At 42.7% G+C, this 576,716-nt stretch overlaps 2 protein-coding genes across 3 annotated transcripts; one reads left to right on the top strand and one right to left on the bottom strand.

Annotated features, from left to right (window-relative positions):
• Positions 1-230,848: 230,848 nt before the first annotated feature.
• On the bottom strand, positions 230,849-257,687 carry DDX1 (DEAD-box helicase 1). Its single transcript, XM_084792921.1, has 26 exons — positions 257,557-257,687; positions 255,481-255,532; positions 255,245-255,308; positions 254,505-254,534; positions 253,504-253,600; positions 252,440-252,487; positions 251,004-251,087; positions 250,706-250,789; positions 249,734-249,810; positions 249,026-249,098; positions 247,606-247,682; positions 247,386-247,500; positions 246,377-246,515; positions 244,243-244,303; positions 240,735-240,833; positions 239,599-239,688; positions 238,960-239,148; positions 238,814-238,865; positions 237,111-237,257; positions 235,216-235,307; positions 233,546-233,618; positions 233,398-233,470; positions 233,279-233,321; positions 232,323-232,418; positions 231,935-232,055; positions 230,849-231,178 (listed from the first exon to the last, which is right to left on the bottom strand). The coding sequence occupies exons 1-26, from the start codon at positions 257,570-257,572 to the stop codon at positions 231,048-231,050; spliced, it is 2,223 nt and encodes a 740-aa protein (XP_084649047.1). The 5' UTR covers positions 257,573-257,687; the 3' UTR covers positions 230,849-231,047.
• Positions 257,688-271,509: 13,822 nt separating this feature from the next.
• NBAS (NBAS subunit of NRZ tethering complex) lies at positions 271,510-574,364 on the top strand. 2 transcript variants are annotated; one of them, XM_084791395.1, is made up of 52 exons: positions 271,510-271,666; positions 274,155-274,209; positions 275,682-275,718; positions 276,670-276,747; positions 277,073-277,120; positions 282,773-282,816; positions 292,221-292,354; positions 294,564-294,697; positions 295,959-296,057; positions 310,529-310,667; positions 316,846-316,914; positions 321,563-321,691; positions 329,337-329,400; positions 335,176-335,369; positions 336,378-336,635; positions 338,011-338,136; positions 340,365-340,516; positions 342,713-342,853; positions 343,119-343,197; positions 346,108-346,212; positions 346,532-346,668; positions 365,697-365,780; positions 368,982-369,135; positions 373,722-373,907; positions 375,087-375,260; positions 381,177-381,310; positions 382,030-382,092; positions 383,986-384,108; positions 394,483-394,585; positions 397,564-397,793; positions 405,849-405,961; positions 407,812-407,925; positions 417,052-417,165; positions 419,206-419,363; positions 420,060-420,146; positions 432,123-432,290; positions 436,709-436,822; positions 437,135-437,219; positions 452,221-452,297; positions 452,643-452,780; positions 469,070-469,299; positions 473,963-474,073; positions 484,908-485,158; positions 486,334-486,668; positions 514,385-514,600; positions 519,403-519,605; positions 521,542-521,631; positions 534,334-534,529; positions 554,145-554,284; positions 557,324-557,468; positions 562,453-562,581; positions 573,955-574,364. In XM_084791395.1, the coding sequence occupies exons 1-52, from the start codon at positions 271,553-271,555 to the stop codon at positions 574,228-574,230; spliced, it is 7,077 nt and encodes a 2,358-aa protein (XP_084647521.1). In that variant the 5' UTR covers positions 271,510-271,552; the 3' UTR covers positions 574,231-574,364. The 2 variants fall into 2 exon arrangements, with proteins under 2 accessions (XP_084647521.1, XP_084647520.1); XM_084791394.1 differs by having other exon boundaries at positions 437,132-437,219.
• Positions 574,365-576,716: the final 2,352 nt, after the last annotated feature.

The raw sequence follows: 576,716 nt of genomic DNA, 5'->3' as shown, positions 1-576,716 counted from the left end.
GTCATAAATCTGAGCCTGGTAGACTTCACTGTTGACAGATCCTCTTACCTGTGCCTGTGCCCATCACCTGGTGTTTGTCGGGGTGCTGCCATATACAAAATGGGTCCTTTCCTTCAGAAGAGAAGCAATAGGTTGGGACTGTTGCAGCACATGTCTTGGAAAGCTCCCGGTCCTACCTTCCTGGTCTTCCTCTGCTGTTATCTAAGCAACACTGAACAAGTTACTTAACTTCTCGGGGCCCTGGTTTCCTCATCTGGAAATTGCAGATGGTGTGCAGGAAGGATTAGGCAACACGAAGCTGGAGAGCCCATGACATGGCCGCACCCAGCATGCTGCCTTGAGGTGGCCTGTGAATAATATACTCTCTCGACACCTCGGATTTCTTGTTTCATGATAGTTTTTACGAGACTTCCAGACAACAAACTATTTTTTCTTTTTCCTTTTTTTTTTTTTTTTTTTTTTTTTTTTTGAGCAGCGATGTCAGGATGTCTTTACTATGCATGGCTAACTTTCCACAGGCTTCCCTAGTGTAATGCCCGGCTGATTGGTCTTGTCTGCCTTTCAAACCCTTATTTCACCATTCTTACTGTGAGCCCTTGTCCCTTTTGTCACCTTGTTCTTTACAATAAAATGTACAAAGTTTTATTGTACAGGAAGCAGGAGCCGAAGAACTTGCAAACGGCGACCAGTGTAATACAAAGTGTGTTTCCCAAGTAATGGATTAAAAAAAAAAAAAAGAATCTATAAGATAAAAACTGGAAGCAGTTTTCTCAAGAGGGGACTGCTGCTGTCCCATGGAGTCAGAACAAAGCCTTGTCATCTGTTTGGTGCATTGTGGACTCACACATTCCTCACATTCCCCCAGCCCTCGAGATAGGCAGTACTGGGACCATTGTCCTCATTTAGAACCTGCAAAACTGAGTTCCAATCTGTAAACCCAGTTGCCCCGGGAGACGGGCTGATGGGTGGATGAGGCAGTATCTTTTCTGGCCACAGCGGCCCAGAGGGACCCAGAGCCTCTCTGTAGGCCTGCAGCAGGGTCTCCTGCACTGTCAGTGTTAGTGTTTACAAACTGAGGACAGAGAGACCTCCTTAAAGGTCCAGGGCTGATAGCTGTAGACCCGTGTGTGTGTGTGTGTGTGTGTGTGTGTGTGTGTGTGTGTGTGTGTGTGTGTGTGTGTGTCCATGCAGATGCTTAGCTCATTAATAAATAATAGCCACCATTCTTGACATTTCCGCGGTCAGTTGTGCAACACCTGAAAATGGAATTCCTCCGTGCAGGAAATAGCCTGGAGAACAAAGTGCTCTTATCTCAGGGGAGGCAGCTGAGATTTCTTGGGCTCCTGTTCCTTCTCTGGCTTGGTTGGTTCCACCCTCAGGGACCCATCATTAGACAGGCACCATACCCTAGAGGAGGGCTGGGCTCACAGACTGCCTGAACCCCCAATCTATCACGTACTCAACATCTGTGGAACGAAGGATGAACCGACTCTTGGCCTTGTCGTCCCCATCTGTGAATCCAGACGGGGATGGTGTGTAAGTCTGTGCACTCCGAGGACGGAGGGAGAGATCACCCCAGCTGTCTAGGGACTTGGAACCAGCTATTAGGCGGTATGGTGCTGGCTTTGCCTGTTGGCTAGCTGGGGAGAGGGAAAAGACAGGCCTTTTGGTCTTAACCAACAAGGCCCCAGTGAGCCCAAGATAAGGCACTACGGGGCCTACAAGTTTCGAGCAGGAGGGTAGTCTTGGAACAAAAGCAGGTAAGAAAGAAGTTCTGTCGCATGCCATCCTTGGCACTCTTTTGGAGCCGGTTGAGACCCTCCTTTTATTTTACTGGCCAGGAATCTCTGCTCACAAGACGAGTAGACACGTAACCCCGCAGTGGTCTGCCTCCTGTGCGGGAGACAGTGGGCATGCGCAACAGTTAGCATCAGCCGCAGTCTAGGTTGTGACAAGGCAAGCTGATACTGCTGGTCTAAGCCAGCCTAATGCTCTCCTAGGCTCCTGGGAAGCCTTTGTTCTGCTCTCTCAGGACCGAGGGTGTGATGCCCTAGGACCCCCCAGTTCTTTGTTTTTGTGATTCCCAATCCATAAAAACATGTCTTCACTCCCGCGGTTGGCCAGGATGACCTTCACTCCCCGGCCTTGGCAAGTGTCTTGGCATGCATGTGAGTGTGTATGTGTGTGTGTGTGTGTGTGTGTGTGTGTGTGTGTGTGTGTGTGTGTGTGTGTGTGTATGTTTCTCCATTTGTTCCTGCTCTTTTCCAGCGGGTCTGTTTCTACCACGCTCCCAGCCCTGATTCTCTGGGTGTCTGACTGTGGGATTCATCTCCAGGAGCCACTGCAGTGGGTCTCCACCTGCCTGCCAGTGGGCCAGGCCTCCTGTGCTGCCTGCCCTTTAGCCTGCCTGTCAGAAAGCTCTTCTGGGCTCTGGCTGAGGTCAGGGGTTGTCACGTGGCAGGGAGAGGAGTGGAGTGCTAACAACTGGCTGACAGCTGGTCACAGCTGGTGACAGCTAGGCTGGCTTGGGCGTGGGAAACACAGTTCAGGCAGCAACAGCTGGGGACGGGACCACACTCAGAAGATGAGCTGATGAACCACTGGGCTGCGCACAAAGGGCAGGACCCCATTCCTACGAGCTCCAGTCCCTTAGACAGGAGCCAGCACAAGGGACGGCTCAGTCGGCACTCCCAAGATTCCTTGTAGGACCTGGTCAAAGGCTGTTCTCTTCGGGGGGTTCATGGAGCTCCTCCTTGCTCCTGCTCAAGCACAGTGTCGATTTTTAATTTGTGGACTCTTCAGGGTGAGAAAGGAAAGTACGTGCACATCGTGGAGGATGCTTTCTTGGAAGCTGTGCATGTGGACACGTGGCGAAGGGATCCCACAAGGGTGAGGGTGGTGTCAGAAAGCTGAGCTGGCTAGAGAGCCAACAAGGGTCTTGTGCTAAGGATTCTGTAGTGAGCATGACCGGCAACGGACACAAAATCTACAAACGCTGCCGATTGTCCTGACGAAAGTTGCTTCTCCTTTCTGCTTTATCCCAGGAAGTTTAACGTACTTGAAATAGACATAGTTTAAAAAAAAAAATGCGCAACGCATATCCTGCTTTCTCAGTCCAGTAGCTGGGAGCCCAAGTAAATCAAGAGCAAGGAGTGTGGGAGGGAAGGGATGCAGGGTTTTGGAGGGACGCACAAACTTGTTCTTTCACCAGCTCAAGACTGGGCAGTGCTCTGTGGCCTCCATCTTGCCTCCGCTCCAAGCGTAGCTACGGCAAGCTGTGGACCCATTGGGGGAGGGTGTTCCTTCTAGTTTAGAGAGCAGACGACAGACTGGGCAGAACTGGGTACCGAGCCAGAGGAGCTATGTGGTCAGAAGATTCTTAAACAAGGATGGCAACTTTCTGTGAGGTTCGATGGCCGCAGACCTTTGATGGGCATGTCTAACGATGTCGGTTCTGTCCCAAGAATGGCCGAAACCAAATAGAAAACCAACAACAAGACATGCAAGCAATAACGGAGCTTGGGTTTGACAGGCATTATGGGTTTGCTTTTGGCATTTTTCTTTATGTATTTGGGGCTGAAGTGTGTGTGTGTGTGTGTGTGTGAGAGAGAGAGAGAGAGAGAGAGAGAGAGAGGTGTGTGTGTGTGTGTGTGTGTGTGTGTGTGTGTGTGAGAGAGAGAGAGAGAGAGAGAGAGAGAGAGAGAGAGAGAAGGAAACAGAATGAGACAGAGAAGAGAGAATAATTTCTGGTTCCCCAATAATTAATGCACTTTGTGTGTGTGTGTGTGTGTGTGTGTGTGTGTGTGTGTGTGTTAACATTCCAAAATCCTTTTTAAACATCTGAAATCTGAAACACTCATGTTCCTATGAATTGCCGAGACAGGATGTGCAACCTGTGTTCATCACACTTGGAACACTTTGGATTGTTCTTTCTCTTCCTCTCCCCTTCCTTCCCTCCTCTCTCCTTCCCTCCCCTCCTTTTCCCTCTCCTTCCATTCCTTCCCCTCCCTGCCTCCAGGTCCTATATATGTATCCCAGGCTAGCTTTGTCTCAAGGTCCTCTTGCCTCAACCTATCAGGTGGTAGGATTGATTGCAGGACTATAATAGGCTACGTTAGTCACCTGGCTAGACTATGTTTCAATGTTTTGTTTATTTGTTTGTTTGTTTGTTTATAAGAGTCTGTTAGTGTATTCCACAGGTGTGCAGGTACCTGAGGGTACCAGAATAGGGCATCAGATCTCTTGGAGCTGGAATTACAGGCAGCTGAGAGACGTCTGACCTGTGTGCTGGGTACCGAACTCTTATTCTCTGGAAAAGCCACAGTAAGTGGTCTCCAGTTACTGATATTTTTAAAAACCAGTACTGGAATTGAATGCAGGACATCACATGCTATGCAAAGCAAGCATAGCTTGGATGAGCTGGAACCTATAACCCATGTGCAACACCTCCCCAAAGGCTACAGTGCTGTGAGCTCACCTCCCTTGTCATTTCTAGCAACCCAGACTCACTGCAGTTCTTGCTGACCAGAGAGACCTTCAGAAGCACTTCAGAGTGCTGCCAGGGACCTACAGGGACACAAGCATTAACACAAGCCTCTGTCCCTTCTCTTGTCTTTCAGCCACAGCTGTTACTGGAACCATACCAGTGCACGTCAAGCTTTCCAGTAGCACCCCACTGCCTTTAGAAGAGAATCCAAAGAGGTGTGCCTGGTCACTGTGCTTCCATGGCTGAACAGCTTCCATGACTGGCCCTTTCTCCCTGCTACAGCTTCCAGGCCTGGCAATGGCACTCCAGGCCCCAACGCTTGTCATCTTTCATTTGCCCCCAAACGTTCCAAGCTCTTTCTGCCCATAAACATTAGTGTTTATTATTCCATCCATTTAGAACATTCTTGACTCCTATCCCCGACTCCTCTCAAAACTTAGGTGTTTCTCGCTGAAGGGTCTTTTCTACCTATCTTGTTCACTGAGCCATCCTCTCTATGCATTTCCTTTACTAGGACGGGCATGGTTGTTATCCCAGCACCCAAAAACACTGAGGCCAGGAGTGTTACCAAGAGTGAGTCCAGCAAGGTCTGCATGGTGAGTTTCAGGAGAGTCAAGGGTAAGGAGCAGAACCTTACCCCCAAAGGCATTGAGGGGAAAAATATGAAAAAAAAAAGTCCAGCACCTCAAGTGTGAAATGCTTCAATGCCTAAGACTTTTTAGCATGACAAGACACCATAAAGAAAAATTGCGTACCTGACTTCATGAGATAGATTACAGCCAAAGTGCAAATAGTCTAAAAATACTATAAATGAGTTTCAGGAATGATCTGGCCATACACCAGTAACCACAGAACTCTAGAGCAGTGGCTCTCAACCTTCCTAATGCTGGGACCCTTTAATATGATTTCTCATGTTGTGGCGACCCCAACGATAACATTATTTTGTTGCTACTTCATAACTGTAACTTTGAAAGTTATAATTGTAATGTAAATATCTGTGTCTTCTGATGATCCCACATGACTGCTATGAAATGGTCATTCAACCCCCAAAGGGGTCTCGACCCATAGGTTGAGAATTGCTGTTCTAGAAGCTTCAGTGGAAGACCTCAAGTTTAGGGCCAGCCGGGGCTGCAAAGCAAGATCCCAGTGAGAGGCTTAGAAGATGGCCATGCAAGCCAGAAGACTCATGTTGGGTCTTCCACATCCATGGGAGTGCTGGGTTGGCATGACAAAGGGCTATAAACCCAGCCTTAGAGCACAGCGATGGGATTCTATATCAAGCTTCTGGCCAGATTAGCCATGTTCTGGTGAACTCTGTTTGATTGAGAAACCCTACTTTACAGGATATGGTGGAAGATCAATTGAGGAAACTCTCAATATGCCCCCATGCCCCCAACATGCAGCCCATGCGTGTGCACGGGCACGAGCATGTGTGCATGTGTGTGCGCACAAGCGCGCGCGCACGCACACACACACACACACACACACACACGCTTGTACCTTGTAACCTCATACACCATACATATAAAAATAAGAGAAAATAAAAACAAAATTCCTGTATCAAAAACAAAAAAGCAAAGATATCACTATTCTGTTGGGTATCCGAGTCTATATGCAACATGTTATTTTCATGTTAGACTTCCAAAGATCTCTCTTTCTCTCTCTCTCTCTTTGTCTCTCTTTCTCTCTCCCTCCTTCCTTCCTATCCCCTGCCCCATGTGTGCACGTGTGTGCACACATGCAAACATAAGGGAGGGGCTTGTAGGCTGCTCATGCTCCAATAGATGACCCTATACCCATGCACATATTGACAGTACTAATTGGAATCAATGGGCTAAAATTTTTTCTAAAATGGGACATGAAGTTAGGAAGGATATATGTGGGGAGAGTACGGGGGCGGGGTATATGACAAAAATACACTGTCTACATATATGACATTCTCAAAGAAAAAAATACAAATTAAAAAAATATTTATATGCATGAGTGTCGGCCTGCATGCATGTCTGTGAACTACATGCATGTAGTGCCTTATAAGGCCAGAAAAGAAGCCAGATTCTCTGCAACTGGAGTTACAGATGGTTGTTAGCCATCATATAGGTGTGGGGAACTAAACCCAGGTTCTTTCCTCGAGTAATATGCTCTTAACTACTGATCCAATTTCTCCAGTCCCAGTTTAAAAAAGAATATATATATATATTCCAAAATTTGCAACACTTCTGGTTCCAAACACATGTTTACTGCAATCTAGAATAATTTCATGCACTTTTTTATGCATAGTCTACTTCCCTGCCCCAGATACCTGTATGCTGTTTGAGTACTTGCTGGAGCTGTCTGTCCACCATCGTATCGACCTCTCCGAATCCAGCCCGCTTTTCTCACCATCAGGCATCAGTAAATATTTACAGAGAGAATAAATGAATGTAACACACTCACATCTTGGAAGTCCTGGTCTCTCTGAGCCAAGAGACATTCCAGCACAACGGAAAGCGACACTGAATGTTCTTTAAAAAGGCATGGCCCCACTGTTTGCTGAACCCTTCCCCTGCTCAGCTTGTTCTGGATTGGGCCAGATAACCCCGTCTCCTTCTTTAGGATGTCTGTAGTCTGTGGAAGGGTGGGCACGGTTACTATGCCTACCTCAAACAAAGTTACAAACTTTGTGTCACCAAGCAAGTGTTTGTATGCTGGATTAGAGGCTGGGAATTCAGACAGTGGAAGGACTGGATTCCCCTCTATTGCCTCAGCAAGCTGAGCAGAGCCCAGCTCTTCTGTGCTGTCTCAACTAGAGAACTCAAAGCCTGAGGCCTTGTGTCATTTGGAGGTTGGCTTCCTTGCATGTGTGGAATATGACGCGCTAGCTCTTGGCTGAGGTCTCTATTTCTCTCTTCTTGTGAAACTGTCTGGCTAGTTTGGGGTCTCTTACAGGATAATGGCTGATCCCAAAGACAAGCATCACAAGAGTCTTATGAACTAGCCTAGAAATCAATCACAGGGTACCACTATTCCTTCCCTCCCCACACCTTCCATTGTTTTGTTCATCTTTCATTTTCTTTCTGTGTGAGTGTGAGTACTGGTGCGTATGTGTGCGGATGTGTGTATAGGCCAAGGGATGACCTTGGCTATCATTCCTCAGGCACCGTCCACCTTGTGAGGGTTTGGTTATTTGTTTAGAGACAGCATCTCCCTACTGGTCCAGAACTCGCCATGCAGAGTAGGCTTCCTGGCTACTGAGGCCCAAGAATCCACATCCTCCACTTTACCAGCACTGAAATGATGGGCATGCACCAAGATGTCTATTTTGTTTTATTTTTGCTTCTTTTCTTGTTTTGTTTTTGTTTTTAATTTTATGTAGTTCTGGGGATCCAACTCAGATCTCTCACACAGTATCTCTTATAATATTTATCCAGCAAGGCAGTCACAATGTCCCTCAAGGCTGGGGTTGGGGAAGACAGATAAATTCCATCTCTGGACAGAAATGGCAAGATTCTGATAGACTATGTGGGGCTGAAGACATTTCTGTGGTCATTTTTATAGAGTTGTCTTTAAAGAGAGCATTTATAATGGAGGATGAAAGGGGACCAATCCCTCTGAGTCTTCACACCGTAAAGGTGGGCTTGGTTAGAAATACTCATCACAGTTGAAACATGTGGATGTTTTTTGGTTTTTCAAACAAGCCATATGCTTTATTTTAAAGATCTATTTATTTTCTGTGCATTAGTATGAAGGTGTCAGATCCCTTGGAACTAGAGTAATAGACAGTTGTGAGCTGCCATGTGGGTGCTGGGAATTGAACCCGTGTCCTTTGGAAGACTCTCAACCACAGAGGCATCTCTCTAGCCCCATGTAGAAGTTTTTTTTTCTTTTAAAGCTGACACTGTACTTACAAAATAGGCCTATGTGCATAGCCCACATCTATTATTTCATTTAATGAAGGAACATTTGCTGAGATTTTCACAGCTTACAAAGCATTTGACACAGCATTTAAAAATCTTTATCACAAACCTCCCAGCCCCAAGACCTCGACTTTCCACAGGAGAAAAGTGATATTCAGTGTGGAGGTGAGAAGACCACCCCACACCCAGGTTCACAGAAGTTGGAAAGCATGGCGCCCACTCCAGACCAGGAGCATCGTGTCTTCTGGCCTCTGCCCCCTCAGCAGACCTGGTGACAGACAGACTCAGCTGAGATTTCAGGCTCTTTGGATCAGGGAGAAGATGTTGACACTTTGATGCCATTCTCCACGTTACAGCTGGTGTGAAAACAGGCATTTGGTTCAGGCGATTTCAGGGATTTCTCCTCACCGCCATCTCCTGGCTGCCTATAGTCCGAGCAATCTGGGAAGCAGAGGCAGGTAGATCTCTGTGAGTTCAAGGCCAGCCTGGTCTACAAAGCAAGTCCAGGACAGCCAAGGCTACACATAGAAACTCTGTCTTGAAAAACAAATGAACAAGCAAAAAAAAGAATGTGAATTATACAAGCCAGGGAATGGGAAGATTGGCAGCATACAGAGTTTGACCCAATTGGGATACAGCCATCAGGTCACCATATCCAACCTGGACGAAACCCTGTCTGAAGTCAACCCTGCTTTCTCTCCACATGCAGGCTCAAGCAGATATTTATTACGGGGTGCCACATTGCTTTTGCAAAGCGATTATCCCAGTCCATACTCCCACTACCAGTTTATAAATATTCTGGCTCCTCCAACCTCACCACCACTCAGTATTTCCAGACTGGAAGCTTTTTTCCAACTCTAGTGTGAAATGGCAGATTCGTTATGAGTTTAAAAAAATGCATTTTCCTAATTAGTAAGCAAATTGAACAGCTTTTCATATGTTTATTGAACATAGAAGGTTCTTGTTAGATAAAGCTTCTTTTCCTGTCTTTTACCAAATTAGCTATGCAGTTTACTTTAGTATGTGGATGATAACTTAATGCTTTATCTATTACACTTGTAGATAAATTGTCTAAGAACTGTGAGCTATTAGGTCGCTGTAATTGGCCTGGTTTGTGGTATTCTGTTACGGCAACATAAACAGATTAAGACACCTTCTAATAATGACCCAAATATATCATGTTCTATTAAACCAACATATATCTTAAATTTAACATTATTTGACACAAGGAAATGTGATAGAGGAATAAAATGAAGTATAAGGGTGGTGGAAATTAAAAACTGTTCTTTTGAAAATGTTGCCTACACAGACACATGACCATACCATCATTTGTTTTTTTTTCTGGAGGCTTCCCCAGGCCCTGTGAGAGGCAAGCAAGAGACTGACCTTGAACTTGAGTTTCACGCTGTGTTCATCTTTGATTGACAGGTTCTCTAGCTCAGAGCTTGAGAAAAATGACAGAGAGTGACTTAGCCATCCACTCTGATAGGATCAGTGTAGAATCTGATTCTGTTAGTACTTTGTGCTTCCTGGTTGGATTTACCTGGACTTGTAAAAGGATGCCAGGTGTATTACATTTCCTCAGCACGAAGCTCACCATATCATGGGAACCTGTGGATAGTTGTGAAATGGTTCTATTTTCCCCTGTAAGGATTACTCTGATTTCCTCGGTATGGAGTAGGCAGACAGCACCTCTTTTTATGCAATACAAACTGGATTTGAATTCTGCATAGCCCAGGATGATTTCAAACGCTCTGCTGCCAGTCTTCCTATTCTCTGGCTTGTATAATTCACATTCTTTTTTTGCTTGTTCATTTGTTTTTCAAAACAGGGTTTCTATGTGTAGTCTTGGCTGTCCGGGACTCGCTTTGTAGATCAGGCTAGCCTTGAACTCACAGAGCTCTGCCTGCCTCTGCTTTCCAGAGTGCTTGGACTATAGGTGTGCACCACTGTGCCAGGCTATATTTCACATTCTTAATGATGCTGAAGTGTTTTGATTTTCATATATTCATATTTATCACTATTTTTATAGATAATGACCTTAAATTGTAATTTAAAAGAATCATTCCATACCCAGAAATGATGTCGATGCTCATCTATTTTATTTTTACTTGAGACTGTTATTCTTTTTTTTTTTTTATTTTTATTTTACTTACATTGGTGTTCTGCCTCTATGTATGTGTGTGTGATGGTGTCAAATGCCCTGAAACTGGAATTACAGACAGTTGTGGACTGCCATGCAGGTGCTGGGATTTGAACCTGGGTTATTTGGAAAAACAGCCAGTGCTCTTAATCTTTGAGCCATCTCTGTAGCTCTGAGACTGTTATTCTTTCTACACATTAGTTATCCATCTTAGTATAACTTTTTCCCTCTGTCCTTTATCTTTCATTGTTGCAGTTGTGGTGTCAGGGATGAGGTTTCTTTTCCCTCCCTTTTCTTTTTGATTCACCTACTACAATGTTTTGTCTGTGTGTAAATGTGAACACTTTCCAACATCTGACAGAGTTAAAAGAGAGAATGAGTGTTGTACTCTTGCCCTAAGGCTTGGGAATTCTTGAAATATTTTTCTGACTGGGTTTAGAACTTTGCCTTTGTCTCTGATGTTTTTTGGATAGCCATTTTTCACCAATTCTGGAAAAACCTCAATTTCAGTTTTCTATTGCTGTATCATCACCCATCTCAACATTAGAGGCTTAAGATAATATTCATTTATTCTGTGCACAAAGTGTAGTTGGGTTGGGTTCCTATGGGGACAGCTTGTCAGCTTGCCTCTGCTCCACATAAGATCATCAGGGACAGACATTAACTCTAAGATAAGACCTCTCTCTATACATACTAGCACTGATGGAGGGGGGGGGAGGGATGAAGGAAGGGAGGGAGAGAGGAGAGGGAGAGAAGGAGGGTGAAAAACAAAGAATAGTTAGTCTTTTTCAGTCTGAGGTGATAACATTTCTTTTAAAAACATAGTAGATTTTTTTATGGATCAATTGTGAATCAACTACTCTGTTAGACAAAAGGCATACCCATACATTTCACAGAGACAACTTTCCCTGTGCCTTGGGCTTCTTCTGAGATTTGTAGAAGCACAATTTTCAATAGTAACATTCTTCATAGGGCCCTTAAAGGACTTTGGTGTGCTTGAGAGAGTCCACAGGGCACCGCCTTGAATTTGTCTGAGCCTGATACCGTCAAACTCTTGGTTTCACCTTTAGGTCATAGTTTCCCAGCAGAACCTTGGTCTTGGTCTTTGCTTGGCGCTCATTCTGACTCTGAGAAGAATTTGCTGTATGGAGAAAATTGGGGAAGAAATGCTTTCACTTTCAAATATACTACATTCACAGATTATGAAGACTGTAATAAATTTTTAAAATATATTTTATTAATTTATTCATACTACATCTCAATTGTTATCCCATCCCTTGTATCCTCCCATTCCTCTCTCCCTCCCATTTTCCCCTTACTCCCTTCCCCTATGACTGTGACTGAGGGGGACCTCCTCCGCCTGTATATGCTCATAGGATATCAAGTCTCTTTTTATTTTTGTATGAGCAGTCTTGGCTTCAGCATAAAATCAAGCTGAAGATGCAGAGAGCATCCACGTAGCACTTGCCTGCTGTTACACACGACTCCCACACGGCAGCCACCTGCAGGAGCTCACTAAGGCCTGGCATGACCAGCTGAAGGTCGGTTTACACGAGGTCATTCTGTGTGTCATACAGATTACAGGTGATCACAGCTGTATTATGACATGTAACCACTGTCTAAAATGTCTCCTGTGCCTTACCCATGCATTTCTCCCTCCTCTAAATGCTGTGGCCACCACCCATATGGTTACTCTCTTTAGTTACGTCCTTTCCAGAATGTCATGCTATTGAGGTGTATCTCAGTATGCAGGCTTTCCAGTTTGGCTTCTGTCACTCAGCACTGTGCATAAAGGGCTCTTTTGTGACTTTTCTCTGCTCAGTCATTTGTTTCTTTTTATAATTTAGTAATGTTCCATTCTATTCCTACCAAAATTTGTTTTAGCCAGGTACTGGGGATCAGGAGCTCAAAAATCATTCTTAGCTATATATAGAGTTTAAGGCCAGCCATGGCTACATGAGACTAGATATCAAAATAAAAATAAAAATAAAGTGAAGCTTACCACAAACAAAATTTCCACTCAGTTATCTATTGTTTCATTAAAAAAAAAAATCTCACATTTGATGGCCTAAAACAACAAGATTTATTTTGCTCAAAAGCTTGCAGTTTGGACAAAGTTCAGTAAGGACATGGCCTCAGCCAGGGCATTTCTCTCTTGTCCCCAGGGGATCACTAGACAGAATCTATTAGTCCTTCTTGTCCTGTCTTTTATGCCTTTTTACCTTTCTTTGTCTTTCTGATGCATCTTTAATCATTTCTTTATATTCTAATTTGCCATTTTCTCCCATAGGGATTAATTTCCATTTGAATCTATCTAATTTTTTTTTTAAATTTAACTTCCTTTTTAGAAAGCTATGTAATTTACTATAATTAGCAGTGGTATGTGTGTGTGTACACATGCCATAATACACGTGTGAGGTCTGAAGATAATTTTCAGGGTGAGCTCTTTTCTTGCATGGTGGTTTCCAGGGACGGGGCTCACGTTATCAGGCCTGTGCAGCAAATGCTTTTCACCTGCAGATTTATCTCACTAGCCCTTTGACTTCCTTCTTTTAAAATCTGTAGAAGGTGCATATTTCATTGACCACTCAGGTGAATTTTGATAAAGATATATACTAGGTAATCTTCCTCCCCACTAATTAAAATATAGGTATCTGTGTTTTTATAAAGATCCAGCTGTAAATACACTTACATAGTATATTTTGTTTCACAAAATTTAAATCACTTTTCTTTTTAAAAAAATATTTTATTAATTTATTCATATTACATCTCAATTGTTAGCCCATCCCTGTATCCTCCCATTCCTCCCTCCTTCCCGCTTTCCTCCTACTCCCCTCCACTATGGCTGTGATTGAGGGGGAACCTCCTCCCCCTGTATATGCTCATAGGGTATCAAGTCTCTTCTTGATAGCCTGCTGTCCTTCCTCTGAGTGCCACCAGGCCTCCCCTTCCAGGGGACGTGGTCAAATATTAGGCACCAGAGTTCATGTGAAAGTCAGTCCCCACTCTCCACTCAACTGTGGAGAATGTCCTGTCCATTGGCTAGATCTGGGTAGGGGTTCGAAGTTTACTGCAAGTATAGTCCTTGGCTGGTGCCATAGTTTGAGCAGGACCCCTGGGCCCAGATCCGCCCGTCATAATGTTCTTCTCGTAGGTTTCTAGGACCCTCTGGATCCTTCTATTTCCCCATTCTCTCATGCTTCTCTCACCTAAAGTCCCAATAGGATGTCCTCCCCTCTGTCTCACTTTCCTGGTAAGTAAAGACTTTCATGGGACATGCCCCTTGGGCTAGTGTCCAGATACAAGGGCCGCGGGAAGTGCAGGCAGCTTAAATCACCTTTCTTTATTGTAGATATGGGTGCATGTGCATGGGCCTGTGTCCTATGCCACACAGGTGGCAGCCAGAGGACAAATTGTGAGCAGCAATCACTTCTCTTCCACATGTAGGTCTCAGCAATCAAACTCAGGTCATCAAGCTTGGTGGCAAGAGTATATCTATATCTTATTTATACATACAATATTTTGCTATCTACATAAAATGGAGATTATACCTATGCCTTTTCAGAGTCAGTAACAAACATCACGCCCCACCTCCCAGCCAACTCTCTGTTTTTCTCCTATTAGCTCTTAGTTTCCCCTGTCTAGACCCTGTTATAAACAGTGTCTGATGGCATTTGCTCTTTTGAATGGGGCATCTTTTCTTTTGTGCATAATTTCAGATTTACTCTAATTTGGATTGTACTAATAGTTTCTTCCCCATTATATTAGAATAATAATTCATTTATTCATTTCCCATTGATGGGCATTCATAGATTTTTTTTTCATTCTCCCTGCCCCTTTTTGTCATTTTGAATAAAATTGCTCTGCCTATTGCATACAAATACTTTCTCTGGGCATATGTTTTCCACTTTGGTAATTGCCCCAGAGTAAAATTGGTACATGAGGGGAAGTTTATGTTTAACTTGAGAGAAAATAAAACTATTTTTCAAAGTATTTATGCAATTTACACTCTAGTCCACACTATGCAATTCTATTATTCCACAGATCTTGCCAATGCTGATACTCCAAGACTTAAAAAGGTTTACTCATCTTAACTTCTAGTGATATCTAGATGTAAGAGGTGATAGGTAATAGTGATTGTGATAATCAAAGCAGTGTAGGAAGAAAGGGTTTATTTTGACCTACAGCTCCAGGGAGATATAGTCCAGCACAGCTAGAAAAGCATGTAGCATGGAGGTAAGTGGATCACATTTCTTGAGCACACAGGGAGCAGAGAGAAAACAAAAAACAAAAAGCAGGAAGTGTGAGGGAGGTGTACTTTACTTTGTGAGGTGTTTCCTTCAGCAAGTCTCCACCTCTTTCCAGTTCCATGAGCTTTCCAAACAGCAGCATTAACTGGGGAACCAGTGTTCAAATAAATACATGAACCTATAAGGAGCTTTTTTTTTTTTTTTTTTTTTTTAAATTTAAGCCATGACAGACAAGATCTAGAAGAAGCTAGGAAACACACTTCCGGGCATGACTGTGAGAGGGTTTCAAGCTATGGTGAGCACTGGCACCCACTTCTCTCTGCTTCCCTACGGCGGACGCCACGTGACCATCTGCACACATGCTCCTGCTGCCTGTACCCGCCAACAGTGAGTCAAAAATAAGCTCCTATTTCCTTAAACTGCTTTTGTCATAACAACGAGAAAAGTGACCAATACAAAGTCCTTACTTTGTTATAGTTTCTGCAAATATATATTTTTTTCCTTTTTTTGTTTAAGAGTTTGACAGAGTCTTATGCTGCCAGGCTGGCCTTCAATCTACGAGCCTCCTCCTCCTCCCCCAGACTCTTGCGGAGCTGAGGTTACAGGCATACACCATTGTGCTCAGCTATTTCTCCATGATTTCTTGAAAGGAAGAGGGACTTAAAAAAAAAAAAACATTCACTCACTATCGCTCACCTCACCTTGTTGTTTTCCTTTGAGGCCCTACATCTAACATTAAAATATATATTTATGAGCTCTCTCTCCCCTACCAGAGCATACATGGAAAGGATGCAGGGAGGGAATTTGTCTCTTTGCTAAGTGCCAAGCCCTTTCAACTAGACCGCTGAATAGAATCTAATGGTCACTGAGTAACTTTTAAAGTAAATGGATACAGTCCTATTTCTTTCTTTCTTAGTGGCATAATAGAAACTAAATCAAAAATTTATTGTAAATGTATGTGCATTACTTGTCAATTGATATCTAAGATAAAAATTTAAGGAACTAGCAAAAAGAATGAGAAAGAATCACCTAGGCAGGAACAACACTTGATTCTTACACAGTAAAGGAAAATGCTTCAGGGAAAAAAAACAAAACAAATAAAACAACAACAACAACAAAGCACAAACAACAACAACAACAACAACAACAAAAAACCCAAACCCTTTCCGTTTAGAGAGATTGTAAAAGCTATTGTCTTCAATCATCTTTTTCTAGGCTGTTGAGCTCTTTAAAAGAGAAGTTGAGACAATTTCCACACCAGGAGATACACAATGAATGAACAGCCATTATCTGAGCACGCAGCCTGACAATTGCAGGGTTGAATAACAGCATTCATTGAGAGAACTTTCAGAGCATCAGGGAAAGAGGCTGCCATAACAAAATATATTTATAGAATTCTCTTGCCTTGACTTCATACAACTTGTCATCAGAATAAAACTCTCAGCTTTAACCCTTTAATCAGACCTCCACACATGTATGCCCCCGCCCCATGCATTTGAATCAAACACCTAGTGTTGCTATGTTTAGCCTTTCAAATTATAAACTCAGCAGTATCTGTAAGTTACATGGAAAATACTGTCGTTGTTTTCCTGAAGTTTTCACAGAGTCAATCTCAGTTGACCTATGCATGGCTTAATCACTCACAGAGACCCCCCACCCAGGAAGTCCACCTGCCCTGTCTATCCAGTTCTGTTGTTCTTGGAGATATCCATAGGGATGGCTCAAGTTGGTACATGATGACTTGGTCATACAGGTTTGCTACCAGCTCATTGCACGTACCTATTCACTCACATACACACATACAATGACATATATGCCTAAGTGTGAAATGGCTCTGGTAGTAAATACTGGTGCCCTCAGGGCATGATCTGGGTGCAATCCCAATCCAGATCAGACTCGCTGCCTTTGCAAGGTTGATTGCTGCACCTATGGTGCCCCCTGGAGCTCGGGGTATGATGGAGTTCAGCTAAGGTGTGCAGCCTGGTAGCACCAGGGTCTATCTCTCCACCTGTCTTTGAGCATTGCATTTTCTTTTTCTTTCTTTTTTTTTTTTTGGTCATTAGCTTTCCAGTGTCCCACATGCTTCCTGGGGAGTGCTCTTGGAATTTCTATGTACAAAGGCTCTTAGATTAATCTTTAGAGACTTGACTGGAGGCTGGATGTGTGGCTTAGTTTGCCTGAATAATGCCATTCATTGAGAGAATGTTCAGTGAGTCAGGGAATCCTGACTGTAATCTTCAGCATTTAAGAAAATCTGTGTGGCAAGGCACACCTGGGATCCCAGAACTGAAGAGCAGGGGTAAGGGCATTCTCTAACTCCTCCAGTGGGGAATGTAAGGCCAACCTGGTCTACATAAGACCCATGCTCAAAAGAAAAAAAAAAGCAAACCAACCATCAAATGTTCTACTCAAACAAGAAACAGAGCACCTTTCATTATTGTTGTTTTAACTGTAGATATTTTTAAGTACCCCAAGGTCTTCCATCATTTTTAAAAGTTAATTTATTTATTCACTTTACATCCCAATCTTATTCCCCTCCCTCCTCTTCTCCTGGTCCCTCTCTTTCTCCCTCATGCCCCTATCCCCCACACAGAAAAGGGGAGCCCCCTTACCATCCCACCCTAGCACATCAAATCATATCAGGACTGAGCACCTACTCTTCCACAATGACCTGGCAAGGCATCCCTGCCAGTGGGAAGTGACTGAAAAGCAGGCCACAGAACCCATACCAAAGACAGCCCATCAGCTACATCTGTATATGGGTGCTGGGTCCAGTCCATGCCTGGTCCTTGGTTGGAGCTTCCGTTTCCACAAGCTCCCCTGGGCCTAGGTTAGTTGGCTCTGTTTCCTGTCCCTCCGAGTCTATTCTTCCCCTAACTCTTCCACTAGGCTCCCCACACCCAACCTAATATTTGGCTGAGAGTCTCGTCATCTGTTTCAATCAGCTGCTGGGTAGAGCCTCTCAGGGGACAGCTCTGCTAGGCTTCCCTCTGCAAGCACAGCAGAGTGTCAGGGTTGGCTCTTTCCCATGGGATGGGTGTCAGGTTGGGCCAGGCATTGGATGGGCATTTCTTCAATCCTCTGTCTTTATCCCTGCACATCTTGTGGGCAGGGTACATTTTGAGTCAAAGTTTTTGTGGTGTTCCCCTAATTCCACTAAGAATCCTGTCAGGTTAAAGGGTGGCCTCTGCAGTCTCCATGACCCTTACTACTAGGAATCTCAGCTAGAGTCACCCCCATATCCTCCAAGGAGCCTACCCTGTCATGGGTCTCCATCTTGTCTCAGAGATGCCCCGCCCACGGTTTCTCTTGTCTCTGCAAGCCCTTTGTCCCCCACCTCCCATCCAATCCCCACCCTCATTTGCCTTAGCATTTGCCTCTCTTCAACCACTGCTGCTGTATATTCTATTTTCCCTTCTGAGTGGGATTCAAGCATCCTCTCTTGGGCCCTCCTTGTTACTTATCTTTGGCTCTGTGTATTGTAGTGTGGTTGTCCAGTCCTCTATGGCTAGTATCTGCTTCTAAGTGAGTACATGCCATTTGTGTCTTTCTGGAGAGAGTGAGTAGCCTTGTCTTTTCCCCGATTTTAGTGGAATTGCTTTGAATTCCCATTTAGTTTAATGTTGGCTATCAGCTTGCTGTACATCGCCTTTATTATGTTTAGGTATGGGCCTTGTATGCCTGATTTCTCCAAAACTTTTACATGGGTGTTGGATTTTGTCAAAGGATCTTTCTACATCTAATTAGATGATCATGTGCTTTTTTTCCTTTCAGTTTGTTTATATGGTAGATTACTTTGATGGATTTTTGTATGTTGAACCATCCCTGGGATGAATGTGTTATGAGGGAAAATGGTCTGAAATTCTCTTTGTTGAGTCTGTGCCATTTAGGTATAGAGTGACTGTGGCTTCATTGAAGGAGCTTGGCAATGTTCTTTGTATTTGTATTTTGTGGAACAGTTTGAGGAGTATTGGTATTAACTCTTCTTTGAAAGTCTGGTAGAATTCTGCATTAAAACCATCTGGCCCTGGCTTTTTTGTTTGTTTGTTTTTTTGTTTTTTGGATGGGAGACTTTTGAGGACTGCTTCTATTTCCTTATGGGTTATAGGACTGTTTAAATTGTTTATCTCATCTTGATTGAACGTTGGCAAATGAAATCTATACGAAACTCATCCATTTCCTTTAGGTTTTCCAGTTTTGTGGAATACAAGTTTTTTAAATCAGACCTAATGATTATTTTGGATTTCCTCAGTGTCTGTTCTTATATCTCCTTTTTCATTTCTGATTTTGTTAGTTTGAATACTGTCTCTCTGCCTTAGTTAGTTTGGCTAGGGGTTTGTCTGTTTTATTGATTTTCTCAAAGAACCATCTCTTGGCTTCATTGATTCTTTGTATTGTTCTCCTTGTTTCTAAGTTATTTATTTTAGCCCTGAGTCTAATTATTTCCTGCCATCTAGTCCTCTTGAATGCTTCTTTCTTCTGGAGCTTTTAAATTCCTAATACGAGAACTCTCCAGTTCTTTATGAAGGCATTTAGTGCTATGAACCTGCCCCTTAGCGCTGCTTTCATTATGTCCTTCCTGTAAGTTTGGGTATGTCGTATCTTCATTTTTACTGAATTCTAGAAAGGCTTTAATTTCTTTTAAAAAATTTTCCCCTGACCCAAGGGTTATTTCGTAGAGAGTTGTTTGGCTTCCATGAGTTTGTAGGTTTTCTCTTGTTTCTATTGTGGTTGAAATCTAGCTTTAATCCATGGTGGTCTGACAAGCTGCAAGGGCTTATTTCAATTTTCTTTTATCTCTTGAGGTTTGCTTGTTTCTGTAGTTCATGTTCTCTTTCCTAGGTTTTTCATCTCCAGGATTGCCTCAGTTTGTGTTTTTTTTATTGCTTCTATTTCCATTTTTGTGTCTTGGACAGCTTTATTCATTTTGTTCACTTGTTTAATTGTATTTTCCTGTGTTTCATTAAGGGATTTATCCATTTCCTTTACCTATTTGATTGAATTTCCTGTATTTTAAGAAGGTATTTATTCATTCATACCCTCTTTTAAGGTCTCTATCATTTGCTACAGCTGTGTTGGAGTGTCCAAGGCTTGCTGTAGTAGGATAGGTGGGTTTTGGTGATGCCATGTTGCTCTGCTTCTTCTTGGTTGTATTTTTACGCTATTCTTTTGCCATGTGGTTGTCTCTGGTGTTGACTAGACATTTCTGGTGATAACAGGACTCCTCAGGGAAGCAGGCAGAGCCTTGGGCCTGGGGCTCAGGGAATAACAGATCGCTCCCTTTTGTTGGCTGGGTGTTCCAGGGGACCTGCAGGTGTGGATGTTCCTCTGTTGGCTGTGTCCTAGGTGGGTAGGAGAAAGGCTGCATGATCTCTAATCTGGCTTTTCCTGGGGACCTACAGGCCTGGATGATCCTAGGGTTCACAGACCACCTCTAGAAGGGAGGTTATGGAGTTGGGAAGGGGGAGAGGGTCACTGTGCACATCACATCTGCTGGCTGTGTCCCCCAGCAGGCAGGAGAAAACTGGACTTCAATTGCTGCTTCTGTATGACCTACTATGTAACTGATTTTCTGGGGCTCTTAGTAGAAGAAAGAATCTTCAAGATGGCATCCCACTAGGAAAGGATCTCTCTAATTTTCAGTTGTCATGAGTCTCTTGATCTTGGAAATACACATCAGTCATAAATGGCTTCACTTAGTGATTTTAAAAATTAAATTAAAATGGAAACTTTTCAGGAATTAGAAAAATAACTTGGTAGTTAAGAGTGTTTGCTGCTCTTCCAGAGCATAGTTGCTCAATTCTTAGCACCCACATCAGAACTGCTCGAAACTGTAGGGGATCCAAAGGCTCTGATGGTCTATTGGTATCTGTACTAGAGTATACATACCCTTGCCTCCCAATGTAAGTAAATACACATAATTAAAAATAGTAAAAGAAAAAAATCTTTTAAAACATTGTAAGCTAGGGAAAAGCTGGCTTTACAGTTGAAATGATAGATTGATGCTCCTGAGTGAAAATGCTGGCTAACTTGCCTGATCTGAATTGGCTAAAACAATTACATTAGTATACCATATACATCTATATTGTATAGGGATCCATAGGAAGTCAGCTGAAGTTTTATCTTAAAATTCTTTTTCCTCCTGAGCAATAGAGCTGTTATCTCTTTACAGTTACCCAGATTATGGAAGTGAACCTAGGGGGAAAAAATTTAAAATAGAGAAAGTAATAATTATGTGATGTGTTATCTTGAGTGATGTCAAGAAAAATTTTAAATTAAAAAGTAAAAGAAACAAAGGTAAATAACCTAATAAGAAAATAACATGTTACTAATGAATTTGATTGGCATTTGTAATGGATAGTTGTAGAAAATATATTAAAAAAAATATTTTTAAGGCTGGGCATGGTGGCATGTGCCTGTAATCCCAGCACTTGGGGACAGAGGCAGTCTCTGAGCTCAAGGGCAGCCTGGTTTACAAAGCAAATCTAGGACAGCCAAGGCTACACAGAGAAATCCTGTCTTGAAAAACCATAAATAAATAAATATTAAATAAATAAACAAACAAACAAATAAAATATTTTTAAGTGTTGGGGACTGAACTCATGGCTTTGTATGTACAAAGCAGGTACTTTCTCATTGATCTAAACTCCAGATAAACTGCTTCACGTAACCCATGTATTAATCTAAAACTGTGACTTCGTTTCATTCCCATTTGAAAGAGAATAAATAGGCTCCAAAAGACAAAATTGATTGGTCAAGACTCACACAGTTAAGAACTGTATTTCTAACACAATATTCTTTCTACTATATTCCACCTTATCACCTATTCGAATGCCATCATTGAAAATGGGTGATTTGTAACAACAGCCGGGTAATTAGCATTTCCAAATGCTGTCACAGGTTTTGGAGAGAGACTCCCTCAAGGACTGTAGCATCTGTGGGCACACGGATGGCACAAGGCGGATGCTGTTGCATATGGTAATGCCCCGTGCAACTAAGGGCAGCTGATGAGTGAGTGCAGTGTTTAGGAACCCATCTTGAGCTTCACAAGGAGAGAGCCAGGCCACATTGCTCTTCCCATCTCCTCAGACACATAGAGCTTAGACACGTAGAGCATCCTCAGGACGCACTTGTTATTGACAGACATCAACTCATGTGGAAAAAGAATGAACCCTTGGATCTGGTCGCATAGGCCCATGATCTTAGCTGCTCAGGTAGCCTAGACAGGAGGATAGAAAGTTCAGAGTACCTGGGAAACCTGGTGAGACCCTGGCCTTGAAATAAAAAGTCAAGAGAGGGCTGGGGATATAGGTCAGTGGCAGAGCACTTGCCTACCATGTACAGTGTGTGGGTTCAACTTCCTGTGTTGGTAGGAGAAAACAACAACAACAACAACAACAACACACAACGATTCCTGAATCTCAACAAAGGTAGCAATCTCCAAAGACATTCTAGGCAGAGGAAGTAGGAGGGTCTCTGTACCGAATGATGGAGGTCACTTAGTTTATGAAGCAGACAACACACAAGCTGTTGTGTTTCCTGAGATACTAGGAGGCGCCATCTTTACCCAGCATATTACCCAGTGAGTAGAGAGGAGCGCAGCCTCTCCAGGCCTGCCCATCTTTCTCTGAAGGTGCCACAGAGTCCCTTTTTCATAAGAAAGCACGCGGGAGATGATTGTTCTCCTTTCCCCCCCCCCCCCCATTGCCTTTCAACTCCTGCACTACCTTTCTGTTCATGTTAAGTGCTGCTCTTGAGAGAATCTCTATTTCCGAGTGGTTCGTCGAGAACATTGAGTGCCAGACCACATGCTAATTAAGGCTTGTCACATACCATAATGGCACCTTAGCAATACACCAATTAACAGTTACTTTAATTACACCACTTACATGAAATTAATGAAGAGTCTAGCTGATGAGAAATGAGAGCCTGCACATTACAGCAGTACAGAGCCTTCTTCAAGCCTCTCATGAAACAGCCTTTGAGAAATCTGTTCCTTTCCATTGCCTAGTTAAAAAAAAAAAAAAAAAAAACATATCGTCTCAGGGGTGGGGAAGTGGCTCTTTGTAAAATGAGCTGTCAACAAATAATGGAAGAGAGCTCATGTTTGGTGCTAGACTGGCTGAACGCCCAGCCTTTGATGACTGAGCGACTGAGTTCGAATCCCACATATGCCTTTTCTAGTGGTTTTCCCAGTGAGTAAGAGAGGGTTTCTTTAACTTAACAAAGCAGACCTAGCAGCAGCAAAAGGAAACAATGTGTTTGTGAGGAGAGACTATATGCTCACCTCTGGCCTCAGGAAATTGACTGTCATGCCTGCTCTTACCACTTGAGTTGTACACTGTGTGTGGTAGTCCATAACTAATATGGAAAGAGAAAAGAAAAGTGCACCCAAATGGAAACGGGGGTGGGGGGATGGAGGGAGAGAGCAAGCTTCCCTCATTATAGACTGCACGGTCACTGTGAGAATTAAATTTGTCAGCTTGATGAGATTTAGAATTAGCATGAGAATAAAACTATGAGGGTTTCTGGGAGGGTTCATCCTGATTAGGCTAACTGAGGCAGGAAGATAACACCCTAAACACAGAGGGTACCCATCCAGAAGATGGAGGCCTAGGATGAATAAAAAGGAGAAAGCAAGCTCAGCATCAGCAAGCTCAGCATCAGCATAACCCATCTCTGCTTACTGACCTCCTTGACTGTGGGGGTTATGTGACCAGCAGCCTCAGGCTCCTGCCCACATGAACCCTACTGTGATGGACTGTACTCTAAACTCTGCATCAGAAAACAAAACAAAACAACAACAACAAAAAAAACCCTTTCGTCTTTAAGTGGCTTTTCTTAGGTACTTTAGCACAGCAATAAGAAAATTAACTAAAACAGTCATTTATATTAAAAAGCCAGTGAATTCTTTTTAAAGTTACTACAGGAGGGGATGGCTCAGTTGGAAAGATGATCATGACACAGGCTTGAGGACATGAGCTTTATCCTCAGTGCCCACATAAAAAAGGTCAGGGAATGTGGTACCTATTTGTAATCCCAGCGCCAAGGAGATGGACATAGGATGATCTCTGGGGCTCAGTAGCCAGCCAGCAGAGTCAAATTGGTGAAACCTCAGGTCCCAGTGAGAGACCCTGCATCAAAAACCACGATGGATAATTATGAATGACATCTAAGTTTGACCTCTAGTCTACGTACACACATGTGCACCCACACACATTTGGACACAAATGCTCCCCTCCCCCTAAAAAACCAGAAAAGCCTCTACAATTAACAAATAAAATTCATATATAGGGTTACAGCACACAAGATCGATATAATAAATCTTAGGCAACTTTTTAGCCTTCATGAACCAGTTTTCTGTGTTACATGGCAACAGATGTGTATACTTTATGAAGTTGCTTTGAAGGGTAAGAAAATGTCTCTAAGACAAAATTCAACAATCATCAGTTTCCATTTTCAGCATCTATCCAATGGAAAGTCTCATGACTCTGACATGGTACCCTAATTTTCCAATAAGTATAAAGAATGAATGGTGCGCTAGAGCAGGGATCACAACCCCTGGGTGGGGATGGGGTTTGGAGGATGGAGTGACCCTTTTACAGGGATCCCCGGGACTATTGGAAATATCAGACATTTACATTACAGTTCATAAGAGTAGAAAGATTACACTTATGAAGTAGCAATGAAATAATTTTCGGATCGGGAATCACCACAATACACGGACCTGTGTTAAAGGATTGCAGCATTAGGAAGGCTAAGAACCAGTGCACTAGAGGGAGGCTTCTGCAGTCTGGAAACATCCAGGGGTCTTAGAGATGAAACTCAAACAGGTGGAGCAATTTTCAAGAGAAATTCCAAGCTCATAGCCCAAGCTACTCACAACTCATCTCCTCTTTCTCATCTCGCACCCTGTCCTTTCCATATCCTGAGTTCAACCCTAGACTTTATAAAAGCCACCTGTTTGGTGTCTCTGTTTTCAGAGGTGCCCCCTCTTCTATCCAGCCTGTAGCAGTGTGATCAATCTCTTCAGGATGTAAATCCGATGCCTTTCTTGTTGCTTTCCCTCAGTACGAAGACTGTAGGTGCTTCCTGCTGCAAGCCACTTGCCCTTGCCCCAAACCTCAATCAAGCACATTCTTGTGTTCTGTGTTCACTGTGGTTCCCTACAGCCTTGCTCCACACTTGCACCACCACACCGCCATTGCCCAACACACCACCCTGAGTCCTGAAGGCTGCCCCCAGGCCATCTCTCTGAAGTCTCTTAGGCTGCTGGAGACAGGTGGAGCTCCAAAGACTGTACATCCCTGTATCACGGTGCTTAGCATAGTCTGTTGCAATCTACCTACCTTTGTTCGCCTGGAGAGCAGTGGGACTTCTGCTTATCTCCGGTGCCCAGGGAGAGGGTGTGCATGTTGGCTAAAGATCTAGAACAGCCCTAGCCACAGGCACCTCTCTGTCTCCATGGTTTCTATTTTTTTCTTCAACTTGATCTTATCACCGGGATCAATGATGAAAGTCTGACCCTTTCTGAAACTTTCTCCAGTGGCAGATTCTGCTGTCTGAACAGCCCAGCATTTCCTCCTGTTGGTGTCTTGCTTGCTTTGCCCCATTTTCTTAGCACCATGTTAAAAGAGGAGTGGGTGCGTTTTAACACAGTTTTCAAATTGTACGTAATCACTGAGTGATAACTGTACTTTTTGTTTTGTTGTTGGTAGAGACAGCATCTCTCCGTGTCACTCTAGCCAGCGTGGCACTTACTATGTAGACTAGACTGGCCCCAAACACACACATATCTGCCTGGTTTTGTTTCCTGAGTACTGGCAATAAAGCCATGCACAACCATACTGGGTGATTCCTCACCTTCCTGATGCCTAATTAAGTCTTCCTTGGTGTTAAAATCATCTAAAGATACTAGTTAACACTGTTGGGCCAATCTTTTGGAGATTCTGGGCTCTTCTCTTGCCCAGGTCTGAGTTGGATTCAGAATGGAGACAGGATTTCACTTGATTCTTGTCATCCGTGACGTTGAAAAACGCTGCCTCCACATTGTGTACCTCACGGGAACACTGGCCGGCCAGTCCTGCTGGCAAACATAGAGTGAGATTTTGTATCTTGTCCTCCCTTCCACTGGCATTTGTTTGGGTTACTTTCCAAGCTTCTGTGACTCAGGTTTATCCATTTTGGAACAAAGGGTGAGGTCAGTGCTCACAGCTTTGACATTCCTCTATCTGCGTGGTTCCAGGGGATATAGGACTATAGCAAGAAGAGGACATATCTCTACCTTGGGAGAAAAGTATTAAAAAGAAGGCTCCTCTAAGCTCTGTAGCCTCTCTAACTTTAAATGCTACTTGGAAGATTATCATAAAAATACCCCACATATATGTATGTATACATATATATGTATATGTGTGTGTACATATATGCAGAGAAAGGAAGGTATAAATGAGGAAAAATGAAACGTTCCATTAGACAGGAAGGTGATGTCATAAGTATGACCATATGGATGTATGAAACAGAAGGGCCAGGCTAAAAGTAGCTCTTGAAAACATGGGAACTTGATCTAGACAGAAGTAGATTTAAGAAAGGGGAAAATCAGTCAGTAGATAATGTACAGTTTCAGGCGATTTCAACCCCCAAACTCATTTTTGTTTCACATTACACTCCAAAGCAAGTTCTAGATGAACTGAGGGATTAGATATAAGAGCAGGAAACCTAGAATCTGCGACTTCCTGTCAGGATTTGCAGAGCTACCCGAATTTAAGCAACTTGAATTGAATAGAAGAAACCAAAAAGAAATAAATCTGTAGGTTTGAATTATAGAAATTGTGCAACTTTTATTTATTTAGAGATAAATGAATGCGCACAGCTCCGACCGGGTTAGGACTTGCTATGAATCTTTGTTGGTTCTGCCGCTGCCTCCCGAGCGTTGGGTTTAAATGCTTGTGCTCCCATACTCAGCTAAACTGTGCATTCTAAACGAGCCATACTAGGCTTGGAGTGGTCACTTGTGAGTAGAGAGCTTGACTAACAGGTACAAGGCCTTCAGCTTGACCCTTAGTATTTAAAAAAAAGAGAGAAAGAAAAGAGAGGAAACAAACAAGAGGTAGCCAATATTAAAAGATTTTAAAAAGTGAAAAAGAACTAAAGTCAGTATAAGTAAAATAATGAATTATCTATCTATCTATCTACAGAAATTGAAATATGCAATCATATTAAGATACTAGTTTGAAAAAAGCAAACAAACAGAAAATCACCCAGGCAGTGGATTTTTATTAGATGCTGTACCTGAGAATCAATATGTAGCTAAAAGGCTCTTAAGTATGTACAATCACCAAATGTAACCAATGCCAAATAAAACTAGACCATGATTTTCACTCAGTAAATTGTCCCAGATTTAAGAGGAAAAACTTCTAATTATTGGTGAGTGTATTACAAGGCAGACTTTGCTATGAGCAATTTCTTTAATCGGTGGAACTGTAGCTTTAAAAACAGCTATTTGGGAGCAAGTAATAACAATAGTAAAAAAAAAAATAAAAATTTATATCAAGGAGGCCTCTGAGGTTCTCAAGACAACATAGACAATTGTCTCTTCTGTTCGTTTCCAACCAGAACTAGTTGGCAAGACCCTATTGCTTAAGACATCATATGGCTTTCTTGTAGGACATAGAGAACTCATGATAGAACTGGGTTGGACATCTCCCCCCTCTGAGCCAGCCTCTACAGTGCTAGAAAGTACTATGCAGGTTTCTAGGGAAGAACTGTTATCAACTCTCTTATTCAACTGTGAACTCTGGTGCAACAATATGGGTTGGCCAGTCAAGATGAGCCCGTTGTTATAATAATGGCAAGTCTGTTATGGGGGTAACACACCACTTTCTGATTAGGTATGATTCTTAGTCCACAATGAGAATTCACATACTATAATCTCACTGAAAATCTCATGACTGAAAGACTAAAGATCACCTAACCAAAAAAAAAAAATCCAAATATCAGGCATGAGCAGCCCCCTTTTGAGTTGTTGATCAGGATTATCTAAGAAACTCCTAAAACATTACAGATTATTGCTATTGCTCTTGCTTTTCCTCCAGAAGTGGAAGGTAAGTTACTATTGCTGAAGATACTTTGCACAGAGTTCAGAGGCCCTGAGCTAGAACTGATCTGTAAGCCTCTTCACTGAGGATTAGCTTTTGTGGCATCAGAAGGCCCCATGCAAGCTTCCAAAGGAGGAAAGCCACCAACAGTCCTAGACATTGATGCAATGAACAACACAGCGCAGTGAACAACATGACATAATATTCCTAGGGGTGCAATAATGGTACACATACATTGGCAGTAACCAACAGTTCTCTAATTGGACTTAAGACCAACTCAACAAAAGGGAAGTCAAGCCTGGTACTAGAAACCTAGCCAATTTTTCAGGGCTAATGAAGTCATAGATCTTGGAAGAAAATCTGCAACCACCAATTTTCTAAACCAGCATAATACCTGACTATATTCTAAATCTTTATTCTCCTACCTATAGGTAAGTCCAGTTCTCACCCCTCATCAAGGAAACTTCTCTTTCCACCAAATGAAGACAATACAGAAAACCACAATCAATCAAAAAACAGAGTTATGGGTCTTAGTCCCAATGGATACAGCTATAAAACACACATGCACCTAAGGCTGAGAGAACATTGCAGAAGAGGAGGTAGAAAATTTGTAAGAGCCAGAGGATCAAGTAGTTTGCTGTGATACTGTGTATCCTTGGTAGTCTTAGAAGTAACACCATAAGGTCTCCCCAACATGACGGCCCAAATATGAGCCAAATGCTAGACATGCTAAAGTGGACTAAGCATAGCCTATGAGGCCTCAGTCCTACCCAAAGAACCACAGGCACCTAAGGTGTGCCTGGGAGAAATAGTCTTCTCCAAGGAAGGACATGACAACAGTTTATGCAACACCAAGTGGTCAGCCCTGAAAACATACATACACATGACATTGTACAGACTGAGCAGGTCAGACTTATATATGTCTAAATATATACATATACATGTATATATACGAACTGCAATTAGTGAAAAAAGATCATGAGTTTGAAAGAGAGCAAAGAAAGCCATATAGAAGTGTTTAGAGGGAGGAAAAGGAAGGGAGAAATGATGTAATTATAACATTAAAATATAAGAGAAATCATTTTTTAAAAGATTTATTTATTATTATACAGTGCTCTGCCTGGATATACACCTGCACACCAGAATAAGGCATTAGATCTCATTATAGATGGTTGTGAACCACTATGTAGTGGCTGGGAATTGAACTCAGGACCTTCGGAAGAGCAGTTAGTGCTCTTAACTTCTGAGCCATTTCTCCAGCCCCAGAGGAAACCATTTTTTAAAAAATCTCCTGGCTAAGGAGAGCTTAGGCATGAGTAGAGAAACTGCTGTTCTTTCGCTGAATGGACATGTTAGGCCTGCCAATGTGCCTCCTAAAGAGCCACGTGTATGCCCATTGATGTGTGCTGCTGCTAGAGGTGGTTAGGAGAGATTCAGAGGCTCATAGCTGGCCAAAGTACGGAGAATAAATAACTATTGACTGCTCAGCCACAAGAGGGACATCTGTAATACCCCCTCCAGGGCGCCAGGAGCCTCATAAAGGGGTAGAAAGAATGGAGGACAGTGGTGGGGAATGCTGACCTCTGAGCATGACACAGTCATTGCCCTCCCGATCTCTTAGCAGCTGGCATTGCTTGCATGGTACCTGTACAAGATTGGGCCTATTATCAAAGAGGGAGGGCCTCCTCAGGGCCCACCCACTCCTGAAGATTTATATACATAGAAAACAGTTTGTGGGGAGGAAGAGACATGTTCCTTAGTATTTTAACCGCTTATTGGGTGTTCTGTTGCTGTGAGGAGACACCATGGCCACAGCAACTCTTATAAAAGGAAGCATTTAATTGGGGCTGACTTACGGTTTCAGAGGTTTAGGCCGTTATCATCAAGTCAGGGAGCATGGCAGCACATAGGCAGACATGGTGCTGGAGCAGTAGCTGAAAGTAGGCCTGCATCCAGAACTGCAAGCATGAGGAGGAAAAGAGACACTGCGCCTGTGTCGGGCTTTTGAGAGCACTCCCTCTCCCCCTGTGACACACTTCCTCCAATAAGGCCACACTCCTCATCCCTCTCAGAGAGTGCCACTCTCTGATGACCAACCAAGCATTCAAATATATGAGCCTATGGGGGCCGTTCTTATTCAAACCACTATAGGGCAAGTGTTCCTACAAGCAAACTCTCATCCGTGCTGCTATAAACAACCTTAATGAAATTCATTAGAACACACACACACACATACACAAACGACATGAAATCAGAAGGGAGATTACTGGAATGGAGGAGGTTAACAGGAGTAGGAAGAGCACAGGATGGCAATGTGAGGGACAAATATGATCAACATCTATTACATTATGTACCTGTATATATAAAAATAACATAATGAAACCCATTATTATGTATAATTACATATGTTAAGAAAACATTAAAAATAAGTTAGCATTATTCAGGACATCTCTGGCTGTGTGATTCACGTTGTATAATTTGATATTTCACATTTGTCTGTTCCTTTATTTTGGAAAGTATCTACAGAATACAGGCTAACTTTATAATTTGTAAAGTTTCATTAGAAGCTTTAAAAAACCAATCTCTCTCTCTCTCTCTCTCTCTCTCTCTCTCTCTCTCTCTCTCTCTCTCTCTCACCTGTCACAAAATATAAATGTGGGAATGATGGAATATAATGTTATTTACCATAGCTAAATGCTATACCAGATAGAGCAACTGACACCATGTCCACCAAGTGAAGAAGAACTTATAACATAAGAACGTGCTTACCCCATCTCTGCATGCTGCTCATTCATAATCAACCTCACAAAGCTGAATTAACTGAAAGCCACTGTTTCTAGTTTGCAGGGAGTCTGATATCAGGATGTCAGCAGGGCTGGAGTCTTCTGGAGGTTGGGGAAGGGGCTGTGGAGGACAGGGCTGTAAAGAACTGCTCCAGTCCACATTCCTAGCTGCAGATGGCTGCTGGCAACTCCTGGTGTTGCTTGGCTATACACTTTGGTCTGCACACAGCATTCTGCCTGCCTTTTTATAAGAGCATCCATTATTAAAAGTCAACACTCACTATGATGACTGACTCCTGCCTTTATCATCTTCAAAGATTCTATTTATAAATGAGGCCCCACTTATATTTACTAGGGATTTTAGGAAGTCAACATCATTGGCATCACGGGACACAATTCCTTACATATTGTGATGTGATTTGCAAATATACATGCATAAGCATATATAATAGGATGTAAAATTATGTAAAATAAAAGCCATATTTTAAAACGATTCATTGCAAGGCAAGATGAGTGCAAACCATATACCAAAATGTTAACAGAGGCCATGTCAGGGAGGAGAATTATGAGAAATTTTCTTTCTTTTTTTTTCTCCTCACATTGTCTACACAGAGACCTATTAATAGTCATTCTTCTGAGGTGAGCCTTGCCTAACCTTGCCAGCCCCCCCCCACACAAAAAAGGTCTGTGTCTGAGTGCTAAGCTTTCATCATATGATCATATTTTTTTTCTCTCAACTCCAAATGTACTGTGTAGTCAGCTTCTGGTTAAGGGCTTGGATTATGCAATGCCAACTGGCATCCTCCAACAGGGAGCCAGCAAGGAGCATGATGGGAAACCGGAAGGCTGGAGTCCACACTTTCCTGGGAGGATTCCCAGCTATGCTGTTTTATCTGGCCGTGGTAGTTTCTTATGCAAGCAGCAGTTGTGTAGTAGCTTTCTATCTTTGTAAGCACAGCCTCAATTCATCCTCCTCTTTAGAGATGTCAGCACCAGGCAAGCTGAGAAACCTCTATTGAGAGGTCAGGCCCCAGAGGGCCCTTTCTCTAGCCAGAAGCCTCAGTACCTGTCAGCTAGTAGCTTATCTCAGAGCCTAGAACTGATCACTCCCCTCCCTGAACCTCTACTATGATAACTTTTTAATTGTCAAACAACCTAGACTCACTTGGGGAAAAAGTCTCAATGGAGGATTGTCTACATAGGGTTGGCCTGTGGACATGCCTGGGGCGGGGGGTTTCTTAAATTAGTGATATGGGAAAACCCAGACTACTATGGATGCTACCATTCCCTAGGAAGAGGTTCTTTCATTTGAACACTATAATAGAGAACTTAGACTGAGCACAAGCAAGGGAGTAAGCAAGCAACATTCCTTTCTCTCCACTTTTGAATGTGTCTGGCTACATCAAGTTTCTGCCATTATTGACTTTTCTGCAATAATGGACCATAATTTGCAGTTGTGAGTGAAACACACCTTTCCCCCACTAAATTGCTTTTTGCTCAGATATTTTATCACAACAACAGAAATGAAACTAAGACAACTTCCATTTAAATGTCTCAAATTCTTCTTGCTGTTCTCCATACTTAGTACTAGGTGGCTTCCTTCCTGTTCCTCCATCTTCTTAGTTACCTAGTTAGTTAACTTTAGGCCTAGCTATTGATTTGTTAAGTGAAATTCTTTGTATTCTAGTAACAATCTCTCTCTCTCTCTCTCTCTCTCTCTCTCTCTCTCTCTCTCTCTCTCTCCATCTCTCTCTCTCTCTCTCTCTCTCTCTCTCTCTCTCTCTCTCTCTCTCACATGTGAGTTGCTGTCACTCTTGTTTTCTCTTGCTGGCTCAATAAAGTTTCACCGTGTAACTTAAGTTGTCTTCAGACTCTCACCCCTCCTGTCTCAGTCTCCTGAGTGTTGAGATGGTGACAAGCACGCACACCACCATGTCTGGCTGTCCCTTGATGGCATCTTGAGAGGTGCCGCATGCCATGCATGTTTTGCGTGTCCTAACCCAGTCAGAAATTCTCTACCTAGCTATTAGGAGTTTTCAAAGGCTGAGACCAACCTTCGCCATAACTGTAGGAGTTTGGAGCTAATCTTATTTCTGTTCTTGCTGAACTCAAACCTTGCCCTCTTCCTCCATCCATCCAGCCTTTCACTCATCTGCTTCTCATCCATCCAGAAAAAAAAAAACATTGAAATCCTGCTAAGTTTCCACTCTTCTCACACAGAATCTCATCTAAGGACTCTTTCTTCAGTGGGAAATAAAGGCAGCAGAGGAGAAATTTTTCTTTCTGGTTTTAGGACATGGGCTAAAGTTATGCCCAGTAGGGCATGCCAACCTTGTCTTGTCATGGGTTGATGGGAGTGACCTCTGAAGTGGACCACATTTGTGGCCTTGGGGTGAACTTGGCATGAGGTGTTTTGAGAAGTGTCTTTTGGTCTTATCAAGTCTCCTTAACTTGGACTTCAAGCTTGGAAAACCATCATCTCTGTAGATACCCATGCAGTCTTCATGGAACGTACTTCCATGAATTACATGGAAACTCTTGGTGTGCAGGCTAGTCCTTTTGTTACCATTTTCTAGGATCACAGTCTATATCTCAACAAACTGAGTGTGGTGACTTCTCCTCAAGAGGCCAACTAATATAGGCAAAATAAACAGCAAAAAGCAGAAAGAGGAGATTTAGTCAGTGTGGCTGCATTGACAAGCAAGACAAGGAGACCCAGTGACTCCCTCCAGTCCCTCTTCAGGGTCCTGGAAATGATATTAAAGTTTTAACGGAGGGCCAGTGATATGCACATCTAAACAGCATTGCCTAGGTGTGGCCCTGCCTATTACTGACCCATCATTGTCTTATCCTAAAAGATGGCTTGACAAGTACTAAGACAAGTTCACCCTTTGGCTGGTGCCAGGTTCCCCATGTTTTACTTCTCCTAGCATGAGAACCCCAGAGGAAAGCTCTATTTCTTGGGGTCCAGTGTTTCAGTCACCTGATAGTCAGCTTGAATGACATAGTGTCTCTTTAGAATATCTTCATTTCTGCTAGGCTGCTTATACCCTTGGCAGTTTGACTGCCTGCACTCTGCTCCTGCAGAGCAATCTTCACCCTACATCTCCAATACGCCAGAACCTCACATATGCTGTCCCATCTCCCTGACATCCCTCTAGCTCCTCCTTGCCTTTGTCATGACTATGCTTCCGTAGTAAACTTCATGCCACTCCACTGGTGATGTCTGCAGGCCCTGCTGCAACTGCATAGAAGTTGAATCAGGGGTAGCTGATTTGGGACGGAGCCACTGCAGACCCCAGTTCTGGCCTCAGACATGGGGTTGAGTCTTCCCTAGACATTGCATAGAAGTTACTCTGGGAAAGCATGGGTGAGTCACAATGTATATGGTGTCCTTATCACGATATAAGTCCTTTTAATACTCTGGCTCCTGTGGCCTTGTTCCTCTAGCCATGGTGCCCACTGCTTAAGGGGTTCCCTTTACTATCTGGCCATGTTTCTCACAGTGAAGCATGTTAGTTCTTAATAAGACAACCTCTATGTTGGAACCTTTACTTATGACGTCATGCTGTCATGCACAATTACATGTGAAGCAGATCTTATGTGTTGATCTCCAGCCTCCATGCCAATATAAAGCTATGGGAAGACACCCAGCAATTGGAAGATGTGGAGCCATTTGCCTAAGGATGCATGAGAGAAGGTTAGATAGAAGAAGCTCCAAATGTCCTCTAACATACACCAGGGCATTGGGATGTGTCCTCAAAGCATGTAGAAGAGAGGAATGGGCTTGATCAGAAGAGGCAGTACACATCAGCATATCTTGAGGGCCTGTCTTTGGTACTGGGTCTATCCAGTGGCCCTTATGATACAGGTCTATCCTGACCTCAATAATAAAAGACCTGTCTGTGAGTGTGTGTTCCCCCCACCCCCACCCCAGGAAGGCATGTGACTCACCTAGGAGCCCTGAAACAGGAAAGCCTGTGCATGGCTGCTTTGATGGCCCCATGGACAATATTTGAAGTGTCTTATTATCTAGAGGGAGGCCCTGGGAGGGCGAGTGTCATGTCAGGAGCAAATGACTGCTCTACCAACTTGAAATCACTCCCACAACACAAATATACCTTTATCATTTCCAAAGATCCAGTACAGTGAGTGGGGCCCCTCTTTTCCTCAGCTTTCATATCCGAGCATTTAATTAAATTTTTTTTCTAAAATGGTTCAATATTTTAACATATACCACCTTCTATCCTTGTTATTTCTCCCTAAATGATACAAGATAGCATCTACTTACTATAATATTTACATTGCATTGGGGATCATGAGTAATTGAGAGTTTGTAGGATGTATAGAGGGTGTGCCTGGGATATATGCAAATGGAATACCACATTAATAAAAGATTCAAGTACATTTGAATTTTGGTACCCACAGGAGCCCTTGGACCAATTACCTTGGGATGCCAAGAGATGTCTGTGTTCTTGTGGCCTGCATTGTACAGGTGAGAAGAAAAGGAAAGACAAATAAAGAAACTGCACCACACAGCTGAAAAGTGGCAAGGCCTTGTACCACACTTGTAACACACGTATGCGACAGTCCAGTTTCTCAGTAGGTATTATCCTAAATTTACAGAGAAGAAGGTAGTATCAGAGAGAATTAGCAGTGACTTGAGACAACAAAAACTAAGGAAGTAGTTAGTTATATGCACTGTATTTAGCATCATGTGAAGTGTGTTTTAATATAAGAATGTAGGGGCAGTAGGTAAGGAAGGCTCAAAGACGGGTCATGGAAAGAGCACAGGAGACACATCCTGGAGCCATGTCCTTCAGTGTTAAAGAGTTTCCGTCAGGTAGACAAGTTGAGGGTTGGTGCTCTTCGCACATAAATACAGGAGGCCACATAGCATGGTGTCCTTAAAGAACAGAAGTAATGAGTAACGAGCGAAGGAGAGTGGATGGGTGGGTGGTGAAGGAAGGATGAGCCAGGAGAAAGTGACCTTCCTGGGAAAAGCAGTTATTTTCACATAGAGACATTAGATGTCATCCTAGGGATCCAGAGACCCTGACAGGACAGCACCTGCACTTCCTGGTCTAGGGACAAGAGGGTGAGGCAGAACTGAATAGGGAAGGCCAGGGTGGCAGCCTTCCCTCCGCATCTCCAGCCTGCTGCAAATTTGCACATGATTCTTCTGGGGCGAACCGAAGCTGCTTCCTGCAGATTTAATTCAGTGTCAGCTGCAAAGCTCTATTAACTAAATTGGCCATCAACCTGCGTGTCTGTTCCACATAATGGGGTTTTATACAAAACGAGTTTTTCACTGCGTTCAAAAGTGTCATGTTTGAATCAAAACTTATTCCAACGCTCAAGCTAATGAAAGCCTCGAAAGAGAACCGATCAATGGGTCCTGAGGTGTTTCCATGGAAACGGGAGCAGAGAGGCAGTGCACCTAGGTGATGCTCCAGGGTGCTCATTGGCAGGACCTCTTCCCTCAGCCATTCTACCTGAGGTGCTAATACCTGGAGGTGCCCAGAGCAGGGAGTCAGACCCAGTGTTAGGTGCAGGCTGTCCCTCAGCCTGCCTGGGGCTGACTAAAAGCTCCCAGTGAAGCCTATTTCCTGCAGCAGCCAGATTCTTATTTGAGGATGCACTCTTTGCCTGGCCTTGTGGTGAAGACCTGTAATCCCAGCATGGCCAATAATACAGGTTACTCAGGAGGCTGAGGCAGAAGGATGGCCAGTTCAGAATCTTCCCAGGCTCCAGAGTTAGGTCAAGGCCAGTCTAGACAGCCCAGGTCTTACTGTCCCAGATGTAAAAAAGCAAAAGAAAAGCTGGGATGCACCTAAATGGCGGACAGCTTGCCCAGCATGCACAAGTCACTAAATGTAATCTCCAATAGTACCAAAGTACAAACAAACAAAAACCCTAAGCATATGATTTTGTGTTTCTCCTGGGCTTTCAGGGTTTCAACTGAAGGCTTCCCACATGCTGGCCACTCAGCCTGTCTTCATTAACCACACTAGACTGGGCCCGAGCAGCAAGAGTTAGCCTCCAGCTTTAAAATGGAACCTGATGGCAGGTCTGCAGAGTCACTCCCCATGGCTGCCTGTAGGTTCCCCATCTCTTACCATAAGGTGCAAGTGGGTGGCTGCATTAGAACCCAAGAGACTCGAATTCCAGTGCCCTTCTGTAGATGGTAGCCTCTGCTGGTTAGTTTCTCCACCCCTGGTCCTGCTGCTTGTGTCTAGGATAGGACTTGGGCCAGCATGTAGGCAGTCTAGATGTCAGGGTGACTCCCACTTAGGTTGCAGAGAGAGGAGAGGATGTAGCTTATGCGCTCCCTGTGCATTTCCTACCGTGCTTGGAAGATATAGAGATTCTTTTCCTTTAATATCAGAGATGCTTCAGAGTGCCATCCATACCCACTCAGGTCCAGCCCTTCCTGGGTCTTGTTCCCTGTCTCATGTCAGCCAGGGGAGGCCTTGAAGTTACCATCCTCCTGCCTCAAGTCTTCAGAGTAGCTGGGATCACAGGCCTGTACCACCAGGCCTGGCTAAAAATACATTCTATTCTGAGAGGACGGTCAAGATGAGAGTAACCATTGTCAACCATTGTGTCAACCGTTGTCATCACACACACACACACACGTGAGGCTGTCACGGGGGGGGGGGGGTCAGGGTGATTCCTTAAGCTTCCTTCATCACAAAGTGACATACAAGCCCCAGAATCCTGTATTTGTTCAAAAACAGGCAGAACAACAACAAAACACGGTGGCTGCTGAACCCAGCATTGTCCCCTGAGCCAGGCTTTGGCTGTGGCTTTGAAGCTTGCCTTCTGGGCTGTCCTGCGCAAGCTTCTGTGAGGCCTGGCCGCTTGCCACAAGTCCACTCAATTTACCCACATGACCACACGGCTGGGGCCTGTCTTGGGAGGCACGTATGGCTAGTGAATGACCCACTCTGTACCAGGAACCAGGGTCTGATTCAATTTAAACCTGCCTGTTCAGGGACCAGCCTAGGGCAAGAAAGCCTGCTTTCTTTCTGGGAAGCCAGGCAAGCTGCAGCCAGAAGCCCTGTAATCAGGTTTGCAGGGGTAACATCAGACTCAGCCCTGGTCCCCCCCACCCCATTATCACCCGCCTCTGTGGGGTCAGTGTGGTGGCACGCCTGCCCCGTGGCCTCAGAAGACTCTTCTTTTTCCGTTAATCAAATCCGGTCTCCAGCCTGGCATTCCCCTGGCCTGAAGTCATCTCTGTGGGGAGGGGGCTGAGGCGACGCTAGGTACACTGAACTGAAGGCAAGGATGGCGGAGAGAGGAACCTAAAAATCACTTGTGGCCCACCCTGCAGAGGCAAGATTTGCCTTTACAAATGTCACAGGCCAGGGCACGGAAGAGCAGGGGCTAGAGAGCCAAGGCACGCACTATCTAATGTCATCTAGTCCACCGGTCTCAACCTGTGGGTGGGTTCTGACTCCTCTGGGGGTGCGGGTCAAACAACCCTTTCACAAGGGTCGCCTAAGGCCATTGAAGAACACAGATATTTGCCTTATGACTTACAACAGAAACAAGACTACAGTTATGAAGCAGCAAGGGAAGAATTGTGTGATCGAGGGTCAGCACAGCATGAAGAACTGTATTAAAGGGTCTGCACGCTAGGAGGATGAGAAGCACTGCTCTAGACAAAGCTCAGCTGTGGGACCAACCTGTGGATTGTTCTGGAAGTCAGAGAACTCTGCTTTTCCAGGGAATTGGTTACTGAGAACAGGCAGGGCTTGTTGGGGGTGGTAGACCGACGACCCGAGTGTATTTACTTTGGGACAATCAATCGAACCACACACGTGGAATTTACAGCTCTTCCCCTCTATGCGTGTTGCCTGCACACCAGTAAAGAAGCTGTACTATCCGAGAGCTGGGAGAGACTGATTTGCAAAGAAGCATTTGTTGTGTGCCTGCCCTGCCTGGACCTGTCACCAGGTGCTCAGGGGAGGATGGCCAATGACATAAGAAGCCCAGGTTCCAGTCAGTTTCACAACATTATAGGGGGGATGTTTGGATCAGCAGTTCTTAACCAGTGGGAGTCACATATCAGACACCCTGCATGTCAGATACTTACTAGTCCTAACAGATAGGGACAAAATTTCAGTTATGAAGTAGCAATGAAATAGTTTTCTTGTTGGGGGTCACCAAAATATGAGGAACCGTCGTAAAGGGTCACAGCATTAGGAAGGTTGAGACCCACTGGTTTGGATGGAGGGACAAGGGAATGCTGAGCACAGGGACACTACACGAAGACAGGAAACTCCTGAGAGAGGAAAGGTGTAGCCTAGCTCTCTAGCAACTGGGGTTCCTGTAGGAAATGGCAGAAGAAGGAGGTGTTGCCCTATACAGGGAAGGGCACTCTAGTCATAGAGGCTCAGCGTGCAGGACACCATACCAGATAGGAACCTGTACCCCCCAAAAAGCCAGTCGGAGAGGCCGCAGTGAGCAAGGGGTTAATGATTTATCTGTACCTGCCCAGAATCAGACTCTCAGGCAAAAGCCTCCATCCGGGAGCTGTTGATGGGATTTCAACAAGAGAAGCAGCTGGTCACGATTAATTCCCCAGTCAGGGTGGTGAAGCACCCTGTGAACATTACAGTTGGGTTATAGAGGCAGGAGGGTCAGGTGTTCAAGGTCATAATTACATAATTACATAATGAGTTTAAAGCCACCTTGGGCTACAACAAAACAAAAAAACAAAAACAAAAACAAACTGAGGATCACGGCCAGATTTCTGGATTGGAGGTGGTGTGGGGTCAGCGTCAGGAGACTGAAAGTCATAAAGAAGCACACACGAGCGAGTTGCTGATGCAGGAGTTGAGGAAGTCGGTAGCCCTGAGCAGTTTGTGAGGTGATCAGAATTAAAACTTAAAACCAGAAGGAATCATCCAAGTGCAGAGATGGGGGGTGGGGGTGGGGCGGGGGTGGGGCAGGGGTGGGGCGGGGCGAGCGCACAACAGCATCACTGATAAAGAGCATAATGCACGTAAATGGAGACTTGGAGCCTCAGCATCTGGTTTGGCTGGAGCTCAAAAGAAGCTTTCTGGACGTGCCCAGTCACTCTAGCAGAGGTTGCTTTCCTCTATGGGAGAGAATTTAAATGGCTCCGGAAAAAGCTCTCAGCACAGATCTGGCCTGAAGCAATGGCGAGTCTCCTCCTTGCTCCCTGCTCTGTACGTGAACCCAGCAACACGTTTTGAGCCTTTATTACTGTCCACCTAGCAGAGCGTTGTGAACCCTTCCAGGCAGATGTCCCCTTTGATGATTACCAGAGCGATCTGGGAGCTGTCCAAGGTGTTCACTCCAAAGAAGGCACTTAACACCGGAGAAAGCCGTGCAGTGTGGCTTGCCAGCGGCTCCAGCACTAGAAGGAGTCACTCTACTCCATGCGTCTCTGGAGATTTGTCATCACTTGACCCCAACTGCACCTCTGAGACGGTTTGCGGCTATGGCACCTATTAATATCAACTTGAGACATGGCTTGCTGAGTACCAGAGCCTACCAGTAGCTTAGACATCACTCAATATATCACCTCGTTTCCCCAGGAAACAGACTCCAGAAGACAAAAGCTCTATCCTAATCTCAAAGCCCAGATTTAGAAAGCCAGCAAATGGCTTCTGCATCTCTCTGTGTACCCAGCTTTCCAGACTCACCTCTGTAGCACCTTCAGTGCAGCGTGAAGGGGACTCGAGCAGAACTCAGCTCTAAGCTCCCAGTCTCACTGTTTTCTGTGCCCCCTGTCTCTTGCTTTCCATTTATCTCCATCTCTCAGCTATGCGTGGGGTGAAAATGTTTTCCCTGGTGATACTCACAGTCTTGATTTTGATGGACGTTTTAGAGAGTGTCTGTCTAGCTAACGGTCAGCTTTAGAGAAGACTGGCCTACAGAGTATCTGGCACGTGCAGGGCCGCTGGAGGAAGAGCTGGTCACATGCTCCTGAGTATCAACGGCATGAGGCTGGGTGGTTGTCCGGAGCCAGCCCAGGGTCATTCAAGGCTAAAAGAATCTACTGGCTGAGGCAAAATTCTGATGCCCCATTCCAAAGCTAAACTTCCTTATTTCAGCCTCTGCATAACTTCCTCATTTCAGCCTCTGCATAACCTCCTTTCGACCTCTGCATAACCTCCTCCTTTCGACCTCTGCAGATGTTGTTTAGCCGGGTTGGCTCGGGACTTTCCAAGAGATAGTTAGCTAAAGTAAGATAGGAATTGTTTCAAGATGAATCACAGGATGTTCCCCTGCTGAGATCACCTGGAGACATTCTCAGACCCCCTACTGCTTGGCTCCTGCTTCCACCCCATATAAGCTTTTGCTTTTGATTCAATAAAGAAGACCTTGATAGGAGTTCTACTTGGTCTCGTCTCCTTCCTTCTCGTCCCATCTTTTCAGGTATGGCTCCCCTCGCGACCCCGTAATTACTGGTCCTGCTGGTCGGGACAGGTGGTAACAGCTTTCTGCTCCTTCCCACCTGCCCAAAGCTCCCAAGTGTGCTTACATCTATTCTCTAACTATTGTTCTATTTATTTTTAGAGTTAGGACATAATTCAGTGCAGTAAAGTTCTCTTTTATTGAGCACACTTCCATGAATTTTGAGAAATCCATGCAGCCATGAATCCACCAGAGCAGTAAAACTATGGAACAGTTGCCTGGCATCCTTTTGTAGCGAGCTCCTCTTTCTCTTCTCAGTCCCTGGAAACCTCTAATTGGTTTTCTGTTCTTATCATTTTACCGCCTCTGGAATGTCTCTTGTCCCATCATATGGGCATAACACAGTCTAGTGAAGGGAAAGGCCATTGAGGCTGCTTCAGGATAGTCACACAAGCTGAACAGTTAAGTAATGATGCGCTATATACACCACAGTGATCTCATGAGACTTTAACAGGATTGAAGAGTTCCTGTGGCCCAGGAACACTGCGACCACTATGTGTTGTACGCAATGCATTCCCCACGTCTATAGTGACACAGTTACTACATGATCTACCAGCCAGATGGAAGCTGAATATATGCACGTATATGCAGTCTCCCACACTTGATGGCAGTTATAAAGGACTGTGCAAGTCATATTTCTGTGTTAACTTTACGCCTTGCCTTTATTTTAGAGCATCTGTCTGCTTCTTTTTGCAATGCTGGGGATCAATCTGGGCAAGTAGTCTACCACTGAGATTTCCCTAGTCTATTTCTTAACCTTTTGAAAGAAGGTTCACTGGGCTAGTATTGCTTAATAGTTTCCTTGGAGATCGAAACATTCCATCCATCCTCAAACAGGAAAGTAAATAACTCAAAATAGCTTCAGGAAGTCCCTGAAACTCACCAGAGTGTCTAGGTCCCTCCTAGCAGAGTAAGAAGAGCCAAGCTGCCAAGAAGACTCAGACAAGCTCAATAAAGACTTTGAGACCAAACCAGCTGCCTGGAAGAAGCAGAAGCCAGCTGAGATGCCTGAAGAGATTTAGACCAACCGAGGCACTGGCAAACGGATACTCTCCAACCTATTGTACCATCTATAAGGTGTGCAGAGTGTTCCAGAGTCCCAGCTTTGTGATATGTCCCCCACAGTGTGGTGAACTTTGGTGATGTAGGTATCCTTGAGTCATTTTTCCCTATAAGTAACTCCAATGAAACAAACTTATTGCTCAAGTTGGATTTTGGTCTATCATGGGGTCCCCATCTGGAGCTAGTAAACACATCTCCCCAAGGAGAGTTTTGTCACACAGCATCCAAGGAGACAGCTCAGACAGTTAAGCGCCCTCTGTGCACCCATGGAAAAGCTTAAGCATGTTGTCTAGCTAATAGGGTGAATGCAGGCTCAGCAAGAGGCCCTGCCTCAACTGAATAAGGTGACAAGCGATAAGGGAGGACATCTGTTGTTGACTCCTAGCAATCGCACGTGCATGTACAGGAGTCCCTTCCCCACACGATTGCTTAGAAATCCACCTTCATGTGTATACACATGCACATGCAAGGCTTAGTATAAAGTAATCTGACATGTGATATCAGCATCAGCCTCAGCCTCAGATTCCTTGGGCTTGTCTCTTGATTGAAACATTCCCCCTAGTTCTTGATTTAATCTCATGCTGTTATCTTGGTTGTGGCTCTGTACAGATTAAACCAAATGCACATACCATGTGGCCTAGTTATGTCATGGGTTATACAATTAAAAAAAAAACTTTTTCACTCAAGTCTTCTTTTGGTGAAGAGAATTTTACACCTGTCTTGGGCTATGTAGGCAAACAAAATATACAAATAAAATTTTACTGATAATAAATCATGAAGAAATTTATTTAAAAATCATTCTTATAAATGTATATGTTACCACCTATTACAGACTAAAGCAAATCTGCATGCTAATGAGATAGACATGCTTGTTTATTTTTATACACAGAATTAAATCTTGGCTGAATATTTGATTCTGCAGGATGTAGAGCTTCTTCAACATTTTTCAGGGTTGATCGATATTTTGATTTTGTGGTTGTCAATGCTGAGAACGCCACTCACATAAATATGCAGTACAAAATAGCAAAAGTATGTTCTGGGCCATTTCCGAAATTGTTGGAAATGCTGTTCTAATCTCCAGCCAAAATTCATTTGACAATTTTTAAAATGCGAAACTCAAGTCAGCAACGCAAGCAGCAATTTTTAAAAATCAAACATCTTAACACAATGCAAACTACAGATATACTACCTTTATTATTTATAGGGAGGAGGAATGGGAGGAGGAAAACAGCGAAGAGTCTTTGTTTTCCGTAATTAAACCATTGTGCTTCGGCAGGAGCAGAAATCTCCGTATATGCACAAAGCTACAGCGGTTTGGAGCATATAGTAGTCTCGGACGTGAGCCAAGGTGTTTCAGGCACAGGTTAGTTGACACTGTGGAGTGATGGCATGTGCAGGACACTGTGTGCATGCTGTGTGCTCAGAACCACGGCCACAGTGAAGTTGTGTGATGCAACACAGGCGAGCACGGCTGCTTCCTTATGCATTTGACTTGAACTCGTTTCTTATACTGGCACATATAGAAACACCCCATTTTTGCTGATATTTCATACAACCCCATGTTCACTTACAACAATCCACCACCTTAGTCTAGGAAGTTGTAGCCCATGTCATTTGGCTCAAGGCCACTTGAGGATGTTCTCATAACCAAGTCACCAACAAGCCATTTCTCAGAGCACGTCCCAGTCTGGCAGTGAGTGGTTGAATTTGGTCAGAGATATGGTATAAGCCCCATGCCAACGGTTCAACATCGGCTATTATGACAGTGTAAACATTCAGTTCTGTGGGGAAAGAGCCAGGCAGTGAGCTGGTTGGGTCACGTGGTAGTGCATGTCTTAGGTTTTCAGAAGCTACTCAGCTTCAGTCCCCCTAGGAGCTGATATAGGAGATAGGAGAGTCCTGGCTTCTCCCACTGACTTGCCAAAAACATCACCTTCATCAGGACTCCGTTTCACCAAGTCTCTGCTCTACCATTTTCCCCCAGCCATTTGCATAAGCACACAATGCATTATCTACGTTTGATTTGAGAACTACCAGAAGTGATCATTTCTGCATTTTTTTTTTCCAGAGGTCCAAACTGAAACTCAGAGCAACCATAACACACTTAGTGACTTTCAAGATGGAGACACCCACTGCCGGGGCTCTCACCCACGGCAGAACACATTCTCCAGGCTGTGGGGAAGGCCTAAGAGAGACATGGGGAGAGCGGAAAAGACCAGGGGAAGCCATGCCCTGCTCCCTTGGGACTCTTCCTGGAAGTCTTCACTTAAGTGGGAACAGGCGTTGAGCAGTGACAGACAAAATTGGGGCAAGTAAATGAGGAAGAGGAGAAAGCAGGTGAGAATAGGAACCCTGGGGCTGGAGAGATGGCTCAGCAGTTAAGAGCTCTTGTAGAAGATGCAGGCTCAGTTCCCAGCACCCAGCTGCAGGGTATCTGACATGTGTATGCATACGCAGGCACCTTTATTTTCTAAAGAAAGCACATGAACCATGTTTGGATCTGCTCCGGCTCCAGTATGTTTCATGAGATATCACACCGAGGGTCTGCAGGGTCTGGACCACAGAGCAGTGGTAGAGTGCAAGGAACTGTGATGTCAGGAGATGGTTCTCGCCTTGTCTGCAAGGTGGAGAATATAATAGCCCCAACACCTGTGCAGTGAGGCTGAAGGAATGCCACCAAGGGCCCAGTGCCTGGTGTCAAGGGTCCTCCCTGGTAGCTTCCCATTCAATTTTCCTAAGCCAGGGTCTCAGGGATTCAGCCCACACAAGGACACCTCCTGTGCACTAGAGATCAGTACTCCCCTGGCTTTGAGGTTTTCATAGTCTGTCTTTTCTGTAGCACTTAAACATCCCTTTCTTTAGAGTTGCTGCTGAAGTCCACCAATCCTTCCAAGACTCATCCAAAAAACTGCCAGGATCTGGTGGACCTGACGGTCAAAACCCATCTCTGCCCAGCCCAGGACACCATAGAGCTCTGCAGGACATATGTTCCTCCCTCTGTATTTTGAAATATACATAAAATTATAACACAAATGGATCACCTTAGCTATTGCAATGAACAATGTTAAACACGCTCATAATTTATAAACCCTTTGCCCTAAACATTTCTGGCGTGCCCCATCTTATAGTGAAACCCTCTACTCCAGTACTGCCATTTCTTCATTTCCACCTTCCTCATGGACCCATGTAGCAAATGCTACACTACTTTCTGTGACTTTAACAACAGTTGGTACCTTGTGTGAGTGGCATCACACAGAATCTGTCATTTCTTGCATGGTTTCTCGCATTTACCATACTGTCCTCAGGTCTCACTTCCTCCACCACTGTGTCAGTACTTTGCTGTTCTAAACAATTGCTCAGGGCACACAGGTCCATACTGGTCTGCTTATTCATCTGTCTGTGGAAGCTTGGGCTGAGGATGCTGCTACTGTGTGGCCACTGTATCTGTATACTGTCCCTGCTTTCAGTACTTCTGAGTATTTACCTAGGAAGGGCATTGCTGGGCCATATGATGACCTGTATTTAACTTTCTAAGGAGCTTTCACTAACCCAGAAGCATAAGAAGAGAGAGGAGCTCACACTGCACTCACCTCCATGTGGCGGAACCTAAAGAGGACTTTGGGAAAATCTCTGGTTCAAAAGCAACCTCTACTTATTAAAGAAGCGTATTATTTTTTTTTATATATTTATTTTGTGCACATATGTGTGTGCACCTGCAGTCATCCCGCAGCACATGGATAGAGATGAGAGGATAATTTGCAGAAGTTGATTCTCTCCTTCCATCATGTGGGCCCAGAGATTGGACTCAGGCCATCAGGCTTGTGACATATCTTTTACTCACTGACTCATCTCAGTCCTCGGCCCCGCCCTCAGTGCTACTTCTTAAAAACTGTGCCTCGATTTTCTTGTTTATGATCATAACACCTCCGTCAAAGGGTTGCTATAATTATTGTTCTTCTTAATTCTTTATTTAGACAGAGTCTTGAGTAGCCCATGGCTGCTTTCAACTCGACCTGTAGAGAGAAATGTCCTTGAATCCTAATCCTCCCGTCTCTTCCTCCCTTGTTCTGGGATTATGGGTGGGTAACCACATTGCCTGCACATTTGCTGCACTTATTCAAGAGGCTAACAATGCAATATGCTTGGCACACTGCAGATGCTCAGGACATATCCATCCTGCCACTATTAAATTACTTCTGTCTCCTCTTCTGCAAATAAAGCAGGGAGGAGCACCCTATTTACCAAGTGCCTCCAAGTCCCAAGTGCTTTTGGGACAACTGGGTAGAAGCGTTCTGTGGCAACTTTCTTTAGAAAACATCTCCCCCCTTTAAAAGAAGCCCACAATTCCTCCACATGCTCTTCCATCTGTTCCCCCAAATGTGATAATTAGGAAATGATGCTGTCACTTTCCAAAGTGCGAAAGCTGCGCCTCCCCTCCCGTCTCTGAGTGACATGGCAGAAGGATGGGCAGATCTGTGTGCTCAGTCAGCCCCATCCCCTGGCCCCCAAGGCACATGTGGCCCAGATTTTGAGGGGAGTCACAGATCATGGCTCTGAGGCAGCCCAGGAGTGCGGGGGAAAATAACACAGAACCCCAGGCATCTGAGCTCAAGGTACGTCATTGGTGGTCCTCGTCTCATGGAGTCTTCACCAACATTTAGTGTAGGGAATTGAACAATCACTTTCAAGGTTAGAGAGTGGTGGTCCATGGTGGTACCACTGTGGGCTTCGAGATTCAGCAATCTGGGAAAAAAGTTAGGTCACCCTTTCCCTTTCTATTCTCCTTTGTTCAGCAGATGTATTCAGTGTGTATAAGCTCATTGTGTGTGCGCTTGCTCATGTGTGTGTGTGTGTGTGTGTGTGTGTGTGTGTGTGTGTGCGCGCGCGCGCGTGTCTAGTCCTAAGAGGATTGAGAGGTTTATTCATTCTTACATAGTTGAGTGCTAGATTTAACAGCATCTGCCTAACTTTTATCCAAGGATCACAGAATAGGTCCTTGTATTAGTGTGTATTTTCTTACCATCCTAAAAGTCACAAGATGTCATTTATAAAGTAACAAGATTTAGTCATCTAACAGTTCTGGAGACAAGGAAGTCAGGAGCATGACATAGGCATCTGCCGAGCCTCTGGTGAGGGTCTCCTTCCCACATCAGAACATGGCAGAGGCTATTGCTTGGGGAGCAAGCACACTGCCATTTAAAGCCATCAATGTCACCAGGGAAGCCCCACACTTGTCATCTCATTTAGTCCTAATCCCTACCAAAAGGCCATAGCGTCACAAACCATCAGCATAGGTTTTCAAAGGCCAGCTCTTGGGGACATTCTAACCATAACAGATTTTAGTTGGAAGGTTTTTGCAGATGTATCAAGTTAAGATGAAGTCAGTAGGACTGGTGTGGGCTCTGACCCATCATGCTGGCTGGTGATGGTAGCAGAAAAGGAACTAGAGATACAGAAAGAACCATCCTGCCATGAACCCCATGCAGGAATGAAAATACAGTGATGCTATGAAAAGCCAGGGGACTCAGGTACCGTGGCCACCACCAAGTCAGGAAGAGGTGAGGAAGCATTCTCTCAAAAGCCTCAGTGGTCCTACTGATACTTTGGTTTTACACTTCCAGCTTCTGGAACCATGGGACAATAAATCTTTCCAGCCTGGCCTAGGGGCATAGCTCAGTGAATTAATGCTTGCTACCCAAGCATAAGGATTGAATCCGGTTTCCAGGAGCCACACAAAAAGCCAGGGCCTCATAACCATAGCACTGGGAAAGCAGGGGCAGGGATGGATCTTTGGAGCTCATTGGTCAGCCCCATAGACATCTCCTGAGGCACACCATCCAAGGTTAGCCTCTGACCTCCACACACAGATGTACACATGTGCAAACAGGAACATAGGTACAGAAGCCCCTACCTTCTGGTGCCTTCCTAGGAAAGCCTTAGGAATAGTGTACTGGGAGGAGCATGAACCCAGAGCTATGAGCTGTTTGTCACTAAAACTCTCATGACATAGTCAGCCTCTGCCTTCCCCCCATGTGCTGTTCACATTCTTGCTTCTGGGCCTGGGTACACCCAGTGTTCCATCTTAGCTGTGTCCCCATAGCTACCACTGAAGAAACCAGAGCCTGCCACAAAGATTGGGGTATAGGTTGTATAATTAGGGAACAATCCTGGGAAGGAAAAGGAAAATCAGAGAACACGGCAACAACAAATGCAAGGGCTGGGGACATGCCACAGTGGTAGAGTACTTGCCTAGCATGTGTAGGGTTCTGAGATATGCCGCTGAGCTAGTTTCTACCATGGTACCTAGAGCACCATTGACCTGGAACCCCCTTACTAACCACGCAGATTGGCCTTCCCAAGAATGGAAGACTAAGGACTCATTTCTGTTCTCCATTGGTGAAGAATTGTATTGGCTGTCTATACTAGCCATCTATTGCCAAGGAGCAGTTCAGTAGCTTGAACCGGAAAAGTTGTATTGTGTCATTTCCATGGCTTAGGGACTTGAAAGTAGGTTTCCTGGAGGGTTCTGGCTCAGACTCTCCGGGCCTATAGTTATGCAGTTGGCCGGTTGGCCAGAACTGTTTACAGCTTGACTTGCGGTGAATAGTATAGTTCCAAGATGGCCCTCTCATATGGGTGCTGGCCAAAGGCCTCTGCTCCTTACCTTGTGGATCTTCCCATAGGATGGATCACAATGTGACTTCCACCTGGGGAAGTGAACTGAGAGGGAACACAGAGAGAACAAATACTCAAAAGAAAAGCTACAGCCTTCTGATCTAACCTCAGAAATAACCCACTGTCGCTTTCGCTACATGCAGTTGGCCACATAACAGAACTGTGGCATAACTCTAGACACCCTTCAGGTGGCAGGGATCACCAAGTACCATGTTGGAGGATGGTTTCCACAAGTGTGAACCTTGGGGGACTCAACCCCATTTCCAGTTTGGAACTATATCCACTCTTGCCATAAAAGAGCCCACATAGTTGTTGAATGAGGTAATGAGTGTTGAGTGGAAGGTTGTTGGTATGCCCAGGAACCATCTGCTGTGCCTAAGTGGGATTGGCAGTAGTGAGTAGAACGTGGCATGAAGCATCAATACCTCAATGGAATGTTCCAGAAATCGATATTCCTCCCTGCCTGGTCTTCCTTTGGTCTCCCTCGCCAATCATGCATACCCTTCCAAGTCAAACTCTGGTCCCACCTGCCTCTACTTCCGGCTTCCCAGCCTTCACGTGGACATCTTGCATGTTTGTATAGGACCTACTAATCCCAGGTCCTAGAACATTTTTCACAGTGCTTGCTGCAAGGCTGACTCCAAGACAGACTTGAAGAACTAAGGAAAACAAGAAGGCTGGTTAAAATAATCCTACTCCCTTTGCCATTGTGTCTTGGGAGCTCATAGGGGAACAAGAGCATCTCAATCCAATATGAAGAGAGTTCTGCTGGGGGGTTGTGAGCAAAGTGTCCTAACTTACCACAGAGACATAAGAAAGCACCCTTCATCCACTGGACTGGAGGCAGAGTTGTCAGAAGGTATACACTGCTCTCTTCAGGGCACTAGTGGGCCTAGCCAGGGTTCCTGCTGTTTCTGGGGCCATTTGAGAACCCAAATAAGGCTCTAGAACCACAACAATGCTCTAGTTTGCTCAATGTGTCACAGAACATATTTCTGTCTGTCTCTGTCTCTGTCTCTGTCTCTGTCTCTGTGTCTCTCTCTGTTTCTGTCTCTCTGTGTCTGTCTCTGTCTCTCTGTGTCTCTCTCTGTTTCTGTCTCTCTGTGTCTGTCTCTGTCTCTCTGTTTCTGTCTCTCTGTCTCTCTGACTCTCTGTCTCTGTCTCTCTGTGTCTGTTTCTCTGTCTCTGCCTCTCTCTCTCTCTCTTTCTCTCTCTCTCTCTCTCTCTCTCTCTCTCTCTCTCTCTCTCTCTCTCTCATGTTCTAGGCCTTTAGTTGACATTGACATATATTTCACACACAGAAGGCACACAAAGCTTACATATGTTTCCTCATCATCCAAGTGAAGGTTCAGAGCATCACCTGTCCTCCCAGTGGTGTAATATGTCTTGTGCCCTTTCCCAGTCACTATGCCCCCAGGGTAACTTTCTGTATGACTTCTGTCCTAATTCCTTGCTTTTCCTATTTTTGAACTTCTTATAAATAGAAAAGTGCAGCACACATTCTGTTGTGCTGGCTTCTTTGATCAGCCTGTAGTTTGGGAAGTGAAACCATGTTGTTCCATGCTGCCCTTTCCTCTGCTACATACTATTCCTCAGTATGCATGAGCCATAGTTTATTTAAGCAGTCTGCTCTCTATAGATATGTGTGCTGTGTTTAATTCTGCTATGAACATTTTGTACCATTCAGTTAGTGAACATAAACATTCATTCTGTACTACATGTACAACCTGGGAAGGAATTGTTGGCCACAGAGTATACGTAAGCATCTATTTGACAGTTAGAACCAAATGCTTCCAAAGGAGATGTAGAGATTCACATCACACCAGGAATATGCCAGTGAATGCCTCGGCATGCGGCCATTCTCCCTGTGCTTTGGACAACTCCCTAAAATTGTCCTATTTTTCTTTAGCTCATCTTTGTAATTTGAAAAATCTATTCTTGAAAAATCACATAATGCTACAGTTTGTACGCAACCCCAGAGACGATCCTCACCATGCTGTTGTGGTCATTTGTGGACAACAGCTGTCCAACATGCATGTCTTTCCAGGTCAAACAAGGTGAAGCCTCATTCTGTCTTCTTGTCTCAACTCTGCTACAGTCATGTCAATAAAGGTTCTTTTTAGAGACCATGTAATAGCACAAGTTTGGTTTTTGTTTTTGTTTTGTTTTGTTTTTTGTACTTTATGCTCTCAATTTGGAAGTGACTCCTAAGAACAGAGAGGAAGTATGCCTGGTGCTCCTAAGCAAGAAGATACAGTAGAGATAATAGATAAACATCTTATAGGCATGAATTATTGTGTTGCCCAGGCCATGAGTTTAATGTTAAGGAATCTGTAGTACATGCCTATTAATTAATTAATTAATTAATCTTTGCGTGCAGTACTAAGGTTGATCCTATGGTCTCGTACTTGCTACATGTGTGCTTTATCCCCAGAAAAATCTCTCCCCCCCACCCCCGATCTCATGTAGCCAAGACTGTCTCTAAACTCACTATATAGCCTAGAGGACCTTGAATTCCTGACCCATTTATCTCTATCACCCAAACTCTGGATTAGGTATGGACCGCCACACTTTGCTTACAGAGTGCTTGAGTTTAAACCCAGGGCTTTGTCAATGAACAATGAGTACTCTAGCAACTTCCCCAGTCAGCTTTTTGTACTTTTCAAAATTCTGGGACAGAGATGCCCAGGATGGCTGTGGACTTACTCTATACCCTAGACAGGCCTTCTAATATTCTTCTGCCTTTCCCTGCTGAGTATCTGAGATCATAGACCTGTGCCATGAAGCCAGGCCAATAAGATGTCTTTATGTAGCAATACACATACAATAAAGCTGTGAGTCAGAGGCTGGCAGGACTGTATGCCTCCCACACAACTGGTTCAGTGTTGATTTAGGACTCATGGTGGCTGAATAGGACAGAATACTGCATGGACAGTACAGAAGTAACTAATTTACACAGGCCAAAAACTTAATCATTCATCTCCATTCAAAATGTTTATGTAGGAACGACTTGGAAAAGAGGCACATTCTCTTAGGTTCTGCATACTCTAAAGTGACCACAGAATCTAGGGAGCGATGCAAGGGTCTGAAACAGCTGGTGGCATCTCCTGCCCTCCCTGTGCTGCTGCTTTCATGCCATGATCTCTGGTCCTCAGACACCTGCCCAAGCCAGAGTGATGGTCACTGGTCTCAAGGGTTCCTAGGAGTGAGCTTAGCTTCTGAGGAGCTTCAGGAATATCCATCCTTGCCTCGTTTTCCCCATTGTGAAAAGGGAGTTGAGCTACTGTGGGGTTTCAATCTCAGAACTGTTGTTATGATCAAATAGGGAAAAAATGCCCACAATAGCATTTGATAGAGTGGAAATGCCTAAGATGAGAGATGGGGTTGGATTTTGGTTACAAATTTACATGTAAGTATTATATTTGCTTGATCAAGTATGTGCACAAACATTACTTAGCACTGGCTTCATGGAGAAGACCTGGTGGGCCATCATCTGAAAGCAGAAACCTCAGTCCAGCCTCGCTCAGAATCCACACAGGCAACGCTAAGAGGGACCTCATAATGTTCTATCAGAATTTTCAAATATGGAGCCCAATTCACTTATAGAGAACTGAAGACAATTTCTGTGCATACACCTGCCATCTATATACCACCACAGGCCTCAGAAAAAAGCTAGAAAATTTTCAAAAAGAAGCAATATGAAAAATAAGAAAGGGAATTGACCAGTGCTGGTGCACACCTTTATTCCCGAAACTCGGGAGGCAGAGGGAGGTGGATCTCTGAGTTTGAGGCTAGCCAGGTGTACAGAGTGAGTTTGAGGACAGCCAAAGCTGCACAGAAAACCCCCATCTTAAAAAACAAATAAACAAACAATCAAGCAAACAACAACAACAGAGAGAGAGAGAGAGAGAGAGAGAGAGAGAGAGAGAGAGACAGAGACAGAGACAGAGAGAGAGACAGAGAGAGACAGAGAGAAACTCTGGTTAAAAAAATAATGAAAGAAATATTTCTCTGAAAGAGGGACACTCCTTTATTGCTGGTGGGAATGCAAACTAGTACAACCACTTTGGAAATCTATCTGGCACTATCTCAGAAAACTGGGAACAGGGTTTCCTCAAGACCTAGCTATTCCATTCCTTGGAATATACCCGGAAGAAGCTCTAGCACAAAACAAGGACATGTGCTCTACTATGTTCATAGCGGCCTTATTCATAATAGCCAGAACATGAAAACAGCCTAAGTGTCCATTAGTAGAAGATTGGATAAAGAAACTGTGGTAAATTTACACTATGGAATACTACTCAGCTATTAAAAACAAGGAATTTCCAAAATTTATGGACAAATGGATTGAACTAGAAATGATCTTATAACCCAGAAGCAGAAAGAGTCAAATGGTATATACTTACTTATATCTGGACACTAGCCCAAGGGGCATGTCTCATGAAAGTCTTCACTTACCAGGAAAGTGGGACAGAGGGGAGGACATCCTTTGGGACTTTAGGTGAGAGAAGCATGAGAGAATGGGGAAATAGAAGGATCTAGAGAGTCCTAGAAACCTATAAGAAGAACATTATGACTGGTGGATCTGGGCCCAGGGGTCCTGCTCAATTTATGGCATTAGGCAAGGACAATACGTGCAGTAAACATTGAACCCCAATCCAGATCCAGCCAATGGACAGGACATTCTCCACAGATGAGTGGAGAGTGGGGACTGACTTTCACATGAACTCTGGTGCCTCATATTTGACCACATCCCCTGGAGGGGGAGACCTGGTGGCACTCAGAGGGAGGATAGCAGGCTACCAAGAAAAGACTTGATACCCTATGAGCATATACAGGGGGAGGAGGTCCCCCTCAGTCACAGTCATAGGAGAGGGGAGTAGGGGGAAAGCGAATGGGAGGATACAAGAGATAGGATAACTGTTGAGATGTAATATGAATGAATTAAAAAAAAAAAGAAACATTTCTCTGTAAAAATCACTAAGTACATAAAAACACAGAGGGAATAGGATGCATAGAAGGTGGCACCCACTCTAAAACTTTTAGTACATTTCATAAAAGTGACAACTTGATGGCTTTATAACACTTAATGTTCATGAAATTATTTTTGTTTAAATGAGTACGTAGGAAAACTTACAAACTAATGGAATTACCAAAGAAACAAGCCCAGTCACTCTCTTGGTGCTCAGTTTGCCTTGATCCGGGCATTTGTTCCTTTACCTCTCTGTCCTGCCCTGTATTTATCCTCAAAGATTATCCTACAACGCAAATCCACCATTAATAACCTGCAATTGACCAATTAGGTTCAGCTTCGAAGTTGGAATTACACAGTTGAAATTTTAAACGTTTCGGTTCAGCTTAGGAAACAAATGAGACCAGAAAGCCCCGTTTTACTTAATGAGGCAAATTTACCATCATTACTGGTAATTAAGATTAAAGTGTTAATGACTCTGTTTACCGTGGTGGGAAAACAGGCAGGGTGCATTTCTGCAGGCAAGAGAGGAGCCGGACACAGGGCTCTGCCTGTGATGGAAAGTCCCTGGGGTTTGGTGAATGCTACCTTTTCTCTCCTCCTAGAATGCTGATGGGGGGGTGGGGGTGGGGGGAAGGGTCCTTAGTGGATAATGTTTTATGCCAGGAAAGCTGAGGCTTAAAGTATGGATGAGGCTTACTTGCCCATCCATAGTCCCAAAGGAAGCTGCAACGCCTTACTGGGAAACTGGCTCCAGTGATGTGCTGAGCTTTTGCTTATGAAAAAGTGTGAAGCAGAAAAAAAAGGGGGTAGGGGGGTTGCTGGCTATTTATATAACACAGCTATGGGCCAGGCATATTGGTCATCTGCATACAGGATTTGTAATGAACTAAGTTAACCCCAAACAAATACAGCCAATGCATAGTTCCTGTCACCCCATTTTATAGATGTGAACAACAGAGGCAGGGGAAGCCAAACGGTTCGCACAAAATAACACGGTCCTTAAGTCTTAATCCTAGTTTGATCCACTTTATCCTCAAGGCCTGAAGGTCTCCAGCTCCTCTGCTTTCCGTCTTCCCAGCTTGGTTACCCTAAACCTTCCAGGGGGAGCTGGGAAAGGAAGACCGGGATCAAAGAGCTGTCTTTGGGACCTGATGGGGCCTGTCTACCTTTCCTGGGGCTGCCGGTGCTTGTGAGGACCAACCCCAGCCAGGCTCCTCCTGCGGCTTCAGGGTGGGAAAGGACAGGCCTGTGGTATTTCTAAGCTCAGACATAGAAGGCAGCAGGGAGCTAATTAAGGGGTAGAGAGCAGTCAGGAATTGAAACAATTACCCAGCTAATTGAAGCCCAGTGGCCCACTTTCCCTGAACATCTGGGTGCCAGGCCCAGAGGCTTGACCAGACTCAACCATCCAGTCAATGGCAGCTGAACCATCCCAAGTGCAGGGAGCACTGGGAAGTCATGATGCCGGTGCAGATGTCATCTTTGGCCATCTTTCCTGAGGTGACGGAGGGCTGTGTGTGAGTTTGCTGCTCAGCTTTTAGGGCCCTGACATCCTGGGGCCATAAAGACTGCTTTTCTTCAGTGACATTAGAGTCAGTCATTTCTTGTCACCTGGACATCTCTCTGAGTTGGCACAGTGATTTTATTTTATAGCCATTTATTTGCTCAAATTCACAGACGAACTTGAATCAGCTAGCATCACCTGGGCCTTTCCACTTCTGGTCCAGTCATTATGCCTCTCGCAGCTCTTACTTGTGCTGTGAGTTTGGTCAAGCATCTCCCATCTCCAGCCCCCTCCCATAGAGACAAACCTATCTGCCAACCCCCGGAACGAATGCTGAGGTCATCATTCCAGAAGCCCAGCCTTTGTATTTGTTGTGTACACAAAGGCAGCCCAAGTTAGCACATGTGCTCCAGCAACTTCTACCCCCAACTCCTCTCTAAGGACCCACGGGGAATTCTGTTAAGATAATTATCTCCAACTGGGGTTTTGTTCGGTCCGCTGGTAGGACAAGCCCCCCGTTTAGAATAATAAGGCTAGGCTATTGAAGGCTGGCTTGGAGATATTTTTCAAACAAGCATTTCACGTATGTGTTTCACATATGCCGCTCATTAAGGTTTATAAGGCCTTTTGGTCTTCACAATAAAGCTTGTTTTTTTTTTTTTAAAGGTTAAAGTCAGCATGCCCTTGGTTACTGCCAGCGCCCTCCTTCCCTCTTTAGATGGGACAGAAATTCTGGGAAGTATGGAAAGAGACTCAAAGAAGCTGATGTCTGAAAGCCCACAGGAAGGCATGGTGTCCCCAAGAGGCTCCCACTCCCACCACGAGATGGAGGGGAGCCCTCCGGGCCCTCCTGGGCATACAGGGCTTTGCCACGTGGGAAATAGGTGCATCTGGGACTTAGTGTCTGTCAGCCTGGAAGCATCTTAGAGTGGAGGGTTTTGAACACCTAATCCTCCCAATTCAGCCTAAGGTGGATGCAGGTTGGACCCTGGTGTTGGGTTGAGTGGCAAAGGTCCTCAGGTAGGTGTCCTTCCTAGGCAAGGAGAGAGCTGTTGGTTTTCTCATAGGCCCCTGAACAGTGTTGCAAGCAAGCAAGCAAGCAAGCAAGCAAGGAACCCTTATCACTCCAAGAAGGAGGAAGCAGGCTACTTGAGCTGATGGCCCCAGCATACAGTGCCTGCTTGCGGCTGGAGCCTGCATCTCCCAAGATCCTTCCTGGCAGTTCACTGAAAGGTGCTGACTGCCAAATCCTGGAACCCAGGGCTTAGTATCCAAACTCACTTAGTCCTGACAAACCATTGACCCCAGTATTGTGACCCACCACTTTACAGATGAGAGGCAGGCCTGGCCTGGAAAGGGTGCATGATGCTACATCAAATACAGAGGCTCTGATTCCCAAGGGTTCCCAGGAGACAGGGAACCGGGGCAAAGGAATTTGTCCATTACGCTCTCACAGTGCAGCATCTCCTTCCTAAGTCTGAAGAGACTTTCGGGATCTTACAGAGAAAGATGAAGCCAAGTATGTCGACTTCCTAGAAATGGGCTAGATGCCATGCCACATTGCACCAACGTTTCCCAAACTTGACCACTGAATACAGACATTGCTTTCCTCAACTTAGAAGAAAGCCAAGGCCAGTCAAATGACTTACTATCACATAGCCTGGAGGTGAGCTCAGGTTACTCTCCAAGGTTTTTGGCTTTCTGCCATCCCACTTTGCTATCTCATTTCTGTCAAAGTGTTGGTGGGAGGAGTGCGGGGTTATTGGAGGTGAGAGGAGAATAAAAGAATGACAAGTATGCATTATATATGTGTATGACATTGTCAACAAATAATAATAATAAACTGGCACACATGACCTGCCCAGACATAGAATTTCAGATAGACTTGAAAATAATAAAGACAACCTTTTAAAAAAGAAAACTTTTACCATAGCATTGGCTGGGTTTTGTTGTTTTTGAAGTCACTGTTAATTTGATTAGAGGATGTTTTCATCGATTAAGTCTAAACTCAGTATTTATGAACCCACATAAGTGCACATTTTTAGCATTAATTATGATAAAATATTCCTTACAATAAGAATATTTCTTACAAATATTCTTCCACCAAACCATTCTTTGTTTCCAGTTTCTTTTCTTTGTTTGGTTTTTGTAGGGTTTCCTTGGACTCGCTTTGTAGACCAGACTGACCTGGAACTCACAGAGATCTACCTGCCTCTGCCTCCCAAGTGCTGGTATCAAAGGCTTGTGCCACCACCACTACCCAGCTCAGTTTCTTTCAACATGGCCACAGGAGCAGTGAAAGTAGAACACTATAATTTTGGGAGCATCCAGCATGTGGAGAGTCAGGAAAGTGAGAATGCTCTTCCTAGCATCCCAGCTGAGTGATTTAGGACAAGTCACAAGAACCCAGAGAGCTTTGGTTTCTTTCCTAAATGAGAGATGATGGTGTCTGTCTCAACTCCCTGTCAAGGATGTTATGAAGTGAAAATGAGACAATCAAAATAAAACATTAAAATCTACAGAGGGTTATGCAAATAAGAGGGTTTGTTGCTAAGCAAAGCATTGCTATTAAAAACTAACAACTGTTTACTAACAGTGGTGTGTGAAACATGCAATGCTATTCCTGTGTGGAAAATGTCATCAACAATTGGAAGACAGTGCCAGTACCGTCCTTTGAGTTCCAGGGAACCCTCAGGAGTGGACTGTGCAATCGATAGGACTGGTCCTTCCATCTCTAGTTAATGTCGTTTTTATGCTAGGCCCTAGGCTAGCTATGGTGATTTGACTTAGGTTGAGATGGATGGCTAAGGCCTTTGCCTATATACCACAAAGCACGAAGAAGTGTCGTCTAGAGGACAGGGGATGGAAGAATTCCACAGGGAATGGGGACTAGAGGAGAGGCAGAGAGGAGGGGCGGTGCCTTTCTCTGAGTTGGCTATACCTTTCACACTGGTCAATTTCAGGATTCCTCCTGTGCACTGATGTTCTCAACCTTCAGCTCCACCCAGGGTCTCCTATACCGCTTCTTCCAGGGGGGCTCTCGGCAGGCTGGGGGTGGGGCACTGGCTGATAGTTGCATGTAGAATGGGGTTAGAGAGGACTTTGGTCTGGAGAAAGTGAAGGTGACAAGGGCCTTGATGTGACCATAGAGTTTGATTTGCTTATTTACTTTCAGCTGCTCAGAATTTGCCCCCCAGGAACTCCTGAGAGAGAATCTTCCCAAAGGTAAGGCTATCAGGTGTGAGGCGTGTGTCCCCCTTGTTTATTTAGTTATCCATGCCTCCAGCTACTCATTCTCTGCTGGCCAGTTGTTACCAACACGTGGACACTTGACCAGCCCATTCCATCCCTCCTCACTGTTCAGTTTATGGAGAAACTTGGCCTGGAGTTCTCACACACCCATTCAACAGAGATTTACTGATAATCTAGTATTAACCAGGTTGATTCTCTATCACAATTCCTTCCAACTGACCTCTTTGAAAGCCTTCCTAATTCAACTTCCCATAACTAGGAGGTTCTTTCAGCTCACTTAAAAAAATAAGAGAAATGTAATATAGTCATCAAGCCACCATGTCTCATTCAGTGTCTGACTCACATTCCATAGGGTCTGATATTTAGAACAATAAGATAAAAAGATTTATTGAAACTCTCAGGGCTGGCTGGATAAAGAGAACACTTCTCAATATTTGAGCGAGAGATCTAAGGCCTGGTGATTTTGAAACAAGATGCTCCAGGTCTTGAAGTTGATGACTGGTGGAACTACGTTTCGGATTTATCAAACACCTGGGGCTCAGCTCCATATCATAATATGCCCCAGAAGCAGCAGGTACTCTTGGACAAATGCTTCTTTTGCAATTTCTCACCTCTAAAAGTCTCCTAGTCAACTTCTCAGTCCTATTTTCAACGCCTTTACGCAAACCATCAGCTGGCATGCAGTCACGGAAGTTGCAAGGAACATGGCTGGCTTTCTACCTAGACTCTGTCAGTGGATTCAGTGTGATGGCACAATAGCTGGCCTAAACTCAACTGGTCTGTTCTTAGGTAGGCCACCCTGGGGTTCTAGAATGTAGCTAGATACAGAGAGATTTTCCCATCTGCAGTTCTTTTCCCCCTTTAGGAGTTTGGTATGTGTGAGGTGGGACATTTGGCATCAGTAAAGTATGCAGAATTCCTGCTTCTGTGATCCCAAGTTCTAACCGCAGGCGTGCCATGCTCCCAGCTCCCAAGTGAGACTCTGGTGGAGCCCAGAAGGGTCCCACTCATGGAATCAAGCAGCCATGGGTGGCCAGACTCCACGCAAGTTGCTCTACAATACTGGGTCTCATCCTGTGGGTCATAACCCTCGCTTTCGGGGTTGACTAACTCTTTCATAGGGGTCACCTAAGACCATCGGAAAGCCACAGATATTTACATTACAAGTTTTCACAGTAGCAAATTACAGTTATGAAGTAGCAATGATAATAATTTTATGGTTCAGGGTCACTGCAACACAAGGAACTGAATTAAAAGGTCTTGGCATTAGGAAAGTTGAGAACCACTATTCTAGGGTCACAAGAAGCCACTCAACCATAAGATGACCAGCACCTTGAAGGCAATTTAACCACACACAGCCTGTAGTTGTTCAATAAAGAGTGGCTATTTGAATGCCCTGTCCACCACAGGGCTCCTTTGGGGTGTGGAGACAGTAGGTAAAATTATCTTCATTCTTCAACTCTGCTTTCTCAGGCCCAACATAAAAACAAACAAACAAACAAAAAACCAAATCAAAACAAAAAACCCCAAAGATCCCTGGCCTGAAGTGATTCTTCTGCGTCTTGCTGAAGCTCCAATGAGAAAGCTGTGTTGAGGAAGAACTTCATAATGGTAACCCCACAAGAAAAGCATTAGCTCGTGTTCCTGCCATGACAAGACAGAATCATGAGGGACTTCAAGGATCCCAGGCACGGGTGGGCAGGGTTCCATCTTGAAGACATGCCAAAGGAAACGTGGCACTTCAAACTTAAAAGATAAGACCTATTGCAAAGGATTGGCTCAGTCATTTGCTTGGACACTTTTCAGTGGGTGAAAAACTAGACCAAATGAAAGACACTCTCCCCAGACAAGGGTTCTGGTGAAAACAGCTTTTTCCCTTCTCCTGTGGCTTGGCTGTTGAATCAAAATGCTAAGGGGGTAACTCACATCTATTAAGTCTTTACTGCTCATCGGGCACTTTACATACCTTATCCCATTTAATTAGTCATTTGAGGGAGATTCAAAACTGCTGGCCTGTAGTTATTTGGTTCTGGAATCCAGGGATCTGGGAGGGCTGAGGTCAAAGGTTTCCCATTATCCAAGTGTCCAGAATGACAGAAAGATCCAACGCCCGCCGCCTGACCTCCACCTCCACCTCCGCCTCTCCCCGCTTGCCTCCCCAGCCTCTGCCTTATTCAAATAAACAGTCTCGGGTCCCAAACGGAGTTCCCTTGAAGCCAGAGCAGAGATCCTAATTGTGGTTTAATGAGGCCCGGCTTTGCTCTCTACCGAGCTGTTTACTGAAGCAATTTCAGTTTGCTCCTTCTGGCTAGAGATCGCAGCCACTCACCTAACCCTGTTTAGGATAAATGTCACTGTGGGCACCAAGGGAAGTTTTGATGGTTTCCCTCTCAGTGTCAGGACCAGAGCAAGTGATTGGAAAGCCTTACGCTCCCACCCCACAAGAGGAGCCAGGATCTGAAGAGAGAAGGACAAATCTTGGTTCCAAGGACTGCCTGATCCATGAGGAAGCAGTTACAGAGGGGCAGTTCTGATTCAGGCATTGTAAGGACTTTGAAGGCCTTGAACCAGCTCTGGCAGATCCAAAGGAGGGCTTTTGAAAGAAGTGTGATTCAGTGGCTTCTGAAGGGCCAACTGTCATGGGACCCAGTATCGTGGCACCCAATAGGGTGTACCTTCCCTGGTCTCAGAGAGAGAGGGTGGGGGAGTCCTGAGCACCACTCCCTCATGAAGCCAATGGATCATTCATCCAACCAGCAAGCACCAGTGCCTAGACACATTGTTCTAAGAGGTCCATTTACTGAACAAATTGAAGTTAATTGTTTGTCCTTGAATATTTTTGATCAATCAGCTATTAGTTCCAGCATCTAATGGAAAAAAAAAATTGAGGCTCAAAAACACAAGGATTTGCCCTGAGTCATACAATGGTGGAGTCGAACTCTCTTTAATCATTTATTTACTTACTGATCATCAAGGGCTAAGTAGGAGCCAGGTGTGGTTCTTAAAGCTGGGGATAGGTCCAAGAAAAAGGAAAGACCTGGTCGGATGGCGATGGGATTCCAGGCTGGGAAATAGACCATGAACATCTTGATGTAAATATCACATCCACGAGACGTGTCTGACTTTCATTCTGCTACATCCTACATTGGCTTCCATTCCAGAGCATCTGGCCTCTGATGATGCCCCTCACCATGTTTATTCCCAGGAGCTGGACATGCAGGCTTCATAGCATGCTGCCTATCCACACGCCCTCCATAAACCCTAAATGCTCCTTTGGGGGTTCACGCCATCCCCACAAAGGCAGTCATGGCATCAAAGAAGAACTGTTTTCTGCCTGATGCCTGTGGAGCAGCTGTCCTCAGCAGGCCTGGAATCCACCCCCCAAAACAAGTCGGCCCCTGGGGTTCTCCCGTCCTTCCTGGAGGTACCCTCTGAAGTTCCTGGCGAGGAAGTTCTGGTTCAGATAAAGGTTACCCAAATAGCTGCAGCCGCCCCAAATGTGGTGGGAGATTTACAGGAAGCAGGGAGGGGCTGCCCGGCAGGAGCCGTAAATCTCTGCTGCTCCAGGCTGGGGAGAGAATGTGCGGCAACCACTAAATCAATTTCATTGGCGTGCTGCGGAGTCTCTGCACTTGGAGGCTGGGCCTGGAGTGGAAAGGAAACAGTTGTCAAACACCAGGAATGATGAGGACAAACGCCAGAATCAGAGGGTTTGATTTCCTGTGGACCAGCGTGTTGGCTTAGCTCTACATCTTTTCTTTCAGGTTCTGTCACAAAGTGCCTCTGTCCATCTGTCAGTAGTCCCACCTTGATGGTGTTGGGTACCAGGCAATGTTGATGCTCTCTAGGATCTTCCGGGTCGACTCACACATTCCTTCCCTCTGAGCTTTCTTCTTGGAGTTCCTTGCACATTTAGCTCCCTCTCATCAGTGACATCTGATCTCCAGTGTCACTTTGGAGAAAGGCCATCTCTGCCCACTGTCCACAGTGCACCCAGGTCTCCCACTGCTTGCTCAGAATGGCTCTCGTTCAGCTTCCTTACAGATTATTTTGTCTCAAAGAATCTGGTCTTTTTAGTTCATTGGCTACCTGGCTATCTTGCATTCTCTCTATCCACTGCCCTGGATGAATTTCCACCAATGTATTCAGTACGTGTACTGCTTAGGTGCTCAGTGTATATTGACCAAATGGAAGACTGCATTTCTCTCAACACACCCACTTCAGCTCCATCTTCTAACATGAGCAAAGATGGGGTGTTGGGATGGAGAGGGAAATCCATTGGCATTTACCCTTCATCATCATGAGTGTTAATCAGGGGACATGCTTTCATGTTGATTTCTGTCTACAGAAGGAGGTCATGGAAACTGAAATACTCATTTTTTTCTATGAGAAACCCAAGACCCCCAAGTCTTCATGTTGACTCCTGGCCTTAGCCTCTGTCTTTGTATCATACTGTTTCTCAAAGGGCTATTCTAGTCCTTAAGAAGGAACCCAGGGGGTGCACATCCCCAGCTGTGACTCTGCAGCCATGGAAAGTCTTCATCTCCCATTGAGGAGATGCTGAGGAAACTCTTCTGGGACAGGAGTTCCAGGCTATTTTGGTCAGACTCCTTTAATGGTCTCCTGCCACTTTCTGCACATATACATCAGAGCTCAGAGAAGAAAGGGACCATATGGCTGAAACAAGTGTCCCAGGCTTGGGTGCTCCTGACTATAAGCTTACGTAGCACTCTTTGGACCACATGTGTCTTTAGCCTGCTAGAAACACACTGCAAAGCCACCTAGTCATTTTCACGATGGAGGAAAATGTCTGGCACTAAGGGCTGGAACACTCTGGATCTAGCTGCCTGGCCATGGCTAGACTGAAGGGTGCCTGTCACAGAGCCTTGAGGTATCTGTGGAAGAGGAATTGAATGGGAGATGTGTCACCATCTAATACTCAAGAGATCTCTGAGGATTTCTTTCTCTTTTCTGTACCTATGCCCCCTCCCAACTATACCCACACAACCACACATATAACCGCAAACACACACAAACACATACATATATACAACACACGACCACATACATATAACCACAAAACAATATAAACACACACACATGCATGCACACACAACCACAAACACCAATGTTTCATCAATTTCAAATCTCTCCATGTTTATCATGGCCCTTGAACCAGAAGGCAGTTCTCTCTTGCTATTTAAGTAAATTTAAGATTTATTTCATTTTTAAATAGGTGTGTGTGTGTGTGTGTGTGTGTGTGTGTGTGAGAGAGAGAGAGAGAGAGAGAGAGAGAGAGAGAGAGAGAGAGAGAGAGAGAGAGAGAGAGAATGTGTGTGTGTATATGTGAGGGAGAGAAAAAGAGTGTGTATGTGTGTGTGCGTGTGCATGCACACGAGGGAGTGTGTGTGCACATCTGAGTGCATGTGTGAGAAAGTGTGTGAGTTGGTACATGTGTGAGTATATGAGAGTGTGTATGGAAGTCTCTATGTGAGTGTGTGTGTGTGTGTGAGTGTGTGTGTGTGTGTGTGTGTGTGTGTGTGTGTGTAGGTGCCACAAGGGCCAGAAGTGACTGGTGGTTCTCCTGAACCTGCAGCTGTTATGGGTGCCTGTGAGCTTTCCAACCTGGGTTCTGGGAACTAAATTCAGATCCTCTGCAAGAGCAGGCAAGTGCTCTTCCCTATTAAGCCATCTCTCCAGCTCCAATTTAACTCAGTGTTTAAAACAAAACAACAGAGGAAAAAAAAAAAGAATAAACCAATAAACAACCCTCCTCCAATCTTGAAACTATCAGCCAGGTTACTATAGAGACAGCTGCGTGCCCTTGTATACTGTGGTATCAGTCACACCATTCAATTGATCTACCATAGATATCTCAAGGCCACCAGTTACTAGCCACAATATAGAGTCCACCTAGGTGCCCATCAGAGGATAAATGGGTAAAGAAAATGCAGAGCGAACATTATGGAGTTTTACTTAGTTATAAAGAAGAATTCAACTATTCACTTCAAGGAAAATGGATGAAACTGGAGAGCATCGTGTTAGGGTAATAAGCTGGATTCAGAAAGACAAACAATAACCACCTTCTAGTTGTGTCTTCCTGGAAGTGTTCCTGGATGTGCTCCCCTCCTCCTGGAAATCATCTTCAAAGAGGAGGGCATCATCACTCAGCATGCTTAACTTCTCCTTCTGGTTACAATTTTAAGTAGCCAGTGTCTGTCAACATTTATTCATTCAACCAACACAGAGCCCCAGCTGTGTGGCAGATACGATCATCAGTTTCAAGAATATTCAGACAAATCATGCAGAGCCCTCTTTCTGAGAGTTCCCAGTCTAGCGAAGACACACACACAGACACACACACAGACGCGCACACACACACACACACACACACACACACACACACACACACACAGTAGAATGAGACATTTAAGGAGGAAGGCATTTAGGTTGGTGCTGGCAGCTGTAACTGTGCCAGTGCCTACCACAGTGGAGGTGTGACTCTCATGTATGAAATGGCCCAGCGGGCATGTGCTCAGGGTGGGGACAGTTTCTGTCAGAAGTTCAGGGAATGCTCCCCCAGCAGGAGCAGAAATGGGCAATGTTAAAGGCAGACCAGCGGAACAGCTCATATGCTGGTTTAAATTAAAGCACATGTGCTCAGGCCAAGCAATGGGGGTCTTTTCTAGGTCGGCAATACATAATATTCAAAGAAAACCCTATGGAAAAATCTCCTCCCATCTGGCTTGCAACCCGCTTATAGCCAGGTACTTTAACAGCAAAGAAGCTATGTTTGGGAAGTACTTGCAGCACCATTTTCCATCCTTTGCTGTGGTCAGCAAAGGAAAGCCATATGCCTTAAAGGGGTATGCTCAGGTCAGACCTGTAAAATTCACTGAACAAGCCATGGAGGGGGAAAGAGTGTCTCTACTGGGTGACAGGCTCACCTCAGTGGGACCAGATGCTTGGAAGCTAACGGAACAGCTGCACTGCTGACATCACAAGGTGACAGAAATGCTTGCCCACATGAACCAGGGATCCAGTGGAAGAAGCAAGATGAACATGGTGGTCACCTGACCCTGCCTACTTCAGATTGGATTCCTATGGGCAACCTATTCAGAGGCAGCTTAGCCCTAGCCATGCAGGGACTCCGTGATGCTCTCCTCTGTAGGTTACCCCCCAGACCTAGCTCACGGGAGTTCCTGACCCCAGGCCATCCCACTTCTTAGTCTCACAGTCTTGGTCCCTCACTTCAGAGGAGATCTGGTTCTTCCCCCGCCCCCTACTGTGTCAAATCTGTTTACAAAGGAGAAAAACCAAAGGAGTTGTGCTTCTTCCAACTTGGTTTTTGAATCAGGAAGGTTTTCCTGGAGAGACATAAGGCACGTGGGAGGCAGGAGGAGGGTCTGCTTCTCGGGGAGACCAGAGGTGTCAGGGAGATGTGCCACGAGGAAGTACATTTGCACAGAATGAAGATGGAGCAGGAGGAGGGAGCAATTTCCAAACCTTCCAGCAAGTGGGGGGTGGGGGTGGGGTGGGGAGGAGGCATCTCAGGAAATAAAAAATGACCCTTTTAGGAACATTCTTTCAGAGAGTGCACAAGAAGCCCACACAACTATTACATAAAGTAAATAGTCTGGGTACCTGATGCTCTACATAATTGATGGCATATCAACACAGTCACTCTGGCATTTGTGAACAGATCCTGAAAACTAGCTTTAACACTTGCCACACACCGACTGAAAAGGAAGTGGGGCAAGATAAATCCTCTAAGAAGGAATTTATTTCATCACCCCACAAAAGAGTTGTTATAGACAACAGCTCCCATGGAAAAGGGAAAGGGCTTCTTTTGTTCATGTCTGCCCTTGCTCCGCTGCCCAGGATAAGTTGGACCACATTTCATGTCCAGTTGCCAAGTGTTTCTGCCCTGGATGCTGGGACTGCTGTTCCTGGAGGATGCTCTGACTGGTACCTTGAACTGGGGCAGGGAGGGAGGGGTGGGCTGGGGTGGGCTGAAGAGGAGATGCTTACTAGGGGAGAAGTGGCAAGCAGACCTCAGACTATAGAGACAGGCAGCCTGAACCCCAAGCTGCTGTGTCCTCACCATGTTACAATGAGCCTCCATTTCCTCCTTAATGTAAGTTGGAATCAAGCTTAGTACCCAGTTCATGTCCATGGAATACTTAGCACACAGCCAAGCTCATGGTGAGGGCTTAAATAGAAGTAGCATGTAATTTCTTTGTGCAGACCCCTTCACTTTCCTGCAAGAGCTCCAGGCACCAGGAAAGAGACAATTAGAATGCAGTGTGTTAAGTGCTCTGTGGGAGAATCTTGAAATAGAAGCAGAGCTGCAGAGAGGAGAGAGTCATTAGTTATCTCTGGGAGGGAGGGAGGGAGGAAGGAAGGAAGGGAGGGAGGGAGCTCATCTCACCGAGGTGCCTGTGCTCAGGTGAGACTTAGAAGGATGCATGAGAGGGAGGAGAAGGCTGTCCAAGCTCAACTGCTTCATAGAGAAGCTCAGACAGGAGATTTGCTTTGAAGCCAGCAGACCTGGTACACAAGAGTGGGCTAGACTCACCTAGTATACATAAAGAAGGGCTGGGGCCTGCCTCATCCGGTGTCCACAAGTGAGCTGCTCCGTCTGTAGACTGCCTGTCGGGGAGTACTGCTGAGAGAGCACACTGCAGGAGGCATACTGTCCACCAGGGCCACTCAATCAAAAGAGTCACTCTGACTTTGCAACCTCAAGAAACCAGGCCCAGTTGTCCAGATGGCACCAAGTGGCAAAAGAAAACAGAAATCTCACTGGCTGCAAGCACTTGGGATGAGGAGTGTTGGTGAGAGGAGAGCATTTGGGGCCAGGGGAGCAGGCACAATGGGGACCTGGAAACCTAGACGGGGGGTGGGGGAGATCTGAAGGGGATGCCCCTCAAGGGAGATAGCCAAACTTCCTGGTGAGGAGCTGGGAGAAGAGGCTTGCAGGGCAATGTGGAAGAGAGGGAGGAAGAGGAGATGAGGAAGGAAGGCGGGAGAGAGCTCCCAAATCTCAGCCAGTATTCTTCCTCTTGTCTATTTCTGACCCTAGCTAGCACCTCAGCTTGAGGGCAGCTGTGCAGGATATGGCATGCGTGGCCATATGCAGTAGGCGTAGGCCCAGTTCCCTGACTGGTTGAGCTAAGTTTTTTTTTCCTCCAATGATAATTCTTGTATCGCATGGGCTAAATGTTATCAGCTACGGGCTAAGCTCTGAGAGTACCCAAGCCCAAGGTCAGTCCCTAATACTGCAAGGAATCACTGCCCAATGCATAGAAGCCATGGAGCTAGCTAGTTGTATAAAGGAAGAGCTGTATTGTAGGTCAGCTGAGAAGCAGGTAGGAGGAACACTCAGATTGGTCTCCCCCACTGGGTTGAAGAGATGGTTCCACGCTTAAAGCACTTACTGCACAATGTGGGGACTGGAGTTTGGATTCCCAGATCTCATACAAATACCGAGAGGCCATGGTAGCCTGCCTATTAATCCAGCTCTGTGTAGGCACAGACAGGGAATTCCTGGAGTGAGCTGGCTATCTGTGATAACTGCATCAATAAGCTTGGGGTTCAATTGAGACAGCCTGCCTAAGTGAATAAGGTATAATAATCAAGACCTAAAGTTCCTACATCAACCTTAGATCTCTGCATGTATGTACATGCATACATGCATGCATACTTGCACACGCATGCTATGTGGATACATACATATCCACATGTACACTATACACACATACATATGAAAACAATGTTTAGTAATCTGTTTCCCCAGCTGACCAGTAGCAAAGGAACTTAAGGGTTGAGAGACGTGATTGGCTAGTATACACCCCATACATCAGGCCCGTTCAGCTCAAGGGTGAACGGGAACAGTTGCCATGACCCTGGCTTCTAGTCCAGGTTCCTGGGGCCGTGTTCTCCTCCCTTGGCTTCTAGAGAGTTGGGGCTCAACCAGGCTCCTGGTGTTGTTTAGATCAAGTTCTAGGGTTTTTATGCCCTCGCCCTAAAAAGAACTTGAAATGTTTCAGAAGCGGAGAACTTGCTATTTTATGGCCTGGTTTCACCACTATGCTGCAGTAATGAAGCTCTTGCCATGGCCAATCCTGATGAACAGTCACTACACACGTTCTTCCTGAGCCCAGGGGATGTCCACGGAGTCTTCTCTACACAATGACACTGGGACTGCTAACACATCCATTTCAAAAATGATCCTCAGATGCCAGTCTCTGCTCTGCTTAGAGTTGACCCGAGTGTAAACACTGTACCTACTTTCTGACTGTTAGCCTAGTGTCTGCGTGCAGGGTTAGCAGATCACGAGAACCCATCTTTCCACTCCAGTTCCGTTCTTGCATTATCTTGATGCCGTCTATACAGTTATTTTATGTGTTGCTGGACAAAACACCTGGCAATAGCGTCTTAGGAAGGGTTTATTTCAGGTCACAGTTCAGGAGTACAGCCCATCTCTGTGGGGACCGCGTGGTGGGAGGAGCTTGAGGCAGCGGTCACCTGGCGCCTGCAATCCAGAAGCAGAGAGAGAGACAGATGCTGGTACTTAGCCTGTTTTCTTCCTTTCTGGGCAGTGCAGGACCTCAGACCGTGGGATGGTGTTACCCACAGTCAAAGTGGGCTTCCCACCTCAATTAACCCAATCTTGAAATTCCCACACAGATTTGCACCGGCTTGTCTGCTTGGTGGCTGTAGACTCTGTGAGGCTGGCGATCAGGATTAACCGCCACACCTCCCACACTCTACCCTTTGGATGCGGTAACTGTACGGTGCACTGCTATGAAAACTCCAACCTGTGAAAGAGGCACCACTTTCCACAGGTTCCTTGTCATTCACACCCCAGAAAGCCGCTATAAAAACTAGCTAAATCCTCAGCATCCTCTTTGCCATATTAGTAACAGACAAATCTGGAGTTGGCACTTAGCTGTAATGAGGAGCATTTATACACGTCTCCTTCTGCACACATCTCTTAACAGCAAACTTGAGCGGGTCCATTTCCTCGAAGGGATGCTGAGGTTCCAGACAGTGGGGTGAGCTGTCCTTGTGTGTGTGTGGGGGGGGGTCAACTGTCAGCAGGGGTAGAGAGATCTGAGCCAGATGGGGGACCACAGCCTGGATGCCTCTTTCCCCACACCACTGACTTTCTAGGCAGACTGAGAAAGTGTGTTTGCGTTTGCCATGTCACTCACCCTCTGATTTGTCACTCTGGGTTTAAATCTTTAGCTTTCTCCTTGGAAAGAGCCTGCTTTCTCTTGGCATTGGCTTCTGCAACTGTGCAGTTTGAGAACAATATGAAAATCAGCATTTCATCAAGACATACTGCTTGTTAAGCGAGATCTCAGAGTCCCTAGAATTATTCCTCCAGTATTGAGTGGAACAGAAGAGACTTCAGTTTTAAGCATTTGTTTCAAAACGAAAATTGACATATATGTGCAAGAATTTCTCAAAATCAAGGCCCAAGCAGAAGCGGTGGGGTAAGTCTTCTGCCCTGTGTGGCTGTTGTCATGACAGTCACCTCTGCACAGTAACATGTTAAATGTGAAAGTGAGGTCTGGAAGTGGTGACCTGCTCCTGCTTGCTGCTCATGGGACAATCTCATCCCACGCTTTGGATCCATGCTTCTTCAAGAAGAGGAACACCCACTTTTCCCATGTGAATCTTGGGCTGGGAACCTCTGTGTTTCCCCTCACTTGTGACTGTTGGCAAAGGTGGCTGCCAATCCTGAGGTATTTGCAATGGGGTACAGCTGTCTACCTGGATGTTTTCTTTGCAACTGTATCTCAGGTTTCTCATTTGGGAACTTAAGTCCAGCGTGTGTGCACACAGATGAAAACGGGTCAGCCTGAAGGGCAGCGAAGTAAGAAGGCTAGCTTACTTCACACCAGCGGCCATCCTGCACCTAGCCACAGGAGAGCTCTTTGCCCAGGGTGGCCTGGTAGCTTTCCCCTGTGATGGGAAACATGCTCTTTCCAGCTGTGCAGGGCTTGCAGGGAAATACAGGCAATCCAGCGCCAACAGCTGTGGTCAAAGGAAGAAGGAAGTAGCATGTTGTAACTTTGGCAGAACCCGGAAACCACCCCAAGAGCTCAACAAATGGGCACAAAAATTAACAACAAAAGTGAGCCCAGAGAAACTTAGAGCTGTCTGGAAGCCAGGGCAATTTATAGTAAGGAGGCAGTTTGCAGTCTAGTGGGTGCTTGCCGTGCTCATGCAGGCAGAGACAACTGTGTTTCCAACGCACAGCTGGAAAACTTCAACTGAGAGGGTTTGAAAAATATTTTACTAGTGTGCACATGCGTACGTCTTTGCGTGCACAGGCACTTGGCATATAGGTACCACAGCATGTATATGGAAGTCAGGGGATCAGTTCTCTCATCTCTGTGACTTCTGAGAGTCATTTGCTTGTAATGACAAGAGCCAAAACACTGGCCCTGAAATTGAGTGTTGAGTACAGCAGTCATAGCCAACATTTTGACATTGTGACACAACGCTGTCGTCTACGAAGCTCGTGCCTGAGAACTGCTCAGCAAAGCTGCCCAAACCCCCACAAGGTGTTCGGTTTACAATGTTTTAAGTAACTATTGCTTAGGGCTGTACTCAGAGCTGTCCTTGGCTACTGAACACAGCCCACCAGCTGCAGGTTGGCTATGACTGAAGGCACATGAACTAGTTTCAAGCAGATAGCAAACAACCCCCTAAGCGCTCATCCAGTGAAGGTGGAGGTCATACGCTGATGGTGGACAGTTTAGACAATCACTAAGCAGACTCCTTCCTCCTTCTACTCCGTTCCTTCCCCCTCCATTCTTATATTAGTGCATAGAACCAAAGCAAAAATTGGATTTGAGTGAACTGTCTTTGTGACCAAAATAACTGCTCTTGTCCTATGTGCCTGATGCTCCAGCTGTGTGTGCTCAACCCCAGACATTTCAGAAAGGAAGTGTCTCCTGTTGCTTTACAACTCCAAACTAGGGGGTTGGGGATGCACGTATAAGGCCATGGCTCAGGCTCTAGAAGGGAGAGAAAGAGAGAGAAGCAAACAAGCCATACCAAATGGGCATGGTAGCGAATACCTGCTATACCAGGATTGGGAAAGCTGAGGCAGGAGGATGGCTATGAGTTGGGGGTCAACTTTGAGTTTTCAATGAGCTTGAGATGAACCTGTCTCTAAAAAGAAGAAGGAAAAGAACAAGGAGAGGAGAAAGAAAGGAAAGAGGAGGAGGATTTTTTAAAAAGGAGGAGGAAGAAGATCAACTGACTAAAAACCTTCTCTCCTTACACTCAACCCTGTCTACCATTCAAATTAGCACCAGTGTCCATGAACACCTGCATTTCATCCAGCATGTAGCATGTCCCTGTAGCCTTTTACATGTTTTTCTAGAGGTATATAGGAGAGAAGGGGGAGAGAGAGAGGACAGAGGGGGGAGAATGAATCCCTATTCTCTGGTCCTGAGCTGTGTGTTGTAGAGGAACTATTTGCTTCAGATGTGACACGACCATCTGGCCATCATGAAGCAGAGTCTTTATGGAGCTCTACAGAATGCCTTGGTCCCAGTGGAGACAATAAAAGAGTGTACCAATACATAACTGTGGGAATGGTGACAAGGCAGTCAACATTCTGTCCTGGAAGGACATGGGGATCACCAGGCCCACCCCTAAAGTTTCTGTCACCATGCCTTCCTGCTCTCCTTGCTGTACATGTTCTTCAGAGGCAGTGTTAGAGTATATGTGGAAGACTGACTGGGGTTTGCTAGAGCTCCTTGGTGGTACAGTTTTAATGAGTCATCACTGTGCTGGGGTAGGATGTTTTGGTGACACAACTGCCTTTGAGTCACTTATATACACAATAAACTCATTAGTTCACAAAGCTGGACTTGGATAGAATTCTTCCTTAGGTCTGTTGATATGATGTCTGGAGTGAATGGAAGTCCCTTTACATCTCCCCAGGAAGTCATGTGACACAGTGGTTGCCCTGTCTCCACACCTGGTACTGGCTTCTCTTGGTACATTTATCCAAGCCATACTAGAGACCTGTCCTGAGACCCTTCTCTCTCTCTCTCTCTCTCTCTCTCTCTCTCTCTCTCTCTCTCTCTCTCTCTCTCTCTCTCTCTCTCTTTAAGGCCCTGCTTCTCCTGTGCCTGGCCAGGAATAGGATCTCAACAAAGGCAATTTAAATTCAATTGGCTGTGGTCCATACAGTTGTTGGAAGTCTTGTAGTCTGATGAGAATCAACTTTATGCAGTTCCCCATCACCCTGATATCTAGAGTCCTGCCTGGCAGTGTGGCCACATCTCCAGTTTTGGGCCAATCTGCTCCCTTCTTACTGGTGGTGGTCTCTAACAGAAGGATGTGGAACGGCTCCCAGTCATATGTCTGATGGCATGACACAGAGGCGCCACATGAAGACATGACATCGAGGGACCACCACAAAATGTAATCATCCAGGAAGATCACCTGGCTGCTCCTTAGGTAAATGATCTGGCCATCTGCATTGGGCTCTTAGAGGAAGCTGGAGCTGGGGAAAGAAGAGAGGATTTAGAGTCAAAATCCAGTCCTGTAATCCACTAGTTCTTGACTTTGCTTCACTTCCTGTGCCTCTGGTGCTAGTTTGAGGCAGAGTCTCATGTTGCCGAGGCTAGACTTGAACTCCTGACACTCCTGCCTCAACTTCTCATGTGCTGGCATTAAAATAAATATGATAGCATGGCCTGGGATGCAGGCTTGTAACCCCAGCTACTCATGAGGCTAAGGCAGGGAGATTGTAAACTCAAGCTTGCCTGGGCTACAAAGTCAGTTCAAGGCTATCCTGGGCAACTTAGGTCAGTCTTTGTCTCAAAATAAAAACCAAAAAAGAGGTCTAGGGGTGTTTCTCAGTAGGTGAATACTCCTATTGTGTATGTGAGGCTCTAGACCAGATCCCTAGTACTGAGAGGATGAGAGACAGGGGGGAAAGAAAGTAATATCAATGATTTTTATTTGCTTTCCTGTTATAAAACAGATTGGAAAAATGCTTGTGAAGTATTTAGGTCCTTGGAAGCTACTTGCTTTCTGAGTGAATCTTAACCAAGTAATTCAAAGGTGCTGGGCAACCTGTGACTCCAGAAACTAGGAACTAAGAAAAATATGACTCTGTAGAAGTCAGTTCCCTATAGAAAGAATTTGAAGCCTCAGGTATGTCCTCTTGGGGAGCTCAGGGCTCCCTTGAATGAGCACAGGACAGACTGGAGCCCTGCGGACAACCAACCCAGGGGTGGGTGCCTCGGTATCTCCAATAGCCCATCTTCATTTCCAGGTACAGAATTTGATAGGGCTTTTGTGTCTCAGTTCTCCTCCAGTTTCTTGGAAAGCAAGGCTCAGCTTGATGCCAAGAGTAGACCTCCTCCTTGTTGCTTTGTTCCATGTCTGTCTTCAGCCAGGGCCTGAAGCATAGGGAAGGACCCCCAGCGCTGTCCCGGAACTCCTGAAGCTGGTACACATCCTTGTTCCTGAACCAGCCTCCACCACAGGCCCAGACACTGATGCTTCCGTGCAGAGCCTTGCTCCTCAGGAGCGTTATGTCCTCTTAGGTTGGACGGGAGTGGAGGTGGAGCAGAGGAGATGGGCCCACAGCACCAACACGTTGGCAAGAAAAGGTCACTTGCAGCAGAGCCTTGCCCACATTGATAAAGAGGCCTAGGCTGAGATTTCCACACCAGCCTCAGCCATTTACCCTGAGAAGGAAGAGACTAAAGTAGACAGGACAGAGAGTACACAAGCTAAAGCAACGGGGAGCAATATATATTCTGACAAAGGCAGGGTAGCAGGTGAGAGTGAAGCAACCGAGGTTGAAATCACTTCAGAAAGGGTTCTCAGAGCTCTTTATGTGTCAAGAATGCATCCCCTGCCTCCATATACGCTGAAGTCCAGATTCCTTCTTCTGTCTGTTCTGAGTACTGTGGAGAAAAGACTGAGTTTTGCTGAATGAGACCGGGTCTCTGCACAGCTTAGCACTGCCACACTCAGCCTTTGGCTTACAGTGTAACCACATCCATTACATCATCCTCTCCTTCAACCCTCACCTGTGTGCCTTCAGAGGGCACATTTGAAGCCTTGCTGTCTTTAACCCCCTTGCTGCAATGGAAGCTCCATCCAGACATTTGAAGGAGTCATTGTCAAGAGCAAAGGCTAGAAAGGGCTCAAACCAGGGAGCAGCTTCTAAACTCCTGCATGTGCTAGAAAGCAATGCTTTGGAAGATAACTTGGAGGCATGCTTGGTGATACAGGCCTATAATACACCTCAAGAGGTTGAAGTGGGAAGATTTCAAGTTGAAGACCGTCTGGACAAGAGATCAAATTCAACTTGGGAAAATTAGTCAGATGCTTGAAATAAATAGAAAGAAACTGGGGGCTGGCGTGGGGTGTGGGGAGAGCTTAGTGGTAGAGGGCTGGTCTTGCATGGGCAAGGCCCTCGGTTCCATTTCTAGTCCTGGGGAGAGGGTTGTAGGGAGGCTTGGAAGTGCTGAAGAAGGATGTGAGCTAAGAGAGCCAGGGAAATCGGACAGCCTCTTCCAAAGGCTTTGAAGTTGGCCTGACAAAGTCGAAGCCATCGAGAGCTAAAACGTAAGCCAGGGGAAGATATCAAATTGGAGGTGAATAAGGAAGGTGAGAACAAGGAAGAGGAAAGGCAAAACCAAACACACAGAGGAAGAAAATGAAGAGATGAAAGACCATCAGGGGAGAGGAGAAGCAGACCCTGGAAGTTGAAGAATGAGAGAATACACAGATCAAACTCATGTCCCGACAAGGAATTCCCTGAACCTGTGGTTTCCTTTTAACTACTATCCTTTCTTCCACAAGCACCAGACTTTTCTTCCATCCACCCATCTACTCATCTATCTATCCATCCATTCACCCATTCATCCATTCATTCTTCTATTCATTCATCCTCCACTCACCCATCCATGCATCCCTCAAGCTATTCACCCATTCATCTGTTCCTCCATCTACCATTCATCCATCCATGTATCCATCTATCTATCATTCATCTATCCATCTATGTATCCATCCGTTTATCCATTTCGCATTACCAGTAAATCCATGTAATAGGGCCTTAGATAAGTGTCCCTAGAGTACTATGCCCTGGTATACTTGTGGGCTCCATCAATGTTGGTCCCCATTTCCAGAATTTTCTCACTTCCCTTACCTGCCCAGGGGAGCCCTGCCTATGCATGAAGATCCTCCTCAACTACCACGTCCATGGGAATCTCCCCTTTGGCTATGCTTCTCTGTTTGGGAGCATATTACCGGGCCATTCTCTCTGCCTTTCACTTAGGGTCTCTACTTATATCCCCTTTCTCTTGTTAAAAGACAGCTGGAACCATGTTCTTAGCATGGCTGGGGGTCCACTTTCTGGAACAAAGCAGTGATTTCCTCCAGTATCCCCCCCCCCCAACACTCCCCAAGTCCTCGGGGAAGGGCAATTTGTGGAAACGGAGCTGCTGGGTAATAGATTTCTCTGTCAACATGATGAGTGAAAGAAAGGACTAGGTAATTACCAGTAATGCATGTCAATTATGGCTCTACCTCCCATCCCCGCCCCCAACTCTGGCTCCTTGTCCCCATTTAATTTTCATCTAAAACAAAACAGTTGCCACAGACCCCAAAGCTAAAAACAGAAATCCCTTTCAGCTCGTGGCAAATTAGCAGGAATGTCTTATTATGGAAGCTGTGGACGACAAACGTCTTCCAGGGCCATACAGGAAGCAGGGCCTTCCCTCACTAGCCATTCTCCAATGCTCCGAGCAATTAACCTTGTCCCTGCAGGCCCCAGGTCACCCTCCCCTCAAAAGCATGGCCTAGCCTCTTTCAAAGCCCTTGCCTGAAGAATTCTGTCAAAAATCAGTGGCACCTTAGAGGAGGCCCCAGGTCAAGGGAGTTCCTTGCTACACAGGAAGGCCCGTCCTATTAGAAAAGGGAAGTGGCTCCCGGTCTCTCAGATCTTGGGCAACTAAAAATAAACTAATAGGCTTTAAATTAAGTTTTTCTTTATTTTGCCCCACCCCCCATCCTTCCCTTCCCACTAAGACTTTTGAACTAGGAGGAAAAGCATTTATTATCTGAGAGTGACACACAGGAAATTAGACTTATAAAATGTACTTAAAATGTTATAGTTTCCAACTTTCTTTAATGCTAATCTTAATGCTAATAGGTTGTGAGATATGTGTTTTGACTCAAGAAGATTTTTTTTTCCTTTCTAATTAATTCTCAGCTACACCACATGAAACATTTGTGGTGGAGGAGTTCCAGGAGCTTTACACACTGCTGGGGAGAGGGACTGCCTCCCGAGCTGAAATGGTCCTTTTCCCCAGAGAGGCTTCTAGAAGAATGCTTCTTGGAGAGTGTTGTTTATTTAGTCCATCCGGAGAGTCAAATGCACCTTCTCCGTTGGAAAAGGATGAGATAAGGGCATTGTGTTGCTGTAATGTTGAGTCTCACAAGGCCCGTGTTAAGCCAACAGCTATGCCCTCTGAAGCTTGAAAACAGACTTTCTGTTCCTGTCTGGAAATCTCTCAAAGTTATGTACGCCAGGTTCACACACTTCCCCCCTCCTGGAACCCTGCCATTTCCATGGGATTCTAACAACTGCGGTCCACGTGGGCTTCCTCCAGCTTTGGTACAGATTTGTTCTTCTGCACAGTTATTATGGTTCTGGGTCTCCTAGTCACAGGTGGGAAACCCTTTGAATGACAGGGCATGTCTGACCTGTAAGTCTGTTCAGTGCTGTCGTGGGATATTGGCACAGGTCGTGTTGGAGGGAATCAAAGATGCCCAGGTCTCCTTAGGTTCACACTTGTCATGATAGGAATAAGAATGGGGCGATGTGGGGGAAAGAAGGGAGGGAAATGTTTCCATTGGCTTTCAAAAACCTTTCAGGAAATCTAACTTTCAGCTTAGGTGACCTCATAGTAAGTCTCCACAGCTGATATATGTATAAGGAACTTGTCTAATCTTTAAGATGAAAACTAATGATGTGAAATGTAAGTGCCCTTAGAAGATTGGTCATCTATTCCTCAAATCAGTTGCCTTTCTTTCTAGGCACATAGATAAACCCTCTGTCCTGGCCCTTTGCAATCAGCTGTGCGCATATGACTAAGTTTGTTCAAAAGAATCCACGGACACATGATGTCTGTCATCTGCCGTCACTACCATAATGCTTCCTACGCAGTCCCCAGTGCTCTTTCCTTGCCTGAGACCCTGGGTACAGGTGGAGGTTGGTGCTTTGGTGAACCTCTTAGTGTTCTACTGCTGTGAAGAGACACCATGACCAAGACAACTCTCTTATAAAATAGAGCAGATTCAGAGGTTTAGTCTTTTATCACCACAGTGGGGAGCATGGTGGCACACATGGCTCTAGAACAGCTAAGGGAAGCTACATCCTGATATACAGGAGGAGAGAGAGAGAGATGGCCTGGCATGGGATTCTGGTTTTTGTTTGTTTGTTTGTTTGTTTTGTTTAGTTTTGTTTTGTTTTTAATTATTTTCAGCCTCTGAGACTTACTGCTTTATTTATTTATTTATTTATTTATTTATTTATTTATTACATATACAATGTTCTGCCTACATGTATGTCTACAGACCAGAAGAAGACATCAGATCACAGATGGTTGTGAGCCACCATGTGGTTGCTGGGAATTGAACTTAGGACCTCTGGAAGAGTAGACAGTGCCCTTAACCGCTGAGCCATCTCTCCAGCCCCTGGCATGGGCTTTTGAACCTGAAAACTCACCTCCAGTGACACACACTCTCCAATAAGATCCTATCTCCTAATCGTTGAAATCTGTTCAAACAATTCCACTCCCTGGTGACCACACATTTAAATATATTAGCCTATCAGGGCCATTCTTATTCAAATCACCATATATAGCTTCTGTCCTAGTTAGGGTTTCTATTGCTACAATGAAACACAGCATAAAACACAGACCATAAAACAAGTTATGGAGGAAAGGGTTTATTTGGCTTACACTTCTACGTGGTAGTTCCTCAATGAAGGAAGACAAGACAGGAACTCAAACAGGGCAGGAACCTGGAAGCAGAAGCTGATGGAGAGGCCATGGAGAGTTTCCACTTACTGGCTTCCTCCTCATGGCTTGCTCAGCCTTCTTTCTTATAGAACCACCAGCCTACGGACGGTACCACTCACAATGGACTGCACCTTCCCCTATCAATCAATAATTAAGAAGATGCCCTACAGCTGAATCTTATGGAGCCATTTTATCAATTGAGATTTCTTCCTTTCAGATGATTCTAGCTTATGTCAAGTTGACACAAAAGTAGCCAGCACAATGGGCGCCTTGTCAAATAGACACAGAAGCATAACACTGTTAAGACATAACCTTGATCACACATGAATATCAATGTTACATTATAAATATTCCAAATTTTAAAAGTCTCACGATCTTTAAACATTCAAACACTTAAAATTTCAGTCTCTTAAAATGTGAAGCCTTAGTAAAAATTTAAATCTCTTTAAAAGCTCAAAGTCTTTCGACTGTCTCAAGAGCAGAGGCTAAGAAGTTACCCGTGGCTAGACCATCCAGCCATGAATGAGGGGGCACTAAAAAGGCACCAAGGTTTTGAGCAGTGGACTGCTCTAGAAGGATCATTTCCAAAGACCTCTTGAGTCTAGGCCAGAGGTGGAAAGATGCAGGTGGTTTCACTCCTCTGGGAAAGAGATGATGACAATCTGACCTATGATGCTAGAAGTGGAATACAGAGGAATGTAGACTCAGTTCTAGCCTCCATCTTCAGTTCAACTGATGCCTACTGTGAGACATCCACAGAGATACAGCCTGAATGCTCCTCCAAGCATACCATTATCCCTGCTTGTTCATGGCTCTCAGGACCAAGTACAGGACCTACAGGTCCAAGTACAAACTCTTTGCAGCCAAAGATCTTCACACTCTGGTTCTTTTGTGCCTTTGCAGGCTACATAGCCCATCACTATCTCCAAACTGAAACTTTGCCTTGGATAACCCAGAGCTACTTATAAATCCAAGTCTCAACCTAAAGACCATCTCATTCAGGACAGACCAGTGACTGCAATCTCATTGGCTGTCTCCTTCAGCAGACCAGGAACATCCCAAAGGTGGTCCTAGTATCAGCATGGAACCTGTGCACACACAGCATACCCAGAAATTATACATTGAAAGAATTAATAGATTAAACAGGTATGGTGGCATAAGCCTGCAATCCCTGTACTCAGAAAGTAGAGTCAGGAAGACTGTGAGTTCAAGGCTAGGCTGGGCTATATTGCAATTTTGGGGCTAGCCTATACTACACGGCAAGAGGTAAAGATCTATCTGCTTATATATCTAGCTCGTTCTAATCTAATTAGAACTATTTTAGAGTTATTTATTTCCACTTCTTCCTTTGAAAAGCTGATCTAGCCGTCAAGTTCAAAAGACTCTTTCTCTTCTCATCCCAGCAAGGGAGGGATGGGACATTTGTGAGGGCAGTAGCTCTGCTCAATCCAGTAGTCAGGAATCTGTTCTAGGAATTGCATTTCTGGTGCCTGACTTCTGGAGACAGCCATCCCCCCTGAGACAAGGGAAAACAGACAAAGCATACATTCAGAAGATCGATTCTCGAAGGGCCGTTCCTCTGTGCCTCTGCTAAATTCTCTCTGTTTCTGAATGAGAAAGAAAGGATGCCATATATTCATATTCATTTTCTCATCTCTAGTTTTGAAACAGAGAAGAAGAAGAAGAAAAAAAGCACTGGATCAGGAGTCTAGAGCACCAGCTGGCCTCACTGTGTGAAGTCTGGCAAATCATGGTCCTTCTCTGTGCCTCAGTTTCCCCATAGGTAAAAAGAAAGGAGCTAGACAAGAACTTTCTCAAGGTTCTCACCACCTTGGCGATGGTGGATGTCCTAGTTAGGATGCTACCGCTGCTAAGAAACATCATAACCAAAGCAAGCTGGAGAGGAGAGGGTTCACCTGGCTTACCCTTGCACACTGTCCTCCATCATCGAAGGAAGTCAGAGAAGGAACAGAAACGCAGAAGCAGGAGATGGTGCAGAGGCCATGCAGGAGTGCGATTTACTGGCTTGATCAGCCTGCTTTCTTACAGAGCCCAGGACCACTATACTAAGGATGGTAACACAGCAAGCTGGGCCCTCCCTTGTCATCCACTAATTAAGGAAATGCCCTACAGCCAAATCATGTGTTGGCATTTCCTCAACTTGAAGTTAACCTCCTTTCAGATAATTCTAACTTGTATCAATTTGACACAAAACTAGTGGGCCTGAGTGAGTAGTCTTCACCTTCAGCTCTGGCCTCACCTCCCATTCTGTCCGTCAGTAGGAGATAAAGCTGGATATATCTTCTTATGTATCTGTTGGCCTGTACTGGGAGAAAGGACAACAAGAGCAGACATTTGAATAGTTGAGTTCAAGTCTTGGCTCCACTCTTCTGCAGTCTTAGGGAGTGGTATGCATCTCAGTGGTCCTCAGTTCATCTTTGTAAATGGAAATACCAATATGGTTTTCTTGCTAAGAGAATTTAGTGAGATCATGAACAGGGAGCTCTGTGAAAATAGTAGACCCCATTTTTGTTTTACTTAAAAAGCCCATCGTGTTGCAGACGTGTCTCCACTGGCAGAGTGCTGGCCCAGCATGTGTGAAACCCTGGACTGGACCTTCAAAACAATGTAGAACTGAACACAAAGCACTATACTTGGGATCTCACCATTCAAGACATCGAGGCAAGAGGACCAGAAGTTCAAGGTCATTATGTGGAGTAGTAAGTTTAAGGTCAGCCTGGGCTACATGAGACCCTGCCTTTATAAAAAAAAAAAAAGTCCAACATATATAGCAGAACATTCGGTGTTCAGTGGTCTGATGTGTTCATAGACCACCATTTCCTCCTTATATTTCCTGTGTCTCTAGAGTTGTGAATCTCGATCCCTTTTGCAGAATACCAGATATCCTGCATACCATAGATTTACATTAAGATTCATAAGAGTAGCAAAACTACAGATGTGAAGCAGCAATGAAAGAATTTACGGTTGGGGTCACCACAACATGAGGAACTGTATTAAAGGATCACAGCATTGGGAAGGTTGAGAACCACTGCTTTAGAGGAAGGGTGGCAGGACAAAGTAAGGACAAGATGTTATCCAAGTTTCTCTCCTGGGCATGTAGGAAGATGACATGGTCCTCACATGAGGTTGTGGGACTCGGCTAGCCAAAGAAATGGGTACAGAATGGTCACTTTGATCCAAGGCGTTTAACCGCCACTGTGTCATGGTGATGCTGTATGCAAGTAGTGATGGTGGCATCACAGAACAGAACCTAAAGCCTGAATGTGAGGTGACCATAGAATTTATCATTAAAATGGAGACATTTGTGATGGAAGTGTTTGTGTGCGCGCATGCGTGCATTAATGATGATTGTGCCGGAATAACAGTGAAAACCAGTATGTCTCCAGAAAAGTAAGACAGCCAATCCTTTCGACTGATTGGGTCAGAGGGGAGCCTGAATTACCTGCCAGGCTGTGGAGTAGACTGCCTATGTAATGGATTTGGAGATTTGAAGTCCATCCATGATGGGAATACCCACCCCGATTAAGATAGTCACATCCCTCAATCAGTTTGCGGCAACACTATGTCAGGTGCTATTATTTCCTTCAGGAGAGACAAGGGAAGCACACATTCTAGATGATGGACCTGCCTGACATACTGAGACATCGCAACTGGTTCAAATTTAGTTTAGTCTTTTCTGAAGCTCATGTTCTTTCTCCTTCATGTTGTTATTCTCTTCACTGCTAAGTCCCGATTTTCTAACTCCTGCCCCCACCTTGAAAGACTCAACCAGAAGAGGCCATAGCTCAAAAGTGACGTATCTGGGCCCCCAACCCTTCTGCCATAACCCTTCAGGTGGAGCCCTCTTCACTTCTTCCTCTACCTGCAGAGTTCTAAAGGGAAGTGCTCATATTTCATTTATTTTAAAAAAAAAGGCGAAGGAAGATCAAACACCCTCCATGAGTGACTTTAACTTATTTATGGGTTTGGGTTTTTTCTTGGATCATTTCCCTTCGTTCCTGCCAGAAGCCCTTGCCTGCAGTCCTCCCAAGTTATTAATAAAAGCAGTCAAACAGTAGCGGGTGCAACGGAAGGTTCTTGGCTCCTGCTGCTGTGTTTGGTTTGTGCTGGAAGCAGATGTTTTTGCCCAGATCACAGACACTTGCCAGGCCCTTCACATCTGTCCTGTTTTCAGAGAGGGACAAAAGAATTCAGGGGACAAAGTCTTTTTCCAATTCAATGAGGAGAAAATGAAGAATAAGAATCCACACAGCATGATGCATTGTGCACACACAGACACACATATACACACCACACTTCCGTGGAGTCTCTGGTGTTGCACGCTTATTAAGAACCCCCTAGGGAGCACAGCATCCATAAGTACTCACCCTGCTTTTCCTCCTGCTGCCTCAATAGAGTGTAATGTGTCAGTGGTTTCTGCAGTGGGGTTGTATACAGCTTTTCTAGTACATTTCTGGTGGTGGTGGTGGTGGTGGTGGTGGTGGTGTGTGACATTTTTATGGTGTTCCAGATTTAAAAAGGAAAAGAAAACCTCAATGAAGGCATCTTACATAGGGGCTGGAGAGATAGCCTAGCGGTTCAGAGTGTGTGTTACTCTTCCAGAAGAACTGACTTCAAATCCTCGCACCTACACTAGGCAGCTCACTACTGCCTGTAGCTTGAGCTTTGGGCATCAGACATCTCTAGTTTCTGTGGTCACCCCCACCACACAGACAGAAAATAAATCTTTAAGCGTTGGTTCCTTTGTCCAATTGTCAGAGGATTCTTTTTATGAGATTTTATTTTATGCGTATGAATATTCACCTGTAGATAGCTTTGACTACGAAAAATGCCGGAGGGCATTGGGTTCCCTGGGACTGGAGTTGCACAGGGTTGTGAGCCACCAGGTGGGTGCTGTGCGAGGACTTGAATCCTGGCCTTCTGGAAGAACAAGCAGTGTGCCTAACCACTGAGCCATCTCTCCTGCCCACAACACACACACACACACACACACACACACACACACACACACACACACACACACACATCTTCAGATGGATACTTAGGCCCCAAACACTCAAAAGATCCCCTGTAGATAAAATTTTAATGCTCAGAGGGCAAACTGGGCCATTAGTCAACTTAATCAACTTAATCTTGACCAGCATTTTTTTTCTCCTTCCTCCTTGCGTCTAGCACGCAAATCAGAATAGTGGGACAGCACATCCTCCTGCCATAACAAAATCTAAACATTCTCTCTTGATTTAAGCGCCTTAGCTGTGTGCCGTGGTACATGACTGCAACCCCAGTAGCAGGAAGGCTGAAGCAGGACAATTGAGAGGTCCAAGCTAGCCCAGGCTACAGCTATGTTTTAAATACAATAACGAAAACAAAACAAAACACGCATCCAATCGAAATGACCCAGACAAAGACAACCCAGCTATGTGAAGAAAGCCCGGAATGGGGAAGGCTAAGGCAGAGCACTGATGGCTTACAAGCTGAGGGAATAATCAAGGCTGACAGCTGCAGGAAGCAGGAGACAGCTCACAGAGCCTAGAGGAAGGGCCATGACCCAGACTCAAGGCAGCAGGGCAGATCCTGAGGATCTTTCAAGCAGGGCCACAAAACCCAGCTCCTAGTGCTAGCTCTGCCACTAAACAGCTACTTCTGCCTCTTCACCTGGAAAAGAGGCCTTGCGGGGAAGGGGTTGCTCACTTGTCTGGTTAGCAGAGGTTCCTGTGAGAGTGAGGTATCAGAAGAGGAATGGCCATTTGAATGGCAGGTCAGGTCGAACTAGAAGGGTCGTTCTACTGTTGTTTGCCCAGTGGGAACTGATTGTGCTACACACTTAGGCCTGATCTGTTCAACTTTCCACCTGTGCTTGTATTCTTAGTCACTGCCCTGTTGCTGTGAAGAGACACCATGGTCAAGGCAACTCTTCTAAGGAGAAGTATTTAATTGGGGCCTTTCTTACAGCTTCTGAGGTTTAGTCTGTTATCATCATAGCAGGGAGCTTGACAGCATGCAAGGCTCTAGAGAAATAGCTGAGAGCTTTACATCCCGATCCAGGAGGAGGAGGGAGGGAGGGAGGGGGGAGGGAGGGAGGGAGGGAGAGAGAGAGAGAGAGAGAGACAGAGACAGAGACAGAGACAGAGAGAGGAAGAGAGGGAGGGAGGGAGAGAGAGACACGGAGGGAGGGAGGGAGGGAAGGAGAGAGAGAGAGAGACACGGAGGGAGGGAGGGAGGGATGGAGGGAGGGAAGGAGGGAGGGAGGGAAAGAGACTGACTCTGGGTCTGTCATGGGCTTTTGAAACCCCAAAACCCACCCCTGGTGAACTTCCTCCTACAAGGCCATACCTCCCCAATCCTTGTAATCCTTTCAAACAGTTCCACCTCCTGATGACTAAGCATTAAGCATTAGAATATGTGAGCCTATCTGGGCAGCCTTTTTTTTTTTTTTTTTTTGAGACAGGGTCTTTCTGTGTAGCCTTAGCAGTCCTGGACTTGCTTCATAGACCAGGCAGGCTTCAAACTCACAGTGATCCGTCTGCCTCTGCCGAGTGCTACCAGCTCAGTCTGTGTGTACACAAACACACCAGCTTAAGCTGTGGAAGGGAGCATAGCGGGCAGGATACTTCAGCAGGATCTCCTTGCAACATCGCCAATGGGCCCTTCATGGATGAATCAGGCTGGGGAGCCTTCCCGGAGGCCTGGTCTCTCACAAGCTGAGTACTGAGCTATGTGCACAAGTGCCCAAGCTTCTTTCCGTGTGCTCTTTTACTTCTACAATTCTTGGCCTCAGCCACCCACTCGCAGCCATTGGCTTATTTGCATGTGGCTTCTATGGGTCCCTGTGACTGATGCCTACACAAGGAGATAGTTGTGAGCCTGTTTCTGATGCCCATAGTCCTGATGCCCAAGGGCTGCTCTCCCACTGTGCCCTCATTCATCTTAAAGGCTCACCCAAGAAGCTGCTGAAGGCCCATGTCACATATCCAGCATTGCTCAGATTCCTGGGGGGAGGTGGGGGAAGGTGCCTGGGCAGGTCTGCAAGGCCTCTCTTCCAGTCCTTCCGGGTTTCAGATCTAGCCTTGCTTCCTGCTTCCTGCATTCTGCTTGCACCACCTGAGGCTGAGCAATCTTCTCATGGGACTTTTCATTCTTCAGAGAGAACACACACCATTATGGGGCGGGTTGTCAGAGTTCCAGATCTGCCACTTGCCAGAAGCACGACTCCGGAGAAATTCTTTTGTCTCTGGTGGCTTGCACCGCTCCGCTTGTACAATGAAGATATCAATTCTGCCTCTGGAGATGGCTGTGGCGGTGAAATGAGCAGTGTCGTGCCTGGCAATGAGTAGGGAAGGATAAGGGATGGTGCAAATGAATAAATGCTTTAGCTGTGGGCTTAGGCACTTATCTCTCTGCGCTTGCTCTCTTACAGGGGAAGGGGGTGGGGTGGGGTGTTGACCATCTGTAGAGCAGAGCACAGGGGCATCATGTGGACAGAGCATACTGAGCATACGGATATAAAACTGTTTTCTACTCTGTTCGGCTTTGTGCTCCATCTGTGGGATGTTTCTATGACTTTAGCACCATCGGTACTTACTGTCCATGGGTAGAGCAGGGGTGAGGACCGTACAAGACACACATGGTGACAACTTCTGGAACTGTAATGGTCTCTTTACAGCACAGCTTCCCAAGCTCCCCGGGCCCATGCTACACTCGGGGCATGTGTTTCTGATTCACATTACACGGGGGTGACCTCACTGGAACGCTATGCCTGGGGTGAGCTCCCGACCACTGGCTGGGAGGGCAGGAATTTCCCTGCCGGAAAAATTAGATAATATAGGACAGTCTGCTTTGCTGTTCAGCCTACAAACCCTCTCGGGATGCTTCTGAGCTTGCCTCCTAGGTCTTTGGTACTCATAGAGGGAGGGTCAGGCCAGGGCCCAGGGTCACCAGACACCTGCCTCTTCACTTAGGAAAGAGTCAGAACGTTAGGGCGCATGCTCTGATGTTCCTTTCTCTCTTTTCTGTAGAGTATTTTGAAGAGTCCTTAGGGCAGACTCACATAGACTCTCCCTGTCTCGGGACAAACAGTAAGGACATTAGGAGCACGGAGGGAGAATGTTGAATTACAAATAAAACCTCCTCACATGTGACACCAGATCTTGACTCTAAGCTTTGCTCCCTGTTCTATATAACTGTGGCCTGGAAAGACGATGCTACCAGATCCGCAGCATGCACAGAGCACAGGCCAGCACTGGGGAGAGGAAAAGACTGTGCGCTGATGGTGTGGATTGATTTCTGCGGCCTGTTGCTCCACACTGTGCCTGGTATTTACAGCTGCATACATGCAATTTAGGCTCCTGCGTGCCTGTCCAGCTCAGCAGGTGAGAACCTGCAGGACACAGTGCCTGCTTCTGAGAGAACTGCAGGCTAGGAAGAAGGGAGACACCAGGCTCACACTTGGAAAGAAAGCAGACCAGGATGGTAGCCACAAACAGAGAAGGCGACACCTGGGCTGGGGCTCACCTGTGGGGCAGGTCTTTTGGCAGGAGAAAGATCAGGGACTCTGTGAGGAGGAACTGTCTGCATGGAGCTGAGGCAGGGCAAGGGTGCTCAAAGGGGGTCTCTCTGCCTGGAACACACTGTTTTTCCATCCTGGACACATGCATTCAGGAGCTTGCTCACTCTCCAAGTTCAGTGCAGGGTTTCCTTCCTTCTTTCCTCCCTCCCTCCCTTCCTTCCTCCCTCCCTCCCTCCCTCCCTTCCTTCCTTCCTTCCTTCCTTCTTTCCCTTCCTTCCTTCCTTCTTTCCCTTCCTTCCTTCCTTCCTTCCTTCCTTCTTTCCTTCCTTCCTTCCTTCTATTCCAGTGAAGCTCCGCCCCCTCTCCGATGTCACAGGTAACCTTGGATGGCCAATCTTATCTCAGATGTCCCTTTCCTGTGCCACTCATGAACTTTCTTCTTCCTGTGTCTTCTCAGTTATGTGCCCTTAATGCCGGATGCCACAGACAGACCCTAGAAGCTTAGCAAGAAATCCATGCATGACAGGAAAGAAAGGACAATGGGCTAGTGACGGGCCAGGCTGTGGTCCAAATGTATGGTATGTCTGTGCGTGTGCATGTGCGTGTGCGTGTGCGTGTGCGTGTGTGTGTGTGTGTGTGTGTGTGTGTGTGTGTGTGTGTGTATGTGTGTGTGTTTGCTGTGTGGTGTGTATGTATGTGTGGCATATTTGTATGTATGGGGTATGTGTCTATGTGTGGTGTGTCTGTGTGTGTGGTGTGTCTGTGTGTGTATGGGGTGCATGTATATGTGTGTCATTTTTGTGTGTGTGTTTATGTGTGTATGTGGTATGTGTATGTGTGGTATGTCTGTGTATACAGGGTGTGTTGGGGTGTGTCTGTGTGTGTGTTGTGTGTGTATCTGTGTGAGGTGTGTATATGTATATATAAGTGTGGTGTGTTTGTTTGTGTATGGTATGTGTGTGGTGTGTCTGTGTGTATATGGGGTGTGTCCATGTGTGTGGTGTTTGTGTGTGTGTGTAGTATGTATGTTTATATGTGTGTATGGGGTGTCTGTCTGTGTATATGGGGTGTATGTCTGTGTGTATGGGGTTTCTGTTTGTGTATGGGATGTGTGTGTATGGTGTGTGTATGAGTGTTTGAGGTGTGTGTGTGTGTGTGTGTGTATGTGTGTGTGTGTGGTGTAAGTGTAGTATGGTATGTCTGTGTGTATATGGTGTAAGTGTGGTGTGTCTGTGTGTGTATAGTATAGGTGTGGTGTATATGTCTGTGTGTGTATGGTGTATGTGTGGTGTGTCTGTGTGTGTATGGTGAATGTGGGGTGTGTGTGTGTGTGTGTGTGTGTGTGTCTGTCTGTCTGTCCATTCATTCATTCATTCATTGTGGAGATGAGCCTGAAAGTGATTATCCTAATAGTTGCCAGATCACTAGGACTTGGTAGCTTGCTTGGTAAATCTCCCAGTAGCATCAGAATCAGCTTAGCTTCATTTGCATTTGCTCCTCTGAAACCCCACCCCACCCAAGCATGACCAGGCCACTTCCTTAAATGTGTCAGGAACTTACAACCTTTCTTCCCTCTTTCCCTCCTTCTGTATCTCCCCTGTTTTCTCCCTGACTCCTTTCTCTGCCCTTCCTCCCTTCCTCCTTTCCTTCCTTTCTTCCTCCCTCCCTCCCCCCATCACTCCCTCTGCCCTTCCCTTCCTCCTCCCTCCCCTTCCTTCCCATAATCAAATAAAAACCTGTCCTCAAGAAGCTCACAGTCTACTGGGAAAGACACTGTGCTATGTTGTCCAACTGCATCTGATTCCGTGGGAGTGCAGAGGAAGTGTGTAACCTCTGTCCACAATCGAGAAAGCAGATACCCGGAGGAGGGAGGTCTCTGATGTCTCCATGAACTTCTGGGCAGGCAGAGAGGATTCTAGGGTGAACATTTCAGGTCGGAAGAACAGAACAATGTCAGGAGGAAAAAGTACTAGTGGCTGGAGGGTAAGATGAGTGGCCAACCAGTCCTTGACCAGAGGGACAAAGAGCGGGAGCTGGAGAGGCTGAGGGCTCAGGCCCCCATGGACTTACCCACTACCCAGTTTGAAGCGGTTGAGAAAGGCTTCCCAAGCAGAGTGCCGGGGAGTGACTGGGTCTTCACAGGGGACAAGGGAAACCAGCTTAGTCATGTGAACACTGGCAGCCTTGAGCACTATGGGTTCCATTCGTGCACTGGTGAGGAAAGGGGAAGACGTTGGGCATTAAAGGTAAGATACAGAGGCCTTCTCTAATGGGCTAGGGAAGCCAGGAGGCTAGCGTGACCTCGGTTACCTAGGCAGTGAAGGAGGGCCCCCAAGGAGGAGCCGTGAGGGACACTATTGAGCCTTTACGTAGTGAAGCCGCGCAGGTGGGCAGGGAGGCCAGGAGGCCAGCACAAGGCTGTGTCTCCCAAGCGAATAACTTCAGCCTAGCCTTTTCCTTGTTTCACATCCCCAGCTCTGTAGTTTCCTAATTTATTTGGCTTAAAATTTGGGTCAAACTTTTTTTTTTCCTTTTGGGTGGGTGGCGGGTCATAATTGAAACTAAACCTCTAAATGCTTGCTCATTCCTGAAGGAAATTAAAGGTGATTTCAAGTATTGAGATCACAGAATTGGAAAAAAAAAAAGGGGGGGGGCGGGCTGAGGAGGAAGGGGCGTATGGTCTACACTGGAGCTCAGCTGGGGAGGAAGGGGTCAAGAGGCAGCATTCAATTACCTGCAGTTGATTAGCCTTTCCAGAGGAGAGGCGCTGCCCACAGAAGTTGGGGTGATACTCACCCTTTGTGGGGGCTCAACATACACAAGGAGGCTTCTTAGCTCTAATGCCTAAAGTAGAGCCAGGAGCCTGGGGCTGCCTTCTCCATGCCCCCTTGGCTGGAAAAGTCCAGGCTTGGGAGTGGTCACTCAGCTCTGAAAGCCTCCGTGGCCCATCCCACAAGGAGATGAATGGGGACTTGGAGGAAAGTGTCTTGGTCTTCTAACTCTGGAGCTGTGCAGCCTCAGGTCCTTACCCAACCTCTCTGGACCTTCATAATCTCAGTTCCCTTGTTCACGCAAAGGGGTTGGGAATGCTACCCCAGAGTGGTGGAGAAGAAAGGAACAGAGTGTGAACCGTGATGGTCGGCTTCACCACAGAGCAGGTGGAGATGGAACCCCAGGTTACAAATGGGCACTCAAGCAATGTGTTTTACTCAACAACTTGCCTTAGACGCCAATAATGGATTCCTGGCCTCCAAAAGGCTTTCCATATCTTCTTCCATGTTCCAGGCATGGCTGCCTCTCTTCCGTGAATGGAAACACTTGATACACCCGAAAGCCCATCCTCATTGTCCTGTTTTATTACTGAGAAAAATAAGGTTCAAACAAAGGTGTGTGTTCCTGAGTGTGCAGGGCTTGTTCTGTGGGAGAACCTGTATAAGCATGACCTCAGCACTCCCAATCCCGGAGCCTCCTTGCATGCCAAGCCCAGAGTTCCTCTGTAGACCTGGGTATATTCCTGGAACTTTCATGAGGTGCCCCTGTCTCCCCGAGCCATCCCAAAGAAGAGCTGCTGCCGAACATACTGTGGGCTCCCCTCTGCCATCAGCCTCCCTGCCTCTCTTCTTGTCTTCAGCTTATCCCTGGAACGTGCAGCCAACATCTGCCTTCCACCAGGCTCCTCCCACGTGCACATCAGTAAGGCTACTGGGGGGTTCACAGACAACACACACTCTACCCAACTTTAAGACCTTCTTCCATGAACATCACCAAGGTTAGGTGGCTCATGCCCAGACCTCAGACCTGAGGACCAGATACCAGCTCCCCATATTTGAAGTACTAACATGTGGCTTAGTGATTTAAACCACGTCTCCAAGGTAGAGTCTGGAAGCTACAGTGGGACTCCAGCTAGTCTCCCAGAATGCTTTTCTGGTTCTGGGGTCTTAGGCATCAGATACAAGGTGAGCTTGTATAGGGATGGAAGGAGTTTCCTAGTCCTGGGGGTACTCAGGCTAAAAGATGCAAGCAGATGATCCCTGGGCAAGAGGCCACAGAGATCAGCTTGGCTGCCTCCTGGGAAAACTTTACACAATAAGAAAGCTGACCCACTTGGGAGGTATCCAAATTCTTCATGCGCTTGCTCCTGGCCTGAAGCACACAGTTGCCATCACTCCTAATCCCTTTCTTATTTGTCACCAGTTGCTTCTGGTGAAACTGCCTAGTAGACCCCAGGTCTGCCTTGGCCTTTCTATGCCTGACACCCCTGGGTTTTGTGACCCAGCACTAAGGTTTTGAAATCCCAGGCAGATGTTTGCTGCTGGCCAGCAGTCCACACTGCCCACTCTTTTGGAGGATCTCCTTTCCCACAGCCTCATCTCACAAGCACATGACTGGGAACCTGACCCTGACATCGAATAAAGTCCCTACTTTCCTTGATGGCCATGGATGCTGTGGAAGACACTCCCTGTTTTGGCACCAGGTTTTTGTTTGTTTGTTTCTTTCTTTCTTTCTTTCTTTTCCTCATGAGGCTTCAGTAGTCTCTTTGACCCAGCTAGCTTGGCTTACTTATCAACCACAGAAAGGTCATACTGTCTACGATGATATGGTTCTGACATAGGTACAAATGAGTCTCCTGTGTGTGTGTGTAAGTGTGTGTGTGTATGTGTGTGTGTGTGTGTGTATGTGTGTGTGTGTGTGTGCATCCTGTGGAAATGCACATCTTGTTCAGCGGATCTGGAACCCAGCCTGAGTGTGCACATTACTAACTACTTCCAATGATGTCCCTGCTGTCGGTGAGCAACAAGGCTTGGCTGAATGGACGCAAGGGGTCAGAACATGGACTATAAGATCCACAGGTGTTAGACAAGAACAGATGCCAGCATTCTGTGGTGCCCACACCCCAGCCATGCCAGTTTGGAACAACACATTAAATACACATGGCTCAGTTGCCTGATGTGTGAAACTGTAGCAACCTCACAAAATTCCAACATAGTCAATACAAAGCACTTTAGAACATTACCTGCCTGATATGCTTGGGTTTTGTTTGTTTGCTTGTTTCGTTTTGCCTTAGTGTAAAAAGATAGGTGAAAGTCATTGATTTTTTTTTTATGGCGTATCATAGCTACTCAATAAATGTTTGTGACATCTAAAAAATCAGGGGATTGGTGAAAGAATGAAGATCTGGGTGAACTTCGAACTGGCTTCAGGGGAAATACTCCACAAATTATACCATTCCCGGAACACAAAGATTTGCATCGTTTTTTCTTGAACCTTAGCATGTCACAACCAGTCAGAGTTTCAGAGGGGTGGGGGGGGAGGGGGAACGGGGGATATCTGTCATCTGATCCAGCTTCCGGATTGTGCAGCTAGAGGCAGTGAGGGAGGAGGAAGACACTCCAGGCTCCACAGAACTTGAGAGAGCTCGCTGGCTGCTGTTTTCAGCGTGCAGCACCTCCTGTGACCCATCTTTCTAGAGTCACCAAGCCCACTTGCTTCATTGGGAAGAGAGGCACAGGCTCAATAACCACAGAAAGCAAAGCATCAGCTCCTTTAAACTACCTGGAGTGTCTCCTGGAGGCGTCATACTCCGCTGGCAAACTGCTATAAACAGCTCATTGTCGTTATTGTTCAAAACGCCACAAACTATACCAACAGCAGCTCCTGGGGTGACACATAGTTAGGTTCCTGTCACTGTCTCATCAACCTGCAATGCATAATATTGTCTGATAAGTGTTCCCGGGAAAAGATAACGCATGTGGTAGCTGTTGACTCACTCACACTGAACTGTAGCCAACAGCAGGATCTGAAGGAAGAACCGTCTCACTGCAGCATTTTCCTCATAGGGCACACTACAACTCCTGGGCTTAGGCACTATGGATGACATCTCAGCAAGGTGCTTGCAGTCCATTTCTAACTCCAAAAGCCCAACAAGAAGCATAAGGAAGCAGCCCTGCAGAGACTGCAGTATGACAGCTGGAAAAAGTCAGAGTTCACATCACTGGCCTTGACTGGCAACAGGCACATTTGATGATTTGGAATTTCTTTTCACCACTATAGACACATACACGCGCAAACACAAACACACGTCATTGCCTCCATTGGAGGCACAATCACCAAAGCGGACTCTGAGCATGAAGGGACCTGACTGCACTTGTGGGTCTGAGCATCCGATTCTGGGTCAAAGCAGTCAGAGAAAGGGTCTCTCTCTACTTCCTATTTTGTCCCTGTGCCTTCGAATCTGGGACAAGAGGGAGAGAGGGCAGGAAATGGGAAAATAGAGTTGGTTACAGCTTCCCTGTTTGACAGCAGGCAGTCACTGGCATTTTAGGAGGAAACATTCTCTTTAATGGGGATTAGTTGATGCTGGGGGAAAGGTAATTGCAGGACACTCAGAGTGCCTGATCCTGCACTGGACCAGGATCCCGACAAACTCATAGGCAGAGAAAAGTGCCACGTGGTGTTGACCTGGCATCTCGCCAGTGGGATGGGCATGAGAGAACATAAAACGTGATTTGATTAGACTGTGAGTGGCTGGAAACTTTCTCATTAGAGGAAGAGAGAATACATGCTGTAGGATTGGAGCACCTTGTGACCCCAGAATCAACTGGGCAGTCATGTGCACACAGCCATAGATAATAGGCAAACACAGAAGCATGTCTGTGTCCTAATAAAACTTTATTGACAAAAGCAGGCAGTATGCCAGACTTGGACTTGAAGACCTGGCCCCTGACTTAGGATTTAAGTTAAACAGTAAATTATTTTTAAACACAGAGGAAGGGTGATTACCCTGAGATGGTGATGAGGTGTGGAAAGTGTAACTTTCCCGGGAAACAGAGTGAGGTGTGCAAAACAGAAACTGGGGGGTGGGGGGAGGGAAAGGGATGGTGGGGGTAGGGGGAGTGGGGGGAGGGGGGAGCAGAGGAGAGGGAGAGAGAGAAGCAGAGGGGGGGAGACTTGGGGGGAGAGGGGGAGAGAAGGAGCAGAGGGAGGGAGGAATGGAGGGAGAGAAAAATATATGAATGAGTAGCTCAGGCTGAAAAAGCACCTGAAAAAAGCTGATAACCATGAAATTGCAAGGAACGTTCAGAGTACATGGAATATTTCCAGCTTGAGGGGTGTTATGGTTAGGGGTGAGGGCAGATGGGAAGTGAGGCTGGTTATTCCCACTGGGGGCAAATTGTAAAGACCTTCAGACGCTAAGATAAAGCCTTCATAATTGCTGTGATAGGCAGTAAGGAGCCCTGCCATCTACCATCCATTGTGGAGAGGTGTTGATGGCCTGATTGGAGCGGTGCTTTTGATCTGTCGAGCACATCTGGAGGGATTCTCTTTGACATCCCCTCTCTGGCTTTTTGGAATGACACAGAATGACCAGGCTCTGTGTTTTGTTCCCTTGTGAAATGGAGGGTCAGGTTGCGGTGCCTTCTCTGACTCTCTGCTGTGTAAATGTGCCGGATGTCTCCCATGGTTCTTGTACACTGGCCACTGGCTGAGCCTTTCCTGTGTGTATCAAGACGTCTTGCTTAGCTAAAGCACTGTGCTATGCCTTTTGCATGTGTTCCCATATCTATGAGTTTTATCTTATTTTGTGTGCATACACACATGTGTGCACTCAGGGGCGCAAGTGTACATGCTCATGTATGCACACGAATCTGGGGCCCAGAGGCTAATCTGGGATGTTGTTCCTTGAGGAAAATCTACATTGCTTGCGGGGGGGGGGGGGGGGGACAAACTAGACCCTGGGGCTCCCTGATTAAACTAAAGTGGACGGCAGGGAGTCCCAGAGATTCTGATATCTCTGTCTCCCCAGTGTGGGGATTACAAACATATGTCACCAGGCCTGGTTATATATTTTTTTCTTTTTTTAAAATTCTGTAACTCAAACTCAAGTTCTCGTATTTGAACAGCAGCTTACTAGTCATCTCCCCAGACTGAGTTGCCATATTTAACCTTCACATAATCCCATTGGATAGTTTTATTGTGCATTGACCTCATTTCAGACAAAGAGACAGAGAAGAAACATTCAGATTTAGCAAATGCCTACCCTGTGCAACCTTTGTTGCTCCAGGAGAAGGCAGAGAAACTGTGTCATTCTGAGGAAGCCAGTGTTTCAGTCACACAGACCTTTATCTTGTTCCCCCCCCCCTTTTTTTTTTCAGGTTGAGGAAAACTGGTTCCCTTAGATTATTTCCCCTTGGATAAGGTAAGAGATGAGATGTTCTTACAGAATTTCACAGCAAACTAGAGGATGGGCCACAATGCGGAGAAAGGGTGTGGTACCCTGATTAACGTGTAGAAGGTGCCCATGGCATACACTATTAAGAAGTGGATCAGGAGGCTGGAGAGATAGCTTAGTGGTTAAGAGCATGACCGCTCTTGCAGAAGATCCCAATTCACCCCAGTTCCCAGCACTTGGTATTGGAGTGCTCACAGCTGCCTTCAGCTCTAGTTCCATGGGATTTGTCGCCCTCTTCTGGAATCCTCACATATCTGCACTCATGTGCACATACCCACACACAGAACACAAGCAAATACATACTTTAAAGAAAAATATCTAAAAAAATAAATGGACCAGGCTGAAGAAAAGGACTGCCATCCTGAGCCACCCAGAGCCTGCATGGTAGGGCTTCTGCAAACCTTCCTGCTTCTTTGTAGGAAGGGCTTTCTGGCTGACCCAGGATCAGGGCAGAGTCTGCCTTTCCATGTGGTTACAATTGGCCCTTTGAGGGGCTATAACCCGAGGGGACAGAACTGGCTTCCCTGCTCCACGCCAAGTGGTCCGATTAGAGGCAGCCACCAGAGAGAGGCATCCGGGGGCAGAGGCCGAGCAGTGATGGATAACCCCATCCAGGGACACACATATACAGCTATTTTGGGGCCTCCTGCCTGGGAGGCAGCCTCCTTGGGGCATAAGGGCCAGTGACCCGGAAACAAATTAAAGGCACATCTGTTGGGAGGCCATTTCCAGCAGTGGCTCCAAGCAGCCGCCTGGATTCCGGGAACAAGGGGTCTGTGTGTGTGGTGAGTTGGTGCAGGCTGTTGGTGCAGAGAAATGCAGGTTATAGCCTCTGGCTAGCAAGAAGCAGTGTCAGCCGGGGTGTGGGCTGGGCGGAAGGGAAGAGTTGTTTCTGGGCCCTGCTTATGTCCATCAGGAGGAGTTTATTTCTGAGTGATGGATGCACACAGGTCTCAGGACATGGGAAACTGAGTGTTCCCAATGCTCAGATCCAAAAGCCATCTAGCTCGTCCATGAGAAGACATAAGATCACAATCTCCAATTCCTTGTCAACAATCCAGCCCACTCTTGCATTCACTCAAGGGGTATGTTGTTTAACATATCACTTAGGCCATGGGCTCAGGATCACTGCAAACAGACTGTAGAGCACGTTGGAATTTAGAGTCACTGTGGGCATTACATTTGGTCTCTGGGTCCTTCTTCCCTTGGCCTCAGTGTACCTCTGGGGTACACCAGGGCAGTGTCTGCACTCCATGACTATTCTCTGGGTGGATGGGAAGTTGGATGAAGGGTAGATGAATGGCCAGATGATGGACGGATAATAGATAGATTGATGAATAGGTAGATGGCTAGATGATGGTTAGACAGATGGATGGATTGATGGATGGGTTGATGAATAGACAGATGATGGATGAAAAGAGGGAGACTGAGTTGAATGAAGAGTCTCTGTCTACACAGACAAGAAAAAGGGCAGAACTCTCTAGAATCCTAGAAATTGATGGTGTTATCTCCACATGAAAAGGCTGCCAGGAGCTTGCTCAATAGCCCTGCTCACTCTTCATGATTCAGCATAAGCATCATGTCCTCCATGGGCCTTGCCTTCCTGCTGTACCCCTCCCCACATCCCGAAACACAGTGAAAGAGGCAGGCAGGATAAATCCTGGAGCCTGGACTCAAACTGCTGTGATGGGGACAAGCAGAGGAACCAGGAAGACCATTCCCAAAAGGCACATATGAAAAAACATCTAATTTTGTTGATTGACTATTGAACTTGAAAACCCAGAGAGGGTGAAAGTCTCCATTGACCATGTTCATTGACCCATTTGTTGAACAAATACATTCATTCTCTAGGCATTTACTCTGGGCCTGTCTTTGTGTGAAGGTCGCCTGAATCAAACATAAATCATCCGAGTCCTCGTCTCTAGGGGCTCACAATCTGGCAGAGAAGCAAATAAACTCACAGATGGACATTATCATGGCAGCAACTCTGTGGGGTGTTAAAACTAGAACGTCCAGATTTGCGTCTTGGCTCCATCATTGACAAGTGGCATAGCTGTGGAAAAGTACTCAGCCTATCTGTGCTCTGACCTCACCATCTGTAAAATGGGCATAATTGTGGATTAAAACAATTATTATTTATTAAAAGAACTTCTACTTGTTAAATAAAATAGCAGGATGCAGAAGAGATTTTTCTGGAACAGTCCATCTGAACCAGGAACTGATGAATGTATAGTTTCATGTTTAGTTGTTCCTTAAGTTTCCTTAAGATACCTACTATGTTCTGGACACTGTTAGGCCGATCATGCATCTGGTTGTCTGTCATCCTTCAGTAGGTAGGTGTGAATATTATGTGCACTTCACACATAAGAAAATGGATTCTGCAAGGCTGAGGAATTTACCCAAAGTCAGACAATAGATAAGTGGCACAGCTAGGCTGCAAACTCAAATATTTTGGCTCTGCCCTGTTTGATGAAAATGACTTTGTGGTCAGTAGGGATTTAACCTTGGATAGAAAGTTAAGCCTATGTTTAAAAACATACAGGAAAGCCATGTTTGATCACTCTCCTCATCAAATTCTATAATCCATTTTCCAAACTCCTAGCTCCGTATCTGTCTGGTACTTTGGGTACCAGGCAGTAGGTGTCCCCTTCTGGAGAAGAGGCTCCTATGCCTCCTGATAGGGTGACTGTGGTATGTGTGTGTGTGTGTGTGTGTGTGTGTGTGTGTGTGTGTGTGTGTGTAGTGTGGTTTGAGTTTAGTTCACTTAAGCAGAAACAGAAGCAGAAAGGTAAATCAGTGACTTCTGCTTGCCTTGGCCTCCCTGAGTGCTAGGATTACAGATGTACACCACTGTGCCCATTTGCTATGTAAATTATCTGTTATGGATATTCTGTGCATGCTGTGTGTTGTGTGTGTCATATGTAATGTGTATGCTGTCTGTCCATGAATACGGGCTGCGAGTTCCATGTGCATTTCTATGTTGCACATATGGTTCATTCTATGCCATTTGTAGTGCATAGTTTGTATATTGTGTGCTCTGTACTTAGCATTGCATGTGTTCTGTGTGATGTACATTGTATGTATGCTGTATGTCACATCTAAAAGTTGCTTGTTTTGTGTTTTATTCATTGTGTATTTTGTGTATTACATGTAGTGTACATTGTATATACTATATGTAACCTATATGGCACATGCCATATGTGATGTATGGTATGTGTCATGGTATTAGTTTTATGTCAATTTGACATAAGCTAGAGTCATCAGAAAAGAGGAAGCCTCAATTGAGGACATGCCTCCATAAGATAGGGCTGTAAGCAAGCCTGCAGGGCTTTTCTTAATTAGTGATTAAGAGGGAAAGGCCCAGTGGATTGTGGGTGGTGTCACTCCTAGGCTGGTTGTTCTGGGGGTCTATAAGAAAGCAGGCTAAACAAGTCACAAGGAGCAAGGCAGTAAGCAGCATCCCTCCATGGCCTCTGCATCTGCATCTGCCTGTAGGTTCCTGCCCTGCTTGAGTTCCTGTCCTGACTTCCTTCAACAAGGAACAACAAAAAATAATCCAAATAACTCTTTCCTCCCCAAGTTGCTTTGGTCACAGTGTTTCATCACAGAGATGATAACCCTAATTAATACAGTATGTTATATATGTGTCATATTTTGAGTGTTTGTATGTATTATGTGTTTTATATACTATGCATTTCTGTGTGATATGCATTGTATGTATATTGTGTATATTATACATGAAGGCTGTTATGTGTGGTATGTAGTATGTGTATGTGTGTGCATGCATGCTATTATTGCATATGCTGTGCATTTCTTTGTATTGCTCTGGCATAGTAGAGCTGGGACTGGAAATCCAGGTGTGTCCTCAAGAACAGAACATCTGGCCTGAATCTGGAGGGAAAAGTAGCACTTTCTATCAGCAGAACATGGGACAGCTGCTACCTGGGAGCAAACTACGAATGGCCATGAGCCTGAAGTGTTGGAGGTGAAAGGAGAGCTGAGCACACAGAACAGTCCAAGGCGGGTGTTCTATCACCAGAGCTGGATTTGCAAGAGCAGTATGGCCAGCCACGTGTGAAAAAGCATCTGTGGAAAGCAGGATGGGGTGCTGAAACCTGAGGTGGAGGGTGCTGGCCTGGGCTATTCTGGTTTCCATGTCATCAGCACTGGTAGGTCCTGATAAAGCCTAGGACTCACCAAAGGCAGGAGAGACTAGGATGAACCCTCAGAGGAGGGTCAGTCATCAGCTGACCCAGCAGCAGCCTGAGGTCTGCCTAAGAGTGCACCCAAAGGTGATGGCAGACAAGCATCTTTGATTAAGGAAAGGGTCATGTATCTAATAGCCCTGTGGGTAGGTGTAGGGGATGTCTCGCTGCATGGATAACAGACACCAGGAAGTGTTGAGGGATGTCCATGCAGCACTAAGGAAAGCAGTAATGACTTGTGGAATATCATTGTATATCCCCCAAATCAACCACCCTTTGGCAGCCCCCAAATCTGAGCTGAGGACGAAAAGTCTGGAAGATCCAGAAGTCTTCTATAATAGAGTCCTGGGGAGACCTTAGACTCATACCCGCCCCGACACCCACCGCCAGCACAGTGGCTCTCAGATCCTTGCTCATCGCTACTATGTCTGCACCCAGCTGCACAGAAGGGGGACCACATGGCTTCTCAAAGCTCTCTTCATGTTTCATCTCCCAACTGCTGATTGTTGAACAGGAACCTTGCAGCAGCACACCCACTGTGGATGTGTAGCCAACAAAACGAGATGAACATGTACAACTATCTCGCTGATGCTTAGGATAAGCCAAGAGCCTCTCATGGTGAAGAGTGCAAGCCACCATTGTCATCAGTAGTGGCCACCACCGTCATGAGTAGTCATGAGAGTAACAATCACACACATATTAGAAAATTCCTTAATCCCAGCACTCAAGAGGCAGAGGCAGGCGGATCACTGTGAGTTCGAGGCCAGCCTGGTCTACAAAGCGAGTCTAGGACAGCCAAGGCTATACAGAGAAACCTTGTCTCAAAAAACCAAAATAATAATAATAATAATAATAATAATAATAATAATAATAATAATAATAATAATAATAAAAATAAGTAAAAAAAAAAAAGAAAAAAAAAAAAAGAAAATTCCTAACTCTGCTGAGTGACTTAGAGAACAAAGCCCAGGTCCAGCTCTGCCCTGCATGTTTTATGCACCTATGCTGCCCTGCAAAAGGACAGACTGCCTTGGAGGAATGAGTCTCCCATCACTGGTGGTGTCCAAGTGGCCTCTTGGTCTTCTGTGTCTCTGATAATATAGATTGGATTCCTATCTTAGGAGGGAGTGTGGGACAGGAGTCTGTACATTATACTTAGTGAGGGCAATTGAAGCTGCTACTCCATTGCCACTATTCCCATTTGCCATGTCCCCTTAGCATCCAGGGACACATCTAGAAAGATTTACTTTTTCACTGTTTGGTTTCTTTGGGGTCCTCTCTAAGCCCTTCCCTCCTCTTCCACCAGCGGCCCTGCTGGGTTCCTCTTTGAGAAGCTTGAGAAAGGCCTCCAGGACAGCTGGAACATCGGGGTGGTCAGGGCACTCCCTTCCCCCACCTCAAGGTGGACAGAAGACATCCTGTGACCTTCCTCCATGGTTTATCTCCTTCATCTGTAAACAGCGAGCAGCTTCTCTGGACAGCCGCAGCCTCACACTCGGGGTGACAGGCTGTTTGGATGTTCCGCGATCCTCAGCGGGCTGCCTTTGTTCTCCAGGCTTAATGAAGGGACTGCTAAAAACCTCAGTCTCAAGATAAGATGACAAGGCAGTCTCTTAGGGTTATAGATGGTACACAAGAGGTGACAGGATGAATTCCTACGTGCAGAGGGGTCTGGGAGCCCTGCCTGCAGCCTGCTCATCTTCATTTGCTACAAGCTTAGTCCTCTGGTTTCCAAAACAAACATACCAAAAGATCAGAGGGAAACAGCAGTGGCATGCACTTGGGGTGGAGGAAGCCGAGGACACTGGCCCACCAGAGTCAGGCCTGAGCACACCTCGGAGGGTGTTTCCACATCAGCCCACCTTCAGACCAACTCACCCTGGTGTCCTTCCCTCCCGATAAGAGCCACATTGCAGTGAGTACGGTTTAGTTTACAAAGTGGTTCTACTTGATTTAACACGATCGTCTCTGCTCCCCGAGAAAGGAGACATGAAAGGAGGATTCTAGGATGCCAGCGTCAGCTCCGCAGCTCATCAACTCTTTGAACTTGGGCTAATAGGCACCTGTTGTCTTCCCTGGGAAAGTGATAGTCCCAGGATGCTTTGGGAAGGGCATGAGTAGTAAAGTGTCTGTTGAGATCTTCCAAGCATGAGCTGTGGTCTCTATGGACTTCAGGGAGGTGGCCTCCATCTGCTTTGTACTCTGTGGTACATGGTACCTGGAACAGGGTAAAATTGGCTCAGGGTATATATGTATGTATGTTTGTATCTGTGTATGTGCACATAGGTTCATGCTTTTGGTATGTGTGAATGTGTGTATGTGTGTGAGTGTGTGTTTAAGTGTGTATGTGAGTGCATGAATGTGTGTGCATAAGTGTGTATATTAAGTACATGTATGTGTGAGTGTGTGTATGTGTGCACATGAGTGTGTATGTGTGTGAATGTGTGTTTATGTGTGTGAGTTCATGAGTGTGCATATGTGTGTGAGAGTGTGTGTGTGAGTGTGTGCATATGTGTGGGAGTGTGTGAGTATGTGCATGAGTGTGTGCATATGTGTGAGAGTATGTGACTATGTATATGAGTGTGTGCATATGTGTGGGAGTGTGGGAGTTCGTGTGTGTGTGTGTGTGTGTGTAGGCCAGAGGTTGAGACCAAGTTCTTTCACAAACACATTCCACCTTCAGTTTTAAGACAAGATCTCTCACTGACGGTAGATAAGCACTAGTTGGCCGTGAGTCCCCAGGTTTCTGCTATGTCTGATCCCCTTGTGCTGGGCTTGCAGGCATACACCAACACACTCGCTTTTACATGGGAGCTGGGGCAAGCATTGCAGCAACTAAGCCACCTTCCCAGCCCATGTGCTACGTTCCTGTTTCCTGAACAATTCACGATGGATTTGTACTTGAACTACTGGAGCAAAAGTGGAGTAGTCTAGGTTTCTGACTTTGGGGATTCCTTCTTTGGCATCTCTGGATGGATCGAACTTTCTAGTGACTCCTCTCTGATTCATCCCACATACTCACCCCTCTCAACACCCCAGAGACAGAGGAACTTTCTCTTTTGACCACTGGAAGTTGATCTCACCAGCAGCTTCCACACCTCAGGCATACCGAGGGCCACCAGGCAGGTGAGCACACACACACACACACACAGCTGCCTGGGCATGAGGTGAACCAGTCTGGAGCCTGAGTGTAGCTTCTAGGCCTGACTCAACTTCCAAGAGAGGCTCCCATGGGCCTTTAGACTCACATATGTAGCCATATTTTCACTCACTCCAGAGTTTCGTGGCCACTTCCTGTCACTTTTCTCTCATTTCCTGTGTCTAATCCCAAAGGGTCAGGAAGGGTTGTAATCCAAATACTGGAGACCATGGTCCAGTTTGTAACCTTAAATAACCTCCCTCTGACATGTGGCATTTTGTCAAAGTCTTACCAACCAGTTTTTCAGATCCATGGGCTGGATGTGCAGCCAGAAGGCTGCTCCATGATAACTCGGAGGTGTGCGTCTATGTTTCCCCACATCTTAACATGCCTTGATTTCTCTGTTTTGTGCCTCTCCTTCACAATACATGTGCCTGTGTTGGAGCTGAGCTGAGGGCTGAGGGTCTCTGCCTGTGCATTCATGGGCAGGCGTTAGTCTCTGGGGCAAGGTATGAGGTAGGAACAGTTTGATACACTATGTAACTAAAAATATACTCTGGCAGAGAGCAATAGGCACAGGGATGGGAGAGGGGCATTTCCTCCTGGCAACTGCCCGATCCGTGAAGGAATACTTTTTTACCTACTCGGTACCCATTGATACACTAGAAAGCGAGCCATCCACTCCTGTCCAGACGCCGCGATTCTCATTGTCACATCAATTCTGTCATAAGAGCCTCTTCCAGGGCCTCTCCTCTTTCAGTCTGACCCTTCAAAAGTATATGCCTACCGTGAAACCCGGTGACACAGATGTCCCCACTCCATCGTTCTTTATGCTTCCACATTGCCCCAAGACAAACATTGGCTGTGGAGGTTGGAATTCAAGGCTGACCTCTGCTGCCAGGTTGTTCCTTAGCTGTGGTACTGAAGAGAGAGAAGGCTATACCATTCACTTTCCTGCCATCTCATCCTCTCTATGCTATATTCACCAGAAAGAACTACTCGATCTATCAATCACTCATTTATCAAGTTCTTCAGCTGTAACCCCACCTACCCACAATCCACATGGTGAGTCTCCGCAGAGTTCATCTCCATACCTTTTTTTCATGAAGCTACTTCCCACATCACTGATGCCACTCAAGTAGTAGGACTGGGACTTGTTTTGTGCCGGTTCCCACTCTGGAACTTCTCAGAGCAAGAAGAGACAGACACCTAACAAACACACAGCAAAGCTTCAAAGAAGCCACTGAAGAAGTGCGTTGGTACATTTATTTGTTTGAGCCGATGTGTAAGCCCTGGCAGTGATGAAAGAGTTTGATGAGGAATCATGGCAATGAGCTGAGCTCTGCTTAGATGCTCCTTGGAGAGATGGTAGCCTCGGGTGCCAAGCTCACAGTGTCCTGTGGGGGGTGGGGGGGTAGGGAGGTGAGGGGGTAGGACCCTTCAGAGGCCTTTATTTATCATAGACCATAAATTAATATTCCTAATATCAATAAATATTTAAACTCCCTTATCAGAGCTTAAATCTCTATTGAGCTAGGAAACTAAGAGACTTAAAAAAATAAATAAAATAAAGTGCAAATCCAAAGAAAAACAAGAGTAGATTAAGGAAAACCCAAGAAACCTGAGGAATTGGGGCCATGCTCTCGGGGAGGTGGGGGGGAATGTCACTGCTAATTAACAAAGATGAGGCACCCAGAGCACTTGCACCTCTCTGCTCTGGAGCCACCAAGCAGACAGAGGGGGCAAGAAAAGGGGGGAGGGAGAAAAGGGCTAAGATGGGAGGGGGGTTGGGTGAAATCGATCAAGATCCTCAAATGAAAGAGGAATTAATTTGACCGAGCAAGGACAGAACCCATGCATGTATGCTTGCAGCTATACAAATATACACATATGCACACACACATATACACACATGCACATGCACACATACACTTAGGCACACAATATACATATACATATACAAACACATATACATGCACACATACACATGCACGTAAATGCACACACATATACATATATGGAACACACATACACATGCACACACATACACATATATACAAGCTAGACACAAAAGGGAAAAGATTGTATTGTCCCACTTAAAGGATCCCTGAAGTCCTCAAATCCATAGAGATAAAAAGCAGGATGAGCATCACCAGTGGGTGGAGAAGGAGTGAGAGTCAGTGTTTAATGAGAATAGAAAGGTCACGGAGATGGCTGGACTGACACCTGCAACCCAACATGAATGAACTTCATTCAATGTGAATGAATTGTAAACTTTAAAAAATGGCTAAAATGTTGTATTTTACACAATGCATATTTTACTCTGGATAAATCCTGGATGCTGGCAAATCAACAGCTTTCTGTAAGTGGAGCCAGCAAATACCCAGCTTGCCTCTCCAGCTTGCTTTTCTCCCACATAATACCATAAACTTCCTGACTGGATAGAACGGAGGAAGGGTTGTGCTTTTTCTTCTTCTGCCTACTCCAGTGAGAAAACCAAATAATTGACCAGTAGGTTTGGATGACATCACTGGGACAATCATGGCCCCTTCAGTTGGCAGGGAGAGAAAGCAGGACCCACAGAAATCAGGTGGATGAAAAAGGTGGTATTCTCTTCAATACCAGCACACAAAGCTGTCGTGACGCGCGCACTCCTGTGCACTTGCACAGATCTGTGCTCAAAAATTATGCTGCAATGGGTGACGTGCCCACACTTCATTCTTCTAAGAAGACTTTCATACTCTCCAGTTACAGGCCCAAAGACACAGTCCAGTGGTTGTCACCTGCTTGCCTCACTGCTACACTTACTTCAAGTCTGGCTGTGAGGCTGGTGGAATGTAACCACATACACAGAACCCATCTCTGCGGGGCTATCACCTGGGCTGCCTGTTTGAATGGGGATAGAGATCCTGACCTTCTCTGAGCTGCCCGGGAAAAGAGTATTCATACAATCTGGTGAACATGTCTTCTTTCACCACATGTCATTTTACTACCTGTCTTTTCTTTCTTTCTTTCTTTCCTATGTAATGTCCAACTTTCTTACATCTGATGTAGAACTATCTCTGGCTTGAACAGAAGCCACAGTGTGTCTGTCTCAGTTATAATTCACTGGCGTAGTTGGTTTGAGCTGCTGTCACAAAAATACCACAGGCTCAGTGGTTCAAACAATAAATTGCTTTCTTTCCTCATCATGGTTCTCAGGGCTGAGCATCCAACATCATGGTAGAGACGGTTTGGTGTCTAGTAAGCATCTGCTTCCTGGCTCATGGCTAGACAACTTCTTGAGGTGACTTCCATGGTGGTAAGGACAAGAAAATTCTATGGGGCCACTGCTAGGAGAAAGCTAATCCCATTGCCAGGGGCTCCATCCTCATGACTGAGCTTCTTTATAAGAGTCCTTCCTCCTAATATCACCACCTTAAGGGTTAAGAAGCTAAGGTATGGACTGTGAACAGATTTTCAAAAGAGCATGCTGCCCTGGCATTGTCAACACAGCCAACGGCTCTCTCCACTGAGATGTTGTAAGGATCCCATGAGATAAGGACAGAGCTCCAGGTCAAGTGTGTAGGGTGCTAATAGATTTTAAGTTATTAAAAGTAACTTTTGGTAGAAAAATTAGAAAGAGTAACATTTTAATGATTATTAAGAATTAAATAGTCTCTGGGGGATTTTAATACTGCATAATTTTTAACCGCTCTGTCGAGTAATTAGTGGCATACCACACATGTCACCCCGCCTTAGGGTGTCCAATTCAACGGTTCCTTTTTTATTCACCGAGTCATGGATCTATCACCCCATAGACTTTTCACCAGTTCCCCCAAAGACATATGGGATGGAACATTAAGGAAATATTCAGAAAAGGCATAATTGTATGATATGCATACCAGAGCACACCTTGTCTTTATAAAAAGGCAGACATCTCAGCAACCTTGAGGGTGGGGACACAGAATTGGAAATGATCAGAGAAACTCATGCTTCCTGTCCCCATACACAGCCCTCACCAACATGACTCCGCCAGAGCTAGTTATAACCCTAACACAGAATGACAGGGGGTGGAGGGGGGAGCTGTATAAGAAACCACAGTCTAACTGGGGACAAACATACATGTGATGATGTTCTCTTGTCTCACACATTCTACATTCTGCGTGTGTGTGTGTTTGAATGCCACTACATAGATGCACATACAGGTGTTTGAATGCCACTACATAGATGTAGAGGTCAGAGGACAATTCTGGGTGTCAGTAGTCACCTACCCCCTTTGTGAGTGACTGTGTGTGTGTATGTGAATGCTTTGCCTGCGTGTATGTATGTGTATCACATGTAGGCCTGGTGTCTAGGGAAATCAGAGGAAGGCATTCGATCTCTGGAACTCGAGCTATGGATGGTTATAAGGCACTATATGTCTGAACTGAACCCAGGTCCTCTCAGCCACCTCTCAAGCCCCTCCTCACACCCCATTCTTAGCAATTATAGCGAATGGGTATAGCCCTGTACTGTGGGCAGAGTACATGACTCTGCATTCAAGAATTTCATCCAGCAGGCAGAGACCAGGAAGCAAATATACAAGGTGCTCGGAGAGCAGCCCCTAACAAGGAGGAGGGAGCCTGGAGCCTGAGGGCACTCACAGTGCTCTGGCTCCATACCAAATACCAGAAGCTTCCATCAGCTGTGCACTGAACCCTGACCGGCTCTACAGGTGAGCAGAAGAGGCAGGAAGTGGGCCCCCTGACTGGGTAGAAATTGTCCCCAGTGAGAACAATAGGAGGGCATATGCCTTCTCAGAAGACTTTTGACTAACTCCTCCCTGCCCCGGGCTGTGTCTAGATGCCTCCATTACTGCTTTATTGTTCTCTGGGTATGATATGGCTATTGTCATGTCAAAATTAGAGTTATGATCGAGAGTTACAAGACTGGGCTCAGTGGTAGAAAGGGAGCGGGGAGGCTTATGAGGGCGTGCCTGAGGGCGTGCATGAGGGCATGCATGCAGACCTTCCTCTACAGGGATCTACAAACATAAATAGCTTCTAGAGAAGAAAAGGACTGTAGTGCTATGGCTGCCATGAGCCCCTCAAACTCCTGTAGGTGTCCCCCAAATATTCACAGGCTCACCAAGCCCGATTCCAACAGGATATTTGGTTTGGTGTCCTCTCTGTGGATATAAAGAGATTCTCCCAGGAGAAAGGGTGCTCTACTCAGAAAGGGAAATAGGGGGTGGGGGGTGGGGAGGCATTAGCAAGGCTTGAAGGACCCTAGGAAGATGTCCTTAGGTATGTCTGCCATGGAGTGTCCGCATGCAGCAGTGGCATTGAGGCTCCGGGAGTGTGAGAATTCCAGACTGTCAGTCCCAAACTCAATGGAGAATTCAGTCAGATCCCTGGCTCTAAAGCCACAGACCTTCATGAGGGTCCCTAGGGAGAAAACAGTAGCAGGTACCATAACTGTGTATTGAAGGTGAAATGGAAGGGAGCTAGGTACAGCTCTGCCCCGGCTTGGGGCTCCAACAGGGTCTGGCAGTGTGTGAAAGCCAGATCAGAGCCTGAGGTGAGGGCCAGGCCAGCACTGCAGAGCATAAGGGAGGAGTTGGGGAGGAGAATAGGTGTCGTAAGGCCTTCCAAACCCTGCCACCACGCTTGGCGGCTCTGTACTGTGATCACTGTTCATTAGGAACCTTCTCACGGTGCCACCACCAGCTCTGCCCCTCCCACTTGCAACTTTCCCGTCTGGAAAGCAAGACATGGATCTCAAGGCCCCAGAAGGATTGCTCAGCTCTGGTCTTCCTGCTTCTATGACTTCCTAACTTGAAGAGCATGAAATCGGTGACTTGATGGTCCCCTGGGTTTAGGTCCCCACTCGATGTTCATCTTCTGTGTAGTTTAGACATGCTAAGTAAAGCCCTAGGCCTCAGCCTTCTTGTCTGTAGGCCATGCTCATGGCTGGCCAGTTTCTGTGAGACTCACAGTATGGATTTCCTCCCACCCCCCTCCAGTACTGGTAATTAAAGCCAGGGTCTCATACACGTGGGGCAAGCACTTTTCCACTGAACAACAGCCCCAAGCCCAGGAGCTTGCACTTTTAAAGGGCTCAGCCACATGGAATTGATGCCGGGAATTCCTCCCCAGACATCGCTTATCAGCTCAAATCAGTCTCCCCAGAGGGCAGCTCTGTTTTGGAGGAGAGCCAGGGAGGGATGGAAAACAATTCCTCTTCCCACAGTTCTCTGGTTGCCTCCTGGAGAAGTTGGCATGACTGAAGAGATGAAGCTGGCTTGGAGGGTAATCATCAGAAGGACCAGGCTTGACACTGCTGGGAAGAGAAATAAACACAGCACACCAGAAGGAAGCTCAGATTGGCTGAGCAGGGGCCAGTTCCAGACCCTGGGCAGGGTGCTTTGACACCTCCTTCATCCTTACAGCCCAGGGAAGAAGGAAAGTAGTGGAGGAAGCAGCAAGCAAGGCCGGTCGGTCTTGGAGGTCTCGGAAGCCTGAGGAACCTTAGTGGCTGTCTGGGGGCCCTTGAGTGCCAAGGAGCAAGTTGAGGGGGGCGGGGAGGACTGGGAGACCATTTCCGGACAATCGCCTATTAACACTCATTACCCATAAAATGGGCAGTTTTCAAATAGCCAGATAATTGAGGCTGCTGGGGGAAGGGGGCTGGAATTACTTGATTAATTGCCTCACTTGTTTAGACACAGTCTAAGAGAAGCCGGTTTGTGCTTTGAAGTCTAGCTGCACTTTCCCCGGTTCCCTCTGCCCAAGCATCTAATGCAGCTTCCTGCTTTTCTCGGGGCGGGGTGTGGGGGGGGCGTGCACCTCATCCGTCAACACACAACAACCATAAACTTTTCTTTTTAATCCTTGCTTTAAAAAGCAACCCTTTGGCCTGTTCTTTGCTTTAATCCGGCTCCAAATTCTGTAGATACACACATACACACACACACACACACACACACACACACACACACACACATTCATTTACTAAAACTATATCAACTGTTTATCACCTGCCGAGTTCTAGGCTAGGCTCCAGTGGATACAGACAGAAACAAAAACAAAAACAAACTAAAAAATAAAACCAGAAATGGGATAGGGCCACCCAGCTTAGCCCTGTACCTCCACTGTGAGAGTGTGGTAAGTGACAAATTGTCTCTGAGAGCCTGTTTCCTTCTGGTCAAACCATCATGGTGATCATAGCACCTACCCCTTGGGGTGATTTAGAAAGGGGGTACTTTATCTACAAGCAAACAAAATCTACTCCCCTGCCTGTTGAACAGGAGACACAGGTAAGTAAATAAACAGAAAACAAACTGTGAAGGGAACAGACAGAAAAGTGAGGGGTGCTATGTGCCATGTGACGCGCAGGATAGGACCGAATTGAGACTAGGAAGTGGCCATGTATACCTGCAGCAAGCCCTTCTCTGCTCAGCAGACCACAGGCTTGTCAGAGGCTCCAGGCAACAGGAGCATAAGTCCCACATCCAAGGGAACTCCTCAGTCCCAGGAACAGGGATCAGCCCAGTTCGCTGAATGAGGACTAGACTTGGACAGCAAGGAAGAACATGCTGCAGGATGCACTTGCAGAGCGGTGAGCAAAGGACAAGGTGGGGGCTCCTCCTCCCAAGTCCTACCTCCATGAACCTACCCGGAGCATCCAACTCTATGTAACACCTAGTATGAACCTAGTGTGCTTTAGGTCAGTCCTCCAAATGACTCCGAGAAGACACAGGGACTATGTAAAGAAGCAAAGGCCCATGAGGCTCAGCTACTTTCCTGAACTCCACTGGAAACATTTAGAGGAGAATACTGTGTCCCAGAGAAGAGTGAGCACCCCACCCCCACCCCCACCCCCAGCATACATCATTGCTACAATCCTCACTCATACACTGTCCCTTTCATGACGTGCTACAGAAGTATGCAGATTAGTGATGGATTTCTCATTTTACAGTTGGAGAAGCTGAGGTTTGAATCTTTGCATACATGTCAGCATTAGGGCCATGAATGGGTTTTTGAGGTCAGAATGTTCCAAAGAACGCCTTGCGAGGTCAACCCTAGCTCATTCCTTCCCAGCACGTTGTGGAATAAGCAATGGTGCTCATAGAGAAGGCATCTCTTCCCCAGGCGCAGGCTCAGCTGTGAAGGGATCCAGCAGTCACCTGATGCCTCAGCGCAGGACAGTTAGTTCACCAGAAGTTCTGCTACGATGAAGTCCCTGACCCTGCCTGGCACTCTCCTGCCTTTCCTACCTCTGCTCAGGTGCACAGTGGGGTCACTGCAGCAGGAAAAGCCTAGAGCGAACCTGCCTGGACACCAACCCCCATCACATACACACATCCTTGCCTGCTCCTTTCCCAAGGGAGAGAAGTATTTGTTTTCCCTGTCGCCCTGATTTATGGACCACTTTGTTCTTTATCTGTTTGCACAAACTCAGTAAAGTGACCTGTTTTTTCCCAGGGGGTGGGATGCTGTCAGCACTTCAGGGTCACAGGTCAGTCGACCTGTCTAAGGACAAAGGGGTTACAAGAGGTCACCTGGGACCTGTTGCAGGTACCAGTCTTGCTTGGTTCCATGTCGCTTCTTTGAGATCCAAGAGGACAGAGCTGGAGAATGGTGACCCTGCCAGGGAGGTACAGTGTCCACACCTATCAGAGGTGAGGATGGAGATGTATCAGTTTATCCAAGATGGCCCGAGCAGAGCGGGCTTGACTCAAGGCCTCTGATGACCAACCCTGCCACTTACCCATCCGTCTGCCTTGCTCTGAGGATGTAAGACAGAGAGCTCTTGGATACCCTGGGGTTTTAACTGGGTGCTTAGGCTAGGAGGGCCAGCTGCAGCCTCATTTCATCTCCCCGTAGTCCCTCCCAGCTCCCTGTGAGCCTCAGGGATGCTGAATATGCCAACGGAAGGTCAAATTCAAGCCCTTTGTGGGCCACATTTCTTGGTGTATTCCTTTGCAGGCAGCAAAAGTAGCAATTTTCCTCTCCAGCCTGCTCCAAGGAGACCCTAAAGGGCTGGGAGGTAAAAAGGTGGAGGAGTAAGGAGCCCTCAGCAAACAACAGATTCCCTCTAGTGATCATGGAAGATTGGGCCAGGATGGGTCAGGATTGGGTAACCAATGTCTGTGGGTTCTATGCGAATTTTAAGAATCAGCTCCTTTTTATTTCACAAGTAAGAAGATGCTATAAGGAAGGCGTGGTCAGGAACAAACAGAAAGATGGCAGCATCACCTGAGATGTGGCCACACCAGACCCCAGGAACCCATAATGCGACCTGTCCCTATCTTACCACTATAGAAAGGTCTGAAGGCATGCATTGTTTGGGGGGGGGGGTGGGAAACCCGAATTTTTAGTGTGATAGCTTCCAAATCTGCTGAGGGGCTGAGGCAATTATTCACATAATTAATGTCAGAAACTCCCACAGATTTCCCCCCAATTATTAGCATATTTCAGGTGTAAAGTGGTGGGGTTTTCACTGAAATTACTTGGTTAATTGTCATGCAGGTGTAGGCACATTCTCAGAGGGAGGAGACTGCCAAAAACTGTGTGCCCAGCCCCCCAGCCTCAGGCACCTTGGCACAGCAAAACCTTTGTGAGTGAACCATCTAGCAGAAATAACTGTTATTATTATTTGAAAACATGAGATGTTGGAAAATGGCCTGGATCCAAGTACAAAAAAATGCTCCCCCCCAAGGGTTGCCCACACTAATGAGTTCCCTGGTCGTTATTTCAAAACTGACCCGGTAGGAGATTTAGCCCCTGGAAGTCCTGCCAGGAGTTTTGAAACCAATACATTTAAAGAATGTTTAAACACGAGATGCAAGAGCTTTGAGAATTATCTAAGCAAACACTCTTATTTTATAGATGGGGCATCAAGGCCAGTTGCTTCACAACACAAGGTTCACAGCACAGGAAAGAGTAGGAGGTTCCCCAGCCTGCGGGGACAGCAGTTCCCAGCAGCAGAAGAAAGAGTTTTGGTTCCCTCTGCTCAGTCCCATTGGGGGGCTTTTGTCCTCGCACTCTCTGCAGGGGGTAGACATTTAATCTTTGCAGAGATTTTCAGCCTCACCTTCATGTTTTCCCAGAAGGAGAATCGAGATCTAAGAAGCCAAGTGACCTAATCAAAGGCAGCCAGTGAGAATAACCCCAGTCTTATCAATCAGCAATTACTGAAATGGCACTTTTGTAGCTTACCATGCTCACAGCTCAAGGTCTCATAGGGGATCTTGTGGTTTGGGTACTACAGCATAAGCTACAGAAGGTGCTATAACTGATGACCCACTCGTGGGCCTTCTTGGGACTAGAGGCCAAGAGCCAGGAAGCCCCCTCCTGTTTGTGACAACTGGATGAAACTTCCTAGCCTGAGCACCAACGATGCATGCCTGTGGCCTCCACTTTATATTCTGGGTTGAGACTTGGTGAACTGAGCCCAGAGTCAGGAGCAGCCCATGACTCTGAACATCTTAGAAGCTCCTAGCTATGGCTATAGCCTTGGAGAACCACACTTGAAGTTCCCCCGAAATGCACATTAAAACCTAAGAAGCACGTGGGACCCTCCCTACTGATAAAAGGCCCCCTTGAATCCCAGCACACTCTGCAGCGAGAAGCAGAAACAAGAGACAGAATGAGGTCAAGTACAGCAACAACCTCACATCTCCAATCCAACTCCCAGTCCTGAACCTAGAGCGAGGTCACAGGGGGCAGCACTTCAGTGGCTCCCTGGTTTGTGGACATTGTAGAGAAGCTTTGGGAGGAGAATGCTTTCTGGCTGCTTTTATGACCTCCTAGGCTTTGGGCAGGATGCTTGCACTCACCCTCCTCCCTCATATTTACAATGACTTTGGTGGCTCATCCAGCCCACCTTGCTGAGGACTACCTTGCTGCAGGTCTGGTTTTTGTTCTGATCTGTTTTTTTTGTTGTTGTTGTTGCTTCTGTTTTTGTTTTTTTTTAACCTCCTCCATCTCCTTGAATGCTCAGACTTCCAGCGATGTGGTGTGTATGTGGTGTGTGTGTGTGTGTGTGTGTGTGTGTGTGTGTGTGTGTGTGTATCTTTCCTCAGGAGCTGTCCACCTTGTTTGCTTGAGACAAGGTCTCTCATTGGATGGGAGCTTACTAACTTGACCAAGCTAGTTGGCTAGCGAACACCAAGAATTCCTTTATCTCTGTCTCTCCAGAACTGAGGAACACGCTATGTGCTCAGATTTTTTTTCCCTTCAAGTTTCAAGAGGAGCTTGAACTTGAGTCCTCTTGTTTGCAAGGCAAGCACTTTAGCAACTAGACCTTCTACCTGGCCTCTTTTCTGCGCTTCTTGATCAATATCATCTGTTACCGATGGTAAAGCTTTGGTTACTAAGGGTACCATCTGACCAATCATCTCCCACAGCATCTGAAACTGTGTGTGCTCATCCTTGGGCCGGTCTTTAACTCTGGGGAAAGCCACACATATGATAAGCCTCAAAATAGTAACGTAGAGAATTCTTCAGCTCAGTGGCAGCTCCTGGCACAGAGCACGTCATATGATCAGACATGAAGAATTCCTCCCTTCCTCCTTTCCTCCTTTCCCTCCCTGCTCCCCTGCACAAGGTCAGACAGAGCCAGTGTGAGGTGTTTCAGATGATTTGTCACCCTGAAGGCTGAAGCATCCCCTGCTAATAAAGCTTTTTACCTCACCTTAGGCAATCTTTGGCTTCATGACCCTCCCAGCTCTGTGCCATTCAAGTTGGTCAGACCATGTGCCTTTCCCACTGTCTCCTGCTTTCTTGACTGGCTCGACCCCAACCTCTGCTCAGTCGAGCAGGAAGAACTGTGCTTTCTACTCCACCACATCCACACTCCCCCGTGCACTCTCTTTGTTTACCTATGCAGCTACCATGATGGTTAATATTGACAGTCAATGTGACAGAGTCTAAAATCACTTAGGAGACAGATCTCTGGGCCTGTCTGTGAGTGACATTCTAGACCAGCTTAACTGAAGACTCACCCTGGACACAGGCAGTACCATCCCATGGGCTGAGGTCCATTAATCAAAGGGAGCTGAGCTGCAACATTTGCTGCCCTCTGCCCTCTTAGTGTGGATGCAGTGCTGTTTGCAAATGCAGTGCTACCAGCTGCCCCAGGTCTGGCTGCAATGAAGGACTGTCCCTCCAAACAGGGAGCCACAGCCAAGTGCTTCCTTCCTTGCTTTTTTCATGAGTTTTGTCACAGCCACGAGAATAGTAGCAAATACCCCTGTGCTCTCCGCTCACGACTCCAGTCTTACTCCTGCCTACAGGGAGCGCTATTTATCTTCCACTCTTTCAGTAGCTCAGCAGAAGGTGCTATGGAATCCTACACCTAATTATCCTCTGAGTATGCTGAAGCTATTATCCCTGGGATCTTGGAAATCAGGATCAATAGCGATTTCGGACCCCATTTGTAAGAGGAGAGTTTCAGAACTAGGAAAGCATTGCCCAGAGCCAGCCCAGGCCTTTTTCCTGAGCCTAGTTGAGTGTGCTGGTCAGAACCATGTCTCTTCATTCTTGTTGTCACTGATGGGAGGGGCGTGGTTCTCTATGGTCCAGCTGGACAATGGCTTTGGAGACAGTACCATCATGTCACACCTTGATAGTTCGTTAGCATAATTTTGACATTTCCTATGAGTTTATGCTTTAAAAAAAGATTGAATGTCTTAGTAGGGAGGAAACAATTGCTGCCTATAGATAATTAGAAGTCTATTTTTGTCCCAAACGAAGGAACAGGTTGAGGAAGGTGACAAAGAATTTCACTCAGAAGTGATATGTCAAAATTTCTCTTGAAGCAAGAGTATCTCCTTTCTTTCCAGAAATGGAACTCTCTACCAACTTAGGCTGACATAAGTCTCCATAAAAGACAAGTCATAGGGATGGATGGTCAGACTCAAAAAAAAAAAAAAAAAAGTCATGGGGAATGTGTTAGCATCCTTGGTTAGTATCTAGGCTGAGCCCTCTGCATAAGAAGGGGAAACTGAAATCACACAGGAAGGGAAAGGCTAATGTTATGTAAGACTCAGCAGCTCATGGAGGCACAGCTGCTCAGTGTCAAAGGCATGGTACTAGCACTGGCTCAGCTGTAGTCAGGACTTCATGGTGGATGTCACCACAGAAGGAATGTGTGCAAAAGACACAGATTCCATGTCAAGACAGAAAGATGGAGGGAGCAGTAAGGCCCTACCCCTAAGAATCTCACCACCTCTAAACAGCACCACCACACTGAGGACTAAGCTTCTAGCGTGTGAACCTTTCTGGGTGTATGAGTTGATTTTGTTGTTGCTATAACAAAATACTTGACAAGAGCAACTTAAGAAAAGAAAGGTTGGGCTGGAGAGGTGGTTCAGAGATTAAGAGCACTGATTGCTCTTCCAAAGGTCATGAGTTCAATTCCCAGAAACCACACAGTGGCTTATAACCATCTATAATGAGACCTGGTACCTTCTTCTGGCCTGCAGGTGTACATGCAGGCAGAGCACCATATACATAATAATAAATAAATTTAAAAAAAAAAAAGAAAAGAAAAGAAGGATTTATTTTAGCCCACAGTTTCAGGCTATAGCTCAGCACAGTGGGGGAAGAAGTCATGCATCAGAGGTTTGGGGATGATTGGTCCCATCTCCACAGCACAGACAATGAATGCTGGCTCCCAGTTCACTTTCTCTTTTTTATCCGGTCTAGTAACAAGTCAATGGCATCGTGCCACCCAAAGTTAGGGTGGGTCTTCCCAGTTCAAATAACTGTCTTGACGCTTCCTCACACACATGCCCACGAGGCTTGTCTTCTAGGTGATTCTGGACCCTTCGTGGTTTGAACGAGATGTTCCTCCACGGTCTAGGGCTTTTGAATACTTGGCGTGCAGCTGGCGCTCTTTGTGGAGGCTGAGGAAGCATGATCTTGCTGGAGGAGTGATGTCACCGGGGGAGGGGTTAGGGGGTAGGATTTGAGTGAACAAAGATTTGGCACTATTCACGGTCTGCTCTTGGCTCTCTGCTTGCGGTTCAGGACGTGAGTTCTCAGCTTGCTGCTCTGGACACCTTGCCTGCCTGCTGCCACAATAGTGATGCGCTTTTATCCCTCTGAAACCGTAAGCCCAAATAAACTCTCTTTTCTGTAAATTGCCTTGGTCATGGTGTCTTATCACAGCAATAGAAAAGTAATTAAGTCTCCTGTCAAGGTGGCAGTCAAGGTCAAGTGTTGTATGAGACAAAGTGCTTCTGTATTCAAACCACCGTGGGGCTGAGCCTAAAGTCCCAGCAAAACGCAGCATCACTAGCATCTGAAATGCGTTCTTGATTGGTGGCTTGTCTAGTGTACCTGACACCCAGGGTTTAGCTCTTATTTTTTATTTTCTTTCTTTCTTTCTTTCTTTCTTTATTTATTTATTAGCTCTTATTTTTTCCTTACCACTTCCTCTTCTAGACAAACCCTTTTCCCATCATAGACAATGGTTGCTTGATTGTCTCTTCTTTTAAAGCAGGTAATTAACAACTAAAAACAAAATGCACTTCACTTTCAAAGAGACGATCAGAATTTAGTAAAGCATAGTAATGTAACTAACACTTACATTAACAAAGAAAAATATTTTACCTCACAGCTCACATTGTGTAGGTTTTACAACTTAAACATTAATTAAAACTGAGCGATCACAGAGGGTAGAATAATGAATTCAAGTTCTGTTTCTTCTCGCGGATGTTTACTTCTACCATGATATAACTTCAATAGAGAGTGAGCCAACCAGATCAGAGATATGGACCGTAACAAGTCAAAAGCAGAGGACTTAGCACTTGCAAGGCTGATACAGGGGGGTTGCCATGAGTTTAAGGACAGTTTAGACTACATAGCAAGTTTAATCCTGGACTATAGAATAAGATCCTGTCTGAATAAATAATAAATGAATACCATCACAAGCAATTCACAGCTTTTCCAATGTGTCCCACAAAGGAATTAGTCTCCCCTCCCCCGTCCACCAAATCTAGGGATCAGGCAGAGGTGGGTAATGGGAATATGGAGACAACTTAAAATAAGACAGGCTCTTGAAGACGAAGTAACTTTAACCAGCAGTAAAATGTAAGCTGTCTTTGAAATGATCAAGTCAGTTGAGGCTACTTTATGGAAAATTCCTTAGATTGGAAACCTCATAAACAATAGACATTACTGCTCACAGTTCTGGAATTCAGGGGCATCTGAGGTCAGGTGCCAGCAGATTTGGTACTTAGTGAGTGTCTGTTACTCATGGAAGGTACCTCTGTGCATCCTCATGTAATGGGAGGGCAAAAGCTCCCTGGATCCCTTTTACAAGGACATCGACCCCATAAAGAGTGCTGGTTCCACCTCTTAATACTATCACGTGGAAGTTGGATTTCAATATATAGATTTTGGCTGGCTACAAAATCAGATCATGTCAGTAGCTTTTAATCTCCATTCTTAAATTAATTTAGTGGCTGAGTTGTTTAGGTTAATGCTCACTCCCATGTCTACACTATGGGGAAACTTTCAAAGCCCTTTAGCATTGATTTTTTTTCCTAAACAGACTGACCGTCTTTATTTGTGATACATGAAAGGAACCAGAATGCAGGTTGTTTTACAAAAGCAAGAATATGTAGTATGAGCATGCTGAGTCATCCAGGAGCATGGATGTCTCCCATAAACAATGCAAGGAAGTTAGTTTTATATGGATATTATTAATAATAATTGTTGTTATGCAATTGTAAAACTATATTTAGCATGTTGTGAGGTGGCACTTTGGAGGTTTGTTTGTTTGTTTGTTTGTTTTATAAATTCTGTTCATTTTTAGTATCTCATTTGAGTTTTCTCAATAATTGTATTTTCTTGGTCTTTTACTGATACTGTAAAAAATTGTCATAAATGAGGTGGCTTATAAACAACAAAAATGTATTTCTCATAGTTCTTAAGGCAGTAAAGTTCAAGATCAAGTCCCTGATAGATTCAGTGCCTGTCAAGAGAGCCCATTTCTAGCTCAAAGATGATGTTTCCCACTTTGTCTTCTCATGGTAAAAGAGCAGGGGAGACTCTTGGAGGTGTTTCTCATAAAGACACTGATGATCATTTTCCTTTCTGTGACAGAGTAACTTTTAGAAACAACTTAAATCAGTGGTTCTTGACCAGCCTGATGCTGGGACCCTTTAATACAGTTCCTCATGCTGTGGTGGCCCCAATCATGAAATTATTTTCATTGCTACTTCATAACTGTAATTTGCTACTGTTATGAACTGTAATGTAAGTGTCTGATATGCACGAGATCTGATACGAGACCCCTGTGAAAGGACCACTCAGCCACCATAGGCTGAAAACTGCTGACTTAAAGGAAAAGATATTTATTTTGGGTTGTGATTTCAAAGAGTTTCAGCCCTGCAGGGTATGGTGGCACACACCTTTAATCCCTGCACTCGGGAGATAGAAGCAGGTGGATCTCTGTGAGTTCGAGGCCAGCTTGGTCTACAGAGAGAGAGTCCGGGACAGCCAAGGCTACACAGTCTCAAAAAGAAAGAGAAAGTGAGAGCAAGAGAGAGAGAGAGAGAGAGAGAGAGAGAGAGAGAGAGAGAGATATGGAGATTCAGTCCATTACTCCACAGAAGGCATAGTCGCCAACCCCAGCCACACAGTGGCTGGTAGAGGATCGCTGTTGACATCACAGCAGATGGGGGAAAAAGTAGATCCAGAACCAGAATTGGAATATACCCTTCAAGATCCTTCCCCCATAAGCTACTTCTGTTATGTAGGCTCCATATCTTCCCCCAAATACTTCCAAACAGGGAACGCATATTCTAAACATGAGCCTGTGGGGACCATCTCAAATTCAAGCCATGATATTTTGCCTCTGGCCACCAAGTGTTCATGGCTGTTTGTCTCAGGATTCTCTCTGTTGCTATAATAAAAACTGTACATAACTGTAACTTAGGTTTATCTTAGCTTACAGCTCATAGTCCATCATCAAAGGGAGCCAAGGCAGGAATGCAATAGAGGACCTTGAAGCAGAAGCCAGCAAAGAACACTGCTCACTGGTTTGGTCTCCTGGTTTATGCTCACACTTAGTCAGCTTTCTTATAAACCTAGAACTACCAACTCAAGGGTGGCATCATACACAATGAGATAGGATCTCCTAAATAATCAATCTTAAAGACAGTTCCCCACAGACTGGCTACAGGCCAATCTGATCTGTGCAATCTCTAGAAAGAGACTCCCTCTTCTTAGGTGCCTCTTGGTTGTACCAAGTTGATAAGAAAAACCAAGGAACAGTCCTGCTACAACTTGATGTACCAGGGTGGGTTGGTACCCAGGAGGACAGGGAGGGGGGTATAGGGAGAGGGGTGTGAGGGTGGGGCTAGGATGAGAGGAGGGAGGGGGTGTACAATCAGGTTGTAAAATGGTAAATAAATTAAAATATGGTGGAAAAAAGCAAAACACTATCCCATATTCAGGAGTCTCCATAGTCTTAACTTCCAACCTTCTTCAAAATTCCAAAGTATACTCTGACACTCAGACTCTTAGCTGTGAGCACTGATCAAATGAGAAGAGCTCTGCATGCCTGTTGTGTCAAAGTTTCCTCTGAGACTGAAACATCCCATCCTGCAGGAAACTCTTTACACAGGAAGGTAAATAACTCAAAACTGCTTCAGGAAGTGTCTGAAACGCTATAGATTCACTAGGCCCCTCCCTGCTAGAGTAAGCAGAACTAAGCTGCCAAGACTTTGAGACAAGCAGAGCTGTCAAGAAGACTCTGAAACTAGGTGAGCTGCCTGCAAGAGTTTTAGACCAACCAAGACACCTAGAAAGGACACTCTCCCACACATTGTGCTGCCTATAGATTGTGCTATGTTCCAGGTTCTTATCTTTGAGAGTTGTCATCCATGCTGGGTGGACTTTGGTGATGGCATATATCTTTGAGTCATTCCTGCCCCTGGAAGTAACCCTTCACCCACACTTATGTAAGTAACCCCAATAAAACTCATTGGTCCACTAAATTGGACTTTGGTGGTGTCTATACTTTAGTCAGCCGTGGGTTACATGTTTGGGGTGAGTAGACATGTGTGTTGTGTCTCTCCAGGAAAAGCGTGTCACATGATACCTGTAATACCACCATTTGGGGGCTGGAATCAGGAGGACCAGGAGCCTAAAGTAAAGACAGCCTGGAATACATAGAGAGTTGCTGGGTGGTCTGGGCAACACGAGACTGTCCCAAAGTAAGGAACTTGCATATTTCTAATATACAACGGTACAGAGTAAACATCCATCTCCCCAAGAAATACAGAAGAGCAAGGAAAGATTGGACCAAGGTAAGACCATGCAGAGAAAACATCAAATCCTATAGCTCCATGTTCAGCATCCAGGGCGCAATGTGCGCCACCATACATGGTCCATCTCTTCAGGCACAGTATCTTTCGTTTCAGCTCACTGTGGTGGTTTGATTGAGAACCATCCCTCACAGGCTCATATATCTGAGCAGTTGATGGTCCCTAGTTTTTAGGAAGTTTTTAGGAGACTCTCCCACACATTGTGCTGCCTATAGATTGTGCTATGTTCCAGGTATCTTTGAGAGTTGTCATCTATGCTGGGTGGACTTTGGTGATGGTATATGTCTTTGAGTCATTCCTGCCCCTGGAAGTAACCCTTCACCCACACTTATGTAAGTAACCCCAATAAAACTCATTGGTCCACTAAATTGGACTTTGGTGGTGTCTATACTTTAGTCAGCCGTGGGTTACATGTTTGGGGTGTCCACCTTGTGGAATTTCCTGGGAAAAAGTACATCACTGGCTGTGGGGGCCTTGTTGCTAGAGTAGTTTAGAAAAGTGCGGGCAACGACATTGCAGCTGTCTGGGGACAAACAGTTAAGTCAGAGAGAGCCATTGTGCTCTCAGGCTTTATGTGTGCAGTCATTGAGGAGGGTGACTTATGCTGAATAACTTCTCCAGGCTTTGCACAAGGCGGTTCTTCTTCCTGAGCCCCCACCACCATTCACCCTCAAAGATATGCTCTATTGTCTCTTCTTGGAAGGTTTCCCTGGTTCATTCATTTCTTCAAAAATGTTTGCTGACAGCTACAAGTGGTACTCTCTCCTTCATACTATTTTTCTGTGTCCGTTCATTCTGTGCCTAGAAAACTGAGGTCTAGAGAGGGCATGTGACTAAAAGCCAAGACGCTATGATCAAGGAGCTAATGAAGTCAGTGTGGGGTCGGCTTTAAGTGGTTTTTGAAATCACACTATTCTTGATTGCGGAAAATGTGGCCCCCTCATTGCAACTAGGCAGTTATTGAGAGCCCCTTATTTTTGATCTTGCTGGTCATGCTGGCCCGGGACTCAAAGGGGTTGGGATTGCATTACCACGTTTATGCCCCACCTGTCTCTGGTTCATGTTTGTTATTATTTCTTCATGGTCAGAGGCTGCTGTCCTCCTGCCAGGAAACGCATATTTCACACTTTGCTGGAGGAGACAAAAGAATTTAGGGGCCAAAACAGAAGTCAGATTGTTACATTGTTCTAAATAAGAATGTGTTGACTTGATGCCAGAGCTTCAGAAATGACGAGCATGGATATGTGTATTTTGCTGCTCAAGAGACAAAATATTTTCTTTGGAAGGTATCCCGTGGGTACTCCCTCCACTGTAGATCCAGAAATAAAATATTCCAGTCAAAGCACTCTTGGCATGGAGACACAGAGGGGATAGATAAGATGACCAGCATGCTGTGAGTACTAGCTTCGGTGGTAGAGCAGGTCTTGGAGCCTGTAGACGTAGGGCCAGTCTGTCTGCAACACACACTCACAGACCACATGACCCATTCACATCACTTCCCTTCTCCTGCCTGTGAGTCCCTCAGAGCTAACTAACAAAGGGAAATAGGAGTTTCCCCTCAACATGACCCCATGGTAGAAGTCTGGACAGGCTGGACCTACAGACACCAGCTTTGAAATGTCAGTATCTCAGAGGCTGATGTTGACTTCTGTGATATGGAGATGCTAAGCACCGATAATGACTTTTTTCATCTCAAACTCAAGGTCTGAGCTGACAGCTCCCCAAAACTTTTCACACTGAACGCCCTTCTGGAGACCTCACAGCCTGTTGGAGCAGATGATCAACTCAGCGTTTTGTGCCAGGGAAATGGGCTGGCAGACTCAGGTTCTTTGTGTCATATCCTACAATGACCTGCCTTGGTCACCTTCTAGGGGTACAGAGCAAGGAGACACGAGCCCTTCTTTCTGAAGCTCACAGCTTTGCCTGCAGTATATCAGGCAAGGGAGCTTCCTGGGTGATAGAAATGGAAAGCCTGGGAAGGCCATGACTCTATCCCTTAAAACACTAGTCCTGATGGCAAATATTGGTGTAAGGGACACACCAAGGTAAGAAACTCATGCTACTTACCTAGGTGTAATGAATCGAGGGCAGCTTGCTGTTCCAGAGAGCTATAAGATGCTTCATTATCAGAGGGATCCATAAGACGTAGCAAAGCTTCCTCCTCCTGAGGATGGGCAACTCAGAGCACCTCTTGCTTCTGATCAAACAGAGGTAAAGTTCCCTGGTGTTTCTGAAACAGCAGTCAGTGCTCCTAACATTGACTTTTCCCCCCTCCAGGTTCGTAGATGTAAGTCATAAAAGCAGTAACAGTGCTGAACATTTGTCTTCAGTGTCTTGTTTAATCCTCACTGGAGCACTTGATGAAGGTGATCCTCTGGTCCAGCCTGTACAGATGAGTAAAACAGAGGTTTAGAAAGGGACTGTTGACGTCTGTTAGAATTCAGAAATAACACTCATTTTTTTACTGTTACATTCCAAAATATTATAAACCAAACAGTGCTGATCCATCATGACTTATTTTTAAAATATAATCCCCCCTCAAGACAGATTCTCCTGTATCCCAAGGTGATCTTGGACTCTCTATGTAGCTTACGATGGCCTTGAGTGTGTCATCTTCCTGCTTTTATCCTCCTCACTTCTGGAGCACCAGGGTCGCAGACAGGCACCACCACACGCCGACTGAGCTGTGTCCCCAGCCCAGGATTTCTTCTTTTGTTCTAAAGGACTGTTTTGTTGAGGGGTGGGGGGAAGGTTTGTTTGTTTGTGTTTTTGTTGTTGTTTTGTTTTTTTCATTTTGTTTTGTTTTGGCTTTTTAGAGCTGTTCTAGATCTCTTGAGCAAAAGGCAACAGAGATTTTCCTATCATCGTCCCTTCCACTTCTCCCTTTCTTGAAGGCTGAGAAGCTCTTCCTTACAGCTGCTTCCTGCCCTCTGCTGAGCGAAGTGAGCTGTTTCACAAACACCAATAATTTTTTAATCTCTTACGTTCTCCATTGGAAGAGGCCAGCTTTTCTATTTTTAACTCCTTATATTTGTAATAGACCGTGGATCGCATGCCTTCCTGACTTCTTTAAAGTCCATGGAGCTCCAGTGACTAGTGCCACATAGACTGGTGCCTCCACAGTGTGTTCTGAAATTAATGGTTGGGTTCTGTGCCTGTCCCCTATCCAGGCTGCTGTCTCAGTTCCTTGATGTGTTGCCAATTACTTCAGAGCTGCTCTTCTCCCCAGCCAGGAAAGGAGTTAGGATTTCCTGAAGAAGTCAGATGTTCTGCCTAACTTAACCAGAGATGTCCACTTCACGCACACCCCTATGCCATCAAACTCTGCCAAGATTGTCTGAGGTGAGTTCGTGACTGCTGTGTACAATGCTGGCATGTGCACATGGACTTTATTTGGTTGTTATTTGTGTGTTTTCTGGTTCTTCCCAGGATAATAGCTGTGCTTTGGCCCAGAGCTTCAGATGAGCAGAACACTGATAAAATCCTATGCAACGGGAACCACCCTACTGGCCAGGTAGACTTGTGAATCGTGGGTGTGTTGGCCCCAGGCATGCACAGGACTATGTGAACTAGGGCTAGACTGGAGATTCAGACAATGACACTAGCAGACAGGCACACCAAGGAGGATCAGGATGAGTGTGGCCCATGTCTAAGGAGGAAAGAGAAACAGAAATAAGTCTCTAAAACTCTCTCAGTTGAGCTACAGCTCTCCAGGGAGTGATGTGACTAAGCCACTCACCTGCTATATCAGGAGGGTCATATCAAGCTATGTAGGCATTTTGGGCAGTTCATTTGTACATGCCCACTTCATACATAGTCCTCTGCCACCCTACCTCTTCCAACTGATTGGTGGTCTTTAACTATAGGTCCACAGTTTGCACATAGAGAAAGTTGCTAATTTAATGGCTTCAGGAGGTACAGAGAAAATAGCCAACAGGGTGTTTACCCACTGTCCTCCATGAAGCCCAAGAGTTCTGGCTGTCTGTAACATGCCTATAACTCCAGCTAAATGAACCAGAGCCACACCCCTGAACGACACTTCACACGGGTAGGGTATACATCTTAAGGCCTATGTGTCTTGACACACACCCTCTTCTACATACTTGCCAAGAAGAATCCTGAGAAATTGAAGGGTCTATATTCCACAGCATTCCGCATGCCCATGTTTATTATTAACATCCTAGGAAGTTGCCCAGGTGTCCTACCCTTCAAGATCCAACTTTCCCATCATCTAAAGGCAAATGTCCAGGTACCTCTTAAAGGTACAAGTACGTATGAGCACACAAGTGCCCATATAGCCATAGCCTGGGTCAAGTCTCAATGTTTAAATGAAGGAATGTCTTACTTCATGTTAGTCATTTCAATCTCCCACAAGAGAGCAGAAGGCACCGAATTTCCAAGAAGTCAAGGAGAGTTTGCAGGTCACACCAGCAATGTTTATTGAGCTGGGTTTTGAGTCCAAGTCTGTTTGTAGGCAAAGGTGCCATGGCCCCATAGCATCCTTGGCATGTTTGCACTTAGTGACTGGTGCAGAGCTCAGTAAATTGCTCACACAGCCACATGAAATGGGTGCTTCCAGACCCACTTTCCATCTGGAAAAACTGAGGCTGAGGGGTTAAATTATTAAGGAGATTAAGGAGAGGATTAAAGGACCAGAGCCAGGCTCCCAAACCAGCCTTGAAGATGTTAAGCCAGTGCACACTCACACGGTCCATACCCTCTCAGTGTTCTTGCTTGGACTTCCTCGGTTGTTGGCTGTTGACCTCTGCAGAGAGTGTGACACGTGAAATTGGAAACTGAGTCATCTATTTTGTGAGGGATCCTGATTAACGCCGGGCTAATCTTAGATTCCCTCACAATTATTCCTCCTAATATAGCACAGCCGTAAGGATAATGTTGGCAGGTGTTTTGTTTTTGTTTGATTTGACCAGAAACAAAAAAAAAAAAAAAAAAGGAGGGCCACAAAGGAGATGAAGTCATGGGGATAGGACTGATCTGGCTGCTTTGCACGGCCTCAGGAAGCTCCGATAGGGTCAACGCCAGGAATTGCCTTGGGTTTTTCCAGCTAATTGTAAAAGGTCTTTCTCCTCAGTAGACTCAGCTCCTAGCTTCCTGGCTGCAGACTAATAGAAGCAATCCAGCCTGGCCTTTCGGAATCTCGGAGACATAATGAATGCTTTTAGATGGCAGACACTGAGGAGCTGGGAGCAGGCAGACTCCCGATGCGAACAAACACCCCAATATACCTGCATATCCATGACACCACCCCCCTCCCCCAATTCAGCTTCCAGCCACAACTGCAAATAAATCAGCTTATTTGTCTCCTCCTGCCTCTGAAGGACATTGTCCCTGGAGGTCATCACCACAGATATTGTAAATGAGCACCTGTCTTAGTCTGGGTTTCTATTGCTGTGATGAAACACCATGACCAGAAAGCAACTTGGGGAGGAAGGGGTTTATCTGACTTAAACTTCCACATCCCAGTCCACCATTGAAGGAAGTCAGGACAGGAACTCAAACAGGGCAGGAACCTGGAGGCAGGTGCTGATGCAGAGGCCATGGAGGGGTGCTGCTTACTGCCTTACTCCCTGTGGCTTGTTCAGCCTGCATCCTTATAGAACCCAGGACCACATGCCCAGGGCTCGCCCCACCTACAATGGGCTGGTCCCTCCCTCATCAATCACTAAGTAAGAAAATTCCCTACAGCTGGATCTTATAGAGGCATTTTCTCAATTGGGTTCCCTCCTTTCAGATAACACGAGCTTGTGCCAAGTTGGCATAAAGCCAGCATACTATCAGTGAGTAACCATGAATATTAGAATTTTGTTTTGTTTTGTTCTTGAGATAAGGTCTCATGCATTGCAAAAACTCACTATGTATCAGAGAATGACATAGAAGTTATGATCCTCCTGCTCCATCTTCTGAGTGCTTAAATTACAGGTGTGCACCAGCACACTTGCTTTATACTGAGAGTGAACCCAGGGCTTTGTACATGCCAGGCAAGCATTTTCCTAACTGAGCTATGGCCCAGGTCTGTGAGGATTACCATTTTAGAATCAATTTACATGTCCATTACCTTTAAGGAAATCATGGCTTTAAAAACCACTGAATCCAAATGGGGAAACTGAGGCCAAGGCAGAGACATATCAGAGAGACAGAACACAGAGAGCATAAACTGCAGGACGAGTTGTGAATCCTAGTTTTGGCTTTGCTTATAAGTGATGGAGCCCTAGATGCTGAGCATCAGTTGTACAGTAAAGACAAGGGGGCAGGGGATGCACCGATGGGTCTCCACAGCTGAGACGCGGTGGGCCTTGCCATCGCTTCGCACTGTGAGTGCCTGAGTGCCGTCTGCAATGTATGTGGGTGGGATTGGGGGGAGCTCCTGCTCTCGCGCCCTCCTTACCACACCCCCAGCATGTGCCCCACACTTATCCACGGAGCTGAGGTTTTACCTCCTTTCCCCTGGCCTGGGAGTGATTAGAAGAGAGATAACATTCCGGTGAAGGGGGTAGGAGATGCAGATGGAGTCTCATCTAAGTCTCAGCCTGCGGGGCTTCTCTCTCAGCTGTCTGTCCATCATAGGAAGGCCTCGGCCCCCAGCCCTAGGAATGTAAGGAATCCCCCTCCCAAACTCCACTGTGCTTCTCTCCCGAGAACATCTCCTCCCTCCGAGGCATCCGTCAGCTCAGGCCTTTCTGGAATGCTCTTGCTCCTGGCACCACCAGCCTCCGGAAGAGGCTCATGCTAATCCCTCAGCGCATTCATCACTCCTCTCCGGTTCTGCCTCAACCTGCCAAGGCCCAAGGCCGGACAGATGGCTGAAAGGACAGACAGCCCAGAGGGGCAGAAAGGTGCCCAAGAAGGACACACCAGTGGACACAGCAGGGAGGGGTGGGGTGGAGGCTATTCTGGAGCTCTCTGCAAAGCTGTAGAACCTCTGGAAATCCAAAGCTTGCAAAATGCAGTTTGTGGGACAGAGAAGAGGGCGAAGACAGGCTAGCACTGAGGAGAATGTGGGACTTGAGAGAATGACACAGACCTCACTCTGCAACAAGGGGACATCCCTGACACACCAGAGGAGGGGGGTGGGGAGGGATCAAAATGCCATGATTTTATCAATTACATATCAGTTATACTCTGATTTGATTATATTGCCTATACATCTGTCCTCACAAAACCATGTCCCTTAAACTATATGAAAATACATATGTTAATTAAGAAGTAGAAAGGTAAAAAGAGGGCCACAGGTTGGGGAGAATGGCTTAGTTTGGGCCTCCTTGTCTCCTGAATGCTGCTTCAGGCTCTCCCTAGGCCTGGCTGGTATGCCAGACTCTGCCCTGCCCTCGCCACACCTCCCCTCCTTTCTGTTAAGATATTTATCCCAATGATGTATCCTCGTCTGAACACCCACGTCTGAATACCCACGTCGTCAGTGCTCACAAAAGGTTCATTATGGTAATAAGGCATTGTCAAAGCGAACACTCCCTGCCTGGCTGGCCATTAGCCACTCTCTGAACCTCTCTGAGACTCCATTTTATACTTTGTGAAGTAAAGACCTCTCAGAGGCTTACGAAATAACCTAAGGGCTACCATTCAGAAAGTTTAGACGTCATTAGAAACAACAGAGGCATAGCAAACCCTAAAACAACGTGCTTCAGAAGACGTTTTGCCTCAGTTTCTACCCAGAGAGTGGACTCTGTCATTTTCTTATGTGCAGGAATATCCTAGGACTAGATCTACAAGGAAAACGTAGCACTTGTACTTTACATTTGTGCTTAAATTAACTCGGTCAACAGTTACTGAGCATATCCTACCCGTAGGGCACCATGATAGGAATTAGGGACCGAATGGAAAGTGAAACAGTCCCTTTTCTAGAGGATAAAGATTCAGGAATAGACTGATGCTGGGTGATGTGACACACGGTACGGGACAGCTGGAGCTGATGCAGGGGGAAGGCATGCAAAGAAGGCTTCCTGGAGGGGACGGCACCACCTGATGGAACCCTGTGGGAGAAATAGGCTTGAGCCCCGCAGTCAATGCCAGGAGAGGAAAGACAGAAGTATGGAGAGGGCCTTATTGCTCAAATGGGTAGGGGTGGGAGACAGTCGCTAGGTCAGGGACTTTGGGGGGGATCTTAGATCATGGCTCCCTGGGGGCTACTACACCTCTGTTCACTAGGCAGCCAAATGGCTGGGAGCACAACCCTAGACATAAATCACTAAGCTCCACAAAGACCACTGGGCTGTCTGGCTTCAAGGAGGAATGCAGGAAGGGTGGAGGGCACACAGTCTTCAGCTGGGTAATTTTAGACCATTGTCACGCCTGCCCTGGGCCACCCCTCAAGTCTGTCCAGGCTAAACAGGGAAAGGTTCTGGTCTGGAGACCTTGAGAGGCCGTGGGCTTTGGAGAGAAGCCAGGCTCTGAGGCCCTTCCCTCACGGAGGCAGAACATTCGGGGGGTAGGGGAGGCTTGGGAAAGCATCTTTGTCAGGTTGCTTACAACACTCAGTCCTTATTAACTCCCATGGTATCCCTGAAGGGAAGGAAGCCCAGCATATCAAAGGCCACCATTTTGACTCCAGAGGGATTATGGAGCTCCGTGACAAGGGAAGAGGAGAAGAGCCACAAGCAGCTGGGTAACTTGTCTGGGCCCGAGGGCATCAGCCCTGGGCACTGAGTGCATGAGCCTGGGCAGACCCTATGCTTCCCCATGCCTCCGTTTTCTCATCTGTGAAATGAGAGCATTCCTAAAGAGCGATTAGCAGAACGTCGCACACAAGGTGAATGCTTAATAAACATCAAGTAAAGTCCCTAACCTCCAACTCCAGCCTCAATACTTAGCCCTCTTAGGCCTGGGTTTCAGGTCTATGACAGGAAATGCCCAAATGAAATTAATATTCTCATCCAGGTTCAAGGACAGGAGCTGCACCTTCCAAAGCAGAAGTTGCTCTTCTAAGTTCTAAGACTTTAGTGACCCTTGAGGGATGGGCACCTGCAGGCAGGTCACTGTCTCTGACCAGACAGGCTCTGTAGTAAAGCCATTTCTGGACAGTGGTTTGAAAAGAGAAAAGTAAAAAGCCTTGAGAACTTCTGTAAGATTGGGAGGACACTCTAGGGATGTGGGCTAGGAGGAAGGAGACATGATTTCTGTGCCGTTGTTACGTGGTGTCTGTGTACCGGCGCATTCACAGAATTTCTCCTTGCTCTTCAGTGAAGGAGAAACAAGTACCTGGGCATTGGGAGAGCACTCCTGTGTGGGTGCTTACCTCACTCAGTCATTTCCAGCCTCACTCAGGCGCTGAATGCAGTGGGCGGAGTCCAGGCCCTGTGGTCTCTGGTCCCAAGAAATGAGCTGCAGGACTGCCTGCAGCACCCACATTCCTCAGTTTATCCTCGGTTGCACTGGCTACGTAGAGTCTGCTTTTTGCCATCCTTTCTGACCTTGCATTACCCTCCAGCTCATGTAAATGTCCTCTCCTCTGGGATGACTCTGCTATAGGAAGGCTCTTGAAGGTAAGGTGACTCTGTCATATGTGCCCAATTTGGGAGAGCTGTTTCTACATTCCACCTGGGTCTCCCACTCTTCCCCACTCATTCTTCTCAAGCTCTGTCCCATCATGAGTCACTCAGAGAGTGATGGAACCTCAGCATTTGTGTGCTCATTGACCCAGTGGGGAAATGAGGCCTAAACATATCAAGTCAAACCCAGAAATTGACAAAGTAGATTGAAAAAGTGACACTCTATATGACTATGGGGAAAGCTTATTTTCATAGATTGCAACCATATTACTGCAGTGGTGGTCTCTCTCTCTCTCTCTCTCTCTCTCTCTCTCTCTCTCTCTCTCTCTCTCTCTCTCACACACACACACACACACACACACACACACACACACACACACACCTATACAGTTGACAGGGGGCATCAGACTGTACAAATGCCTACAGACACTTTCTTGATCGGATGTCAAGCTGTAGCTCTTCTTTTGAAGGTACCAAGGAAATCTGAATGGAATGGATTCTCAAGAACTTCTTGTACTACATGCTGTTTCCTGTGAACCTATAATTATTTCCACATAAAGAATGAAAAATGGAAAGATCCCACCTAAGAGGATGAAAACACAAGCCACCAAGTAGAGCAAAACGTTGGCAAATCATATATCTGGGAAAAAAAACTATTGTCTAAACTATAAGAGTTCACATGAGAAATAGAACACAAGCCACACAATAAAGATGGGTAAAAGTTTTGAACACATACTCCATTAAAGAAGAAGTGGGGATGGAGAGATGGTTCAGTAGCTAAGAGAATTTATTGTGGAGGACTCTAATATCACCAATACCCTCTGCTCCTGATCAATTCATGTCTGAAGCCCAAGCCAAGAATCACATCCCACCTTGTTGTTAACAACGGATTAAAATGTCAACCCTACTTGTCTTTGACAACCAAGTGATGGGTTAGGAGAAAGAGTCCACTGTTGAGTGTCCACGCAAGCCACTTACCTTTCTAAGCCTCGGTTCCTGAATTTGTTTCCAAAGCTTAGTCTTAAGGGTTAGGTCTAACACTGTAAAGATGTTTCATGACACTTGTTGTCAGCTCTGTGCCATTCATTATCACCAAGGCACAGAAATGATTAATGTCACCTCCATGGAGTGATGGGAGTGATGCAGGAACCGGATTCCTTCCTTCCACAGGCTCCTCCTTAAGCATGGACTCTCCAGGACTCCATGGAGACAGAACATGGAAGGCTGTGCAGTCATTTATTAGGCTTGGTTTAGTTTGGTTCTGATGGCCAAGGCTTAACACAGTGGTTCTCAACCTTCCTAATGCTGTGATCCTTTAACACTGTTCCTCACGTTGGGGTGACCCCAACCATAACATTTTTTCATCATTACTTTATAACTGTAATGTTGCTACAGTTATAAATCATAATGTAAATGTATGATATGCAGGATATCTGATGTGTTTCCCCCAAAAGAGTCATGACCCATAGGTTCAGAACCACTTCCATAAGGAGCACTTACATATCATTGACTACTCCACCCACAGCTCCTAAGGAAGCCAGAGAATCTCTGCATCCCAAGGGAAGAGAAAATGGAGGCAGCAGTCTCGGCTGTGGTCCTGCTAATCCTGTTACTTCCTTATCAAGTGAGGCTTCTCCTACTTTCCCCAATACCCTCTGAGCTTCATCCTAGCTCCCCTCAGGTACGTTGCCACCTTGGACCCTTTCACCTTCTCTGGAATGTGGACCTTTCTGCTCTTAAGGGGCCACTAGGTGAGATGGAGCCTGATGATGCTGCATTTTCAAAGCGAATCAAGCTTGTAAGTATGCTTCCCTACTCAGGGAGCTGTTCTAGGAACAGGGAGCTTTTCTGAGGAGAGACTCGTGTGGTGCTGCAGACCTCATAATACCCTGAGCAGCTGACATCCCAGCAGGGAGGTGGTGGGAACCCATGGTCCCAGCACACAGCCCCACCTCTGTTCATGGATCTGTCTTCCAGGCAGACTGCATGAGCCTAGGTCCAGAAGGGATACTGCTAAGCCCTCATTAGGATGGAGGGGCCCGATCTGTCCTCTGTCCTGAAGAGACTCCAGCTCTTCTTTCAGTTTGACCCAATTCAGCCACAGACAGAGAATGTGGGGTGGGGCAACTGAGGACAAAGTGGTCACAAGCCTGGGCCTTTGAAGAAGTTGGATCTGAATCTTCTCCCAGCCCTTTCTCTTACTGAAAGGAATCTCACCAACTGACTCAAACTCTCTGAGCCTCAGTTTTCTTATCTACAAAATGGGCATAATGCTTAACTACTAGAGCCATTGCAGGGACCAAATAAGAGTACATAAAAATATTGTGTACCTGTTCCTAACTGTCACTGTTGTGCAGCCTTTCTCCACTGGAAGCTCTGCTTATTCCCTGCTTCATTCCTCCTCATTTACCTGTTGGCCACTTACACCTATCACAAAACAACTGAGCTACATGTAGCCTGTCAGGACTCAACTCAGGTGACAGACAACTGTGCAGTCACTGTACATGCAGTGGCAATACACTATGACAGTTTCATTTGGGTGATTGGGATACATGAGAGAAAAAGGAAGATGAGGACTTCTGCCAGAGGTCACAGGGAAGGAAGGCCCTTTGAGGTATAGGTAGCGATAAGTGTGGGTACCCGGCCATAAGATGAGTTCATTGGGAGATTCCTGGAAGGAAGATGAGCACATGTAAAGATGTTGAAGCCTTCAGGAGCATGGTACACATGAACAATGTGTGTGTGTGTGTGTGTGTGTGTGTATGTGTGTGTGTGTGTTTGTGTGTGTGTGTGTGTGTGTGATTATGGGGCAGGGAAACAAATCACTGTGGACTACCACTTCCCGCTAATGACTCTGAACTTGACCCTGAAAGCCGTGAGGCACTGTCAAAATGTATGAGGCACAGTTAGATTCATTGCTTAGAAAGGTCATCTGACAGCCCAAGGGGACACTAGTGCCTAGAGCAGAAGCCTGGGGAAAGGAGAGAGCTGTCAGGGAGCATTGTAATGACGAGAGCCAAGGAAACCGGATGACATTGGAACGAAGAGAAGCCCAAGTAAAGCCGTGCTATCCGGTCTTGCCTCCCACAGAAGACTCAGCTGCAGCTCCTTAAGGGGAAGGACCAGTCACCCTACAATGCTGTGTGCCTGGCATCGAACACACATTTTGGCTCATCTGTGCTTCCTTGGCAAAGGCCCTTAGGGAAAGAGTGTGTAATCCCAGGAGCCTACCTGAATTTCATACCTCGCTCTCCTGGCTCACATACCAGCTGCTCATTTACTCCTATGGAGATTGTTGGGGCATGGTGTGGGGGAGCAGGATTCAAAATAATGGGAAAAGATGACTGTGTGCTGGGAGCAAGGTTGACTGAACTGAGGGCCTGTAGGTTGTTTCCAGCTGCCTTCCTCTCCACTCCCATGAGCTGCGTAGCCCTGCAAGGGGAGCATGCTTAGACCTCCCCGACGCTTCGTCTCTGGTTTTGAAGAATCAGAGGAGCAATAATGCTCACTGTTCGGCAATATCTATGACACTGAGACAGTGGGTTCTCTCGGTCAGAGAGGGGCTCTTTGAGCAGATAGGAATGATCACAGGTGATTAGATAGCTCCTTGGGGAGGGACACGCCCACAGCTTCTCAAACCTTTTTTTTTTTTCATCCACATGTGAGGAACCCATCAGATGATGGACTATCCAAGGATGATGTAACAAAAAGAGTCTAAGGTTCTGTCAAGCCCTCCTGGACCTGCCTTCTGCCTTCAGGAAAAAGCCACCATACGTCGTTTAAACAGTTGCTTCAGTAATTTCCCAGTGCCTTCTTGGGAATAGGGGTGGGTGGGTGGGGGACTCAGCCAGATGCATGCTTTAAAAATAAACCATGCACGAGAAAGAAGAATAAGACCGTGTGCTTGTTCCCAAGCTGGTCTGAAATATTTGAAATGCACAGACTCCAATCTGTCAGGAATCTGCAACACTGTTTGGTTTGTTTCAACATTGAGGTTTGACACAAAGAGACAGGAATCTGGTCTTTTAAAGCTTCCCAGGCTGTGTTCGGGATTGTCATCACAGTAGGTGTGTTCCTCCATCGAAAGAGAAAAGCAGGGCAGACTCCACATATGAGAGCAGGAACTCTTATTTGGACCCCACGAGCAAAGCATTTGAAATCACTCAGAGGAGGCTTGTTGAGCCATTCACTTTACATGATTGGGAAGAGAGGGTTTTCTCTGTGGCCAAGTCAAAAGACGGTTTGGGGGGGAAAAAACCCCACAGAGAGCTTTAGTGGTTTACATCAAACACTCTGGTGCCAGACAGCCTCAGCCGGAGCGCCGGCTCCACCACTCTGACTGCGTGACCTTGGCCATGTGATCTAACCTCACTGGACCTCCGCCCGCTTCCATGAAGATTAAATGAGCAAATATTTACAGGGCATAAGGTCAGGCTCATAGTAAGTGCAATGAAAGTGTTTGCAAAATAATAAACAGATAGCGTTAAAGTTAAAATCAAAGGTAGGAATTGTGAACCTCCTCGAGCCATTTGCCTGCTCTCTAAGTTTAGCCTTAGAAACTCAATACTCTCGAGTTGCCTGTCCTCTCACATCCAACGCAAAGGCACTTACTACAGATTGAGTCTACAGTGCAAGCCTTCCTGCTCCAGATCTTCTCGGGTGGTAGAAGTGGGAGGGGGGAGGGGTGGGACTCAGGAGATGGCTCGATGAGCAAAGGCCTCCATGCATAATTGGGAGGACCTGAGTCCAGATGCCCAGCAGACACATAAAGCTGCATAGAGCAGCACACATCTATAACACTGCTGTTCTTATTGGAAGACGGGAGGTGGAGACAGAAGAATTCCTAGGCGTCCTGAGCCAGCTGGGAGACTGTGCCAAATGATAGGCGATCACAGATGTGGTGGTCCTCAGACTTTCATATATGTTCCATTGCACAACTGTGAATACACTCAGACACATGGGGACACACACATACACACACACACAGAGAGAGAGAGAGAGAGAGAGAGAGAGAGAGAGAGAGAGAGAGACAGACAGACAGACAGAGACAGAGACACAGAGGGGTCGAGTTTTAGAAGGTGGGAGAAGGGATAATATAATTAAAATGTAATTTTTTTTCAATGGCCTCCCGAGGTTCTGATCAAGCAAGCTTTATTGTCGAGTAAGTTTAGGAATCACAGAGTCTAAAGAGGATGGATGTCCTCTTAATAGGAATCACAGGCTTTGCTGGCCTGCTTTGCTTGGTGCCAGAGTTTTCCTGTCTTACTCTTATCCTACCCCTAAGCCACACCCCAGAACAAGCTGCTTCAGGACACCAAATCAAGGCCCCACAGAAGTCAGGTCCCCCAACTTGATTGGACACCCAGCCTTATTCACATAATGCTTCAGACCCTCACAGGTATATGGAAGTAACATATAGACTGCCCTAGATAGCTCAGTCACAAAGAGAGAGGGGGAAGTGTTGATAGGTTAGTGGGTCCTAAATTCATCCTAAAGACATTCTGGGTAGTTGAGAGGAAAACAAAACAAAACAAACAAACAAGCAAACACAACAACAACAAAATTCACATGCAAACTGGAGACATGGCCAGGAGAGATAAAGGGAATTTTTTGCTTTGTTTGTTTGCTTTTGTCTTCGAAGGGCCCACTTACATAAGGAAGGGCTAGCTAGAAGCAACAGGAACTCTGTGTCTATTGGAGTCACAAGGCCTGGCTGTGTGCTCCTGGATTTATCTCCTTACTATGGTAGTCCCCTATCTGTAAAAATGGACTTGTCTCACTATGATGAAATAACTATGGGGTTAGCAGATGCTGGGAAATTAAAATCCAAGTGGGATGACGTTACGTAGATGCTACCCAAATGCACACCTGGGGGCTGCCTCTCTTCTCCAGCTTGAGAAAAACACTTGGATGGGAAGGGAATCTGATCCTGGGGCTGATGAGAACCTTGCATCCTTCCTGTACTCAGGGGAAAGAGAAAAAAGTACTTGACAGGTGCCACAAGAGGTGCAGACTCAGAGTGATGGGTTATTTGTGAAAATCAGAGAGAAACCTGAAAAATATAACCTGTTTTGCTTCTACACTTGTCATCCATCCATCCATCCACCCATCCATCCATCCATCCATCCACCCATCCATCCATCCACCCATCCACCCATCCATCCACCCATTCACCCATCCATCCATCCACCCATCCACCCATCCACCCATCCATCCATCCACCCATCCATCCACCCATCCATCCATCCACCCATCCATCCATTCATCCATCCATCCATTCATCCATCCATCCATTCATCCATCCATCCACCCATCCATCCATCCACCCATCCATCCATCCACCCATCCATCCATCCACCCATCCATCCATTCATCCATCCATCCACCCATCCATCCATCCACCCATCCATCCATCCACCCATCCATCCATCCACCTATCCATCCATTCATCCATCCATCCATTCATCCATCCATCCATCCATCCATCCATCCATGTATTTACTGCAAAACAGACTACTTGGAGCATGTGGAGATTAACAAAAATCCATTCTGTATTCTAGAGGGGTCATATTCTAGTGGGGAGGGCACCCTCAAACATCTGTCTCAAAATAGTGGTGTGGAGGGAGTCCATGGGTGGAGAGCTTTATAAAGCATTATGGAGGCTGTAAACTAAATGAGAGATAGTTGAAATGAGCAAATAAAGAGGAAAAGTGAAAAAAAAAAAGATGCTGTCAGAAGGGAAAGGAACCATGGGTGGGGCAAAAAGAGTCAGGAGCAGCTGGGACCTACTGGACTAAGGTCAGAACACAAAAGGAAAATGCTAAAGCTAAAGGGAAATGCCTAGAAATTTGAGCCAGATACAACCTGGTGTGGACATCCCATTCCTCCAGTTTCACCCCAAACTCTACTTTAGAGGTGGTCATTCTCACAATCTGCATCCTTGAATGGCAGTCAAGCACTGAGGTTGATATTTGATTCTGTGTGCAACTCTCCCCTAGTCCTCACCACCTAAGCAGAGGAAGCTGATGAGACCCCTCAGTGCAAAACAGGAGAAAACACCCTGTCTTTGGGAGTACAACCAACCATCCTGGGACCAGAGGCTACACAGGAAGGTTCCGATGGGACAAAGGCTTTCCGTTGGCAGGCAAATAAAGAGCTGCAAGACCTTGTCTTAGACAGGAGCCCATCATAGAGGGCCACAGGCTGGAGGGGTATTCACTAGGGACAAGACCCAGGGGACACAGGTTTTCCCACCCATAGAGCTTGGACTTAGCTTGCAGGATGCAGGGGTCCTCCTGGGGTGGGATCACTTCTGTGCTTTAAAGTGAGACTTCCACAGGGAGACACACCAGTGCCATGAAACTGACTCCTTGAGCCCTAAAAACAGTACTGGGACCCAGCTATAATGCTCCCCACGTGCTACTGGCTTGCTGCCCTTTGAGAAGCCCTGGAGTAGGACAGTCCTTTGGGTGTCTGGGAAATAAGGGGCTGGTCTGTTCCTGAGCCAAAGCATGTGCTTTCACCTTGAGGAGTAGTCTAGCAAGTCTTGTCAGAGTTGACTATGCTGGGGAGGCTTGGTGGTAGAAGACAGCCAGCAACCCTGCCTCTGGGCCAAGTCTGCATGCAGCTCTTGCCTCTACGTGGCCATCTTGCCATTCTCCCCCTCCCCGGCCCATCTGTTTTGGAAGGGTTCTGGAGCCTGGATTCTGTAGATCCACTGCTCTGCCACAGGTCAGCCTCTGGGGGCACCTCCCAGCTGCTGCCCTGCTGCCAAACCACAGCGGCCAGCACCTGCCACTGAAGCTGGGAGAGTGGCCTGGCTCTGCGCCCAGCCTGCACAGCTGGCGAAAAGCAGCCAGCAGTGTCTTGTCTAGCTGCGTGACCTAGAGGCCACAGGAAGTAAATTATTCCCAAATGGTCCCAGCAGGGAATTCCCAAAAGCCTGAGGGACTCAGGGCTGGGACGTCTCAGAAGAGTCTTCCTGCCTAGCCTAGCGGAACTCAGGAGCCGCAGTGCTTGAGTCTGAATCCTAACAGATGTGTGAGCAAGTTAATAGGCCCCCAGTGCTTCTGTTTCCTCCTTTTTCAAGTAAAGGGTGATAGTTGTATCTACCTGTTAGGGTTGTGCAGACTGAGTTAGGTAGGGAAGGAATACAAACAAGGTCTGACACACCCTAGCTGTCCATATTGTGGTTCTTCTTCACGTCAGGCCTCTTTGGCCTCTCTGAAAGTCGTGCCTTTAAGAAGTAGCCAGTCCACACACCAAACTCTCTCTTGCCCCAACAGATCTGTAGTCAGATCTCCTCTTCTTGCTTTCTCCTCAGTGCTTGAACAAGTCCCTTTTTCCCTTGAAAACCTCACCAGAGAGAGCTTGCATTCTCTCTGCTTCTGGTTCCAGTCTTCTCGTGACTTGCTCATTTGTCCACTTTACCTCTGGACCACTGAAAACAATGTCTCAGGAGTGAGCACTGTGGCACTGACTAGACTCAGACTGTGGTGTCCTGTCCCTTATTCTAGATGTAGAATCTCTGGCAAGGCAGCCTGACATTACAACAGCTGACCAACTGCCCTCATATATACAGCTGGCTAATGAAGTTGAGCGTGCCCTTATCTAGAACATTCGAGGCCCCACTTATTATGCTGTGTGCCTAGAAGACGTATACCTATGTCCCCATGAGCACTTGTTTACCTAGGGTTTTAAGACTAAGAGATAAGACTTCATGCTCAGCAAATGAACTTTCCCTGGCTCACTGTGTCCTGTCCTCATTTGACGTCATCTGTGATAGCCATTTGTTTCCAATTCATCCTTCAAGAGATTGGCCGCAGTAGTGGCATCCTATACATGGCATCCCTCTATTGACCCCTAATAAAGCAACACAAGCAGATCAGGATGTCCTACTTTCACTTAGGTTGCTATGATAAAATATTTTTGACAAAAAGCAATTTAGGGGATTACAGGGATTATCCTGGTTTATAGACCATCCTTGCAGGTATCTTACAGTGGCAGGAGCTAGTCACATTGCATCCATAGTCAAGAGCAGAGAGAGATGAACACAAACATGTTCAATTGCTTTCATGTATCCATTTTTAATAAGACCCAGGACCCCCTGCCTAGGGTGTGGTGCCCCCCAGAGTGGGCTGGGTTCACATCCATCAGCTTCGTCAAGACAATCTTGATAGGCAATCCCTCATTAATGCTCTTTCTAGTTAATTCCAGGTTGTGTTAAACTGACAATAACAACCAACCATCACAGTGGATCAACTGCAGATGAAGTCAGCATCTCATGTCTTTCACTGCAGGCATGAGGCCGAAAGGCTGAATTTATCATTCAGATCTACAAGGTGCAGGATCTGTCAAAGGTAATTCAACAGCAATAAGTTGGTCAAGAGGAACAGGTCCTAGGACCTAGGGCTTGGTCTCATTTTGTCCCTGGCTTTGAACATGACTCTAGGTGTCAGAAATCTACTCCAATCCCTACTTTTCTGACCTCTTGGACTTGACACTGTGGGACTTTCTTGCATAGTAGGTTTGATGCCTTTACAAAAACAGTCACCTAAAGAGCTCCATTGCATTCCTTCACTCTAGATTGGAGAATACGATGGTCCTGTCATACTGTGTCACAAGAACTATAGTGACCTGCAAGTGCATGGCTTCCCTGGAGCGGTGGGAGATTTGTGTCTATTCTAGACACATAGAAACTGGCCTTATTTGGAACCAGGATTATGTCAAGCCTTGTTAGTAAAGTAGGTCTTCCTGCAATAGGCTGAACCGTAAATCTACTATGACCAGTGTACTTAAAGAAAGTAGGTAGGAAGTCCATGGGACACCGGGGAAGAGTCTGAAATGATGTATCCATAAGACAAAGGAAGCCAAGGATATTCACCTGTCATAGTGATCTGGGAAGCATTAGAGAACCCACCTCTAATGGGGGTACGCCTTCCAGCCTCCACCACAGCATGAGATTTGGTGTCCGCTGTCTTAACCATCAACTTCACTGCACTTTGTCCTAAAGGCCACTTTTCACTACCTTCACCACCTCCCCGAGTCTCCAAACTCCAGCTCCTATGCTCATGGCTCTGTCCTCCACAGTCTGTGCTCACCAGGCTGAGCCTCCTCCCCAGTATCTTCTAGACATGTCTCTCTGCCATCTGAGATACACTCTGGTGTCAAGTCCAGACTTAGGATGCCCTCCTCTCCTGGGACTCTGACATGGGGCATCTGGGTATCCAGCTCTAGGCTGACATGCCAGAGGCAAACTTCAGCTGCAGCAGATTTGGGGTTCTGTGAAGAGACACTTGTCCAGCCTGGGGGCTGCAGGCTGAGGTAGGGGAGCAAAGGAAACAAACTGTGCAGGGTGCAGATCTCAGGGTGAGAGGGTTCAGCCAGGGGCATCAGCAGGGGACAGACGAGCCACTAGTTGTGCTCTGTGACTTTTGAGTATTAGCCAGTCATGCTTCCTCTCCAGAACCTTAAACTCACCATGTCCACCTGGCATCTAAGGTCCCGGAGCAGGTAGAAGGCGTGCAGAAGTCACTTTTTCCCCTTTACTATGATGGCAGATGGGGATGACATGCTGTTTTCATCTCCACATGTGAGCCTTGTGTCCAGACTGAGGAAAGAGGACAGGACAGATGGAGGTGGGAGTTGGTGGACACGGGCAAGCCGGTGTGACGATGGCTTCCACTTGTGGACCTGTTGCAGGAAAAGTAGAACTTATTTATATTGGGTTTGGAGATAAATCTCCTCACTGAAATGGGGCTTTAGAACACACTCCCTACAAGCTAGGGGGTGCACTCCCCTTTCTACATAGCATTCTCCCTCTTTAGCTCTGTGTTCCCCCAAGGCTTTCCTGAGTGTCCCCCATTTACCTCTAGGAAATACTTATAAATTCCTAACCTTGTCTATTCCAGACCTCAGAATGCAACTTTATTTGGATGTAGCATCTTTAAAGTGATGGGGTCTCTAATGCTTCCTAGATCACTATGACAGGCGTGCTTATAAGGGGTGGACATTAGGACCCTGACATGTTCTGTGCAAAGACTCTATGAGGCACAGAAAAAGGCATGCTTTACAAGGCAGGATGGAAGTCCCATGGGAGCTACTCTGTTCACACCAGCATCTGAGACATCCAGATCCTCTTAGAGCTTCCAGAATTTGGAGACTGAGCTTTCTGCTCTTTGAACCATCCATTCATGCTTCGTAGACTCAGAAGCTTTAACAAGTGCATCTATGTCATCACCCTCTCCACCCCATATCGCCACCACCACCACCATCACCACCACCACCACCATCACCACCACCACCACCATCACCACCACCATCACCACCACCACCACCACCATCACCACCACCACCACCACTACCACCACCACCACCACCACCACCACCACCACCACCACCACCATCACCACCACCACCACCATCACCACCATCACCACAGTTCTCCTACATACACCACCACGGCCACTACCAATTGCTTTAACACCAGGAGCCAGAAACTGCCTCAGGAGCCAGCCACTGGGCTCTGTGCCAAGCAAGCCGCCGACTTGTGGTATAGTTTTAATGAACTCACTTCCCCTCTGTGGGATTTATTTCCCCTCAAAACATGGGCAAGGCATGACCTGGCTTGTATGAGGAATAAACTTAACTCAGATGGGACAAGAGTTTGTGAGATGGGGGAAGAGTCACACTACAAAGATACTGTGTGCATACTAAGGGGGCTAAAAGTATATTTAAACATGAGAACACCAGATTGAAACACTTGGTTGTGAACAATGGTGGCAATATTCAATAACTAGAGTCAAATTTGAAGGTTCTAGATAGCCAACATTTGGTCCCAATTCGACACGCTTCAGACTTAGGCACTGCGACAGCCCACGCCTATGCAGTCCCAGTGGGGTGTGAGATTTAACGCCTGTGTGTACTGAGGGAGAGCAGAGAGCATGAGCAGGACAAGTGTCATCTCTCAGTCGTGAGTCACACACACCACTTCCTTTGGTGACTACAACAGGGATAAGGGATATCATGTCCTTCTTACACTCGACAAAGCACAGCCAGCATAGTAGGAGCTGGCAGCCTGGATCTAAACTCACATCAGTCTTGTTCAAAATCCATTTTCTTCCATGGCATTAGGATGTGGGGCACTGTCTTAGGCATTCTGACAATTCTAGGGCAGAGATTTCCATTAGCACTATGTTGGGGAGGGAATTATGGGTCCAGAGAACTGCCAGTCTTGTCTGGGCAGTCTCTCAAGGGCAAAAAGAGAATAAATGCATGTACAATGTTACCTGTCCTCAGGACCCTTTTCACATTACAGCTTAGGACCCCTTTCCTAGGGAATGGTACTCCCCACAGTGGGATAGGTCTTCCCATATCCACCAACTTCCATTAAACTTGTGCCCACCCCCCCACCCCCGCCATACACACAGAGACATACACACCGGTCAACTTGATATAAGTGATTTCTCTTTCCAGGTGATTCTAGGTTGTATTAAGTTGACCAATAAATCTAACCATACCAGGTGTGTATAACTATGTCATTTGGCATGTAGAAGCGAATGCCAAACATCCTGTGATGCACAGGACAGCACCCACAAAAACTTGGGTGGGGTTTAGAAACACTGTGTTAAGGTGGTAGTAAAACCATCTGCTTGAGCCCTGACTATGCATGAGAATCATACACACACATACAAACATTATGGGATACAACCAAGCCAGAGAGAGGGAGATGCAGGGAATGGTAGCCACTGCCAGGCAGGCACTCTAAGAATGGATTGCAGCTCCATCAGATCACAGGGGTGACCCAAGGGCACACTGGTGGTCTCTGGGATTCCTCGGGAAGCTTTTCTGGCTATGTTCTTGGTCAGGAAGTGTTGAGTCTTCTTGTCCTCAACAGGCTTCCATAATGAATGGTCTTTAATTCAGCCCTGCGTTTGATGATGGAGACAGGACTTTTAGCAACAGCTTTAAAGGTCTGTAATAACTCCAGGACCTCTTGACATTTTAACTCGAGGCTGCATATAGTTAAACGCCATGTGGTTTTCTTGCTGTTGCTTCATTTCCTACAAAATGCCACATGTGGAATGTTCTTGAGAATGAGCACACAGGAATGGAAACACAGTAACCTTCACTAAATGGCTCCCTCTTCTTTCAACCCAGAATTGCCTGTCAGTAACATGAGAAAAGCGGATGAAATGAGCTGTCGAGTCCTTTCCTTGGGGGCATTTCACAAGCCTTCCCTTCATAAGTTCTACATGATTTTATTGAGAAGTATCTGAGTCTGTGGCGTTAGGGGATTCTAACTTTCTACTTTCAATCCAAACACAAACAGGAGACCAAGTTCAGAAGAAGACGCTTCCACGTGGGGGCGGGGGAGGTGATGGGGTGTCTCTTGATAACAAAAGCTTGTGCAAGAATAGTGTCAAGGAGCTGAGTGTAGAAATACCAGGGCCAATGGTAATGGCTTGCTCTTCAACTACACAATTTTCCAGTGACAAGAAAGAGCTCTAAGCATGGTGGGTGAGGCTTTAGCAACCTCAAAACATTTTCTCACTGAGCCAAACTTGTATCCCCGACTCTCCCCTACCTACCCCAGAGACAAATTCAAACAGGTTCCCTGCATGCTCCAGATAACCTTTAGTGCCTTCCAGGAAAACAAGGTATAACACAGAAGGCCCATGGGTCCCAGCATAATGATCAAGAACCAGTCTGAAAGGTGAAATTATGTGGCCATCCTGTCCCCATGGAGTTAATGCAACTGTATATGTAAACCCGAGACCGAGGCTGTCAGTTCCACAGCGTGTCTGGCCTCACACAATTGTTATTTTGGAAAACTTACACAATAGAAAGGAAAGACTTGGGAGAAGGCTCAGTCAGGGAAGGAAGGAAGGAAGGAAGGAGGGAAGGAAGGGAGAGAGGGAGGGAGGGAGGGAGGGAGGGGGCCAAGCCAGGCACAGTATGCATCTGTAATCCTAGTTCTGAGGAGGTGGACACAGATGGACCCCTGGGGATCACTGGACAGCCAGTGTAACCTACCTGGTGAGTCCCATGACAGAGGGATGACAGCAAGGTTGTCCTCTGGTTTGTATTTGTATGTGCATACACATGCATGTGCACTCACATACCTGCATACACATATATAAAAAAGAAAGAGGGAGAGAGGAGAGGAAAGGAGAGGAGAGAAGAGGAGAAGAGAGGAGAGGAGAGGAGAGAGAGAGAGAGAGAGAGAGAGAGAGAGAGAGAGAGAGAGAGAGAGAGAGAGAGAATATCACATAGAGTATGGATACAACATTAGTAAGCATCCTTGTATCTTTGGCCTGTTCCAGTTTCTAGCTGTGACCCACTTTTCTCCATCCTTCCATGACTCTCCTGGCCCCTGACCTCAAGCAGTCATGGTTCAGAAGTGTCAGTATCACCCTCTTCGGGACAGGCGGCTAAGTAGACAGATGCTTGGCAAGTACCTGAGAAGGAAGCACGGAGAGTGCTGTGCCCTGGGAATGATCCTGTAATAAGTTATCTTTAAAAATTATTTCTTTCTTCTTGGTTTCCCTAGACATGGGTATCAGGAAGATTTAATAGAAGAAACAAATGTATACTAAAGCTAAATATTTGACAAAATAGGTCATGTTCTCCTTATGGACATGAGGGAAAATAGCATGGCTGTAAGGATCATTTTTTGATGAATCGAAGAAAGCCCTTCAGGGGCCTCTCCTGGACTCAGCTTCTACAAGAATTTTGGTAACTTGAACAGAGAAGTGAGTGTCAGAATTGTCAGACATGAAGGCGATGCACATTTAGGAGAAATACAACATTTTGTAACCCCAAAGTCAGGGTCCACAGGCCCTGCAAAGTCTGGAAGAAAGCCTCCCTTGAGAAAACAGTCTGTTCCTGAGCCTCAGCTTGTCCACCCAGTCTGAGAAATGGGAGGAAGCGGGAAGGGAGGAATGGGGACTTTTGCCAGCGTGAGCCCCAGGTAGGTCAGCAGGAATGAAATGACTAAGAGTCAGGTAAACGCCACATTAAGCTCTTAGACACAGAATAAAGGATGAGAGGGTCCTTGCCTACGCTGTGTTGTCAGGCCATCTCTGCAGTAATGGACTCAAAGGATAAATGAACACAGGCTGGAGCTCATCCATGCCCCAACACACACACACACACACACACACACACACACACACACACACACACACAAGAGCAGGTGGGGTGGGTACATGGCTGTAGAAGTCCTAGCGAACTAAGAACAGGCCAGGTGGCATGGTGACCAACACTAGATGGGGTCAGCACCCTGTAAAGGAGGATCCGAGCAGCATGAGCCATCCTCCATGGGATGATGTTTGTCATCACAGATGACAAGTCCCCATCGTGGGAGGCCTTCCAGTGTCAATGGAACCTTCCAGAGCAGAGCAGTTCCACTGGTGCATGTGGAAAGCTTAGTGTCTCATTTCACATTTCATTCCAGCTTCGAACCCTACACACAGTAGGTGTGCAGAAATCATTATTAGCTATGCCCAGTCGTTTGATTGAGCTACTCCATGAGTCCCAGACCAAGTTGACTGGTAAGACAAAGCCTCCTGCATTGCCTGCCTGGAGTGGTTTTGTCTGCCTCTTCACTTCTTGTGGCTACTGTGAAGATCAAATTAAAAGAAATTTGTGAAGTTCCAATGAATGGATATGGCCGTGCTTTGAAAGAAAAGTAGTCGGCTACACAAAGATCCCAGCTGGTGCCTCATTCCCAGCGCTGCATGGAAGTCCCAGGGCGACCCTCCTCCTCCTCTTCATAACCATTCTGATAAGAAGGGGACCCCCAAAGAACTTGGCTCCAACCCTTTCAAGGAAAAGACATGGAAGTCTTCAAAGGCAGATAAAGTAAGTTATATTTATATGGACTCAGGAAATTCTCTCTCTCCCTCTCTTTTTCTCCTCAGGGCCCACAATTTAGATTGTTAAAAGAACCACATTATAAAACAAACCGCTCTAAGAAAGGAAATCAATCCCAGTTTAGACCTTGTTTAAAGCAATCATTTCAAATCCTGTGCAAGAAAACCCGGGGATAAATGCCCGGGGAAACTGGTGTGCCTAGGGGGAGTGTGGGCCAGAGGGGCAGGACAGAAAAACAAGTGTGCTGAGCAGAAATTCGCAACCAGCTCCTGATGCCTTGGGTGGTAACAGGCAACCTGGCAGGAGGGCTCCAGCTTTGCCCAGGCTAGATGGGCATCCATGGTCAGTGAAGCCAACAGAGGAGGGACAGCTGTGAAGATTCTTTCAGGACACTAGAGTAGGAAAATGGAGGTCAAGGGGCATGGCTCAGTAGCCTTCAAGGAGCCTTGGCAATTTTCAGGGGGAAAAAGTCAGTGGTAGGGAAAGGAGTAGTGTAGACCTCTTTAAAAAACAAAACAAAACAAAACACTACTTTATTTGTATTGTTTAGGCCTCAACTTCCCTTCCAACCTCCCAACCCTATATAGAAGAGATAAGGTAACTGGGGAGAGGGCATCCCTTCAATTCCCCTGGCTGCTTAGGATTGAAGGTCTTTGGGTCTATACCAATCTCCGTCAACAGCAGACGCAGCCAGCAGTGTCCTCAAAGCTGCCGAGCCCTGAAGCATTCCTCTCAGTCTGTCTGTTCCAAACTTCCACATCATCCATCTCTGGTCTCTTCAAACTGCCAACACCACACACCATGCCACACTCTCTCTGAGCTCTCATTTATATTCTCAGAGCCCTAGACCACGCCCTTCTTCATGCTGCACAAGAAAGGCCTTACCAACTGTCAAAAGTCATGCCGCACATGAGAAAATTGTCAAGTGTGGGCAAACCAAAGCTCAAACTCAAATCCCACACTTGGGATTAAAACAGAAACATAGTTACAAAACTGAGTTTACGAAGAAACCCAAACTTGCATTACAGAGTAGAGAGACCTGAGGTCATGTTCCTGCTCCCATCTGGGTGAGACCTTGGTTTGTCCATCTGCCACATTGCTCAGGGTCTCATCCTCTGTGGCAGAAGCTTGTTAAAGTCAGTGAGAACTCCTGCTATGAGCCACTGGGACTCTGGATAAGTTAAACCAAAGGGCTTTGGCTAGAAGGATGCCCAGAGCATCACTGAGGACAGTGGCTGAGGGAAAAACAGAACAACTCCCAAGACGGGAAAGGCAAGCAGAACACACAGCAGCCTGGCCGTGCCTGGCTCATCTGACATTGCCAACCAGAATCTGCAACCCACCCTCAGTCACACGTACCTACTGACTCAGGAACTACTCAGGCTGTGTCCTGGGAGACAGTGCTAGGCTGCGTATTCCCTGCTGTGTTGTAGCAACAGAGAAGTCCAGTTAATGGTCATCTATGGGCTTTGACTCAGATTTCCAACAGGACCACATACTCTGAGAATCATTTTTCTCTCACAGAAAATAAGATTTGGGGGGGGGGGTGTCAGGGAAGGGGTGTTAGATATGAACAGCCATAACATGGTCACCAGATGCTGTCCCTTTAAGGAAGTCTGAGATAATCCATTCAGTTACTCAAATGAACCAACAAGGAAGACAATTGTCCAATAGAAAGAAGAAATTTGGGTTGGGCATGGTGGCATATACCTTAATCCCTCCATTTGGAAGGCAGAGGTAGATGGTTCTCTGAGCCAGCCTGGTTTATAAAGCAAGATACAGGACATCTAAGGCTGTACACATAGTGAGATCTCCATCTCTATATAAGTAAATAGTAAATTTCTCTCCTTTAGGTTATTGCATTATTAAATAATTTGTGAAAGGATGTGATTTCATACATTTATTTATTTTTATTGAGTTAATTAGGGGTTTTGTTTGTTGTTGTTTGTTTTGTTTTTGAGGCATAATTTTGCTGCATAGTTCAGACTGGCCTTGAAGTCATTTTCTCCTGCCTTTGCCTCCTGTGAGTATCGTGAATATGTGCACAACCATGCACAGTGAAAGGTTAATAATTGATTTTTCTCTTAGTCACCTTGGTATGGCATGTGTGCACTGTGTACAGAAGAGAGACTCAGTCAAATGGTGCGTGAATGTGTGTGTGTGTGTGTGTGTGTGTGTGTGTGTGTGTGTGTGTGTGTGTAGAACATTATGCCATGGTACATGTATGGCAATCAAAGAGCACCCTTGGGTGTCAGTACTCACCTTTCACATTGTTTAGGGCAGGGCCTCTTTGTCATTCACCGCTGTGTATGCCAGGCTAGCTGCTGTAAGTTTCCGGGGATTCTCCAGTCTCTGCCTCCAGCCTCTCGACAGGAACACTGAGATTACAGACACGTGCTATTACCTGCAGCTTTGTGTGGGTCTGGGAGATTTGAATGCAGAGTTTTATACTTATACAGCAAGTGTTCTGCTCACTGAGTCATGCCCTCAGCTCCTCCAAAGGCATTTCTAAAAGGGAAAACAAAAGCATATCCCACTCCGCATCTGTGCATCTGGCAAGAATTTAAAGCTCTGATAACATCAAGTGTTGGTGAAGACACGGAGCGAGGAGAACTCAATTAGAATGCTGCAAATGCATGCAACCACTCTGGAGAACAAGTTGCCAATATCTAACAATGTTGAAAGTGGATCCACTCTATGAGCCAGATGTCCCATTCCAGAAATACATGTATATATTTAGAGGTCTAGTGAATACACCGAAGCCCACGCACAGGCATGGGTGACTCACAGACAGCTTAGAGCCTCTGTTGTGTATCCTTGCAGGATCTTTCTGCAAAGGGATCCAGTTGCACAGATAGTCACAGATAAGCAGGAATGTTTATTTTCCAGGGATTTTTTTTTTGAGGGGGGTGGATAAAATGGAACACATCTGTCCTTCAGATTTTCCATGATTTAGAAAGCGCTCTGGCTGTCTCTAAGAAACTGGGACATTCTCTGTTGTAGTTACAGTGTGTGTGTGTGTGTGTGTGTGTGTGTGTGTGTGTGTGTGTGTGTGTGTGTAGTGGACTGGGGGGGCATGCAGGTTCACATCCACATGTGTATAGAGGTGAAAAGTCAACCTTGGACATCATACCTCAGGAGCGATCTGCTTTTAGAAGCATTTTTTTGTATGATTATTTTATTTTATGTGAGTGTTTTGCCCAAATGTGTGCCTGTTGTAGCACATGTGTTCCTGGTGGCTATGGGGGTCAAAGGGCATAAGATCCCTTGGAAGAGGAGTTACAGATAGTTGTGAGCCTTCATGTAGGTACCAGGAACCAAACCCAGGTCCTCTTTACAGCAACCAGTATTCTTAAGTGCTTACCCATCTCTCCAGCTCCTCTTCCCTTGTTATCTTGAGACAGGACTTTACTATGTAGCCTTTGCTTGCCTGGAGCTTGCCATATAGATTAGGCTGGCCTCAAACTCACAGAGATCTGTTTGCATTTGCTTCTGCGTTTGCCTTTGAAGTGCTTGGATTACACACACACACACACACACCCATTGTCCAGCTCTGGTTTTCTTGGGGAAGGGTGCTTTTTCTGGGACCTGGAGTGTGCCAATAAGGTTAAGCTGGGTGACCAATGCACACCCCCAACCCCCACTTCTACCTCCCCTGCACTGGAATTACAAGCATGCATCACTACTTCTGGCTTTTTACACACATTCTGGAGATTGAACTCAGGTCCTCAAGCATGTGTGGTAAGCACTTTACTGACTAAGCTATCTGCTTGACCACCCCCCACCCCCCACCCCCCACCCCCCGCCTCTATTTATAATGTAAAGGCAAAAGTAATCAGTAAGAAATGACCAGTTCTTGACATAAATTATAGATAAGGATGTGGTAAAGCAGAGGTGGTGAGATGCTCTCTGCACAGGCTGGGGACTGCTCCAGACACAGTGAGCAGCTGTCTGTCCCAGCTCCCATAGTGGAAAGAGAGGGCAAGTATCAAAAGGGCTTCTGGCAACTCATCTTCACCCTATTCAGATGGCTCTCAGGGCTCCCCACCATTGCCCGTGAGTCTTCACAGCTTGACTGCTGTCTGAGTTAGGGTTTCTATTGTGGTGAAGAGACACCATAACCATGGCAACACTTACAAAGGAAGACGTTTACTTGAGGCTGGCTTACAGTTGAGAGGTTTAGTCCATTGTCATCATGGTGGGAAGCAGGCAGACTTGGTGCTGGAGAGGAGCTCAGGGTTCCCCATCTGGATCACAGCAGAAAGACAGAGTGAGCCCCTGGGCCTGGCTTGGCCTTCTTAACCTTAAAAACGCACTTGTAGTGTTATGCTTGCTCCAACAAGACCACACCTAAGCCAAGAAGGCCATGTAGCCTAATAGTGCCACTCCCCAATGTGGGGGTCATTTTTATTCAAACAACCACATAGAAGTATTCCACGAGGGTAAATGCTCCTGGACGTGCTGGAATAGGCACACATGCAGGAAACTGAACTCTGGCTACAGGCGATCGAACACTGTCTCTTCCCCTCTGTCTTTAGATAACCACTCTAGATTGCTTCCAGACCAAACAACCATTAGACGTCCTAAACTCCTGAGCTCTATGATAGATGAAGGCTATTGAGAGAGAAACTGCATAAACTCCTGAGCATCATATAGTCCAACTACAGAGGAGGCAGAGTAGACACAGATGCTGAGCTACCTACTACCTGCTGAGTCTGCATTCTTAGCATCACGTCTCTTCTGATTCACTGCCATGGATCCTGTATCATCCCTCAGTACTTATCCCTACATGTGGTGCTGGGCTTCCTGCCTCAACATCCTTCCTGTGCACTGCCACAGACTTCCAGAAGTGAGAATCCCAGAATGCCATCTTGTCTGTACTGTAGGAGAAGAGTACAAGACCTTAAGTATCCCCATGTTCTGTCCCTCCATGGCACCACAAATGCCGTTTTATGTACTTTCCTTCTATGTTGCATTCCTTGCTGAGAATAGGTTTTGTATGTGCTGCAGCACCAAACTGCAATTCTTTTCTTGCCTTAGCATCCTCCTATAGCCTGATACTCACAGAAGGTGCTCAAGATCTATTTTCCTGATGGGCTTTCCCTGAGCCTGTGTCTATGGGGATCACTTGTGCTCCCTATGGGCACCTCCTATATCAATGGCCCTGCGTGACTCATGCTTTGCCTCTTCTGATGGATTGTATGATGCCCCAGAGTCTGTCCATTGTCTCTTAATCCCCAAGCCTTATACAGAGCTCACAAAATACTTGTTGGAAGTCTTTTCTACATATTTAGAAAGTAAATGTTATAGTTCTTGATGACTGAATAATAATTGCTTCTGAGGTCAGCAGGTGATTCAGGAGAGTCCAGAATAATGGGTCTTAACCAAAATCCTGTAGGAGATGGATGGAAATATGTACAGACTCTTTCCTTAAAAATGAATCACCCTAGGCCTGTATCTATCACTCTTGGTTCTCTGGAGAGCCTTGATCAACACATGAGGGACAATGGCTACCTTTGTGCTTCTGCTGGGGTGGGCCTTGTGATAGTGGCATAATACCGAGAGCTCTCTAGAGATGGTTTAGCTATCCTTCTGCAGGAATGAATGCACACTGGGAATGCCCAGTGTTTTCACTTCAGCAGGGCTGGGGACGGGAGCACACAGTCTCAGCTCTTACCACTCAAATTCATCACTGAATAGCAGCATGCCTCAGGAAAGCACCTCCACGCCATGGGCCTCAGCAAATCCTGGTGACCTGGCCTTCCCAAACCCTGTCTCAGACTCCTCCACACCCATCCCTTCAAGGATAGCCTGCCTCGGTGGTCTCTTTTCACCCCTGCACATCTGAGTTACTTGTTTAGTAGTAACACACAGCACTCCTTGTCCCCCGGAATCTTTCCATCTGCCACCACCCTCAACTTCTGTGAACGCAAGGACTTCTCCTGGCTTGTGGTTTGAAATTATGTTAACCTGACCCTCTGTAGCCCACTGTCTTAGCTAAACTTATATTCCAGTGATGAACACCATGACCAAAAGCAAGTTGAAGAGGAAAGGGTTTGTTTGGCTTCCATGTTACAGGTCAACATGAAGGGAAGTCGGGGCAGGAACTGAAGCAGTGACCATGGAGGAACGCTGCTTACTTCTTGCTCCTCATGGGTTTCTCACTTTGCTTTCTTAAACAATCCAGGACCACATGCTCAGAGGTGACATCACCTTCGGTGGGCTGGGTCCTCCCAAATCAATGACTAATCAAGAAATGTCCCACAGATGTGACCACAGTCCACTGTGGTAGAGGCAGCTCCTTAACTGCCATTCCTTCTTCTCAGGCGACTCTAGTTAACTGGCCCAGGTACATTTGACAGTGTACCCCTTAGTCTTGAGTCGCAGGAATGAGTATATCCCTATGGTCTGTCACCCAGGTCTCTAATAACTCCTCCAAGCTTCCATGGAGATACTCTTCCAGGACCAAGAATTTATGCTAGAAAAATGACTATTTCTAAAGAGCCCATTGTATCTTTTCACAGAGGTCACCTACACATTCCTAAAGACTTTGCCCCATTGTCCTGTGTTGTAGGCGAATGAATCAATACCCAGGGAGTCACACAGGGGAGACAGTGGTCTAACAAAGACCAGAATCCTGGCCTCCGGATTCCCTCTAGGCGGCCCCACTGTCTCCTTGGCTGGGAGTAGGGTGGATAGGAGTGAGTACTGTGGAATAGGGTGGGAGTTGGGTGTGGGGAACCAGGGAAAGGGAAGACAGCACCACTTCTATAGAAGCTCTCTGAGCTAACATACTTCTCCCCCACGGAGAGTTAAACGAGGACAATAATGCCTTACCTGCTTGCCTCCCAGAGCAGTTTTGAGGCTCTGCTGAGCTACTATGTATGACAGCTCTTTGAAAAGCATAAAGTGCTGTAGAAATACTGGAGTCTATTACAGCCAAGCCTCTACTGAGTCACATGGCATCGGCAGCATTTTTTTTTTAAGTGCAGAAAAGAATGAAGCAGAGCCCTTCCTGAGAGAAGCTTCTAACACCTTGAACATAAGGAAATCCTTCCCCAACAGAGCCAGCTCCAAGCTAAACAGGGGAGAATTGTTTGCAAGAAGCTCTCATTTCCTCCTTCCTACCCCCTCCCCTATGCAGTGCATTCAACAGGCACTAATTTCACTTTATAAATGGAAACTGAATCACTGCATTCCATGCTGGAAAATGATTGGAAATGAGAGTATGTCTGAGGTCAAGACCTAGCCACTTCCTCTCTGGACAGGAAGTAGACTCTCCAAATGGTTCTTGCAGGACCTCTTATGATAAAAGGCCTGCTTTGGCCCTGAGCTGGGAGAGCTGTATGGTGTTTTCAAATGGCACTTTAAAGGAGAGAGAGAGAAAAATGAAAACCCCGGATGTCCCTCTCTAAACAGGGAAGTCAGCTCAGGAAGGAGGGGTTGTACAGCTGCCTTTTTGCAGGGGGTTGTCGGCAGCATGAGAATTGTTTAAAATCTGTTGTAAACACAGGCATAGAGTTATGGTGAGTCAGGGAGTGGTGCTCAGTCCTTGCAAGGATTCACAGGGTCTCCTGGGGTACCAGGGCCCTTCTCCACACAGCTGGAGATTTCATGACTATAAAGATACCAGAAATTTAGGCATATGGAGGACACAGCTAATTTTTCCCAGCTCCATGTTGAGCATAGTGACATCAGTAATCATGGAGCAGAATTTGAAGTTAAGGAGAAACATTTGGTGGCTTCTCTCATCTACCATGTGAACCAAGTAATAAAAACATCACAGGGAGGAGTCCTGGAAGGTCCCTCAGATGGGATCCCACAAGGCTTCAAGGGAAGAAGCCTTTAGGAACCTGGAAAAGATGATTGTGCAATCAAGAATAAGAGACATGAGGTTGGACAGAGAGCAAACTGGCATGAGTGTGTTTGGGAGACTCCAGTAGACTAGGTATGGGAATCTCTGATCAGGTTACCAAGGCACATGGACTCTCTGCTTCCACTCCTACAACCTGGGCACTGCTGTAATACTGGGCCAACAACTGCAACATCCTACAACTCCGCAGTTCCCAGAGGTGCTGTGAGGATAAGAAGTCATGTCTGGAGATGTAATTCCATGTTGGCTTGGCAAGCTGAATTGGGGCACTAAACTAACCACTGACTGAGTCAAAAAGATTGAGCACCCCCTGTCTTGAAGAACTCCAGATCTTAATAAGAAAGAAAGCTGAGTAGAGAACACACACTCAAGCCCACACAGAACGAATTGCCAAAGGCAGCTACTGTTAACATGTTGGCGTTTTCATCATGTTTTCAAATTAATTTTTAATACTTACCATCCTTTGTATCTCTATTACTGCAGAATAACTTACTAAGTATTGCATGACTTAAACCAATATCCATTTATTATCTCATAGTTTGGTCAGGTCTGACTCCAGGAGGGTCCAGCCATGTTGTCTTCCTAGAGTCTACAGGCTAAAATCAAGGTATCAGACTGCCAGACTTCTCTAGAGGTCATGGAAATGTCCTTCAAGGCTAGCTTGGGGTGTTGGCTGAATTTTATCCTGTTTCTTGAGGCTGTAGGATCAAGGTCTCTGTTTCCATGCCAGCTTCTCTTATCTTCTAGAAGCTTCTCTGCTTTTAGAAGTTCCATCCTCCTTCAAGCCAGCACGGCTGAGTCCAGTTCTGCTTGTGTTCTGTATTCCCTTGACTCATTACCAGCTAGAGAGAATATGCAGGTCCTAATTGGTTCAGGTGATTAGATTGGGCCCACATGGACAGCCTCCCTTACGTGCTAGGGACTTTTCTCATTATGACCAAATGCATGACAAGAAACAACCTGAGGAAGGAAGTGTTTGTATTTTTGGCTCACAGTTTAAAACAAAATATAATCCCTTATGGCATAGGAGCCATGGCAACAGGAACCTCAGGTGGCTGGTCATACCGAGTCAGGAAGCAGAGAATGGGCAGGAAGTAGGGCCAAACTATCAAACCTTGAAGCCCACTGTCCCAGTAACTCACTTCCTCCAGCAAAACTCCACTTCCTAAAAGTTATGCAACCCAACTTTCTCAAACTGTATCACCAACTGGGGACCAAGTGTACCACAGCATGAGCTTATGGAGGTCATTTCACTTTCAGACCACATCACTATATGGTTTAATCTGAGGAGTAATTCCAGGTTAAAGGGCATGGAAGGCCATTTCAAAGTTGTATCTGACACATTATATATTCAGCTCTGTATCCTAATATCAGAATGAAGAAAACACCATTGTCACATTTCTCATTAATTGCTAGAAAATATTTGGCTTATGTTCTGTTTAACTGGCTAGCCTTGATGAGTCATTATTAACTAGTTTTAATATAGCCTCTGCTTATAAACATTTTATCTACCAGTGGCACCATAATGCCTAATGTGGCTATGTAAGTGGGCTAAAGAAGGCTAGTACCTGGAGAAACATTTGTGTCTAGGAACACAGATGATTCTAGCAATTGCATTGTCAAGAAGAATGCCAATGGTCTGCCCTCAACAGTATGGGTGGACAGCATCCAGTCCACTGAGGACTGGGGTAGACAAATAAGACAGGGAAAGGATATTGACTTTTGAGGTGGGACACCTAACTTCTCTTGCCTTCAGATGGCAGATGCTCTGGGACTTTGAACTCCAGGTCTTCTCCCAGCATTCTCATATCTCCTCCCACCAGTTCTCAGGTCCACAGACTCAGACTGGATCCTATCACTGGGTTGCCCACTTCTCCAGTCGGCAGACAGCAGGTGGTAGACCTGGGTCTCTGCAGTCATAGATGCCAATTCTGTGAGCGTTTGTGCCTGTTTATATTGTCATTCATTTATTGTGCAGGAAAACACTAAGCATATCCATTCACTCTGGGGATTAACGCTCAGAGTCTTGTATTCATACAGATTGCTCAGTTCCAATTGGGAACAGTGGGGGAGAGGAGACCAGTCAGGCACCATGCAAACAAACTGGGACCCTAGAGGAAATCAGGTGAGAGAAACATTAGTCATCTTACTTAGTTACTAAGAGCCACATGCAGTTAGCACTTCACAGCTCCAACAACAAATGCTAAGCATCTGCTGTATATTTGACATTCTTCTAGGACCTGGGGACACAGACAAATGGTATTCTCCCTGTTCTAAAGGAACTCACAGTCTAATAAGTAAAATGAACATGATATAAGCTGATAACCCAGCTCCAAGTCCTCTGTGGTCTTTTATACAGATCAAGACCTGCCAAAAGAAGAGGTAGCCTTGTCTTCCCAGGGCATCAGAAGGACAGTAGAGAGGTCAAAAAAGTCTACTAGGATTTTCTATATTTTAAATTTCATTTTTATGTATCTTATTTAGGGGAAGATTGGTACACGCATGCCACAGTGGAAGTCAGAAGACAGTTTGCAGAATCAGTTTTCTCCTTTCACCATGTGGGTCTAAAGGACTAGTTTGGTGTCATCAGGCTTGGCAGCGTGCACCTTTACCCAGAAAGCCTTCATGCTATCCCAAAGAATCTTAAATAGAAAGCGTTATGGATGTTAATTATGTCCCCTCTCCAACCTCCAAGACTTCAGAATATGACCTCATTTGAAGATAGAAACCAGGTAAAAAGAGGTCATTCGAATGGGTTCTAATAAAATAGAACTGTTTTTTTTTTAATCACACACAAATATATGCAAGAAGAGATGCAGAATGCCCACAGGCATCCTCCTACAGACGAGGAACCGAAACCTGCCAACAATCACCAGAAGCTAAGATAGGGACCTGGCACAATTCAGTTCTAATGCCTTCAGGAAGACCATATTCCTAGTCACATCTTGACCTTGGACTTGTAGCCTCCAGCATTGTGAGTCAATTTTTTTTTGTAGTTTAAGCTATTTCCTTTATGTTCTTTATAAAATAATGTTGGTAAAGAGATCCAGTAAGTGGTTATAGGGAAAGCCTATTCTGGGACACACTGTATGAAGGGGGCTGTCCAATCTGGGACATGAGGCACGGATGAGGATGGGGATGCTGAGATATAGAGATAGCAGCTCCCTTTACATGGAAGATGATGGGCACTCAGGGAAAGATCTCAGGTACTTTCAAGGCACGGCCCCATTTCCATGATGTCTGTGTGGAGGACACAGAAGAAGGAAGCCATGAAGATTGCTGGGAACACCAAGGCTGTAATTGATAGACTATGGTCTGGGTCAATAACAGAGAAAGACCTAACAGAATTCGAAACAAGGTGGACTCATAGTGCCTGGGCACCAATAGTGTTTGACAAGAAAGAGAACATTTAAGATGACCTCATACTTCTGCTTACAGTTTACAGCAAGAGTCCACCAATTCTCCAACTCAGATAAATACAGCCTTTGGCCAAGATGTGTTGCCAGGCAGTTAATCCCTCCTCTTGGCAGGAGAGGGAGCAGCATCATTTACTGTGATGACAGTCCCTTTGCCCATTTCAAGTTTCCCTCTCTCATAACGGCAGCTGCCATGTGTGTCCAGAAAGGCGACATCATGACTACAACTGTCATTTGACCTCCACAGCCCAGTGTGTCCATGGTCACTGTCTTGGGAACTTCCAACAGGAAACTCCCCTTTGGAAGTGTTTTGTTTTCACTAGAGTGTGTTTATTCCCCTCGAAGGATGCTCTCTAAAATGAGGCTGAACCTGGAGCTTATCCCTAATGCCAACTCTAGGAGGAGGACCTCAGACCACCTCTCAGGGAACTTCTCAGTCTGGACTCTACAGGAGCAAGTTAGGGACCTGGAACTACCCCAAGACTGGAGAGGGTCTATGCTGAGTAGATTTTTTTGTCAACTTGGCATAAACCTAGATATATCAGGAATAAGGACTCTTAATTGAGAAAATGCTTTCATAGGATTAGCCTGTAGGCAAATCTGAAGGGTCCTGTCCTGATTAATAATTGATGTGGGAAGGCCCACCTTGCTGTGGACTGGGTGATGCCACTTTTGGGCTGGTGGTCCTGGGCTGTATAAGAAAATAGGATGAGCAAGGTGTGAGGAGCAATCCAATAGGCAGCAATCCTCTGTATCTGCTCCTACCTTCAGGTTCCACTCTGAGTTCTCGCTGTGATGTCCCTAAATGACGGACTACATGCTAAACCTTTCTTCCCTCCCAAGTTGCTTGTGGTCACGGTGTTTTATCACAGCAGTAGAAACCGTAACTAAGGCCGGGAGCTTGGCAAGCGGGGAAGGACAGTTACAGAGGCACTGGATACTTTTCAGTTGAACTGGGGGTTCTGGAGGCCCAGCATAGTTCAAGTCTTGTCTTCACAGGGCTCATGATGCCAGCAGAACCCCTGGAGATGATGAATCAGCCTCAGGCCTTTGTTTAGCAGTCTACTTCCTTAAGTCCCTCCTATACCAGCTCCGCCTTGGTTTCCAGGCTCTAGCATGGCCCTGCACCAGGAGCAGGAGCAGGAGAGGATCCAGCAGGAGCAAGACTGTGGCCTATCTCTACCACCACCTCTAACCATGACCTTGGTGAAACTGGCCAAACCCAAAGATTAGCAGCCACTGCCAGCCTCCTCCACTGCCCTGCCCATCCTACTAAGCACCAGAGCAGAGCTTCCCAGAGCACCAGTTCAGCATCTACCCTGAGGCAATCATCCACAGAGAGCCCAGCATACATTTGGAAAGGACAGCTGCTATCAGCTCCTCCCCAGATGGAAATGAATGTATCGAACATCCTCCCTTCCTTTAAATGGGACATAAATGCCTTTATAAACTAAGCTTCTCAGGGCAGTGAGTCCCAGGCATAGCCTCTGGCTCCTAGCAGGAAGACCAGGCTTCCAAAGGATGTATGCATGCCCTTTGCCATTCTCAAGGCCTCTGGGATTCCCACTGCTTTCCACAGTGCATCCAGGATATCCAGCCTCTGACAGGACCAAATTCACAGCTGGCAATCCCAAGATGACTTGTCCCTTTGGTCAGAGACACTTGCTTTAGCCTGCCACATTGCTGGGCTGGGTTGCTTCAGAGCTGGAAAGCTGTTCTGATCATGGCTCGTGGTTTCCAACAGGTTAGGTGACAATGACACTTCAAGCTCTTACAAAAAAGTGATTTCTCATGGCTCCTGCCTCAGGCACGGCCTTGCAGCTTTACAAGCCTTAGGTGATTGTACAACTTATTTTGATTTAGCTGTGGTAGGGAACAATACTCTAGGACAACATTTCTCCACCTCTTGGGGGGAGGGTCGAGTGATCCTTTCACATGGGTCACCTAAGACAATCAGAACACACAGATATTTACACTATGATTCATAACTGTAGCAGAATTACAGTTATGAAGTAACAGTGAAATTAATTTTATGGTTGGGGGCCGTCACACCATGAAGAACACTGGTCTAAGAGACGATTACCTTTGAAACCTCCCTTGATACTCAAAATTCCCAAGAGGAGAGTAAGAGCCATGTATACGTGTGCTATGGGGAGACATGAAGGTGGCCTGGAGGCCAAGGGAGTTAGGGGAACACAGGCAAGGGTCTTCACTCGGGCTTCTGAACGGAGGAATGAGCAGGCAGTAAGCTTAGGTTTAGCTAGTGTGAGTGAAGTTGATGGGCTTGGTGACATAGTAGTTATCCTCAGCTGTCTGGCCCTGGTTCTGGACAGGGTGGGTAAGAAAGGCAGAAGAGACTTGATACCCTATGAGCCTATACAGGGGGAGGAGGTCCCCCTCAGTCACAGTCATACGGCAGCCAGCGGAGTAGGGGAAAGCAGAAGGGAGGGAGGAATGGGAGGATACAAGGGATGGGATAACTATTGAGATGTAATATGAATGTATTAACAAAAAAATAAATGCTGAGATTGTAAAAAAGAAGAGAAAGGCAGAAGAGCTGTAGCCCACAGTAAAACCATGACGAAAGAGTCGCTGTGAGGTTTCAGTTGCTTATTTTGTGTGTGAAACTCCTAGGGCTACTTTCCCTTTGCTTCTTCTTTTAAAGACATGATCTCGCTCTGTAACTACCCTGCTCTCCAACTGACTATGTAGCTGAGCCTGCTTTCAATCTCACATCAGTCCTCCTGCCTCAGTCTCCCAAGTTCTGGGGCTGCAGGTATGAGCCGTTATTGTCAGCTCCTTGAGTCATCTTCTGTATCTGACAATTAGCTGGCCCTAGGATGAGGGAGGCTGACTGCCCCTCAGATTCACCAAGAGATGCCCAAGTGTCAGAATGAGACTATATGGTTCCCCAAAGCAGATAGGCCTGAGCACAGCCATTCTGATGGGCAGCAGGAGTCTTATGAAGACATACAACACGTAATAAGTTATAGACATCCAACTCTTAGTATCCTAGGGTCTCAAGATGACTTGAGGAAGTTGGGAAATTGAAGCACTATGGTGGTTTGGATAGGGATGGTCCCCATAGACTTACGTGTTTGAATGCGCGGCCATAGAGAGTGGCACTATTAGGAGGTGTGGCCTTGTTGGCCTTGTTTGAGGAAGTGTGTCTCTGTGAAGGCAGGATTTGAGGTCTCCTATGCTCAAGCTATGCCTATTGTGGCACACAGTCTCCTGATGCTGCCTGCAGGTCAAGATGAAGAACTCTCAGCTCCTTCTCCAGGATCATGTCAACCTGTACCAAGCCAGGCTTCCTGCCATCACAATAAGGCACTGAACTTCTGAAAATGTAAGCTACCCTTAATTTAATGTTTTCCTTTATAAGAATTGCCATGGTCGTGGTGTCTCTTCACAGCAATGAAACCCTAACTAAGACAAGTATAATGGACACAGTGATCCGAGAGCTGGTGCAGAGCTGGACTTTTCATGCACGTCCTCTTGGGAATGCCTATGGAATCTGCCTCCCCTTTCAGGTATTTTGTACCTTCAGGAGAAGTAGGAGGTAACTGTTGTATAGGGGAGAGAGAACATTATGTTGTTAAAATTGGGTTTTGAAATATGTCTTAATCAGAGTTTCTATTACTGTGATAAAATCCCATGGCAACAATGAAATTGGGGAGCAAAAGGTTGATTTTTATCTTACAGCCTGTAGTCCATCATCCTGGAAAGTCAGGGAAAGACTCAAGGCAGGAACCCAGAGGCAGGAACTGATACAGAGGCCATGGAGAAACTCTACTTATTGGCTTGCTCTTTGTGGCTCACTAAGCTTGATTTCTTAAACTTTCTAGGATTACATGCTCAGCGGTGGCACTACACACAGTGAACTGGGTCCCCAAACATCAGTTATTAATTCGCAAAATGCCCCAGGGGCTTGCTACAAGCCAAACATATGAAACCATTTTCTCAATAGTGGTGCTCTCTTCTCAGATAACTTTAGTTTGTGTCAAATTAAAAAGAAAGAAAGGAAAAAAAAAAAAGCAAACAACCAACGAGGAGAGAGAGGGAAAAAGATTAAAAAACGTCTATTTTTCTTTAGCTACACGGATAGTTACAGCAATGGCTGATGAAGTAACTGTTTAATTGAACATAGCCCATTAAAAAGGAGTTAATGTCAGTGAATTTATTTATAAACTTAGCTCCATCTAGTGTTTTTCTTGCTTTATAATCATTGAGCTTCTCATCCCTTGAGCTACCTGATTCAGTTTGACCCAATACAGGCCTGTATGCTAACAGCTACAAAAAGAAGTGGGTAAGATTCTTCCCCCGCTCTCAGGAGCCACTGAGAATAGGAGGGGAGACACTGTCCCAAAACATCTTGAGCAATGTTTTACTGTAGCCTTCCACCTTTGGGCCTTTGGACCCTACCTCCCATTTCCCTGGTGACCTTAGAGATGTAAACACTAACTTCATCTTTTCATAGGATTTAAACCACCAAATGTAAATGTGGAAGGATCTGGGACCTCTTGAGGCCTATTGAAGCAAAGTCATTTTCTCAAGTTCTACCTCTGGTCCTGGATGGAGGCCTAATATTCCAAGATACCAGGACATAAGGAATAAATCCAGTTAGGCCAGTCAATCGCCTGGCAAAGAGACCGTACCACAGGAAGGCTGGTTCATCTTACCCATACTAAAGAAAGAGAGGAATAATTATCCCTTTAATGAGATAATGTACTTTTCCATCCCAGAAACTCTGCCCTAGATACCGTCTCTTATGGAGTCACAGCCCAAGCAGCCACTAAGCCTGCCATCTTTTGTATGTCAAAAAAGAATAACTTCTTTTTTTCCTTCTTTCTCTCTTTCTTTGAGATACAAGCCATAGCCTGGGTGTGTTTTCCTGAGCTTTCTCACCCTTTTTCTCTGAGGCTACCTTTTCTCCCAGAGGTTGTTTATAAATAGAATGACTTTCTCTCTTCTTCTCTTCCATCTTCCTTCTCTGGGCAAGCCACTGATATTTACAGTTTGCCTGCCCTGGAATTTTTTTTCTTTTAAAGTTTAATAAAGTTGCTCTTGTGCTTCCTTCTGTGTCTGTTTTCAAGCTCTTTCATCAATGAGACTAAGATCCAAGGAAGGAACCCAGTACCCAGTAACAGAGTCCATACAAATACAAGGCAGGGGCAGTGAGCATGTATAAGGGAAATGACCACTTTCTACAGAATCACTTCAGGGAAGGGTTGTGATAGGCAGCAATGACTGTGCTGGGGTTTAGGGACAAGTTCACCAGATGGATAAGGAAATACTTTTTTTTTTCTTTTTTGGTGGTAGTTGTTGATGATGGGAATAACCTGGGCAAAGATCCAGAGTAAATAGAATCCCTGTCATTGAATCATTTCGATTGTTCTCAGCACTGAGTAAAAGACTCAGCTAAAGATGACTTAAACAATTAAAAACTCACAAAACTGAAAGTTATTTTTTAACATAAAACTAAACTTATCTCACTAAGAAGCCAGAAGGGGGACTGGGTTAGCACGTCCAGTAGTTTAAAAGCATCATTGACCTGGGTCCCTTCTTCCTGTTCTCAACAAGGTACTTTTATTTTATTTTATTTATTTATTTATTTATTTATTTATTTATTTATCAACAAGGTACTTTTATTCTTAGACCTTTCCTCCTCATAGTTACAAGATGGGTCCAAATATCTCAGCCTAATATCACAATTTCAGAAGACCAGAAGGAAACCTGTCCCTTTCTCATGTCCCCTTTTAGGGATGAAAAACCCTTCCAGGAAGCCTTTTCCAGAAGCCTTGGTGGTGTTTCTATACCTATTTGCAAGAATTTCATCACATGGCCATTTTCTTTTTTAGTTAAAATAATTAATTGGCAGGGAAATAGAATGAAGGAGGCTGGTTCTGACTACAAGATACATTTTCTAGGGCCTCAGGGAGGCAAACTCGCCCTCTGTACATGGCCTCCTAGGCCTGAATAGAATGTGACCCTGTGATGAGACCATGATGGGCCACAGCCATTGTCCCAAGACCTAGCTTAGGAGAGCAGACACTTGGGCTTTAGTGCCAACTCCAGTGGTCACTCACTAAGTAGCTATATGAAGCCTCTTTGTGTGTCTGAGCAGCCTTTGCTGCCTTAAACAGAAATTTAGTATAGAGCTGAGAGCCTTGTGGAAGTGACCTAGGAGGTTAAGACACGGAGATACTGAATCATACTAAGGACACTTCCCACGGAAGTCCACAATTGTGTGCACTCAGGCTCTCTCCCTCTGAGCCTCTCTACAAGAACACTGGAGCTTTGATCTTTCTAGAACTCCAGACTGCAGAGCTGAAAGTAGACTGTGGAGAGAGTAGAGGCCACCAATACAAGGACTCCTCTCCGTTCCCCTGTCCCCCACAGTAGAATGATATTGGGTTCTTGGCCAGATGTGCCTGAGCCTTACAGTCTACACACTTCCCTGGTCCATAAGTGCTAAATGACAGTTCCCAGATGATTTAAATCATTAAATGGTATGACACTTCACCAGGTATGATCAGGGTCAGGTAAGTTCCTGGGTAGAGACTTGTCAATGAGGAAGTGATAGTAACACATGAACAGATAGCAGTGTTAGGATGATTATATCATTCCCATGGCAACAATAGGTCTAGCCATGGTACCAGTCCTGGCAGGAGGGTAAGCAACAATGATGTTAGAAGTCCCAGAGGAAGATGAGAACACAGCTAGCAAAGATGGAACAATAGTGATGGAAGCAGTGGTGCAGGAGAGTGACAATGACAGAAGAAGTGGTGTTGGCAGATCTGCAAATCTGTGGTGATGGTGGTGACAACAGCAGCCTCACGAGGCCTGCATTCTGAGCCATCTGGTAGGACCCAGTTCCCTCAGGTATACAGCATGATCCTTAGGCAAACTTACGAACACTTTTGGACTCTACTGTCAAGAGAATCTAATATATTTTGTAAGGAACAATCTAGAGCTACTGTGGTAAGTCACACATGTAATTTCTGCCTTTGGGAGGCTAAGACAGGAGAATCAGTCCGATGAGACTACGTAATAAGACACTGACTCAAATGAGTTTTTAAAAAAATTTTTTAAAAAGGATGGACTGGGAAGATAGCTCAATCAGTAAAATGTTTGTGGTGCAAGGATGAGGACCCAAGTTTGGATTCCCAGCCATGTGCAGCACTACAGGTTTATAATCCCCACAAGGGAGGAAGAGAGCGTGTATGAATCTTACTGTTTCACCAGCCTAACAGAATCAGTGAGCTCCAGGTTCAGTAAGAGACCCTGTCTCAAAATATAAGACAAAGAGTGACTCAGGAAAAAACTCAACATGGGCCTGTAGTTTTCACACTTATGTGTATGTAGCTAACTGTATAAGATGAAAGTACATGCGTAGACACACACCACACACACTCACAAACACAGGCATACACACACTAAAAAGGCAGTGAGGGAGGAAGGGTAAGAGGCAAGGCAGGGAGGATGGAAAGCAAGCAAGTGGTGAAGGGAGGAACATCTGCAGCTCTTCAGAAACTACTAATTTATCTAATTCTGCCCTAGTTGGGTTATAATTGACTTTTGACATTTTATAGACTTCCAGTTCAATACTTTTAATAAAAATCAGCTGTTTTCTTTGTACATTTTAAAGCAAATGGGCTTTCTGAACCTCAAACTACAGGCATACAGACTATGCATGGTGGGCACAGTGTCTACTGTGACTCATTGCTGATGCTACTATAGTGAGGAATGACTGAGCAGAAAGGAGGGAAGGGCTCTCCCTTCCACGTATGGTTTGAACTTTGTGGGTCTTTATGTGAGGAAGGTCTCCCATGAATGATGGGGGCCAGATGTCCCTCTTTTCTAAAACTGAAGGCCTAACACACACACACACACACACACACACACACACAATTCTGTAGGCCAAGAGGTTAGAACATCAGGCCTGGGGCTGTCACCACCTGTGGCTGATGGGCTAAGGCCTCCAGGGATATGGGGGCATGAGGGCTCAGCCCTAATGACTCAGGCCTGCCAACGTTTCCGCAGCTCCACGGGCCATAACGTCTCCCTTGAAAAACAACAATTATTATTTTAAAGAGAAGCAACAGAGAGAAGAATGACAAGTGGAAACGAGAGGTCTTGCTCTCTGGCCTGAGCAGATGTTCTGGCAGCCCCCTGCAGGAAAAGGGCTGTGAGCCTGGAGCTCCTACCCCATTGAGTCCTGAGACTTGGGACTGCTCATGCGTGATCATCTAAAGTTACCAGGAAGCTCAGGTGATGCTCCAGAACAGGAGAGCCTCAAGAAGGCCTAACTCTTTGTGAAGGACCCTCCAAGTTCAAGCTCCTGGGGGTGTGACCATCTAGGGGACCTGAAATCCATACGAATGGCAGATGAAGGTTCTCCTCTGGATAACAGAAGAAAAACGAGAAGTTGTCGGTGCCCCTGTCTTCTATAAGGCAAAATTCTAAGCATGGCATAAGGGCTGTCTAGTGTGGGACCCCATGTTTCACAAGAGGGGTCTCCTGCTTATCCTGCCTCACTCCCCGCATTCAAGAAAGGCCTCTTTGCTCTTCCCATGTGTACCCGGTCCCTGCATCTGCACGTTCTTCCAAGACCATCAACTCTTAGAAGCTGACTGCCCCAATGTTACTCATGTGCTACTCTTGGAAAACTGATACCTATTTGCATGCACTTTCCAGAGCCACAAAATCTTGTTTGATCAGGAACACACAATTGCCAACTGCCTCTGACTCACTGACACATGGGGAGCATTGGCCCTGAACCATCACCTACAGTGTGTTCTCTGCATCTGTATGAACACAAAGAGCCAACGATGGCAACGGATGCTGAACACTGAATTACAGATGAACAGACAGAGGCTTGTACTCCTCACTGAGGGGACAGTACGTATGTGAAAAGCATCTTCTAACCGCTGTGAGGTGCTCCTTGGGAAGGGGCCCTTCTGTGGGGACTGGAGATGGGTTTTCCCTCTGCCACTAATGTTAACCATGGGCAGTGCTGGGAGGGCCTTCAGCCTTCATGACTTTGTGCTTAAGGAAATACCTCCCACCTCTGCGCTTGCCTCTTTAAATTTCACAACCACTAAATTCACTCCCAGTGTTTTTGTCTTTGTTTTTGTTTTGTTTTTTTAAGAGAAAATGTGTGCAGTAGGATCTGGGTGCTATGAAGCAAGGACCATGTGAACCGAGGGGCAAATACCAGGCCAGCTCAGAAGTGTCCTGCACAGATTTTCCATTGGTGGCTGTGGTTTTTTAAGGACCTACTTGTGGCCTGACAATTAATTATTCATGGCTTGGAGCTTCCTCTAATTTTAAGCAGAATAAAGAGACTACTGAAAGCATTGAATTCCCCTTTGCCCTGTACCCAGCATCTAATCTCCCTTGCCCTGGACCCAGGGAAACACTTGAATGTTTGGTGTTTTAGTTGCTGTTCCCACTGACTCACAGCTCTGGCTCCTGCACCTCTGTCTGTCCACGTTGACCTGTGTGTTCCTTCATTTTCCTGCTCCTCAGCATTTCCCAGGTGTTTCCTTGTTTGAGGAACCAAGGATGCAGGAGGAGTCAGACTCAGTTCTTGCCAGGTCAGACCCGTGGAGTCAGTCTCACTCACGAGTGAGGGACCGTGTTTTCCAGCATCTCCCTCCAGCCTGGCATCTTCCCAGCCTGTGGCTTCAAGGAGCTATGCTAGGAAAGGATGGGGGTGGGGGGAAGCCATGGCAGGTAGTTTAGGAAACCCACAACAACAGTGACCTCACCAGCCCCCAAGGTCATTCACTACATGTTGCATTAAGAGCCAGGTTCAGGAAGGGGGAGCAAAGGGCAGAGGGGAAACCACTGGAGCTGCTAGCTCTGAATATTTCTCGGTAGACCATTGGCTCGGTCCCCTGAATGTCACCTGGCAGGCACACCTGTCTTTGCATGCGATATAAGAATGCCCCTTCTAGATTCCAGCCATTAAGTAAAGAGACTGCTCAACAAAGACATAGCCCACAGGTCACAAAGAACATCTTAGTGCCCAGGAACGAGAGCTCCTCCCTGGGCCTAGATCTGGGTACCCATAAACCCCTTGAAGCAATGTTCTGCCACTGTGCATGGAATCTGTCTGGAAAGGATATATGCTCACTTTGAGGCCTGTATGCTCTTCCGTCTTTCCTTAGACCCAACACCAAGGACCCTAGTAGGCCCTGACACACAAACAGCTTTGAGTTCCCTGGCAGGGTCCCTTCTCACGGTGATTCAGCCTAGGGGTTGTTTACATCGTCGTCCAAGACAAGGAAGCGCAAGCAAGACCAGGTTTAGCTGGGTCTAGAAAAAAAATGTTCCATGAAGTGTCCACTCTCCATGAGACAGTGCCAGGGTTATGAAAAAAGAAAAGAGGCAGGCTGCAGGCCTAGGGCCCTGAGGTCCACTCTTCATTCATGAGAGGCGAACAATGGGCAACACTCTCAGCCATCTCATCCCCCTCAGGGCAGGTGCCACCTCCCAAGCAGCCATCCTTTGCTAAGCAACCAACCTCTTTCAGCTGCTTCTCCTAGTTGCCCTGGGTTGCTATGGAAGCTGCTTCAGAAAATCTTGCCTGCCAACAGTCAAAGCTTCTTTGTCAGAGGCTGTCTCAGAGCACTTTCCCTGTCAGCTCAAGGCAGCACACACCCAGAGGGTTCAGGGTAGGGATGGAGGAGGCAGCTGTCATGTCAGGAAGAGAGCACAGCTGATGATGCTCCCGAAACCTCAACAACCTTCCCAGAATCCTCTCCTCCCAGATTCTAGTTCACCTATTTGTCCCCTCCATGGAGTCCTTTCCTCAACCCTCACTCACATTCCTAATGCGGTTTTGTCTCTGTCTCTGAGCCATGCTGTCTGTGGTGGGCTTGCATGGTTGTACCCTCGGAGCATCAGATGGTTTCCATGGTGAGTAGGAAAACGAGAAGGAAAATGGAAGGCATCTTTCTGCTAGAAACAGGTGAAATGCCTTTACAGATCCATGTTTACAGACAACTGTGGTGGTGACTTGTGTCCTAGCACTTGGAATTCTGAGGCAGGAGGATTGCCATGAACTTCAGGACAGCCTGAGCCTCAACATAAGATCCAGGCCAGCCTGGACTACAGTGAGAGCCTATCTCAAAAGCAAACAAACAGAACTCATCTCCTTTCTGCTAAGAAGGGCCGGCTCCAGGTGGCATTCCTGGGTGTTTGGCTAACAGATTCTGTTTCTCCTCTCTTCATGTCACTTCTCTCCTAGGGCTGCTTGGGAGCCATGGTCCCCTGGAGTGGGTGGGACATGAGCCAGGCAGGAGGTAGAGATAGGAGAGTGCACATTCTGCTTCTGGCTTTACCCAGGCACATGCTATTATGTATCCAACAAGTTAGTGTCTTCCTTCCTGGGGTGGGAATGGGGTGAGGGGTGAATGGGATGGGGGAAGAAGGATGGGGTGAAGGGAAGTGGAGGTGGGTTGGGAGAGATGGGGGGTGGGGTGAGGAAGGTGCTTATCTGACCCAAAGACTGGGTATTTGGCAAAGCATTGTCCTTGAAAGAGAGAAAATTAGGAAATTTGAGCAGTTCCATGTCTGCCATCCTAAGCAGAGACTCCAGAGGATGAGAGGCAGAAAGGGCTTCAAGAAGGGCCTGGCCTAGTGGAGAAGTGTCACCACCTGGTGACCCTGTGACCTTGGGCAGGGATTTCTGCTACTCTGAACCTCCACTTGCTTATCTCCATATAGGGCTATACCTCCTGTGTGCCTGCTTGGAGCCTCACATGGAGCAACAGATGGCCTAGAGGAGGCCTCCGTCAAGACCTGTCCATAAGCGCGTGACTTCTGGAGGGCATTCTGGGATCCGTGCGTCAAGCAACTGGGTAGAGAGACTTAGGATCAAATGGGTGCTCCAGTGGACCAGAGAGCTTCTGAGAGTTGATTGTGGCTGGATCCCGAGTGTGGACCTGGGCAAATTATATTAAATAAGCATTTGTAGAATGCATGAATGTCACCTCAGGATTCAAGACCACAGCACACCAAGGTTCCATATGTCTGAAGGCAAAGATTCTGTTTCAGAGGAAATACATTTTGTCAAAGACAAAAATAAAAAATAAAAAAAATTCAACTATTCACAATTGAATGATGAATTATGCAAATGAGCAAAACAATATGCAAGAAATGAAGAGCACCAGGTGCAGTGTGACACACACCTGTAATCCCAGCACTGGGGAGGCAGAGGCAGGCAGATCTCTGTGAGTTCGAGGCCAGCCTGGTCTACAAAGCAAGTCCAGGACAGCCAAGGCTACACAAAGAAACCCTATTCAAATAACAACAACAACAACCACAAAAAGAAGAATTAAGGAAGTAAGGAAAGAAAGAAAGGAAAGAAGGAAGGAAGGAAGAAATGAAGGAAGGAAGAAATGAAGGAAGGAAGGAAGGAAGGAAGGAAGAAAGAAAGAAGGAAAGAAGGAAAGAAAGAAAGCACAAAGAGGAAAGCTAGATTCTACTGAGACCCTGGATGTGCATTTCTGGCATTTTCTTCTGGTACCCTGGGGGTGGGTCCCCACAAAAGGACAGATACCCCCCACCTAACCACCCTCAAATTTTCTGCAGGGAGCTCTGCTAATCACAAGCTGTTTCCTTCTTGGCTCATTGTGATTTTGGCTAAAAGCACCTGTTGAAAACCCATTTTTTCTTTTCCTTCATGAGAAGAATCAGAATCGTCCTGTGAGAGAAGACACGGCCATTGCCAAAAATACTGAGTAATTGCAAAGTGGCTCAATTAGAGTAACAGAAAGGGCGATTGCAATTGATTTCTAGAAAGTAAGTTTATTGTTAACATTTTGCTTTGAATCTGAGATTGAAAAGCTTCAAGAGGAAAAGCCATAATGAGTCAGCCCTAAAGCATCGCTTTATTTCTACAGAAACGACTCAGTCTCCCCACAGATCCTAAGAAACTCAGTTAAATATTTGAAAACACTTTTTTTTCCTTTAAAATACCAAACTTTGTTTTCTTCAGAACCTCATAGATTTTTAAAGTTGAAAACAACAATCAAGGGATCCAAAGTTCAAAATTCCAGCCAGGCTACAGCTCCTTTTGGTGAAAGAGAGTTGGGGCTTTGAGACTGGACAGCTGGGGTAAAAATCTCAGTGTCGCTTTCTGCTAGAACAGTGGTTTGGGGTAAGTCACTTAACCTTTCTGAAGCAACGTGAGCACTTCTGTGAAAATGACTGAGTTAGCTACTTTGCTTTGCTGTGATCAAATACCATGGCAGACAGCTCTCAACCTTTCTAATGCTGTGACCCTTTAATACAGCTCCTCATGTTGTGGTGACCCCAACCACAACATTATTTTTTGTTGCTACTTCATAACTGTAATTTTGCTACTGTTATGGATCGTAATGTAAACATCTGACATACAGGATGTCTGATATGTGGCCCCAAAGGGGTCACGACTCACAGGTTGAGAAACACTGTTAGAGAAGGAGGTGTTTGGGCTTACAGTTCCAGAGGGTGAGCATCCATTGCAGTGGGGAAGCACGGCAGCAGGCAGGCAGGGAGAGAGCCCTGGGAAGCTGTGAGATCGCATCTTCAGTCACAAGCATAAAGATGAGAGCAAACTGGAAGTGGGGTGAGGATTTAAAATCAAATCTGAACCCCAGGTGATGGGCTTCCTTCAGCAAGGCTGCACTTCCCCATGGTGCCACCTCCCCTAAACAGGGCCATCAGCCGAGGAGCGAGGAGCGTGTTCCTAATGCATTGAGTGGGAAACACCTTTCATTCACACCATGTCAGTGACCTTGACCCTCCTCACTTTCAGAATAAAGAAAAAGCTTACCCCAGGCCTGGTGGTTTACTTGGAAGTATGAGAAACTCTCCAGTACTCACGTAACATGGTAGGCGGAGATAGCATCAAGACATCTATAATCCAAGCTGTAAGAGGCTGAGACAGGAGGGTCCCTAGGGTTTACTGGCCAGCCAGTCTAGCCAACCAGTAAGTTTCAGGTTCAATGAGAAACCCTGTCTTTAAAAATAAGGTGGAACATGCCCCTTGGGCTAATATGCAGATATAAGTGAGTATATACCATTTGAGTCTTTCTGCTTCTGGGTTAACTCACTCATTATGATCATTTCTAGCTCAATCCATTTATCCACAAATTTCGGGAATTCCTTGTTTTTAATAGCTGAGTAGTATTCCATAGTGTATATGTATCACAGTTTCTTTATCCATTCTTCTATTGAGGGACACTTAGGCACAGTAGAGTGGAGAGTGGGATATTACTTTCTCACATACTCTGGTGCCTCACCTTTGACCATGTCCCCTGGAGGGGGAGACCTGGTGGCACTCAGAGGAAGGACAGCAGGTTACCAAGAAGAGACTTGATACCCTATGAGCATATACAGGGGGAGGAAATCCCCCTCAGGAACAGTCATAGGGGAGAGGAATAAGGGGAAAATGGGAGGATACAAGGGATGGGATAACCATTGAGATGTAACAAGAATAAATTAATAAAGGAGAAAAAAAAGAAAAATAAGGGGGAGATTGATTAAAAACAAAACAACAACAAAACTAGACACTAAGCCTCTAACTTCTAGATGTGTGCATGCAGGAAAGCACACACACACACACACATACACACACACAAGTCAGCACACATGTACATCACACACAGAGGGAAAGTGGTTTTATTAGCCTACCAGGTCTGTTTGAGTCTTTAGTCTAATGATGGAGTTCTTTCAGGAAGACTCCTGAGGCGATCCTTGACGATAACAGAAAGAGATATTTCTGGTATGCTTAGGGCGTGTAAACGGTGCAATATGTCAGAAACCACACTCACCTGCATGCGGCTTTGTCCTCTTTCCTATTCTCCAGGAGTGAGGATGTTTTTGTATATGGATTTCATTCCCGGCCTGACCCACCTGCACACTATACCCACTCCTCCTGAATCATCCTGAGTTCTGGCCTCTTCACAGAGGACACTTGCTGTCCCTCCCTCACACAGGACACTTGCTGTCCCTCTCCACTCTGCTTAGTCCTAAACTCACAACTACCTGGCCTGGCTCTCAGTTTCAAGGTCTCTACCTTGCTGTCCCTTATCCTTCCTTGTCTTGGTTAGGGTTTCTATTACTGTGATGAAACACCATGGCCAAAAGCAACTTGGGGAACATGGGGCTTGTTTCCACTTACAACTCTCAAGTCACGCTCCATCACTGAAGGAAGTCAGGCTAAGGACTCAAAGCAGAGAACTGGAGGCAGGAACCGAAGCAGAGGCCACTTAAGAGCAATGCCTACTGGCTTGTTCCATATGACTCATTTAGTTTGCTTTATTATATACTCCAGGACTACATACCCAGGGCCAGCACCTCCCACAGTGGGATGTGCCCTTCTTCTACATCAACCATCTGTCAAACAACCGTCTCACACGCTTACCTACAGGCCTAACACATGGAGGCATTTGCTCAGCTGAGGTTCCCTCTTCTCAGATACCTCTAGGTTTTTCCGTCGAGCAGACAAAACATGTCACTACCATACCTGCCCTTCCCATTCCACTACATTAAATCCCTCCATCTCCCGGCTGCCCCTGTTGTACTTGAGCCGATCCCTGGGACATGACTCAGCCATTTGAAGTCTTATTCCCAGGCTTACTGCTCTGCAGCAGCCCTCACCCAGTTCAGGTATCTTTTGATTTCCGCCTAGGAGGCGACAAGGAATGGCACTCTCATAGAGGTGAAGGAGGATGCGTCTCTACAAGACTTGTCTCAAAGCACCCTCTACCCACTTAAGTATGAGGAGAAATTATGAGGAGCTTAAATTACCTGCCATGGACCCCAGCTGAGCTAATTTTCTAAAACCTACTGGTGTCAACTTTCTAGACAAGCAAACTCAGCTACCACACATCCAAAAAGTAAATCAAGGCATAGCATAAAACGAATAGGTCTCATGATGCTTCTGGTTACTTCTGATCATGGCAACCCAGCTGACCTTGACTATTTTCCCCAGGAGTCCCTTCCCCAGATGCCACAGTGATATCTTCATCTCTTTCTCTACTGGGTACAGATGGGGGGCCGCAGTGAACTTATACTGCAGGTCACATCCATCACAAAGAAGGAGGCAATGAGGATGAGACTGGGCCTGTTGTATTCCTTGCCTGTTCTGGCATGATCTTCTTCTTATTCCGTGTCTATTCTTCTTCGCCCTGCTAAGGTCAAGTCCAAGGCCTTATCATCTGCATGGACAGCATTCAATGTCAGCAGTTACCCTAATTTCTCTTCTTGAGTCCTTATTCTCTATCACTTACTGTGTCCCTATGGCCTTAAGAAAGCCCTAAGCAATATAATTATTAGAGTGTAAAGGTTAAGAAGGTAGTATCTGGGGGTTGGAGAGATGGCTCAGTGGTTAAGAGCACTGCCTGCTCTTCCAGAGGTCATGAGTTCAATTCCCAGCAACCACATGGTGGCTCACAACCATCTATAATGTGATCTGATGTCCTCCTCTGCCTACAGATGTACATGCAGGCAGAGCACTGTATACATAATAATAAATAAATAAATCTTTAAAAAAAAAGAATGTAGTATCTGGAGCCACACAGCCTAAGTTCAAATCTCAACACTATATTACATTACTTGGTAACTTTGATCTCAACACTATTGTAAAATGGGGTCAACAATAATATCGCCTCCATAGATAGTTATGAAGTATAAATAACGTAATATATACAACACAATTGGAATAGTCTTTTAATCACATATGGTATTATTGTTACTGTCATCTCTTTGTCCTTTAAAACACAATGAGATGAACATATTATTGTATTCACCTGCTAAGAAGCTTATATGACTTTCTAGGGCCATTTGACTGGCAAGTGACAGAGCTGGATCCAAACTCAGTGAGTTTGCTTGTAACTACACTAGGCAAGGGAAAGTTGCCCTTTTTGTTTCTTCATTTCTAATCCTTTTGGGGAAGCATCTCTTTGGAAAGCTTCCAAGGCTCTCGTTTCATAAGGACCCTTAATCATTTTAATGAAGAACGGAAACATTCGTCAACTCACGCCTCTTTAGACAGACTGAAAGAGCTTGCAGCAGTGATCACTGTTCCTTCAATGTGGAGTCCTTTTCTGAGCACAATACAAATTCACTCTTGACTAATTTTGGATTTGAATTAATTGATGAGTGTTTATTCAGCACTAGTCTCCACCAAATGTTGTGCTAAGCTCTGGCTGTGAGAGGATCAGGCAGAATTGATGGAACAGTGAGAAATCTATTGGGCATGCATTTGGAAAACCTACATTGGCCTGCTCACCCTGAAGTTTTCTCCTTACTAGAAAAAGAAGTGATAAGGAGAGCTATCTCTGTATAGTTATTGTATTTCCATCACTGAGGAGGGCAAGGAAAGAGGTCTGAAGCCCCAAGCCAGCCTGAAATCCACGCAGCACAGTCTCAGAAACAGGGCTTAGGGCTGTAGCTCGTTAGTAGGTTTGAGTAACATAAGCAAAGCTCAGTGTCCAGCACAAGAAAAAAAAAAGATACATTCGTATTCTACTATGTAGACTCTGTGATTATAAACTTTACTTGAACAAGGGTCTTCACGGAGGGAGATTAAGGCTTCTAGTCTAAGAATGTTGCTTTAGGTTATCCATCCAGGTACCCACTCTATTCAACGACTATGTTTAAAGGGGAGAAAAGATGAAAAGATACAGAAGGAGGAAAGGACTCAAGGGAAAAGCCTGGCGTGTGTGACAGAGGTTGAAGGGTGGTACTGTCCAAAGCCACTGGGTCTCAGATTATTCCATCACAGGCCCTATATACCGGAGGACATGAGGTTACAGGACCTGCTGCTCCCCTGCTTGGGGGCGGCGGCGGCCAGGTTCGTACTGCTCTGTACTGGTCTTTCCTCCATTGCTCCCGTTTCTCACTCGTGGAATGAGAATGTTGGTTTTGTGCCATGCAATATCCGAAGTATGTAACTTGTCTGTTTTCATTTCGGGCATTTCGTAAGACCTTGAAGTTGAATCTGCCATGCGCCTCAGAGAAGACTTCGCATTTTAAAGTCTTGGCACTGGTAAGGACTGTGGAGGGTACTTAGAGATCAACCAAGAGCCTTTTGCACTATGGCATGGAATATGAGACCTTAGGGACCAAGAGTGGAATATGTATAAGAATGGAGAAATTGAGCTGGGCATAAGCAAGCCAGTGAACAGGCAGGCATGCATTCTCTATTTTTGACTATAGATATGATATGATCAGCTGTCTTCTTTTATGATCTCTCTCTCTCTCTCTCTCTCTCTCTCTCTCTCTCTCTCTCTCTCTCTCTCTCTGTGTGTGTGTGTGTGTGTGTGTGTGTATGCGTGGGTGTGTATGTGTGAGTGGGTGTGTGCGTGTGCACACACACGCATGTATGCACTGGTGGTGGTAGTTCTGCTGCTGCTGGTGGTGTGTATGTGTCTTTAGATAGGAAACCAGGCACAGCATGGCTGGGCTTTTTCAAAGCATCACCTGATTGCATGATCACCTGCAGCTGGGAATGCACTTTCAGCTCACAACTCCATTCTCTCTGGGCACAGAGCCGACATCCTCATTTCCTTATTAATGCTGGCCAGAGACTGTGCTCCGTTCCTGTAAATCATTTGCATCCACATAGGCTCCTCCACCTTCCACATGACCAGTGACACATTGCTCTCTAATTGACTTCTGTCACACATCACATCTCTGCCTTTTTCTTCTCTGATATTTATACTCTAAAGAACTCACACGACACTTGGTCCCAGCCAGGTAGGCTCCCTTCAGCTGTGGCTTGTAACTTAAGCTCAAGACTCAAATTTGTTCTGCTCCTAATCCAAGGTTCTGTATACATCAGGAACAGGAATTTATATGGCATGCCACATTAGAATTTTGCCCAACTTCTTTTCTATTTTTTCTTTGTTGTTGCTGTTGTTGTTTTGTGTTTGAGGCATGATCTCATTCTATAATCCAGACTGCCCTGCAACTTGCGAACATCCAAATACCTTGTCTCAGTGGCATGTTCTGGGTGTGTTTACTTGACAGAAGCAGTATCTTTAAAAGTCAATAAGCCCATCCCAAAGGGCAGAGCCTTGATGTCTGTCAAATTCATGAAGACTCCATCACCTTGGGGATTAGGTTTGAACAAATGCACTTTGGGGGGCATCAGCATTCACTCCACAGTAGATATTATCACCATAAACTCTATTTTATAAGTGAGAAGGCTGGATTAATGGAAGCATGAAAGCAAACTGCTGGGAACCACACACACCTAATAAGCAGGAGAGCTTGGAGCGAGGGCCAGGCAGCCCCGCTGTAAGGTGTTAATCTGCTCTGATGCACCTGCATTTTTCTTTCTTGTGGAAGGAACAATGAGTCATGGAGAAAGCTGGAATTGGTGGGTGACACATAGCTACAAGCAGACAAGGAACTGAGTAGGAGGAAAACAGGACAAAGTGATGAATGGGAGGTGGGAGTAGGAAGGAGAGGGGGGAGAGCTGAGATGTTCATCCTCCTAGAGCAAGTTTGGGAGGCACCACAGTGAGTTTAGGGGGCGGACTGAGCGCTGGCTTGGTGAGCAGGGATCATTTGTCTGCTTGCTGTAGTGACCCTTGCTGTTGAGCTCTGTTGTCTTTTGCAGTGTTTATTCTCCATGCAGAATGGAAGTCCAATGTGCTACACGTGCGGTACTAATGCACATGGCACAGAGAAAATAACCAGAAACATGGGATGAGCCTCTTTGAGGTGGGATCTCCAGGCCCAGTGTGACCCCAGGTTACAGAGATGATGAGCAGAACCATTGGAGTTCTGCCCAAAATACAAACGGATGCAAAAAATGAATGGCTGCCTCCACCGTGTGTGTGTGTGTGTGTGTGTGTGTGTGTGTGTGTGTGTGTGTGTGTGTGTGTGTGTACAGTGTGTGTGTGTTTATGTGGGTACATATGTATGTGAGGATACATGTTTTATATGCATGCATGTGGAATCCTGGGGATACCCTCACATGCAATTCCTCCGGTGTCATCCACCTTACTTTTTGAGAAAAGGTCTTACACTCAAGCCCCAAGGACCTACCTGTCTCTACACATTTGTTAAGATTTCAATGCTTTTCTATGTAGCTTCTGGGAATCAAACTCAGATCCTCATGCTTGAGTGGCAAGCACTTTATCAACTGCGCCATTTCCCCAGCCCTGGTTGTTGCATTAAGCCACTAAATTTTAAAGTTGTTACATGGCAATAGCTATCTGTACCTAGAAGTCAAGTGCTATCATAATAAAATCCTGAAACATATGTCATTTGTTTTGGGGCTAGTCAGCCTTAAGAGCCTCCAAGAGAATATTAGTGAAAATCTTAAGGGACTTGAGAAGACCAGCAATGAGGCATTGAGGGAAATCATGAGTGTGTTGTGGGAGTCTTCGTGTAAAAGGGCCCTTTGTGTTGTGTTGTGGTGGCAGCCCTGTTGTCTGCAGTAACAGAGCAGAAGACGGTCCCTGATGGTCTCAAGCCAACTGAGACAGTTTGAGGCGGCACACTGAAAGAGCCATCAGACTTTTTTTTTTCCTAGCAACAATAAAATGTGAGTGGAAAGACTAGGTGGAGAAGTCAGAATTTGTTAGGTTCAAAAATTAACATGTGTTTTATTCCCAAGTCCTCCCAGGTAGCAAATTGTGATTCCAGCCTTAATTAGGATGGTACTCTAGGGCCCCAGGACTACCTAAGATAAGATGGTATGTCCTAGAACTCCTCAGGCAGACAAGGCCTTCTAAGGATCTGAAGGCTTCGTCCTAGTGAAGTTGCTCTAGCTGAAAGACCAGGACACAAATCATCTTCATCTGGGGGTTGGGGGGGCCACGAGCCAGCATAGAAATGCTGCACCAAAGCCAGCGGTTACTCAGTTTATGTCCCTGGGGTTGGGAGTGGATGTTTATGCAGCAACTGCTAACTGTGCCAGAAAAGAACCACCAGTCCTTGCCAACACAATGATCTCTCCCATTTCAGAAGTCAGGTATCAACCCTCAGAATCTTACCCAAGGGACAGCTCAGGCTGGTCTCTGCAACAGGAAGGTCACCCCTTATTTTATAGCTTTTCTGAATGCCTGCCCTCTGCCGGAGAAAGGTGATGGAGACTACATCTAGGCCCTCAGCCTTGGGAAGGATGCAGCACAGCAGGAAAGCTATCAAGGAAGTTGGCAATGGACTGGGGGTGTACACTACCCTGACCCCAAGGACGCAACTGTTGTTCTCAGTGAAGAACTTAATGCCTTTCTTTTTCCTTTTCCTGAACAGCATCTGAGGGTTATTTTTAGATGAAGTACTGAGAGCCTCTCTCCTTTCTGCGGATGGAGAAGCATGCCTCTTCCTGTGAGCAATGCGGAGACCCATGCTTCTCGGAGACCTTTCCCTCTTTCCATCTCCTTCACTTACTCTTGGATAGTCATTGATGGAGGCTTTCTTCAGAAAAAGTTATGTGGGAGGAACATGAATCAGGGAGCCATCTGTCTGGTTGGAGAAGGTAGGAAGGGCACAGACACCACAGGCGGGCTGTGTGGTGGGGGTTCTCCTCTGGCTTATGTGGCGAGCCGTGAGAATTTGTGAAGCAAGTGTGGAGACCAGAGGACATGGAAGACCACTGATATTGGACACACGCGAGTAGGCAAGCTTGAAAATAGCACCACCGATGAGTCAAGACCATGAATCTCAGCAGTAGATATCTTCCCTCCCTTGTGTGATGACAAAATGGGATGGTACATACTGATCGTCAGCGAGAAGGATCTGGGATCACCTAAGAGATAAGCCTATAAGCAGTTTCCTAGACTGGTTTTAGGTGGGGAGCCCCACCCTAAATGCAGTTTGCACCATTTCATGGGATAAAGTCCAAGACCAAATGAAAAGATGGGCTGGGTGCCAGCATGGGTCTCTCTGCTTCCTCACTACAGATACAGTGTACAGATACATACATACATACATATATACATACATACATACATACATACATCATACATACATACATACACATATCTATGAATGATCTTTTCTGCCTCCTTCTAACATGTAATTATCATTTTCAACTTTCTACTTCTGGTCTTGATTCATACAGGGACAATATTTTTTTTTATAAATTTAATCAGTAGATGTTTTACAACTTGTGCAACTTGAATCCTATTACTTGCCTAGACCTCAATCATGAATGCTTTTGGTCTAAAGATTTTGATCTGAACAGTTCACATAACTATCCTTTTTGATGGCTACAACACACTGTAGCTCAGTAATCAGTCTTCCTGTTGTATCCCACTTCAATCATTCCCAGCCTTTGCACTTTCAAAACCACTTTCATAAATATTTTATGAGCATAATTTTAGTTCTTTTTAAATCTTCATATAGCATACAAAATATATTTAATCACAAATTCTTCCATTATGCAAATCTATAATATGAACGTATATGCGTTACCTCACTTTGCCCAGATCTAATATTGCTATGTACTTGTAGTTTGGGTAGAAATTCCTTTCACTGTTAGCAGACTTATTTGCATGATAGTTATTACAGATATTTCAGGTCAGTTATCCTTAAGGCAAGAAGGAATTTCATAGCCTGGACCCTCACAGTGAAAGAATTTCAATTTGGTATTTACATTCTTTCAGGTTCTTTGCTCATGCAAACAAGGTGCCATCCAAGCCCACCCTTGTGTGCAGTTTCTTGTTGCCCTTGATGGGGATGGGGTGCTAAGGCTGGCTACAGAAGTAGGTGTCAAGGGATGGGAAAGACAGAAAGATGGGAAGAGAGGGATCCTGATGGATCCTGCAGCTCAGTGCCGCACAGAGCATCACGCAGCTGCTCAGGGAGACCCCACCGCAATGTTACAGTCTTTTAGACAACATTTTGGTCTCTTACATAGACTAGAAATTGAAAGTAAGAATGATGCCTTTGACAGGAAGATACTTTATAAGTACAGCCTTGGGTGACTGAAGGAAGTCTGGACCTATTACTCCCTTTTCAAGAACTATCTGGAATTCACAAACTCACCTTAAGTGATCCAGAACCTTCTATGCATCAGCTACTTATAAATCAATCCGTGCTTTTCATAACTGATGAGGAATGTGGTCCTACCTGTTTTCAGTTTCTCTGACTAGTGGTCTCCATCAGAGGAAGGGTATGAAACTGAAGAAAACTCAGCATGAGTGAGAATCTTACAGGTTGTTCTCAACCTGCCAACGTGGAGGTAAGGTTGTCTAGTTAGTGGAGCATACAAATACCACATCAGCTGTTGTAGTAAGCGTATCCAAGGATGAGGAACAGTGGCTTGAGAGCATGGAGCGTAGGTGCAAGTACCATCTTGGGCCTCAGCTTGTTCATGACTGAGGAAAAATTACCTTCTTGTTCTTCATTATAGTTTCTCCATGAGAAAAGTGCTGCCAGCTCTGCACTGTGTATTCACCTAGCCATACAAAATAAGCCTTGAGCAGGTGAGAGTTAGAAAATCTTTTGTTAGCCACAAAGAGATGCACATAAGTAAAAGATGTTGAAAGGGCCATCTCCATGCTGGCTTTTTTCAGAAAGATGAAAATAATTAACAGAAAAAGATAGCATTTTAACACACATACCACTGAAAAGAACTTTCAGAAGTAAGCCCACAAGCTATAGCTTTTCAAACACTTTTCAGTTTGCCTCATTAATTTTAAGAGCCCTGGTATCCATTGGCAGAACTACAGCTCTGTTCACAACTATAGCCATTTCTGTAAGATAGAGTTCATTTATATAGGGAATAGCCAAAGTGATATTTTTATACCATGACGTTATAATATTTACAGGCATCTCTTTTGTCTCCACTTCTCCTCGTCTTCTACTATCATCATTGCCTGACTTTTGGAGCCTGAGGGATATTTCTGTGGCCAATATTTTTCTTAACATTGTGACAAACTGCCTGACAGAAATACTTAAGAGAGGACAGGTTGATTGGTGAACTAGAGCTAGAACGTATAGTCCCTCCCCGTGGGAAAGACAGTGGCGGCTGGGGCAGCTCCATTTGTGTTAATGAAAGCTTCTTATGTGGCTGCATGGTGGTCCCGGAAGTGGAGAATTTTGATCAGAAGTATAGTTAGCCTTAAAGGCTAATGCTGTCCCTATTTCCACTAGCTTCTCTCAAAGCTTTCACAATCTTTTCAACACAGTATCGACAGCTAGGGACCAAGTGTTCAAACATGCTAGCTTGTTGGGAATATTTCACATGCAAATGATCACACCAAGAGAAGAAGATGTGTGGAAATGGTCCAAAGTCGAACCAGAACCAATATAGGACCATAAGTAATGCCACAGCCTGGAACTAAGGTATATTCAGTAAATCCACTATATTGATTGAAGTATATTCAGTTCTGTTTGGCATGTATGTATTAAGATCCGTGTAAAGACATCAAAGAAAGAGTAGTGGAAAGGGCCTCCTCCAAGAATTCACAAACTAGTAGAAGAGACAAGACATAAATGATTATATCACAACATTAATGCCCTGAGGAATTTTTAGGTTATTGTGTGAAGATGTTATGGACAGTTGGTGGAAAAATCACAAAGAGACAATCAAATGTGAGGTGAACTTTAAACACTGAGGCAATATTTGGGAGAACAGAGGGTGTTCTAGGCAGAGTAGATAGTATGAGCCAAGGGCTAGAAAACTGGATTCCATGGGATGCTTGAATGAGAGCAAATGAAGTAAGCGTGCTGTGTATGTAGATACAGGTGACTGTACACAAGTCAAGAATGGCTATGGTAATATGCAGTACAAACATCCTCAACATCCCAGTTGCTTACAACATCAAGAATTAGGCTAAAGGTCCAGTGTGACTTTCCATATTGTCTTCACTCTAGGATTCTGGGTAATAGGACAGACACTATCAATAATTGCACATCCAAAATAATATCTACTATCTATGTGGGGTTATTCTCTAGATACATGTGAATAGCTAGTGGTTACCACAGTGGACAGCATAGGTATTAGAGAATATTTCCAGCACTGCATTAAGTATCATTGGCCAGCTTGGTCTAGAATACTGGTCTATAAACTATAGCCTGTGAGCTCAATGTAATCTTTAAATAAAACTTTATTGCAACACAGCTGTATGCATTGAATTACACATTATCTTTGATTACTTTCACATGCTGAAGGCAGAGTTTTAAAATGATAGCCAAGACCATATGGCACTGAATATACTCAGTTATATGGAGAAGTTAGTCAAGATCTGCTGCAGACCATATCCCAGTTGCTCAGAGGGGGCAAAGTGCTCATCTTAGCCCATAACTCGAAGGCCACAGCTAGCTGTTTATCTAGCTGAGCACCTGGGAGCCAGGAAGTGCAAATACTTACCTTTTGTCTAGAAGGAAGGGAAAGTGGGAGCTTTTTGACTTGTCTGATAAGCACAGGGTTTGATATGGTCCAGAAATCGAAATAGGGTCTAGAGGTCCCAGAAGTTTGACTGGGACATTATCAGAATTTGGGGAGGAAGTAAGGGACAGGTCCAAGGAGTATATTGGTAAGGGGCTGCTGGAATGAACTGGCATAACTACTTCTGGAAGATGAAGTAGAGAAAAAAACCAGAAAAATTAAATAAAATAGGGAAACTATCCATAAAGACGTTCTGAGGGCTCTGGAAATGCTTCCCAGGGTGATGGTCCAAAAGCAATGCAGTGATGCTCGCCCCTGGGATAGCCCGTTCTTCCCTGGGATAGCCCGCTCTTCCCTGGGATAGCCATGTCCAAACAGCAGAACTGGAGGAGCAAACATCTACATGAGCACTTCCCCTCTACAGTGCCAAGTAGAGTGCTTAACTCTGCCTACATAGCCACAAAATAGACACTACTGTGTGAATGCATATGTTCATGTGTGTGGGTGCATGTGCACATCTATGCACTTGCATGTGGAGGAAAGAAGACAACCTCAGCCACTGCCCATTCTTACTTTTGAGACAGGATCTCTCACAGACCTGGAAGTCACCAAGCAGGCTAGGCTGCCTGGCTAGCCAACCCCGCTGCTCCTTCTGTTTGTGCCTCATGTTCCCAGTCTGTCCCAGTGCTAGGATTACAACTACACACCACCACACTCAATTCTTTAAAAAAAAAATGGGTGTGGGGTATTAAATTCAGGTCCTTGTGCTTGCAAGACAAGCTATTTATTGTCTGAGCTTTCTCCCCAGCCCAACATGAATACAATTTTTTCCCTATGTTCCATATGAGGAAACAGGTTGAACAGGATAAATCACTTGTCCCAAGGTCACACACTGAGCAATGGATAGGGCAGAGATTCAAAGCCAATATTCTGTTGCTGCACAGTCTGTGCCCAGAGTAGGGAATGCCCTAAGCATCCACCACTGTAAACCCCTCACTGGCCATCTTTCTACGTCCTCCATCCAGCTCTAGTGATTTTCTAGCAAACTGTCCAAATGGAAGGATTATGTGGACTGTTGCTTTTTACTCTCCAAACACATTAAGTGATTTTGTCTGGAAATGTTTTACAAGCCCCAATTACGCCTCCTACATTCCCTCCCCAGTTCGGCCCAGGTCCCCAGCCAGGACTGTAAAAGAGCCTTTTCTTCTCTGGAAAGCTCTCAACTCCTTGCCCCGAGAGAGGGCCAGGCCTCCCTCGTCTGGGAACAGCAAAGCTCCCGTCCTGGCTCACGGGGAGTTTTTAGACCGACCGTCATGTCTCAGTCCTGCCCCTGCTCTTTTCATAGGGCTCTTTAATTAGGTTCAGAAACATGTTTATGATCCTGAGAACCAGCCCGTGTTATATTAGGCAAGTTCAAAGCTTCGTTTCTCCCAATAACTCTTAGAACATTTCAGTAAACTCGGATGCCTGGGCCACAGCCATCTCTGAACAAAATCAGACCATGGGCAAATAGCACCCCCAGTGTTCTGCCTTGGGCAGCTTTGGGATGAGGGGTGGGTTGGGACTTGTGCAGACCAGGGTTCTATTTGGGCCATGTCCACTGCTGGCCCATGACCTCCTGCACATTGACTTCTCTAAGTTTCAGAGCACAGAGTGGGAAAAGTGGCTCTGATGCTTATAAGGACTCAATTGTACAAAAACCTGGTTCTCTTAGCATTATGAGCACAGGGGTGAAGAAGGGCAGGGAGAGAGCTTACTTAGCGCACAGGCAGTAGGACCTCAGTTTTAATCCCAACACCCAGGTTAAAAGCCAAGTGTAGTGGCACATAGTTGCTGCACAGGAGCTGGGGAGACAGGCAGGTGGATGCTCGGAGCTCCCTGGCCATCTCTGTTGCCTATTCCAGGTTCAGCGAGAGACTCTGTCTTTAAAGAGAGAGAGAGAGACAGACACACAGAGCCACAGAGAAAGAGACAAACACATACACGGGGAGGAGGGGCGGGGGGGGGATATTTAAGCAATTCTAAGCGCCACAAGATGTAGTGGCTTACAATTTGTAATCCTAATGTTTAGAAGGTAGAAGTAGAAGGATCAGGAGTTCAAGACCAACCTCAGCTACGTTATGAGTTGAGCCAGCCTGTGCTAAATGAGACTCTGTCTCAAAACCAAATGAGAAAACCCAAAAAGTTCTGCATATTAATTTAATTTTAATCAATGAAGACATCTAAGATTTGAACTCAGGAAAGTTGTCACTTAGCTAATGTGGGGTGAAAACTCTGCAATGAGGTGTACATTCTTTTCCAGCCTCGAGACAGCCTAAAGGGCCACCCTCAGCATACACTTTTACACCAGGTATTTGACATTGCTTTTGTATATTATACTGAGTGGTGTTTTTTTGTTTGCATGTGCACTTAAAGTGATGGAGCTGGGTCTTAGGGCTGAGATCAGTCAAGGAGGTGTTGGTGTTGGTGGAGGTAGTGTGATACAGGCGATTTACACGCAGTGCCTATACACATGAGGTCTCAGCAGGTTGCACTACATTCCCTTGGCCCCAAGCGGCAACGAAAAGGAAGCAGGTCACACAGCCTTCTGGGGCTCAGTCTCTACTTCACCCTATGCATGTTGCACTCGGAGAATTTCTTGGGGCTCCTTCTTCTAACCTGCTGCTGAACCAAGGGTCTCTTGCTCTGTGTGTGTGTGTGTGTGTGTGTGTGTGTGTGTGTGTGTGTGTGTGTGTAAAATAAACTTTATTAGAATATGATTCACATGTCATTTATATTCAGTAAGTTTTAGCGTATCTGTAGAGTCATTCAGCCACTCAAGCAAATGCATAAGGTTGTACCTGTTGGGACATGATTCCCACATCCTTTAGTTACATCCAGTGAGTTTTACTACATCTGAAAATACACAGTCATCCCTGGAGTGAGGCTTCCCATCTCATCAGCCCCAACAGGTCTGCACAATCACTTGAAGTCTTCTCCACGCCCAGCCCTGGACAAGCACTAGTCTACTTTTTGTCCTGAATTCTCCTATTAGGGAATTTCAAGGGCCTCCCTCACCCTAGGTCCTAGGTGCCTGGTTTCTCTCACTTAGCATATAGTCCAGGGCTCACCCATGCTGCAGCTTATATCTGTGCCTGTGTGCTTCCTTTCTATCCTTTTCTGACTTCACTCTGCCTGCTTGGTGGCCACTGGCTCACCTCTCTTTGAGGCTTCCCTTAGCATTAGGCCCACCCCTCTGGAATGCTCCACACACGGAGCAGTTGCCTGCACAGGCAATCCCAGAGGTGCACAACCCCCTCAGCCCCACTGCCTCCGCCCCAGGAAATACATTTCTCAGCCCTTTCCACAATTTGAAAGGTTTTAAGACAAACTGACCCGCCGTTGACAGCACTAATTCCTTTCTTCCTCTCCAATGCTCCTGTCTCTTCTCTTTCTCCTTTTTTTTTTCCCTAAAGGAATTTTCTTAGATGTGTGTATGGGTTTTTTTCCCTGCCTCTAGCTGTCACTTTGGTATGGGGATTGATGTCAAGTAGCACTTATTCACTTCGGCTCTGTTCCACTGACTATATACACAAGATCTCCTTTGCTCTCCACCGGGTGGCCACTATTATGTACATACAGCAATAATGACACTGAGACTCCAGGAAGGCTAGGATTCACCCCAGGCCTCTCCAGGAGACAGAGAACTTGAACCCTTGTCTCTTTGGCTTGTGCCGCTGCTCCAGAGACAGAAATCAGAGAACACCTGGTCATGGGTCTAACAAACTCCTTCCAGGGCCTGAGACATGACTGAGCTTGCTGCAGGCTGTGGGCTCCTGCAAAGCAGCTGCAGGTCAGAGAGGGCAACCCCGGTGTTCCCCCTGACCTTTGTAACACAGAGACCCCCAAGAGCAAGATTTACTTGTACAAATCAGCTCAGAGTGAGAGATTAAAGCCTTGCCTGCTAGCACAGTGTGACATTTCAGAGTTAAAATCTGGACATACCATTTATTTTCCTATACTCTTTCTGACTCTGAGGCCTTTGATGGCTCTCTGTTCACCTAATTGTCCTGCATTTGATACCAAAGGCCTTTCTCTGGCACAAGATCCCAGCATCACCCTCCACAGTTAGCTCAGACTCTCCCAGCAGCAAGATTATAGGAGGTGGAAGAGGAGGCTACGTGACAAGACTTTTTCCTAAAAAAAAAAAAAAAAAATACAAGCAATCTCTCAGGACAGCTGAGTGGTTTCAGATCACTTAGCCTGCTTACCAGACCTCCGTGTCAGATGTGAATGCATATATTGGCTCAGAAACCAATGAGTGGGCCAGGCCTGCAGGTGGCCTCTGCTCTACCTGAGATGCTAAAGGTAAGACAGGTATAGGAAACGATGGCAAGCAACGAGCAACAGGAAAATGTGGGCAAGGGTAGAAAAGGCAGCTATAGTAGATGCTGCCCAGTTTCTATGGGGCCATCCACTGAGGCAGCCCTCTACTGAGTGGTGAGACGAATAGTGTGACTTCCCCTAAGTGCAGTTCCGGGCAGCACCAGAAAGCCAAACGAAACAAGGAACGCTGGGAAGAGAGAAGGATGAGCCAGGAATGGCAGTAAAATGGCTGAAGGACTTAGAGGGAGCCTGAGAGAGGGAAACTTCTAGATCTCCAGGGAGATTTGTACCTACTATGACTATTGTTGCCTAACAAGCATCTCAGAACCCAGTGGGCCCAGACAGCATAGATATCCATGTATAGTCTCCTTCTGTTCCGGGAGGGAGGGACTTTAGGGAGAGTTAGTACTTTTCTCATGAGGTTAACACTCAGCTTTGTTTGAGCTGCCATCATCTGAGGGCCCGAGCAAAGCTGGATGACTCTCTCCCAAGATAGACAGCCACACAGCTATGGGTTGGAGCTGCACTCAGTTGCATGCGGGTCTTCCTACCCATGAAGCAGCATGACCTTCCTTAGAGCATGATGCTGGCTTTCCTCAGAGCTAGTGATCAAATGGATCATAGTAAGTCCTGGCATGATGTTATAACCTGGCTTAGACCACATACCATGGTGCGGTCTTCTGTCCACTCAGCACTGATTCCCTGTAAGAGGGAGCCACCCAGGATCATAAATGTCAAGATAAAAGGATTGCCAAGAGTCCCTCTTGCAGGCTTAAACATGTTTATAGTGTATAGTGGTTGTTCGTTTAGTTTCTTTTTCTGTTGGTGTGATAACACAGTCTTACAGGAGTAACTTAAGGGAGAAAGGGCTTGTTCTAGCTCAGAGTTCAAGGTGAGGAAGTTACCGGGTAAAGAGCTTGAAGCAACTGGTCACCTTCACAATCAAGAAACAGAGAAAATGGAATGCGTGATGCCATCAGTTCCCTGATCCTCTTCCTAGGGGATAGCTCTGTCGGTGACTAGGGTGAGTCTTCCTACACTAACACAAACAAGATATTTCCTCACTGACCTTCTCAGGGGCTAAGCTTAATCTAGATAATTCCCCTCTGGATCTCCCCAGGCTCATCTTCCAAATGATTCTAGATTCTTCCCAAGTTGATAACTGTAAACACCACACCCCAAAGCTCTAGGAAGGACCCTGCAAGCTTCATAGCATGGAATCTCTACTATGCTGGAGGAAAGGGAACAATGATTAGTTAAAGGCCAATCATAGATTGTCTCATGAACCCTTCAGACTCTGTAGCTACAGCAGAGCACTGACTTAGCAAAAAAAAATGTTGACTAAGGCAAGAGTCTTAGAAAATCATGTAATAAACCAATAAGAAAGAACTGGTAGAATTCAAGCATCAAAACCGGATGGACTGGAGTGCACACAGGACCCTGAACTCAGGCGGTACAGACTGTCTCTCAGTTAGTGCCTCTTTTTCAGAACTGAAGTCTAAGGCCCAGGATGATAGCAAAGACCCCAGAACTCAGGAGGCAGAGGCAAGTGGATCTCTGTGAGTTCCAGGACAGCCTTGTCTACATACCGAGTTCCAGAACAGACAGAGAGAGAGACAGAGAGAGAGAGAGAGAGAGAGAGAGAGAGAGAGAGAGAGAGTGGGCACTGGTGTCTGAAGGCTAAAGCTGAGCAAGGAAAGCATAGTGTCATATGTTTACATGACTGTAAGGCCTGCATGTGTCTTTTCACTTCCTGTACACAACTCTTGGCAGGCAGTTCCTGACTTTCCTCCCACAGAAACTTCCGGTTACAGAGGCAGGGACTCTTGCAGGGTCGGGGAGGAAGTTTAGGACTCAGGGGACCGCCCCAGTCCACCCCTGAGTTAACCTCTTCCTTTCTAGTGGGCACTGGAAATCCCCACTTCCTGCTGTGTCTCTGGCAAACTCCCCCATAGGACCTTCCAGGCCACACTTCCTACTGCTCCTGAGAGGTCCAGCCTGACCTTCAGCTGGCTCCCTCGGGTCCTCTCCTTGCCCTCCCTCACGAAGAAGAGAACTAGAGCGAGGGTCAGGTTGGTTGGGCTCCAGACCTCTCTGTCACTGAATTCACACGAAATACAAGTTGTCTAACATCTCCGATGAAGACCTGGGAGTGGCCAACAGGTATGTGACAGGAGGCTTAGCATTACTGGGTGACAGGGAAGTACACATCAAGCCCACAGCCAGAGATCAGCTCACTTAGTAGGTTGGCCATTACTTTAATAGATGGAAAACAAAACAAACAAATAAAAGCAACAACAACAACAACAACAAAACAGGTGTTGCAGATGGGGTGGAACTGAAATTCTTGTGCATATTTGCTAGGAATGGAAAATGGCATTAGCAGCTGTGGTGAGCAGTGTAGACATTACTTACAAAATAATCCCCCTTTTTGGTCTCTATCCAGAATAATTGAAATCAGGATCGCAATTGGCATATGCACCCCCATGTTCACTGGGATACTGTTCACGATATCACAAACGTGGAAACAACCTAAATTTCCCTTATTGAGCGAGTGATTAGAGAATGTAGTATGTATACAAAGGGGGATTATTGGCCATAAAAATAAAGAAAATTCCAGAATATGCAATAGCAAAGATGAGCCAGGAAGACATTATATTAACTGAGATAAAGCCAGCCACTGAAGGCCAAACTCTGTATTTCCACATCTGGGAGGGATCTAAAACAGTTGCAGAGGCTGGAGATGGAGATAGAGGGCCTGCCCAGCATAAACAAAGCCCTGCATTTGATGCACAGCATCGCAGTAAATTAGGCATAGGGACATATACCTGCTATCCAAGAACCTGGGGTGTGGAGGCAGGGGGCTCAGAAGTTCAAGGTTATCCTTTGCCAACTGTCCAGTTTGGGGCTAGCCTGGGCTTAAAAAAGAAAGGCACACACCTAAGCACAAAGAGGACAATGGTGGCTTTCCTGGACAGAGGATCAGAGAAGTAGGAAGTGATTAATGATCTGAAATTTCAAGCACGCTACCTCAATAACAGCTACAGTCCCACTATACAGCATGTATGCGTATTTAACCATACAGTATTGAGTACTTAACATGCTGAGCTCGAATCCTCCTGCCTCAGTGTTTTGAATCTTGTGATCACAGGTGTGCATTAACATGTCTGTAGTGAATTTGTGGTGCGTGTTCTTAGGACATAAACACATGCAAGAAGATGTGAAGGAACATGGGTCACATTCAGCATGTTTTGGATGTCTCTGTTGCAATGACTAGACCATGGTGTCACAGGTACTTGTTTATCCAAGCTAATTTTTTTATTGAGTGACTGAGTAAGTGAGCTCAGACACCTTCAAGACCAAGGGATGCAGGTGGTCTGTGTGCTAACTGAGAAGAGCCAGCACTTTTGTTGTCCTTTGCCCCTTGGATCCCCACTCTCCCCTTCCCCGTACCCCGTCCATCTCCCTCTCCGTGCTTTCACTTATACTCCCGGCTGTTTCTTAGGAGGCAGGGCAGATCATCTGCTCCCCACAACACAGCAAGCATCATGCCTAGGTAAGGTCTGCAACACAGCGCTGCCAGAAGACCTCCCCACTGCCTTTACCTAGTTAAATAAAGCACAGCTTCCACCGATTCCTCTAATGCTGTTCCTACAGAATAAAACATTCTTTCCTTTCCTTTCTTTCTTTTCTTCCTTCCTTCCTTCCTTCCTTCCTTCCTTTCTTTCTTTCTTTCTTTTTCTCTTCTGGGTTGGAATGTGCTCCCACCCTGATCAGACTCTAGTAAAACGAACCCCGGGCAAGCCTGCTTCTCCCTGCAAGCCAAGCTAACTCAAGGACAGTCATTAACTTGTTATTTTAAGTAATCCTCTGCTGAAAGCTGTGAGCTGCCTGTGGTGGACAAGAGCAGGGCTTTCCAACACACACACACACACACACACACACACACACATACACACACACACACACACACACACACACACACACACACACACACACGGAAAAATTCTGGACTTGCTGGCTCGAATGAAGACAGACAGTTTCCAAGCAGGAAGGAGGGCCACTGAGGGGCCCCTGAGGCTGGCTGACTCCAGGCCGCGCAGAATAACCAGTGCACAGCAAGCCAGCTGCTGTCGCTGTGTGGAGACTATTGCATGGCCCACCACTCACTAATGCTTCCGTCTCTGTGATCAGCAAAAGAGGCTGCCCTACTTAGCGCATAAGATTGACCCTTGGATTTCTGAAACACACGTTTTATTATATGCCCTGTACCAGATAAGGTCCCTAACAGCAGACCAGCTCCTGTGGGGGCCCTTTTACTTACCTCTAGCCTCCCACTTCTCCATCCACATCTCCCGCTTAGCATTTCTCAATCCTATTAGTCTCTGAACTGTCAAAATCGTGTTTGTGTAGCCTATTCCTTATGCGCAGGGTGGCCTCATCCACTCTTCCTATGAGGAACTCACACCAACTTTCAAAGCAAGTCGCATATGCCAGCCAGGAGTCTCTGCTTGCAAACAGGTATCTTGGCCTGTAGCTCAGTGGCAGAGCCCTGGCCTAGCATGCCCTAGGGCTTGGACTTCCTCTCCAGCACCGAAAAAGGCAAACACCCACCTGCATCAGTGCATTTAGCATGCTCTTCAGGGCCCTCGGTTGTCTTCTGCGATGTGGCAGGAGGCTGTACCCTCCCCCAAGATCTGAAAGCTGAAACGCAAGCTGCTTAGTGATTCTAAATGTTACCTTCTCTTACTTGTAAAGTGGTCAGATCTTGGCAAGAGCAGACTTCCTGGGGGATGATGGGTCTTTCTTAACATTTGACTTAGGCAAGTTTTTTTTTGTTTTTTTTTTAAGCTTGTTTCTAAGAACACATTGTATACCTCTTCTGGTCCCCTGATATCCACAAATTCATTTCCTCTCTACAACTTCAAGGGTCCCCCAATGTGCAGCCTTTGATAGACAAATCCACACACAGCTGCTGCCTCGGAGACCTAAAGCCTGGAAGCCTCTGCGGCATGCCCGGTTCTCCCCTTGAAATGTCTGGAAAAGCTTCCAGAAGGAGGCAGGGGCTGTTCTAGTATAATGAAGGGGGAAGGGGGAGAAAGTTCAGACCACGACCACCAAGCTTTTATACCCTTTCTCTTCCCAGTAAAGTACCTCCTGGAAAAAATGACAGAGCTGACTTTGGCAGACCTGAGGGTCTTTTGCAAGCAAAGACGTGTTCCTTCCAGGCTTGGAATCTGAGTCCCCCACACACACACCCCCAATAGGAACAAACATAAATTAGGTACTTTTTTTTCCTACCATGTGCCCAGGGCTGTTCATAGAAATTGATATGGACATTTTAACCCAATGATGAATATGGCTGCTGAACCCCCACCCCCACCCCCATGTTTGAGTGGAGCAACTGGCACTTCCTTTAGCAAGCCTGTAAATAAACAACACACAGTGGGTGCCTGGTCCAGGCAGCATACAGTGTCACAGGGAAAACCATTCACCTAGACAAGCACCTGCTGCTAAAGGCACTTAGCTGTGGAGTCCAAGCGTGACAACGCCCCTGCCAGCCCTGACGCAGGAAATGCAAGCTCAGGAGCAAACAGGAAATTTTCCCATGCCTCCCTTGCCTGCTCCACAGCCTGAGACTGCTCAGAGATGAGCCTTGTCTTCTTCTGCTCTTGCGGGGGATGGGGGGGGGGGGAGAAGACACAGCAAGGCTTTCTCTGCAAAGCCCTGGAAGAATGAGCAGATGGAAGTCAACACACTGTTGAGTACATCACTAAGCCTCATGCTTTCCCAAGGACACAACGTGCAGGGATCCTTGGTGTGTCTTGCTCATTGCAGTATATAGCTACTCAATTAATACTTGCTGAATGAATGAATGAATGAATGAATGAATGAGTGAGTGAGTGAGGTAAGTATCTTAACTACAAACAGCCAGCTAACAGAATAGGCTTTTGAGTACTAGGCTTACCTGCCAAGGATGCCAAGAGCGGCTCCCACCAGGCGTGCATAGACACATGTGGTGGGGCAGAGCCTGAAGAGTAGTGTGAATCTCCTAGCTTTGGCACAAATATCTGGAGTCTAGTGACAAAGCCATTAACCAACCAGCCCATGGTAACCGCAGCCATAGTTCTGCCTCTGCCATTGGCATGTGAATACAACGTTTCTTCTGGGCTTTCATTTTATTCGCATGTGGCATGGGTTCACAGTGCCTGCCTATTTCAAGCAACAGTGAGAGCCAAATGAGAGACAGCATGCCAAAGTGCTTTAGGGACAGCAAAGGTGAATTGACTATAGTTACCATAGCCTCCCAGAGGCTGGCTCTCCTCATGTCTACAATCACTGTACTGTACAGACTTCAGCTCTCCAATGAGTGGGGGCTTCCTTCACTTCCCAGCTTATTCAAACTCTGCCACTTCCACCCAGGAATTGCCAATGCAGAGCATGCCCAACTGTCTACACAGTTCTAGAATAAGCACCTATGCAGAAGGCATGGCTTTGGTGTGAAAGGTTGGGAGGGCAAAAAGACACAAACTTCACCTGCACACACGAATAGAGAGGAGATAGGAGTTTACAGAGCTCGGAACTAGTGAGCTCTCCCTGGGTTCCCTTGTGCTTCCTCTAGAACCAGCTAACACAAGACAGGAGTGGAAGAAGGGACACACCACTGCACCAGGAAGCCACATCTTTGGGCTGGAAAGAATAGCTCCTTGTCCAAACTTGGAACTTGGCCCTAAGTCTCTTCCTGCCCAGGGTTGAAGAGAGGGGTGAAGGACAGTTGCTTTCTGAGCCTCGCTCGTCCCTGGGGCTCCTTGTGGTAACCTCAGGAATCAAAACAGTAACTCTGAGAGTATAAACACAGACAGCCACCCAACCTAAGACCAGAACACCCCGAGACCTTTCCTTAGTGCTAAACCTAGATATCTGTCATCTCTCATTGGCTGGTGGGTGTCTTGTCTACCACCTCACCGTGTGTAGTTGTAGCCACTGGATTTCCAGAATGCCTGGAAGGATATTACAGCCTTTCTTAAAACACCAACACATCTTTAATTAAGAATGTTTCTATTGGCCTAAGGGGAGGATGCTTGGGAGCTGGGTGAAGACCCAGAGGCTATATTTACTGTATCTCTGGTCATACAGTAAATGAGACCTCAGTTTACTTTGGAGGTCTCAGCTGTGAGGGTCCAAGACCCCAGCTATGGCTCATTATACACCAAGGAGACACTTGGTACTTGACACACCTGTCTTAGCATGTCCTTCGTGACATGACTATTTGCCACCTACCTCTATGTCATCCTGGGAGGTGCTCTGCCAGCTTGGACCAGGTCCCCTCTGTCAGGTGCAAACCTTAACTCTGAGTGGGGGTGGTTGCAACCTCCCTCAAGCCTTGCCCACACCCTCAGGGCTGGCACAACATCAAGGTTAGTTAAAAGGGGGCCTCCAAAGCTCTCGCATGTGGCCTAGGGTCTGAGCAACTCATTAGGTGGTGGCGGCTCTCACACACCGCCTTTAATGTGGGGCGATGGCATGTTTCAGGATTCCTTTCAGAAGGAAAAAGTTAATAATGTGAAGGCTTTATTAGCTCTCTCTTCCCCCCTCTGAGACGTGCCCTTTGGTAGTGCAATGCCGAGGCTAGTTAAGGCCGAGGCCGGGGGATTTCCTTCTCTCTGGGAAAGACTGTAATTACACACACACAGGGGCCAAGGCAGTGAAGTGGTAACACACCAAGGTCTTAACCTCAGAGGCGGGAGGGGAGCTAGGTGTGAGCCGTTGTGGCCGGGTCTAAAAAGCAGAACCATATGGGAAATGCATTACCTGCTCTGCAAAGGCGGCCTTGCTAATAAACGTATTTACTGGGTTAAATAAATATGCGCAGGGTTGTTAAAAGCCTGGCCCTGTGACTTCAAGTCACCAACATTTTTCACTTGTCAGAAAGAGCCTTTTGGAAGCTTTCAAGCAGCCGGCCTTCCTGCCCATGTTTATGCATTCACTGCGCCCCTGCCCATGGAGAAAGAAAGGGTCTTTGTCTGGCATGGTGGAGACCCTACAGGTAGTCAAGAGCATACACAGGCCGTGTGTGCTGGGCCTCAGGAGCGCAGGTTGTTGCTCAGAGCTGCTGTGAGGAAACACATCTCCACGCAGCTCTGTGTCCAAGGAAAGGGAGAGCTCTGCTCACATTGCATCATGGAATCTTCTCAGCTGTAATTCCTTGTATATTTTTACTGTCAAATATGTGAACTATAAAAATCACCATTTTAACCATTTTCAAGTGTACAGTTCAGTGTGTCTAGAACATTTGTTACTGCTGTCCTCTACTTCAGAATATTTTTGTTACTCCCATAGAAACATTCTCCTCTATGAAAATGAAGGTCTTGATTCCTCTCACTTCTAAGCCCCCAGCAACCTCCCACCCGCTTCCTCCTCTATGGATACAACTATTCCAGACACATGGGATCCTTTGTGTGTTCAGCATTCACTAAGGAGTTTTCATTTTATCTATGGTACAGCTTGTGTCCATGCTTCCTTTATTCTTTGTTACTAGTACCCCATTATGAGACTAGGTCACATTCATTAACTTGGTGGGTATCTGGATTGTTTCTTTGTATGTTTAGAGTTTTCAAAAAACTACTTTATTTAGGTTTCTTAAATGCTTCTACCTCCCTTCTAACCCACTGACCAGAGGTAGGGGAGAAGGAAGGTTAGCAGGAAAAGGGAGTTGTGGATCTCTGTAAACGTAGTTCTCTGAGGTGATTCCACTCTTCTTCGTCAGGATACCAGCAGTCCAGTCAAACAGCAAACACCAAACAGCAACAGAAATCAGTAGCAGAGTCACAGTCCAGCAGAACCAGCAAAACTCAATTGGCAGGCGTCAGCAGAAGCGGCCAGATTCAGCCACAGTGCCACAAGAAGTTCTCTGGAGCATTTCTTTCCGCATAGAAAACATACTGTAGAAAAACGAAGCCCAGTGAAGCAACGTGAACTGTTACAAAGCACAGCGATGCCCAAGTGCTGTCTCATTGTCTGTAGACTTCTATTTATTGTTTCTCCAAGTCCAAACAAGACTGTTTTACAGCTGGCAAAAACTACACCCCTCACATGAGACAGCTTCCAGTAAAACATCACGTGCCCTCTCACATGTCTGTTTTCAGCTAACAAAGATCATGAATCTGCTTTCAGTGGTGGAAAGACACTCCCACATCCCACACTTGTGACCACAACAAAAAACATGACACAACTGAGACATCAAAGAAGCCAGAAACTTCTATTTCATTTCTTCTTTTGGTTATTGCAAACCGTGCTACTAGGACACTCTTACATGATGTTTTTGAACACTTGTTTGGGGTTTTGGGGGGGGGGGGATACACTTAGAAGTGGAAACCCTGGGGTACAGAACTACTTTGAATTTAAAAAATAATGATGGCCAACCTACTATGTCCTTTTGTACATGGTAGAAAATGAAGGAACCCAAACACATTTTTTTCTTTATAAAACTCTAATTCGTATAGCTCTGCTCCAGTGTTAGGGATATTCTCTTCATCTTACAGAGAAATGTGAAAACCAAGGGATTTATAGCTGGTCCTTCAGACTATGAGATGAGCAGCCTACCTTTTGCCATCACCCCACTGGGTTGAGATTACATTGGAAATGGTATGCACTTTCAGAGTCCCAAGAAGATCTCAGCACATTCTTACGTGGCCTTCTCTAAATAACCTGACACAGCACATGAGCTCAGGGGTCCCCAAACATAGGGTTTCTCACAACACACCCTCAATACACCCACAGGAATTGGTAAGTGTGGAGAGGGGCAACCCATTTGTTTTCAACCAGAAGGGCTGAAGTGCCACCATTACCATAGTGTTTGCTGGTTCCTGAGAACTGTGTGTGAGTCCCATTCCCTGGCTCTGTGTGTGACCTCACTTTCCATGAACAGAGCACCCCAAGATGAAAATATTATTATTACCTGGGTCATTACTCTCTGTATATTCCAACCTAGGTTTTGTTTGCTCTTTAATCCTTTGATTTCTTGTATGTTAGTCCCCCCCCCCCCTCTCTCTCTCACACACACACACACACAAATACACACATCACACCACACCTGGCTGTACTATGTAATCTCAGTCATCAGCCATTTTCTCTGCACTTAAGATATAGTCTGGGAAGTACAAAAAGCCTCTGATATCAGTAAATGTGGGCTTGAGACACAACTGTGAGTTCTTCATCAGTGTGTTTAAGCAACACAGAGAGCCTATCTCAACCCGTGTCCTTACTTGTAATTACAATGTAAGTCATGTAAGGCTGTGTTGATTTTTCTTTTGGGGTGTGTGTGTGTGTGTGTGTGTGTGTGTGTGTGTGTGTGTGTGTGTGTGTGTACATGTTGGTGGGACAAAGTGTATGAAAATATACATGTACATGTGTGTAGAGGTCATAGAGTGACATCTGGTGTCTTCTCCAGCTCTCTCAATCTTATATGTATTGAGACAAGGTGTTATACTTTAATCTAGATTCTGCATTCCAGGTTCTGGGGCAAGAGAAGACAGGCTGCTATGCCCACCTGGCATTTTATATGGGTGCTGGAAATCCAAACTCTGGTCCTTGTGCTTGCATAACAAACATTTTTCTTTCCTTATGAGCCATTTCTCCTACCTCCTATGATAATGTTTAATAAGATAATGTATTTTCTACAATCCCAACACCCATCCCAGTCTTTGGCTTGGAACAAGTTAGCAACCTTGCATTTATTCCCTCATTTGGTGATGAAGAGAAAGGCTGGAGGGGGCAATTAAGAAAGGAGCAATATGTTTTAAATGGAATCATTCTGTGAAATATGGGACACAGTTCTCCTTTGTATACATCACAGAGACACATCATTTGTTAAGATATTACCATTTGGGAAGCCGAGTTCGAGACCAGCCTGGTCTACAAAGTAAGTCCAGGATAGTCAAGGCTACACAGAGAAACCCTATCTTAAAAAAAAAAAACCACTACCACTGCCATCACCACCACCACCACCACCAACAACAACAACAACAACAACAAATAAAATAAAAAAGAAAGAAAGAAAGAAAGAAAGAAAGAAAGAAAGAAAAAGCTATTACAATGTTAAGCCAGGCAGCGGTGGCACACACCTTTAATCCCAGCACTCTGGAGGCAGATCCAGCTAGATCTCTGAGTTCAAGGCCAGCCTGGTTATACAGCAAGTTTCAGGACAGCCAGTGTTACATAAAGAAACCCTGTCTTGAAAAACAAAATAAAACAAAAAAGACATTACAATTTCATTATGACCGTTCTATTGCAGTTCAGATTCTTTGGGAAACAGTTCAGGGTCTGTTCACTAGGCTCATGGAGGTAAAAAAGGAACTTTTAAGAGCCCAGGCCACTTGGGGTGGAGGCGACTTTCTGGCTTGTATCTGGCTCTTCTTCCATTCTTGGTATAAAACTAGCGAGTTTTCTGAGGTCAGTAGCTCCCTTCGGGAACAGAAAAGGGAGGGGGAGTAGAAAAAGTGTCTTCAGATAATGAGCAGAAGTTTGCCATCAACTTGATGCATGTCAGATTCTCAAAAGATGAGTTATGTGTGGCAAACTCGCTTTCTTTCAAGTCCTGTTTATGGTTGGTTAAATAAGCAACGGGGTGATCTGTCACTTCGGCTCTCAGCTGGTGAGCACAGAGAGCAACAAGCTAATCTGATGTGAAATGATTTGGACAGTAAATAAATAAATCCCACCTTGATAAGCTCGACTCCTCAGGAGCTCTCCCACGGGTCCTAAACATTCTGATTAAGAGTTGATGAGGGCTTCCCAGGGAGAGGCCAGAGACATCTTCCCTGGAGGTCCCTGCAAGCAGAGCCACATTCCATCTGTTGCGGGAACAGTTTAGGTAGAAGGAGGGCAAGGGGGTGAAGGGGTGAATCAGGTGACCTTTCAAGTCTCATCCACCGAGAAGGCTAAGAAACTTATCTCGAGGCAACTGACAGATTTGGAACATGCACCCAGTGTAGGCCTCACACCGAATTTCAGCTCAGTCCATAGGGATGACTAGAGACACACATTAAAGGGAAAAGGGAGGGTGGAAGGGGCGGGGGTTGCCTAAGCAATCTTCATAAATCTCGTAAAGACGCAACCAGTCTCTGAAAGGCAGCTTAGCGGGACAAGATGTCTAAACACCAAGTGCCCACAGTGCTGGAAGAGGAGTGTTATTCCAGCTTACATACTCCTGTGTTCTTGTGGAAGCTCCCCGCTGGAAGAAGAGTGTTATTCCAGCTTACATACCAGTGTGTTCTTGTGGAAGCTGGGCACCCCACCACCACTCGTAGCATCTGTTTTTAGTGTGAGGTGGAAATATTTATTTATGTGCACCCATTTCTGGTTTATACCCACTCTACTTGCTAACCATTAAGAAGACATTGCTCAAGAAGCCACTTGCTTTAGAAGACCCTCAAGGCAAGCGCTTCTGTTGGGTAAACATTTCAGTCTCTTTCGTAGTCTCTGGTTCAAAACTGGAAGCTACCCCCTCGGCGAGGTACTTACAGACACATGTAACACTCTCCCTCATCCCTATGGTTGGTTAGGTTATTGATCTGTCTGTGCCTCGGTTTCCTCATCTGTGCAGTAGATACAGATGGTGTCAAAGCGAGAGGGTTGTTCTGGAGTATCAAAGGGTTCAATGGCCCAAGATTATTCATTGTTGGAAATTCCGACAATGCTTGTTTAAAATGAGACTTTCAGTCACCTCTCACAAAGATGGAGCCTGAGGAGCCGACGAGGCAGCGTTACCCACACAGGTTGCTCTTCCCAAAGATGGACCCTGTGGGACTAAAGAACCAGCATTACCCAATCTCACTGCTCTTCCTTTTCTGTCTTGATTTTGTTTCCTCTTTCCATCATCATCTTCCCCCCCCACCACCACCACCCCCACACCTTCCTCCTGCATCACCCTGAGACAGAGTTTCTCTGTGTAGCACTGGCTGTTGTGCGATACACTCTGTAAACCAGGTTGGCCTCAAACTCAGATTCACTTGCCTCTGCCTCCCGAGTGCTGGGATGAAAAGCATGTGCTACCACTGCTTGGATCTTTCCTTTTCTAACAATAAGATTTCCCTTTGTTTTTTTGTTTTTTGTTTTTTTTGTTGTTGTTGTTGTTTTTTAAGAAAAATAGCAGTTGCTTTTTTTTTTTTTTTTGCATTGTAATAGTAAGTCACTTGTGTGGTGTTGGAAAGAGGTTAAAAAAACTAGAAAGAAAAAGAATAGAAGGAAGGAAAGAAGGAAAAGAAAAAATTCAAGTAATTAAAAATTTTATAAAGGGGAGACAATTGTTATTTTTGGGATATTTCTACCATGCTTTCCCCTTGTGTGTATGGTAAAGGCCTGCATATTTTTTCTTATTAGCGATTTTAGTGGAGGTGGTTTATGCAACATGCTCCACACATTTTGTTAATTATCTCTTAACCACTCTGGGAGCACATTACGGACATGATTCTCAAAGAGGAGGGGCATTTTGGTAGTGGCAATAACCATTTCCCAATTGCCAATTATGGGCCAGATGCTGGCTGCTTGGGGCACTCTGTGAAAATTACTTCATTTGTTCTCTAAGTCCTGATGAGATGGTTGTTAGGTTCTTCTACACATTAAGAACTGGGTCTCAAGGGAATAAGTGATATGCCTAAGTTCACACAAGTCAGAAAATGATTAAACCAAGATTTGAAACCAGGCCTGGGGCCAGTGAGTGTGTAAAAGCACTCACTGCCCAGTGATGCAAGCCTGAAAACCTGAGGTTGAACCCCAGATGCCAAGTACAAGGGAAAAGGAGAGATCCAGCTTCAGAGTTGTCTTCTGACCCACACACTGTAGTATATGTATTCACACACATACCAATGGAATAATAAACACAACTCAAAGGGAGGGGAAAAAAACCAGATCTGACCTGCTCCATAGTGTAGTTCATTGAGTGGTTTGTATACATTGTGAGTCAGACTAGAGAGCTTCAGTGAGCACAGAGGGATGGCCCACCTCAAAGTAAAACAACTGACGCTGGGAATGCTGAGACACTGAGCTAGGGAGCACTTGGTACAAAGCTCATGAAACACTCCAGTGAGGAAGCCACACTTTATTAAGGTGGGAGAAATGAAAGGGCTCAACCGGCCAGGGAGTCGGGGGGGGGGGTGATTAAAGAAGAAGAAAAGAGCAGTTTATGGGAAGCAGCAGCTCAGGGCTTCAAGAAACTGACAGATGCTAGGGCGTGGCTCTGCGAAGCAGGGGATGGGGGACATGGTGAGAAAGAGACCAGAGACTGAGAGGGGCAGAAGATGGAAGGCTCTCAATTTCATTAAGGGATCTTGATTTTCTCATAAGGGCAATGGAGGGTATTAAAAAACTAAAAGCAGGGAGATGAGGTGGGATTTCACTCAAGGGACAACAATGGCCTCCACAGTGATGCTACACTGACTATACAGCAGCAGCCAAGAAGAGTGATGACTGCAGCTTGGACCAAGGTATCAGTGGATAGGGGGGAAAGTGAATAGAGTCTAGGAGCATCCTGGCAAGTAAACTCTACAGAGGTTGGTATGAATAAACAATGGGAAGGAAAGGCATGAGGACAAACCCAGGATTTTGGGCAGTTGGTGATGATACTCTTTCCTGACAGTGAATATCAGGTTGAGGTATTCATTAATTCATCAGACCACAAGGTTGTCACATGGAGGCCTCCTACTTGCTTCTTCTTTTATAAAGAACCAGAATGGCAAATAACTGCATCTTAAAGAGTGGTGCTTAGAACCTAGCAAAGGACAGATGTAATCCCATAGATGTGGGTTGTCAGTTGTACAGAATGGGATAAAATGCACCTGGGAAGCCACCCATTAAAGGGGAAGTGGAGAATATGACAATCCTGGTGAGTACCTGGAACCTCATCATGGTCACTGGCAAGTCTTGCAATAGGAAGGACAGACTGGAGGCCAGTTAGGGGAACTGCCCTAAGTTTGTACAATAGCTTTGCTGTAGAGAAAGAATTGCATTATCTGTCCCTCAACTCTTAGGTTCCAGACTGCTGCAGCATGGCTTCAAATACTACCAGCCACCAGCCACCAACCACCTGCCACCCTGTGTACTGAGCCAGCTTAAGCCACATCCACCTGGATCATGAAAGTATTCCTTCCCCATGTGGTCTCTTGTGCCAAAAGACCTTTCTTTGCTGGACCTAGGCCCATGGGTTACATCAGGAGAAGCTATGGGAAGACTAAGTTACGGTGTCCAGTTGGAACCAAAGTGAACATAGGTCTTGAACCATTACTTTAGGACATAGCTTTAGAGTAAAGCATGCCAAGAATCCCCTCTGGAGTAGGGAAGATGATTGATTCCACAGCTGTGCAAATCTCAATGGAGGGTCACAAGAAATACAGAAAAACAAGGTAACATGAGACCTACAAACAACACAATAACTCTTCAGCACAGACCTCAAGGATAACAAAACACCTGGCAAAGAATTCAGAAGAACGGCTATAAGGAAACAATGAAACCTGGGAGAACACAAACACAAAATCCAACAAAGCCAGAAAACAAATCACTACATGTGAGAACGTCAGCACAGGGGGTTGAAAAGGTTTGGTGTCTCAACATGTCAAAACCAGAATGCAACTGAAAGAATGACTAGGTCAAGCAGAAGAAAGACATTTCAAATTTGAAAGCAACATTTTAAAATATTAAAAAGGAGGGAAAGCATAAAGCAGCACTTGAGATACCACTAAGTGTACAAATAGAAGCCCCTAAAGGAAGGAAACAAGGCATAGAAAGTTCCCTTGATGAAGTCATAGCTAAAAGATTTCCCTAACCTTGGTAAAGACAAGACACAAAGGCACAGGATGTTTATAAGGCTGCAACTAGATTTGTCCAGAAAGGCTCTTCATTGCAGCTCATGATAGTCAAATTGTCAAAAGTACAAACAAGGCAAAGAGAAAGTGTTAAAAATTTGGAAAAGAGATTACCAAGTCACATTTAGTAAGAACAGATTTCTCATCAGAAAACATACATGCAGTGAAGAAATGAGACACATTCCAAGTCCTAGAAGGAAATAACAGCCAATCATGATTACTATACCCAGCCAAGATATCCTTCAAAAATTATGGAAAAATAAACACCTCTTCAAACAGGCAAAAATGGAGATTAATGACTGCTGTGACAACCTTACAAACGTGCTCATAGATGTCCTACATTCCGATAGGAAAGACAGTTAACATGATGAAAACACATGAGAGTGTGAAATCCACTAAAAGATGCACAAACGAGAAATTTTTAAAATACTCAAAATGATGCGCGCGCACACACACACAATCATTTAGATCTGGGATTGGGTCTCCCAGGACTACTTCAATCCTACACATTTTTGGCTTGGCACTGAACAGCTCCCCCTCCAGAGTAAAGATGAACAGCAAGGGAGGAGAGATGACAAAAAAACAAAAACAAAAACAAAAACAAACAAACAAACCAAAAAAACCAAGATCTTAATAAACGTTAGTAGATTAAGAAAATAACATATGTAAATTCCTACCCATCTACTACAACTTTGAAGGCAAACAAATTTAAGATCCTAAATAAAAGATGCTGACTAACTGGCTAGACAAGGTATCAAGCCCAGCCCTGTATTTACAAAACAGTAACTTCACCAGGGAAGATGCAACTCACAGACTAAAAGCCAGAGGTGTCTTTAATAACATCTACTCAGCAAAACTGCTGTTATACGTGTAGTATGACAGAGAATTTACAACGAATGCCTGGAACAGAACACCTATATGTGAAAGCCAATGGATGTTTGTCGTTCTTCTAGGCTAGCCCAGATCTGAGCCTGTCTTGTTCACTGTATGTTGGGGATGCCCACAGACAGCAGATCAGGACCTCCCTCTCTGGGAGCGAGCATGAACCCCTTTCTCATGATTGGGAAACCCATTGTCTGGGATGAGGCCAAGCCCATTTTTGACTATAGAAACTGAAAGATCATATTTCAGGATGACTCGCAATAATTTAGAGCTAGTTGGAGCTGGGAAGGTGACACATTTGGTAAGATGTCCACTATGCAGTTTCGAGGACCTGAATTTTGCTCCCCATCACCACACACAAGGCAATGGCAATATATTTCTGTATCCATAATGCTAGGGAAGAGGACAGACACAGACTGGTCCCAGGGCTCCCTGACCACCTAGTCTAGCCAATGGGTAAACTCTGAGTTCAGTGAGAGACCCTGACTCAAAAAAAGTAGGAGATACCCAACATCACTCTTTGGTCTCTACTTGCATAAGGGAATGTGTAGTGTGTGCACACATTTTACACACACACACACACACACACACACACACACACACACACACATTAGATCAAGGATTTTGTCTGCCAGGACTTCTTCAATCCCACACATTTTTGGTTGAGCACTGATCAGCTCCCCTTTGTAAGTAAACCAACACTGCTAAGAGCTACTACACCCTGCTAAGAAGAACAAGCTACACTACTAGAAGCCAGCCATTTGGCTTAGCTCATCTCTTCCTTCTCTTCTGCCCACATATCCAAGAGACTATGGAGCTCAGAGAGGTCCAGGCCTTACTTTACTGCCCCTTAAAACCTCTGACATGTACATGCCCTTGGCAGCCAGAGCAATTACCTGGTTAATTCAGACAGAGCAATTATCTAACAAGGATGAGAAAGCAGATTTTCTTTTCTGGCCTTGAATAATGAAGATTGTTCATCCTCAAAGCCGTAAATACATCACCCAAAATAGGACAGAGCTGAGAGAAACCAAAGCCTATCAGCAGATTTAAAATTAAGTTCCTTTCTTACCCATTGACAATAGGATTTTTTTTTTAGTCTATTTTTTTTTTGTTGCTATGAACTCCACTTCATTTTTCTTAATTAGATGGATGTAATAACTCAGGCCCAAAGGGAGTATGGTTACTGATAATGAGGACACCACAGAGACAATTTGGACCCTGAGAGGTTCTGCACTGTCCATGAACTTTGTGTGTGATGAAAATGCTATGTCTTACATTGTAATGGAGTAATCCCTACCAATGTGTGGCTACTGAGCCCTGGAAATGAAGCTAAAAAACACAAATGTTGGGGGATGGAGAGATTGCTTAGTGGTTACAGCACTGCCTGCGCTTGCAGAAGACCCTGGTTCAATTCCCAGCACCATACACACGGCAACTCACAACTGTTAGTGATTCCAGTTCTAGGGGATCCCACACCCTCACACAAACGTGCATGCAGTCAAAACAACAATGTCCATAAAATAAAAATAAATAAGTCATTTTTTAAAAAAGTACAACATTGCTAAATTTAATTGTCATAAACTTAGAAGTAAGTTTCCATATATGACTAGTGACTACAGTACTGGATGTTTGTGTCCAGATTTCTCTTACTACGACCTCAACAAGAAGCCTCAACATAAATCAAGAGTTTCCCAAAGTTAACCATTTGGATGGAGCTTGTTTGGAGACAAGAGATCGGGAGCAGAATTTCCCCTTTCCCAGTACTGTGTGGGGGTTTATTAATTGTCTACACGATTGCTTTTGTTAAAGGATCTCCTTCTCAGAGCCCAGAATGAGCAGCACTGAATTCGAAGCCATTTATTAGGCTTAAATTTATGTGGTGTGAAATCTGTTAGATCATTTGCTCATCAGTAGGTTGTCTAGAAGAAAGGCCCATCTACAAAGGGTTTGGGGGGTGAGGGTCACTGGTGTAATCAGAAACATACCAAGCCTGCCCTGCAGCTAAAGGGTCTGTGCTTTCAAGTAAATCTTGGGTTTGAGAAGTGGCCTTTTGAAGACCTTCCTATCGGTAACATTTCCTTTCTTATTAAAAAGGAAGAAGAAGAAGAAGAAGAAGAAGAAGAAGAAGAAGAAGAAGAAGAAGAAGAAGAAGAAGAAGAAGAAGAAGGAAAAAAGGGAACAGTTTTTTTTTACTACTGTTCAACTTAAAAACTGAATGGTAGAAACTTCTAGAGGTTCACATCTGAAGCCACGGAGCACATGAGGCTGCCACAATGGAAGAGACTCTTCAGACCTAATAGGCAGGTGTTGGGATTTAAGAAGGCTTGAGTAGGATTTAAAGAGAATGGTAATAGGACTGAGCAGCCAATCCCAGCTGTCAGAGGCCTGCATACTACTTCAATATTCAACAGGAAACTATTGGTTTAGAGGTCTGCTCATTCACCCAACAAACGCCAGCCATGGGCCACACAGGCCCCAAGCTGTGATCTGGGGAAATAATGATGAAAATTAAAGTGCAGCTGTTGCATGGGGATTCCTAATTCTGGAAAAGCCCAACGGGAAGCTGCAGTATGCCACCACTGGGAAGAGTGTGCCTCAGAGTCAGCTGACAGACTCACTTGTGCAGTTGGTGGACAGCCTGTTCAGCATGCACAACCACCTCTGGTTAGTTCCCAGCAGTGCAGAAACCAGGGATCTTGGCCCATACTAGTAACCCCATGATTCAGATACAGGGGGGAATAGTAAAAGTTCAAGTCCATCCTTGGCTATGTAGAACATTCCAGAGAAGCCTGGACTAGAGGCACTATCTCAAGAGAAACAGATAGAGAAAATTAATTTTTAAAAATGAATAGATCATCTGAGCAGCAATCTGAAAGGTTGATTTCTCTCTCTCTCTCTCTCTCTCTCTCTCTCTCTCTCTCTCTCTCTCTCTCTCTCTCTCCCTCCCTCCCTCCCTCCCTCCCTCCCTCAAATATTCTCATGTCACAGTTCTGAGGCAACCCATGAAGATTATTGAGACATGTTTTGTTTGTTTATTTTGAGGGAACAGGTTTTGGCACATAGACCAGGTTGTTTTCAGAGTCCTTCTCCTCTGCTTGAGCCTCCCAAATGCAGGGATTGCAGGTGTGTGTCACTATTCACATCAATGTGCATGGATGCATTCACACTGAGAGCATTCAGACACCGAGAAGCTCTTAGGAAGAGTCTTGTCACGAGACAACTCGGACAGAGTGAAGATTTTAAAATATTGCCGGAAATATCCCAAAGCAGACCAAACACTGTGAGAAAACTTCATCATGAATGACGCGAGAAGCCTCCACTCATTTGTGAGACGTGGAACCTCAAGTGTGTATCGTAATCCTTGCTGATACCCAGGCCCTGCCCTTCCTGCCAGATCTATCTGTTTGTGACTTGCATCTTCCTCTTGGACTCCCACTCTACCCAGCAAAGGCTGCCTGTGGAGAGTGGAGCGAAGAGAACATCACCCATGACATCTGGCCAAGCTGGTGAGTCCCTTTCTGGCACCCTCTCCTCCTCTTCCACTTAGGGTGGGAAGGTTGAGAAGAAGTATATACTTACCATGAACATTAAAATGGTGGTCATTTCAGTGACACTGGGGAGGAGGAAGGGAGGAAGTCGCTTGGAGGTCATGGATAGGCAGTCCGGAATGGACTGAGCAAACAGCAAGATATTCTGAGGACAGGTAACATGAGAACTGAAGTTACATCAGTCCTAGGAGGCAGGTATACGAGAACGTAGTAGGTCCACATTAAGAGCCCTCAGTGTCCTTGGTGAGGAGGTGGAGTGGCTGCGGCAGCCAACCAGCAGTAGTGCCCATAGTCAAACCTCTAGAGTCAAGCCCTTGCCCCCCCCACAGCCTCTCCATTAATGCTAACCACCTGGCACCTGCCATTTGGTGGCCTGATGCTGGCCAGGCCTTCTCAGGCAACTTTCATGTGACATTCCTCTCTCCTCAGCTTTCACAGGACACGGGGTTACTACTGCCTGCAGTGCTGCGAGACAAGAAGCAGGCCTCAGGGGTGAAGAGGCATCTGTGGTGATGCCCCAGGCCTCCCTGAGGGCAATGTTAGCAACTCTGGTTCCCACAGAGCTGGGTTTCAGCTGCTAGGGCAGTGACAGGAGGTGTGAAGTCCCTAGAAGGCCCACAGCTTATCTGCAATGAAACCTCCGAGGAGCCTGCCACTCCTGTCTACCCGCACTGCAGCTACTGACATGTCACCAGTGGGACAGGAGGAGGGCATCTTCCAGCACTGTTTTCTACCCGTGCTGGCCGAGGGAGGGAGGAACCCAGGACAGGCCCTGAATGGCCATTGGCTGTCAAGGCACTGTTTCCGTCCAAGGATGTGCTTTATCTCTACAAAGCACATATGCAAAACTAACTGTTTCCCAGAGTCCCCAGATAGCAGGGGCTCAAAGTATGAGGAGTAGTTGCTAATGATGTTACTGGTGGGAAGCAAACAGGCTCAGAGGTTATTAACAATCTTAAGCTGAGATCTCTTAAAAGCCAACATAACTCATGAAGCAGGCAGGGGAGACGACCCTAGTGAACCAGGTAGAGCTGTCAAAAAAAAAAAAAATCTCAGCTTAGCATGGAATCTCTGTAATTCCTCTAAGGATGGAGATAATACCTATTTTCTTCACTTTAAATAGGTAATGTGGAAAAGAATATATAAAATATTTTGTGATGAGCTAAGCAGGGACAGAGCTAGTGTTTTCTGTCATGTGTCATGCGTAAGCAGTTCTGTGCACTACCGAACTAGGTCATCGCAGCCACCCCTCTAGTACTGATAGACAAGATCCTTGCATATTTTCCACTTACGTCCCACTTACCCCACACTGTTTTGTAAACTGTGTGCACATGACGGGTTCTGTGTGCAGAGACCCCGATCTGAGCTTTGGCTGAGAAAGACACTTCCGCAGAATCAGTAGGCCTGTGAAGCCTCTGGGTAGATGGGTTCCCAGGGTGTGCTCAGCCCCCACTTGTGGGACGGCAGGGAGGCTTGGAGTGTGGTGTAGGGTGTCCATGGGAATCTGTGTTTGCTGGTCATTTGGAACTGTTTGTCTCTGAGGGTGATTTACGTCTCATCCTGCTAGCTGTTTGATCTCCAGCCTGAAGGCTGAACACATTAGCGTGGCCACTCCACCCCCACCTCCTGGATGGTGTGGCTGGCATGGTCTCAGAGGGATGGGTGGCAGGTCAGGCCTGACTTATAGCTGCCCTGGGCAGGCAGAAGTGGCAGTGTTCTTTCTTGTAAGGAAGGGTAGCGGGTTAGCAAACAAGAGCATCCTGAGTCAGAGATACCATAGTACTGATCCTGGGCCTGTAATTTACCATTTGCCAGGCTCTGAACCTTTGAGTAACTTCTCTGAGCCTTTATTTCCTTATTGGTAAAGTGTAGGCAGTACAGCCTCACTGAGGAGATCTGGGGAGGCAGTAAAGATAGATAATGGGTCCAGAGCCCTTGGTTTAGAAAAGGCACTCATAAAAATCCCTATAAATTGTGTTGTTATTTAGTTGAAGGAAAACTGACCCTATCACAGGGGTTTATCCCTTAGCATCAACCTATGTGTCAAGCCCATAGTAGTCACCAAAAAGGAAATGGCTGGGGGTTTCTTTCCAGATAGAATATGGGGGGGTCTCACTGCTAAAAACAACAGTAGTCAGATGAGGATGAGATGGGCAGGGCACAGGGAAAGCAGGAGGTCGGGGAGCTGAGGCTCCAACTGCCTCTTCTGCTCTGTATCTTAACTGTCTGCTCCCAGCCAGAGTGCAGGCAGAGAGGATGGGCCAGGAAGGGCAGAAGGGGACTTAGATGAAGCTCTGCTGAGCACAGGCTGCAGGGGCGTTCCCCGCCAGAAGCACTAGCAGACTCTGTGAGACCCTTCCTCACTGCCGTTTATTCATTGCCGAGTGAGTGATTTCTTCACCCCCCTTTTTATTAATTTATTCTTGTTACATTTAAATGGTTATCCCATCCCTTGTATCCTCCCATTCTTCCCTCCCTCCCATTTTCCCCTTTTCCCCTCCCCTATGACTGTTCCTGAGGGGGATTTCCTCCCTCTGTATATGTTCATAGGGTATCAAGTCTCTTCTTGGTAACCTGCTGTCCTTCCTCTGAGTGCCACCAGGTCTCCCCCTCCAGGGGACATGGTCAAAGGTGAGGCACCAGAGTATGTGAGAAAGTAATATCCCACTCTCCACTCTACTGTGGAGAGTGTTCTGTCCATTGGCTAGATCTGGGTAGGGGTTTAAAGTTTTACGGCCTGTATTGTCCTTGGCTGGTGCCTTAGTTTGAGCGGGACCCCTGTGCCCAAATCTGCCTATCATAATGTTCTACTTGTAGGTTTCTCGGACCCTCTGGATCCTTCTACTTTGCCATTCTCCCATGCTTCTCTCATCTAGAGTCCCAATAGAATGTCCTCCCCTCTGCCTCAGTTTCCTGGTAAGTGAAGGCTTTCATGGGACATGCCCCTTGGGCTAATATGCAGATATAAGTGAGTATATACCATTTGAGTCTTTCTGCTTCTGGATTAACTCACTCATTATGATCATTTCTAGCTCAATCCATTTATCCACAAATTTCAGGAATTCCTTGTTTTTAATAGCTGAATACTATTCCATAGTGTATATGTACCACAGTTTCTTTATCCATTCTTCTATTGAGGGACACTTAGGCTGTTTCCATGTTCTGGCTATTATGAATAAGGCTGCTATGAACATGGTTGAGCAAATTTTCTTGTTGTGTGCTGGAGCATCTTCTGGGTATATTCCAAGGAATGGAATAGCTGGGTCTTGAGGAAGCCCTGTTCCCATTTTTCTGAGATAGCACCAGATAGATTTCCAAAGTGGCTGTACTAGTTTGCATTCCCACCAGCAATGAAGGAGTGTTCCTCTCTCCCCACATCCTCGCCAGCATGTGGTGTCGCTTGAATTTTTGATCTTAGCCATTCTGATGGGTGTAAGATGGAATCTCAGAGTTGTTTTGATTTGCGAGTGAGTGATTTCTAGGAGTGTAGCTGGGCACGGTGGTGAGCCTGTGGTCCCAACACTTGGGAGCAGAAGCAAGAGGATCTCATGAGCCCAGGAGCACAAGGACAGCCCAGGCAGAGTAGATGTCTCAATGATGAGAAACTGCAGGTAAAGAGAACTTCTGCAAGGAAGCCTGGGAGAGCTGGCAGGGACATTACCTGGGAAATTAGCCTTTATTTTTCAAAGGTAGAAAAGCAAAGGCTTAAATGGAATAGGCAAGCCAGGTGTTATAAAGATACAACCGACCTGCCAGAGCTACAGCCTCAGGAGACATTGAGCACAGGACGCATCTTCTCAATCTGCCCACATGCCCGCAGAAATAGGAGTCATTTGCTGCAATTTGTTACCTCCTCTCCTACGTGTGGGTCCATCAGTCCTGAATAAGAGTCCATGTTCTGTATTTCTGCAGCCAAATCTCAAGACCTGAACTTGTCCTGTGTTCTCTGAGGACCCCTTAAGAGGTGTCATGCCTTTCTCCACAGTTATGTGGAGAGCGGGGACTGACTCTGACATGAACTCTGGTGCTCCATATTTGACCACCTCCCCTTGGTGGGGAGGCCTGGTGGCACTCAGAGAAAGAATAAGCAGGCTACCAAGATAAGACTTGATAGCCTATGACCGTATAGTGGGGGAGGAGGTCCCCCTCCATCATAGACCTAGGGGAGAGGAATAGGGTGAAAACAGGAGGGAGGGAGGAAGGGGAGGATACAAATGATGAGATAACAATTTAGTTGTAATCTGAATAAATTAATTACATTAAAAAAAAGAGGTGTCATCCAATTCATTGCAAGCTGGTCCAGCTCTCTGGGATTTCAGGTGAGATCCTCATGTGGAGATGAGTGAGACAAGAGAAAGACCATCCTGCCTTCCCAAGTGGGCGGGTGGATACGACAGTGTTTGGTAAGTGAGCAGGTGACAGAATGAGAGTGTCACTGACATAGGAGAAACAGAGGGAAACTATGGAGGGAGAGGAGGAGGGAAGAATGAAAGGATTGAGAAAAAGGAAGCAGCTAAGAGGGAGAATGGGCAGGATAGTATGCATCTTAAGAGTAACGAGTTAGCCTAGGCTGTAAGGGGTGTGTGTGAAGAGGAAGTCCATTGTCACTTCTGGCTGCTACATGTGAAGCTCTCAGCATTGCGTGTCCCACCATTCAGAGGCTACAAACTGCTGGCGATCTTAGGGAAAATGGAGTGTTACCCTAAAAGCCAAATGGTCAGAAATTGGGGAATGTTAATTTTTTTATTTCAGCCTTTCACATGATTTTATTTTCTCCAATCATAGTAATGTGATCCTCAAATTTTGTCTTCTCTGGCAGGTCTGTAAACACAGACTTATCTCTCCTCACTACAGGCAAGACAAATGATGCTTCTTGAAGGGCCCACCATGGATGCCTCTGGTTGTCCAACCCAAATCACCCCTTTGTCATCACTGTATTCTGTAGCCACTTCAACAAATCCCATCCAAGACTTAACTTTCCGATGGTGTCTGTGATTTTGGCATATTTTTCATATAGAATGTGTCTGACATACTGTATTGCCACCACCTTTGGGGCCCTGAGCCTTCTTGGCAACATGGTCACTCCAAGAAGCTGCACCCCCTTCCCTCTATTTCTAGAACCATTTTTTCCTCTTGGGTGACTCTTCACAGCTTGCTGTTGAACTCTCAGCCATGACCGTCATCCTTTGTGAGCTTGGAAACCAAACACGGGAACGAGGATCAGGAGTTTCGTTTCTACTGGAGCTTTGCAGCTGTGAAGGCCGCAGAATTCTTCAAGTGCACATTAATAGAAGTTAGATGTCCATGTCTGGGCAGATGAGGACCCTACTTTATTCCACATCTGCCAGGCCCTACTTAGGGTGTTGGGTTGGGTATGGGTTCTATCTTTGATCATTTTAATCCAAGAGGAGGCCTTGAAGTCACATTAAAGAGGCGGAATTCAAAGGGCCATTGGTGGTTTGCTGTGGAAAAGAGAAAACCCAGGAAGATTGGTGGAGAGCTTTGTAGAGTGCTGACTCTCTGATCTGAGGGAACAGGGAGTGAGAAGAGGAACAGGAATTGTTAGTGTGAGGGTCAGCCTGCCCATGGAATCAAGCCTTGACCATGTGAACATCCAGTCCTAGAAGCCTGCACGATGCCTCCCATTCTGAGACAGGTGGAGAAAGTGTGCTGGATAGAGTAGGAGGTTAAGTCCTTCTTTTCACACTGTAATGTTGACATTCTACTGTGCTATGATTCCCATTGGTGAAGCCCTTAAGTTTCTACCCTGGACAGACCTCTCCAAATGCAGAAGTGTGTCAGCTGCCCAAGTGTCCCTGAATCCAATGCCATCTGTGCAGTTGTTATGTCCAGGGTGAGGTTCCCACCAAGGGTGATGTCACTGTGAAAGTATGAACATCATGTCCCGTACCTTTCCAGGTCACTGGACTGTTCCTGTTGCAGGAAGACAAGTTTCCTGGCTCTGGTCTCCTCTCAGGGGTCTCCAGTCCCAGTATCCTGTCTCTGAGCTGGCAGGGCATCCTGTGCTGATCTCTGGGCTTGCTGGAGCCTTCTAGAGGCTGCCTTGGCTGATGCTTGGTGTCAGCTAGGTGGGGGAATTGAAGCAGCAGCCCCATGAGGGCCTTCTGAGGTATTGCACTTCCCAGGGCAGCAGGACTATAGACATCAGTGTTCACAAGGCAGGGCCAGCCAGAGCTGCCAAGCCTGGCATAAAGTGGGACGATTATAAAGATGGTTCCTTTGTCCTCTGGCCACTGGCCCTCTTCCTACTCAGCTGATTCTCCCATACTGTCTCTTTCCCAATGTTCTCAATACTCCCCAGAGATTGTCCCATTACCTTCCATAGGCTGGGCTACATACTACCGTGGAAGTCCAAACAGGATGGGGTGCAGGCTCTGTCAAAGTCACGGTAAGCTCTGTTCCAGGTAATACTCCACATGGAACAAGCCTCAGTCCTGGGGCCAGAGAAGGGGTGTCTGTCTCCTCAGAATGGAAGTAGATGAAGACTAGAGTGTAGCTGGGGAGGCGGGGCATGGGGGGGCGGCGCATAGGTATAGAGCACTTGCTAAAGCTAGTGCAAAGCCCTAGATTCCATACCCAGCACTGCCAGAGAAAAGGGGGCGGGGTGGCTGGGTGCAGCAACAGGAAGCCAAGTGAACTGAGCTGGATGGCTCTGATGGGTCGGCCAGGGCTTTCCACAAGAGATCCATGATCTGCCAGCTCTGAGAGCAGGGTAGTGAGACCTAAGGACTGAGGGTATGTAATGGGACTTCCCAGGCTAGGAGGGTAGAGGTGGGGGCAGACAGACAGAGAGACACACAGACAGACGACACAGAGGAAGGGGGAGAGGGAGAAATGGATAGGTTAGACACAATATTTAGGTTTGGGTCATTTTGTTTCACTGGTGCAGCTGAGCCTTGGTCAAGCTAACTTCAGAATGATGGAGCCCTGCAGGATAGAGGTACACCCCTCTACTGTGCCCCACTTCCACAGAGACATAGAATCACCTGTCCTGAAGTGTGATTCTACTCATGCAGTGGTGGGGCACAGGATTTGTCTTCCCACTTCCCTGAGTGCTGAGCCCAGGAGGGTGCAGTGAGCTGGCCCAGTGCCCCATGCAGAAGGCTCCTTTCCATAACAGCTCTGCTGAGTTGTAAGGCAGGTGCCCTGGCTCTCACCCTCACCAAGCGACAATTCATTGTCTCTTAACAAATTCACAGATACCTACAGCCATTGCTACTGTCAGAGAACACTCGTCCTGATGGTTCTTTGGGAGTTGATTTGAAACGTTCATTTCATTTTTGGTGTCTTTTAAAGGCCATCTTATCCGGGTTTTTTGTTTGTTTGTTTTGCTTTAATATATAGGTCAGGGGCTCTACATCCATCTGCTCCACTGTCCAGTGATCTACATTCTCTGTCTCCAAACTTGCTATCTTCCAAGCACAAACTCTCCCACTCTTCCCTCTTTAATAATCTCTATCCGAGTTTCTGACACTGGAAATCTGGCACAGCATACATGTGGAATCCCATTATATTTGACCTTTTATACCTGGCTTATTTCACTTAGCACAAGATCCTGTAGGTTGTTGCTTGTGTATCAAAATTCCCTTTTAATGAACAAATCATTCATAGAATGGAATCCCTAGAAATGGAATTGCTGAACATGTAGCCTTTAGAAGGTACGAAAAAGAAAAACAAACCAGTAGCTACTGAGTGACTGCAAGAATAGAAGGCGAACAGGATCTTGATCACACAGGACCTTGAATGTCACATGGAACTGGGACATCGGTGGCCACTAGAACAAGGGGGTGCCTTGTGTCTTGCTGCTTAATATAAAGAGTCTAAGGACAGCCATGGCAGCATGAAGGCTAAAATACAGGAGATATAAATATATGAAGGACCTCTAGCTATTCTTATCCACAGCTTGAGGTCTCTCACTAGCATCCCATGGCAATCCTGCTGAGAAGTCCTGAGGGGCTGGAGAGATAGCTTAGCAATTAGGAGTGCTGGCTGACCTTGCAGAAGACATGAGTTAAGTTCTCAGTACTCACACGGAGGCTCAACAGTCCATAACTGCAGTTCCAGAAAATGCGATGCTCTCTTCTGGCCTCTGCAAGCACTGCATGCATGCATATGACACACAGGCAAACACTCATAGTCGGGGTTACGCCTGCTGTGGGTAGACACTATAAAGCAAAGCAACCTGGAGGAGTAAAGGCTTTATTTGGTTCCCACTTCCATATCATTGTTCATCACTGAAGGAAGTCGACATAGGAACTCAAACAAGGCAGGAACCTGGAGGCCTTAGCTGATGCAGGTGCCACAGAGGGGAGCTGCTTACTGGATTGCTCCTCATACCTTGCTCAGCCTGCTTTTTTATAGAACCCAGGAGCACCTGTCCAGGGATGGCAACACCCACAATGAGCTGCTGTTCCCCCATTAATCACTAAGAAAAGGCCCTACAGGCTTGCCTATAGTCTGATCTTCTGGAAGCATTTTCTCAGTTGATGGTTCTCTTCCAGTGACTCTCTAGCTTGTGTTAAGTTGATATAAAACCAGCCAGGACAACTGACCCCTTGTCAACCTGACACACAAACACACCACTATTAAGACACTACCTTTTCTTTCTTATTCATTCCCCCAAATCTCACATTAAAAGCATATATAATTTTAAAAGTCACACAGTCTTCACACATTCCAACACATTAAAACTTCAGTCCCGCTGGACTGTGGTGCAGCATGCCTTTAATCCCAGCACTTGGGAAATAGAGGCAGGTAAATCTCTGAGTTTGAGATTCTGGTCTACAGAGTGAGTTCTAGGATAGCCAAGGCTATACAGAGAAACCCTCTCTTGAAAACAACAACCACAATAACAGCAAAAAACAAAACTTCAGTTGCTTTAAACTATCCAGTCTCTATAAAAATCCAAAATCTCTTTTAAAAGTTCAAATTCTCTCTACTGTGGGCTCCTGTAAAAACCAAATTAAGTTAAATACTTTCTTACTTCAGAAGGGGTAAAGCCAGGGCACAGTCATAATCTGAACAAAGCAAAACAAAAGTCTAATGGTGTAAATAATTCAATGTTCAATTATCTGGGATTCACTCAACATCCTCTGGGCTCCTCCAAAGGGCTTGGGTCACTTCTGCACCTCTGCCGTCTGTAGCGCACACAGCTTCTCTTTTAGGCTCAGGCCAGCTCCATTCCACCGCTTACTACTGTCCTTGGTGGTCATTCATGGAACCGTCATTTCCTAAATTCCTGGGGTCCCTTGCTGCAACCGGGCTGCACTTTCACCAACGGCCTTTCCTGGGCTCTCAGGTTCTCCAGACCTGCCACACCATGCCAAGCCTCAGCTGCTTTCCATAACCCCTTCATGCCTTCAAACCCAGTGCCACCTAGGTGACTCTTACACTTCCAAGTTCAGCAGCGAGGAGGTACAATCTTGGCCACTTCTGGAGCACAGCTTCTGTGTGCTGACTCTGAGGAAGCATTTCCCAGAAGATTTCACCTCCATGATGCTGGTCTCTTCTTAATCACAGCTGAATCTTCAGTTCCAGCCAACCAGAACCACAGATATTTCACACAAACGGCCTGGTAGAGTCTTTGCTTCCCTCTGAAACTTTACAAGGTAGGCCTCCATCGTTTGCATCACTCCCAACATTTTTATCTTCCAAGCTCCTACAGGATAGCTCACTAATCTCTCGACACTTAACTGGCTTTTCTAGCCCTAAGATCTAAAGTCCTTCCACAATCGTCCCCAAAACAACATGGTCAGGCCTGTTACAGCAATACTCCACTATCCTGGTTCCAATGTCTATCCTAGTGAGGGTTACTATAGCTGTGATGAAACACCATGACCAGATGTAAGTAGGGAAGGAAAGGGTTTATTTGCCTTACACATCCACATCACTGTTCATAACTGAAGGAAACCAGGACAGGTACCCAAGCTCCTGGAGGCAGGAGATGATGCAGAGGCCATAGAGGAGTGAAGCTTACTGACTTGCTCCCATGGTTTACTCAGCCTAGCTTCTTATAGAGCCTAAGACTACCAGCTCGGGGATGGCAATACATACTGGCTTATCTAGAGCCTAATCCTAGGGAGGCATTTTCTCAATTTATGCTTCCTCTTCTCCAGCGACTCTAGCTTGTGTCAAGCTGACATAAAACTAGCCAGTACACACAGGCACGCACGCTCACACACACATACATACATGCACACACACACACACACACACACACACACACACACACACACACACAATTTTAAAATCAATAAATCTTAAAAAATAAAGACTGGACTGCAGAGAATAACTTGGGAGCGCTGAGCTCGGGCATGTATCACATACACACATGCATGCACACACACATGCACACACGCACGCACAACACACACATGATTCAGGAAACATAGAAGAGAGGACTGCTGTGACACAGTGTTTTCTGAGTATGATGTGGCCATTGCACTGATGAACTCACATTGAACAAGATCAAGCCATTCTAGCATGGATGGCAAAAGACATGTGAAGCCCCACCCCTACGTGAGGAGCTTTGGCAATTGAAAGCTGGGGGTGGAGGGAGACTTACTTTGCTTCAGTGAAGCGGCCTGTGCACACGCAGCAGTGATTGGAGTTGGTGGACTATGCAAAGAGGACATAGAGGTGGGAGCAGGGTGTGGTGAGGGCTTTGGAAGGATTCCAGTGGGAGGATGGGTTTGATGTGATCAAAATGCATTGTATTCATCAGAGAAATTATCAGAGAAGTAATAAAAAGGATGAACTCAGATAGGTGAAGAGTCATTATTGACAGCCTGGAATGTTCAGCGACAATGACAACAATTGTTCTTTACAAGCTTCTCCCATTGCTTTTGTAACTTCATGGAGGTTATAAAAACCATGATAAAGTCGTGAGTCTCAACTCCGCAGGCCTCTGGACAGATTCCAGCATAGATCAAGGCAAGAATCATTATTTATTCATTTAAAACTGATGTATTGAGCGTCTATATCATGCCAGGAGTTAGTTACCTGTGGTTGCCCTGGCAATAACTTCAGTTGAACCCAAGCAGGAGCTGCAAGCTCCAAGATAAGGAGCTGACTGGGACCCAGGCAGGATGCTGACAGGCAGCAGTACTTATCAAAAGAACACAAGTCTTGCAGTCAAAGAAACCTGTGCTTAGCTGGCCAAGCACAGTTCTATATGGCTAGGTTACTGTGTCGTTGTCATCATCATCATCCTCCTTGTTATTAGTCAGTGTCCTTACAAAAATCCCTTCCAGGCCTGCCAAGACCTTATGTGTGGTCTTCGCATCCCCTTTCACTGCTCTTCGAACCTCACTATAGGACTCAGTATCCAACAGGGGGGGCCAGTTTTGGGGATGAGGTAAGTGTATGATCCAGTCTAACTAATCATTACCAATGAGGTCCACTCACCTCAGACCCTAAAATCTAACTGTTCCAATTGTCATATTGTATCCTGGGTCTCATTCAAAAGCAGTTTCACTTCTTCACTACCCAGGGGCCACAAGCCTGGGACTCACCAGCATATAAACATAATAAAGCTACCCAGAGGACAGCAGAGCCAAGGAACTCAGAGAAACAAAGTCTCATCTCCGTTGTATGCATCCTTTCTGAGGCCACTCTGGTTTCCTTCAGCTATGAGCCAAGACATTCTCTTTTGTGGTTAAGCCAGCCATTTCTATCTCAAAATACTAACTGCTAGCAGCTTACCCTTCCTTTGAACCCCTGGGGTGGGCTCCTTTGGGACCCCAGCTACCCAGTCTTCTATGCTCCTCCGTCCACCCTCACACTTGTAATTCTCTCTTGCACCCTTTCTCTACTTGTCCATCTGCCACAAGCTGAGAGAAAGGCTTTGCTCGTTTTTTGGCAGAGGTCAAGGTCAGGTGTCTTCCTCAATCACTCACTCTCTATCTTATTTATTGAGATGGAGTCTCTCATTGAACCCGGAGCTCTCAGATTCTGCTACACTGGCTGGCCAGAGAATTACAGGCATCCTCCTGCCTCTGCTTCTCCCAGTGCTGGGATTACAGCGTCGCAATGTGTGCCTCCAAGGCCAGCTCTTTACCTTGATGCTGGGGATCTGAACCCAGGTCCTCAAGCTTGCCTAGGGAGCTCTTGGCCCACTGAGCCATCTCCTTTACCCCTGAAGTAGCTTCTCTGAGAAAGGCATGAGCTTGAGCTAAGCACGACAGAACAGAAAGCCAGAACGAACCTTGATAGCTGAGGACAGTGTCAGCTTTATCAGCTTTGAACTACCTGTTGCTTCTAAACCTCTTTCAAGAGAACATACAATAAGCCCTTTGTGCCTGAGCACCTGTTGGGAATACGGTGATATGCGACTGCACCTAACGCTAACTGACGAATCCACTAGTCACACCAGTGTTCGTGGGCTATTGTCTTCCCTTTCATTCTCATCATAAAACAAATCAATCCCACGCTCAACATCTTGAACGATGGACACATGTCAGATACAGCACACTCTCGGAGGACACAGTCATTTTACAACTGCTCAGATTCAAGTTCATCGCTTTCTCTGAGGCAAAAGGTGTTTTTCTTTTTCTTCCTTTGCACTAATTTAAAATATGGGAAGTTGAGACTAATTTCAAAATAGAATGAAAGCTCCTATTAAAAAACGCACAGCCCCTCTGCCCATGCCATCATGGCAGGTGGGAATGCTCTGGGGATCAGGGCCGCTGCCCTGCACCTTCCTGTCCCGAGCCCGAGTGGATCAAAAGGCCAAGAGAACGGGAGGCTATGCTTCTGCAGGACGGCCGCTGGCGCTTGAAATGAATGACCAACTTCTTTAACACCCCCCCCCCCATACACACAGACATTCCCCATGGTTGGTGAGGCAGAAAATTCTCAAGAACAAAGCTCTTGCCCTAAAAAGATCTTTTCAACTTAGGGTCAATTCCACATTTGAGGCTTCCAGAGGAGTCACCTTTAAATTGAGAAAGAGGGAGGGGGGGGAAGAAGCTGCTGCATTTAAGCCCGGGAGAACCACACACGAATGTGCACGGTGTCTGCCTGCCCCACACACATACTCTTCGTGGGAAACTCACAAACACAGAGGCCCAAAGTAGCCTGAAGAGGTGGGGGCGTGCCCAGAGGCCATGGGCGTCTAAATCCCTGGATTCCTTGTCCTACCATGGTGAGTTCAGGGTAACTTCCAGAAGGCTCAGTTTGTACTTTGCTCCCCCCCAGAAGCCCTGCTAGGCCAAGGAGATGCCATTTGTGAAGACCGTGCCATCTCCCCTGCTCCTGGAACAGGTCCGAACATGTAGCAGCATCCATCCCATTGTCCTTTATCTGGGTTTCCTTCTCCAACCCTTGGGGCCCCAGCCATATTTTAACCCTTCAGAAATGGAAGAAGTCTAGGTTCTACATGGAGCTGGGACCTTTGAACTCTGTTCCTAAGCTATCACTCTAGGGGGAAGAGAGGCTGGGTCTGGGGGCTCTCTTGGATCAGCTCCATCTGAGGAGGGGCCACCCCTCACCATGAGCAGTATCTATCCCCCTGAGAGAATGGGGACAGGGCAGATGAGCTCCCACCTGGTACCCAGGGCCAGGCCAAGGTGATCAAGTTTCTCTCCAGCCAGAAACACCATCCCTCTGGCTCCAGGGTAATAAACTCGGTGTCAGGACTTGAGCTATAACCCGGTTCATTTCTGGGCCAGATCTCTGAAGCTGAAGGGTTTATTTTTAAGGACTAGCAGTTTGCTGTTTCCAGCTTCTCTCATCAGAAATTGTGCGACTCAGCTCGATCTGCATTGGAGGCATAATTTATCATTGTACACAGATGGTGGCTAAGGATGGGGGGGAGTGTGCTTTTCAATTCAGTTCAGCAAACATTTCCGGAGCCTTTTTGTGTGCCAGGCACAGAGTAAAACCACTAGGGATGTGCAAATGAGTGACAGGAGTCCTGGTCCTCGAGCACTTGTAGGCTAAGTGGGGAGACAGAGCCACAGTCTGAACCTTGACACTAACCTTGTCTTAGTTCAGAATCTTCGCTCTGACTTCCCCTATTGCAGTCACCTTGAGAAAATGACCTCATCTCTTTCTAGACAAAGCTTTGCCAGCTTTGTTGATCTTCCTGAAACAGGAACCTTTGGTTCCATTGCTTTTCTTCTGTTGTTTCCATTTTCTGTTTATTAACTGCTCTAACTTTATAATTTCCTTTGCCTGCTTGCTTTATGATTTATTTTTTCTCACCCCTGCCCCAGCCCCCAGTATCTTAAGATGGGAATTCAACTTGAGATTTTTTTTTTAAATCAAAAATTTTTTTTCCTCTGTGAGAGGGCACATGTATTTGCACCATGTGCATGCCTAGTGCCCTGTGAGGCCAGAAGGGGGCACCAGATCCCCCGGAACTGGAGTAACAAGTAGGTGTGAGCCACCACGTGGGTTCTGGGATCCAAACTCAGGTCCTCTGCAAAAACAACAAGTCCTTTAAGCTCTGAGCCATCTCCCCAGCTCCCCTCCTTTTCCTTTTTAAATAGTGATTCCCAACTATAAGTTTCCCTCTAAACACCACATTAGCTCCTTTCTGTAGCTGTCTTTGACATTTCCACTTTAACCTTTCTAAGACAAGTTTCTAGTTCTTCTCATGATTTTCTCTGTGACTCAGTGACTCATTTTGTTCCTTGTGCTAGTTATTATTTCAGTGCTTTCTGTTACTGACTTCCAAGTTCAGTCCAGAGTGTTTGGTCGATGTATCGGATATGACTCTAATCCTTTTAAGTACACCGAGGCTTGTTTATGGACTAGTGTATCCTGGGGAATGCTCCATGTGCACTAGAGGTTTGTGTATTCTGATGTCATTGGGGTTTCTAAATATTATATTCTGTCAGCACATATTGTTAATGTAAATAAATCTTCCCTGTTCCTGTTGAAAATCAGGTATTGAAGTATTCAACTAATACTCTTGAATTGTTACCTTGTTACTTTAAATCACAGTTTCCTTAAAAGAGATTAATTATTCTTGTTTGAGAGAGGAGTAAAGATTTCAAAACCCGTAGTGGTGCGTACCTTTAATCCCAGCACTTGGGAGACAGAGGCAGGCAGATTTCTAAGTTCAAGACAACCAAGGCTACACAGTGAAAATTTGTCTTGAAAAATAAATGATTACATATATGTGTATATATATATATATACACAGACAAACAGGTAGATATTTTCAAAACACCAGACACAGCCTGTCTCACAGGGAGTGCTGCCGCAGTGGCTCTGGATGAGTGACAATGTGGCGCAGTGGTTCTGAGTTGCATCAACACCGCTTCTGTCTGGAAAACATAGACCCCCTCGAAAGGAGAAAGCCGAGGCTCAGTCCTGTATGGTTTTACACCCTAATTACCAAGATGTACATCTCTCTCATCCATCTTAAAAAAAAAAAAAAACCAAAACTAACAAATTCTAATGTCTCATCCTTACTCTCCTATCAGGTCCTCATAGAAGTATCTGTCACTTGTCCCCTCCTCTCTTCTTCCTTCCTTTTTCCAGTTTAAGAAATGCTTACTAAGAGCCCTTGCTGGGCCAGACTCTGCCCTGGGTCCCGAGGATCCTGAAACTAGGCCTGCTTTAAACACTCTTCTCTCTCTGCAGAAGAGACACTATATCTAAGCAAGTAAATAGAATGCAGGAAGCATACACTATGCTGGGGAAGGAACACAAGGTTTGGAGCACCCAGAAGACAGGTGAGCTGCCTGGTAGGGAAGAGAGAAGCAGCAGTAAGAGTGGCTCCCAACAAAGCAGTAACAGAAGCTGACAAGGAGTGCAGTCCTCAACAGCAGCTGGAGTTTCATAACCTTCCCTGCCCCTGCCAGCCCTCCTAGGTGGGAGGGGCCCCGGGGAGGAAAAGGAGGAAAACAAGAGGATGTTACACTAAGTGAGTCATCCAGCCTCAAATAACCGAGAGCTGCTAAAGCAGAAAGTTCTCAACTTGGACGTTTGCCAACTTCAGTGCTGCAAAAATAGCCATGATGAATTCACATATTTCTTTGCGAGTGTCGGTCCATCGTACCAGCGAAACCTCAGCCATAGCAAATTGAAACTTGGGGCCCATATGCTCAAAATCATACTCAGATTTTGGTCAAAGGTTTTCTGGAGAAAGCTAAAAAGCTGTATTTTCTATGAAAGTGTTCTATTCTCCCATTCTGTTAGGGTTATTAGACTACAGGCATATTGTTTCCTGCTTGGAGTGAAGTCTCTTGGTGATTTTTGTTTGAGGTCTCCATCATCAGTAGACTATTCCTGTCAGTTGGAGAACTCCCCATGATATGAGAAATGACTTCTGAATGTGCCCACTCTGCACACTGTCAGGGGAGATGAGGGGTTGTGGCCCAGTAGCAGTGGTTCTCAGTGTTCCTAATGCTTCTACCCGTTAAGATAGTTCCTCATGGCGTGGTGGCCCCCAACCATAAAATTCCTTCATTGCTACTTCATAACTGTAATGTTCTTACTGTCATGAATTGTAATGTAAACACATGAAATATGACCCCTTTGGCAACCCACAGGTTGAGAACCATTGCATAAGAGGGACCATGAGCCACTTGGAATGTGTGTGTGTGTGTGTGTGTGTGTGTGTGTGTGGGAGAGAGAGAGAGAGAGAGAGAGAGAGAGAGGGAGGGAGGGAGGGAGGGAGGGAGGGAGGGAGGGAGGGAGGAAGGGAGGGTAAGTTGAGAGGCTTTCTTGCCCTCTTCCCCTGCACAGCACAGCAGGAAAGCCCACCTCCCAGGGCTTGACTCCTTGTGCCTCAGGTTCCTATGTGCAAAAAGGATAGCACTGGCTTGTACATGAGTCAGAATACAAAATATCTGGTGTCTGGGTGGCATTCCAGAGCACAGTCTCTCAAAGGGGTGGGCAAGATGACTCAGGTCCCTAACACTGGGTAAAATCTTGACAGTCAAGGTGGGAAGATCTCCCAGCAGGGAACCGCACAAGAATAAAGAGGCACAGCACCATTTCTTCCCAGCTATGTGACCTTTTGAACTACCCTCTTGGTGCTTTAGCTTCCCTGGCTGTAGGAGGGAAATGCGAAGGTAACCCAGCTCCTGGGTTGCTAGGACTGAGCCAGGATGGGCGCAGTTCACAGTACAGACCAATAGATGTTACCTATTGCTTTTACATATGGGGGGGGGGGGCATGAGAAGACCAGGAGGTTGGTAAGAACTGAGAGGATTTAAGGAGGAAGGTTGGGAAATATATTATAGATGACTTTAAGTGCCCATCTTAGTTTGCAGTCAATTAATAAAAGAGGCCCATCTCAGGTTCTTGAATGGGCTTGACACATATTAATAAACTATAAACTCAAAATGGTAGAAACCGAATGAATTCCTGTCACAGACGTAAATGGTCTCAGCAGGGGATGCTCTTGGGTTAGTGACTGAATGCTCCTGCTTGCAGCACTCACAAAGGTAGCAGAAGGATGGGGGCTGCTGAGGTGGCTCAGCACTGAGGAGCATTTGTTGTTCTTGCAAAGGACCTGGGTTTGGTTTCCAATACCCACACAGTGGCACACAGTCAACTGTAACTCCAGTTCCAGGGCATATAACACCATCTTGAGACTTCCACAGGTACCATGCACATAAAACATGCATGCACATCAAGTAAAATTAGAAAGAAGGAAAGAAAAGAGAAAAGAAAAATAGAAGTCACTTTCTCAAAAGGGAGATCTGAAAGACCATCAATTGGGGTGACCAACATTTTGATTCTTCAAATAAGTATCATGAGCAGCCATGTGAAGTAACTGGGCTCCTTGTCTGTGCTGTGCAAGCCCACACATCCTGTCCTGGTCCTCACCCATACCCACCCACAGACAAGCACGGCCAGTAGGGCCATTCCACAAATTTCTAGCATGCTCTCAAGGGGCAGTGTTGTATCCTAGGATCAGCTGTATAGGAGGCAGGAGGGCTGGGAGGTGTCAGCAATTAGTTAACACGACACCTACCTTGCTTCCTTCAAAGCTGGCCTTTCAGAAACAGGCATAATCAAAGGAAACTGAGAAAAAGCACTCCAACTTCTGGAGATGTTAATGAGTGCAGCAATTAGCATAAGCATGATCCTGACATGTATAGAAATTCTTTATACAGAGAAGTCTCCAATGGTGGGCCCAGGAGAAGCCTGGGGTGGTAGTCCGCCATACTGCGACAGGAGGAACCACCCAGGCACTAACCATGTGGGGCCAATTCTCGGAAGAAAAAAAAAATCCCTATTCACATTTTCTTGGCCTTCAAGATCTAGAGAAAGAGGGGAAAAAAAGCACAGCCTCTGACAAATATAACGGGGAAATAATTCCTTTGAACCTGTGAATTTGCTTAGATGGGGAAAAAGGAAAGTCAGGTAATCCTTAAGTGACCCCAAGTGGTAAAAATACACCAGCACATGTGTTCAGACTTTTGAGACTATTCACGGTGTGACACTAGCACCACCTAGCGTACTCATCCGGGTGGTAGCCGCCAACCCACAGAACCTGACTCTCACATCTGTTTTGTTTTGCGGTGATTTCTTGGTGCTGGGTTGTGAGGCAACAGCAGTGGGAAAGTGAATAACAATCTATGGATGGACACACATTGCAAGGTTTGTTATTACAGCCTACAGAACTAATACCAATATTTTAAGTAAACAGTATATAATGATACGGATATGATCCAATCTCTCCAAATTGACTGCCTTTTAAGTGCCAAGCAAAATATCTCAGCACGCCTTTAATCCCAGCACTTGGGAGGCAGAGGCAGGCGGATCGCTGTGAGTTCGAGGCCAGCCTGGTCTACAAAGTGAGTCCAGGACGGCCAAGGCTACACAGAGAGACTCTGTCTCGAAAAACCAAAAAAAAAAAAAAAAAAAAAAAATATCTCAAACTCAAGTATGAGACTGCAGGCCAGTTCTCGCTCAAGTACGTCTAAGAATACTTCAGCAAGTTCTTGCTAAGTCTGGCTGCTGCTGAGCATGCCGGTTCATGAATTTTAAATGGCTTCTACAGAGCTTCTCACACATCCCCTTTGTAGTAATCATTCCTCACCGAACAGGGTCCGAGCCAGTTCCTAGCACTCTAGTACCACTTTGTCTCAACACAGGAAAGAATTTCCCCTTTTATGCCCAGGTCATACTGACGTAGCTAGTTGCTATCTTTATGTGGCAAACATTTGAGGTGTCCAAGGATTCACAGTGTGGGAAAGTAAAGGCCAAACCTGTGCTGGTCATCACTGTCTGTCATTCCACGCAAACAGGACAGATATGGACGCTTAGGCCTGCGCAGGGGATGAGTCAGGCTCCACTTACAGCAGCTTGCTAACATCACAGGGGACAGACACCCAAGGCTACTGCAGTCCAGAGCTGTTTAAAGCAGAGTTCCTGGAGGCCAGGTATGGACACTGGTGTTTCATTTAAGGCATCACCTGGCTGTCCTGTCCTTTGAATCATCTTAGGGTAAAACTTGCCATGAGAATGCAAGCTGGGAGCTACTTCTGTTTCTCCAATCATGGTCCTTCAGCAATCTCAACTGGTTACAATGCAGATAGTCTGGGTCCCACCCTTCAGCTAATAGACTGCATGTCAGTGGGCTGTAGAGAACTCTGTAACTATTATTAGAATCAAATGCAAGCCTCCTAAGTTACAAAATCTTCCTGATTTCCCTTAATAGTTTAACCAGAATGGAATATAGGAAAGAAACAAAGTAACTAAGTAGAACTTTAAGGGATTTTAAATGAACCTAGAACAACTGAACAGAAATCAAGAGCAAACCCCTCCATCTTCTCCTCTCCCTAAAGGACTTCCCTATAGCGCCTTATCTCCTCCCCCCACAGAGGATCCCTCTGCAAAATCTATATTCTCTACTCCCTAAAGGAACACAATACAATCCCCACCTTCTCTTATCCCTAAAGGAGCTGCCCCATAATGCCTTATCTCCTCCCCCGCAGAGGAACCCTGTAAAACCCACCCCCTCCTCCCCATAAGGGAACCCCTCAGTTTCCTCACCTCTTCCTCCCTTGAAAGGCATCCTTCACAATTACTTTAGAGCAGCAAAACAGTATCCCTCCCTTTCCTTCCTGTACCATTACATTTTTGTTCTAACAGATATTCCTTGTCCCACCCCCCACCCCCACCAAAAAGACCATTCTGGGTTGGCTAGTAGTACTTTAGAAAATGCCAATATCTATGGTCAAATGGTAAGATGGTTGTAAGAGAATCTACCCTGGGTTTCTTGTACGTTTACCTACGCTGGCCACCCGCACCCCACCCCATTCCACATATGTCATTCAAATGGCATGAACTCCATATTTTCTCTGTAAGTCAAAACAAGGTGAGGAATGTGACTAAATGGTTTTGCCCATTTAGAATTGGCTGGGACCCAATTCTTTTCTTTCTTTTTAAATCTGGGGCAGTTCTGAGCCGTTGCCACACAGTTCTACGTTGAAAAGGGAAAAGGGAAAAAGAAAAAGAAAATGGAAAAAGAAAGCCAAATGCAAGCTTAGATCTTAGTTTATATCATAAGGCAACACAGCAGTGGTGGGAAGCACAGGGAGGGAGGGAGGGAGGGGCGGGGTCAAGGGTCAGTCAGGAAGCACCTCCTGGCTGCTTCCCACTAGCGCTGAGCTATACTCTGTACACAGACAACGGGAAAACAAAGGCTTAGGTACAAGTTCTCCTTTAGTTCATAAAATATATTCCATAGGACTGTGTGCGTTGTTAACGTGAATGTCCACCAGCACAATCCTTTTACAAACTAATCTGCACTGGCAGCCCTGAGCAATGTCCACAACATTCAGTGTTGAATTCAATGTTTTTTAAAAAATTCTAAGACAGAAGAAAGCAACACACTGCAGTACTGCATGTAGCACAAGGACAATGAGAATAATGTGAATACTTAAGAACTTTTGCTGAATGCCTGACAGACTATAGAATAATGCAAATTATGTTCATGAAGGAACCACAGTTTAGTGCAAAGCTAGTGACCTTGCCCTCTTCTGTACTGAATATGTGCGTTCAAGGCAGATCCCAGCCAGGCCTCCTGTGAAGTTCACATGCTTTCTTTCAAGTTGCCCCCAGTGCTCATCAACCATCACTGTGCTTCAATGGACTGTTACAAGCCTATTCAGATTAGAAATACACCCCAGTTCCCCAAGCACAAAACCACTCCAGTCACTCTGCAGGGGGGGCCCTCACAATCAAAGCCTGAAGACCTTGGCCGAGAAGGCCACACCCATCATGTGCTGGAACAGATCCAGCAGTAACCTTTCTTAGAGATAAGATTGGCCAGACCTGTGAGGACCATTTCAGTTCCTGTAGAATTTAATAGGCAAGGGACAACGAGGAAGATGAGTTAATATTTAACACGTTCTAAGCCTTCCCAGGGCCTCTAGCGCTCTAAGGCAGAGGCCAAAGTTCTGGGACCAAGATGCGCCTGAGATAAGATCCGGCTACCGTACTAGACAATTCATAGAGAATGGGCAGGTCCTTTCTAGGGTCAGCCAGGTCCCTTATCAGGTCTTTCTGCCATTTCCCAAGAATCATGTTCAATTAATGGTGACTACAAGGTGCAGCCTGAGTGAGGGGAAGGACAGAAAGAGGCACAGAGGTGATAGCTGTTCCCTTCACTCATTCCACTGATGGGATGCAAGCTCCTAGTAAGACACAGGAGCTCTAATTTCTAAAAGGAGAAAGGATGCAGCTGCATTTCTCAGGCTCGGTCATCAATGACAACCAGGCTTAAAGAACAACTGCTTACAGGCTTTGCACTGGCACAAGCACAAAGAAAGCATTAGTGGAGAAGTGGGGAAAGAAGCAGCAGGTCAGGTCTCCAAACAGCACACCCCACACATACGCACACCGCACACATACGCACCGCCCACACATACGCACACCCCACTCTGGACCTGCTACAAGAAGCGTTCTTGCACAACAGCTAAAGCAGACAGCGACCTGAGCAACAGACAAGCTTAATGCCCCCTTAGCTGTCACCCAGCTCAAGTCGACGTTGTGCTTAGCTGCCCAGTGAAAGTTAGAATCTTTTTCAAAAATGGCTCAGAGAGCAAACAATGAAACCAAGACATTCAAGTTCTGTTTGCAGTTCGATCAAGCAGAAGTTTGCTAAGTTCAGTTTTTACCCCTATAAACAAAGGCTGTAACAAGAGGATCAGGTAGATTCTTCCTGGTTCGTAGTATTTAACCAATCTGGACTTGAGTCCTGTCTTTGCCACTATGCGTCTAAACATCCATCTCTAAAGAGTGGTTAATGTGCTGAGCATGGGAAGAGCTGCCTTGGCCTGACCATGAGATGAGACAGCAGTTCTAGGACATCTCTATAGAAGCTGGTCTCAAAGATGAAGAACCTGAAGACTGGCATCCTCAAATTATTTGCACAAGCTCTGGAACTAAATATCAGTGATGGCTTCCCCACTAGTGCCTGTTTCTGTGCTGAGTTTCATTCGAGATTTTGCTGGAAGATTTCATTGCTAAAAGGTTTGAAAATATCACATGCTCTTAGGGGATCTCTAGGAGGAGACTAATTCTACCCCCAAAATTATATCCTTACCTAAGAGTCCAACGGCACAAAAGAGCAATTCAATTGTATGTACTTAAATTTCTCCTTGAGGTATTTTCATCAAAAGACAAAAATTAACTGATTTTTAGTACACAGAGGGACAGCAAAGCCATTTTGTCCTTCTGCACATCATCTGCAAAGAAAGGTTCTTTAAAAAAAAAAATCCAGAGCCTCCTTCACTGTCACCAACATTAGCCATCAATCCACACACACCAAGCTGTATCAAATTCCCAAGCTCCCTCCTGTTTTCCAAACTAGCCAAAAAGCCCTTCTCCTTTGGGATCCCTGGCCCTTCTTTCATGTTACAACTCTCCTCCTGCATCATAATGTGCCCAGACAGCCTTAAGTATCTGAAAATCACTTCAACCTAGCATCACTCCTGTGAAAAATTCCACTCAAAGGATATTCGATCTGGGTTTCATATGGATCCTGGGTCACAGTCATACATTCATAAACTGCACTTCACAAGCGCATAGTGTTTTAAAGTGAAAAAAACAAATGTAACTTTAAAAGAAGACACAAACCTTCATGAAATATATTTGGCAAATTTATTTTCACTAGGCTGCCATTTTATGAAGAATTCCTACGCTTTGTGTTCCCTGACATGCAAGAGTTAGCAGTAATAGCTCAGCTACTATAAATACTGCTGCCTGGAAGCAGCACCACTGTGTTAGAGTTAAGACTACGGACTTTATTACTCCAATCCTACTCCGTCTACATGAAATCAGAAGGTTCTGAACAGCTGGTTGGGAAGGTAGCCAAGGTGCAGGAACGATGTCTGTGCTTCCTTTTCAAGGGCGGCCAACTCTTGAACAGTAGGTGCCAGGATGTCCACATGGCCTTTATAGTTCCCACCTGCACCACACACACAAATCATAAAACAACGTAAATGACACGCTTGAAGCACTTGTCAAGCCGACTTGAGCTCAATTCTCCCACTTCAAATACTGCTTCTAGCAATAAAAGCTTACTACCAGGCAAGTTATCTCCAGAACATTTAGCTTTAGATTTTTCAATCAAGAATTTCAATATAACTAGTAATTAAGCTTCATTAATAGCTGCCGCACTACCTACACCCACCATTCCTTCAGTTTGCAAACCATTCGTTTACCCTGAATCAGAAACATTTTGGCAAACAGAACACTAAACAAGGTTGTCACTTACATTAAAGACCTCTGATTCTTTGTTCAAAATTACCTATAACACTCATTTCCTAATAATTCATTAAAATTTCAAGTACTCGATATGAATGCTTCAAGATCATCAGCTAATTTGCTGTCCCTCATTCATATACAGATCACACAATAAAATGCTGCAAGCCAAGTAATAATAAAGCACTAGAGAGTAATTAGTAGAAAATAATTAACATGCTAATAATATACTATTAGCATAATGGAACAAAATCATGGTCTTTATAAACTGACACTCAAAGAGGCACATTTAGCCAGGTGTGATGGTGCGCGCTTATAATCCTTGCCCTCAGAAGGCTGAGGCAGGAGGATCTTGGGTTAGGGCCAGCCTGGGCTATAAACACTGGGTGCAGTATAGGGTGATGGGGGGAGAGGAGAGGGAGCTAGCCCGAACAACAATCTGAAACATCTGAAAGCTTACCGCCAGCAGCCCTTTTCTGACCATATGTAACTTTCCCATCAAACTCATCCACTGGGACCTTTATATCTGGCTCAACCTGGGAAATGGTACAGTTCAGGTGTTCTTCTATCTCAGAAAGTAGCTAAGAAAGAGTGAGAAGATTAAAATATTTCAGATAAAAATGTCAGTTGGTAAGAGTTTCACTGCAACAGCATTAGGTAAACTAGGCAAGCCAGAACGCTCACTACAAACAGAAGCTAGAGCCCTGGAAGGAGCTCCCAGGTTACCACTTACAAACAACAAGTTAGTCCACTGCCCCTCTCTCATCACTGACAAACAGATGAGAGCAGAGATGAAACTTTTCTACATGAACACAATGAAGTCTCTGGGAATACTGGCAAAGCCTCACCTGCATCTCATTGTACCAGATGGTACAGCCACCATCTTCCTTGAGTCTCGTGTTATAGCATCCCTTCCCACGGTTGCTGCATACATGGTACCAAACCTACATCAAAGGGAGAAAAAACATGACTACGTATAGATATTTTGTTCTACATTTTTGGTTTAACATTTTATTTCTTTAAAACACTAGAAAAATAGATTATGTATTTTATCCAATGGCTATTACTTCATGGCTCATTGAACAGATCTGAGCTATTTTGGAATAATACAAAATAATATATTGCCAAAAACAAAAAACAAAACAAAAAAAACCCCTCAAACCAAACAAACTCACAAACATCATAACCTGATGTCAGAAGAGGTGCAGGCAGCCAGGTGTGGTAGTACATGCTGTAAACCTAGCACTCAAGGTTAAGTTTGAGGTAAGCCTGGGCTACAAAGAGGTGAGCACGGGTATGCAGAGGGGATAAATACTGGAGAATGTTGTATCAAAATTAATACTCTTAAAAAGTCTGTTTATATCCAAGCAAAGTAAAGCACATAGGGGAAGTGTGCACATAAATTTGAGAAAAAGATGTAGAGAAGACCTTATAAAAGTTATTCCACACAAACTGTAATTATATATACATTTAAAAAGCAAACAAACAACCCCCACCAAAAACAAACAAGCAAATAAACAAAAACTGTAATCCTTAAGTGTTCTACGGCATCATACTACATTATTTAAATAGTTTTTATTGAAAAACTACATTAAGGTTATGAGGAATATTCATATTTTCCACCTTCCTTTGTAAGCCACATGCTATTATTTGCTAGTTCAATCCATAGAGGGAAGAAATGCCACAAGTGTTCACTTACTTCCATTTGTGACTGATTCCAATTTCAATGGGCAATCTAACTGCTTTTACTTCCCACATCAAAAATATAACTCACAATGACTCTAACAGAGGCCAGGAAGATTACCTTCTCCTTCTCTGTTGCCACCAGGGAAATGGCCAGGCCCATCCTGAAAGATGTCAAAGCCTGTATTAGAGCTTATTTCTGAAGCAGAGAAGCTCAAAGGGGGAAGAACGGGGCAGTACCTTTCAGCCCGTCCCACTCTGCCAATCCGGTGCACGTAGTTCTGCTTCTCATCAGGCAGGGTGACGTTTATAACTGCAAGTAAAGACAATGGTTACCAGCTGCCACTGTCTGTAAGATTAACATGCAGAGCAGGGAGTGTCTTCTTACCGTAAGGAACACCATGGATGTCAATTCCTCTAGCAGCTACATCTGTGCAAATCAAGAATCTCACGTCTCCTTTCTAAAAGAAGCAAGAGAAAAAGGAGTTGTCTGTCAGTAAATGCCTAAGACATAAAAGCAAACACTCTGAGCCGGGCGTGGTGGCGTACACCTTTACTACCAGCACTCGGGAGGCAGAGGCAGGTGGATCGCTGTAAGTTCGAAGCCAGCCTGGTCTACAAAGGGAGTTCAGGACAGCCAAGGCTACATAGAGAAACCCTATCTCGAAAAAACTAAAAAAGAAAAACACCAACCAACCAACCAAAAACCATCAATCTTTATACTACTTTCAGATTAGCTGTTTGGACATAATAATCTACTGGACCATAACTTGAAGTTTCACTCTATGTTCTGCTAAAATGTGGTATTAATGGTTGCCTTGTTTTTCTTACACCAGTGGTATAAAGCAACTGCTAAACTCTGGCTTTATCTTTAGTCTTTAGACAAATCTTTGGAAACCCCAAAAATATATAATAAAACAGAACAATAGAAACAAAGGCATTGTCTTTATTCTTTATATCAAAATAAGTCTAAAGGGTAAGGAAATTGTTTATATCCCATGGGAGTGGTTAAGAAAAATTGACTTTTCTTCCAGAGGGTTCCATTCCCAACATCTACATAGCAGTAACAGTCTGTGCTATCAGTTCTAGAGGGTCCAACACCCTCTTCTGACTTCTGAAGGCATTACATACACACAGTACAGGAAAAACACCCATTAAAAAAAAAACTCAAAAAAAAAATCTAGACTACAAGATATATTACCCTAAAGTGATAATTATTGTAACAACAGACAAAAATCCCAAAGAAGAGGGAATAGGGAATAAGCCCTAGTGCTTACAAAGGAAATTAGCCTTTGGATGCCTTTGTGCAGAGCGAAATGCAGTCTTGGAGGTGGGAGGAGCACACGCCTAGTCTAGTGTAGTGCCCAGGACAAATGGCCGTGAACTTGGTGACATGAAGCCAGGGGACATCAGTGATATGCAGCACGGAAGTTGAACCAACCGAAGCCCACAGCTCCTGTTTTTTTCATACCACAGGTCTCAGAAAAAACACCTATCCTACATGAAAATGAACACTCTGTGAACTGGACTGTCCGCGGGAAGAAACTACAGAGGCTTAGCTCTAAGTGGTGGAGGCCCACAACACACCAAGCTCTAAAGGCCATTGGAGTGCAGCAAGCAGCTAATAGTCAAAGCCAAACATAGCTGCTTGTTTTACTTTTTTTTCTTTTTATTATGAAAAGAGGACTTATTTCATAACAAAGTAAATTCTCTATAAGTATTCATGCACTTTAATAAAAGAGGTTCATAGACATGGTTTACCCATTCCAAACTTCTTAAAAGATCTACCTGACAAAAGTATGTACGTACGTATGTATGTCAAAGAACAGCTTATTGAGCACACCATGAGGGAGCAGTGAGCTATTTGACAGGGAACATGAAATGTATTATCTGAGTGTCAAAGATGCCTAATTTTTGCCACAATGAAGATCCATGGGTAAGCGTAAAATGTTTTAAGTCTCTAGGACAAGAACTGTCTTAATGAAATAAAGTGGCAAAAAGAACATTGCAATCAGCCCCTTTAAGTAATAAAGAAATGCAGGCAACCAGGCACTGTACCTTAAATCTTTCCAAGTTTTGCTTTCTCTCATGAGGCTTTCTGTCACCATGAAGACATACACATGAGAACTGGTGTCCTTTTTTATCAGGTCCTAGTGAAAAGCATATTTAACATATGACCTTGAAGAGCATCACGCCAAAGACTGTAATACTATGTGTCTATAAAAAACCTATAGCCCAATTTGGCACAAAATAAGGTAACAAACTTTCAGTCACAGGCAAAATGCCACTATAATCAACTCCGCGGGAGGCTGGGGAGACGACTCAGTTGGTAAAGTGTAAGCATGGAGATATGAACTCAGATTCCCAGCACCCATGTAAAAGCTGAGCAGTGTTGGCATCTTTTGCCCCAGCACTGAGTGTGGAGATGGCATGTGGGCCCTGGAACTCATTGGCCAGCAAGCCTAGTTGAGTCCACCAGCTCCAGGTTCAGTCAGTCTCTCAAAACACAAAGTGCAAAGTAATCAAGGAAGACAGCTCTGCCTCTACAGGCATGTGTACACATCCCTGCACAAACACACACCCCTCCCAACACACACAAAGCTCCATGTAACACTAACACTGATTTGCTTTTAAGAGAATTTTAAATTCCATCAAACTCCTGTCTCAACTTCTCAAGAGGCTGGGATTAGAGGCATGCCCCACCATGCCCAGCTTTACTCTTCAACTTTATAAAAGAATGTATGACTCTTTGACCGAAGTGGCTTTAGCGCTTGATATTTTCAACATCAAATGAAAGTACTCAGGTATGTTCCAAAGCCTTGGCAAAACTTGATGTTTCATTGTTGGCTTACAAAGTACAGTGGTTTCACACTTATGCACTCCCATTCTGATTAGGAATATTTCCATATTGATTTACATATTTAATAAGAAACAACAACATCTAAACAAAAACCATGTAATGCGAAACTACACAGTTTCCATCCTAATGTCTATTCTACCTATATGGAAATTCATTAACTTGTACAGAGTTTGGATGTAGCTACTTTTAGTATGGGATACCTTATTTATTTGCGAGGTTTGGGTCCTTATATCTTCACTATAGAAGTGACCCTTTACTTCTACTAGTATTTTTGTTTAATGTCTACTTCAACCCTTACTAGACCCTTATTTTGCCATATGTGTTTATATGTGTGTGCTAACCTTACTACTAAAATTCGAAGTGTTATCACTAACATAATATGATGTGTATCTTGCAAACCAGCAAACACTTTAATATTTTCCTTGGGTTTTGCTATGTTATTTTTAATAGCATCTACCTACTGTTAATCTACATTAATATTCTATGTGACTTTAGCAGAAGACTTCAGTTCACTGACACTTGAATATATTTAGGGTTTTTACAATACTGATCTTATTCTGTGATTCCTAAGATGTATTTTTTCCTCCAGGACTAGAAATTGAACTAGGAGTCTTACTTCTACCATTGACCTATATCCTCAGCTCCTGGGTTTTGGAGATATTATCTCACTATGCAGTTCAGGGTGACATAGACTTGGCATGTGCCTCACTGACCTCATTGTGCTCCAGCCTCTGCCTTCCAAATGCCAGGAGTACCACTGTGTATCACTATGCCTGCTTCCTTCTTCCTTTAGCTTGACTGCTTTTTCCCCTTCTATTTACCAGTTTTGAAAGTACACATTCTATTAATTTAGTCATTACACTTTAAATGTTAGTATTAATCAGTAGCCTCAGAATTCCGTGATTCAGGTTCACGCTAAAGACTGTAGCACTGTGAAAAAAGCTCTCATTATTTATCCATGGAAAAGGACTGGATAGACACAGACAGGTAACAACGTGCCATCACTGCTTTAAAGTCTGAGCACATATTCTAGCTTTTATCCATGTGAGGCTAATAATCTATGAAATGAGGAAATAAGCAAGGACAAAATTACCTCCTCCTTGTTGCATAAAGTACTGCTCCAAGTTATCACAGTCAATTTTAGTTCTACAGAAGATAATTGCTTGATCCATCTTGTGTTCCTTGATTGCTCGGACAGCATACTCCCCCTTCAGTATTTTAATAGCTTCAGACCACATCTCTTGATTACCATAGCAACAACAGAAAAAGCAACAGAATGTCAATCTGAAGCTGTCACAAGCACACATTATCAGTCAGGCATATTGTTTACTAAAAATCCCTGCTACACTACAGACAAGAAATACTATGAGAGTGAAATACTGAGTTAATTCATTGCTTCATTTATTTTGTTTCTGTCAGTGTCTTACATGCTTCTTTTGGGGTCTACCTGCCTGTCTGTTCGCCCCGCCCCCCCTCTCTCACACATACACACAAAGCCACAACCTTTTAAGAAGAAACAGACATGTGCAAACACACCAACACAAAAGCTATACACCAAAACTTGGTATGTTCCTCTCTCAAGCATTAATTATAATGTCTTTCATTAACTTCCCTTTATGCGTAAGACATGATTATGGGATTATCTTAACTCTTCTTAAGGAAATTATTAAGTATAACCAACCTAGCACTACTCCACAGAATGAAAACCTAGTCGGGGGAATTTCAGTCATGCTGCCCCAACTCTCTCTCCCTGGAAGTGGTGTTACTGCTGTCACTCTTCTGCTGATACACATGGTCAGTCCACTGGCCAGTCTATTTCTACACGTTCTCTGCCATCTCCTACTATAGTGGAGAGTAAGCCACAGCTTTACAAAAGCAATATAGGACACAGTAAAAGGTGGTACTTTATAAAGTGCTCTCTCTAACCAGTCTATGCTTAACTAGCAGGTTCTCTACTTCTCTTCAACAGGGAGGATAACTGCATATGGATTATGTCACCCTGGAGTTACATAAAACCAATTTCTAAGAAACTCTAATATAGATTTCAGTCAATCCACCTTTCAGACACATGTCACAAACTATTCTGTAAAGTCAAAGCACTCTGAGCTCTTTTAAGGACCCACTCAAGACATCTGGTGTCAGACACGCAGTCTAACGAGTCTAAGATCTATTCACTTAGGTTTTAGCACCTTGTATCCTTCCGCACCCTCATAAATTTTTGAAATGTCTCGTAGGCTATCTTCACTGCACCGAGACTAATGCTGGGCTTCGTCAAAACTGATGACTAGCAGTTTCTGTGTGAGAACATGAAGTGCTACAGACAGACTGCACTAAGGCTGAACCACATCAATGTGTTTAGTGCCTGAATCACACACTAAAAAGTCAAAACAACCATAAAAATAATTAAGAAACCCAGATCAGTTGTCTTTCACCATTATAGCTAAAGTATCCCCCAACATCCCTCACCCCCTTTTTTTTTTTTTTTTTTTTTGAATTTCAGGGCCAACATCAATCTGTCTCCAGACAAATTTGCTGGTTTTCTATTATCTATAATCTATAACCCAAAAGATTTATAATTTTGAGGCCATACAACTAGTGTCTAAGTTGGGTGATTAACAGTCTCCCTCTAAGCTAAATGCTTAGCTTGCCCTCATTTCTCGATTATTCTTATTACTTTATTTTTTCCATCCTAACTTTGTAGGTCATATCTTATATCCTTTGTAAGAATAGTTGGAGCAGAAACAAACCAATAATTTCCAAGTTCTTTAACACATTCTACTAATGCTTTCAGCTTACCTGGACTGTTAGCACCAGGTCTTGTGTTATCTTTTGCATGGACATCATCAGTCTGTTGGAAGGGAGAGATAAAAAGGGATGGGAGATGTTAGATGATTCAAGGAGACTGGCTCACCATACAAATGTTCACACTGCACAGCACTTACTCGGATGTGGTTCTTCCCCAGCCTTTCCCAGAGCTTGTCAGTTTTCGGATTTACAGGGACGACGACATGGTGCACAGTATCTGGGACAGAGTCTTCTCCTTTCAGATCAACCCAGGTGGGGAAATGCATTATCTTCTCAGACAGTTTCTTTACATCAAAAGAATGCAAAGTAGCAGAGCAAACAATCACCTAGAGACAGGAAAACTCAACTTCAGATGGATTTTTATTTTATCACAATCAGCATTATATCACAGTAGTCTTTTTAATTATTTATTTCATGTTTTGAGAATCACATTAATAATGAATGACTATTCCCTATAGCAATAGTCTTTATTTTTTTTTAAATCAAAACCTACAAGCTATTATCCATCCTCTTCTCCCTTTCAAATATTTCCAATGGAAGGATGAGAAAAGAAAAGGCAATGTTTTCAGAAATAATTACTATGAAAATGACTGTCAAACAGCTGTGTGTGTGTGTGCGCGCGCGCGCGCGTGTGCACTACTAGGTAACTAGATGATAACAAAGAAAATATACACAATGAACTTAATCAGAAGACCTGATAGCAAAACTATTTGTTCCTACAACAGGGAGTATCAACTGTCTACATATATTTTCGAGCCACATTAGTCATTTGATACCTGAAGTCTTTTTCCATCAGAAGTAATCTGAGGAATCTGACTGTGCATCCTGTTAATAAAGTCAGAATAACCTTGAGAGAGAAGCCCATCCTGCAGAAGAGAAGAGTTTTTAGTCAGTATCAGAATCTTTTCATTTTCAAATTTAAAATGCAAGACAAGAGAACATAACATATATGCACACATATCCTTGTATTTACAAAATAACTATCATCTGCTTGATACTTAAAGACAAATTATACGTTCAACTTAAGGTTCCTTGTGACTAGAAAACAAAAAAGGTATAATAAATAAACTCAAACCACACTCCAGTACTCTAGGATACAACAGTTTATAACACATGTCCTCAAGAGAATGATTTTAACTTGGAAACTGAAGAAGTGTCAATGTTGGGAGATTAACCCAACCATCTTGAGAATCATTTGAAAGAGTATTTCTAAAGCCTCAATCACACTTATGTCCTTCCAGATGGTCCACATTTTACATCTCTAACATAAAGAAATAATTACTGTATAAAAATTAATTGTATTGTATAATGTATGCACAAACAGATACATGGCATAAGCAAACGACCTATGTAACTAGTCACAGAGTAATTAAACAAATCATGATGGATGCATTAAACAGCCTTCAAAGAAGAACCACCAACAATGAAGTGAAGTATTTGTGGTATCATTTTTTTAAAGTTTGCCTAAATTCTTCAACGTTTGATTTCAACTCCCTAACACAATTCAATGCTAGGACCCCTGCTGGATCCCTAGAGTCACATGTTCAAGTCATTGGTGTAAAGCTGCACATTTTCTCCATCTACAAATCACATTTAGCTTTCTCATTCCTACGCACAATGTGAATGCTATGTAAATAATGGTTACACTATATTACTTAGGCAAAAATAATAAAAGTCTACATGTGTTCAATATAAATGGATTTTTCAAGTTTTTTTAAATTCAAGCTTGATTTTATATGCAGATACAAAAAGCCAACAGTATGTATCAATATATAGTAGATGAAAATAGGCTTAATTGTGATATTTAGTCAATGGGTTCATGGCTGAATTGAATTTTTTTTTCACTTTATAAAACTTTATGAACAAACATAAGCAAACTCTCTAAAGAAAACATGAATGCATTTCAACATACTGCTTCATCCAGGACCAGGAATCTAACTTGAGACAAGTTGAGCTTTCCAGTTGACACCAGATCATCTAATCTTCCTGGAGTACCGACGACAATATCAACCTGAAAAACCAAAAGCAACATCCAAGGCAAACTGAAAAGCCAGTCTAACTACTTTAAAACAGAAAAATGGCATTTTCTACTTCAAACATGTGAACACTGAAATAGTGACAGTCAATGCAAAACGTATTTAAGTTCATTATAGATAGATAATGCTATATATCACATTTGTGTTTCATTTTAAACTTACAGATAACTTTGGCAACTGATTTTGTATAACTTTTAACCATAATCTAATATGTAAAATGTGTATTTTATAAGAAAAACCAGATGCGTTTACACGAATTCTAAAAAAAACCACAGCAACTCCAACCCCAGCTCCACTATTACCCCTCTACAGGACCACAAATGATGTCATCCAGCACCAATTTTCTAGTTTTGAACAGGGAGATATCTTTTTGATAATTCAGAGACGACACACAGAATCACTGGATACCTGGTGTGCTGAGCACTCACTATATTCTATTATAATTAACGCTAACTGTGAGTAGACTGGCCAGGAAATAATGTCTTCCAGGTTTCATTTCTTATGACCACTAAAGCAAACACAACTATTATTACTCCTATTTCTAAATGAGGAGAGCCAAGTGTAGACTTACATTAAAGTCATGACACTTCAATATAGCACTAGTAATATCTGCACAGATTCCAACTCTGAGTCTAAACACAGAAGAGGTCTATGGGGCTGGAGAGCTGGCTCAGGTTGAGAACCTCTGTTGCAGTTGCAGAGCACTTGGGTTTGATTCCAAGTGTCCATGTAACAGTTCACAATCATCCATAACTCCAGTTCCAGTTCCTCTTCTGACTTACACAGAGACTAGCCACAAACATGGGACACACACATGCATGCAAGTAAAACACTTATATACAAAAATAAAATAAATCTAAAAAAGAAAAATTTTAAGAAAGGGTCAAATTGGAATGATAGCAAGTTTAACTTTCTATCATAAAATATTTCAAACCTACACAAATGCTAATAGTACTGCTCCCTTAGTCAGTGCAAAATCTGCAACTTTGCATTCTTCTTTACATTCTCGTAGACAAGTCTACAGGGCAAGTAGATTAGGAACACTTGCTTTACACTCAAGTTCTACCTGTAACTTTTTCATTTATGGGCTATTTATTAAATGTTTGGTATATTCCACTTCCTAATATGTAAAAACAGGGATGAGTATCATCTTGTAGGGCTCCTGAAAGACAGGAATAAGAAAATGGATGCATGTGCTGCAGCTGTACTTCAGCGGTAGAGCACCTGCAAAGGACACAGAGAATCCAAGGAAGAAAGCCACACAGACCCCTTCTTATATTTAAACTCAGGGATGGAGAAAGGGAGATTGATAACTACAAATTTGAAGCTAAAGTACACCTGTGAAATGTGTGTGTGTGTGTGTGTGTGTGTGTGTGTGTGTGTGTGTGTGTGTGTAGGGGGTGGGGGGAAACCTGTTCAGTGAATTAAGACTCTCCTACATATGCCAATCACAGGGATAGGTACTGTATACCACAGAAAACAAAATACCACTCTGAGCCTGTGTATGACATATCTTTAGGATAGGATTCTAAGCAACCGGGCAGGTTTCCTCCCTCCTCAGAGGCAAAGGGACATAAAAATCAATATAGGTTATCACAGGCTTCAAACAAAGTTGCTAGATATGCCATGTATAAGAGCACATGGTACACACTGTACCATATATAGCACCCTTGGAAGTTACAAGCTAAAGTAATTATACCCTCTACCTCAAAGCCAACCTGGACACTAGCACAAGACATACACAGAGCTAAGGCTGAGCTAAAGGATGACATAGAGGTGATAGTGGAAAATGTGGGATTCTGCGTGCAGAGGTGCACACCTGCAATCCCAGCACTCAGAGAGGCAGAGGCAGCAGGATCTCTGTGAGTTTGAGGCCAGTCTGGTCTACAAAGTGAGTCTAGCACAGCCACAGCCAAGGCTACACAGGGAAACCTTATCATAAAACCTGCACCCCCTCCCCAAAAGAAAGTATAGCAGCTCCTTTAAGACCAGAACAGAACTGAATTCTGCCAAGGAACCAAGGATATAATACTTCCTTTCCTTTGCCACTGGCTTCAGTGAGCTTTGTGCTCACATGTGTGTATGTGTGTGTACAAGTGTGTGCACATGCATGGAGGCCAGAGGCTGATATCAGGTGTCTTCCTCAATTGTTTTTCATCTTATTTTTTGAGACAAGGTCTCTTGCTGAGTAAGCTAAGCTGGCCGGCCACCAGAATCCAGGGATTTTTCCCTCTCTAGCCTTGGGATTATAAGTATGGGCCACCATATCTGAGTTTGTCCAAGATGCTCTTCCCTACCTCCCAAGTGTTGGGACTACAGGTATGTGCCTCCATGTATGGCTTAGGCAGTGTTGGGTTCTGAACTCAGGACCTCATGCACGCTATGCACACAGTCTACCAGCACAGCTTTACTCCTAGCCACACATGTGGCTCTTATGTTGGGGCTGTGGATTGAACTTAGATCCTCATGCTCGCACAGCAAACACTGCTGACCAAGTCATCACCCTAACCCACAAACTATGAGATAGAACTCACGAAAGCAGATCAAGTCCTCTAAAATTTCTACAACTAGAATACAAGCTGAAATCCTAGTATACTATGGGAAGACTGATTTGAGTTTGAAAACCAAAGGCTATGAATGAGCCTATTAAATTTACTAACCACTGGAAAAAACAAAACAAACAAACAAACAAAAAAACAATAAAAAACCATACTAAGAACATATTAGAGTAACAGTATCCATTTTAAAATAGCATTAACAAGTACATTATGATTCCTTGTTCTTAATATACTATGGCAAATCAAATTACAGTCTACCCAACATTCAATTTAGTTTGTCAGGGATGGAAACGAAGGAAACCATAGTATAAGATGGTCTAGATTTCACAATTAAACATTAAGGAAATGAAGTAAAAGAGGGATTTGTAAGAAGTTCATTTCATACACATAAATAAATAATTTTATCAAGTCCCAAATAATAGGATCCAGAGTGTCCTGGATTTGTTCTACACACTGGCACATCTAAGCACAGAGTCCAAGCTTAGAAACTGTCTCAATATTTATCATTTCCAAGTGCTGCAGGAACCTCTACTTACTCCATTGCCTTCTTTATCTCCATACTTACACTCAGCATTGGTTTGCTTTTCAATCATAAATAAATAAAGACTTCTAATCAGAAAGGCTAGAAGGAAATTCTCAGGAAGCAAAGGATAAACAACAGCTCAGACTTTCAGATGAAGAACCTAAAAAGAACCACTCCTCTCTAACTCCCGGTTAGAAGCCATCTTGAAGTGAATGCAATCCTCTGGTCTTGTGTTGATATTAGCTGCATTTGACTGTTCTTAGACAGAACAGAATTTACTTCTAAGTCAAAAATACAACATACCCCATTGTCCAGAACAGACAGCTGATCCCGAGCTGCAACGCCTCCAATTATGAGAAGTTCCCTGAAAGGAACAGAGGGATGATTAGTAAGAAAGATTAAAGTCAGTTCTACAGTGTGAGCTACAGCATGCTTTCCATGGGAAACTGGCCACTGAAGAGCCACAGTAAAGTGAGTACAGAGAAGGTGGGAACAAAGAACTTCAGCCCCACATCTAGAAATGGTGCTGAGGCGACTGCAAGCTTAGTCAGTCCTCATCTACTCAGCCCACTCCATGATAGTTCAATCCCTTACAAACCAGATTCCACCTTTATAATTACATTGGTTTGTAGTATATAGAATATTTCTAGAAGAATGGGTAGAAATCAATGTAAAAAAGAATCTCCTCAGGAAGGATAACTAGAAACTGAAGATAAAAGAATTTTATGTAGTGTTACTCACAGTTTGTTAAAGAAACAAAAAAAAATTTCTCATTAAAAGAAATGATTTAGCTGGACGCAGTGGCACACACCAGTAATCCCAGCACTCAGGGAGGCAGAGGCAGGCATGTCTCTGTGAGCTTGAGGCCAGCCTGGTCTACAAAGTGAGTCCAGAACAGCCAAGGCTACCCAGAGAAAACCTGTCTCAAAAAAACAAACAACAAATGATTTATTTCATTTTATATGCATGAGCATTGTGCTTACACACACACGTCACCACATCCACGCCTGCTGCCTGTGGAGGGATGTATCAGATCGGCTATAACTGGAGTTACAGGTGATTGTGAGCCACCATTTGGGTGCTGGAACTTGAGCTTGTGTCCTCTAGAAGAGTAGTCAGTGTCTTTATCAACTGAGTGATCTCTCCAGCTGCCTCATGCCCCTTTTGTGCAACAGGATCTTATTATTAGCCCTGGCTGGCCTCAAAACTCACTGTGCAGAATAGCTAAGTTCATTTCAAAGATACACTAAGGTTTCAAAGTAAGGTAAGGGCTTATCTGTATTAAATACCAAATCAGTAATCCATAATTTCACCATCTTCACCAGTGCATTGTTCTTTTAGCATCCATCTGCTCTTGCAGCCTTTGTCTACAGTGTATTAATTTTTATAGATGGCGATAGCAATGAATCAAGCTACACAAACAACTTACCTGTTTCCAAAACCACTCCTCTAAAGGTCTCAGAGTATCCTGAGCAGGGCCTCTGTCATCAACTCCTTAGGAGCTTCCTTTTTTACATGCTCAAGTAATTTCCCAAGTAGTTTTCTTATCTCTCCCTCCTCCACACCATCCCAATACCCAACATTGAATTCTGTGAAAACAAGTGTAACTCTGACTGCTGGAGCCCAGTCTACATCCCAGGCCTAGATTTTACAACACAAGGTATTTAGCATCTGCAAATGAGTAACATGCATAAATCCATTCAAAAAATTTAGGATTATTTGACCTAGCATAACTTATAATTAGAACTAAGTCAGTTTGCTTAATCTAAAGGAAGGCCACTACTGACACTAGACCCTGAGTTTTCTGGAATTAAGAGAGTGGCAATAGTCCCACAATACTGTGACTATTCTAAAAAACTACCTAAAGAAACATTTCCAAACACTGAACTTTATTGCCCAAATTGCTCCAATAAAAAAATTAATTAATTAAAAGAAAAGTAGCAAAACTCAAGCCTGAAATCTACATAGTAGTCAACTTCCACACTTCCACAAAGTAAAAGAGTTCCTAGCTGAATGTGGTGGCTCATACCAGTAATCTTAAGTCCTTAGGAGGCAGGAGGCCAGGTTGATTAGACAGCAAAATACTAAATCCTAACTCACAAGAAATAAAGGAACAGAGAAAGTTTACTTAGAACTTACGGTCTCCCGCCATGGAACTCCTGAGGGTGAGGAGCACCTTTGTCTCTAGTCAGCTCTCAGGGTAGAGTAACTGAGACCTGACACAGAGCCACACATTTTCTAAGCAGTGAAGAGATGAAATTAATTTAACACTGAATGAAATCAACCTCTGCCCAAAGGAAGAAAGTTTGAATGGGAACACTGCTACTACAAACTTACAGTTGTTATGTAGTACGCCAGTGCCTCATTTCTTTCTACTTTATTCTTTCACAACATTTTAAACTTAATGACAACAAGCATTTGAGCACACGAGGCTTACCGCAACTTAGGGTTATCAATATACTTCTTAAACTGCTTGACGTTGTTTAAGGTCTGTTCAGCTAGCTCGCGGGAGGGTTCCACGATGAGAGCTTTTGGAGCATTAGGGAGGTATTTTGTTTGTGACACCTGTGCATTACCTTAGGACAACAGAAAAGATCATCAGTCACATAAAACACACCTGAAAATACCATCAGCTGTTAAAGAGAAGTACTAATGTTCTAGTATTAATAATTGTAAAATACAGAAGACAACTTGATACCCTATGAGTATATACAGGGAGAGGAAATCCCCCTCAGGAACAGTCATAGGGGAGGGGAATACGGGGAAAATGGGAGGAAGGGAAGAATGGGAGGATACAAGGGATGGGATAACCATTGAAATGTAACAATAATAAATTAATAAAACATTAAAAAAATACAGAAGACAATCCAACAAAATAAAGCTAATATTCCTAAGATAACTTAGGAGTTTTTAAGTCTAGTTGGGATGAGTGTGATTGATGACAGTTGTAAAAATAACCCATTATCCTTTGTGACAAGCCAGAAGATGTACTTGAATTGGGTGAACTACAATAATATAGAAAATGGCGCAAGCTTTCAAGTCAAGCTCTGAACTGGATCTGAATTCAGTTCTACCTCATATCTGCTCTGTAAATTTGGCCAGGTTACTTCAAATCCTCATTCCTCAGGCCCCTGTGAAATGTGAAGAGCTCTACCTCAGAGGGCTGTGTGAAGGTTAAACCATCCTCGGAAGCACTCAGCAAGCTGCTGTGGCAACTCACAAGCACAGGCTCCAAGCAGATCAAGACTGAGATAGCCTGAGGCCTTACCAGTCACAGATACAGTTCATCAACTAAGTTATGAAACCAAAGTTTACTACTCTTTTAAACAGGATATTGCTTAATCCAGAGCAGGAGGCAAATGGGACTCACCAAGAGAAGGCCTACGCACTGGGGTTCTCTCCATGGCCTGCTCTAGAAACCCTTACCTCTCAGGTGCAGTAAGTACCTGTGTGCTGCGATTTGACGATGTAACTATCTGGTGCCTTGGAAAGAGCAACAAAGCCATCTTTTGGTGGAAACTTAAATTCTTCTTCACCAAAGTTAAATTTCAATTCAGCATTCTAGTATTGAATAAAAGGAAAGAAAAAGTTTAACCTAATGACAAACTGTCCAATAATATAAAATAAAAATCAAAAAATTTAGGTTACAGCAAAACTTCTAATTACCTTCAAAACACAGGCAGGGAAGAGGGCTTGGTTTTTTATATGTGCCGGTATTTCAAACGCCAAACCAAGATCTTTTCCTTTAAAACAAGTAAACAAAACCAGAGAAATTAAAATGAAGATTTTCCACACACACAATAAAACCTACCTATCTGCCTTGCTTTCTCATGCTCTCTAACCCTATGGAATCCATGGATAAAGTGGCTGCTAGAGCCAACCTAGTCAGTGTTCGACTTCACTATCCATTCCCTCATCTTGTCTACATGTCTAACTATTCCCTATCTGCAAGACCTCTGTCTCTAGAGACCTCATAGCTCACACACACTCCCACAGTACAGACACACAAAATCCTCCTTGAATCCATGGCTCCTCCATTTAACTTGCATTTTCCTTCTCACTTATGAAGTAAAACCCCTGATTTTCATTCTTAGGACATCCTCCTTCTTTTCATCCCTTGGTCTACAGGCCTGACTCATGAACCTCCCTGCCCTACTCAAACATCTCTCAGGTATCAAATCCTACAGTGACAGTCACTCTTGTCTCTCCTGACAATCCTTTCAGCAGTACTGGGCTCAAACTGAGTTTTCCCCTCCTCTGTTAAAGTCTTCCCTTGGGTAGTTGAAGTCTAGTGCTCCTGTCCTCTCTTCTTTACTCAATGCTGGATTCTCCTCAGTTAGCCAGCTTTTAGCCACAGGAAGGCAGACCTAGCTCTTTCCTAGCATTCGTGTATCTTTACTCCATAGGTGATTTCAGCCCACTCTCTACCTCCTAGTCTGTTTTCACCACAGCTGGCCCCAGGCTGTTAGAGTCATGCACTACTCTGCTCAGAGCCCCACAGAGTTTCCATCTTACTCAGAGCAAAAAGCTCTGACTACAGCCTACCTCACTGAGCTAACACTTCAGACCCTCCCTCCCGCTCAGGGCACTTGACACATGTACCTCCTCAGTTATTAAGGCGTAGTGGATGCTTCCACCCCAGGACCTTCATTTTGCTCTTCCCTGTACCATAAATGCTCTTCAGTTCTCAGCACAAGCCCACCTAACTATGACTTCATTTTAAATGTCTGCAGCAGAGCCTTCTCTGAACACACTTTAGAGAAAAGCACATATCCCGCTACACAGTGGTTTACTCCCTTGCCTTGCTTTCCCTCCTTTCACAAGTACTACCACCTAACGTATTTGTAATAATGTATGTCTGCCTCTCTTCACTAGTATGAAAGCACCACAGAGCGAGCCTTTGTCTATTCCATCATCTGTGGTGGTTTCATTACTTATTAGTGCACATGGCGCGTAGCAAATAATCAACAGACAGCCAGTGAAATGAAAGGCAAGGTGGAGAGGGTGGAAGACTGAAGAAGAGAATGAGAGAATTCAAGAACAAGCTTCACAAATACTTTTTGCTGATAAGGTCCAGGGAGCTTACCATTCTTAGCGAACTTCACATGCCCTTTATCAATATCTAAGTAACATCCAATGGTATCATGCATAGTGAATTCCTAAAAACCCAGAAAGTGAAATGTCATTAACAGAAAGTGAGATCAGAAATGAAGCTAATAAGTCACAGACAGAAGGATCCAAAGCAGACACTGGTGTTTCAAAAGAACTTCTCTAAATGGCACAAGGTATCAAAAATGGCTGTCACAGATGAGCATGGTGGCTCCCTCCTGTAATCACAGCATGGGAGAGACTAAGGCAGAGGGCCCACTAGGCACCGAAGTTACAGAGTACGATCTTGTCTTTAAAAAGAAACCATCAAAAACTTATGAGAGTGTACAACATGTCTGGTAGTACATCCATGCGACCCAACATGATATTAAGGATTACTGCTACGGATTTAGGCTCAGAGTAACTATATTCAAAGTCTTCATAATCAAAACTAAAAAAACAAGAACATAAATATAGGATCCAAAGTCAGAATGAGGTAAAGAAAGCCAACTTAACATGCTTTGGAAGGGATAGTAAAATTTTAACTACTATCTATTTATTTAGTATTAAAACATTTATTTTTCAAGTCTAAATTTGATCTTTGAAAAAAAGAAGTACTTCCATATTCTCAGTCGTGTTGCAGTAAGTAACCAAGAATACAAGAAGATTTACAGATGTTGTTTAAGCAAATAGTATCGTAGCTTACCTCTCCATAATTATCAAACTGTTTATTATGAGATTTCTTTCCTGTTCCACCGAAGCCAAATCCAAACTTGTCAGTACCTAGATTTTAAAAGTAGTTTACTAAAGGTATGAGCTTACTAAGAGAATTAAAACCCTGTGAAAGAGGTGATTTTACACATGCAGTGTGAGAAACGACAACAGCCAAGTCTCCACATGTTTCTGATACAGGCATCATCCGGCATCTATGGAAAACATGCAACATTACACACACAAGTGACACTGCTTCACTCTTGGCTTGGTCACTAGCAAGCTCAATAATTTAAAGTGTATATGCAGTAACGTATGTTTCAAGCATGCTAATTTTAGCCTCATCTTCAGTCATTCTTAGTCTTCTTCTCCCTGTGTGGTGGGTGGAATGGGGATGGCCCATAGATTCATGTGTCTGAACGCTTGGTCTATAGTAAGCATGGTCTCGATGAAGAAGGTGCGGCCTCGTTGGAGGAAGTGTCACTGTGGAGGTGAGCTCTGATATCTTATATGCTCAAGCTACATCCAGTGTTGCAACAGTCTCCTTCTGCTGCCTGCGGATCAACAGGTAGAACCCTCAGCTCCTTCTCCAGCACCATGTCTGCCTGCACTCTGCCATGCTTTTCACCATGATGATAATGGACTAACCCTTTGAAACTGTAAGCCAGCCCCAACTAAATGTTCTTTTTATAAGAGTTGCTATGTCATGGCATGGTCGTCACAGCAATAAAACCCATGATAAGACACCCTGACTTCACACTGTCAGAACACGGGGGTGAGGGTGCTGACAGAGAGCAAGCAGTAACTTATTTCAAGTCTTCTGGAACTAGGTGAGGTACAGATAATTACCTTTTTGTATCCATAAAATTAAACCCTAATATAGTTAAGTCTATTAGTTTGACTCACAAATAATAAAATGTTAATATTTTATAAGTAACAAGCAGCCCGTTACTTTAGGAACACTTACCTAGGTCTAAGGAGGCCTGCATGGTAGACCACCCAACTCTGCACAGCCCTTGGTCGTGACAGGACACCTCATAGTAGTGCTTCCCTGGTAGGGGAAAATCCGTGAGATTTACACAAATTACAGACATAGGACTCATTTACCAACTTCCCACGTTCTGGGTTACATTTGTATGTGACCGAAGAACTGTGTGTCTCTCCGTATCATTAAGACTGTGCAGATCTTTGCACTAAAGCTCCTGAGGGACCTTCACGCACTGATAGTCTCGGCCCTTCCACAGTCACGGATGGCGGTCACGCACCTTTCAGCAATCCCTTAGTCGCTCTGCAGCCGTGCCATTCCTTCACTTCTCTGCTCTGACAACAGAGACCGTCAGACCCAATTGCTAGATTTGAGAAGGAACATAAAGAAGCAGACATCAGTACAGGCTTTACAAACCATCATCATGAAATAAAAACCATTCAGTCTCACTAATAATGTCTTTGTTCGAATGCTCCAGAGTTTAAGACTTGTTGACTCTAAGAGGACAGCAGTTCTTCCTCTTTATCCCTACTTCACCTTGGCTATGCTGGTGACTAGGGTCTGCACCGTCACCTTTCAGACAAGAGTTCACAACGAACCTGGGAAAGCTGAGCACAGACCTTGGAGGGGTTTGCGTGAATAATAGCCTCCTGACCAACACACATGTGCTGTGAAGACAAGGTTACTAAGGGACGACACAGGACACACTCATTGCAATTTGCAGCCCTGACTATTTAGGGAGAAGCATACAACAACCAGTGTCTGCAAAACAAAACACAACAAAACAAAAACAGTGTGTGCCATTGATGAGTATTGGGGCTCTTTGTGACGAGGTTTTACATGACACACCACAGTCACACAGATGCTTATGTAAATCAAGATTTTGCTTTTGTCTATACTGGAAAGAAACTGTATCCTCCAAAGTCATATTCAGTACCTGGTAAAGAACAAATTTGTGAAATACCACTTCACCAAACATCTTAGCTCACTTTTTAAAAACTTTTAAGTTCTTACTCATGTGATAATGAGTAATATAAAACTATATAAAAGGTTCTCTAGGAGCTGCCTGCTATCCCAGCACTTGTACGATACAAAGGCAGGAGAATTAAGAATTCAGGAAGGTGATCAAGAAGAGAAAGGTAGATGGATGCATGTAATTAGAACACAATGTCTGCAAACATGGAACTCCCACAGTGAATCCTACTGGTTTATATAATTAATGTGTTAATTAAAATAATAAAACAACACTCTATCTTTTTTTTATGATTTCTACGTCTTCTATTTGGGTTAGAAAAGTTTTTCTTCTACTAAATTATACATGCTAAATTGTACATATATATCTACACTTAAATTTTTATGTATTTATGTGCACAAGCATACATATATAGTTTAAATCTCAAGTACATGTGAAATTTATTTCTACTTATTATATAGAAACCAATTTTTTGTTGCTCCAGATGGATCATCAATGGTGCCAGCATCTTTTACTAAATAAATCCTCCTTTTCCCCAATGAGATCATTTGTGTGTGCACTAGGAATTATTTCCATTAGTCTACTTCCAGTTCAGCAGCACTGTACTTTCTTTTTTGTCAGTCACTATATTCTAATCTCTGGTAATTAAATCACGAGCAACAGTTCTTCACAATTTTCTTAGTATTTACATTTGTTTTTAAGTTTCTGAATTATCAATGAGTAGGTAAAAGTTATCTACTTACCAAAAGCAGAGCCTCTATCATATGGGTTCATCTGCCATTTGTTGAGCACTAAAACAAATTAATATAAGAACAGAGAGCTATAATTTATATTTTGTATCTTAATTCCTTTAACTTGACAAAGTTTTGCAAATTATTTGGAGTATACACGTATGTATGGAGTTGTTTTTATTAAAGGCAAAATTAAACCTGAAAACCAGAAGGTGTCAGTGATAGCCACTGGTCCATTTGGGACTAAAATCTAATCTCCCTCCTTGCTTCAGTGCACTTTGTATACAGGACACTGATCTTGGTCACTGAAAAAGTAAGGTTTAGGTAACTAAGCAACTTGACCTTAAACATAGGGAAATAAACAACCTCATCATGAAATTCTCAGGTCAGAGTTTTATTCTTCTTCCTATTTTTATGATAGTTATATTCATTGTCTATCATACAATTCAATTACTAAATTAGTTATCCTGTGGCATTATTACTTTCATATTAGAAAAAGACTTGGTATGCCAAGTTCACTCAACTAAAACTTGCTATTTTATCTCAATTCTGCTTTGTAACATAAAACAAGTTGCTTCAAAACACTTAATATAATTTGTTAAAATTTAGCAGAAACTGAAAGGATGAAATTTAGAAACCAAGTAAAGATTTGGTTTCTAAATCATAACTAAAATCATAACTAAAAGATAATGAATGAACGTGAGATTATTCCTAATAGACAGGATCAGAACCCAATAAAAAGATCAACCTCCATGTAAGGAAGACAAATATCACTTCTGCACAGTATACCAATTCATTCTAAATCACAGGCATACACAGTTATGTACAGTTAAGAAGGACATAAAAACAGCTAACGGTAAATTCCAATCAGTGCTTTGTCAATAGAAGCAGTATTTGTATTTTAGCATGGACAGTTCACTAGTTGAGTTCTAAATGTCACGTGCCACCCTTGCTTCAGGACACAACCCTTCAACACTGCGCTGCAAACACAGGCAATAAAATGCATGCCCCAAACTCAAACTTACAAACCAAGACACTGACTAATTTATAAAAAGAAACATCAAAATAACTATCACCTGAAGCGCCGGTCTTGATCGTCGTTTTCCCTTTCTTCCCTTCCTGCTGGTCTTTCAGAGTCTCATACACTATCTGGATGACTGGAATACTGAATGCCTGTCAAAGAAACATTTCCACTTAGCGGTCAGATGATGATGACACTCTCAGTATAAGGCCAAGGCTATGCATGGACAATATAAACTATCCAGGCGGTGACTCCCACTTCATTTACCCAAACCTAAATACCACCTAGATAATCCCGAGTTGAGAGACAGAAGCCAGCTGCAGGCCTAGAACCTAATCAATGAATACCGTCAAACTGAACAAAGTAAAGCAGGAAAACACCACCTACTCAGACTACTTCCCTGCTCCAGGCCAAGCAACAGGGCACACATTTCCTGGGTGCAGTCTTTTTATTTTAGCAACATTAAAATTCTGAAATGCCTGTAAGCACCACAGAATCTGTGCCTCCTCCTGTAAGGCCTCTTTAAAACAACACTCCTAAAAGCATACTCTTTATAGACCTTCACAGTTTGCCAACAAGGGAACTATTACTCTGAATGGCCGTACAGCCTGTTTATGTCAAATAGAAATAAGCTATAGTCACTGTCGGGCATTTTCGTAATTAGTGTTATGGGAGGGTCTAGTCCATTGGTGGTGGTGCCACCCTGGAGCTGGTGGTCCTTGGTGCTATGAAAAAGCAGTGTGAGCCAGCCATGGGGAGAAAGCCTACAAGCAGTACCCCTCTGTGGCCGCTGCCTCAGCTCCTGTCTCCAGGATTCCGTCACGCTTCCCTCGGAGGACTGTGGTTTAGGGTACGTAAGCCTTTCCTTTTCCGTTCCAAGTTGATTTTGCTCATGATCTTTCATCACAACAATAGTAACTCTAACTAAGACAATGGTAAACCATCATTTCTTATATATCGGAGGAGATTGCTTTAAATAAATATTTCAAAATAAAAGGTACTGTTCAAATATCCTTTAAAATTCAGATTTTAATGAAATTTAAATATATTACTTACACCAGTTTTCCCACTTCCTGTTTCTGCAGCCTGAATAGGGGGAGATTAATTGTAGTTTAAATTGTGATCAAATTGGGACAAGCATTTAAAGAGATCAAAGTTAGCATAACACTACATAGGAATCTTGTAACACCTGACTAGCTAACTTTTTTTCCAAGGGCCTCAAGATGAGTCAAACTGCTCCGGTCAACTAGGCCACTCATCAGTCAGGCCACCTCTCCCAATTCACTAAGAATCTGTCCTCTTCTCTCCTTACCCGTTACTACTACCTAAACTAAGGCCCTCATCATTCTAAACTAGCTATTAGCATGTCCTAGAAGTATCTAACCCTACAGATCTATAGTATCACCTGCTGTACAATTGATATTCTCAAAACCATTAATTTTAACCTATACCTACTTAATAATTTTCCATATTCCCAATACCAGCAAATGTACAAACTAATGAGAAAGAATCCAATCTGACTCAATGTATATTTCCCATTGTAGCATCCCAGGTATATACACTTTATGCTACCACCCACCAGTCTCCTGCAACAAAAACTGAAACCCACCCCAAGCCTATACCCACAGCTTCTGTAGACTACGCTGACAATAGTACACGTGTTAGAAATGCTGGCGAATAAATACGATTAATGTGGTCAAACAATTCCATTCTTAAGCTTATGGAACTTCTTAGAGGAGTCCCTGATAGCTCCACAGCCTGTGCTCCCCGCACCACCTTATTAAATGTCCACATACCATAAGTACATCACCTCCTCCTAGGATCAGCGGGATAGATTCTGCCTGGATATCAGTTGGTAAACTAAAACAATCACATGTGAAGAATTGCAGTTAGTTAAAAATGGAGAATCATCTAGGCTAATTAAGCCATGCTAAAGCAACCTAAAACAAATCACATGCGGCAATCCAAAAAAAAAAAAGTTCACATTAGAAAAGATACTTGTCACAAATACATTTGAGTTCTATGTACTTACAGCCAATCCATTTCTTCCACAGCTTGTGCAATCTCAGGCATCACACCCATCTCTGAAAACAAAAAGTCATTTTAATAATCAAACCTATTAATAAGTCATATTCTCTAAATGCTGCTTTCATAGAAGGGGGGAAAGGATTTGAAGTTTGGCCCTTGTATGGTAGTGCTGAGTGCTGAGTTTAATCCAAAGTCTCATTTACTAGAAGACCTTGTTTAACAAGAAACTTTTTTAACCCTATACCTTGCAGGGGTATAGGACAATGTGAGGTGATATAGTGATATTGCTGGCACAGGGGCATTAGCCACTAGTGCTCATCTATCTTTAAAAAAGTAGAACTCTGATGGTTGACTACTCCTAGACCTGCATCTCCACTGCTTCACTGGGTGGTAAGGGAGCAGCTCTGTTCTGACTAGTCCAAGGCCATCTGAGCACCCTCTAGGACGTAAGGAAAATGAACAGGCCATATCAGTGTTTTGTCATTGTATCATTCCTCGAGTGAAATTAGTCATAGTTAGGTAGATTATTAAACTTTCCCTTCCATCGGTAATTAACCCCTAAAGAAGGACAATTAGACTGATCTGACAAACAATTATGCCCACTAAGAGTCTGGTTATATTCTGTCTTCTAGAATGCAAACTCCTGGAAAGAGGGGTACTATGGACCAGGCCAGGTAGCTCAAGGCACTTGCTACCACACCTGAAGACCTAAGTTCAAGGCCCTGGTCCCATGTGGTAGGATAGCACCAACTTCAGCAAGTTGACTTGACCTTCACTCCTGTTCCCCTGACACCAAAATATAAGTAAAATTTTAAAAAGAAAGCGGTGGTCTTAAATATGCTACACAGAGAATATTTCAAGTTCCAGCTACTTGCAAGACTGTTAAAAGCAACAACCACGGATTGCTTTTAGCACATTTTAAGAGTTTCTTGATGGATCTTGGTCATGTACTAGGCGTATTTTCTACAGAAACTTTGTCTTTCAGAAAGTATAAAAGTTAACCTTTTAAGGGGAAACAGGTACATGTTCAAATTCTTAAACTTTACTTTTGTTCGTATCAGAATAGCGTCTTGTCCTATTCAACAACAACCTATATAAAACAACAACCTACAACTTCCTGACAGATCTCCCGGCTAAAATTGTGTTAAGTGAGAGAATTCCTCAATGCTCTCCCCTGTAGGCTGAGATCTGGAATTCCGGATATTCTTACAGGAGAAAAAGGAAACAGCAAAACATAGCATAATGTTGTCATTTAAACAGGATAATAACATAAAAAGATAGTACATCTAATTTGATCTGTTCATTTACACATATGCGTGTACATATGTGTACGTAAGTAGAGGGGTTATCATATTTAGTATACTTAAGGCTGGTTGGAACTTTGCAAAAATGTGGGTTCCTGAAGGGGTTAATAGAGAAAGCAAGAAATATCAACTGGTGGGTTCAATACCCCATCCCAAATGCTGTTTGGTATCACAAAGCGAGTAACTAATTCTCAAAAGTTGTCATTAGTGAGTCCTTGAGGAAAAAAAAAATATTCCTTTAGCTTTGACATTCAACGTTAGCCGTCACAGTGTGGAGTTTAATAAAATACGATCAGATTTATGCTTGGTGGTTTTATTCTTGAAAAGGCTTGGGGGGATAAAACCAAACAGGACTAGATCATCTTTCTCCCAAAAGCCCCTTTTCCCACATTCAGCTGCCTGCTCAACCTGGCCACGACCAAGTGTGTCGTGGAGCAGAAAAAGGTTCTCAAATAGTCACTGACTGCCACGTCAAAGAGGCAGAAGACTTGGCTCCGCGAACGCAGACGCCGCAGTCGGGACCTGGCAGGAGAGTGTGTACGGCAGGAAGGCCGGAGGCAGAATGGTAAAAGAAAAAGCTGCTTAACGAAGATTCCGGGGCAGCGCCCGCGGGAAAATGCCCAGCCTGAACCGGCCGCCCCAGTCCCACAGCGCCGGTCCCCGGAGGGCCGCAACTCTCCGTTCTCCCGCCATCCCATCGCCACAACAGCACTCCCCACCAGCTTCCCGTAGGCCGAGGCGAGCCGTTCACAACACCTCCGCTTCCCACTACGCACCAGAGAAGGCCGCCATCTTCGCTCACTCCTCCGTTCTCGGTTTGGCTGCTCCCTCCCTCCCTCCTGCGAGACACGCCGGGGCCGCGGCGGCGCGCGCTTCCGGCCGGTGCCCTTCGTTGTTCCGATTCCGGACAGGGACGAGAACTCAGGAGAATGGTTCCGAGGACAAAAATGGTTCCGAGTGAGTGGGCTGCTCACTCAGCGCACTGAATTTTGCTTTCCCTAATATCCAGATCTGGTCATTATTAGCCATCTTTAGAGTTACTATGTACCTAGAGGAAGTTGTGTGCTACTGAGATAATTTTTCTTCGATAAGGAAACCACAATTCTCAAACAATGGGCCAGGCTGACCTAATACAAAACTGTGCCCTCTGACCTCAATCTCACAAGGATGAACAAGGCCAAATGGTTTGGGAATGACTTGAGAATGTACTCAATTCATTTCCTAGCCAATCAAGACTAGCAAATGCCTGTCGTCTATTTTTAATTTTTTAAAAAAATTAGTGCTGCATATTTTCTTTCCTTCCCTCAACCGTGTTTAATGCAGCGTTGATAATTTCAGGTTTGACTTCCAAGCTATTTTATGGCTTCTTGTTTCAGAGAGATAGTTCAGGAAAGGAATGATGGCTCTTCCTATGTTCACTATGTAGTGGGTGTGTTGAAATCCTCAGATGTACATGCCACTGAGGTACCACCAAATGGCAACTTAGTACCTGCCTAACTCTGGGGACCATTCTGTGCTCTCTGTAACCTGTCCCTGCAACCCAGGAGAAATAGGAAACTTTAGGCAACTTAGGGCCAGAAGGACAGATTTGAGAGCCAGACGTCTTGGGCTGGGATGAATTCTAGCCGTGAAATCTTGAAATCGTACAACTTCCCTGAGCTCCAGTTCTTTAAAACAGAGATGAGTACTAACATGGGTGGATATATCAGGATGGACAGCTATGTAATAATCTCGTGGTGAAGATTGAGTAAAAAACACAAAGTAAATGAAATGGCTACACGACTGCTCCAAGGTATGGTTAGGAGCAATGTACATATGAGACTGCACAGCCAGAGCATCTGGAAAAGGCCAGAGCAGGGAGAGAAAATAGTGGACTGAACATGGACACCAGACTGAGCCGGGCCATAAGAGAAGAGGTAGGGGGAGAGCAAGAGAGGAATAGATGATAGAGGGGTGAGAGAGGGGACCAAAAGAGGGCCAAGAGGACCAAGAGGGCAAAAGAGACCAAAGAACCAAGGGAGACGAACCCAGTGAGTTCCTGGCCAACATGGCAGGGTTTTATAGGCATCTGAAGCTGGGGGGTGGGGGGGGGGAGAGAAGCAAAGATCCTGGGCTGGAGAGACATAGGGTAGGGAGTGGGCATGAGAAAAGCAGAGAGGAGCCTTGGTCTTATCAAGGTGTAGTCCTGCCTGTCGTCATTGTCTCTGCTCCAGTCTCTCCAGCAAGATAGTCTGCCAAGTCTTCAGGCCTGCCTGAAATCTGTTTCCAGGATACAGGTTCTTCCTCTGCAGGCACCGGGGCTTAAGTATTTTTCCTCATTTTCCCACCGTGAGATTCCAGGGGACATTGGAGTTTCTCTGGGCGCTTTGTTTCAGTGGTCTCATTACCAATGACAGGGTCACCCATGTCTCATCCGTGTGCTTTCGTTCCACGCGCCTTAATCACGACTGAATTAGAGAGAAGCAAGGCATCACCCAGAGAAAACTACACTCTGTCCTTATTTATGTGTTAGAAAAAGGAGGTAGCATTATTAGGAAGTGTGTTTTTGTTGGAGTAGCTGTGGCCTCGTTGGAGGACGTGTATCACTGGGAGGTTGGGGGCAGGCTTTGAGGTTATAGAAGCTCAAGCCAGGCCTAGTGGCTCGCTGTCTCTTCTTGCTGCCTGTGGATCCAGATGTAGAATTCTCAGCTACCTCTCCAGCACCATGTCTGCCTGCGTGCCACCATGCTTCCCACAAAATGGACTAACCCTCTGCACTGTAAGCCAGCTCCAATCAAATGGTTCCTTTATAAGAACTGCTGTGGTCATGGTGCCTCTTCACAGCAATCAAACCCTTAACTGAGACAAAGACCTAAGGCCAGTGTGGAGAACAGAGAACACAGCACTCTCCACTGCACAGCAGGCTTGGAATAGGCCAAGCGAGGAGTAAAAAAGCTGTGCCTTGTTAACGCTGTGAATCTTGACCACTGGGCGCTTCCAGATGCCTCTGGCTGTTCTCGCCCTCATATCTACAATAAAATCCTTTTCAGCCAGCCTCGGTGCAGTCATGTTCTCTCTTTCATTCAGACAATGTAAGTACAGAAATAAGGTCATGGCTGTGATTGTGATTAAAGTAACCAAAATAATCTTTTGTTGAAAATGACCAAAAAAGCTTTAGAAATGGGCCAAGGGTTTTAGGTCAGGGAACAAAATGAACCTCAGAAGATCAGTGGGATGCCTCAGCAGGAAAATCAGCTAAAAACAGAAGGGAAGAGAGGACTCCACAAAGTTGTCCTCTGACCTCCACATATGCCCCGTGGCATGCATGCACACAACAACAATATATATTTTAATTTAGGAAAAGGAAGAAAAAGACATATGATATATTTCAAGTTAATTAATGATATTTTGTGTTTATGTCTCTTCGAGTTGAGCTAATTTAATAGACCTCCATAAGTGTGTGTGTGTATCTGTGTGTGTGTGTGTTGTAATGACTTCAAGAATGTAAACTGGAGTACAGTGTGCCTGGTATATCTAGTTGGTAGTTATGAGAACACCATGTAGAGGTGTACCAGGAAATTTTTTTTGTCACCAAACCAGAAAACAAAAGACTAGTTTCTTACCAGCCCAATCTGCCAAGAAAATGCTGATTAAATACGTCTAAAAAAGGAGATTTTTTAGAAACTCTTGATCCCACAAACCCAATTAGCAAAAGGACAGGCACCACGGTGGTGACAGTGGCAGGTAGACAGGAAGACATTCCACTGGACTCTCCAAACTCCAAGTGTACTTTTGTCCTCAGCATTTATTTCTTTGGCTTCATAATAACCTCACGGTTTATATAATTGGGTCTTTTGGATGCATTAATCATGGCATAGAATTTCACTATATCGTGACGCATCAGCCAGATTGTGGTGTTTGCTGAGTAAGCTGTGTCCCACTACAGAACAGATGGCGTTTGCAAAGACAAGCCTAAGGAAAATGACCTTCAGCTACCTAGGAGAGTGCATAGAGACTGGGCCATGCAAAACACTCTAGTTTGGCCGCCACAAGCCACAAAAAGTCTATGTTAGTTCATTGTAATTTAAATAACAAAATACCATAGACTGGATAGTTTATCAGGAACATAAGACTATTTCTCAACATTCTGTAGGCTGAGAAATCCAAAATAGAGCTGTTGTTGTCTGTCGGTTGGTGGGGATCCAGTCTTTACTTCACACATGGCATCTTGAATACTGCAGCTGCTGAAGTGGTAGAAGAGGGTCTCCTTCCATGACAGAAGATGAAAGGGCAAGGCCCCAGTGCTGCATGAACCCTCTTCAGTACGGCTTTAATCACATTCATAAGGGAAGAACAGAATAAAGGCCTTGCCTCTCAGTGTTATCACATTGGTTACACCTGAGTGTGGGGGCCAGGGCCACATTCAAACCACAGTAGTCTCCTCCTCTTCCAGTTTCTCTTTCTTCACCGTAGAGACTGAGAAGGAAACAACAACAACAGACCAATAGACACCATCTTTCCAGATTCTCAAGTACCAAGAGATTCTTGAGACCCAGTTCTGCCTAGAGAGGTAAATATAGATTCAGATGAGGCCTTCCAGGAATACTTCACAAAAGACAAAGATCTGACCAGAATTTATTCTTTTCCTCCTGAAACATTGACATGATACAGGAGGGGGAAAGGGCTCCTAATGAGGCTATTGGATCAGACTATAAAAGAAGTGCATGATGATAATGAGATAAGCTAGCAGTCCAGGTCTGTCTACCTTGGGGGCCTTTTAAAAATTCTATTTTATTTATTCACTTAAAAACACTTATTTAGGTACATATTGTGGATGAGCATGCCATGGCCTGTGTGTGTAGATCAGAGGAAAATTTGCAGCATTGGTTCTTCCCTTCTGATAAGTCGGTCCAGGGAATTGAACTCACGTTGTCAGACTTGGCAGCAAGCACCTTTACAAGCTAAGCCAGCATGAAAACCTTCCATTTTGAGTCAGCCCATTTAAAACGTATGAACCTATTGAAAAATTTCAAGTGAGGGTTGGGAAGATGGCTCACTGGGTAAAATGCTTGCTGTGGAAGCACAAGAACCTTACTTTGGATCCTCTGCACTCCCATGCATGCCACACACGGTGGTGTGAGCCTGTGACCTCAGTGCTAGGGGGTGGATACAGGTGCATCCTGGGGGGTCACTGGCCAGCCAGTCTAGCCAAATCAGCAATCTTTCGGTCCAATGGGAGACCTTGTCTCAAAAAAAAAAAATGTGGGGAGAGAAAGAGGAAGACACGTGACATCAACCTCTGGTCTCTACATGAGTATGCATGGGCCAGCGCACATGAAAAAGCAATCTGTTGTGAATCCAAAGACAAGTGGAGACGTGGCTTGAGTTGTGAGATGATCCTTAAACATTTGGTCCTTTCTTCATAGCCACAACAACAACAACACAAAAGCAAAAAGCAAAAAGGAAGTGTACCACATCTTGTGGGAGCTGTGACTCTGAACTCAGCCTAGGAAATATAAATCAAGTTGGGGTTTGCTTTTTCCTTTCATGATTTATTAACTCACTCCCTGGTTCCTATTCTCAGCTCATTCTTGGAACATGAAAACAAGCTGCCAAGTTCTTGAAGATTTAGCCAAGAAGGAAACAAAGAGAGAAGACACTGGTTTTTTTTTTTTTTTTTTTTTGCTTTTTAATTTCATTTATTTATTTAATGTATATAAAGGCTCTGTCTGCGTGAATGCTTGCAGGCCAGAAGACAGCATCAAGTCCCGTTATACATGGTTGTAAGACACTATGTCGTTGAACTGAACTCAGGACCTCTGGAAGAATTGCCAGTGCTCTTGACCTCTGAGCCATCTCTCCAGCCACTTCTGCAATCTCTTAGTTGGCCCACAGACTTGCTTAGTGCGGAAGGGGACTATACAACCAGTTGATATAAAAGATCCTTCTGGGTCATCTTCTATGGGTCCTCTTCCCTGGTAGACTCCCTGCTGTGCTCATTTAGAAGCAGTAGTCATTCTATTCTAGAAAGACACATCCTCTGGAATAAATCTTGCTGCTTCTAAGCCATCTATTGTCATTAAATCTGTTGGCTTACCTACCCATGTTCTCTCACAATCTGTCTAACTCAGAGCAATTTAGATACGGGGAAGGTCGCATTTAAACCTTCTCTGTCTTTCTTTTTTTTTCTTAAGCCGTTGTATTTTCTGCAGCTTCTGAGCTGAGCAACAATCATTGAATTTTATGCTTTTGTCAAAATAAGTTGTCAGAAACTGGCCCAGATCTATTAGAATGCAACATCATTCTCCCTGCCCTGGCATTCACCTTATGGTACAGGGACCAGAGGGGGCCTGGCAAACACTCATAAATCCAGAGATCTATAACTCTGTATCCCCTGAAGAAGTGGCCATAAAGTCCTTCACTCCAGATATATGGAGGGAGAGAGACAAAGGGCAGCCTGGAAGAGTTGCACAGGGACTGTAAAGCAGAAAAAGAGATCTCACTAACTGTCGATCTCATTATAAGTAAGCCTGCCAGGGCCATTATTTATGGCATGGTGCTGACTGGCAGACAGGCGGAACTGCAGCTCTCTCTCCTCCATGCCCGTGGCCCTTCTTGCTGGCCCACCATCTTGCAGGCTCATCAGCCCCTGTGAAAGATGCTGATGGCTTTCAGGGAAATGGTGCTGCGTTTAGAGTCTGAGCAAGAGAAGTTGGCCTGGAGGCACTGAGTACTTAAGAACAGAACGTGCCCCTGACAGACATTCTAAACCCCAGTATCCCAGAGTCTGCCCTCATTTCCTTTTTCTTGTAGAGAGTCATTTTATACCACCATGGACATTGTGGCTTGCTTTCTCCTTCCCAAAGTCCTCATCCCCTGCACCTCCTATGTACCCGTGACACTGATTTGCATAGGCTCTGTGTTAACTTAGCTTAGTGTGTCATCACTTAGCAGGTTGAAATAATGCAGCTTGCTATATCAAAAAGGGGTACACAATAAATAGGATGGTCACCATACCACAAAATGTCTAGCAGGAATAATTCTGAATATAGAAATTCATGTTGCCTTATCCCTACGTGATGATAGCAAGAACGGGGATTTGCAAAGGCTGACTCAAGTGTAGCTCTGAGTGACAATGTCCCAGTTACTCTGGCTGCATAGCAAATCACCCATATGCCTTAATATACTCATTTATCCTGTGCCTGGATTCTGTGGGTGAGGAAGCCAGTCAGGGTGCAGTATGGATGGATGACCCCTGTTCCACAATGCCTATCAGCCGGCCCTCTGAAGGACTCTAAGGCTGGGCTAGACTCATGACAAGACTCAGTCACCCACATCACGTGGCTGATGTTCGTGTTCATGGGCTCCTGGGCTGCGGTCAGCTGTAGCATTGCACATGAACCAGGCTACATAGTGGGTTTGTTCTAAAAGCAGGTGTCGCGAGAACACCCACCATGTGGCTTTTTGAACTGAGCATTAGAAGTTAAGCAGAATTAATTCTCCTTAATTCTAGTAACCGCGGCAATTATTAAGGCCAGCCCAATTTGAAGGGAGTGATCTTTATTCCAAGTGCTCTCGTTGTCAGAACAGTAGTCCTATTTCCTCTTGGTAATGAGGGAAAATCACCCTCGACAGCACAGTAACCCCTTCTTTGCCGATTGGTTCAGAAGCATAAGCATACAGAGCGGCTACGTGGTTACGCTAAGTTGCTATTTGCTGAACTCAAGAGAGTGATGAATAAATTATACTGGCAATGCAAATTTATACTTTCAAGTTGAGGGTGCAGAGATTAAAAAGTCACTCTTAGCTAGGTCTGGCACACTCCTTTAATCCCAGCATTTGGGAGGCAGATTTCTGCGAGTTCCAGGCCAAACTGATCTATACAATGAGTTCCAGGCTAGCTGGGTTACATAGTGAGACCTTTTATTCTCTAGTCCTTTCTTTCTTTCCCCTTTTTCTTTTTGCCTCACAGTCATTTCAGTTTATTATTCATTTATTTTTATTTAATCACTTTACAGCCTGATCCCAGGCCCCTCCCAGAGACCTTTTCTAACAAAACAAAACAAAAACAAACAAACAAACAAAACAAAAACCCAAACAAACAACAAAAAAAATCAACCCTGCCCACAAAAATATACTATTTTTGTTTTTATAATTTCCCTTTGAATTTCTGAGTTGCTGGTGTTATTTGAGTCTTCCTAGTCATCCTCACATCCGTGGACACAGCTAGCGGGCCCTGTGGTGGGAAGCATTGTAATTTCACTGATTCTGTTCCTTGTTGGGGACATGGGACACTCTGTCATTAGCAAAATCCCCTATCAGATACTTTTAGGGAGCTCCAGGGTGGCTGGTGCATAATGAAAAGCAAGTTCACTTCTTTCGGACTCTGTCAATCATCTCTTTTTGGAGCCACTGTTGGCTTGTTTGGTCTGTGCATCTGTGAGCTGCATGGTTGTTTATGGTAAAGCTGAGGAGAAGCCAGCTGTTTTCCTCTGCTAGGCTGAGGGAGGCTCTTTTCATGCAAGCTGTCTGACAGCACATTTTAAAAGACTTGCACAAATACCCTGAGTAGAAACTAAAATACAGAAACAAAACTGGACTTTAAAAATGAATGGATGAGCTTCAAGCCTCTGGACTTGATCCCTGCTCTCTCCGTCTCTCTCTCTGTGTGTATGAGAGAGAGAGAGAGAGAGACAGACAGACAGACAGACAGACAGACAGACAGGCAGAGAGAGACAGACAGAAAGACAGAGAGAGACAGAGAGAGAGACAGAGACACAGAGAGAGAGAGAGAGAGAAGCAGACAGACAGAGAGACAGAGAGACAGAGCACTCTTTTAAGAATCCACTTGCAATTGCCATATGTTGGCAAAGGGAAAAATCAGTTTTCTCCAATGAAATTTCATTGGGTATGTGAAGCACACATATTCCAGGGCAGCCTCCATGCCCAGAAGTAGGTGACCAAAATAAACTGAACTCTGTGTATTGTTTGTGGGATTTTCATTTTGGCTGTGTGTGTGTGCGCGCATATGTGTATGATTTTTTGTTTGTTTATTTTGATTTTTGATAGGTTTGTTTGTTTTGGGGAGAGAGATATTATAAGCTTAAAGAATATTTAATGCTTCCCATCAAAATTCCAAGAGACGTTTTACTTTATCCTTCTTTAGATTAGTGTGTTCTGTGATACCCTACTCAAATTGATACACTTTCTTTGTTTCCCATATTTCATTCTATGTTTTTGCAGATGTATATTACACTTTTTCTTCTGTAGAAAATATATGATTAACTGTTTATTTTTCACTAGATATGAAGTTACTTTCTGCCTGCAACAGCCTCTTAGGCCCGAAGAGATGGCTATACCAGCCATTCAGCGGAGCCATCTTCCCTCTCCAGCATTTTTATTATAACAAAGTTGAAAGAATTTCATGATGGACACTGATATTCACACCATTAACATTTCACATACTTATGTGCGTCTACACACTCACACTCATGCACATGTGCATACACACATGCATTCACACACACCCTTTTATTTGTTTATTCCTCATTGTATCAACTAACTCGTTTTATTATGTTTTTCATTCTATTTTTGAGACACTTCCAAGTACATTATGGATCATTAAAAACTTTTTTCTGAAACAATTTTAAAAAGCTGTTCTCACTTATAAGTCAACAACTTGTTAATTTACCCATACATTTTATGTTTAATTTTTGCACTTACATCTTGTCATCCACAATGGTACATTTCATCTCTCAACCATGTGAGTGCAAGTTTAGTAATTTTTGGCATGCTTTCTGCATTCTCTGCAATGTACCATGCAATGAAAAAAGCACAGAACTCAAATCTGGAGAACCATGTGTGAATTTTATTCTGTTGTGACCTTGGAATTCTATTTGCCTTGGCTTCCATGTCTGTGAATGGATTTCCAAACTTCAGTTCGAAGTGTCAGTCTGTCTATCCCAGCAGAGACTGCAAGAGTGAGAGGATTCTGAAAAGTGCATGTAATTACCTATATATTGATAGCCAATAATGGCGTTTAGTCAGTGTGGAAGCAGCATGGAACAGCACATGCTAATTGTTGCATCTGCCATCGCATGGAGTGCCTATTCTCCAATGACTATTCCATTTAACTGTTGAGTGACAAAGATGGGGGCAGAAATGATCTGTTTGAAAAATATGGTGGATTAGCGTAAACATGCTTCAAGTGAGGGGCTGGGGACTTCTTGGCTCAAATTGTGCCTGAACTTTATCATATTATTTGGGCTGCCAAGAGATTATTGAAATCATATAATACTTATGGCAGGACTGACTGGGATCTTTAGGCTTTGGTGAAAAAGGAGTTTCTTAGATGACCCTTGATATGCTTTTATTATGATGATTGAAATTTATATTCTCTGTAAAAAAAAAACCAACAACTTGTGCACCATCCAATCATGCATGCAACCTATGATGGGTAGGATTTAAATGCCTTAATTCAATTTTATTACACAATTTCAAATTTAAAATGGAAAGAACTGCATGTGACAAACCAATTTCTTTGGTCCTTAATAAGTAGAAGCACAAAAGGGTTAAGTGCCAAATCATTAATGGCTTTTAGCTTAATGGGCCTTTTAGCTGATAGAGACTAAGAAGCCGAGTGCATGTGAAAAGAGTCTATCACTTAATGATAGACAGCTGTACGTGGAAGGATTCAGAGGCGAAAATTATTCAGTTGTAAAGACATTGTTAAGCAATATCTGTCTGACTGTAAGGTATAAATGTGTGTGAGTGTTAGCAAAGTAAGTTCTTATCACATTTTAGTTTATTTGAGATGTACTTTATATGAGGTTAGGATAGAAGGATGTTGATAAATACTCCCATTCTTAGCTCTTTTCTCCCCTTCCCCATCAGAAGCTTACATAAGCATAAGATGCTATGATCTTATGATCAAATAAATACACTACAGTGACTTATCTTAATAAATTGAACCATCACTAGTCTATGAGCTCAGTTGGATCCCGTGGCTGCAGAGCTTCCTCCTATGTGTCTTGCACCATGGAGTGGAACAGGAGCAGGGATACCCAGCTGCAGCTGTGGGGATGATGCCTAGTGTGTAGCTATCTCAATTTTATTTGTCTTATTTCTATAAGTTCTTCACAGAGTTACAATTCATTTTTAGTATCTGCAATAATCTTTCTTTTAAAAATGATTTATTTATGGCTCAAACTGTCTCTGAATTACAGGTATACCCTTAATCCTTTGGGTTGCTTATGTAAAACATCTACAACTGACCCTTTTCTAAACAAGAGAAGTTAATTGTTGACAGTTCTTGAGACTAAGAAATCCAAGATCTCAAGATCAAAGCACAAAAATTTGGTATCCAGTGAGAACTCTATCCCACATATGCAGTACTTTCTTTCTGTGTCTTTACATAGAAGAAGGAATTTTTAAAAATCCCTCAATTGTCATGTGTGTGTGTGTGTGTGTGTGTGTGTGTGTGTGTGTGTGTGCACGCATGTGTGCGTATGTGTGTGGTGTGCACACAGACACAAGCATAGAGGCATGCTTGGTGTCTTGCTCCATCACTCTCTGCCTTATTCTCTCTCTTTTAAAAATAATTTAGCTAATTATATCCTATATTTAATTATACTCTATGTGCATTGGTATGACAGTGTCAAAAACCCCTGGAGCTGGAACTACAGACAGTTGTGAGTTGCCATGTGGGTGCTGGGAATTGAACCTGGGTCCTTTGGAAGAGCAGACACTGCTCTTATAACCACTATGCCATCTCTCCAGCCCTCCTTATTCTCTTAAGGCAGCTTCCCTCAGTGAAACTGGACCTAGGCTAGTAGCCAGAACATCCTTGCCATCCTCCTGTCTCTGCCGTCTGTGCAGCCATCCCTTGCTTTGTATTTTGTTTGTTCTGAGACACAACCTCAAGCTCGTCCAGCAAGCACTCTCTTCTATTGCGCCTCACTCTGGCCATGTTAATCATCTTTTCTGAACCTTACCTCTTTATGACACACCATTTCAGAATGTTTTAACATACGAATTTGGAATGAAGACATGTTTGGACCATAGGAGGTAGACTTTCAGCTGCATGATGATTTGACTAGATGGTGACAGTAGCACACAACAACTAAGCTCTTAAATGTCCTGCTTTATTTTCCTCCAACAGAGCAGGCTGATAGCAATGCGATTCTATATGTTGATACAGTACTCCTGGTCATTCCCAATGCTTTATTTACTTGTTCAACCATTGAAATGCTTTACCGATAGCATTTAACTATTTTTTGCCATACAAATCTCTGCCATATGTGGCTTATAAAGAAAAGAACACATGGGTCTCAAGAACCTTTTTTTTTTTTTATAGGCTCACTATGTACTTCAGGCTGGTTTTGAACTCAGGAGCATTCTCCAGTCTGAGTCTTCCAAATGCTAGGATCACAAGTGTGAGCCCCTATACCAAGCTCAAATATTGGTTGAATTTTGATCTGTTGTGGTCATAGAGTTTTGTAAGTTTAAAGTTTCCATCTGTGAACAAAAAGCTCACATCTCAAGCCTAAGAAAACATGCGTTGTTATTGGTAGTTGTATGATCAGATGACAAGGAAAACGGAAAAAGCAGAAGCAATCTCAATATCTGTCAAAGGAAAAATGGTGAAGAGATTAGGCAAGGACAATTGGTTCCTAGTTGAAAGTGGGTCTTGTCCTGAGGCACAGTGCAATCCCAGTGGGAACCCTAACACCTCCCCTACCCAGTATTTCTCTCTCGTTGTAGTCTGCGGTGTGCGTGTGAGAAGCACTCTCTGCAGTTGTGTAACTTGTTATGCTACATGGAGTAGGAAGAGGAAATAGTGAGGTTTGCAGTTGGGGGCCTGATGAGAAGCCACAACCATTGGAAAGACATACTCTGAGTGTGTACCAGTAAGTCATTTGAAAATCTTTGGGTAGTGAGAACTACACAAAAGATAGACGTAAGAGGTTTGCTTGAGACCAGGAGTTCTAAGCCTGCTGGGCAACATACCAAGTATATCTAAAAATTGATTTTAAAATTCTTCATTTATTCAACAGAAATATCATTTAAAATTTTATGTGCATTGATGTTTTGCCTGCATTATGTCTGTGTGAGAGTGTTGGATCCAAGAGTTACAGACAGGTGTGAGTTGCTATGTGAGTGCTGGGAATTGAATCCGGGTCCTCTGGAAGAGCAGTCAGTGCCCTTAAGCACTGAGCCATTCTTCAGTCTCTCAGAAATATAAATTTTGTCCTCTGCTCTCTGCTTAGTACTTTTATGAATGCTGGGGACATAGTGCAGCTGTGTAATGAATGTATTCTACAATATGATTTTGCACTTTGCTGGTCTAGAGCTTTCATTTTGGAGGATGAGGACAGACAGTACACAAATAAAATAAATTATACATTACAAAGCATAGCCAATGATGACAAGTGTTATGTTAAAAAAAAACCTGATCAAGCATGGGGAAGGCTGGGAAGCTGGAGTAAGGGGAAAGTGATTGCAAATTAAATATGAGCAGGCAAGGTGGAGTTAGGAAGGAAAGTGGCATTTGAACCAGAACTTGAAGGAGATGAGAGAGCCACAGTACATCAGGTAGAACCTCCATGCACAAGCGATGTCCTTGTCAAAGTTCCTCATGTTTATGTGTGTCTGGTATGTCACTAACACCAACACCAGGTGGATGCAACAGAAGTTTAGCTGTGAGACTACAGGGTGCAGGCACAAGGCATATGGCTTTGAGGTCATTTAACCTGGAGAGAAATGGGATCCGTTAGAGATGCTCTAGCTGTGCCTTTTGATTATACCATTGCCTAATGTACTGAGGTGGCTACTTCTGAAAGGTATCTTGGGGAACTGTGCTTCTCTTTAATGCAACACATGTGCTCATTCAGGTCATAACTGGCTCTACTTACAGTACAGGACCTGCCAAACAGAGGCATTTGTTGAATGAATCAATGAATCAATGAGAAAATGAGGTAAGTTCTCGATCTAAGGAATCTTCAAGCTGTCGTGTCTTTATTGTCCTCCATACGTTTTCTCAGCTTGGCCTCTCTCTAGTCACCCTGTCTGTCATCTCAACTTAATTTTTACTATGTCTTTGTGCACGGAATTCCCCTCTAACTGAAATATTCTCTCCCACCCTTCTCTAGTGGCTCCAATTTCTATCTATAGTTGAAGGCCCAGGGCTGGGCTTGATGGAACACAGCTGTATTCTGAGCACTGGGGTGACTCAGGCAGGAGGACTGGGTCTGAGAGTCGTCAACGTTGTACAGCAATTTCTAGGGCATTCTCTCTTACATAGCTGGCAAGCCCCACTTGTTACAGGAAGTCTCCATCAGACCTTCCTGCTCTCACTGTGTTTTCTAGGTCCCTCAGAACAATCTCCCTGTGTTACCCAACCGTTAGTTTAATCTGCTGAGCTGGATAACCCCTTGGTGTATTTAAAGTCAAGTGTCTGAATACTTTCTGTGTTAGGGAAAGGGTACCTACATGAACACTAGCACTCTGGGAGGCTCTTGCACCTTGCCTTTCTAGAAGCTGACTGCGTAAGAAAAGTTCAGTGACTTGACTCATTTCAGGCACAAATGAGCAAAGAATGAACCAGGCCCAAGACATGCGACAGACAGGACAGGGTCATTCTCAAACCCATAGAACTGTCAAGTTTAGCATTCCGTTTCAGCAACCAGTTAATTCACCTCATTCTCCTCCAATCACCAGCGGCCGCGTCCAGGGAAGTTTGATCCACGTGAGGCGCCGTAGTGCCCCTCCTTCGCCACTCTGTTCCTGACCATCATGGCGGCCCCCGAGTCAGCGCCGGCTCCAAGTCCCGGCTCTGCAGACGAGGAGGAGACGATTCTCTATGACTTGCTAGTCAACACCGAGTGGCCGCCCGAGACAGAAGTGCAGGTGAGCCAGGCTCTCCTTGAAGGTTGCCCACTTGGCGCGGGCGTGTGGCGTGTAGAGCCACGTCGCGGTGCTACGCAGTGCAAGTTGAGCGGGGATGGCAGCTGTGCTGTCGCCTGGCAACAGCGGGGCGGCTGGGTTTGGGGCTTCTGAAGGGTGTCTGTGGAGTCGCTCGTGGCCGGAGTTCGGCTGTCTATCTTTACTTAGGCTGTCTCCCTCTCGGGAGGTCAGTGCCACTCTCCCTCCTAGTCCTTGTCGCATCCGGACTTACCGTGTTATCTCGTTACCTGTGGCGGGAGAATTTTGCTGTACTCTACCGTCTTCTCAAAATTCCACTAATAGGCATTTACTGTGTGTTTGTGTGTGTGTGTGTGTGTGTGTGTGTGTGTGTGTGTGTGTGTGTGTGTGTCTGTCTGTCTGTCTGTCTGTCTGTCTGTCTCTGTGTTTGTGTGTCTCTGTGTGTGTATACCCGGGCTAATAGGCATTTACTGGTGTGTGTGTGTGTGTGTGTGTGTGTGTGTGTGTGTCTGTGTCTGTCTGTCTGTCTGTCTGTCTCTGTGTGTGTACACCCGGGCTAATAGGCGTTTACTGGTGTGTGTGTGTGTGTGTCTGTCTGTCTGTCTGTCTGTCTCTGTGTTTGTGTTTCTCTGTGTGTGTACACCTGGGCTAATAGGCGTTTACTGGTGTGTGTGTGTGTGTGTGTGTGTGTGTGTGTGTGTCTGTCTGTCTGTCTATCTCTGTGTTTGTGTTTCTCTCTGTGTGTACACCTGGGCTAATAGGCATTTACTGGTGTGTGTGTGTGTGTCTCTGTGTGTGTGTGTCTCTGTGTCTCTGTGCCTGTGTGTCTCTGTGTGTGTACACCCCGGCCCCAGATATGGTGTAGGCTGCTGGGCATTCCGGCATGACTGTTTTCATGGAACTTCCAATGTGGAGGAGAGACAGTCAGTCCAGTCAGTGTTTCTCCTTACAAAGTGCTGTCTGAGTAAAATGCCAAGGGAGTGAGGAGAAAGAAGTTGGTGTTTTTCAGTTCTGCTGGAGATGAAGTTAGTGTGCTTGCTAATTTATTGGACCCTGGAGTACTAGTTTCCCAGGGAGAGCCTTCTAGTCATAGGGCGAAGACCAGGCGCCTCAGGCTCATTTACTTTAGATACACTGTGTGTCAGGCTCTGGGGAAGCAGCAAGGTCAAAAAGGACCTTTATTAAAGATTATTGAATCTGGCCCACCGAGCGCCTTTACCATCTTGCTGAGTGTTTATTCTTCTTGTCTTTGAATTAGGTCTTGTTTGTTTGTTTGTTTGTTTGTTTGTTTGTTTTTTCGAGACAGGGTCTCTCTGTAGCCTTGGCTGTCCTGGACTCACTTTGTAGACCAGGTTGGCCTTGAACTCACAGTGATCCGCCCGCCTCTGCCTCCCGAGTGCTGGGATTAAAGGCGTGCGCCACCAGGCCCGGCTGAATTAGGTCTTGTGTAGGCAGAGATCTACATATATTGTTATTAGTTTCTGTTTCTAATGAGTGATGTGGACATTTTATAGGTTGTGAAATTAAGAGGCTGTTGCCGCTGCCCTTTAGTTGGATAAAGATATCTAACATTCGTGAGATGTCTGTAATAATGTCTCAGAATCCTTAGTACTATATGGTAAAAAAAAAGCATTATATGATTGAAAAAAAAAACAGTGCAGAGCCACCTGATATTGAAACCTCATCGTGCTTTGCCCTCTCTCTCTATACTATTGATTTCTACATCTGTTTACTACAGCTGTTGACCGATAAATTCCGCATCTGATTCACCTGTATATTCCTCCACTGTGTAAATTGTCTCCGGATGTCTCCTTCATGCTTTGAGTGAGCATCTTAGGGAATAATATCTCTGTACTCACTGATGTCTTCATTCATTGAATTCTTGGCATTATTTTAATGCACCTTACTCACTGTGTGAAGTATTCGTTACTCTTTATCCTGCAGACAGTGACACTCAGGCTATCTTTATGGAATCAAATTACTTACGGTAGTAGTTACATATCTGTGTTTTGTTAGTAACATCGTCTTCATGGGTATACAAAGATAACCATTTTTCCTCTCACTAAAATTTGATTTAGGCTTCCGGCCTACCTTAATAGACTGTGTTGTCTTGGCAATTAGTATAGTCTTTGTTAGTTCAAACCCAGGCCCTTGTACATCATAGGTACGTTCTCTACCATGTAGGTATGTATGCCTCAGCCTCGCCCCTGTGTTTCCTTGTCTTTTTATTGGTGTTTTGATTTGGAAACAATATCTACCCTCATCATGGGGTTCTTTCTGACATGTACCTATAAACATAATTCTCATTCTTCTGTCACTGAACGCAGTGCAGACGATGTTGTTTCAACCTGTAAGAAGGTTTAAAATACTTGATACTCGTGTTCCATTCTCCAGATATAACTAAAGAAGTATCATTTTATATGTCTTACGTATTATTCAGCTCTCAAGTGTAATTTTTTTTTTTTACCTGTAGCCCAGAGGCAACCGAAAGCATGGAGCATCATTCATCGTCACAAAAGCAATCAGAGGTAATTATGCCTTGTGTTTTATATGTTATATAGCCAGTGGGCAGGTTTTTTTCCTTTTCACAGCTATGCAGTTTTAGATAGACTGAAGATTTAAACATGTGTTCTTTAGATCCATAAAAATGTGTTCTTAGGATACAGATCCTGATGAAGGTAGCTAGCATACATGCTGTTTGAGTTTAATTTTATATGTGCTTATTTGTATAGATACATCTTTGTATATATATATTTCCACTCTTACCTGTCTGTAACTCCGCTGAGAGCTAACATCTGGCCTAGGCTTGGTCATGGCCGATGTGTTGTTGCTCAAGGGGTGATGCTGAAAAAGCACAATGTAAGTCTGTACAGGCTGTGGATGCTGACATTGACAAGACTGTGAGAGACCATTGCAAGTGGCTTACCTAGTGTTTCAGATATAGCTGGTCAAAAATGCTCCCCTTAAAAATTTGGTTCACACTGGGCTTTCATTTAACCAATGATAGACTTTACCAGCAGGAGTCCGAAAAAGATGGAGCACCAGCCTTTTTGACCTATGAGGGCTTTATTATATTATTTAACAATTAGTATAGTTCAAGACTGACAAGGCCAAGTGCTATTTTGTATTACATTTATTTCATATTATCTGTATGTGTGTGTGTACACCTGAGTGTGTGTGTGTGTGTGTGTGTGTGTGTGTGTGTGTGTTTGTGTGTACCGTGTGTGCAGGAACTGTGGAGGCCAGAAGAGAGGTAGGATCCCCTGGAACTGAAAGTGGAAAACTTGTGGAAAGCTATGGCTTTATATAGGTTCTAGTATATTCAAATTTCATTATCGTAAATGAAGACTTGATTTATTTAGAAATATTATAGCTGATCAAAATAATTGTGGAAAAAATTGAAAATATAAATGACCACACATGGTAGCATTTTCTTCATTTTACAATCTAGGTGATATTGTTCTTTGGACTTTTCTCCCTTGCTGTGTGCCTAGCTGCATGCACTGGAGTGTGTGTGCGTGCGTGCGTGCGTGCGTGCGTGTGTGTGTGTGTGTGTGTGTGTGTGTGTGAGAGAGAGAGAGAGAGAGAGAGAGAGAGAGCGAGAGAGAGTGTCACATAGACATAGAGAGAATATAAAACAGTTTAAAATTTTTGTTTTGCATAGACTTCTCCAGTTACGACTTATATAGTTGTTGCAAAGTTCAAAGTAATATCTCAATTCATATTTTATATTTTATACAAATTCTTTTGTTTTAAACAGTAATTTACTATAATTTCTAGTAATGGATTGATTAAAGCTTCTTAGATTAAACTTGACATCTCAAAACATTTTAAAAAATTTATAGCTGGAAAATATTTCAATGTTTTGGGTGAAATAAACTTGGATTTTAATACAAACAAATATATGATCTTATAAAAGTTGCAGTATTTACTAGGTTGTTCTCATTTTACAATCTGTTTGCAAATGACTGTTAAAGGAAAGTATTTCTTTTTATTACAGATCGTCTGCTATTTTTACGTCAGTACATCTGGTACAGGTGAGCCTAAAGGTCTTATGAAGTTGCCGTCTTCTGATGGTTTCAGGTTTTGAGATTATGGTGGAGATGCTGACATTCGGGCCAATCTGGCTTTTAGATAGCCGTTTTGAAGAGTTTGGTGCACGCTGAAGACAGCTCATTACACTCCTGGGTCTTCTTTCCTTAGTGTTGATCATCTTCTGATGGCCCTGACTCCTCTGAAGGGTGTTCCCAACCACCTAGGATCTGCTCTTGAATATGTTAAAGAGCATTTTTGTTCTTATTGTTACATCGCCCCTGACCAGGGGTTGGATTGCTATGCGTTAGGTCTTCAGCTTTTGCTTGTTGTGTGTGTGCTTTATAATTTTTTTTTGAGCATTGTTTATGTTCAACTGTGGTGCTAATTTTAGCTCTAAAAAGGGACAGGGAAATATATAACCTGATAAAATGATGTAATTCTGCACCTAGCAATGTTTGTAGTGATTTTAAAAAATGTTATACATTTAATAATATACATAATAAGCAAAGTTGTACATTGCTTTCTCCTAATCTTAAACCTAACAGGTCTAGAGATAAGATAGTCCTGTAATAGAGACCTTTGATCTCCTGCAGAACTACTTGTTTGGTGTTTTCTTTCTTTTAATATGTGTGTGTGTGTGTGTGTGTGTGTGTGTGTGTGTGTGTGTGAGTGTGCATGTGTTTGATGTGTTTGCTTTGGTTGTTAAGAATGTAGAGTTTAATAGGGTAGAGCTAAGTGAGGAAATTGGCTCCATTGGTCACTGTAAGGGCTGTTAGTACACCATGGGGTATTTGTCTCCTATGCCTTATGAAAATTTCAGATATCAAATTAGTGCTTTTTGGATTTAGGTTTGATCTTAATATAAAACTCTCTCTCTCTAGATACAATTATTACTTACTTACATATGATTTTCGTGATTTAATTGTAAGCTAGCTGTTATGTTATGGTTTCAGCCCTGCTCCATTTTTGCTTCCTGATGGACTGGTTCGCTTGGTCAATAAACAGATAAATTGGCATTTGGTACTTTCAAAGTAAGTATGTGCAAAATCCATTTAAAACTCTTCGATCGCATTTTTGTCTAAATCTGAACACAGATTTGAATTTTGGGGTCCTCATGGCTTTCAGTCTTGATTTTCATTAAATTCCCTTTGTTACATATGGTCATTGTTTTTTGAACATATTAATTTAAGCTATTTTGAATCATTTTCTAGGACTTTATACCTATATATTCATTTATTTGTCAAGTCAAAATGTAGGTAATGAAAGCAAAACTTTAAAAACTGATTGTAGAATAATTTCATCCATGCTAAAAACTCAAATACTCACAACATGATCCTTTTCTTTTCTTCCATGAAGCAATGGCAAGCTTTTGGCTGCGGTTCAAGATCAGTGTGTGGAGATCAGGTAAGGTTAATGTTATCCGTATGGAAGATTTCTTTTGAGGAAAAAAAACCCATTCCTTATACATAAGAACTAAGATTTTAAATATTTCCCAAGGTGATATTTTTGAAGAGATTTGACTGTTAAATCAGTTTTGTGAAGTGCCAAATACTAATGTAAAATGATGCTCTCCTAAAGTGCTTTGCTCATATTTGTACCTTTCCCAGTTACTCTGCTGGCTCCTGAGAAGATAATATTCTTGAAGTCTGGAAGTAACTATTGCTTGACAAGTTACTAATGGGTCTGCTGTTTAGAGTGGTGTAAGATGTCTCAAGATGTAAAATAAAGCCATATAGCTTTGCAACAATGGCACAGATGTGTCAGTCAGATATAGGTCTGTGAAAGACCAAGGCGAGACATGGTTACTGGAGATCTGTCTGCTGTCTGTCAAGACATGCAGTCATGCTTTTTCTCATCTAAAATATACTTTAGGGGCTGGACAGATGGCTCGGAGGTTAAGGACACTTCTGGCTCCTTCAGAGGATCTGGGTTCTTTCTCCAGGACCTGCTTGATGACTTACAACAGCCTGTAGCTTCAGTTCCAGGGAATCGACACCCTTTTCTGACCTCCATGTGTACCTGTATGCACATGGTGCACAGGCGCTCACACAGGCACATATACATGCACATAAATAAAAAGTGCTTTTTTTTTTTTACCATTTTTTTATTAATTTATTATATTACATCTTGATTGTTAGCCCTTCCCCTGTTTCCTCCCATTCTTCCCTCCCTCGCACTTCCCCCCTTCTCCTCTCCCCTATGTCTGTGATTGAGGGAGACTTGAGATCTGACTCTCACATGAACTCTGGTGCCCCTTTTCTGACCACGTCCCCTGGATGGGGAGGCCTGGTAGCACTCAGAGGAAGGATAGCAAGTTACCAAAAAGTGCTTTTTAAGCTGGGCCAAGTTGGAAACTCAGAAGTAGTTAATTTGTTGAGAAATTTGCATCAACGCACTAAATATATGCCATTTCTAATACAGAGAGGCTCCCCTTTCTTAGGCAAAGCCTACCGATTGCTTGTCAAAATCTTAAGTGCAGGGCTTGGGTGATGGCTGAGGAGAGAAATAGCTTGCCGTGCAATCTAGAGGAGTAGAGTTTGGATTCCTAGAACCCATGTGAAAAGATGGAAGGTCATAGTGCTGTGCTTGTAATCCTAGTTCCTAGGGAGAAATGGCATCAACACAGCAAGCAGTTGAGCCATATCAGTGAGCTCTGGTTTGACTAAGAGACTGTGCTGCAGCGTATAAGATAGAGACTGATAAGGAAGATGTTTGTCAGTTTTGGACCTCCACATACACATGTGTGCATCACATATATGTGGATACGTACAGGCATACATACCACACACATCCAAACGAACAGTTAAGGGGAAGATGTCTAAATATACTTAGGTACTAATGGAAATGTTTTTCTGTTGCTCTGTTGTTCTTGACTACAACAGTACCATGGCCCATTTGGTTGCTCTCACATTGGTGTTAGTTTTCTGCTGGTCTTAGATTTTTTTTTTCTCTCTCCATGCATATAAGTGGAACTGTATTCTTTCAGTTTTTTGGAGGAGTAGAAAGATTTTTTCTCTATCAGGCACTGGCTTCATGTGGGAAGGCTTCCTGAGTCCGCTCAAGCCACCAAGGAAACATTGATGGCACTCTTTCCATGCTAAGTAATTTTTTTTTCAAGACAGGGTTTCTCTGTGTAGCCTTGGCTGTCCTGGACTCACCTTGTAGACCAGGCTGGCCTCGAACTCACAGCGATCCGCCTGCCTCTGTTTCCTGAGTGCTGGGATTTATGGTGTGCGCCACCATGCCTGTCTCCCATGCTAAGTAATTTACCCAATGTGGCTCCCCCTGTTACTGTTGTTTTTAATAGCATCATTAAGTATCCTTTTTGGCAATATTTGAATTTATATTGTTCATAGGCATAGATAGAACTTCCTTTTCCATTTGTTGCAGGTTGTGCAGTGTGATTTGAGGAACTAGCTCATAGTATATACCTAACTTCTACACAGCAGTCAGAAGACAATGTTCACTTTTCCCAGGAAAAGAGAAGATGGATGTAGTGATTTTTTGGTTTAAGAATTAGGGCATGATGTATGATTGAGATATTTAGGTCTGAGAGGTATAGCTTGCCCAAGTATTCACAGAACTTATTACTGAAAATTCTGATGAAAGGATAATCTGCAAAAGTTTTGTGCATACACACTGTGGTGTGAAATCAGCTCCCCCAGGAAGCATTTGAGAGCACACTGTGTATGGAACACTGCAACACCTGTAGCACTGAGCACATGTACTGTTGTTATTCTTAGTAAGTTAACTCCCTGGTGGGTGTTATAAGTACTGTTAATTCATGGCGTCCTGGCAGGTCTGAGGAGTTGTGTAGATTTTTCTCAAATTTAGAAATGAGGACGTAGCACACAAGGTTGAATGATGTCCTCAGAAATCTAGATGAAGCCTCAGGTTCTGTGCTTGGGGTTTCAGCAGAATGAGCTTTGGTACAGGTGTTGTGTGTCCCTCTCATTATGTGTAGCACCTCTGTTTTCTATGCCTCCAGCCGGTGCCATTTGCCAGGAACGAGGTGTGAATGAGACCTGAGTCTGCAGCTCTGATTATACTCTACTTTCTTTGTAATTAGGCATAGTCTTTTCAATATGATATATTTCTACAAATACAGCACTGGAGATGTAATTCAAGCCCCTACCCTCAGAAAAGGTCACTCCTGCAGCCAGATGCCTTTAATCCTAGTACTTAGGGAGGCAGAAGCAGGTGGATCTCCATGACTGTTCTACAAAGTGAGCTCAGAACAGCCAAGGCTACGTACAACAACCCAGTCTTGAAAAAACCAAACATCCGCCCCCTACTCCCCAAAGTCACTCTCAGTTGTCTATTTCCAGGAACATAATAAGAATTAGTAGTCTACACGTGATGAACAAATGTGGTCTTTACTTGAGGAATAGGAGAACATATGGTAAGAGGGCATTACGGGTGTAGCATTGTTCAGAGGTGGTATTCAGTGCTTTTGTTGAATGCATTGACTTTGCAGTAATCAAAGAGGAAGTGGTTTCCTTAAATGAGGAATGATCAGCATGAAAAAGGGCAAAGGAAATCCCCCAAAGTGGACTCCATCGAAGTGATTGTCTTTGAATTTTTGTTTGAGATAGGGTCTTTCCTGGTGACTCCAGCTGGCCTACAACTTTTAATCCTTTTGCCTTTGCTTTCTCAGTGCTGGGATGACAGGTACGTGCCACCATATTGGGCTGTTCTTGAATTTTAAAGACACTTGCTCTTTTTGTTCCATTTGCATTCTATCTATAATAGTGATGAATATGTATGTCTTAATTACTTTAAACATTGCTGAGACAAAAATACCTAACCAAGCCAACTTAAGGATCAAAGTTTATTCTGGCTATAGTTCCAAGGAGATGCAGTCCACTGTAGCAGGCATGGCATGGAGGAGCGTGAGGCTGGCCAGCCATATGGCATCTGTAGTCAGGACTCAGGGAGAGAACAGGAAGTGGGGCTGGGCTAGCTAACCTCCAGACTTCCTTGCAGTGACTCACTTCCTTCAGCAAATGTCCACCTCCTAAAGATTCCACAACTTTCCCAAACACAGCCACCAGTTGGGGACGAAGTGGTAAAGCACATGGGCCTGTGAGGGACATTTCCTATTTGAACCGCAAGGCTGTACAATGTGAGGTTGTCTCAGTAGTAACTGTAGTAACACTGAGTGGGTGTTTAGTACTTATTTCTTTATTGGTTTCAAGTGTGGGTATTGGCTTTAGTATCATAGGTCATTATTTGATGTTAGGAAGCAGGTGTAAAGAAATAGTTCATGAGAAAACAGACATGGAAAGGTGAAGCAGTTGATTTTGAGAGGTAGCCCTGATTTTTTCAATTACACTTGGGTTGTTATTTTCCAGTGTCATTGCTGTTGGTGTTACATGCTGTCAACCACTTAGGATGCTGTTCTTGCCTGTGTTAGGGGCTGACTTTTGATAAAATAACAATGAGTATTCATTCACTCATTAATTTGTAATTTGGCTGCAGGTACAGATTGTAATTAGCTAATACGTGTTTCCTTATTTCCTAAATAGTGAAGTAATCATTTCATATGACTATGGGCTGCTGTGTGTATGAGAACTAGTTAGAAGCTGTGAAAAAACACAACAAAGACACGAAGAGACTTTTGAAAACTTGAATATTCCCACTCCAAAGTTTGTTTGACTAAAGAGATTTAAGTATGTTTTAGCAAAACATCCTGCTTTCCTCTTTCCCAGCAAAACAGGACCTTTCACTTACCATCACATTAAGGGTGGAAGTAGTGCACATTTACTCAGCCTGTGTTTCCTCTACCTGTGTTAGGTGCTGTCATCCCATTTTATTTAAGGGAAGGGGAAAATTAATCCTTTGTCTCCATCACAAAGATTGATCTGGAATCAGGTTACTATAATTTCAGGGCTAGTTTCTTCTGCCTTATCCCATCTGGGAGCTGAGCACCATGTTGTCTTAGATATTTATTTCTGTATTTATGTGATTAATCAAAACAGTATTTGAAAAATAGCTAAACTATTAAAAGTTGTAAATTATTTAAAAAGCAGCATTTAATAGTTTCTTTAGAAATAATAGAAAATACAGTTTTCAATAGAACTAGAAATTAATTTGACTATTCATCTATTTTACTATTAACATTTTGACATACATGTTTAGTACTTTTTTTTTCTCTGTGTGTGTGTATCGTTAATGGATAATATTGTTTATTCTATTTGGTGCCAATTTGTGAATTACTCTTGTGATTTATAAATTTAATTTACATTAAAAATTTATATCACTTTTCTGGGTAACCTTTGAATTTAATCTAATATGAAATCATTCCATGTCAGATATAGTAATTGCATAATATTTCATTGGGTATGCATAGCAAAATTTAATTAATCTTCTTATACTTTATGTGTTTTTTCTTTATAAATTAGATTGTATTAATTTCCTTGATAACTATATAAATCTATAATTATTTTCTGGCAATAACTTTGTAGAAGTAAAATTGCTAGGTCAAATCCTATAGATATTAAAGTTTTAGGTAATTGTTATTAAATTATGTTCTAGAAAGTTCACCAGTTTTTGTTTTTGAATGTAGTTTGTAGTAATTATAATACTGTGTTACTACATATTTCAAGATTACAGATTGTAAACAGGTTATTAGTTCATGTATTATAACCTACTTAGGTTATGTGATTTATTAAAGTAAATATTCTATGCCTCTCTTTTTCTAAGTAATAGACTTTGTACTATGCTATAGGTTAGTGGTTCTTAACTGGTATCACTGTGTGGAGCTTTAATCAATAGTCTTATTTGGGTTCCATTCTCGATTTACTGAGCCAGATTCTTGGGCGTGTGGTACAACATTGCTCCTGTATCATAGGCCATGCTAAGCACACTTCTGCTGTAGTGCTGTGTTCATGCTCTAGCCCTGTTTCTGTAACACAATTGGTGTTAATGAGACACTAAACCACCCATCTGTGTGGCAGAAGGGATGGCTTACTGTTAATGTATAGGCACTGTCCAACCACAGTCTCTCTGGTTCTGAGGGTAAAACTATTGTTTTTATTTCTCTTATATTTGTAGGTCTGCAAAAGATGATTTTACATCAATTATTGGGAAATGCCAAGGTAAGACTTTCCAAAATACTGAAATATGAAAACTTTCAATTGGTAATGGTTTATAATATTTCTGTAAAGTTTGAACAGATTCCAAAAGTGTTTACTAGTAAGATTTTTTATGACTTTATTAAACTTATTTAAGAAATTGTAATTATTCACTCTTTAATCATCTTTAAATTTCTGCTTTAATATATATGTCTTAGGAATTGGAAACTTATATCATATTTTAAAATATTCAAAGCTATTTTTTTGAAAAGAGTAATGTGTAAATGTAGTTTTTTATTTTGGAATCAGTTCAGGGATAAATATTTAGTTGTACGTTCAAAGTTATTCAAATTAAAAACTAGCAAAACAAGTTCGTGATTTGATCTTTCTTACTAAATCTTTTAAGTTCAATATTAGATATTTTATTTCATTGACAGAAAGCTAACACAGTTTCTGGCTTCATTTGTGTTATCTGTAAGATGCACATAATTTTAAAATATTAAGTTATAGGGGAATTATATGAGTTAATGCATGTACACCTTTACACAGAGGTCATGGTATCCACTTAGGATGTGTTAAACAGTAGCTGTTAGGTACTGTGACTGTACCTAAAACTTCTCAGTTGATTGCTCCTGATTGTGAACATAGTTCTTATTTTGTAACTCAGGACTAAGGATCATCTTAGCCTACCATCTGTCTTTGTCAGGGTTCTAAAGCTATGACGAAACTCCATGACCAAAACAGGTTGGGGAGGAAAGAGTTTACTTGGCTTATGCTTCCACATCACTGTTCATCATCAAAGGAAGTCAGGACAGGACAGGAACTCAAACAAGGCAGGAACCTGGAGGCAGGAGCTGATGCAGAGGCATGGAGGGTGCTGCTCACTGGCTTCTTTCCCATGGCTTGCCCAGCCTGCTTCCTTATAGAGCCCAGGACCCACAAAGGGCTGGGCCATCCCCTGTCAATCACTAAGTAAGAAAATACCCTACAAGCTTGCTGCAGCCTGATCTTAATTAAAGTTGACTTTAACTTAAGTTGATATAAAGCTAGCGCAACATCTCCTGAGCGTTTCTTGCCAGGTGTCCTGTGTTGTGGAAAGCTGTGTACAGTTTTCTCAGCCCCATTGTGCATTGTTCCCTTGATATAGTTCATCTCCCAGGAAGCTTCTGCCTTTGCATTGCATTGCGCTGATTTAATTAGTCCTGCATGTGTGAGGTCAGTAGCAGCTTTTTCTACAGACATTTTCTCTACTCTCTTCCCCACCACTTGCGAATATCTGTGAGTCTCTGATACTTGTCTGTGCCTGTATCACAACACTTACCCTGATTTTCCTTTCTGATTCCCAATTCAGACTCTGTGTTACTCTTCTAGTTGCTATGGCAGAATATTTGACCAAAAGCACTTAAGGAAGAAAGGATTTGCTCTGGCTGGCCTAGGCTTTATAGTTATCCTGGAGGCAGGAATGCGTGACTGCTCACTCCATTGGCTAAATAGTACACTGGGAAGTGCAGGGGAGCCTGGGAGCAGGGTGCGGCCATAAACACTCAAGGCCCACCCTTCACTGATCCTCTGCCCTTAACAAGGCTCACTTTTCAAATAACACCACCTCCTAGGGACCAAATGTTCAAAGACATGAGTGTGTGAGGAATGTTTTGCAGTCAAATCGTTAATAGATTGTAAATTCTGTGAAGGCAGGGCTCCTCTACATGGCACTCACATAAATTTCTAGTTCCAGCTTGCTTCCCACACATGTTCTCCACACATGGCACTCACACACATTAGGGCCAGCATGCTCCTCACACATGTTCTTCACACATGACACTCACATACATTTCTAGTGCCAGCATGCTTCCCACACATGTTCTCCACACATGGCACTCACATACATTTCTAGTGCTTAGATTTTTTATTCTGTTAAGGTAATATGTGGGAGCTAATGAAATGCTTCTTATGAATGAGTGTGTATTTGTCTATTCTTGGCTAATTTTGAAAACTTTTGAGAGTAAATGTATATTTTTTGTGTACTACAGTACATATATACATTTTTGAGTAAGTGTCAGTCATGCTTTGTATTCTTGTTGTGTACTGTGTATATACAAACTACAGTAGGACATTGTGCGTTGGTAATCCCTTTCAATGGTATAGCCTTTTCAAGATAGTAAGGAGAAACAGTGTTTAAATGTTGACTGTCCAGTTGGAACTTGGGCATATCCTGAATTTTCTTCACCTCGTATCTTTAACTATGTTGCTATATGATGTCAGATCTGACTTAAAGAACATATTTGCACCAACAAGTCTACAAAAGAGTCATGTGGGCTATTCAATTACATACTTGCTGGGCAGCTTTCTGGCTGGCTTAGGGAGTCTGAGATAGGCTTCTTTGAGCATGCTCAGTGTTGGAGTAATCCTGACATATGGGAGGGATCTTTTTTGAGTATTGGCATTAGACACCTGCTCTTAGCCAGTAAGTAAACTGGAAAGCCACAAGTTAACATGAAAATGGGATGTTTAACTGTTCTGTATTTCATAGAAATTATATTTGTTAGAGTTTTTTAGTGTGTACTGTTAATGTGGCAGCCTAAATGAGATAATGTGGTGAGAACTAATGCTTTATTTTGTTGGCTTCTGAGTGTGGGAATTTATGACCTTAGTGCTGCATTAATGGGTTCTCTCCATTTCGTATAATGCGAGGCAATGATCATTTGCTTATTATTTGACTCATCTTTATGGGAATAACTCCCATATGCCAAATGATATTTCATGTGTGTGCCTGGAAAAGAAGAGCCAGATTGTTGTTAATGCATTTCTGAGACTACATATTGCAGAGTCTGCAAACTGAAATAGGAGCTATTTGGTTCCACTTTGATATTTTTCAATTATTGTTTTATAAAAGATAGACCATTTGAGACTGTTTGAAATGTGGATTGGAAGTTGTCTGGCTCTGTTTGCCACATCATTGCTGGTAATTCAGTCTTGTCTTCTTTTTCTGTCTTAAAAATAGCAGATAGGATTAGACTTTTTGAAGAGCTGTTGTGTTGAGGTTTTGTTCTCTTGCCTACTGTAGGAATGCCGAGAGAGAGCCCATTGGCCTTCCAATGCAGGGTGGGCAGGTAGACAGCCCTTGGTTGCCTCTGACTTCCTGAAGCTTCATCAGCTTACTGTCAGATGCCGTGCAAGCATGATCTTTATTTATTTATTGTTGTAGAAATAACAATATCTAATAATGTTTATTATCAAACCCTATAATTATTATGGCAGTATTTTCTAACCTACTGTTACAATCAATAAAGATGCAGACGCCTGATAGGTTTCAGAATAGCCTTATTTCACCTGGGGCATGGCAGATATTATCCCCTAAGCTATCTTTACCTCCTAAGCCCCCATACCATGGCTTCTGTTCTAATAATTCCTATCTGAGCTACCTCCCATCCATAATTCCATAAACAATTGCTTATTCTGGGATGTTTTCCTCCATTCATGCAGATCTGGTCATGTGTTTCTCTGCTCTCTAAGCCAGAGCAGTGGCTCTGCTTTCTCCTCCAATACCTGTCTCTTCTTTTCCCAAGATCCTTCCCTCCTAAAGTCCACTACCCTTCACCTCACCTACCTTCCTCTGGCCCTTCCCAGTATTGGCTTTTTATTGGTCAACCAGTAATAGTTTCTTTTGTTCATTGGGAGACGTTTGATGACTGCTTCTATTTCCTTAGGAGAAATAGGACTATTTAATTTGTTTACCTGATTTTGATTCAATTTTGGTAAGGGGTATCTATCAAGAAAATTGTTCATTTCATTTAGATTTTCAAATTTTGTGGCATATAGACTTTTAAAGTAGGACCTAATGATTCTTTGGATTTCCCCAGTGTCTGTTGTTATGTCTCCTTTTTCATTTCTGATTTTGTTGACTTGAATACTCTCCCTCTGCCTTTTAGTTAGTTTGGTTAAGGGTTTGTCTATCTTGTTGACTTTCTCAAAGAACCAGCTCTGGATTTTGTTGATTCTTTGAATTGTTTTCTTTGTTTCTAATTTATTGATTTCAGCCCTGAGTTTGATTATTTTCTGTTGTCTACTCCTCTTGGGTGTGTTTTCTTCTTTTTGTTCGAGGGCTTTCAGGTGTGCTGTTAAGTTGCTAGTATGAGATCTCTGCAGTTTCCTTATGAAGGTGCTTAGTGCTGTGAACCTTCCTCTTAGCACTGCTTTCATTGTGTCCCATAAGTTTGGGTATCATTTGTATTGAATTCTGGAAATTCTTTAATTTCGGTCTTAAAATTTTGTCCCTGACCAGAGGTCATTGAGTAGGGAGTTGGTTAGTTTCCATGACTTTGTAGGCTTTTTGTTGTTTCTGTTGTTGTTGAGTTCCAGCTTTAATCCATCATGGTCTGATAAATGCACGGGATTTTTCCATCATCTTGTATCTGTTGAGGTTTGCTTTGCAACTGAGTATATGATCAATTTTGAAAAAGGTTCCATGAGGTGCTGAGAAGAAGGTATATTTGTGTTTGTGTGAAATGTTTTGTAAAAAACCCAAACAACAAGAACAACACAGGAATAATTTCTTAGGCAAGGTTTACACAACAAGGACAGGTGCACATGAGAATCTGCTCATCTGGGCAGCAACTAGATCTTGGGAGTCAGTAGTTAGCATCAGAATACATACACCAGACCAACCATCAACAATTAATTAATTAATTAGTTAGTATGTTTTGAGACAGGGTTTCCCAGTATGTAGCCCTTGCTGTCCTGGAACTTGTTTTGTAGACTAGGATAGCCTGGAACTCAGAAAGATCTGCCTTCCTCTGCCTCTCAAGTGCTGGAATTAAAGGCTTGCACAACACTTCCAGTTGCAAGCATGGTTTTTAAAAGTGTGCCTCGACATAAAAAAGATCAGAAAACATAAACTATGTGAAATGCACAGACTTTGAAACAAAATACTCAAATTTTAAAGTGTGAGTCTATTCTTGCTGATTATCCAACACCCCATTTCTCTCTTTTTTTTATTTTTAGTGCAAAATTTTTTATTGAAAGAATAATATACATTCTTAGTAGCAACCAAGGATGAACAAAAGTAGACATTAAAAATACCCCAAAAGAAACAAACAAAAAACCCAAAACATCTCAGTCAAGACATAAGTTTCACAGATTTTTCAGGAGTATTTCTATAATATTTGTAGTAGAATATGTTCTACAGAAGTAAACTGCTAGGTAATCTGTTTTCTCTGCTTAATGATGGTTGTAAGTTCTTTTTTAGGTTGAAGGTTAAGGCGAATTTTCCCAAGTTGCCTTCTTAACTTACTTTTCTTTTTTGGTTTTAAAGACAGGGTTTCTCTGTGTAGCCTTGGATGTCCTGGACTTGCTTTGTAGACCAGGCTGGCCTTGAATTCACAGTGATCCACCTGCTTCTGCCTCCCGAGTGCTGGGATTATAGATGTGTGCTACCAAGCCTACTTTTCATGTGATTTAACATCCTATATGATTAGACATAGGTCTTAAAATTACCAAGACAACCATAAACATTCCTATAAAATTGATCTGATTAGTAAGCAACTCAATATCATATTTGATTCCTTCCCATTCCCTCCAAATCAGCTATTATTAGGCCTTTATATAGATATAGGCATCAAAATATACCCATATTCACATGGGAAACAAATATGGAAATTGTTTTCATGTTTATTACTTTGATGGTGCTGGTCTCAAAATAGGGAGTGGGTGTTGTTTCTTTTTTATTTTCTGAAGAGTATAGACTTTAATTATTTTTTCCTTAAATGTTTTATAGAATCCACGAGAAATATAACATGTTTTTTAATAAGCAGGATTTAATTCAGTTTCAGAAACAGATGTTACAAATTTTTAAAATTTTGGCTTTTGTGTGAAATCTTTGAATCACACAATTTGTAGTTATAAAGTTGCTTATAATATTCTCTATTATCTTACTGTCCATTGAATCTGTACTTATATCTCTTTTATTGTTTCTGATATTTGTAACTTATACCATCTTCTCTTTATCTTCATTCAGGCTAGAATTTTGTCAGTTTACTAACATTCTTCAATAATAAAAATTTAGTTGTTGATTTCTTTGCTTTTTTTTGATACTTGCCTTTATCATCTTTTCTTCTGCATACAGATTTTAAGTTACTTTCATTTTGTTAGGTGGAAAATGAAAATTTAAATAATTAATTTCAACCCCCCTTTCTTCTCTTATGTAAGCCCTTATGTCCAGTTGGATTTTAGCATCTGTTTCTTTTATGTATGAGTTAGTTCTGTTCTCAAAATGAATGTTTCACACATAGCTTAAAGCCTTTGGTTCTTGGCTCTTACGTAGTTATTAGTACTGTTATAAAGATGAGCTGAAATTTCCAGCTTTCTTTGTGTATTTTCAAACAAAACACCTTTCAGTTGTACCAGTATTTCTATTACTGTCTTCTTGATGAAAGGGCTCCTTCTGGTATTCTGCCCCTCCTTATCTGCAGTGACAATCCTGGCTGGGCCTTTGCTTTGCTCAGGGTTAGTAGAGTCAGATTGGTTGCAGGGCATTCATCCTTTGCATGGCGCATGGTTTCCTTTCCTGTCTCAAGAGCTGTGTTTGTGTGCTTGTGTGTCTGTTTATTTGAGGCAGGGTTTGCTACTTTGCCCAGGCTGCCCTGGAGCTCATTATCCTCTGTGCCACCATTCCCAGCTCATAACCTGTCTGTTTTTATTTAACACATGTGCCTTGCAGGGAGAAGTTGATTGGATTTTGCCTTTTTCATATTCTAAATATATCTGTCATTAAATTGGAATGTTAAGAACATTTATATTTAACACAGTTATTGATTTGGTTAGGATTAAATCTGTCTACTTTGTTTTTCTATGTGCTCCATTTCTGATGGGCAGTCTAGCTTGAAACTTTTTATTTATTTTAATAATAAATATGGTAGTAGTTGTAATGAATTCAAGTAATGCAGGGAAGTAGAAAAAAGTGAAATCTTTTATTTCAATTTGCATTATTCTTAGGTATTTAAATTAATAGCCTTCCATAATCTTATATACACACGGATTGACTTTTTAAAAACTAGGGTAGGATTATTCAATACATTTAGTTTTCTCCAACTATGCTGATAGTGTTCCACTTCTTAAATTAATTGACTGGCTTCTTTAGACAGGCCTCAGCCTGAGCTCAGGCTCCCCCAGGACACACTATGTGGCAGTCTTCCCGCTTTAGCTTCTTCACTACTGGCTTTACAGATGCCAACCCCACCTATTGTTAATTTATGTAGTAGTCATTTTTATGTTGTGTGATCAAATATGTGGTGGATGGAAACAACTTAAGACGAATATGGGATGCCTGTCTTGTCATCTTGGTGGAATTTAGAGTCAGCTTATGGACAAGTGTCTGAGCATGTCTGTTAGGAAGTGTTAGAGGCATTGTACTAAGGAGGGAAGTCCAGGATGGCCATCCTGAATGGGATGTGTGTTCTGATTTTAAGGATGTCAGAGACCCACGGGACAAGTGGTTATGTGAGCAATATAATGTGGTAAACACTTCAAAGGAATGTGTGCTCAGCATAGTTGGTGCACATAGAAAACATTGTCAGTTTTGAAGAGTGTCAAAGAAGGGGAAGTGCATTTGGGAAGGAAGTGTCCAGGCAGAGGCAGCGAAGTGTGTGGAAGGCACAGGTTTGCTTATTTCCAGGTGGTGAGGTGTTAGGGGTGTCATGGAGGAAGTGATGGGAGGAGAAGCTAGAACATCATGATGGGGTCCTTTGAGAAGGACCTTCTGCGTATATTGAGAAGTTTGTACTTGTGTTGCTGGAAGCAACCATCAGGGCTTTTAAGGCAGCAGGAAGACGTGATCTGTTCATCTTCCTATTGGAGAATGTTACCTTCGGAAAATGTTGAGAAGGGGAGAGGTCATGCACATCATCATTTCCACGTCACATCCCAGTTTGCAGCGGCCACTCTACAGTGCACTTTCCACCCCACTGCTTCCTTGTGACTCCATTGCTTACAGGATAAAGGCCAAGCACCTCACACAGTGTGTGGTGCCCTGTAAAAGGTGTGGTGTGGAGAGTAGTTCCAAGGATATTGTAAGAGTCGAAGCAAGAGAATGGAGAACCAGAAGGACGCATGCTCAGTGTGTCCTCATCCCATCCTCCGCGCTGTCCTCTCTGGAACCACCTTTGTACTGTCAGATTTCCTAAGATCAGCTTTTTAATATTTCATGTGTGAATGATTTTGTATAGTACTTGTCTATGTGCCTGCCTTATTTCACTTAACATAAAGATCTCCAGTTCTCTATGTTGATGCAAATGATGGGATTTCTTTCTTTTCATGGTGAAGAAAATTCATTATGCACATGCATGTGTCAGATTTTACTTATCCACCATCAGTTGATAAACATACATTCTGTTTCATGGCTGTTGTAAATAGAAACACAATAAACACAAGAGCGAAGTTGACTCTTAAACATGCCGATCTCATTTGCTTTGGAAATCATCAGGAATGAGACTTCTGGGTCATATGGAAAGTTTTATTTGTAATTTTAAAATAGATTTTCATATGGTTTTATTAGGATTATTAAGGCAGTATTATCAAAATCTTAAAATATGCTTAGGGATATCTCTTGATTCACCTATCTTATCTATCTATCTATCTATCTATCTATCTATCTATCTATCTGTCTATCTATCGTAGCTCTCCTCTTCCCTGGGGGGCTGATGGCCACCACCCCACTGAGACAGGAAGAGGAGCAGAAGACACAGGGCTTGGAAGGCCATAAATGCGACAGAGATCAAACACTCTGGGAACCACTTCAGGAACTAGTTCAACTTTAATCAAGGAGAACAAAGACTATATAGCCTTTGGGAGTTGGTGGGGGGCTTCTAGGATAGGCATTCATAATTGGTTGGAACCAGGCACTTTAAGGATGCTTGTTCTGCTTTTGGCAGCACACTGCTATCCTATGATCTGGAACACAGTACCTAATTATCCTAAAGGCACAGGGAGGGGAGAGATAGCAGGGAGCTGTGTCAAGGGCATGCATCAAGTGTGGTTAGGGGCATCCATGTCTAAAGACACTCTCCAGATGGAGTCAGCGGAGAGCCAGAGGCCCTGTGCAGAGAGGGAGTCCTGCACCTAATGCCCAACTCAGAATGGCTATCCATACTGGGAGGACTGCAACCTCAAACAGCAGAGTTCTTCCAACATTTGTGTGTGTGTGTGTGTGTGTGTGTGTGTGTGTGTGTGTGTGTGTGTGTGTAATTTCCCTATTCTATTTCTTAGGATGTATATATTCTTGGAATATACACTGTCAGTGCTTAAAAGATCACAGTTGTACTTTTTTAAAAAAGAGATTATTTATTATGTATATAATGCTCTGCCTGCATGTACACCTGCAGGCCAGAAAAAGGCATCAGATATTGTTTAAAACACCTCTTTTCTTTTTGTTCTAGTTCCAAAAGACCCGAAGCCCCAGTGGAGACGGGTAGCATGGAGTTACGACTGCACACTCCTGGCCTATGCTGAAAGCACGGGGACGGTCAGGGTGTTTGATCTCATGGGGAGTGAGCTCTTTGTCATTTCTCCAGTACGTGTACACTTTAAACAATCTCTCTCTTTGTGTTTGTGCATGTCTTCTGTGTACACTGTAGCAACGGATGAGTGTGACGAGAGGTGAGGTGCAAGTGTAAATGAGAACAATCAGCTAGGATCGTAAAATACTCAGCATCTACTTAGATAATGATAGTTATGTAGCACTTACCCTTTGTCTTTGGAATGCACTCTGTAGGTATAATCCATCTTATAACAATAGAAATGATTAAACTCTAAAGATCAAGAGATGTCTGAAAAAAGGTGTTTATTGAATCATGGTAGAGGCTAGCCAGAAAAACAAATCTTCAGGTCCTGGCAAAATTTCTCCTCTTTTTCAGGAGCCAGGCTCTAGGTACCAGTTAGAAACTGTCTTCTAGACTTAGAGTGAAGACCCTGTTATAGACTAAGGAGAAGGCAAGCACTGTGTACAGCAGATCTTCATTGCTGCAGAAAGGATCTAGTGTGAGGCAGCGAAGCCTAGGATGTGAGAACCATCTGTAAGGAGATGCAGTCACTGCTTATGGATTGCTGGCTGAACAATCAAGCAGCATGGCATGCGGGCCTGGGTTGGTCCTGATGGGATTGAAGTCATGGTTTTAGCATGAACAGTGTTTGGTTTCATGCTTTGCTTTCTCCTATTAACTGTCCCTTTATTTTCTGGCCCTCTCAATTATATTTAAGACATCTCAGTTTTTGTTTTATTGTGGTATGGATTATTGATAGGTTATAGTGAAGGAAGATATCAGCGGGCTGTTGCAGGAGAAACAGCTTCTGGAGAAACTGGACTTCATTACTGTAAAGAGGACAGGTTTAAAAGGGAGAGTAGAGAAAAAATAATGAGTCTGATTGAAGAAGTTAGTGTTGAGAGTCAATGATACAGAGAATGATTTTCCTAAGAAATAACAAGTGGAAACATTGGAAAGAATAAAGCTCATATTGTAGACGTTCCACAAAACCAAATGAAGGTTCAAATTACCATTTAACAGGCTAGTGCTGCCCTGTAGGGCTGTAATGAGTTATCTATGTGGCTAAGTGTAATTTTACATTTTCACGTAGTTGTAATAAGACACAGGCAAAATTTATAGATGATGTATTTTATTTAATTTTAGCATATCCACCACATGATCATTTGAACATGTAATCATTATGAAATGTTGTGAGATGTTTTAGGTTTTTACCTTGGTACTGTGTGAAATTTGGCATGTGTTTTGATATTTTCGTATTTGTAGACTCTCTTAGTTTGGATTAGGTTGGTGTGGGTGTTTATTGAATAGTTCTAGATCATGAAGAACTATTTGGAATGTTGGAGAGAAACATTTTTTTCTCTGTTTTTAAATTTCTATGGGCCTGTAAATTAATTTGACAAGAGACAGGTTAATATAAGGCAGACAGTAATCATTGATGCTAATATTTTTACATTCATGGGACTTTATAGAAAAGTGAAAACCCAAGGAAACAGTTTGGCCAGGAGCTTAGGTACTGTTTTAATAGAGGTGCATAAAGAATGGAGATGTTTCTATGACAGAAGAGGCATGGAGTGTGAGCTGCTGGGGTGGCGCACTGTGAGACAGTGAGGCTGTATAAAGGACTGGACTGAACTTGCAAAGGCCTACAGACTAATTTTGGTGTGCCTCTTTTTCCTCTGCCTGCCACAGAGGGACATCACTAAAAGAAGTTTGTGCCTCATTTTTAAATAAGGGGGAAGTGAGAATCTTGCCAGTCTATTGAATCTTATTTGTCTTTAGTCTAAAACAGTTCTTCATGCCAAGATGGAATATTCTGATCACATTCTAGGTGAAATAGTGTTGTGCTTCCCTCCACGGTGCTTAGACCTTCAGGTCTCTGTCAGCGCGGTCATGTAGGTGCTTGATGGGAAGGCTGACGCTGGGTGTTGTGTCTTCCTTTAAGTTGCTGAGTAGGCACATGTGAAGTACCTCCAGTCTTTTTTTAACGTAGCTGTTGCAGTGGAGATTAATATTTGAAAGCTTTGTTTGGAAAGAGGCTGAATGGTGCCAGTGCTTGCTTTTCTTTTATCCTCTTTATTTTACAGAGTATTTGAATAGAAAAGTGCTTATCCAGCTGAGCATCTCAAGGCTGCTGCTGAGACTAGTTAGGAGCCTACTCTAAACTGGGACATTGTCCAGCTAAGCATGAGTTAATTTATCTGCTATCTCTATCGTGACTTAATTTTCTCCTGTTTTCAGGCGTCTGGCTTTGCTGGGGACTTGAGCTATGCCATTGCTGGGTTGGTATTTTTAGAATACAAAGCAAGTGCACAGTGGTCAGCAGAGCTCTTGGTCATCAATTACCGAGGAGAACTCAGAAGTTACCTTGTCAGGTAAAAATGCATTTTGATATAATGTTTATTTTTCTGATATAGTGTCAGATGCTATTTAAAAAAAAATATAAGTAATTAAAAATACATTAGGCATGTTGAAAAACTTGTATAGTGAATACTCATACATTAGTGTTTGAATTCTGTGGTTAGAAATTTATTATATTTTATACATCATATTTCTAGCCATCTATTCATCCCTCTAGTCAGTTATTAATTAACTGTATTTTGTATTTCATAGTACATTGAAAACATCAAATCCTTGAGAATACATATTATTAAGATTTCATATTTGCTCATAGTTTTTTTTCTGAGATAGAATCTACATCCAGTAGAGTGCACAGATCTTAGCTGTAGCTCCTGTGAGTTTGATAGATGATTGGACTGTTCTGTTCAGAACTCTGTCAAGAAATAGAACATTATCACCATTCTAGAGAACTCTCTTCTCCCTCTCTCCTCCACATCTACCCCGTAACAACTACCATTTTCTTTTCTTTTTGGTTTTTCGAGACAGGGTCTTCTCTGTGTTAGCCTTGGCTGTCCTGGACTCACTTTGTAGACCAGGCTGGCCTCGAACTCACAGACATCCGCCTGCCTCTGCCTCCCAAGTGTTGGGATTAAAGGTGTGCGCCACCACACCCGGCTTTACAACTACCATTTTCAAAAGTTTTATTTTTAATCATTAATTAGTTCTGCCCATTGAAACAATTTATATCAGTGGAATCATGTAATATACAGCCTTTTGCCCAAATATTATTTATTTAGCATATTTTGAAATTCATAAATTTTTGCATAGCATTACTTTATTTATTTTTACCAATGATGCATATTTTGTGAATTATATAAAATTTATTTACATATAGACACTCAGATATCTCATGATTTGTTTATTCATTCCTTTGTAGATAGACTTGTATGTTTCCAGTTTGGGCATGTGGCAAACTGGACCATGGATCATAGCACAGATTGTACTATGGCTATTCTTGCATAAATGTTTATGGATAAACATTTTTATTCCTCTTGGGTCATTATCTTCCATTGGAATTGCTGGGCCATAGGATGATATAGTTTATTTTTATAGGAAACTTTCAGACTTTTAAACAATATGATTGTATCACTCATATCTCCACTGTAATGTGTCTGGTTGTTTTACATCCTCGACAGGTTTTGGTGTTGTCTGTCTTTAAAGTGTAGCTACTACATTATCTACTGGTGTCCATCGTGGTTTAATGGTACTTAGTTCTGTTGTGATTTCTTTACTTAGTGTCGGAACAAATCAGAGCTACCAAGAGAGTCACAGTTTCAGCTTTAGTGGTCATTATCCTCATGGAATAAATACCGCTATTTACCACCCTGGTCATAGGTAAGCAGTCATTTGTTCTCTTATTTACTGAACTGTTAGGTATACATAGGCATCTTGGCATCTTCATTCTGTCTTTCTGTGTACAGTTATGTTTAATATCTCTAATATTGCTGTGCTCATACTCCTATCCTTCTGCCTCTGATCTGGTGTGGTGAACTTCTTTGAGGAACACAAGACACTGGGAATTTCATTGAGAAATTTCTCCTTTTCTATTAATCTTTTAGACCTTTCTCTTATCCATACATAGTACCTTTCTTGGCATTATTTGGCGCACTGAAGGACTGTGTATGCAGTGCCTTCCTGCAAAAGGCCTCAGTAGATGTCACCTCTCCACTTACAGAGTCAGGCCAACTGCTTGTTATTTACGCAGTTCCTCTCAGCACCTGTTCTCTGCTCTTCATATTTTCTCTGCTTCACTGTTTACCTACCGCCTACATTGAGGCTTATGGGAAACTTTGAACTTTTCTATTTCCCGTGACTTTTCCTCTTTGTTATTGAGTCTGGAATTTACATGTATTTTCTAAGTTAGCCAGGTTACCTCTCTGGTTCTTGTCAAATTTTGAGTCAGATGAACGTGACATGAGTTCTGCATTTTTTATTTGGTCTGTGTCTACAAGTGAGTCTTAAATTCTGTCATTATGCTTGAGTCTCTGGCTAAGAATGTGTACAAGCTTTGTATGCCATTCACATGTAAGTCTATAGCTTTTTGTTCAGAATTTTAAGAAATTTTTATGTGGCAAAAGAACTCCTATACATATGGTCATGGATATACAGATACACACAGACACAGACACACACACTACAGACACATAGACACACACACAGACACACACACCACAGACACATAGACACACACACAGACACACACACCACAGACACATAGACACAGACACAGACACACCCCACAGACACATAGACACACACACAGAAATACACACCACAGACACATAAACACACACACAGACACACACACCACAGACACATAGACACAAACACAGACACACACACCACAGACACATAGACACACACACAGACACACACACCACAGACACATAGACACGCCCACTATAGACACATAGACACACACACAGACACACACACCACAGACACATAGACACATACACAGACACACACACCACAGACACATAGACACACACGCCAAAGACACATAGACATGCCCACCATAGACACATAGACACACACACAGACACACACACCACAGACACATAGACACACAAGTTTGATCTTACTTTCTTGTCTGAGAGAAAACACTGCCTTAAGCTATGACTTTTGTTCCCTTTCCTCTTTTACAGTTTTATCACTTCCTCATATTTAGCTGTGCTGTTTTTATTCAATTTCATTTATTTATTTATTTTGGTTTTTTGAGACAGGGTTTCTCTGTGTAGCCTTGGCTGTCGTAGACTCACTTTGTGGACCAGGCTGGCCTTAAACTCACAGTGATCCGCCTGCCTCTGCCTCCCGAGTGCTGGGATTAAAGGCGTGTGCCACCACACCCTGCCTCTGTTTTTATTTTATATGAATGTAATCATGCAGAAGATATGTAAATCTTGCTTTCAGACTTGATGTTTGATTCACATTGCTCAATTTATTTTTTAACTACTAGTAGGCTATTTCATTTTATCAATATTGCGCAACACCTGTAATTATTCTCCAGTAGACAAAAATTTGATTTTTTTCAGGGTATTTTAAAAATTGTATTATGTGTTACTTTGGTACACATGTGAATGAGTATCTGTGGGACACAGAACCAGAACTTAACTGGCCAAATCAGGAACACACATCTGTAGGTTTATCAGATAATGCCAAACAGTTTTCACAGTACTTGTACCAATTTCCCATCAGCTTGTGAGCCTTTCTGTTACTCCAAAGTTTTTTGATTGTTGCTATGCTTTTTTTCTTTTATTGAAAAAAGTTTTTTTTTTCCGTACAGTGTATTCTGACACTAGTTCCCCCTCCCTTTACTCCCCCAGTTTCCCCCACCTCCCCTTCCATCTGGATTTATACTCTTTGTTTAGCATTGTAGAGCTTTGTAGAGCATATATGGTGACAATCATTCTTTTAAAATTTACCTTCTAATTAGTTAAAAATTCTTGTTAATTACCAACCCAGGAATGGTGGTGCATGCCTGTAATCCTAGCACAGGAGAATCTAAGCACTCAAGGGCATGTTTTGTGGTGAGAGTGGTCTATTTAAGGAGTCATGAAAGCTAAGTGTATTCTCAAGCAAAGGAGGAAGTCCCCTTGATTCTATAGTCATGTAACTCGATAGCAGTCAGCTTGGAGATGGATGGCACTAATGTTTCCGCTTGAGAATTGCTGTCATGCAGGGAGGAATGTAAATAGTCCACTGGGAATGATAAAACATCTGCTTTGTGGTTTATATTTTCATTGTGTGGTCTTTTTTTTAAATGAAAGAAGGTAAAATATTTATCACTTTTTGTTTATTTTTCTCTTTCTCTAGTAATATGAGCATGTGACATTCATCATCTACAAGGATTTTATAAGTGCACAATAAATCAGCCATAGTAGAGTTGGGATAAATTGATAACACATAAGCTCGTAGTTTTTATGAAATCCATTGTGTTGTCTGGTGCTGCAAAAATTGAGGTGGTAAATTGTGTAACATGAAACAGAAATTAATTGAGCAGCTTGGGAATACGCTTTATAGATATGCTTGGTTACTTCCCTCCGTATCTCAGTCAGCCCAAGACATACAAGTTATCCTCCCTAAACACTCGACTAGCTCACACGCTAGCCCTGCTCCCCTGTCTCTGCTCCCTCCACTCAGCGTGCCACCACTGTCTGCCTTTCCTGTTCTTTGATCTGCTGGTTTTATCTTTGTACTGTGGTTCTGGCTGGAAGGAGCCCCTTACGTCATCTTCATTCTCAGAGGAAACAACACAGGACCCAAAACTTAAATTTGTTTTTAAAGATGTATTTACTTTATGTATATGAATATTTTGTCTGAATACTCATGTGTGTGCCTAGCCCTCAGAGGTCAGAAGAGGGTGTCAGATTACATGGAACTGGAGTGAAATATGGTTGGGAGCCACCTTATGGATGCTGGGATTTGAACCCAAGTCCTTTGTAGAAGTGGCAAGTGCTTTATCCCACTGAGCATCTCTCCAGCTCTGACATTGATCTTTTATTGCACGATGGGTGAAATGCTTCTGGAGGAGGCTCTGGAGTGCTCCCTGCACTTGAGGAGTGTGTAGTCAATCTTGGCCATATGCTCACAAATAAGGATGCTTAATATCATGTAATACAGGATGTGTATACATTTTAAATGACACTGACTATTTTTAACAGTGTATAACTTTTTTGTCTTTGGTCTTAATATAATTTTAAGCAAATTTATAAGCAAAATTTGATTTATTCTGCTTTGAATTTCCATCAAGTCATTGATAGCTACACAAATACTGTTTAGTATTAGCTCCTTTAGACAATTTCTTAACAGTGTTGAAAGGCTGAGAAAATGGCCCCTCTTTTGCAGGGAGAAAGTGTCCTTTTGAAAAGATACTCATGCTCCCAATTCATGATGACACTGTTCAACAATTTCAGTACAACTCAGTGATTTCGTTAATGGGTAAAATAATGCCGCTACTATTAAATGTGGCTTGCTGCCTGTTACTCACCAAGATGCTTTATGCTGTATTATACATCACACTGGAGTGAAGCTATTTTTGTTAGTCCGTTTGTTCTTACTGTCAGGAAATACTAGAGGCATGGTTTCTTTCTTTCTTTCTTTTTTTTCTTAAGAAAAAAAAAAGTTTGTCTTGGCTTCTAGTCCTGAAGGCCTAAGGTCGGTGGGTATTATCTGGAGAATAGCCTTGATGCTGGTAGAGAACCCCTTGGCATTTCAGATTACCACAGGGAAAGAGAGACAGAGAGAGTTGGGAGTAGCATGGGGGATGGGGGAGTTAGGGGTAAGGGAGGGAGAGAGCAAGAGGGAAGAGAGCTCCCAGCCCCCACCTAGTCTCTCTACCATTAGGCAGAACTCCCTAATTGTCTCCTGTAGTACTAATTTCACAATACTCCCATCTTTTAGTATTACAGTTAGGTTATTTTTTTATACTCCCTTAGTACTTCACAATGGGGACCAGATTTCAACACATGGAGCCAGAGCCTCAAGGTTACACCCAAACCATGTCTAAGCCATAGCAGTGCTCTGTATACACAATTGAATACATGAGGAGCAACACAAGGCCCTTTGGCTTTCATTTGAACACATTAGCTTTAACACCCATGTGTCCTACAGTCCATGAGAAGTACCTGATCGATGAATAATGCAAGTCATAGCTGTGCAGAGGGAGACTTTAAGTATTTGGATGATACTGTTCTTGAAGCAATCTTTGTTGTAAGCCAAACATGAGCCATTTACAGAGAATGACAGCGTGGACATCAGGCTGCCTGTAAGTGGATGGCTGTCGGCTGTGGGAACAGCAGTCCTGAAGAGCAGTTAGGTCAAGGGTGTCTTCTACACACAGTAACCAGGCCGTGGCTGTTCTGGGAGGCTGTGCATATGGAAGAGGACACAGTCTTTAGAGAAATAGAGAATAATTTCAAGTAATGGACCCCTGAACGCCAAAGAACTCTGCTTTCTGAATGCTGATCTGGTTATCCCAGGTGGGCTTTTGTTTGCTTTTCCCTTATTCATTATCTCCCATATTTTGAATCCATATGTCACTACATTGGAGGGAAGCTGAGCATTCCAACAAGTAGCTAGTCCTTAGTGTGGAGTGGGGTGCCGGGTAAAATGTTTCCTGTGTGAATAAACGTGCAGGTGACACAATGCTAACTTCCTGGTACAACATGAAGAAAAACAGCTCTGAGGGGCACACTGATGATTCTGCAAAGGATTGCTCCTGAGGGAAGAGCGCTTTAGCTTGAATCTTTGCTGCATTGGACCTTTGATGAAACAGGGGCTCATGCATTGACGAGATTAATGTGTGGTGTTGTTCTCAATGTATGAGTGTCAGAGACTGAATGGATGTTGTACTCAGTTTCTGATTCCACAAGCACAGGGTGGCGCCTCATGAGGAGTGCACAGATATTGTCTTTCGACAGAGCCTTAGGGTGAGCATCTTTAGAAGTGAGTTAAGGTTTGCTGATGTTTGCTGACTATTTGGTCCCATAGACACTGGGAAGTGGGGAACCATGACTCTTAGCTATGATGAGTTTTTATTGTCCTGCAGGTTGTCAGAGCCTGGTCCTTAGCAGTCTCCAGATGAACACCTGTTATGTAGGATACAACTTGTTAATTTCCTTATTTATGTTTGTGGTGAGGAACAGATTATAACTGGTAATTTAATCATACTAGTTTTTGGCAGCTGTAGCTTGACTTTGGCCTTTGAAAACAACAATGAGAGTCAGCATGGTACCCTTCCCTGCCATCTTCTGGGACGCCTTGACACGTGGTGTTTGTGCTTGTGCTACAGCAGGGCTTGGGCTCTGATGCTGTTTCCCCTCTCAGGTGTGCTCTTGTTCTTGTTTGCTTGTTTCTTTTCTTTCTCTTCTTGTATTTTTTTTCAGTGTTTTGATTTAACTTTATATCATTTTTTTACACCTGGATTTCAGTAGTCTTGACAGAGATTTTTGTGCTTTGATTATGTTTTCTTTGTGTATCTAAGATCTGCTCCATAATCTGACTTTATTTATTTTCTTCTTGTGCTCTGAATACTGCCTGCTGTTCATTCTTGGATGTGAGAACTGCAAGATTCTGCCTTATCTTTGGCTTATTTCAGGAATTTCCCCTTAGTTTTGTTTGAGAGGAATAATGGATGCATATATATGTATGAAATTTTATGTTATATATTTCTCCAGACCTTTATTATGCTGACAAGTTTGGCCTTAAATCTTAATTTTCTTTATCCTTTTATTTTCTGGTACTGGCATGTAGCCCCATACCTCCTGCTTGGTAGACAAGTGCTCCACCATTGAGTACATTTTAAAGTTTTAGGTCATGAAGTATCTTTCATTTTTGTGTGCTTTAAGCACTCTGGCCATTGCATAGAACACCTGCAACTGTTGGCTATTTCCGACCTTACTTGTTTGCTTTGGTGGCCAGAAGGGATTTTGCACCACTAGATGGCAGATTCTTCCAACAATTACTATATTTAAGACCTTTAATAAACCATTTCTAGTTCTTGAAATGGTTTTTCAGTGTGGCTTTCAATTTCATCAGCATTACATAAGGTCTTGGTGCTGAGGGGCTCGCATTGCATGTCTGTTGTTTCTTTAGGCAGACTGCTTCACGTGCTTTATTCAAACTCAAGTTAATGCCCCCTTCCCCACTCCGTGTGTCTGTCTGTCTATCTCTGTGTGTTTGTGTATGTGTTTTCCCACTGGTCACCTTACTTTCAGTTTCTGGCACCTTTGTTCCTCCTGTGTTGACTTTCAGAGTTGGGAGCAGCAGAGTCAGAGCAGGCTTCATCAGTCATTGGTTAAACTCTTCGTTTTTCAGGTGGGAGAGCTGCAGCTTAGAGAGGTTAAGCCAAGGACAAAGACTGTGTCTTATCTTTGTGCAGCTGCAGTTCCTCACACACACACTACCTAGATAGATGTTTCTTGAGTGAAGCACTCTGGGTAAAGGCTGTAAAGAATACAAAGATGAAGTGGATACCCCCAAATGGCTCCAACTCAGTGCTGGAGTTATGACTTGATTAATGGTCACAGGTTGCAGTGAATTGTGCTATGTACTCGCTATATACTCACGGAACTGAGTATGATTAAATATTTGTGATGCTAACAGCCACCTGCACTTCCCCTCCTGTTCCGTACCTTGCTCTTTTTTTTTCCTCTTTTTTTTTTTCCTGGCGACATCGTTTCTCTGTGTAGCCTTGGCTGTCTTGGAGTTGCTTTGTAGACCAGGCCAGCCTCAAACTAACAGCGATCCGCCTGCCTCTGCCTCCCTGAGTGTTGGGATCCCAGGTGTGCCCCAGGCTTTCCTCGCTGGCTCTTTAGAGGCTGCAGGCACTCGCTGCATTTATTACAGTTCTCTACACACTGGTACAGCCTTAGCTGTGCTTCTGAGCAGCATGCTCCCTTGGCTTGAGTGCTGTTACTCAACACTTTGCCTTCTGGGAGCATTTCAAAGGCAGCTTTCTTGGGAAGCCCTTCATGTACTTAATGCCCTGGTGATGCTGTTTCGTACCTAGCTCCATTGCTGCTGCTGAGGTTCTGTGCAGCAGAAGTCAGGCGATTGCATCCATGCTCATTTCTGTGTAAGAGTACATATCGATGTACAGACAGAGTGCGATCCTGCTAAGCAGGGCTTGTACATGATACTCACTAACTGTGAAATGGGAGAGTTCAGATACGCATCCGTGTCAAGAGGGTTAGAAATGGCCATGTGTGAAATTCCTGCAATTGCTTACTGAATACTTTATGTGCAATATTAATGAGAAAGGCATGTCTATGGATTACCTACATTTCTGCAAAAGTGTTTGAGCTTTATGCTCGACTTCCTAAACCATGATTCTTCCTACTTATTCCCACAGAATTTCATATCAAAGATTACTAGGTCTGATTCTCTTTCTCTTTGTTTTGTTTTTGTAAAGGAAAAATAGTTTTGTTTTTGAGCGCAGTGGCCCTGCCATGTCTGGGAAGCACTGTTTTGTAGCCTCCTTCGCTGCTTCTCTCAGCCTTTCTGCTTCCTTCCTATGGTGATTCTTGAGCCTTGGGGGTGTGGCATAGGTGTCCCAATTAAGGCCGAAACTCTATATAGTGTCTTATTTTCTGTACTTTGACCAGTTGTGAATCTATGTCTTAATTATTAGCTTCACTTATGAGGATTGGGAACTGCACTAATATGGGTGTAAAGATAAGTATTTAGGATCAGTTTAATACTCTGTCCTTTCAGCAGAATAATAGCAAATCATTCTCCCCTAGGGCTTATGACCCCAGCATGGTTTCTTGGCCCAGTGAACAGTAGTAAATATGAGTTCCTCACAGCAGCTGTGACTGTATGCCGAACCAAGTCAGCCACGATTACAGAATGGCTATGAGGGCGGGGCTCAGAAAGCCCTACCCATGTCTGAAGAGCAAGTATTGGCTACTGGGGCAGGGAGAGCCCATTTAATTTAGAAGTGGGCTAGAAAAGCTGTCCATTTTCCAGTGTGTGGCTTTACACCCATGCACATACAGCATTATACGTACTCAGTGGGTTAAATGAAAAGAGTACGTGAATCTGGGAGGGCAAAGCGGTGAGGGTATGGGAGGAGTCGGAGAGGAATGAGGGTTTAAAACACATTGTATTTGTGTCGAAAATTCTCGAACAGTGAAAAACAACAACAAAAAGAAATAAAAAGTAAATCTATTTAAAACGCGGTAAAGAATAAAAGCACCCTTGTAAATCATGTGTTTTAGAGAGTTTTATTTATAAATAGAAATTAACTTTATATAGTATATTTAAAAGTTATAATTAAAAATTACATATACTTACATGGTAATATGATTGTCACTTATATGATGATATGAAGTGTGACTTTTAACTTAAACCCTTAGCCCATCACCTTCTGCCTGTGCTCTGCATCTGAGTATTCTTGATGGAGGAACTTAATGAAACAGAAAATAACATTACTGCTATGAATTAATTTCTACCACATTGCCTGTTTGTAACTTAATTTCTTTAAAAAACAAACAGCCATTTTAGTGAGAAGTCAGAATGCTCAAGATATAACCAGCAATTTTTCACTTCTTTCTTATATTTAACCCTTTATGAGGCAGCTTTCTTGATTTTATTTAATTAAAACATTATTTTATATGTATGCGTGTGCCTTACCTGCATCTGTGCCTATGTGCCATGTGTATACAGTGGCCATGCAGGTCAGAAGAGGGTGTTGGATCCTTTCGGCCAGGAGTTGTGAACTTCCTTGTAGGTACTGGGAGTTGAACCAGGGTCCTTAGGAAGAACTGCTGGTTTCTAAGCCAGCCTAGCTTACATGATTTTAGTGTGTGATCTTTTATTATATTTAAAGAATCTATTTCCAGCTGTGGTGGCACATGCCTTTAATTCCAGCACTTTGGAGGCAGAGGCAGGTGGATCACTGTGAGTTTGAGGCCAGCCTGGTCTACAAAGCGAGGTCCAGTATAGCTAAGGCTTCACAGAGAAACTCTGTCTCGAAAAACAAACAGAAAAAAATATTTCCCACTTTACATTGTAAATGCAGCCACACTAATAATGGTGATAGTTTAATGTCCATACGCATTCCCAACATCCCTAAGCATTTGCACTGTATATGTAATATCTCATAGGACTTGCGTGCCTAAACCTTTGAGGAGGTAGGTGTCTTAGGGTTCCTATTGCTGCAGCAATCACCATGACCAAAAAGCAAGTTGGGAGGAAATGGTTTATTCCGCTTGCACTTCTGTACTGCTGTTCATCACTGAAGGAATCAGGACAGGAACTCAAGCAGGGAAGAACTTGGAGGCAGGAGCTGATGCAGGAAGCCATGGAGGGGCGCTGCTTACTGATTTGTGTAGCTGACTTTCTCTACTTTGTAGGTTCCTTTCTCTCTTCCCCATTTCTCTAGCCTTATTCTTATATCCTTTCAATTTCCTAACAGTAGATATGAGAGAAAAAAGCGTAGAGGGGAAGGAGGCAACATTATCTTTAGACTGATTCCTGCTGATTAGGGGTGTCTAGTTCCTTAGCGCAAGCTTCATCTTTGCTGTCAGGATATCTAATTTCTTCGTCTTGTTTTTTCTTTGCACATGACCACTTAACAACCAGCAATCAACAGCATCCAACCACCATCCAGCAGCCTACCCATTGGGGCTCTAGCATTTATAAATCCTCTGAAAGTTCTCAGAATTTCAAATGTCACACACTTGCAGAAACTGTCTATAGCTGGCAAAACCATGCTCCTGCTAAAGCATGGGCAAATTGTAGTCACTGCTTTGAAGCAGCCCCAAAGCCCACACCTGGCATTAAAATGCAACCATTTTCTTAAGATAATTCTGTTTTTTGTTCTTGTTTTTGTTTTTAAAAGAAACTAAAATTCTCACTACAGGCTTGCTCCCCATGACTTGCTCAGTTTGCTTTCTTATAGAACCCAGAACCACCAGCCCAGGGGTGGCCCCACCCACAGTGGGCTGCCCCCCACCCCCATTTATCACTAATTGAGAAAATGCGGGATCTCATGGAGGCGTTTCTTCATTTCCTCAGTCTGAGGCTAGTCTTCCTCTCTGATGACTAGCTTGTGTCAAGTTCACACAAAACCAGCCAGTACAGGAGGGTAGTTATAAATCTGTACATTTGGTCTTTGGACTTCTTTAATGCCCTTTTGTGGCTTATTTATTCTTTGTTTTTTATTTCTTTGGGTTGATGGGACATCTTTATAAATCCTTCATACTGATATACTACTAGTTTTAAATGTTGCAAACTTCTCTCATTTATGATTTTTTATTAATACAAGTTTTAAATTTTAAGTCAAATCTTCCTTTACATACGTATGAATAAGACACACATACACATACACACTCTATGTTTTTTTCCTTTTATTTATTTATTTTGTAGCTCACTATGTGTAACTCAAGCTAGTTTAGAACTTGCTGTGTAGCCCAGGCTGGACTCAAACTTACTATCAGCCTCCCAAATGTTGCCATTACAGGAATGTGTCACCATCCTTGGGTAGGGAGGATGTCTTTATGACATAAAGGCAGGAAAATACTTGCAAATCAAGATGCACAAACTCCAGCTTGGCAGGGTGGACTGTCCCATGTGGACTGAGTTGTGCAGCTCCCATGGGCACCTTATGCTTGCCTTTAGTTTTATTAATTCGCTGTGTTTAGTTTTATGACAAGTTCTTATAGGATTTAAAGGAATTCATGCCTTTAGCATGTTGATAGTCTATGAGAACATGGTGTCTTGTATTTTTATTCAAGTCTCCCTTTTCTTTTTTTTTCTATTTTTTCCTTCCGTTCTTTTTCTTTCTTCTTGTTCTTCCTCCTCCTCCTGTTCTTCTTCTTCTTCTTCTTTTTTTTTTTTTCCGAGACAGGGTTTCTCTGTATAGCCTTGGCTGTCTTGGAACTCATTCTGTAGATCCGACTCGCCTTGAATTCAGGGAGATTCTCCTGTCTCTGCCTCCCAACTGGTGGGATTAACAGCATGCTCCACCATCACCTAGCTTGTCTCACTTTTCTAATGGGCATTTTAAACAGTTTTTGTTGATGAACTTCTTTACTGACCTCTTGCCTCCACGTTGTCCCGTGCTCTTTTTAGTCAGTGTGAGACCCCCACCTCCCACTGTTCCCGTTGCCCTGACCCCTCTTCCTACTTAAGTACTCATCTGTTACCGCTAAAAGCAGCAGGAGTGAAGACTGTCATTGTGGAGATGGTGTCATAGCACCTGTGTGCATTCTTTGCTGTGTCAGGAGGATGGAGGAGCTTTTCATTTGCAAGTCACTCCTTGCACATTCTTTGAGCATGGTGTGTTGGGCATGAGACTCCTTTCCTTCCCTTGCCATTGGCTGGTGTTATTTCCACCAACATGGCTTCACCAGTGCTCCTCTTCAGGTCTGACCATTGTCCTACATGTCTCCTCTGGATGCTGTAGTCACATGGAGAAATATTTACTCAGCCAAGTAGCAGCTTACTTTTATTTTCATTTTCACAATCACTTGCAGGTTAGCGCTAAGTCAATATTGTGAACCTCATAAATTGATGAAGTGATGGAAAAATTAATGTAACAAAGTAGAGGTGGTATATGTGTGTGCCTATGTGTACATGTGTGTGAAAGAGTTTGCATAGGTCTTGAAGATTTCAGTGCATTTATTTTCTATATCCTCAATATCTAGATTTTGTAGATCACATCTTTAAATTATCATTTACAATATTTTTTTCATCTGTATGTTTTCCAAATTGGTAGTTAGATTTAGAGGGATAATTAAACCTCTATAAATAAAATTTTTTTGGGGGAAATATTTACTGTAACAGAATCATTTGCACAGAGTGAATGCTCTGGGCAAGTACTTGTGCAAGTGTTGTGACTTTGGCCTTGGTGAATAAGCAAAATTGTCTTTTAGCTCTGAAGATCAGCCTGGAGTACAAATAGTTAGCTGTTCAGATAGATTGCTTCGAGTCATCCTCTCAAATGTTGCTCTTGATTTTCTGATGTGAACTAGTTAGTTCTACCTGGAAAAACAGCAAGAGAGCAGACTGAAGGCTGGAGCTGTGCTTCCCTACTTAATGGGGTTCAACTTGGGAGTTTTAAAGTTCTTAGGTCTCTCTCCTCTCTCTTTCTCTGTCTCTCTCTCTCTCTCTGCCTGCTTGTCTGCCTCTGTCTGCCTGCCTCTGTCTGTCTGCCTGTCTCTCCAGTTGTTGCTGGCTCAGTTCAGAAACACAGTAGAAAGCAGTTGCTGGGTGAAAGGCACTGTCCTTGGAATTGGAGTCTGAAAAGTCGTCTGCATTTTAGGATTGTAAGTGAAACACGGTGGGCTTTAAAGTTCTAAGGCTACTTTAACACATCATCATGATCTTGGTGGCATAACACACGCTGATCTCAGTTTCAAGAGGTCAGAAGTTGAAATGAGCATTAGTGAGTAGCCCGTGTGCCAATAGAGCTGTTTTCTGATTTCTCTAGACCGGCCAGGTCTTCTGGCTTGTTAGCCTTTCCACCTTCTAAGCTGGCTTTGCTAGCTGAGTCTTTCCTGCATTGCTCCACTCCGAGCCTGACACTTCTGCTTGCTTCTTCCACTCATAGGGCCCTTGTGACTACATGGGCTAACCTGGAAAAGCCAAGATAATTTCTACCTGAGGGCAGTTTATTGACAACCTTACTTCTCTTGGCTGCCTAGTACAGAAGGTGTGCAGAAGGAATGGAAGACAGATATCACTTTTTACAGTAGTGTAGCTCTTTTTGACAACCTTTGGACATACAACTATACTGGTCTCAAAGGTAAAATATTGAGTGCTGATCATGTGATGTTATGCACTATTGATATTTATAATTTTATAATACTTAATTATATGTGTGAGGCAGTGCAGGAGGATTGTGAATTTGAGATCAGTCTTGGTTATATAGTAAGACTGTCTCAAAAGAAAAAAGGGTAAATATGGCTAATATGGTTATATAATTCAATTTGCTTTTGATATGTCAGGTCTAAGAAACCCAAACCCCCATATCTGAAACATTTCAAATTGTGGGTTTCCTGTGAATTTAGTGTATAAAACAAAAGTCATATGTATGATGAAAGTACACCCTCTTCTCAACAAGATGGGAGCTTCATGGTGATAGGGGCTTTGTTGGTTTTGATGTCAAGGGTTTGACACAGTGTCCTGTCACTTGAAAGAGTGGTACATGGTGTGGGTATAGCACTGTGTGAACAGATGCCCAGCAAACCTCTGCTGGGAAGCCTGTCGCACTCTCTCTTAGGTAGATGCAATGAAACTTTTAATAACAACAACAATAACTATTATTATTTTTAATTTAATCATTAAGAAGTACATGGATTCATTTTCTTATTTCTGTTGTCTGTTCTGTTGTCATTAACAATAACCCATGATAATGGATGTTTTCCTGTTAATGTATCAAAACTTTACCTTTAGTTTTAATTATTATTTACTTACTAATTATTATTTATGAGTGTTTATGATCATATTCAAGTGCTTATGTGTGCTATGGCATGTGTGTGGAGGTCAGCAAACAACTTTGTGGAGTCACTTCTCTTCTCCTGGCTTCTGGGGACAGAATTCAGTCATCAGGGTTGCATGGCAAGTGCATTTACCCACTGATCATCTTCCTGTCTCTACCTTGACTCCACTCCCCCTTAAATAGAAATGATTGTGAGGTCACCTGTGCAGGACTCTGCCAGATGTGCCAAACCTGATTTAACTTGCAGAAAATGATTGTGTGGCTTCCACTATTGCCAGAGTAGTTTTGCAGTGGCTGCATAGTGATATCTTTTGCTTTCCAGTGTTTGGTAGGCTGTTTGCCCTCTTAGTAACTGGCCTGTAGCTTGCTAATGGAGCATGGCAGACGGAAGCAAACCATTAATCATTTGCTGCTCACCTCATCTTACCCTGAGAAGTTATTGCCATATGTCCTTTCCCACTGAGCACACCCAGCTGCTGCCATATCTTCCTGAGGCTGTGGGTGTGCCACATCGCATCAGGTATGACATTGGCATGTCTGCATGTTATCTGGTGAAGTTCTCTGACTGTTGTTAATGCTTGATAGGGTGGAGAAAGCCAGGATCTGCATATTGCAAGTGCAAATTCAAGACATTTTTCTCTATTTCTAAATTTCTGTATGTATATTAGGTGTCTAAATGTTTACCCTTTACTTCTCTACCAGGGAAGGTGAAATTATAATTGAAAAATCATTAGGTTTCCTTTCTATATATAATGACAGCCATTTTAGCTTTCTATGTAAAGGTGGCTATTTCTGTACTCTTTGTTTTCTTGTTATCTTGTTCATATTTGTGATTTATTGTTCTTGTCATTTTTAGACTTTTACTGGTTGGTGGATGTGAAACTGCTGAACTGGGCATTTCCAAAGCTTCTAGCTGTGGCCTTTCTGCATGGAGAGTCCTTTCAGGCTCACCGTACTATAAGCAAGTTGTTAATGGTGGAGACAGGGTCACTGAGGTATGCATTCGTACAATTCGCTCAACTATTTTCTAATTGGTCTTAGACAAAGAAACCCTGTGCAAGATGTAGCCAGAAAAGTTTGCCTCAAAAAAGTGAAATTAAGCAGTGGTAGTGTGATTTTAGTATTTTACTACATATCAAATATGGTAAAGTATATTGAACTTAACTTGGCTTCCCTTTTAGTAATGGTATTGACAGGTATTAGAAAAATAGCCTAGGCCTGTAAGGTGGCTCAGCAGGTACATATCTTTGCCTTGCAAGCCTGGCAGCCTGAGACCCACACCCAGATCCCATTCACAGGTGAGTGGTAAGAACTGATTGCACAGAGTTATCCTCTGACCTCTTCTTGTACACCCTGGTTTATACACACTGGTGTGTGCTCATGTACAAGTGCATACACACAAATAATATACAAAATGAAAAAAAACCCCTAGTCTAGCTATTGTGTTATTATTTGTATTTTCTCATTTAGATATTAACATTTAACATGCTATTTTTGTGTTGGCCACTTATCATAGAAGGTTACAGCCCACTTGCTTACTTACTGTGGTAGACATACTTCCGTGTTTCTAGTGGCTGTTTATCTGCCTCTGTTTTCATTATTTATCATTTATTAGACCTCTATTTTGTGTCAATACCCCTTGTATTACCTGTTACCACTAACATAAATAACAAGTTTATTTTGGCTAATCATTATAGAGATTTCATCTGATGGTGGCTTGGTTCTGCTATGGCATCATATCTCATAATGAGGTCAGATGATGTAAATGAAAACATGAACTTGACATGAGGGTCTACCAGGGTCTTCATGTCTCTTTGGGGTTGTGTGCTTCCAGTGATCTGCCTGCCTAGTGTCCTTCTGCAGTGCCACTTCTAGAGCTTGTCCCACCTCCCTGGGAGCCAGCCTTTAGCACATGGACCCTGGGCCCTTCCAGATCTAAAGTATAGCACCATGTTATTCTGTAACTTTAGTATAGAACAGGCTGTGTGTGAAAATTGGTCACATAAGCACATGGGAAGACCGAAAATGTCTGGCCTGCCACATCAGAATTCCTGGCCAAACTTGCTGTTGATGTTTTCTTCTCTAGTCAGCTTATTGTAATCAATAATTAAAGAATCCATGGAAGATGACTTTTTGAGGCCCCCCTGTCTCAGCTGCTGGCTTAGGAAGGGCAGAGAGAAATTAAAGTGGAACTTCCACACACTTATCCCAGAAAGTAACATTGTTTTTGGTCATTTATCAAACTAACCACATGACCCTTCCTAGCTGGAAAGAAGATTAGAAATAGTTTTCTGTGTGTCCAGAAATGTGACATCTCTTAGGTACTGGTGAATGCTAATTGTGCCTATCCCTTGGCCATACTGTCCTAATATGTGGCTTGGTTCTTTAGGTAAATTGTTTAAAAGTAACACTTGAGCAAGATTATGTACCTGGCATGTAGGTGTAGTGAGCAGTTGTATGTATTTAAAGTGAGGGGTGAAACAAGGAAACTAAAGCACAATATATTGGGCTTGTCATTTTCATAGGTATTTTATTTGGCTTGTTATTTTTCTAAAAATATACTGAACTAAAAAATAAAAGTAATCTTCTTAAGCAGCGAGTGGCTTGGTGTTGAAGAGATTCCCATGGAAGTGCTTTTGAAAGGAAATCTGTGACAGTTATAGTAGTCTTCCATTATTATTATTAGAATTGACCTGCATTGAAGCGTGTAATTGTGCTTTAATCCAGCAAAGTAATGTCTCTTAAAAATGATACCAATTTACTGTTTTATGTGGCACCAAACCTGAAATCAGCTGATATTTGCAGCTCATATTATGGAGACTGTTTTTTCTTTTACTTATGATGCATCTACCTGCGTTCCCACCTGGCTACTTTCTCTGCAGAACCTAGCGAGAAGGCAGTTTATGCTATCAGCTTCTTTTTTCAGCCCTGGAGTGTAAGGCCCAAAAGAGCTTATTGCTGAAGACAGGAGGACAGGCTTGGATGAGATATCCTGGGTTCTTGATAGTACCACCCATATTAGATACCTGCATATCTGTTTTATGACGTACCACCCATATTAGATTATCTGCATATCCGCTTTATGACAGTATGACAGTTACTGTTATCTGCCCCAGAAAAAAGTGAGGTAGGGATTGACTCTATATATTGGACATTTTATTTTTTGTTTGTTGGAAAAGCCACATTATTTCACGTTTATAGGAATTTATTAGGTGTGGTTCTCTTTGGCTTTTGTAACTTTCAGTTTTATGTGAGTTAAATCAAGCAGATCTTGGAAAAATTTTATTCAGATTTGCCTAAAACAAATAAGACAATTGTAGCTTATTTTCAGATGGTGAAATTATAATATAAATTTTAAGAAAGCACTTGCATATATAGAAAAGGAAACAGATAGTGCGCAGTGTAAATAACTGGTCAGCACAGGTGAGTGATGTAGCGTTTCATCAGATGATCACTTTGTCTTTTCTATAGCTTAGCTTGAAATTTGTCCAAATCAAATGTGAGAAAAGGAAACAAATATGTGAGTGTGTAGGATACAAGGAAAGAACAAGTGGGCCTGAGCCTTTTCAGTACAGTGGCATTGAAGTGGCATTGAAGGTGTGTGCACCGAGAGGCTCTTCAGAGGGCACCTGTCTGAGCGCTGCTCCACAGCAGCAGACCTTTCCCCTGCTCCTTTGGTTTCTTGTGTGTTTCCACTTGGCTTCTCGCTGCACACAGTACTGGAAAACACTCTGCTGTGTATACTCTTTCTGTCTCAAGCCCAAGGGGCTTTTTTAGTGCTTCTCTTAGGAGAAAATTGCTTGTCCACTGACTAAGTGAGGCAAAACATTGAATAGCAGATTGAACACCCTGCTGTATGATTGACTTCTTGAAATGCTGCAAATTTATTTTAATTCCATTAGTAGCTTTTAAATGTGTCTTGCAGCGAATCTTACAATCCTTCTATATAGCCTTTTCCACCTCAGAGTAATTTGAGGGTGTGGGCTTGTCTCTGTCATCAGGTGCTGGATGCTGTGCTTAGAGCTTCCTCTCTTAGTGCTTGTTGAAGGTTGCTGATGTTAGGCGGGCATTGATTGGACACATTCTTATCACATGTATATTCCACTCTCCCTCAGGCTGGCAGGTTATAAAAGAGACTACCAAATTCAATATATGCATTGATCAATCTTTCCAGATGAATGCTAGTGTCCTGTATGTGACACGGCTTTACTTATATATTGCTCAACATTGAAATATTGCTCCAAGTATTAGGAATATAAAGATACCAACCAAAATAGTGTCCAGTTAGAATTCAATAAGCATTCAAAAGTCTGATATTGAAATTCCACCCCCTTCCTTGTTACTTGTGTATTCAGGCTGTTGCCAGGATCCAGTGAGGCAACCTGAGTGAAGGCAGTTGATAAAACTCTTAGACAATATACATGGTAATTATTGTTGTTGTCACCTTCGAGTGTTAAGATAAAAATTTAGATATGTAAATGTTAGAGATGTAAGAATGCTCAAAAGTCCACTCAAGTTTTCTTATTGACGGTGGTCCTCTCCCTAACACATACTCTCCTGTGGGAACAATACAGGCATTTTGTTTCTCTGAGAAATCCCCCTTTTCTGAAAAGAACAATGCAATTAACACTTCCATGATATCCTCCTGCCCACTCAGCCCCATGCCTGTGTGCCTGGTCTGGGTTTCCTGCTGCTGCTGCTGGCCAGTGCCTTCTCTTCTGTCCTTTTCCCTTTCTGCCTGTTGTCCTTTCTGTTTCTTCCTAGTTCTTACACATCTCTCATCATGCTGCCTCATCCTCCCAGGCACTGAGGTTACAGACATGCTAATTCTCTTTGCCATTAATATATTCTTTTCTTTACTTTTTTTGGGTCAAATTTTCTTTTTAGTTACTGAATTTTTAATTTAAAGCAGTTAAAAAATTTCCCATGTTCCTAAATTCTTGTTTAAGTGTATTAAGTTCTATTTAAAGCATTATTTTTAAATTTACTTCCTGGTTGTTTTCCCAGGAGTAATCTACCCTTGTTTACATATGTGAATTTGTTGTCTTTTGATTTTCTTTTCTGTTAACTTCATAGAATTTGTTGATTTTTAATATGTCTTCTGGTTTTCTACACTATATCGATGAGCTTAGTGGTCCCATGTTTTTGCTTACAGGGAAGCTCAAGTGCCTTTGGTGGCAAGGGCTCCAGGCTCTGCAGACAGGGCTTCCTGCTTGTCCTGCAGCAGGCTGCATTTCTTTCTCGTCTTCTTCCATCCTTAACAAATATATATTTCTTCCTCTTTACGTTGTTCTTCCTCAGAAGCTGTGTCTTTGTCAAATTGCTCCTTCAAAGCACAGTGACACTTCTGCCCTTTCCCTGTAGCTCATGTCTTGTTGACATGGGTGCTCTTTCAGTGTCTCAAACCTTAAATAGACCTGATATTTTTGCACTGTATCTAGATGGACCTTTAGCTTTGTAGCTAGCTTCCCTTGGCTCTCCTCCTTGGGCCCTGCAGTACTTTCCCCATTGCCTTTCCTCATCACCAAGCAGGAGCAATGGACATGACACACTGCAACTCAATAAGTTTTCTCTTTTAATGAAAAGTTACTTTGGAAGTTGTTGTTGTTGTTGTTGTTGTTGTTGTTGTTGTTGTTATTATTATTATTATTATTATTATTAATCTGTTTTCAAGCTAAACTGATTGTGTGGTTCTCATTTAGATGGTTTTCTTTTTCTTGTACTCTGTTGTTCTTGAAGGAAATAGTGGGAGACTTGCGGATAGGCCATCACTGATAACCTAAGCTCTTCAGAAGCGTTGGTAGCATAATTGTTAACTCTACTGAACAGTAGCCCATTTGCTCTTTGATGTGGTTATACATACATCTATGCATTTGTGTGAGTTTATATGCACCAATGTGTGAGTATATACAGTGCCCTTGGAGGGTGTCTAACCCCTGGAACTGGAGTTACAAGTGATTAGGAGCCACTGTGTGCATGCTGGGAACTGAAGCTGGGTCCGCTGCAATAGCAGTAAGCACGCTTTAGCTACTGAACAATTTCTCCAGCTCCATTGCCTTGTTTTCTCTTGAGCTCTTGCAATATCATGTTCTTCTTAGCTTAGGCTGCCATGGTACCTACTGTGTAGTGTAGGATGGCCTCATACTCGTGATAGTCTTGTGGTAACCTCCTGAGCATTACAGGTATGAACCACCAAGTTTAGCTTCCATTTTGGTCATTATAATACTAGAATAAAGTTCATATAGTACAGAATCAGTTGCTTTAACATGTACGGTTTTGTGACCCAGGAAAGAATTGCTAGGTCATATGATAATTTTGTTTCCGTTTTGAAGATCTACTAAATGTTTCCACAGTGGCTATATTATTTCATAATTCCTAAATCAAAGCATGATGGCTCAAAATTCTTGACATTCTCAATAACACCCTTTCCTTTAAAAAATTATAGTCATCTCTTTTTTTGTTTTAAATATTGGTTTCTAAATGCTATTTTTTTTACTTTGTATTTTGAAAAAATAGGTTCATTTTCAAATGAATGACATTTCTATGGGAAATTTTGAGTTTTTTCATGGTGATAGTAGGATAAGTGTCAACCTTAGCCTCAGCTGAGAACGTGGCCCTGATTCTAGTTTGTCTAAGCGGTGTTAGACCTGTTACTTGTCTACTGAAGAAAGCATCTGACTGTGGCTTTATCTTGTAAGACCTCAGTATTTGGTAGACACTGTGTCCCCATCAGAATATCATTAAGACCCTTGGGCACTTGTTGGTTTTACTTGTTTTTTTTGTTTAGTTTATGTTCATAGGGTATCAAGTCTCTTCTTGGTAACCTGCTGTCCTTCCTCTGAGTTAGTTTTTGAGACAGGGTTTCCCAGAGCTCCACCTCCCTCTGCCTCCTAGGTGCTAGGATTAAAGACTATTTATTATTATTTTTTAAGCTAATTTAATACTGGGATACATGGACCTTCGTAACCATGTTGAAACTACACTGGACTTTCTCCTGCTTTCTGTGTGGTAAGGGCAAGTCTCACTCATGCTGTGCTGTTTTCTCCACTGAGCTGAGTCCATAGCTCCAAAATACTTGATTTCTTTTGCTTGTTACTCCATGATAAAAGGATTTTAGATAACAAAAGTACATTCCATTAATATTTCCTTATATGATGTATCTTAACTTTGTAGGTGCCAAAGACACTGGGATTTTTAAGGCTGTTAAGTGTCAAGTTCTACACTCGTCAAGGACAAGAACAGGTAATGTAAAGTTGCTTCCTTAACATTTTCAGCAGAGTCCTTTCAAGGTTACAGTTGAAAAGGAACTTGGATTAGTCAGGCCTTTCGTCACTGTAACCACATATCTGACACACAAGAGGGCTGGACCAGCTCTGAGCTTCACAAGTTTGAATCCATCAGGGTAAAGGGAGGTAGTGCAGCATGACTGTCGCCTGGGGCAGCTGGAAGAGAAGGGCAGAGTGTGGCAGTAGTCAAAAGAGGTGCAGTGTGCTTAATGCAGCCAGGCCCCGCCTCCCACAGTTCCACCTCTTCCTGGTATCTAATTCTGAAGCTGAATTCATCTGTAGATTGGACCATTTAATAAGTTGAAGCTCCTGCGAGCCAGTCCTGACTGGAGCAGGTTTGTGCTGTGTGGTTCTCTGTCTGATCAAGTGGACAGTCAAGGGCACCCTCGTAAACCTCGAATGGTTCTAGACCTTCACCTGGGTGGATGTAATAGAGGTAATTCGTAGAGCTGTTTACTGAAAATTTGTGTATTTTAGTATATATTAATCTAAAAAAAAAAACAAAACTAGAGAATATATCCGGTTCTCATGGAGTGATAGTCTGATGATAGTCTGAATGAATTGTTCTCCTAGGCGCAATCCATCTCTACTGATTTCTTCCAAACTCATATGAAGGTTTTATTTTGATCTATAGAAGTCTGTGTGTGTCATAAAATTAAGAAATTCCTTCTTAGGTATGAGGTTACTGATGGCCCAGTAGGAAACGAGCCATGTGGTCTGTGTTGGTAGGAGAATTACGGCTGCAGGACGGTGGCCTTAGTAGTGCCACTCCATATAGGTGGTCCACAAGCAGCTGCCTCTGAGGGAGGTAGGTGTGTTGTCTGTCCTACCATGACCCATATGGGAGGCCGCACCTGCATGGGACATCAGACCACTCTCTTGTCTTGGGAAGAGTCAAATGGCCTTATTTCTCTACTTCCTCAGTTTCCTTACTGCTATGTTAGGATCCAATCTATTTTAAGTTCTACTTATTTCTTTGCCACTGATTTCAGCACAATCATGTATTCTGGATAGAGTGGACATTCTGTCTGTGTGTTTGAGCAGTAGCAGTGTCCCTGTGTCTACAAGGTCTCTCTCATCTTTAATCCTCTGCATATTTACATGGTTTCTTTGGGTATTCTTTATTTATTTCCTGGAGCTGTCTTCAATGTGCAGGCAAAGAAGCATATGTAAGACTAAATGACTTGGCTTCTGCCTTGAAGTTTGTTTTTCCTAATGTGCTATGTTGACGGTGTTGAGCTTGCAGCACCGTGCTAGTGTTCAGGGCTGCTGCTCCCCTTTCTCCTTTTTATTCTCTGTAGAGAGTTCTCAGTACTTGCTCTGTTCCTTTAACCAGGGTTCTTTTGTTGTTGTTGTTGCTTAAGTTCTGCTGACTATACCTAATAGTGTAGAGCTTTCGTATCCTGGCTCCAGTCCGTAGGTGTGTACTTTACTATGTCAGGCACCACGTCAGTACTGAGAACTAAAGGTGGGTAATGTGCAGGGCATTTCCTCAAAGCCCACTGTGTGATGGGGGCAGACCCAGAAGCAGGGCAAAGCAGGGCAGGAGCACACACTCATTGTGACTGAAGTGCAGCAGGGGAAACATGCAGGCTTGGTTTGACTCTTGAGGCGAGGAAGTTCCCAGGCAGGGCGGCAGGGCTGGGTCTTCCAGTTCTCTGGGTTGAGTGTGCAGTTATGAAGAGCGGCCGTGGTGCCACTGGGGCAGCCTGCTCCCGTAGCTAGAGAATCCACAGGCAATGGAGTTTGGGTTTCCGTGTTATAATTTCCATGTCCTTATATTTAAGACAGTATAATTATAGCAACATTTGGAATAAGACCTATCTAGGAGCTTGATAGTTTTGATTCTTCTCTGTGCCATCTCTGCTTCCCAGCCGATTTGGTTCTCAGAACGAGGTGTGGGTCTGTATGGTTAGTACGAAGAGACCATTTTTCTTTATGCTCACTCACACCACGTGGGGACTCTAGTCATGTGTTGTTTTGTCTCATGTATTTGTTTTTTCTCATCAGGTGGAACTCCCTCTTTTTCATTCTGTCATGATCCTCTGTGATTGAGCAGAGAGAAGCAAGCAATTAATTTCATTTTATTTTGATCTAACATTGTGACACACTGTCACTAAATGCTTAACTTGTCTGGGCTTTGCAAAAACAGATTTTGAATTTAGTATTTAAACCCAGTGCCTTCCAGAAAATATCTGAATATTATGTGTGTTATCTTTTTACCTAGGCATTTCTGTTTGTGGCCTGTAGATGATTAGTGCTGTAATTTCAGAGCTGTTGGCGCTTAGGGCGACCCTAAGGATTTCTTTCTATCGTGAACACGGAACACTGGTAATTCTGCATGATCCCATAGGACGCCCTATGATAGGCATGGTGATGTCTGTTTTCTTGATGAAGAAGTTGAAGCCTCAAGACATGTGGCCTACCCACTACACTTAGCCAGGCATGACAGGTTCAGGGTTGTTCTTAGAAGAGCTTTGTGCTATTTTCTACATCTCTGGCTGTGGAGGAAACTCTTCTCTGGACAATTGAAGAAATAGAAAGTAAGGTGTGTTGGCTTTAAGAGGAGCGGAGACCACGAGTTACATTGTATTCTGGAAGAATGATCTACTTTACCCCTTAAGTTTAACAGCAGTTATATTATCTTTTAAGATGTATTCTGAGGCAGGAGGCAGGAGGATTGTTAGGTGTTAAAGCCCCATCTTGGGCTCCAGAATAAGACCCTGTCTCAAAAATGAAAAGTAAATAAAACCTTTGTAGCTATTAGTGTTTTAAAATGATTTGCCTTTTATGTGTAACCATACAGCTATTGTTTTTTTTTTTTCTGTTTACTTGTCAGACTTTAAATCAGTGACTGTTATAGATACTCCGTTAGTGTGTGGTGGTAGCTGTTAATGATGTCTTAATTCCTTCGTTTCACAATAGTACCAATAATTAGTAGCTTAATTTTAATTCCTTTTGTTGGTATCTGTGCATGATGTATGTATCACACGTGCACATTATGAGCATATGTTTATGTATGCACATCATTCCTGTGTGTGACTATGCCTGTGCTCATTCCATATTCATATGTAGAGGTCAAAGGGCAAGAGTAGGTGTCAGTCCTTGTCGTCTGCCTTATTTAAAGAAAGACTCTTTTTGCTATTCACTACTGTGTAAGCCAGGTTGCCTGGCCCAAGAGCTTCTGAGACTCCAGTCTCTGCCTCCCAGCTTGCTGCAGTAGCCTGCGACTGCAGATGTCTTCTACCATGCCTGGTCTATAGGTGGGTTCTGGTGTTCAGACTCAGATCCTCACATTTGTGTGGTAAGCATCTTTCTCCATTGGACCATCTCCCTAACCCTCCACATTCATGTAAATACCAGGGTTTAATGTGCCTGTATCTCATGAATTAGTCATATCTCCCTCTCTTCCTCTCTCCCTCTCTGCCTTCTATATCCTTTATCCTAAATTGCACTAGACTAAAATATATAAACAGGAACAAAGCCTACTTGGAGTTAAATTAGAGATTCATAGACAAGGCTGAGTCCTTACTATGCATCCTGAGGGCAGGGTTTTGTTTGTTTTGTTTTCTGCTGCCATCAGGGTGTAAAAGCAGAGCCTGGCACTCAGGACTTAATGCTCAATATGCAACCTTCAGTAAGTACTTGTGGAGTGCTAAAGGACTTTTACTTAGAAAATTACACTTTACTAATTTGTTGTTTGTTTTCCAAAAAGAATATGTAGAAATTCTGTACATTTTGAATGCATTCACTGGCATTCGGTATTTTTATTTTAATATGAGTTGTATAATTAAAAGGTATAGAGTATGGAAACCCCTCAGTTTTAGTGTTCACATAGATGATAAGCAACTGAAGAAAGTGAGCCAGTTTAAAGAAATCTCAGTACAGTACTCTATTTAACATCATAAAGTTCCTTTGTCTTCAGGAAGACTGGAATTTTATTATAGTATGGGAGTGAAGGTACAAGTCCTACTTTAAATATTTGATCCTAGTAGCAGAAGCCTTTAATTAGTCTTTTAATTAAGAAGAGATCCAATGGACATTTCAGCTAGTACTTTAATGTAAGTGGGTACATGAAATTGCATCAAGTCAACCTGTGGGTTAATGATTTTGAGAAATAGCTTTATTGAAATCTCATAGTCACCTTTTAGTGACTTGCTGGTTCTCACTGTAGTCACAGATGCTTATAACCATCTCAGTCCCAATTTTAGAAACAGTTTTCTCACCTTGAAGACAACACATACCCCTTAACCATTACTCCCAAGTGTAGGTGTATATTTCAGAGAACTCATAATCTATTGAAAGTAGAACCATAATGTTGGAAAATCTTGGTAATTGGTCTGGTAATATTTTTCTAGTGCTTGCACATTCAAGTCTGGAGTAGAATGTAAACTGCAACACTATAAAGCAGGCAAGAAGCTTGCCAAAGCAGCAGCGTTGCTCCACATGCTGTGGCACTGCAGTCTCCATGTGAGATTGGCAGTCCTCTGCTGCTCATGACGACTTAGACCATGCACTCTTGCCAAGTACTGTTTCAGTTCCGAGAGCTCTTTCCAGCCACAAGTCATTTGTGCTCACTGTATGCATGCACTGTTTCTGCACAGGATGGAATCTTCAAGATGAGCCTTTCTCCAGATGGGAGCCTCCTTGCAGCAGTTCACTTCTCAGGGAAGCTGAGCATCTGGGCCATTCCATCTCTGAAGCAACAAGGGGTCTGGAGTCAAGATGAGCAGGTATGACTGCCATTTGGGTCACTCTTGAGGTGGTGGTCTGACAATAATATTTCCATTTTGTTGATGTTTCTCTGAACTGCACAGCTATTATTTATCCTCATCTTCTGAAACCCATCCTAGTCTTAAGTCAAATTATAGTAACAACCGGGAAGGAGGAATCACAGAGAGAATGGGTCTGTGCATCAATTTTAACTTGTACCGTGGTACACACTACATACCAACTAGGTTCTATTGAACTCTTTGTTCTTTAATGCTAAAAAGAAAAGTAGAGTGCCAGAGTTTGGCTGTCCACTCTGCCTGTATCCAAGCTTGCTCATTTTTAGGCAGAATTCTGTCTGTGGCAGACATGAGGACATTTTGTCCAGCGGCTGGTTTGCCACATTTGAAGCCATCTCCATAAGGAAGTTCTTTGATGCTCATCATCTTCTTTGAAATAACAAGTTTTAAGAATCAGGTTATCTTGTTCTTTAGTAACAGGTAGAGTCAACCATTTTAATTTATACCCATAACAGAAATATAAATTAAAGTTATATTTAAATGTATAAGGTGGGGAGCCATGCATTATGGCAGAATAGTGATTTATTTATTATTATTGCTCTTTAAATTTGTTTTTGGAGATATTAATTTTCTTTTATGTGTATGAACATTTATTTATTTACTTAATGCTTGTATGGATATGCACTGTGTGCTTGCTTGGTGCCTGCAGAGGGTTGACAAGGGCATTTGGATTTTCTGGATCTGGAAAGTAAGGATGGTTTGTACCACCATGTGGGTGCTGGAAACTAAACCCAGGTCCTCTGCAAGAGTAACAAGTGATTTTATTTATTTATTTATTTATTTATTTATTTATTTATTTACTTACTTACTTTACAGCCTGATTGCAGCACTCCTCGTCACAATCCCACCCTCACATCCCCTCCCTCAATACCCCCCGCCTTCTCAGGGAAGGCCCTCCATGGGTACCAGTCCACCCTGCGACATCAAGTTGCAGCAGGACTAGGCGCATCTTCTTCCACTAAGGCCAGACAGGGCAGCCCAGCTAAGGGAAAGGGATACAAAGTAAGGCAACAAAGTTAGAGACAGCCCCTGCTCTAATTGTCAGGTGACCCACATGAAAATCAAGCTGCACATCTGCTACATAATGTGTAGAGGGCCTAGATCCAGTCCATGCGCGCTCTTTGGTTGGTGGTTCAGTCTCTGTGTGTCCTTATGGGCCCAGGTTAGTTTACTCTGTAGGTCTTCTCTTGGTTCCTTTAATCCCTCTGGCTCCTTTGATCCTTCCCCCAACTCTTCCACAAGACTTCCAAAGTTGCACCTATTGTTTGGCTGTAGGTCTCTGCATATGTTTCCATCTGCTGCTGGGTGGAGCCTCTCAGAGGGCAGTTATGCTAGGCTCCTGTCTGCAAGCACAGCAGAGTGTCATTAATAGTGTCAGGGGTTGGCTCTCTCCTATGGGGTGGGTCCCAAGTTGGGTCAGTCATTGGTTGGCCATTCCCTCGATCTGTGCTCCATCTTTATGACTGATCTTAACTGCTGAGCCATTTCTCCAGCCCCTAATGATTTTTGTTTTTGTGATAGAGTTTTCCTGTGTAGTCTTGGTGGGCCTGGTGCATACTGGGTAGATTGGGCTGAACTTGAGCCTTCAGTGATTGCCTTACGTGTTTCTTAGATTCTGAGATTATATAAAGGCATGAGCCATGCTGTTTTTCAGAAGTTTTCCAAGACGCAGCATTTCTACCTCTCCTACTGCCCATCCCTTCAATTTAATGTAGGGTCCACGTGTTCTTGAGCCGAAAACCTGGAGACACAAAACAGGGCATATTCTTTTGGTCTGTTTTGAAACCATAGCTAAGAAGAGTAATTTTTCTTTCCAGGGTTTCAGTGCTTTAGCTGTGTGTGTTAGACACAGCTCCTCCACTTGGCTGCTGTGACCTGACTGGTGGTAGGAGTATAGTTTAATCTGATTGGCACACATAGCCTGTGGTTTCTGTTTCCTGAGGCGCTGTACCGAGTTTCTACTTTGCAGTATTCAGCTAGTCCCCAGATGCAGTGTATTTTCCCTGGCTATCTATATGTGGTAGTAAAGTGTTGAGCTTCTTTCATTTGGGAGGCTCATGATCTCTCCATATTTGGGAAATATGTTTTAAATGGTGAGATTTTGAACAATGAAGGTACCTCAGCTTTCTGTTTCCTTAAATTATATTCTTTCACTTAATAGAAATATTGACCAGCTTCTGAAGTACCCTTAATATTCCATCTAGAATCTCAAACACACAGTGCATGCTCTATTAATGATAAAATTGATTAGTGTGCTTTGAACTTTGCTGAGACTCTGAAGGGTCTCCTTTGACTCTTATACTCCTTATGGTATGTGCACATTGTTGGTGTGAGTAAAAGCTGTTATGATTAATTACTCTTTAATATTACTTATTAATTAGGTTTTTAAAAAAATTGAAAGTAATTTTTTTCATACAGTATATTCTGATTATAGTTTCCCTCCTCCAACTCCCTCCAGATCTTCCATAAATTTTAATAGTGGGTTTACTAAAACATAAAATTTGCATAAAAACTGTGAAATCTGGGAATGAGTAAGTGTATCTATCTTTGTACTTTAAATATGTAGTTAAAAGCTAGTGGGGCAGGAAGGGCGAGTTTTCCAAAATGGAAGATGTATCCAGAAGAGGTGAGTGGATGCCAGCAGTTAGCACCCAGCAAGTGAGTCTGTAGACCACAGATGCCCTGAGGGAGGGAGTGTGAGGGAGTGCGTAGCTGATGCCATGCCCTGGCTGTAAGAGACTCACTCCTGTGGCTCTGACTCAATGCTCCCAAACAGTCCTTAGGCTGAGCGCGAGTCTCCATTCTGTGAGTCAGAGGTCTCCTTACTCTCATGCATGTTGCGTCTATTAGTTAGAGCTTACAAATTTATATGCCTGCTTCTTCTCGTGTGTGTTGTATCTATTAATAACAGTTTGTATATATTTAGTTACATGTCTGTTTCTTCTCATGTGTGCTGTGTCTATCATTAACACTATGCACATGCTTAGTTATATGTTGGGTTTTTCTCATGTGTGCTGTCTATCATTAACACAATGCACATGTTTAGTTACATGCTTGTTTATTCTCATATGTGTTGTGTCTGTTATTAACAGTATGCATGTGTTCAGTTACATGCCTGCTTCTTCTCATGTGTGTTGTGTCTATCTTTAACAGTTTGTATGTATTTAGGTACATGCCTGTTTCTTCTAATGTGTGTTGTATTTATTATTAATAGTTTCCATGTTTTTAGGTACATGCCTGTTTTTTCTCATGTGTGTTGTATCTATTAACTGTTTGCACATTTAATTACATACCACTTTCTTCTGCTTTGGTTGGAATGGTTCCCCTTGAATATCTAACTAAACCAGAAGTAATAAGGTCTTGTGTTTATATAACTGAAAACTAAGATCTATTTGCTATTGTAGTGGGCACTGTGCAGGTTGTAGTGTCTTTTGCTGAGGGAGCAGGACTTAGCCGTAGTTACTGAGCCTAATCCTGCACCAGTTGCCATCCCCTTGATGCTTAGTGACGTTAACTCCATCCTCCCTTTGAAATCTAGTGCTCAGCCTGCAGAGAGAGTCAAGTCATTAAAGACATCCAGCTTACCCCGAGACTACCTTTTGCTTTAGCTTCAAAATAAATTTTGGTTCAAATTTGGAAACAATGAAATAATTTGTTTATTTATTTTCCTTAAAATCCTGCTGTTGAAAATGCAAAGCACTTTGTTTTCCTGTCATCTTGTTGAATCTGATCAAGCTAAGCTTTTGCTCTTTGGACTCTTGTCTACCTGCTTTTTGTCTAACTCTTTCGATGGGTGCTCTAGAGTGTCCTCCCATCACAGACACTCCCATGAGCTTCAGCCCTTCAGACACTCTGGATTCTCAGTGTATTTGTCTGTGACCTCTAGAGTTTCGGGACTTGAAAAGCCCAGGCCCAGTGCTTCGTGGCGTTTATAGAATTTACTCACCATTTCTTGGTGAGCACTTACTTTGTTCTAGGTTACGCACCAAATGAGCAGTAGTGATGAAATTTGGTTCTATCTCTCTGACTGTGATGTCTCCTTAGTCATGCAGGAAGACAAACATTTAAGAAAACGGTGGAAGAAAGGCTCATTTCTGAGGCGAGTGGATACCAGCACACCCAGCATGCTTCTTTGTTCACAATATTTGTGGTTCTTACTTTAGGAATATTCTGTTATTTGAAAGATCAGACAGGTCACCAAGTCACACCAAATCATGCTTCCTGGTTATGCTTTTTTAAAATATCAGTTTATTATTTGATAATCTCTAAAAGGTCAGAGACAAATGCTGTTACCGTGTGGATTGACACTGGTTTTATCACTGCCCCTCAGCTGTGCTTCACTCCAGTTTCTAGCTCCTGTACACTACACGGCAAAGGGAATGCTTAGCTTTGTTACTGAAACCCAGAGGACTTGTTACATTGCTCAGAGCAAGGTGAAGGTGGTAACTTTTCTATCAAGTTTGAACAACTGACTTTGTCAGAATCTTTTGTCCCTGGAAGTGGTCACACTGTTTTTTATATTTTATACTGATACTTTAGCATGTGCAGTACTAAAACCTAGAGCACTCTAGTGAATGCCACAAATGTTTAGCTCTAACTGTTCCATAAAATGGAAAAGTTTGTTCCTATAGCCATGGTAAGCTCATCACAGAACTGTGATGAGTATTGAGCTCTGCAGTAAGAAATATGGTGTCAGTCTCTACCCTTAAGATATTCATTGTCGTTCCAAGAAAATCGTAGAGAAAAAAAGTAAAGTAACATTTTAATATCAAAAGGAGAAGCTCCAAGATAGAGAGGCTTGTATTCTTGGTGTTGAGGAGGAGAATTATTGGAAATAAATTTGCACATTGAGGCTTGGCTTTTTACAGAGCAGTTTGGCTTGTAACAACTCTACTTAGTAAAAACTGTTTTATTTCCATTTTAATATATGTAAAATAGTATAAAAATAAATTATCATGAAGTTACTATGTGCTGGAATCAAGATTCTATCCTTTTCTCAGAATATTGATTAGCAGTGTTTACATTAAGAAGTATTGACAGGTGTTTGAGCAAATGAGGAGCTAGCATCTGAGACTAACGCACTCCAGGAAGGGATAGCACCTTGCAGCTTGTCTGGATGGCACATGCTAATGTGCAGTTCATTATGCAGACACTTAAAAATGTGCAAATGTGCAGCCACCATGGAGGGCTGTAATACTGTCATTGACCAGATGTATGAGCATGTGTCTACAAAATCACTGGACTTCCTTTAAAGAGGAAACCCAAGTTCTGAGGAGCACTTGGACAGCTGTATTTTTTGCATTCTCTAGCAGTCTTCAAGTGAGCCTGGTCCAGCAGTCAGGGCAGAGCTTTGTCTCCCTCTGTGGCTACGCTAGGGCATGGAATGGACAAACCAGTGAATGAATTTATAATCAGTTATATGGCAGTGTGTAATAGAGCAAGCATATAATTGTTGTCTGAGAACACACAATGTTCCTTCTGCCCAGCATCCTTTACAGTTCTTTACTCAAACTGTGGATTCAGCTCATCGGGGGCTTGCTTCCTGCAATTTACTGCTTTATTAGTTTTCATAATGTACTTGGTGTGATTTAGTGTTTTCTCAGTGAAGACTAATGATTAGAGAGTTATGGGAGTGCCTATTCTGACTTACTCTGTATCCAGTTTTGAGTTGATTAAATACTTTTGCTTTCACTGTCAGTGTGAAAATCCATCTGGCTGGAAATCTTGTGTTAAATTTGTTCATGTCTAGAAGAGAGTAAAACTGTTTCAATAATTTCTTTTTAAACATTTCCCATATGTTATGTTTATATCTTTACATCTTGTTTTTGGTCTTAAGTTTTCTTTGATGTTTTATTACTTTGTGACTTGTACTTCTGCGTAGATATAGAAAATGAAATAGAGGCTTATCTTTTCCATTTTAATTTTATTTCTCTTTGATACAGAGTAGGTGTTAGACTAATTTTGTTAAATGGTCAATCAATGAAGGACAAGTGGGAAGATGGTAGCTTATGTGATTAATCTTGGTAGGGGCCACAGCTGTTTTCACAGTTTCATTAAACTGGGCTTTTGGAGATTCAGTGCTGGGTATACCTCTTTTGCAGTTCTACCATGGGCTTTGCATATTAAATGCTAATAAATATTTTTACAGTGAATACACATTTGAAATATTGCTCCTGTTTTGTAGTAGGCTGAGGCTGATTCTAGTTGTTAAAAAACGCAGGAAATAAAATCTTTAAGTCTAAAACAATTCATTTTAGCTTAGTTTATTATGGCAGTTAACCCTATCTATAAACAACACATGGCTATGTTCTTAGAAGAACATCTGTTAGGGCCACTGCTGTACTGAGGAGTGCTGTGTATTTGCCTTTTGCAGACACAAGGTGTAGAGAGTATATTCAGGCAGAAAAGTGTGTTTCTTCACCTCACTGGTGCGGTTACATAAGGTTTAAAAAGATACTTGTATACCAAAAGATACGTCCATAAGAGAAAAGCACAGCACATTTTGTTACTCAATGACTGTGTCTTACAAGGGAGAAAAATAACATTCTCTATTTGGAAAGAAAAAATTATTGCTTTTTTTCTGTTCTCAAATGGGCTCTGTAGGCAGATTCAGGAAAGCTTTTGTTTGTTTGTTTGGATTCTCTTTCTCTGGTTTTGTTTGTAGTTCCGGGATCTCATCCTCAGGCCTCTGACCAAGTCAGTCTTTGCTGCCCAACATTGGGTGCCAGACATTGTGGGAGTGGAATAAGGCTGACAGCCGTGCAGAAGTGTCATTGCACAAAGAGGTTGTAATATACAAGTAGCAAGTTCTCTCTGTTATCTTTTGTGACCTTTCTGTAGTCACCCTCCAAAGCAGCTGTGTGTGGCTAGACTCAACGGAAAGAGAGTCTGTATGGGTGAAGAGCCTTGTAGGTCGTATGGCTTGCTTTGGAGTAGGAGTTCTGATTCCTACAATATCCTTGTGGGAGTGAAATTCTGGTTCCTGTGACTCACTTTCTGGAAGAATGAGTGGCAGGGGATGGGAGGGCAAGAGAAGGTCAGAGACACATTGTTTTAGGTATCCATCAGTTCAAAGTCACGAGCCTACGGTGATACGTTCTGAGTTCCAGCAGAAAGCAAAGGGAGAGACAGGGAGGCTTCTCCTTAGACTGTGTCCATGTGAGAGCAAATGGCCTGGGGTTTGCTTCCTTGTGAGTCATGAACATCTAGGTACTGCCCTCAGTGTAGCCGTCTGCATTGTTTACAAGGGACTTGGAGTATATTCAGGCCAGTGTCAACTCACAGCAGTGTAGCCACTAGCTCCTAGTGTACGGGCATGGTACAGAAGAGCCAGTGTGGCACGCTTTCATTTCTATCAGCTGCCTTCTTTCTGGCTTCTCTTTCCTATGTATGCTGCATCATAGTTCTTGTCTGGGAACATGAAGTCCAGTGACATTTACTTCCCCAGGTTGCTGTGCTGAGATCAAGGGAAAGTGCCATTTCTTGTTTTTTTTTTTTAATTGTAAAAGTTTCGTGGATCTTGGTGAGTTTCTCATGGTTTTCTTAACAAGTTTGCCTCATAAAATTAAATATATAACTTTGTATTTAGCCAGGCTATGATGAACTTAATCCTGATTGGAGGTTGTCTCCTGAGAAGAGAAAGAAAATAAAAGGTGAGTGGCGTGTAAGAAGTATACTTATTACAGCCTTACAAGATTCCTCTTATTACTTAAGCATTCTTTAGCTATAACAAGCCTCTGGAATTTCTTATTTCACCTTTGAAGAACCACACAATTGTAAAGCAACAGATCAAGTGTTTTGTTTTGTTTTCTCCCCTCATTTTTGTTTCTTTAATTTTCTTTTTGATTTTTGTTTGTTTGTTGGTACATTACAGGTCTTTTCCTTTATAATTTTTATACATTTCTATATTTGAAATAGTTTGTTCTTTAAAATAAGCAGATATCTGTAAATGGAGAAAATCAAGATTTACTGTTAAGTGAAAGTAGTTGTTTAAATAATAGATTAAAACAAAATTAAAAAATGAGAGCTCACAGTAATTAAAACAGCATGGTACTGGCACAGCAATAGGCTAGTGGATCAATGGAATCGAACTGAAGACCCAGAGATGAATCCACACACATTTGCTCACCTGATTTTCGACAAAGAAGCCAAATCCATTCAATGGAAAAACGACAGCATCTTCAACAAATGGTGCTGGTCTAACTGGATGTCTACATGTAGAAAAATGCAATTAGACCCCTATTTGTCACCATGCACAAAACTCAAGTCCAAGTGGATTAAAGACCTCAACTTAAAACCACAGACATTAACCCAGTTAGAGGAAAAAGTGGGGAAGAGTCTGGAACTCATAGGCACAGGAGACAACTTCCTGAACAGAACACCAACAGCCCAGGCCTTAACATCAACAATTAATAAATGGGACCTCATGAGGCTGAGAAGCTTCTGTAAGGCTGGTGACACTGTCAAGAGAACAAAGCGACAGCCTACAGACTGGGAAAAGATCATCACCGACTCTTCATCTGACAAAGGTCTAATATCCAAAATATATAAAGAACTTAAGAAATTAAACACCACCAAACCAAGTAACCCAATAGAGAAATGGGGCTCAGAGCTAAACAGAGAATTCTCAACAGAGGAATATCAAATGGCTGAGAAACACTTAAAGAAATGCTCGACCTCCTTAGTCATCAGAGAAATGCAAATCAAAACGACACTGAGATTCCATCTTACACCCATCAGAATGGCTAAGATCAATAACTCAACTGACACCTCATGCTGGCGAGGGTGTGGAGAAAGAGGAACACTCCTGCATTGCTGGTGGGAATGCAAACTAGTACAACCACTTTGGAAAGCTATCTGGTGCTTTCTCAGAAAAATGGGAATAGGGCTTCCTCAAGACCCAGCTATTCCACTCCTTGGAATATACCCAGAGGATGTACTACCACACAACAGGGACATATGCTCAACCATGTTCATAGCTGCCTTATTCATAATAGCCAGAACTTGGAAACAACCTACGTGTCCCTCAACAGAAGAATGGATAAAGAAACTGTGGTACATTTACACTATGGAATACTACTCAGCTATTAAAAACAAGGAATTTCCAAAATTTGTGGACAAATGGATTGAACTAGAAATTGTCATAATGAGTGAGTTCACACAGAAGCAAAAAGAGCTAAATGGTATATACTCACTTATATCGAGACACTAGCCCAAGGTGTACGTCCCCATGAAAAACTGTACCTACCAGAATAATGGGTAAGAGGGGAGGACATCCTATTGAAACTTTAGGTGTGAGAAGCCTGGGAGAAAGAGGAAATGGAAGGATCCAGTGGGTCCTGGAAAACTACAGGCGAGTCTGGGCCCTGGGGTCCTCCGCAAACTGTGGCAACAGCCAAGGAAAAAATAGGCAGTAAAAACCTTGAACCCCTACCCGGACTAGCCGATGGACATTCTCCACTGTTGAGTGGAGAAGAAGATCTAACTCTCACACAAACTCTGGTGCCCCATATTTGATCATGTCCCTTGGATGGAGATGCCTGGTGGCACTCAGAGGAAAGATAATAGGTCACCAAGGAGAGACTTGATACCGTATGAGCATATTCAGGGGGAGGAGATCCCCCTCAGACACAGACATAGGGGAGGGGAGTAGGGGGGGGAAGTGGGAGGAAGGGAGGGATGGGAGGATACATGGGATGGGCTAACAACTGAGATGTAATATGTATAAATTAATAAAAATGTATTAAAAAAATGAGAGCTCCTTTGGTTCTTTGCTGTATGCATGTGATCTTTTTCATGTGTTGTTGAATTTGGTTTGTAAGTATTTTACTAAGAACTTCAGATAACATTTTCTCTTTTGGTCCTTCCTGTGGCTTGTTACCAGGCTAATTCTGGCATGATGTGATACATTTGCTGCTGTCTTTTCCTTTCTACATTATGGAATATTTGGAGGAATGCTGCCCTCTCTTTCTTAAAGGTCTGGTGGAATTTAGCAGTGAATTGCTCCTCTCATCACGGCCTCGGTCTAAAGATGAGCCTTTCACCACAACCTCAGGAGACAGACGCTTTCGCCCTCTTGATGCAATGTTAGTCGGTCATATGAGTTTAGAAATTCATCCATTCTCTTTGTGAAACACAGGTTTTCAACATACTCTGTCGTAATTTTATGGACATCGGTGGTGCCTGTGGTGGTGCCCATCCTATTAGTTCTTGTGTTATTGTTTGGGTCTTCTTGTTCCTTCTTTTGGTTAGTTTGGCTAAGGGTTTATCATTTTCACCTTTCCAAAGAACTAACTCTTGTTTCTTTGCTTCCTTGTATTGTACTTTTAGTCTGCACTTCATTCTTTCCTGCATCCTTGTTAACTCTTAGTCTGCTGATTTTTCATTTGGCTTCTTTTCTCCCCAAGACTTTGATATGCTCCATTGTTTATTGGAGATCACCCTGAGTCTTTAAGTGCAAAAGCTCATAGTTACAAACTTTTCTTTTAATAAAACCCACTTTTGTTGAATCCCAAAGATTCTGATAAGTTGTGCTCTCATTTTTTATGTTATTCTAGGAATTACATTTTTTTTTCTGATTTCTTTAGTGGTGTAACCATCCTTCAAGACTGTTCAGTCTTGGTGGGTTTTGTAGGTTCTGTGGTTTCTCTTGGTATTGAATTCTACCTTTACACCACTATGTTCTAATACAATCGAGAAATGGTCATTGTTTTTTTGTTTTTTGTTTTGGTAAGATTTGCTTTTATGGCCTAAAATGTAATCAGTTTCTGAGAGAGTTCCATGGGCTGCTGAGAAGAATGCATATTCCAAAGCTGTTAGATGGACTACTCTTAGGTGTCGGCCACGTCTACTTGAGATGGTGCAGTTTGACTCTGAAGCTTATGTCTCTGAAGTTTTTGAAGGGGTGTGTCTGGATGATCTGACTATTGATTAGAGAGTATAAAGTGGCACACAATTGAATTTGGACCTGTCTCATCTGTTTATTGTCTAATAGTTTTATTCATGAAATTGCATTTACTAATGTTCAGTTCATGTACTTATAATTGTTATATATTCTGCATAAATTATTTCCTCTATTGATATGTAGAAGAAGCCTCTTAAAAATCTTCTTGACTACTTTTGGCTTGAAATCTCCGTCTATCAGATATGGGTAAATTTACTCCTTCTTGTTTTAGTTCATATTAACTTTCAATCTTTCACTTTCAGTCTGCGGTTGTGCCAATGAGATATGTTTTGCAAACAACCAAATGATGTGTTTTGGCTTTTTAGTCCAGTTAGCTATTAAGTTTTAATTGGAAAATTAAGACCATTTATCTTTAGGGTTGCTATTAATAGGGTGTGCTGATTGCATCATTTTATTGGTTGTTTACCTGGTTGGTTCAATTATTGTTGGCTTTTTCTTTCTCCCTTGTTCATTTCAGGGGTTTAATGAGTTGGACATGATTGATTCTTCCTCTTTCTCTCATGAAATTTATTCTTTGGTATGATCTTAGAATTAAGACTGCCTATATTTGTAGGTGTCTGTTAAGTACCTTCTGCAATGCTAACTTGGTAGTTAGAGATTTTTTTTTTCAGTTGACACTTAACCTTGAAATGCCTTCATTTCTGTACTGTGTTTTTAAAAGATAACTTTATTGGATGCAGTAGTCACTGTTGGTAGTTATTTACTTCGAGGGCTTAACATATCCTATTGTTCCATTCTTTCTGTTTCCTTCTGTTAAGAAGGTGGACATGAATTTTGTGCTTTGGCTTTAAGCATAGCATTTTCCCTCTTGGAACGTTTTTTGTTTGTTTGTTTCTTTGTTTTTTTGAGACAGGTTTCTCTGTGTAGCCTTCGCCGTCCTGGACTTGCTTTGTTCACCAGGCTGGTCTCGAGCTCACAGGAGTCTGCCTGCCTCTACCTACCTGAGTACTGGGATTAAAGGTGTGTGCCACCACACCTGGTTCTCTTGGAACTTTTAACTGTTTTTAGCTTTAGCATCTTGAGTACAGTGTGTCATGGAGCAGGTTGGATCTTGAGTCATGTTAATTTCAGGTTCTGACTGCCTCTGTGCTTGTGTTCATTTCTTTTCCTGTATTTGGCATGCTTTCTGTTATTCTATGATTAACTAGATTTTTCTGCCTTTACTTGGTTATCTTAGCTCTGTAACATGAATGTTTGTGTCTTGTTGCTTCAGTATTTTCCAGAGATCTTAGATGTTGTCATCCTGATTTTTTTCTTTTTTATTGATCTCTGAATATAGTATTTCTTTCTTCCAGCTGCTGGGGACATAAGCCCCAGATGCCTGCATGTATCAAGAAACTCCCAATTTAAACAAATTGCCAAAGGTTTCTATCCAAAGAAATATGTTAGGGGCTTTAAAAAATATTATTATAATGAGTTGTTTTTAGTCTGACTAATTAGTTTACATAGCTTTTAAAAAATGAGTTTAAATATGCTTTCAACCCTATGATTTACTGTGATGGTCATCATTATTAAGCCATATCATATCCACTGTGGAATAACTACTGTTTAAAAAAAGTACAATGAAATCACAATGGAATATCATGACATTTCCTTTTAAATCCCGCAGTTTGGTGAATCATAATTCATTTTAGTATCAAAATTTTTTATTGGTCTTGAATTTTTTTTGTTAGTTAAATGCTTAGAAGCATATCAGCCCTGGAAAGCTCTTATTTTTAAAATGTCACACAGTTTTAATTGCTAAACATCTCTGTCGGAAAAATATAGGAGTACACTTTCTAAGATCTATTATAACATTGTATATGTGGGATTTATGTACATCTAATTTTCAACTTGCTGTGCTGGAAATGGTTACCTATCTCTTTTTTGAGTATATAATTATGTTTTTCTTTTTACCTTTTCAGTGTTTATTTTTTATTTTGTATATATTTTGTTTTGCCTGCATATATGACTGTGCTAGGGTGTCAGATCCCTGGAATTGGAGTTACTGACAGTTGTGAACTGCCATGAGGGTGCTGGGAATTGTACCTGGGTTCTCTGGAAGAGCAGCCAGTACTCTTACCTGCTGAGCCATCTCTCCAGCCCTTTAATTGTGTTTTTGATAAGTTTTCCCCCCTCTGGGTTCCACCTCAGGGTTTTACGGATGTTAAGCAAGAGCTTCAGTACTGAGCTACATTTTTCAGCTGGGTGTTATTGTTTTGAGGAAAAAGACCTTAATTTGCTTACTTTTATACCTGCATAGCTTTGGCTGATTGTTACTACTTGGGCAGACTTTAAATGAATTATTGTACCTTTTCTATTTTACCTGAGTTAAAATTGGGTGATGGTTTCAGTTTTACTTTTTTCCTATTTTAAAGCATCTTTGAGGCTCCCAAATATGAAATAGCTTGGATTATAAAATATTGGGTTAAATATTTTGCATTTAAATCACTTATGCACATGTATTTGCATTTTCCCCCATTAGATAAAGAGTCCTTTTATCCATTGATTGATGTCAATTGGTGGGCAGATGGAGCTGTGACCTTGGCTAGGTGCTCTGGTGCATTAACTGTTTCATCAGCAAAAACTTTGAAGAATTTACTGGGAAAATCCTGTGAATGGTTTGAGCCTTCCCCGCAAGTCACTGCTACCCATGATGGGGGATTCTTAAGTTTGGAGGTGAGGTTTTTTTCCTTTGAGAGTAAATGTGCATTGTTCAAAACATTTGTTCATTTGCCTTTTTGTTTGTGTATGTGATGCAGTTCTGTGTTTAAATGTAAGTCTGTTGTTGAAATAAAATATTGAATATAATGTGAAAAATCCCATCAAACATGAGTTAAATGTATTATATTGCTAAGAGAATAAAAGTATTTATAGCTATTTTGTTTCCTTTAAAACATTGCTGAGCATGATAGATTTTTTTTCTAGATGAGTCATTTGAAAATGTAAAATGCTGTCATTACTTCCTGTTAAGGAACTACTTAATGTTTATATTATTATTTACCGAAAGTATGGCAACCTAATTTTTTTTTTCTTTCAGAAAGATCTTTTATCACAACTAGAGTTGAAAGTAGTGGCGGTTTCTTTATAGCTGTGTTTGGTCGTGTAGTGTTCTTATTTAATTCTTTCAAAAGTATGGTCCTCAGTAGCTTTGCTTCTGCAGGGTAGAGTGGCAGGTATTCTTTAGTCTGAAGTTTATCATCCAGTCATGATCTTCCATACAGCACTCCAAGCCAGTTCTGTTAAGTCTGAATGAAAGTTATCTTCAGCAGCCAGGCTTTCAGGCTTGGCATCTGTGGTGCTGGTGGACAAAAAGGGGCAGCGGAAGGCGTATTCCTGGCAAATGAAACAAATGTCTTCCTGTCGTTTTCTAAATTGTCTTCTTGCTTCTCTACAGCAAGCACAGACTATTGATATTTAGATAAATTTACATTCCCATATTTTTTATTTCTGTAAAATAATTGCATGACTTTACATTAGTGACCTATTAGTACAGTGGGCTTCAGTTTTAAAGATTTGGAAGCCACATGAATATGTATATCTACTTACTTTGTTTCCTTTGGGTCCATTGTGAGTGACATGTAATGAATCAAACCGAATATAATTAGAATAATTTTTTAGTAGCTCTTAAAAAAAATCTGTCTTTAGTTTCTTATCATTAATTTTACATCTCCCTTTTCAATTTAGTGTGAAATTAAACTTGCCCCCAAACGATCTCGTGTGGAGATGAGGGCTGCAGAAGAAGACGAAGGGGAAGAGGATTCTGACTCTGATCACGAAGCGTCTGCCAAGGCTCGCTATTTTGGTTATGTCAAGCAAGGCCTTTACTTAGTGACGGAGATGGAGAGGTTCGCACCTCCACGAAAGCGGCCAAGAACTATCACTAAGAACTACCGCCTTGTGAGTCTGCGCTCCACAACTCCAGAGGAGCTTTATCAGAGGAAGGTGAGAGGTCCTGCTGCTTCTAGCTTTTGTTTATTGTGGAACTGCTGCTATTCCAATGACAAAAGAAATTGACATAGGGCATATTGGCTCCCCTTGACATGTTAGAAATATCAGTTGTTTAAGCTTTTAGAATAATGCCCTATTTCTAACTGAGTAATCAAGATCAATGCAGTGGATTAGAACTCAGGCTGGGGGATAGCCCAGAGGCTAAAGCGTTGAGGACCAGAGTTCAGAGCCAGTACTCAGCTGAATACCTGGTGGTCATGCAGTCCCCCTGTCACCCCAGTGCCCTGGGGGCAGAGATTGGAATCTCCAAAGTGAGATAGGTAGCTAGAGTAGCCTAATCAGTGAGCCCTGAGTTCAAGTGAGAGGCCTTGCTTCAGTGTCTAAGGTAGAAAGTAATTGAAGGAGACATTTATCCAGCTTTGGCTTCCACATGTGCAGACATGCGCACCTCACACATATACATATGTACATAAGCAATACCAGAAAAAAGTAAGAAAACGATTTACTCTGTTCAGTTATCCACTTTGTGGCCTAATGCGTTTGAATTTCTTTTATTGTCTGCCTTCCTTCCTTCCTTCCTTTCCTTCCTTTTTTTCATATATGTGTGTATATATATATATATGCATATATATATACACACATACACACATACATATAAGAAATATATATTTATATATGAATATTAATATATCAAATATGTAATATAATATATTATATAATATATTAAATATATAGATATATTAATATATTTAATATTATATATTAAAAATATTTTTATTTATTGTGTGTGTTCCATGTTGCATGTTTGAAGGCCAGAGGACAACTTGTAGGAGTCAGTTCTTTCCTTCCACTATGTAGGTTCCAGTGATTAAACTCAGGTTGTCAGGCTTGGTGTCAAGCATCTTTACCCACTGAACCATCTTGTTGGTCGTAGCCTGAGGTGTTTGCTGCCTGCTGTGGCCTTCAGCTGTCCCTCTCATGTGTACTTAAGTACAGATCTCTACTAAGAGTACAGATGGTGAGGGAAGCATTTGGCAGCTGGTCTGGAAGCCTGTGTAGCCAACACTGCCTCTTAGAGCTATTTGCTATGCTCTGGCGATGTTCTGAATGAGTGTTGACCTGAGCCAGACTGCAGCCTACCTCTAGTCTCCGTTTTTGCCTCCATTTGAATGTATAAGCAGGAGCTTTTCATCATATTTGTCAAAGTGCTTAAGGAATTCCTCGTGTACCTGCTTCTCAGAATGTCTGTGAGCTTCTGGTGACACTGCATGTGTATTCATAACTTGTTGCATAGGCCAGGCAAGGGTCTTGTTCCTTCCTCTCATCAGAGCAGTCTCATGGGTAATTCATGTCTATTTCTTTGCCAAAGATTGAAAGTGAAGAGTATGAAGAAGCCTTGTCTTTGGCTCACACCTACAGCCTGGATACCGACCTTGTCTATCAGAGGCAGTGGAGGAAGTCAGCTGTCAACATTGCTTCAATTCAGAATTACTTGGTATGTGTAAACACTTGTGGTAACATGGTGAAATTTATATTCATGAGTTATATTCTGTTCATAGAGTATTTCATACTGCTAATTTTTATGAAGGAAAAGACATGTATTCATAGAAAAAGTGTCAGAATCTCTTGCTTCTGCGATAGAATTTTGGTGTTAAAGAAACTAAATATATACTCTCTGATAAACCAGCCATCTCTCTGACTGTTGCCATTATGGTGCCTCTTCTCACCCACATTGGCCAGGGCCTGCTTTAGAACCACTAGCAGAGTTTCAGTGAGGAGATGTGCATTCCTGCTAATCAGAGATTAATGATAAAGGGGTGAAGAGAACGTGGCATAATACCTTCAGACCAAGAGACTGCATTTAGGAGGCAGGCCTGCCTTCCTGCTGGGACAGGAAGATTATACAGGAAGGCTTTCTGTAATAATAATTCAAAATAGACCTTTTCCAGTAAGAAGAGAAGACATTGTCAAGAGAGCAAGCAGAATGAGCAAATTAAGACTGTGACGTGGCCCATAAGTTGACAACCAAATCTATCTTAGTCACTATTGGGTGTCCCCATGTCCCTGTCAGTGCCTGAAGCACAGTAGCTGCCTAGTAAGCATTTCAGGGATAAATGAGTGCTGTTAAGTCGGACAGTTGTGAGTAAAGGTGGTGAACATTGGGAAACGTGAGTGGGTGTGTGTGGTAATTTGGGTTTGGGTGGGTGATAAAAACTTGTAATGACTTGGCTTTGTTTTAGGGTAGTGATGTGCCATGGTGGATTTGTGATAGATGATGTAGTGAAAACCTGGAGTACGAGGAAAGGAGTGTAAGAAAGCCTGCTAGGGTCAAGGGAACCCTACCGCGTTCCTGCCATTACACTTTGATGAGTTAGACATACCTTTAGAGTTAGGCGATGGTAGAATGTGTAAAGAAATGTAGGGTGTGAGTCGTTTGATAACTAAGATATGTCCAGGAAGAGGGCAGGTCACAGGATTTGAAGACGGAGGGACCAATTGAAAGGGAAGAATTGGCCCTCAGTCTTTCCAAAGAACAGCAGACCATGCTTGGTATGACTGAGTTAGCTTCACACCATGTGATACATCTCACAGTCAAAGATACAACCATGGTGTGTAGTTCTGTTTTGAAGCTATGTATACTTATTGCCTTGGGAGAAAAAACTTACTTTACCTTTGTGTTTTGTATTTTTTATAACACAAACCATAGATATCTACAAAAGATCTTTCTTAAACTTCTAGAAAAGAGTACTCGAACTTTGTGTTTCCTGTGGCTCATTGGAGTTTGAATGAATGCTGCTGGGACTTGTCTCTTAGTATAGAGACCCCAAGTACCTATAGTTCTTTCCCCACCCCTTTGAGCCTTTTTTTCTAGCCTGTGTCCACTCCTTTGTGACTCCCAGTGACCCACAGAGCTTCTCTCTACTAGGGACCCTCAGCCACCATGCCATTGCTGGCCTTTAGACTCAGGATTATGTAGAAGAGCAGGAGGAAAGAGTGGAAGGAGGTGAAGACTAAGGAAATAAGGTCCTTCCAGGCACCACAGGACTGATTGACATATGAGCTCACAGGCACTGGGACAGGATGCACAAGACCTGCACAGGTCCAAACCAGACAGGATCTTAGCACTGAGCAGGGCAAGTAGAAACCCACCCCCAGCAGGAAGCTCTTCCTAGCTGATACCTGCTGGGAAGGGACATCAGTCTTTTTCCTTGGAATGTCACTGAATATCAACCACACACCATGGCACACGCCCGATGGCCAACACATGAAGGACTACATGGTATTTTTGTTTTTTGATTTGTTTTTCTTTTTGCATAAATTGTTCCATTTTGGTTTTTTGGTTTGGTTTTTGTTGTTGTTTTGTCTTTTTGATCCCATGGTTCCCTTTTGAGAGTGAGAAAGAGAGAAAGAACATGAAGTTGGTTCAGCAGAGAGGTGAGGAGCATCTGGGAGGAGTTGGGGATGGGGAATGAATATGATCAAAGTTTGTTGTATGAAAACTTAGACAAAACTCAAATGCTGTTGGAATCACACCTCCCTTAATCAGCTGCCAATAACAGTAGTATGAATTAGCAGGTTTTAGATAGAAGACAAGGAGCTACCTAGGACCGAGTTCTTTAATGGTGCTAATACCTTCTGTCTTGTATAATTCTAGAATGTGGCTATCAGGTTTTATAAGGTGGCATCTGTTGTTAAATACCTCTGTTTATTCTTTATGCATAGAGTAAAATCAAGAAGCGGTCCTGGGTTCTCCATGAGTGTTTGGAGAGAGTTCCTGAAAATGTGGATGCTGCCAAGGAACTGCTGCAGTATGGCTTGAAAGGCACAGACCTGGAGGCTCTTGTTGCCATAGGGAAGGGCGCAGATGATGGCAGGTAGAGTTTGGAGGTTTGCACTTACTGCAAAGGTGACTTTGGTAAAGCTGAGGCTGAGGAATTGGGCCAGGTAGACAGTAAGCAATTGTTGAAACTGTTACAGTCGACCAGTGCTTTCTTCCTTTTCAGCTAAATATATTTGCAGTTGATGGTTTGATGTCGAAGCACGCCAGGTTCTTCACACACTTCCTCAATGCTGGGTCTCCACTGCACTAACAGGGCTGGCTTTACTCATGAGTCTGTAGGGTCATTTTCAGTACCTTCAGCACCTCAGATGTATAACACTGTCCAAATGCCAGTTAGTAATATAATAATGGTATTAAACTGACAAGCCCAGCTTACCAGATGTTTGAGGCTTTGTTGAGATATAAATGATAAGACCGTTGGAAGTGGTGCTGCACACCTGTAATTCCAGCACGCAGGAAGGCAGAGGCAGGGGGATCTCTGTGAGTTTGATGCCAGACTCCTCTACAAAGCAAGTATAGGACAGTCAGCACTACACCGAAACAAACAAATGATAGTATATATCTGATTAATAACTAATTTAAATGAGATTAACATTTTTTACCATGTTAAGATTATAAATAATGTGATATTCATATCTATGAAATGCAAATCAAAAACACAGCAACTCACTTAAATCCAATTACAATGGTTGTTATGTAAAAAAAGACAATAAATGTTTGTGAGGACACAGAAAGAAACTCTTACACAGTTTTAGGAAGACTGAAATGTAGGTTCCTCAAGAAATTAAAGGGAGAATTACCATGTGAACTAGGTATTCCATTAATGTATATTAGAAGAAGGAAATGAAAATATTTTATTAAAGAGATACATTTTTACCTCTCTTTAAAATAGCTAAGAACTCATTAGCTAAGACAGAATCAGCTAGATAAAGAAAATGGAACATATTTACACAGTAGAATAACAGAATCATTTTTGGCCATAAAACCACAAAGCTGGGGGCTGGAGAAATGGCTCAGTGGTTAAGAGCACTTGTGCTATTGTAGAGGACCTAAGTTTGATTCCCAGCACTCACAGTATGCACTTCACAACCACTTTTAACTCAGTGGATCCAATTCTCGTGTGTGTGCATGCAAACAAACAAATGAGTATTTACTGCCCTTACAAAGGACCTTGGTTTGGATCCCAGACCCATATGGCCTTACAACTGTCTGTAACTTCAGTTCTAGTGATCCAGCACTGACTTTTGGTCTCCATGGGTACCATATGTGCTTATGGTGCTCATACATGGATGCAGACACTTATATATACACACAAAATAAAATAAATCTTGAGAAGCAGGGACAGAAGCTTACTATTTGCAGCAATGTAAATGGACGTGAATATCAGTGACAGGGCTTAATGAAGTAACTGATTCCATATGTGGACTTACTTCACACGTGCAGTCTAAAAATGCTGAGTTTGTTTAACCGGTGAGCAGAGCAGTGGGTACCAGAGCATGAGGAAGGAGAAGGAGAGGGAGATGAGAGGTACAAAATTCCAGCCAAGTTTAAGGAGTGAATGCTGGTGTTCAGATTGTACTGTATATAATTCTGAAGAAATACAACAAAAGTGCTCATCACAATTACGAAAATGTGTCACATGATGGAGAAGTACACAGTGTAGAAAGGTAATATGAGCTGATGTTCCCGAGGAAGCCACACCTGTGTTGACAGCTATGCAGACTTACTGCATAGAGCTTTCTGAGATTGTGGAGGGTACAATAGTGCAGTCAAACCGCAACATTATCTTGGTCTATCTTTAGTCCCCATAAAAACCATTTATCACCCATGTCTGTATGTACTATCACATCCTTTTAGTAATGCATTAAATTAATAATTTGCTTCTATAAAAAAAAAGGATTGTAGACAAGAGTGATGCAAATCACAAAACCTGTTTTACATTGCGTGAATGTTCTCCTGATGTAACCCTGTTCATTTCCCTACATAAACACCCTTTCTTTGTGAAATGTCTGTGATCACTACTTAGCCTCATTACTTATCTCATGGATATAGTGAATGAACCAGGCTTTTGGCAGAATTTTGAAAAAATATTTTTTTTTCTGTTTGGTTGAAATTAACTTAGTAATAAATATTCATGATAGGATGAAGGAACTTTCCATTATGTGAAGAAACAGACAAACAAACAAAAAACCAACTTAATAAAATCAACTGAATTCTTTTCTCTTTGCAGATTTACGTTACCGGGTGATGTAGACATTGATAGCATCGCCTATGAGGATCTTTCCCCACCAGACAAAGCGGCTGCTAAGGGCCAAAGGCAGAAAGAGCTTAAGAAGAGACGGGAACTACTAAAATTAGTGAACTTTTCAAAGTAAGTCATTTACTACTGTCCATTGGGAAATATAATCTCTGGTCATTTCCCTGTGCTCTTTACTAGTGTGAGTAAGTTACCTCAGCAACTTGAACAGTTACTTTTTGTTTAGCCTTCATGGTTTTACATATCATTCTCAGAGCTGTAGGCTGAAGCGAACACTGGCTATCTTCATGCTGCTTTCCCTCAGAAAGACAGCATGTCAGTAAACAGAGCATATGTCTGTAAGCATGTGTGAGCTGCTCAACCGAGTTCTTCCACACAGGCTGACCCTGGAACAAAAGGAACTGTGCCGCTGTAGAAGGAAGTTACTAACCTTCTTAGATCGACTTGCAACATACGAGGTAAGGAGTGACCTGAGGCCGCCAGTCATGCTCAGGCTCTGTTCTTACACCTGCCATCGCTGCCTTAGTGTCTGATATTTTGGTCTTTGATGTTACTTATATGAACAAGTTAATTTTTTGAAAAGTCAGGTTCTCTAGTAGACTGGCTTTGGTACAAATTGGAAATTATAAAAGTCCAAGTTGTTTTGTTGAAAAATATAAAAGTCTAAAAGTTGTATTTGGTCTAGAGAATAATGTATTTCTGTGCACATATGCTTTCTAGATTTACAGTCCTTTTAATTTACTATGTGTATATTAACAGGTAGTGGCACAGAGCTGACTCTAAGGTGGAACCTCAAGACACACTGAGTTTCAATACTTACAGGACTTAGAAGTAGAAGCTGGGTACCTGGTGGCCCGTGCTTGTAATGATGATGATTTTTTGGAAGCTGAGGCATAGGAGTTGTCTTGAGTTTGAGGGCAGCCTGGGCTGTAGAGTAAGACTTTATCTCAGAAGATAAAAAGAAACCAAAAAAACTTAGTAGAAATGAGACACCTTTTAATAGCTGGGAATAGTTAAGTTTGTGTGTGTATGTGTGTTTATTTTTGCTTTTTTTTTTTGCGTGTGTGTGTGTGTGTGTGTGTGTGTGTGTGTGTTTTGTATGTTTGTTTCTGGTTTGGTTTTGTTTTGTTTTCACATGACCCTCTTAAGCTGCTCAGGTTTCTTCTTTTCCCATCTGGGGAGATTCAGTGTCTCATTTGTGCTAGGCAAGTGTCCTACTGCCGAGCCCTGTGCTTCCCAGCAGGTGCTAACCTGAAGTCTGGCTTCAGAGACCACTTCCTCATTCAGTCCACTGAGCCTCTCCTCTGTGGCTACACACTCTTGGTCTGTGGCAGGGGTGGCCTAAGAATGCTGAAGGTATTTAACACTTGACCATGCATATAACCTAAAACTTTGATTCTCCTATGCCTTTAAATATTATCAAATGAAACACTAAAAGAAAAAATGATGCTGGCAAACTGGAAATCACACATAGAAGAATGAAATTTGATCCGTATCTCACCAACCATTTAAAAAAAGAAAAAGAAAAAAAGCCAGGCATGGTGGCTAAGTAGCAGGAGGCAGAGGCAGGTATATCTCTGTGAGTTTGAGACCAGCCAGTGAGACATAGTGATATATTGTCTTTAAAAACCAAAACCAACCAACCAACCAACCAATCAACCAAACAAGCAAACAAAAAAATCCAACAACAACAGAAAAGGAAAATGAAGAGGAGGAGGAAGAGAAGGAGGAGGAGGAGGAGGAGGAGGAGGAGGAGGAGGAGGAGGAGAAAACATTAAAACAGAGTTCTTGTGTGATTCTTAAGAAGGAGCATATAATCTAATATGGAGAAAGCTATGATGAGTTCATTGGCTGCAGCTGCCTTGGTTGTTGTGTGCTCATATTCCTTTAAAGTGTATTCTTTTCATTTTAGTTCTGTGACATCTCAAGGTAATATTAAGAATAAACATATTGGGAATTGCCTATGTCTGTACAGTGTGGTTCATTATTTTCATAATTTACTTTCATTTTATCAAATCATAATATCTTAGAAAAGATACTTACAGTGTTGAGTTTCTGCACTTAATTTTCTTTCATTATTCATTGGCTATTGAATTGCTATTCTCCATATGACAATAGCAAGTGTATTGTTATTATATTATGATAGTGACCTTTAAAATACTTTTGAGACCACTTTCTTTTGGAAATTAACCTTTTAGAAAGTAGATTATTTGGACGAACTTGGCTACTAAAGCTCTAATGAGAATGTTCAGCTGTCATCCTCGCCAGTTACACAGTGGTAGATTTAGGCTTTGCATTTTCATCAGTGGGCATGGCTAACGTTATTAATTCCATATAAATAAGATAAAAGGGAATTCATTTACATTTTACCTGGGTGCTTCCTACATGCCAGCTGTGATGCCATTGCTGGACATAGGGAGACATATGAGCAGCAGTTTTCATGGCCTCCTTTGGATACAGACTTCATGGTAACAGTATGAAGAGTCGAAGCAGAGGATAGAAACAATCTGAACTCTTCCTGGAGATGCCCAAGGGGCCTCTTTAAGGGAGTTACCATCAACTAGTCCTTAATAAGCAAAGGCAGATTTATAAGAGACAGGAGGGTAGAATTCAAGAGTTTTGTCTTTTTCATTTTCTTAACTCTGGAGCTCAGCAGGACTCATTGCATACCTTGTAAATACTTGTCAAAAGGGCCAATGGGTACAGAGAGTTCCTTCAAAAATAGCCTCACAGTCCATCAGCCATTGTCCTGTGTACTTAGCCCTGATACGTAGGTAAATTTTTAGCTGTTCTTTAAGGCTATCACTGCTATTCTTATTTTGTGGGTATTAAAACTGAGATTTAGAGAGGTAAGTAGCTTGTCCAGATAAGTTGAAGCGTAAGCATAAGCTAGTTGGAGGCAGGGCAAGTGTGTTGTTAGCTGCATCTCCAGTCTGTCTCACAGTGCCCCTAGGATGTGGCGGACACTGAGCCCATCTGTGTTTCCTGAGTGAATGAAGGGTTCATTTGCATTTAACATCCCTCAGTGCAACAGTAGTAAAATTCATAATTACATTTTCATGTAGAGATGGCAGATACCCATAATAGTAGCCGTGCTAACTGTTGCTTATTTGTTGTTGTCAGGTGTTTGGTGTTGTCCTACAGAAATCAATTTAATTTTCACTATTTCATTTATTTATAGATCTAAAATGTTAATAGCACTTATAACAAATATAGCCCCTAAAAAGATAAAGTACTTTAGTTAACAGTCAATAGTTGAAACAAATTAATTTGGGCCTTACTTATTTTGGCAGGCAGAGGTATAATGGATTTTAATATTTTCTTGTCACCATATTTGGAAGCCTATTTGTTGTCACTGTTTCCCTCAGGAAATCCTCGGGGCGCCTCATGCATCTGAACAGAGATATGATGCTGAATTTTTTAAGAAGTTCAGAAGTCAGAATATTGTTCTCTCAGCAAGAACGTATGCTCGGGTAATTGCTCTTTGTAAATAGAGTAATTATGGTTATTAGCACTAAATCTTGGAGCTGTGTAGTTAATGCTACTGCATGCACATACTATTACAATCTGTTTTTTGTTGTAATATTAACAACTGTACCGAAAATGGAATTATATTTTAAAAATATCACTGTTAAGAGTTTTAAAATAAATAATTTTATAGTGTTAAATTGAGAAACATGAAAATAAGGAAAAACAAAGGGTATTTCAAAATAAGTTTTGAATGTTGGCATAGAAATGAGTCTTTTATTTCTGAACTTCATAGTAGACAGTTTTGCCTTGTATTTCATACAGGAAAGTAATGTGCAAGCCCTGGAGATCCTGCTGACATACCATGGCTCGGATCTCCTCCCTCATCGCCTTGCCATCCTCTCCAACTTCCCAGAGACCACTTCTCCACATGAATATGCTGTTTTATTGCCTGAGGCTTGGTATGCTACTTTGTTTCATCAATTATGATTGTGTGTGTCTAATGGTAGACACCTTACATTAAAAAATAATCTATCAAAACTTAGGTGAAAACAAACAAACAAACAAACAAACAAAATGTAGTTAAAACATCCCATTGAGACTCTGGATGAGAGAAGCATGGGAGAATAGCAAAGTAGAAGGATCTAGAGGGTCCTAGAAACCTACAAATAGAACATTATGGTAGGCAGATTTGGGCCCAGGGGCCCTGCTCAAACTAAGGCACCAGCCAAGGATAATACAGGCAGTAAATTTTAAACCCCTACCCAGATCTAGCCAATGGTCAGAACATTCTTCACAGTTGAGTGGAGAGTGGGATATTACTTTCTCAAGTACTCTGGTGCCTCATATTTAACCATGTCCCCTGGAGGGGGAGACCTGGTGGCACTCAGAGGAAGGACAGCAGGCTACCAAGAAGAGACTTGATACCCTATGAGCATATACAGGGGGAGGAAATCCCCCTCAGGAACAGTCATAGGGGAGGGGAAAAGGGGAAAATGGGAGGGAGGGAAGAATGGGAGGATACAAGGGATGGGATAACCATTGAGATGTAACGAGAATAAATTTTAAAAAATGAGCAAAAATATATTTATGAAAACAGAATCACCTTCACATGGACTTGTTTTCTGCCTGAAAACAATGCCTTGGCTAACTGTGCCTGCTTGAATTAGTTATTTTCTTTCAGAAATTGAGCTGAAGCTTTGATAAGACTAGGAACCCTGCCATGTCTGCATCCTGCACTGCCCACAGCCTTTTCTCTGATTGAAATCACAGAGACAGGAAAGGGAATTCAGAATACCATCAGGTGGACTAATGCTCTTCATTTCACATTAAGGCTGTGTGATAAACAGTCACCGCAGGGCATCTCTGTCCTAAGCCTGTGTAGAGTCAAGTACCAGCAGTACCACTTATGATCTCTTGAGAGCGTAGTAGCTCTTTTTCTTTATTTTATTTTTACTCTTTGTTTTGCTTTTGAGATAAGAGTCTTAGTAAGGAGCCCTCACTTACCTGAAACTCACCATAGAGAGCAGGACATCCTTCCAAGTGCAGTGACTTCCTAGCTCTTCTTAAGGATGGCACCAGGGTGACTGTGTATTTCTGTCCTTCCATTGAAATAAGAGATGTCAAGTTTCCTTAGGAGATTGGAGGAAGCTCCTTGTGATGATCCAATGGCCAGAAAGAGAATAGGGCTTGTACTGATTTATTAGTTATGGAATGTAGGAATGAAAAGAGAGCCAGTCAATTAATACTAGATCAGTAGAGGTAATATACCGGAGAAAAAAGTCAATAGAGGAAGAGAAGTAAGAACAGGCAGGAGAAGGCAGATGCAGTTCCAGGGAGAATGGAAGCAGAATACTGGAAAGCAATGCACTCACAGAAACCAAATCAGTTCCAGCCCCAGCCCCGAGGGCTGAGACAAGGGACCTAGCCCCAGGCTGGTCTGTTCCCTTTGGCAGATTCAGTCTTAGAAGACAGGGGGATTGAACAGAGTAGAGCACAAGACAGAACTGAATCAGTAAGTCTTCTCTGAGACTTTGCCTCAGTGCAGATCCTGTGTCACTGTGCTTTTCCTTCTTGGGCTCAGAGAAGAACCTTTGTAGTATTAGGCTTCTCATGCTAATCTTTGTGCTTTGTCTTGTGACCAGAGTGAGTACTCATGGGTCAGATATTGGCTACTCTGTTTATCTGGGATTTTATGTGAACAAATTAGATATGTGCCCAGAAAGTACCCTAAAGAAAGTTGTAAGTACTCACTTGAAGGCTTCTGAGTACCATGCAGTGTGCTTGCCAGTTTTGGCAGTCTGGCCCTTGCTTACAGGCCCTGTTTGCCTGTCCCATGAGCCTGGGAGGATGCCTGCTTCTCTCATTCTTCAGTCAGACTGCTCTCAGTGGGTGTGATAACGTAAGGACAGAGGTGCTGATGTGACTGTAACAGCTCATCACAGTGCTTGTCCCTGGGACCACAGCACCCAAGCACAGAACTTACCTCTGGAGTACGCGCTGCACTGGCCAACCTGGGATGTCCTGGTTAGCCAGTATTTTTGTAAAGAATTATTTTTCATTTCAATGATGTTTGGCTGTGTGTTTGTGGGTGTGGGTATGGCTTGCAAATGTCTATGGAGGCCAGATGTGTCTGATCCCCAGCAGCTGGAATTACGGCAGTTATGAGCATCCTGACATGTGTACTGGGAGCTGAACCAAGGTCCTCGGGAAGAGCAGAGAACACTCTAATTACTGAGCTGTCTCTCTAGTTCCTGTTTAGCCAGTTTTAATTGATCCAAATTTTATCATTCACTTGGCTGGGAAGCATCCTATTTTGTGTTTTATATCTTAAATCATCAGATGTATTTGGCATTGATGAAATGTGACCAAGTGGTGTAAAGCTTTGAAATTACATTTTTCTTTGTCACAGGTGATGTATCATTTTATTAGCTACCTATCTATGTCATTGCATTTTATATTCTGATTGGCTGTTTTGAAGCCCCAAAGTGACATTTCTTAAGATTCTTTGTTAGGATCTTTGTTTGCTTCATAGAGACAGACATCACATAAATGAGCTTTTTATTTTTCATGAGTTGAGATTGTATAGCACATTTAAGAAAGAATTTTCTTTATTTTAATCTAGTTTTTTTTTAACCACTCTTTCTTCCTGTGAAACCTTTTCAGGATGATGACTGTAACCTGATGAAGAGGTAATTTGCATGACTCAGTTGTCTCTGGATGTAATGCAGCTAAGGGTGAGAGTTCTGGCTCTCAGTTGCCTAAAACTCAGGGTCTGGATTTAGTTTCTGTACTTCCATTGTCTCTCATGTAAATGATGTGATTATAGCATTGTTGTTAGAGTAAAAGGAAGAAGAATGGTCCTGTCTCAGTTGGCATTTCTAGTGCTGTGATAAAACACCAGGAACAAAAGGAACTTGGGGAGAAAAGGGCTTATTTCCTCTTCCAGCCTGTAGTCCATCATCCAGGGAAGTCATGGCAGGAACTCAAGGCAGAAACCTGGAGGCAGGAACTGAAGCAGAACACTTGCAGGTTGTGAGTTCTAGTGACATGAAGAAGGAGGGTGACGGAAACCTGATAGAAACTTGAAATTCCAGAATGGCTGGAATAGCATCTCATGTACTTGTTGGAAGAGGGGTACACATGCAAGTGGGAATCAGGGTGTCTGGTTGGCTGAGTGCTATCTTTTGTTCATGTGCCCCAAGGATAGCTGGGAATACAACTCAATGTAAGACTGCAAACTTAGGCTTAAAACACTGGGAGATTCTTTTGGTTGGGAGCTATAAATTGAAAGTATAGTTCTCTAGTGTGGATTTTGTAGATGGTAACATTTTGTCTCACTATCAAAAGACTGGGCATGCCTGAAATATTTTACAGAGAAAATTGTTCATCAGCATCATGAAATAGGCTACCTGTAAGTTGTTTGCCAGAATATCAATTTATGGGGGTACATTTGCATTTCAATCCATTATAGCCAACTTATTATACAATCCAATGAAGTTTACAGATTTACTCATCTAGTGTTTTACTAATCCCCCCCCCACACTTATTATTGGAAGAGCCTGTTCAAGGTTACTGCATTGCACATAGATCTCATTTATTTGCATTTTTAGAAGTTACTGTTTTTAACATTATTTTATGTGTACAAGTTTTTGCCTGCTTATATGTATACCACTGGCATGCCTGGTGCCCATGGAGGCCAGAAGAGAGCATTGTACTCCTGAAACTGGAGTTACAGATGGTTTTGTGCTGTCAGGTGGGCACTGGGAATTGAACCCAGGTCTGCTGCAAGAGCAGCAAATTCTCTTAACCACTGAGTCGTCCCTTCCTCCAGTTCCCTTTCTGTACTTTTAGCACATGGAAGTAAGTTATGTATTGAAGTGTCTGTCAGTTGTGAAATTCTATGATACATTTACTAGTTAATAAAAATATTCTTTATAATATATTCCTGAATAATCCTAAGAATAGACTGAATATTTATTTTGTATTATTAGAACAAAGTATTTATAGTGTAAATGCTGAGATTTTGTTAATGGAATAGGATGTCTGCAACACCTTCTCCATGTGATCCAGGAAACTGTTACTGTGGCAGTGTTGCAGTGTATGTGTCTGTAACTATGGAAATTTAATGAGATTATTTGGCAGTTGAAGGTTTGACTCTGAAAAGTGTGCTATCCCATGCAGAAGGACTGTGAATAGTCACTGCTTCGCAGATGTTCCCTTTTTCTTTCCTGGTATTGTGATGATTAATGATTGAGTCCCACATTTCTGATTACTATTTTCATCTAGTTCCCCAATAATTTATATGCCATATCATCAAGGGTAAGTGTAAACAATTTTACAACTAATTGCTTATGTCAAATTGATTTGCCTTATATTTCAAATCAATATAATTTTTGGTGGGGAGAGTTGAGGCAGAGTCTTGCTATACAGGGACTGGGCTTACCTTGAATTCACTGTGCTGCTCAGGCTATCCTCAGGCTCATGTTCCCCCTGCCTCAGCCCCCTGAGCCCTGGGATTTTAGGCATGCACCACAATGCCTGAATCTAGATAATTCATGTAACGTTATCACTATATCATTAACAATAACCTCCAGTTCTCTGAAATTTAATACTTGGAATATTTTCAATGAAGTCACTATTGACTCCAGGAAGTTTTCATTTCAGAAGGTAAAGCATTATTGTTTTTATTTCCCTGTAAAAGCAACAGGAGATCTTTCTACAATTTTTTTCCATGGACATGATTTTATAGTTTTATAAGTATTCTGGAAGGTTGTTTGCCGTAAAGAATATATTAGTGTTATCTTGTAAAACAGATGTACTTTTTAGTTTTAATATTTTTTGTTGAAATTCATAACTAGTCATGAGTATATATGAGACTGATTTAAAAATTAAGATATTTTAAAATTATTTTATTTTATTTCTTTTGAAAAGATAGCTTAAAGAAGATGAGCCATATCACTTCTCAGCCTTTTGGTTACGATCCAGTGAAGAAGACACATAATATTTTGCATTTTTCATGAGCAATTTTAGCTAATGTTTGTGTATAATACACAGGTATTATATTAGCTTGGTCAGGTAGATAGAAATATGAATACAATATGTTCTCCTTCTCTGGATAAATTCTAATCTAGCAGGGAAGGCTAGTGAGATAGGCACTGATATGACTACCTCATAATCCATGGAAGTTGAGAGCGTGGAGTGAACCCAGTGGCTCTGTGGGTAAAGGCCCATGTTACCAGGCCTGATGACCAATGTGGTGGAAGGAGAGAACTGATTCCCACAGGTTGTCCTTTGACCCCTGCACTTGAGCCATGGCAGGTGCATGCCCAAATACATACATGTATATACATAAGTAATAAAATATGAGGAATACAGATAGTTTTAGAGATAGGAGAGATTCTTTTCCATTGCAAAGGAGGATGAGGAAAAGCATTCTTGGAGAAGGCAAGGTTTGGATCTAAGCCTTCAAAGTCCAGTATGTGACCCTGGAAAGTGTGAGTAGAACAGGGGTGGGTGGGATAAATATTAATCACAATGTGCTCATGATATCCTCCATTAACCCCTTAGTGGCGAATGAGTCAGCAACCAGGCATATTGGCTCATATCTGTAATATTAGCTTTTGGTAGCCTGATGAATGGAAAGTGCATGCCATGAGTTTGAGGATAGCCTGGGTTTCAGCGATGAACAAAAATGTAATTTCCATCGAAGAAGTATGAAATTTTAGTTTACTTATGTTTCATGTAGCCTAATCTTTCCATTAATAATGTTTTTGTCCTGAAATTTTCAAAAGTTTATTGTGTGTTCTATCCTCACCATATTTTCACTATTGTAATGAAATATTGCCTATGGTAAGATCACATTACATCTTTTTATTTTTGATTCTCAAAGAAAATATAGAAATGCTATTTCCTTTAGAAATGAAACTTTCATCACTTGTCTTCTAATTGAGTTCCACCTTGAATAAAATGTCTCTGAGCTGCTGTCAGCAGAGAGAAACGTGGCTGTATATTGGGTTTGTCTTACCTGGTGGCCTCTGAGGCAGTGGATAGAAGAAAGGAACATCCTTTATAAATGGTCTGTGCTGGCCATTTCTGAAGTCGAGAACTCATGCTTGTGTCAGGGAGAGTGTTCTGATCCCCTTATCTATCTGGCCGTGGGTCTGGCTGGAGGGGTAGTTGCCTTATGCCTGCATTCATTCTTGTCTTCCTGTTATTTAAAGGGAAGATGGGTTCTGGCCAATTTCTCTGATTCAGAAGACAGAAACTAATATTTCAAACTAAAAGTTGCACCATTAGCATCCTGTCGGTATTACTGATACTAGCTATGTGGAATTCTGTTATTTAAAATTAGCGTGTGATTTGTTTTCTCTTATTCAAAAATTTGAAAAATGAAGTTAGAACATTTGTTTGTAGTTTATATTCTTTGTCTATGTGTGTGTCTATGTTTTGGTTTTTGAGATAGTTTCTCTGTGTAGCCTTGGCTGTGTTGGACTCACTTTATAGATTAAGCTGGCCTTGAACTCACAGAGATCTGCTTGCCTTTGCCTCCCCAAGTGCTGGGATTAAAGGTGTTAGCCACCACGCCCTGCTGTAGTTTATATTCTTCTTTTGCACATAACAATTTTTATGGCATACTCTTGAAATAAGCAGAAAAGGGATTATCATCAAACATTTCAGGGGAAGTCACGACCAAATTGAAATTGGAATTAACAATGAATTATATTTGCATTATTGTTTTAGAGTAGATGTAACTATTGCCATATAGTTGTAATGTGACTTAGTATGAAGCCTCTGTTTTCATTTGAAACTAAGGTTGAGAGGGTATCCGCCCCACCTTGCTTGTTTTTAAGCTGATGCCTTCCCCTTAAAAGATGAAGTTAGTAGACCCAGTGTTATTGATTGCAACAAAATTAGACTTTTCATGGAGATAAGACTTTTCTTTCCTTACTCATTTTTGTATAAACTTGAGTGACCTTACCAATGGTTTTAGAACATATAATCCTTAAATAGAGTGGAAGAATTCTGAATGGCTGAATTGCCTCAGGAAAATGGTTCCTATAATTCTTTTTGATCACACAATGTCTTTGCTAGTCAAGATTTCATTAATATGTAAATACTTGTCAGTAACAGCAGTTTGTCTTTATCCTACTCTATTTAATTAACATATAAATAACCCTGGGAGACACTTTCTTCAATTTTTGATATAGGCAAGTCTGTTTAAACATTGTATTTGTAATAAGAAAAATGCTATCAGGTATCAAACTTCTATTTGGTAATAAAATATGCATTAAGGTGTTTGATTCAGTGTATATCACTTTATTTACTCTTAAAACTTTGGATACTGTGCATAAAAACTATAGAAAAAGCCCAGGGCATCTATAGGCTGGCTTCATGACCAGGTGATCAGTCTGGAGAGATGGTGGTGTGTTATCATACAAATAGCAGAGCTTTTGAGGTCAGAGTTCAGTGGGGTAGATCCTTGCTAGCCTGATTACTTTTGGAAACTCCACTCCCAAGCACTTCTGTGGTGTTCAGGGGATAGTGACAGTGCTTACAGGAAGGTATGTGCTTACAATGAAGCTGAGGAGCCCTTTTTAAAAATTAGGGTCAGCTCTTCATTAGGTGGTAATGGTGGAAGATACGTTTAGTCCAGTGATATCTCTACTCATTTGTTGTTCCTTGTTTTCTTGACATTAATTATCTTATATAGAACACTCTTAATTATATAACTGACTCTTTTGGGAAGTTCTGTAGTGGAAATCCAACTGGACCTTGTGTCTTTTCCTTAAACTGCAATGATTTTTTTCCCCAAACTAGTATTCTGAAATAGTCAAATCATTTCAAAATTAAAATCTCATTTTTATAAATCTTTTTAAACATTGAGCAGGAAGACCAGGACACTTTGGAAATTATCACTGTGGTGATATAGTTTATAACAATAAGCTATATTATTATATTGCTATGATAATAAGCTATATCTTATAATGTTAACCAAAATAATATGTATCTTATATTTACTACTTTTCTGATGTGAAAAATAACAAAATGCTCATAATACTTAGTACTGAACACTTACTGTGTGCTGGGAGCTATTTAAGAGCTTTATATGTACTAGTTTAATCATCTACAAGCCCAAACTTGGAATGAAGCAGGTCTCTTTCTGCTGTGAGTGGTCCCTGGCTTTGTGATGGGTTTCCCACTGAGTGTATGATCAGCTTGACTTGTTTAGTGGTGATAGCACCAGTGTAGTTAGACATGTGGGCCCAAATTATCACTATTTTGGAGGCTTTATTTACTAGAACATTTTCTCCTTTGCTAAGTAATAGAAATAAATTGAAGCCTACATCTTAAAACCAATGCATAAGAGGTAGCAATTAGTAGCAGTACACTGTCTGCTCAGCCTTTGTCTCAAGGCATATAACCTGGACAAAAGAACTTCTGGAAGTGTGTTCTTCATACAGTTGGCTTGAAATAAAACATTTATATTTAGTTCAAGAAGTATTTGGCTAGAGGATTGTTGACTATAATAGAACTTATTATATTCATCCCTTTCCTGCTGACAGATAAATGCTACCTTCAAATGAAACCAATGTAGCTAATAATTCAGAAAACATGTGAACAGGGCTTCAATACAAAGAATCCTAAAGTCAAACAAAAACAGCCATTGCTTTGTAAAGAGAAAATTTCAGTTTACTAGTTGTATTTTTTTAAAAGTAGGGATGATTCATTTAAAGTTTGGACTTCAAATGGAGTGTGAAAAAGAATAATACGAAAGAAAGAAGGCGTCTGTACATGCAGCTTTGTGTTTCTAGAGCTTGGCTTAAAGGCTTCATGATTAGCCGAGCTTTCTACAGATCTTGTAGCAGTGTAGGATTTCTAGTGGTTTGTGGATTGTAATTGCACATAACTCAGTGGCGAGTGACTTACATGGTTAATATTTTAGAGTAAAGCACTACGGTTTTCCTCTAAATTTCCCTAAATTTCATCTTGTTTATCTTGTGCATCAGTAAGTTGTTCTGAGTTGTGAAGAATGGCTGGGGTGCTGCTTTCCTCTCCCTGTGACGGAAGATTGACTAGGGACACTGTACAGAAGGAAGATTTATTCTGACTTTTGAGGGGGATACACTCCATTATTATGGGAAGGAATGAATATGCAGTAGCTGCTTGTATCATAGCATTCAGGAAGAGGAGGGTGAGGAGTGGAGCGAAGACGGAGACACAGAAAAAGGCAGAGATAGATCGCCCACTGTTCTCCAGCAGGCCCTACCTCCTAAACAGTTCTACATTTTCCCTGAGCGGTTGCCATCGTCTGGGGACCAAATGTACCAATACATGAGCCTATGTGAGCATTTCACCTGAGCTGTAGCAGTCAGTTTCAAAGATGAATCTGTTTTTGTCCTCCCTCCCATGTGACATACAATGAAATGCCCACCTGCCTTCAAAGCCAGTACACACAAATACTCCAATCACTTGTGTTCCCAGCTGTGGAACTTTGCCTTCCATCAATATAACAATAAGATTAGGATGCCATTCCTTACCTCACTTTGATCTATAAGTCTCACTGGCATGTCTGTTATTATGAATAGACTATTCACTTCTGTTGTCATATTATAGTTCTCACCTTTTATATTATCCACAAGAATATTGAAATTCTTTGTTGTTCTATTAATTATTTAATTTAGTAAACACATACTGTTTAGAGTCTGCTAAACGCCAGGCACTGCTTTAGTTGCTAAGGAATAGCAGTAGACAAAATAAATAAAAACTCTGCTGTCATTGTTCCTTTTTGAGTTGCTGTGATAAAATACTCTGGTAAAAACAACCTGTGGGAGGTGTTTGATTTGTCTTTAACCCGTAGGTATAAGCCATCATGGCTGAGAAGTCAAGGTTGCAGGAGCTTGAAGCAACTGCTCATGTTGAATCCACAGTCAGGAAGCACAAAGTGGTTGATGAATGCTTGTGTTCAGTTCATTTGCTCTTTTTCTTAAGGTCCAGTATAGCAGCCCAGGGAATGGTGCCACACGCAGTGGCTGGGTCTTCCTACCTCAGTTAACCAAATAAAGATACTTACCCAAACATCCTGAGAAGCCTGTCTTCCAGTAATCCTAGTGCTCAAGTTGACATGTGAGATTAGTCCTTAAACCTGCCTTGAAGGGGTCTTAATTCTGGTTTGGGAAGAGATAACATCTCTTAGATGTTATCTGAGGTAAAATTAAGAACTTACTGTTCTCTTTTAGCTAGTACTATGACATTCTAAAAGGGATTATAAAATAATTTGTAGTAACAACTGCAAGAAATCAAAGCAACAAAAAGAAATTTTGCTTTCTTTGGCTTTTTTCCTTTGAGACAGAGTCTCACTGTATAGCCTGAGATTACCTAGAATGTGTTGTGTGTTCAGTGTTAATTTTGCGTTGAAGGTGCTCCTGCCTGAGGCCTGTCATGGGCCTGTAGCCATGCTTGGCTTTTGTTTTTTATTGTGTAAACATTGATGATCAGAACTGAAATTAAGCCATGTTTGGTAGAAATTAATTTCCTAGATGACTAGTTTATTGGAAGGTAAAGGAAATAATATAGCTGGCTTTGTTAGATTGGTGGACTGAGTGCACATGAATTAAAAGCATCGCATACTGTTTGGGGCATAGCAAGAGCTCAGTAAACGTTGAGTGTTGTTGCTGATCATTGCTGTCAGTGATAAGGAGGGGAGCTGGTTGTGGTTTGATAGTAAACTAAACGCATCATCACTAACAGGGCTCTCTAGATCTACCTTTCAGTGTAGGCCTCTGAGCAGAACTTATTTTTACTGTTTTAATGGGGTTATTATTTATTTCATTCAAAAAGACCCATGAGGACCAGAAATGATCATAATGAGTGGATTAACCCAGAAGCAGAAAGACTCACATGGTATATACTCACTTATAATTAAGCACTAGCCCAAAAGGCACGTTCCGCAAAAGTCTTCATTTAGCAGGAGATTGGGACAGATGTGAGGACATCCTACTGAGAATCCAGGTAAGAGGAATATAGGAGATGAGCAAAGGGAAGGACCCAGAGGGTCCTAGAAACCTACAAGAAGAACATCGTGATGGGTGGATCAGGGCCCAGGGGAGTCTGCTCAAACTATTGCACTAAGCAAGGACAATACAATAGTAGGCATCAAACTCCTACTGTGATCTACCCAATGGACAGGAGGTTCTCCACAGTTATGTGGAGAGCGGGGACTGACTCTGATATGAACTCTGGTGCCCCTTATTTGACCACCTCCCCTTGCTAGGGAGGCTTGGTGACATTCAAAGAAAGAATAAGCAGGCTACCAAGATGAGACTTGATAGACTATGACCATATAGTGGGGGAGGAGGCCCCCCTCGGTCATAGACCTGGGGGGGGGGAATAGGGTGAAAGCGGGAGGGAGGGAGGAATAGGAGGATACAAGTGATGGGATAGCAATTGAGTTCTAATCTGAATAAATTAATTAAATTAAAATTAAAAAAACAAAAAACAAAAAACAAAAAACCCCAAAAGACCCATGAAAGTGTCCTATAATTTTCTAGAGTCCATTGCACATGAATCTCGCTGGCCCAGGGCCCTACCGTTACTAACCACTGTAGTAAGAATTCTTGGGTCTGTATATACTCTGTGTAGAAAACACAAGTAGCAGCCTGTGATAATTTTTTTCTGAAATTCCTTTTGAAAACATTTTGTGTAGCTTAAGGAACCGTGTCTGCTTTGATTGGAAAAGTTATAATAGCTGCCGAGATGTATTTTTTCTCCTTTCCCAATTCATTGCACTAATTTGTTGTTCAATTGGTAGAGTGGGCCTTATGGTTGCCTCCATCCAAAATATTATCTTTCTAACTTTTTATTTCAGCAGCTTGCAATAAAATATTTCTGACATGAAAGGGAACAAAATAGTCTATTTGGAGACAAATGAATAATACTATGGCTTTTGCACTGTGTCAGCATCTGAATCATTCCAAAACTTAAAAAAATCTGAGCATAAACATGTTCACAATGCATCTTCATCACTTGGTTTACTAGTTTCATCTGTTATATGTTGGTTGAAAAACTGTACTTTTAGCATAACATCTGATCAACTTATTTAATAGTTGGGGGACTTAGACTCTGGCTAATTTGTTTCAGCTGTATCTGGTGGCACGGTGCTGTTAGTTAATGAGCCATCACTGCTCTTTTCCCAAGCTCATCAGCTCTGCCTCCATTGCTGCACCCTCTAGTACTTTCCTATCCTTCTCACATGAAGACCAATCACTTTACTGGTGTAATTTCCCAATGTTGATGGAGTGTTTTAGAACTCAACATAAGAGCTTTCAGTTCTTTCTCTGGGAAAGTGCCACAATTGATAGTCTGAAATACAAGAAAAAACAAAACCAATAAAAATCTTTTTTTACTGAACAACATAAGCCAGACAATTCAAATTTTTTTCCTTTTAGAATTTTGTCTTTATTCTTTTTTTTGCATTTTTTTCTTTATTAATTTATTCTTGTTACATCTCAATGGTTATCCCATACCTTCTATCCTCCCATTCTTCCCTCCCTCCTCTTTTCCCCTTATTCCCCTCCCCTATGACTGTTCCTGAGAGGGATTACCTCCCCCTGTATATGCTCATAGGGTATCAAGTCTCTTCTTGGTAACCTGCTGTCCTTCCTCTGAGTGCCACCAGGAGAGTGGGATATTACTTTCTCACATACTCTGGTGCCTCACCTTTGTCTTTATTCTTAATTGGATATGTTTCTCTTTCCCGTGTTTCTGTGGCTGTTGACTCTGCCGATAGTGCTTAAAGCCCTACACTGCTTCTGTTTTCTGTAACTTTTGATTTGTAGTGAACTGCTCTCTGTATTAACATGTTGTGGTCACCTCTGTTTTCCTTTAAACTGATTTTTTAAAAAATATTTTATAATTTGGTATGTGTGCCAGTGCACGTATGCACACACACAGATCAGAGGACAATGGCAGAGATTGGGCTCTCTCCTTCCATCTTTATATGCATTCTGGGGATTCACAACAGCATCTAGTTGTATGTGGCTATTGAAATTGAGATTAGTAGTAATAAATAAAATTAACTTAGTATCAGTTGCTTTGTTCCCATGGTTAGTACATGTCCATGGAACTGGTGACTGCTGTGTGAGGATGACACAGCCGACCATTCCCATCGTTATTGGAGTCTCAGTTAAATAGCACTTGCATAGATGGCTGGTGTATGTGCAGAAGACTGGGTTGACCTGAAGCATACAGTGCAGGATCTTGATTATTCCTTAGGTACTCATCGTTTTACTTATCATTGTGTTTTCTCTTAGGAATTTTCCTTTTAAAGATGAAAAATGAAGAGCAGGGTGCTGCTTTTTTTCTGTTTTGTCTTTTGAGTTATATATATATTATATACACTCATCCTGACCCACCTAGAATAGCATGGATAGCAATCCTCATAGCTATGCCTTTTATGTATTTCTAGCCCAATGACTTATGAAGCTAAATAGTTTGTATTTTTTTACCTTAAAGTGTTTTTTTTATTTTATAGTTCTCTGTTCTTTTTTCATTTATTAATTTACTTTACATCCCTATTGAAGTTTTCCCTCCCTCCTCTCCTCCCCACTCCTTCCCTCTCAACTCTTCTCCTTCAATCCTCCCCCTCCTTTTTTCCTGAGAAAAAGGGAAGCCTCCAATGGATACCAACCCACCTTGGCATGTCAAGTTGCAGTAGGTGATCTGGTGAGGCTAGACATGGCAGCCTAGTTAGGGTAAAGGAATCCAAAGGTGGGCAACAGAGACAGCCCCTGCTCTGATTGTTAGGGGACCTACATGAGAAACAAGCCGCACATCTTTTACATATATGTAGGGGCCTAGGTCCATACCGTGAATGCTCCTTGATTGGTGGTTCAGTTTCTATGAGCCTCTATGGGCCCAGGTTAGTTGATTCTGTACATTTTCTCGTGGTGTCCTTGAACTTTCTGGCTCCTTCAATCACTCCTCCCCCTTCTACCAGATTTCCTGAGCTCTGCCTATTGTTTGGCTATGTGTTTCTCTGCATCTGTTTTCATCAGCTGCTGGGTGAAGTCTCTCAGATGACAGTTATGCTAGACCTCTGTCTGCAAGGATAGTGGAGTACCATTAATTTTAGAGTCACCAAGATAAGAAGATGTTTCTTAGAGACTTGATACCCTATGAGCATATACATGGGGAGGAGGTCTCCCTCAGTCATGGTCATAGGGGAGGGGAGGAAGGGGAAATGGGAGGGAGGGAGGAATGGGAGGATACAAGGGATGGGATAACAATTGAGATGTAATATGAATAAATTAATAAAATATATTAAAAATAGAAAAAGATGTTTCTTCAAGATTGCCATATACGAATAACCAGAACATTATGAATGTAACATTTATATAATTCCTGATTGTTTCGTGGTTTATCTTGCTGTATGTAGTTTATTTTGTTTATGTGTAATAATATGTGTATATGTAAAAAAAGAAATATAATAAAAAATAGTGTCAGGGGTTGGTTCTCTTCTATGGCATGGGTCTCAAGTTGGGCCAAGCATTGATTGGCCAGTTCCTCAATTTCTGCCCCATCCTTATCTGTGCATATCTTGGAGGCAGGACAAATTATGAGTGGAAGGTTTTTTGTCTTGGTTGGTGTCCCCGCCCCACTACTGGAAATCTTGTCTGGTTACAGGAGGTGACCATTTCTGGTTCTGTTCTGCCTGTTTCCCGTAGTCTTAGCTAGGATCACACTCAGATTCCTGGGAGTTTCCATTGTTCTAGGTGCTGTCCCAGAGATCTCTCAGCCACCCACAGATTTCAGTCCTTTCTCTGTCCTCCCCACACTTGGTCCCTCTTGTTCCCCTCCCTATTTCCTCTTCTACCCAGTTCCCTCCAACCATCTACTTCCGATGTCTATTTTATTTCCTCTTCTGAGTGAGATTCAAGCATTCTCCCTTGGGTCCTCATTGGCTTCTTTGGGTCTGTGAATTGTAGCATGGTTATTCTGTACTTTATGCCTAATACTCACTTATAAGTGACTGCATATCATGTGTATCTTTCTGAGTCTGGATTACCTCACTCAAGATGATTTTTTACTAGCTCCATACATTTGCCTGCACATTTCATGATTTCTTTGTTTTTAGTTGTTGATCTTTGTGCCTGAGCTATTAGTTTTCTGTTCAGGAAGTTGTGTTCTGTATCAATGTGTTCAAGGCTGGTTCCCTGTTTTCTCTTCTATTAAATTTAGTGTATCTAGTTTTATGTTAAGGTCTTTGATCCACTTGGACTTGAGTTTTGAGCAGGTGATAGATATGGATCTATTTGCATTCTTCTACATGCACACAACCAGTTAGACCAGTACCATTTGTTGAATATGCTATCTTGTTTCCATTGTAGGATTTTAGTTTCTTTGTAAAAAATCAAGTGTCCATAGATATGTGGGTTTAATTCTCGGTCTTCAATTCTATTCCATTGATCAACCAGACTGTTTTTTTTTGCCAGTACCTTACAGTTTTCATTACTATTGCTTTGTAGTATAGCTTGAAATCAGGGTTGGCAACACTTCCAGAAGTTCTTTTATTTTATAGGATTGTTATAGTTATCTTTGTGTTTTTTACTCTCCATATGAAGTTGAGGATTGCTCTTTCAGGGTCTGTAAAGAATTTGGTAATTTGATGGGAATTGCATTGAATCTGTAGAGTGCTTTTGGTAAGATGGCTATGCTATGCTAATCCTACCAGTCCATGAGCAGGGGACATCTTTTCATCTTCTGATATCTTCAATTTCTTTTTTCAGAGACTTGAAATTCTTGTCATACAGGTCTTTGACTTTCTTGGCTAAAGTTACACCAAGATACTTTATATTATTTGTGGCTATTGTGAAGGGTATACTTTCCCCAATTTCTTTCTCAGCCTGTTTGTCATTTGTACATAGGAAGGCTACTGATTTTTTTGAGATAATTTTATATCCAGCCATTTGCTGAAGGTGTTTATCAGCTGTAGGGGTTCTCTGGTGGAATTTGGGGGTCACGTGTATATTATCATATTATCTGTAAAAGGACTTCTTCCTTTCCAATTTGCATCCCCTTGATCTCCTTTAGTTGTCTTATTGCTCTAACTAGAACTTCAGGTACTATATTGAATAGATATGGAGAGAGTGGGCAGCCTTGTCCTGTCCCTGATTTTAGTGGAATTGCTTTAAATTTCTCTCCATTTAATTTGATGTTGGTTATTGGCTTGCTGTGTATTGCCTTTACTGTGTTTAGGTATGTGCCTTGTATCCCTGATCTCTCCCAGACTTTTATCATGAAGAGATGCTGAATTTTGTCAAAGACTTTTTCAGCATGCAATGAAATTATCTTTTACAGGGTTACTCTGCATAGCTTTGGCTGTCCTGGACTCACTTTGTAGACCAGGCAGGCCTTGAACTGACAGAGAGCTACCTGTCTCTGCCTCCTAGAGGATCATTTTTTTTCCAGTTTGTTTCTATGGTGGATTACATTGATGGATTTTCCTATATTGAACCATTCCTACAACTCTGAGATGAAACCTAATTGATCATGGTGGATTTGTTTTTGATATGTTCTTGGATCCAGTTTATGAGTATTTTCCCATCAATGTTCATAAAGGAAATTGGTCTGAAATTCTCTTTCTTTGTTGAATCTTTGTGTGGTTTAGGTATCAAGGTGACTGTGGCCTCATAAAATGTATTTGGCAGTGTTCCTTCTTTTTCTCTTTTGTGGAATAGTTTGAAGAGTTTTAGCTCTTTTTTAAAAATCTTGTCAAATTGTGCTCTAAAACTATCTGGCTCAGGGCTGTTTTTTTGCTGGGGCCGGGGCTTTTAATGACTACTTCTATTTTCTTAGGGTTTATAGGCCTATTTAAATTGTTTACCTGATGTTGATTTATCTTTGGTAAGGGCTATCTATCAAGAAAATTATGAGGTTTTGATGCTTGTTTTAAACTTTAGTAATTTTTTTTTATGAATGTAGGTGCCCTTGCATTTGGGGTAACGATGTTCAGAATTGAGAAGTCATCTTGGTGGATTTTTCCTTTGATGACTATGAAGTGTCCTTCCCCATCGTTTTTGATTAATTTTAGTTGAAAGCTTATTTTACTAGATATTAGAATGGCTATGCCATCTTGTTCTTTGGGTCTTTTTCCTTGGAAAACATTTTTCCAGCCCTTGACTCTGAGGTTATGTCTATCTTTGTCACTGATATGCATTTCTTGTATGCAGCAGAATAATGGATCCTTTTTTTCACATCCATTTTGTTAGCCTATGCTATTTTTTTTTAAATTGGGGTGTTGAGTTCATTGATGTTGAGAGATACTAATGATAAATGATTGTTATTTTTTGTTCCTTTGATGTTGGTAGTTTGTGTGTGTGTGTGTGCGCGCGTGCATGCATGCACTCGCATGTGGGTGCTTGCGTGTGTGTATGTGTGTGTGCACATGTGGGTGCTTGTATGTGTGTGTGTGTTTAGTGTGTTTCCCTTCTTTTGGTTTTGCAGGTGTGGAGTTATTTATTTCTTGTGTTTTCTTGGGTATAGTTACCCTCCTTGGGTTGGAGTTTTTGTTCTAGTACTTCTGTAGAGGTGTATTTGTGCATAGATATTGTTTAAATTTGTTTTTGTCATGGGATACTATGTTTTCTCCATATATGGTGATTAATGGTTTGCTGCATATAGTAGTTTGGGTTGACATATGTGGTCTCAGAGTCTGCAGGACATCTACCCAGGCCTTTCTGGCTTTTTAGAATCTGTTCAGAAGTCAGATGTAATTCTGATTGGGTCTGCCTTTTTTACCTTGCAGCTTTTAATATTCTTTCTTTGTTCTATACATTTAATGTTTTGATTATTATGTGGCAGAAGTTTTGTTTTTTGTTTTTGTTTTTTGTTTGTTTGTTTTCCTGGTCCAATCCATTTGGTGTTCTCAAAGCTTCTTGTATACTTATAGGCATCTTTTTCTTTATGTTGGGAAAATTTTCTTCTATAATATTGTTGAAAATATTTTCTGGACCTTAGAGCTAGGAATCTTTTCCTTCTTCTATTCCTATGATTCTTGGATTTGGTATTTTCATATTGTCCCAGATTCTTGGATGTTTTGTGTCAGGATATTTTTACATTTAACATTTTCTTTGATTCATGTATTGATTTCTTCAGTCATATCTTCCACTCATGAGATTTTTCCATGTCTTGTATTTTGGTACTTCCTGTTTCTTTCCCTAGGCACCCCATCTCCAGACTTCCCCCGTTTGTTTTTTCTTTATTCCTTATATTTCCATTTCAAGTCTTGAACAGTTTTATTAATTTCCTTCACCTGTTTGATTATATTTTTCTATATTTCTTTGGGGGTTTATACATTTCCTCTTTAAATGCCTGTATCATTTTTATAAGATTGGATTTTAGGTCATCTTGTGCTATAGCTGTGTTAGGATGTCCAGGGCTTGTTTTAGTAGGATATCTTTATTCTGGTGGTGCCATATTGCCCTGACTGTTGTTGATTGTGTTCTTAAGCTGGCTTTTATCCATGTGGTTGTCCCTGATGCCAGCAGACAACTGGGGATGTAGGCATCGTTGTTGGCCAGGTAATGGAGTGCAGAGGAGTAGGTGCTGTTTATCTCTGTTGGGTGTGCTTTAGGGGGATATGGCAGGCAAGGGGTTCATGGAAAGGGGTCTAACCTGGATGTTTCTGGTCTTGGCAGGATTTCTGGGGTATGCAGTAGAGCAGTAGGCCAGACAGTGGAGGTCAGGGGATAGCACTCAGCTCACCTCAGCTGGGTGCACCCTAAGGGGGCCTGGAAAACAGGAAGTTGGTGGTGCAGGGTCCAACTTGGATGTTCCTGAGGCTTGCAGGCCTCCTTGGTAAGGCAGGCATATCCATGGGCTGGATAGTAAAGCTCAGGTAGTTTGTGTTTAAAAGCTTGTATTTAAAAGTGTTTTTCTTTTCTTTTTCTTTCTTTCTTCCTTCCCTTTTTTTTTCTTTTTGTTCTTTTAGTTGGAATGGTGACTCGTTGATGATCATTCCTTGGGCTGAGCATAAACATCGAGCTGAAGATTGGTGCGAGCAATTGGAATGCAGGTCAGTGTGAACTAGCACAAGGGCCTTCATTTCTTTGTGGCGTGAGTCAGTAGGAGGCCTTATGAAAAACTGTGATCCATGTGGGCCTCCTTGGTGGTATTCCCCATCCCAGAGTATTCTTGAGGAGTTTTAAAATAATATTAGTGACATAAAAATTAATGAGAAAACACAAAAAGTTAACAGGGAACTGCTTAAGCAATGATTTATTACAACATTTCACTGTAAGGTATTGTCTTTCAATCTACCAAATGAGGAGATATATTTTTATATTTATAATCATGATGTATATGCACTTTTATTTTTAGTTAAATTTTAGTTCTCATTTTTCTAAGACTTTATTTAGGAAAGCCTAAGAATAAAGAGGTATCAAGTGCTATACAAGGTGGGTGCATATAGTGAGACGGGATGGCAGTCAGCAGGGGGCACATTTGAATGTCTCTATTCTCCATCCATCAGAATAGAAAAGGAACCCTTCACTTGTCCTCCTTCTTTACTTCCATGAGACAAGATATTTATCCTTTGGGCCTGCAGACTGCTAGTTGAGTTACTAGTCCTCCATGTTGCTTGATATCAGGCAGAACATCTGGAGAAGGGATGGTGAAATGATGCACTAAAGATCCAGGTCCTTGGAAAATTTGCACATTTCCACCCCATCTCCTTTATGTAGAAGTTTGTAGAGTTCTTTGTTTGTTTGTTTTGTGTGTGTTTTTGAGAAATGAAGTAGCCTCTCGATCCTGAGGTATGGTCTTGAAAGGTTTGGGCACTACCTGGACACAGTGGAGCTAACAAACGAACAGGCCCTGTCAAAGCCACAGAGCTCTCATCTAAGGATAGACCCCGCTAGATGGAGCACAATGAGGAGGAGCAGGCCCTGTCATAGCCACAGAGCCCTCTGCACATCTAAGGATAGACCCCGCTAGATGGAGCACAATGAGGAGGAGCATTTACAGATAGTGGAACAAAGTCAGTGAGAAGGACGTATCATGCAGAAAGAAGAAAATCTCAAAAATTATAATTAATATAATCCAGGAGATAAGTTACTGTAATTTGTACAAATAAAATACATAAACAAATAAAAAGAAAAACATAACCTCCATGTTCCAGTAAATAACCCCACACCACCACCACATAGTGGCTTTGTTTATTCAGTGGGTCACAAAACAAAAAGGTGTAATGTTGGAAAGAGAGGACTTGTATATTAGGAATAAGAGGATTGGGAGTGACCAAAGTGCACTAGAGACACATACGAAGTTATTAAAGAAAAAACAACAAAATCTTAAAACAACCTATTGTTAATATCATAGGACTGTCAAAAAATAGCAACAGGACTAAGATAGCTTGCTTAGGGAGTTCAGAAATAGTATACAAAAACTAGGAGTCTAAGGTAAACTCAAGGCAAAATCAAGGCATTTTCGTAGAAATTAGAATAAATATATGAACTGAGGATATAATATCAAATATTCAATAAAACAAGTCTACTATTCAATTTATAGGCACTAAAAAGATGACATAGATGATAAAGGAGAAAACTTAAAGAATAAATAGAATGTAAAGATTTTGAATTTTCAGATTGAAATGTTCTCTAAAGCATTTTACTCTGAGATTCTAGAATATCAAGAGTAACATATTTTAAGGAGACTAGCTTCATTTCATGAAAGCAATTCAAAACCAGAATGACCTGGAATATCGATGTGATGGCATTGAAGGGATGAGGGTGGAGGGGCAGGAGAGTGAGAGTGAGCAAGTGCTTGGGGGGGGGGGAGGGAGACAGGGGGAGATGGAGAGGGAGAGAAAGGGAAGCAGAGGGGAGATGTTGCTCAGTGAGTAGAGCCAGGAGTACCAGTTTAATGCTTCATAGATCAGGATGTTTTAGCAAGGGCCACTGAAAAGGAGCATCCAGAAAAGATGAGAAGAATCCTGGCTCTATGACTAGAATGAAAGGCAAGTCAGCTTCCTTGAGAGTGAGGTTCATTCTTACCAAAGGATGTGAGTGGGTGATGAAGGAGGGGCTGCAAAAGCATCATATGGGTTGTTGCTGTTTTTGTTTTTGTTATTGTCTTGCTGAAATAAGGCAGACTTAATAGATATCAGAGTGGCCAGTGTGGGCATTGTATAGAGTACTGGGGAGGCATCTCTGGGGGAGCAAAGGACTCCTGTGTGTATGGAGCTCTCTTGCAACAGGAATTACCTGCATAGTAAGCGGTCTCAAGTATGTGGATAAACGGCCCCAGTATTTATTGTCTCTGGGCCTGAGCAGATACTCAGCTGTTTAGAATCTCAGCAAAAAATAGTGAATGTAAATATAATTAAGAACCTGATTTATGCTGGACTTCTTTCTTTTCACAGCATTTTGTATAATGCTGTCTCATTATTTTAACCAATAAATGGTTTTGGACATTTTAAAATGATCTACACAAGTTTCATAGCCTTTGCTGATGGACTTGTTCTTCAGATTTGGGTTTGATCTTCAAGCTCTCAGCTGTTTAGTACTCACACTAGCCAGCCACCTGTCCTGTGACAGCAACTCACTTGAATGACCTGGAAGTTCATCTGATAAGCTTGAGTTCATCTTTATTCTCTTCTTAATCTTTACCTAGGAAGGCAGTCACCCACAGTTCCCGGTATAAACAGTTCTTGTAATTAGTGATCATCATGTAGGCTCCTCTAAGATGTCTCATCCTCACACCTGACAGGGAATGCTGCCAGGAGGCCTGCACTGTGCAAGAGCAGTGCTGTGCTGGGTTGCTGGGAGCTGGTAAAAGTGGACTATCAACACAAATAAAGTGCATTTCTTATTTCCATGAACACAGAAAGCAAGGTTTCTTAATTCCAGTTCTAACTGGAATCCTTCGGGGAAAGATCCTACCTATGACTCTTGGCCAGTGTAGGCACTTTAATTTGGTGGGTTGTCAGAAGCAGCCAGTTGTGTGTGTTCTGTAAAAGTATTTTAGCTTTTGTTACTACCTATCTGGTTTTGCCTTGGCATAGTGGTTTTGATTTATTTTCCATTCTGAATTTTGAAGTTAGGAAAACTAGTGGAAAAATGTTGTTTCCCCAAATGTCCCATTAACCCACAAGTTTGCATATACATATGTCCCACAGACACCCCCGTCTCTTTAACTTGCTCTATTTTCATCCCTGTTTCTGTCATTTTCTGTAGCATTCCAGGCAGTTATTAATTGTTCCTGTCATGCTTTGCAGAATGGTGGTGGAGCCGAGCCTCCAGGATGAGAGTGAGTTCCTGTATGCTGCACAGCCTGAGCTCCTGCAGTACAGGACGCCCCAGCTTACAGTGGAGACGGTGATGGACTGGTATCAGCGCAGAGCTGAGGAGATAGAGCACCATGCTGGGCAGGTGAGAGGAGCGAGCACTGCTGCTCAGCGTTGTTGGCCGTGCTGGGACCTTAGGATTCAGTCCACGCAGCGCACGTGAATAGCTGGCCAGAAATCTCAGTAGTTCCTAAGGGTGAAAGAACTATTCCTTAATGCTTTTGTCCATTTGCCCTTTGCCAGAAGCTTTGGTAACATTTGGATTCTTACAAAGCAAATTCTTGGAAGGAAAGTTGTTCACAATCATCCTTTAAAGTATAAACTGTAAACTATGGTATGTGCTGTTTCTGGTTTTCTCTGTATTTTAATAGATGTATCACCATCTCAATTTAACAGGCTACGTTAACATAGAAAGAAATGTGTAGTTAGTGCCCAGTTACAGTGTGCGAACATAGGTGATTGTGATTGTGCCTTTTCAGGAACTTCTGTTTTCCTTAGGCATATGCCCGACTTGTACCAGACTCTGAGTTTTGATTGGTCATGGTTTTCTGTATGGTCTCCGTCTGTTGCAAAGAGAAGTTCCCTTGGTGAGGGCGAAGACTACACTTACCTGTGGCCGTGAGGACACATGGTTGTTGTTAGGGATTATGCTGGTTTAGTCAATGCCAGTTGCAGATTCTCTTCCAAGATCTAGGAGTTCACGAGCACTGAGTACTTGGCTAGGCTGCGAGTATTAGGTATGGTTTCCCTCTTGAGAGGCTCTTAAGTCCAGTTAGAAAGCTCTTGGTTACTTCCAAATTATGTGTGCCACTCTTGCACCCTTAGGGTCACTGTGCTGTGCTGGTCCTTGCACTTCATGGGCCATAGAGCTGGGTACAGTGTTGGCTGCTTCCCGCCTTTGGAAGCTTGCGTGACATCTTCCACTGCTGTGAAAGCTGGTCCTCTGGGAGGAGGCTTTCAGATCAGTTCTAGCTCAGGGCCCTGTGCCCTGTGTCTGAAGTGTATGGCCAATAGTAGGGACTTCTTCTGTGGGGCAGGAAGTGTAGCAGCTATGTGGAAAGTTTGTTTCCTGCCTAGTTTTTCTGTAAATCTGAAGCTGCTTTGGTAAGACACAGTGGTAGTTTTTAGACACCATAAATTCCCTTTGAGGAAACTAGGGATGATGATAAAGCAAAGAGACTTGAGGTACTTTGTATTTACTTGGCTATGTCCTGTCCTGTCTTTCATAATTTAAAAATGCTCATAATGACTTTTTTTTTATGGCTTCAAGTAAGGTACTGACATTTCATGTCGTCTGTGATGCAATCAAAGTGATATCTTCTCACCAATTTTATATTCTTCATTTTTAAAGGTTTAATTGATGTGGGACTTCTTTTTCCTTAGTGCCTAATAAATGCCTTCAGCAAAACCTGTCTGTTGGTGTAGGCAATGTGTACGGTGGTGAATTTTACCCCACGAAGCCTCCAGCTCATGGAACATTGCTGTTAGTTTCACTGGTGTCTGTTTTCCTTTCACATCTGGTAGTCTGACTTTAGACATGTTTACTCTAGGAAGCACTGGGGAAGACAGCAAACACAAATGGCTGATGTGTAGCCAACACAAATGGACTTCCAATGGTTGCTTGTGCAATTTTTGTGTATTATGCATCAGTTTTTTGAAAATTGTTCTGAGTCTGCTTTTCATTGCTATGAAGATAGAAGTGTACGTTCAGTGTGGATTGTCCTCTCACCGGATTTCCAAGTCCTTGTTGGCTTGTGCTGTGCCCTGCCACCTCCTCTCCCTCTGATTTATTCATTCAGCCTTTCCCTGTAACTCACTCCTTAGCTCCCTCTTCCTCTTCTGCCGCGGTTTGAGGGCTTTGGGTTCCCTTTGCTGTTGCTGTGTTTTTCCTTTATTTTCCCCAAGTGTTTTTTCTTTTGTTCTCTGTCGTCCTCCTCCCCTGTCACTTTCCTCACCATCAGAAAATGATCTTGCTTTGAATCTCATTTGAAAATCTGAGGATGACTGAGGGGGACCTCCTCCCCCTGTATATGCTCATAAGGTATCGAGTCTCTTCTTGGTGACCTATTATCCTTCCTCTGAGTGCCACCAGGCATCTCCATCCAAGGGACATGGTCCAATATTGGGCATCAGAGTTTGTGTGAAAGTCAGATCTCCTTCTCCACTTAACGGTGGAGAATATCCTGTCTATCAGCTAGTCTGGGTAGGGGTTTGAAGTTTACTGCCTATATTTTCCTTGGTTGGTGCCATAGTTTGAGGAGGACCCCAGGGCCCAGACCCGCCTGTAGTTTTCCAGAATTCTCTGGATCCTTGTATTTCCTCATTCTCCCAGACATAAGGGAGGGGAGTAGGGAGGGGAAGCGGGAGGGAGCAAGGAATGGGAGGATACAAGGAATGGGCTAACAACTGAGATGTAATATGAATAAATTAATTAAATAAAAAATAAATTAAAAAAAAAAAGAAAATCTGAGGATTTTTTTTCCCTCAGGACCTTTTCTGATTTTCCCAGAGGAAAAGGCCTCTCTCCTTGAGGACATAGCCACCCTCTTGCCCTGTTCCCTGGCTCCCCACTTTTTCTTAGGGTATTTAGGGTATCCTTCCCTCTATACCTTTCCCTTCCCCTTCACTGGGTCTGTGTCTTCCCCTCCCCTCCTACCTTTGAGATAGAGAGCGGAAGTTCCTTCACTTGTATGCACGCAGAATGTCAAGTAGAGCTGCCCTCTCCCAGGCTTCTGTTGCAGTGCTTGTTTTTCTCGTAGCAGGCCGAGAGTTAGTCACTCTGTTTCTGGATGGGGCCTGAGTTTTTGCTTTATTCTCATTTCCCCATTCTGAATATACCTGCCACTGCCTGGAAGCTGTGGTCACTGAAGCTAGAAGCCCACTTTCATCCTTTCCTATTGGCACTATCGCTTTCTTTGCAGAAAACTCTTCCTCCTCGGCTCCAATCCTAGCTCAAGTTTTCCTTGTCCTTGTTATAAGCATTCATTGTGCTATGCTCCTGTGGCTCCTGTTGTTGCCTTGCCCTTATCACTGCTCCCCAGGGTGCTGCTATGGACACCAGTCTTGTCTATACATGAGGCCCATTCAGATCTTCTCAAATGTTCCCGAATGTTCACTGTAGATTTTAGACCTTCCATTCTACATTTAGACCTACCATCAGGCTTCTTGCCCTGAGATTCAGCATGAGCTGTACTGGCTCCTTAGCAGCAGGTGTGCAGGATAGAATTTACTCACTTCTTGAAAGCCTTCTCTCATTGTCATCCTCTCAGTGAGAGGAGAAGCCAGGCATCATTCACAATCCTCCTCCTTTCCCATGCTCCTCATCTGGTCTGACCGAATTCCATGTCTTCTAATGATCTGTGTGTTTTGTACATTGTCTTGTATGTCTGGCGTTACACTGCCATTTTCTTTTTGTGCATCACACAGGGAGTGTCCAATAAAAATTTACTCAGTGTGAACAAGTGAATGCAGCAGGAAGTGAGGGAGCAGTGTATTTCTGTCGGGATTCCTCATGCCCGAGGGCTGCAGTTTTCCTGAATGCTCATTCTGCTTTCAGTCTGTTTTGACTTGTCACTCTCATTAACTCATCCCTCAGTCAGTACTGAGTAGTCCTCTGAGTGCAGATGTTTATGAATTGGTCCTGTGGCATGCTATCATCTGGGTATGGCATGGTTAGTGCTGCCTAAAATGAGAGCAGTTACGATTACGTATATCAACCTTTCATAGGTTGGCTCATTCACATTTCCGTGTGGACGAGAAGAGACTGCCCCCTGGCCCAGCCCTTTCATGAAGTTACGTAAGCTAGAGATAGTTCTACATAAGCTAGAAACAGGAGACACTTTGCTGTAGTTGCTCTAAATAAACCATTTTTTCTCTAAGTGGCTCCATTTAAAATCATCAGATCACTAAGCATGACGTGGGTAGAGTCTTTCTCTGATCTGTCATCAGTGCCCTGTCTGCAGTGACTAGATGTTTGTTATGTTTCCCTGGGAAAAGTCACGCAGCACATGCTTTAGTGGGAACTTCTAATCAGGTGTGAGTCACTCTCCTCACCCCTGGATGGCAGAGACCTCATCTACCCCTCTTTGTATTTCTGACACTTAGATTGCTGTTCACTCCTTGTAGGCCCTTTGTGTATTTTAGACCAGTAACTAGTCAGCTGTAGGCGATAGCTGGCAATTTTCCATCAATTGGAAGGTGGTCCTTTGTAATTTTGATCAGGAAATCGAGGATAAATGTCAGTCTACTGAGCAAGTAAAGGAAATATTTTTTTTAAGTAAAGGAAATATTGTTCTTTGTTTTAGCTAAAAAATAAATATTTATTGGGTAGCTGCAGATGGCTTGGCACTGAGCAGGGAAGCCTGCAGAGCAAAGGTTTATTTTGGAAACAAAGTGCTGTAGAGAGAGTATAATCAGTTTGGCCTTGTCACTACTATACATGCCACATTTCCCTCTGCTTTTGTTAGTCTAATGTCCTAAGACAATCATATCTATATCAGCAGCACATCTCTCTGACAGATACGTTGGAGAAGGTTTGATACAAAACGCCAAGACTTTTGTGGTAAGACCAGTCTGACTATGACACTGTGTAGAAATGGTAGGTATTAGCTTCTGCACTGGAAGCTCTCACTTTGACTTAGTCAGGAGCTCACTGTCACTTTTCAATTTCAGGTGGATTGTGCCTTGTCACTTGTTCGCCTTGGAGTGGAGCGTCACATTCCTGGCTTGCTCGTCCTCTGTGATGATTTGGTGACTCTAGAAACACTGGTTTATGAAGCAGGCTGTGACTTCACCCTCACTCTGAAAGACTTGCAGCAGATGAAAGACTTTGAAAAACTGAGATTGTTGATGGAGCATGTGGGTGTCATCTGACTCTTTTGAGCATCCTTGTGGCCTTTCATGTTCCTGTGTGTCACAGGCCAAATAGGAAATGTCTTCTAATCCCAGCAGTATAGTAAGGAAGGGATAGTTCCTTTACTTTCCAAAGTACTGTGCTGGGGTCAATTACAGCAGGAATATACAACTGCAGGCTATTTTTATACCTTGCTTTCTATCTTTGACTCAGCTTTTCTATTCTTCTGTTCTTCTTCCTCTTTCTGCCTCTGTGTGTCCCCTCATTTCTATCTGCCATATCTTCCCTTTTCTTAATAATTTCTTTTCCTTAGCAGCCATTCATTGAGATTTGGTTTGTGTTGTGTAAGATTCTTTTTAAGAGTTGTAGGTTTTATACCAAGTGTAATGGTGTATGCTTTTAATCCCAACCCTTGGTAGGCAGAATCAGGGGGTTCTCTGTGACCTTGAGGCCACCGTAGTCTACATAGAGAGTTCCAGCAAGGGCTATGTAGAAAGTAGATGTATGTATGTATGTATGTGTGTATGTGTGTATGTATGTATGTATGTATGTATGTATGTATGTATAGATAGATAGATAAATAGATAGATAGATAGATAAACCCATTGTAGTTTTAAATCCTGAGGTAATTATGAGATGTGATGCTGTAGCTTTAAGATGATGGATAAAACGAGCCATGTCATGAAGGGGAAAAAAGGAAAAAGAAAAAAGAGGCTAGGGGAAGCTTGAGGCTTTTAGTAGTGAGCTTCTATTCCCAGTGGCCTCTTTCTAGGGCACATCTGATCCTGTGTCTCAGTGTCTATGTGCTTTTGTCCTTTAACTCTTTTTCACTTGGTCTCAAATGTCTTTCTTACCTCTTTTTTTTTCTTCTTTCTTTCTGGGTAGAGTCTCTCTCTGCTATGGAGGGCCTCATATCTGAGTAGCAGCTATAAGCATGATTGTTTTCTAAAGTTAGGTCTAGGCCTGTGGGACCCTAAGTCAGTTCCAGTCTGCATAGATGGGATGTAGACTTAGAGCCATTGAAGCCTCCCACCCCCAGGAATAGGTAAGACTTTCTCCTGCTAACAGTTAGGACTAAAGTGTGTGGGGAGCTGCAGTGCTTTAGAGAGTAATGGGATCCCATGGCTTGTCTGGTACAGCACAGTATTGAATTCACTGCTTGCTGTGGTTCATTGTACTTACAGTGCTCTGAGGACAATTATGTGACCAGTGCCTATCAATGGATGGTTCCCTTTCTCCACCGCTGTGAGAAACAGTCTTCCGGTGCAGCCAATGAGCTACTGAAAAAGTATCTAGTAACCTTAGCTAAGGGAGACTTGACACTGCCCTTGAAGATATTTCAGCATTCCAAGCCTGATGTAAGTAGCAACTCTAATTTCTTCATACTCTCTCTCTTCATTTCTTTCTTTAGTATGTGACATTAAGTTTAGGTATAGTTTTTTTTTTTTTAGGTATAAGTTTTTATAACCAGCTTCACAGAGAAATTCCTTTAAGTAGAAAATAATTGTCATTTTATTTTTGAAAATGTTTCAACATTGTTGATGTACATTTTTCAAAGGTTTACACAATTACAGTTATTGTGCCTCCATCATTTCATATTTCTTTTTTGTACTAAGACCTATAGTTAGAATTGTTCTTCTCTAATTGTGAAAGTGTTTCACTAGCATTAACACAGTTTCCTTATTGTAACAAGTGGAAGGGGATGTTTGCTGTGAAGTGTTCATGCGATTGCACAGTTCTTCTAAGTCTGTGCTGTGTTCTTGCTAAGTCTGTGCTGTGTTCTTGCCCAGAATATTTAGTCTGTCACCAATAAGTGAAAGTGTCTTCTTCCAGGAAATCCAAGAAGTTTATCAAGGTCTTTAGGGTCTCATAAGAATATCCTTAAACACTCTGGTGCTCCTATGGCGGCCCAAGATTGCATTTGTAACTGCTTCTGCACTGTGTGAGTTTGCTGGAAGGAAAGCCGTTTTGTTAGGTGCAAATACTTTGGTGTGAAAATTTTCTTAATTTGTTTTTGATAAACTATGCTGTTTCAGGCAATGCAGTGACTCCCATGTCCTTGCCATGGGACTTCAGGCAAGGTGGCACAGTCCCTGAGACGCTGCCATGAGGCCAGAGTTCAAGCCAAAGGCACTTGACTTCTTTCTGTTGTTAGTTGTGATTGAGCCTGCTTCTTCATCCTTGCCTCCATTAGCAAGGTGAACCTCACCGAGATAAATAGTCACAGCTTTGAGTAACCCAAATAGGAAGGAAAGCACTGCTATTTCTTAGAGATTTTTGGGTTTATAAAGAGTATCATATGTCTGAAGAGCCTCTGTTTGTTGGTTATGTAAAGTTTTCCATCTTCTCATAATCTGCTTACACTTAGTGCCTGGTTTTGCATTTTGGGTGAGCCCTGGTGGATGCTTATGGCAGTGGAGCACAGGCTGGATTGACTATGAATGTTTCAAGAGAAGCTAAGACTTGACCTTAAATTCTTCCTGCAGTCTTGTTTGTGGCAGTTCTTCCATGTGGGATCCTGTAAATGGTTTGTATATGGGCAGCTTTTGTTGTTTCTTACCTGGAAAGTTTTACAAACACAAATTAATGTTTGAGCTTCCATGTTAGTTTTATATCCTGCTATCTCATGGTTCTTCCATTGCTTGATTCTCTGATCTATGTGCTTTTGGATAAAACATGTAGCCATTTACTTTTCTTCAAGTATGTGAGTACTAGGCAGGTAACAGGGCTCTTTCTTTCCAGGACCTCCTTCATATTTCTCAGTGTTACCTTCCAGGTTTTACGGAGTCATAATCTATGGATTATTCCCAGTAGCTTGTGATTATGTCCTGGACAGTACTGGGGCCTCTAGAGTGGCTTGGATGGGTCTTTGCGTTCATCTGCTCTTCATCCTTATTTTTCTCCATGAGTACCTGAAACCATTCACAGGGAATTAGCTCTACCTCACCAGGGCTCTTTTTTAGCCTTCTGTGTTAGTGGGCTGATTCCCTCCTTCCTTCTCATTTACTTAGTAAGTAGCTATTTTGTGATCCTATCCCTTTAGATATTCTCTGAAATCATCCACGATTTCTCTGTGCTTTGACAGTTTTTGTCCCTGTATCTATTATTACATCTTGACTTATTCAGTATAATATAAAATTTTAACTTTTCATTTCTGTGTAGTCATTTTCATTAGACACACACCTTTGTGTTTTGAGTCATGATGAAAAATGTTCTTCCACCTAAAATTTATAGTAAAATTTTGTTTTCTTTGGATATTTGTATAGATTTATTCTTTTGAGATCCCTAATTTATTTAGGGTTTGTTCTTTTATGTATTGTGTTAATACATCTCAAATAGCTACCTAATTGTCCAAGCTGAATTTATTAAGATGCTTATCTTTATCCTAGTGTTATGTATGTAAATTTTCATTTCTATGTGTACCTAATTGTAGAATGTGCACATTGTTCTAGGGATCTGTTTGTATGACACTAGTTCTCTGGCTTGGTTCCTCCATGTTCTATGTTCAAGACAGCCATGGACAGTGGCAATAGCTCATATAGTTTTGAGAGACTCTTATATTTCCCTGACCAACAACTGGGGGGCAGGTTTCCATGACTGACTCTGAGTTTTTGCTAGATAGTTCATAGTCTTGGGGGCAGTACCATTACCCTGTGTGGCATAACTACACACACACACACACACACACACACACACACACACACACACATACACACACACGCTCACACACACACATGCACACATGCACACACACACACACAAATATTTATGATATATGTATTCTAAGTAAGTTCAATAAAATTTCTCCTAAAGATGTTATACATTTTTAATTAATTTTTAATATTCAATTTCTGTTATAGGCTTTTCTCTACCTTCATTTCCTTTGACTATTTAATGTGTGTGTTTATAAAAACTTGAGCTTTCATGTTAATTTTATATCCTGCTATCTCATGGTTCTTCCATTGCTTGATTCTCTGATCCTCTCTGGATATTTTTTCTAGTTTTCCATAGTGTATAATTTTAGGACTTTATTTTTCTAAATTCTGATTCTTTTGGATTTTGTTGCTGCTGTACAGCACAGCTGATAACCTGCTGCTAATGGTGGGAGGTTCAGTTTATCAAGTTTTTAGTACTTCTGGGTGGACCTTCTCTTGGTAGAGAAAGAAGTGATGGTTTAATGGGACCTTAAGGAGATCGAGGAAGGAATGATGGGAGCAAGACAAAGTCTGTCTTAGGCTGTATAAGTCGAGACATCACTAGGGTTTTCACAGGCCAGAGTCAACAGTTTTCTCTGTGCTGGGTTATGTGTGCAGTGTCTTGTTTTAAGAAAGAAGTGCGCACTACTTTGAGTGGAAAGTATCACACATAAACAAGGATACAGAGATAAACAGGATCTTTCTCAAAGGAGTGAAGCAGTTGTCACGAGGCCAGGTTGTGCAGGACACACACCAGACCAGGAACCATAGCATCTGGGGAAGGCCTGTTGAAGTCTGTGTCAGTGGAAATAAAACTGGATTCCTGCCTCAGACCTCACTGACTGAGTCTTTGAGAACATATCCTGGATGAAATATGGCTAAGAAAAGGAGACATCATCAGCCTTATGCCGTGCTTGAGAGAAGCATAATATGACCTCTGTGCTTCTGATTTTGCATTCTTTGAATTAACCAACTAAGCCCTGATCAAAATGTTTGAAGAAAAATTTTAGGTGTACTTTTTTTTAGGTGAAATTTTTTTAAATTTCATTTTTGCATAGTGTCAACATTTTAGGATTTTGTGTAATCAAAAGATGAAATAAAATCTAGAGCAGGGCATATGTATGTTATATGAAAAATTGATATCATTCTCCATGAAAGTCTTAAGCATCTATGGATTTGTTATCTACCTGGTCTAGGAACAAACTTACCACAGATAGCAAGTAGTAACCATTTAGTTTGAATATAGTTCATTTTTTCTGTAGGGCAGCTGGTTCATGATAGAAGAAGAATAGACGCAGCGTGGCGGCACCACCCAGGGACCCAGTCGCTTCGGAGGCTGAGGAAGAAGAGTTGTTTGAACCCAGAAATTAGGAAGTAGCTCGGCAGCGCAGTGAGGGTCTTTGACTCAAAAAGAAAAATTGTGGCTTAGTACAAGCCAAATTGAGATTGAGTGAAAAGTGAATGGCTTTTCTGTTTCTCTTCATACTGAAGGACTTTTGGTATAAAGTTTTGAGTGTAGATGACCAAAGATAAGCTCTAGCTCACTGATACTAGAAGTGGAGAGGACAGGAGGCAAGTGATCAAGTGAAATTATCAGGGATTGGTTTAGGCTGCTGCTGATTGCCCAGCCTGCCCTTTTCTGGAGCCTGTTCCAGACACTGGCATTTCTTCTCTCATTAGCTATTAGCTGTCATGTCTTGCCTCAGTCTCCTCAGTCTTCCTGCATGTGCACACACTTATAGGGCCTGTAGAGCCTGTGCTGCTTGATTTATGCCTGGCAGCCAGTGGCTTAGATCTCAGTCCAGGCCTGTTGTCTTTCTAGCTTCACGATCATGAGCAAATCATGTGACTCCCCAATGCCTCTGTTTCTCTCTTATGCAAACTGGGAACAATACTGGAATCAGCCTTACAGGTTGTTGGGAAGACTTATGTATTAATGTATAAAAGTAACAATGGAATTGTACCCTGCTCAAAATAAGAATCTAGAAAGGCTAGATTATTTTTTTCTTTTAAAAAAATGTTTATTTATTAATTCATTCATATTACATCTCAATGGTTATCCCATCCCTTGTATCCTCCCATTCCTCCGTCCCTCCCACTTTCACCCTATTCCCCTCCCCTATGACTGTGACTGAGGAGGACCTCCTCCTCCTGAATATGATCATAGGGTATAAAGTCTCATCTTGGTAGACTGCTGTCCTTTCCCTGAGTGCCACCAGGCCTCCCCAATCAAGGGGACGTGTCAAATCTGGGGGACGAGAGTTCATGTGAAAGTCAGTCCTCACTCTCCACTCAACTGTGGAGAATTTTCTGTCCCTTGGCTAGATCTGGGTAGGGGTTTGATGTTTACTGCACGGATTGTCCTTGGTTGGTGGAAAGGCTAGATTATTATATAGTTATTAGTTTCTAGCTGTATTGATATTTGTTTTATAACTCTGAGTAAATCTTTGTCAGTTCCAAATTAGTGATCTTATTTTTCATTGTATCTTGAAGATGTTTATATAAAAACCTCATCTGATTTAGAAATCTTTATTTCTCTGAACTGTCACTGATTTTTTTTAACACTGATCGATGTATGTCTCCTAAGCAAGTGCATGTGTGACAGCTTCTTGTGTATATTATGAGTGTCTGCTGAAGTCCAATAAACCATTATTATCAGAATCTCCTTTCCTATAAAAGGTTTCTAAAAGGGCTGGGCTCTCTCTCTCACTCAGAGGCACAATACTTGCCTTGCACACTCAAGACCATAGGCTGCGTCTCCATGGAGCTTCATGATCTTGGTCCACACTTTCCGTCCTCTTTCTGTGGTTCTTTCTGTATTTGTTTACTCTGCATAGGCTTCCATCATAGTTTCTGTGGTAGAATAACATAAACTTTCCTTGTATATTAATGCCTTTACTCTTTCCTGTACCCCCATAGGATAGTGCTGGTAAAATCTTGGCTTTATAGAAGAGGAAAAATAAGGCACCATTTGGTTACTTTTTTTGTGTGTGTGTTACATAAAATACCCCAAGAATAGGAATCTGTGCTTTGCAGTGGGACACAAATATTCTAAACGGAAAGAGGCCCGCGGTGGCCCTCTTTGTGCTTCAGAACTAGACTGTGCTCTGTGCTTGTGCCTCTGCATTGCCGTTGGCCAGCGCAGTAGGACGGCAGTGTAGTGTAATAGTGAAGAACACGCAGTACATATGGGAAACGATAGGCTCTAATGTTTGCGATGCTACTTGAGGAATTTCATCTATACATGTAAATGGAGGCACACAGAATTTGTTTTTTTGCTTTAGAAATGTTATTTTTAGTGTCACTGCCTTTATAGTTAATGGTGCTACTTGTTATTTACATCTACTTTATCAGAATTGAAGAATCATGTGGGTTACAAATGATCCTTTCTTGCTGATTCTGTAATTAAAGTGTGATTTCATTTAGAATTATTAAATACCTCAAAAGTCTGCAAGCTACAAAAAAAAAATCAAGATTTGTTTCTTTGGCTGATTAATGGCACTGTTTAATATTCTATTGACAGTGGTGCTGGGATATGGAGAAACTGACTTTCAGTACAATGTGTTTTACTTTTTCTAGCTGCAGCAAAAAATTATTCCTGATGAGGACCAGCTAATGGCAACAGCACTCGAGTGTATCTATAGCTGTGAACGAAGTGACCAGCTCTCTCTGTGCTTTGATATCTTAGAATGCCTTCCACAAAGGGGATCTGGGTAAGAAGCCACAAAGGCCAAGCTCATGGAGTCTTCTAAGTCTGGTCTCTAAAACAAAGGCACTACTTTTCTAAGTGTCCAGCAACAGAAAACTTTGAGACTAGGAGAAAAAAAAAAAACGTTTGAGGCATGTTCAATGACTGTTTTTAAAATTGAAATACTTTTTGCAAATTTCATCCAGAGTACTATGCTTATACCATCTGTGCCACCTCCTGTCTAACTCTCAGCTTCTCCTGTGCCCCCTCTACTGCCTCTCAACATATTGACGTCTTGTTTTTAATTATTGTTGTTATTGTTACCCCCCCCCCCCCGAGTCAGTAACTGTTCATGTTTCTCTTTACCTTGAAGAAAAATTAAGTCAAATGTACCTTAGAAATTAATTGCTCAGTTCTGGATAATCTCTAGCAGGAAGTGATGTTTGAGTCCACTAATTTTAGTCTTACTCTACTGAATTGATTCAGTGAAATAGCTATAGATGATTTCACTATACACTTTTGGGTGTGATCAGAGATGGGCCTGATAGTCACCTTGTGCTATCAGTACCTCAAAGAAATAGTGTAAGATCCCAGAAGTTTTTGATGTTACATAGGAAATAAGCCTTGAACTTTACTTGGACAGTGTAATGTTATCATGTGTAAGAGAAACACCCTTTTCTCCGTATATAGTTATTTGCTATTTTATAAAAAACCTACTTCTAAACCTAATTTTTATTTCTTTAGACATAATACAAAGGTAACCACATCTCTTCATGACATGGTAGACCAACTGGAAAAAATTCTCAGGTGAATAAAGAAGATAAGTCTTTTGTTCTGTGCTTACTAAGTTGTGTGTTTGGCCATGCAGCCAGGACCTGCTTGCTAGTCATGTCCAGTTTGAACATTTAGTCTCTTGACTCTCTTTTGAGTATTTTATCAGTGATGCATGTCCTACTTTCTATAGTAGAGTGCTTGGATATGAACCTGATAAATGTGTGTGTGTGTGTGTGTGTGTGTGTGTGTGCGTATGTGTGTGTGTGTGCGTGTGTGCGTGCGTGCATGCTCATCTGCTTGTGCTCCCCTCCCACCCCAATTTCTCACCTCCCCTCTAGTTTTTGCTGGGGCCTAGAACTCACTATGTAGGCCAGGATGTATTTGAACTCATGGATAATCCTAGTGCCTCTGCCACTCCTATGCTGATACTATAGGTGTGTACTTTTGTTATTTTGTTCCTTTGTTTTTTAAAAGCATCTTGCCTTGTAGGTCAAGCTAAGTTCAAACTCACAGCAATCTTCCTGCCTCATCCTTCCAGTGTTTGGGTTGTAAGAGTGAGATGCTATGCCCAGATATGCCTGCCTTCAAGTCCATGCAGTCGCAGTCACTAGCTGTGCGCCATTTGAACTCAGGGCTTTCCTATCTATAATAGTTATTTTGTGAGATGGGGAAAGTCCTATTAGATCAACAAATTAAAGTTCTTCACACTTTCTAGCCACACAATAAATATTAATTTTTACAGCAAGAGTTGCAGCAGTCAGCAAACAGTGTCTAATACACTGATAAGACTTGGAGCGCATGTTTGACTGACTGTTGGGGTAATATCAAGCTGTGTTGGAACTTTTAATGCATCTTTTTTGGAATATTCTTACTTTTATAATGAAGTATTGAATTTGAGCAATTTTTCTCTAAGACTGAAATATTCTGTATTATTTACTAGCATTCATTTTTATGTTTGTATGCATATTTTAATTCTTAAATATTATTCTATAAATGAAATTGTATAAAAACTAGGAGCTGTGAATGTAGCTCAGTTGGTACAGTGCTTGCCCAGCATGCACAAAGCTTTGATACCCTTCTGCCTGAAACGTATATGTGGTGGCCTGTTCTGGTAATCCCAGCACTAGAAGGTGGGGGCAGGAGAATCAGAAGTTCAAGATCATCTTCAAGTGTATAGCATGTTCATGGACAGCCTGGAGTATGTGAGACCTTACAACAGGAGTGAATGAATGAATGAATGAATGAATGAAGAAAGAAGCAAAATCATAATATTTTTTTTTCTTTTTGGTGTTTTGAGAAAGGGCTTCTCTGTGTAGCCTTGTCTGTCCTAGACTTGCTTTGTAGACCAGGCTGGCCTCGAACTCACAGCAATCCGCCTGCCTCTGCCTCCCGAGTGCTGAGATTAAAGGCTTGTGCCACCTGGCTCAAAGAAAAATCTTTTGAAGTATATAATTACTGATGATATCATTTTATTAATAGTGTATATATAGAAAAGCATCTTTATTTGGAGACCATTTACTCTTCTTATTCACTCAAGCTAGAGATGGTAGTATAAAAATATTTTCACTTGTGCTTAAGAGAACAGAATGCTTTGTACACTACAGTGCTTGTGTTCTGCCAAGCATTGAAGCCTAGTACTAAGTCATACACTTATCTTGTTATTGTGCATGCTTTTAGAGGGGAGGCAGCTTGCCAGAAAATTTTGAGTTAGATATTTCATCCTTTGAAGGATAGACCATTTATTCTAGGTATAGTCTAAGAAAAGCCAATGAGAAACATGTAGTTTGATATATAATTATGAGTTTTATTTTTGGTAAGAATTAATATAATATGTAATTTCCACCAAATGTCTTAAGTATAATTTAAATTCTTATGATTTTAGTCTCTTTTTTGGACTATGGTAAACAGTTCTTCTTTAACTTATAGTGTGTCAGAGCTTTTGAAAAAACATGGACTGGAGAAACCAGTTTCATTTGTCAAGAACACCCAGTCCAGCTCAGAAGAGGCACGCAGCCTGATGGTTCGACTGACTAGGCACACTGGACGGAAGTAAGTAACAAACACTATCATGATGGTATAGGTGGTGTTTGTTATATCACTTTTTTCCTTTTTGACAACTGCAATAACTTATACAATTGGTCAGTAACATACGGCAGCTATAAAGGATATAATTTGATAAGGTTTGGTATATGCGTATACGCATGACACATATGACCATGGTATTCGGGCTAATGACCGTAAAAGATAATAACTCTTACAAGTTGCCTCTTCATAGTCCCTTTCCTGCTTCTTGTCAGGCCCTCATCCACACACAGGGCTGCCAGTGATCTCTTATATATCATTTCAAATACTATTTTCTTTCCTGTTTCTTCTACTTGGCATCATTGTGGTTTATCCATGTTGTGCCATGACTCAATAAATTATGCTGTTTTATTTGCTGAGTAGTATTCCATGTGTTGGGTTGATTTCACAGTCTGCATATGCTCACCTGTGTAGATGTTAGGGTTGTTTTGAGTTTTGACTTCTATAGACATAGCTTTTATAGATATTTATTTCTCTTTTTAATGAATGTGTGGAATTTCTTTTTTATAAATACATAAAGGTAGATGTCAGGATTATATGCTGAATGAAAAAAAAAACCTTGCCAAATATTCTTTCCAGTATTCATACAGTTTACTTTGAAAGCAGCTTGTGGGAGTGGTTTGTTACTTGTCATCCTCATCAATTCAGGTGCTTTTCTATATGTTTCTTTTTTACTGGATGTGTTGTTACACTTCCTTGGGTAACGGCTGGAAACCTAGTTCTGGTCCTTTCATCTGGGCATCTTGTCTTTTCTGTTCATTCTAAAACATTGAACTGCATCCTTAACCTGTTTAGGAGTACTTCGTCATTAGATATAAGTTTGATAGGGTTTTCTATGTGCACCTTGCCCTTTCTGTTTTTTTTTTCCTTGTAATTTTAAATGAGCAAGCTTTAAAAAATATTTTTTATTGATTAAGATTACTATTTGACAATGTTAGACACATTTTTAGTGTGTCCTAGTTGCTCCCATCACCTCTTATCATTCTCCATTTTCTGTTATCTATTTCCTCACGCATGGCCAGCTCCACGTCCCTCATTCATGGCCTTTTGCTTGCATTATAGGCCTTTGATTTTAGCCAGGACTGGCTGTGTTGTCATGTGTTTGGAACCATCCACTGGAGCCTGGTGGGCACACTTTTGTTATACACCTTATGGCAATGGCTAACTCTTCTCCAGAACCCAGTATCTCATCAGGGATGTTAAGATCTCATGAGCACCTGTGCCCCAGCCCTGGATCCATGATTGGCTCTAGTCTAGTCTTCTACAGGAGCCCATAGCTGCTCTCTTGGACTATGAGTGCAATGGCTGTGTCTGCTCTCACGATGGCATTTTGAAGTTTTCTCTGTCCTCCAGATTTTACATTCTGTCTCTTCTCTCATCCAGGATATTCCTTGAGACTCAGAAGGAGTGGTAGAAGTACCCTGTGGGTGCTGAGCACTGAACGTGCATTTTCTAAGCACTGGCATAACTTGAACAGCTACAGCTTTTTGTGTGGAGTCATGTCTTTAATCAACTTAAAGTGTTTTGACTAACTGTTATTAGTTATTCAAGGAAATATTGTTCATAAAGTTTTATTTTCTTCTTTTCTAGCCAAACTTTTAGATTTACAGGAATTAAATTCATGATCCATTGTTGCAGTTTTTTAAAAATTATTTTTCAAACTATGAATGAAAAATGTTCTTCCTGTCTTGTTAGTCTCACACCATTTGTTGGAAACACTTGCCTTTCTCTACTGAATTATCTTTGCAGCCTTACTGAAAATCAGTTTCCACATGGGTGAGGCTGGGTTTTGACATTTTTATTTGGTCTCTTCTTCCCACTGATTTTTCTTCAGATAGCACTGTGTTAGTTATCTCAGATGCACTATAAATATTAGTAATTAGATAATATTAGTCTTCTGATTTTCTTTTTAAATTTGTGTTGCTTATATGTATGGATTCTTTGCATTCCTATATAAAGGTTATAATTAACATTTCAACTATTATTTGTGGTCTTCTTTTTAATTTAAGAAAGACTTTTGCTACATAGCCCAGGCTGTGCTTGAATTCAATGTGTAGCTCAGGCTAGGTTCAGCCACACTTGCTCCTGCTTAAGCCTCCTGAACCCTGAGATTACAGATGTGTACTACCATGTCCAACTTCATTTGGGATGCTGATAGTTCATCAGCTGGGGGAGTATTGCTATGCTGGTCAGTCTTCAGCTTTAATTCCAGGGACACAGTGTGCCTTTCTGTTCCTTTCACTGTTTTCCTATTTTCAGTATTCAAGTCTTGTAATTATTATGTAGAATTGATTCCTCGGTATGTGTGGTACTAATTTGAATTTAAAATATTTGATGTTTATTCTTTTTATTATTAAATATTTTTTTTATTTTTACATATATTTATATTATCACACATATATACCATAAAGTACCTACATCAAGAAGAACCATGAAACAATCAGGAATTATATAAATATTACATTCCTAGTGTTTTGGCTACTTGTATTTGGCAGCCTTGAAGAAAACATCTTTGCTATCTTGATGTGTCTAAAACTCTAAATGTAAATCAATATCTATTATATCTCATCATTATCAACTTAAAATATCTCTCTAGACCTAAAAACATCTTAACCCCTAAACAACTAAGCTTAATTGTAAAAATGAACTCTCTGGTCTTCAACCCCATCAGAGACTTGAGAAGGAATAAAATTGATTCCCTGAGTATACAGACAATACAGGTTAGCAGCTTCCCAAATGAGAAGATGACAGAGACAGTTTGCTTCCTGAGCAATCACACAAAACTCTCGATTATGTTGGAGCATCATCTTGACGTTCATTCTTAATGTATAGATGTGCAATCCACGTGTGTACACTTGTGAGTTGGAATCTCCCTGTGTAGTTCAGATTAGTCTCAAACTCAAGAATCTCTTAATTCTTATGCTCCACCTTCTGAGCTCAAGGGTCTCAGGTATTCATCACCAGAAAGGATCAAGTCATTGTTGATATACTGATCTCTTGTCTTCCAATCTTGCTGGATTCACTTTATATTGTTGAGTTCATAACTTAATTTTTATTCTTATTGCAGAACATAGTTTCAAGCAAATTTTAGATATTCATGGTTTAAAATAAATAGTCAAATAAAAGGTAGTAATGATAACTGTGTATATATATATTTTTTTCTTTTGTTTTATTTGTTCACTTTATATCCTCATTGCTGCTCCCTCCCTTGCTGCCTCCTGGTCCCCATCTCCCAGTCCTCAGGAAGGGGGCAATCCTCCTCCCCGACATCTGACTTCAGCCTATCAAGTCTCATCTGGCTTGTCTGAATCCTCTTTCTCTGTGGCCTGGCAAGGCCAACATAACAGTTTTAAAGTAGAGCATTTGGGTTTAGTTGTTTAGGCTCATTCCATGCCCTCATCATTTAAAGTAGTCCATCTATTCTGACGGAGTTATGGATTTTGTTGTATCTCTTTGGAGATTCATTTAGTTACAAAAGAGCTAGCAAAACTAATGAATTCATTAGTTAATAATTGCATTCTCCCCTACTTGAGTCACATTTCTCAATTGTGCATTTATTTATAATTTTTAGTCATTATTTTGAATATTTTATTAATATTCACATTTCTTAATCAAGAATATATGAAAGTTTCATTCAGATTATCATCTGAATATTTTGTTATTATAGGCTTGGACAATTTTGTGTCAGTTTTATGCTCTATCAGCCCATGTAAAAGCAGGAAATATTGTAACCCCTTGGTTTTTCCAAGCTGTATAGTAAAATGTGAGGGAGGAAATGGATTGCCCTGTAGAAAAGTTGGTGAAAGATTGTCAAAGGTATTTCCAGCTACATGAGATCCAAAGCACCATAAGCAAACCCACAAGCCTTTAGCCCACTCTAATAGCTTTTCACGTGGCTACACAGCTTCAGTGGGAAGGAAGCACCTGTTTGAGACAATAGGTGTAGAGCCTGATGTGAAGACGCTGATGTAAGATGACTGTTAAGTACAACGGGGTTTTAATTTTTTTATTTAGTTAATTTATTCAGATTACAGCTCAATTGCTATCCCATCACTTGTAGTCTCCCATTCCTCCCTCCCTCCTGCTTTCACCCTATTCCCCTCCCCTAGGTCTAAGACCAAGGGGGAACTTCTCCCCCACTATATGGTCATAGGTTATCAAGTTTCATCTTGGTAGCCTGCTTATTCTTTCTTTGAGTGCCACCAGGCCTCCCCACCCAGAGGAGGTGGTCAAATATGGGGCACCAGAGTTCATGTCAAAGTCAGTCCCTGCTCTCCACATAACTGTGGGGAATGTCCTGTCCGTTGGCTAGATCAGAGCAGGGATTTGATATTTACTAGTTATATGAGGGGAACTAATGGAAATATCAATGAATAATGAAATATGGATTAAATTACAGTAATGAAACTAGGCTGGGGACATAGCCTGGTGGGAGAGTTTAACATACACAAGGCCCCAAGTTTTATCATATATAAACAAACAAATATGTGTTATATATATCACATACATATAATGGATATATTTACAAATGTGTTTATTCAAATAAACATAAATAATGTCAAATGTTATTCCTTGATAAATAATAAAACACATTACAAACTTGTAGTTTAAAAAAAAGGAACAGTGTGGTTCTGAGGTAGGGTCAGAGCTTGGATGTGGTTCCCATGTGTATATGAGGAAGTTACCTTCAGAATCTGTCATGTTACAAAGGTATAAAAATGTGAAGATGCCTTGAGGCGAATCTTAAATCTTGGTAGAACAGAGAACAAGGTTGCTGGCAGTATAATTAAATAATGAATTTTTAGAGATATAGTTGAGTCTGAGAAAAGAAGAAATGAAATTCCAATACAAATAAGATAGTGTTAGTATTCAGCTTCTCCAAGTAGAGTCAGATTCTTTGTTCCAGGAATGTCTTAACATTTATGTCTTTCTGTATTCACTGTCCCCATCCTTGCAGCAGTACACTGTCTTTATTCACAAACATGTGCCTTATGTTTCCTTGTAGGTTGTATGTTACAGTCACTGTGTGCTTTAAATGGGAGGTAATACACACCATGGCCCTGATAATTACTGCAGTCTTATGACAACTTTAAAAGGGGTCAGTGACTCCAGGGTGATGCTGCTTACTCTGGGACCTGCACTTGTACACTTGGAAAGCCTTGTTTCTCTTCTTGAGCTCCTTATTTCTCCTGATGTGCCTAGTGTTAATTTCTAGGCATGGTGATCTGCTTACTGTGAATGTGTAAGAGAACATACCCACACTTTCAAAGTTGTCAGTTTGCTATCTGTCTTAATACATGAGAGTTCCCTAGCCTTCAGTATCTAAAATAGTCTTATGCACATCATAAATGATGGCAGAGCCCATCACGTTTGTCATCAATCTTGGTTTCACCATCTTGAGTGTCGTACTGGTTATACCTAGGTTGGGGGAATCTATCTCCAATACAGACTTGTAACTAATACTGTGTACACAGGCATCTTGATAGGTTGCTAAATTCTTGTTTCTTCAAATCCTGCTTTTGATTCTTATTTACGGGATGCATTCTGAAAAGGGCCATTATAAATGATGTGTTATAATTTATTTTAATTAGGATCTCTACTTATGGCTAGCCATGTGTGAGGAAACATTTATACCATCTGTTATAGTGCTGCTGGCTTCCAGAGGAACAGCTGGGCTGTGAGACTTGTGTTCAGCCTGACAAGGCCAAGGTCTGATTTCGTTGCGCTAATAAGGTGGACACTAACTTCAAACATTTTGTTACTTCACTGCCTTTGAGCCAAATCTGAAAGGAGTCCCACAATTCTTTGAAGTCTATCAAAGAAGTTCAAGGAGCAAGATGAAAATCCTGGATATACTCTGTAGGTCATCCTGGAATACTTACAGCATCAGCAGTGTGTTGTATATGTCTGTGTGCCAAAGGAGACTATGTCCCCCGTGCCTCCTCTCACATGGAACAGGAAGAATTGTTCATTTTACGTAATAATAGAAAATATCACAGATAGTGAGGCATGTGCTTATTAAAATTTGTTGATGTCTCAGCTCCTCGGGAGGCTGAGGCAGAAGGACTACTCAGACCCCATCATTTGAGGCTAGCCTGTGCAGCATAGTGAGACCCAGCCTCCAAAAGCAGAAGTGCAAGGGAAAATAATTTGATTTTGTTATATAGTTAGGATTTATCTTGCCCATCTAAGCATGTATCAGTTAGAAATTGTCAGTATTACAGTTATTGTTAGCATAGCTGTTCTCTTTGTAGATCAGGCTGCCTTGAAATCATGATCCTCCTGCCTCAACCTTTGAGTGCTGGGATAACAGATGTATACCACAGTACTTGGTAATAGTGATGATTTTAAATGACAATATGTTGAGATAAAAAAGGACAAAAGATTCATGTAAAAGAAACATCTATTTTATACTTGACAAATACAAACAGCATCTGCTCTTTACAAATGTTGAGCTCTGTTATTGTTGAGAACTTCGTAATTAGAGATAAACATAGTGATTCTAAGTTCAGGTACACTGAAGTAAGATGAGCTGAGAGAAGCGAAGAGACTTATACCATGCTCCCCTTCATACTGTTTTATAACATAATTGTGTATATAACTTAAAACAAAATGTCTTTAAAACTTAAAATTCACCCACTTATCCACATTTCTCAAATATTTTATCAGGAAACTTGGGTGCCTTTTTATATATTGTACTTTAAGTTAAACTTAATATCAGAGAAGGGAGCCTAGAAGTCTCAGAGCTCCATACAGGCTATTGAGCTCAATTGTATGCTAGGAACATTTCTTAGGCTTTGAGTAAAGAATGTTTAACTCAGCAATTTCATGCATTCATACCACAAATTCATGACTATGGGCAAAACTTTTAGCATACTCCCTTCCCTAATGGAGGAGAACCTGAAACTTTGGAAACAGACATAGGCGATTTTTCGTCATGGGATGGCAAAGGCCTCACTGCCCTGTGGAACTGTTCAGGTTGCGAAACGGCTTCTGCGTGTGGTGTGGATTGTTGTGCTCTGAGCATGGTAGCTACCATCCCATTCAGAACAGCTCCAGTTGTTTGCTTGTTGACTGTTGATATCACCTCACAGAAGGAGGGAAGAGGAGGATCCTTGAGTCATCACCTGAGGACATTTCCTCCTGCACTTTTCAGTCAGTGGTATATAATTCTGCCTCGATTTCATGTGGACTCCTGGTTAGGGGAGACAATAGACTATATGTACTGTGGAAGGTTAATAGAGTTTGACTTCCATTTTTCAGTTTGGGTGAAAATGAGACTTTGCAGTGGTATGGCTGCTTTGGGTCACCTATGTGCTTATAAATAACCCCAATAAAGTCTTGGGTTCACCAAGGTAAGCTGGTTTGTCATTGAGGCTCATCCAGGAGGGATGTATGCCTATGTCCTCCCATGGAGAGACTGCACAGTACATGATGAAGGTGGCAGGAGTCGATAGGAACAAAGCTGAGATTGGCAAGAACAGTGATGTTTTCTTGCTGTGGGTTTCAGACAGACCAAGCTGTGCTCTCCAAGGGTCGATTATCTTGAGGGAGAATCAAGTATGAATATTCTCATATGGTGTGGCATGCTATGTCAGATGTCAGTCTCTTTGCTGTTGTAGTCACACTGCTGTTTTGTATAAGACATCCAACTGAGGCCTGGATGTCTTTACAGAGGAACTTGCATGAATAAAGGAGAAATTACAATGGGATATGCAGCCAGAATCCTTCACCTTAGCCTGTTGTTTCAAAAGGAAACTGGGAAAAAAGGGAGGGGGAGAATAAAATAGAGGTGTTGGTTTGCACTTCTTAAAGCTGGGAGGGCACCCAAAGGTTGAATAAAGTACAGATCTGTATTAAAAAAGCCCACCTGGGATTCAAAAGTGTGGACTTCATGGGAACTGACTGGTAGTAAAGAAGAAAAGCCTAAGGTAGACATGACAGCAAAAGAAATCAGGGTGAGAGGCGCTGTGGCAGGCACTCCCCAGCAAAGACAGGCCATGGCTAGCACAGTTGAGAAGGTTGATTTGCTTTGATGAACCCTGTAGTAGCACTGTTCTTGATGAGGTAGGGATAGCTATGCAGAATTTGACTACTATAGACCAGAGAGGCACCTGGCTTGGTAAAGTGCAAAACTGGTCAAGAGGGGCGAGAAAATGAAAGGGAAATGGGGCCAGTTGTGGTCTCTGTCAGCAATTATAGCAAAATCTATGTCAAACTTGTTTTCCTCGGGGGAAATTGATGGAAAACCTTCTGGAGGCTTCAGAGTCTTAAACAGTTGTTCAACCAGGGTAGACTGTTGGGAGATGCCAGTGAACTCTACAATATCTTTTAGGTCCTCTAATCAGGAGGCCATGTGAATACACATAAGAGGTGTATAGGATGATTTGGAAACCCCACACTGACCTACTTGTTCATTTACCTTCTATTTGCAGAATACTGGGGCGGGGGTTGTTGATACACATTCATCATCTTCTGTTGCAGAATACTGGGATGGAGGGGATGTTGGAACCAGGTACTCTCTGGTTTTGGTCATTTCAGGACAGTACACATTAAATGTTGAGTATGGAGATAGCAGGGTGCAGGCAGAGGGATTAAGCTTGTCCTAGGGATGGGTAATGACATTTCTCTCATGTGGTAGACTGTCTGCCAAGCCAGTGGCATCTTAATAAGGCTCGTGTGTCTAAAGGAAGCACTGGCTGTCTGTAGCTGCTATGCAATCCCAGCCATTATTCTGCCAAGCCCAAGGACCCATGGGTGGCCATGAGTACCGTCCCTTCCACAGCATGGGGATGTAAAGCAAACACTGTCTAGGTAGGAGCTGGGTGCCTGGATGCTTTTGTCTTTCTCAAGTGTGCTTACTGGCCTACTTTGGAGGGGAGCTTGAAAATTATGTCTCAGGAGTTGTTGCAAAAGATATTGTCTGTTTTGGAGCTTGAAATTTCTTCCTAAAGCAGATGCCAGTGCCAATAACCACTCTAAGGCTCTGGCAGCTCATTTCCGGGTTGTCACCAGAGAAGGTAACTCCTGAAGGTCGCTGCTTACTGCTTGTGAACTGCTGTCTGGTATTCTACTTAAAGCAGTGTTTCTCAACGTGTGTGTGTGTGTGTGTGTGTGTGTGTGTGTGTGTGTGTGTGTGTAGGGTGCCCTTTGGGGTCATATATCATATATTCTGCATATCAGATATTTACATTAGGATTTATGACAGTAGCAGAATTACAGTTAAGAAATAGCAACAAAAATATTGTGGTTGGGGGTCACCACAACATGAGGAACTGTATTAAAGGTTGCAGCATTATGAAGGTTGAGAACCTCTGGCCTAAAGCTAAGCTTCCAGCCACAGTGATGCTGGTGGGTGGTTCCTGTGTCCCAGACCTGAGCTAACAGTGGTTTAAGGTGCCTTCTATCTTAATGTTCAAATGAAATTTCAAAGGACCTTAGGTAGCCAGAACTGGGGCTCCTGCCTGTAATCCCAGCATGCTAGAGTTTAGGGCAGGAGGATCAAGACTAGTTTTGGCTATTTGTGGATTCAAGGGTAGCTCCATGGAGCTATATGATGAGACGGTGTCTCAAAACACAACCAACTAAGCAACTAAAGAAAAAGTCCCAGGAAAGTGGGTCAGAGGAGAGGACATCCTATTGAGACTTTAGGCGAGAGTAGCATGGAAGAATGGGGAAATAGTAGGACCCACAGGGTCCTGGAAACCTACAAGAAGAACTTTATGGCAGGCAGATCTGGGTCCTGGGGTCCTCCTCAAACTAAGGCACCAGCCAAGGAGAATATAGGCAGTAAACTTCGAACCCCTACCAAGACCTAGCCGACGAACATGATATTCTCCACCGTTGAGCAGAGAGTGAGATCTGACTCTCACATGAACTCTGATCCCCTTTTCTGACCACATCCCCTGGATGTGGAGGCCTGGCGGCACTCAGAGGAAGGATAGCAAGTTACCAAGAAGAGACTTGATATTCTAAGAGCATATATAAGGGGAGGAGGTCTCCCTCAATCACAGACATAGGGGAGGGGAGAAGGGGGCAAGTGGGAGGGAGGGAAGAATGGGAGGAAACAGGGGAAGGGCTAACAATCGAGATGTAATACAAATAAATTAATTAAAAAAAAAAAAAGGAAAGGAAAAGTCCCATGGAGAGGGTGCAGTGATGAGGATGGAATCTGAAACTAGTACCTGCTTCTGTGTTTCTTCTACTTTGTTTTGCTGGTTATTTTTCTTGCCAGAGGAACTCTGTTTACCTTTCCCTGTAAATTTAAATGAAATTCAGCCCCATGGATTGTTTGAGAGTGCTGTGTGTGGAATTTCATGTATTGTTTCTTTCTTTCCCTAGGCAGCCTCCTGTTGGCGAGTCTCATTGGAAAATGCTGCTGCAGGACATGCTGATGATGCAGCAACATGTGTACACGTGCCTTGATTCCAATGCGTGCTATGAGGTATCCATGGCTATACTTTTTTGTTTTCATTTTGATCTGTTTTGCCACAAGGAAGAGACTGTAAGATGTACTGTATGCAGTGTGATTAACAGCTGATGGTTGATGAACTAGTGCTGTGGAATTGAAGCCTTGTCATACTCCCCATTGGTCTCTCCTTTGTTTATTGCAATGCCATCTACTTAGCAGAGCAGTTGTCAGAAAACCGCTGAATCTCACATGGTTCTCCCTACAGGTTTCAGTGATCACTAAACTTTGATGACTTGGGGATACCATTTGCTGGTAGGGTACATGTTAGCTTGTGCAAGGTCTTGAGTTCCATCCCTTGTGCACTACCCGTGTGCACATGCACGCACACACACACACACACACACACACACACACACACACACACACATCCATGACTAAACTCCAAAGAGTCTATGCATTTAAAGGTCATTAGATGAGTCTAAATCTGTCCTTCCCTCATTATCTCTGCTGAATTGTAGCAGGCCTCTGATTGATTTCCTTTGTTCATATCTTTTAGTTCACATTTATTCACAGGCAGGATGTTTTCCTTCATATAATCCGTTGCTTGTTCCATGTTACTCTTTCCTTGGTCACTCTCCACAGCTTATTGCGTGTTCCAGTAACTCCCTTAAGCTACCCTTGCTGTGACTGTGTGTACACCATTCCTTCTGCCTGGAACGTAGCCTCTTTTTTTTTCCTTACTTGGAAAACTCCTGATAAATTTTCATGGCTAGGCTGAAAATTATTATATCTTATTATTTATTATATCTGCTAGGGCCTCAGGTAACTTGCTTCCACTGTAGCCTTCCTTTGAAATGGAGCTGTGTACAGATGGGCTTCTTTGGTTTTGCCCTTGAGGTTCTAGGTAAGCAATTTGCTATCATATCTTTGAATATCTCGGCTTAGGAAACATTTATAAGTTTGGAGAAGGTTCTAGAAGACAGTAATATAGATGACAAAAATCAAGTTTTAATATGCACCTTTAAACATAGGCTATATTATCTGATTTTGGCAGTTAAAGTTTGTTGTCCTTGGAAGATGATTTGAAAGCATAGTGGCATAACTTAGAGCACAGTAGACAGAGACTGGCATGCAGCCTATTGATTGAAGTTCAGATAGCTCACTTTAGTAAGATTGTTTACATTTTAGGGGGAGTAAAGTGCATTTTCCCAATATTGGCCAGCGTGCTCTGTGGCTTTCTTGAATGAACCATTGAAAGTTCATTTGGCTTGTGCTTGTGTGCACCAGTTTCACCTGCCAGATACCAGAGAGGAGGCTGCCTCTTCCTAATGTGCTTTTGGTCACAATTTCTACTTTATAGACACCCTGGTTATATTACCTGAGTTTTCTTACCAGACATCACAGTAAATGCTTGTTTGATATTAACCCCCTCCCAAAAGAGTGGATGGTAAGGTCGTGCTCTGAAAGCTGGGTGCTCTTCATATGTAGCAAGAAACTCCGTTCTCCATGGGCTTGTTCTCACCTCATCAATGCCTTCAGTGTCTCCTTCCATCCATGAGTGGTAGGGAAAGACTATATGTCACATTATCAGTGTAGGCTTAGGAGTCACATTCTTTAGTACTTTTTGGCACAAGTAATCTTAAATAATTAATTTTAAGTGAATCACTGACATTAGTACAATAAATTCTTGCAAGGTACTTTTCATACATTTTAATACTTAAGTTGGAAAACCCTCAGTGCTCCATGGTGTAGTTAATGTTTATGCGTAAGCTTACATTTACAGTCTGACTCATTTCTGAGTGTGGAGTCAGCTGAGGCTGAGGGAACAGCTTAGGAAGGCAGTACTTGCTACAGATACGCGCCTCGATTTGATTCCTGTTCTCTAAGCATGGAGACTATGAGTCCCTGTGCTGTAAGCCACTGCAAGTTATCTGTATCTGATGTGGCAGTCCCACATCTCTTACCCTCAGCAGAATGGGTCGAGTTGAGAGTAGGGCAGTGTAAGTGCAACTAGTAGTTGACTAGTAGTTTTTATGTATTGTTTATTTACTTTATGTGTAGGCAATCTATGTAGTCCAGCTAGCCTAGGGCTCAATTACTATACCTCAGTCGGTCAAGTATTGAGAAACACAGATGTGTGCCATCACACCCAGCTTCAATTTTATCTTTAAATGAATGAACTTTACTTACCTAAATCTTTATTGTAATGCTTTAAATAGCATGATTTGTTTCATCCAGTGAAATTTTCGTTCTAAGGTGAAATTTTCCTTTATTGAGGTGGAATTCATAGAACAGTAAATTAACTACTTCAGTGTAGGCAGTGCATGCTTGCTTAATACATACAGGATGTCATGCAACCCCCAATGTAGGCTCAATTTTCTTAACAATTATACTTTAGTATGAGCTCACTAACAGCGCTTACCTCACTTACAACCCGACTAACCCAAACAATAGGAAAAAGAGATTAAAGAACGCAATAATGAAACCTTAAGGATAATAGTTCTGAGGAATGATTCTCTTGGCATAGTCAGCAGGCCCTAAGCAAACTCACAATTCAACCAAGGTTGCTGCTGTAACCTGGAGCAGCAGCTGAGGCCCAGAGCCTCAGCTAGAGCCCAAAGCCTTGGAGCCTACCCTGGAGCAATTCTCTCTAGGAGCGGCTCTCGAAATGCAGGGACCAACAACCAAAACAACCCCAAGTCCTCTCTAAGTAAAGCCTCTTGTTTTGGGCTCATATATCTCCTCTCAGAGTATCTACTGGGATGTTTTCAGCTGGCAACATCCAAGCTCCCCCACTAAGCTGTTCCGCTTCTAAGTGGAAAAACATCCTGCTCTCTTACAAGTCTAGTCCCCATCCCACACTTGGGATCAACACAAAAACATGTTTATTTCTCCTACACCCCAGTCCTATGGTATTTACAATTTTGAATTATTTCTTTTGCATTTCAGAGCCCTCATTTTGCTTGAGCCTCCCGTCTTTCTGAGTAACTCTGGATTTTTCTCTTTCCTAGATATTTACAGAAAACCTTCTCTGCTCCAGTCGCCTGGAAAACATTCACCTCGCAGGGCAGATGATGCACTGCAGTGCTTGCTCGCCTGGTGTTCCAGCTAGTGGGGCCCTTAAAGGAAAACCCCAGTACAGGGTCAGATATGAGAGAAGTATCGACTTGGTTTTGGCTGCCAGCAGAGAGTACTTCAACTCTTCCACCAACCTCACTGACAGCTGCATGGATCTGGCCAGGTAGGGTGTCTGTGTTCTGTGAGTGCTGAGTGCATGCCCAAATGCAGATGATCTCACTTGCACGTTATGTACACTGCATGGGTGCTGTTGTGTGCTGGTCTACAAAGAGATCCAACCAATGAAATACCTGAATTCTTCTTTAGCCCCAATCCACCCCTCCCCCTTGAATCTCAGTCTTTTGGCTGAGTCATTTTGCTTATTATCTATAAACCTCCATTCCTCTTTTGTTAGAAGGTGTTCATAGGTCCACCTAGTAGTATAAATTCAAGTTCTGAAACTTCAGCATTGTGGGTAGTGCTTGTCTCCTTTGCATAGCATCTGCACCAAAGTTGATTCCTGGTAGAAATTTTTAGATTAAAAATCAGTTCTCCCCTTGCCTATCATTAGTTAATTCTTTTTAGTTAACATGTGAAACAGGATATACTGAGTTTTTATAATCTAAAAAAATACTGTCCTGATCTTGGGGGAAATTTGGGAATTGAAATTAATATTTATAAAGTAAAAATTTACAAAACCCAGAGTCCAATAAACTCACCTCCAAATATATATTACCTCTGAACGTTAAGTACTTCAGAAAAGCCTTTTGTATTAGTCCCTTATTATTCCATTGTTATAAAAAATCCCAAGCTTTTAGTAGCAGGTTTTCTAAGGAGTTTGAGAACAGTGGATCAAGGGAGAGGAAGGTATCTTATGGTGAGATAGGAAGCCAGCAGGCAGTATCAGTCTTAGAGCTGCAGGCTCTGTGTCTTACTGTTCCTGTTCTGTCTAGCTCAGTCAACCTTCCTAATGCTACAATGATTTAATACATTTTCTTGTGTGTGGTGACCTCAGGCATAAAATAATTTTGTTACTACATATAACTGTAGTCTTGGCACTGTTATAAACTGTAAATCTCTGATATGTAGGATGTCCGATATATGGCCCTCCATGAAAAGATCCTTTGACCTCCAAAGAGGTCATGACCCACAGGTTGAGAACCACTGGTTTAGATACTGCCTTCCTGGGGAACAAGCTCCCAAGTCCTGAACCGTAGAGGGACACATGCAGAGACCAAAGTAATAACCAACTGTTTCACTCTCTGTTAACAGTGCCCTAGTTAGTGTGTTTCTGCCTGTGTTCCTCTGCCATCTGACCAGTACTCTGACTGGCATCTGGTGAGCACCCTGTAGGGTCACACTTTGGAAATTCCAGTCTGCTATGGTTTTCTTGGTGTTCTCCTTTTTAGACCACACAGAACTCTTCTTTGCTGCATTCTAGAAACACATTTGAAAACTTGCTTCCTATTGCAAGGGCAATTGGCAATATTTCTGACTTGAGCATCTCTTGTAACATCTGAGGTTTTGTTTCTTGCTTAAAGAAACTGAGGAAAACTGGGAACCTACACTCCTTAGCATCTGGTGATCCCAACTTTCTGACTCTGTACCCATTTTTACTCTGACTAGCTAACTGTCTGTAAGAAATTTTTAACTTTGTTTAACGGCAAGTTATTCATTTATTTTTAAGATGATGAGATATTTCAAGCTTAATCATTTTGATATTACTTTGTAAATTCACATGTAATTTTATAAAATGGAGCTTTTATACATTCCTTTTTATGGCTTTTTTTTTTATATATATCAACTTATGCCAGTGTGTGAACTGAAGCATCTCTGGATGTTGTTTCACAGCATGTGTTAAGTGGTTACACTTGATGTATCCATCACTCTTCTGACTGCGTTTAGTTGGTCAGTTCCCCTCTTGGCAGGGTTGGAGAGCAGGAAAGCATGAGGGTAAGGCGTCTCTGGATCCAGATGCTGGTGTGTCAGCTCAGTCCCAGCTAGTCCTCAGCCTTGCAGCATTGGATTGTTTTCAGAGTAGCCTTGAGGGAGCTGTACTGACCTCATCTATGTGTGTGGGATGCAGCTGTCTACGTGCACATATAGCCAAAGAGACTGTCTTTCTCCAGCAGTCACTGCCTTACTCCTTTAAGAGAGTCTTTCCCTGAACCTGGGGCTTGCCAGTCTTCTGCTACACTGACAACAGCCAGTGCCCCAGTGAAGTCCATGCTGATCTCTAGTGGACCCCTCCTCCAGCACTGGGCTCACAGCGTCATGTACCCATGTGCAGCTTTTCACATGGAAGCTGGGCATCTCGTTGTCATGCCTGTACAGCACGCACTCTCACCCAGCCCCCAGCCTCCTCCCTTTTCTCTCTTGTGATCTTGCCTTTGTAAGTGGTCAGAACTATTGCCGTTGTATAGACAGTGCAGAGTAATTAGTAGGAACAGGTGAACACTTTACAAAAGTTGATGTTGCTGCATGGTTCCAGTTTGTTTCCAGTTGCACATTACACACTGAAATACCCCTTCTCTAAGCATAATGGGCACCTCCACTTTGCCTAGTTTTAAAACCTGTTTCTAGCCTTAAATTTAACTTTTTTGTTGTTGTTGTTCATCATTTTATAGTTGATTCTTAGGGCCTTTTTTTGTTTCTTTTATAACAGGGATTGAGGAGTTTGGGAGATTGTAGTCAGTGAATTAGTTGTCATGAAAGCTTGAGGACCTGAGCTTTGGTTCCCTGGTGCCCATGTAAAATCAACGCACAGTGCCGTGACTCGATTTCCCTCCTGTGGGGTGGGGTGGGAGGGTGGAGGTAGGCGCTCTCTGGAGTTTTCTGGCTGGCCCGTTAGGTCAGTTAAGATCAGGTAGTTCAGGTTCAATGAGAAAACTTGCCTCAAAAGGCTCGAGGTAAAGAACAGCTGAGACAGGTAGCTAGTGTCGGCCTCTGGCCTCTGTGCATTAATGTGCATACACATGAACAATACACACATAATTCCTGTAACTCAGGATTAGTTGAGCTTGTCTGTCTTTGTTCAACTTCATTGCCTAGTTTTCCAGCTACAATTTCTCATAGTAGCCTCTATTTTTCAAAGTGTGTATGTGCACATATATGTGGATGCTCATGGAGGCCAGAAATGGTTGTCTGATCCCTTAGCCCTGGAACGTTGTACAGTTGTGAGTCACCTGACATGGGTACTGGGAACTTAGCTCCAGTTGTCAGAAGAGCAGTAAAAGCTCTTAGCTGCAGAGCCAACTCACCAGCCTATTCTTTTATGTCATTCTTTGAAAGACTCATTGTCATAATGACAAAAGTTCTCATACTTTGGTGCTTTCCATTTAATCTTCAACTGTGATAGCTGTCTGGATTCATTTTCCCCTTAAATAACTGGTAGTTGTTTCAACTCTAGCAAAGGTGAAAAGCAACCCTTTCCCCCAGTGGTATCTCATGTCAGAATCAGTTTTTTTTTGTTTTTTTCAAACTGTTACAGAACTTGACAGAGTTCTTTAAAGTAGTTAGCACATCTTTTTCTTTCTCCCTGGGGATACTATTTTTATTTCAAGGGCTGGAAATTTCAAGTAGAACAGCCTTTGAAATTCCAAGTTGTGCTTGACCTAAAGCTTTTAGGCAGGTGCTTCTCTGATGGTTAGAAATTCTCCTTATTGCCTTGCACCTTCACTGTATCCTCTCTACCTCAGAAGGATACACTTGGATTTTCAGATGATCCTATGTGTATATAATGTCATGCTGGATGACTTGTGGCTCGTGAGTCCCAAGACGTTTGTGCTTAACATGATATTGAGTATAGAATGTATCTCTTCTATTCCTATTTATTAACTTACTTTTCCTTGAGGAAGCAGAAGATGTCAGTGCTGGATAGTTTTTATGATTTGACACAAGGTATTATCCCAGGAGAAAAGGGAGCTGCAGTTAAGAACATGCCTCCCAGTGGTCACTGAGTAGAGTTGTTCAGTTTCTATGAGTTTCTAGGTTTTCTCTTGTTTTTGTTGTTGTTGAAATCTAGCTTTAACCAATGGTGATCTGATAAGATACAAGGGGTTATTTCAGTTTTCTTGTACTTATTGAGTCTTATTAAGACCACCAAATATGTGGTCAATTTTGGATAAGGTTCCATGGGGTGCTGAGAAGAATGTATATTCTTTTGTGTTTAGGTGAAATGTTCTGTAGCTATCTGTTAGGTCCATTTGATTCATGACATTTGCTAATTTCATTATTTCTCCATTTAAATTTCTGTCTCGATGATCTGTTAATTGGTGAGAGAGGGGTGTTGTGTCTCACTATATTAACGTGTGGTAATTAATGAGTGATTTAAGCCTTAGTAATGTTGATTTTAAGAATGTGGGTGCCTTTGCATTTGGGGCATAGATGTTCAAAATTGAGATGGATTTTTCCTTTGATGAGTATGAAGTATCCCTCCCTATCTCTTTTGATTAATTTTGGTTTTAAGTCTATTTTATTTGATCCTAGAATGACTACTCCAGCTTGCTTCTTTGATCCTTTTGAACCACTGACACTATTAACATACTCTGCTGTGCTTGCAAATGGGAGCCTAGCATAGCTGTCCTCTGAGTGGCTCCACCCAGCAACTGATGGAAAGAGATATTGAGACTCACAACCAAACATTGGGTAGAGCACAGAGAGTCTTGTGAAAGAGTCGAGTGAAGTATAGAAACACTCAGAGAGGTCAGGAGCTCCAGAAGAAGACCAACAGAGCCAACTAACCAGAGCCCAGAGGGTCCTGTGGAGACAGAAGCTCCAACCAAGGACCATGCATGGACTGGACCTAGAACCTCTATATAGATGTAATCAATGGGCAGCTCTGTCCTCATATTGGTCCCCTAGTAAGGCTAATGGAGGTTGTCTCTGACATGGACTCAGCTGCCTGCTTTTCGATCACTTTCCCCTGGCAGGGCTACCTCACCAGGCCTTAGGGGACGAGGCTGCCCTTGGTCCTGATGTGACTTGATATGCTGGAGTGGGTGGATGGGGTTCCCCTTCTCTGAGGATTAGGGGAGGGGGAATGGGGGCAACAGGGAGGAAGTGTGGCCCTGGGAGAAGAGGAGGGAGGGAGCCATGCCAGGATGTAAAGTGAATAATTAATAAAATGAAAAAAAAAAAAAAAGAAAGAAAATTCCTTCATAACATTGGGCTATAGGCAAGTCTGTAGAGCATTTTCTAAATTTGCAATTGGTGTATGTGGTCCCTGCCCATTGTGCATGATGCCTTTTCTTTGCTGGTGATTCTGGGTTCTATAAGAAAGCAGACTGAGCAAGCCATGGGGAGCAAGCCAGTAAGCAGCACCCCTTCATGGTCTCTGCATCAGCTCCTGCCTCCAGGGTCTCAAACTGTTTGAGTTCCTGTCCTGGTTTACTTCAATGATGAGCAGTGATGAGGAAGTGTAAGCCAAATAAACCCTTTCCTCCCCTAGGTGCGTTGGTCATGGTGTTTTATTACAGCACTAGAAACCTTTACTAAGACAATATTTCAAAAATACAAAAGGCTGGATGTGGTGTCACACGCCTTTAATCCCAGCACTCAGGAGGCAGAGGCAGGTGGATTGCTGTGAGTTTGAGGCCAGCCTGGTCTACAAAGCGAGTCCAGGACAGCCAAGGCTACACAGAGAAACCCTGTCTTGAAAAAACAAATAAACAAACAAAAACAAAAACAAAAACAAAAAACAGAAAAAATACAAAAGGATATGAATTGATAGTTTCCTTAACTTTATTCCTCATCTGTTTTAAAAATTCTTGTGTGTACCTTCAAAATAGTTTAAGTGTTATCTTCTACTTTTTTTTTTAAAAAAAGATTCTTTGCTATATACACACCATGCTTTTTTGCTTGGATTCCCTATCGAATAGCTTTTTATCTGGTAATATTTTATCTGCTTCATTCTTCTTTATTTGTAGAATATTTCTTTATTTTTCAATATAAGAAAGAATTTTTTTCTGAATAATATATATTGTTTTTCACAATTTTATACAGTGCATCCAAATCACATAAATTCAAAGTAATGTTGGCTTGTATTTAATGCTTTATTGTATATATATTAATAATGTAGATGAAACTAATATAATTATTGTAACAGTTTTGATGTATGATATGGGATATATACTATTTCATATGCAAAAAGTTCAAAATTATAAATTATGATACAATTTAAGATACTCATTGACATTTGTCCCTCAAATTAAAAGAAATTATATGCTAGAATAATTTTATAATGAAAAAATTTCAGATTATTATTGTGATTTTATATTTTAAAGTAAGTCTGTTTAAATAAATTATGCAATGATGTTATTGACTGTGCTTCACAGTCCGGTGGGCTCCACTGAGGACAGTATGCTGAAAGGAACTAAGCCTAGCGAGTCTACGTTTCTATTGGTTCCTTTCAACATCAGTGCACTATAAGGCACTCCCAATGATATGCTGATCTCTCCATTTTGTCCATTTGTGGTGTCTTGTGATGCTCTTTAATGAGGAGTGGTGGCTGCATTTATCTGTGGGTATAAGGAGAAGACTTCGCATGTAGTAAGAAACATTGCTGGTCTAGCAGAGGATGGCAATAGATGGTTTTCCAAGGTCTATGGCCTCACTAGCCTAGGGAAGCTGGGCAGGATCAGTAACAGGCGTGGTTTCTTTCCTGTTGAGTGAGCCTTAAGTCCGGTTACAATATTGTTTGTTGTCACTAATATTTGAGTGCCACTTCTTGTACTTTGTGCATATTTTGCCATGATAGTAATTGTTGTAGTTCATAGATATTACATCTAGTTAGGATTGTTTGCTTAGATCCTTCCCTTTGCAGCTTGGGTAATATTTCCTGGAACCGTATAAGCTGGACCCCAGGAAAGAGGCTTTCAGTTGAGATCCACCTGCTGGTTGCCTCTCAGGTGTTGAAGGTGGACCCCCTATTGCTGTAAACACCACACACACACACACACACACACACACACACACACACACACATGGGGGAGGGGCGGGCTGGAGGTGGGGACATAGCTCATAAGACTCGGGCTGGATCTATCTTTTAAATTTTATAGAATTTACTTAGTTTTTATTCCCCGTCCCCAAAACAAAAGAAAATGCAACAGTCTGGTAATGGGGATGTGTAAGCCACCCTGTTGGGTGAATTTCCAGTCTGGAATTTATGGATTCAAGGACAAATGCATGTAAAATGTTACAGAAATCAGCCTGTAGTCCTTACATTAGAATCAACAGAATGTGAGAATGTTCACAGCCTGTATATGCCATTGAGTCATACCCGTGCCCTGTTGGTGCCTCCATACCTTCTGCTGTGCTGTCTGATGCCAACATTTACAGCCTTTGATGTCTAAATATTCTAACACATGTACCTTTCAACAATAAGTCTATTCATTAAAGAAAACTTTTTTTTTTCCAAGACAGGGTTTCTCTATGTAGCCTTGGCTGCCCTGGATTTGTAGAACAGGCTGTCCTTGAACTCATAGAGATCTGCCTACCTCTGCCTCCTGAGCACTGGGATTACAGGCGTGCACCACTGCTCCCGGCTAATGAAAAGTTTATACACACACACACACACACACACACACACACACACACACACACACACAATTTAAAAAGGAAAGTATGCCCCATGACTAGATGTAAGGTGGGAAGGTCAGCCTGTGCTGCACAGTAAGGTGCTGTCTCAAAGCAAACAAAATAAGTGTCATTCATTTGTTGATTAGCAAATCAATTTCTTTTGTTATATCATTATTATAGTACAGAAAATTCTTTTCTATTAGAAAAATGTAGTGTGTGGAATTTTTTGTCATTTCTCAAGGGTTTCCAAATTGACTCAAATAAAGACATTCCTGCTTTCCTAGAAGGAAAGCCAGGGCTCATCGGAATTATATCTTAAAAACAAACAAAGAAACAAAGAAACAAAAAATATTCTTTAGGTAATCCTTGCCTCTGTACTCATTAGTGAAAACATCACTGAGCAGGGTATGATGCAGCAAACGTCACACGATTACACACTGTCGGTGTCACTGCTGTCACCTCATCCCACCTCTTTGAGCTCCCTTTGGCTTCTTCAGCAATCGCTGATGGTTGCTTACCCCATGGGTCTCTGTGGGGTTAGGATGACCGATGTTTAGCAGACCAGTGTCTGACTGGCGCTGGGTGAATTTGTGTTGGAGCACTTCTTGTCTGACATGGATGAGTTTACACTTGTCCTTTTTGAGATCTGTCTGTCTCATAGGTGCTGCTTACAGCTCATAACAGACAGGCCGGCGGCCATTCAGGAGGAACTAGACCTCATCCAAGCCCTGGGCTATCTTGAAGAATTTGGGGTAAAGATCTTGCCTTTGCAAGGTGGGTCTTCGGCTTGCACTGTTTTGCATTGTTAACTTATTTTACAATAATTACACAGTGTCCCTTTTTAATTTCTCGGAATGAAAATAGTAACTTTGATGATTTTAAAACATTAGTAATTGATTCTATTGCCTTTTCTTTTTTTGTTGTTTTTGTAATGAAATGTCAAGTAAGATCATTATGCTGTGAGTTTAAAATAATATCTTGTTTATAACTTTTAAAGAAATAATAGTAGTAAAACAGCAACTGAGCAGTGAGGCCATTGGTTAAAAGCAAAAATAGAGGCTCAGGATTTTTATACATGATACTTTCAGTTTTGACATAAATCTTATTCCTGTATTTGAATATCATTGATTATTAACTAGTTGCTCCCCACCATGCTTGACACAAAAGTAATGAGATAAAATTCTTGCTCAAAACTTAAATGGCAGTGATGTGTTTTTGTTGCTTAGGTTCCTTTGCCTAAATGTTGCTGGAGCTGTCCACACAGGCATTGGCCACACAGCTTGTCCTAGTGCTCTACATTGTGAGGGCGGCACATTGCAACAATGTAGAGCAGTGGTTCTCACCCTTCCTGATGCTCTCACCCTTTGATACAGTTCCTCATGCTGTGGTGACCCCGGCCTTAAAATTGTTCTCCTTGCAACTTCATAACTGTAATTTTGCTACTCTTAAGAATCAAAATGTAAATATTGGAGGGTCTTAAAGAGGTTATGACTTACAGGTTGAGAACCACTGATATAGGCATAGCTCGCACAGCTTGTCTCAAGGGCGTTACGCTGTGAAGATGGTGTATTCGACATCCAGACCTTAGCTGTCCTTAGCCAATGAACAGGTCTTGGATTTTCAGTTTCTTCATATCTAAGATTCCAGTTCCCTGAATGAAGATGGTGATTAGCAGACAAGCAGTGCACTGGACTGCTGCTGTCTTCTTTCCTGCCATGCTTAGCTTTAGAAGTGGTTGGAACCAGTGAAAGGGGGAAATAGAGCTGAAATCATTTCATCTATGTTCTTTGATATGTTTCCACCATAGTTGTCCTCTCCCCTTAAAAAAGTAACATAGGAAGAAAAAAAATAACATAGGACAGAAGCCTCGTTCCTTCAAGTACTAGTGTTCCTTCTGTGTTTGTCACTTGTAGTGTTAGCATTGAATGTGCTATATATATAAGGATTTAAAGTAGATTTAGGAATAAAGATGAAATTCACAGACAAAATTTAGGGAGTTGGTTTGAAACCAGGACGTGCCTATTTTTCACTGATCTTTGCCAAACTATCCTAAGCTCTCTGTACCCCAGTTTCTTTCCTTGGAGATAATAACTTGCTTATAAGGGTCACCTTTATATGGTTGTTGTGCACAAGGCAGCACCCGAGACACACTGCATCTCCGTTTTATGTCAGCTGCTGCTGCAGTGGTCACAGTGCTGCAAGCCGGCTGCCTAGGCCGTGCCGTCTTCCTCGGCATTACAATTCTCAATAAGAGCCACTTACCCTGGAGCACACTGATGTCCTGTGACCTTTTTCCCTTTAAATGTTCTTTGCTCTATGATAGGAATTAGTTGATCAGGAATTGTATTTCCCTGCATGCTAGTTTAAGTGAGGAGACCTGGCTGTGCCGTGGGAGACTCGCATGTGGTTCACTTGGGGGCCTCCTGCCCTCCTGCCTCATGGACTGGCTTTGGGAGATGAGTTCTTACTATATAGTCCGGGCTGTACTCATATGTGAGCCTCCTGCCTTAGCGTCAGCACTGTTGGAATAAAGAGTCTCCCACTGTGGCCAGTCTGAGATTAATACTGAACATCTCTGACACTCTTTTGTGTCTTCACAAAGTTTTTCAATGCCTGTTTTATAGTGCGCTTGTGTTCTGACCGGATCAGCCTCATCAAGGAGTGTGTTTCCCAGTGCCCCACGTGCTACAAACAATCAGCCAAGCTTCTAGGCCTTGCTGAATTGCTCAGGGTTGCAGGTAAGTCATTTGAATGCTAAACTTGTGTGCTACTTTTCACATCAGCCTATCTGAACATCAGGATTTGTTAAATGGCATCAGAACTTTTTTTTTTTTCCTTTGAGAAAGGAAGTAATATTCGCTAGGAATCTTGGCATTTGTACTGAAATCTGAAGTGAAACACACTTACTTGGTGTGTGGTTGTAAAGTCAGTGGGGTCACTGTTACCATCCAACGGAGTGTGAAGCAGCTCAGCTCTCCCAGTACAGTCATATGCAGATTTAGTGTGATTCTGAAACACTTGTTAGAAAATTTTGTGCACTTATTATTTGACAAAATTTTCCTACATTTTACCCCATTCAGTTTTTTCCTCAGTGGTCATAGTGGTGGTCATCTTCCCATTTTCTAAAAGAAATTTAGCATCACGGAAGTTAAACATATTGCTTACTAGTATGAAACAGGAGCCTGACTTGTAATAAAAAGCTATGACTCGACATTTCTTGCTCCATTAGCCACAGTGGTCCTACCTGCTAGAATAGTTCAGTGCTAGTCTTATATCTTTATTATTGACATATATCAATTTCTATAATAGTAATTGTTGGATATTTTGTTCCAGAAATAATAATTTGAGTTTGTTGTAGTCTAAACCATGGGGTGGACTCAAAAGTAAAGGGAATTTGTGTTCATTCCAGTCTTTAAAATTTCAATGCATTTAGTAGACATATAGGTTAATATTTCAAAGTCCCAATAAGTAGAACTATTAAGACCTCTACCTCTAGGAAACGCATGTCACTTTTGAGCTTAAAAGCATAGCATTGATCTATGTAAGACTTGGATGTGTCTGGGGGCCAGCTCACTGCAAAGCATCTTGGGCCACCTGGGAGAACATTGGTATAGACTCAGAAAAATGGTTCAATCCTGATTGTGAGTGAGTATGTGTGACTGTGTGTGTGTGTATGTGTGTATGTGTATGTGTGTGTGTGTGTGTGTATGCATGCATATGCATGTGTGCATGTATATGGGTGCTATAAAGTTGTAAGCTTTATTTGTCTGTTCTCACATCTAGGATACAGGAAAACTTACTGCTTTGGCCACCCATAATCTAGTACTTAGAGACCCAGCTGGGTGCATGCCTAGAAAAGCTCTTTGAAAATGAAGGATGGATTTCATGAGGACTCAGTTTTTACAGATGTCACGGACATTCTCCTGTGCACCTTTTAAGATCAGTGTCTTGTGTTCTTTGTGACCAATAATGAATGGACTTGGCATTCGTCATACAATTCTTCTAGCAGAGTGTTCTTCCCGAGGACACAGGGGCAGCATGTGGAGATGCATGGCACATGAACCCCTTTATTGCAGCTACTTTGGTTCTAAAACTTCAGATCATCTCAACTTTGCTACACCCTACTTTACACACTTTAATATGCTATCTATTTATGATGTTACAACTTGGAGCAGTATAATTGAATCATAGGGCTATATATAAAATTTGTTCAACATATTTATATTGTGAGCCATTTGCATTTACATACAAGTAGCTAGCAGGTATCTAATGTCATTTGCATCTTAACCAAGCTCATGTCCCAATTGCCATAGCTTTTGCAGTTTGAGGTGTAATGACAAAACCTTTGATAAAGGAATGACTCATGCCCTGGATACGGTCATCATTTAGCAGGGCTAAGTTTCATCATGCTGATGAAAACTGTGAGCAATCTAAAACTCATCAGTTCCTTATTTCTGGAATTTTTCACTGAATAGTTTTGAATTTTATTTGACCATAAGTAACTCGAAACTTCCAAAAAGAAACTCTGGGTAGGAGAGAGCCATTAAAGTAACAGAGGCCAATTCATTGTTGCGGTAGAGGGCACTTGGTCCCTAAGTTGGCAGGAAGCATATAGCTATTTGCAGACATATTTTACATTGTGCGTGAGTACTCTGAGCTCTCTGTTGCGGTACCACTGATGTTCTTCAGATAAACCCTCCGAGTAAACAGTCTTGTTAAGTAGCCCAGGCTATCCTCTCATCAAGATCTTCTTTCCTCAGCCTCCTAAGAGCTGAATGAGACATAAGAGCTGCACACCCAGCCATGGATTGTTTTCTTGTATTGCTCCCCATTACCATTCCCCTAAGCTATTCTTTTAAAGAATTTACTTGCTTAACCACATTTTCTAGGCATCAGTCTTTGAAGGCTTGCTCTTGATTTACTGAGTTTTGAATTTTAAGTTTCAGCTAAGTAACTCTGAATTTCATGATTGCTATTTGACTCTTCAAATGAAATTTATTAACAAGTTATTTCAATTTTATTCATTAGTATTTATCTCTGATCCTTGTTACCATGTGCCTTATAGGCAGTGAGGTGAATCTCATTTTGAAAGCAAAGTCATAGGATTAGAGCAGTTACATATTTGGATTTTTAGCCAGGTACTTTAGTTGATATACCCTCTCTTTTTATCTTGTGTTTGCTCTCTTTTTGATGCTGTGTGATGATACTCAGTGGCCTGGGTGTATTTCTTCTCATTCATAACACTTTCACAAGTACATGACTGTTTCACAGAAATCACCTGATATGAGATTTATTTATTTTAGATTAGATAAGAGAAAATAATACATAATGGTATTGGCAGTGTATGTAATCCTAGTTCTTGAGGAGGCTGAGACAGGAGGATTATGACTTGGAGGCCAGTTTGGGCTACATTGTGAGACTCTGTTTAAAAAATTTTGTGTAAAGAGAGAAGGAATAGGCAAGATCCCTTGTTGTCTTACTCATGTGTCTACCAAGGAAGCAAAACAGGTGCACTCCGAGAGACATCTGCTGTCTGCACTCAGTTGGCTGCTGCTACCATGATGTGCATTAGTTGAGTCTGAAATTAACATGGCAGGTGAGACGATTAGGAGCAGGTCTGCTTCCACACATGGCCTAAGACTGCTGTGCACAGGAGCCTTCCAGCCCTTCACCCCCAGCCCCTCACATGTGTGAGTCCTTCTCTATGACTCCATCAGCCTCTCAAGATATTCTGGGATTAGCCTTTGCACTTGGATGTTAGGGGCTTGCGCACTGTCCTCAACAATGAGAGTAGTGCTTGGAACCTAGCCAAGACACAACAGAAAAAACACAACACCTGGGTAGTTTGCTTTTGTGTATATCATCCAAAAATGTAAATATTTCAAGAGTATTAGGTAGGAAATGGGTTTTATATTAAATGTGGTATGTGTATTCATGTGTGTAGTCACTAGTTTAGTCACTGATTAGTCACTAGTCAGTCTCAGAAGCAAGAAGTAAAGGATTGCATGGCAGTTCAACAAAGTGTTTCCAGGGCGAGGCTTCTACGGGGAGTGTGGCAGGTCTTTGTATCAGTGGACTGCGGTGTTTGCACGATGCTGCTTCGTGGTTTGCTCACTTGGTGGCGCTCCCCGTACATACTGATAAACTTCCACTTATTTTTTTTTTTAGTTAAACTGTCTTTTTACAGGGCTTTCTCTCAAACAAGTTATTAAAGGATGAGGAAAGATTGTTTTTCCTTTTCTAACTGTAAAAATCAAGCCGGGACCATCCAGTACCAAGATAAGTTTATCTTAATATATTGTGTATTTAAAATGAAATATTGATTACTGCTTGCTGACCTATACTTTCTTTCACACCACTACCTTTTCAGGAAAACTGAGATAAAAATGTCATGTAGCTTAGCTGGCTTTTTTTGGACAGTGTTGAAGCTGCATTATAACAGTGCCATTGGTACTTGTATATAGCATAGCACTTTTTTTTTTAGTGGAATATATAATCTAAGTTTTCATAATGACCCTGGCTTGGGCCATACTACCTTCCTGGTTATCATTACAGTTATAGTGTGTATGCAGTTGAACCTGAGCATAAGGTTTTTAAAACCATAGAAAAATTTTCATTAAGATAATAGAACAAATGTATAGCCTTTCCTGATATACCTATGTCTGCATTACTGAGATATGCACATGCTATTTTTAAAAAGGTCTTATTATTTGTTAAATATTGAAGGAGACTATGCCAAACTGTTACTTTAGGGTTGGGGTTATGGCTGTAGGAAGGTTAATGGAGTTGTTAAAAGCTAAATGGAGTTTATCTCAGCAGATGATATGAATTAGAAAGAATCAAATCTGGATTGATTGAGGGTCCTGAAAAATAAAAAAGGAAGATTTTTGTAAGGTATTAAAGAAAACAGGTAAAAATAGATAAAAACATATTGGCTGAAATGGAAATAAGCTAGTTAGAGGTTAACTGGCAGTTCTGATTACTGGCCTTGGTTAGTAATAGCCCTAGCAAGAGGCTCAACTCTGGGGATACGTACATATTAGGTCTGGCCACCTGTCCCCAAAACAAAAGAGAGTAATGCTGAAAAAACAGACAGGAATTTTAATCACCTGATGCTCCAAGGAGGACTGGTGATGGTAGTGCTGTCTTCCAGGGACACATCCAGAGCTGCTGGGTTAGACAGGGAACGGGGAGGAGTTGCACAAAGCATGTGATTGATCTTGCCCAGTGCTGGCCTGGTTGGTCATTACATTGTGATTGATTCAGGTGGGCCTTGTCTCAGTACCACAGTCACTGCTGCTTGGTGATATATGCCTATCCACTAAACCTATTGTTCCTGGAACCCTAGGTGACTGAAAGACAAAATGACTTCATGTGAAGTAGATGGATGTAAAAAGGAAGCCAATGTTTATCCAGCTTTTAGGCTCTTACTGGTCAGTTGCAGGCCCAGGAAAGAGTCAGTGTTGTTACCAAAAGCTTCTCCCTGAGTCCTTGTGGTCTCTGATTGTCTCAGCTTAAGTTTTCATGTTCTAAAGCACTTTGCCCTCACATATTTATATTTCTAAAAACAAGAAATGTGTCATACATTTTTTTTTTTTCGAGACAGGGTCTCTCCATGTTAGCCTTGGCTGTCCTGGACTCGCTTTGTAGACCAGGCTGGCCTTGAACTCACAGTGATCCGACTGCCTCTTCCTCCCGAGTGCTGGGATTAAAGGCGTGTGCCACCACGCCCGGCTGTGTCATACATTTTTATAAAGATGACTTCAAAACAAAATCCTTGTAATCCCTTTAATCACTGAGTACTTGGACACTCCTAGAACTGTTCTGTTTAATACTGAAAACGGGGTCTTATTTAATTCTTATTTAAAGTCTAAGTCTTTGTTGTTAGGTGCATGATCCAAAAGAAGTGCACATTGAACACAAATAGTAATTAAGGCAGCCAAGTTCATAGTGAATATGGTGGTCCTCATGATCATATCTTCTTGAATAAAGTCCTATAAGAGTGTCCCGTGCACTTACGGTGATGAGAAGTCAGTTTTCTGGCACCCAGGTTGGCTCTCTGCTTTCTTTCTTTCATCTTTCTTTCTTTCTTTCTTTCTTTCTTTCTTTCTTTCTTTCTTTCCTCTCTCTTTTTTTAAGATTTACTTATTATTATGTATACAGTGCTCTTACCTGCTTATACACCCGCAGGCCAGAAGAGGGCATCAGATCCCATTATAGATGGTTGTGAATCATCATGTGGTTACTGGGAACTGAACTCAGAACCTTTGGAAGAGCAGTCAGTGTGCTTAACCTCTGAGCCATCTGTCCAGCCCCTCTCTGTATTCATAACAGCTCCCAGGCCTTGTCAGACCTGCCTGGATTCTACAGAATCCATACATAGGTCAATAGGAAATTGAACTCCATAAACTCTGATAGGGATGTGTTGCATCACAAAAGCCTGCTGTATGCAGGGTCCCTGTGCATTAAACATCTTCAAATAGTATGTTGTAACATCAATTTAGTTTTACTGTTTTGCCGAAATACTGAAATTGAAGGAAAGGGATTTTTAACATGCCGTTTTGAGCATTTGTTCATATGTATTTATGAAAACACAACACCGTGAAGGCCACACACATTTCTGAGGTAGAAATTATAGTAATGGATATACAAACTTTGTTTTGCCTTTTCTGAATTTTGAGTATCCCAATAGTCACAATTACCTTGATAATGTAACTGGATAGGTCAGCTACATTTAGCTCTGTGGTGTTTTACTGCTTCTATTAGCTGGATTTCTGTTTGCTTACATAGGATGTCAAGGTGCTGGAGTTCTCTTGTACAAATAGTTTCTCATTGACAGGCTGAACTTCAAATACAAGTGTGCTCGTGTGTGTGTGTGTGTGTGTGTGTGTGTGTGTGTGTGTGCATTGTATGTGTATTTGTGTATGGTGTAAAATTACCAAGCATACCCATCAAGGGTAAAAGAGATTTCACACTTGGTGAACCTAACAGGATATGGAATTCTTGCTTAAGAGTCCAGAATGGTCAGATATTGCCAGGGGAGATCTGACAGTTGAGATGAGGCAATAAAACATACCCATAGCAGCGCATTCTGCCTGAACTAGCTGTCGAGGTCTTTGCTGGAACTGAAGTGTGGAGTACAAGCACAGGGGTGAGGCTCACAGTGTGAGCAAGACTTGTTTGATGGTTTGGTGCAGACCAGGGCTTGGTTCTGAGACAAGATTCTCATTCTTTCTTTCTCTCTCTCTCTCTCTCTCTCTCTCTCTCTCTCTCTCTAATAATTTATTTACTTTACATCTCCATTGCAGCTGGCAGCTGTCCCTCTCTCTTCTCCTCCTTGTCCCCCCACCCCACCCCCATTCTCCAGTCCTCCCTTTCTCCTCAGAAACAGGGAGGCCTCCCAGGGACATCAACCCACCTTGGCAAATCAAGTTGTAGGACTAGGCACATTTTCTTCTGCTGTGACTAGAAAAGGCAGTCCAGTTAATGGAAAGAGATCCAAATGCAGGTAGCAGAGTCAGAGACAGTCCCCGCTCCTGCTGCTAGGAGTCCCACAGGAAGGCCCAGCTGCACAGCTGTTACATATGTGCAGAGAGCTTAGGTCCATCCCGTGCATACTCTGGTTGGTGGTTCAGTCTCTGTGAGCCCCTGTGGGCCCAGGTTAGTTGATTCTGTAGGTTTTCTTGTGGGACCCTTTACCCCTCTGGCTCCTTCAATCCTTCCCCTGCCTCTTCCATAGGATTCCGCAAGCTCTGCGTGATGTTTGGCTGTGAGTGTCTGCATCTGTTTCCATCAGTTGCTGTGTAAAGCCTCTCAGGTTCTTGTCTATAGCAGAGTATCATTAATTGTGTCAGGGGTGAGCTTGCTCTCCAGGCCTGGGCCTCACGCTGGGCTAGTCACTAATTGATCATTCTCTTTATTTCTGCTTCATCTTTTACCACTGCACATTTTGTAGGCGGGACAAATTGTCGGTTGAAGGAAATCTTTTTTGGTTACTGGAGATGAACATTTCAGGTTCCATCCACCACATAGCTGGGAGTCTTAGCTAAGGTCATCCTCATAGATTCCTGGGAGTTTCTATTGTCCTAGGTTTCTAGCTTGTCCCAGAGATGGCCCCACTCCACAGACACCAGTTCTCTCCTCCCACCCTCCCCCAACTAGGTCCCTTCTGCCCCCTCCCTGCTCCACCCTCACCCAGTTCCCAGCCTCCATCCACTTCTGATGTCTATTGTATTTCTCCTACTCCCTGAGATTCAATGTACCCCTTTGGGCCTTCCTTATTACTTTACTTCTTTGGGTCTTGGAATGTAGCATGGTTATCCTGTACTTCATGGCTGATATCTGCTTATTAGTGAAAACATACCATGTGTGTTATTGTGGTCTGGTTTACCTCAGTCACGATGGTCTTTTCTAGTTCCATCCATTTGCCCGCAAGTTTTAAGATTTTGTTGTTTTTAATAGCTGAATACTATTCCATTGTGTACATCTACTACTTTAAAAAAATCAATTCTTCAGTTCAGGGACGTGTAGGTTGTTTCTACTTTCTGGCCATTATGAATAAAGCTGCTATGAACATAGTTGAGCAAATGTCCTTGTGGTATGGTGGAATGTCTTTTGGTATATACCTAGGAGTGGTATAGCAGGGTCTTGAGGTAGAACTAGTCACAATTTTACGAGAAACTGCTAGATTGATTTCCACAGTGGTTGTACAAGTTTGTGCTCCCACCAGCAATGGAGGAGTGTTCCCCTTGCTGTACATCTTCATCGGCATGTGTTGTCTCTTGAGTTTTTCATCTTAGCCATTCTGACAAGTGTAAGATGGAATCTCAGAGTTGTTTGGATTTGCATTTTCCTGGTGACTGAAAACTTCAAATTTCCTTTAAGTGTTTGATTTCTCGGTCTTTGGTTTGATTCCATTGATCAATCTGTCTGTTTTTATGCCAACACCACATGGTTCTAATACTACAGAGTGATTACTGTAGTAATTACTAATTTCTATAAAATACTAATTATTATAAAATAGCCAATAAAAATGCCTACACCTGGGCTGGGTAGAAGCAAGGTAGGCAGAGCTAAGGTTCAAGGGTTTAGAAGGAAAAGGATCACAGGAGAGAGAGGTGCAGGGCGGAGGAGAAAGTGGGGATCACCATGGTTTAGTGTGAAGAAGAAACATGTGGCAGGGAAGAGTTTGCTCTGCTGATTGGTGTCATGGAGAGAAGCAGCTGAGATGGAATATGAGCAAGTATTTATGGGAATTTTGGGTGAGAAATAACCCAAATAGGAATGGTTGGAGCAAATGACGGGATTTGTGGCTGGGAGATAGCAAGGTAGCTTAGGGGGATTATATCTGCTTAGCCTCATTGGTGTAAAGTTAATAAAAACCTACCAGGTCTTATATAATAGTCGGTTAAATAAAGATCTCTGTAATAATTATATGCATTAGTAGTAAATATAATAACCTTTCTACAACACTTGTCCCTGATTTTAGTGGAATTGTTCTATGTGGTTTTTTTTTTCAATTTAACTTGATGTTGGCTATAGTATTGTTGTATATTGCCTTTATTATCCTGAGTTATGTGCCTTGCATTCCTGATCTCTCCAATACTTTTATCATGAAGGGGTGCTGGATTTTGTCAAAAGCTTTTTCAGCTTCTAATGAGATAATCATGTGGTGTTTTTTCTTTCGGTTTGTTTATATGGTGGATTATATTGTTGGATTTTCATATGTTGAACCATCCCTGTACCTCTGGGATGAAGCCTATTTGATCATGGTGGATGATGTTTTTGATGTGTTCTTGAATATGGTTTTTCAGTATTTTATTATGTTATTAGACATTTAGATATTATTAATTATATGTGTATAGGTGAAGACCCAGAAGAAAGACGTGGGCAGGTTCTGATCCTGTTAGTGGAACAAGCACTCCATGTCCATGACTACAAAGCAGCCAGTGTGTATTGTCAAGAGCTGATGGCCGCAGGTGAGTAGACACCTTAGAGCTTTGCTCTCAACATGGGACACGGTGGTAAGGGCTCTTCTGAAGCCAGTCAACCTGATTAGCAAACCAGGCTTGTTTGATTATGATATATTTGTTAGGAACAAGCACATATGCTATGTGCTTATGTACTAACATCAATATTTGAGTGGGCTCAGGTGCAATTGCTTATCTCTGATTTTGGTTACTTTACGTTTGCTGTCTAAAACATGCTCACAATTTTAAGAACAACAGTACATGGAACACTTCAATGCTGTAGCATATATTATAGAAAATAACATTTGGAAGAATAACTGCAATTTGAGATTGGATAGTCCATATTTCTATATTTTAATACAGGGAGAAAAGTTTTGAAAAATAGCGAATGGGTTTGGCCCAGATATTTGTATGTTGAACTTAAAGTTCTTGTCTTGAAAGAATAAGCAGAGTTCATAGGTGGAATAATTTTGCATCTACATTTCTCAGTGTAAGAAAATACAGTGCCATCCTATCACGGGCCCTGCCTGGGAAAATCTTATTTTCTTCAACGGAGAGCTGTTAGTGCCACTGCTGCACTGTGGTAGCTCTTGCACTGCTCACTAGGGTCACTTGTTTCTTACTGGGGATTGGATCCTAGGGCTTTATGCATCTAATAAACTATTACTACTAAGCTCTGTGTGCAGCCTCACATGTACACTTTTTTTGTGTGTTTTCTGTATTTCTACCATTAATGAAAAAATAAAAGTGCCTGTTGGTAACCAGTAGGTATAAGGCAGGATGTTTAGGATTACAGTGTGATCCCATTACACCCAACTCCTCACGCATCACAAGCTGACGGGCATTACATTTTGTGAGCCAACCAAACTAACAGAAGTGCGGTTCAGGGAATAGGAGTTCCTGCTGGGTTGTTTTAGGAAGGTCTTTCTTGAAGGAGGGTCCAGGGCAAGGGGCAGAAGGTGTCAGGTGAAACATTTGATTTATTATTGCAGATGCAGATCCGTCTCAGCCCTCAAGAATTTTGCAAACCTGGGCTGTGAAGACCAGACTGAGGCCCAGCTTATTACACAGCTAACAGGAACCTTGCTAAAGTTCTGGTGAAGGACATGGTTTTTATTTAGTAAGAAATTTACAAAGAGTTTTACACTCTGGAAGTCAGTACAGTACTCCCTAACCTCATCATTAGAAAGGTACTTTCAAGAAGACTTGCATTCTCTTCCATTCAGCACCATTGTTCTCTGTACAAATGTTGTATCCAAATTATTTTTAATGCTCTTCATATTAATTTTATTTCTATAGGAGTATTTTTCTGAATTAGTTTTTAGGGTACATATTTAGAGACATGGTCCCATTTACGTACCTTTATTCTTAGAGCAAAATGTACAGTCAGCCTGGAATCTTCACATGAGAATACATGTATATTTGAAGATTTCATAGTGTGACATTGTTGTAGAAAAATATCTGCTGGGACTATGGGTAGTTCTATTTTTGGCCTTGTCCTTAGATGTCAGTCTTCTATGAAGTGGGTGTTTCTGTCCCCCTTAATTCTCTTTACCTAGCACTTTGCAGTTTTTGCTTCACTTTCAGGTACAAATATTATTTTGTCCTCTCAACAACTCCAGAGAAAAGGAGTTATTATTTTTTCTTTGTAGTTGTAATGAAGGATGTGGCATTGGAGCTTTTCCAATTCATAGGTGTGCTGAATGGTTGGGCAGTGCTTAACTCCTAATGTTCTGAATTCAGAACCCACCCTTTTCTGGATATCAGAGTTAAGGGAATAATTTGCATTCATTTTTGTTGATTCTGATTCCGTCAAAAACATTTGTGTGGTGTTCCCTTGAATTGTGTACATACTGAGTTGGTTAGGTCTTTCTTTTCTAGCTTGGATTCTCATGCCTTATGCACACTGTGCTGTTAATGACCGCAGTTCTGCTTTGGTACCACAGGGCCTTGTTAGGATGCCAGCATACCCTCACCTTTGCTCGTATTTCTCTTACTTCCTAAAAATCACCTCTCTCTCCCCCTCCCCCTCCTCTGTTACAATTTTAGGCTATCCAGACAGTTGGGCGGTTTGTAGCCAGTTGGGACAATCAGAAGGTTACCAGGATCTGGCAACCCGTCAGGAGCTCATGGCTTTCGCTTTGACACACTGCCCTCCCAGCAGCATTGAACTTCTTCTGGCAGCTAGCAGCTCTCTTCAGACAGAGGTAAGTGAGCACAAATACAGTAGAGCCTGAAATGTGTGAGGTTCATTGTGTTGGGGTCATGTATCTGAGACATAGGGTCAGTTTTTGTTTTTGTAGCATGTGGATGTTCTAGGAGAACATACAGAAGAATTGGAAAACCTGAGGATATTAAAGTACTGGCTTTATTATAGTGAGGAAGAAAAGGTATAAGAGGCCTAATAAACTACAAGTATATTAGGAAATAATTGAATATATCAGGGAAATATAGTATTGTCAAGAATAAAATAGTTGAGAAATGATCATGTGAACTAAATCTGAAACCACATTAGTTAAAGGAAGTAACTGGTGTCCTCGAGAACCTCTGAGGAAGAATTGGCCTTGGAGAGATACTAAATTCCCTAAAACCATGTTGATTTAGATGGAGAACCTCCTCGATGACAAGCAAAGCTGACAGAGGGAGGCTACTGTGAACCTTATATTTTATACGATGGGCATCCATTGCCTTCTGTGGCAGCCTTTTCACAGACAATTCCCATTCCTGAGTCTGTCACTTTCTTGTGAAACTATTCAGAATTCCTGATGTATGCTTATTGCCCAAAACTGTTCCTTATCAATGAATATTATTTTTCTTAAAAGGAGAACCTAATACTTCCTAAATGTGAGGCCAACGACACGAAAAAAAGAAAAATTTAAAAAATACAACTTTTCTTGTTTCAGATTCTTTATCAAAGAGTGAATTTCCAGATCCATCCTGAAGGAGAAAATATTAGTGTCTCACCCTTAATTGGTAAAGGTCTACAAGAGGTATGCCAAGGAATGAGCTTGAAAGATACTGTGGGTGGAATGACATGGGATCACTCACCCAGTGCCAAAATGGGCAGTTGTGTGTTTGAACATGTGGGTGAGGGGGAGGATGTGGGTGTGGGTGTGTGAACTACTTCTCAGTTTTGTTTTGTGTGAAATATAACATTCACATGGAAAAGAACTCAAAAGTGCTTTGCTCACAAATTAACAAAGAAAGCACCTGAAGCACCTATGCAGATGAAGAAGTAGCATATGACCAGTTTCCCACAGCTCTCTCGGTCCTTCTGTCTTGTTGCCTTCTCTCCGAGATCATCGTGGTCCTGCGAGTCCTAGTAATTCACCCTTGTACAGATTAGTAGTCGTGTGGCTTGCTATCCCTAGAAGCTCTGTGGTTTTTTCCAGAGTCTAATCAGCTCAAATAGGAGTCTGTAGTCACTCAACCTAGTGTGTAGGGAAGTCCTCTTCCAAGTCTAGTGGTGAGCCATGGCAGGTGAGTAGGCTCTGTCACACCTGGGGAGCAGGCGCTTTCTTCTCTGCCCTTCCTACTGTGTTTGTTCCCTGAAACTGAGCCCGTTCTCTTAAGACATTTCCTTTCTAATACTTCCCTTGAGTCCTCTCAGAGTGATCTCCCCTGTGTTCCCTAAATATTCTCACATTTTTTTCTGTCACTTTATAGTAGATGTACTATTATGTGTGGTAAATGAAGATACTGCCATTTATCTTTATGCCTTCTTCATGGAATGCTTTAGCAAATGCCTATTGCTAGAGCTCAGTTGGCAATATCTGCTGCTTAATGATTATCCCATGGCTAACATAAAGTCTAAGGGACTTCCAACATAGTTTCTCTGCATGGCCTGTGCTGGTGACTCTGTTCTTGTTACAGTTTGTCTAGTATGTCAAGAGCATTGCTTTTCTATTTAGTATAGAATCAGACCATCTTTCTGCTGAGCTCAGCTCCATGGACTTTTTCTGAATACCCATCCTTCTTTGAAACAGCCCATGCAAAGCCTTTTGTGGCTTTTGGGTTTCCTATTTTCACGTATTACAATGAATTAGAAAGTGTCAGCCTAGCCCTGAGGTGTCTTCTTTGGATTAAGCCATGCTGTGTTGCCACAAGTGTGCACACACTGTTCCATTAGACTGTAGTCAGCAGTGACGACAGCCACAGCAGGCCTCTGTGTCCACTTAGCAAGGAAAGGCATCCTTCCAAAGTGATTATTTTTTCCTTAAAAGCTTTTCTGTCTTCCTTTTTCCTCTTTCAGCCACTTGTAATAGATCTAGATCTCATGAAGTGCTAATCCAAACCCTCATATAGCTTTGATGAATGAAGTGCATTTCAGAATATTATAGCTGCTATTATCAGAATATAATGTAGTATTTAGCTATAAGCTGCCATGCATTGCACATTAACAGTAGAGGTAATAACCACATTAAATTATAACTCAGAAATGAAGGGTGATTTCATATATAACCTGCCTCATACTTAATATTTCCATTACTTTATTGTGAAAATTATTTTTATCATATATTCAGGAAAAATAAGGATATTGTTATACAGTGATGCCCTAAGAGTAGTAGGGATACTGTACATGTGAAGATGCTGCACTTGTTCCTTTGTGCAAAAATTGTTTATAATGGAACAAAATGCAAACTCTGTGGATAATTGCAAGACTACAGATTTCTAGTTCTTATTGATGTTGGTTATTAGGCTCTTTTAGATTGAACAGTCTTATACCATTAGAGTATATTAACATTTTGCTTAGCTAGCCTCACTTAGCTGGTGGTGTTTTCCCCAGATAAATCTAATTAGAGATAGAAATGGGTTGTATACAGGGTTCTCATTTTAACAAATGTTTCACTATGGGAAAATTGTTAATGAACATTTTAAGAGGCTATAATTTATATGGTTGAACTATTTAGTGTTTATAGTACAAACATGTGCTTAGCACATTGCTACTTTCAATTTATAGTAGGATTGTTTAGAAATACTTGAACAAAAGCAAGCATAATGGCAGTTAGTGTCAATAACATAGTAAGTATTTTTTTTTTTGTGGGTTGAGAGATGCGCCTTGGAATGTTTCCACTACTTAGTTACTATGAGTAAAGCTTCTGTGAAAATTAGTATCCAGAACAGCCAAGACATCACAGAGAAACCCTGTCTCAAAAAACAAAACAAAATAAAACAAAAAACCAAAAAATGAAAAGTATTTGTATGGAAGTTTTTGTCCCTTTCACATAGATGCCCTGGAATCTATGCACAGAATTGCTCTGTGTTAGGTTCTTGATATTTGAATATGCTGTCTACTGTTTTCCAGTGTGGCTGCACATTTGTCTTAGTCTGTCACTATTGGGATGAAATATCTGAATAAAGACAACTGAAAAGAGAGAAAAATGTTGACATGTGTTTCTAGAAGTCTCAAGCTTCAGGGCACATTTTTTTGTTGCATGGGAGGCAGAACACACAGTAGGGGTTTGTTGTGGAGGAAAGTGGCTCACATGTGGCACAGAGAAGCGAGGGGACCAAGGAAGAGGCCTAGAACAAGCTTTAGCCACAAACAATGTGCCCTTTGTGATCTGCTTCCTCTTAGTAGATCTCTTTTTAAATTTTTTGTTGTTTTGGTTTTTTTGAGGCAGGGTTTCTGTGTGTAGCCTTGGCTGTCCTGACTCATTTTGTAGACCAGACTGGCCTCAAACTCACAGAGATCTGCCTATGTTTGCCTCCGTGAGTGCTGGGACTAAAGGAGTGCGCCACCATGCCCAGCTTTCTTAGTGGATCTAATCTCTGTATGTTCCCACAACTCCAATTGTACCATCAAATTATGAGTATGTCATTGAATCAATCCATTGAGGAAAGCAAAGCCCTGTGGTCTAGTTGTGCCTCAGAATCTCTCAAGATCAAATCTTTAAAAAATTACTTTTATTTTTTGAAATTCTAATATAATGACATCATTTCCCCCTTCACTTTCTCTCATATACCTCCTTGTGCCCTTTCAAATCCGTGGCCTTTTTTCATTAATTAATTGTTGTTATATGCATATATATTTAAGCATGTTTATACATATTCCTAAACACAACCTGAGCAGTCTGTATAATGTTACTTGTATGTGTGGTTTAAGGGATGACCATTTGGCATTGGATAATCCATTGATGTGCTCTTTCCTGGGAAAAAGTATTTCTTCCGCTCTCAGCATTCCTGACTTCACTGCAGTTGTCTGTGTAGGGTTGAGGCCTTGTGGTCTTCCATGCTAAACAGCTTAGCATGTCTGTTGCTATTGTCCTTATTCAGCTCATTTGTAGGCAGTCATGTTAGTGAGAGTATTGGGGTGTACCTCCTGACATGGCTAGGAGACATAATCTCAGAGCAAATTGTTTAATTCTCTGTATCTTACAATTTTTCTGCCCCATCAGCTTCAGTGTTCCTTGAGCCTTAGGTGTTGAGTGTTTTGTATATGCATTCCTTGGCTGTAGTTTTAAGTATTGGTTTCTGTCTGTTGCAAAGAGAATTTCTTTGATGAGAGATTAAGATTACACTTATCTGCCAATGTAAGAACAAATATGTAGTAGAATGTATTTAGGGAGTATGCTGGTTTAGTAAAGTGATGATTGTAGGTTCTTCTTCAAGACCCATGACTTCACTAACTGAGTAGTTGTCTAGATTTCCAGTACCAGGCATGGATTTTCCCTTGTTAATGGGCCTTAGTTCAAGTAGAGAGCTGTTGGTTACTACTAAGGTATGTGTGCCACTACTGTCCCCCTAGGGCTGTTGTGCCATGCTGATTGTTGTGGTTGAATGATGTCACAGCTAGGTAGGACTGTTAGTTGCTTCCCTTTTTTGGAAGCTTACATGGAACTTACTATGAAAGCTAGTCCTCAGGAAAGAGGCATTCTGGCAGTTCCTGCTCTGGAGCCTCTCGGCCCTGTGCAATGACCAAAACTTTAATAGTTTATCCTTTGATGTGCCAATTAATATCCAAATTACACCAACATTTTTATATTCACACTAGAAATATGTTAACATTCCTGTTTCTACACTGAATTTTATTTTATATGTGTGGTACCTTATTATGCATTTGATGTACTAGGAACATAATTGTATCCTGTGTAATTAATAGCTACAAGCACATTTTCATATGCTAATTGCCATGTTGAAAGGGCTATTCACTTACTTAGCCCATTTTATTTTCCTTCTTGGTTGCTTGTCTTGTGACTAAGCTAGAAATAAACTTTCGGTTAATATTCTGGATTCTAGATACTAGTATTTTTTCTAGATTTATCTTAGAGTTCTAATTTGTAAGTGTTTTTCTGACAGTGTGAGACATGATTATTTTTTAGTTGTTTCTTTTGAAGTATGGATGTTTTTAATGCTGCTTAAGGCCTGTTTCTAGTATTTTCTTTTGTTCATTACTCCTTTGGAATATCTAAGAAGTCTGTGAATGACTCAGTGTTGTGAAATTTTGTTCTTACTCTTTTTTTTAATAAGAGTTTCTACTTCTTAGATGATAGTTAGAAAGCACTTAAATATAAATACAGATGTGTAGAAGTATCCATATGTCATAGAACAGATTTATAAAATAGCATTTATTAACTTTTATTAAGTAGTACATGGTTGCATCTTGTATCTTATGTATTCTATTCTTTTAAAGTTATTTAACTGACAATATGTATCCAGTTGGCTTAAAGTGCTTCTTCTCTGATTCTTTTTGTCTGCATATCTCATGATTCTTATTTCCCAGATACAAATAGTTTAAGCTGTATGTGTTGCTCCATGTTGTTTTTTTAAAACAGGGGTCTCTGTGTATCCTTAGATGTCTCAGAGCTTGTGATTCACTGCCCCCAATCTTCTACATCCTGGGATACGCTTGTTTGTGACTGCTACCCCATACATAACCTGTCCTCCCACACCTCTCATGAATGTGTGTGGAGGTTCTGTGTAGCTCTGTTTGTTCATGAGGGCGTTTTTGTTTGTTTGCTTGTTTTTTGTTACTGAAGCTATAATATACATGGGCACACATTGTTAGTATTACTTTGCAGTTCAAATTTTCTTTTACTGTTTTGTTTGGAGATAAGGTTGCAGTCTTAATACTCCAAATTGGGATGAAAAGTGCTCTGGTTGGAGCTTGAAGGAAAGTGTTATTTGCAAAATAAATACATACAGAAATAAATAAGTAAAAAATAAAAAATGTTTTGTATTACTTAAGTATAATTTGGAGAAGGGTTATTGGTTGAGCCCTGCCTGAGTTGTTTATATTCCTTAAGTAGCCTGCATGTACTGTACACTCAGCATATTTGAGGTGAAATAGTTTCTTTGAAATTCATCTTTCTTAACTAACACTAGAGAATATGCTCCTTAAATCATTATAACAGTAGACGAAAGGGAGTTGTTCCTGGAGACACTCTTGATGTGTAAAATTAGCCTGTTCTTGTGAATTCTTTTGGTAATGGTATTTTTTTGTTGTAATATTTGGAAGATGACCTTACTGCTTAGTAACCTTTGGACTATGTAGCATGCTTAATATTTATGAGATTTCATGTTAAGTTTTGTGCTGGCAATTTTTGGTCTCGTTTTGGGGCCTATTTATTTCTGTTATTATATAGTCTAAATTAATTAGTGGTGTGCCACTATGAGTATTAAAAGTGTTGTTTCAGAAATAAATTTTTCAACCCCTCTTTTATTTTCCTAGAATGTTAAACTGAAAGAAAACTGGTTTTCTCATTAATGACTTTGGTTGTGGTAGACTACCCAAGTTGGTAAATTTTTCCCATCTTCTCTTCCTTTCCCTAGTCTATGATGCTTAAATACTAATTTTGTGGTCTAACTGGGATTTTAACTTCAACTACATTAATTTTGTGAGTGCACATATTTGTGCTATAGAGGGCAACTTGTGGGGCTCCATTTCTCTCTTTTTACTATGTTGGTCCTGAGGATTGATCCCTGGCATCAAGCTTGGTAACAGTTACCTTTGTCATTTTATCAGCCTTACATTCTCATTTTGAATTAATTTATAGGGAATCCTTTATCCCATATATTTATGAACCTATGGATTTTATTTATCTTTGGAAACAGTCTCTTATATTCAATATCTCTTAAATTAACCCATCTATTCATAGAAACAGATATAAAATTTAGGTTCATTTTATGAAACAGAATAGTGGTTTTATGACTTTCATATTTTGATATCTTTCAGTTTTTTAAAATTTACCATGATGTGAAGTCATACTGTATTTCTTAGCATGTTTATAGTTTTAGTTCTATACTTGGATTAGTTGATGACATTCAAATCACTTGATACACCCTCTCAATTAAGAAGATTGTCAAGATGAGCAGGAACTTAAAATGTGATGTTAAATTCGATTTGAGTAATGTTTATCCTACATACATCTTGAAAATGTATTCCAAATATTTAAATGGTACAGTAAATCTAGACATTTATCTATAGCTGCAGATTACGGAGATTCTCACACACTCAGTAATCATGAGTGACAAGGGTCCTTGTTCTTGAACAGCTTCCCTAGCAGTAGATGAACATCTATTTTAGAAATGGTATATTAATTAAGCATGTAATTCTATGATTGGATAGGGGGATAGTAATCTTATTATTGCCACATAAGGCAAGAAAACCTTACATGTTAAGATGAGTTGAGGACAGGAGAGCTGGCACTGCCACTGGACTGCCTTGAGAGGGTGGGCGCAAGGGAAAGATGCCCTTCCTCCCTCAAGGCTAGTTTTGCCACATTTGAAATAAACTGCATAAGGAGGTTCTCTGATACCTGTCATCTTCTTTGAAGTAGAATGAGGTGTTGTCAGGAACAGTGGTGTCTCACTGTAAAAAAGACATGCATTATTAAAATGTCTTTAAATGCCATATTCTGTAGACCTCTGAGGTTTTTGAAGACTGTCTGTCTGTCTGTCTGTCTGTCTGTCTATCTATCTATCTATCTATCTATCTATCTATCTAATATCTGAATACTGCTGGAGAGCTGGCCCTGAGGTCATAAGAATGGGAGAGCTAGCCCTGCCCCTCCCCTCCCTGGCTATAGCACTTGGGAGAGTGGTCCTGCACCTCGCCTAGGCAGCAGAGTAGAGCTTGCCCTGGCAGCAAAGGCATGGGTGAGCTGACCTGAGGGCATGAGAGCTGGCCCTGCCCCTTGCTGACTGGTTTTGGGTGAGCTAGCTAGGACAGGACTGCATAGCTCACTCTTGTGATATAGGTATGGGAGGGCTGGTGGGATGGCAAACTTAATTACCACCCAGGTCGAGATCCAAGGGTTTGAGTTGTCCCACCACGGTATCTACTCTGATTTGCCGGAGCATTTGGAGTGTCCTGATGATCCAAAGGTGCAGGTTCCATGACACAGGCAGCAAAGGGGTATCAGACAGGAGGCCTAGTGAGAATCCGGTATTGATAGTGTAGGAGGAGCCAGGGGCCTTGAATCACATCAGAGACTCGTTGTAATAAACATTTGTAAGTAAAGACGTGTAAACAAAAAGGTATAATTTGGTATCACTGTTGACACACTGCAGCTTAAAAAAAAATTCTTTATTTTTATTTTCTTTTGTGGGGAGGCTGTGAAGGAACAGAGCAGATATAGAGGCCTGGGGAGATGAATAGGATTGGGGGGACATGATTTGAAATTTCACAAAGAATCAATAAAAAGTTAAAAAAAGAAGATATACTGAGAAGAACATCTTTGTGACCTTAGGGTAGGCAAAGACTTATCAGTTAGATAATATAAAATATCTTTTTATGTAATATAAAAATAAACATATATTAGTACAAATGAACTTTTATCATAGAACACTAGTAAGAAAATAGAATGGTAATTCACAAAGTACTAGAAATATTGCTTTCTTATTCAATAAGGCCTATTAACACAAAACATCTGTATCTTCTGCCTAAGTAAGAAAGATGGACAACCAATTGAATAAGTCACAATCTACAGCAAATATTTCCCACTATACAGTATATATATGACCAAAAATTAATGTGTACTTACAAGCACTGCTTAAATTGAAATGCCATGATGTATAGTTAATAGTCGAGCAAGTAGAACTCTGGTAATGTCTGACTATCTTATTGATTGGTATAGCCACTACAGGACATGCTTGGCTCTGTGTGCAAAATCTTGACCTATGCATACTCTACTCTATGCTTTAGTGATTCTGCTATCAGGTGTGTATAGCCCAGAATTACATCATCAGAGGCATTAGATCTACTCCAGAGATGACCTAAATGTTCCTCTACAGGAAGAGGCTAAATACCTGGACCTAGTGATACAGACCTAGTATCCCAGCTACTTATACAGAGACAAGAAGTTTGCAACTTCATAGCCTGCCTGTGCAGGTTCAAGATCAGCCTGGACAATGTAGAGACTACCCCAAAATAAATAAAAACCTGGGATGGAGCTCAGTGGTGGAGCAGCACTTGACTAGCATGGCCACAGCCCTACACCACTCCCTAGTACTATACAGATAAATGGTTGTATATTGACTTGAGAAGCAGAACATGACTATGTTCAATAGTGTAAAAATGGGCCATGTAACCATGCAATTCAGAGCAGTGCTCGTCCTGACAGTGTTGTGTGGAATTCTGCTTGGAAAATCCTCTGGAATTCTGGTATGTTTCTTGGTCCAGGGCTATGCCAGTGTTAAAGTTTGACCTACTGTATATTTATTATTTATAAGCATACATCTTGAATGTCTTCTGAAAAGTCTAATAGCTGTTTAAAAGACAGTGTCTTACTGTATTGCCCAGGCTGGCTATGAACATACTATGTAGCCTAGACTACTTTTGAACTGTCCTGCTTCTACCTCCCAAGTGCTGCTATTACAGCTGTGCCTCAGTAATGCCTCCAGTAAAACAAGTACTTGTGTGTTTGCTCCCTTTTAGCATTTGCACAGTGTATATATGTGAAGTACTTTGTAAAGTCCTGGCACAGAGCAGGGATTAAAACCATCCACCCTTTCTACTGCTACAGTTGGGCAGTTTTTGTTTCGTTATCGTCTCCGAAGGGTTGGCTTGCAGGCCTGCTGTCTCCCCTGCACACAAGAGGTTTAATAACGTGATGGATGCTCTAGGTTGCTGGTGATGTCTATGCATTCCACTTAATTCTACTCCAACACAGTGAAGTTAAGTTCATTATTTTCCTCCCTTACATATGTAAAACCAACATGAGGTGCTAGACAGCTTACCCAGCAGTGAAAAGAATTGCTGCTCTTGTGGAGGACCAGAGTCCAGTTCTCAGTATTCTATCAGGCACCTCACGACCTCTTGCAGGCCCAGCTCTGAGGAGTCCGGCGCCCTCCTCTGGCCTTCTTGGGTACCTACACTTTGTATACATATTCCTACGCAGACAGGCACATAATTTTAAAAAAGTCTTCAAACAAACTCAGCATGCAGTTTCCTTTATAGCACTTCTGCAATTGCTAAAGAGTCATGTAGAGCTGTGGCTGTGGTGATGGAGGTCAGAGGCAGCTTTGGATGCTTCTATTCAGTTTCCCACTGGTGCTCTAACAATCTTGATGCTCTGCAGACTTGCGAATAGCATTTTAGGCTAATTTTAGCTCTTTGTTTTAGCTCTAGTCTCCACAGCTAAATGAAGACATTTCTTATCTCCTGGCTATTCTGTTTTCAGGTTGTTAACATTTTTTTTAATGAGTCAAGCCCATTCATATATCCCAGAATATGTTCTAGTCATTCTAAGTGGAGATTATTTTTGTAATGGGCTAGAAAGTATTTTAAAGGTCTAAAGTTGTGGGTGTTGCTAATAGTGAACTCTTGTTTCAGGGCAGTGTCTCAGAACTTCCTGTCTAGGGAGCTACTTTCTGATGCATTTTCATGCTTTGCCAACTCCACCAAGATAGCAGCTGGCAGGTTGGAAGTTCATGGTTTCCCTTTAGCCCTCTCTCTTACTGTGGCTACAGGATCATTGGTATAGTTTCATAAATGTTCACGTACAATTTATGTTACCCATGTGGGTGTATATTTCTTGCCAGTAGAAGAATTATAGAAATGGCAAAACATCAGCCTCTACAGTAGTTTTCTCTCCCAGAATTCATGTAGTTTGTGTGTAAAATGTGAAGAAAGTGAATCATTTATGCAACAACAATTTACAAGTGGTTCTAAGAAGTGTATTCTTCAGCTTTTAAACTCACAACACCAGGACGTTTTGTAGGAGGTCTGAATACAGTTAAGCTAGCAAAGCCATGGTATCTACCCAGACTGAAGCCTAGAGAAACACTATTTTTATTGCTACCTAAACCTCAGGGTTTTGTGTGTGTGTGTGTGTGTGTGTGTGTGTGGTGTGTGTGTGTGTGAGAGAGAGAGAGAGAGAGAGAGAGAGAGAGAGAGAGAGAGATTATCTTTATAGTACACAAGCAGTGTAGTGTGGCTTGTTCTTTACTAACATAGCATCTATTTTCTGTTTTCATAATTAACCTTTAATCTGTAATGTTGCAGTGATTTCATGGATATATATTTTCTAATGTCAAAACTGTAGTAAAACATGTAGAGGATTTTTTTAAAGCAGCCTCAGGCACTGGGATTAGGGAATTTCTGAGCCTTTGTTACTGTAGCTTCAAGGCTTCTTTTTAGTTTCTCTTTAGAAATAGTAAAATGCACATTTACTATTTCTTTGCCATCACTACAAAGCCACAGCTTTTAGAAACAGTTAATTATTTTATGGTTCTCATAAGATGGGACTTTGGCTGGCTATGGCAGAGAATCTATTATTCTTTTTTATGTTGTTGGGTGAATTTCATTCCTTGTGCTTGTGGTCTGAGGTCCACATTCCTTTACACATATCACCTGGCTGTTGTTTTTCAGTTTCTAGAATATTCTACAATTCAATTGCGGCTCTCATTCTTTGTTTTGAAGGACAACAACTGTAGGTTTATTATCTTTATGTTACAAATCTTTTACCTCCTTCCCCTGGCTTGTGCTTTACAAACTTTTTGACCCTAGCCATGGCAGGTTTTCTGTTTTGAGGGCTCAAGTCATTGTGCTGGTCAAGTAGGCTATTTTGGTTTAATCTTTCTGCTTCCATGGCAGTGTCCTTAATCACCTGCAACATCTAATTCCCATCTAATAGTCTCACAGGTTCAAGGGCAAGAACAGGGTTGGGCCATCTTAGACCTGCTCCTGCAGCAGCTGTCAAGTAGAAGCCAGGTGCTCTGTATGCAGGGATGTCCTGAGAACTGCTGAGTGGTTATACAATCTATTATTCTTATTACTTCCATGAATGATATGGCACATAGTTGATATTGATGATATTAAGTGATCAAACTAGGCCATCCTCCATTAGTAGCAAGAAGGCCAAGATAATTATTGGTTTCAGAAGAATAGGGATAAATTTTCTTTCTTTCATTTAACTTGAATGTTTAAGAAAAACCTGTATATAGACATTAACCTAAAAGTTTACTTTTATGCAGTAATTATTGAATAAGAACAGATTCAGTCTTTGTCATTTTTGTTTAAAAGATGGTTAGTGCATGTGATTTTTCTTTGTGGAATTGTTCATGTTTTTAAAAGAGATAGGTAACATTTTTTGCTGAATGCTTCAAGAATGGCAGGAAGTTGCATCTTGTAAATAATTCTATCACCTACTTGTTTGGATGAAAAGCAATAACTGTTACATTGATAGGTAGATTATTTGAGTCTTCTATTTTTGTCAGTGTCATAGAACACTCATCAATTAGATAATTTACTTCTTAATTTAAGTACTGCTTAACATGTGTGTTTATTAATAAAAATAAAGAACACATCACTTCTGCAGCTCTGCTGTTTTCTCTTGTAAGCAGCTCAGTGGGGAAGGATGAGCTATTATCATTTACTTCACTTCTTTTTAGTTACTGACAAAAATGGATTTTAAGTTTGTTTACCTTGGTGTTTAATGAGTCTGATTATTGCCAGCAGACTCTCTGTGTGTTCTGTCTCACCAATGACCATTTTACATGTACCTTTTCTCTTCTCAATGCAGGATGATGTGAGTGCTACAGGCAGGAGCTCCACTGACCTTTTACACTGGACCACTGCAACCACCATGAAAGTCTTGTCTAATACCACGACTACTACCAAGGCTGTGCTGCAGGCTGTCAGTGATGGGCAGTGGTGGAAGAGGTCCTTAGCGTACCTGCGACCCCCTCAAGTAAGCAAGGCGTCTTTATAAGAATCAGTTTTATGATTTAAGCCAACTCATCAGTGCTGCTCCCTAGTTGTTGTCACAATGAAATCTGTGATTTTCAATATATCTTAAGAAATCCGGTTCTCCCATCAGGTAAGTAATGAACAATTTACTTCATAGAATATAATGTTCTTCCATGCATTGCTTATTAAGGAAACTGAGATTCATTTGGGTAGCGTCTTGTTTATATATTAGCATTAAAGTTCAGAGAGGTGAAAGAAGAAAATGACTTCTCCTCTTACTTCTGTGAGCTAGTAGTTGAGGACAGCTAGTGTAAGCTCGGGGCCACGGTCACAGACTCCGGCTTCTGTCCTGGAGCACACATCAGACTAACAGTAGAACAGCTGTGGCTGCTCTGCTGGTGTCCATCATCTGTGTTTTCCTTGCTGCCTTCTCTGCTTTGTTGTACTGCAGTTCTTTGTACTATATCAGAAAACAAAGGTTTAAGACATGTGGGGGCAACATCAGAGCATTTCAAAGACTCACGAAATTGTCACTCATTCATTCACTCATTCACTCGCCCATCTACGAATATGTTCACTTAGCACATACTTAGTAGGCAATTTTTTTTTTGGCTTACATAGAGTTATAAATACTGGGACTCGAATGAGGAAAGATATCAGTGCATTCTTTTTCTCTACAATGGTGGAGGATATGAAACATCTACAAAATAGTGAGATAGTACAGTGATATAAAGACAATTTCAATATGGTGGACTCGTAGTCAACATAATACTGAATGGGATAAGAAGAAAGCACTCTTCCAAAAAATAAGTGTGAGACAATGTTGCCCTCTAATGCCACTGTTAACATGGCACTCTATATCTTAGCCAAATTCATAAGGCAGGAGAACTCAATAAAAATCAAATGCTCCTTGCTTTCAGATATGATTCTATAGTTAAAAGTTTCTAAAAATTCTACCAAAAGATTCAAAGGTCTTGTAAGCACTCTTTGTTTAAAAAAATGTTTTATATGTATGTCTGTGTGATGTTGTCAGATTGTGGAGTGACACACAGTTGTGAGCTGCTATATGGGTGCTAGAAATTGAACCGAGGTACTCCAGAAAAGCAACTTAACTGCTGAGCCATTTCTCTATCCCCTCATTGGCTTATCTATACAAGGATAATCAATTCAACTAAAAGAACTCAGGAAGACAGTGTCATTCATAGTACTACTAAAAACAAACAATCACAAGTGAAAACATGAAGATCTCACCAGTGAAAACTATAAAGAGTTAGTGAAGGGAATAGAAAACAGTAGAAATGGAAGGACTTGCCAGTTCCTGGATACACAGGATATTTTTTAAATGTCCATGCTATTAAAAGCATTGTACAGATTCATCCACTGACATTCTTGAGAGGACTAGGAAAAACCATGCTGAAATTCACATAGGAACATAAAAGACCTCAAATACCCAAACCAGTCTAGAGCTAATGAACAGTTCAAGAGGCATTGCAGTGCCTGACATATGCATATATTACATAAATGTGATAACAGAAATAGCATGTTAGTGCTCCCCAAACTGACACATAGTATACTACCCAATGGACGAGGGCAGAAAATGTAGAAAGGATGTCATGCCCCTAAGGCCACCTGACTCTTAATTATGGTACCACAATGGTATAGCTGGGAAAATGAACCTCTTTGACAAGAGGGTGTGGGAAAACTGAATATCTACACACACAAGAATGAAACCAGATCCCTATCTCTCTACGCAATTCAGGGCCCTTAATGCAAGACCTGAAACCTTGAGGTTCCTAGAGAAAACCCTAGGGTTCTAGGCATAGGAAGCAAGGTTCTGACTAGGACTCCAGTTGCTCAGGAGATGAGAGGAAGAATAGTCAGACAGGACAGTATCCAACTTGAAAAGTTCTGCAGAGCCCAAGGAAGGTTCAGCATTCTGACAAGAATGCCCATCAGATGGAGAAATCCTTGCTGATTAGTCAGTTGTCTGACAAAGAATTGCTATCTGAAATACGTAAGTATTGCAAAGAGACCACTGTCACATAGTGCAGAAAGACTACCCCAACACATACAGATCTCCAGCACTTAAATAATTAAAGCAATAATAGTCAAATTGATAAGTAGGCAACGGGCACACATTTCTAATGAAGTACAAATTGGTAATGAGTACATAAAAAATGTTCAACATTTTAAGCTATCATATAAATGCAACTCAAAACTATGTTTAGTATTCCTTTCAAACCAGAATGGCTCTCACCAAGAAATAACAAATACTGGCAAGGCTGTAGGAGATGTCTTAATCTTGCTGGTGGGAGTATAAATCATGCCGGCCAATATGGAAGTTGCTACAGAGGTTTCAAAAATGGAAACAGAACTTCCCTGTGATCCACTCAGAGCACTTCAGGGTACAAGTCCAGAAGAATCTGTTTACTGGCTGCAGCTTTATCTGCATGCTTCTGTTTCTATGACATCATTCACACGGCCAAATTATGGGCACAGACTAGACACCTATCAACAAAAGAATAAATGAATAAGAAGATGTGGTTTGTATTCAAAAGGGAGATTTTATTTTCTGAAAAAAAAAACCCGATAGAACTGTCAATGATCATGTTAATTGAAATAAGCCATGCTCAGAAAAACAATGATCACATTTGCCCTCTTGTTCGAAGGCTTGAGAGTGGACCTCAGCTAAAAAGTGGACGTGTAGAAGGGAGGTGGGAGGGGTGAACGGTAAAGGCTCTGCTGAAGGTGTGTTTGTAATCAAGGCACACTGCATGCATAGTGACAACTTCTGTATAATTGATATGGCCTATAGATACAAAGTTGCTTCTGGAGAAAACCAGTGAGAATAAGTTTAAAAAGGTAACTTGAAAAAGTTCAGTGAATAATGACTTTATTGAGAGAATAAAGTTTTGATTTAGAGGGAAGTTAGGTTTTTGTTTTTTTTTTAAAGAAAATAATCATTTCATGCAGAAATGTGATTGAGCGACATTGGGCCAATTCAAAGCCCTGGTGTGGGAAACATGCTTACACGTTGTAGAACATACAGGCATGGAGAGTGGCTTTCAGTGGGGAAGTTAGCACTGAAACCCTCATGGAGACTGTGATGTGACTAAGGATTGTGTCTGCATGAGATGGACAGCTGTTGGAGAGTCTGTACTGCTCCTTTTCTTAATGAGGTCTTGTAATTCCTATATGGGAAGGCAGTGCTCTTAGGGGATGCAGTGATAGGTCCTGAGTTACCTTTCCAGGTGAGGATACCAGGTGTTGAAAACAAGTAATTGTGAGGAGAGTGGAAGGAGCAGTTGGGGGAAGTGTTTGAAGGACTCGCTGATGGTCTACCTGGGGATGGCTCAGGAAAGAGGGACTGCAGCGGCAGACAGCTGCCTAGTTGGCAAAGGAGGCACCAGTTACTGAGACAGTGGCCTTGTTGTATTGCCATGGGGATAGATCTGCCTCTTCCTCTATGTGTCACAGTGGATTATGATTGTCATAGTTTTTGGTTTTTCACTTGTAGATTCTCTTTTTTATTTTCTGAAGGCCTATGTGTTAAAGGTGTTCAACACTCTGCTGAAGGTGTGTTTGTAATATATCATTGTATTAAACATAGGCAGTTTCATTGTTTCCTGGACTGTGCTTGCCAGAAAGTCTGCAGTAGTCTTTGCAAAGATATCTCTTACTTAACTTTCCCCACGAGGAGTTTTTGCATCTGTTTGAGGAAAGCAAAGGAGTCTAGTGACCGTGGCAGGGCAATAGGTGCTAGCTGATCAGGCGTGATACTAATAATCCTAAGGATGCAGGATTGGGGAATAGTAGTGAAGGGTTCCAGGCGGTGAAAGGCTCACTGTGAGTTGGGAGCACGTGGACCTGAACACGCCTGGAAAACCAATAAGACCTCAGCAAGCAGCCAACCTTGAGGGGCCCTTACAGTGGGAAGGAGGCACATAGGCCTTTAAGTAGCATGTATTACAAAACCATCATGGTTGGCAGAGGAACACCACCTTTGGTGTTAACATTTAATGTCCTGTGTACCATTCTGTGTCATGGCTGCTTGCCTTATTCAGAGCCGCTGGAAGTTTTGTGAATAGAGCAGCAACACAGAGTGGCATCTTAGGGTGGTTGTTCTAATTGTGATGTAGGAAACTAGGTCTGTGTAATACTCACGGCTCCACTGTTTGTGATTCATTGATATCAGCATGGCCAGGGACGCCAAGAGGTGTGTTGAAATGCTGCTCAGAGGCTGTAGCTACTGTTCTCAACTCTTCTGCTGGGCATATCTGTCACTCTGTCCTAGTTGTACAAAACACACCGATAACTTCTCCTAGAGTCAGCACCCCAACTTTCCATCCTTCCCCTTCTTCCTTCCCACTCCCATTGGTCTCTCTTTTAATTTAGTTTTCTTTCTATTGTTCTTTTTAGGGGCAGGAATTTGGTGGAGCATATCAAATGGGAACTGTGGCCAATGATGACTTAGAAAGACAAGGATGCCATCCGTTTTATGAGTCTGTCATTGCTAATCCCTTTGTCACTGAGGTAAGGACAGTGTGCTTAAGAAGACAGGCTTTACTGCCATATTATACACTGCATAAGGAGAAACTACAATTTTCCTGAAGTCCATCTTGGGCTTGGCTCTTATCATGTTGGTCATTGGTTCTGGGATTTGTTCCGTATAGATCATGACATATGAGAAGATGAAAATTTACTAAAAAGCTAAATAAAATAACATGCAGTAGTGAGAAATAGTTATCCTACTCACCAGAAGTCATACAACTCTGCAATCCTGTTTTCTAAGAGAAAAGTGCTACTTTTATGTCATCTGAAGTGACCCATGCCACCTATCAGCAGGTTCCCGTGGAAAGCTTTGCCGAAGTGTTGCTGAGAACTGGGAAGCTGGCAGAGGCTAAAACAGAAGTGTTTCCAACCACGGAAGGTAAGGCAGGCTGTGATCTTGCAGTAGGGCATGGGTCCTGTTGGAAGAGCAAGGAGTGTGTGAGCGGTTTGGAAAAACACAGTTCTCAGTGATTTTGATTTACCTAGTGGCATCTATCCATTCATCAAAACTATCTATTGAGTTCTTATTGTTTTCTTGATATACATTTTAAAGATGAATAATATACAATTCCTTTATTTAAGCTGCTAATTGTCATGGTGAACAGTGCACTGTGCTCAGTGTTTATTTCTGTAGTTGCCTCCAGACTTTTCTATGTAGTGACATAGGTTTCTAGGTAGAGGGTTTTGGAAAAGAGAGAAATATGCAAGTTTACTAAAGACAGCTTATTAGTCTTTTTTATCACTTATTTTTAGTTTTATATTTTTTTTGGAGTTTCTAAGCATTGTTTAAAAGTAATTTTTAAAATACATTTGTGTGTGTGTGTGTGTGTGTGTGTGTGTGTGTGTGTGTGTGTGTGTGTGTAAGGACACCTTGTGAATTGGTTCTCCACCCACGAGGTGAGTCTTGAAGACTAACTCTCAGTTCATGAGGCTTGTGGGCAGACACCTCAACTGCTGAGCCATCTCACCTGTCTCGATGCTTGTTCAGTATTGTCTCCCTGATTGCCTGCCCTTTGTGATCAGTGTTTCTCGAGGTTCAAAGGCTGTTAGAGCTCCAGCCCCCAGTTCTGTTCCAGGCCATACGTGAGAAGGAAAGGAGGCAATGAGGGCAAAGCTTCTTGAGCATCCTAGCATAGCCTTCTGTCACTTAGTACTAGGCACCTGTAACTGCCAAGAAGCCCGGCCCGAGGCAGCCAGGCCAGCAGAGCACTTGGCTGTGTGCAGCAAAGTCTGGGGAAAGTATAATGAGAAAGACAGTTTTATTTTCCCTTAAGGCAGATACTACAGTGTAGGGAATATATTTTCTTTAATGCTTCCTTGCACTTAGTAGGCTGAGTCAGGTAGAGTAGTCTCTCCGTGGGTCCCAAGTCTGCCATTTCTGTTCATTTGAATAAAGGGACAGGCAGTGAGGCAATGGTGTGAAAGTGGTGGGGAAGGTCTCTGTGCTGCCACATGTAGCATCGCGAATAGACTGACTAAAAGCTGTAGACATTGTCAGCAAATTATTGTTTGTTGTTGTATATTGTTCCAGTTCCTGAATCTATAAAGGAGGTTCCTAGAGTAGGTATCCATCCCCACACTGTGCTCTTGGATGAAGTCACATTGGACATCATTTGTTTATCTGTGCTTTGAGGTCTTCCTAACCTCTTTATCTGGTGGTTCCCACCTTGCCCTTGTTAATTCTTTTTTTTTTATTATTATTAATTGATTCTTGTTACATCTCAATGGTTATCCCATCCCTTGTATCCTCCCATTCTTCCCTCCCTCCCATTTTCCCCTTATTCCCCTCCCCTATGACTGTTCCTGAGGGGGATTACCTCCCCCTGTATATGCTCATAGGGTATCAAGTCTCTTCTTGGTAACCTGCTGTCCTTCCTCTGAGTGCCACCAGGTCTCCCCCTCCAGGGGACATGGTCAGAGGTGAGGCACCAGAGTATGTGAGAAAGTAATATCCCACTCTCCACTCTACTGTGGAGAGTGTTCTGACCATTGGCTAGATCTGGGTAGGGGTTTAAGGTTTACTGCCTGTATTGTCCTTGGCTGGTGCCTTAGTTTGAGGGGGACTCCTGGGCCCAAATCTGCCTATCATATTGTTCTACTTGTAGGTTTCTAGGACCCTCTGGATCCTTCTACTTTGCCATTCGCCCATGCTTCTCTCATCTAGAGTCCCACTAGAATGTTCTCCCCTCTGTCTCAGTTTCCTGGTAAGTGAAGGCTTTCGTGGGACATGCTCCTTGGGCTAATATGCAGATATAAGTGAGTATATACCATTTGAGTCTTTCTGCTTCTGGGTTAACTCACTCATTATGATCATTTCTAGCTCAATCCATTTATCCACAAATTTCGGGAATTCCTTGTTTTTAATAGCTGAATAGTACTCCATAGTGTATATGTACCATAGTTTCTTTATCCATTCTTCTATTGATGGACACTTAGGCTGTTTCCATGATCTGGCTATTATGAATAAGGCTGCTATGAACATGGTTGAGCAAATTTTCTTGTTGTGTACTGGAGCATCTTCTGGGTATATTCCAAGGAATGGAATAGCTGGGTCTTGAGGAAGCCCTATTTTTTTGCTCAGGACCCACCTCTATAATTATCTTTATTTATTACATATGAGAATCACTTAGAGAATTTTAAGAATTTCTGAAGCTTCCAGATGAATTTGGAGACCATTTCTTTCAGAATATTTAGATTTGGGCCTGTTTGATTATGAAAGTATACTTCAGTCTATTGTGTAGTTTTTCTTATATTTGTTCATCCCAATTACCACACATTCTTTCTTCAAACTCTGCCAGGTTTGTGCTCTGGATGCTTTCTCCTGGCAGCACAAAGAAGCCATGTGCATCTTTTCAGTTTGTCCTGTTCAACTTGAAGCTGTCTCCAGCTGTTACATGCACTAACACTTAAGCCGGAAGCTCTAGGGTGGTCTATTTGGGACATGCAAAGCAGTTATGTCTCCATGCTGTGAGGAAGGGTCATGTGGGTATTGTGGTTCTTGGGTCAGTAGATTTAGAGTGTGCTCTCCCTTGGCCTGACTGCAGGTTTGTGTGCTGTTGGTGGAGTCCTTAGGACTTCAGGGTTAAAGCTTTATTTCTGTGCCCTGATACAGTTTTTCATATTTAAATCTTTCAAAGAGTTTTTGTTTTTTCAAATAGTCAATATTATTGCATATAAAAACATTTTACGGCTAAAAAAATAATATTTTGTATATGCCTGTAATTTGCTGTGTATATTTAATATAGAAATGGTTTTAATAATAACCTCTTGTATGTGGATTTATCTTTTGTGAAACATGTTCAAAATTAGCAAATATGGTGTCTTTGGGTAACCCTAACATATAGAGAAACTATGAACAATAGTTTTATAATATGACCTAATTTCCAGAAACTCAGCAGAACTGAAGAATAATAGAAACTAAATTTAAAGTTAAAGTTGTGATAGGAATCTGATTCTTGATGAGTTTTGACATAGATTATAGCACACTTTTAACTTCCCCTGATGATTTGAATTTTTAGAATCTTTTAATAAATTTGATGAAAAAAGTTTCATTATTTCTTTAGCTGAAGAATGACTTAATGGCTAATGATTTCCAAATCAATAGTTTGGGTGACTTTCCTCTGTGCGCTTAGTTCTGGAATGCAATTCATCACGGAGGGCCTTCCAGAGGCCTCTGGATTTCTGATGTACGACTTCTGTGGGAGAATGCATTGCATCTGATTTGCAGACTAGCCTTGCAAATTTAACTCAGACACATGGCTAAAAATAGAGCAGCTATTTTTTTTAAAATTTAACTTTATTTTTTTATTAATTTATTCTTGTTACATCTCAATGGTTATCCCATCCCTTGTATCCTCCCATTCTTCCCTCCCTCCCATTTTCCCCTTATTCCCCTCCCCTATGACTGTTCCTGAGAGGGATTACCTCCCCCTGTATATGCTCATAGGGTATCAAGTCTCTTCTTGGTAACCTGCTGTCCTTCCTCTGAGTGCCACCAGGAGCAACTCTTTTTAAAATATATATATTTCAAATTGTGATGCAAAGTTCCTATAATTGATTTTCTTCAGCCAGTATGGAATTTTGTGGGTCCTGTGAAGCCGCTCATTCAGTCTGTCTATCCTCTCCTCTGAAGTTGGTCAGATGTTGATTCCAAGGCTGGGATGGTTCTTTCATGTGGGCATGCCTGACCCTTCGCCAGCATCTCGTGATTCCCAGTGAAAGCGCTAAGAAAGTTTTGGTGACTGGGATGGGGAAAGGCATGGGGCTCTCCCTTCCCAGTCTTCCTGTCAATTTAATGGCCAGTCTGTTAGGAGAGGCCCTGTGATGGTGTGGAAGAGATTGATGAGTTGTGATCTTATGTGGAAGAGAACTGTTATGTGATCCTAGCCTGCTGTGTAGTGGTTAGGGACAGGACATGATCCTTTCTCCCTGGTCTTGTCCTGGGGTGGTTCCTGGACAGCTGTGGTTCTTCTAGAGTAAAGTATCTGGGTGGTTAGGAGACTAGCTGGCTGAGTGCTTGCGGCCTGGACTTACATAACTGTTCTAGAAAGAAACTTCTGTCGGGAATAGGTGGCCAACAGTGAGACTGAGCATTTGACATGTTTATTTGTACGTGAAGACTTTTACTTCCAAAACTTTATTAAATCATTTACTGTTTGTAATAAAATTGAAAAAATTCTGCATTGACCAGATCCTTAGACCTTCACCTAGAATTGACAATTTATCTTTTACTGTACATACTGTAGTTATTTCTTTACTCTTCTACCAACAAATTCAAGTTATTATTTTATGTATTTCAAGGTAGGTTGCAAACACTACAACACATCTCTCCTCAACATTATACTGTGAAGGTTTTGATATAGAGTTAATATTTACTACTGATAAAGATTATAAACAGTGAAGCAGAAACTGAGTTCTGCCAGTGCCTTTGTGATTTTCTATCCCATCAATAAACAGATTTTTACTCTCACCCCAGATCTGCGACCTTCTCTTGGTCAGCATGCTTCCCATGCCCTGTAAGGCACCCATATTCTGACTTTGCCCGCTCTACACACGGTTTGACTGTTGTAGAATGTATGAGGTGAAATCATTTGGTGTGCGCTTTCTTTATGTAAATTTAGTTTGAGAGTATTTGAAATCTGTCTATGTCACATCTTTTAGTACATTGTTTTTGTTTTTTGCTATTGAGTGTTTTGTTCTCTGCTTCATTATATGAGTGTGAAACAGGTTGTTTATTCTCTTCTGAAAGGACATGGCAGATTCTTACTTGTGGCTGTTATGAGAAGCTGCTATGTCTTGGAGACATATTTTTATTTCAGTTAAGCAGATTTGGAATTTGGAATCGCTGAATTAAAGATTGTGCATTTGATTCCTTCTCTAAGAAAATGCCGACCCTCTCTTACTGTTTAAATACGGGTTTTGTGGGCTCTCGTTCTTCAGTTTTATGGGTTCTGACCAGTACAGCATGGTGTCATACCTTCCATATAGAATCCATCCTGGAAATGGATGATTCCCCAGTACCATCCATTCCTTTAAGTGGCAGCTACTTCCAGGTTCTGTCATTTCGTGTTTTCCCAGTACCTCTGTCAGGGTCAGTGGGAGATGTCGATGTAGTTCAGTGCTGCCAGGTAAGCATGGAAAGGTCCCCTTTAGGAAGCTTCACTCGGGTGAAGCCTGTACCTCCATGAAAGCCTCAGAAAAGACGTCCAGGAAGATGGAAGAAACAGAGTTGGGATGTGTAAAGGAAGATAAATTAGTACACACCCAAGCTTAAGTGGGGCTGTCTTAAGAGAGTCCTGTGTCAGACAAATGTTGTAGAGATGATTTTGTGAATTCTGAGATTATGATGATGAAAAGAAATAAATTGTAAATAGGTTTAAAGATTAGGCAAATGTTAAACATTAAGTAAAATTTGAAGTTTGTAAATGTACAGTGGCATAGTTAATATTAAGTCAGGGAATTTCCCTTTGTAAAGGGAACTGTAATGTGGCTCATGAGGTGCACTGTTGGGTTTAGGAAGAAAGACGTGCTGATAAGGCTGAACCAGTTTGCACATAGTTTGGCCTTGGCACTGCTCATAGCTGTTTTAACTCAGACATAGCTCTTGGTCTCACTCTATAGCAGCCTTTACAGCCATTTTGATCTTGCTGGTTGAGTTGCATTTCTTCACATTTGTTGAGAAGTGCAGCCAGTGTGCAGGGGTGAGGAGGGGTACCTTTCACTTCCTGTGCACCCTTCACATTTTTGTTCCATCCTGCCTTGTCTTCCTACCTGTTCTGTTCAAATTTTATCTTGCATTTTCTTTCGTAGAATTATCTGACAAGGAGAATTCTGTCACAGGAGAACTAAACACGGTTCCCTAGAAAGGAATATAAATCTCAAGGGCCCTTTACTAGGGCTGATTTCAGGATGTCATCTCATCTCTTAGCCTGTGTAGAGAATTTTGAAATAGATGCTAAAAACCTATTAAAATGGGCCAGGATGTTCAAGTCTGAGTAAACTTGAAGCAATAGTGGCACTGGAGTTACAGAGAGCAAGGACTTAAGTGGGGACTTAAGAAACACAGGCCACCTATGGCCATTTACCAGTAGCCATGAGAATTATAGTTGTATGTCATTCCGTCTAGCAATGTTACCTCCATTACCTCAAGGGATTTGTCCTGGGGGTATTAGGACCACACATTAACAAGCAGACTGGGCTAGTTCATTGCTTCTGATAGCATGAGATGTTAACAGCCTGATTTGTACTGATGGTAACTTTTTTTTGTTTTATTTTGTTTTGTTTTTGTTTTTGTTTTTCAAGACAGGGTTTCTCTGTATAACAGCGCTAGCTATTCTGAACTCATGTTTGTAGACCAGGCTGGCCTCGAACTCACAGCAATCCCCCTGCATCTACCTCCAGAATGCTGGGATTAAAGGCGTGTACCACCATGCTTGACTCCCTGATGGTAACTCTTATTTGGACTTCCTGTTTCCCATCTGTCCATATAAATGCTCTTTTACTTTGGCCTATATATGTAAGATTTGAGATAACATTAGCAAGTTTCAGAGTTTTGTTTTGTTTTGTTTTTTTGGTTTGGGTGCTAATTCATGCAAAGCATCAGTCCAATATATATCCCATTAAAACGGATATCTTAAAAAATGATAGGCAGTTTTATTTTAGTCCATTTTATTCTTGTTGCATACAGGAATGTGAGTACAGGCCACATTTGAATAGCAAGTTGTGTTGAGTGGCCTCAGAAACTACAAATAATAGTCACCACACATTCAGCCCAAATAAGATATTTTAGCTTTCATTGTTTAAACAATGGGTAGACCTGGAAAAGTTTTTGTTGTTTTTCTGATCTGGAGAGGAACACAGTTACACATGATTGATTAACATTACAGTAGAACTACTTTGTTAAGGGAAAAGGGAAATAGACCAGATTGTGAGGGTGTTTTCTAGGGGATAAACGGTAAAGTGGGACAAAGATAAAGAAATGAATCCACCTTCACCTTTACCACTCAGGGAAAAAGAGGTAGAAGAAGATCATTTGGGGACAGGTAAAGGAAAGTTCATGCTGGTGAAGCTCACTGACAGAGTCACCTAGCATTGTGCAGTGCTATAGTGAAAGGTGAAAACAGTGAAGATAAAGGGGGACCATTGGGTTTCACAGCCTGTGCTCTCTTCTCAGTTGGGACACAGGGATGTAAAACCCAGGAATGCACATCAAGGAAGTGAATACCATGGGCTGGACCAGTTCTGTAAGATGAACAATGCAAAGGAAGGAATGTTTTTGAGGTGTTAGAATGGCTATATGCCAAAGGAAGAATTTATTTCCCTAGATGCCCGTGGCTTGTGTGTAGGCAGAAGGCACATAGGAAAAGAAGGACTTACTGGGACTCTGAAATCTCCACAGACATCTTCCACAGGGAAGATGAGGGCGACTGATTGACCTGACTGTTGAGTGCTGTGTAGGAGTGCAACAGAGTGCACACCGTTACTCAGGGATGGCTGTTTGAGTGTACATTTCCTTTTGAGTAAATTGGTCTTCTTACTTATATGCAATTACTCATTCATTAGTAATTATGGTCATATCAAATGGAAGTAACAGCCACTTTTACCACTGTAATCCCTATCATAGGAAGGACTTACCATCTGTCAGTATTTGAGGGAAAATCAAAACAAGTCCTAACTGAAAAGCAGCATTTCAAGGCAGCCGCTGATAGGGGAGGGCAGCCGCTGATAGGGGAGGGCAGCCGCTGAGCACCCTGTGTGCTAGAGACTGCTCTGCCCTTTGCCTGCTGTGCTTCACTTACTCTTCACTTAAAAGGCCAATATGCTCAGACCCCAAATCCAAGATGCTCTGAAAAGCAAAGGGCTTTCTGCAACTTGTTTGACATATAAGCCTGAACTAAGCTGACACAAGGCTATTACTGTCTCTGCTTATCCTCTGTAGTGAGAGTGTGAAATGCTTTGCAGCACATTCATTAATGTGTTCAGTTACTGGCTGGTCCCAGAATGTGCTGGCGCAGGGGTCCTACGTAATGTGCAGCAGAACTCATAAAGTCTGAGGCTTTTTTCTCTGTGCTGAAACTCACAACAGGAAGACTTAAGTCCCATAAGTGGGAATCTTAGCCGTGACTAGCCCATTTACCCTGCCCAGGTGTGATGCCTTTTATTGGTCAAATAGGTTAGGCTCTTAGGCAAGGTACAGGTAGGGCAGAGACAGCAAGCAGTAATTAGCATCAAAATACATCAGACCAACCTCCAACACTTAAATAAAACTTCAAGTGTGATTTTTGTGCATGAAAATTGCCTATTTCCTGATCCATCCATCCATCTATCAATGCATCCATCCATCCATCGATAAGTTATGTAAGTATTAATTATGTTCAGGAATGTTAGTAACAGTTTGGGACTTGTATCTGAGATAGAAGTATAGCTCTTTTTAGAATAAACTTTCTCAAATTTTGTTCTTTGTTTTTGTTTTTTTTTTCTTTTTTGTTGTTATATATTCTAATTTATTATTTATTTATTTAATTTTTTGTTTTTCTTTTTTTGTTGTTATATACTTATTGTTATTTATTTATTTAATTTATTCATATTACATCGTGACTGTTAACCCCTCGCTCTTATTGTTCTATTCCCATGCTCCCTCCTGTGCCCTATTCTTCTCTCCTAGACCTCTGATAGGGGAGGTCTCCTCCCCCATTGTCTGGCCACAGCCTATCAGGTCTCTGTGTGCCCGCAAGGCTGTCCTGCCAAGGGGCAATGATCAAATCATGGGCACCCGAGTGCATGTCAGAGGTTCAATCACAGTCCCCGCTCTTGTCACCATGTGGAGAATCCGCAGTCCATCGGTTACATCTGAACAGGGGGCTAGGTTCTCTGTATCCTTTCTCCTTGGTTGGTGTATCTGTTTGTGCAGGCCCCCTGTATCCAGATCCACTGGCCTTTCACTTCCTTGGTTAGAGATACACCGAGATACTTTATATTATTTGTGGCTATTGTGAAGGGTGTAGTTTTCCTATTTATTTTTCAGAACATTTGTCATTTCACTACAGGAGAGCTACTGACTTTTTTTTAGTTGATTTTGTATTCAGCCACTTTGCTGAAGGTGTTTATCAGCTGTAGGAGTTCCTTGGTAGAATTTTTGGGGTCACTTATGTATACTATCATATCATCCACAAATAGCGATACTTTGATTTCTCCCTTTCCAATTTGCATTCCCTTGATCTCCTTTATTGCTCTAGGTAGGACTTCAAGTACTATATTGAAGAGATACAGAGAGAGTAGACAGCATTGTCTTGTCCCTGATTTCAGTGGAATTGATTTAAGTTTCTCTCCATTTAGTTTGGTGTTGGCTATTGGCTTGCTATATGTTGCCTTTATTATGGTTAGGTATGTGCTTTGTATCCCTGCTGTCTATAGGACTTTAAACATGAATGAATGAATGTCTGATTTTGTCAAATGCGTTTTTGGCATCTAATGAGATGATCATGTGCTTTTTTCCTTCAGTTTGTTTATTTGGTTGATTACATTGGTGGATTTCCATGTAATAAACCACCCCTGCATGCCTGGGATGAAGCTTACTTGGTCATGGTGATTGAGATTTTTTTAATGTGTTCTTGGATTAGGTTTGCGGGTATTTTATTGAGTATGTTTGCATCAATGTTCATGAGGGGAATTGGTGTGAAATTCTTTCTTTGTTTGGTCTTTGTGTGGCTTAGGTATTAAGGTGACTATGGTTTCGTAGAATGAGAGTTTGGTAGTTATCATTCTGCTTCTATTTCGTTGTATAATTTGAGGACTATTGGTATTAGTTCTTTGAAGATCTGTTAGAATTCTGCGCTGAATCTATCAGAACCTGGGATTTTTTTCATTGGGAGACTTTTTTTTTGGTACAATGATTTTTTTTTAATTTTTTTCTCCTTTATTAATTTATTCTTGTTACATCTCAATGGTTATCCCATCCCTTGTATCCTCCCATTCTTCCGTCCCTCCCATTTTCCCCTTATTCCCCTCCCCTATGACTGTTACTGAGGGGGATTACCTCCCCCTGTATATGTTCATAGGGTATGAAGAGACTTGATACCCCATTGGGAGACTTTTGATGACTACTTCTATTTTCTTAGGGGATATAGGACTGTTTAATTTGTTTCCCCGATCTTGATTCAACTTTGGCAAGTGGAGTTTATCATTTAGATTTTCAAATTTTGTGGCATATAGGCTTTTGAAGTAAAAACTAATGATTCTTTTGATTTCCTCAGTATATGTCATTATGTTTCCCTTTTCATTTCTGATTTTGTTGATTTGGATACTTTCCCTTTGCCTTTTAGTAAGTTTGGCTAAGGGTTTGTCTATCTTGTTTATTTTCTCAGAGAAGCAGATCTTGGCTTATTGATTCTTTGAATTGTTTTCTAATTTATTTATTTCAGCCCTGAGTTTGATTGTTTCCAGCTGTCTTCTCCTTTTGGGTGTGTCTACTTCTTTTTTTCCCAGGGCTTTCAGGTGTTCAGTTAAAGTTGCTTGTATGAGATGTCTCCAGTTTCTTTATGAAGGAAGTTAGTTCTATGCACTTTCCTCTTAGCACTGCTTTCATTGGGTTTTTGGTTTTTTTGAGACAGGGTTTTTCTGTGTAGCCTTGGCTGTCCCGGACTCACTTTGTACACCAGGCTGGCTTTGAACCTACAGAGATCTTCGTGCCTCTGCATCCATGGGTGCTGAGATTACAAGGTACACTACTGCACCTGGCTTAAAATAAACTTTCTAGAATTTGTGAATTCAGTGAAGTTTTTACCTTCAGAGATGTTTGCTGGAGGCTCTTTCTTCTAAGTGCCAGCACTCCTTTTCTGCTGCCTTATTTGTTTGTTGTGGAGTATCTTCCACATAGTAGGCGTACTCTTAGGAACATCTGCTGTGCTAACAAACTCTCATGCCTTGATGGGGCTTTAGTTTGTGGAAACAGCAAAATGCCCAGTAAATCAAGGAGAAGTTGAGTTAATGTTACAATAAAGATGTGATGAGAAGATGGTTAGCGATGGGACTTAAGTTTCCAGGTGGGCTTGCTTCAGCCTCAGCTCTGGGAAAGACAGGTCCTGTACTCACTGCAGCAAAGCCACACATGTGAGACAGGCTCTCCCTCAGGGATCCTGGGAAGAGATGAGTGGCTTCAGATAATCTGAGATGATCTGAAGAAAATTGGAATAGAAATAGAAATAAACTAGGTCAGGTTTCAATTAAAGGTCACATTTGAAAAGACTTCAATAAGTAAAATTAAGAGGGAACAATTCTTAATATGTGAAGAGCTGTTGGGTTTTGTTTTTGGTTTTGTTGTTATTCCTTTAAAATAAGGTTCCCAGACGACTGTTAGGCAGACACTGCACAGTGGATAGTATGAGGTAGATATGGATCAGAACTGGGAAATTAAGTCCCTTTGCTGGTGTGTGTGTGTGTGTGTGTGTGTGTGTGTGTGTGTGTGTGTGTGTGTGTGTGTTTGTAATATACAATTAATTTTTTCTTAAATAATCCAGAATCTTCAGCATGCACTTTGCATGCTTCCTTTTACTATGTTCAGGTGTCCACAATGTATGGCTCATGTTGTAATTCACCCTTAAGCTTGAAGTTTTCAGGGACCTATTCATTCTCCTGTACTTCTGTCTTGATCCTATAGTTGTTGGTAAAAAGGTGATTTGGGCTTTTTATACTGTAAATTTTTTTGCTCACCATGGTAGAAATACTTATTGCATAGCTCTTTGTGAGATTCTATGAACAATCCAAAAATAATCTGATATTTTATATCAGTGTCCTTATATTTTCTTCATCATACTGCTAATAAAATTGGCTTTATTGGTCTTTTTTATATAAATTTTTTCACATTACATCCCGATTGTTACCCCCAGGCTCCTATTTTCCTATTACCACCCTCGTTCCCTCTTCCACCCTATTTCCTTTTCCTTGTCCTTTGATCACAGCCTATCAGGTCTCATAAGGATAGCCTGCATCCCCTTCCTCTGTGGGCCCATAAGGCTGTCCTGCCAAGAGGAAGTGATCAAATCTCTGAGCACCGGAGTGCATATCAGAAGGAGTCCCTGCTCCCCCGTCCCTCGGAGAATTGTATTGTACTTTAAAACTATTAGTTTAGAGAAAAAAATGCTTCCTGCTCATGCTGTAACCCATTCATTCTTGAATGGCAACGACCTTGTCTAGTTAGGGAAGGTTCCTCTTGATCCCAAATGAGGGGGAGCATTTGGAAACGGACTTTGAAATGAATATCTGTTCATTAGAAAACATCTGTAGAGCTTAATGGTTTCTGTGGAGGCCTGAACATGGCTCCTGAGGCTTGGAGAACACATAAGCCGTGAATCCTTTCTTTACAGATACAGAACACTTTGCAAGAGGCATAGTTGAGAAACTATGTGTGCTCCTATGAGTCACAACAGGAAAATTTGAATTCTAGGGCAACCTTTGGCACTTATAGGTTGTATTCTTCCAACCAGTAGCCCATGTAAAGCAAAACTCCTGGGGGTATCCTGCAGTACATTTCTAGAATCAAGCTTCATTTACTTTGGGTTATTCAAATAGTATTCTCTTTCATTTTAGTATGTTTTTGTTTAAAAAGTTCATTTAAAAGTTTTGCAAATACACACACACACACACACACACACACACACACTGAAATTAAGGAGGTCCAAAACCTCTCCAGTCCAGTGAGCTTCTATCCAGTTAGTCTGCATGGAGCCTTCAGAACCTCACACTGGGTTTTCACTTTCACCGTAGAATGTGTGTGTGTGTGCACTTACCCACCACAGACAAGGAAAGATGCGTAACAGATGGAGCTAGCACAAAGCAGCTGTGTATCTTCCTTCATGACTCACGCTCACTGCCTGCGTTCAGTCTATCCCCGTGCTTTAGTAGGTAGCCCTTCTTCTCCTTTCTTCCTGCTGGACTGTATCCACATGTACATTTGTTTACATATGTGCATATATTAACTTCTAGATTCCACAAGTGCAGAGCATGCAGATTTTTCTATGTGTGACCTGGCTTAATATTATACATTCTAAATCCACCCATTTTCCTGCAAACTTTGTAATTTTATTTTATGTTTTACAGCTGACTAGTATTCCATCATATTTATACCAACTTCTCAGTCCCCATCATCTTTTGATCGACGGCTGGGTTAATTCCAATTCTTTGCTGTAGTGAATAAAGCAGCAACAAGTATGAGGTGCAAATAGCTCTATGGTGGGACTGAGTACATCTTTTAAGTGTGGGTGTGGGTGTGGGTGTGGGTGTGGGTGTGTGTGTGTGTGTGTGTGTGTCTAACAACAAATCCACATTGTCAGCATATATGATTTCAAAGAATTTTACTAAAGCCAAAAATAAATAGAATATATTCTTATAAAAACAAGTTGTATGTAAACCTAGAACTGACTAGCTATATACTGTTTTATTAAAGTCATGATATTGGCAGGTTGTTGCTTGTAATAATTTTTGTGGAAAAACTGTTTTTTGTGGATCGTGAGCTGGAGGTTTGTTCCTGGAAAGAACAAAATCATCATCATTGTAATAATTTAGAGATTTACCTTAAATTACAAAGCTTTTTTTCATTTAATTTTATCTCATGTACATGGGTATTTTGTATGAATGCTTGTATATCTTTGTACCATTTATGTGCCTGGTCCTTACAGAGACTAGGAAAGGGCTTTGGATCCCTTAGAACTGGCCTAGTGGTAATTGCGAATTAGCATGTAGGTTCTGGGACTTGAACATCTATTCTGAGGAAGAGCATCTAGGGCTCTTAACCGCTGAGCCACCCCTGCAGGCCTTAACAAAGCTGTCTTACTGTTTCGGTCTTATCGTATTCATGTAATCACCCCAGTTAGCTGTTCTTGATAACACATGCTTTTGTAGCAGTATCCTCATCTTCAAAAAGACTGCATTCTGAGGACCATCATGGTTGTTTTTATGCTTGAGTTGCAAGAACTGCTCTGACAGGATTGTTTCAAGAGTTAGTAACACTTATAATTTTCCCATTTATGGAGAGTTTACTGTTTAATATAGTTGTATGTGATCTGTGTTAAGTCAGTGCCACGTAAATTTTCATGAACAGTTCAAGCAGCAAGTTATTTGTCCCCTGAAGTCATACAAGACTAAAAGTATGATACTTTTAATGAAGAATGTCCCATGGATCCTTAGGCAAAGTAATTTTTAAAGTTTTTTTTATTCTTAAAAAGATAACATCTGTCTGTCTGTCTGTCTGTCTGTCTGTCTGTCTATCTATCTATCTATCTATCTATATCTATATACCTCTGTCAGTCTATCTATCTATACCATGACCTTATGTACCATCCACTTTCCTCTCCAGTTTTTCATACAGCTCCCTAAACAGGCCCCCTCCCAGTCTTCTCTCTCTCTGTCTCTCTCCATTAAGTCCAGTTTGTGTTCCTTGTGTGATGGGAGGGGCCATTCACCTGAGCATGGGTGATCCTACTGGAGGCCACATTCTCAAACAGGAGTGATCCTCCTCCCCCAGCCACTGTCACCTGCAAAAGCAGTGTTCCACAGGACTCCTCCCCTTCTCCTGGCTCTGAGATCATTTCTGCCTCCTCTTCCCCTGGGTCCCTGCCCCTGACAGATCGGGGTGGGCGACTTTGTCTCATTTCAGGCTGAGTACTCATCTCTCACTCCCTGCACTGTGACCAGTTGTGCATCTGTCTACTGAGCACTGCCCTCTGCAGAATGCAGCTTTTCTGGGAAAGGCTGAGAGAAGCTCAGGTCCATGTGTACAAACAGAAATGTCTAGAAGGAGTTTTGACAGAATGGCTAATTAGCAAAATAACAATAGCACATTCCACCCTGAGTAATACGTTGTTTGTTTTTATCCCCTCTACGTTCAGTTCTTTTGCAACTAGCAAGTGATGCTTTGCCGAATGACATGACATTGGCTCTTGCTTATCTCCTTGCCTTACCACAGGTAAGCCTACCTCGTCAACAAGGAACTTAAATAAACAAAAGGTCTATCCTGGGAGTTATTGTCAGTGAATTGTGTATTATATGTGTCCTCATTTCCTGATAATTCCTAGGTACCAGAAAGGCCCAGTCAGTATCCCGACTAAACTCTATAATGCTAACTTTACTGCTCATCTTTCAGTCTGCTTTTATATAGGAAGGTCTACTTTATTTCTGCGCTCATGTAATGATGGGCTCAAGTTGATGCAATGGGAAGTTTGTATTGCAGTCCTGGTTATCCCTGTGTGCTGGTTTCTAGTGCTCTCACTGTTTGCTTTAGCTGAGCTGATTCTGTGGTGCTTCTTCCTAGGTGCTGGATGCTAACAAGTGCTTTGAGAAGCAGACTCATTCGGCACTGTCTCTCCAGTTGGCAGCGTACTACTACAGCCTTCAGATCTACTCCCGGTTGGCTCCATGTTTCAGGGACAAGTGTCATCCTCTTTACCGAGTGAGTCCTTAAGGTTTCTATTCTACTAGTGAGACAACTAACAGCTTTTCTGAAATAGTCAAAATAACCCCTTTTCCTGTGTGCAAAGTCTTCCCAGTGCTGGCCTTTTCTGTGAGACACAGTTCCTTCCCAGGTAATGTGAAGAGGTAAATCCGGATGGTGAATCCTAATTCTCTCTCTTTTTTCTTTCAAAGATGATTTTACTAAGTTCTTAAGAGAGACTAACAGGTAGAATTAATTTTAAGTCACATTTCCAAAAGAAGCTAGCTCATTAGCATAGTAAATGGCTTACTTTCTTTTCCTGTTCTCGTGATAAAATACAGACAAAAGTTACTTTAGGGATAAAAAGTTTATCTTTAGCTCACAGCTCAAGGTAGGTGTAAGCCATCATGGCAGAGCTATTGAGGCAGCAGGAGATTGTAGCAGGAGCTGGAAACAGCTACTCACACTCTGTCTACAATCAACAAACGGGGACAGATAATGCTCATGCGCTGTTAGCTCCCTGTATGTGTCAGTACAGGTTAACAGTCCAGGGAAGTGGTTCACTGTGTGGTGGGTCTTCCCATCTCAACTGACACAGTCAAGATAGTCCCCCATAGGGATGGATGCCCATAGGCAGGTCTCCAGAGGATGCTAGACTCTGTTGGGATGTTAGCTGACTGTAACCTTCTCAGGCAGCAGTGTGATTCTGTGAGTGATACTGCACCTTTCTTTGTAATCCAAGACAAGAAGGCAGGAACTGTGCGAATGTGATCATGTCCGCATTTGCCACAAGCTTCAGGCGCTCCTTTGTTGCTAAGTTCTGAGTGACAGCATTAACTATACTGCTGTTGTAGACCAAACATATAGGGATCACTACTAGGAGATCTTCCAAGTTTACTTGTGTGATGTACTTGTAATGACCAGGTGGAAAATGATCTATTTTTGTATTAGATTATTTTAAGAAAACTTCAATTATGTAAGTAAATAGATCAGACATCCACAGCTACAATGTGCACATATCTAATATCCAAATTTTAATGAAGCAAGATTTTCCTCCTCTGGATCAAGGCAGATTAAAAAATAATTCCATAGGTGTTTCAAAATTCTAAGTGTAACAACCATTCTAAATAAATTAGACCTTTAAAATATGTGAAAAACATTCTACTTGTAACAACTATTGCTCTCATCTTCGATTTTTATTTAAAAGGAGCATGAGTATACCATGCGAACCCAGGTTATCTTCCTAGGACATAGCCATTGCTGGGGATAAGTTGCTCTTGGATGTGTTTTATCTATCTCAATAGTACCTAACTAAGAAATAGCATTGTGTTCTTATACTCACTAAATGCCCAGTATTTATTTTGGATGTTTAATTTTTTTTTTTTTCTTGTTTGGCACTGCTACTTTCTGCAGTTATGGATACTAATTTTACATAAAGTTGCTCTAAGTAAGCAAATAGCATCAGGGGATGTAGCAATGGTAAATCAATGGGTTTGACTCCCAACACTGCAAAAAAATTAAAATACATACATATCAATAGGTCATGGTACTGATTGAGAGAATGAAGTAGTTGTATATAAGGAGTTTCATGGCCTTCACGTGACACAGCCACACAGGTTTGATACTTGTCTCCCAGGGAGTGACATTGGTTTGGAAGGCTTGGGAGCCATTGGAACTGACTGATGTAGCAAAGGGGGACAACTGGGCAAGGATTGATGGCAAAATCTCCTTCTTCTTATGGCCCACGCTCCTTACTTTCTGATCTTTCTAGATGGGAACAAACCATGATGCCATCCACTGCTTCCATGTCCACAGCAGTTTTAGCCAGCATGCCTGCTCCCTGCTGTGGTGCACAGGATCATTTGGAAGTAAATGCCACAACAAACCTTTCCTCCCTCAAGCTTCTTTGGGATAGGTTCTTTTCTATCGCTGTGATAAAAGGCAATGACTGAGAGAACTAATAAAAGAGAGCATTTAGTTTGGCTTATGTTCCCAGAGGATTGGAACCCTGATGGCAGAGTGAGAGCATGCAGGCAGGGACAGCTGAGAGCTCCCATCTCAAACTGCAAGCAGGAGGCACTGAGAGTGCCATGAGTCCTTTGAAAGCTCAAAGCTCATCTTGAGTGATGCACCTCCACGAACACGGCCACACTTCCTACTCCTTCCCAGACAGTGCCACCAACTCTGAGCTAAGTATCCAAACCTATGAGACTCTGGGGGCCTTTGTAATTCAAACCTGTACAGGTATGTTATCCTAGAGCTTAACTAGAACTAGACAGGGACATGTGGTGAGTTTATTTTGTGTTTATTTACATTAGTATTTATTATACAGAAAAGGAACAAGTAATTTGCTTCAAGACACCACTTTGTTGAAACACTTTGGAACATTTAGAAAAGTGTTACTTTTCCAAATGCATTGTGCTTTGTTGTAAACTTGAATATTTTCCAGATCAGTTGAAATCTCCGAGTGTGTTTGACTGAGTTCTTTGAGCGGATATCATTGACATGCAGTGCATGGCTGAAAAGAGGATCCTCTCTTCCATTTTAGTCTGTGTCATTGTGTTCATTAGCTTTGGTCATGGCTGCAATGACCCAAGAGAAACAGTTCTAAAAGAAGAAATCTTTCTGCTGCCCTTGTTCACAGTTCCAAGGTTTGAGTTCGTATTTGGTTGACCCCATTGCTGGAGGGAGGCATCCCACATCTTGATAATAGGAACAATGGTGGAAGTTGCTGAGAGAGGAGGGAGCTTTCTCTTATCCCCTTTTATTTTATCTGGTCTCCTAGTGTATGGAATATAAGTCCACCTCTTATCAGTGTGACAGCCAAATAGATTTCTTTAAGTCACAGCTTTCCACTATGACCCCTGAATAGTTCACATCTACTGTATACCTTTGAGTGCATTCAGTCCAGCACCAAGAGCCTCCATAGTCTTAATAGTTGTAGCACTATTCAAATTCCCAAGTTCTAAGTGTCTTCCTGAGGGTCAAGGCAACTCTTAGCTGTAGGCCCTCAGAAAACAAAAAGCAGGTGCACACTTGCTGTGCTCGGTGGCACAGGAGTAATATGCCTGTTGTACATGATAGTGGGAGAAGAGCAAGGGACCATTCCATACAAGCTGATTCTAGACTTCACGGTCACAGTGAAGCTGAGCCAGAGGCACAGCTCAATTTTCTTGTGCCGTCTCTGTGTCAGTTGCTGAAACTAACCTGATACAACAGCTCAGTTTTAGATCTGGGTCCGTGACTCTATTGCCTGGGGCCTAAAACAACAATATATCAAGGCATCAGGAGTGTGCCATACAGGCTGGTCCCCTCATGGCATGGGAAAGCAGAGAAATGAGGGTGTGGCCGTGTATAGGATTCCGTCTTCCTCCCTCTTCATTTAGCTTGGACTCTGATCTATGGCACAGTGCCAGCCACATTGAGGCAGCCCCCTCAGTTAATGACTGCTGGAAACACAGCTATGCTCAGAAGCAGGAGTTACGAATCTCCTGAGAGCTTCAGCTTCCACATTTAATGAAGATGACAATGAAAATTAACCACTACAGCAAAGCATCCTGCCAAGCATCTTGCCATATACGTAGCTCTGTGTTGTACTTCACTTGAATTCAAAAGATTGAAAAGCTCTCAGCCCATTTTTCACTAGCTGTACCTATAGCACCTATGACTCTGACATTGGGATGGAACAAGGAAGATGCCCAGCTTCAGTGAGCTTCAGATATTCTCCCCATCTGGTTAAGAGAGTTGTGAGAAGTAGCTGAAAAGATGGCCCCTGCTTTAAGAGCATATACTGGTTTTGCAAAGGGTCTGAGTTCAGTTCCCAACACCTGCATCCGATAGCTAACAACCATCTGTAGCTCCAGTTCCAGCAGATCCAGGCCCGCCTTCTTCTTGCATCTGCAAACACCTGCTGTCCTTTGCATATCCCTGTATACAGGCATGCATATATACCTAATTAAAAGATAAAATAAGTTAAATGGGGAGAAGAGAGAGTATGTTGTGAGCTGCGGCTGTAGGAGCTGGATGATTGTGTGCAGGGCTAAGCAGCACCCTTCCCTGGTCTCAGCCCAGCTATCACAGCCATGACCTCACATCAACAGGAAAGCTCCATCTACACTCAGGGAAGGGCATTATTTATCAGTAGATTATAGAAGACACTTGCTGTCTTCAGTTGTGTACATTCTGGAGAGCCCTCTATGCTTCAACAATAACTCTAAACCCACTGTCATCAAATGATCAAGGTTAACCCTGGGTCATAAAACAAAACTCATGACATGTGAGAGTTTGTGGGGAGTGGGAAGTGTTGACATACGTGGTAGGACAACGAGAGTGGTCAATAAGCAAAGTGCATATCTATGAAATTGTAAAAAAAAAATAGAAAATAAAACCTTTTAAAAGAAGAATTGCATCAGATATCGATTAGGGTAATGGGTGCAGCCGACAAGAGAGCCAAAGACAAATCCAGGATATACTCTAAATTATAGCTTTGAGAAAGTCAGAAATCTTGTAACAGAGCCACACCTTCACCTGTTGTTAGTTTCGCTTAAAAAAAAAAATCTCTAAAGAATTTTTGGAGGAAAATTCTGGTAAAAATTATCATTTTCCCCCTGTACTGAAAGCCAAACATTCTAAGCATGCACTATCTCTGAGTTACTAAGTGCGTAGAAAACTGTTAGATTAACTTAACCCTCACTTTCACATCTGGCCCTCGCTAAGTCCTTCTCAGGAGTGCTTACCATCTCACCTGAGCAGTTTCCTACAGCACTGACCATCTGTGCAGGCCTTCCTCACACACTTACCCTGTCCTGTTCTGTCATGGTGTGCACACTATACTTTGTAAAGATTTTTATACTTTTTACTCATTAGGCAATGAGGAATTTGAAGGCATGGTCTGTTGTGTTTGTTAGAGTTTCCAGTGCCTCCAGCAAGTCCTGGAAGATGAAGGGGGTAATTAACAAATGATTTCTGGGAATGTGGTTGAAAACTGGCAATTCTGCAGTACACCTCGGAAGGTTGACATTGTGTTTTCAGTGACTGTCCGCATCTGACTGCTTTGTGCCAGGCAGTATTCTGGAGGAGGCAATAGTGAGTGCAGTTTAGAAAGCACCTCCCCACTCGGGAGGTTCATTCTTCTGGGAAAGCAGGGCTGTATTGGTTTTGTTTTGCTGCTTTGGTAGAAAACCATGATCCAAAGCTACCCATGAAAAGAGTTTATTTTGGCTTTGGATTCCACAGGGAGTGTCCATAATGGCAGAGGTGGCATGCAGCAGGAGGCCTGAGCAGGAGCTGAGGGATCACATCTTCCGTGAGAATGCAAAGCATAGAGTGAGCTAGAAGTGGAGTGAGGCTATCAACTGCAGGCCCCAGTGATGTACTTCTCCAGCAAGGTTGTGTCTCCTGACTGCTCCATAACCTCTTCCAACACTGCCAGCATCAGAGGACCAAGTGTTCAAACACACATATTTCTCACTCAAACTACCACATAATAGCATGAGTAAAATGTAAAGCTAAGTAATGGGAAGTAGAGGAGGGTGCGTTTGTGCAATCCTGAACAGCCTCAGGAGAGATGTCAGTTGGGAAAGGTTAACCTTGAGTAAAGAATGAGCATCACTGTCCAGCTCCCAGTAGGGAGAATATTCTGGATAGGAAATGACAACACCAAAGCCCCAGACATGTCATTGTTCTGCCATCTATACTGTGGTATCTTACCTCAAGGTATTTGAGTTGGTCTTAAAAATTTACTCTATACATTTCAAAGCATAAAAGAATTGCCTGAGCTGAGGTAAAGGGATGAACTGAAGTCTGTCCAGCTGCAGGCCTTTCTAGCCGCTAAGAGAGTGTCAGGAAGGGTAGAAACAGTCAGCTCAGTGCAGTGCAGAGTAGAAATGTAAAGTGAGCCTTGCAGCTGCTTGTCTGCTTTAAAATGCCGTCACATCCATCCTCCTTTGGGTCCTTTGAGCAGCTCCATTGTGCAGGGGACAACTCTTTGCAGAAAACGACTCAAAGGGCTGTGCTGACTCGCTCAAGGTTACTTCAGTAGAAAGCGACATCCTGTCATAGCTTTCTTTGCTCATTACGTGGGCATGCTGCCACTCTGGCTTTTTTTTTTTTTTAAACAAAAGAAGGAGTGTCACTTTTTTTTGGACCTGAGTGATCTTTCTGGCATTGCAAGTCTAATGGAAATTCCCAGCAGGATATTTCCATGTGCTTCTGTGTCTTTAATATGAAATCTAAGCCCTTGTGCATGACAGATAAACCCCCAGTGAACTGGCTGTCTCTTCCGTATCCTTCCAAGGACATTTCCTGACATTGCCTGTTTCATAGATTATATTCTAGCCATTTTGAAATTATATTTCTCAGAACTTAAAATCTTGTTGTGTCCCTCTGTGGCTGTATGGATTTAATCCCTTCTTCACAGCCATCTCCTCCCCACTATGGACAAGTGAATCTGAGCCAAGGTACTTCCTCTCGTGCCCTTTCTGCCTCCTCCACAGACATTGACCTCTTTTTCCCATCCCCCTTAGTTCTTGCATGTGTCCTCAGGGCAAAAGCCTCTTTAAGAATATTGTACACGATGCCCATGTGTCTCCTCTCAAGTCAGTGACTATATTTGAGGGCAAATATGCATTGCTTCCTGTATCCTCAGGACCTGATTCCCTGTACATACTCAGTGACTGTGAATTGGCATGTAAATAAATTCAGGAATCTGTCGATTGCTGTGTTTTCCCACATAGCAGCTCTTGGAACCAGTGAAGAGGAGAGAAGAGAAAGTCTAGGTGGATCCATGGTAGCGAGAATTGAGCTGGCAGTGAACAGCTGGTTAAGGGAAACCAACCGTTGGGGAACAACTAGCTAGAGGAACCAGCTGTTGAGGAGAAGTTGAGGAACAGAGGAAAAAATAAATACTAGACACAGGAATATGCAGGGCAAACTGAAAGGTCTTAAAGCCCAGGAGGACTTTGGGCCAACCCCAGTACTTTATTTAAAATGAAGTTCATTTCTTTTTTCATTACAGATCACAGCATGATTTTTTCTCATCTTTTAGAATTAATAGAGCATTCAAAAATCAACAAAGTAAGAGAACAGTCTAACAAGGAAATACAAACAGTTCTGTATAACCTACAAGAAGCATAGAACAAAAAAATCAATTAATATCCAAACAGTGGTCAGCATGGGCTGATTACTATTTCTTAAATAATACTTGGGAAAGTTTAATCATAAGTTACCCTGGGATAAAGTCATTGTGTTTACATGATTGTCATAGCAACATAACTTGAGCTAAATGTTCTCTCATAAAGAAAAATCTTGACTTACTCCCAGTCCCATACCAGCAGGTGTGCTATCTAAGCCTAGGCTAGCTGTCAAGGGGCCCTCTATTGTAAAATATCTGTAAAGCATGACGTTCCAAGCCCACCTTCTTCTATTGCTCTCAAAGCAGATTCTAAAGAAACTTTTCTACAGCTAACAATATCTAGCCAGGTACTGTTATGTCAAGGCCCTTTCTTCCATGCAGTTTTTGCCTGACTGCACACAGTCAGAGCCAAGAAGTTTCTCCTTGTCTCAAGCCTTTGGCCAGGTGCCTTCTTTCAACATTCTCTGTGGGAAAAAGTTTTCCCTGTGTGGATTTCATTAGGGCTCATAGTTAAAGTGAGAAATAGAGAGAAAGACAGTTAGGAGAAAAGTTAGATTTCAAGGTAGTTTTTAGACAAAATTATACCTGGACCATATAAATATTTAAGGGCAGTGATGGTCAGCCAGAGATCTTTGGAACTTTGTCAAGCAAAACATCAACAGGTGTTCTGGATGTCTACAGATCATGCTGGATAGTCAGAGGTCTCTGGAAGTTTGTCAAGCAAAGCCTCTACAACTTGTCCTCATGTCTGTGACACTGTGCAGTGAGACATTAGGATGCTGGGACATTCAGATGTGCGGACATGGGGTCTAGCCGGCAGACTGGAAGGAAGGAGAGGTAGGCACTGGAGCTAGATGCATTGAGTACACAGGTATGCTCCACAGACTAATGACTCATTATTTGAGTCTTTTCATCATCTTCCTCTACATCAAACGGCACTGCTGAGTTTGGAATTAAATATGACAAACTCTTGATGAATCATCCTGGAAATTGAAATCAAAGTGGTTTCAATTTGTTGTCTCCCTATAACAACACCCAGCGAGACTTAGCTCTCATTCAATTGTCAGTGCAGCCTGGTTCTGGTTCCTCAATCCTTTCTCATCTCTCTCTCCTCCCTGTGGCTAAGCATGTGGAGATGCTACTGTTGGTAGACTGAAAGAATTTCCTGCCTGAGCTTTATGAAGGGCAGGGTTGTCCTGAGCCAGCCAGCTTTAGTGACATTTGGAGCAGCCTCACTCACCTACAGTTCTCTTTTCAGGTTTTTTATAATGATTGGCAAATGGGTATTAGGAAATTATTCCCTCTTCTAACATTTATCTTAATTTTATCTTATTTTAATATATAATACATTATCAACATATGACCCCAAAGTGTAAGTAGAGAAGATGGTATACAGTAAAATCTGTTTTTATTTTATGCCTGTCCAACACCATTTCCCATGTTCACATTTACACAAGTGTATTTCAGACTTGTTTTTCCCTCACATCTGACTTTTGTGGTTGTCGTAAATGTGGTTGGAAGTGTGGTCTTGGTGTCATTTTTGAAGTTCTGAAAAGATATCAATTAAAAATGGTGATGTGACCTTTAGGTTCATGGGTTAAAGAAGCAAAAGCCACAGGGATCAAATCCCAAACTTCATGGAGACTGGTTCTCAAATGTGCAGGCTTTTTTTTTTAAGCTACTAATTGAAAATGCTAAGTAGAAAATTATCTCAAAATAACAGCCCTAAAGGGGAAAACATACCACTTGCTTACAACTTCACAGGCAGCTTTACCAAAGTGGAAACCGTCAAACACAGTAGACTTACTCCTCCTTATGTGCAGCAGTAGCAGTGTGCAGACTTTTTGTGAATATTTATCTTTACCTTGCCTCCATAGCAGCTTCTTTAAAGAAACCACACTTTATTCACCCCTTGAAGAATTGTTACTGTTGCAGAGGTAAATAGAATGACTTTTCATACTGTCCCTTTTGGAGTTCTTGGAGCCTTATTTATGCTGTTAGGTTTTCCAGCCTGTCTGATATTTTGCAATATCACGTTGAATACTGAAGAAGGAAGGTTCCAAAGCTACCCCTGAAGTCTTTTAGCCTTTTCAGGTGCTGAAAGCTTTTACACTTACCAATTATGTCTTCAGGATTCAGGGTGGGCTGGAGAGACAAAAGAAATAAATGTTTGAAAATACTGTAAACAGCAAAAGTTCCCAAGTAATGTTTGCTGTAAAGTTGGCTGTGGACCACATCGAGGTGTGACTAAGTGGTAGGAGGCCATGTGGTTTGGATTTCCTTCCCAGCCATAGCACTGCAGCCAGTGGCATCTAAACACAGGACCAGCTTGTCCATCCCCACATGGCAGATTGATGTGAAGTTCAAGTGAAAACAATTTGAAAGTTTAAAATGTTTACATTTGTAGAGATGAGTGAATGTGCATGAAATGAAGTATCAGAGTGACTCAGAATTATTTTGGACTATTTTGAGAAAAGTGATAAGTTCATGGGGAAATTTGTACTGAAATTTAAGTTGAATTTTAGAAGTAATATAATCCAGCAAGTCCCTTAAGAGAGACATAGAAAATAATAGTGTCAATAAGCAAATCCTCCACATAGGCAGCTATAGTTTACAACACGCTCCTCCACCTTCTCTCGTTTAATCTTTACGAGGACTATATAAAGAAATTGCTTCAAGTTTAAAGCCGTATAACTTGATGATCGAGAGGAAATGCCAGTAGTCCAGGCCTCTGGGGACAATTCATTTGTTTCTCTTGCAGAAATAATTTTGCTTTTCCCTTTGAAGGCTTTGTAAAAAGTTGTCTCTCTTATGTTTTCCACAATTATTTGAAATATTGAAAAATAACATGTCTTTCAACTTAATAGACATTTTGATAATCCATACATGTGTCATTCTGATAAATCTGCCATCAAGTAATTAATGGAATACCCCTGCTCAGCATTCTCCTAAGGAGTAATTCCCAAAAGAGGTGTTCTCAGGGAGCTGAGCCCAAAAACTGTTAGAGATGGAAAGACTAGCTGGGAAATAGCTTAAATCAGGTAGCTATTCTCACAGTTCCCATACTCACTTATAATGCAGGTATGAAAACAGCTTCACTGTAATATAGAGTGACAGAACTCTGTCACTGGAGTACGGACTCCAGTGCCTAGTCTCATTTATGTCTAGTGGGGACCGTGTATGCACTGGTCCTAAAGCTTTAAGAGAACGCCTTCCCTGGATACCAAATGTAAAAGATGCTCCCTTCTTGAAGGCATTGCACTGGGAGTCAGACTCTTGCATTGCTGTCAGCAATTTCCTGCCTCTACAGAATTCTTAATGCTTTGCCCATCTTAACACAGAGATGGTCTTAAATGCCTCTCTCAGAGACCATCACTTCCTCCAGTGATGCCAGGCCACAGAGGAAGAGGATACAGGCAGTCCAGATGAGACTTGATAGGCTGAGGTCAGATGATAGAGGAGGAGGGCTCTCCATTCTGAGGACTAGGGGAGGGAGAGGCTATGAAGGAGGAGGGTGGAATAGGGAGGTGATGAGGGAGGGGGCTACAGTCTGGATGTAAAGTGAACAAATTAAAAATACAGAAAGGAAGGAAAGAAAAAAAAAAAAAAGAAAAAGGCCAGAAAAAATGTCTCTCCCCCAGGTTGCTCTAGACTTGGCACAGGTGTTTGAAGTCTTGGAGTTTCTATACTAAAGACTTAAATAAAGGGTTTTTATTCTTAAATATGTTATATGTAAAGTGAATAAATTTGATGTAGAAAATTGTGAAATAAAATTTATTCACACAGGGCAAGTTTCTCAATAAGGAAGAGATTAAGTTGTTTAAACTGTATGGAACTCTATTAGCTATAATTTGTTCGTCTGAAAATTATGTTTTTACAAAGAAATCAGTTTTGAATATTTAGCAGACATGTATGGGAGAGGTGTAGAACCTCATTTCCACACCTGGAGGGATTTGCAAAGATTTATTTTATTTAATGATTGAAATGATTGAATTGATATATACTCAAATATGTTAATATTAGGAAAGTGATCATCCCCTTTGTAGAAACTGTAAAGACCAGAAGAGTGGAGAAAGGAAATGAGTTCCTCCCTCTACAGACTTCCCAGAACCGGCAGCCTCTGATTCTGAAGTGAACTTTTCTTCAGATGCTTCTGTGAACTGCTTATGTGCCCCTCTTTGTCAATCACTAGTTCTTAATTTCTTGAAAATAGCTTGGTTTCATAAAACAGTAGGAAAAGAGTGCTTTATCAGAGGGCCTTCTGTTTGCAGTAGACAACAACCAACCCAGAGACCCACACTGTCAAGACTCCGAGAATAAGACTACAGAACGCCAGTCCCCAGAGAAACATGTTCTCCAGCCTGTCTCCCAAAGGCTCAGGGATCACTGGGAGAGAGTGTGGGGAGAGTGTAGGAGCTGGAGGCAGTGGATGACAGTAAGGAGAAGCTCACAGTGCTGCTGACAGCATGCGCATGACCTGGACAAGTCCAGACCAGACCAGTTCCCAGTGTAGAGAAGGGGTTGGCCATGAGCTTCCATGGCCATATAGAAGACCATATAGTCATGACTACTTGCATAACACAATTAGCTTAGAAAGCATGTAAGGTTGAGAGCATAGAAAGCATGCAAGGTTGAGGGCATAGAAAGCATGCAAGGTTGAGGGCATAGAAAGCATGCAAGGTTGAGAGCATAGAAAGCATGCAAGGTTGAGAGCATAGAAAGCATGCAAGGTTGAGGGCATAGAAAGCATACAAGATTGAGAGCGTAGAAAGCATGCAAGGTTGAGGGCATAGAAAGCATGCAAGGTTGAGAGCGTAGAAAGCATACAAGGTTGAGAGCATAGAAAGCATGCAAGGTTGAGGGCATAGAAAGCATGCAAGGTTGAGAGCATAGAAAGCATGCAAGGTTGAGAGCATAGAAAGCATGCAAGGTTGAGAGCATAGAAAGCATGCAAGGTTGAGGGCATAGAAAGCATGCAAGGTTGAGAGCATAGGAAGCATGCAAGGTTGAGGGCATAGAAAGCATGCAAGGTTGAGGGGGCATAGAAGTGAGCTAGATTTGGAAAGACTTGGGCAAGGAAGGCTAGATATGATCAAAACACATACAAAGTTCTCAAAGAACTAATTCAAAAATTAAAGATACCTTATTTATGCTTTCCAACAAACTGAGAAGGGTTTTGACCGACAGTCTGTCATAGTGAAGAAACAGGAAGCGAACTCCAAATTGCCCCTCTACCAAATGGAGAACTAATTAAACACTTGAACTGCTGCTGACTTAAAGCCCAGAATACTTTACTATGTACCTTATTTCTGTAGAAGATTCTGTTGTGTTCAGGGAAAGATGGATTTATGACATATTCATGGTCTCTCTCCTCTGGAAGCTATGATATAATGAGGAAAAGAAAGCATAAATTATGTAATATAAGAACAATTACAGTACGGTTTTAAAAATCTTTCAGCAACTTCTATTTTTTTTTTTGTATGTAGGTTTGGTTGGCTGGTTGGCTTGGCTGGTTTTTGTTTGTTTGTTTGTTTGTTTTTGTTGTTTGTTTGTTTGTTTTTTCTTTATTGTTCCTGGAACCCTTGTTTTATACCACACTTGGTTTGCACATTTTCTTTTTGGCTGCTGTGAAAGCTGTTTTATCATTGCTCCCAGTTTATAGGCAGGATAGTAAAGTTCAGAGTGACCCAGATGTCACAAGGCCATCCAGCTGCTAACTTCTGCCTGTCTGCTTACATCGTGGTGCCACATGATTTTATTGTTTGGATAAAGGAGATCAATTGCGTCTTTTGCCTTATGTGATCATAAAGATTGTATGTGTACTTGAAACTTCCTGGGGGATACAAATTAGAGCCTATATACACAATGTCGTATTCACGTTTGTTACCTCTGTGTACTTCCATTTTGGAACTTAGTTTACCATGTGGTCTTTGGATTGTGTGATAAAATGTAGTAGAGCAAAGAGAAAGTAACTGTGGTGTGAAAATGATATTGAGGCTTAGGAGCACGCATGCCTCCTGCTGAGAGGCAGTGCACATGCCATGCAGAAAGGTGCAGAAAGAGTGTGCAGCCCATGAGTATTGTTTGTAGATACTGATGATATCGCCAGATAACTGTACTGGGAGCTATATGCCTGGCAGAGGTTTCAGAGTTCTATGCAAAACATCCTACGGGTAAAAGGGAAATAAAATACTAACCATAGGCACAGGGAGAGCTGAGGCACATTTCCCTTCTTGCCTATTTCTGTTGCCAGATACATCATCTATATATAGTTTATGTATGTACTTTTCTTGTTACTGTGACAAAACGTCTGACAGGAGTAACTTGAGGAGGGGAAGGTTTATTTTGGCTCACTGTTTGAAGGTACCGTCCATCACTGTGGGAAACTGGAGCCACAGCCAGGAAGCCAGAGAGGAATGCTGGCACCTAGCTCATTTTTTCCCTGTATATTCAGTGTGTGACTCCTAGTCCTAAATGCTCACATTTAGGGTTAGTCTTCATGCCCTAAATAACTCATCCCAGAAACCTCCTCACAGACATGCCTAAAGGTGTATCAGGACTCCCTACTAGTGACAGTATTACAGTATTAATCACCACACAACTCCAGAACTAAAGCAAGACTTGATTTATTCATTCAGTCTCTCTTAATAAAAAGGTCCTAGAATACACTTATCTAACCTTTGCTGAAGTTTATCTTTATATTCCTTGGGGGCCTTTGGTTTTTTGAGACAGGGTTTCTCTGTATAGCTTTGACTGCCTGGAACTCTAGCTGTAGCCAAGGTTGGCCTTGAATTTAGATCTGTCTGCCTCTGCCACCTGAGTGTAAGTGCTGCATTTAAAGGTGTGCACTGCCACTCGCAGCTACCTGGGGCTAGTGTTTGAAGTTAGGCTAGAAATGAAGTCCTCTGAGAATACTTCTCGGCCATGCCCTGTCTTCCTGTAGCATGCTAAGCTCATCATGTCTGCCCATTTTACCTGTGATTGCTTTGCTGGTTGTCTTAGGCTGCATCCCTAGAGTAGCCTGACACATCGTCCTAGTGCATTGCTTGGCAGGAATCCTCTCTTCCCCCTGTTTGTAAAAGAACACAGGAACAAAAGCTTTGCATTCTGTGCAAACTTCAATTGTGAAGACTACTGTCTTTACACATTGAGATATTTCAGATGGTTTCTTAAGGAGTTTAAGTGAGGGGGATATTTAACATTGATGTTAATAATTGCTGCTGTTGGATACTTTCAAGTGATAAGCTCAGACTAAAATGGCAGTGGGGATAAGGATTGAGGAGCAACACAGAAGCACTAGAGCTCTTTAAAAATGCATCTTGGATGAATTAAAAATGGCCCTGTGGCATCTTGTGGAGGAATTTAATGTCATTTCTTTGAGATTATGACCACATATTTATATAGACTTAGAGCAGATCTGCTAGGTTAACTTTTACTTAAGTCCACCTGTTGGAATCCAGGATTTTCTAATTAGTTTTTATCTATGCCTCCAGGTTGTTCTATAATAGCATGAAGAGAAAGGCTGTCAGGCCAGGTTTGGCTGAGTAGACTCAACATTGACAAATCTCCTGTGTAGCTCAGAATAATGGGTTTTCATGTTAAAAATGCTGACAGCCTCTCATCATTAGGAATGGAGTTCTGAGAACCAAAGATAGAGTGGATTTTCTTCCTCACTAGCTTACTTACTTTAGATCTTCTAGAAATCAGGACAAGATTAATAATGCCATTCTAGTATTACACTATTTGTAATTCTAAAATCGTGGCTGAGCACGCAATTGACTCTCAAACCAGCTTACATATATTTACAGTAAATAAATATGACCACTTAATCACTCACTCCCATGCTGTGTCATCTGCTGGATTTTCTTTTTCATTCTATTTGAAGAATTTTATTGCTTTTCAAGAAGCTGCCAAGAACCATGGGTCCTATGTCCCTTTGGGCCCCAAATCAAGCAGAATTAAAAAAAAAAAACCAAACATTGACTTTTGTACACTTTCTTATATGTCTAGAAGTATCTTTGACTTTGCAAGCTGGAGTTGTTTTTTATTTTTGTTTTCCTAACCTATCCCCAAAGAAAACATTTGTCTCCTTTGCTGTCTAAGTTTCCGTAGTGAGGTTACTGAATTGAACCTTTCTTACTGAGAACTTTTGTGGTAGGCCACAAGAATGTATCCAGAGGCAGTGAGGGTGAGAATGTCTTCCCAGAGTGAATTATTACAAGAGAGCAGCAGGTTAGGGCAAAAATGTGATACAGGTATATGATTGTTGAAAAGCTCAAAATACTAATTTTAAGGTATTTAAAAGTTTTAAAGATGGCCACAGAAAGAATTCTGCCTAAAAAAGGGCAAGCTTGGATGCAGGAAGAGTTGAAGGCCAAACTATGCCAAGACAGAGTAAGCAAGTCCTCAGTACTTCCTCCCTCACAAATATGTCTGTTAGATACACTGGGCCAGAAGGCTGAAGATGATGCTCCAGTATTTTAGAGAGCTATGGGTGACTGTTCAGGTAGCAAACTGTCTCTGTCATTTTCTCATTGTGGAACCTGCACTTCCTGTCTACTCAGATAATTAATTTTATTCCTTTCTCAAGTCTCGTAAGGAGGTTGAAGACCAGATAGTTTAGTTTTACAAGTAAGCTTAGCTGTTTAGGGGTTAAGCTGTTTTTAGGTCTAGATAGATGTTTTAGGTTGTAAAGATGAGATATAATAGATATGGATTTACATTCAGAATTTTAGACATACCAAGATAGGAAAGATATTTTCTTTAAGGTTGCTAAATGCAAATAGCCAAAACACTGTGAATATTACATTTTTATAATTCCTGATTGTTTCATGGTTCTTGCTGTAGGTAGTTTATTGTATATATGTGTAATAGTATAAATGTCTATGTAAAAAAAAGAAAAATTAAAAAGAAAATTTTAAGTGAAAAAAAGTTTTTAAGATGGAAAAAGCATCAAAGTAGAAGTCCAGAAAGACTGTTTGTAGACTCAGTTCTGTGTTCTTTCTTGAAAGTCTGCAAAATGTTACCCTGCACTTGGCCTTTAGGTGGCTGTGATTAAATGTACCAAGCACTGGGAAGTAGCATACAGATTTCTAGGAGCTGTGTTATGCTCCTTGTACATACTTGCCCATATATGTATACTGTATATAAAATACATTTTCTACAACTTTCACAGGTTGATCCCAAAGAGTTAATAAAGATGGTTACCAGGCACGTCTCTTGCCATGGACATGAAGCCTGGCCTGAGGAGCTCTTGTCACTGACCCAGCAGCTGCACTACTACAACGAGCGTCTCCTGGATTTCACCCAGGCTCAACTCCTCCAGGGCCTGCGGAAGGGTGTGGATGTGCAGCGGTTTACTGCTGATGACCAGTACAAAAGAGAAACTATCCTGGGCCTTGCAGAGTAAGGGGTCCCCTTGTCTCCTCAGGGTTGGATTCAACATGCGAAAGGATGACTAGAGTTCATAGATTAGCATGCACAGTTGCTACCACAGGATCTTTATCCAGCTTTTCCAGTGCTGTGAGGAATGATGGAGTGCTGCGTAGATCAGTAGGCTTAGACTTACATAGGCTTACATACATTTATAAACACTTACACACACCCACATACTTACAGATGTACAGACTTCCCTAGTGCTGTGAGGAGTGGGTAGGACATATATCAGTAGGCTCAGACTACTGTACAATTAGGTAGTAGCACTGGGTGGGGCTGGGGTTTTGTTGTGGTTTCCTGTTAGCTTCTCATGTCTCTGGTGAACCAGTTCCTGAATTATGTGTGTTCTAGGGACATAGGTAGTGGCTTGGGTCAGAAGGATGGTGCCTGTGGTGCAACTTTAGAACTGTTATTTTCTCTTACTTCTGGCTGAGAATCTTCCTATTCAAAGTGCACAGAATCAATATTCTTAGGTGTTTAGAGATACAGTTGCCCCCATTCCAGAAGGTCCAGTGTTGCAAGGACAGGTGCCTACATCCTGGGTTCTAGAGAAACAAGCCATTATCTGGTCCAGTCTCCACACAGAGCCATTTGCCTTTCTGAGTGAAGAAAGTGATACAACTTAAGCCCAGTTGCAAGAGTGGCACTGTAGGCATGAAGGGAAGGAATTCCCTTGTGTTCTATTGCTCGTGTGCTGATTTTAGTAGTTTAGAGCAAGTGAGTGGGATTTACTGTCCAAGGATGGGAGAAGTGTGCTCATCCATTGGTTTTAACACCTCGAAACAACTATAGAGCACTAACCATGGAGCACATCCGAAGTGTTGTGTTCTGCAGGCTTCATCTGCCACCTTCCATTGTGCAGACAGCCCCATGATACCAAAGTATTCTTATCTGCATTTATTAAATGAAAAATATGCTAGTTAGCAATGGTTTACATGGGCGAATGTTTACATGGGTGGTAAAATCTACAAGTTTGACCTTAATCTGGGTTTGTCACAGCATGGTGTGCCTTCTTGTACACTGTTTCCATTCTCAAGGAAGCACTTACATGCCATGCAGGTTAAAATTGTAGACCTGAAACTGTGGCTGAAGTGTGTGTACAAGGACTGTCTTCTGAGAAATTACTTTGAAATACCAAACATAGTTTTGATTGTGGTAATGGTATGTTATCATTCAATATTATCCTTTAAGTCCTTACAAAAATGGTATTTAAAAAAGATTTGCCATTCTCTGCTAACTATATCAGACTGGACCTTTTTGCTCTCAGAAGTGTCTGGATTCTCTCTGAGGCAAGGCTGGGTATGAGGGAGGTGAAGGAAAGATAGTGGGGGAAGCCTGTGCTAGTCTTAATTTAAAAACAGCCTCCTTAAATGAATGAAACTAGAAAAGACCATCTGAGTGAGGTAACCCAGACTCAGAAAGACACGCATGGTATATACTCACTTATAAGCAAATATTACCCACATAATACAGGATAACCACACTGCAATACACAGACCTAAGGAAGATAAATAACAAGGAGGACTGTAGGGAGGATGCTTAATTCTCATTTAGAAGGACAAATAGGGTAGACAACAGAAGTGATTGAAGAGAAGGAACAGGAGGGGAGCCTACCATAGTGGTCCTCTGAAAAACTCTACCCAGCACAGGATTGAAACAGATGCTGAGACTCACAACCAAATTTTGGGGTGGGGCACAGAGAGTCTTATGGAAGAGTTGGGACATAGGAGAACATGGAGTGGACAGGAGCTCCACAAAGAAACCAGTGGAGCCAAGAAATCCAGGCAGAGGAGGAGGGTGCTGTTGAGACTGAGGCACCCACCAAAGACCATATATGGTGAGGACCTACATCCTCTGCACAGATGTAGTAGATGGGCAGCAGTCTCCTTATGGGTCCTATACTATAAGGAGTAGGGACTACTTCTGACATGGACTCTGGTGCCCACATGTTGCTCACTTTCCCCTGCTAGGGTGGCCTTGCCAGGACACAGAGGAAGAGGATATAGGCAATCCAGATGAGACTTGATAGGATGAGGTCAGATGTTAGGGAGGAGAACTCCCCTTTCTCAAGACTAGAGAAGGAAGTGAGGGGTAAAGAAGATGGGAGGGTGGGGTCTAGAATCTGAATATAAAGTGAACGAATCAAAAGTAAAATAAAAAACACCCTGTGACATAATTTCTGCCAAGAAATCAGCTTGCTTAATGAAAAGAATCTGAGAAACTAGGGTTTAAGGAGTTGATGGAGACCACACAGCCAGGACTCGAGCCTGGATTTCCTATTCTAGATACAGTGTAGTTTTCCTTTGGGCATTTGTAATCCTCACAGCCATGTTGATGGTTTCTTATGAGAGGGTTGTTGTGCAGAATACAGCTCTGTTATTTAGCATTTGCTGGAGTTTTTGTCTAAGTATGCAGCTGGCGTATGCTATGTGAAGTGTGTCCTCAAGGACAAATGCATGCTTTTGATAAATATATAATAGGGTCTTATATATTCTGTTGCTTAGAAAAATACACTGCAGTCTTTGGATGGCTTGTTTTAAATACCTCATAGTTTCAGTAGGGTTTGTTAGAGATTCCAATATCTAAGGCAATACTGAAAAGCAGTTTCTCCTGATTTTTGCCACTCTATCTCCACTTTTGCACAGTGTGACCCTTCTTCTTACCTGCTGGATTTTTTTAACCTGTTGGATTTTATAGGCCTGTCACATATATCTTGTATTGTCTGCATGCCTTTGTGAAAATATTCTTAATCAGGCCGGGCAACTCTGAGGAAGGCATAGCATAATATTTTTCTCATCTTTATGAAGTTATAAAGATACTAATGCAGGGCTGGAGTGATAGCGCAGTTGGTATGTGTTTGCCCTGGACTCTTGAGGAGCTGAATCTGAGTCCCTAAAGGACAGACATGGTGACATTTTCTTAGAATCTCAGTGATGGTGAAAATGGAGGTAGAGACAGGTAGATCCCTGGAAGCTTATGGACAGCTACCCTTAGTTATGTAGCAAAAATCCAGGCCAGTGAGAGACCGTGACTGAAAAAGTAGAAGAAGACCCCTGGGGACAAATGTACAGACACACACACACCAAACACTCAGAGAGAGAGAGAGAGAGAGAGAGAGAGAGAGAGAGAGAGAGAGAGAGAGAAAAGAAGAAGAAGAAGAAGAAGAAGAAGAAGAAGAAGAAGAAGAGAAGAGTGGAGAGAGAGAGAGAGAGAGGGTAGGGAGGGAGGGAGGGAGAAGAGAGGAGAGGAGAGGCGAGGAGAGGAGAGGAGAGGAGAGGAGAGAGGATCAATACATATCCAACATGTACCTCTGCTAAGTTCCCATAACAGAGAGGATTCATTGGTAATGTTCTCCAGGGGTTTCTCATTTCATTACATAGGGTACATGCTTAATTAAAAAAATGTTCAATTGACAGTAACATACTCTGTGGGTTAACATACTTTTGCAGTCTTGAGTATTTTTCTTTGTAGTCTGTGAGAAAAGAATAACCTTCCTATTTATAAAGATGCATAGAAAAACAAACAAAAACCCCAAAAGAATGCAAAAGAAGATGGGCGCAGATATAATCAGAGGCAAAGCCAAAGGACTTACACTAGGGGCCCTTTCCAAAGACTGTTTGCAAAATCCTGGTGAAAGAAACGCAGAACTGTGTGGCTTACTTAGCTAGAGGTATAATCCTGGCCATGTTCACAGTAACACCTTTCCCTTCTGCTGCTGCTCCTATGGTTGCACCAAGACCTCTTCCATGCAAGAATTGTATTTTCTCTTTCTCTGCCATTGGAAAGTAGGATTTCCACAGCAGCCTTAACGTTGCTTTTCTGATTCTTGCCATTCTTTATGCCCTGGTGATGCCATCCTTTGCTGGCTGTGGAGAAAGGTCCTGGCTTTGAGGACTGTGAGCTTTTCCTGGATGTGATCTGCTCGCTCCATTTACTGGCCTGCTGACACCTGTGCTTAGTTCTTTCTTGCTTATTCTTTATCCTTCAGTTCAAATTGATTACTCATAATCTCATTTCTCACAATTCTTTGGAACGTTAAAAAAACTACCTTGATGTATTTAATTACTCTTTTTCATGTCTCCTTTCCTATTAGACTGTGTGTTCCAAAAACACCTTGCTCATCTTTATAATTGAAACAACACAATACCTGACAATGCAGAAATCAAGAAAAAGAAGAAGTTTTTTTAAATATAGTTTACTTACATGCTTTTCAAACATCACCTGTGGGCTTTAGAATCTAAATCAGAATTCTTACTTGTTTTTCTTCAGCACTGTTGCCGTTTGACAGGGTAATTCTGACTTTGAGAAGGCTAGCCTATGCTTTGTAGGATACTGAGTATCATACCTGGCTTCTGACCACAAATTCTACCCTATCTGTGACAATTAGAATGTTTCCTCACATTGGCAGCTGGCTCCTGAGACCAGAGTTACCCTTGATGCAGAGCCTCTGGCCAACAGTTCCCTATAACCTACCTTGGAGCACCATGGACAGTTCTCTTGGTGTGCTGTCAAGAGCTATCCTAGGGAGGACTATGTTGCTGTCCCAGCACAACTTGGAAGAGAATTTCCTTTGCTGATTAGGGTCATTTGTTTCTTTTCTTTCCCCTTTCTGTGCTTGTGAACACTCCGGAAGAACCCTTGAGGAAAATGTCTACAGCATTGCTCTTTCCCTGGCGCAGCGGTACAGTATCTCACAGTGGGAAGTCTTCATGACCCATTTGGAGTTCCTGTTCAGTGACAGTGGGTAAGTACAGTTCCTGTGCATATTAAAGCCCATGCCTGTCTCTTCATTCTCGTTTAGAACTGTCTTAAAACTGTACAATGTCAATGTTTCCTAGCTATGTACTAGGATGTCCTGGCATAGGTTTTCTTTTTCTTTTTTTTTTTTTTTCTTTTCTTTTCTTTTTTTAAAATTTATTTATATTTATTTAATTAATTATTCAGATTACAACTCAATTGTTACCCCATTACTTGTATCCTCCCTTTCGTTCCTCCCTCCTGCTTTCCCCCATTCCCCCCCTCCTCTAGGTCTATAACCGAGGGGGACCTCCTTCCCCACTATATGGTCATAGGCTATCAAGTCTCATCTTGGTGTCCTGTTTATTCTTTCTTTGAGTGCCACCACCAGTCTCCCCGCCAAGAGGAGGTGAAGGTTTTCCTTTTCTGATAATCCCTAAGTTTTGTTTCCCATCAGAGCTTGGAGTTTGACACTCTCCTGTGCGTTGATAAGTTCATTGAGAATGTGTTGGCAGTGGTGTTCTAGAAGTAGGGGAAGTGTGGATGTCTTAGCTCCCTGAAACTTAGAGTCTGCAGTGGGAGTCAGATGACAATTGGATAATGACTTAAACAAGGATGAAAGTAAAACTTTTATGCTTTGTGTAAGAAAGTCCAATTAGGAAGGTAGATGGGTTAGGGAAGGCTTTCCTGAGCATGTAACATTTGAGCTGTGCTGTGGTTCAACAAGTATTCACTTATTGAAGCTTAATCCCACTTGGAGACAATAAAGGGGTAGTGATGTAATCCTGTTAGGGTTTAGATCTGCAGTGGGGAAGTGAATAGGACTGGTTAAGGTCATCAGAATATTCTGTTCAGTATGGGAACAATGGGACAAGACAGTGTAGCCAGTATGTGCTGCTTTTCCTTCACCCTGCAATGCTCTGTGCAGACTTAGGGCTCTACCAGTAAGAAGGCCTTGAGCTTCTAGGTCTGCAGTCTGAATAAGCTTTATATTATGCAACCCTCTTCTCTGGGTATTTTGTTAGGGCAGTTCAGCATGGACTATTACAACCTGGGATCCCAGTACTGAATCAGGCTTAATTATTCTCAAATGGAAGGGAGCCATTTTAGTTGTAGATGCTTTAGCAGGCACAGAGGTTCTTTGACTTCCTAGTCAAAGCAGTATAAGTCTGAGGGCCTGGCAGAGAAGCAGTGTAACTGAGGCCGGAAGTCTGGCATGTAGGCAAGAAGGAAGAAGTAGGCCATGCTGTGTTTATGATGTGGTATCCTAAATTTTTATTAATCACTAAAATGCTAACGTCTACATTTTAAGCATTTATAAAATTATACTGTAATGATGATATTATAGATGGTAAATACTGTCCTAAATGCAGTATTTTTCAGACCCCAGGAAGGACCATTTACATCTCCTTAAGAGTCAATGGCTACTTAAGCATTTGAATGCAATAAAAGGGGAAAAGAAAAGGACCAAATTTTGATAAGATCTCTTTGGCCAGTGTGTGGAAGAAAGATAGTATGGAATCCAGCAGAGGTAAAGAGCTGTTGTAGACAGGTGACCCCAGCTTGGAGTAGGGTTTTGAAAGAATAAGTTTTAGAAATACTTGGACGACAAAATATAAGTGCTTAGCATTAGTCAGAAAGGCTAATGTAGACATAAGAGAAATAAAGGAAGAAAGTCAGTGGGCCAACCTGTTTCTTGGAAGCACCCCTGAATGAACTAGGGAACGCCACAGTGGTCAAGCAGGATGACTTGTACCTGAAGAGGACAGGGTGAGGTAGCAGCTGGAGCTGGGGCAGCTGGATGAGAAGGGAATGAGCACAGTGTCCTACCAATTTTATGTCACCCCGATACAGGCTGGAGTTATGGGAAAGCAGGAAGCCTGAATTGAGAAAATGCCACCATAAGATCTGCCTGTAAGGCATTTTCTTAATTAGTGATCAGTGAGGCAAGGGCCATTTTGGATAGTGCCATCCCTGACCTGGTGGTCCTGGATTCTATAAGAAAGCAGTCTGAGGAAGCCACGAGGAGCAGTCCAGTAAGCAGCACCGCTCCATCTGCTGAAGCAGTTCCTGCCTCCAGGTCCTGCCCTTCTTGAGTTCCTGCCCTCATTGTTTTTGATAGTGAGCTGTTATATGAAGTGTGAGTGCAATAAACCCTCTCCTCTCCAAGTTCTCTTTGGTCATAGTGTTTCATCACAGCAATAGAGCCCTAACTAAGACAGACAGACCTTGAGGGCCTTCCACATGTGCTGGTAGAGAAAAGTGTCTAGCAAAGGTACAAAGAGGAGGAGGAAAGAGGAAGCCATGCCTAGAGTGTTTCAAGAAAGGGAGGGAGAGCTGAGGGGGTCAAATCTTGTTGAAGGATCAAAATGTCTTTATGACCTACTATGTTTAACCTTTCTTTATCATTGAAATATTAGCCTCCTCATTTGAGCTTTTATCAGATTGTTCCATGATGATGTTGTTATGAATAGTAAATATTGTCCTAAACTCACCAAATATCAGGCACAGTAATATGTTCGAGTAAATATTTTCAGTGATGTGTGTGGTGTTTAAAAATATATCATGGCATTCTTATTATTGTCTTCTGTTTCATTGAACATTACATAAGGGATGTTGTCTGTGCACACAGGATGAGTCTTGGTCTCTGAATATGTTACAAATTATCAGGCAGTTGAGGACCATGCAAGGTGTTCCTGGCATATCATTATACCTAAGAGCAGAGTGATTATGCAGATGTACAACAATTACAAAACAGGAAATCGTTACCTCCTGGCATCATTACTTGTGAGTGGCAAGGCACTTAATATTGATTTACCAAGTGCTGTTTGGGACCCTGCTTCTTGCTCAGAAGGCAGCACTTTGCCTGACTACTTAATCAAACACACTAACTGGTCATTAGAAAGCAGCCTTGTGAATGAACACTGTCAAAACTGTCCAACAAATTCTTAGTTAAGCCAGTGTCATTTGGAAGCTAACCAGTAGAATATCAGAAATGCTGTTCTTTGTTTTAGGCTATTGTCTCAGTGTTCCTTTAAAAAGTCTCCCTGATTTACCCATGGAGTTAATTTCTCCCCTGGTCCCTTTCCTTCCTCTGGCTGATTTTGACCTTGGCAGACAGGTGCAAGCAGGGCAGCGTCAGGCAACAGATGCCATCCCTCAAGTCCAGATGGTTAGACCAGTTCCTATGCATGTAATGGTATCTGTTTGCCATTGAACTAGATGATACTCTTCTCTGGAGCTTGTTTTTCTCATCTGTAAACAGAATAGTACAACGTAAGTGATTAAATAGTAAAAGCCTAACTTGCTCTGCATGCTGCGTGCCACTTGTTTCTGTTTGCTGACCCTCCTAAGCATCCACACTTGAGTCTTGGTCTCCCTCCTCCTTACACCTCCCTCCTTCCCCCTTTTTCTTCCTCTTACTACTTTTAAACATAACATTGATTTGTGCCTGTTTGCAGGTACATAGAGTTGCTCCTACCCCGCAGAAATTGGTTCTTTCAGCCCCTTCGTTCTACTGTGGTACCCTCACATTCCCAGCTGATTTGTTCCTTTCCCTTGGGGCTTCTCTAGGCAGGTTAGTGGACCTTGTGAATGGCCGTAACTACCCTTGAATGTATGCCTTAGTAGTGAGGGTACCACCTTTCAAGATCTAGAGCTACTGCCCAGAGCCACCTACTGCACAGGCTTCAGCTTGGGTCCACCCAAGTCACTGTTGTCTCAGAGAGTGGGGCTGCTGTCCTCACCTGCAGAGCTGTGAGGCTTAGAGATAGAACCGTGAGGCCTGAGCAGCCGAGTGGTTCTTTGTTTACTATTGTAGTCATCCCTATTATTGTTGTTTCTGATAATTCTTATTTTTTGTCTCCAAGTTTTAGACAAGGGATCATTTTAAATACTAGCGAATCCTTCTAGCTGATGAACTAGGACTGCATTTATTCATTAAATCTTAGTGTTTGTGATTTTGTGTACTAAACTAAGTATTAGGTACTAGGCAAGATAGAAACCTCATGGAGTTTGTACCCTGATAAGGAGCCCTCTCTCTTCCCCAGCCCCCATCATAAGCATACAAAACGTCAAGTGTACTGAATAAAGGGAAAACTGGACAGCTGTGGAAGGCTCCCTCACAAGTTACGAGAAAAACCCACCTTTGAAGAGGGGTAAAGGAACAACATTTATTTCATCTCCAGGGGACTGTGTTTTGTTGTTGTTGTTGTTTTGTTTTTCCCAAAGGAAGGCCACATAGCAGAGCATGGTGAGGCTAAGGAGAGCTAAGTAAAGTTGGGGATAGACATTCACTGTCGACTGCAACACTCTCTGCTGCCCTTCTTACTAAGTACACTGCTTTGCTGTCAGTCTCTGTGATGACAGTGGCTCAGGTGCTTTTTCCTGGCTGGTCCATGGCATAACGCTGTCTTCTACTTGTTGGTGAGTTAGGTGCTGTCCCTTTTGAACACACAGGGAAAGGCCACTGTTATTAGGACTTTGAGTGATTGCTCTATATATTACTCAGTTTGGTGTTTGGGAGGTTTCTTGCTATCCCAGGTGGAGAGATGAGCAAGGGTGGGCTGTACCTGTGGGGAGCTGAATAAACAAACTACAATGAATGCAGTTGCTTGTTCTGAATGAAACAACCTACACACAGTATTATGTGCCTGAGGGTTGCTCTTGCTCACACAGTGAGGCTTTGTGCCTAAGTTGCCACCTTCTTTTCCAGCCTCACTTTAGAAGGCCGCTGGTAGAGAGGAGGAGTTAGTGGTAGAGTGGCCAGTAGATTGAGAAGGAAAATTCAGCGCCTACTTAGTCTCTTAAGATTTAAAGTAATTTAGTTTATTACATTTGGTATGTCAGACCATTGACAATCAAAACAAATAAAAACACTGAAGCACCACCACCCGGCTGTGTTAGGCTGGACTATTGTGTGTAGATACGTAGAACACAGTTCTTGCAAAGTGGCCAAAGTGAACCATAAGTTCAGTTTTGATCTCTTCTTCACCCTAAATGAGTACAGAAGTTGACCAGATTGGCACTGTGCATAAAAATAAATTTATAAGGCTTAAGAGAAACAAAAAACTAATTTCTCCCGTTTCTAAAATAGAAGCATTCTGCAATTCTTCGTTTTCCTGTTGTGGCTCTTTAAAGTTTAAATCTGACAATCTTGCATATGTGTACATGTAGGGTATTCCTTTTCACCTGCATTTCTCTTCCTCCTCGCCTCCCATGCATGCTGCCCCTCTTCCTAACCATTCCCCCCTGCTTCCATGCCTTCTGGGCTTTTGCATGTTTTGTGTAGGCCGCCCCTGCTGCTTAGTGATATCCAGCAGCGAGGAATTCAGTCTCCCCACCCCTTCTTTCGCAGTGATGTCTGGATCTTGGAGAGGGCGATATTGATGTACCGTTTAGGATTGAGCATTCATGTGGTGTGATTTTTAAGGTACCCTTTTCACACAAAGCCAGAAAGTTCCTGACCCTGAAATAGTTAGAAACAGAATAGTGCATTTGGGGCAGGGTACGTCCTGTGTCAGGTAAGCCCCGTGCTGGGACTCCTTGTTTGAGTTCTTCTTTTGGCTTTGGCTCATGCAAGCCTGGCCATGCCCCAGAGAAGTCCCTTGTTCAGGGTGTTCCTGATAAAATTCTTTTAACCCTTGAGGTACATTTTCTTTCCTGAAAAATGAATTATGCATTTTAAAAGTGCCATGAAATTAGAGATTTATACAGAATATATGTCATAGAGAGTGTTTTTAAAAGTGTCTGTTACTGTTGATTTTAACAGTAGTCTACATTTACCAAATTCATCTTATGTCCACTATAATACTTCTGACCCATTACTCTTCAGATCAGTGTGGATATCAGTTATTGTCAAGAGAATAGTGATGACAAAGAACATTATGACTGTTTAATAGATGATGCCTGTTATGTCTCTGTGCCGTGGTTTTTCTGGCAGTATTGATAAAGATGCAAATACTGTGAAACTGTATAAAACTGTCAAAATTTACCTTTTGTGATCAAAGCTCAAGAGACAGGGTTGTCCTTGGGAAGGAGACAAAACTTACTCATGGGCTTCAAAATTATTACCATATCTACATAATAAAGTATTTACTAAGGAATCCACTGGATAACATTGTTACAAGAAGTAGACTCTGAGATACCCACTTCCAGTTTTTCACCAACTGTATACCTAGGCAATATAGAAAAGCTAAAGTCAGCTTGCCTGTGTCTTTCCCTGGGGCATTTTTGTGCTAGATTCCTTAGTTTGACCCCCTACTCAGGTGTGGCTGTCATTCAGAGGGTAGCTGTGTCATTTCACAGTTGCCAGTGCTGACACCACCCATCCACTGCAGTCACTCAGTGGGATTCATAGACCTTCCTGCCTTGGAGATGAGTCTCTGTGGGAAATGTCCTGTTTCTGTCTCAATTGTGCCTAACACATTCTCAGGTGGACACAGTGCTTTATCTCTGGAAGGTCTAACCTGGTACCAGCTCCTTCCTCTTTCCAGTCAGCTCAGTTTTGTTTGAACTTTGGCTTCTTTCAAAGAATAGGGGGGAAAAATGACCTTTTGCAGGGAGTAGTTATCAGTGCCATGTGGTGTCGTACAGCCACAGTGCCTCTGTACTGCTGTAAGTTGGCTGTCTACCCCGTCCCTTCGCCCTCTGTGTGCTCCTCCAGCCTCCTCCAGCAGCCTTTTGTCTCCCTCATTTGCTTTCCTCCTTCCTTGTCTCTTGTTCCTTTTAGTCAGCTACTGGAATTATATTATCACTCAGTCTCAGACTGGATAAAGAAAAATGTGCTTAAATAATTTTTTTGTACAAATAAAAGTCCTTTCAGTACATGCTGTTTTGGACCAATTTTTGGGTTATTGATAACTTGAAGGCATTTTAGAACACCTTAATCATAGGATTAGTCATAATAATTTACTGCACGCACATTAAGTACAACCAATGCCTTCCAGTAGTTAGCCCCTGGAAATTAAATGGGCAAGGCATAGCATATAAGTTTCTTCATAGCTGTACCCCAGCCCAGGAGATAAGCACTTCAAACATTTTAAAAGTAATTGTTAGGTACTTGAGAAAAGTCTATGATGTTTTCACAGTCTTGCTGGCTTTCTTGAGTTAGGTTCTTAGGAATTGTTTTCTAAGCAAAGATTTAATTTCTTGTTCCAAAGAGGCTAAGTTTGTTTCAATGGAAGTTATTAAAATGGGCTATTGATTACTGGCATCTACAGAAGCTCTTGGCACATTGTAGTTTACTGGAGAGAGATGCTTGGGTCTTTATTGTGTGTCAGTAATGGTATTCCAGGGTCTGTCTTGACAAGATAACCAGCTGAAATTGTACATGAGACAACTGAATTGTCAGCACAGAATTTGAGTCAGTGAGGATAAAGTCATGTTGAGAAGGACTGGGTACAGAATTAAGTCAAACTGAAGGTAAACAAACTGTTATAGAGTCATTGTCCATTTTGTGGATGGCTTTATCCTGAACACTGTTTTTTTTTGGGAGGTATTAGGCATGAGGTGTAACAGGAGGACTCTTAGGATATTGCTACTAGAGGGAGAACTGTTAAGATGGACTCTGGTCTATGAGACAGTTGTTACTGTGGGTGCTTAGCCTTTTTGACACCACAGTGGCTCTGTGACGTAGTGAGCAAACAATCTGGGGCTTGACAGGACCGGATGGCCACTTCTCATTTATGTGTTGATAATTACCCAGCTGTAAGTTACTAGCATAGGAATCAACCAAGTCCTTCCTCCCTCCCCTCTTTCCCCTTTAGGTCTGCACCCCTGTCAGTGCGGATCATCTTAGTGGGGTTACACAGTCTGATATGGTCTTCCTTACTGCATCGTTCTCAGACTTCATTTTTCAAATGATGAAGAAGCATGAGAAGCTTGCTGTCACTTTCCTATATGACTGAACAGTTTCCCTCAAGTGTTTTCTCTGCTGCCTCAGGAATCCTGGAAACAGAACTTCTATTAGTACGGCCAGATGCTGAAAGGACCCTCACAATTGGAAAATGGAGTCTTGCCCTGTCCAGGGCCCTGGGGTTGTACAAGATATAAGGCGTCTGTCTAGAGAATAACAAAAGATTAAACAAAGGCTTGTTATTTTTCCAGTTAAATAAAACGCAGAAAAACCAATCTGGCAAACAACATACCATAAACTTTTTTTTTTTTTTGCCTCAGCATATTAGCTTTAAATTACCTGTTTTAAAGTTTATATTAGAATTTGATTTGGTATGAAAAAATACTTAAATTAATATGAAATTAAACATTAAGATATATCTTTTATTTAATAAGTGATCCTATAGATAGTATTGAAAGCATAATTATTCCTTTCCTGTTTTAATCATACTTGAATATGTCATAAAGTTGATCTTTATTGGACAGTGTAAAAGCATACGCAAAAAACCCCAAAACAACATGGAGTCTCCAGTTCCCAGCTATCCCAAAGAAAACAATCCGGAGAGCTCACATACAATGGAAACACAAGAAAATGACCTCAAATCCTTGGTAATGAGGATGGTAATGGAGGAAGCAATTAAAATTAGAAATCAGATGCAGGAAGAAGCAATGAAGCAGGTGCGAGACATAAAAGAAACACATAGAGTGGAACTGGAAAATTTTCAGGAAAATATAAACAACCAAATGAAAGAAATAAAAAAATCTGTTCAAGATATGAAGATGAAAATGGATTCAATGATAAACACACAGACAGAAGAAAAACAAGAACGTGAGGTCTCAGAGAAGAAGGCGAATGACACAGTGCTGAGCTTTTCTAACAGAATCCAAGAGATGGAAGAACGAATCTCAAGTCTAGAAGATACAATCTCAGATCTTGAAGCAACCATTAAAGAAAATGCCAAATCTGGAAAACTCCTGACACAAAACATCCAAGAAATTAAGGACACCATGAAAAGAAGAAATCTGAGGATAATAGGCATTGAAGAAAGAGAAGATATCAGACTCCAAGGCCCAGAAACTCTTCTCAACAAAATCATAGAAGAGAATTTCCCCAATCTAAAGAAAGAGATGCCTATAAATATACAAGAGGCATACAGAACACCAAATAGAATTGACCAGAAAAGAAAAACTGCCCGTCACATAATAATCAAAACACAAAACATACAGAACAAAGAAAAAATATTAAAAGCTGCAAGGGAAAAGGGCCAAATAACATTTAATGGCAGACCTATCAGAATTACACCCGACTTCTCAGCAGAGACCATCAAAGCCAGAAGGGCCTGGACAGAGATCCTGCAAACCCTAAGAGACCACAGATGCCAGGCCAGACTACTTTACCCAGCAAAACTATCAATAAACATTGATGGAGAAAACAAAATATTTCATGACAAAACCAAATTCAAACAGTACCTATCCACAAATCCAGCTTTACAGAAGATACTAGAAGGAAAACTCCATCCCAAAGGGGCAAGCTACAACCAAAACTACTCAGGAAATAGATAACTAGACCATGGCAAAAACACAACTACACAAACGCTCAACTGGAACCAACATCAAAATTAAGACTCTTAATAGTAACTGGTCGTTAATATCTCTCAACATCAATGGTCTCAATTCTCCAATAAAAAGACACAGACTAACTGAATGGGTGCATAAACAGGATCCAACATTCTTCTGCATTCAAGAAACACATCTCACCTATAATGATAGGCATTACCTCAGGATAAAAGGTTGGAAAAAAATATTCCAAGCAAATGGTCACAAGAAGCAAGCAGGCGTAGCCATTTTAATATCGAACAAAGTAGACTTTCAACCAAGATTAATCAAAAGGGATGAGGATGGACACTTCATACTCATCAAAGGTAAAGTCAACTAAGATGACATCACAATTCTGAACATCTATGCTCCCAATACAAGGGCACCCACATTTGTAAAAGATCTGCTAAAAAGGCTTAAACCACACATCGATCCCCACACAATAATAGTGGGAGACTTCAACACCCCACTCTCACTGAAGGACAAGTCATCGAAACAGAAACTAAGCCGAGAAATAACATCATTAACCAATGCCATGGGTCAAATGGATCTAACAGATATCTATAGAACCTTTCACCCAAACAAGAAAGAATATACCTTCTTCTCTGCACCCCATGGAACCTTCTCCAAAATTGATCACATCATAGTTCACAAAGAAAGCCTCAACAGATACAATTCCATACTTTCAATGTAACACATGCCTACATGGTGAGGTTTCAGTCTTTCCCTTGCTATTTCTTTTTTAATATGCATTTTTATTTACTTACATATTTTGTGTGTGTTCCTGCACCTGTGTGTGGGGGTCATAAATAATTTAGAACAAATATGTGTAAATATGTTTATTCTAAACATGTTTATTAGAATAAGTATGATCTTGTTTGACAGCCTAACTGGGCGGTTCTGGAACTACAGGGATGGCTGTTTCTCAGGGCTGCTGTGGCTCAGGGCTACAGAATGCCACACAGTAAGCAGGCAGACCTGTTCTTGTTTTGCTTCTCTTTGTATAGTCTTGTGGCTAATTAGAAGACACGTATTGGAAGAATCCTCTCTGGGCCAGCAAGATGGCTTAGTGGGAAACAGCACTCTTCACTTCCTGATGGCCTGAAACGAATCCCAGGACCCATGGTGAAAGAAAGAACTGACTCCCTAAAGTTCTCTGACCTCCATATGCTCAGTGTGTCATGTTTATATGTGGCCCCCATCCATATACACATGCACACACAACAACAACAACAGTAATAATAATAATAATCAGCAATAATAATACATAAGTCTTTCTTCCAGGGTTTAAAGATCATGTTTAATAAAGGAACAATATTATAACATATAAACTGTTTGGTTTGTGATTTCAGTTTGTCCACAGGAGAAATTGAAAAGCGAGCCCAAACCCTTCATCTCTTTGACACTCTGAAGACGGATCCTGAGTCCTTTCATAAGCACATGGTTAAATATATCTACCCCACCATTGAGGGCCTGGATCATGAAAGGCTGCTGTATTATTTCACTCTCCTAGAAAGCTGCGGCTGTGTGGATTTTGAGACAGCTGCTATTAAACCAGAAACCCACATTCGCCTACTGAAGAAATTTAAAGTTGTTGCATCAGGTATGACACTCATGTTCCTGTAATGGAATCTAGAGATTAATTTTCTGCACACAGCCAGCGATGCTCAGATATTGTCATTGACCTGGCAAAATCACAGATGTGTGAAGGTGATTGACATTAGCTAGTATCTTCCATGTCCTTTACCCTGCAGTGGGAGAAGTCAGCAACAGGAAAAGACAGAAATATGAAATCTACCCTTGACTTTAGGTGAACCTGCTGTAGACAGTCCTCTTTTGTCATATTCTATATTTTATAATGACACAATTGGGCCACTACTCTTAGGTCCTTTAGCAGAACGTGACTTAAGCAGAATTCACTTATTTAAAATGGTCATGGAGGGCTTGTAGGGCTAGAGAATTAGCTCAGCAGTTAAGAACATTTAGTGTTCTTGTAAAATCCTAGGTTAGGTCCCAGCACCCCCATCAGGCAGCTCACAAGTTTCTGTAACTCCAGCTCCAGGAGATCAGACACCCACTTCTGGCCTCCGTGGGCACCTACATATGTGCTGCAGACATAGATGCAGGCACTCACACATACACATGAAATAACTAAAATCTCAATATATATTTATATATTTATGCATGATCTTAAATATATACATATGTATATACATATAGATAATATTCATGGGACATTTAAAAGAAGAATAATTGCATCTTGAACAAATTTAGGAATGTTTAAGTGGTGTTCTTGTGCTTACAACTAGGAAATTCAATGTGTTAACAACCCTTAAATCTCTCTGTGGTGCCTCAGACTTTATGTAGTCTCCGTTCATCTTCTTTTCATGGTAACTGTGAGAGTATCCTTTAGGCCATCAGAAATTCTGATAGCTGCTTTCAAGTAGTTGATGACAAATGGGCAGTTTGGTGACTCTATTGATAGAAGATAGTATAGATACTGCATGACATGAGCTGCAGAGGCAAGGTGACAGTGACTCAGTAATGCTTAGGGGAGGACACTGAGAACTGCATAAGTTGAGTGACAGGGGACTGTACAGCGCAGGCCCAGGCTTGAACTAGAACTCAGAGTTTCTGATCCTCTCATGAAAGTCTAAAGCTCTCAGTATAAATTGCTGGTTTTTTTTCCTCAGCCACTCACAGGGCTTGTGTTTGGTTGGGGTGCCTGTGTGTTCCCACTGCAGTCAGCAGCTTCCTTCCTTTCTCTTCTTCCCATAGGTCTCGACTATAAGAAGATGACAGATAAAAGTGAGAATGCGCTGGAAGCACTGGAGCCTGTGCTCACGAGTCAGAATGTCTTATCTATTTCCAAACTTGCTCCCAGAATCCCAGAGAAGGATGGGCGGATGCTTTCCCCCAGCTCTCTGTACACTGTCTGGTTGCAGAAGTTGTTCTGGACCGGAGATCCCCACCTCATCAAGCAGGCTCCGGAGTCCTCCCCAGAGCGGCTTCATGCCTATGACATCTGCCTGAAGTACTTTGATCGCCTCTCTCCAGATGACCTCATCACTGTTGTGGATGCAATTACATTTTCTCCAAAAGCGGTATCCAAGGTAACTAAAAAACGGAGTTCAAAGTACATTGAAAGTACTTTGAAACAATGAAAATTGTACTTACATTCCATAGATTTGTTTTTATTTTCTTTCTCAAATTAGAAAAAAATGTTTGACTTTCTTTTTTACTAAGCTTAATTGAGAAATCCCTTTCTTCTATTATATATTAAGAAATAATAAAAACAAGAGATACCTACCCTAATTTAGGTATACATTTTGACCTGTCATAGCACTCATGGGTATGCCTTAGTAAATGCATCATCCCTTTTCTTTTAATGTGAAGTGTAAGGAGGACCATTCTCCACCCCTTATATAGTTTAACTCAGAACCCAGTGTGAGGTCTTTTCTGACTCTGGTGGAGCCCTTAGGATTTTTTACATGAATGTGCCACAGAGTAGAACATAGCGATGGGATGTCTCTGGGAGTGCATGCCTTAGTTCCCAGTGCTCTGTGTTTAGATCTGAGCCCTTTGACTTCACTCTGAGACCTGCTCTGCACACCTCATCAGTAGGTACCTGAAGTCAAAGTGAGTGATAGGGTCCTCTCTCAGCTTTACCCCCCGACCCAGATAATCCTGCTCCGCAAATGTTTGATGCTCACTGCTTGGGTCCAGAGCATTGTGTCTCTTAGAATAACTCTCAGCCTCTGCCTTTGAATTCGTGTTTTCCTCCTCTTTGCCACATTGCCTGCTGTCCTTTTCTTCCTCCAGGACAGCAAGTGCATGCAATTCCTTCCCTGAAATGGTTTGTTATAGCTATAGTACGCTGCTGTTGCAGGAGACTTGCAGAGTCCTGCACGGCATTCACCTGGAGTCTGGGAAAGGCGAGCGCCAGGTTTTAGTCATTCACTGGACTCTGCATTGTGGGCAACCAAGAACCTTTTTGTTTTTGATTAATATAACCCTGACCTAATTTGAATGATAACTTGATTTTTAATTTTACAGCCACTGCTTTAACATGGAGATAACCATCATTTTAAGGAAGGAAATAAGGATGATTTTTAAAGGAAAGCTAGCTAGCAAGATGTATTTAAGAAAAGCCTGAGTTTGGGCTCATATGAACCTGGCATATTACTCCTCAGCTGCAAGAATCTATTAGGCTTTGCTTCTTCCACAGGAAGCTAAGGATGAACAGTCTTTGAGAGAGAGATTATTGTCACCTGATATTTAGAGGAAAAGTAAAACTGGTAATGAGGAGCCACAGATGGAGCTGAAGGAAGCCATGTGTCCTTTCCTGGCCATTATAGTTTACTACCTATAGGAATTCATAGGGACAGGCAGTGGACCCAGCCCAGAACCAGGGAGCACTGGGACCTCAGAGTCTGCAGAGGGCAGCCCTGAGAACCCTGGCATGGGTCATGGCCACAGCAGGCCTGAATTCACATGAGAGAGGTGGGGAGTGTGTAATGTGTGAGAAGGAGCCAATCCATCCAGGAGTCTAAAGTCAAAAACATGGCTCATGAGCTGCTACTGAGCTCTGCTGAAGGAGTAGACAAAGGCTAAGCAAGAAGACAGAAGATCTCTCCTTCCAAGGCAATTTTCTGCCCATCCTTATGCCACAGAGTGTTTTAAATAGTTTCCGTGCATCTGGGAATGGTCCACTATGGTGTGTTCTAAAGAGAAATATGTTTGTGTTGGTAGGACCAGGCAGGCAGCACTGGACCTTCTTCAGCTGTGATTTATTCATGTGGAAACTTGAACTACATCTAGACTTCACTTGGAGTTTTTGCTTCTATGTTATTTTTAAAATATTTTATTAATATATTCATATTACGTCTCAATTGTTAGTCCATCCCTTGTATCCTCCCATTCCTCCCTCCCTCGCGCTTTCTCCCTACTCCCCTCCGCTATGACTGTGACTGAGGGGGACCTCCTCCCCCTGTATATGCTCATAGGATATCAAGTCTCTTCTTGGTACACTGCTATCCTTCCTCTGAGTGCCACCAGGCCTCTCCATCAAAAGGATGTGGTCAAAAATGAGGCACCAGAGTTCATATGAAAGTCAGTCCCCATTCAACTCCAAAATGTGAGCCATTTGAAAGTGTGTGGCACGTGTGTGTGTGTGTGTGTGTGTGTGGCACGTGTGTGTGTGTGTGTGTGTGTGTGTGTGTGTGTGTGTGGTTTTATGACTCAGTGAAGATTCAGTTAATCACTGTATTGTTCTTTTAGCTCAGGCGGTGTAATCCAGGCACAGCATTTGTTTTTCATAGACTGTTCTTGTGAGTGAGTTTTCTAGTGCACTAGGAGAATTATAAAAGTAAAACAATTACTTTTAAAAATCTGTTTTAAAATTTCCCCCATTTTATTGTTTTTTTTTTCATTTTCTGGTTAGAGCAGAAATGTATTACATTTAGATAAAATGCATGTTTGAAACTATTGAACACATACACAGAGAGAGAGAGAGAGAGAGAGAGAGAGAGAGAGAGAGAGAGAGAGAGAGGGAGGAGAGAGGAGAGAGAGAGAGAATATGAATGAATTATGAGACACAAGTCCCAAGTCCCACATGTTAGAAGACACATTTGGAAGAGGGAATACAACTGGATTTGTTCAAATTTTCAAAACACCAGATGTTCCCACAGCTTGTACATGATACTGAAAATGTAAAGTGAGTGTATGTTATTCATACACAGTGTGCAGTTTTCAGGATTGTGCCTACAATTAATTCAGAAACAAATTTTTAGAAAGAATGCGTAAGCTTTTTCTAGCGTGCCTAGCAAGACAGTCAGCAATTGTTCCGATACTAAAATTCAGACAGGAATTTCCCAGTGTTTGCATCATGTGCTGAATCCACAGTGAACATGCCAGCAATGGCTTTCTGGGCTTGTATCGACAGTTGTTTAATTAACATTTGCATTAGTAGAATTCTCAGATGTTCTGGGGGAAATGTTTACTAAATACCATTGTCATACTGAGCAGCTAAACTTTCCTGACATTTGAGGTGATGGATATGCTGAGGGGAAATGTGCGTCTCCTGCAACCTATTTTGCTGAGTTGGTTAGAATGGCTCCTAACGTGTTAATTTCAGCAATTAGAAAGTGCAGGCGAGGGACACTTCTCCAGGAGGCGTGAGCAAACATCTACACACCCCATATAGGAAACCAAGCCATCAATAGCAATTAAGACTATCTCAGAAGCCTAGTTTGGTAAACCAATAAGTTTATTAGGATTCCTTACAGAAGAATGGGTGTGCAGGCAATTATAAGAGTTGGGGTGAAGGGTCTTTTACAGGTTAGAGGGCATTTACAGTAGTATGAGTGAGAGAGTCACTTTAAAAGCAGAAATGAATCAAATATGGCTGCCTCACCAAACACACCCCAGCCTGGGCTACAGCTCCCACAGCCAGGAGCATGGATCTCAGTGCCTCCCAGGCTGGGGAGGCCTGTTCCAGGCAGCTCAGTCTCCCCAGCTCTGCCTTAAGCCTCTTGTTCTGACTGCAGTGTATAAAGAAAAGTCAGCCTTACACAGATGTGACCATGGGAGGAGGATGTTGCAGTAGCTGCTACTTTGGGGAATATTTTGATGATACACACCCAAGCATGACATGCTCTAAATATTAGTTCCAGTGGAGAATCTAAAGAACATTTAATTGCACTAGGTATTCAGAAATATTGGTACGCTGGACTATGCAGATCATTCACATGTTGAGACATTTCATTGTTCAGTGTCAGAAAGTTACATGCGTTAGGATGAGCACCAGACTTTCATCACCTAAATCTTGATCCCCCGCCACCTCAGATGCTGTCAGACTAAGAGTGGCTTAGTCCTTAAAACAAACAAACAAATAAACAAGCTAACTAACTAACTAACTAACTAAACGTTATCATTGAAAACAAATATTGTGCACCATTTCCCTTTGTGAGTCCTTGTCTGCAGGTGGAGGAGATGCTCCCTCCCAGTAAGCTTTAAGGACATAGGTGAGCAGAGCCCCCTGCTGATAACAACCCACCAGACCCAAATGTGTTAAAAAGATAGTTCGTCTCAGAGGAGGGATAGCAAGTTACCAAGAAGAGACTCGATAATCTTAGAGCATATATAGGGGGTGGAAGTCTCCCTCAATCACAGACATAGGGGAGGGGAGAAGGGGGGGAAGTGGGAGGGAGGGAAGAATGGGAGGAAACAGGGGAAGGGCTAACAATCAAGATGTAATATGAATAAATTAATAAAAAATGGTAAAAAAAAAAAAAAAAAAAAAAAAAGAAACACAGATATTTTGTGATGCTGGAGCCAGATACAAAGTTGGGAAGACAATGAGATCTGAATGTCACACAGGTTTTTATAACCTGTAGGGAAAGGTAGGTAGCTCGCATACATGTAAAATAAAAGCAGTTCTACTATGTTCATCACACACACAAAAAAAAGATAGTTCCTTGCAGACCCTAACTAGCACAAAAGGTGTCAAAGCTGGCTCTTTGAAGAAAAACATATCAAAGGTGCCCTGGGGGCAAGCCCCCACCCCTACCTCAAGTGTCCTGGGAGTGTCACCTGCTGTTCAAGTACACTTAGTTTAAAAACCTAGAGGCTGGAAGGGTTGGGAACTCACTCCCCATTTCTTCCCCATAGCTCTCTGTCCTTGTCTTTCTTTTATCATTAAGCTTATTGAATTAAAATCTAGTTCTTTGACTCTTGACTGTTTTTCTTTTTTTTTTAAATCAAGCACAGTCTGGCCTTTCACAAGCCAGAGGCTCCCTTTCCCCTTTGGAAGGGACACAGATTTTTATTGTCTGAACCCAGCTGAGCTGGCTGCCCAGCACTTCCTCCTAGCCCAGAAGGCCTTCTTTGTGACTGGTTCTCAGGACAGAGTCTTCTTCAGCTAGCCTCCAGGAGGCTGAAGAAAACTCTGTGACCAGATTACCAGCCCAGCCTCCCGGAGAAAGGAACCCACAGTTGGTGCCACAACACCCTTGAAGTGGCAGGCTCTTTCAGTTTAAAGAAAATATTTACCACATACTCATGTCTGAATAGATCTGTAGTTGGTCGGTTGCTCTTTCAAGTAAGAGTTTTGTTCACAAAGCTCAGGCTCTATCAGCTCACAGTTCACATGACTGCACAGATTCATCATCCTGATCACACTGTGTACACAGAGTGCACATGTGTCACTTCTTCACACAGAATATTAACATGCACACAGTGATTGTCATTTAATAAAGTTAAGTTAGTTGCTTCTATTCTGTCATCTAGAACATTCTTAATGTGGAATGTCAGAATAGGATGTAGTGACTTTTGGTGTAGTTTGTTTTGTGTTAAGTCTTCACAGTTTTATCCATGATTGTATTTCCACTTGGACTACAAATGTCAGCACATTGGAAATGGGCAAATAATACCTACTATAATTATAAAAACAGTATTTATTTTTAAAGATCTTTGGGATAATTTTAGGATACCTTATAACTTATATACCACACTTTGCAATAATTTTGGGACTCTTGATAGTCTATGGACCTTACTAAAGGTTCTCATCTTCAGTAAGTCTCACTGTCAGTTTTGTTTTGATGTTTACATGAAACACAGTTTCAAATGTTTAAGATTTGTTTGTTATTTTCTGCATATGTGTGTAGCCACATATGCTTATGTGCACCACACAAGTGCAAGAACATAAATGCATAAAAATAGTTTACTCATAATTTCAGCATTGTTTTTGGTAGAACTGGAGAGCATAATGTGGCTGACTTCTCCGTCATCCCTCTTCATCCTGAACTAGTTAGATCTTCACCTAGCCCTGCCAGCACACAGGCCTGCTGGCCCTCACACATGCTGGTGGGAGGGATGCCTCCTTCCTATTCACAGACTCCAGAGAGGCAAATCCAGTTAGGGTTTTACAGTAGATCTACCATGTGATACATGCAGAGTTTGAAATGTAACACAAGTGAAGTTGTCCTCTGTATTACCATTCTAAGAGGTGACTACTGTTTAGTATGATTGGGAATTTGTAATCACTTTTTAACTGAAGTTGTGGAGATGAGGAATGTACTTAAATTGTAAGTCCACTCAGACAAGTTACTTTCAAATGTTCAGTAACCACACGAGCATCTTAGCCATCCACTAGAGCCACTGAGCCATACACAACTGCCAACAAAAGATACAAGTAATGGCAGAGTAGTGTCTTGTAACAGCCAGGTAGTGCTATAGTGGAAAGGGCAGGGCTGGGTGTGTGCACCCTTGTCTTCTCCCCATGTAACTTATTGGCTGTTAATCCTCTCTTGAGAAGGGGGGGGGGAGGAAAGAGTGAAGCAGCATTTGATTTCTTTGGACCCATAAGGGAAACTTCCTACTTTATGGGTCAAAGAAGAAAATGAAAAAGGAAGCTGCTTCCCACACACATATTTCGAGAGGAATGTCACACTGACACTAAATGAGACCTTAGAGCTCATCTGTCCTATGTGATGCACGAGCCATGGCTACCATTTACAGCCCGCTTACTGTATACCAGGCACTGCATCATCAATAAACAGCACAAGACTCTTTCAGTGCAAGTGTTATGCTCTCCATTGAGATGTCAGCTCAAGCTCAGAGGTTAGGTAATTTCTTCAATGTCAGAAGGAAGTTGGTAGTTAAGCCAGAATTCCAGTTCTCACCTTATCTCCCTCACTCTCAGATGTCTTCAGCAGATGCCCAGCTTTTCTTTAGACAGGAGCTCACAGTTTTAGAGGCAATCTATTCATCTTTTGGATATGTCATTACTCACTTTATATGGAGTTCATCTCTGCCTGTTGAGTTTTTTCTTCTTCTATGACATGAAATACTGTCACTACCTCCTTTACTGTGGCAGGTCTCCACTGGAATAGAAGATCATGCACTAAGAGTTCTCATATCCAGTTCTTTATTGTTCAGATAACCAGCACCATGTGTTCCAATTCTAATCATATTCTCTGTTCACTGAATTTTGTGTTCCCCAAAATATATTTATTAGTTTAAATATCACAAATCTATATTGTCTATACCAGTATAGCCTTTCTGTGAGGCTGGCATTTCAGAGGGCTAAAATCAAGGAGTAAGCAAAATGGCATTGCTTTCTGGATGCTCTAGAGGAATCCATCTTTGCCTCTTCTAATGTCTGCTGGTGCTGGCTTGCCTTATTCCTTGCTTCATAGCCATAGTTTCCATCTTCAGAGACAAGAAACACTGCCCCTCTGGCCCTTCTGTCACACATCTTCTCTCTGTTCCAAGCCAGGAGAGTTTCTGTTTTGAAGCCTCAAGTGCTTAGACAGATCCACGATGGTCTTCCTGCTCATGACTCATGCATTTCCAGCAATCAAGGATAACAACATTTGGGAGAACAATAATTACAGTTCCCCCAGCTCTATATTAAATAAGGTTTTAATAGAATTTATAGGCACATTAAGGCTTTGTAAAAGTATTAAACTTGAGACCAAAACCAGTAAAGATCTTTAAAAATTGTCAAAGTTGAACTCTGCTTTAGTTTTGTTTTTGTTGTTTTTTTAAATAAATAAAGGACCGTATTTTTTAGACCGTAAGACTCACTTTTCCCCCCAAAAAGTGGGGGTGGCAATTAGGGTACACCTTATGGCCTAATTGCTGTTTTTATTGTTTTATTGCACTAAAAACTGGGTGTGTCTTATGGTCAGGTGTGTCTTATAGTCTGAAAAATATGATATAGTTTGATATTCATTTTTAATTTCAAGCCAGGTAAACTAGAATATTAGACATACTTTGACATCTTCTGAAAGTCATAATTTCTTAAGTAAAAACATAAATTGCTTTAAAACCTTTAAGTTCTGAAAGTGGCGTTAGTGCGTAGAAGACTGCATGGTAATGGCTGCTCCCTTACATTAACTCTGAACTCAGATCTGGAGTGAGGTAAAGTGTTTTCAAGGCCTCTAATCATAGTCTTTTGTTAATATTTAATTAATGCCCTATGCCCATTGATCTTTGGTTTTGTTGGATTCCCCTGACTTCTGAATGAAAGTATCATTCCAAATATTTCTGGGAAATTTGGTTGGTGGACCACTTCACTGCCATTCTTGATACTGTGAGCAGACGATCGCCATGTTCCTTGCCTTCCAGCAGCTCATGGCTTCTTGAGGCCCCTGTATACATGAGTAGCAAATGAAGGACAGTTCTGGTTCCTATCAGTTTTTGATGAAATGCTACCTATATTATAGGTATGTATTTGTTGATTGTGCACCCTCAAACTGACTATTTTAGAATTTTAAGTATGCTAGTTATACTGCATTAATCTGATCTTCATCTAGTTTCTGTATTATAGTCCTAAGCACTGTTATTCCATTTTTATTGAGTACTTATGCTTCTATGGAACAAACTCTTTTATTATTGAAGGTGAGAATTTAGTTTAATAAGCATACTCTACTGGACAGAAATACAACACTCAGCTTAGGAGATACACATAGAAAAACAAATCTAAACAGGAATTCTTTCCCAATATGACTGTCAACATCATAGAGTAAAATGGCTGTCATCACCATAGAATAAATAGGAGCAAGAAGAGTTCCTGAGGAATAAAAAATACAATCATTATTATACAACAGGACTGTATATTCTCTGATATTATACAACCTCTATTATTATACAAGAGAACTATCTATATCCCTCCATCCCCCGCATCCCCTAACCACTCCCCCCCCCCATGTGTGTAGACAAACACACATGCCATGGTGTGTAGGCCTGATGACAACTTGGTTCTGGTTGGTTCTTTCTCCAGTCTCTGGGTTCCAGCATCAAACATGGCAATCAGACTTGTTGGCAAGTGCCTCCATCCACTCAACTATCCTTTTGGTCCAAAATTAAACCATAATTGAATGCAAATAGCCCTGAGGAAAAAGACATCCTTTTGAAGGCTCTAGACAGTAGGATGCTCTTCTAGGGAAGGTGCCACATTCTATTGACTACATTTCAGAAGTTGATTTTATCTGGTTTACCCTTTTTCCATTTGCCGAAAGTAAGATCATCATCATTATCATAATTTGTAGGTTCTTAGAATAATCAGTCTGGTTTTCCATTTGGCTTGGCCTTTGCTGTTTTCAAGTATATATTGTTGCTTAGTTTTTTCATTCACTACACAAATTATTTAGCAACACTGTAGCTTGAATCCCAGGCTTTGTACATGGTATGCAGGTCCTGAGATCGCTGTGCTCTCTATCCCTAGGTCTCAACAGTGGTTTATCGAGCAGTGTTGTGTGGGTGCTTCTAAGATGGCTCTCTGCTCATGGATTACCAGGATCCAAGCCCTGTGTAGTTACCAATTCTAGAAAGTAAGTTGGACTTGCTGATGCGCTTCAGACAAGTAGAATGTAAGACAGGGTGCAGGGAGCTTTTATAAAAATCAGGATACAGCAAGACTAGGCTTCTGTTCAACTTACTCATGTTGGGGAAGGCAGCTGCCATATTTGAGAGCTTGGTAAAGAGGCCCAATGATTAAAACAGGGATGCCAGCAGCCATGTGGGTGAGCATGAGATTAGATATGTTTTCTATCCCAATCAAGTAGGCAGATGAATGTTGATCTGAGCCATTTTCAGATTCATGACTCACAGGAGCTCTTATGTAATATGAATTCTAAGCTTCCCAATTTGTATAATTTGTTATGCACTAGTAAATTATACCCACTACATGTCAGGAATCAATCTCAATACTTGATGTATACCACTGAGCAGAATAGACATCTCTAGCATTAGGAAAGATACTCCAGGGGAGATAGAAACTAAACTAAAAAATAAAATGATTACGTTCAGACATATGAAATAATAATGGATACAAGCAAAGAATAAACTGGGGGAAATTCAGGAGTGTAAGGCATCAGGACTGCTGTCAAGTAAGAAATCCACAGAAGATTTCACTGTTCAAGTACCATTTGAGCAAAGACTTTGGTGAAGTAAGCTGTAGGATGGTACTTATAGAACACATGCTGGAGTTACTTGAGGGAAAGAAGGCCAGTGTATTCATGTGGAATGAGAGAAGAGGAATAGGGACATGAGGTGAGGTCAAAGAAGGATGAAATGGTACCAGCTTGAACGAATGAGAAGCCTCTGAAGAGTGTTGATCCAAGCTGATGTTTTAACAGAATCTCTCGGCCTCTATGTGGGAGGTGTTATAGCAGGTAACGGCAGAAGCAAGTAAGCCACTTAGGAGGCAATTGCAGCTTTCTAAGTACAGTAGGGAACACTGCAAAGCCATTTGCAGATGCCTGTGACTGCAGGGCTTATGGAACACTATGCAATGCTGTCTTTTTCATGTGCATATTTGCCTCTAATAGTTTAATGTATAAACTAAACACAGCAATAGATTAACAACAACTAATAATGAAGTAGAACAATTAAAACTCTTCTGTAATAAAAGATTTAAATATTAAATAGATGAGTATTAAGAAGGGTACTAGTACATGATTGAAAGCCTACTCTTGACCCTAAGTCAGTTGTGTATTCTGTAATATGTGCTGTATATAATAAACATGTGCTGTCTGTCTGTAAACTCACATAGATTCTTTCTTTTCTCTCACTGTGGTTTTAGGAATCAGACTTAGAACTGATAGTGCTATGCACGTTGTAGAGTCTCAAGGCTGCTAGAGAATAATAATGCAAAACACAGAGCTGAGGTGATACTGTTCCTAGAATTGGATACATATGGCAAGCCTTGGAAGGGACCAGTGGGAGTACCTGGGAGTCAGCCCCAGGCCCTCTAGTGCTGTGTAGATCCCCTTGTAAAAAACCACACCACACAAACAAGTGGGAGCTCAGAGGCTGAGCAGTGCGCTCCCAGCAGAGAATGCTACCCTGACGAATTCTGTCATAGTCCCGTTCCTTAAGGTGGTGAGGAACCCACAGTCTAGTGACGCAGCTGATGGGGCATTTTTATTGCAACTGACAATGTGTCCATACTGAGAGTGTGAGTGAAAGAAAGTGGTCTCTTTGAGCTCATAGGACACAACAAGCAAGCATGAGCCTGTTCACTCTGACCTTGGCCCACAACTGGTCATATCACATTTTCCCAAGAGGAATGATTTTGCTTGTCTGTCCCTTGCTGCAGAGCCATGTAGGACAGAGTCTTGGTAATCAACTATTTCATAGATCATATGAGTCAGCCTTTGGATAATAGATTTTTGCTGCATACCATTTCACCTGTGGTCACATTAAGAAGGACTTTTGTTGCCAGACAGGTGGCCTGTTTGCTACATGCTGCTCCCGTCTCCTTCCTTAAAGGGGTATTATGGGTATTACATTCATTCTGAGCATTGGGACCTGTATGTCAAGCCAAGAACTGGCCTTCACAGCATGCACAGAGCCTGCACTCGTCTGCACCAGATGGGGTCCTTGTGCTGAAAGGAGAAGTGGATACATGCCCCCACCCTTAACCCAGAAGCTATGTACAGTTGCTAACAACTTGCAAATAAAAAATTAGTTTTCTCCAAGGGAGTCTCACTGGAGAAACAAACCATTCTAAAGAGTAGGCTGCATCTACTGCATGCAGTTGATGGCCAACAGGTTGAAAACAAACTCAAATGCCATCCATGAAAGTGTCCCACCTCCCAGTTTGTCTCATAATGTTGTGTCAAGGCTTGTCTTTCTTTTTTTGTTTGTTTGTTTATATTATTTTCTTCGTCTTTTACACAATAGGTTGTTTGCATATATACTATGGCTTCCACTTTAGTATTTTTATGAGATTCCTAGGTGTGAGTAGGTCTCTAGGTCTGTATCTGTTTTATGTGTTTCTTGGGCTCTTTTCCTTTTATTTATTTTGTCCTATTCCAGTATGTTAGTTTTTGTTTCATTTTATTGCATCTTATCTTCTTATTATCCTTTAGAAGCCTGTTTGTTTTCTAATGAGACACGGAAATGGGCTAAATCTGGATAAGAAGGGAGGAACTAAGAGGAATGGAGGGAGTGACAAGTATAATTAGGAAAAATGTATTTTCAGTAAAAGAAAAAAAAAAGGGAACTGACCCTCCCAAGCCAGTGAGGAGCAAGAGCTCTAGCTACCCAGGCTACACCACAACAGTGGAGACAACTGTCTTCTTCCAGCTCCTTCTCAGGGGCAGGTGCTATAAGACTAAGACCCAGGCATTCCCCAGCAAATAACAGTGCCATCTTAGCATCAGGAAAGGGATGTCTAGGGCACTTAGTTAACTGGTAGATGTGACAGGGTAAGACCTCCACCCACTCCTGCCTCAACGACTTGCATTGCATTCTTCCCTTTGCCTGCCTATTTGACTACAAAAGTGCATCTGGGGTGATCGTAATTGCTGGCCTGACTAGCATGCTGAAAACTCATTCTCTGCTTTTTCTTGGGAAATTATTTCAAATTGACTAAGGGGATAATTGAGTAAGAAATTGAAAATTGGTCTACGATCATGTGCACCATCCAGTCATGAATGACAATGCCTCCTACCCCAAAAGAGGTGCCAGGCTGGCGGGGCTTCTGTACCCACGTTCTCTTCATTAGTAATCTGAAAGGGAGCAGCATCTCCTTCCCAGGAAGCTTCGAGGCTTTTATTCATAGGGTATAAATCCTTGAAAGGACAGAGGAATAAATAAACCTCCTCAGAATAGTGCACAGCTGATATTAAAGCATATTTAACATGAAAGGGACCAGTAGGGGGCTGGAGGTTTGGAAATAACCCCTCCCACACTGTGCCTCTCCTTGGCAGGCGCCATCATTCTGCACCACTTACTATTCAGCACAAAACCTTCAGGGGCGCGCCTCTCACAGCTTCATTCTTTGCTCATCATACAAGCTCCCTTCCTGCCACTTAACTACCTTTCAAACTTACAGCCATATTTATCTTCTAGTTGCTGTTTGTGAGTATGTGCCCCAGCCCATGCAGAGAAGGAGTCTAATAGAGATGCCCTCTTTGTCCTTCCAGATAATTGTAGCTTCTTTGTCAGGTTATGAGCAAGACTTGTCATAACTGAGCTCTTAGGAGCTTGTACTTACCTATTTCATGGTCATAGCAGCTCTCCATAGATGAAGATGTTAAATGAGTGAAGTGGGCATCAGGAAAAATGAACTGGTCAGCACTTGAGTCCGTGGGGGCTGAGACACACTCAGGAAGGGTGCCACCGTAGAAGAGGTTGTGCTCCTGTGTCTGCCTATGACTATGCTTGTCACGAGCCCCACAACCAGAGAGACTTCAGGAGAAATAATATTCCAGACAGATATAGCATGAAATAGCTGGGCTCTTTGAGTCGACTACAGATAGATGGGTACAGATACACTATAAGTGGAAGCAGAGGGCGTGTCCTGGAGATGGATTGGCTAGACATGAGCGTTGAGGCAGATACTTCTGGGTTTTCACTATTGGAATAATGCTCTGCTGATTGGAGAAGGGAACAGATGGTGCCAATATGGAGAACAAGATGCTCCCGGTGTGAAGGCTGTCACAGCATTTGATGGGACGAGAGGGAGGAGCTGAGCATCTGTGTTTGTGACTCTGGTTCAGCCATGTGCCTGTCTACATGGCATTGTGTTGTATTTCTAGAAACTACTCTTTGGGAATTTGTTTTGTCTACCCAACACTGTTAGCTGCATTACTCAGCAAAACTCCTTAGTCACAAAGCAGCTATTTATGTCCACTTTACCTGATGAGGGCTTTCTCGTGTAAATATGACATGGAAAAGCCTAAAGGATCCTTGTACCTGGCTGTCAAGTTTTATCCATTTTTTTATGGGGACAGAGCAAATCAGTTTAAATCTCAGTGGACCCAGAGTTGCCTAGGAAGTTTTATACCTAACAGTGCATCCCTGCAGTCAGGTGAGTTGAACTGACTGGATAGGTGAGAGGTCCCCATAGTCTGCAATGGCATCACCATGTTGGAAGCAGCTGACCTTAATTCCCATCCAGGGTCAACCTTGGAAAAATTCTTCTACTGAGATCACTTTCTCCCTTGTACATAACGGGGCCTTATGAATGTACAACAATTTTAGAATGTTTCAAGACACAAGTAAATTTCCAGTTAAATTTTCCCTCTAACTGGTGAGAAAACTTAGCAGTTCATGGGACCCGGAGGTGAGGAGGACTGCATGATTGGCTATCTCAGTAGCATGTGCTGCCATGGAGTCTCTCATGTTTCTTCTCCTGTCTGTGAGGTTACTTCATCATAAGGCTTTTTGCTGGTTATAATCTCAGGATGCCATCCTCTAATAGCTTTCTAATTCATGTCCAAAGAGATATAGTGAAAGAATACACACGCACGCACGCACGCAGACATGCACGCACGCACGCACGCACCAAGTAGAAAGTTCCTACTATGCTGTCCCACTATGCTGGCTGTCACCCTGCGCCATCTCCTGCATCCCTTGGCTTGCCAGATGCTGATTATCTTATGTCTGGATTGTTAGCCAATCTACCAGTGATAGCAATGAGTCAGCTCCATAAGACTTCAGGGCAGCTTATCGGGACACTGTGTGTGTGTGTGTGTGTGTGTGTGTGTGTGTGTGTGTGTGTGTGTATTAGGGGAAGACAAGGGGAACAAGAACTATGAGCAATTTTTGTGAGGATTAAATAAAATAGTACAAGTAAAAATCTAGTACTTAAGTTTAATATTTGTCAGTTCACCTTGGTTTTTCTTTATTCTTCTTCTTGTGGAGTCAAAACACACACTTTAAGTTTTAAAAATCTAGCATCCAAATAGATGGTTTATAAATGGTAATTTAAAGTTGGGATATCTGGATTTTTGTATTTACACTTGGTTTTTAACAGCAATACAGTGACTCTACGTTCAATGATCTTATTTAGCCGCCACAATTTGCAGTACGTTTCACAGTGTGTTTCCTGGAAGTATTCTAAGTGGATAGTGTGAGGGAGTGCTTTTGTGTTTCTTAAAACCTGTGTGTGCACAGCAACAATAGAAAGCATGTTACTGAGTGCAGCTTCATGTTACCTCATTTCCTACACTCCTCAGTTGAGGTGACTTGCTGTCTCTTTTTAGGCCCATATTTGCTGACTTTTGTAAGTTATTCTACCATCAGAGCCAAGTTACAAGTGTCTTAAAATTATGCATTATAATGTACTGGTGGGCCTTGTAATTAGGTTACGGCATTGTTGTAAGCATTGAGAAAAAAAAACAGAACATAGACTGGAGCTGAGAACAAGATCAGATTGCATCATCTTAGGGTTTGTATGCTTCATCAAAGTTTTATTTGCTTTTAATATATGTATGTGTTTCTGGATATATGTGGACTTGCTAATTGAATTTTGATATACAGGCTTTTTTGTTCTGGGTATTGAGCAAAAATATTTGAAGCTGCTGACTGGCAAGTAGTTGAGTAACAAAACATTCCCCAGGAGCAGCATAATGTATCCTTCAGTTCTTTCGCATTTGCCAGGCTTCTTCCTTCACCCACCCATCCCATCCAGGCTTCCCTGAGGTTCCAGAATGGCCTCTCCCATCTCCCACATTTGCCATTGGCGAATCATTTGAGTCATTCAGAGACTTGGGTCCCCAGAGCTTTACATAGTGGTTTACACTTGATTCTTACTAAAATTAGCCAGGAGAAGCTTATAATAAATATAGGTTTTCTTTAACTTTGCCACTGCCTTTCCCACCTAGGCATGACACTCAGTATGCCCAGGAATAGATGTTTCTGAAGTTAGGCTTAGCCGATTTCTACATAGGTCACACAGACTCCAAGGCAGCGTCCTCGAACCCTCTTTTCTATGAACCTAAGAGATCCTAAGACAGCTTGCTTACTTCTCCTGTACTGGGTGTTTAATTTTTTTATCCTAATTAGAACTGATTACAAAGGAAGGAATAAATTAAACATATTTTAAATAATGAATTCTCCATTGCCATGTTATACAGTATAATAAACAGAAATTTGGGGTCTCCCTATCCCTTTAAAAGTACAAGGACAAATGCATCTCTGGCAATCAGCTAGAGCAGAGCTCCCTTCCTCTTCTCAGACTGTCCAATTCTTCAAAGTGAAATGATGCTAGAATGTGAATAAAAGAGGTAAAGATAGATTTTACTTGGTAATAACAACTGAGAAGGGAGAGTGCAGAGTAAATTGAGCTTCATTTTGTGCAAACAACATGTGGAAGAGTTTTCAAATGCTGCTTTGGGCTGAAGGAGTGGTACCGAAGTATATTGGGGGCCAAGGAGAGAGTGACTACAGCATCTGGATTTGTCAATTAGAAACAAACTTCTGTGTCTTTTACAGTAAGTAATTGCTCCCCCTGAAGTGGAGTCAGCAACATCAGACCCTTCCTTCCCGTATGACTGCCAGTGAGAGCTACCTCTTTGCATGCTTCAGAGAAGCAGCTTGTGCTCTAAGAAGGTGCTGAGTGCTAGAAGACTTTTTTTTTTTAATTTTATTTTATTTTTTTATTAATTTATTCTTGTTACATCTCAATGGTTATCCCTTCCCTTGTATCCTCCCGTTCTTCCCTCCCTCCCATTTTCCCCTTACTCCCCACCCCTATGACTGTTCCTGAGGGGGATTACCTCCCCCTCTATATGTTCATAGGGTATCAAGTCTCTTCTTGGTAACCTGCTGTCCTTCCTCTGAGTGCCATCAGGTCTCCCCCTCCAGGGGACGTGGTCAAAGGTGAGGCACCAGAGTATGTGAGAAAGTAATATCCCACTCTCCACTCTACTGTGGAGAGTGTTCCGTCCATTGGCTAGATCTGGGTAGGGGTTTAAGGTTTACCGCCTGTATTGTCCTTGGCTGGTGCCTTAGTTTGAGCGGGACCCCTATGCCCAAATCTGCCTATCATAATGTTCTACTTGTAGGCTTCTAGGACCCTCTGGGTCCTTCTACTTTGCCTTTCCCCCATGATTCTCTCATCTAGAATCCCACTAGAATGTGCTAGAAGACTTAACACTGCAGAGAGAGGACAATTTTAAGGAGCCACTCTTGAGATTTGAGGGCCACATGAGCCTATCATGAGGTGATGGCTGTAACAACAGGATATTGCCCTAGAAGCTTTGAGCTTGTCACCAGACCATTTATTTATTTATTTTACAGGATAGTATGTGATCGAGACTGGGGGAGGAATAGTATTTAACTTTGAGGATCAAACTTTGGGATATTTTGTTTTAAAACCTATTCCCCCATTTTCCTCAATGTGTTGCCAGCTACTCCTCTTTATCCATTTCTGCACCTAGGAGACTTCTTCAAAAATGAGCCACTGTTTTTGTTGAGAGTTTAGTATATCCCCGAGGTGTTTTAGAGTTTAATAAAACATTGGGAGTTATGACCATAGACCATTCTCTTTATACTAGTCTTTGTTTAATTTTTTTTTAAGCTTCTTCTTTGCCCAAAAGTCATCCCCTCCATTTGTTCTCTCCTGCGCTATTAGTACTCACGAAGTCCTAGGTCAGCTGTTGCCTCCTTTTTATAGACTTCTGTTTTCCTAAGGCAGACTTTTCTGCTGTGCTATCTACATACTTCATTTATGTTCCAGTACTTTTTCTAAATATTTAACTTTATCTTGGCTTTCCATTAGCATCCTCATGTGCCAAGGCCAGGCCTAGCACATGTTCTGTGTTGTGAACATGAAAATGGAGGAGGAAGACAGGGAAAGAGTAGCGTGGACTCATAAATGAAAGACTGTGTACCCAATGGTAGATAAATAAATTGTATTCAATTTCAAATTAACTGATGATGAGAATATATGAGTAAAATACATTTTTCTCTTGTCTTCCTAATATTTTATATTCTTGCTGTTAGCAGTGGGAACCATAGAGCCCAGTTTTCCACTCATAGGAAGCAACTGGGTCACTTCCATTTCCCAAATGTCAGCTTTATGTACAAGGTCAAGCCATGCTCACTTTTTAAAGCATGTCTTCTTGGAGGGGTTTCCTCAGTCTTAAGGTGCCTGCAGTTTAATCCTGTCCTTTTGAATTCTGAGTCAAGCCATTTCCTGAAAACTCTCTCCTTCCCAGGAATTAAAGATCTAAATACAGTGCTCTTAGCCTGATATGTGGAGCTCTGGTGATGTCACTCCTGTCTCTTTCCTCCCCTTCTCTGTCATTTGTTGCACCCTGCATTCCAGCCAAGCCTGTGTGCCTGCAGCCTCCAGTCTGCTGCTGAATAGTGACTTCTCAGACCCTCCTGTCCTGCCTGAACTTCCACTTGCTCTTCAAGAATATCTATCCTTAGGACTATCTCTCCCCAGCTTTCCTGAACTTGCTTGTGCCTGCTTCCATTCTAGACAGAGTGCCCTTCTAAACACTTCCTTAGCCTTCTGTGGTTGCCCTAGTTATGTAGTGGGCAGGCTTCTTTGTAGTGTCGTTTACTCCTTTTTGTTTTCAACTAGACTGTGACATAGCCAGGGGCAAGGGCTTGATCTAGTTTTGTGTTTCACCAGCACCCTGTCTGAGACAAAGGCACATTGTGTCTTGGAAAATGTCTATCTGATGAATAAATGGAACATTGCCAGTTTAGCATCATTGCACCCTTGATCCCCCTGGCCTCTCATTGTCCCCATGGCATATATTTTAGCCCAGTTTGTATTATTGTGTCACATCCTTTAAGTTGTTACTTTGTAGTTCTTGTCTCCTGTGGAGTCTCACAGGAGTGGGATACTGTGCAGTGTCTTGATAGTCTGCAACCTTTCCAGCGATCTAGACCCTGAGTATTTAGAGAGATGTTGATATGTTGACAACATGGTGTTTCATTGCACTTCTTAAAAATGTAATCACTTCACAGCCTGATCCCAGCTCCCTCCTCTTCTCCTCCTAGTTCCACCCTCAAGCTCCCCCTCCTTCTTCTCAGAGTAGGGAAGGACCCCAAGGGGTGCCTAACCACCCTGGCACCTGGAGTCACAGCAGTGATAATCACATCCTCCCGCAGTGAGGCCAGACAAGGCAGCCTAGCTACTAGAAATGATCCAAAGGCAGACAACAGTCAGAGATAGGCCTTACTGCCATGGGACTCCTGTTAGGGGACCCACATGATGACCACACTGCACAGCTGCTGCATATGTGTCATTCCACTTTTTTTTTTTTTTTTTTTTTTTTTAGAAAATCATGTAGGGATACAAACATAAACAGTGGTTATCCTGAAGGGCTTAATAGTAGTGAATTGTTTACTTGTGGTAAATGTGTAGTGCCTGTGGACTGCATAGACGCTATGACATAGAGGGAGTTGGTGAGCTTGAAGATGACATCAGGAGTCAGGAAGATTCCTAGAGCTGAATTTCTGAACTGATTGTAGAAAGACAATGAAGGAGGTTAGAGAAGAATGAACTTTGCTTTCTCAGATAACAAGAGATTCCAGTTTTGTTCTAAATATGTTTCTTTTATGTTGTGTGTTTACATGGAAATGTAATAGGACAATAGGATGTTTTGATGTGATTAGGTCTGTCTTGCAGATCCAGTTCCTCAGCTAGCTTGGCTTTGGAAGTTGCTTATACTTTATTCTCAGTTTATCTTTCAAGCCATATCTCTTTACTGTTATAGGCTTAGGGTTCATAAACCTTGTCCTGTGCACTCAGCTTACTCCACTGATGGGCTTTGTATAGACTTAGCTAAAGCTGGATTTTATATTTGTTTAGAGTTTTGAAAAACAAACAAACATATAAACATAGCACTCAAAGCCTCTGTGTGGCCATGTTCACTCCTCGGTATTTGCTCCCTGTATCTACGAGTCTCTTGAGTGTTGCACACACAGCTTTGTTTCTAGTTCTGGTCTTGAAATGCTCTCATTTAGGGATCCACTTGACTAAAAGACTTTTGTTGTGTTTGAGCCATCATTTGATGGTTTGGGAGTAACCTGTAACAGGCAATAAACAGTCAAAAGCCAAATATGCTATCTTAAAGAAAAATAATGCAGAGAAAAGAAAAAAAAAAGAAGGAGAGGATGTTGTTGCAGAATGGTTGTGGCAGGCCACCCTGATGAGGTGACATTTGTGTCAAGTTCCACTAGAGAACAGGAGCATGCTGTAAGCACTCCCAAGACAGCATCTCAACGGCAAGAAGAGACATTAGTGAGGACTAGTGAGGCACAGAAAATCACACAAGGTGGGGCCTGATGTGTTCTTGGGGAATTGGGAAGTCATTAAATAGATATGGACGGGGGTTGACATTATCAGGTTTGTGTTTTTCAAATATCACTACTCTAGGGCTGGGGAGACGGCTCACTTAGACCGTGCTTTCCTGCATGAGTATGAGGACCCAAGTGTAGTGGGCACGGGTCCTCTTGCTCTCATACAGCACTAGGGAAACCAGAAATGTTAAACGCATGGGCTTGTCTCTTCAACAGAAGGAATTAACACTTTTCCCCCCAGAAAGATAGGATTGGATGTAGTTAATGCCCTACTCATTTTTTTTTTCTATTTGTAGAGCCAGACCTCACTAGATACCCTCAAACTATTATGGGTGTTTGTTGTTGTTATTTGTTTGTATTTTGTTTTGTTATTGTTATTGCTGTTGTTTTGGTTTCTCAAGACAAGGTTTCTCTGTGTAGCCTTGGCTATTTTGGACTCACGTTGTAGACCAGGCTGGCCTTGAATTCACAGCGATCTGCCTGCCTCTGCCTTCCTCAGTGCTGGGAACAAAGAAGTGCACCATCATGCCCGGTCAGACTGTTGTTTGTCCCAGACTCATCACAGACTCCTGAACACCTAGTAGAACCCATTTTTTATGGAAGAAGTCAAAGGTACTTTACAAAAGACATGTACTCTGCCAAGGAGTTTCGATGTAGTCATGCCTTAAGCTTTGTTATAATAATTGTTACAAGAGAAATTTTTCCACAGTTGTACTGTGCTTTAAAATAATGTCAAAAATAAACTGCTCAAAGTCAGACTCTAGAAGTTTGAACCAGCACCAGCTAAGTAAATTGTGTTGAACTGGATTTCTTTCTTGCCTCATTCGGATCATTACTCTGCTGCCCATAGCGTTTGCAGGTTCCCACACCTGAATACCATCCCATCAAGGTCTGGCAAGGTGGTGCGCATTTGTGGCCTCAGTGCCAGAGAGGTAGAGAAGGGAGCATCCCTAGCATGCACTGGGGAGCCAGTCTAATTAAACCAATAAGTGAGCTCCAGGCTCAGTGAGAGACACTGTCTCAAAACTAAGGTGGAGAGTAACAGAAAGACACTTGATATTAACCTGTGTCCACCACACATGTGTTTATGTGCAAGCATGTATATATACAAATACATACCCAGAAAAATCACTGCTCTGCAGGTAATGTTGGAGTCATGGGTGCACACCAGGATCACAGGGGCTGAGAAAATAAGTTTTGCTTAGTTACACCCACACTTGTTCTTTTTAGGCACCTTATAAGGAGAGGAAGGGCCATGAGAATTGGGTGGATTGTTTTAGCTGCAGTTGCATGACTTTATCTCCTGTTTGACAGGCTTGCCTCACTTTAGTGGTGTGAGAAGCAGGGCAGAGGGCTCTCCCCAAGCATTCTTCTCCCTGTTTCCCATGGGTCGCTGCCTGCAACCACCCCATGAAGCTCAGAGTCAAGTTATTTCCTGGTGGGCCATATTTCCCCTCTACTCTTATCTGGACCAGAAACTAAGTGGCCAAACCTCTGCTGTGTTGCCCCATTCCCACCTGAATACAGATGGCTCCATGAGACGCTGCTTGGCAGTCTGGACATTTCAGCCTGTGGGGGTTGGAGGCTTCCCTATCTGAAGTAGGTTGTGGCCCTTAGTTAGTCTGGACCTGCTTTCTGGAAACCAGCTTCTTTGTCTCTGTGACCTGACCCCCTCTTACCACTTCAGTGAGCCTCTCCCTACTCTCCCTCTCTTGTTCCACAGTTCGCTGTGGAGAGCTGTGGGAGGCCTCAGTCCTTGAAAGCATGCCCAGCTGCCCCAGTGCTTTGGAGAAGGTCAGAGCCTCAGGTGTTCATTTCAGATGTTCACAAGCATCTAAGCTGTGGCTGTCGCAGGTATCACCATCTCAGAAACTTAGCTGAATTCCTGTAGGTTGGATATCTGTGAGCAACATATGCACATAACTGCTGTATCATTGGAGTCTTTTGTTTGCTCATTTGTTTTGAGACATTTTCTCCTATGCCATAGGTCTTTGATGTATCACCCCCATCCATCATCTCTCTCAATTTAAAAAGAGCTGCCTTAAAGCTATCAGGTTTCTGTGGAGGTCCACATCATTAATTGGATCTCTGCCCTGAGTCATTTTACCCAATTGAGAGAATTTACAGGTGTCACACCCTCGCTTCATCTTCCCCTGAAGCATTTTAATCTTCTGAAGGTTTTATCTAGCATTTGCTATCTATGCATTTCACAATCTTGCCTTCTACAACTGGTGTGTAAATAGAAATTGCTTAACCATATAAAGCCCTGAATTTCTGTGTTATTTTTCTACCCTATTCTGTTCCTACATTCTATCTGGATAATAGTTTGGTAAACTAATTTCTTATTTTTATTGTTTGATCATAGTATCCTATAATCTCTAACACATTCTACTAATGCTGATATTCCAGCCTCTCTAGAGCTTCACATTCATTAGTTTGTGGTACGCTATATGGATAAATGGCATATGCTATCCTATATGAATATGTAGTATATGATATATGGATATATTGTATACAATATACTATATTGATACATGACATTCAATATTCTATATGGATAAATGTTATATGATATGCTATGTGGATAAATAGTATATGTTATATGAATATATTGTATATGATATATATAGGTATATGGTTACAATATACTATGTGGGTAAATGACATGTGTTATATGATAAATGGTATATGATATATGGATAAATGTTTTACAATATATTATATAAATAAATCATATGATAAACTATATGGATAAATGGTATGTGATATGCTATATGGATAAATGGTATATGATATTGCTATATGGTTAAATGGTATATGGTATAATATATACTATATGATTTAATATAGACTATATTGATATATGGTATAAGATATACTATATGGCTAAATGGTATATACTATACTATATTTATAAATGGTATATGCTATACTATATGGTGTAATATACACTATATGAATATATGGTGTGAGATATACTATATAGATGTATGGTATATGACATACTATATGTATATTCAGTGTATGGTCTGCACCCCAAGTAAGAATCACCAACAGTGTATTTCATTACAGTGTAACATAGACATGGTTTTGCAGTGTCTGATCTGTACCAAAACCACTTATGGCAATACTCTCAGCACCTGCTGTTTGTCAGAAATGGCTGAGGTTCATAGTGGCTTAACAGTGTAAAAGGTTTATGGTCCGTCATTGTCCATTTGGAATAAGAGACCTATACCACAAATCACTTAAGAATCTTGCTGGTGGGAGCCCTACCATTTTGTATCAGTACCACACGAGCCCCACATGCTCACATGCTACAGCTGATGTGGAAAAGAATGGGTAATGACGATCCATGGGGTTTGTTTGTTTTGTTGTTTTCCTTAATTCATACTTTCCTTCACAATGGCACGTGACACTTGTGGTCAGATTTCATTGGCTGGAATGTGGCTGATCCTGCCTGCAAGGAAGCTGACAAATAGTATGGTAGAAGGGATGCTGGTATCTACTGAGTATGCCATCTGTCACATTATGAGACAGGCTATATTCTTCAGGAGAAGCGATGATGTCTTAGAGCTGGGGCCTGGCAGGGAAGATGGGCAGTCCTTCAAGTCAGGTGTAGATCCAGAACAATGTGCTGATGCCATGACAGCTGGACTTCTCCTCTTCATACACCATGGCCACACATGGTTTCTTTTTGAACCTTTTCAAGCTTTATCCCATTTTTCTGTGGAATCTAGGAGATAATCAGAACCTATTTGTTCAATAATAGAAAAATTCAGCCATTTACCTTTATAAGTGTCTTACCATTACTATCGTGTGTATGGCGGTCAGAGGCCAGCCTGTGGAGTTCAGTTCTTCCCTTCTCCCATTGCTGGCTTATCAACAAGCTCCCTCACTCACTTGAGCCACTCACCTGTCGTACTTATCTTAATTCACAATCCACATTATTTTAGTAGCAGTAATTGGTGCAGAGAATAGTAAAAAATATTACCTGTGTTATCATATTAAAAGCATATATTGATGGCATGTTAACAGACCTCCAATAGTAACTTTTAAAATTATGATATTGCATGACAACCAATTATAGTAAAGATGTTGCTATTTCTTACTCTGATACTTTTCATTTTTTTCTTTTGTTCCTATCCTGTTGATCATAATAATGTTTAAAAATTAATAAATGTCTAAATAAAGGTTTAGTGATGAATTTGCATTTCCTAACCATGCTCTGGAGTCTTCCATGGTGAGCTTGTTCTTAAAAGTGAGGTCGTGAAAAGCATGAGTTGATAAAAGCCCAGTCAGATAAAAGCCTTCTGTCCTTTGTCATAATTTCATTCTGTTTCTTACAGTCCTAGCTGGCTCAGAAAAAAATTAACTTTAGGTTATGTACTCAAATATTTATTTAGTTATTTTCAAATAGTTGTTTTTAAAAAAAATATGTTAAGGTAGGAAAAGGAAAATGCCTCTTGTGATAATGGTGCAGTATGAGGATCAGAGTTTAAACTGCTGAAGACAGTCAGGTGACTGGCACACGTGGTCTGAGAGTGTGTCGTACAGAGGGGCAAGGCTGGGTGTTGCTGGGAAGCCAAGGCAGTGGTGTACCCTAAGAAGGTGGGTTGTGCACATGATGTTGGAGCAATGGACTTTCCAGAGGCTGAAGGTGAGCGCTGAAGAGCCAGCTGGATCTGGATAACTGCATGCGTTTGCTGTTGAGATCTCTCTTGTCATAAAAGGCCAAGCCAACACCCTCTGCAGGCGAGGGTGACACCTGGGAGTTAGAGACTGCCTCTGTGGCTGGAGTCTAGGATGGGGTTCAGCTTGGTGCTAGCTTGAGTTTCATGCTAGGCAATTTGATGAATTTATTTTAAAGGGGGACAGTATACAAGCATTACTTATGAAATTCACTAGGAATATGAAAGCCCTGTGGGTAGAAAGTTAGTTGGCCGAATGAAAAAATCAGCCTCCTTTATTGAACTCTTGCTGTAGGCACTGTGCTATACTGATTGTTTTGTCTACTATCTTACGTAGTTTCTTAAGATGACCTTATGTGGTAGATGGCAATTTTCACATTTTGCTGATGAAAAAACTAAGGCTTGAAATTCTATGTCAAGTTATTAGATAACTGGGACTAAGTAGTAAATATTAGAAACAAATTGTCTGAATTTCCCTTCCTTCCAGATTCCTGTACCTTCTTCCCAGCTTTTGTCACTATCAAGTGCCTTGGATAGTGATAATCCACCTGGACCTAAGTGCCCAGGGGCCTGCTGTTTCTCCTACCACTTTGCTTTCTACACACATAACTCCCTTCCTTTTTCCTATTCCCTAGCTTGTTTACACTCAAAACTTCTCTACACTACACAGTAGGATAGGAAAGATATTAGACAAGCTGGCATAATTGTCCAAATTGAATTTTTTTTTGGCAAAAAAGCATAAATAAGTTACAAGATTCACAACACTGTCACTCAGCCTTGAATTTGTCAGAGGACTCAGCCAGTATGCACACTGTGATACTCTGTGAGACCTAGGATGCAGAAGATGGCCAGGAGGAGGCAGTGTGGTATCCGTTAGGGCAAATTCTGTATACCACATGCTGTGGAGTCCAGCGTTTTGATCTGTTTTTCTCCTGAGGCAGGCTTATTATGGAGGCCAGGGTGGTCAGGTTTTCAGTCTGCCAACTTCAGCCGATCCATTCATGCATCCGATTCCAATCTCCTTCCTCCTTACCTTTCCACGCTTTGCACGTACATGGTGGAGGAGGGGAAAGCCCGTTGAGCAAGCGCAGGTAGAGAGAGGAGTGCACTATGGCAGGGAGGAAGAGCCACTGCTACAATCAGTCCTGTCCAGTTAGAGCATCGGCTCTCAACCTCCCTAATGCTGCGACCCTTTACCACAGCACCTCGTGTGTGGTGACCCCCAACCATACCATTTGTTTTCACTGCTACTTCATAAGAATAATTTTGCTATTGTTATGAATCATAATGCAAATAATTTTGGAGATAGAGGTTTGCCAAGGGGATCATAACCCCCAGGTTAAGAACCACTGAGTTAGAGGCCTCTTGTTTTTTTGTTTTTTGTTTTTGTTTTTTTTTGTTTTTTGTTTGTTTGTTTGTTTTTTGTGCCACCTGCTTCGTAGCAAAGCTCAGGAAGAGGTGAGGTTGCAGAATATGCTTCAAAGCTGCATTACAAAGCCAAACTTTAGTGCAGTTCAGTGGAAGCAGGACCTCGCTGAGATAGCTTTAATCAGTATTTGTGTAGAATTGAGGTAACTTGGAACAAGGGTTGGAGACATTTACTTCCTAGTGTAGTCACTGATGCTTTGCATTTTCACTTATTTCCATCTTTCAGAAATTTGTCAATGACTAATCCTAAGAAAGAACAGGGAAATTTAACATGCCGTCAAAAGCCATTTACTTGTTTTTGTTTTTGTTTTTAATCTCTTAAAATCCTCAATCCCTTTGAGGATATAGCAGAAATGGCGTTGAGTAGTCAACAGGAGACAGACTGTCAGGGTTTATCAGCTGGCACCTAGAGTTGTTCAGAGGGGTGCCTCCCTCACAGCGGCAAGCTGGACTTTATTTTGTATTCTTGAAGGTAGATGAGTTTAATGTGCATAATATTATTAGGATACTGTAAGCCATGCACACCTAATGCAGAGGCTGTGGTGTGTTGGGGAGTAAGTGAATGAACATAATACTGTTATAAAAGCCAGAAAAACACAGAGAAAACATTGCTTAGAACCAGGACACTTTGTCACTAACATTTTATATCACATATTAATATATGTAGTGATATAATTAATATTTATTTGTAATAATTTTCTACAGATATATTATATACATATTTATGTGCACAGAAAATGTAGAATATATACAAAAATTTATTTTGTGTATAGTAAAAGATACAATTTAAATTTTAATGTAACTATGTTACTGACAATTTTATGTCCAAATTTCTAAAATTTAATGTTTTATGGAAACACTTTATAAAATTTCTCTACTGACTTTATAGTTCTAATTTTAGTAACTGGGTAATATGCTCAACAGTAATTCATTTTAGACTAGTTACTGTGAATCTTGTCAATTCGATTGATTTTGAATTTTCATTTTTACAGTCTTATTCTACTTAAAATCTTCATGCCTCTGTGTCTGTTTCTCTCCTTCCTTCACCCAGTAGCAGTTGCTTTAGGAGTTTTCTTTTGAGACAGGATCATACTAGTTAGCTTATGGTAGCTTCAAGCTCACAATATTTCTGCCTTCACCTCATAAGAGATGAGATTACTGACATGCACCAGCCCCTCCCGAAGCCCATGGGGTCTTGATTTTTTACCTAAGAGCGAAGAAATGCTCAGGACTGCAAATTCTGGCTGTAAATGGGTCTATTGTTTGCACTTTAGCCAACAGTCAGTGGGAAGTCTGCTTTCATCCTTGCCGTTTTGCCCCTTTTGACTACCGTTATTGTTTAAAGGCTATCTTAGCAACTGAGTAGAACAAATGTTATTGTACTATTTCTGTTTTCTTCAAAGGAGGGCAGGTGGACAGACACTGGACAATAACCACTGGTTAGCTTCTGTTAAGATTTCACTTTTAAGCAGGAGGAATGGGAGGATACAAGGGATGGGATAACAATTTAGATGTAATATGAATAAATTAATAAAATATATATTTAAAAAAAGATTTCACTTTGATTCTGCCTCACCAATACCTTATTGAATGTGTCAAGCATAGTACTGGCTGGTTTTCCTGACTTTGTTTAATGCCTTTTAAAGCTATCAGTGGAAGCACGTGAAGAGATGACCAGAAAGGCCATTAAGACAGTCAAGCATTTCATAGAGAAACCAAAGAAAAGGAATTCTGAAGAAGACCCCCAAGAAGGTGATTCTCAAGTCACCTATGCAGATGCCTTGGCTCATCTGGAGACATCACTTGCCCACCTGGAAACCCTCAGCCACAGCTTCATCCTCAGTCTGAAGAACAGTGAACAGGTATGAAGTGGACGCCTGGGAATGCCTGGTAGCTCAGGCAATTATCGCCATATTTGTTCTGTTTGCCTCAAAGCCACTTTGTAACTGTGCTAGCTCTTGGCTATTGTAAGAGATACCTGAAATGACCATTTCATGAATTGACAAACCTTACTTCTGCTGCAGTTGTAAAAGTTTCGGTCTGGGCAGTTGGCCCCTTTGCTGAAAGGCCTGTGGTGATAACATGTGATGGAGTGAAACCACTCACATCTTCAGTAAGAAGCAAGACAGAAACAGAAAAGGCTGGAATCCCATTATGCCCTTCAGTGTCCTGATGCCTGCTCAGTGGACCCCATCTTTTAAGAGGTCCCCCCACCCTCCCACCTGAAATACATCCCCTTTGTGGGATGTGAAGATCTCGACTAGAACAGTAGTGTTGTTGAGGTTGTGGACATGAAAAGTGGTCCTCTTATCACTTGATTGCTTTCCTTTCTCTTTCTAAAGGAATTTGGGCTAAAGATGGTATCTGAAAAGATGAAAAGGTAGATGGGGGTTGGGGTGTAGCACAGAGCACTGGGTGGGTGCCAGGTGAGGAGGGCTTTCTAAAGTTGACACGTGTATGAATCATAACAGAGGCCATAATCCCATTGTTTTTTTAAAAATCAGGAATGCTAGTTTCTCATGCATGCTTCAACAGTAATTTTAACTATGCCTACACTTTATCCTGTTGTCCTGATGTATCCTTCCAATATAAATTTATTACTGATAGGAATTTTCTGGCTGGTCAAACTGTTCCTATTGGGTTTTAAACTCAGCCTGCTCTGTCTCCAAAATAACCACCATGAGGCTTAGGAGTCCTTCCTCATGGTCAGGTCTAAGGACCTGTCTAGTAGGACTCTACTAAAAAACAAGTCATATGAGGTCCTCAGAAACTTTGTTCTTTTTAATATATTCTTGAAATTTTCATTTATTTATTTATTTATTTATTTATTTATTTATTTTATGGGTATGGATACTGTGCTTCCATGTATGTCTGTGTGAGCCAGGAGTATGCAGTGCCCATGGAGGCCAGAAAATGGGCTGGAGACTGTGCCCATTTGTATGCTAGGAGCCAAACCCAGGTCCGTTGGAATTGTACCCAGGGGCTCTTAATCACTAAGCTGTCTCTCACCTTTGCTCTTTTTTAATTAGCATATAAGGTATTAGACTTTATTATGGTACTTTTAAACAAAATATGTTTTAGTAGATTTTTTTCTCTCTGACAACACTGCCCAGTTCCATGTACTGGTTTCCTTTCTTTGTTCTTTCTGTTCTGCCTGTGTGTGTACTTGTGTTTATGGTGTATGTGTGTGGTGTGGTGTGGTGTGTGTGCAAGTGCGTGTGATGTGTGTGTATGTGTGTGTGGTGTTCTGAGAAAGTGAGAAAGTGTGTCACTGTATAGCACTGGCTGACCTGGAACTGTGACTGTCCTACTCAAATGTCCTGACAGTTGAGATGACAGATGTATACCATCATGGCCAACTTCTTCTGTATTTTAACAGTGTGGGACTTTAGAATATTCTTTTACATAGTTGGGAGGGTGACAGATCACTGAGTAAATGATTTTTAATATATTTTATTAATTTATTCATATTACATCTCAATTGTTAGCCTATCCCTTGTATCCTCCCATTCCTCCCTCCCTCTCATTTTCCCCTTACTCCCCTCCCCTATGACTGTGACTGAGGGGGACCTCCTCCCCCTGTATATGCTCATAGGGTATCAAGTCTCTTCTTGGTAGCCTGCTATCCTTCTGAGTGCACCAGGCCTCCTCATCCAGGGGACGTGGTCAAATATGGGACACCAGAGTTCGTGAGAAAGTCAGTCCCCACTCTCCGCTCAACTGTGAAGAATGTCCTGTCCATTGGGTAGATCTGGGTAGGGGTTTGAAGTTTACTGCACGTATTGTCCTTGGCTGGTCCAGGACAGCCAAGGCTACACAGAGAGACCCTGTCTTGAAAGAAAGAACAACAACAACAAAAAAACCCACATCCTCCAAAGAGTAAATGATTTTTATATGAGTGAAATAGTGTTTAGATACAGGAATACTATTTGACTTGCCCTATAATGCCATTGCAAATGGACCTAGGTAGCTGCTAACCTCCTTTTTATTTTCTTAAATTATATTCACTCACTAAATCTTAAAAGTTGATCAGATTGAGTATTGGTTTGCCCATCAGTGTAAAAATCTCATTTAGAAGATAGTAGGGCCCAGTGAGGTAAATTTGATCCCTTACCTAGGACTCATATGGGAGAAAGCAAGAACCAAATCCTGCAGGTTGCTGTGACTTCCACAAGGTGCTGGAACACACATACATGTGCAGAAAAGCATTCTAGAAAATTTTTCTAGAAATTGGTGATGGGCTGAATTGAAAAGTTGGCCTGATTTACTTTTACATTTTAATGTGGTAGGCTCTCTAATGGACACCACTAAATAGTGGTATAAACAGCAGATAAGCCACTTTGGGAACAAACCGGCTTTGCAGTGTTCACTCTATTTTTTTTTAACATTTATTATACCATAATTTATAATTATAAAATCTATGGTAAATTTTGAATCTTCAAGCAAAAGTGATTTACATGTTTTAGTGTAAAAAGTTATATTTTTGTTGGCTTTTCAATTGTATGTTAAAAACCAGAACATTCCATTTTTCTCTTGGTAACAAATGGCCTTTAGGCCTAGCATGGTGTGTTTGAATTCAAGGGGGCTATTAAAGATACTTCCGCTTATTTCACCTTAGAATTTAAAGTGCCATTTTGTTCTTTGTGAGTGACATTCACTCCAACCACCCCATGTGGAAGAGTCAATCTGTGCTTCCTAAATTGAACAGCAGTTGCTTTTCTTAAAATACTTTCAGCCAGGAGTAGTGTCACACACCTTTAATCCCAGCACTTGGGAGTCAGAGGCAAGCAGATCTCTGTGAGTTCATAGCCAGCCTGGCCTATACAGGGAGTTTTAGGACAGCTACAGCTACATAGTGAGACTGTCTCAAAAATATGTCCCCCTGTCCCCAAAAAGAAAAAGATATTTGCATAATAAAGCTGAAATAACCTTCAGGCATTAAATTTGCCCTGTAAACTTCTCATTTAGACTTTGAACCCCTCTAGTTACACCTGAAGCTTAGAGTGAGCTAAGTAGGCAGCTGGCACCTCTGGAGTCTTGGTTTCCTCTTCTCTTAGTGCAGATGCTAGAACTGGCTGGCCTGGTCCATGTGCTCGTTAGGGTTGGATTGGAAGATTTCAAGCACGGGGGAGAATAATGAAATGCCTGTTTATCAGAGTCAGGTCCCAAAGGTGCCCATCCTCCACCATGCATGCCCTGCGTTTACCCCATGCCTGTAGGTTAGTGCATCCTAGACAACCTTTCATTTGTCCATAAAGACTTGCTGAGCTTCCTCAAAAAGATTATATTTAAAGTGTAGCCACTTACCATGAGATTGCGATAGATGTGAGGACATCCTACTGGGATTCTAGGTCAGAGAAATATAGGAGATAGGGAAATAGAAGGATCCAGAGGGTCCTAGAAACCTACAAGAAGAACATCGTGATGGGTAGATCAGGGTCCAGGGGGATCTGCTCAAACTATTGCACTAACCAAGGACAATACAAGTAGTAAACATTGAACCCTTACTCTGATCTACCCAATGGACAGGATATGACTCTGACATGAACTCAGGACCAAGATGTAGTCCTGACCACCTCCCTTGGTGGGGAGGCCTGATGGCACTCAAAGAAAGAATAAGCAGGCTACCAAGATGAGACTTGATAGACTATGACCATATAGTGGGGGAGGAGGTCCCCCTCAGTCGTAGACCTAGGGGAGGGGAATAGGGTGAAAGTGGGAGGGAGGGAGGAAATAGGAGGATACAAGTGACGGGATAACAATTGAGTTGTAATCTGAATAAATTAATTAAATTAAAAAAAATAAAGTGTAGCCACCACTATATATCACACTACAAAATGGTAATTCTTTAATATCATTAAAACTTGGCTTAATGTTCAGATTTTATGTAGAGGTTTTAGAAAATGAAGCATTATGTTTGGAGTTACCAGGGAAGTGACACAGAAGCTAGAAAGCAGTGCTGTCATCCTGTGGCCATGTGCAGTATGCTGGGAACCAGAGCTTATGGCAGACTTCCTCAGTTATTTCTTGTAATATTGGTTGGTACAGATATTTTATAGAGAAACAATGTATCATGGGTAGAGAGTAACTTCTAGGTCCTACTGGGTGGCAGTGTGACTTCAGGCATGCTATTTAGTGCCTTGGATCTTCAGTTTAGTTTTTGATGAGATGGGACTAATTAAAAGTACTTGTTGGATTTTTGTTGGAAATATTTAATTAAATACCATGTGTGTAACAGCTAGGATTATGTAATTATTCTTCGAAACATTATAATGATGATTATGCTTTAGAGCTCAGTGTAAACAGTGCAGTTCACACTCCCTGCTGGTCTGTGCCTGATACTGTTAACAACCTGATTTTTATGTCATTCCTGGTAGTATTCACAGTGCCCTCTGTCCACAAGACCGTCTTGTCCTCATCCTCAATTTACAGAGGCTGAACTTTCTAATCATAACAGCCAACCACACTAGTAAACAGTAAAGGAATTATTTGCAGTCAATATAGGTGGGCTTGAGTCTAAGGTTTTGGTGGCTGATCCATGTCCCTTGGTGTGCTGTTGATGATGGGAATATGTCCAGTTTGTGGGCCTTCTAAATATGCTTTGTGTGAGAGACACATTTAATTTCTTGCTAATATTTCTGTGTTGAATACTTTTTCTTTTCAGGAAATACTACAGAAATACAGTTACCTCTACGATCTGTCCAGATCAGAAGGAGGGAAACTTCAAGACCAAGCTATAGCCATGTGCTTAGATGGCCAGCCTCTACGGATGATTCAGCAGCTGTTAGAAGTGGCCGTCGGTCCTATCAACATCTCACTCAAGGATGTAGTGCATAGCGCAATCACACAAATAATTTCTGCATTGAGGTGAGTGAGCTATAATGTAACCATTACATAGTTTGCCAATAATTGTACCCATCTCATAGCCTTTTTTTAAAAAAAAAAGAATTATTTATTTATCATGTACACAGTGTTCTGCCTGCATGTACACCTGCAGGCCAGAAGAGGACACCAGATCTCAATTTAGATGATTATGAGTCACCATGTGATTACTGGGACTTGAACTCAGGACCTCTGGGAGAGCAGCCAATGCTCTTAACCTCTAAGCTATCTCTCTAGTTCCCACCCTTTAGACTTTATGAAGCTAAACTATACCCAGGCATGTAGAAGCATGTTATATTTTCAAATATTTTACAAACCTGAGAGATTACTTTTAGAGTATTCAAACTCTTAAGACTTAAAATGTCTTGAGAATAAAGAACCATGAGTATGTGTCTTTGTTATAACATACCATGAAGCCAATTCCTGGTTGGACTCATTTTCCTCTACACATCATAACAGAAGCAAGAGAAAGACCAAGTGACATGTGAAGCAGGCAGCCAAGAGCCAGGTTGCCCTGTGGCATTGGTGTGGCTGCTCAGCTCCTGCCATTTGTAATTGTCCTTCTTAGAGGCAGTGAAAAATGGTGCCAAAGTAGTTCTTTTGATGAACTCAAGTCACAACTGGAAGTTTGTCATTGGCTACTTATCTTAGCACATTGTTTGCCTTAGGGCATGAGTAGTGGAAGCTTGGGGGCAGAGCAGTCCTTACTTCCTGCCCCCACATAGGCACATTAGAGCACAGCAAGCAAGAGGATGGGAAAGGAGAAAAGTGAAGCTAAGGGAATAATGAGGCATCATACACTTTCTGTGAATAATGTAATTAGGCTAAGAGATTTAGTTGTATTTAATTTATTCTCCTTTTAAGCATTCTTTGTAATTCTGTATTGCTCTTGAGGAACTTTTTGATTAAATGCATGTCAGTTTCTGAAGCTAAACTGAAATCAAATGAGCCTTTATCAGTTTAATTACCCTAGCCTCATACAGTTTTCACATTAATGCTCTGAGGTACCTAGCAATTTTATGCAGAGACAGACAAAATGCTGCAGCACTTCATTTTAGAAATAACAAATTTTGCATTAATAAAGCTTTGTTCTATTAGTCTGTTATGATTTCTCTGTTGTTGCTTATGAGAAGCCCTCATTTCCAAGTGATAGCACATATTTATTTGCCATGTTTTGTACCTTTTAGGTTGTAATTACTGTTTCTTAACCAGATAAAGCTCACAAAATAAACATTTGAAACATTTGTGCCTTTGTAGCATTTCTGCTACTGGAGACTTGGTTCTGATCAAGTCTGAATTACACACTGATTCTAATGACAGTGCTCTAAAGACATTTGACTAATGTGTATGTGACACTTGCAGCTATAGAAGGTTCAGGAACATGCAGAGGTCAGCTGTTTCACTCTCAGGGCCAAGGACACTGGCTGTGCTAGGCTCCTTCATATATCTTTTAACTTAGATTTAGTAGGCATAGGAACAAAATGACAAAGACCTAAAAGTAACTGACCCTAGCAGGTTGTTTAGCTATGAAAATATTCTGAAAACATGTGTAAAATTTTTTTTTCTTCTGTTACACTTTGGGAATTTGCTTGAATTCTAGACAGTGAGTAAATACTGCTTTTTAAAAGCATCAAGCTGGTGTATTTAGAACATTATTACTTACTTAATGCTTAAAATCTAATTTTCAGTTGCTTTTGAATGACAAAGTAGGTTGTGTTGTTTTCCAGATAGAAATGTGTGCATGAATTAGACCATGAACAAAGCCTCACATCCTTAGTGCTTCACTTTGAGCTCACAGAGTTGTAAGCAAGCGCCTCACCATGCCATGATCCAACTGCCTTCACCTGAGTGTGTCATAGAAAGTATACTTCCGAGGCTCCATTAACCTCTTCTAACTCAGTTATTTTCTTTCTCATCACAGTGGCAGGAGTGCTGAACTTTGTGAGCAACATGATCCCCTCCAGGTCTTAGAAGGCATTGTTGGGGCAGTCCACACCAGTGTGGACAATGGGTAAGACCAGGTCATCTTTGTCCACCTCCATGGAATGGCTTGCTGTGTTTCAGTTACTTTACTATTGCTGTGAAGAGACACCATGACCAAGGCAGTGTATAAAAGAAAGCATTTACAGTTTCAGAGGGTGAAACCATGCAAGGACATGGCAGCAGGCAGGCAAACAGGTATAGTGCTGCAGCAGTAGTTGAAAGCTTACATCTAATCTACAAGGGAGAGGAAAAGAGTGGGCTACACTGGGCTTGGCATGATATTTTGAAACCTCAAGCCTACCCCCAGTGACATACTTCATCCAACAAGGCCACACCTCCTAATCTTTCCCAATACAGTTCCATCAACTGGGGACCAACCACTCAAATATATGAGCCTATTGAGGCCATTTTCATTTAAACCACTGTTTTCTATGTCCTGGTCCCCATAGGTTTGTAGCCATATCATAATGCAAAGTGTATTCCAACTTATAAAATACCCATTGTCTTTCACAGTTTCAATACTATTTAAGTGTGAAGTCTCTGCTGAGACTCAAGGCATGAGGTTTTGAAACCTCAAAGCCGACCCACAGTGATCTACCTCCTCAACAAGGACACAACCTTCTGATCCTTCCCAAATAGTTCCACCAACTGGGGAACCAAGTGTTCAAATCTGAGCTTATGAGGAGTGGTTCTCCTTCAAACCACCACAACCTCTTAATGGGAATGCAAGTCTTTGGAGTTTACAGCAGTCTTTGTTGCAACTGATATCCATGTCAGTCATGTCTGGCCTCTCCTCAGCTAGCCAGTTTCCACTGAAAATAACAGTGAGGAAGGGTTTAGGAGATGCCCCACTGAGTACTGAGTACAGAGTAATAAAATAGTTTTTCTTTCCAGCTATTATTCAAGCACACACATGTGCCTGTGCTGCTTCCAGAGGATGATAGAAAAGCTCAGCACTTGTCTAGGACCATAGAACTAGGCTCTGCCTGAGTGTGACTCCAGGCTTAGCAGGCAGATGCTGTATATCTTCATGACTTATAGAATATCTTATAGATAACAGTGTTTCTTCCTGAGCTCCATTTCCCCCCCAGGTTTGAGAGGATGCTCTGTTGATAAATATGAGAAATTATTGCAAGCAGGACCCTCTGTTTCCTCTGCCTCTTACCTTGTATAGTTTTCTAAACTCCTTTTGCTTGTATATCTTCAAATAAGAAAATAGCTGTAGCCTAATTCTGATGCCTTATTCTAAAGAGATCTGTGCTTATTCAGTGTGATTGCTGTGTATCCTGCTCTAGTCAGTCACAGGGAGTTATATATGGATAAGAAGTAACCTCTAAGCCCAGGGGTGTCTGTTTTTCAGAGAAGACAAGTTTACACATGGCCCTAGTAACTGCTCTAGAGTTGGAAGGACCATATTGGAAGCAAGAATGGAAGACAAGGAACAGCAGAGAGGGAAATGTGGTGGGTGACTGGGCCTAGCCTCTGACCTCACTCTGTTAGGAGGAGAGGGTGTTGGTGTTCTACCTGAGACACTGTGCTGGCCAGTGCAGGTGGAGGTGCTGCCATCCTTGTCCCAGTTCCAAGGGAATTAACTCTCTCAGCCCCTAGCTTCTCTCAAGTTGGCTTGGCTCTGGGTCCTGATCTTTCAAGATGAAAGACCCTCTCTGCTACTGCATAGGCCACTTCCAGTAACTTGTAGAATCCTGTTCACCTGGGGCCCTCTCACAGCTAGAAGACAATGTTTTTTTCCCCATGAATTTCTAACCGGATACACTGAAGAATGTACCTTGGGTCTTTGAAATACAGGATATTTATTTTTCAAGCCCCAAAAGAGACTTTAGGGAGTGGAAAAGCAGAACAAGATGCTCCTTTTCATTCCAGAGATAGAATAACAAAGGATTCTTGGGAAAAGCTTCAGATTTTTTTTTCTTGAAAAAAAGCAGGAGGAGAAGAAAGATAATATAACTTCTATTTCCAGCAAGTATTCTTTAGTTGGCATAGCTACTATTTGCTTGGCTTTTATTTCCCAGCTGCCTGGAAGAGTTCCGTGGAGGAGGCAGTTTATGTTCTAGGAAGTTCCAGGTAGTCTCTGGAGGACCATGGGGCACCAACTGCTCTAACGCTTTGCTTTCAGGTCACTTATTTCTGTATCTGACCCAACTGATGCCCCCCTAGGTGTTGTGCCTCTCGGCCCTGCCTCTTCCTCTTGTCATACAACCTTCATCAGTCCCAAGAGTTTAAGTCTGATGCCCACTCTGCTGAGCATCCATAGTGAATAGCCCCTACCCACGCATGTCATCAGCAATCACAGACGTACATGGTACCCACTCGCACACACATTTGTTTGTATGCTCCTTGGGATTTGTATGTTCCTGAATTTCTGCCAGAGAGTCTTCAGAGAAGATTAAGAATTGGAGTGTATATGAAATAGCTACCATTTGTCTGGTTATATGGCTGTTATTTTTTTAGGAGTTTTGTTTTGCTTTGTTTTGTTTAGACAGGGTTATATGTATCCCAGGCTGGCCTCAACCTCACTGGATGATCTTGAACTTCTTTCTGTTCCTCTTGCCTGTGCCTTCCAAGTGCTGGGTTTACAGGTCTGCCCCATCTTGCCCTTGTGGCTATTCTTCGTACATAGTCTATGCTGTACCAGCATGAGCTCTCGCTTATGCTAGAGCAAGTGTCAATTGCTTTGTAACTGCAGCCTGCCTCTCCTGGGCACTCTTCTCTTCTGTGCTGATTTCACATCCAATGAACTCACAGCACTCAGACAGTTTTAATGGAGCCTTTAGCCATCTAACTAGATATGGCTATACTGGCCTCACAGAACTTTTGATAGAAGCAACTTAAAGGAGGGAGGGTTTATTTTAGCTCATAGTTTGAAGATGCAGTCTTATCCTAGAGGGGAATGCTGCTTTTAGCTGAGACAGCATGGATGTGAGCCTGTTTGTTCACATCTGAGCTGGTGGGATTTGACTCTCCCTTTCTTTCCTGCCTCTCTTTGTTGATACATTGTGAGCCTTCAAGGGGATTGTGTAAATAACCTAAATAGGACTGAGCACTAAATTGTCTGCTGGAGGATTTTTAAAATCTATTTTTATTTTGGTTTCTCACATTCCTTTTTCTCATCACCCCAGTCCTTTCCAACTCCCCAACAACAGGTAGGAGAGAAAGAAAATGGGGGTGGGGGCGGGGGGAGAAAGCAGAAATAGGTCTCTTAGCTACTTCCTGCTGTTTAGGGTTTTTTGGGGCAATACCAATCTTCCTGTCAGGATTATCTTCAACTTCTCCTCACACTGCATCAATAGTAACTAGAAGCATCAGGGGAGAACACAAGCAGCCTTCTTCTTTCTCAGAGCCCACTCCCACCCCCACCCAACCCCGTCTCTCTCTGTGTTCTGGCATTTATCCCCTCTCCAGAGTCCTCAGAATTCAACTAACTACAGCTGCCAAAGACTATACCCTTCTCAGAGCTGCAGGGCACATGTAGTCAGCTGCTGTAGACAATCCCGTATCTCAAAGCTGGGATTAAAACAAAAATATGTTTTATAACATAACTGAGAAACCACACTTCATAACAATTGTCACTTACTCTCACTGAGCACCTTAAATAGCCATGCATCTATGAATTCACCACCTTTCACTGAAGAGAGAAGTTCCTCTAGTCAAGACTGAGAATGGCACTTGTCCATGGGTATAACACAAATACATGTGTTTAGAAGGCGCCTTGGTACTAGGACAAGCTACGCAACAAAGCTAAGTTCTCCTAGAGCCTAAGACCTCTTCAGCCATGGATTGCAGACCAGGTTCATACTACCACAGACCTGAAACTGGTAGAGAAAACAGTACGGGATACTCTGTAGACACAGGCTTGGGAAGGATTTTTTACTAAGAACTCTGCCCTCTCAGGAAACTAGCCCAACAAATGACAAATAGGGCATGCTGTGAAACTAATATGCTTCTGTACAGCATAGGAAACTGCTAACTGACTGAAGAGGGACAGTACAGAATGAGAAAAATCTTCACAGGTCAAACTTCTGATTGAGGGTGGCCATATAAGATACACAAAGATCCCCAAAGCAAAACATTAAGAAAACAATAGAAGCATACCTTAAATTGCAGTACTCAGGGAGGCAGAGGCAGGCAGATCACTGTGAGTTCAAGGCCAGGCTGGTCTACAAAGTAAATCCAGGACAGCCAAAGCTACACAGAGAAACCCTTTCTTGGACAAGAAAAAAGAAAAAGAAAGATAACAACCAAATGAAATAATGAGCTTCAGTTCTGAGTAGAGAATTTACAAAAGTAATTTGAATGACAGACACTTTAAAAATGTAAATTAAAATATTTTTGAGATTCCATCTCACCCTACTAAAAATGGCTATTATCAAGAAATCAATTGACAATAAATTCTAGCAAGGAAGTAAGGAAAGAGAGACCCCTGTTCACTGTTAATAGAAGTGTCCACTACTGTGCCTACTTTGGAACTTTACAGGTTCCACAAAAAGCTAAAAGTAGAACTTATCATATGATCTAGCTAGACCACTCCTGAACTTATACTCCAAGGATTTCATCTATCCTCTCCACTGAGATACATACTCATCCATGTTTCTTGCCACTGTATTCACAATAGTTACAGGAAAAGCCTACATGTCTAGACAGATGAGTGGATAATGAAAAAATGGTACATATAAGCAATGGAATTTTATTCAGCTGTAAAATTTCAGAAGATGAATGAAACCAAAAAATTATGGTCAGGGAAATAACATAGGCACAGAAATACAGATGCTGCATGTATAGGACACATAGTAATGAGTATTAATAAGAGAAGCCCCAGAAGATCTCAAACAATAGGAGCGATTATCATGCCTGGACAGAAGTAGCTAATGAGCACTATTCCTAAAATACCACGTACTTACTGTAAGACAGAGAAATCAAACTGGAGCCAAATTGAAGCCTTCCTCTGTACTGCCGAGTGTTCATGGCACTGAAAGGTACTATGCAGGTTATTAGGGAATAACTGGTATCACTGTCTTACTCAGCTATAAAACTTGCAACCTGGGTATTGCAAGGCAAGATGCACCTTCTGAGCCAATAATAGCATGATTGTTATGAGCTAACTAACTGCTCTCTGGACGTGAGTGCCATCCAGTTTTTAAAGAAGGTGCAGAAAGTGGCTGTATGTGTAAAGTTTAATTTGGAAACATTGGAATACAAGCTAATCCTACAGTTGGGTTACCTGCTGGCCTTCAGTATAGAGGATCAAAGAAAGTGTCTTTAGTTCTTTTTAGAGTTCAAATTCTATGATTTTTATATTTATAAGAAGTATCAAAGGTCTTATATTTTGCATATTTAAATGCAGTTTTCTTTTCCCCATCCTCAAGTAAGAATAACTGTTTTTGTTATTATATCATTAAAATATTTTAATACCTTTTTCAGTATACTTTAACTATTTAAATTTAGATATGGCTTACTTTCTATGATTCTGTTATACTGAATAGTTTTATGACAATCTAAAGTCATCTGAGAGGAGGAAACTTCAATCAAGAAAATTCATAAGATCCAGGTTTGTGACATTTTCTTAATTACTGATGAGTGGAGGAAGGCCCAGCCCATGGTGAGTGGTGCCATCCGTGGACTGGTGGTTCTCAGTTCTATAAGAAAGCAGGCTGAGCAAGCAATGAGGAGAGATCCAGTAAACCGCACCCCTCCATGGCCTCTGCAGCAGCTCTGTCCTCCAGGTCCTGGCCCTATTTTAAGTCCTGTCCTGACTTCTTTCAATGATGGACTACATGTGGAAATATAAGCCAAATAAACCCTTTCCTTCCCAAGTTGCTTTTGGACATGGTGTTTAATCATAGCAAAGGTAACCCTAACTAGGACATGTATCATGAGGAATCTGACATGCCTTTAATCCCAGCACTCAGGAGGCAGAGGCAAGGGGATCTCTGTGAGTTGAAGGCCAGCCTGGTCTACAAAATGAGTCCAGCACAGCTAGGGTTTCTACACAGAGAAACCCTATCTTGAAACAAACAAACAAACAAACAAGCAATTTTTTCAAAGATTGCTACTTTTATATTCTTAAAAAAAAAAATTGTTTTGAAAAAAAACCCACATGCTCAACTCCTTAGATGTTAAAACTCAGAGAGATCAAGGATACAAGGAACATACCTAAACACAATAAAGACAATATACAACAAGCCTATAATCAACATCAAACTAAACAAAGAGAAACTTAAAGCAGTTCCACTGAAATCAGGGACAAGACAAGGCTGCCCACTCTCTCCATATCTCTTCAATACACACAGAGTATGTACTCACTTATAAGCAGATTTTAGCCATATATTACAGGGTAACCATACTACAATTCACAGACCCACAGGAGGGTCTCCTTGGATGTCAATCAGATGGGGAAATAGAATTGACAGTGGAAATGGATGTAGAGAGGGAACTGGGTAGAAGACAGTGTGTGGAGGGAAATGGGGGGTGGGTCAAATGTGGGGAGCAGAGGTGAGGTGAGGTGAGAGGGCTTGGAGAGCAAAGGGAAACTGAGAGCAGGGACATCACTGAGACAAGCTAAGAGGCCTGTGACAGAGTAGGCTACAGGGACAATATGGGGAGGTCTCTAGCTGAGTGTCCTAGCAGCAGGGGACATCCAGACTGAGGAGGCCATCCTCTAGCTAGGCAGTACTAATAGTGGTCAAAGGGGAACACCAGTACACTTACAAAACCTTCGACCCAAAATTTACCTTGCCTATAAGATATACAGAGATAAAGATAAAGACTGAAGGAATGTCCAGCCAATGCCTGGCCCAACCTGAGACCCACCCCATGAAAGAGAACCAACCCCTGACACCATTCACAATACTCTGCTATGTTTATAGACAGGAGCCTAGAATAACCTTTCTCTGAAAGGCCCCACCCAGCAATTGATCAGATCAAATGCTGAGACTCACAGCCAAGCATTAGATGGAGCTCAGAGTCCCGTGGAAGAGTGGGGGTTGGGATGGCAGGGGAAAGGGCCCACAGGGGACAAGAAAACACCACAAGACCAACAGTCAACTAACTTACGTGCATGGAGGCATACAGAGACAGAAGCATCAACAAAAGCATTCTTGGACTGGACCTAGGCCCCCTACACATATGTCACCCATGGGCAGTTTGATCTTCCTATGAGTCCCCTAGTAAGTTGAGTGAGTGTTGTCTATGACATGGACTCTGTTGCCTGCTTTCAATCACTTCTCCCTAATGCGGCTGCCTTGCTTGGCCTCAGTGGATGAGGATGAGCTCAGTCCTGATGTGACTTGATGTGCTGGGGTTGGGGTGGAGGAGCTTCCCTTTTCTGAAGAGAAGCGGAGAGGGTATAGGGATAAGAGGGTGGGAGGGAGGGCCCTACAATCAGGATGTAAAGTAAATATATAAATTAAAAATAAAAAACTTTGTCTTGATTCTGTTGCTTTTGGTTGACATCCCCTTCCATTCTTTTGTACTTGCATGGATGTTTTCATGAGTGGATGGGTAGAGGATAAATAGAGAAGAGTGGATGAGCACTCACACCATCCTAGAGTTTCACATCCTCACATAACCACTCAGTCAGCAGGCTTGTCTTGCTGCTGCTGCTGCTCTTTCATGTTGGTAGAAATAGTTGTATATTCCCCACGATACCTCATCTGTTGAGCCACAGCTGATTGTGTGTCTCTGTGTTTCTATTAGTTGATTGCTTTTAAATAAAAAATTTAAATAAAACTTCACTCTTTACAGTATAATATCTACTTCCTATCCTAACTATAGAGGCAGGGAGTGGAAACAATTGCTTGTTGTTTATAGTGCAACTATAGTTTCCTTTTATCTACTTAATAACTTTTACTAACCATTTTTATAATGAGGCAAATGTGTTTTGAAATGATTTTCTCTCTATTATTATTCTCATTAAACCTTCTTTCCTTCAACAAAGACTACAGAAATAGACTCACTTCCCTCCTTCTGGATCTCTACTGATGTCATGCTCTTTATCCTTCCTGTTTTATTCCTCCACTCCGCCTATTCATCTTGACAATTTTCCACCCACTGAAAAGAGGCAAGGCTTAAAAATCTCACCTGTTTTCTTTAACTATTGTTTGGTGCTCTGTGTGTGTGTGTGTGTGTGTGTGTGTGTGTGTGTGTGTGTGTGTGTGTGTGTGTGTGTACATTCTGCTCTATATGAATGACCGTGAATTTTAAAAACAGTCTTGAGGCTGCCTGGCTCATGCTGTTGGCATTGCTTCCTAAGAGTCCTTTTGTTTCTGTGATCAATCTGACTCTTCTGTCAGGTGGATGTACAGTGAAGCTTGTCCGAGACATGGTGTCTTTGGAACAATGTTTGCATTTTAGGAATGAATTCTCATAATTTGATTGCTATTTTAAATAAACTAAAAATTAGGCCATGTCTCTACAATATGTCAGATGTATTATAAACTCAAGGAATAAAATAGTCCAATTCAATTATCTGGAAAGTTTTATGATGATCATTCTGTATCTCATTAGAACTGAAGTTGCTGCCAAGGTGTTATGTAACATGTTCCAGACTGGCTCAGTGACATTACACAGTAGTTGACAAGGCAAGGAGCCCAAGGTAGTAGGGTAGACCTCACCGCCTACTGTGTGATCTTGGGTGATCATTTTCTTGTCCACTCTATAGAATGGTGACATCATACATGATAAAGGTAGTTGTAATAGTGAGCACTCATAGTAAACATCCATACATTATCATTTTTATCTTTATACTTCTCCATAGTAAGATGAATTAATGTTATTCTAACTGCTAGTTGGTCTTTATGACTCCAGCTCTCTGACATCTGAGCTCATCCTACTCACCTTGACACTTAGGTATGAGGATTAAAACACCAGAAACTGGTTTGAATTTGCTGGCAGAAATGGGCTTCAAATGACTTTCTTCCTAAATTAAAAAAATTTTTTTTCTTTATTAACACTTTCACACATTTATATGATGTGCCTTGGTTATATCTACCTCTAACTCTTTTCTCCCCATACTCCAACATGTTCTTCTCCCATTTTTATGTAGTCTTGCTTCCTCCCTCTCCCTGACCTCAGCCCACTGGGTTTAGTTAGTGCTGTCTGCTGGTGTGCTAAGTGATCTGGATGTTGGCCTGACCTTTTGCTGGTCTTGTGCAGGAAACCATACATACAGTGAGTTAAGGTGTGCAACAACCACACCATTGTCTATAGGACATTTCACAGCACTCCTCTTTATCCTCTGGCTTTTTCTTTCTTTCTGCCCCTTTTTCCTGATGGTCTCTGAGCCTTGTGGGAGTTGATATCAATGTCCCATTCCTTCCAGATTTATACTTAGACAGCTGAAGGCCTCTGCCTGAGGCTGCCCAGCCTACACATCTTCTCTAATTTTAAAGTGGTGTTCAAGGTTCACTGCTTCAAAATCTACCATCATTCCTGTTCCACGCCCTCCAAAAGCTTTAATAACAACGAGTGTGATCATTTGAAGTACTTACACATGTGCTAGGTGTGTTACACACATTGCATTTACTATTTTTTTCTACATAAGTTTAAGCAACCCCATGAGGAAGGCATTGCTATCCATGTCGATTGACAGTTATGGAAACCAAGGATAGAATTCTATCGTGAATGCAAGGCCTAGGACCTGAGTCAAGACCCAAAGCTCCAGAGTCTGCACTTGCAGAGGGCTCAGCCATGCTGTCTCTGCAGCCTGCTTTCATTGTCTTGGTTCCAGAGATGAGAACTGTAGCTTGCTCCTCTGTTCACCTCACACTGGGCCTTTAGTTTCTCACTGACTCCCATATGCCCTTTGACATCTTTTCCTTTTCCCTGTCCTCTTTGTCTGAGTTCCACCTTCCTATCTTTGCACTTATGCACATCCTGCATATCCTTCATCCTATTTACATGCCATTCCTCTTCCTCCAAGCAGTTGCTCAATTTTGTCACATTAATAATACAGACAAAAGCCAGTTCATAGATCTTTTTTTTTCCATTGTATTAGTTCTTTGAGGGCAGATACCATGTAAATTTTTAATGTCTGTGCCATCAAGTACAAACCCTAGTGCTTTGACAGCAGTAATACTTACAAAGATGATCCTGATGGGGGTGATAGCTATTAAGTATTTCTCTGTGCCACATTCTATGCAAGGTACTTTGCATATGTTGTCGTGGTTACACAGATTCCAGCAGATACTTTCTGAAGACCTCTCACTGTAAAGTGGGAGTGGTGACATTCATATTTTATGTTAAGAGTCTTAGAAAATGATAGGGCTAACTACCAGTTAGGTCTAAAAATGATTTTGCTGACACTGCTTTAAAGACAGAAAGTATTCAGGAAATACCTGTGCATTCTATCTTTTTTGTATAAACATTTTCCACCACAAACACATAGTTGTAAGTACATCTTCACTTATGGGTACAAGGGTATATACATGTGTATAAGTGCACATACACATAGATAAAAAGTATGCTTTCACTTTTGCACACATGTGCAGATGTGGAGGCCAGCAGTTTTTTCAGGTGTCTTTCTTCATCACCGTCCCTCTTAGGCCAGCCTGGTCTACAAAGTGAGTCCAGGACACAGCCAAGGCTACACAGAGAGACCCTGTCTCGAAAAACGAAAAACAAAAAAAAATTATTTATTAGTTGTGTGTATATGCATGTGCCTACTTGTCTGTCTGTATTTGTACTGTGTGCATGCAGTGCCCACTGGGTCACAAGAGGGAATTAGATCCCCAGGAACTGGAGTTACACGTGGTGCTGTGCTGCTGGATGTTGATGCTGGAAACCAAGCCCAGGTCCTCTGCAGGACTAGCTAGTGCTCTTAACCACTGAGCCTCTTCTCCAGGCCTCCGCCTAAGTCTGTGAGGCAGACTAGCTGACCTGGAGTTGGCCAGCTTGGCTGGATGGTCGGGCCAGCAGAGCCCTGCAATCCTTCTGTCCCTGCCTGCCTGCCTCCAGGCCTGCTTTCCCAGGTGGTTTCTGAGGGTTGGAATCAGGCCCTCATGCTTGTTGGCAAGCACTTTACCTCCTGAGCCATTTCCCCATTTCTAATTCTTCCCATTTCTGATGAGCACTGTAAAACTAGCAAATGATTCAAAAATTTTAAATGTTTAAACCAACTCTTTATATTTTATAATTTCCCTTTTCCTTAAGTACTAATAATAAATTCTATTTTTTATGTAAGCTACCACAAAACAGCATTTGTCAGGTAGGCATACTGTGGTAGGTACTGAGAGACATGCTTATTGGCAATACAGAACTTAACTTCAGGAGGTTTGGGGTTTTGTTTTTTGAAATATACTATAGTCTTGTTAGAGGAGGAACTGGTGTGATGTTTGATTTGGTCTGAGACTCAGTTTAGGTGATTTATGCCAAGAGCTCTGGTTGTACAAGCACCAGCATAATCCAGGGCCTCGGCAAAGGGAGTCTGGCACGTCTACAGCCTAGTAGCGGCCACTGTCATCAGCTAGTGAGTGGGGTCACTGTTGTTTTCAAAAATGAAAATCTCAGATGTTCGATTTTACCAATAAAGGCTCAGGAGCCAGATGCTGGAGTGAAAACCTGCTACCTCAGAGAGGCAGAGAAAGCACCCAGCTGACCCCTCCTACTCAGCTCACGTCTCAGAAGACAACCCAAAAAGTCTGAAGCTAAAAGCTTGCTAGGTCAGCTGACAGCCCAGGAGGAGAAAGTCAACAAACTAAAAACCCAAAAGCTTGCTAGCTCAAAGCTCAAAAACCTGCTTCTTCTTATCCACGCTGTCTTAAATACCCTTCAGCTCAAAGTGCCTCCTACTCTTTAACCCCTGTCAACTGGTTTCTTGCTCTGCCTCTTGACATAGGATTAACTTTATTAAATCCTGTGTACAGAAAGCTCTTGGATTAAAGGGCTGAACCACACCATAATCACCTGTTTATAATGAACAGAAAGTTCTTGGAATAGAGGTGTGTCTTAAGGTTCAACCACACCAAGCAAGAAACAGGGTTTTACAGTTGACAGTTTCAGGGTTCACAATGGGATCCAATGTCTTACAACAGTTTACTGAGATGGCACTTTTGGGATTACAGGAAAACAGATCCTCAGATTGAGTGGAGAGGTAGGCAGAACATCCCCTTCACAGCATCATTCTAGACTGTGCGGTTTCATAGTAGCTGGACATCATATTTTATCTTTAGATGGTGTTAAGTGACTGTGTAGAACATGCAGAAGTTATGTTCACAGTGGGGAGTAATAGAGAGGTGTGGCAACAGGGTCAAACTACTGCACACTGCAGTTACTTGGGAGATTATGCCACCTCTCCAAAGCTGATTCTGCCCTAGCAAATGTAATTTATGATGTCTTGTTCTCTTAGTTGTTGCCAACTAGTAATTGAGTATATAAAATTACTAGACTGGTAGTTGACACTGTTCGTATGAGCGGTAGAGACAAGCTTTACCACTTGTTAAATATGCATAAGAAATAAACTAAGGGTGTCATGGTTATCGGTTACCTTTTGTTGGCTTTATATAGCTCAGTTTAATAAAAAACTGCTTCAGGATTACATTTATTTTACATAGTTTTAAGATGAATATGGTTTGCTTTAAGTCACTTTAAAATGTAATCTTTTCTTCTTAAGAGAAACAGAGTTAATCCATTGAGTCTTTAGGATGGTGATAGCATTTGCTTACTCGAAGGGACCCAAAACGTCTCAAGAGCCTTTCCTTCCACCTTGTCCACTCTGCAGGGAGAAGCTGGTGTCCGCTGAAGACCTGCTGCAGTGGCTGCGACCTTTCTGTGCTGACGACACCTGCCCTGTGAGGCCTCGAATCCAGGCCCTACAGCTCTTGGGGCAGTCTTTCAACTTGAGTGAGGAGGACAGCAAGCTCCTGGTGTTCTTCCGAACAGAGGCCATTCTCAGAGCAGCCTGGCCTCAGAGACAGGTAAGCAGCATCTGTGTGCCGATCCTTCTCAAATCGTTGGTAGTTAGAGGGCGGCTTCAGACACTATGTTGAGTGTGCCAGCTGCATAGTGGTTGAGTATGAACAATAAAGTCTATTCAGATTTTCCTACTGGGCCGAGCATGACTGGGCTTACCACGCATGTGTGCATCGTACCCACACGCCCATCTTCAGGGCTGTGGACAGTGCTGATGAACTGGAATGCACCGTTTGCAGGAGAAGTGCCTCTGTGGATGGGAGTGCAGGTGGCTTCAGCCAGTTCTTGCTCTCCTGCTCTGCCTGTGCGTGTTGATTTGTTCTTCCTTTAGCACCACCATGAGCTAGGAGAACCAAAGAGTCTTAGTTTCTCTATACCTTTCCAGGTTCCCACAGACCTATTCTCTAGAACCGTCTCTGATCACAGCAAACTTTATTCATCTTTGAATTCTCAAAGTTAAAACATTTTTAGTTTTCTTCTACCTTCCTTTTCTTTTTCTTTCTTTCTTCCTTTCTTTTTTCTTTCTTTGTTTCTTTTTTCCTATTTCTTTCTCTTTCTTTCTCTCTTTCTCTCTTCCTTTAGATAGTGTTTCTCTGTGTAATAGCTCTTGCTTTGTAGACCAGGCTACACTTAAATTCATGAAGACCCTCCTGTCTCTGCCTCCTGAGTGCTGAGATTAAAGGCTTGTACCACTACACCTGGCTCTTACTTCTTTTTGAAGCTTCTCTCCCTGGTCCTCTGGAAACTCTGAAGGACACAGATCCTAGTTGGCTTTAGCTCCCCACTTTACACAGCCTAGAACCATCTGAGGATGCTCAGTTGAGGGATTGTCAAAATTAACGATTGATGTGGGAGGTCACAGCTCACTGTGGGCAGTGCCTTCCCTAGGCAGGCAGATCTATACTGTATAAGAGAGAGAGCTAGAAAGCAAACCGACAGTCAGTGTTTCTCTGTGGTTTCTTCTTGAAGCTTCTGTCTTGGCTTCCCTCAGTGATGGATGGCAACTGAAACAAACCTCCTTTCCAAGAGGCTCTGCTGTAGCTGCAGCTTGTTTGCTCTCATGCTTGAAGTCCATGCATATATTTGCTGTGTGAAGAAACACATGTTCAGGCCCTCTGGAAATCTCTCCCAGGAGTCTCACAGTGACAAGTGAAAGTAATATCATGTCTCACTTAACTTTTAAATTTTTCTCCATGTCTACTTTCCTCTTAGATAAGAGCAGTTTCCCTGTTATTGTCAGGTCAGGTTTCTTAAATATTTGGTGGTATAAAGTAGCACACCCTGTGTTGGCGTTGCTATGCTGGCATCCTCAGCATTCTCCAAGGAATGCTGTGGTGTGTGTCTCCTTCATGTCTGCCTGGGGGTTCAGGCCTTTTCAGGAGGACAAGGGAGGTGGATGAGAAATTTTCATGTCTTGTTGAAGGAACATTTTGGTCCTTGGGAAATGAAGCAGAGGTTTCAGGCTGGAAACCCTGGACTGTTGTGTTAATGATGTCCGTGGTTCAGATCATCTCTTCAATTACTGTTTTTCCAAGATTGCATGATCTTTCTCTAGAAGAATGGGAAGATTGGGACACTGTGGGTATTGCCTGTCTCTGTCAGCCTTTGGTCACTAGGTCTGTAACTGTGGGGAAGTCTCTTTCACTGAGGTTCTTGGACACTATGCACATAAAATAAAACCCTGAACCAAGGTGGACAATGGTCTGCTCACCTCCTCTGCCATTTGGTCCTCACCATCTATGCATCCCATATACCTGGAGAATAGAGTGTTTCCTCTGTGTACTTTCATGTTGACTACAATGTCCCTACTACCTCTTTCTTCCTCAGAAGTATTTTCAGAACTATTTCTGATAGAGACCCGTTCTCACGCACTGAAGATGAGAATAGATATTATACTGCAGTGTTCAGTAACAAAAAGAAAATGTGGGTGCCACGTTCACTAGTAATCCTCTTAGGCAGACTTTGCATACATCAAAGAGGGGCTTAATATTTAATTATTTGTGCAGTGCCCAAAGTAGTGGCCCCACAAATCACCCTGTTGCTGGGAAACCACCAGCAGCTGCAAGATTCAACATGCCTGTAATGCCCACCCCTCACTGTGTCGCAAAGAGGCAGCAATTTCTAGCTTTCTAATGATTATTTAATGGAATTAAAAATCCAGAGACCCTCATTTTTGTCAGCAATTTGAGAGGCTTTAATTTTCTTCCCAGAAATGCGCCCCTTCATGGTATGAGTGGGGTGGGATGGGAAGGGGAGGGGAAGGTGTATTATATTAATCCCCTTGGTGCAGTTTATCAGAGTTTTTCAGCTTTTGTAATTTTCTAGTTAACTGGCGCATGAAAAATGTGGGTCAAATACTGATGTTTCCTTTGAAAACTTCCATACCTCAGCACCTCAGATTTTCCCATATTTTTATGTAAAGGGGAACACGTAGCTCGAGTTTTGCCTTTTTACTTTCCAGCACATCTGAATTTAGTGTTCAAGGCACTCGGGAGAGATTTAGCTTAAGATAACACCTAATCTTGTTGTAAAGTCATGTGACTGCCTACTTTGAAACCTGCAAGTCAGTGCTAACTCTTCTGTTAGGGACCAGCTGGTCTTCATTTGTCAAATTAATAGCAAAATATGTACTTCTCCTGTCAGATAGAGCTAAAGAAATTCAATATGCAAAGCTGTATTGTAGTTCCTTGAAAATAGTTTACTGTTGCATTAAGTGTCTTCAAAGGTGATCAGCTTAACCAAATACAGGTGTGGTTTGATGTGGGGCCTGTGAGTGTACACAGAAACAATGTGTTTCTAACAGCCATGATGCCTGCCATCCTGGAGCTGGGAAAGGCTTTCTTCTGCTTGCTAACTATTTTAGGATGATATCTGGACATCCAGACCTGAGAAGTCACTCAGACATTATTTAGCCCAGTGACCTTTCTAAAATGACTCCACAGCTCAGACAATCTCCTGCATCGTTGTCTTAACTCTTAGTCACTTGCCACTATCTGAAAACTTCTTCCTCCCCATCTCTGCCTGTTTGTTATATGATGTCTTTCTTCTTTCATTAGAATATAAATTCTGTGAGAGCAGGAATCTGAAAGACACTCTGTAAATATTTGTTGAATAAATGAATATTAAGTCTTTAAGAACCTGTACAAGGTCATGCTTCAAATGCCAAGACAGAACTGCAGCTCTGAGTGTGCTGCTGCTGTCTTTGCTGCCTGTTCCTTATCTGAAGGCAGATGATTTACTTGGGGTGATGGAAGATGTCCTTACAGAATAGCCTGCAGTATTGATGTGGCTTTGTTAGTTTGCCACACACTTTTCATGGTGACTTTTGATTAGCTTGTGCTTCTCATGTGGAAGCAAGTAAGGAGCATTATCTTTGTCCAGCTATGAGCAGCAGAGCTCAGATTCCAGAAGAGAACCCTGTGATCTATTTCCCCACAATAATTAAAGTCAAGAGAACATTCATGGTACTTAGAGATCTCTGGAGTCTCCCATCGTGCACCCTTTGGTTCTCTTCCTATAGAGATTGTCCCTCTCACTGCTGCAGGAGTCATTTGGGGCAGAAGAGGATACTGTGAGCTGTGTGGACATTAGAAGCATCATGGAGAGTGGCCAGCATCCTCCCTGAGTTAGGTGATGAAGCAGGAACTTCAGTTCAGTCCTATGCAGTTGCAGAGCCTGTGTTCTTGCCTATATGCTACACATCTCGGTTTGCTATGCACAGATTTGTACTCAGCACCAGGTCATGTCACCTGACATGCAGTGTTCTCCAGAAAGCATTTTCTCCTTCCGTGCATTGGATTTTATTACACAGGAGGAATCAGGAATTTGAAGGATAACAAAGCATTTATTTCTCATTTTATGATGTCTCGAAGCAGTGCTGTACGTGTCAACTACCATCCAACTGGAATGTTGGGAAAGTCTGTGCCTGATAAAGATCATTGCAATAAAGCACTGTGTGAAACATTCAGCAGAGATTCTTCAGGCATATAGTATATGCCCTGAACTGCAAGAACTCTGGGTACAGAAATAGATAAGATACCTGCTTCTGGAGTCTGAATTTTGCACACATAAAGACATGAATTCAAACCCAGTTTCACCACCCACCAGCTATGAGCTGTGAAGTTAGTAATGCTCTAATCTATAAAAGGAAATAATATACATGTGAAGATTAAATGGCATAAACCTGTAATGTTCTCACTTCAGACAAGGTCGGAGTCCTCATTGATTTGGGATTTTATATTGGAGAACATAGATGTGCCACAAATCAGTAAAGAGTTCAGGTGCCAAGATAGACATTGATGCATAGCACAAATCTTTGTTGTGTTGTTGTTGTTTTTCATTGAACAGTTTATTCTGTTTTAGAATAAAAGCCCTGTATTGGAAAGGGCACTGTGGGCACGCCATGCTGCCAGTTATTACTGGGACAAGAAATGCCCCAGTCAGTGTCCCAGAGGGCTGTGAAAAGTGTGCATGAATGTGGAAAACTGGCATGGGACATCTTGGCCTAGAAGTATCACTACAGCACGTGTTTTGATGCTCATAGTGCCTAAAAGTGTCTCAGTATCCTGATTTGTGGTCCCCCCAAAAGGGTTAGTTGTTCACATGCAGGCACACAGTAAATGATGGCTGCCAGGTTCTGGATCTTGACAGTGAAGCCAAGTTACAAAACATTTCCTTTTTGAGCCATGCAAAAGATATAAGATAAAAGAAAATCAACCATTCTTAAATAGTCCAATTCTCCTACAGTGCAGTTTCTATCACTACTCAATGTTTTAATGAAAGTGTTAACAAAAATCAGAAATTAAAAATATTTTTGGATCTCTAAAGCCTTTATTAAAACACAACATGACCAGATATTTTTTAACGATAGCTTAAATATCAAAAAATATGTATTAGTAATTTACAATTAGCAATAGCATGTACATTGAGTCATCAGTGGGTCACAGGCGCACAGACTGTTAGTGATGTTGTACAGGTGCCAGTTGATTCTGAAAACTCCATCTTCTTGAAGTAAAACAGGAGCCAGTGTCATTGCAACAGAATTGCAGGCACAGCAGGAGGAAGAGGCCAACCAGTGCCTAGTTTCAATGTCTTAAAAAGAAGGAAGGTTACATATGTGAAAATATAGCTAGGTACATTCTCATCTATGATTATTTATATTCCTACACTGAACAAATCTTCAGGATCACATATGTCAAGGCAGCGAGAAAAGACTCCCTAATGGGAGACACCATTGTCTGCGGGTGACAAGGAATGGGCAGACTGGGAGCCACACATGATCTGATCAGAGATCAGCATGCCATGGAGATGCCTGAGAATGCTCAGATGTGGGGAGATGAGCTGGGAGTTTGCTGCTGCTCTGAAGTGTGCGTGTGACTAGAGGGGAAGTGGGTTACTCACCTTGCTGGTCAGTGCAGCAGGAAAAACTACACCCTGAGCTCAGGCAAGTCATCCGCATGCTTTAGTCATCAGCTTGCTTTAACCTTAAGGATCATTTCCTAGGATGCCTCACATTTCCCACTGTGAGGCAGGGAGGCTCTGTTATCCCCTTCACATAGACAAAATATTTCTAGGCTTAGTGTGTCTTAGTTAGTAATGGTGACTTCCCAGGAATAGACTTGGATTTAGCAAATCTCAGCAGATGTCATTCCCTCGTTCCTCTTTGCAGGCTCAGGTCACCTCTGTTGTCCATGTAGTGGATGACTAGATTCCAGTGCCCTTTAACATGTCGTTACTGTGTGTTTGTTGTTCACAGTGAGAGCTTCATTAGGACACATGTGCACATTGATGTATGATGTAGTCTTTCCCTCCCATTGCACTGTGTCCTTGCCCCACTCATGTCCTTTGCCCCACTCTCACTGATTCCCTCCTCCTCTCCAACAGTCTTGTGTTCATTTTAAAATCTGGATCTACATATGAGAAACAAGACACAATGCTTGTCTTCTGGACCTGGCTTATTCTGTTTAACCTATAGGCCTCCATTTCTATCTGATTTTCTGTAAACGATATAACTTAATTCCTTTTATGGCTTCATAAACCTCCATTGTGTGTGTATCATGTTTACATTATCCATTCCCCTTGAGGGGCATGTAGGCCTATTCCATTTCTTGCCTGCTGTGATGAGCAAGTATCTCTGTTATGTGTTGCTGTAGAATCTCTCAGTTTTACCCAGGAGAGATGTAGCCAGGCCATATGGCAGCTGTGTTTCTAGTTTTATGATGTACCTCTATGTTGATTTCCATAGTGTCTGGTCTAATTTGCATTCCTGCCACTAGTATTTAAGATTTCATTGTGTCCCACATCCTCACCCACATTTATTTTCTTGATTTTTGCCATTTTGGCCAGGATAGACCAGAATCTCAGCATGGTTTTAGTATGCCTTTCCCTGGTAGATAAAGATGTTGGCCATTTTTTATATACATATGGGCAATTTGTACTTAGTCTTTTGAGAACTTTCTGTTTAATTCATTTTTCCAGTTTGTGGTTGAATTTGGAGCATTTAAGTTTCTTGATTCTAGATCTTAGTGTAGATGAGCAGCCAGAAGAGGCTTCCTCCTATTGCTCTTTCATTTTCACTCTGCTCCTGTTTTCTGTGCAGAAGCTTTCTGGTTGCATCATTTCAGTAATCATCTCCTACTTGTCATATTGCATGAGATACATGTCTTCCATTCTCATGTGGAGTACAGATAGGAGCTGAAGGAAAAAAAAAACAGGACGTGTGTAACTGTTGTGCATTGGGAAGTGCGACAGAGCAGCTGAGGGATAAGTTTTGTTTTGAAGTAATTTCAGACTTAGAAAAAGTTGTATAAAATTGTGTAAGTTTCAGTGTATTTTTGGGCCAGTTCTGCAAATTCTAGTGGCTCAGCCACAGCCACATGAATTCCTGACTGCTTCCTGATTGATTCCCAGGTCACCCACTGTCAGTTGCCCTACTAGTCCCTTTGCTGATCTGCATCCACTCAGGAATACACTGCATTTGTCTTATCTCCTTAGTCTCCTTAAATCTCTAATAGTCGGATTTATGTGTTTGGTCTTGTATGACCTTGAAACATTTAAAAAGCAGTGGAAAATTACATTGTAAAATGTTATTCAATTTGATATTGTCATGTATTCAGGTTTTGTGTGTTTTTGGTAGGAGACCACAAAAGTGATGTGTCTTTCTTAATGTATTATATTAGGAGATACATAATGTTGATTTGTTTCATGACTAATAGTATTAACCTAGAGTACTAGGGAGCATATTTCTCCTAGAAACAGTTACATCTTTTTTATAATTATTAAGTAATTTGTTAGATACTTTCAGATTATTGTTGTTGTTATTATTTATTATATACTGTCATTATATTTCCATGTACTTATTTTAGCATGAATTGATGACTGCCACATGAGATTAATATAACTATGACGGGATTTTCTTCCATTATTTGTCCACCTAAATATATTTATTCAATTGCTTATGTATTTCAGTGTGGTCATGAGTGTGGTTTTGGTTTCTTCCATGGTTCTAACCCATCATAATGATTTATTTTTGTGTAAATTATCCAGAGCTGGCCACTGGGATTTCTCTTCAAGTTTTCTTCTTTTCCAGAGTACCCATCAGTTCATTCTGGCTTTATCCCTAAGCTCCCCTCTGTACAGACTTGGGTCTTATCTATAATTTACTTTCACATTTGATATGTCCTAGAATATGTAATTTTGAAATTACTATCTTATTTTCTAACTAGAATTTATTTTTATATACACTTTTGTCTTCAGCCATAGATTAATAATAGTGGCAATATTCTTTTTTCTGATACTACCTAATTTTTATCTTCCTCCCTTCCTTCTCCACACACACATAGACACATCATTTTCAGCATGGTTGTCTTATTCATTTCTACCATTCAGTTCATTTTTTCCCTATTTGTGTGGTTTGTCCAGTCTCCTTGGTTTCAATTGCTTGTTTTTAATATGTGAGTCATTAATCTATAATGTAAGATGTAAACTAGAATGTGGAGTTTAATGTTTTTACCTATGCTATTTTGAAGTTTAGAAATTCTCAGCCAATTGGATATATATATATATTTTTTTTTAAATCTTCCTTTAACTCCTTTTTGAGAGTAGATAGGCAGACATATAAATCATTTTCTTCTGTCCCCTGAGTCTCTTGAGGTAAATTGTAGCTAAACCAAAGCATCAGTGTCAAAATAAAACCATCGATGCTTCAGTGAAAACATGTTCTCATTTCTGTTGAAAAGCTGCTGAAGGCCCAGTTTGCTTTCATGCTTTTGAGAGCCTACCATGGACTGGACATCAGGCTTCCTGCATCACATCTCAGTGCCATAATTTGCGTAGCATCCTACTCATCACACAGGGAAGAAGGCTGAGGCTGGTTAAGAAAGTTGCATATCTTAATATTAAAACATGTCGAACTACCAACTCTATCAGCTAAGGCACTGCTAGATACCTGCAGAGTGCGTGTGCCTCTTGCACACTGTTAAGATGTGCTATACATTTAGAATCTCAGAATAATCTATTGGGTTTGACTCAGTTGCCCTTTTTTAGCCTATGAATACATTATGGCATCAGTCTTGTTCTGTGATATCACTGCTATGGCAAGGCATTTAGTTTCTCATTCTTTTATTCTTGGCAGGCCGCTGCTGATAATAGACCTTCTCACTTCAGCTCAGGATATAGAAGCTGCTGGAATGCAGGCTTTCTTAGCATACTTACGTGCTGCAAGGTCACATATTCAGGACATCTGCTCAATATCTGCATCTGCATTTTAGTTCCTTAAAAATGAGAAAATCTACCCCCAAAAGTACCTTTTAATGTGTAAAAACATTAGTAATATTTTCTTAATTTTTATTTTGTTTTAATAAAATCTGTAACTCAGAAATGAAAAAATAAACAATGATATATTTCTTATTTCTATTTTTTTGTCTAATAGTAATAGTTCTGCAGGTGGTAATAGTTCGGAACAATAACCACCTGCTACTGAGTTCTTCCTTGTGTGCCAGAACTAGGTTAAGTGTCCCTTAGATCAGTAGGGGAGGTTGGTACTCAACTTTTGATGACAGTTTTTTTTTTTTCATTTTCCCAATACTCCATTTCCAGAGAAACTGGCTACATCTTTGGACACAAAAGGCTGCAGTGCCCACCTGCCTAGAGCTTAATTCTGTTAGCTTTTTGTGCTTCTTTTTTCTACTGAGCCTGTAGATTTTATTTGTTTGTTTGTAATTTGAAACCCTGTGTATGAGCATTGCAGTGTGGCATCATCATGTTTGTGAAAAGAATCTCGGAATTATTTTGTATCTTTATATTAATTATAATCCTGCTATCTGTTAGGAGCCACAAGGGCAGAGGTTAATATCACTATTACCTATTTTAGGAACAAAGGTTTGTATAGGTCTACCCCGAAAACTTGCACGTTCACTGGTAACTGTTTCGTGTCTATATCTGCAGAGGCAGTGGGCTGCTGTCAGTACCTGGTGGAGCAGAGATAATCAGGTGCACTGCCCCAGCCTGTGGTGTCTGGGTTCACTTCCACCAGCATAAGAAAGTTTAAGGTTAAAAAACAAAACAAAAACCCGGCTTCTGTTGAGAAGAGTGTGTTCTTCTGTGTCAAGGACAGTGAGTCTTGGTCAGATAAGGACCTACAGCCACTTGACAAATTGACTTACAGGAAGGGCGGAAGTCCCCTAATTCTACATGGAAAGAAGAAGCTGCATTTAGAGATAAAACGATGCTCTCATATTTGAGTCATGTTTGTATTTTGCCCTTTAAATTCCATAACATTTAATTAGTGTCAATAGCAAATAGTCTCTAGCTATGCAGGTGCTTGTGAACGTTGCAGGTTTTTGGATACTCTCTGGGGCTAGGAAGGAGGGAATGCTACACAAAGCAAGTGTTGCTTGTTCCCTATTGGGGAGAGTTCCATGCTACAGGATAGATGAGTGAGTTAAACAGGTGTCCCCCAAGCCCAAAGTAAATCCCAGGTGGGTCTCGCAGCTGGCTTATAGTTCTAGCACTAGAAAGGAAGTCTGAGATGGAGGTGGGGCACAGGAGTGAACTAGCTCATATCAGTGATTTCTGTGTTTAGTTGAAAGACCCTGCCTCAATTAGTTGGCGTGAAATCCAGGACGGTCTTATGTGAATTGTACTAGAGCCCCATCCAAACTGTGCCTCGATTTCAGATATTTTAGGGATGAGAATTCTCAAGATGCTCACACTAACCATCTGCATCCCACTTCTGCAAGCCTTTGATCCACACTTGACTGAACTTTGTGAACTCAGGAAAAGTCTGCCTTCCTTATTTTTCCCTATTACCTTGTCAGTTTTATGGAAGGGTGATTTTGTTTTCAACTTAAAAGTAATTTTTCTAACTCTCTATGATCAGTGTTCCTAAATATAGTATAAAAATATAATGGGCCAAAGATTTCTTCTATAAAATTATCATTATTTTGATTGTACTGTTTACACACACACACACACAAACCCCTAACCAAAAAAAAAAATTGATATGTTTAATTTTTCTCTACTGATTACTCAGAATTGATCATAGGTAAAAAATTTTAACACTGAAAATTTGGAAGAATGTGATCATAAGTAGGAGTGATGCAACAGTTTGCAGTATGGTGAGAGTGTTTTAGCATTCTTTTTAACTGGGGAAGGAACAAATAGTGTCTATAAACTTTTGAAAACCCAAATTACTATTATTTATTTGTATGGTTCCTAATTTCTAGAAAACCAAAGGAGAATACTAAAAAGGACTAGAGTTAATAAAGGGAATATGTAAGGGGACTGACATGAGTTTAAACAGTGTTTTGAGGTATATACATATGCATACACATATATAAATCCCTATCACATGAGTCTAATTACAGAGACATACCTTTTCAAACTTAATGTGTTGTCCCTATCTCAAATGTTAGGGTAAATACTGCTCTTCAAAAATTCACTAATACTTAGATCTGGAACGTTGTGTTTAAGAAGCTTCATTTGACACCTTTTCTAAAAAGTTGAGCAGGAGTAAGATAGTCTGGATTGATCTGAGGAGACACGCTGCAGTTAAAGGACTGCTGTCCAAGCAGGATGACTTTGTCAGCTGTGGCTGCCTGCCTGTGAGGTGGAAACAGGTCCCCAGCAGCTAGCCAGATGAGCCCTATGGGCAAGCTCTGCATTTGTCTAGGGGACTCTGGGCATGAAGAATAAGGCAGAAAAATGACAAAGAAGGACTCTCTGGGTCTACTTTGGGCCTCAATACTCATACACATACACATTCACAAGTTTACCAGTGAAAAGTCAAAAAATTAAAAGATAGTTTTGGACTCTTTCCCAGCACAATAATTACAGAAATATCAAAAGGCTATTGGAAAATAGTTTTCTACAGATCTCTCACATTTTAGCAAGGCCCATGCACAGAAGAACTGACTGGCTTGGTTCAGGATTCTTTTTGAGGGATTTTGTTTTCTTTGTTTGTTTGTTTTTATAGAAAATGTCATGTAGGGAGAGGGTGTCTGCCATGGTGTAGGGCACACACTTGCTGTTCATTGTAACAAATCCATAGGCTTCGAGTGTAGGGCTTATCACGCCCATTGCATGTATGTATCACTTTCCTAAAAGCTGCTTCTGAGCCTGAGGACTTGGGTAAATGGCACAGCAAATGCTGGTGCTCTGCCTGCTGCTGTTCCTGTGATGACAGGAGATGTTTGTCTCTGACCCAAGGGTCTGTTGTCTTCTCAGAACCACAGTATGACAGACTAGACAGACTCTCCTGTTTGCTTCTCAGGAAGAGAGACTCTTATTCTTGACAACGGCTTTGTCTTTAAACATCAACTCCAGGGTCTGCTTCCTAAAGTGCAGCACAGAGAGAAGGGCATGCCACGTCCATTTTCACGTGTAGCTAGATGCCTGGGAGTGTACTTCACTTTCAGGAATGGGGTCAGCCTAAGAGACACTGTATGAAAACCTCCTTAGAAGCCATCTACCTCTCCTTTTGCTTTTAGAAGAGGATTCTAGCCATTATTTCTCCTTTGAAAACAGTGGTGCCAAAATCCTTGCTCTATGACCCAGGTAATCAGCAGCTTGGCAGATGATTTTCGGGTGACGGCAAAGTCACATAGACCCTGGAAACAGCAATGTGAGATGCGGAGAGGAATGCTGCACTGGTTTTCTCTCCGTTACTCTTTCCAGTGGCTTGTGAAAGTACTTGTCTTTCTACAGCCTGCCATCAGGGCCTAGCTCTGGGTTTGGTTACTTCTCAATATTAAAAGAAAAAAATTAAAGCAAAATACATAAAATGGAAACTGGTCTATTCTATTTGGTGTTCTGTAGGCCTCTTGTATGTTTATGTGCATCTCCTTCTTTAAATTGGGGAAATTTTCTTCTATGATTTTATTTAAGATATTTTCTGGGCCTTGAGTTGGGCATCTTCTCTTTCCTCAATGCCTATTATCCTCAGGTTTTGTCTTTTAATGGTGTCCTTGATTTATTGGATGTTTTGTGTCAGGAATTATTCAGATTTAGCATTTTCTTTGATTGTTGCTTCAAGTTCTACGATTGTATCTTCTAGTCCCGAGATTCATTCCTCCATCTCTTGGATTCTCTTAGAGAAGCTCACCTCTGGGTTGCTTTCTTCTCTAAGGTCTCTCGTTCCTGTTTTTCCCTTCTCTGTGCCTTTATCATTGTTTCCATTTTCATCTTCAGAACTTGAACTGTTTTATTGGTTTCTTTCATGATTGTTTGTATTTTCTTTAATTTCTTCCAGGGCCTTTCTATAGACCTCTTTTATGTCTTCAACCTGTTTGGCTGCATCTTCCTGCATTTGTTTATGGATTTTATTCGTTTCTTCCATTATCATCTTCATTACTACGGATTTGAGAGTCATTTTCTTGTATTTCAATTGTGTTTGAGTTCTCAGGGTTGCCTTCTTTGTGATAGCTGGCATCTGGAGATACCATGGTGTTTTGTTTTTTTGTGGTTTGTGTTCTTATGCTGGCCTTTAGTCATCTTGCTGTCTCTGATGTTGGGAGGTGGCTTCTGGTGTTCTTCAGTGGATAGTTGGTGAGTGATTATAGGTCGAGGGCTCTTGCCTGTAGGGATCCCAGAATTCTTCCCTGGAACAGGCAGGTGATCTGGTTTCCGCTCCAGCAGACTTTGTTCCACACCTTAGGCTCCCCACTGGGTCAGCAGAGGTAGGTTTCTGGTTGTTCTCGTTCAGATCGTGCAACTGAGAAGGTTCAGTCCCTCTGTATTGGGATCACTGTTTAGTTTTCTGTGCTGACCCCTTAAGGCTGTCCAGCCTCTCCAAAGTGCGTGGGAGACCCTGCCGGGATGTGGAGCCTAGCTAGGCCAGGTTCTATCTGCCCAATAGTGAATGTTTGGTCTGCTGTGGCCGGTAGCTAGGTTCCTGATGGGTTCAGATCAGACCTCATCATTGTGGCTGGGTAACGTGTTCACAGATGCCTGGGCTTCTATCTGGTCCCTGGGGCTTTCTGTGGACTGTCGCAGGGCGTGGGCATGAGGGCAGGGTCTGAGGACAGATCCACCCATTTCCCTGAGATTTCCCCAGGCCAGGAGTTCTAGTGCTTCAGCCCAGAGTTCAGTCCCATATACCAAGTTTGGTTTGTAAGCAGGTTCCAATCCAGATTCTGAGGACTGGGCTCCTGTCCTCTCTGGGGTGTTGGTTGACCTGGGGCCTGGCCCACCTGTGGTCTGCACTGTGTGGGACCCCACTCACCTAGTGTTCTCCGACTCTTGCAGTCTGTAGCTCCCAGTCAAATCCCTGGTCTCCATGTGGTAGATCAGATACAGTGTCTGATAGGCTCCACCATCTTGAAATCCAGAATCTGTATTTCAAGGGTGCTTTTTACCTTTGTTCTGCCAAACTGTTGGGAAGAGAGGCTCACATCTAATCTCTGAGCTCCTGTGTAGGTTAGTGAAAGTTTCCCCCTTAGCAGCCCTGAGACAACACTTCTTCCTCCCTCTATAAGCCATAGAGGGGTTCCACTGTATTTACATCTGTTCCTGTCTAAATGCTATCAATTTTAGAGATGTGAGGGTTTTGTACAGTCTCCTTTCCAGTGTTTCACCTTGACTTTCACCATTTTAAGTTCCAGCAGTTCACTGTCCGTGTACATTGTTAGTCATCTTACCAAGTGAGTGCTGCAGCCTTCTAGATCAACAAAATTCCTCCAGTTCTACTCAGGCAACGTATTCCAGATATTTTTATTTTCATACAGTATCTTCCTGTCTCTTTACATGCCATGTGTTAGACAAATATCTAGGAAGAATATAAGAATCCTCTGGGTTTGCTAGGTGTAACTATACCCATCTCTTAAAACTCAATGCTTTTTTCTACTATAGCCCATTCTGTGTTAAATCTGTCTTCCAGACTACTGTGACTATTTCTGTATTCAACATGTCGAATTCAGACAGTGTTGAGTTTGATGAACATGAAGAAAAATTCATCCCAGAGAGGTACACAGTTACTGTAGAGGGAGGGGATGTTTCAGTAGTCCTTCTGATAAATGTGCATGCTATTTGTGGGTGCTACAGCAAATACACAAAGAGGTACTATCCTAAATATCAATTACCATGTGGAATTTGAAACCTTTCCCCCCCCCATAATGTATATAAAACTAAAAGAAATCCATGGGTCTGTCTTTGACTCTGGTGCATCTTGAAGCATATCAACTATGTGGAAAATAATTGTTGAATGAAGCTATGCAGCCCTTGACTATAAATCTATTCCTTATGTAAAGACAATCCTTGCTATTATAGAGTGTTAGGAATCTAATTCATGTCACCATCAGTCCATCTTCTTAGAAACACCAGGACACTGTTGGGTTGACGTTACATTCAGGGCAGACACACATTTATCAAAGTTCCAGTCTTTGCCTAAAACTTCCAGTCTTTGGTAGCACGTGCTGCCAGCTGCTGTCCTCAAACTGATGAGCTGGCTTGGCTCCTGGCATGGCTCTCTCAAAAGAAGTTAGGAAAATGAGACAGTTGGTGAGCAATTACCTTATAAGCTGTGTCCACATGAGAGGGGGATTATACAAAAAAATGATTAGAAAAGCAATTATGAATTTAAACTGTTCTCTTCAAACTAAAAAAAATGAAAGTTTAATTTATTTACATTTTCTTTTTTTCTCATTAGTTTATTTATTCACTTGACATCGCAATCATAGTCCCCTCCCTCCTATCCTCTTCCCCCAACCCCCCTTCCTTTTCTTATCAGAAAAGGGATGCTCCCTCCTCATACCAACCTCCCCAAGACATTAACTCAAACCAGGACTAAATGCATCCTTTCACACGGAGGCCAGGCAATGGAGCCCAGCTAGGGGAAAGTAATCCAAGAGCAGGCAACTGTGTCCATGTCATAGACAGCCCCCCTTCCGATTGCTAGGGGACCCACATGAAGATGAAGCTGCTTATCAGTGACATATGTGTCGGGGGCCTAGATCCTGTCTATGCATGCTCTTTGGTTGGTGCTTCAGTCTCTGTGAACCCCCATGGGCCTAGGTAGACTCTATTGGCCTTCTTATGGAGTGCTTGTCCCCTCCGAGTCCCACTATCCATCCCCCAGCTTTTCCATAAGACTCCTGGAGCTCTGCCTAATGTTATTTGGCCATCAGTCTTAGCATTGCTTTGGATCCTCTGCTGGGTGAAGCATCTGAGAGGGAAATTAGATTAGGCTCTTGTCTCTAAGCATAGCAGAGTATCATTAGTAATGTCTGGTCTTGAACAGTTTTATTCATTTCATTCTCCTGTTTGCCGGTATTTTCCTGTATTTCCTCTTTAAAGGTCTCTATCATCTTTAAATGATTAAATTTAAGGTCATGTTCTTGCACTTCAGTTATGTTAAGATATCCAGGTTTTGCTGTAGTAGGATAGCTGGGTTCTGGTGGTGCCATATTTTCCTGGATTTTGTTGAGTGTGTCCTTACACTGGCCTTTAGCCATTTCGTTGTCTGTGGTGTTGGAAGATTTAGAGGTCTCTGCTAGTCCCTGATGGCTGCTGCCTCTGGAATTGTAGGTAGATCTGGGGCCAGGGAAATGGTATATGGAGGGCATGGGGTAGACCTCACCACTGCTGCTAGTCCCTGATGGCTGCCACCTCTGAGACTACACGTAGCTGCATTTTCTTTTCTTGATATTTTTCAAATATAAGCTCTTACAATTTTGGGAAAGAAATTGAATCTAGATGTTGTTAAAAACATGACTTTAAAAATAATCTCTACATGAGAATATATCACATATAGAAAACAACCCACATAAGTCTATGTTTTATAATAAAGGAGAAAGCTGCTTGCCATTTATTATCTTACATTATCTGTTGTGATATTGTTAAGAATGTTAGCAATGTATAATTTGATGGGTCTTAAATGCTTTACTTTTAGGCACAGACCTTTGCTCAGATAAACTCTCAAATAGAAGCTAAGATTACAAAGCAGGAGGAAGTCAGCCATTGATTGACCCCTCTCTGCCCGGGGACATCAAGCTGTACCCTCATAACATGAAACTTCTGGCACCTTTAGAGCCCATTTTTCAAGTAAGGAATATGAGAGCTGAGAGCAAGGGGCTTTACTGTAATCTGTAAATGTGACATTATGCCAGAATGTAAACATTATGCCAGAAAACTTGCCATCATCAGTTATCTGTTGTTGTCATTTCAGGTTGGAAGTTTTTTATTTTTAAATCTGTCATCTCCAATAACAAGACCAACCAAAACTTTATGACAAGTCTATGAGAATAAATGTTACTTCTGCTATATTTTCTTATAATTTTAAATTAAATTAATTATTATTTATTTGTAAGTTTGGCCACTCCAAAAGTGTTCATTGCATGAAAATGAAACAGGAGGATGTACATGCATGGGCCTGCCTTGCAATACAGGTAGGTAAGCAGGGCCTTCACTGGGAAGGTGACACTCTCCAGTCTGAGGAAGCAGGACTCTAAGCTCCTCCAGTATTTGACAGAATAATGTGCCAGGCCAGGTAGCTGATGCAGAATGTGTGTAATTGTGACCAAGACACCTCAGGAGGCCTTGAGGCTAGACACAGAGTGGAGATGATGAGGTTGGGGAATGATAGCTGGAGGTCTTAAATTTCAGTTTTTAAAAATCTGTGTCTTTATTACTCTCTGAGACAGTTGCCTGCTCCCAGCTAAAAGCCTTGCTTAAATAATGTCAAGCTGATCTAGTGTTGCATCCTCTTGTCAGAACATGCTATGATTATCTTTTGGCTGTCACTTGAGAGGACAGTTGAGCCAATGTCTATATGTTCCATGAGGTTGTTAATCCCTGAGTGTCCTCCACATAGAGCTGTAGTAGGGGTCAGCTGACTTGCTGTACCATGAAATTGTTTCAAAAACTGTAAAGTGCTATGGGGCTATTATTCAACAGATGAATGGCCTGAGACCCTAAAGTGGGTGTTGGAGGATCTGGCAGGTCACTGTGGGGGCCTCGACTCCCATAATAATTACTGATAATTTCCTAGTACATATGACCATTTGCAACACTGCAGAACTCGTTGGTGTCTTAGATCACAGATGGTGTCTTAGATCACAGCATCGTGGCCATTAAATAAATGTTGTGGAAACATGCATTAGTGCAGACAGTTTAGCCAGTATGTAAGCAAAATCCATTCTCATTAGCCTTTCAACGTGAATTCCTGTGTACACACACACCACCGTACGTTTACCACTATGATTGTCTATGCATCTTAAAGCTGAGAATCTGTGTGAAGTGCAACTGGCAGGGGTGGGGGTGAGGGTGGGATGGCTGGCTTGTTTTTATGTCAAAACCACTTTTCAACTGAAAATAACTGATCCCCCCCCAGGTGTGTTGCACATGTGACTTGTTTTGTAGCTGCTAGGGTTAGAAGAGAAGCCATTTGGTTATCCAGTGGGCGGGGATGGCTGCTGTGAGCCTGACAGGGCTTGTCGTGCATTAGACAGATTGGGACTAAACAGGGTATTTGGTTTAGTTTGGTTGTAGCAAAGGCATCTTACAACAAGTGAACTTTCATGAAATTCTTGATTCAAATTAGAGGAGTCTCTAGGCACATGGAGGCAATTGGTTTGCTGATGAACATTAGGAGGTAATTTTGGACAATTTAAACTTTCAAGATGTATTTAATTTTAAGTATGTTGAAATAATTAGTTTCACATGTAAAGGCAATCCATATTTTAACATGTTAAGTGCTGATGATGCTGTATGTAGCCACTCTTTGTTTGACTTTATTTTGATAAGGAAAGTAGATGCCTCCCTGCAGTCTTGCAGTTCTCCATAATTTATGGTTTTGTGAGTGTTCAAAATTCTGATTCACAACTTACCAAGGTTGGTGAATTAGTATGTTTCTTCATCCTGGAATGAAATGCCTGAGGCAGGCTAAATGTAATGAACAGGTCTGTGTCACATGTGGGTGCAGGGCCTCAAGGATGCTGACATTGCTTCAGCTCTGCTGAGGGCCTTCTTGATGCTACATTTTGATGGAAGCACCTGATAGGGGAGAGATCAGGTGGTTAACGCAAGTCCAGAAGAGTGGGGTCCTTCCATCGGTCATTCCACTGGTATCTTTGGGACCAATAAGTCACTCTAAGGTCCAGACTCCTCACACAAGAACTTTTTAAAAATATATTTTATTAATTTTATTGTTTTTCCCTTACTCCCCTCCCCTATGACTGTGACTGAGGGGGACCTCCTCCCCCTATATATGCTCATAGGGTATCAAGTCTCTTCTTGGTAGCCTGCTATTCTTCCTCTGAGTGCCGCCAGGCCTCCCCATCCAGAGGATGTGGTCAAATATGGGGCAGCAGAGTTCGTGTGAAAGTCAGTCCCCACTCTCCACTCAACTGTGGAGAATGTCCTGTCCATTGGCTAGATCTTGGTAGGGGTTCGAAGTTTACTGCACATTTGTCCTTGGCTGGTGCCATAGTTTAAGCAGGACCCCTGGGCCCAGATCTACCCATCACAATGTTCTTCTTGTAGGTTTCTAGGAACCTCTGGATCCTTCTATTTCCCCATTCTCCCATGCTTCTCTCACCTAGAGTCCCAGTAGGAAGTCCTCCCCTCTGTCCCACTTTCCTGGTAAGTGAAGTCTTTCATGGGACATGCCCCTTGGGCTAATGTCCAGATATAAGTGAGTATATACCATTTGACTCTTTCTGCTTCTGGGTTAACTCACTCATTATGATCATTTCTAGTTCAATCCATTTGTCCACAAATTTCTTGGAATTCCTTGTTTTTAATAGCTGAGTAGTATTCCATAGTGTAAATGTACCACAGGGTTTTTTTTATCCATTCTTCTACTGAGGGACACTTAGACTGTTTCTAGGTTCTGGCAATTATGAATAAGGCTGCTATGATCATGGTTGAGCAAATGTTCTTGCTGTGTGCTGGAGCATCTTCTGGGTATATTCCAAGGAGTGGAATAGCTGTCACCCAAGAACTTTTAGGTGACAAACAGCATCTAAACCACAGGGAATTTCTGTTCTGGTTCGATTTTCGATGTTATTTAATATTCATTCAGTATATTGCATATTTTTTCAAGGTTATTTTCTCAGTCACATTCAGAGTCTTCCATAAACCAATTCGGTACTACCACTAGTTTCAAATGTGTATTGCTTCTTCCAGGTGGACATAGCTGACATTGAGAATGAAGAAAACCGTTACTCTCTGTTCATGGAGCTCCTAGAATCTAGTCACCATAAGGTTGAATTTCAGCACTTGATTTTACTCTTGCAAGCTTGGCCACCTATGAAAAGTGAGCGTGTGTAAGTATTAAGATAAGCTTAGCTAATTTGGCATCCTCTGTTTGAATGTCACTTTTGAAAATATACTATCTTCAGCAGAGCCAATGAAAGTGTGTATGGGGTGTGTGTGTGTGTGTGTGTGTGTGTGTGTGTGTGTGTGTGTGTGTATGTTAACTAAGTACTTGTGATGTACTGTACTAGTGAGTAGAAACTTATGATGTTTTTCTTTTTGAGGATTTTAAACATTTATAAGATGAAATATGATCTATACCTCATTTTTCCCTCATCCCCACCCCTTATCTCACTGGCATGTCCCCTCCCAAAGCCATATCTTACTTTGATACCCCATGAAGTCCACTTATTGCTGCCTATAGGTGAAGTGCTATCTTCTGCAGCATGGGAATCTACCAGTAGCTACATCCTCAGTTTAAAAAAAAATTCTTCATCCTTAGTGACTGTCCACTGCCACCAACCCCTCAGTAAGTGTGGGGCTGGAGATTGCCTACCCTGGCTATGCTGAGTTTGTGGCTTGCTCTTGCACAGTCCTTGTAGAAGACAGCATTTCACAGCACTCCGCCACATTCTCTGCCTCTTACACCCTTCTCCTACCTCTTCCATGTTATTCCCTGAGCTTTGGTGGTGTTGGGGTTCACATAGATGTCCCATGTAAGGGGGTGCAAGGCCTCTCTTATTCCCAGCGCTTTGACCAGTTATCCACTGGCTGCTGTCCACTGCAAAAGGAAACTCCTCTGGCCAAGATTAAGAACAACCTAAGCCTATAGATATGTGTATACATATTTAGAAGATAGTTTGACAGGATAGTTATTTTGCTAAATAACAAGTGCTACTCTGTGTTCTGGGACCTCCCCATGCATGGGCTTCTGACCAAATTACAGTACCCGGAGTGAAGTGTAAGCCTGATAAGTTTTGCTTTAAAAAAATGTGTGTGTGTGTGTGTGTGTGTGTGTGTGTGTGTGTGTGTGTGTGTGTGTGTGTGTGTTCTTCAGGAAGGTAGGTATGTACGCCAAAATGGAGGCCAGAGCACGACCTAAGGTATCTCTCTGTCTTCACACTATTGCCCGAGACACTCAAACTGAAGCTCACTGCTTCAGCTGCGCTCTCAGCACCCTCCCCTCTTAGACCCAGTGCTGGGATTACAGACACATGGCTGGTTTCTTATGTCTGTACTGGTGATATGACCTTGTGTCTTTAGGACCAATGTTTGCAGGGCAAGTACTGTTACCCAGAAGGCCATCTCCTTAGTCCCCTAAAGTTATTATTTTTGCAGTTTAAGGTATAACAATAGAACTATATTTTGAATTTCTTTTTTTGTTCCTGGCAGTTTCATAGATGGTTGATTTGTTTTTTAACATGGGTCTTGGCAATGTCAGCATATAGTTTTTTCCTACAGTTGATAACCTCCCAATTTTCATTAAAAGGAGTCACTTTATGGCTTCTCTTTTGCATGTCTGATTTCACTAATCTTCCTGTTTGAGCAGGCTGCTGCTGTATAAATAAGGATAGTTGAGTGCAGGCACTGTGATATGTTGACATCTATTAAGAGAGATGGGTACTAAATGGTTAACAGAAAAAAGCCATATACAGCATGGATACACTGGATCATATCCAGTTGCTTATGGAATTTTTCTTTTTTATGTTTGAACCATGTTTTTCATGGGGAACTGAAATCACACAGAGAAATTCTGGATTTAAAAAGGTATATGTGTGTGAGAGAGACCATTATTTGAATTCGAAGACAATTTAAATTGTTTTTGAATTATTGGAGTATCTTTCTATTTCTCCCTGTACCTAAGCCCAAATGTTTTCTTCAGGAGTACCATAACCATGTCAGATTTATGATGTGAGCACAGTCATTTTGTTTTGATATTTTCACAATGAAACTTCTCACCTGATTTTTTTTAAAACAAAGCTTGCAGTGCTATGTTGAGAATTCGTATGGAACAAATAGTTCCCATTTATTAAGCACTCACAATATTGAGAATGCAATTTACATATATTACCAATCATCCACACAACAATATACAAAAGTAGCATTACCTAATTATGTAGATGAAGCAATTGGGTCTCAAAAGTTAAGAAACCTGAGGCTGTACATGGCTAACAAGTGAAGGAGACAGAATCCCCACCAGGACTGGCTCTGTCATAGGCTTGGGTAGTTTCCTCTCTGTTCTGCTGAGATTGACACTCATACTAAGTGGGGTTCTTGCCTCGTCCTTGTGCCATTGGCCATGGGACTCACCCCTTTGCTTTGGGAGAAGGGGCCAGGGTTCCTTTGAACACATCACTGCCCGTCTGAAACATGAGGCCCTGTACCCCTGCTCAGCCCTGTTCACTTCAGTACTGGTCATTTTCAGTACTCAGGGAGCGAGTCTGCCCTAGGCCAGTGACCCCTCCATGTCCTGGAATGGGAAGAAGGATGCTTCCCTAAAAATGATTTACCCTGGAGCAGTTGAGGAGCAGAAAAGAACATCCAGGAGACACTTGTCACCTGAGCCCCAGGGAGGCACTGTTAGGAGTGAGCTCCTGACACAAACTGAGGAGAGTGGCATCTTCTGTTCATTTTCTCAGCAGACACGCTAAGAAAGAAAAAGAGGAATGGCTTACGCCTCTGTCATCTGTGACATGGCGGTGCACTGACTTGTGTTCTAGGGTGAGATTTACCTGAACTGTGGAGTTCGGGCTTTGTTACTGTTTAAGACAGAGTCTGGTTTTGTAGCCCAGGCTCTCCTTGAACTAGTGACTCTCACTCCCCTGTGTCCTACCGTGGCTGGCTGTTGCAACTGGTCTACTCCCCATAGGATCTTCATTTTCTCTGTGAGACGCTTCCCTGTGGCCTTTCTAAAGCTACTCGGGGCCTGCAGTTGCTTGCTAAGTTCAGGGTCCTGCGTCCAAAGCTCCATTTAAAAATCGTTGGAGCAGAGGAGTGAGAGCCACTGTAAGCACTTTATTTCAGAAAGTGGGATTATTCTTCTGTTTTTTAATTTATCACACTTGTAAGAGCTTTAATCACCTCCAGTGTGTTGTATATTTCTCTGTAAGGAGCAGCATGGCCAGCAACCCGTGGATGAGACTGGTGACCATGCTGCTGACCCGATGTACAGCAGAGGACAAGCAGGAACTAGGGGACGAGGTGTTGAAGATCTGCCGTTCTCTGTACAACACCAGGCAGATGCTGCCCGTGGAGGTGAGTGGATGCTGCAAGCAAACGGCTTTCCTGGAGATGTCCTTTTTCTTCTCACAGCTCCCTGTTCCAGGCAATTGTAGTCACTGTACTTGAACACCTAGCTTAAACAATTCTGCTAAAGGCCAGTAATTTGTGATGGATCAAATGAAAACAAGCAGCGGTGAGAGGACGTCTGGAAGGTGTTTTCTTTGTGCCAGTGCTTGGAAACAGTATTACTTTTACAAGTCCCAGGACATAGACCAGTGCAGTTTCCCCTGGAGGCCTTTGTTATGGCCAATCCACATTGATATTCCAAGGGAACTCAGTAGTTCAGTTCTTATCTGTCTGAACCAGGCCAGTTGTACCCTTTAACCAAGCAACCACTCTGATCCTTGCATACTTCTGTGTGCCATTATAAGGAAATCGGGTAGCCACAGTAGCTACTCTCTGTAATGTACAATGGAAACTCAGCCACTTCATTTTGACCTTTGGTTTTTATTTGACCCCATGTTTTAAGTGTCACAGGAGTATTTATAATATGTACAGCATAGACACATTGTATATGCTCTGTTAATTATAATAACTGCTATATGTCCACTCAGCAGTATACCATTTGAGGAACTTGTATGTCTTAAACTTAAGCTTAAGTTTAACTGATTCATTGGTTTTGAGTTCCTGCCACATAGGAGATAAACTTGAAACCAAAACTATAAATCTGATGCTGTAAATCATCATTGTGATCACCCAGGAAAACTTCTTTTACTATGGAAGAATATTTAATGAATTATTTTCCAAATTTGGGACTGAGCAAGTGTTTTTTATTGGATTTTTAAAGTATTACTTGTTTAAAGAACTCTTCCAACCACTGGAATGACAGATATTCTGTGAAATATTTTAAGTACCAGCACCTAAGGCACAGTGGAGTGTGTGTTTGGAGCTGTCTACCGGGGCCTTCTGCTGTCAGCTGCTTGTTTACATATGGTCAGCTCTGCTGCATCACAGAGTGCCCAAAAGGGTCTGAACCTGGTAGAGTAATCTCATCAATGGGACAAGATTCAACACTCCACAGACAGTGAGGTCAACATGGTTTCTAATTTGCACCAAAGTAAATGTATGCAGACACCTTTGGCTTCACATGAACTAAAATGAGGTATTGTCCAATAATGACCAAATGTCAGATTTGGCTTATAACTGTTCTGCTGAATTGAATGCGGGTCAGGAAGATATTCCTTAGGCTCTCGTGTTGCTATCTGGCAGTCCTGTCTCTTCCACTGTGTCTCCAGCTCTAAGGGGGCTGGGCTGAAGCTCCCTGTGGGTTACTAATCACCACCACTCTTAGATGCAAGTTCTCATGGAGTTGGGGAGGGAGTGGACTAATGGAAGTAGTCATTATAGTCTCTCTGTTTAACTTGATGGGGTGAAAGGTAAATAATTACTGAAGGAGTGTTGCCACCTCTGTGACTCCAGTGGCTTTATAAGTGTAATTTCTTTCCTTAAGATGGGTATACGTATAAAGAATGTTTCTTGCATTTCATGATCACAGGAGATTAGTAAATGATAAGGAATTATTTTTATTGTTAAATGTGCTCAATAAAAATTTAAAGTGCTACTAGGGAGAAAATATAATTATAAAATAGAAATGTCTTGAATTTATTTCACCACAGTTCAGAGTTGCTCAGCTTAAACTCAGAACTCGATAAAAATTCCCTTCACCATGGTGCTAAAATTATCCACTGCTCAGCCAGGTTTGTTCTTCCTGTGGCTAGTCACGTGTATGCTCAGTTGTGACAGGCGCTCAGGTGACCCACCTTTTCCCTTATCCCTATTTCTCATCCCCTACAAAGCTCCATAAATTACAGTTTTTCTTTCTCCGATAATTCCTATGCTTTTTTTGTATTTCCAGAATGTTCCTCATTGTACGTATTTCCTTAATAGCCATGATAGTTTTTCTCATGGAAAATATTACCAGCAAATTAAAATCACCACTTTCCCTAAGTCATGTATCTCACAATTTTGCAAGTTGTGGAGGCTGCTTCTCAGCTCGCATCCATGAGATGTAAGAGATTTCCTTAAGAGCCAAGGATACACGGGATAAGAAACATAAAACAAGTTCATGCCATTCATATATCTACAGCTCCAAGCTCCTGCATTTGTAACTGGCCCAGCAGTCTGTGACGTCACTGGGGCTGAGCAGGAGTTAGAGCCACAGAAGCTACAGGCCACTGTGTGACAGCAGGTCACCCAGGAACGAGCCTGGCTAAAGCCATGTTGGAAACATCAAGAGTGGCTGCTTGTGATAGTGCCAGGAGCTTGGGTTAGACTCCCATGACATCCATGCTGTCTCCTTTCTGCCTGCTTCATCCTCACCCTCATCTCGTTAATGGGACTAAAATGCCGTCTTTAAAGGGTTTTGGAACAAACCAAATGCCATAGTGTGTACTAATGCCTAGCAAGCATAGCAGGGGGGTGGTTCAGGTCAGAACTCCTGAGTCTCTAGGAGGAGGTGATAGATGGAGGCACTTTCAGCAGCCTGAAGTCAGGTCCATGCCCAGCCTGACTTGAACAGCTCTGGAGAACAGGAGAGCATGGATATCCCCATCCCCAGCACAGCCTTCACCTGCACCACGGCCTAGAACAGAGGGAGCAGTCAGCTCCTCTGCATGTGTGAACACCACACACCTGTTCACACTCTCTCTGCAGGCTCAAAAACAGATGTTGACACTTATCTACTGAGTCCTCACAGGTTTTATAAAGGCAAAAAGAATGCTAGTGAACTGCTCTGATTTCCCTGGCAACATCAGGCTATAGAAACACTGCCCAATGCATCACTACACATCACAGTCCACAGGGAGAACACACTCCAGGGTAAGGCTTGTCTCTGAGCTTAGGGGACTTATCTGTCCCCTTTCAAGGGCTCTCTATCTTGCGATTGTCATGTTCTGACTGTCTGAAGTGTGAAGTTGTCAAATGCAATGCTTTTGTGGTTCTCTCTGCCTCTTGGCCTTATGGCAGTTCCCTGTGTAAATCTCTGAACGCTTCTCTCACAATGCAAGCATCAGAGCAGATTCGGCATAAAAGACTGAGTATTTGGGCAATAACTTAACTAAGAGTCTATACTGTACTCAGGGACCACTTAAACTGCCATCCTGTATCCTCAGGGTCCTTGCCTGGGCTATGTGCTCTTTGCCCTTCTTATCACAAGGTAGAGAAGCCTTACTTGAGGAAATGCCCCCATCAGAGAGCCTGTAGACAAGTGTGTGAGGCATTTTCGTTTTCTTGATTAATGATTGATGGCAGGGTACTAAGAGAGACTCATAGGCAAATACTTTTGAGTGTTATATGTACCATGTAACTTTGGAATACAAGAAGCTTTGCTCACCCTCAAAAAGGGGCATATGGGTGAGTACAGAAATATAGCACAGGAGGTAATGTGTGAAGTAAAAACTACACTGGGAATGTAGAAGGGAGGCTAAGCTGGCCAGTTAGAGGTGCCGGTCTGGTGTAAGTCACTATTCCTGAGGAGACATAAATCAGTGTCTACTTACCCCAGATAGGGAACCAACAACAGCCCAATGTATGTACATCACTGACGTGTAGCTCATTATGCCAATGAGTTTTATTGGGGGTGCTTACAGGAACAGAAGTGACTCACACAGCTGCACCCCAGTGAATGACAGTTCACAAGAGCAGGGACCCTGGGGCTCCCTTTTCAACCTGCAGGCAGCTTACCAGTTTGGAAAGTGTCTTATTCATCTCTCACCTTTCTCATCTCGCCTTGGAATGATGGATAGGGATGCTGAGAATGCCCTGGGTTTGAATGTTGCATGGTCTCTGTTCTGCTGTTGTGGAATAGCACAGCATAGCAGTCAGCCCCATGCCGCCAGTGACTCTTCACTCTTTCCCCAAATAGTTTTGCTTTAATATAATGGGGCTACATTCATTGTCTACTCTTTGGTTGAGTGTTCAGTTCTTTGTGTCATAGTTACTGCCAGAACACTAGAGGTAGCTAGCTCAGCAGGGCACAGCAGTATGTGGGTCCTCATTCCTATACTTTTATTGTGTATCTTCTGTCTCTGTGTTGTAAAGGATTATCTTCTGTTACCTTAAGATTCAGAGTCCTTTCTCTGGTGACAGGTTCATCAAGTAGGATAAAAAAACCAACCAAACAAACAAACAAACAAAAAAACAAACAAAAAAAAAACGAGAATAACGTTTAGGTATACCTGTGGAGACACACAACTGTTCATTGTGTGAATCACAGGTCATTTTCATGATGATGAACTATCTTAAGAGCTCCGTTTGCCTAAATGTTAGAATTCTAACCATGCTTTAAAAACACTGTTTGCTGATGTCCTTTGTCTCAGTAGATAAGAGCTAGATATTAGCATCCTTAATAGTTGATAACAGCTGCTATAAGGCCTGTGCTGTATGCTCAATACTGTACATTTATATTAACATTAATTTCTCAAGATACACAACAAAAACTGCAAAATAGACACATATCCTCCATTTTGCTTTTAAGGAAAGCAAGGCTCTGAGAATTAGAATAAATTATAGCACTAGATGCTCATAGTGAGTACATCCTACCACTCAAAGCAATATTATACACAGATGTCTGACCACCTAGCAAGATGGCTACAGTTTATCAGGATGGGAATGACATGGACAGCAGCTCTACTTAGATACACACACACAATACATACATACATACATACATACATACATACATACATACGTACATACATACATATGTACATACATATAAAACAGCCATACACACATACAATACATATATACATAAACATAGCCATATACACACATGACACATATATACCTAAGCATAGCCATACATACACATGATATATATATATATGTATACATTATACATAAACATAGCCATACACACACACACACCCCAGAGGTGTATAAAGGTTCATTCAGCAGATGCATCACAGGGTTGCACTTTGTTGCCATGAGTGGACTCACCTCACCAATGTGATTTCAGGGTGTGAAGGAGCTATGCCTGCTGCTGCTGCACCAGTCCCTCCTGCTCCCGTCTCTGAAGCTTCTCCTGGAGAGTGGAGATGAGACTCTACAGGCCATGGCCCTGGAGCAAATCTCAGCTGTCACTAAGGTATGCCCAGTTGAATTTGATACTGTTCTTATTACCAAAAATGGAATGTAGTGCTTTTATTCTCATCAACAGTAACCATGATTGACTCCCATCCACTTTATAAATAGCATTCTCTGACTGCAGTGGCTGCCTCTCTTCCATCCAGACAGTACACACTTGGTTTCTGAGACCACAGACTCATGGAACAAAACTGTTCCCCAGAGAAACAGCATCTCAGGCTCACAAACTGGCAGCCCAGGCTCTGAGTCACTTGGGATTTGTGTCGGGTTAATTTGAGCCTCACTTGAGGTTGGCTTCCATCTTCCGGGCTGTACCTAGGAGCTGCTCACAGACAGAAGCATTTCCAGCAGCACTCACTGCAGTCATCTGAAGTCTAGAGATACTATCTTCTAGAACCTGAGCCTCAGCTGAAGCAGGGTTTGGGCTTGAAAACAGACGTGCTGAAGTCACATTTGGAGATTCTTCCTGCAAGGCTGGTTGTCTTGTTGTGATGACTGTGGAAAGCAGCACTCTCTTCCCTTTGAAAGACACACAGTCTCTAGTTAGATAGCTCAGGGTTGTGTTTTAGCAAATTCACGTTAAATGATCCTTCCCCAAATCCTTCTATGGAGACATCATTGTTTCACGTGAGTAGTGTGTGCGCACCCATATACACACATACACAGATGCAAGCGTACTTCTGTATACTTTTACTATCTGTGCTATTTGCCTATTTACCAAATGTCTTCTGGGAACCAGAGAGCAGGGAATTCTAGAACAGAGGTCTGTGCTGGCTGCAAAGACAGCTAAGAAATAGATGAAAAGATAGCATTGATAAGTCATTGTATTAATGACAAAAATACCAAATGTTACATAAGTGGATTTGGCAACAGTCATTGAAGAGCTGTTGCCTTTCGCCAGCTGTGTCCTTTAAGTACTGGAAGAGTGTCTGGAGGAGTTGTGGAGCAGCCACAGCTGTCACTGGCCAGACTGAAGTGCTCGGGCTTGATCTGTTGTTGGTGTCTTCTAGTCTCCCTCCTGCAGATGTGAATTTTCATGTTTTGTAACTTCATAAAAATTGAGAATTATAGAATTTTTTCCTCAGCCTGTTTTTCTTATAAACTCAAGGAAGGAGGAAGAAGTGCGAGCTGAACACAACCAGACTGTGATTCTCCAGCACATTCTTGTCCCTCCACGAGCCTTAGTCCCTGTTTAGTCTCCGTGAGTTCCTGTCGCTCTAGGGTCTCTTGGAAAACAAGACAGTGATGTATTGAACTGCCCTCTCCCTCATCATCCTTCTGTCACACTCCTGGTTAGGATTCCATAGGTGAGTGGCCTTTCTGTCACACTCCTGGTTAGGATTCCATAGGTGAGTGGCCTTTCTGTTACACTCCTGGTTAGGATTCCATAGGTGAGTGGCCTTTCTGTTACACTCCTGGTTAGGATTCCATAGGTGAGTGGCCTTTCTGTTACACTCCTGGTTAGGATTCCATAGGTGAGTGGCCTTTCTGTTACACTCCTGGTTAGGATTCCATAGGTGAGTGGCCTTTCTGTTACACTCCTGGTTAGGATTCCATAGGTGAGTGGCCTTTCTGTTATACTCCTGGTTAGGATTCCGTAGGTGAGTGGCCTTTCTGTTACACTCCTGGTTAGGATTCCATAGGTGAGTGGCCTTTCTGTTACACTCCTGGTTAGGATTCCGTAGGTGAGTGGCCTTTCTGTTACACTCCTGGCTAGGATTCCGTAGGTGAGTGGCCCTTCTGTCACACTCCTGGTTAGGATTCCATAGGTGAGTGGCCTTTCTGTTACACTCCTGGTTAGGATTCCATAGGTGAGTGGCCTTTCTGTCATACTCCTGGTTAGGATTCCATAGGTGAGTGGCCTTTCTGTTACACTCCTGGTTAGGATTCCATAGGTGAGTGGCCTTTCTGTTACACTCCTGGTTAGGATTCCATAGGTGAGTGGCCTTTCTGTCATACTCCTGGTTAGGATTCCATAGGTGAGTGGCCTTTCTGTTACACTCCTGGTTAGGATTCCATAGGTGAGTGGCCTTTCTGTCACACTCCTGGTTAGGATTCCATAGGTGAGTGGCCTTTCTGTTACACTCCTGGTTAGGATTCCATAGGTGAGTGGCCTTTCTGCTACACTCCTGGATAGGATTCCATAGGTGAGTGGCCTTTCTGTTACACTCCTGGCTAGGATTCCATAGGTGAGTGGCCTTTCTGTCACACTCCTGGTTAGGATTCCGTAGGTGAGTGGCCTTTCTGTTACACTCCTGGTTAGGATTCTTCCATAGGTGAGTGGCCTTTCTGTTACACTCCTGGATAGGATTCCATAGGTGAGTGGCCTTTCTGTTACACTCCTGGTTAGGATTCCATAGGTGAGTGGCCTTTCTGTCACACTCCTGGTTAGGATTCCATAGGTGAGTGGCCTTTCTGTTACACTCCTGGTTAGGATTCCATAGGTGAGTGGCCTTTCTATTACACTCCTGGTTAGGATTCCGTAGGTGAGTGGCCTTTCTGTTACACTCCTGGATAGGATTCCATAGGTGAGTGGCCTTTCTGTCATACTCCTGGTTAGGATTCCATAGGTGAGTGGCCTTTCTGTTACACTCCTGGTTAGGATTCCATAGGTGAGTGGCCTTTCTGTTACACTCCTGGTTAGGATTCCGTAGGTGAGTGGCCTTTCTGTTACACTCCTGGTTAGGATTCCGTAGGTGAGTGGCCTTTCTGTTACACTCCTGGATAGGATTCCATAGGTGAGTGGCCTTTCTGTCATACTCCTGGTTAGGATTCCATAGGTGAGTGGCCTTTCTGTTACACTCCTGGCTAGGATTCCGTAGGTGAGTGGCCTTTCTGTTACACTCCTGGCTAGAATTCCATAGCTCAGTGTCATCTCTCATTGTAAAAATTTTTTATCTCAGTGCATGTGGCAGAACGGAGACTAGAGCAGGGAGCTAAGGGGCACTAGTGGACCTCCAAAAGAAGGTTCTCTGAGCTTATGAAGTGCTGCATCATGCCAAAACTCTGTACTTAAGTTAGGTCTGTGCAATCAGATGCAGTGGCACACGCCTGTAATCCCACCCCTTAGAGAGGCAAAGGCAGGTAGATCTCTGAGTTTGAGGCCAGCCTGATCTACAAAGTGACTCCAGGACAGCCAAGGCTAATCCTGAGAATAATCCTGTCTCACGAAACCAAAAACCAAACCAAACAAAAAACTGCTCTGTGTACTGTGGGCAGTATGCCTAGGGCCATGAGGCTAGAACCAACCAGCTATGCCCTTCAGCTTGAAATTAAAAGCAGCAAGTCTAAATTGCTTACATGTTTCACTCACTATATAGAGACAGTCACATTTAGAAGCTCAGTGATGAGAGTTTACCCTAAAATAGGTGTTTGCGTGAGGACACCATGCCTGTGCCCATAAAAATGTATGTCACCAAAGGCATCCTCAGATATATCACATGCTCCAAAAAGTTAAAATCTAATAGACTTATCACTTTGAAAATTTTAAGTTTTTTTAGGTAACTTCACTCTCACATTCAGTTTAGAAACTAAACAGTAAGGTCTCTAATGCACATCACCCAGTTTTCCCAAGGTAAAATCTAGTACAGCTACAGTAATCCTGACTAGGACTGTAAGCACTGTTATGCCCTATTGACCTTTTTTTATATTTCACCAGCTTTCCACCTCTCTGGTAGTTGCTCACAGACAAACAAATTTTTTAGCAAACAAGGATTGTAAGCGCTGACATGACCTATTGCCCTTTTTAAATATTTCACCAGTCTGGTTTTGCAGTGCTATGGCAGGTAGATCTGTGAGAAGAACTACAGTCTCAAACCATGGTGTCTCTATGACAGGGGTCTTCATTCTGCCCTCTGTGGCCTCAGAAGCCTTGGCAACACTCATCTCATCGTTATCTCTGTACACTTGTCATTTCAAGAGGACTGGATAAATGAATCTGCAATTGCCATAGTCTGTCGTTGCTCTCCAACACTGGGAAAGCGTTCTTCATACACCCTCAGAGAAGAGCATCAGCAGGCTGTGTTGTGTGGTTTTGGGCAGCTGTTTTAAAGCATCCACGGTTGTTGGGAGAAAACTAGAAAGTGTCTGCTGCTTTTTTTAGTTCTTTCCTTTAGACACTCAGTCTGCCCATTAGTAAGGGCTAAGGTTCATCGTAACTTTAGTTTCCCCCTTATTGGTTGTTGATAGTAGCTCCTGTTGACATTAAAAAAAAATAACATCTGGCAAAAGAATCCTCTGATAGCAATTGGTCCACACATGCACAGATCTGAGAGGAGAATCGCCCACACTTGCCTGCTGGCAGCATGTGTTATTTCGCTGTGCGTTATCTGATGCTGACAGCCTTATAGCTGTTTGCAGTTATAGGGAGCCGCTTAAGTGCTGAGCAGGCTGCCGCTTTCCCCTCAACTGCACCACCCTCTTCTCCCTCTCAGCACTGCTGGAATGGCATGCCTCTACTCTTTAGCACAGGAATTTATACAGATGGCCAGAAGCCTCTCTCCTGGGCAGGAAACACAACATCTGTCATGCAATGATACTGTCCATGAAGAGTCAAAGCCCATTGTGAAGTCTGCTGGGGGTTTTCTCCCTGAGTCTCCCTGAGATTGAGAGCTTGCTTACATGCCAAGAAGACTGTTCCTTGCAGTGCTAAAGCTCATTTCTAGGTTCTCTTTCTCTCTCTTCAGGTTAAAATCCCCAAACTCATTTCAACAAAGTTAGCAAGATGTATTTTACTTGTCTTGTGAAATGAAATCATCTTTGATTACTATTCCAAATATCCGGTGGCTCCTGCTCCTCACTGTGCCCTTCTCTTATGCTTTCTTGTCCCTCTGCGCCCCAGTCCATATCCCAGACTCCTAGTGTAAAAGACTAAACCATGTTTCTGACCTTGCTAAGGGCCTGCCTCCCTTAATGATGACTACATCTCTCAAGTCCCACTTGTTTCCAAGTGTGATAGCAAGCATATTCCCTGTCTCCTCAACAACACTTCTTTGCTTACAGATCAATGGGAAGTGCCTTCCCCTGTCACGGTGAGAACATTGAGACACTGGGTTACAGCTAGTGAGCAGCCAGGTGTAACTTTCAGACATGCTGAGTTATGTTGCCTTGATGTCATTGTTGTTGTTGTTGTCATTGTCGTCACCGTCATCGGTAACTGTATTGTGTACGTTAACTCCAAAGAAGTGACACTGTGGAACTAGCCATGAGGTGTTAATATAAGCGCTGAGAAAGCTGGGAACAGAGCTGCCACTGACTCACCCAGCTGGGCTTTCTTTTTAAGCTGTTCATCTACCCAGGATAAGGCTGAACACTGCTGAGGATGGACCACTCCCATACCACAGGGTATTGAGCAATTATGAGCTCCCTAAAATAAGGCTTCACCCTTTATCTTGTGCACATGGACCTTAGTCCTGCCTCCCAGTGGCTCAGAGTGAATACGTACTCTCTTTCATGACAGTTCTTCACAGTGCCAGCCAGTGTGATGCTTCCATCTTAGCATTGAGGCACCAGAAGTGGGCAGGTCATCCTGTGACCAGTGTCTGAGCTGGAGGGAGAACCTTAAAAGCGCTCTGAAGAGCCCGTGTAGGTTGTCAAGCTTCATTAAAACCAAGGAGCTCACCTCTCTTTGTCCCTTCTAACTTCTCATTTTTCTCCTAGTTCTCCCTAGCAGGAGTTGCTCTAGTGCTGGCTTACCCTTCAGTGTTACCTCGTCAAGCTCACACGCTTTCCTTCTTGATGAACTATGATAGCAGGCAGATCATGAGCTGCTCTGTGTTCTTCTTTGGTGTTCATCCTAGTATCAGTTGAGATTTTTCCTAACTATATTCAAACAAATTTCCGTATGAGTGGTCCAGTGATGGAAGGGAGTGGGGTAGGGGATGCTTTCCTACCTGGGATTTAACAGTGTTACTCTCACTATTCTTCTAGCTCTTTTGGTGGTGCTGTTTTTGCTCAGAACTATGGACATTCACGTCAGCCTGAAAGTCATAGCACAGTTCCTTCTCCACTGTCACCAGTTGTCATCTGTGCAGCTGTCTTGATGACAGAAAGTCTGTAGTAGCACCTCCCAGGGCCTGGTTGCCTCCTCCCATGCAAGAGAGCTGCTGGCTCACCCATTTTTTTGAACCTATTTGACTTCCAAGCAACCAGTTCTAAGCAGCACTGGTGGTTGTTAGAGGCAGACACACTGAGCACCTATGTGCTCAACCCAATGCTGTGTGAATAGTGGAGAAATTTGCAGATAGCTAAAAAGATGAACTATGTCACCATCACTCTGTGTTTAAATGAGGTGTTTCTAGGACAGAATGATTCACAGACATCTGTGAAGTGGAGCCCAAAGTCTAGCATCCCCCTGTGTTCGCAGCTGTGAGCAGGCTGCATTTCTCAAAGGTCCTCTCCCTGATTTGTTAGATCGTAAGCCAGATAGATGGCTTGGCCAAAGTGTGTGATTAGCTGTTCTGCCGGAAGCTGAACTTCTGGTCTACTAAGAAAGTAGAATCAGAATGGCATGTTCAAATACAGAATACAGGATGTTTTCATTTGAAGTGTACACTTGTGTTGCTCTTTTGTGCAATTATTGGTTAATTTTTTAATAACTTATAAAGTATTAGTATGTGTGAAAAAGACAAATGTCCTCCCTAAAGTAAATGATGAAGCCTTGTATGCATTACGCTGCTGGAATGCAGCTTCCCTCATTACTATAATTACTCTTAGCTTGATGGAGATCCATACAATCAAAAGCTTTAATTCAGAGAAGGTTCGTTATGTGTTGTTGAAAGAAGAACTAAGCAAATAACTTAATAGTTGAAAGACAGTAATGCTATATGTCTGCATTTATACATTTCTTTCCCAAGAGCTGCAGAGTTTTTTATAGTGTCGTGGACACACAAAAGAGAGATGCTTCTCTTCGTGTCTTTCCTCTTCTGGAAAATTCCTTATTCCTATTTGTGTGCTATAATATGGCATGGCAGGCAATGTGCAAGGCACATGGAAGCTTGCATGACTGTCAGGCCTCAGACAGCACCATTCTGATGTGAAAGTGGAGTTCAGAGAGATGCCCTTGCAAGGCCACACAGATGTTTAGCAGCAGACTCTGAGCTAGAGACCTATCTCTAACCAGAAGGACTGTCTCCTGTTCCCACCACCAGACTATCTCTCACGCTAATTCATTTGTTTAGAGGAAAATCAACCAACTCTTCTGGACTTGGCTCATGATTATATAAGAGAGCCAAACTGAGACCCAGAAAAGCATACTGTTTTCTCCTTTGAGGCCTTATTATACCAGTTAAGCCATTAGCAAGGGTATGTGACTTTCAGAAGCCAAATGCCAAAGCCAAAGTCAATTCCTGGAGAACTTAGGACTCATATTAAACATATTTTAAAAGTCAGAAAGTTACATACAAACACTAGTGCTGTCGTAGTGTGTGAGGGCAACTGTAGCAGCTCCACAGGCCAGTAGCTTCAACAGCAAGACCTTCTTTTCTTACAGTTCTAGAGACCAGAAGTTGAGATAGGAGTGATGGCCAGGTTGTTTTCCTCTGTCTGACAGATAGGCTTCTCTATCTGCCAGGAGGCAACTATCTGTGGTTGTGCATGTGCCTTGCAGCTTTCATGTGTGTCCTCAGCTTTATTCTTTAAAAGGCACTAGTTGTAGTGGAGTGAAGCCCACTGCCGCCCTCACCTCACCCTAGTCACCTCTGGTAGTTGTTCAGTAGAGAATGGGTGCAGGGCAGAGGAGGGAATGGGACACAAGACAGTGCAGCTCATAATGACTCAATATTATCTCTCCTGGAAAGTTATACTATACAGAAAATTAAATAAAGAAGAAAATATGTACATAGAAAAGCATTCTTTCGAATGCTTCAATAATGTCAATTTAAAACAGCTGAAAATTTATAGTAGAAGTTAAGTAATGGTGACATCTTTTCATTAGGCTATTTTGCAGCCATTAAAATTTTTAAACATGAAAACCATAAAAATATTCTTAGAATTCTTAGTCTTATGAAATGACTGTCAGTTCACAGCTGCTGGAAGGACAGCGCAGGCAGTCATGCTCTTGTGTAATGCAGGATTGGAGGACCAATTACTTTTCCAAAGTTTTTTGTTTTCAAGAATAAGGAGTGGTTAGGATACAGAACATGGAGAAAAGAAACTTCCCTCTGGGGTAGGCAGCACCAGATCATTAATATCTTTAATTAGAATCTTAGACAAAAACAAGAAAGATAAAAAACCCTGAGGCCTAACAAGTTGATGCAGCGTGGATAGACCGTTCTGTGCCTAGAAGGTTGCAGGCTGAGCAGAGCAAAAGCAGAGTGTGGCTCCGCGGCCCTGATGAAAGAGCACAAGCCTGTGGAGAAGCTCTGACCCGGCTGTGGCTGCGCATTTCCTTTCTGGCCATTACACTTCTCTTTAAAGAATGGATCAGACAAAAGCTGTCTGTCTTTACTCTCACTGTTATTGTGTACAAGGGCACGCATGCCACAGCACAGTGTGGAGGCCGAGTACAACTTTTAGGAGTCCACCAGGGATAGAATGGAGGTCATCAGGTGTGGGAGGCAAGTCATCCCCACTGGGCCATCTCATCACCCATCCTCCTTTTCTACTTTTAAATATGTCCTTGAACTCACTCTGTAGCCCAGACTTGCATTGGACATCTGATGGGTCTGCCTCTCAAAAGCTGGAATTACAAACTTGAGCCACCGCACTCAGCTTTTGTTTACTTTTTCATTCTGTGTATTGTTCCAAATGTGCACAGAATAATTATTTCCACTGCATTTTCTTTGCAAATCTTGGCTTTGAAGCCATTCTGTGGGTCTACCAAGAGGCAGGCAGGAAGTCACTGAAGGAAATGAAATGAAGCAGTCACTACCATTTCCATCTCAAAATGCAAGATCACAATTTCCCCCAAGCCTTTCGTCCTCTCTGTTCATGATCAGCACAACTCTTGACTGCTTTTTCCTGGGGGCTTTCAGTGAGAAAACTGCCCTCCTGCCTGCTCCCTGCCAGTCTGTGGCAGCTCTCAGAGAGGCTGGGCCCCACTCACCAGAAGCAGCTGTGATGGGTGTCAGGCCTGAAGGAGCAGGAAGAGGGACCAGCCTTGGCAGAGGAACTGTTTATTTTAGCAGGAACTGTCCAGATACTCCAACCTTGAATACCTACTCAGGATAGCTCACTCGGCAGTGCCTGAGCTCAAACTTTCACCCAGAGACCTTATCAGACATTTGACCAGGGACTCCTGGCTGCCCTCCCGGAGGATGTGCTAGAGCCTTTACTTTGAAGGGTAAACCAGAAAAATGACAAGTGGAGTAACCCAGAGGCCATGTGACTGCACATGTACACAGGTAACAGTGTAGAGTGAAGCACACTTGTGGCCTGTGGGTGATGCATTCATTCACATCCTTGTTTTACAACTCTTGGAGTGCTACTGCCCTATGAGCCACCCTAAGCATGGGGGCTACATGAATAAACTTAGATATGGAGTCTCCACCTTGGAGGAGCTGGTGTTCTAGAAGCGAACCAAGAACAAACTAGTCAGAGATCAGCTGCCAGCACAGACTCACGACAGAGCACCCACACAATGGTCATCTATTATGTGCAGGTGGACCTGCCACAGAAGAGCCCTGTGGAAGCTGAGAACATTTCTCTGGGTGTGGGCATGTGATGGGGATGCAGGAGCTCCACAGAGTTCAGATTCACACTTGGAAAGTATGAAAGGCAGGGTTGGGCATTGGGCAGGCTTGGGTGGGGTCAGTATGGAAACCATTCAGAGCTACAGACACATGGGCAGCCCTATGAAGGCATGATGGGAACACTTGCCCTCATAGGACAGGAGAGCCAGTCTCTTATACCAGTTCCCTCTCCTCTATAGCATCCCCAAACAACATAACCCCAAAGCCCAGTAGAGACCAACTAAATATTTTCTAAGTCAGAGGTGCATGTCTAAGAAATTGGGAAGTGAAAGGTGTGGTAGCTTGTACCTGTAACCCTGACACTCAGGAAGCTGAGGTAGGAGGTTTCCTGCAAATTCCAGTTTTAGGCCAGCCTGAGCTACACGTGAGAGACGCTGCCTCAAAACAAGTGTGTGAAATGAGAACCAGAAAAAGAAAGCCCCAAGAATGCAGAGGTGCCTGCGTAGCAGCTTCCAATGCCCTGGGGATCATACCACAGCCACACTATAAGAGGCACATATCAGGTGTGTAGGGAGCCTGGAAGCCTGGCTAACAGAGCTTTAGAAAAGGTCACCAAGAAAGTGCCATTGGCACTGGTGTTTATGTCGAGTTCTGAACGGTCCTGAGCACTGTTGGTGGAGGCAGGAACTTATATGGACTTGCTTTCAGTCTTTGTGCCACTAGACAGTGTTCTCCTCTAAAGTACTTAACTCTTCATGGCAAGCAGGCAGGAAGAACATAGTGCGTAGAGTTTGTGATATACTTGATCTAATTAACCAGTTAATTAACCTTGACATGGCATCTCATTCTTGAGGTCCATACAACCACATTGAAGAGATGCTATGACGGAAGTAAAACCTGTCAATGCAGCTGTCTCATGACACCAGATGGCAGGGTGGTTGATATGCTATCCATGTTGGCTTGATATTTTACAAAGGAGAAAAACTAAGTAAATAAACAAGCTGTCAACGCTATGGCAAGCCACATGTAGCCTTGAAAGGTGAGGAGCCCTACAGGTCCCATAGGCTCCAGGGAGACCAGCTGCGGCCACTGTCCTGGTCATGTCCTCCTGCTTACTCTCGACAGTCTAGGAAGAAAGGCTTTCTTACCCTGAAAAGATTTGCTCTCATGTGGATCTGCAGTCCAGAGAGAACTGAGGCTAAAGAACTTAGAAGAAAAGACAAAATAGTAAATGTGATTGTTAGTTGCTCGGACTTTGAAGTGAAAACTGACTTAATGCAGACTGTGGCTCTCAGCAGAATGTTTGCACCTTCATTTTCTTATTGTGAGACTGAGTCATGACGATGCAGATTTCCTAGGCTGAATGGAAGGGGCTCCAAAGTGCTGCTTCTGCAAAACTGAACATGAAGTGTGGCTCAAGCAGGGTCTGGCCCATTGTTTCCTAATGTCTGTTATCTCACCTCTGACCTGCACAGTGCTGAAGTCCTCCTCGCACTGTCTGGGGCAGGTCGTCAAGTTAGACAGGTGTGCATGTTTCTGAAGGCAGCAGACTGCAGGGACAACCCCCATGATACTGAAGGCCAGCAGACTGCAGGGACAACCCCATGATACTGAAGGCCAGCAGACTGCAGGGACAACCCCATGATACTGAAGGCCAGCAGACTGCAGGGACAACCCCATGGAGAACACAGGGAGTTGGGAGAAAGATTGCAAATGGCCGCTCATGGTTTTCTTGTTTCTTGAAGGTGAATGACTCCAACTGTGACCAGGAGCTACTTGCCCTGCTCTTGGATGCCAGGCTGCTGGTGAAATGTGTTTCCACACCCTTCTATCCACATATCATTGGTCACCTTGTGGCCAGCAACCAGCAAGGGCGCTGGAATGCAGAAGAGCTGGCTAGGCATCTGCAGGAGGCCGGCCATGAAGTCGAAGCTGGGTCACTCCTCCTGGCCGTGCAGGGGACTCACCGAGCCTTCAGAACCTTCAGCACTGCCCTCAGTGCAGTGAGACAGTGGATGTGAACACAACAACCCATGACTCTGCTGCTGGCAGGAGATAGCATCAGACTCTAAAGCCTGTTCTGGAGCGGCATTTGTAGCAATTAATTGTTCTCGGCATTTCTAACAAGTCACAAATAAAGGTATATAAGTGGCAACCAGATGCCTGTTAAGTGCTTTCTTTCTCAAACTGATGGGTTGGCTGTGCTGTTACTACTGTTGAGTCTTTTTTGCCTTTTTGAAAAATTTCTGTGCAGAACGCTATACTTGAGAAAATTGTAAATAGTGGCAATTGTGGAAGATATCCAGTGGCTTGGCCAGCTGCCGTAATTGGAGGAGGAATGGTCCTTTGTCCATGCATGGCTCAGGACAGTTCTTGTGACCTTAGGTCAATTAGTCTACCTCCCCAAACATTGGATCAGGAAGATGAAAATCAGTGTTATATTATGTACCTAACAAAGTTATTGAAGGGTGTGTGTGTGTGTGTGTGTGTGTGTGTGTGTGTGTGTGTGTGTGTGTGTGTGAAGCTCCATTGGGTATGTAGAAAAGGCTTATGAAATACTAATTGTCCTGCCTGTCCTCACTATCCAGAGATAGTCCTTTGTCCTCCTCCAGGACAAATACCCCTCCTCCTCCTTCTCCCTTATTCTCCCCCCCTTCCCTTCTCCATCAACCTCCCGTCTTTGCCTCTCACTCCCTACCCTTCGTCCTTCTAGAGCAAACAAATCTCCTTTGCTGAGAACTTGGTCTTGTGGTCCTGAGCAGAGAGCATTCCTTACACAACATCTGAAAGGTTTAAGCAGTTGCTATGGAGGGGTGGGGGAGGGGGGCAAGAACAAGTGTAACAAATTCACTCCAGATGGAGAGCAAGCAGTTGCAGAGTCAGTCCGGAATAGCACTGGTCTCCCTGCTGGTGTGCAGGGTATCAACCATAAATGTCAAATGCAGTAAGAGAGCACGTTGCCTTTCTGGTGAAAAATTCATCAGTTACCCCAGACTTTGCTCTTTGAAAACAAAGCAGAACAAAAATGCAATGACCTCCAGATTTACAGTGTAGAGACCTGGGGAACAGACCAAAGATGAGCCAGTGTAGCTTTGAAGTAGCCTTAAGGCACCTAGGTGTGGACACTGAGACCTTCAAGCAGGCTACTTGTTGCTGAGCCTGGGCCCTCCTCTGTAAACAGGATTAATAATATCTACCTCAGGGTTCTGAACGTCTCAGTCACTGGGGAGTCATGATGAAAATCGGGCATTAGCTCAAGAGCAAACTTGGCCTACACTGCCATGTTTACATCTCTATGAGGTGTCTTGGTCCCTCTGCTGAGCAAACTACATGATTCTTTTAAATGACATCATCCTTCCTTTCTTCTGGTAAGTATGACTCTGGGCTATACAAGGCCCTATCTCAAATTAAAACAGCAACAACAAATTGACATTGACATTCCCAAACTGCCCTCTCTCTCACTTATCTCTGAGGGCCTCCATGCAAAGCTATCTGGTAGGCCAGCTTCCTTAGATGTTTGCGGTCTGACCACACTGACATTCTCCATAGACAACTGTTACTATACTCTCATTTAACTGACTGGGGGGTAGATTAAGGACTTGTGAAATGTCAACAGCCACTTTTGAAGGTCACCTGGGCCAGAGGTTACCATGGGCTAGAGTAACTAGAATCACCCCAGAAGAATTGAAACACTGATGACTGAACCTCGAATCTTCCATCCCACACTCTGACCAGTAAACAGAGGTGGAGCCCCTACAGTGGCCCCTCAGAGATTGCCAACCACAGCAAGTGGGGGGACTGAACTCTGTCCTTGGCTCCCTGGCTCATGCCATCTGCCTGTTAGTCACTCACCTTCATTCAGAAGCAAATAGAAAACTGCTTTCCAGACAAAAGCTGTCATAATTAAACAGTCTCCAAGGTTGATTGGCTGAAACGTCAGTGGGCGTGGAGAGGCAGAATTTTGCAAGTCCAGAGCTAAATTATTTCATGCTTTCGTCAGTTCCCTAAGTAGCCATTATACTGTCCACCTAACATCCTTGTGACTATCAGCCAAAATCCCCCTTTAAAAAGTATTTTATGTTCATGAGTGTCGGCATGTATTTCTGTGCACAATGTGTGTGCTGATGCCACAGTAGCCAGAAGAGAGCATCATATCCTCTTGGACTGGAGTTACAAATAGTTGTAAGTTGCCCTCTGGGTGCTGGGAATTGATCCCAGGTCCTCTAGAAAAGCAGTGAGTGCTCTTAACCACTGAGGTACTTCCTAATCCTTTTCTCTTTTTCTTTTTGGAGTATACAAGCATATACTCACCTCCCACAACCCAAACTCAGAGTGTCACTAGCTTTGCAGTAAGACACCTACCTCATGTTTCTGTTCAGTGGTTTTGAGAAGAGCTGATTTATGACTTTGCACTGTTTCTGTGAAGGCTTCGTGAAACAGCTACCATGTTGAAACATGGAATTTGGAGTAAGTGGAATCTGTGATCCCAAGGTACTAGTTGCTCATA

This window comes from Acomys minous (assembly GCF_964271855.1).
Source record: "Acomys minous genome assembly, chromosome: 8".
In the NCBI taxonomy this organism is placed as follows: domain Eukaryota; kingdom Metazoa; phylum Chordata; class Mammalia; order Rodentia; family Muridae; genus Acomys; species Acomys minous.
This window is presented reverse-complemented; position numbering and strand designations above follow the sequence as displayed.

Bases quoted from the DNA above. Each gene is read 5' to 3' on its own strand.
- NBAS (XM_084791394.1), top strand. From the start codon at position 271,553: ATGGCGGCCCCCGAGTCAGCGCCGGCTCCAAGTCCCGGCTCTGCAGAC. The intron at 271,667-274,154 runs GTGAGCCAGGCT...TTTTACCTGTAG, and splicing joins CGCCCGAGACAGAAGTGCAG to CCCAGAGGCAACCGAAAGCA. The intron at 382,093-383,985 runs GTGAATAAAGAA...TTTAACTTATAG, and splicing joins CAACTGGAAAAAATTCTCAG to TGTGTCAGAGCTTTTGAAAA.
- DDX1 (XM_084792921.1), bottom strand. The intron at 253,601-254,504 runs GTAAGTAATATA...TTTCTTTGACAG, and splicing joins CAGGAAGTGGGAAAACTGGT to GCATTCAGTATTCCAGTCAT. The intron at 246,516-247,385 runs GTACTTACTGCA...TGTTGTCCTAAG, and splicing joins CGTCAAATCGCAGCACACAG to GTAATGCACAGGTGTCACAA.